Source organism: Planococcus citri, chromosome 5, assembly GCF_950023065.1.
Source record: "Planococcus citri chromosome 5, ihPlaCitr1.1, whole genome shotgun sequence".
NCBI classification, from domain to species: Eukaryota; Metazoa; Arthropoda; class Insecta; order Hemiptera; family Pseudococcidae; genus Planococcus; species Planococcus citri.
In genome coordinates this window covers 2,787,381-3,232,528 of record NC_088681.1, presented here as the reverse complement: position 1 = coordinate 3,232,528, position 445,148 = coordinate 2,787,381, and the positions used below count along the sequence as shown (strand labels likewise).

General features: G+C 36.5%; 11 protein-coding genes across 20 annotated transcripts; 7 read left to right on the top strand and 4 right to left on the bottom strand.

The window, feature by feature from the left end:
* Positions 1–45,916: 45,916 nt before the first annotated feature.
* Positions 45,917–47,839, top strand: LOC135846938 (uncharacterized). Its single transcript, XM_065366301.1, has one exon. It carries the CDS (start codon positions 46,162–46,164, stop codon positions 47,065–47,067), a length of 906 nt encoding a protein of 301 aa, XP_065222373.1. The 5' UTR covers positions 45,917–46,161; the 3' UTR covers positions 47,068–47,839.
* A 45,808-nt stretch (positions 47,840–93,647) lies between these two features.
* Positions 93,648–362,181, top strand: DIP-gamma (Dpr-interacting protein gamma). Its single transcript, XM_065366972.1, has 8 exons — positions 93,648–94,155; positions 221,826–221,974; positions 248,831–249,038; positions 316,019–316,189; positions 331,667–331,795; positions 331,891–332,026; positions 351,144–351,292; positions 361,832–362,181. The coding sequence occupies exons 1-8, from the start codon at positions 94,059–94,061 to the stop codon at positions 361,975–361,977; spliced, it is 1,185 nt and encodes a 394-aa protein (XP_065223044.1). The 5' UTR covers positions 93,648–94,058; the 3' UTR covers positions 361,978–362,181.
* On the top strand, positions 275,844–277,794 carry LOC135847444 (uncharacterized). The gene has a single exon (XM_065366971.1). It carries the CDS (start codon positions 275,866–275,868, stop codon positions 277,291–277,293), a length of 1,428 nt encoding a protein of 475 aa, XP_065223043.1. The 5' UTR covers positions 275,844–275,865; the 3' UTR covers positions 277,294–277,794.
* A 76-nt stretch (positions 362,182–362,257) lies between the features above and the next one.
* Positions 362,258–378,365, bottom strand: Zn72D (Zinc-finger protein 72D). 5 transcript variants are annotated; one of them, XM_065366966.1, is made up of 21 exons: positions 378,206–378,365; positions 377,745–377,890; positions 377,288–377,509; positions 376,992–377,215; positions 376,623–376,920; positions 376,307–376,542; positions 375,870–376,055; positions 374,736–374,937; positions 374,107–374,262; positions 373,801–374,023; positions 372,901–373,087; positions 372,614–372,821; positions 372,425–372,524; positions 372,159–372,336; positions 371,815–372,073; positions 369,197–369,303; positions 368,016–368,111; positions 367,907–367,942; positions 367,596–367,805; positions 363,339–363,477; positions 362,258–363,248 (listed from the first exon to the last, which is right to left on the bottom strand). In XM_065366966.1, the coding sequence occupies exons 1-21, from the start codon at positions 378,247–378,249 to the stop codon at positions 363,121–363,123; spliced, it is 3,585 nt and encodes a 1,194-aa protein (XP_065223038.1). In that variant the 5' UTR covers positions 378,250–378,365; the 3' UTR covers positions 362,258–363,120. The 5 variants fall into 5 exon arrangements, 3 of the variants coding, with proteins under 3 accessions (XP_065223038.1, XP_065223039.1, XP_065223040.1); XM_065366967.1 differs by lacking the exon at positions 367,907–367,942; XM_065366968.1 differs by lacking the exon at positions 377,288–377,509.
* Positions 378,366–378,500: 135 nt separating this feature from the next.
* On the top strand, positions 378,501–380,056 carry LOC135847446 (large ribosomal subunit protein uL30-like). Its single transcript, XM_065366974.1, has 7 exons — positions 378,501–378,661; positions 378,867–378,993; positions 379,078–379,253; positions 379,325–379,415; positions 379,483–379,639; positions 379,722–379,819; positions 379,901–380,056. The coding sequence occupies exons 1-7, from the start codon at positions 378,648–378,650 to the stop codon at positions 380,009–380,011; spliced, it is 774 nt and encodes a 257-aa protein (XP_065223046.1). The 5' UTR covers positions 378,501–378,647; the 3' UTR covers positions 380,012–380,056.
* A 1,248-nt stretch (positions 380,057–381,304) lies between these two features.
* On the top strand, positions 381,305–382,313 carry LOC135847447 (uncharacterized). Its single transcript, XM_065366975.1, has 2 exons — positions 381,305–381,613; positions 381,736–382,313. Exons 1-2 carry the CDS (start codon positions 381,491–381,493, stop codon positions 382,162–382,164), a joined length of 552 nt encoding a protein of 183 aa, XP_065223047.1. The 5' UTR covers positions 381,305–381,490; the 3' UTR covers positions 382,165–382,313.
* Positions 382,314–386,548: 4,235 nt separating this feature from the next.
* Positions 386,549–395,112, bottom strand: IntS3 (integrator complex subunit 3). Of its 2 annotated transcripts, none has more exons than XM_065366969.1 (18): positions 394,583–395,112; positions 394,132–394,299; positions 393,707–393,972; positions 393,352–393,623; positions 393,127–393,272; positions 392,802–393,033; positions 392,629–392,708; positions 392,332–392,521; positions 391,693–391,887; positions 391,500–391,620; positions 389,324–389,470; positions 389,034–389,231; positions 388,865–388,943; positions 388,618–388,777; positions 388,328–388,535; positions 388,036–388,244; positions 387,527–387,915; positions 386,549–387,449 (listed from the first exon to the last, which is right to left on the bottom strand). In XM_065366969.1, exons 1-18 carry the CDS (start codon positions 394,667–394,669, stop codon positions 387,375–387,377), a joined length of 3,222 nt encoding a protein of 1,073 aa, XP_065223041.1. In that variant the 5' UTR covers positions 394,670–395,112; the 3' UTR covers positions 386,549–387,374. The 2 variants fall into 2 exon arrangements, with proteins under 2 accessions (XP_065223041.1, XP_065223042.1); XM_065366970.1 differs by having other exon boundaries at positions 388,060–388,244.
* A 5,784-nt stretch (positions 395,113–400,896) lies between these two features.
* LOC135846227 (uncharacterized) lies at positions 400,897–412,085 on the bottom strand. The gene is made up of 9 exons (XM_065365202.1): positions 411,834–412,085; positions 411,502–411,627; positions 411,298–411,425; positions 411,108–411,230; positions 410,874–411,034; positions 410,673–410,788; positions 410,491–410,585; positions 403,715–405,159; positions 400,897–401,056 (listed from the first exon to the last, which is right to left on the bottom strand). Exons 1-8 carry the CDS (start codon positions 411,912–411,914, stop codon positions 403,779–403,781), a joined length of 2,211 nt encoding a protein of 736 aa, XP_065221274.1. The 5' UTR covers positions 411,915–412,085; the 3' UTR covers positions 400,897–401,056; positions 403,715–403,778.
* Positions 412,086–412,321: 236 nt separating this feature from the next.
* On the top strand, positions 412,322–417,153 carry Kdsr (3-ketodihydrosphingosine reductase). Of its 2 annotated transcripts, none has more exons than XM_065365204.1 (11): positions 412,322–412,721; positions 412,793–412,958; positions 413,027–413,169; positions 413,252–413,443; positions 413,525–413,692; positions 413,783–413,884; positions 413,978–414,774; positions 415,401–415,491; positions 415,650–415,767; positions 416,160–416,310; positions 416,792–417,153. In XM_065365204.1, exons 1-7 carry the CDS (start codon positions 412,593–412,595, stop codon positions 414,086–414,088), a joined length of 1,011 nt encoding a protein of 336 aa, XP_065221276.1. In that variant the 5' UTR covers positions 412,322–412,592; the 3' UTR covers positions 414,089–414,774; positions 415,401–415,491; positions 415,650–415,767; positions 416,160–416,310; positions 416,792–417,153. The 2 variants fall into 2 exon arrangements, with proteins under 2 accessions (XP_065221276.1, XP_065221275.1); XM_065365203.1 differs by having other exon boundaries at positions 415,401–415,561.
* Positions 417,154–420,264: 3,111 nt separating this feature from the next.
* LOC135849509 (uncharacterized) lies at positions 420,265–432,748 on the top strand. Of its 4 annotated transcripts, none has more exons than XM_065369982.1 (7): positions 420,265–420,458; positions 422,785–422,874; positions 425,176–425,297; positions 425,692–425,830; positions 426,232–429,353; positions 429,812–429,960; positions 430,200–430,356. In XM_065369982.1, the coding sequence occupies exons 1-5, from the start codon at positions 420,275–420,277 to the stop codon at positions 426,342–426,344; spliced, it is 648 nt and encodes a 215-aa protein (XP_065226054.1). In that variant the 5' UTR covers positions 420,265–420,274; the 3' UTR covers positions 426,345–429,353; positions 429,812–429,960; positions 430,200–430,356. The 4 variants fall into 4 exon arrangements, with proteins under 4 accessions (XP_065226054.1, XP_065226055.1, XP_065226056.1 ...); XM_065369984.1 differs by having other exon boundaries at positions 420,358–420,507; XM_065369985.1 differs by lacking the exon at positions 420,265–420,458 and adding an exon at positions 422,339–422,489.
* A 1-nt stretch (position 432,749) lies between these two features.
* LOC135849508 (uncharacterized) lies at positions 432,750–444,917 on the bottom strand. The gene is made up of 4 exons (XM_065369981.1): positions 444,653–444,917; positions 442,892–444,573; positions 442,616–442,800; positions 432,750–438,118 (listed from the first exon to the last, which is right to left on the bottom strand). The coding sequence occupies exons 2-4, from the start codon at positions 444,557–444,559 to the stop codon at positions 436,747–436,749; spliced, it is 3,225 nt and encodes a 1,074-aa protein (XP_065226053.1). The 5' UTR covers positions 444,560–444,573; positions 444,653–444,917; the 3' UTR covers positions 432,750–436,746.
* Positions 444,918–445,148: the final 231 nt, after the last annotated feature.

Here is a 445,148-nt window from a genome sequence, read left to right as displayed (position 1 = left end):
TCTTGCAATCTTTCGCGTCGTATACTTTTTCTCATATTGACGTTCTTTGGCATCGGTATAAACTGATTAGGAAAATTAAATTTTACCTACGTAATTTACGATTAACTTAAGATATTATTCGCCGTAAAGCTCTATGTAAATTACACGCCGTAATTCATTCGTAATTTCACGTAACGTCATTCGCACTGTTTCAAATTCTCTTACACGACGACGATATTTTTTTCACTTGTAAGTACATACAACAACTACGTCGTTCCTTGTTTCATTTCGCTAGTCGGTATTTCAGTCGTTTGATCAAGGAAGTGACAACGAACTCGTAAAAAAGCCAAATGCACCTTATTGTCGAATTCACCATACCTACCTACGTTGAAAAGGCAAATACGATGAAAGACCACACAAATAACTTGATTACGTCTTCAAATCAAAAACAAAAATGCTCAAAGAAAAAAAAAGTCCAAACGTCGATATTGCATTTCAGGGGAAAATATACCCGCATCTCACATTTTTTTGACAGTTCACATTTCCGCAATGGCAACTTCAGCTATGCGAATAATGTGTTCACTTGAAAAATGATACACCTACAAAGTGGACAAACTGAGCGGTATGACCTATAGCAAAAGGGAAACAAAAAACTTCCGGGCAAACATACAAAGTGGACGCAAAAATTGCGCTTCATGGCACAGATTCAAATTTGTGCAAGATGAGTAAAGTGGACGATCATCAAAGTGGATGCAACTATAAGAAGTGGATGCAAAAAAAAGTACAAGCACAAACACAATCCCAACAGTGGATTACATTATTGTGAGTGGGAAAAACGCAAAAACCTGATAGAAGGCAGGAAACAAAAAACTTCTGGGCGAACATACAAAGTGGACACAACTCTCCTTTAAAGTGGACGCAAAGTTCTTATGCTAAATGAAGGTAGGATACCAGATCTTTAAAATGAGGTGCTATTCATTCCTCACAATTAATTATAAGTTGATAAAAATAATGAATCAAGTTTTTGAAAAAAAGAAAATCACTCTCCTGTAAAATTTCACTTTTTTGAGATGTGACCTTATTACTCCCAAGGTTGCGATTTCTACCCAAAAATTTTTCAGTCAGGAGGTGAAAAACCCCTATTTTTTCAAAATTCCACAAAAAAGGGAAAATTGAAAATTTAAAGCCTGATTGAAAGAAATCTGGATAACTTGTTGGAAGTAATTTTCATCTATGTATTTGAGGTTTCTAGTTTAGGTGACACAAATATCGCACCTCGGGAGTAATAAGGTCACATCTCAAAAAAAATTGATTTTGACGTTTTTGCATTTTTGTGGTTTGTATGACCCCCCCTCAACCAAAAATAACACTTTGAGTTGGGTACATTATCTAGATCATGTAAAAAACCCAAATGGCCTAACTCAAAATCCCAATAACATTGCAAGTTGTTTGGAGTTATAAGGTGACATCTCAAAAAACTCCACCTTTTTTGAGCAAATTTTGTACATACAAAGTGTTAACAAACAGTTTTGATTGTTTTGAATGTTTGTCAGTTAGAAATAGTCACAAGGAGTGCATTTTTTATTGGTTTGTACCAAATGGAATTTTTTTTTTAAATTGATCACTTTTCAGAAAAATGAATTTGCACATATAATGAAATTTTAGTTTTTTGAGAAAAACTCAAAAACTAAGCACTCTAGAAAAAAACTAACGACATTATGTCGATTGGAAATTTAATTCTCTACAACTTTGTTAACATGAAATTTTTTTTGGACGCTTCCTTTCGCCTCCACATCAACTTTAATGAAAGGTTCTAACTCAAAATGTTTTCCAAACATTGAAATATTTCCTCTTTAAGATTTTATTTTTCAAAGTGTTCTTATGTTAAATGAAGGTAGGATACCAGATCTTTAAAATGAGGTGCTATTCATTCCTCACAATTAATTATTAGTTGATAAAAATAATGAATCAAGTTTTTAAAAAAAAGAAAATCACTCTCCTGTAAAATTTCACTTTTTTGAGATGTGACCTTATAACTCCCGAGGTGCGATATGTCACAAACTGTCTATTGGTAGATTTAATATTTTATGAGAGTATTCATATTTGTCACTAGCTATGTTTTTGCCAAATTAAAAATTTTTAGTGTCTATATTCAGCTGTTAAGTTGGTTGTGAAATAATAAACCTGGTTAAGATGAGTCCAAACCTTTCATTTTAACATGGTAATAGTGGCGATTGTTTTTTCGAGTGCATAAAAATATGTAGAGTAAATTTTGAAAGAAAGTTTGTTTTTGTTTTAAGTTTTGTTTGAGTATACCCTGTTGACAAAAGAGCGCTAAAAAAGTTTGGTGAAAACGATGGCGACATTTTGACACTGTTTTTGAGCACGTAGGAGAGTGCATCCAATTTTTGCCAAGGGAGCGCGCATCAAAATTTTTGCTCTGCACACCCATATTTTTGATGCGCTCTCTTGTTTTTGATACGCGCTCCCTTGGCGAAAATTCGATGCGCCCTCCTACATGCCCAAAAACAGTGTCAAAATGTCGCCATCGTTTTTGCCCTGCTGTTTGAAAAGGAGTTTTTCATCTACTTTGTTGCTGATTCGCCAACATTTCACTGACATATACATAAAGCACCCATAAATTACGTCTTATTCATTCATTTTTGTTCAATAAAACCACCTCTCACTCACTGCAATCTCTCACACTCAACACACTAACCTCATTCCATACCTCAGCCCACTTCACACTCACTTTTTTCGTCTTAGCCAAAGATATCCAAAATCCCAACCTGCCAAAAAAAATAAAAACCCAATTCGGCCAATTCCATAAAATTTGGGGAGCCTCACATAGGGGAGCAGCCATACCACCGACCCTAGAAGGAGGTGCCAGGGCAAAACATTTACTTAAATGGAAATAATTCTAATTTATCACACTATCACTTATCAAAAAACCACTTTAGGCACGACACTAAACATTAAATTTACACTTTTTTTACATATTTAAGAAGAAAAAATCAAGCCCATACTGCACTGAAAGGAAAAAAAGGTACCATAATACTGAGACTTGACACGTTTTAATAAATTGATTTCTAAAACACAGCACATATACACAACACAGGTTTCTAATTTCAACGGACAACTAGTACATACTAAGTCTGGTTATAGAGTTAATCAGTTTAGAAATGTGAAGTTATCAATAGATAATTGGCAATGTTAAGAAACAACCGGATATTGACGTCACCACACATTTCTAATTTTGACTACTATTTTTCACGAATACACTGATAACTGCACAATTATGTTATTGAATAAAATCACCAACTTGCAAAAAATGGAATACAGTGAAACCGCGATAAGTGCAACCTCAATAAGTGAAAATTCACGTTAAGTGCAACCAAAATTAATCCCCGGTCCCTACAGTCGATTTACTATGTAAATTCACCCCCATAACTGCAACAGTACCTCGATAAGTGCAATGAATTTGGCGAAATTTTAGTGAAAATCATTCAAACTAGACTAAAAATTTGAAAAATTCAGTAAAACATGTAGAAAATATTGAAAAAATCCTCCAACACTTACACTGAAATAGTAGAATGTCCAAAAAAAAAATTGTGTAAAATTGAAAAACGGGTAAAGTTGGCAGAAAATGGATGTAGGTAACGTAAAATCAAATGAATAATCATCAAAATTGAGTTAAGAAAAGGAGGTACTTGTCGCGTAATTTATTCACCTTGATAAGTGCAAATTGCAAAAAAATAACCTTGCTTAGTGCAAACCCTTTTAAGTGAAAAACTCAATAAGTGCACTCATTTTTCTGGTCCCTTGAGTTTGCACTTATCGCGGTTTCACTGTACCTACACTTCACACTAGTCATTCACAAACGAAAAAACACGATCAAATATTAGCACATTCATAAAAATTACATCCAAAAAGCATAAAATATTTAGAACTGTCCCTATACACAAACGAGCAACACATGTAAGCATAAGCATGGTACATCAAACACTGATTTAAACGTAACGGAAAAAAATCCATAAAATCTGGGTGCAAATAAAAAAATTTGCTCTCTTCATGGCAATTATGAGCGAACATTTTGAAAAGTCACTTTGCACATTGACGTAGGTGACTGCAAAATGCCCAACAATTTATTATAGAGCCAAGCATAGGGCGAATTTTCATAATTTTCGCCCATATGTTGCACAATAATTTATTAAAGCGCCAAATGCAGAGCGAATTTTCACAATTTGCGCTCATGTGTTGGGCCAGATTTCATTCAAGCGCCATGAAGAGGGCGAACTATCTTGACTTGCGTCCATGTGTTGGGCGAAAGTTCATTTTAACGCCATAATGAAAGCAAATTCGCAACATTTTGCCCGGATGTTCATGTAAACGGACTTAGGAGAGCGACCATTTTGTCAATTGGGAAGTAGGTACCAATCAATATTACAAAATTTCACCAGAGATAAGCTGAGAAAACTTGGAATAACGAACTCCTTGATTCAAAATTGATTTGGGGTCAATGTTTCAATTTATTCTTTCCATTCACACACCTTCTGTCATATACTTTTAATATTCGTAAGTTATACTATATTCTACATTTACAACTATATTTTTTCATAACGATGGACACTCAGAAGCACATACTTACAAGAAAAAAGAATATAAAAGAGGTTGGAAGCCACGCTCAAATGGAATTTCGTTATTTTAATCATTTGGTCGAAGAATAAAACCAAAAGACGATTTGATTAGCAGAAAGCATTTGAATGTTTTCCTTGTTGTTGATACAAATGCACACAATTTTTACAATGATGTGCAGTTTGATATTTATGTATTCACACATTCAACAGGGTTTCATTACGTTTTACCTGCCTCCATCGTCACCTCTCTATCTCACTTGCATTACACAATGTCAAATCACGTTCAAAAAAAATTTAAAAAACGTTTGCGAACAATGACGTATGCGAGAAGATTTTTTCTCCCTGATAAATGGGAACAAACGAGTCGATCAACGCCGACGAATTTTTGCCTTTCACCCATATACATATCTTTTTGGACAGTGTTGATTTAACAGTTAATAAGAGAATTCGATAAATAACGGCTCTCAGTGAAAAAAAATCCTCTGATTCGCGTATGGAATGTTGTAATTATAAAGGCAATATCGTACACGGATGAGTGGTTGACACAATGCTCGGAATGCAACATTGGCATCGTTCGGTCGAAAAAAAATCATCATTTTTGAGTGTTTGATCACTTTGAAAAGAAGAAAAAAACAACGCAGGCATTCTTGACCGATTAAAACTATCCAAATCAGTCAAATCTTATGTTTCAGGATACCGTGTCGTGTACAAAAAGCCAATTAAACGTAGAGAATCCATTTTCGCATCTCAACAACATAATTATGAATAATTAAAGAACCGAGCCACCTAACAAAGTCAGATACCGAAACCGAAACTAAAGCTTAGGAAAACTGCTGAGAGTCGTATTAATTATATGTAATACAGACGTAGAAGGCGAACCGCTACACAAGTGTCAAATTTTATAAGTGGAAAAATTCCCTATATTTTTAGGTTTTTCAGTCGTATTACACTGGAAATGAAGTAAGTAATGTGACGTGAACTCAGTGATTACGCCATCATCAAAAAAAGATAGAAAGCTTTTCACAACTTCTTTTTCAATTCAATATTTTACACGCCAAGTTTTCACATTTTCAAAAAAAAAATTTTGGAGGGAGGAGGTCAAAAATACCTTTATCATTTTAATATTTCGTAGACGAGGCATCTTCAGGGTGTCTACTGGATTTGAGAAATCAAAAGCCTTTTTATATTTGTCACAAACTATGTATTGGCAGATTTAATATTTCAAGAGCCTATTTAGATTTGTCACGAACTATATTTATATTCATTATGAACTGTGTATTGGTAGATTTAATATTTGATGAGAGTATTCATATTTGTCACCAACTATGTAATTAACAAATTTAATATTTTAGAGGCTATATTCAGCTATTAAGTTAGTGGTGAAATAATTAACCATAGGTTAAGATGAGTCCAAACCTTTTATTTTAACATGGTAATAGTGGTGATTGTTTTTTCGAGTGTATAAAAATATGTAGAGTAAATTTTGAAAGTAAGTTTGTTTTTGTTTTAAGTTTTGTTCAAGTATAGTTATGGCTAATTTTTAGTATTGTTTGTTCTAGTAATAATTAAAAGAAGATTTTGTGAAAATAACAAAATATGTAAATGGTATGATAAAAAAATTTACAAAAAAAGTAAAATATGATCAATGGAGATGAAGTTTCATGTAATTTGCAAAGTATAAAAATTACTAGGAAGTACTATAGACTGAAACCAAACCAATAGCAACAATTTTGATGAATGGCATAGTAAAACAAATTTTATAATGTATTACCACACAAATGCTGAGTCACCAGATGACATCATAGTCTGAGAATTCTAAGCATGTGATGCATAGTTTGAACTGTTGGTATATAAAGCAACCTGAGTTCAAGTAACGTTTAATTAAAAAATAAATGCAAGCTTTGAAATTGAATGAAAATGATGATCCAAAGGAATTTTTCAAGGTGTGTGAAAGAAAAATTGCTAAACAATGCAGGTGATGGGTTAAGAAAAATGAAATTGAGTTTTTCAATGTGCATTTAGCCAGAGGAGTATGATTATTTAATTGATTTATTAAATGTACTCTGAGAAGAACAAAGAACTAGTGACTGCATTTGCAAAATGCTTGAAAATATAAAGAAACCTTCCACCAGTAGGCTTAAATAAAAAGCGGAGAAAAATAAAGTGAATTAACCTAAGCATTCAAAGCATTGAAAGTGTATGATCAAAATGCAAGTTCATCTTAATAGTAGAAATAATGTTTGAAAGATTAGGTGTGATTCTAGAACAGAGTAGCTTAGGCCTTCTCCTCCTTACTATATGTTGGTACCTTAATGCCAAATTTTGAAATTGTTTCAAAGGTGTGCAAAATGAATGAACATTCAACAAAACAAAACGTGGCAAAGAAGATGAGGAAGAGTGAATGTCACTTTCTTTAGAGTCAGAAGAATCCAAAATTGATTCCCCATCCTATGAGGATGAATATGATTCCGAAAAAGACAGCAGTACCAATGACGTGAACAATGAGGAGAATGATTTTAAATGATAAACCACATCAAAAACATTGGTAGTTCATCAATATTTGTTTTTTTTTTATTTTACATATTTTTATAAAAATTTCAATATACCATTGTATTGGCTCTTGTCGTTTATGCTGCCATTATGCAACAAAATGCCTAGTTTTTTGCTTGCACATTCATTTGCGTATAAGCAGAATGAAAATTTGTGCATTTTACCAACACTATACCTGATCAAATTCAATGATTTTAGTTTTTTTGATTGGCAATTGAAAATAACAGGTCACAGGTATAGACGTGACTAATGTAACTTTATTCAGAAGGATTATAAAATCACTTACCTATCTTCATACGCAAGTTTTTATTCTACCATTTTTGGAAGGAAATTGTACTTACCTAAAACAAAGAAAAAATCAGGATGATTAGTCAGTTATAAAAATATTGATCAATCAACAGATATATAAAATAATAATGGTCGAAGGACTAAGTAAAAATTCTGATGATCTCCATGTTAGATAAGGAGCCTGAAATGAATATTGACCAATAAAGTGAAAATTGCTTGAAAATATCAAAACTTCATGGACCATAAGAAAACAATAAAAATTTGAGAAAATGTCTCATTTGGGTAAAATATTCCACAGACTGCTCAAGCGCTTAGATTAAGTGTTGAAAAATACCAAGAATTAATCAAAGATTCTCAACCCTGTGTAGGTAAGCCTAGAAAAAATTAAGGTCAAACGACCTCAAAAAAGACGCAGAGAAATTTCAAAATTCAAGGTCAAAGATTAATCTTTGTGATAGTGCATATGCCTAACGTGGTGTCAACGTACAATTTAGGTCTACTTCGCCTGGTAACACTGCATCTATACTCGTAAGCGGAGCTCCGTCGGAGCTACGCGCCATGGAACATTGCCAGTTGTTTCCCTGTACTTGAGAGCGTAGCTCGTCCGTTGAATCCCTCTGTCCGAATACATGTAGCAAGGCGTGATCCAGAGGATTATGCACGCTAACATGGGACATGGAAACCCGCGATGGCTATTGTCTCCCTCAGGTATGGAGTTATGGCTGGACCCTTACTTATAGCAAGGCAAGGTACCCCTCGTGGGAGTGTTGGCAATTCACCCGTTATGGGAGTTGTCTGAGTGTGTCGTCCGCGTGTGTTCTTTTATATTATTTAGTATTCACCTTCTTTATATTATTAAGTGTTTAAGTATAAGTTCTTGTTATAAGTATGATCGTGACCAATAAATGTGTGTTCGCGTAAGTGTTAATCGTATTTATTGATCATATCTTGTGGTAATATCGTATTGTATAACCGAATAACCATCTGAGCTATCCGAGCAGGTAAGTCCACGCAAGTGGTGACAATTTATTCCATCTAGGTGGTTATTATTTACCTCACCATCCAAGACAGGTATTTCCGATCATACCTTGTCAATGTCGGTTATTCACATCTTAACCTACAATGTCAGTTATACTCTATTATATTATTACATTGGCGCCCGGCTTTTCTTCGATGAGTTCAACTTAGAATCATGATCAGTGTTCGACAGTTGAACTTGGATTTGTACACACGAGTGGCTGACTGTCAAGGTCACGAGTGGTGCAAATTTCCCCTCCCCCTTAGGAAACTCTCAGTTTCTATATTACCCTTGTTGGTGTTGATTATTTCAATGGAAACAACAAGGAAGGCTGTTGTCACGGCAATTTCAAGGGCGATTTTATACTTGTCATCCACCTTTCCTCAAGGCTAAAGTGTGTGGAAGATTACTTCCGCGGAAAAGCACTTTACACTGAAAGAAAAGGCTGGTAGGCTCCTTTCTGGGGCTGGAATCGGGTCATAAAGTCATCCTTAAACCAAAACCACGTTGTTCGCTTTTCAAGGTCATACTCTCTTTGACTGGAGAAAAGGTGACAATCGTGAAGTCAAGCGATCCCAAGCTTGAATAAAACAACATAAAAACACTAAGAGTTGAATTTCAACTCAGTTTCAAATTCCACTGTCTGCCGTATTTCCTCAAGGTCAGAACTTGTTACAAAGTCGTTTACGTACGAAATGACAGAAACGCAGCTTCTACCGAAGGAAAAGGCAGATAGGCCAATCTCAAGGCCACTCACGAGTTGACAATTCTCCTTAATCTCGAAAAAGTTCATCTTTTCGATGAACACGAGGTAGTCAAGGTCATTCCCAATCTTCTTTGTTTCGTTTCTCTCAAAAACCACGTTTGTATAATTTCAAGGTCAAACTTTCATTTGACCACGTGGTGGAGAAAACAATTCCATTTTAAGCTCATACCAGCTTAAATCCCTCCCTCTTTGTTCCGTTTTTCTCAGAAACCACTTTGCACAATTTCAAGGTCATATTTCTATGTGACCACGTGGTGGAGAAAACGTTTCCTTTTTAAGCTTTCACCAGCTTAAGTCCCACCCTTATTGTTTTCCTTTCTCTGGAACTACGTTTCCAATTAGTCCGTTCCAAGGTCACCAGTTTCTGACAATGTCCGTTTTGGAGTAATGTTGGATTCCATCGCGGCAATACACGCATTAATTTTTGCGTAGTAAAGCGAGACACGCATTTCCCTTTGTTTCGAATGACCTTGGATCCATAAACTTCATTTCGTCTCTGACTCAATATGTCGCAATATTGCATCATGTAACACTCATTGTGCGTAACGACTCTTAGCGCGCCGAGCACATATACGCTCGCTCTCGAAACCGAACATATTGCGTCAGATTGCATCATCTACCCTCCATTGTGCGAGAAAGCATGGTCACGCAGCCCTTTACACTTCTGTGACCATGTAACCTCTTCACTTTACCCCTTACCCTTTTCTATCCTATTTTCCGTTAAATATCCTCAGTCCAAATACGCACTTACGTGGTGAATATTTTCAAGGTCACACGTGGGGCAAATCCATTTTCTATTTTCAAACCCACATTTTCGTTGTATCTTTTCATAGGAGTTCTCTCTCTATGAAAGAACAAAGAAACAAACCCAATTCATGTCGTATATTTTTGATTCGCTCTTTATCATCTCATGTTTGCAATCGATTTTTCAAGGTCAAGGTTCGTAACATGGTTATTTGTACAGTAGTATTTTTAGTTGTGTTCCTATTTTTATTTTTGTACATAGTCCTAGCATTAAGTTTCTTTCCTACTTTTATTTCCTTTTTGCATTTTTATCATGTCCATGTTATTTTTATTTATGTTAATACCTGTAACGTAACTCTTGACCACTGGAAAAAGCAAACAGGCTATTCTCGAAGCCAATTTACGAGCATCAATATCGACTAGCCATTCCAAAAGAGTTTTTCTCCAAGCTCTTTCCCCATCCAACCACGTTTTCACTTATTCCCAAGGTCAAACTTCAGACCACGTGGTACAACAAAAAGGCTAATCCCAAAGCCTATATAACCCATTATTCATTTCCTAAACTTCATAAAATCCCTTATTTGTACCCACCATTACAAGTGGCACAAATCTCCCCCTCAGTCTTTATCACTTCTTTGTTTCGATCCGCAGAATCGATTCTCTGCATAAAAGAACAAAGAAAATCATTCCAAAACTCTCGTCAAAGTCATATATTATGATTAGTCTCTTTTCAGACGCTTATTCTCTTTTCAAGGTCATCCATTGCTTTTTGGGCACTGGTAATGCCCAAATGACACCTCTGCCAGTTGAGTTACCAACAACTCGGAGTGCAATTATTGACCAACAGAGGCGATAAGTCAATTTCCTTTATCCTGTAAGAGAGTTCCCTCCTTTCCAAAATCATATCCCACGACCTTGACGATCCTCTGAGATTAAAATCTTAGACAAAAAAATAGTAAAAAATAAAAAATAAAAAAAATGAAGTCATTGGATTGGACAAAGAACATCACATTTGCCCATCCTATGCAACCGCGTGGCAACAACACTCATGCTACGTAGAACGACTCAGAACGTTAAGTCGTAACTTATGGTTACGTAGCCCTTTACACTACGATACCATTACTCATTAACATCTCAAAAGCTAAACACGAAGCTTTCCAAAGTTGTATGTCAACTCGTCTATATCAACTTACATTGATATTCGATTTCAAGGTCAAAGCCCGCTATGATCGATGAAACATCTCAAAACGATCAGAATATGGCTTTGTACTGTGCAACTATATAAAGAAGTTAAAATTCGTAGCACAGACGAGTATAAACTTCAGCCAAAGTTGAACAAAAAGACCTTACCTCATTGTTCAGCTACGCAACCACATCAAATGTTGCATCATACAACACCCATTATGTGAAGGCGATGTTCCCGCCGAATTCTCACATAATTCGTCAAACAACATGGCTAACCAACGAGGTTCTCACCGTTGAAACCATCGTTGAATATTGCGCAATATTGCATCATACAACACTCAGGATGCATGGCAATCATCATGTTAACTCGAACACGAGGTGTTCAAGGGCGTGGTCACATAACGTCGCAATACGTTAACTACCACTATGATCCCTTCTCCTCTCAATAAAGAAAGACGTTGGAAACGAGCCAAATTTTGTGTGCGGCTATATTTACAGCCAATTCACGCATCAAGGTCATTTTAAACGAATCAAGACTTGGTTTACGGGTCGGAATTTCGTAGTTCAAGGCCGCCAGATGTTACAGCACTCAATACTTACTCAGCACCGCCTTTGGTGATGCAGTTTCTCAAAGTCCTGCGAAAAATTCAACCTGGATAAGATATTCGAGATCCAGAGGACCTAAGGAAACTGTGCTGCTGTCGTGCTCGTGTTTCTATTCAAGTCTTTCGATCTCCTTTTGATTATTTTACCGTGGATTCGTCAGATTACGGTACATTGGACTAGTCACTCTAGAATTTTAGTCGTTGCATTTAAATTTACCCGCGCTATTTTAGTGCATGACCACTCATCTATTGTGGGTTGATTTTCAAGCAATTTCTGTCATTTTTAACGTTGTCAATCCAGGGTTCATTGTGTGTAATTTTCACCATCGATATCGAGGTGCATGACCATCCGTTTATTTTTGGTCATTTTATGCACATTGAATTTCCGTTGTCAATATTTTAGAGTATAAATCTTTCCAGTGCATCCGTGTGTCGGATTTCACAGTACACTCCTAAATTAAAGTTTACTAAAGTCAAGGCCATCGGGTGTTGCATCATCTGGCGCCGATATAGTAAACCGAGTCAGTTTACGAACTTACACTCGTATTTCAAGGCCACACACCGAACGAACACGCTGCGCGCGCAACTCATAGTCATTTAGCTATACCTCGAGCGCACCTATCTTCTATCCACAGTTGTTGCTTCGTGCTCGTTCTCGAACCACGTTTCTTGTGTATCCCGGCTACTGTGAGTTCTTTTACATCTATACGCATTTTGCGTATATAACTTCAGATTCCGGTGTTCAGTGCGCTAATCTACGTAATCATTTACGGAGCATGGATTAATGTACGCGTGAACATCTCACATCTTTAAACATTCTCAAGCGTGAGTTTTGTGCATTTAATTCTAGCATTGAATTATTGAAGTGCAAAGCGAGACCAGTCCGCTCGAATTATCCAACCCAGAGCGTGACCTTGTGATCACCGATTTAGTCTCTGCTATTTTATGTGCATTGAATTTACGTGGCGAATGCTACGAAGTCTCACTTTTCCCATAGTGACCTTGTAATAGGTCTCACAGTACAAAATCCTAATCCTATCTTTTCTTATTTTTTTCCTTTCTATTTCTCTAATGTATTCCACATCTTTCTTCCATATTCCTTTTTCCTGTTAAAGATCCGACCACGTCTTTGAATCATCTCAAGGATTCAAACCCGAATATGTCATTCAATCAACTCGACTATTCAAATCAGAGCGCGACCTTGAATCGATCTCAAGATCCCGGTCCGAAGATCAATCGAAATCAGTCTGCTCGACTAATCATGAATCTTAATAATTCAACCCAGAGCATAACCTTGAGTCGGTTTATACATTCGGATCCCAGTCTTAGTCGAGATCAGTCCGCTCATCTACTGATTATGTCTCAAAATCAACCTAACAAGTCACTCCAGAGCGTGACCTTGGACCGATTTTCAGAGTCAGATCGGAGGCTCAGTCGAGTTCAATCCGCTCATTTCTCTATCAGACTTTACCCATCAACCCCTTTGTCTTCAACTTCATTATCCTATAATGAAGAAAGTTTGTCAGAGGATCCTTTAGATTCCAACTCAAAAATCGAGGAAGACGTAGAGGATAAGGCACTTCTCCCCAGATCCTCAAGTTCTTTTTCCTCACTCAAGGTCTTTCAACCTATTCCTAAAACATCATTGCCCAATTCAGTGGCATTTTATCCAAATTATACCTCTGACAAACAAACCCCCCAAACGGAATCGCCAACTCTCGTCGAAGCTTCCGACGAATATTTTTCTGAAATTCCTATAATTGTCGACCAGAATGATCCCTTACTCGGATTATTCAAACAGACACACTCCCTACATCCCCAAACTATCAAGGAACTTCCCACTAATCCGATTCTTCTTGAAAGGCATGACCTTGAAAGAAATGAGGAGACAGTGGCGAAGATTCTAAAACGCAATTCCGAGGTAATCCAGCAAATTGACAAGTCTCTTGATGACCTTGATAACCAACTCGAAAATCAAGACAGTCAAGTTGCAACCTCAATCCCAAGATTCAATCCCCTATCTTTCGTTCCAACGTCCTTGAAAAACGTTGGAATTTCCTATGACAACACCAAACGGTTTTTCCCGCATGAATTCGTAAACTCATTTGAGTCTTACTTCAAGGACGCCTATATTGAAGACGTGCGTAAAATGTTCATCTTCAAGGCTGTTATTGGAGGCAAAGACTTGGAAAGATGGAAGAGTATGGTGGCATCAGTAGACAGCTACGAAACTCTCTGTTGGAAGTTTTTCGATTTCTATTGGGATGAAGCTCGTCAGCGTGCCGCTATCGACTACTACAGGTGTAACCTTGTAACGTCCCAAAATCCAAAGGATACGGTGGACAAACTTATTCGATGGGCGAACACGTTGATGAGGTGCAAAGACCTTAGTGAAGAAAATGTCATCGACCTGTTAATTACTAGAACCCCCGTTAAATACCGACTATGTCTCACTCGAAAAGGACTTACCATCGAACAGCTAATATCAAAGCTGGAATCCTTCTTAGATGACGATGTTGATCTCAAATGTCAAATGCCTACAACCTCCGAAGCAGTTTCTCGGAGTCCTACGAAAAATTCAACCTGGATAAAAATTAATCCAGAGGACCGAGGGAAACTATGTAATGGTACGGCATATCTCAATCATTCTCACAGTCCTAACCATCAAACGGACTCTACCTGGACTAAATACTCAAAGTCCAGAAGACCTCCGGAGAATTCCATCCAGCAATACCACACAAAATTGCGTGGAGGTAACTCAGATCAATATGACATCTTCATATCGCTTGCCGAGAATAAGAAGCCGTCAACTTCGAAGTACTCAAACACAGGCAAGGCGAAACACAAAAGACTAGACACGGATAATGGCAGTACCCCTGTTGAGGCTTCCAAGGTCACTTTGAGACCTGAGTTTCCCTCAACAGAGTCTGACCAAATAATTCCGATAGTTCCATCTAGTACCTTTCCTTACACCTCATTGGTCAATGATTCAAATGACAATACGTGGAAAGCTACTCAGCTCTCCGAGAACAAGATTAAGGAAATGGAAATGACAACTCTCGAATACGGCAATTTCGCTATACTCGAAGACTTCATATGGATAGGTGATGGCATTGCACACTTCATTTGCCGCAGTGACCCAATACTCAAGGTCAACATGCCGCTACACTTACGTGATCAAATCAACTTACCAAGCCTACTCCAAAGAATTAAAGAAGCACAAGTCCCCACCGCTGGGAAATATATCATCTCTATGTGCCAGCAGGAGATGAACTACAGTAAAAAGCTGTATCACACAATCAAAAATCAGTTTATGGCAGTAATTCACTATCTCCTGCAGAATGGGGCAGAGCTGATCATCCTAATATTCCCTATTATGGAGCCTCGAGTATCGCCCTCAGATCCTGAAAACAACCCAAAAAGAGACTCCCGAGTAAGCTTCTCAAAATATGCGTTTTACCGCAACCTATTCTCTGAAGCTGCAAAGCACCCCAAAATAATCTTTTGGGAAGACTCAGCTTTCATTTTTACCATCAATAGACTTGCAAAAAACGAGAATGGGGATCCAGAAAATCAAATACTTATAGATCCCAAAAACAAAATTTTGGTTGATCTCAACAAATTCAAGTTTTCCAAACCATTCCGAAAGTACTACCCACACAAGTCTATGTACTCTCAGGTGCGCGGTAGGACATGCCTCGCAATTCAGGCAATTCTCCAAGGTCAAAGAGCTAAAAAAGATAATTCACACGTCAAAGCTCATTCATATACTCATATGAAAAATGACTTCTCACTCAAGGTCATTTCAGACCTGAATTCTGAGAGCACTGATGAAATTATAATAATGTCTCAATCTTTCCCATCCGATACTTCGACACGTTCTACGGCTAAAGGCAAAGCACTGTATAATTCAGCCACCGTGAGCGATATCGCGGATACGTGTCCTGAAAATTGTTTCGTAGATCTCAATGTGATCGAGACACCCAAGGACACACATCCGTATAATACCGATTATAACGCAACCCCTACACCTGTTTCTACAGTGACGGACAGGGGCATGAGTATTACCCATATGATTCTCATCATTGGTTTACTTATTCTCCACACTTATGTAAGTGCCACTTATTTCGAGATTGCACGATTATAACACGTACGTTCACGTAGAAATAGGCACCCAAGGTCATAGCATATTCATCCCGGAAATTGACCAATAAGTCAAGACCATACCACTTATGCACCAACATCATTGTGCAAACTTTCATATGGTACAAGGTCACCAACTCGAAAGGACACATGTCCGAAGAAATTACCATCTATTTCCGGATGAATGCTATTAGTATATGTCGACAATTAGGAGGATCTTGTTTTTCTCTGGCCATCGACATATACAAAAATTCCCAATGTTGTCACTCAGAGTGTACCGATCATCAATTTTATCCTTGCTAAAGGAGTATGACTATTGTTATACATTTCACGTGATGATTTCTCACACGGTACACTCAATTCTTAACTTCAAGGTCACAACTCAAATGCTTACCACCATCTTGCTGGTACAAGTCAATATAAACCACATCGCTAATCATTCAATCCCTGTACATACTGCAATATACTGCGGTGGAATACAGTAGGAAACGTCGATTACGATGCACATTGTCATCGACCTTGAAAAAACCGTTATTACTGGATGTTCTTAATTATTCACGATCAATCGAAGCACTTGGATTGCCCATTTGCATATTCATTTGGCATCCATGGAAAACTTCCATCAACATATATTACGACCTTGAACTCCGGTAATAACATGAGCAGCGCATATCCCTTATTGGATTGGCGCTAAGAACTTTTATTATAAAATGTGATGTAACCTGTTGTTCCCGATTTAGTGCAAACTCGAAAAATTCAACTTTAATATACTGCACTAGCGATCTCTCGCAAAATCGGTTGACATGACTTGTACATCTTGGTCAATCTTATACCATCACTTGACATTGTCAAATTCATTGAAGCCCAGTCCGTTCATTTCAGTAACGGTACTATTTGAGGCAATAACTCTCACGTATACGGCCAAGATGATGTCAGCTTTTGTTCAAGGTCATCACTTCCATTCCATTTCATCCTTAATATTCGGAGACTTCAAATCCGAGGGATACTTTTGTTTGAGTCCATTACTTAAGGTATCAGAGCTCAAAGTCGAACTTTCTTTCACGCAGGAAATCAGATCTTGGAAATTTACAGACTGTCACCAACTTTCCGTGAAAGTTCTGTCTATGAGATCCATTTTTCCGTAGATGCGAGTCTCAAACATGTCAAAATTTTTATCCCTTCCTAAATATTATGTTAATCTCACACAATTCCCTTATTTGAGTTTTGATAACTCAGCCTAGGTGCGAGTACAATACTCAGGAGCTTACACCTAGTTCTCAAAAAACACACGATGTTTGGAGCAGTCTCAAGGCCGTTCTTCTTCTTACCTCTCATATCGGAGAAATACGTCTCCGTAAAAATCAAATGAAAAATTCAACTTACTAACAGAGAGGCAGAAGAATTGGAAAAATGCAACTTATATAGATTTGACTGAGTCGCGGTCACATTCAAGGTCGAATTTGACGTTGTCTTTCAGTGATCGTCTACCTCTACCGACTCAAATTAAAAAACAGCTCAGACTCTCCTACATCGTTGTGAAATAAAATTCAATCTCTATGTTCTATTCGAACATCTTGTGGATCATAACATCATAGATTCACATAGAGGTGTTGTCGACATATATCACCTGTAATCACTTGTGATCAGTTGGCGGGAGATCTATTGTGCTATCCCGTAGAATAAACAACAATTAGATCCCAACCTCATATTTATTGCCAATACATCATGGTGAATGCTCATAAATTAGTCACTCTCGAAAAAGACTTTGCATAACTATATTATAGTTGTCAGACCGTGATTTGTAATAACAGTTTAGCATCGGACTTTGACACGTAAAGAGTCAATTGACTGTGAAATGCAAACTTATATAGACAAGGGCATTCAATGGCAAAATCTCAAAATTCTCTGTTGTCAATCACGTAGCGCAGACATGCCAAGTTCGCCGTTCATATCTTAACTCGGACACTTTGAAACGGTCCGTAGACTTTTGTTCAAGGTCAATCACAAGACGAACTATATGGAGCTGGTGAGCCCCGTCTTGATGAAGCAGAAGTGTCCAGTTTATTTAAATAAACCAATACTCACAGGCGATTATAACATAGACTTCGGCGATTCAGCTACAAGTTGACACGGACTCATAACATCTTTTCAAGGTCAAATACAAAAAATGGCAATACTCAACATCAAAGCCATTCTTCGATATAATTTCTGAAGACTTAAATTTCAGAAGCGCATGTACTCAAACACGACCTTAAAGTCTCTGACCACGTGTATACCCGATCATGTCAATCCAGGGGCAAGCTCAGACCATACTTCACAAAAGACTCATTTTACCATCTGTCTCAAGGTCACCCCTGTTGCATCATAATCCTGTCAAACTTGATTGCACAAGATGATGCAAGATAACGAACAAATACTCAATGTTCGAAAATACCCGCCAAATTGTCCTTCGTCTCGATAGTAGGACAGGCAAGTATTTTCATCAAAATTTGTAATATTTCGAAACAACAGTTTCGACGGTTAATACGCAGTAGTCTTTCTTAGAATTCTATCCCTTTTATACCAGCTTATCTATAGTCGCCATGTCGTTATTTTTTCCCGACACTCTGGCGCCAGGACGGCCATTCTATCACGTGATTGTGAAATGTATAATTCCAGATCGAACCTCGTTCCACGAATCATTTTCCATCTAACCACCGTGGCATGAACACCACCGTGCTGTTGAGAAGAGTTATCGCGATCACGTTGTCATATTTTTATTCAGTATAATTTATTTCGAAGACCTCCTGTCCTCACCATGTGCTCTTTGCGTATACCTCGTTTAACCTTGAAGCTACTCGTTGTTGCGTGAAGGTCCGTAGAATTTTTTGTTGTACCACAAATCCGGATACTTACGCGGGAACAATCCCCCCACAAATTGGGATAAGATATTCCTGAGGCTAAAATTTTTCATTTTTTTTTTTTTTGTGTGTTCCGGCTATTGCGTAAGTACTGTTGTTTGTTACAAAATTTTTCTTCCTTATCTTCTTTGTTCTAGATATTAAATTTTCTTTCTTTTTCTTTTTTCTTTTTCAACCTTTTTTTTTTTTTTGTTTTTTGTGTATTTTTGTATTTTGTATTTTTCTTTTTCAACTTTTTTTTTTTGTATTTCTCTTAAATTTTCTTTTTTCTCTTTCTCTTCCCTTTTTTTTTTTTTTTTAGTTTTATAATCATTTTTCTTTTCTGTTTTTTAAATTCCCTGTTACCTAAATTTGCTTGCCTGTCTTACGATTTTCTACTGCCCGATTTGAACTTTCATGTTCGCGAGGGGCATATGATTTAGAGACTAGTGGCAATCTCATGCGACAATCTCCATAATCGATAATGGAGCCATTAATGGACATCCTTTGTGAGGCATGCATGCAACCTCTAACATCTGTCAGTCCAGTGAAGCAGGAGGAGGCTATAACACTCAAGCCCCCCGTTCACAATCCCGAATTTGACGATAAGATCTACACAGCTCCTTGTGCACACTTATACCATCTCAGTTGCCTCACGAAAAGACATCGTGAATTAAACTCAAATAGTCAACTCTCATCTTGTGCACATAGTGATTGTGAAAACACCAACTTGTTTACCCAACTTTTTAAGTTGGAACCGACATTCAAACGTCGTACTAATACGATAGCACTCACGTCGAAGGACCATGACGAAACTCAAAAAAGCCATGTGTCATTGACGAATCTGCTTAGTAGTACGGAAACAACACTCCGTTCAGTCCAAAACCAATTCGATAAACTTAACGATCAATTTAACCAACTTAGTATTGCTTATGACAATTCTAAATCGAAACAGGACAATGCTGAGCACACTCACAAGGTCGAAGTACATAAACAACCGGAGAATACGCCTCCATCCCAGGCGAAGACTCCACAAAGTGCAGAAAATCCATCCTCAGTGTCCTCGGACATTCTCGCACACCCGGTTATAATACTCAAACGACCGAAGAAACTCAAGGTCACGAATAGTGCAAACATACCGGCATTATTGTCCTTGAAAATCTCGGAATGTCACACTGTTTAGCCCTCTCAGGCTAAACAAGCTAACCAAAATGTGAAAAATCAAAATGTCAGGTTGAATTACTCGAACAACCAAGCGACCCGGTTATACTTATCGAACAACCGAAGAACATGTCGCCACTTAAGGCAAAAATACCACAAGGCGCAGTAGTTTCCGCGCTCCAGCAATTACAAAAAGCATACTCATTCGCCAATTCAGGCGAGGCACGCGAGGAAAACGCACAAGCATTTCACGATCGCTTTAGTACCGATCCAAACAGACTTGCGCCGTTTTACCCTCAAAATATTTACCCTAGCTATTTCACGTTAGCAGGGAGCTCATGTACCAACTATGAGCAGTTATCTGTCATCTTTGCTCACGATGTGCTAATTGTTGGAGACGGGCATGCTGTTGCTCTTGCCCAGTACCTATGTCAGGGTAAATCATTTGATAAAACCCTACACCCGGACTTGTACAATCGACAAATGTCCATCACCAATTTAGTCAAAACCTTGGCATCTTTTGAAGGTCTCCCTTCGAGGTTACTCATTGCCATTGGTACTTGTGACATACAGCAAAATATGAGTGACTCTATTTTTATCCAGTCGTGGCATGATTTCATAAGACTATGTCTCAAAAGTCATGTCAAAGAGCTGTATGTCTTTCCTCCGATTACTCATTCGTCTCAAACTGAGACTCAAGTCAACAACATCTTGACAATCATCAATCAAGATTGGGGACAAGATAAAAGCTTTTCTTATGAAATAGCTGACCATCTTATTCAAAACCTCACAGAAAATGAGATCTCAGCTGCGATGGATAAAATCGGACCTTATTATCCGACGTATTATTATCTATACATCAGCAATCGCATTCGTGAAGCTCTAATTCCCAAGGTCAAAGGTGAACACCGAGTTCATGGTCTAATTCCTGACCTCTTTTCGGCAATCACCGATGCTCAGGAAGCCTCAACTGAATCCTCTGATTCGGAGTACGAACCCAAACTTTCCATCTCACAAGCGCTAAAAGACGTTATTTCACGAAATACTGCTATTCCGACGGCCAATTCAGTGCCAGCAGTCAGCGCACAGTATACTGGGGCAAGTAATTCGGATTTACAATCCGAAGAGCCCATCTCGAATGTCGATCAACTTCCCGACCAAGACTCTTTACACCCGAACAAGTCTATTTCACCTAGACACGTGGTGATTGACACTAACACGAACCAAGGCGTAGTACAATGCAATCAAATACCATCTGGAAAGTCTTCGAAGTCTAGAGTACCTCGTTCAAGGTCGAGAAGAACACCTAGACAAACTCAAAGTCCATATAACACGACATCGAAGACTTTGGACATGAATCTTAAACTCATGACACCGAAGAAGAGTAATTCCATCCTTCAATCTCTCTTACAAGGTCATGTTCATGTGCCAAAGCTCTCAATGGACAAAAATTCATCGTCGAAACCGACGAAGGTCATTGTAACATCCAAGGTCAATACGGACACACCAATTCTCCGTGCGCACCTTGAAGGTCAAATTCCTGATTGCTATTCCTCCAATTCTGAACTGGTCTAACAGGGCGATTCACCATCGCTATCTGATCGGAAAACCGTCTACATATTTGACGAAGTCTCACAATTCCGAACACTCCATCATTGTCAATTAAGACAATTCGGAACAGAATTGGGAGGTGAAGCTGATTCAGAAGCTTTGTTCTCGAACGACCTTAATGATCTCTATATTCTTTTTTCATTTTTTATTTTTTTTATATATATCATTAAGATTGTTTAATTTTCTATCATCAAAACTTTAGTAATTTTTATGTAATTTCACATGTCAAATTTTTTTTTTTTTTTTTATCTTTTTCAATTTTGATTTTTGATTTTTTCTGTAATTTTTATCTTTTTTATACTATAATTTCATCTTTTTAATGTTTCTAATCATTGATCACAAATTTTTTTTTTTTTCTTTTCTTGTTTATTTTTTATTCGTCTTCTGTCATGTATGAACTGTTTATAACCATGTAATAGCCCGTTTTTAATTTCAATAACTGTCATGTATCATTCTTATCCGTATGTCTATTTCATGTATATTTCATCATTACTTTGTTTATTTTTGAAAACTTGTATATTGTACCATTCTGTAACATTTGTAAAACTCATAATCAAATTTTCTCAAGGTCATATATTCGATCCGGCCATGTTCAAAGATGATTCACTATTCAATTCCATTCCATTCGTACATGTGCAGAGACGATGTGTCAAGGTCACGTCACGTCCAAAATTATAATGAGATATTTCACTCGACGACCATGGCGGCGATACTTGACGACGATAAATAATGATTCGATTCGAAACCAGCAGTACCATCAGATGCGAATTTAATAACAATTTATAACCATTATGTGTTGATTAATATTAAGTTGTAAATAATACCTCTCACTAATGTCCACTCTTAAAGCCAGCAGACTGTCTCACTTCAGTAGACAAGTCATACCACCGACTCCTGCCGAGGCGAATTCATAGATTTAATTCGGATTCAATTTCAAATCGGACTTCTCAGTCCGAAGATCTTAAAAAATTCACAACTGCTTTGTTCCATACTAACCGTTACTTGGCTTAGTCTTAATAGCCTATTTACGGTGCCAAATTTCTACCGTTACCGATAAGACCTGCACGTTCGATTTTATGACGACCTTGTCGTCGTGTCCTTGAGCAGTCGCCGTTCAAGGTTAAGTCTTCTCTAGTTAGTTCTGCGGTCATTCAATAACTTCAGATATTGGTGACTAATGGCTAACTGTGGCACTGCCTTGTGCGGAAGTCTCTCTAGTGTACACAACCAGAAAGCTTTTGCCTTCCTGTACTGTCACACACATCCGACGAAAGTACGGGGGGCAGAAGGGTGCTACAATCGTAGGTTGACGTCACGTTGACATATATGCCTATCTCTTTTTTCCGTGCTTTCCTCCAATGGTGAGACCATTACAGTTAAACCTCAGAGGGGCATATGTGATAGTGCATATGCCTAACGTGGTGTCAACGTACAATTTAGGTCTACTTCGCCTGGTAACACTGCATCTATACTCGTAAGCGGAGCTCCGTCGGAGCTACGCGCCATGGAACATTGCCAGTTGTTTCCCTGTACTTGAGAGCGTAGCTCGTCCGTTGAATCCCTCTGTCCGAATACATGTAGCAAGGCGTGATCCAGAGGATTATGCACGCTAACATGGGACATGGAAACCCGCGATGGCTATTGTCTCCCTCAGGTATGGAGTTATGGCTGGACCCTTACTTATAGCAAGGCAAGGTACCCCTCGTGGGAGTGTTGGCAATTCACCCGTTATGGGAGTTGTCTGAGTGTGTCGTCCGCGTGTGTTCTTTTATATTATTTAGTATTCACCTTCTTTATATTATTAAGTGTTTAAGTATAAGTTCTTGTTATAAGTATGATCGTGACCAATAAATGTGTGTTCGCGTAAGTGTTAATCGTATTTATTGATCATATCTTGTGGTAATATCGTATTGTATAACCAAATAACCATCTGAGCTATCCGAGCAGGTAAGTCCACGCAAGTGGTGACAATTTATTCCATCTAGGTGGTTATTATTTACCTCACCATCCAAGACAGGTATTTCCGATCATACCTTGTCAATGTCGGTTATTCACATCTTAACCTACAATGTCAGTTATACTCTATTATATTATTACATCTTCACCACGAGAGATCGAATTTGAAAAAAATCAAAAACCAAACAAAAAGAAAACATTTTTCAAAAAGTATGTGAAATTTTTAAAAATTTCAAACTTTGAGTTTTCAAAGGAAGAGGGGGAGGATGGAGGAACTCTGACCTAAAAATTTGAAATTAGGTAATCCTACATCTTATTGAGGTCATTCAAGCCACAATTTTGTATTCAGACTCCATCGAACCTGAAGAAAAAAAAAATGAAAAAAGCTCCACCAGAATTGCCCTACCCCCAAAATCACAAGATTAAAAATTTCATACTAAACGCAGGAGCTCTCAGGCGAAATGGGATCTAAAAACTCATTTACTTCTCATAAGAAGTGGATGCAATGTCCATACAAAGTGGACTCAAAAAAAGTACAAGTCAAAAATCAAACCCAACAAAGTGGATGCAAAAACTTCTGACCAACTATACGAAGTGGATGCAACTTCCCTTCAAAAGTGGACGCGAAAATTGCGGTTTGTGGCACAGATTCAAATTTGTGCCAGTGAGTAAAGTGGATGCTCATCAAAGTGGAAGCAACCATAAGAAGTGGAAGCTGTCCATACAAAGTGGATGCAAAAAAAAAGTACAAGTCCAGAATCAAAGGAAAAAGGTTGCATTTTTCGATAACTTTGATAAAAAACTGGTTTGTTAAGATTTTTTTTTTATTTTTATAAGATAGTCCAGGAAAATTAGATGAAAAAAAGGGTCATTGGGAAAAATGGGGGAGAAAGCTGAATTTTGGTATACTGGTCCATTTTTTTGTGCTGAACACGAATCCGATGAGTCCCCGGTCGTCCCTGGTGTGCGTTCTCCCCTATTGTGGATCTAAGCCCCCCAAAACCAGTTTTTTGCAATTTTCTCCCCCGCATTGCATTTTAGCGAGAAATAGGTGGTCGGATAAGAATCTACGTCAAATTTCCGATCTAGTGATATATCAACTTTCATCATCAAAATAACTATATTTCGAAAATCGTGAAAATTGAGGGGGGCTGAGGGGCTCTGGAGAGGGGTGGGTGAGTGTAGCAGAAAATCTGAGGCCATATTCGTGCTCAGCGGTATCGAATCATATGAAAACGACACCAACATCATCAAAATAACTATATTTCGAAAATCGTGAAAATTGAGGGGGCTGAGGGGCTCTGGAGAGGGGTAGGTGAGTGTAGCAGAAAATCTGAGGTCGTATTCGTGCTCAGCGGTATCGAATCATATGAAAACGATACCCTACTCATTGATAGTTATTTTTTTCAAAATTCCCATTTCACCCCCCACCCCCCTACGATACATTATTCCAAGTTTTCACCACGGCGCACCACAGCAAAAATTTCTAATATAGTATATGATGTTTGGGGGCCAAAAATACATCCAAAAAACGTGTTTACAAAATTGTACCTCGCAATCTTGATTGTTAATAGGCATAAAAAAATGAAAAAAACGTCATTTTGAGGGGTAAATTTGAGGGGAGGGGGTTGAAAATTTTTGTGTGAATACCTATCAAGGATATACATAACTTCCAGAAAAATTTTCAAAATCGGTTGAAATGGGGCTGAGAAAAGTGCTACTGAAATTTCAAAAAGGGGGGCTCCGCAAAAAGGGTAGGGGGTGTGGATCTGAAATTTTTTGCGCAGAGGTTTCTCTATGGTACCCACCTTTCATGTTAAACGCTTTTGGGGACCATTTCACCCCTCTTAGGCGCCTACAGCCCTTATGTATTTTTTGGGGAACCCCCTTTTTTGAATGGTTGTGGTTCCACCCCCCTTGGGGGTAGAAAGAAAGTTGATATATCACTAGATCGGAAATTTGACGTAGATTCTTATCCGACCACCTATTTCTCGCTAAAATGCAATGCGGGGGAGAAAATTGCAAAAAACTGGTTTTGGGGGGCTTAGATCCACAATAGGGGAGAACGCACACCAGGGACGACCGGGGACTCATCGGATTCGTGTTCAGCACAAAAAAATGGACCAGTATACCAAAATTCAGCTTTCTCCCCCATTTTTCCCAATGGAATGCTATTTTTCCTGGACTAAAGAGTAGAATTTTCTCAAATCTGACTGAGGCAATTTTGATAAAAAAGTAGGATTTTTTTGCAATTTTGGCCAGAAAACAAGACTTTTTGGAAGATTTGATTTGGAAAAAACCATTGGTTATTTGGAAAAATTCTAATTCAAGAGTTTTTCATTCGGGAAAAAGTATTTGGAGGAATACTCGGAAATGGTTTTTATTTTCATGATGAAATCTAATTTGGTTGATTCGAACCGTTTTTCATGAATTAGATCAACTTTGATATACTTACATACATGATATTTCTCTGATATGATTGGATCCATGCAGTTTGATCATTCGATCTGTTTACATATTCACCAATCTAATCCAATTTCATATTATCGGATTCGCAATTCGATCTCTTCACATCTTTTTACATCAATTACAACAAATTCAATTTCAAATGATTTAATTTAATATAAGTTGCTATACCTATTCTCAGAAATTTTACACGCTCTAGTTTGCACGTTCAGACCAAAAAAAAAAATCAACCGTAAACTTGTATTTCAAATTTTACATTCATGAGAGCAAAAAAACATCGAAATCTATCACCTGTGTGATAAAAGAATAAAAAAATTCCTTTGCATTTTCATCGAAGCAAATTTTTAATATCAAATTTTCTCATTACTTCATTCTAACAATTTCATCATCTTCTTACACCTTCGTCAACAACCTTGGAATTTATATTTTAATCAACGTACATATTTCTCACGATGCAAATAGTTCGCAGCTTGTTTCATCTATAGTTAGGTATGCTTCGAGTCATTTATTTATATTGGAGTTTTTTCCCCCATTTCCTTTCTAATTGCCATATCCGAATCGAGCACGCTTTGAAAAAAAAATAAAGAATAACGTTAAAAACTTTATCACTTTTCGTAATCTATTTCGTCGATAACGTTGTTCAACGAAGAACATGGGAGGGGAAAATGGAATCGAAAGAAATAAGGGTGAAAACTCTGGCAATATACGGAACGATTGGCTGCAGCTGGGGAGGGCGGGAAAGGTGTAAAATTACAACATGAAAAACTTTACCACTTGAAGTTAAAAAATTAATACAAATCTCGCGAAAACAGATTCATTACGAAACTTTCAAAGATCTCGAGAAACACAATAAATCGCTACGTTGAAAAGGGGAAAATATTAAAATTGACTTTGGTCGGTTGTTTCTCTGATATAGGATGTGGGGGGGGGGGAGATTCTCCGGTGGTGTAGTTTTTTTTTCTTTTTCATTTCGAGAGGCACTTTATGAAAAGTGGAGTGTAGCTTGGCGAATTTCGATGTTTTTTAAAGGTGTACACTGTACAGAGTGTTATCAATGTATGAAGGTTAAAAAATTTTGAATTATAGTGACAATGGCTTCTTAACTCTTTGAGACTCGAGAAGAATCTGACAGATGAGTAATATGTAATTCTTCATTTTCACCTCACGAATAATCATATTTATTCTTCAACTAGATATAACAAAAAACAAACAGTCTATTTAACTAAGTACTATTTGCAAACTGGAAATTTGCACGAATGTGTTTTGGAATGAAGTTGAATGGAAAGCACACATACTTACTCGTAGTCTATAAATAGACTAATAAGATAGATGCAACGTGTGCAGTCTGCTCGATATCGCATCCTTCGTGTTAGATATTTTTAATATAAGTTTATATTAGGTTTGGTATTACGTACGTAGTAGTACGCAGCAGTACTGAGGGTGCTATACATAGTCGTTATTGTTGTTGTCGCCATGTCGATGTCGTTCGGGTGTTGGAAACTGATGGTGGTGGTGGTCGAAGTATTAGTGCACCGTGCGCATACAAAAAACACTAAATCCAACTTTTTTACATCAAAAATTTCACCGAGAATTGAGTTGCGGTTACGGAAAAGTGTCGTATTTTGCATAAGAATAAACGAAAACTAGCTGAAAATACATCCTCCCAGAGGAAATGAATTTACACAAAAGACAGGAGGCGTTTTTTTTCTTCTTCTTCCATCTTTCTCTCTGTCTCGCAACATCGGAATTACTCTGGGGAATCAAAGTGAAATAACGAACGGAATCCGAAATCTGAATATAAAAACTTATTTTTTTCCTTTCCCCTTTTTTTTTCTTTTTGCTTCTTTTTCGCGTCGCGTCGCCGTCGCGTCAGACTATATATATAGAGGTAAAAGAGAGAATTACCAACATGAGCGAGAAAAGTTTCGATTTATTTGTGTAAATATAAATTATATTGCAATTTGATTACTCGCAAAAGGAGTAGTGCTATTCAAGGTTGTATACGAGTTACTACGTATTTATTCGTATAGAGTTTATTTGCGAGTACGAGTTGATTTTCTCCAATGGCAGAATGCACGATGGAAATAACTTTTGCGAAAATTCCGCAAAATTTCGGCTACGACGCGAGAGAAATTTGTACGAAAATTGACGATAAAAAAGTTGAAAATTTCGTTACCTAGCTCGTACGTCGTTGTACGCTCCAGTGAGATCGAGCAAAGAAATCAGCGAACTAAACTTGAAAATGATGGTCGTAAAATTGCAGCTGCTGGAGCAAAAGATAGCCGTCTGGGGGCAGCAATGGGTAAATTTCGAAGAATCGTCATTACTTTCGCATAGGATTTGTAACCGAATTCTATGGTGAATTGTTAAATTGTAGTAGTGGTTCCAAAATTTTCAACTCTGACTACTGCAACGAGCGTGGTGATTGAGAAGAATTTCAAAAATATTTGCAAAGATAAGTATTTCTCAAAACAAGTAACTTTAGTAACCAGAAAAGCTGGAAAAGGGAACCACAAAGTAACCAAAAAGAGGAACTACCAAAAAACATCAATATACGAGTACATACCTAATATACAAAACATTCATTTTAAAATTAGAATACAAAAAAATGTATATGTACCGTGCTTCAAAAAGAAAAAAAATCATCAAATTCGCGAGAAAAAGATATCAAAACCTGGTAAAAATTGACACACTTTTTTTCTTTAAAAAAAAAGGAAAAATGCAACAAAATTATTGAAATTGAAAGAAAATGACCAAAACAGGAAGCAGAGAAAATATAAAGACCTGGAGAGAGAAGAATGAGTCATAGAATAATGTTGAAAAACGTCAAAATCATAAGTCCCTGACAATAAAACTCAAGAGTAAAATTCAAAAATGAAAAGAAAATCTCTAAAAATTAAAAAATTCTATTAAAAAAAAATTGAAAAAAATCACAAGGATTTGCACCCCCCCCCCCAACCGCCGATCCACCGGGACAACTTTCATTTTCATAAAGGGGACATCCTAAGGAATATCTTAAAGCAAACTTGCCCAAAAAAAAGTTGGCCTTACTTACAAAATGGCGGCCATTGATTGACAGGTCAGCCGAAATCGCAGATTTTGCGTTTTAACTAGGACTTGTACGAACTTTTTCTAACTTTACAAAGATAGATCGAACGAAAGATCATGCAAAAATTTATCACTTGTCAAAATTTCAAGTGCTAAAGTGCGTTTTTCGATTTTTGGAGAATTTTTGAAAATCAAATTTAGGCCAAAAATGAGGAAAAAAATCAAAATGTTACCAAATTGACCAAGAAAGCTGAAATTTGGGATATACCCTATTTTCGACATGTCAAATCGATTGGAAACGGTTTCAACCGATTTTGAGCAGTTCTGGAGCCTCCAGCAGATTTTTGAAACTCGAAGTTCCCACAAAATTCCATCAAATTGGAGTTGTAAAGCTAAAATTTATTCTAAAAACTAATTTCAATAGGCTACGAAGTACTGCAGGTGAATTTCAAGTCATTTTAGAGCCTCCAGCGACTTTTTGAAAATTCCTGAAGCCTCCAGCAGTTTTTTGAAACTTTAAAATTTTCACAAAATCTCATCAAATGGAGATGGAAAGCTGAACTTTACTCTACACTCCAATTTTAACACCCTCTGAAAACGACTTCTGGTGGATTTCATGTCATTTTAGATCCTCCATCGACTTTTTTGAAGATTACTGGAGGCTCCAGTAGATTTTTGAAACTAGAAATTTCCCCAAAATTTCATCAAACCAAGATGGAGAGTTGAAATTCATTCTGCAAACTAATTTCAATACTCTACGAAGTTGACTGCAGGTGTATTTCAAGTCGTTTTGGAGCCTCCAGCGACTTTTTGAAAGGTTATATGGCTTTTTTTGGAAAATTGAAATTTCCTAAAAGTAGCTGGAAGTTTCGAAAACCATTTGAAACCACCATTTAGTCTACGAAGTAAATTTCAGCTTGCCAACTCCATTTGATGAATTAATGTTGCGAGAATTTCAAATTTGAAAAATCTACTGAAGGCTCCAATAATTTTCAAAAAAGTCGCTGGAGGCTCTAAAATGACTTGAAATTCACCTGCAGTACTTCGTAGCCTATTGAAATTAGTTTTTAGAATAAATTTTAGCTTTACAACTCCAATTTGATGGAATTTTGTGGGAACTTCGAGTTTCAAAAATCTGCTGGAGGCTCGAGAACTGCTCAAAACGGGCTGAAACCGTTTCCAATCGATTTGCGGCATGTCGAAAATAGGGTATATCCCAAATTTCAGCTTTCTTGGTCAATTTGGTAACATTTTGATTTTTCCCCTCATTTTTGGCCTAAATTTGATTTTCAAAAATTCTCCAAAAATCGAAAAACGCACTTACGCACTTGAAATTTTGACAGGTGATAAATTTTTGCATGATATTTCGATCTACCTTTGTAAGGTTTGAAAAGTTTCGTACAAGTCCTAGTTAAAACGCAAAATCTGCGATTTCGGTTGACCTGTCAATCAAAATGGCCACCATTTTGTAAGTAAGGCCAACTTTTTTTGGGCAAGTTTGCTTTAAAATGTTCCTTAGGATGTCCCCTTTAAGAAAATAAAAGTTGTTCCGATTGATCGGCGGGGGGGGGGGGGTTGCAATTACTCCTATTGTCATATGCCGGACTATAACTTCCAAAATATTTTCCCAGTTTTAGGAATGATATTTTTTGATGTTTTGGCTAAATTAATGCGAAATACTTACATATTTACGAAGAAAACATTTTCGAAAAATATGAATTCATTTAAAAATAAACGATTTTGAAATCTTAAATCGCTCAGTAGAATCCTAAAAGTGGTCTTGGATTTTAAAGACGATATTTTAGATCAACGCAGAATCTCACATACTTTCATTCAGGGCAGAGCAATTTCCCAAAACAGGTTAGGTAGCGGCTGGAACGAAAAAACTGTGTTTTTTTCTAAATTATCCACGCTTTGACAACCTATTTCTTCACCCCCTCCCTCGAAACCTTCATTGCTATTTTTTTTTTTTTGGATAACTTCCAACATAAAATAAAGGTCTCCATCGAATTTGGTCAAAATGCATCGAATTTTTTTCTAGACAATCCACCCTAATACGTCACACTTTCTTTTTTAATTTTCAAGAAATTTAAGGGACCAATGAAAGCGTTGGTGGGATCCAATCAAAAAAATAACTTGATATTTGTATTCGGCGTTCTCGAAAACACAGGAAACGATATGTCACACTATACATCGACTTTTTTTTACATTTTGACCAACATTTTGGGGCCTCGCACCCCTCACGGTTTCGCGAATCCCATCACAAAAAGTTTATGGGTGTAGATACCAAAAAACGGTAGGTTTATTCCTGGACTTTTTTCAAGCGTTTAAAACATATCTCCAAAAAATTTAACGAGGTTATTGAAACTATACTTTTGAGGAAAGCTCAGCTTTGAACTTTCGAAATTTTTGACGAACTAAATCTCAATTACCTTTAAAATGGTGTCAACCCGAGCCCCGCCAAGTCTGATCTTATCTGGAATAACCCTCCGACAAAAATTAACGGGAAAAAGAATCGCTGTATTTACGGCAAACTGAGTATGCAATTCTATTAACACTCAGATTGCCTCTAAATCAATGCACTCACATTCAACATGCAAAATCTGTCGATTCCCTACTCTGTGGTTGGTGATCTCCCCCTCCCCCTACTCCTCAAATCCAGAAATTTGGATCGAATGCTCGATCGATGTGGTTCTGCGTAAGTATAACTTTTGAGCTGTAACTTGAAAAGCTCTCAAAAGGGTTAAACAAAAGATGATGAAAATATTAACGAAAACAAAATGAATAATTACCGCACGATGAGCTCATCGCGGTGAGAAATAACGTATAGTGGTAAACCTCACCCCTCACGTATTTAAATATCGCGTAAGATCATACTAATTAATCTTAATCATTATTGTTCTAGTGTTTCGAAGACGCCGTCTAAGATTTCGCCAGAATCATTGTCGAAAGAAGACAGAGACAGAGAATTGATAAAACTCGAGCATATTCACAATCCATCAAAAGGTCTACGTAAGCGTCATAAACGAGTCGTGAAATTCGCGTTCGAGTATAATGGCGTACAGTACGTTGTTTTTTTTCTTTTTTCGTTTACACTATTTATATTATAAAACATTTCTTGCTGGAATTAATAGAAGCATAATCGTCGGCCATTTTCTTCAGAATTAGTATATAGCGCCCGTGTATACGTTGTGCGGACTCTATTCGACGACATAAATGGTTAAAATATTGTAAAATGGGCTGTTACAACGTGTTGAATTATGGTAGTTAAGCTCATTATACACGTAATGTCTTTTCCTCCCTCGGCAATATGCAATTATTTTACAGTTATTTGTATTCCGCGATGAGCACTTTAGTAGCTTAACGTTTATGTCGCGTTTTCATTGTTAGCTGCTTTTGACAATTAACGTTCACAAATATAAAGGCGTTCGTCCTATGTGTTGTAAATACCAACTACCGAGTTATACCGTTGTCGCTCGAGTAAAAATACGTACTCGTGTACCTAACTCCGGCGATCACGATGCCAGGCAGGGAGGAAAAATGCTGGGTGTTGGCCGTTGGGCCATTATACTCGTGCGAGTATAAGGTGACCAAGATAGCTACATAACTGGTGAGAATTGAGAAGATAGTGCGTGAAATACATACAGTGTACGAGAGAATATGCCTCTACCTATAAATACGTGTGTTTGTAGAGTGAAAACCTCAAAAGAGAGAGATGGTGTTGCGGTAAACATTGTGGTCTACAGATGAAGTACGCTGTATGATTTATAGAAACGCACCGGCTGCGTGAACTACGTAAATACTCGTACATCTGCCTTGCTGTATGTTCAAATCTTCTACATTCCGAAGATCTTTCGTCTGGAAATTATGTCAGAGAGCTAAAGGTGCTCTTTGTACCGTGTGGTCAAGATATGCTATAAATTTTAACCAATCACTATCATCGGTAACTTATGCTGGGTGTTTGGTGAAATGATACCATACTGTTTCGGATTTTACTGAAGCACGTTGAATTTAAAAACTTGTACCTACAATATTTTGAAAAATACAAATCAAGGTGTTCAAAAATTTAATATGTAAATGAAAAAGGCGTGACCTTTCGATGACTTTAACTGGATGAGTAATCACTTTTGGACGAGTTGTTTTTTTTAAATTACCCACGTAAGTTGGAAATCCAACTTTAATGGATGATTTTTATAGAATTTTTCACGCTCATCACTGAAAAAATAACGAAAAAATTCCACCAGGTCAGGATTTTTCACATTTTCAGAGCTGATGAAGCTAAATTGTGAGGGTGCATACGAGAAGGGACCACTTGACAGGAAAATCAAATTTTTTTCTACCAAATTTTTGTAGGAACTTTTCGAGGATCAAATGGAACCTCCCACAAGACCCCAATTTCCAAGATTTTATCGCAATATTTCAATTTTAAGTGAAGCATGATAAAATTAATGTCAAAAACATTGCAAAAAATCATGTTCTTATGCAAAAATATATATATAAATATAAATGCAAAAAAAAAAATTTTAAATGACAAAATTATTTTTTCTCAATTTTTTTGGAAAATTTTGAATGCTCTTTCTGGAAAATGTTACTTTTTAATTTTTTTCAATATTTCATCCAATTTAAACAATTTTTGTGGAATTTCAACAACGGAATACACCAATTTATGAGAGTTTTTAGTAACTGGGAGACATATCTATACAACTCGTACATATCCATACAACTACCCTGTTATTTACAAAATTGATCCAAAAAAATTTACATATTTCAATTCCCTCATGGTGAGGCGAAGTATTGGAGAGGTTAAGGATAGACTGAGGAAACATACTATCAGGCTTTGGCAAAGGGGCTGGGATGAAGCTGATGAAAATTATAATTTAGTCAAGGCAATGTTTCCTAGCTTAACAGAGCGCTTAAAAGTTCCTGATATTGCTTGTGACTACAGTTCTTCCCAGATTCTATTAGAGACTACTTGCATGCAATTGATCGAACTTTTAGTCATAATTGCCCCTGTGGTAGTAAGGCCCAAGACAATGATCACATAGTTTACAAATGTATGTATTCTTTGCCTAAGTACTACATCCGAATAGGTACGAGTTTATAGACGGAATAAATAAGAAGATAATTTTTGATGAAAGGTTTGATGTTTTTTCTAAGGAATTGGTTACATGGCTCATCAATTAGCTCTGAATACGAGGCTCATTTATGTAGACTAGGAATACTAGCTGATTCAGACAGTGGCTAGTATCCCGATTCGGACTAATATGGAATAGGTATTCTTCTCTTCTCCACATCTAGAGGTCACTCCCATACTTTTTTTATTTTGTTTATTCTATGTGAAGTGACTCTCCTTCCCTAGTTTTCCTTATTTATATTATGTGCCTTGTTCATTCTACCTAATTTTCCTTCGTTGGTCTGGCTAAGACTCCGGTAAGTTTTATGCTTGGGGAGATGAGGGTGAGATCAGATGAGAGTTTAGCTTCGTGATGCGGCTCAATTCTGATGTACTCTGTCACACATACTACAACCATTATGTCATAGTGGGACTTACATCCTTCCTTACCATCTTTATTATCCAGATGGTGTCTGGTGCAGCTGCGGTTATACTCTGGCTGTTTGGACCACACATTGATAGGCGTTCACATCCATGAGTGTCTAGTGGGATACATGTATCTTTGTGCCAAATTAGCAGGTTATCTGCAACAGGGCCCTCAGGGTGCTGGAACTCACCATCCATCTATATTCCATCTCAATTGTTGACAACTCGTTGACTTACCTGTTAATGTAGAGCAAACTAGGACAAATACAAGAGTGCCTTGCCTAACCAAGCCTGTGAATCTACCTTGTGATAATATATTTTACTATTTTACATTGTATATTTACTATGCCTGAAACTAATACTTGTCGAAGTGTTTCAGATACTCTTTTTTTTAGGTAATATAGTGCAATGGTGTCCTTCCCCAGTTGGGTGAAAATCTGCTCTTACGCGACATAAAAACGTGGGCAGGAGATTTAACACTTTACACCAATGCTTTTTCTGCTCATTAATCAGCGCATATTTTATTTACGTGTAAAAATCTGCCATTGATCAATATTCTTGAAAATTTTTTTGGCACCAGTGGGGATCGAACTCGAGTCCCCGGATCTGTGAGCAGAATCCTTGCTACCTACGCCACCAGAGCACTTGGTAGAAGTGACTAAAGATTTATACACTAAGCTGAAACACACGCGCAAAATACCACATTTACGCGCGTTTTTCAGCAAATATGCGAATAAATAGGTTCCCCTACGAAATATTTGCGTAGCGTATTTTTGTGGCTGGTTTTTTCAACGTGCAAAAATACGCCACATAATTAGAAGCATAGCGGCTTCACGCGATAAAAATACGCCGCTGTGCAGAAAATGTGACCACCTAAAAAGTAGCTTCAAATTACGCCCGTGAATTGAAGCGCGATTTTGAAAACTGTAAAATCTGCTGCATGGCAGCAGTTTAAAGTCGCGTTGAAGTATAAAACGCCAATTAAACTGCTCTTAGATACCACGTATTTATTTGCAGAAGGGCAGATTTTCACCCAACTGGGTCGTAGCAGTACCAACAAACGTTTCTCCTCTGCCTGGAGGCAAGACACCACTGGTTGGTAGCCACTGAGTGGGGCCCCTGCTCCTGACTGTCTCTGCTGGGAACCTGATCTGGATTCATGCAGGCTCCGTTCCATCCTAGTTTAAGATTGTATGTTTTTATACTTATTAAAAAAAAAAAAAAAAAAAAAAATGGATGTGGAAAAATGTTTCTATCTGTCAGGGATGTATGAAGTGGGGCTCGTAGTGATGGTGTGAATGACTTTTTTCAGGGAGGCATGTGTGGTGGTGGGGAGTGCAAAGTCTTGTAAGAGATCTTAGTAGGTATCTTACGTTCGCCGGGGTCTGTTTGAAGCTTGCTTCAACTACACCCCTTCCACAAAAAACAAGTCAACTAAGTACGTAAGCAAGTATGTATAATTTTTACAATAATTTCTGCACTTTTGACAAATTATCGTTTAATTTTGAGAAAATTTCATTAATTATTTTTGGTAATTGCATTTGATTTTTAGCCAACAGGATGACATTTTGATGACTTTGATGACCTGGTAGATACCTTGGAGACTCTTGAGTAATTTTCAAGGACAAGGTGAGACTTTCTGGATTTATCTGTTTACTTATTTATTCATTTTGTCTAAAAACGACAATTTTTAGGACTTTTTGGCAAAAAACTGCACTTCTTGGCAATTGACTTGGACAAAATGCGAGACTTTTTGCCATTTTTTGCCTTAGGAGTTTTACAATTTTAGAAAAATGCATTGCTTTTCAACAATTTTTGGCAATTTTAGGCAAAAAATAACTTGTTGACAATTTTTGATGAAAAAGTGGGAATTTTTTGCAAGTGCAGGTGTGAAAGCTGTTCTGAACAATTTTGGTTGAAAGCGAAAATTTTTATCTCGGCAAGAGCGAGACTTAGACAATTTTTAGCAAAAAATATAACTTTTTAATAATTACGAGTGAAAAGGTGATACTTTTTCGCTAAATTATATCGAAAAAAGAAAACTTTTTCACAACCATATCACAAAGCAAGACTTTAGAATACTATTTTTGATTTAAATAAGTGAGATATTTCGACTGTTTTTAGAAAAAAACTAAGACTGAACCAATTTTTGGAGAAAAAGTGAGACTTTTGGAATAAGAGAAAAAAACGCCACTTGGCTGCCTTACACCTTGATTCGCATCGAAACCTCACTTTCCCTACCAATTTCCCACCATAACGCGGGTAAAAACAAGGTAAAAAAAAAACGCAAAACAGTCGAAAGAAACAACACTTCTTGCAAGTTGTTACAAAAGTTTAGCTTGTACGAGTATATTAAAATATGCAACCGGATGTAATTTACGGGTTCCGAGGGGAATGTTTTTATAAAAATAGTTTACCGCTGGTTACATAATATAGACATACCATAACCATACAGCAAGTACACCTTCACACACCAACACTCCAGCAAACGCAAATTGGTACGTGGTAACACTGTGTTGTCAGCTTCGGTAACCCCCTCGAGAACATATTTCACCGGGGCTGCTTTCTGTCGCTAACAAACGCGGATGACACAATAAAACTAACCCTGCTCAACCTAGGCCTTTGCCATACCATATACGAGTATAGCATGCAGTATCACTATCAACGTACTATTTCTAAATGTTATACGTACTAATGGCGTGACGTCATTACAGGCGGTCTCAAATGTAGGTATTTTTTTCTGCAACTCGCCACGGTCGCGGGTCGCATTCGCAATTTGGCGAAAGAGAGGAAAAAAACCAACGCAACTTTGCCTCGGATAGGTCTCTCTAGATGTACGAGTCGAGTACGAGTATTCTGTATAATATTATGTAGATGTACGAGCGAGTGTGATTTCCAAGACGTGAGGAGTGAAGAAGAAGTGTGGTGTGGGGGTGCGGCGCCGAAATATATATCATCTGTTGGAAATGTTTTATTTTATTACTTTGGAGGATTTAACGCTCGGTTTCCTTCATTTTATTCCCTTTGTAATGTCGCCTCGCTCGACTGGTGCTGCCTGGCCCTTGCTACTGTACGCCAGCAATGAGGTGTGAAAGAAAAAATACTTATTAAGGTGCTCGATATTCGTGTACCTACAAAAGCGCGTATAAAACGTTTAATTTATTTTCTTCTCGTCGCTTATTCTCGGTGAATGCTGCATGTACATACTCATACCAGACCAACTACCAAGCTGCCTCTAGTGCCTATGGTATTTTATTTATACGTAAAGGTGTAATTTTAGTTCACGTGCGTATACTCCTATATATGCCTCGCTCTCTCTCTGCTCTAGCTATTCTGCTACCTACCTACGTACGTTAGTCCTAGCGCGTCTTCAATTCGCTACATTTCGATAAATCATTTGACGAAAGAAAATTGCGAGCTGACTCTTCTTCTCCGCGCACTTTCGCCACCTTATTCGCAACAGCGCGCAGCACACCATCTCCCATGAGGTGAGCTTCAGTGAGAAAGATGCGGAATACCATAGCGTATATATATACGTAGTAGTATCGTTTATGAAAACGAGAATTTACATTATGGCCATATATGAAAAGCGTCTATTCGCATAATGTTACATTACCCGACCAACGCTCTGTTCAAGTGCTGCGATTTTTTTTCATACTCGAACGAATAAAATTATCATAAGTGAATTTTTCGTGCTCTTGTTAAATGTACATTTAAAAATGATTTCGAATGTAATGTCCGCAAGAGGCGAGCTAAGCGTTAGAATGTATTATACGGTAGTCGTTCGAGCATTTTATATGAATATGATACGTCGAGTGTAATTAAATCCCGAATCAAATTATCCGTGCAAGTGTAAAATTACACATCGCGAATGAAAGAATGGCGCGATGTAAAGTAATGAAAAAATTACAATTAATTTGGTATATTTGTCCGTTTACGAGCTGTTGCTTATGGTGTGGTTATTTCGAACAAAACACGTTTAGATAAAATTTACCCAATTTTGTAATTTTTTCGTGATGCATTTCCTCGACCTCACCCCCCCTTCCTCAATCAACCCCGATGGACTTCGGAAGTTTTCGACATTCCTTTGTGCTGGCCTTTTTCTAGAGATATTTGAAAAAACTTTTGTGGGGGAGCTGTCGAAACGGAAGACCCACCCCTATTTTCACCTTAAGGATCCGAAATGATGACAATCTTTTGTGTTAAGGTTGTTCATGTTTATGCAGAAACTTTTTTATTTGTGCTGCCAACCCCCCCCCCCCCCACTTTCCGAGATATTTGAGAAAACTTTCGAAAACTGAAAATGAAAAAAATTGAAAATCAAATTGACAAGTTGGCCAAAAACCAAAAAAATGACAGCAGAATTGAAAACTTTGAAAATATTGGGGGGGGGGGTGATTTATAATTACAAGATTATTACATCCGTGAGAGAGGGGGGGCTAGATTTGGTTTGTGAGGTTGGTGTTTTTTATTAGGGAAATGAATTTTTGTATTTCAGAGGGTTCGTCAGGGATTATGGGTGGGTTTTCTTTTATCTGTAGTATAAGTCTGTTTTGTTTAAGTAGAGGACAGTTGAAAAGTATGTGTTGAATGGATGTGGTTTCCTTTCTGCAAAATTGGCATGGGGGTTTCGGTTCTTTTTGGTATAGGTGGTTATGTGTAATTTTTGTGTGGCCTATTCTTAGTCTAGTAATGAGAATTTTTTCTTTTCTGTTCAGGTGACCTAGATTATTTTTCCAGGGGAGGGTTGTTTTTTTATGTTGGAATAGTTTGTTTGAAGTTTGTTGTGACCGAAAGTTCTGCCAGTTTGTAAATGTGTTGTGAGTGATTAGAAATTTAATATCATCAGGAATGAGAGACCCCAGTGTAGGGACTGGTTAAGAATATCCTTATAGTACCTTCTGCCTGTCATAAAAGGCGACTAAAAGAGGACCAGGCAAGCGCGGAGGCCTAGATAGTAGCCCAATCACCGTGATATATCTGGAATGGCTGGTAACCAAGTCAGATGAAAATCAACCTTACTCAAGATACACAAACAACAGGAAACGGATGGAATTATGGGATCCCAGGCGGAGGTGAACCCCTGGTTAAAATAAAAACACACGCAAACAAAAGAAAATACAAATTCGGAAACTAGAATGTAAGCGGATATGCAGCCAAGGAAGCAGTAATAAACGAAATTCTAAGCAGCAGAAATATAGACTTTGCCATGATGTCTGAAAGAAAGAAGAAAGGAAATGGAACAATCAAATCTGGAAATTACATCGTTATCTATAGGGGAGTTGACAAGAAAACCAGAGCTGCAGGCGGAGTGATGTTACACATATATAATAAATACTGCAAAAACATCGACTCATAAATAACATGTGGCATGAAAGAATTGTATCAGCAAAGATGAGATTGAAAAAAGACTTTATTAAAATAATCAGAGTATATGCACCAAAACAGGGAAGAGAGGAACAAAGCAAAGAGTTCTACGAGCAACTACAGAATGCAGTACAAGCAGTAAATCCAGAAGATAAATTGATAATAGCAGGAGACTTGAATGCTCAGGTAGGACATAAGCGTGTAAGGACAGTAACTGGTATGTATGGAACAGAAGGAATGAATACAATTGGGGAGAGACTGATAGATTTTTGCACTTTCAATGGACTAAGAATACCAACCAATGACTGTACCAAAGAAGGATGAACATCATAAGTGAAGAGATACCAAAAAGCCAGAACATAGAAGAAGAATGGAAAAATATCAAATTGATTGTGACAAGAGTGGCAAAAGAAAGCTTAGGAATGGTTCCTTGCAGAATCGGAGCAAAGCGAATAAAGAATTGGGACAACAAAATCCAAGAACTCATACAAAAGAAAAGACAGACATTTAGAAAATTCATGAGCACAAAAAGTGAGGTTGATGGTAAAGAATATCAAAAACAGTCGGCAAAAGTCAAGAGAAAGTCTAGGAAATAACAGAGAGAGAGAGCTGGAAAATCTTCAACACATTCCTGGAGCATGACACATAAAAGTTATGGTCAACGGTGTATAAGATCATAAGGAGAATTGACACAGATTTTAACGAAAGAGTGGGTTTGCCAAAAATTAAAATCAAAGACGCAAAGGAATACTTTGAAGAAATCTGGAGTGATGAAAATGCACAAGATACAAAGATAGAAGATGAAATTGGAGAAAAAGAAGACAGAATTTCATTTAAAGAGCTTCATGAAGCTTTAAAAACAACAAAAAATGCAAAAGCTCCAGGAGAAGATGGCATATCAACAGAAATGTACAAATACGCAAGTGGTGAATTCAAAAGAAGACTGCTGGAATTCCTAAATAGGATGTACCAAGAAGAAAAGGTACCTGAAGAATTCAAAACTACAATTGTAATACCACTGTTCAAGAAAGGCAATATGTCAAACCTGAAAAACTACTGAGGAATAAGTCTACTCAACACCTACTACATACTGGCAAAACGACAGGCAGATCATGCAGAAGTCCCAAACACACCCGAAAATCTCTGAGCACGCATTCACACCCCTGAATTTTCTCAAACACACCCAAACATCTCTGAGCAGGCATTCATACCCCTGAGTTTCCCCAAACACACCCGAACATCTCTGAGCACTCATTCACATCTCTAAATTTCCCCAAACACACCCGAACATCTCTGAGCACACATTCACACCCCTGAATTTTCCCAAACACACCCGAACATCTCTGAGCACGCATTCACACCCCTGAATTTTCCCAAACACACCAGAACATCTCTGAGCACGCATTCACACCCCTGAATTTCCCCAAACACACCCAACATCTCTCATCTCTGAGCATGCGTTCACACCCCCGAATTTTCCCAAACCCACCCGAACATCTCTGTGCACGAATTCACACCCCTGAATTTTCCCAAAAACACCTGAACATCTCTGAGCACTCGTTCACACACCTGCAAGCACGCATTCACTACCCTGAATTTTCCCAAACACACCCGAACATCTCTGAGCACGCATTCACACCCCTGAATTTCCCCAAACACACCCCAACATCTCTGAGCACGCATTCACATCTCTGAATTTTCTCAAACACACCCGAACATCTCTGAGCACACATTCACATCTCTAAATTTCCCCAAACCCACCCGAACATTTCTGAGCACGCATTCACACTTCTGAATTTTCCCAAACACACCCGAACATCTCTGAGCACGCATTCACATCTCTAAATTTCCTCAAACGCACCCGAACAACTGTGAGCACGCATTCACATCCCTGAATTTTCCCAAACACACCCGAACATCTCTGAGCACGCATTCACACCCCTGAATTTCCCCAAACACACCCGAACGTCTCTGAGCACGCATTCACACCCCTGAATTTCCCCAAACACACCCGAACATCTCTGAGCGCGAATTCACATCCCTGAATTTTCCCAAAAACACCTGAACATCTCTGAGCACTCGTTCACACACCTGCAAGCACGCATTCACTCCCCTGAATTTTCCCAAACACACCCGAACATCTCTGAGCACGCATTCACACTCCTGAATTTCCCCAAACACACCCGAACATCTCTGAGCACGCATTCACATCCCTGAATTTTCTCAAACACACCCAAACATCTCTGAGCACGCATTCACATCTCTAAATTTCCCCAAACCCACCCGAACATCTCTGAGCACGCATTCACACCCCTGAATTTCCCCCAAACACACCCGAACATCTCGGAGCACTCGTCCCGAACATCTCTTGAGCACTCGTTCACACCCGTGAATTTCCCCAAACACACCCGAAGATCTCTGAGCACGCATTCACATCTCTAAATTTCCCCAAACACACCCGAATATCTCTGAGCACGCATTCACACCTCTGAATTCGAAAATCGCATCTTTTCGTGCTTGAAAATTGAAACCAATGAGAACGTCTGATATTAGCTAACATGATAATTGAAAAAATAATGCATTTTTCTGATTCAAGTTTCTCTCAAATAGTTTTTTTTTTCATGTGTAATAATTCTTAAATTTTTTTAACGGCCCGGTTTTTACCTCACCGGCCCAAATACGTCGCGGCCCACCGAGATTTTCTCGGCAACTCGGTGGGTGGGTCCGGGCCTGTTCGTTACCTTTTTGACTGAATTCACTACTTTTTTACTACTCTCACTGACCATGTTTTAAATCACTACTTTCACTACATGCTGGATCTTTTGTATTTTGAAGAAAAAAAATTGATGCCATAGTTGATTCGGACAGTTTTTAGATCAACTTTTAGGAAATCTGAAATTTCCAAAATATACCCGAAGGTTCCAGAACAGTCTGGAACCACCTCCAATCGACTCAGCACATTAAAAATGGAGTACTAAGTAAATTTTGTTTCAACAGCTCAATTGGGTGAAATATGTATTGTGAAAATTTCAATTTTTGAAAATCTGCTATACTTAGTGCTCCAGAAACACCACTCAAACTGGTTCAAAACCGTTACCAGTCGATTTGGAGGGTCGAAACCAGGGTACACGCCAAATTTCAGCTTCCTTCGTCTATTTGGTAAATTTTGATTTTTTTTATTTTTGACCCAATGTTTGATTTTTTAAAAATTCATTAAAAATCAAAATCGTTTGTGAACTCCAAAATTTGATCTACTGTTTCCAAATTCGTATTCGGAAAATCAGATCACCTCGATTCAAACCTGATAGACAATTATTATTTCAGCTGTTTTCTAAATTCTGTGATTTCAGAATTCTTTTTTTTTTTTTGGTTTGCAATTGAAAATGAAAGGTAACAGGTTTCAGAAGTGACTTACGTAACTTTTCTCGTAAGGATTATAAAATTACTTACTTATTCTCATACGCGAGTTCATATTCTATCACTTTTGGAAGGAAATTTGTACTCACCTGAAACAAAGAAAAATTAAGGTGAATTAGTTACTTAGTTATAAAATTATTGATCAATCAACAAATATACGACAACTAATGAATGATGCATCATTATGGTGTTTCACGTCCAAATAGTTCATTGAGATGTCGATGACATTAGCTATGTACCAATCTATTATCGTAGGTAAGAGTACTTCTTTTGCAGGGAAAAGTCCACAAAAAAAATAAAATAAAGAAGAATAAAAACCGCTTTGAAAAAAAAGTCTCGCGTTCAATCGTGGAAAAATTTTGAAATTTTTTTCAAATTTCGAGTGCAAAGATAAAAGAATAAAGGGAAAATCCCTCGAACTAAAACTCCAAAATATTCGAAAACATTAAACAAAACAAAATGAATATTTATTCTCGAGTTCAACGAACTCTACAAACAACAAACGAGCGTATGTACGCTCTCGAAAAGATAAACAGATGTTGCTTTAACTAAGTACAATAACGTAATAACGTACGTAACGTTGAACCAAAAAATATAAAATTTTTAAGTCTACAAACGTAACTAACCAACAATATTTCGAATTAAAATTAAAAGAAAAAATTTCGCTCCTGGCGCAGCCAGTGAATAATACGTACGTGGACAAACAAATAACTATACAGACGCGAAATTTTGGATTTTAATTTAAAATAAAAAGTTATCGAGCGATTTCGGTTTCGGTTACACGATGTTCGATGATACACTAATCCCAACACTACGTGTGCTTTGTCTGCTTTGCTTTACAACAAATTTCACACTGGTTTAAAGGTGGACATTCGCATCCACGTAATTCTGGAACTTTATCCATGACCTTTTTACTTGGGTGACCTAACCTACGATGCCAAATGTCACCTTCACCTTTCAACTTCTCGACATTCGACCTATTTGAATTTTTATTTTTAATTCCAGGTCCTGAATTCGAACCTACACTTCCAGTACCTACATTCGTCGTCGCACTATCTACACTCGTCGTATCACTACCTACATTCACCGAACTATTTCCAACACTCGTCGACCCATCGTCGTTACCAATTAAGGCTGTTGAAGAATTAACACACGAGTAATTAAACAATTGTATTGGAATATTCAACATAAATTGAACAGTATAAAGTCCATTATTGTGGAGCTTCATTCGCGATACCGTACGATCGAACCTATCTACGATTCTCGGATCGTATGCCTCGAAGATAAAACGATAACCATTCTTCACAATTTGACTTACAGATAATAAGTTGTACGATAGCTCGGGGACGAAAAAGACTTCATCAAGATAATAAACTTCATTATTATCCGCCAATACACGTAATCTTCCGACAGCTTCTTTCGTGAGCGTGACATCTCGACGAGCTGAGATAATCGACTCGTTGACCCGTTTCACTTCACGTAGAATTCCTTGGTGACGAATGAAATGCGAAGTAGCACCGGAATCCACGATGAAAGTGATGAAGTCATCACCATCATCGTCGTTACCTTCTACTTTAATTTCATCCTCACCCAAATTGAAAGCTGTCGAATGATTTACGAATACGTTTTGCCCTACGTTCACAGTACGCGTTCCCGAAAAATTACTTAACGCAATATTATCGCTAACCGACGTTTTTTTATCGACATTAACGAAACGATCGAATACATCTCCCGAAATACTTTCTAAATCATTCAAAAAATCGAAACTAACGTTACCATTTTTATTGAAAGGTGCAGCGGCTCCAAGCGCCAGGGACGGTCGAGGACCAGCTCCATTGCTCGAAGTACCGGCACCATTCGTACCAGAACCACCATTACGTTGATTGTTAACATCGTCTCCGTTGGTCGGACAAAATTTTCCGATGTGTCCCGGCTTGTTACAGCGGTAACAAATTATCGGACCTTTCGGGTTGGTATTTTCCCGATACGTACCACCTGCGGACCTGCAGCTGTTAGCTAGATGTCCTATCTTGTTACATTTGTAACAACGACGCGGTTTCGACGCATTCGAACTCGACGGTACATTACTAGCGTTAGCGTTACTACCATTATCGTTCGACTTTTTACCGTTACGTTTATTCTTACGCTTCGAATTATTATTATTATTGCTAGGCTGTACGTCAGTAGCAGCCATAGCGGACCCGGACGCTGGAGGATTCTTATTCGACGTAGACGCTTTCGAATTTTCGTCGAGACTTTTCAACAAACTCGTAATAACTTTTGGGTTCGGATCCCCATTCACAACATGTATTAGACCCTGAGCCGTCGAACGTACCGACTCGTACTTCGGTAAAGTACCAAGAGCATTGAGTAGGTACGTGTAAATCTCGGACTTAGACAAAACTACATCGAGACTTTCCAACTCGTTTACAGTCGAATAAAAATCCTCAAGAAATTCCTTCGAGCTTCGATATCTATCGATCACAATTTTTGATAACTTGGTTCGACAGTCGATAGTAGCTGCAACGTTTTCGGCTTGATACATTTCGTTAAGTTCTGTAGCGGTACTGCTCCATTTACCTACGAATTTATCTACGTTTACCACCCTTTTCCCCCTGTCCATATGTATTGCACTGTACTCGATGTAATGATACATTGTTGCTTAGTTCATGTATGTTCGTTATGTAATAAACGTCTTATCATTGTGCGTACTCTCGTGTATACATTATTTATCACAAGTGGCGACCGTGACAGTGATTTTTTTTTTTTTTCGTGTAATTTTCGAGAATATTTTTTTCCAAAATGACTGGTGAAGCTCAAGCGATCGTAGTTCCGAAAGTGGTTCGATTTACCTTGCCTAGTTTTACCCCCAGTGACCCTAAAACGTGGTTCGCAGCGGTTGAGCATATTTTCACCGCAAACGAGATCGAAGATGAAGCAGCAAAATTTTCGAACCTGCTCCAGCACCTCGAGTCAGACCAACTTTCCTACATCTGCGATGTGATCAGCAGTAAAACTGATAAAAAAAAGTTCTCTTCAGCTCGTGATAAGTTAACTTCCGTCTATGGTCAATCCAGGTCTCAAGAAATCTCGAAACTTTTACAAGATACACACGTCGAAGAAGGTCTAAAACCGAGTATCGTCCTTGGCAAGCTTCGTACCTTGGCAGGTGAGAATTTCGATAAAGACTTATTGAAGAGTATTTGGTTAAAAAAGTTGCCAAAACGTACTCGCGAGTTTTTGGCTGTAAGTGAGGCAGGTATTGACGAGCAAGCCAAGCTCGCCGATCGTTTATTCGAGACATACGAATCCAACGGGTTTTCCACTGCCTCGGTTCAATCTGCGAACGTACTTGCTACGCAACAAGCATCGAGTGCCGCCCCTCCCCCCGCCAATACGACAGCTTCTAATGCTACGAACGAGTTGCTGTTATCTATGCTACAAAACTTGCAGGCGCAAGTGAATGAAATTGCAAAAGAAACGCGTGATAGCCGCTCGCGTCATCGTGAACGTAATCGTTCTCACAGCCGCAGCCCCACACCTCATCGTCCGCGTGCCCGTTCGTATGATAGGGGCAGGTCAGCATCGCGAAATCGCTCTTCTGGTCCAGAGATGATTGATGGAATTTGTTGGTATCATACCACGTTTGGTGAAGGGGCGCGAAAGTGCGCACCTCGTTGTAAATACCAGTATGAAAAAAACGAATAGACCCTGCTGCCGGGGTGACGAGCCGGACAGCGAAGGTGCCTCGATCGTCGCGACTATTTATATACGATCGTAATACTCACCTGTATTTTTTAGTCGATTCAGGCTCCGATGTCACCGTGATACCAAAAAAATACGCAAAAACAGTGGTACCTGCCGATTATACCCTACGAGCCGCCAACAACACTCCCATCCAAACCTATGGGTTATCGGCACTGCAAATCGACATAGGTTTGCCAAAAAAATTTCTCTGGAATGCGGTGGTTGCCGACGTGGATGTACCTATACTCGGTGCCGATTTTTTGGACCACTATCACCTTCTTATCGATCTCAACAAGCAACGCATTTATGATGGTTCGACGCTGTGTAGTGCAATTTGTGCAAAACGATTTTCTACTTCCTCTTCAATCAATCTTGTACACACAGCAGATGACGATCCGCGTGTCCAGGAGCTACTCAACGAATTCCCAGCACTCCTGAGACCACCTACATATCACGAGAAACCCAGTCACGATGTTGTCCATTACATTTATACCAATGGTCCTCCAGTGCATGACAAAGTGCGGCGTCTGCGGCCTGACATCGAGGCCGAGGTCCGGCAAGAATTTGATAAAATGGTGGAGAATGGCACTTGCTCTCCGTCCTCAAGTGATTGGGCCTCACCCCTTGTGGTTATCAAAAAGAAGGCAATTCGTATTGCTGGTGACTATCGCCGATTAAATGAGAGAACAGTTCCAGATAGGTACCCACTGCCTGACTTACGTGATGTTACGAATCGGTTGTCAGGAAAAACTGTCTTTTCATGTGTTGATTTGGTCCGAGCATTCTACAATATACCCATTTACCACAAGCACGTGAAAAAGACAGCTGTCATCACACCCTTCGGCCTGTTCGAGTATAAACAAATGCCATTCGGCTTGAAAAACGCTCCAGCTACATTTCAGCGTTTCATTAATTCTGTTCTCTCTGGTCTCGATTTCGTCTTCTGCTATATGGACGATATCCTTATTTTTTCTTCTTCCGAGGCCGAACACCAACAACATTTGCGCATCCTTTTCGAGCGCCTGAATAAGTTTGGCTTGACCATCAACCACAAAAAGTGCAAGTTTTTTTGCGAACAGGTCAACTTCTTGGGTCACCTGATTGGAAATGGTGTTTTTCAACCTACCGAAGAGCGAGTCCAGTTCATTAAACAGTTGAAAAAGCCCCGAACAATTACTGGGCTGAGGCGCGTCATTGGCATATTGGGCTTTTACCGGCGATTTTGCAAAAATGCTGCTCAGCATTTAGCTCCGTTCAACGACATACTGAAGGGCCACACCAAAAAGAACGACCAAACACCTGTGAAATGGTCCCCTCAGCTAGAAGCAGATTTCGAGCGACTCAAGGAAATTTTCGTTAATTTTACCTTACTGCATTTTCCCTGCAATGATGCAGAACTTTCGTTGAGCACTGACGCTTCTGGCATTGCAGTAGGTGGAGTCCTTGAGCAAATTTTGAAGGGCGAACGACAGCCTCTTGGTTATTTTTCGGCGAAACTAGATGAGAGTCAGCAGCGTTGGAGCACTTATGATAGAGAAATGTATGCAATTTATGCAGCAGTTGACCATTTCTCCAATTTGATCGAAGGTCGTCATTTCACCATTGTAACAGACCATAGACCTCTATGCCATCTCTTCACTACAAAAAAACCTATCAAAATCGAACGTAGGTCACGTTGGGCTGAATTTATTTCGCAATATAGCACGGATATTATTCATACCAGTGGCATTGATAACGTCGTCGCTGATGCGCTCAGTAGGCCTGAACCTGAGCTCTGCGAACTCTCAGCCATCTCCCTGCCAGCCAAATTGGCCAATTTCCAGCAGGCAGATGACGAGGTGAAAAATATGCGCCAAAAGGGTTACCGGCAACACGTTTTGAAGGAAATTTTTGTCGAAGACTCGAGTTCAACCCTTTTATGTAGCGAATACCTCGGACACTGCAGGCCTATTGTTCCAAAAAAGATGCGTCGCGAAATTTTTGCCAAATTGCACGATCTGGACCATTCTGGTAGGAGAGCCACCCTTCGAAAAATTTCTATTCGTTACTATTGGCCTGGCATGAATCGTGATGTCAAGTTATGGGTGAAAACTTGCCACCAGTGCCAAAGGGTAAAAACTCATCGCCACACAGTCTCCGAATTTGGCAAATTTCCCCCGAGCAGTCGATTTGAACACGTTCACCTAGATATTGTTGTGCTCTCAGAATGGCGTTATCATCGATACTTACTTACTTTGATCGACCGTAGTACCAAATGGATTGAGGTAATACCTATCCAAAGTATGGACGCCATTACTGTTGCTACTGCGTTTGTTGAAAATTGGATCTCGAGGTATGGTGTGCCATTGCGGATCACTACTGATCGAGGCAGGCAGTTTCTTTCTGATCTGATGAGCGAATTATGTAAATTTTTGGGGTCCGATCAAATTTCGACCACAGCCTATAACCCCAAGGCTAATGGCATGGTGGAACGAATCCACCGGAGGCTGAAGGAGGCACTTCGAGCTCTAGGCAGTAAAAACTGGCTAACTGGACTGCCTATGGTCCTACTCGGTCTCCGAGCAGCCCCTAGGGACGATACAGGCGTGAGCTGCGCGGAGATGGCATTTGGTAGGCCTTTGGTACTCCCAGGCGAATTTATTTCCCCAGGTCCGGTGGCGATTAGCAACAATTACGAATATGTACAAAAGTTGAGAGATTCCATTCGCAAAATCAGCCCTGCAGCCTCGAAGCAGTTTCAAAATCGCAAAATATTCGTAAGTGAGGACCTGGGGAAGTGCAAAAAGGTCTACGTTAGAGTGGACCGCGTCCGAGCTCCTCTGGAGGCTCCATATGATGGACCTTTCACAGTCCTCCGTCGAAAAAAGAAATATTTTCTTATTGACATCAACGGAAAGGAGGATGCTGTTTCTATTGACAGACTGAAGCCTGCTTATGTCCTATCAGATGAAGAGGCAGAAAATGAAAAAAAAATTACGCCAATTCTCAAGAAAAAATCCCATCATTATGCAACCATTTTGCCTCAAGAGCCTGATATCGTCCCTCCACCACCGCCTGCCCAAACACCTTCATCCTCTACCCAAAGAAGAGTCTCATTTGATCTTCCGAGCACCGTTACTTCAAGGGGCAGAGTGATAAAAAAACCAGCCCGATTCGCGGACTATGTTCTGTAGTATACCTTTTTTAATTTTTAATTTACGTGTATATTGGTCCTAATTTTGAAAAATGTGGAAAAAAAAAAAAAACGAAAAAATTTTGAAAAAAAAAATTGTATTTTTTTAATGTGTGATAAGTTACCATTAGTTTAAGATTTTAACTTTTAAATATTATTATGTAATTTATACTTTTTTAGTTGAAAAGCGATAAAAAAATTTTAAAATGTTTTAGAAAAAAAAAAAAAAAATCCTATTTTTCAATCTACTGGCAATTTTACTTATATTTTTAATTATCGATCTCATGTTTTTGTCTATTTTTAATTCGGTGATGATTTTTTTTTCAAAGGGGGGGAAGATTTGTAGCGGTACTGCTCCATTTACCTACGAATTTATCTACGTTTACCACCCTTTTCCCCCTGTCCATATGTATTGCACTGTACTCGATGTAATGATACATTGTTGCTTAGTTCATGTATGTTCGTTATGTAATAAACGTCTTATCATTGTGCGTACTCTCGTGTATACATTATTTATCACAGTTCTTTCCAGAACACAGCCGGATCTTCGGTTTCTTTAATTTGACGATAAACGTTATTAGCTACATGTCGAACCAAGATTACAAGAGCCTTAGCTTTTTTCCGCGGTGACAAATCGTTACCCGTAACAATCGCAGTCTCAAGACCCTTAGACGTTAACATTAATTTGATCTTTCTTTTCCAAATCACAAAACCAGTACCAGTAAAAACTAGACTATTATCTACCCGCGAATCACCGCTGCCGAACATATCGTCGCTCGAATCAGATTCAGTACCAGAACTCGAAGAAAAAGATTCGTCGTCGTACTCTTCACTATCGTCGCTTTCGTCGCTTACGTCGCTCTCGTCGTCGCTCGAATCTCCTGGATCGTCGTCACCAGGCAGATTAAACGGAGGAGGAGGAGGATCAGTAGAAGGACCAACAGTAGAATTAACCGGAGGAACCGAAGAATCACCGGAATCAGGAACGTCGTCGGAAATAGGACCAACACTAATGCCTTCACCAGAACCGCTAATACCAGCAGAAATCGTACTGGGACCGGCTAAATCAGATACGTTTTTAGCAGCTACTTTACTTTTACCTTTCGTCGTCTTTGTTTTACTTTCTGACAGTTTTTCAGTTTCAGGAAAACCACAGAACGTAGCACTCGATTTACGTTTGGCAGAACTATTGTCACTTTCGTTGTCGTCGTCGTTGTTAACCACCTTACCGGATCTTAAATATGAAAGAACCGTCGACATCTACCAAGCAATATTCACACAGAATATACAAACGTCGTCGCAACCCACACAGCAAAAACGTCGTCAAAATTTCAAAAAAGGCACACAGCCCGTCGTCGTCGTCGAATTAGAGCAAGTTTCACAGAACTACGCTCTCCGCTACCATAAAGGGAAAATCCCTCGAACTAAAACTCCAAAATATTCGAAAACATTAAACAAAACAAAATGAATATTTATTCTCGAGTTCAACGAACTCTACAAACAACAAACGAGCGTATGTACGCTCTCGAAAAGATAAACAGATGTTGCTTTAACGAAGTACAATAACGTAATAACGTACGTAACGTTGAACCAAAAAATATAAAATTTTTAAGTCTACAAACGTAACTAACCAACAATATTTCGAATTAAAATTAAAAGAAAAAATTTCGCTCCTGGCGCAGCCAGTGAATAATACGTACGTGGACAAACAAATAACTATACAGACGCGAAATTTTGGATTTTAATTTAAAATAAAAAGTTATCGAGCGATTTCGGTTTCGGTTACGCGATGTTCGATGATACACTAATCCCAACAAAGAATACAACGAATCTTCTTCGAAATCGTCATTTTATTAACATTCTGTCAACAATGAGAGCAGTCTTTAAAAGAAATCATTACATCTAGAAGAAAGCCCACCTGAAAAAGCTCCAATACCTTGAACTCTCATTTGGAAAATGAAAAAAGAAAAAGAACACGAAGACAACCTTGAAAACAAATTTTCATTATCATAGAAAAAAAGCTTGATGCAGCTTCACTCGGTCGAAGTGAAAAGCATATCAACTGGTGAAAAGATTAACCCATCGAAGAATGAAATATACAGAGACACCCATCAAAATTGCCCCTTCGCATTCTAGCAGAACTCGCAATGTATACAATAGGTCTACCATCGTCATCGTTAGCCAAACAAAAGGTAACTCACCTTTCGACATGGCAACAAGTTCCTAGGTCGCGATGAGACTTTAATAGTCAGTTAATTGATTTGACAATCAGCCAAAAACCCGTAATTTCCATCTGTTTTATGATTATTGCTGTTACTGTGATGCGTTCTATGCGTGCTGCGTGCAGCTCCAGCTACATACATCTCGTCTATTTGAGCTAGCATGTGTAACGAATACAAAAACATGTTAGAAGTAGGCTCTTGTTTCTTCAAAGACATCAAAGCGATCCTTTTAAAAACTCAAAGAGGAAGGAAATTCATCTCATCTGCGTGGTCAATAATGCTTGAATGGAGACGCGTATGAGTGTTCCAGTGCTACAAGGCGAAGGTTGAAAATTACCATTCGACGCCTCTATCACTGTGGTGGATGGTAGTGGTAAATATTCGCACATGCAAAAGGTAATATTACCCATTACTCCGGCGGGCGCGGTGCTTTTTCTTTGCTCGCGTATTATGTGTACTACAACGGCGAGATAAGTTTTTTATTTATTCATACATTATGGTGGAAAAATATGCGTGTCATGTTTGATATTTGTATCACAAAGTTAACATTACAAATTCAACGTTAGTCTCGGTGGTGGTTGGCGGTGCGTCTTTACACCGTGTAAACGAGCTAAGAAAAATAAAAAATACAACAAAAAAAAGCTGTACTCGTATAAGAAGACACGATGCTCTCTAAATGAAAGGCGAAATAAATTTTCCAACGTGTGAGAATCATTTTTCATAATCTATGTACTCGTTTGAGAGACTCTCAACTATTAATATTGTTCGCGCTTAAACTTATTCTTATTATTCGTTTCCTACGCGACTCTTTCGTGTTGCTGGGTTTTATGTGCAGGTGGTACACTGAAGTGAATAGGTATACTTGAGTAGGCTCAAGGTTTCACTTACAATTGTGTTTTTTTTTTCGCTTTCTCTTCGATTAATATTCGAAAGGAAAATTTAATTAAATTGGAAAATTTTATTCGACTGTTACGATAATTAAGCCTACTTGTAAGGTGCAGTATTCTTCGTCATGTTTCCACTTCTTTTTTTTTTCGCTCTCTCTCTCGTTCTTAATCCATTCTGCGTTAAATTTCCATAATTTATTTTTACCCTAACGAAAGCCAGCGTAACTTTTACGACTATTTTGTTATTGCTCTTTTCTATATTCGTATTCGAACACTTCCCTTATACACATTTATCGTCTCCCCAATGTGATTGTTTTTCTTCTGCAACAGAGCCAACCAACGTTTTGGCACATTTCGTTGTCATATGCTTGTATAAACAAAAAATACATTCTGAAAAAAAGGCCTGCTTAATTTCTTCTCTCTGCGGTGGTGACGACGACGATGACGACGAAAAACGTTTTATACGATGTAACGAGCCCGGTCGAGAGTTCGCAAACCTCACTTGTAGTCTGGCGGTTCCGCGTAGTAACCCTTTTTACAGCCCTTAATTTTGAAAAGAAATTGCCTTCGTTTCGTATCACCGCATTCCTGGCGTTATTTAAACGTTTGCATAACCGCTAATCTTTCCTCGGTATTTTCTTCCAAACGGTGCTTATTTTGTGGGTGGAGAGAGAAAGGTTGCTGTTTATCTGAATTTTTTTCGAGTTCTTTGTATTTATACATATTTCGTCAGTTGTTGTTTTGAAAAATTTATAAAATTTGATTTTCATATAGTTTTGGTTTTGGCAGGGGGTTAATTCTGTATAGATTTTCAACGAGGATGGATTTCAAGTATTCACCCAATTATTTTTAGAGATGAGGGGAAAATTTTGATGAGCGGGTTCTACAAACACAAAGATATTGAGTAAATTTTGCATCAAATCACAAAAAGTGTTGAAAAATCAACTGAAAAACTACACACACTCTTCAAATTATCAACACAAAATATGTGGCGATGTGTGATGAGCAGGAATGCCTCCACTACGTATAGTAGTGCCTATTGTACTTACCACATATCCTAGTTATTCTTAAAATAACTAGGTATCCTAGATATTAAAATATTACCCGTTTCTCGCGAAAACTACTTTTTTACCTCATTGAGATTTGAAGGTTACGAGGTGATTTTTACCTATATTTCCCAGATTCGCATAGGGCTTGTCTCTATGTGAAATCTGGTCGATTCTCACTTTAAGTTTTATCCGCGGCCACGATAGATCTTCTCCTCAACAACCGACTTTATGTCACCTTTGGACTATGTCCATCCTCGCACTTCGATTAATTTTTTATATTACCCGCTTGTTCGGTTCAAATTGTGTATATTAATGTAAATTCGTGGATTGTATCAAAGGATCGACCCTTATTTCGGTATCTTGGATCACCTCCCATTTTCCGGACATGGGAGTGTGTACCCAGTGTCAAAAGGTATTCAGAGATTTTAATCATAGTCATCGACCGGCCTAGTATTGGTGAGCCACCGAAGAGATGACTAACGCGAACAGTTAAGGTAATGGAAAAAGCCTTTCTAAATTATGGAGTGCATTCCTCCAACTAGAATTAATTATAACCTTATCGTAATTAATTTAAATGACAGCAAGATGACGAATTACAGTCATATCCAAACTCGTTTCGTAATTGTACTTTAATTAATGATCGATACTTGTATGATCGTTGAGCTTCTTATTTTCTTTAGAGATGCAGAGATTTGTTCCTCTGCATTCTCCTTTCTTATAATTAGGAATAATGCATCCTTTATTCATAAGATTTTCGACTTGTATTGAATATAAACCTAATACAGGAGGTCAATACTAGTTGTTTTGAGTTTTATTTGGTAGCAATAATCTCAATTTATAATGTATAGTTGGTGCTAGAAAGACCAAGAGCCTTTTCACTGAGCTAGTCAGGTTCATAGGAATTATTCCCTCCCTAAGGAATAATTCTTGGATTCTTTCTTCACATACGCATATAGACTAATAATAAATACCTAACATGTAAATTATCACCTTAACCGCCTATCACAGTCTTTCTATCTCCCACTATTACAGATGCTCAATATGAAATATGCTTGATGGTAAATTTGGGTCAATTTTATACCGATAATGTTCAAGAATAGGTCGATTTTATGCCGAAAAAAATGATGAAAAGGAAATAAATTGGTTCAAATTTGACTTAAAATTTGAGTCAACTCGACCCTATTTTTTTTTCAAGATTGTGTCGAGGTGGTTTGTTGGGTTACTATCAGAATAGTCCATCAACCACAAAAAATAACAAATTTATCAACTTTTTTCCATTTTTTCATTTCAGAATTTTTTTTTTAGAACTTCCTAATTGAGAATCACGATGTAAAGTTATACACATGTTAACCTGATGACAAAGAAAAAGATAACCCTTTTTTTGGGGGGGGGGGCGGGGCTACATGGAGTGTTAACTAGTGTCGATATCCATGACTGGTACTTTACCTTATGTAAGGTGCACCGGGGCAAGTCAGAATGATTTTTCGCAATTTCAACTTTGACCAGCTGTTACTCCCCTTCTAATGAACCAATATGGATCAAATTTATTATGTAGGTTCCCATAAGGGTTCTTAACCTATGGTAAAAATTTGAGCGTGATTGACACAGTAGCTTTCGCTCAGTGGAATAAAATATAAACTGTCCTGACTTACCCCAATTGGGGGAAGTCAGAACAGGCTAAACTTTGCAGAGGTGTAGATCACAAACCGAGCGTCCTAGAAAAATTGCATAGAAACAAAATTGTAGAGAATTTAATTCTCTTTGAGACCACTCTCATCAGATTTTCACTAGGACGCACGGTTCGTCCGCTATATGCGAAAAACTAAGAAATATAAAGTCTGTATTTTAGACCAAATTCAAAATAAGTTCAAAACAACAACAAAATACAATTGAACCAAAGACATCTAAAATGAAACTGAATCGCGAAAATTTTTATGCCGTGATGAAGAGTAGTAGTAGTACCCTCAAGTCACCTTTAGTGGCACTTCGCCAGATATAAACTTCTAGGCGCTAGAGCAAGTTTTCTAACTTATCCCGAATTCCAACTTCCCCCGGTGCACCTTATGTAGAAAATGAGTGGGTATGCCTGAAAACTATTGTACAGAGAGCAGTAGAGGAGGCACTAGGAAAAAGATCAAGTAGACGAAACCACAAAAGGCTGAAAATCTGGGATGAGTTCAAAGAACAAACAAGACAAAAGAAGCTACAAAGAACAAAGCCGGATGATAAGAAAGATAATAAGAGAAAAACGACAGGAACTATACAAAAGATTTGTTGCAAACATGGAGAGCGATACAAATAAACTAAAACCAAAAATGTACAAAATTATCAAAAGAATATTGGAAGACGAGGTACACAGAGCCAACATCACCCTACCAGACTGTGAAAAAATGGCCGAATACTACACAAATGTATGGAGTGATCCCAACAATGAAGTTGAAGCTACACGCCATGAGATTCTCTTAGGAGGAGCTAGATCAAGCCTTGAAAAGCTCCAGAAATGGAAAAGCCCTAGGCAGAGATGAGTTACCAACAGACTTATTCAAGAAGGCTACAATAGCCATTAAGAAGAGACTGCTAGCTTTCTACAATAAAATATGTACTATCAGGTGCTACCATACCCAAAGACTTCCATACAGCAATTGTAATACCCATTTTCAAAAAAGGAGACTGAAACAGCCCAGGAAACTACCATGGAATAAGCCTCTAAATACACAAAATGGCTAACTCCATGTCTTGACCAAAATGAGTTATGAGCGTCATCTGATTTTTCTTCACTTAATTCATAAGTTGAAATCTTAAAAACACGCTTCTGCAGGCCCATTTGTCTATTATTATGTGTTTGAAGTCGGGTAAATTATCTAACTCTGCCAAAGGATAACACACTGTGTATTTAGCTACGTGAAACTGTTTCATTTTTACGTTACATGAAAATGAGTTATAAACACCATCGGAAAGTGAACACATCATAAATAACTTCTGACATTGAAAATTACCTCAGGTGAATTCATTGGTGTAGTATGCGCGTTTGAAGTTGGGAAAAATATCTAACTCCACACAAAACGGCTTAAAATGTGTTAAGTGAAAAAAAAATTTTATCAGAATTTTTTTTTACTTTGATAAATAACCTTAACTATGTAACACCCATCAACAAATGATAACACTTGTTTTCGCATTTCCTGAACAATTTACAAAAATGGAGTTGGCCACTTTCTGTATTAAGATGACAAAATGCTGCTTGCAAAATACTTGCAAAGATGCTAGGGAGATGAATTGAGAGCCATGTGGAGCCAATAATATTGGAATGCCAAAATTGATTTCAGAAGGGAAGATCAAGCATAGATGGAGTATACACATTGAAGCTGCTGTTAGAGAAAATATGAGAGTATAACCTAGAAACCCACAAGTGCTTTGTTGCTTTTAAAGAAGATAGGAAGAGGAGTAAGGCAGGGATGCCCAATGTTGTGTATCTTGTTCAACATCTACTGCGATGACATGATTAAAGAATGGCTGAAAACCAAGTCAAAAGGGCTAGACATCAATGACACCCATGTTAATAATCTGCTATTCGCTGATGATCAGGTGGTCTGACAACAAAGATGACTTGCAGCGAGAGATGTACGTATGACCTTCAGAAAGTAGCAGATAAATAAGGAATGAAAATCTTGTTGTCAAAAACACAGATGATGGCCTTTGAGGGGAAAGAGCCAATACCGAGTAAAATTGTTGTAAATTTACTGCCGGTGGAACAAGTCAGAAGCTTTAAAATCTTGGGTGGGGGCTATCTCATGAAGGCGAGGTTGACTCACAACTCAAGATCAACAAATTCCTGAGAGTAAGCGGGGCGATAAACTGAGCCATACCTCCAAGAAAAATCAGAGCTGAAACTCGAATAAGAATCTACAATACACTGGCAAGACCAACGCTGCTGTATGGGAGCAAAACATGGACGATGAGAAAGGATATAAAAAGCAGAGTAACCACAGCGGAAATGAGATTCATGAGAGCCACAGCAGGATATATGAGACACAATAAGAAAAGGAATGAAGACATCCTGAAGAAGCTAGGAACAGAGCCAATCATTGAATGGGTGAAAGATTACAGAAAGAAATGGTAAAGACATGTTGATAGAATGTCTGACGAATGGTCCCCTCGAGAAGTCAAAGAATACACTCCAGCTGGCAGGAGGAGCAGAGGAAGACCGAAAAAAAGACTTGATGACACATCGGCAAGCAATTCTTCTACAGTTTCCCAGATGGGCTGAACAGCTCACTGGGTCAAAGATCAATGGTGATGATGGGAAAATGTTGATCGTTCTACCTCAATTATTGTCTTGGAAACAAATTTTCTTCTTTTCAAATTTTATACTTCCTCAATTCTTGAATTTTTTCTGAAGTGAAGATTTTTAACCTGGAAAAATCTCACTTCAATGAATTTTGAGCCTCAACATTCCCCTCCCTCTTCCCCATCCCACCCCATTGAAATACATTGGAATGACCTCTTGCAAAAGTCCTGCTTTTGCACTAGCATTTCCGGCTCGTGGTAAACGATTCAATCAAAAATGAAAATACAATTCACCCTCTAAATACGAGTACTTGACTTCAATAAATTTTTCCCAAACCATACACGTGATAAAAATAACACATTGCTCGCTCCATTTGCCTCGAACATTGTCGTATAAAATATATATTAAATACATACCATTTAGGTAATCTATTGTACATAAGTGCATCAAAAACCATATAACTCTTTTGCGCGTAATTTCCGAACGATAAATTTACTCCCCACATTTGCTGTGCATGGTGGTTGGTTAAACGATTGAATATATTGTGCACGTTTGATTACCTACCTATACAGTTCTAATCTCGCAATAGGTACTCGAAATAAATAATTTCAAATGTTTCTTCGCAACGTCGTCGTGTAAAAAACTCTTTTTATTCAGCAATAATGGCAATTTATTGCTACGGACGCACATTGTCAATTTTGAGGTCACTCCTGGGGACGCTGAGTGACCCTCTAGAGGCGAGCGAATGATTCAGATATTGCTGCATGTTCTGTCAGTGTTACCTACTCGTACATATCTTCTACATACGATGAAATGACGTATGGTGGAATTGAAAAAGAAGTGAATATGAAAAGACGAATGAACAAGTGTCAGAAAAACACTAGAAAATGGACAGAAAAACGAGAAATGAGCGAGTTGATGTTTTTACAATCATTATTATAATAAAATCAACCTTTTAAGAAAATTAACGAAAGGTAATTATGGAAGCGGAAAGAAGATTCGTAATTTATGACTCGATGAAATGTGATTTTTTTCAATAATACCCCCTCACAGTGTATGTATACAAAAACTCAACCAATAAAGAGTCACAGAATGGAAAATTTTCACATTTTTCCCTCTCCTACTCAAAGTACAAGGAAAACACTTATCGAAAAAACATCGCCATCGCTGGCAATAAAATCGCGACTGCGACTGGAAATTTTACGTAAAAGAGCGCGAAACTCGTGTAACAGAAATTAAAAGCAACGTTACCTTCGTGACGTTTGCCCTGCTTTTAGCGAACTGAAATATTCCCCGATGTCACCGCCACCCTCCCTTCATTCCACCAAAGCAGCAGGAATAGTCGAAATATTTAAACAAAAATAAGATCCAATAAAGCAATTTAGAAATACTTGAAAAGTGTTGCGAAGTTTTCCCATAAATCGCGGCATATATTTTACGTTGCTGGTAGTCTGCTCGTAGTAGGTACGTGAAGAACGAAAGAAAGAGAGAAAAACTTTAATACACATTTTTTGTGTTTTTCATATCCCTAAAGTAGAAATACTACCGCGAGTTGTAACGTTAAAACTCCTACCTTCGCCGCGCCAGTGAAATCAACTCGAACGGCGTACGTCTTCTTCCTTCGCGCCAAACCGCAAAATATACGAAAAAATTCACCGCCAGCGTCATAAATATAGTACGTCGTCTTGTGCAAATCAAACCGACAAAGTAACGCTTGAATTTTTCAAAATGTTGCAATTTATCTGTTTATAACGTGAAAGCTGTTGGAAATTTAGAATAACGTATAATAGCGGCAAAAATTGCCTGCAAATGTCGTGGAATTGGTTCCAAGTTGATGAAAATTTATTTAATTGACATAAAAATAAAGAAAAAAATTTATACTTTTTGAGAAATTGGAGAGGGAGGGTGGTAAGGGGAGAGTTTTTTCTCGAACAGAGGTAACTAGGGGCTATATAGAAGAAGATCAGAATTGTCTCGATGGGCAGGGAACGTATGTTTTCGTGAAAAGGGAGGTTCAAAGAAATTTTGACTCCAGGATTCAAAAAAAAAAAAATTAAAATTTTTTTCAATTTCGTTTTTAAAGATTTTTTTTCTACTTTGATTTTCATTGAATTCGAATTCGAGAAAATTCTCACCCAATTTTTTTTGGGGGGGGGGGTGGTTTGTAATTACTTGATTATTACACCCGTCGTATGAGATTTAAATCGAGTTGGTAAGGTCAAGTTTTTTAATTAGGTCTAAGAATTTTTTAATTTCGGAAGGGTCGTCTGGTATGAATAGGGATCTTTCATCTATTTGTATTAGGGACAATCTGTGGTGATGTAAGGAGGGACAGTGAAATAGTAAGTGTTGGACCCACATGTCAGTTCTGACAGGCAGAACTGACATGTGGGTTTTGGGGCCTTTTCATAGAGGTGATTGTGTGTGATTTTTGTGTGGCCAATTCTCAGTCTGGTTATAATGATTTCTTCAAGTCTGTTTAAGTGGGAGATGTTTCTCCGAGGATGGACTAATTTTTTATGTTGAAAGAGCTTGTTTGTGGTTTGGATACACCAAAAGTTTTGCCATTTTTAAGTGTGCTTTGGGTGAAGATAGATTTGAGGTCGTCAGCTGTGATAAATATAAGGGGAGAAAGGGTGGTGGCAGATTTTGCATTAATATCTACAATTTCATTTCCTAAGATTCCAACGTGGCTGGGTACATACATAAACTGTATGAAGAAGTTTGAATTTTGTAAGTCAAATAGAGTTTTATGAATATTTTGAATTAGAAGGTGATCGGAAAAAAGATTTTGGATAGCAGTTAGTGAGCTGAGGGAATCACTTTGAATTAAGAAGGACTTATTTTCTGATTCATAAGTGAGTATATCACAGAGACAGTGGAAAATAGCTGCGAGTTCGGCAGTGTAGATTGAAGAACAGTTATGGATTTTAAAATTTGAAATTCTATCATTTATAGAGTATACATATCCCGTATGAAGTGTTGGTATTTTTGATCCATCTGTAAAGCAAAGATTGAATTTTTTGTATTCTGATAAGAGTTCAAGAAAGTTCTGTTTTATTACTAATGGAGAGTGGCTATTTTTTGGGTAGTTAATAAGCTGTAGGTTGACTTGAGGAGGTTTTAGAAGCCAAGGGGGGTATAATATTGGTTTTTGGATGAGAGTTTTAGGATTGATTTGAAGATCATTCAACATTGTGATGAAATTAGAAATGGGTCCTTCTATATGATCAAAATGTTGGGGGGTTGGGTGGGTAAATTGAGTTTTGGAGTGAGTGGGAAGGGTTGGTGGATGCATTTGAGATGAATTTGTTTGTTATGAGAGTTCTTCTAAAATTTGGGGGTAACTCTGCTGCTTCACAATATAGGCTATCTGTTGGAGAGGAATAGAGGGCCCCTAAACAGATCCTTAGGGCTTAATTTGAATTGTTTTTAGGATATTTGAAGTTTTATTTGAGATATTTGCAAAACATGGGCTTCCATACTCAATTTTACTGCGAATTAGAGATTTATACGAGTGAAGTAGGAGTTTGCGAGATGGTTTATACTTTGTGTTTTTGATTATTTTCAACAGATTTAGGCGTTTCATGATATCTGATTTTACTTTTAGAAGATGAGGAGTCCAATTTAGTTTTCTATCAAAAGTTAAGCCAAGAAATTTAGTTATGGTTTTGAATTCTAAAGAGTGTCCTTTGAAGTTGAGAATGAGATCTGGAGGAATCTTATTTTTTTTGGTGAAAAGTATACAGTGGGTTTTTGACTCAGAGAAGGTTAGACCATTAGAATCTGCCCATGATTCAATTTTTTCAAGGGTTTCTTGGATTACTTGAAGAGCTAGTTGAATATTATTTGAATGAAAGGAAATGTTTATATCATCAGCAAAGATTCTCAGAGAAATGGGTCTAGAAAAAACATTGGAAATGTCATCAATCAAAAGTATAAATAGGACTGTGCTAAGAACTGAACCTTGGGGACTCCATTTTCAATTTCAAAAAATTCTGAGTACGTATTGTCAACTCTCACTCTGATAGTACGGTTTGTTAAGAAATTCTGAATAAAGTAAGCCAAATGTCCTCTAATTCCAATGGAATGTAATTTTTGGAGAATTTTATAATGCCAGGCTTTATCAAATGCCTTTTCAAGATCAAAAAAGACTGAAAGAACACTTTCTTTATTCTGGAAGGCCGAACTAATTTCTTTTTGGAGACTAAAGAGGTGGTCTAGGGTAGATCTTTTCTTTCTGAAACCACTTTGATAAATGCTAAGAGAGTTTGAGGAATCAATATACCAATTAAGACGTTTAATAACCATTTTTTCAAGTATTTTGCAAGGAACTGAAGTTAAGGAGATGGGGCGATAACTAGATAGATGCCAGATTTGGGGTTTTATCAGGTTTTAATATTGGAATGATTGTTGCAGTTTTCCATAATTTTGGGAAGGAATCAGAAGTCCAAATTTTGTTATATAACTGAAGTAAATCTTCTTTTCCAGTGTCTGAAAGGTACTTTAACATGTGAGGGTGTATTTCATCAGGTCCAGGGGATGAATCTTTAATGTTGAAGTTTAGACAATGATTCAGCTCTACAAGAGAGAAAAGAGAGTTGTATGGTTCTAGATTTTGAGATGAAAAGTCTAAGGGGGTGGATTCTATTTGTGTTTTTAGTGTTTGGAAAGCAGAGCTATAAGAGGCAGTTGCAGAAGCTTTTGCAAAGGATCTATCTAAGGTGTTTGCAATGTCATCTATTGAGTTTATTTCAGTGTTGCCATCTGCTAAGTAGGGTATTTCAGTAGGAATACAACTTCCTTTAAGGATTTGAACTTTTTTCCACATTTCTTTTGTAGATGTGCTTTGGGTGATGCTCAACATGAAATTATTCTAACTTTCTCTTTGTTTAGATAAGTTGATTTGGAGAGCAATGGCTCTTTTTTTCTTGAAATCGATGAGGTTGTCAAGAGTGCGATTTTTTTGGTACTTTTTTAATGATCTTTTTCTATCTTGGATTGCAGTTTTTAGTTCATGACACCACCATGGGACAGATTTTTTGGGAACTTTGGTAGAAGTTTTTTGAATGGTTTCTTCAGCTGCTTGGATAATAGAAGTTGTGAAATAGGAAACTATAGTGTCCAGATCATCTGGTGAAAAGTCAATTGGGAGAACTTTTTTGTTGAAATGTGACCAGTTTACCTTGTTTAGAATCCACTTGGGACATTTTTCATGTGTGGGTTTCTGAGTTTGAAGAGGGATGTTGATGCTAATTGGAAAGTGGTCACTATAATAAAGGTCATCATGGGGGTTCCAGTTCAAAAGATGGGAAATGTTTGGGGAACAAAAAGCTAAATCAATGTTTGAATAGGTACCATTAGAAATGTTGAAGTGAGTGTGTTTTGACTCATTCAGAATGTAGGGGGAGATTAATGCACACGTGATGATTAAAGCATGAAAACCCTACTTGAGAAGGTTATTCACGTCAGTCTCAAGTAGGAACTAATTTAGCCATATTCCTGGGTTCTAATCAGGGGACTAATTAATTATGAATCTCACCTTCCACTACCAGGACCCCCTCGAACCAGAGAATTCCACTTAGGGGTCCAGCCCTATATACGAGAGCGGGTATGAATCAGGATAATAATTAATATTTCGCAAATAAATTTACTCAACATTACCTATCACCTAAGTGAGGGACCCACCCCAGGTATAATCATAGGACGAATTTAGATGTGTAGGATCGTATGTATATAAAGAAATAGAAACACAAATGAACTTCAAAACTGTTTATAATTACTTCATCACGTAGAGAAAAGATCAACATTCGTTGGTATCTCAAGAAACGTAATTATAATTGAAGTTAAAACAAGAATTACTACATTCATAGCCTATTCTTGTGGATTTGGGGAAAAGGAAAGTATTTGTTATAAAAACTAAGAAAATAAAGGATAAATACCTTGGATTTGGGAAAGACAATATAAATACCATTCCAACACCAGAATGATAATTAAAAATTGCTGTTTGGTGTTGTATATGTATGTACTTCCGGAATAGTACACACTACTATTGACTCAAAATAAATAGAATAAATGGGGAAAAATCCGAGCCATAGGAAAATAATCCCTCGTGAGCATCATCTCTGTGCTAGTTTCAGTACATTCGAATCAATAGAATCAATGCACTGGACTAGACCTCACACTTCCCTGGCAGTCCAAGCTCGTAGTCTTGGAGCTTACCAGGTCAGGTGGCAGTAGAATGAATACTGAAGTTCTTAGAAACTAGCTTGAGAGAGCTCAATGATGAAAATATGAATATGGGACGAGCTGCGGATGCAGCGGCTGCGCGCGATGGTGCGCTGTGATTGGCTGGATATTAGGTCATATTTCGCGGAATTACCCCTTTCTATGGTAAGGCTCGCGGCGCGGATATTCGCGTCAGGTTGGGTAATACAGCAATACTTTTTATCCCAGCTAAGTGGTATAAAAAGCATGATTTTTCTCCCTCTACATATGCCCCGATTTAGGTAACACATGTAGCGAGGTCGAAATATGGTACGTAAATCCAAAAAATAGCAGGAGAATCAATAGAATCAATAAGTAGATGACCAATATCCAGCGCCACTGCCCCGATTTATGTAGGTTATTGTGTACTCGTGTAGTGTGTACCGGAAGTAATAGAATTAATAAACATCTTCAAGAATTCGAGGTATAGAAAGATAGAAGTAAATAACATGGAAAACATCCACAAGATTACAAAAAGAAGTTACAATACGAAACTACGTAATATAGAAAATACAGCTTAAAGTAAGTTTGAAAAAAGAAAAAATACGTAAAAATAAGATAATTACGTAATGCTATAGAAAATAAAAATTTACAGAAATTTGAAAAATGAGAATGAAAAGCAAAATGTGAAAAAAGTAATGATTTAACAAGTAGGACAACTGTCCAAAAGGTAGTATAGTGTAAAAGTAAATACGTACCTATTTGCTTTGGATGTATTAATAAAATAATATAACTTCTGTAATAATTGAGCTTATGTTTTTTTTTTTTATTTCAGATGTAGCAGTTGGAAACGGATACAGCAGTCAAGTCAGAAAGTTGAAGATTACTTGATCGTCGTATAAATGATGAAAGTAGGTCAAAATCATTTACTGTGTAATAGATTAATTTCGTAGTATGACGGCTAAGCGCTACAATTATGTGTGGAATACTATCAAAAATTGAATTGTTCTGATTGATTAAACGAACTAATATAATTGTGGCTGATTGTTTCCCTTGGTATTCATGTACCGTGTTAATGGGGAATCCGTTACGTGCTAAGATCTGTTTTTCATTTTGAGTAAAACATAAGTAATGAGCGTCGACTATATGAGGTAGGGAAATAATATTTTTCAGTTTGACGAGATTCATCTCATGATGTATTTGCGACGATGAAAACATACCTTGATGATAGTATTGAAACAATAATGCTGAGGTGGTTAATGTACACCTATGAGAAATTGATAAATAGGTATAATTCGAAACGGAGTCATCTGATATTGTAGAAAAATGTACAGTTGGTAATAAAGAACGATTGATATATGGGATTTGATTTTTGTCTCCAACAAGTATTACTTCCTTCACGTTGGACTTCGCTATAGCAAATGTAATTTCACCTAAATGAACTAAAAATGCTTCATCTATAAATAATCGTGTATAATTCCTATTATTTGTACCCATTAGGTAAGAATCAATTGTTCTGTAATTACGTTTTAAATGGTATTCATCCAAAGTATGTACATTTTTCAAAATCATTTTATTTCGAAAATTCTCAGCTCCTTCTTTGGTCGGAAATAATACAAGATCTGATTGAATATTTACGTTATTTAGAATAAACGATGTTTTCCCACAGCCTGGTACACCTTGTACAATTGTAAATTTCGGAATGAATGTGTTGCTCAGATCAATATTTTTGCAAGAAAAGAATAGGTCATAATCACTTAATATTCTGGTTTCATTTGTTACAATTAATTTTTGAGAATTCAAGGTGTCAGAATTAATATTGTTAAGAACGAGTAAGTTTTTTCCGTCACAGGCATATTTATAATTACTGTATGGTGGAGAATGAATAAATTTTCCAAAATTAGTATCGTAAATTCCTATTTCCAAATTTTTAGCAGGCATGATTCTTGAATTTTCAAATGAAGAATGAAGTATACTTGCATTCCATAGTGCCGAAACCGAGTTCAAATACCAGATATATAATTGCTCATTAGCAGCATTCAAGAAATTGAGATTCTCGTCGATCGTAGAATTACTCATTATGTAATAAATGAAACAATAATTCAACTCAAGAAATAATATACTCAATATAATAAGGAAACAATAGTGTCCAGCAAAATAATAATCGATTATTAAATAAAATTAAATAAAAATATTCAGTCTTCGAAAAGAAAAAAAATAGGAAAATTTGGCAAATTTAATTCTCACTTCTAATTGGTCCAATAATTGATGACGTAGTAAATATAAGTATCGATAATCTATCGGTAATGATAACAAAAATTAACAGCGTTTGTTTTTAATTTGTTTCAGATTATGCGCAAGGACAATTACGAAAATATCAGTAGAATAAACGGGAAGTAATTATAGATCGCGATATTATATAATATGATACATCGGTACTTTGTTAATCATTATCGTCTTTTTTCAGCGTGATCGGGCTCATCTGTATTGGCGCGTTTCATGAATGGCTTCAACAGTCTTCGCTCTGCAAGATAAGGAATTAATCCGAGTAGAACTTCAAGGTGACTACTCTGTGTTAATGCGGGAATGTTTGACCAGTGCGCAATCGGTAAGTGATGATCTACCACGGTTTCTACTTCGTGTAGATAGACAATTCTGGAGGAACGACTTAATAACACTGCCGTATATCGAAGCCAAGCTCGTAAGTCCTTACATGTCTGCTCCGTCTCACTAGTGTAGATTGGAGGGATTATAACGATTTTACAAACATGCGTCTTGAGAATAAACTCCAATAACTTCTTAGCATCTTCGGTGATATCGGTCAACAGTGTACCGTTGGCTATGTCTCGATGGCCAAGAGAAAGAATAATGTATTTAGGGAGTACTACCACATATTTCCGTAAGTTCTTTTGAATGTCTTTTATCGTTATAGATCGGTTTACGAAGAGATTCGAGGGGAGTTGATCGACCAAATCAATGTTTCCGGCGACAGCATCATCTACAGCACCACATAGGATGCCATCTCCGATGATCCAATGGCCCTGGATAAAATAGACTGGTTCACGTACGCCATAAGATCTACGTAGCTTGCCCGATACAATGTAAAAATAGAACTTGTGGTCATTTATGTACTTAGCAACGTCTCGTGGCACTTGACGATCGATGTAAAAAGGTAGTTCGGAAATCAACATATGAAAAGTCGCAGTAGTTATTACACCATCAGCTGGAATTCTCACCTTTGGGAACGAACCGATCGTCGGACGATGGTAATATGTAATAGGAAAATTATTACGGATATCAAGTCGATTTACTTGTAAGCGACGATTTTCCCTCATGACAGGTACGATGGCAGCTGCTGGCTCAGGTACGGGTACTGGAGCAGGTTCGGGTACAACAGCATCGAGAATCGGATGATAAATTTGATCGAAATTCATGGCAGAATCATTCGACGAAGCGGACGATGGTGAATATTGATCGGCTGGGATCGGAGCTCGGTAGCCGGAAGTCGATGGCGGTGAGTTGTCAGTTTCGAAATTACGTAGTGCGGCTTGTAAATTTTCAACTGTTACCTTGGGTCTAGGTGATGCAGAGGTAGACGGAATTGACGACTGATTATCGATTTTCTGTTTAGATTTAGACTCCTTGGAATCGGAATCAAGCATCTGCATAGAATCGATCGAAAGTTTCAGAGATGCGAGTTTGGCACGTAAATCTTCGATTAGACGGTCTCTTGCGCGTAAATTAGCTTGCAATTCGGCATTACGATCTAAGGTTCGTTGGATTTCACCGTTGAGTCGATTATTCTGCTCGTATGTACTATTCATTTCTTGATTGAGCGACATTATTTGAGCTCGCGTAGAATTATTAACGAATAAACGTAGGCTCTCTGATATAGGCGATACTTTAACTACGATTTCATGAATTGAAGTAACAGAGATCGACGCACCGCAATTATCGTATAAGCAATTTAATTTCCTATCTATCATACCCTTTGTTTTTAGCATCAGGCATTTGAGATGCATTACGTGGTGGCAATTTGAACCGGTTACCAGGACAGGAGGTGCCGTAGATCCAGCCGGCGGAGCAGCTAGCGTATCATCGCAAATGGTACAGACGGCGATACTCAGCTCAACGGAGTGCGTTAAATTAGCAGCAGCCATAATCTCGTTCCACAAAATAAAATATCGAATTTTACGGAGAACAGCAAAAATAGCACAAAATCGCGTACGTCAACTGAAATGGAGCACTAGCAATGATCACGTCAACATTCAAAATACTAATGAAGGCTAATAGATATTTGCGTAAATTCCTTGTGGATATTATATCGAAAAAATGCTGTAAATGGAAGGGATTATCTTTATAAGGCTGTTGAGTATCATTGTATTTAAGTAGGTGGGGATTATCCATGTAGCAAAGGCCTACAGATTATTGTAGTATTCGTCTGGCAAATTCTATTTATACCTTGTTATCTCTAGTAGACGGATTCTTCCGATAAATTGTACCTGTAAAATATTTTATCTTGAATAAATGGCTGTGAATATTTCCGTATTGTAGATTATTAGAGTTTATACGATTTCAGCATATAATAATTTCAGGTGAAAACATGCATCTACTAGTATGAGAATTGAATACACGGAAGATGGAACCATAAATAGAATTAATTGCAGTATAGTATGGTTACCAAGTGACAAGTTAAATGGAATATTGTCTCGTAAGCGGTAAAATAGAACCTATCTGCAGTAAATATCATGAATATTAAACCAATCATATTGCAAAATTCCCTCAGTACTATGTCAAGTTAATTGAGCCGCGAAATTAACCAAATTGAAACTTTGATACCGATAATCCCAAGTAGTGAATAAATTGCCTCAAATCACCTTCTAATAGAAATAATTGACATTATTATCATGAACAAATAAATAATGCGATTTCTGCAGAAGAGCGTATACTTCTTACAGCTCTTGAATATTTATTATCAAAAAGATAGAAAAAATATTAACCTTTTATAATCGGCCTTCTAGTAAATATACGAACTCGAAAAAGTAATTATACATAATAAATACATATAACAGGAATAATAATATATAAAAAAAAAAAAAAATTAAACAGGGAAATATTCACAAACACGAAAAATAGAAAATACTCACGAAAATTCCTGTTATATCATAGAAAAAGTAGAAAAATTAATCATAATAAGCAATATACGTAAATAAATGCTTCGTAGAACAAATTAGCTTAGTTTTTATAATAGAAATAATCTCGTTGAATGCGTAATGGTACAAAACATAAGTCCTAACATAGGTACTTAGGTTGATCGAAAAACAGCGAGCTTTGAATTGAACAAATACCGATCCATGTTCAGCTTATTACCGCATTCTTGTCAAATAAACAACTTAAAAATAGGACAAATTCAACGAAAATAAATTCACAATTTGACAAACGAAAAAGTAAGAAAATAAACGAAAAATGTCACCTTAAAAAATAAATATTTACGTAAATGTCTGTATTACGGCCTGTAGGCGAGAAGATGGCTAATTCTGTAGATTACGTCGAATACCACGAACGGATGAACGTATAAGATACCACCCATATCGCAATGATAGGGCTCTACGCGATCGATAGTTTCTTCGATGAATTCTAAGTAGTGAATTCTTTCCGTATCCATCTGAGGCATGATACTTCTCTGCCAGTCGCGATATTCCAACAATCTTTGAGCGTCTTCTCGTCTAGGAGCTACGATGGTCGGAAGAACTAGAATTCGCCGTACGCCGTGGTCAAGTAAACATTTCAGGACGAGGTTGGTGTTCAATCGAGTAGCCAATTCGTTTTCAAGCGTGTTATCGTGGGTTCCCATAGAGAGAATTACGTATGGCGGCACGTTTGTCAAGTGGTTATCAATATTATGCATTAGCCTTTTGGCGCTAATGAAGCTCCCTGCAAATCTTGACCTATCCCACCGATTCTTCAGAACGGAATTTCTTCTTAATGGCTCTCTTGCCAACGAATGTGCCAAGCCATCACCAACCACCCACCACCCATTGAGGAAACAATGGGTTGATGGCTGGTTATCGTTCGAAGACCAAGTCGTAAAAACCGATGAATACATTTCTTGCGTTTGAAATGAAAATTCTTGCCTCAGTTGATGTTGAATTTGGTGACCATAATGGTAGTTCGCTCTTTCGAGAATCGCCATAATATTACCACGGCGGTTAGGAAAAATTGCTCTTTGCATCGAATGGCCGTTCACTCCCCCGTCGTAGATGCGTATTTCACGGTCTTCTCTAAAATCCTCGTTGGGGGCGTCTTCATCGTCCATCAATGGCCGCTGTACTTCGGCGATAGTGGCCACACGTGGCGGTATTACGTTACGGGTCCGCGGATCTCGCGACATGCGTGTAGTGTTTGAAGATGGCGCAACGATATGGTTTACTAGCACATTATGTGCGTTGAAAAAGCTTCCCAATACGTTGCGGCCGCTTGGACGGAAGGTGTCGCGAAATCTTGAAGTCGATGGTACAGCATCATCTGCCAATACTGGCGGTTCAGTTGACGGATGAGCAGGTGGCATGTTCACATCATCGAGGTTGATTTCTGATGTTTTCGAATGAATTTCTTTATTTTCCTCGATAGTCTTAGGTAACGCCGCAACTGATGAAGTCGAACCGTAAATTGATACTTGATCATTATTCGTCGATTGGCGTGATGGACCAGCTTCGCCGATTTTTTCGACCGGAGGAAGTGAATTGGGGACCTTTGCAATTAAGCCATCTTGCGCATCCAATTGCAGGTCTAGTTGTCGTTGGAACTCACGTTCTTCAGCTTCAAATAAAGAAAGAATGCTAGAATTAGATGATTCAGTTGACTCGTTAATTGAATCAATAGAATGATTAATAATACCTTCTTTCGCGGCGAACATCGACGATAATCGATCAATTGGTTCGTTCAGGTCGTTACGTCCAATCGGGCTTGTGTTTTCAGCTTGGTCTGTACCTTGCGATTCAGTATGATTATTATCGGTATTTACGTAATTGTCTGCTTCATTAAATTCATCATCAATCGTATCTTCGACGTATTCACCGTTTTCTTGAACTAATTCTTCATCAATATCTGTGGAAACACATGGAATATTAAATTTTCTTAAATTATGAAATTTTGAAACGAATACATCTTTAGAATTAATGTCAACAGGTGTAGGTAGTAAATTCTCGTTTCCACAGGTGAAGTAATTGAAAAAATGCAATTCGCGTAGAAACAATTTCTGTTCAGCGTAATTGAAGTAATTGGTACGATGATTATGGGTACGTGTATATTCAGGATGGTTAAAACAACAAAACTTACCGTCGAGATGATTAACTTCATTTTCACGTCTGATATTATACAATTGTTGTTCCAAATCCGAGATTCTATTCAACCGTACGACACACACGGCCTCAGCATCTTCGAGAGATTCTTGGAGATGGTTGATGCGTTCTGATTGTCGACGGATTATTTCTCCCTGGTTGTCAATACTAATTCGATGCGATTGATTCGTACAGACACACGATGGTGTACCAAAACGGAAGGATAGATAGTTGTACCGTTGGCGTACAAGGAGCGCGTTACAATTTTTGTTTGGACATTTATTTGTCACCGCTTTAAAATTTCCAGCCGGGGTCCGTTGTTCTGTTGCATCTTTAATACAGGTTTGATGGAATACGTGCGGGCAGTATTCGTTTTTTACAACTTCTTGACGCATCTCGAAACCGTCGCCGCAGCGTTCACACATGGGTATTTTGAACGATTCCATGACTCTAGAAGAATGAATAGAATTAGTGTCGGAATCTGATATATCCATGTCTATAGATTGGATAAAATCAGTTGGGAAATCATTATTAGGCTCTGCACAAATAATGTCATCGACATACGTTTTAGTGATTGGTTTATCAGGGTTGAAAATTTTCGATCGGTAGAATGAATTAGGTTTGTTGAAGTTTGCTCGAACTAATTCGGGCTTGTAAAGAGATAGGTCTTCTTTGTATAAAGCTCTACGAGTATCATGAACATCGTCGTCAATCTCTTTCTTCGAAAAATAATACCGGTTTCCTTCCCATTTAATAAGATTGTGAAAATTCATCGTATAAAGAGTAATAGGTACCTGGTAAAGAAATCCGCGTCGTCAGAATCAGATCTAAACAGTATCGAAATAATTCCCGGTTAGCCTATTCGAACAGTAATTACGTAAATTCAATAGTTTTGCGAATAAATCGGTAACAAATAGTGACAAATTGTAAATGGTATTTTACCTGGTCGTGTTGAATTCAAGTTGAAGAAACCGTATCAATAATTCGCCGGATTAATCGAACCAATAATCGTCAACAACGTCGAATATTCTTTGCTGATATCGTAATTCGCCAATAAATTCACACAGCTGGGCTGTTGCCAAAGTACCACGTTGACTTCTGATCAAACAATGAATAAATGTTGAAATTAATGAACGAATTGCACGCAATTAATCAACGAATATCCATACGACTGGAGTATTTAGTCTTGCCTATTATGGAATAAATATCTTAACTGATTTCTTACCTTTTAAACTCAATTTTCACGCATAGATGGATATAGCCGTAGAAATCACACACCGATTGGAATCAATGCTAATGAATAAGTTTTTCGGATTAATACCTCGTCTCGAGTAGAACAAATAGATATATCGTGTGCTTGCTTACCGTATTCAGCATCCAATTTGTAATTAAATCAAGATTCGCTTATTATAAGGATGAATCCACTGCGACACAATTTGATCAAAGTCGCTGAATTAATCTCCAAAACTGAAAGATATTCACGAATTAATCAAATAGGATATATAAAATGGTCGTAGATATTATGGATAGAAAGGGTATCGCAATAGTAGCTTCCAATTGAATATGGTAAACAATAACCACGTGGTACTTACAGCAGAATAATTTGCATCAATCTAAATTAATCCAATCGAAATATAATACCGCATTAATCGCACAAAAACACCACTGCAATCAAGAAAAGAAGTTCATGAAATGCTTTTAGGCTAGTATGGTTCAGAAAAAATCAAATAATATTCACCGAAAAAGATGGTGACGTAAATAAAAGCACACACAATTCGAGAGAAGCATTCGCATTGAAAACTAAACGTTGAATAATCGTATGTCAGCATCGATGGTATAGGTTCAGTTCGTAGAAGCAATAAATGCGATAAGTAATCTGCCTTTTGTATAATTTTTAGGCGACGGTTCCTTATCTGATTCCCCTCCCCTCCTTCCGTCTCATACGTTTATCGCTTTCCATCGCTAAATATAACTTCTTATGCGACAGAAATCAATCTGGTAGATTTTTGTTCAAGGTTGAGAGGAGAAAAAATGAAACAATTCGTACACGTTAATAGGCAATTTTTTTTTTTATTTATTTGCATAATAAGTAGGGATGTAATTATAACACAAAGTAGAAAAAATGAAATCAAACTTCTTCTCTTAAAATTAATACAGTATGTACAAGTGTTGGACAATAGGTAATTACGTAAATATCGGTAGAAATGATTAAAGTTGGTTAGAAGCTTCCAGGGACTGTGTGAATTTTACAATTCTGTACGCAAGTTCTGCATAAATTAGAGGGTTCGCGTAGTAATTTCCAGCTCCATCTTTAAAGAAAGGGTCTGCTCGATCGATAATTTCTTCGAGAGCGTGAGCATACTTAAGTACTTGTGGGTTAATACTAATTAGATTTCCTTTGAGCCAATTTCGGAATTTACCACGCAATGATTGATCTGGAAGGATTCTGGAATTAATATTGGGAAGAATCAATATGTCTTCGACACCCTGGTCCAGCAGAAAAGCAATCAATTCTTTTGTGTTGTAACAACATTTGGTAAATGACTCTTTTAAGATGTCGTGACTACCAATAGAAAGAATAATTCGTTTAGGTACTTTAATTTTATGATGCTGGATGTTGTGGCATAATCTCTTCGCAGAAATATTTGTACCTGAAACTTTTGAGGTATCCCATAGTTTCAAAACCCTTTTTTCTTCTTTTACAACTTGACGTACAATAGCGTGTGAAATGCCATCGCCAATCAGCCACCAACCGTTCAGAAAAGCACTCATAATGTGCATACCATCGTAACGTGAGAGAGAAATATAACGGCTTATGAAAAAATGTTGTTGAGCGTAAATAAAATGTTCTTGATATTCTAGAGGCATGATTGGTCCATAGTCACATCCTTCGTTGACCAATTTATCTTCAAGGTTTTCCCAAGTAATAGGTAAAAATACGTCTTGATATACTCCATCAAATCTTCGAATTCTCACGATGTTTTCTGCTTTATTTACATAACGTAGAGGGTAGCTATTGTCCAAAGCATACATATTTAATAGAATTAATAAGCTCTTCCTGAAATAATAAAATCTTCTTATTTGAAATAATATTTACAATGCTGCTAAAATGGGATCAATCGTGAACAAATAAAACGAACAAATAGGTAATATATTTGTCAAGAAGTATTTGCGAGTTAGAGATGATCGTTTGAAGAAGAATTAATATCGAATGAACAAAAATTGAAGTTACTTTTTCAAGGTAGGTAGAAAATATTCAACAGGTGAGATCGAGGGAGATTTAGGAAGCTGTCGACCAATCGGGGAGTTCTGATAACGAATGCACCAACGCAATTCGTTGATCATGGTTAAGCAAACTGAGTATAATAGAATTAACGTGTTTGAACCTTTTCCTCTCCCTTCGAGGTTCATCTTCGGGTATGTCAGTTCCTTCGTCGTAATTTATCTCCATACGCCTGCGCATATTATAACGCTGATTAGCCTGTTGTTTAAGATCTTCGCGAGATTTTTCATCTGGAATAACTTTTGATAATACAGCATTAAATTGCTGAGATTTATAATCATCTACCTTCTTTCTAAATTTTCGACGAAATCGGTTAAATTGAATCAATTTCTCATCCTCAGTTATATCATCGACTCTTGATGTGGTTTTCTTTTGTTTTTGTGATTCGAGTTCTTGTATAAATTTCTCCAGCAAGTCACGATGCTCAGCAAATTGTTTCATTCGTTTCTGCAAGGATCGATTATCCCATTTAGAACGAAGCTTAGGTTCTTCTGCTAGCAGCTTTAAATGACGTAAATTCAGGTAAGTTGTAATTTGTCTAACGTTAATTAATCGCTTATCACTTTTGTCTGCAATATTGCATACTTCATAGCAATTTGCCCCAGTGTGAGATTTAATAACATATGGCCCAAAACGCTTAGGATATAGTTTATACGTAGTTCCTTTATCAGCTGACGACTGTTTGTGATTAGTAATCATAACAAGTTCTCCAGGCTGATAAATCCTAGGATCTCCATAACGCTTATTATGTTTCTGTTCTTTAGATTGGAAAATATCTTCGTGTTTCTCTTTGATGTATCGAATAAGAGCCTGGTGTTCAGTCAGCGAATCAATCAACGCTAAATCATGATCCACGGTATAGACAGCTTTACGAGCTAATTTATCAGCGGTGAAATTCCCAAAGTCCGTTTCACGAGCATATACATGGGTAAGTTCAAATAATTCAAATTGTGATTTCAAATTAATAATCTCTTTGAACAATTCCTGATGATGAACTGGCTTCTTTGCAGAGTTTTTCCAATCATTTTCGCTCCATTTTGAGAAAGTATCATTGACGGCGGATGTTAAATACAAAGAATCAGAAATAACTCGTAATCGAAGAATTTTATTATGAATGGCTATTTTCATCGCGGTAAGTAGCGCAACAGCCTCTGCTAAATTGTTTGTTGGCGTATAATTTTCGAGCTTGATTCTTTCTGAGATGTTTTGTTTACCTTCAGGATGCCAGCAGATGCCAATGCCAGCGATGGCATTATCTGAACTGTTATTTGCACAGGCTCCATCAACCGAAACCCATACAACATCTTCGCTGGAAATATAAACGTTGTTCAGTAAATCGAGCTTGGAATTTAAGAGCTCTTCGCTAGTAATTGAAGGTAATTCATCTTGTTTTCTTTTTTCTCGGAATTTACGTAAATGGTATTTAGCATCAAATTTAACTCTTTCAGAAGGAAAATCAGTATCGAACTCAGGAATGCTCCAAATTTCGTTAGGAGGAACGTTAACGTCGTTAGGAGTATTATTTATTTCCTCTTCGATATCCTTGATGTAAGTAGACCAACCATGATGCGAGTAAGCTCCATCAGCAGTACTATTCATCTTAATTCGTAACCGGTCACCAATTATACGCATAGTACGTTCGACTAAATTGGATTGGGGGTTGTAGGCCGTGGAGTGTCCAATTTTAATTTTATATTTCTTCAGCAATTTTCGCCATATAGAATTAGTAAACTGAGTTGCATTATCTGTGATAATTTTACGAATTTTACGTTGATCTGATGTAATTTGTTTGATTACAGATTCCATAGCAGTAGCTACGGTTTCTTGAACGATATTCTTCAGTGGTGATAACCAAACTCGTCCTGATAAAACGTCCTTCGATACCAGTAAATAACGCGGCTGATTAGAATAGTTTGCAATCGGACCAAGAATATCAACGGAAATTACATCTCCAAGTGAGTGAGCTTGCGTATATCCAAATTCTAATGGCTTACGTTCTGAATAAGTTTTATTTGCTTTACAGTTTAAACATTCGCTGGTTATATGACGAATAAAGTATTTAGCATTCGATGAATAATACATTCGACGGAAAATAAGTTCAAGCTTATTAGCACCAATATGACCGTAAGTTTCGTGTAAAAATATAATAATATCTTTAAATATTTCGTCTGGTAAAACTGGTACTCTACTCTCATCGGGATAATTGAACATTAATAATTCTTCATCGTTGGTAACATCGATGGAATATCGTTTAGCGAGGTTGTTTTTAATCGATAATTCCATGGAGTTTAATTCTTCGTCAGGGGTTTTTAAACGTCGAATAATATTTAAACATTTTGAGTCTCGTTTTTGGAAATGACTAAGTCGTGATAAATACTTCAAGAGCTGAGCTCTGATACGTGTAGAAATATCATATTCATCGAGGATAAAATTTGAACAATTGGCACTGTTGATAGTGAGTTCGGGAGCTTGCATTCCGAACCACTTCTTGTGTCTCTTTCGTAAATCGTAAATTAAGTTGTAGCAATTGAATAAAGTGATCCATCCGGCGGCTTTACGGTGGACTTCTGCTATGGTTTCAAATTTATGTACGATGGATAATAAGTCGCTTCGGACATGAATTGTCCGGCCATGGAGCCATAGCTGTAACTTTTTGATACTTTTAGCAAGAGTATACATTTCTTTTTCAATCAACGTATATTTCTTTTGATGACTTTTGAAACTATGACTCGTAAACATTATTATTTCATCGTTGTTCTGATAATTCTGATATAATACTGCGTTCATTGCATCACTTGAAGTATACGTATCTAAATAGAGATCAATATCGTCTCTCGGTGGAACTAAATCAAAATCTTTGGTATATTCTTTCTTCAATTCTTCAACAGCAGCATCTTGACGAGGTCCCCATTCAAATGGTACGTTGTCGCACGTTAGTTCATATAATGGCGCTATTATCTGCTGGTATGTAGGAATAAATCTACGATATAGGCCAGTAAGACCTATAAATTCGAGTATTTGAATTTTGTCTTTAAGAATAAATTTACCTTTCTTCATGTGTTTCGTAATATAATCGTTAAATTTATCTATTTTACACGATTGTTTCGAAATTTTAGCATGACTTAAATCGAAACCAAGATGTTCAGTTTTTCCTTTGAAGAAAGTTGTCTTTTTTGCATTTAGGCGTAGATTATTTAACCGTAATATCGTAAGTACTTCGACCAATAATTCCAACATATTTTCAAAAGTCGCAGATCTGAGTAAAATATCATCGACATATTTAGTAATTCCCGCTTTATCAGGTATTATGGCATTAACCATTTTTACAAAGAGAGCCGAAGATACTTTCAAGCCATAGGGCAAACGAATAAATTGATATACGCGTCCATCAACCTGAAAAGCACAATATTGGCGAGAATTCTCATCCAATACAAGTTGCCAAAATCCTGAGACAAAATCGAGAGTGCTGAAGAGTTTGGATTCGGCATCTTCAGTAATGATTCTATCCAATAATCCAGCTTCATTGTAATTAATGGCTAAAATGGGGTTTAAATCGACAGGATTTAAGCACACTCGTATCTCACCGCTTTTCTTAACGTTAACTACGATGGGGTTAATGAACGTGGAATCTGATGGTTCAATGACATTCGTGGCCATCATTACTTGTAATTCTTTACGTAGATCATTCATTAACTTTTTTGATGGATTGTACTTAGCTCCTTTATATTTTATTTCTGTTTCAGGAATGATGAACTTCAATGGAATCTTCTCACCGATATATTTTCCCGGGAATTTGGAGAATACATCGTGAAATTGGCTCAATTTGTTGAAAGCTTTCCTAGCTTGCTCGGTAGTCATTCGATTATCATCGACAGCGTCTTGTAAGTCGGACTCCAATTTGGCAAGAAAGATTTCTGGTCCATCGTCGATGATACCGTAAGGTAGGCGATGATAATTATCTTCAGTATTAGTTCTTCGTAAAATATCGTTCATTACCAACCTATATTCTTCTTTCATTCTAGCTCCGGAAACAAATAGCTTACCCTCATATTCTGACGGCGACATAAAATCAATAACCTCAGTATGGACTTTGGCGGATGGTCGACACAAAGCTTTACGTTGTCTGATACGAGGCTCAATTCCTAAGTATTCCATAGACTGAGTACCGATGAGAAAAATATGATTGCAGCCTTTGAGTACATAAAAAGGTATTTTAAGAGCATGAGAGCCAAAATATAACGTAGGAACAATAATATATTTCGCAGTTTCAGCTTCCTTTGAATCAGCAAGCACACATACGGCCGGTTCGTCGAGTGCAATAAAATCTAAATCATCAGAATGATTTTTGATCAAATGTAGAGCTGTTTCTTCGGACATGATGTTTGGAACTGCCCCAGAATCGAGTTGAGCTGGGTAATTAGTATTTCCTAATCGTAGTGGTATTACGCAAGTAATTATTTCGTCTCTAACATGAAGTAACTGCGATCTTAAATTATTGTTCATTTCAGAAACTTTCATCGGAGTTTTGTTGAAGCTAGAAGGATTGAATGAATCAGTGTTTTCTTCGTTTACTGAAATGCGATTAACCATACCTACGGAAAAAGTCGGAAAATTACGTAATTCTGTAGGAGTTTTATCGGGATCGTCGTTATGCGTTGACTCAGGTGGAATTGTATCATGAATAGCAAGACTAAAGTCATCAGATGTATTCAGTGTATCGTCGAGAGATTCACCAGCACCCGTACTAGTGTTTAAGGTTTGCATTACATCTAAAGCTGCTTCTTGATTTGGAGAGCCTAATATTTGTTCAATCAATCGTAATGAATTGGTTGTCAAATGTTCCAGCGACCCATCTGGTCGAGCAGCAAATTGAGCGCCTTCATCTTCACTAGTTGAGATATCTTGAATCGTAACAGGGTCACGTGTATCCATCAATCGTTCAGTTGGTTCGCACAAATCATTGATAAACTTGAGAATGGTATTTCGATCTTGGATTCTCAATCTACAAATTTTCTGATCTTCGTCGAGGTAAAATAATTTCTTATCTGGAATTACGTTATCGTTAGCATCAGTAGCAACTAAACATTTTCTTCCTAGATTTTCAAGTTTTACTTCTTCTGCAAAAAATATTGCTGGATATAATGAGTAACGAACGTTCCGTGCTGGACAAACATCCTTGAAAACATGGAGAAAATCAAGCCAACGCCTGTGTGAAGTTGTTGCAGTATCGTCAGCTTTGGGACGAACTGGAGGAAATATAACGAGTATGTCCTTAAATTGTTTATTGACCAATAATCGCATAATTCTGTCTACATAGGTATGAACGTACTTCATGTCTATTGAAGAATTATTTAACTCGAAGTCGCCTAATGAAATCAATACGTGTGGTTTGGTGAATGTTGCATTTTCTATTTCATGAGCCAATTCTTTTAATAAAATAATTTCCTTTAAATAAGGTTGTGGATCGAGATCGAATAATGCAGCACCGTGTTTAATATAATACGCAAGACTGTCACCAATAATTTCATAGTCGTCGAGTGGAGTTGGAGGTCGATTAAATGTGATGGAATTAATTACTGTTCGTCCCCCTCCACATTCGTCGTGGAGGGTTTCTTCAAGTTTTTTGGAACATTGATTTCCTCAGCGTCGGATTCAGAATCAGAATCGGAACTTATATTTTCTTCATCTTGTTGTTCACCGTAATGTGCTAATGCTTTTTCTAATTCATTCATATTGATTCCAACTGAATGTAAATAGTTACGCATTTGTCGATAGGGGTGTTTTGAACGTTCTTTTTGTTCGGTTTGTGTTCCTGCAGCAGCGTTCGATGTACCACTAGGTCCAGGCATGACAGCATTTTCCTTATGAGTATCATTTCCTTTATTCTTCGTTTTATTGAATAAATTTTTTATCGCACGATTATTTGGAGCACGATTCGGAGTCGACATATAGGGAGGCATCCAGAATTTGTAAAAAGGAGGAACACTTTGATCTTTACTTTCAGAATTAGTATTGGTGTATTCTTCGTGACGTCGCATAACTTGTAATTTATTTTTGAAACGAATACGATTTTCTTGACATTCCGAAAATTTGAACCTCAAGTCCTTAGGAACTTTCTTATAGATCGTGTCTAATAACATGGCGTCGGTAATATCTGAATCGGCTAGAATATTGAACCACTTTAATAGTTCACCAGCAAGTTTCTTCGATGATTTGACGTTCAATTGCATTTTCATAAAATGATTTCGAGCGTTGTTTTGCTCAACACCATCCCATACCTTCTGAACAAATCCATCCCTAAAATCGAGATAACGTAATTTCGGATCAGCATGTTCTTTATAAGCCTTAGCTTCTTCACTTTGAATTAATTGCGAAAACAACTGTCGATACTGCGATTCGCTAGCTCTTTGATCGCGCATGAAGTGTTCAAACTTCTCAATGAAACTCATTACTTCATATTTATTAGTATCGTCGTAATAAATTCCGTTATCCTGTAAATGCTTAGCTTTTAATTTTAATTTACCTTCCAGGAATTCAAGATCGTATCGAAGAGTTCGTTGACGTGGTTTCGTTCGGGAACTGGTATTTTTCTTTCGATTAATCTTATTGGAAAAAACGCCTGATTCATTGAAAGGATTAATATTTCCGTCTTGATCATCGTCGTCGTCGCTGCTATCACTGTCAGGTTGCTGACTGCGATTAGTTCGATTATTCGAACCACCGGGACCGGAACGTCGATCATTATTACGTGTTTCATCGGAGATATTGTCTCCACGTGACGTCGACTCGGGAATTTTCGTCCTGTACTTACCATGAGCATTGTAATAGAACAAATCATCTACTGAATCAGTAAGTTCATTGGTAACCTCTTCAATCGCATCAGTTTTACGATCAATATGAACAACGTCCTTTTTCAAAGAAGCTATCATTTTATCGAATACATTAAATTTACGTGAAGTTTTACCTAATTCTTCGTTCAAATATTTACTCATATTTTTATAATCTGCAGACCGTTGTTCTTGAACAGTTAAATAAACATCCTTAAGATCGCCTCGAGTGGTAGAAATCCCGCTTTCTAGACCTTTAATTCGATCCTTAACTGCAGACGTCCGAGAAGCCCATCCGTTATTTTCTCTTTTTACCCAATCAATAATTCCTCGAGCGTGTTGTAATGATAAAACTGCATCTTCAGGAATGTCGAAATCGTCAACATTGATTTCCGGATAAGGAGTTTCGGGATCAAAAGGTTCGAAGTTATATACTCTTCCGGGTTCCTCTTCTTCTTCTTCTCCAGTGTTAACACCTACGGAACGAGCTATTGGTTGTCCATCATTACCGAGAGTAATAACTTCATCTTCTTGGTCATCTTGTACTGGAGGTGCTCGTCGCAAAACAGCTGGAGGGGGTACTTCTAAATTAATTTCAGGTACTTCATCAAATTCATCGATCCAATGATATGTTGCGTCCAATTCAATACGTTCATCTTCATCGTCATCTTCCTCTTGAACGGCGGATAAATTGACACGAATGGGTTGATGTTCAATCGATTTACGGGGAGTTGAAGAGGAGGGTTCCAAAATGGTACCATCTGGAAGGGTATATCGAACCTTCTTTTTGCCATTGACCTTAGTAATTGTAGGACTAATAATTACGGATTGTTCAGAAGGAGTCTTCTTTTTGGCATTGTAGAATCGTTGGGTTTCTTCAACGAATCTTGATGTAGCTCCCTTTTCGGTGCTCTGAGTTGGATGGTCTGATTCTGCAATTCTTCGAGCAGTTTCACGAGTCCATCTCGGACGTGATAATAACTGTGATGGTTTGGAAGGAGCTGACTTTTTTCTTTGTTTTCCGTTGGAATTACGGTCGTTGTCTCCATTGCTCATAATATAGAATTAGTAATTACGTAAATTTCTGATGCAGTAATATTTTCGATTCGGAGTTAAACGTCAATATTATTCTGATTATTACGAATAAGAAAATACCAAATTAATTCGAATTTTATTAGAATGAATAAAATTAAATAAATATCTCCGTGTAATGTTTCAGAAATATCAGCGTAATCGAGGATTGAACCAATGGACCGTTCGATCAATTCAGATAAGTACAGCACTCCGGAAATTACAATTGTCAGAAAAAATACAATCTGGCAGGGTAGACGTAAGTGAGTCCAAAGAAGTATCCACATATATAACTACGAATAAATTGACTAACTAATTTTGTATTTATTCACCAGGTTCAGAAGACGTTGACAGGTAACGAAGATTAAATTCAATAATACTCACCGCGATGTACGTAGAAGTAAATAATCAACACACCAGCGTAAAATCTGCTAATTCCGGAAAAATGATAAATCTCAATAGAGAATAAATGCCCCAAGTATTTCCGCAGTGTGATATTAACTAATTGAGTTGGTTAATAGAATTAGTAATTACGTAAATAATTGTACTATATTTCACAGGTCGATATATTATTGCACCAATATCAAAGTATCAATGATAATTGAATGAATAAGAAGCAGTAGTAGAATTAGAAGTGAACTAGTCGAGAATGAAAAACATAATGAAACTTCTGTCTACTGGCTGGTGACCTATCGACCTACTACTCATACCGCGAAGGAAGGGGTGTGTCATTTATTTCCGGGAGTAGGGATAGATAATCGCGAAATGTAGCCGCTACTTCCTGATGGTGGTGGCGTTATAAAATTTTACCAATATCGTTATCTCATAGATAAGGGATTCTGCAGGTTCTTTCGCACCAAATGATTATGTACGTAATGTTCGCGGTTATTTATTAAGGGGTAGATAACGATACGCCGTTCGCAACGTCTCGCGGATGGGTAGCTACAATCACTCCTCAATGCGATAAAGAATGTATTATACTCAATCGTAGGATGCTGATTAGGGAATCAATATGTGTAAAAATAGCTCAATTATCTAGCGGTTCTCGCGTAATCGCGAAGGGTAAACAATAGGTTGCTATTTTAATCTTGATAAATACACGTACGTATTTCCCCAATTACAGGCCTGTAGGTAGCTTTTTAGCAATAAATGACAGGTACGAGATAACAATCGCATATAATGCGTCGTGAATGTGAGATAACGACCTTGTAGGCATTCGCGGCTATTGTATTATATCGTGAATAATTCCGTTATCTAATCTAAGCGCCAGCTTTTGGTCCGATTTTAGGTATTTTTCATCTAAACGTGTATAGAGTGGAAAGAATATGGAAATGGGAAAAAACCCAATGCAACTTTCGTCACATTTACAACTTGTTTGATAAATCCCAATACGTGTATGAAAATTATAATTTCTTGTGTCATATTTTCGTAGAATTAATGACAATACATATTCCATAATATCTCCTCTCATAAACAATGAAAAATATAACTATCATGACCATTAATATGTTGAAATTGGATGAACTGGTCTTCTAATCATCCAATATAAAACCATGGAGAATAAATAGCATGAATTAGATATGAATTCGACTGATAATTTCGTTCATAAAAGGTGATAAAAATCCTATGCTTAATGGAAGCTGGAATGAACGAATTTTTTGATAATTGAATTTGAAATAATATGTAATCGAGTGGATATATTTACGTTAAGCTGCTGAATGGTGAATAATTATGTGTAATACATAATTTGAATCAATTTACTCCGATGTATTTGGTGGTAGAATTGCCCCAGGGGGTTCGAAGTCCAAGGGTTGCTAGAACGCACACAAATAACAAATTTTTCTGCAGCATACGAATACGATTACATAAATAATGCGGAGATTTACGAATTAATAAATATTTACGAGGTGTTATATTATGGTGTGAGATGTTAAATTCGAGCTCGAGTAATTTTCAACACCATAATTAATCGTTGAGAATGAGAATGAATTCCATGAGTGGGTAATTTCATGGTAAATTGAATCAATAAGTTGATAAATTCTCATTCTTCATTTTCGTGAATTGAATTAATTAATATTTACGCAAATCTCTGTTGTATTTGGCATGTTTCGTGAATTAATCGCTGACTTGATAGAATCAATTCTATTGGCGGGATTAACAAAAATACATGGATACAATAATCATGAGAAACTTACTTCCTTCTCGCAGTTTTCTCTGAATTTTAATTCATCTGCGCAAATGAACTAATCAGTTCTTCTTCCGGAGAATTAATAAATTCTTCAATGAAATACTGTATCATAAAGAACCAAGAGTATTTCTCTTCGAAATATCTTGGTATGTAGAAATAATTGGAATTAATAGAATTAATTTCTTCTTATTTCTACACCTATGGGTTGGGTTCGCCATAGGAATTTTTTACTTGAGTTAATATCTCAGTAAATAAATATCGTTCCCCACCAAGGATGCCAAAATGTAGGGGGAGATTAATGCACACGTGATGATTAAAGCATGAAAACCCTACTTGAGAAGGTTATTCACGTCAGTCTCAAGTAGGAACTAATTTAGCCATATTCCTGGGTTCTAATCAGGGGACTAATTAATTATGAATCTCACCTTCCACTACCAGGACCCCCTCGAACCAGAGAATTCCACTTAGGGGTCCAGCCCTATATACGAGAGTGGGTATGAATCAGGATAATAATTAATATTTCGCAAATAAATTTACTCAACATTACCTATCACCTAAGTGAGGGACCCACCCCAGGTATAATCATAGGACGAATTTAGATGTGTAGGATCGTATGTATATAAAGAAATAGAAACACAAATGAACTTCAAAACTGTTTATAATTACTTCATCACGTAGAGAAAAGATCAACATTCGTTGGTATCTCAAGAAACGTAATTATAATTGAAGTTAAAACAAGAATTACTACATTCATAGCCTATTCTTGTGGATTTGGGGAAAAGGAAAGTATTTGTTATAAAAACTAAGAAAATAAAGGATAAATACCTTGGATTTGGGAAAGACAATATAAATACCATTCCAACACCAGAATGATAATTAAAAATTGCTGTTTGGTGTTGTATATGTATGTACTTCCGGAATAGTACACACTACTATTGACTCAAAATAAATAGAATAAATGGGGAAAAATCCGAGCCATAGGAAAATAATCCCTCGTGAGCATCATCTCTGTGCTAGTTTCAGTACATTCGAATCAATAGAATCAATGCACTGGACTAGACCTCACACTTCCCTGGCAGTCCAAGCTCGTAGTCTTGGAGCTTACCAGGTCAGGTGGCAGTAGAATGAATACTGAAGTTCTTAGAAACTAGCTTGAGAGAGCTCAATGATGAAAATATGAATATGGGACGAGCTGCGGATGCAGCGGCTGCGCGCGATGGTGCGCTGTGATTGGCTGGATATTAGGTCATATTTCGCGGAATTACCCCTTTCTATGGTAAGGCTCGCGGCGCGGATATTCGCGTCAGGTTGGGTAATACAGCAATACTTTTTATCCCAGCTAAGTGGTATAAAAAGCATGATTTTTCTCCCTCTACATATGCCCCGATTTAGGTAACACATGTAGCGAGGTCGAAATATGGTACGTAAATCCAAAAAATAGCAGGAGAATCAATAGAATCAATAAGTAGATGACCAATATCCAGCGCCACTGCCCCGATTTATGTAGGTTATTGTGTACTCGTGTAGTGTGTACCGGAAGTAATAGAATTAATAAACATCTTCAAGAATTCGAGGTATAGAAAGATAGAAGTAAATAACATGGAAAACATCCACAAGATTACAAAAAGAAGTTACAATACGAAACTACGTAATATAGAAAATACAGCTTAAAGTAAGTTTGAAAAAAGAAAAAATACGTAAAAATAAGATAATTACGTAATGCTATAGAAAATAAAAATTTACAGAAATTTGAAAAATGAGAATGAAAAGCAAAATGTGAAAAAAGTAATGATTTAACAAGTAGGACAACTGTCCAAAAGGTAGTATAGTGTAAAAGTAAATACGTACCTATTTGCTTTGGATGTATTAATAAAATAATATAACTTCTGTAATAATTGAGCTTATGTTTTTTTTTTTTATTTCAGATGTAGCAGTTGGAAACGGATACAGCAGTCAAGTCAGAAAGTTGAAGATTACTTGATCGTCGTATAAATGATGAAAGTAGGTCAAAATCATTTACTGTGTAATAGATTAATTTCGTAGTATGACGGCTAAGCGCTACAATTATGTGTGGAATACTATCAAAAATTGAATTGTTCTGATTGATTAAACGAACTAATATAATTGTGGCTGATTGTTTCCCTTGGTATTCATGTACCGTGTTAATGGGGAATCCGTTACGTGCTAAGATCTGTTTTTCATTTTGAGTAAAACATAAGTAATGAGCGTCGACTATATGAGGTAGGGAAATAATATTTTTCAGTTTGACGAGATTCATCTCATGATGTATTTGCGACGATGAAAACATACCTTGATGATAGTATTGAAACAATAATGCTGAGGTGGTTAATGTACACCTATGAGAAATTGATAAATAGGTATCTCCCTCTACAAGAAGGAAAGTATCAATTTCCAGGAGAAATTTGTCAATTACATTACCCCTATTATTAAATTAGATTTTTTGATATATTTTCCCACGAATTTCTCAACTTTGGGGTGCTTCAGAGAACTATCACGAAACACTATTCGTGTTATCGATCTAAAATGCCACCGTTAGAATTAAAATGTTGAAAAACACAAACCAGCGAAAACTTAAACGCGAAGTAAAATTCATTCAAATCGTTCTAAACTCGACACAAACCGAAAACTGAAACCGTAATTATTAATTAATTTACACAACTGAAAGAAGTATAACGGAGTAAATATTGTTTTTTCGAAACTACTTCACTTTATACTTAGGTAGGTACGTACATATTTTCTTATACACAGACTCATCGAACGACTCTTTTAAAACATGGAGTCGATGATCTTAAACCTTTTTCTCGACGATGCAAAAAGAATAAATTAAACTCGATTGGCAATTTTCTAAACTTTCCAGCATTCGATACTGTTTTATAAGTAGATTAACTCGATTGGGACTTGTCAGACGGCCTACATAGCCTTTTGCGAGGATAACTTGGAGTAAAATACATATTTTACCAAGTTTGTTTTCGTCATTGTATCTTCATCCATCGACGCGGTATGGTATAAAGATATTCAAATTATTTGTACACGTGGACTGCAGTCGATGAAATTGACCAAAATATAGCTGACTCTAGAGATCATTACCTGCAGCTAGTTTTCTATACTATAATAATATGTAAAAGACATATTTGGTAAAGTTTTCACTTTTGTACACCTGGCTTATTATAAATTTACTTTTTCTTTCCTTTCATAAAGCAAACCACGATCCAGGTTTTTTGAGTGGCTGTCTTTAAAAACTCGTATTTCTGCCCCAAGATATATACATGGTATTATGTAGGATCTACTTCGATGACTGGTAATGTTGGCAAAATGATGGGAGACGCGACGCGACGGAGCAATTTTATCAACTTGAAAGAAAAGGCTTTTGGACGAAAGTCGAGAACAAAGTAGCCAAATGCATAGAAAATTTCGATGGTAATTTCATACTATCTACGAGAAAAACAAAGTAAAAAGGAAATTTTAAAAAGTTTGTATTTTTTTGTACTTTTTCAAAAAAAAAGAGAATATTTTTACGTACAGTTTTTTTCATTTAGGAAGGGTAGGTAGAGGTACAAGGGAGGTTCATTTTTTGAAGAAAAAAATGCACAACTTTTCGGAGCATCAGTTTTCATTCTAAACCAAAGGGTACTTATGACTGGATGAGAAAGTAAAGTAGGCCCTTGACGATTTTTCAAACCGAACTGAGTCCAAAAAGGCAACTGGGTTGAAACAAAATGTGGACTTGTACATAGCTTGATTATTTTTGGAAATATGTCTAAAATGTAAATTTTCAGGTTTGATATGATTTTTTGAAAATTTTAGCAAATAGCACGGTTTTATCAATTTTTGGCAAAGAATAAGAATATTTAACAATTTTTAGACAATTTTGGCAAAATGCAAGACCTTTTGGAAGCGTTTGTCAGAAAAAAAAATCAAACGAAGATATGATTATTCTATAAAAATACATGTTTGGTCACATCTGAACTAAAATTGCATTTAGAGATCAAACTGTGAAAGAAGCACAAATGATCGTGTTTTTGAGGCTCAATACATCAAAATCCTACAGGGCCGGCACTTTTTCATTTTCCCGCCTGGTGCAAACTCTAAATTGAACCCCCTCCCAACCGTCGATCCACCCGGGACAACTTTTTTCTTATAGGGGGGTCCTAAGGAACATTTCAAGCCCTTAGACTCAAAAAAAGTGGCGCTGCTTACAAAAGGGCGACCATTTTGATTGACAGGTCAGCCAAAATTGCAAATTTTGCATTCCAACGTAGAACTTGCACGAAATTATTTAAACCGTACAAAGGTAGATCGAAAGATCAGGCAAAAATTCATCACCTGTCAAAATTTCAAGCGCTGAAGTGCGTTTTTCGATTTTTGGTGAATTTTTGAAAAACTTTGGGCTAAAAACGAGGGAAACATTCAAAATTTTACTTAATTGACCAAGAAAGCTGAAATTTAGGATATACCCTATTTTCGACATGGCAAATCAATTGGAAGATGTTTCAACCCGTTTTGAGCAGTTCTGGAGCCTCCAGCAGATTTTTGAAACACGAAATTCACAAAAAATGTCATCAAATAGAGTGGGAAAGCCCAAATTCATTCTGCAAAAAATGTCTTTGAAGCCTCCAGGGACTTTTTGAAAATTACGGACGCCTCTAGTAGATTTTTGAAACTTTAAATTTCCCTGAAATTTCATCAAACGGAGATGAAAAGCCGAAATTTACTCTGCACTCCAATTTTAACACCTTCAGAAGACGACTTCAGGTGGGTTCAAGTCATTTTGGAGCCTCCAGCCACATTTTGAAAAGTACTGGAGCCTCCAGCAGATTTTTGAAACACGAAATTCCCACAAATTTTTATCAAATGGAGTTGGGAAGCCGAAATTTACTCTGCAACTAATGTCTTTTGCAGCCTCCAGGAAATTTATAAAAATTACTGGAGCCTCCAGTAGATTTTTGAAACTTCAAATTTCCCAAAAGCTCATCAAACGGAGATGGAAACCCGAAATTTACTCTGCACTCCAATTTTAACAACTTCAGAAGACGACTTCAGGTGGGTTCAAGTCATTTTGGAGCCTCCAGCGACTTTTTGAAATTACTGGAGCCTCCAGCAGATTTTTGAAACACGAAATTCCCACAAATTTTTATCAAATGAATTTGGGAAGCCGAAATTTGCTCTGCAACTAATGTCTTTTGCAGCCTCCAGGAAATTTATAAAAATTACTGGAGCCTCCAGTAGATTTTTGAAACTTCAAATTTCCCAAAAGCTCATCAAACGGAGATGGAAACCCGAAATTTACTCTGCACTCCAAATTTTAATACCTTCAGAAGACGACTTCAGAGGAGTTCAAGTCATTTTGGAGCCTCCAGCCACATTTTGAAAAGTACTGGAGCCTCCAGCAGATTTTTGAAACACGAAATTCCCACAAATTTTTATCAAATGGAGTTGGGAAGCCGAAATTTACTCTGCAACTAATGTCTTTTGTAGCCTCCAGGAACTTTTTAAAAATTACTGGAGCCTCCAGCAGATTTTTGAAACATGAAATTCACACAAAATTTCTTCAAACGGAAATGGAAAGCCGAAATTTACTCTGCACTCCAAATTTTAATACCTTCTGAAGACGACTTCAGAGGAGTTCAAGTCATTTTGGAGCCTCCAGCGACATTTTGAAAATTCCTGGAGCCTCCAGCAGATTTTTGAAACACGAAATCCCCACAAAATTTCATCAAATGGAGTTGGGAAGCAGAAATTTACTCTGCAACTCATGTCTTTTGTAGCCTCCAGGGGCTTTTTCGAAATTACTGGAGCCTCCAGTAGATTTTTGACACTAGAAATTTCCCCAAAATTCCATTAAACGGAGATGGAAAGCCAAAATTTACTCTGCACTCCAATTTTAACACCTTCTGAAGACGACTTCAGGTGGGTTCAAGTTATTTTCACGCCTCCAGCTACTTTTTTGAAAATTACTGGAGCCTCCAGTAGATTTTTGAAACACGAAATTTCTCTAAAATTTCATCAAACTGAGATGGAGAGTCGAAATTCATTCTGCAACAAATGTCTTTGAAGTCACCAGGGCCTTTTTGAAAATTACTGGAGCCTCCAGTGGATTTTTGAAACTTGAAATTTTCCCAAAATTTCATCAAGCGGAGATGGAAAGCCCAAATTTACTCTGCACTCCAATTTTAACACCTTCTGAAGACGACTTCACGTGGGTTCAAGTTATTTTGGAGCCTCCAGCGACTTTTTGAAAATTACTGGAATCTCCACCGGATTTTTTAATCTTGAAATTCCCACAAAATTTCATCAAATGAGAGTTCGCAAGCGGAAAGTTACTTTGCAAACTAATTTCAATACGATATGAAGTCGACTGCATGGTGGTTTCAAATGGTTTTGAAGCTTCCAGCTACTTTTTGGAAATTTAAATTTTCCAAAAGCACCATACAACCTTTCAAAAAGTCGTTGGAGGCTCCAAAACGACTTCAAACCCACCAGCAGTCGACTTCGTAGTGTATTTAAATTAGTTTGCAGAATGAATTTCTGCTTTCCATCTACATTTGGGGAAATTTCGAGTTACAAAAATCTACTGGTGGCTCCAGTAATTTTCAAAAAGTCGCTGGAGGCTCCAAAACGGCTCAAAATCCACCTGCAGTTGACTTCGTAGCGTATTGAAATTAGTTCGCAGAAGGAATTTCGGCTTTCCAACTCCATTTGATAAAATTCAGTGGGAATTTCGAGTTTCAAAAATCTTCTGGAGGCTCCAGAACTGCTCAAAACGGTTTGAAACGGCTTCCAATCGATTTGGCATGTCGAAAATAGGGTATATCCCAAATTTCAGCTTTCTTGGTTAATTTGGTAAAATTTTGATTTTTTCCCTCATTTTTGGCCTTAGGCCTATTTGATTTTCAATAATTCACCAAAAATTGAAAAAGGCACTTTGGCACTTGAAATTTTGACAGGTGATAAATTTTTCCCTGATCTTCCGATCTACCTCTGTACGGTTTGTTCGGCTGACCTGTCAAACAAAATGGCCGCCATTTTGTAAGTAGGGCCATTTTTTTCTGAGTACAAGTGCCAGAAATGTTCCAGGAACTTCCTCTTTAATAAAAAAGTTGTCCCGGAGGATCGATGTGGGGGGGTTGCAATAGATCCTATGCGAGCTCCCCGACTACTACATGTTTATCGATTTTTTTTCAAAAACTGTAAAATTCAAAATACTTTTAGAGGCCTCAGAACTACTCAAAACCATAGTACACATCGTTGAGAATAGGACCCCTTCCACTACAGGACCCTTCAAAAAAGCCTTTTGTAGGAATTAGTCCGGATAAATCCTCTCATTCCATCAAGCTCGCGATAACTTTAAATAAAACCTCCCCAGACAGCAAGATTTCAATTTCTAGCAACCTGTACATACGAGCTAGTGACTTCTACATCTTTATTAATTTCAAACTAGACAACCGCCATCATCATCAAACACCCTCGAGGGCCACTCGTACCACAATACCCCACATTACACCGTACAGCACGAAGAACAAAATCCGCCGCAGCAGCTTTAAATCAAACTCGCACGTACTACATCCATACACAAAATACATACGTATAGAAACCCAAGCTTGATAGTAACACAGCAACACACGCTCGTTGAAATCACACTCGAAACAATAGCGCGTAAATTTTTGCCAGTCGTGGCAATAAAAACGCCCATCAAAAAGTCTCGCTCATTCATAATCCGGCGACGCCGACGAAGGTGGCGGCGGCATGGCACAAAGAGTGCGAAGAGCGAGCGACAAATACGTAGGCAAAACTGAAGACAGAAGACAATTTTTACTCGCGTCTTATCCGCAGAAAAACCGACTGTTCACGTATAAGCATCGAGTAAATAATTACGGTATATTAGGAAGTGACATCTTCTCGAAAATCTTGACTTGCGCTCTTCGCACTCGATCAGCGAATTCACGCCGAGAAGCACGTTATACAGATTTACACGCCGAGACCAGACTCGCCAAGCTTCAGTCTTCCTATGGAATTCGTTGCGAATCGAAGCCCTCTCTATACACGGATTTCATTCGAAATGCGCTGAAAATTACGTATAATATGAATTTTTTCCCTCTATTTTACGAAATGCGTACGTCTCGTCTCTCGTTTCGTTTTGTATTTATGCATTTTTTTTTTTTGTATGTACAGTTTAGTTTAATTTTGTAAAAAAAATCTTCGAATTTTTTTTTCAATTTTTTTATTTATAATACGTATTATTATTTTTTCTTTTGCCTTGTTTTTTTCTACGAGTATTGACATTACCTACGCTATTTTTTCCACATACGATTGTCGCGTACGCAATTTGTATTTTATCGCCTGATGCATTTTCGTCGTTAAATCATAATAAAAAAAAATCGTGTACAATTTACCTGACACATTATGTACGTCACTTGGGACATGCTGAAGCAAACTGTCGGTGTTATGTTTATATTTTTACTGCACACCAACAACTGCACGAGACATCGACAAGCCTCAGGTATTTATAAAAATTATACCACAGCGTAAAAAAATAATAAAATTAAACGATTAATTATACTCGTGTGAAAATCAACACCCCATCCCCATATTGTCATACGTATAGTACTTTTTCTCGCAATGACTCATCTCTTCGTAAAACCAAAACAATTTACTCGCGCCTTTATATATTCGTAAATACCCCCTAATGCCAACAAATCGCTCCACTTTGAACCTTTTTTCGAGCAGCTTTTTCCATCGCCGTAGAAAAACAGCTTATGTCGTGCCAGGCCACTTAAAGTCATTGTAAAACATTAACAGTCATCATTTACGAGGCTGTCGGGCCCGTGTAATTAACGAGCTTTAAACGAGAAAAAAGTATACGTACGCGAAAAAAAAAATGCTAAAATTAACACCGTGTTCGTTTCTCTAATTTACATTTCGCGTTAGATATTCCATTGGTTGTGCGGCGACGACGACGAGGTAATATTTCACCCATCAACTAGATCATACATTTTGCACTATTTTCCTTTTAAACTGTTGATGTTAATGCATTCAAAATGTAAATTTTCGTCTCTTAATCGGTATACTATATAATAGATATTACATTATTCAATTTGCCAGCATAGAGCACGTGGTGGTTCGCGTTATTTCGAGTACTTTGAATGCTGAAATTGAATCGAAAGAACGACAAAGGTTTGCCAGAATATTTACTACGTAAGACAATTTCTTACGTAAATTGAAATTACGAACATAATACAGGTATTCGAAGAATTTGAAAATTCGACGAGAGAGATCTTCTGGTCAAATGCAAATTTCTGATTCAAAAGCTGATTTTTTTCAGTGAGAATCACTTTCAACCCTTCAATTTTTGCTTAGTACAGTGGTAATATGATTTTGATGACGTGATTACATTTCAGCAATAATAGTAATAAAACCGCGAATAATTCGAAATTAACTTCTCACAATCAGATATTCAAAGTAACTCGAGGAAATCAAAAATCCTTGGTTTACGTGAAAAAAAAACAGAAACGAAACAATTAATAAGTTACTAGAAAATTGAAAGGATAAAACCAGGAACACAGAAATCAGACTATTTAAAATGTTCTGAAAAAGGAAAGGGAGAGGCGCAAATATCAAAATTGGAAAATAATTTTTTTTTATGAATGGTAACCATACAAAATTCGATTTAAAATCACTTGAATATCAAGTATTTCGATGTAAAAAAATATCAGACACAAAATTCGAAAATTCTAACGCATCTTGTTTTCCAAAATGTCTACAAGATCTCCTCAAAAATTGTGATTTATAACAATTAATCGTCTAAAGAGATAAAATACCAACTCAATACATAAAGAACAATTGGATCCTGTACTTATTTTTCAAAAATTGTCTGTGGACCGATCACAAAAGTAATCAAAATTCGAAAAAATTCAATTTTCAATTTCAAACATTAAAAAAAGTTTAAATTTATTCAGTTGTCTTATTTTGACCTCTTTCTGACGTATTTCATGAAAAAGTTGATGAAAATTACACTCGCAAAAAAAAAATAAAAATTCGTTTCTTTTTTGAATCTTTTCGAATTTTGATTTTTTTGTGTGGAGTTCATTTCATCGAGTGAAAGGTTTTTTTCAACTTTTTCAAAAGATATGTAAAAGTAGGGGTCAAATGAGTCAACTTCACTTATCAAAACTTTTTTTCATGTTTTAAATCAAAAAATCGCATTTTTTCGCAAACTTTGAATTTTTTAAAATCAATTTTGCAACATGTTACCATCCCAATTTTTTAATATGTTGTTCAGCATGAAAAGTTGTCCATAATATATTTTTTTCAGAATTTTTGAGAGTCGGAACGATGTGAAAACTACGTTTCGAAACTTTTTGAGCTTATTTTTTGTACGAAAAAAAGTGGCAACACTGATTTTTATGATATCACCAAAAAGCCTTTCAAAACCCCTAACTATGGGAAAATGTTCCATTTTGGTAGGTATCGTGGTTATCGAGTAATCCACTGCTGAAATGGATGATATTTCAGATTCACTGAAAACTTTGACACCCCCTGGCTGCCTTTAAAAATGGGCTAGAGGGCTGCGATTTGCGCCATTGGTCATCCCTTCGGAAGGTCTTTCCACAGGAAAATTTTCAAAAAAATCGCCGAACCCCCCCCCCCACTTCTTGGTCAAATTGACGTGGAATGACCCTATGTGATGACCACATCAAAAAAAGTATCATTCACTTTTAGAAATCTCACGATTTATACGAGTATATTGTTCCAAAATATGAAGTCAAATTGGGAAATTCCGTTTTCAATCAACATTTTCGAATCTCAATTTCTTCAATCACGAAAAATACTTACATCCAAAATTCTAAAATAAATTTTCTGCCCTTCCTGATTCTTTGCCCAAAATCATGATTTTTGTCAAAATTCTAAAAAAAAGTCTTGAGAGTAAAAAAAGTCCTGATTGTTTTTCAGTATTTCAAACCAGGTCATTGTGATTTTTAAAAACTCGATTTTTCAGCCAAAAGTGGAAAAAAGTCACGACTTTTGCGAGAAATGCGAAAAAGGTCTCGATTTTCTGACCAGAGATTTAAAGAAGTGCTGATTTTTTGCCTAATTCTATCCGATAAAACCTTCTTTTTTTAAAAAAAAAAAAAAAAACAATTTTAGCCAGTTTGAGAAAATCTTGCTTCTCAAGCGAGAGATTCCAAAGTCTTGATTTTTTGCCAAAAATTTTGAAAAGTTCCAAGATTCTTTCAAAAATTCGAAAAAGTTCTGATTTTTATCAAGATTTCAAAAAAAATTGTAATTTTTGCCAGAAAGGAAAATTTCTAATTTTTTAGCCATGAATTGGAGAAAAGTCCTCATTTTTTTGCTGAAATTCAAAAAAAGTCTCGATTCTGAAATTGCTTTTTTTTCAGAAGTTTCATAGAATGGGGTTAATCTGGGCTAATTTTTATCAAAGTGTAAAAAAAATTGATTTTTTTCTCAATAATTCAAAAAAGGTTCAATAGAAAAGTCTTAATACATATTTAGCGCGTACCTTTGCTTTCTGAAAATTGAATTAATCGATTAAAATTACCATGGCATAGATTTGAACTTTGCAAAAACCTTCAAAAATTCATATTCTAAAATTAGTTTTTGCTCGAGCTAAAGAAGGCGCCATGTTTCAGTCAATTTAATCAATTTTCCGAATTTTAAAAATGTTTAAAATACACATCTAGAAATTTTTCTAGTACGTTTTCCACCAATTTTTCCGAATGAACCACACCCAAAGTAGCGAAGAAGAGATTCAATTTCATCATCAATGATGAATTTTATAAATTGTCCAAAAGGGTATTCCACGGTAAGATAGGCGAAATGGCCCTGTTCCCAGATTTGGAAAATTATGATGGATTATTGTTAGGTACCTCCAATGAAAATTTTTGAGCGGAATTTCCGCCCCCAACCCACCCCCCTTGGTCTGTATAGCCAAAAAACGCGTTTTTTACGAGAAAAATTCTGTATCCATGAGTTGTGGGGAGAAAATTTTGGTACCGCAAGGAATGTGTAGGGGAAGCATGGGTCTTTCAACAGGATTTTTTTCAAAACTTTTTACCATAGTGGTGGGGGTGAAATTGACAAAAGAAAACTTTGAACCGCCACAGCTCCGGAGTATATGGGTAATCCAAAAAACTGTTTTCGCCAAAATGTGTCTTTTTACTAGTACTTTCTTACTACCAATCCATAAAATCGAAATTCTGCCTGCAAAATGGTCATATTTGCAAAAAACCCTGGAAAATACGCGTTTTTCGCGTTTTTTTTGCAAAATAATGTGGAATATGCGAAAAATACAAGGAACAAAAATGTTTAGCGTCAAATTTTACCCTAGAAAATGTGTTCACAAGGTTGTCAAAACGCTCATCTACTGAGCAACCCGCCCGCACACGCCGCCTCTTTGCAGCAAAGTCAAGAGATGAGGTATTATGGCACCTGCACTAGGGTGGTCCTTATTTTCGAAGTTGGAATTTTTTTGCTCCCACCCCCCCGAAGTTGTTCCATTTGATGAAAAAATAAATCCTACGAAGTTTCAATCCCTCTATGTAAAAAAAAAGTGGTGCCAGAATGCCCCCCCCAATTTTTCAAAAAATTTAAAAATGGAAAATGATGCAATTTTTTTAAATTTTTGATTGTTTTCAATCTATAGCACCCCAATATTCGCCCTTTGAACCAAAACAGCCCCCAGAAATTTTTTACCCTTTTACCCCCTCCCCTGTGAGAAAACAATAATTTGCTAAAAAGTTTTGAAAAAAATCCTGTTGAAAGACCCATGCTTCCCCTACACATTCCTTGCGGTACCAAAATTTTCTCCCCACAACTCATGGATACAGAATTTTTCTCGTAAAAAACGCGTTTGGAAATTCCGCTCAAAAATTTTCATTGGAGGTACCTACCTAACAATAATCCATCATAATTTTCCAAATCTGGGAACAGGGCCATTTCGCCTATCTTACCGTGGAATACCCTTTATGAAGCCATGATCAACGGGGGTGGGGGTGCAGTACCTCTTCGAAAATTCAAATTTTATTGCTCTTAATAACTAATAATTTATTTTAAAAATTTGAGGCACCAAGATCTTCAGACAGGCAAACTGTTTGGAGGAGGTGAGGGGAAAATGTCCCAAGAATTTTGAAAATCACCGATCGGTATTTCAGTAATTTTTGGACATTTGAGTATGGCACACAAACCTCAGAGAATAAATTCGATCCTACCAAGCTCATTACAGGAAATTCACGCACGTCAAAATTTTTTTGAAGAGACAGCGAATTTTGGCCCGATTTGACAATTTTTTTCGTTAAAAAAGGGGAATGTGGAAACTGCGAGGCTCACCTTCTCGTCCACACCCCCCCCCCCCGCCTCACCAGGAATTGGGATGGAAGTGATGATGGTTATATAGGAGATTCTCACGACTCAAGTACCATAGTCAGTAAGAACCTAAGTATAATATTTCTACGATGTAAATTTTTCTCAAGACGAAAAAATAGGCAATTTTTCCCTTTCGCTTTACCACAATATCTCGTATAGGTTGAAAATTGCTAACGGAGCATGAATAAAAAAAAAAGCGCAGTATATGAATTTCTTACCCTTTCAAGTTTCACGTCCAATCGTATTCTTTCTTATACCGTCATAAATTCACAGTAACACGGTTCGAGACGTGGATTGCCTCCGTACTCCATCCGAGTAACCTTAATCACCCTGTAATATACATACACAAACGCGTAAATAAATCATACATTACAAAAAATATCGTAAAATGGGCCAAAAAAAGAAAATTTTGAAACATCTACATTCTTCTTATTACCTACTACCAAAATGAAAAAAAAAATCAAATTTACTAATACCGTAATACCCATCGATAGGAGGCTACTTTAAATGTGGAATTTTGCCAAAATTTCAGCAGAAATTGTTCCTTTAACAGCTATCAAATACTTAATACCTTTTAAAAATATATTTTCGCAACACCTTTTTTTCTTCAGTACCTACTTGTACCTACACGATAAATTGTCGAATTATTTTCGAAACATAATAATGAAACTCTGAAGGTAGTTTTTTTAATAGCTTCTAAGTGAAAATCGTGTCGTGTTAAAGGATTGCTTTTTCAGCAGGTATTTGGAAATTCAGAGACAAAATAACTTGAAGTAAACATTCAAAATTCTGTACCACGTACAACCGGAGCAATTTGCAACTGAAATTTTCCATTTTCGGTCATTTTGAAGGACTATGAAGCCCCACAGCTCGTCAAAAAAAAATCTAAAAATGTCCTGTTTGCGTCATTTGTCGTTGTTTCGCAGACCCCTCCCCCCCTGTGCTACAATCCGCCGATTAGGCAGGGAATTACCATATACCAAAAATTCAGCTTTATACCTCACTTTCCCCAATTATTCTCATTTTCCGCTAATTTTTGTCGTCGTCGTTTCCTTGTAAGCGGTGTAGACCTGTTGGCCTGTCTGCTACGGTGTGGAACCTGTTGAGGATGAGCCTGAGGTATCAGTGAGTTTCCTCCTTGATCTCCCTCTGCTTCTCTTCCCCGTTGGTGTATATTGGAGGACCTGTTTTGGTGATCTTGTTTCCTCCATCCTTTTGACACGATTTCTCCAATCTTTCCTATACTGTTTTATCCTCTTCATGACTGGCTTCACTCCGAGATCTGCTGTTATTTTCTCAGATAGGACTCTGTCTCTGGGAGTCACCCCTGCCGTTCTCCTCATGAACTTCATCTTCGCTGCCGTTATTCTTCTTTTATCAGATATCTTCAGTGCCCATACCTCGCTTCCATAAGTCATCAATGATATTGCTAGGGTATTGTACACCTTCAATCTTGTTTCTGTTCGCACCTTACTGCTTCTCCGGGTCCTATTTATCAGTCCTATGACTCTCAGGAACTTTGCAATCTTTCCACCAACATCTACTTCTCCCTGGTATGATATCGTGTTTCCCAGGTATTTGAAATTATTCACCTGTTCGATGATTTTTCCATTAATTACAATCTTGCTTCTTACTGGTTCCTTTCCTTTGAAAGCCATTGTTTTTGTTTACTCTGATGATATTCTCATATCATATTTTTCTGATGTCTTTGTTAGATTGTACATTGATCTCTGTAGGTCATCTTCTGTTTCAGCTAGTACTGCTTGATCATCTGAGAATAGCACTGTTGATATTTCCTGTCTTCTGTCTGTTTTGATTCCTTTTGGCTTCATCTTCTGCCATTCTTTTACCATGAGATCCATGTACATGTTGAATAAAACACATGACAGTGAGCATCCCTGGCAAACTCCTCTGTTTATTTCTGCTTGTTCTGAGAGTTTATTTCAAATTGGTACTCTTATTCTAATGTTCTCATATACACTGTTTATTACCTTTAGCATTTTATACGTTATTTCTTCATCTTTTCGGACTTCAGTTTTTTTCTATTGACCCTATCATATGCTTTTTCCAGGTCTATAAAGCACATGTGTGTTTCTAGGTTGTATTCGATCCTTTTTTCCATCAGTAGTTTTACTGTATAACTTGCGCCAGTGCATGATCTTATTTTTCTACATCCGTTTTGACTTTCTGACAACTTTTCTTCTGCATGTTCTGCCAGTCGTTTTGCCAGTATTTTTGCATATATCTTGTAGCAGGTGTTGAGTAGACTTATTCCTCAGGAGTTTTTCAGGTTTGACATATCACCTTTCTTGAACAGTGGTATTACAATTGCTGTTTTGAATTCTTCAGGTACCCTTTCTTCTTAGTACATCCTATTTAGGAATTCCAGCAGTCTTCCTTTAAATTCACCACTTGCATATTTGTACAATTCTGTTGGTATGCCATCTTCTCCTAGAGCTATTGCATTTTTTGCTGTTTTCAAAGCTTCTTGTAACTCTTTAAATGAAATTCTGTCTTCTGTTACTCCAATTTCAGCTTCTATTGTTGTATCTTGCGCATTTTTGTCACTCCAGAGTTCCTCAAAATATTCCTTTGCATTATTGATTTTAATTTTTGACAAACCTACTCTTTCGTTAAAATTTGCGTCAATTCTCCTTATAATCTTATACAACTTTGGCCATAACTTGTATGTGTCATGCTCCAGGAATATGATGAAATTTTCCCAGCTCTCTCTCTGCAATTTCCTAGACTTTCTCTTGACTTTTGCCGACTGTTCCCAGCTCTCTCTCTGCAATTTCCTAGACTTTCTCTTGACTTTTGCCGACTGTTTTTGATATTCTTCATCATAAACCTCACTTTTTGAGGTCATGAATTTTCTAAATGCCTGTCTTTTCTTTTGTATGAGTTCTTGGAAATGGATTTGATATTTTTCCATTCTTCTTCTATGTTCTGGCTTTTTGGTATCTCTTCACTTATGATGTTCATCCGTCTTTGGTACAGCCATTGGATGGTCGGGTCACCCGACCATCCAATGGCTGTATTGGGTCATCCAGGGCTCTTGTGTTGATCTTTTCATTTTTCCTGGCTGGTATTCTTGTTGTTTCCATTCTCATTACTCCTTGAATAAAATGATGGTCGGTGCCTATTTCTAGACCTCTGTATGTTCTTTCATCCAAGAATTTTTTGCGGCGTTTTCATCGGCTATAAAATGGTCGATCATTGCGCTTTGTCCTCTTGTATTACTCCATGTCATCTTGTGATCTTTTTTGTGTTGGTAGAATGTATTCATGATTCTTAGTCCATTAAATGTGCAAAAATCTATCAGTCTCTTCCCATTTGTATTCATTCCTTCTGTTACATGCATACCAGTTACTGTCTTTACACGCTTATCTCCTACCTGAGCATTCAAGTCTCCCGCTATTATCAATTTATCTTCTGGATTTACTGCTTGTACTGCCCTCTGTAGTTGCTTGTAGAACTCTTCACTTTGCTCCTCAGTCCTGTCTTCCCTCTTCTGGTGCATATACTCCGATCATTGTAAGAAAGTCTTTTTTCAATCTCAATCTTTGCTGATACAATTCTTTCATGCCATATGTTGTATGAGTTGATATTTTCGCAGTGTTTATTATGTATGTGTAACATCACTCCGCCTGCAGCTCTGGTTTTCTTGTCAACTCCCCTATAGATAACGATGTAATTTCCAGATTCGATTGTTCCACTTCCTTTCTTCTTTGTTTCAGACATCACAGCAAAGTCTATATTTCTGCTGCTTAGAATTTCGTTCATTTTTGCATCCTTGGCTGCATATCCTTTTACATTCCAGTTTCTGAATTTGTATTTTCTTTCGTTTGCATGTGTTTTTATTTTAACCAGGGGTTCACCTCCGCCTGGGATCCCATTGTTCCATCCGTTTCCTGTTGTTTGTGTATTTTGAGTAAGGTAGATTTTTGTCTGACTTGGTTACCAGCCATGCCAGTTATATCACAGTGATAGGGCTGCTATCTAGGCCTCCGCGCTTGCCTGGTCCTCTTTTAGTCGTCTTTTACAACAGGCAGAGGGTACCATAAGGATATTCTTAAGGCTATTCTCTACCCCCAGTGAAAACGTTCGAAATATGAAGCCGATTTGTTCGTTATTTTCATCATTTGTTCATAAGATTGCGTGTAATCGAGTGAACGAATTTAGTCGTACTTATGTCCCGCGACCCGCTCCCATCAAAACTTCAGACGGGGATTTCTCCGTGAATTTTCAAAATTGTTTCAATTTTTTTTCACCAATGCTAATACTTAATCATTGAAAGCGAGGGTATGTAGCCATATTTTCTAATTTAGCTTTTCCAACGGAGATCTGAGCATCAGTACTACCTCCATTCAATTCCCAATGACCACCACAAAATGACATAAATCAAAAATATCTCGACATACCCTCGCTTTTGAATGTTTTCTGAATAAAATAAATCAAACCCCACGAAAATCCGTCCAATAGTTTTCCCACAATCCCCGGTCAAAGTTCATAGTTTTCATCAAAATTTTACTGATAACAGGAGGGTAGAGAATAGCCTTAACCCATCCCTACACGGGTTTCCGATAATTTTCCTGGTTATAAACCAAAAGACGATTCCTCGTCGTATTTTTCTACTAAAATACAGAATTTTCAATTAATTGAAAAAAATTAAACCTTCGACACTTCATACTTACAATCACAAAATCTTGACTCCTTTGCCATATTTATTTTTAATCCCTCAAAGTGATTCATTTACTCTCTCATCAGCGGCGTATCTAAACCTTGGTACTCGAGAAATCAAGACGTCCTTTTCGTAAACGTGTCAGCTAAATGCAACAATGTTTCACTCAAACACTGGCACGAGTTTAATAAGTGCACACAGGCATTCCAACCACGACGAATGAATATTGTTTGATACATAAAAGATCATACAGACGGAATAAAGCGCTTTTGACGATAAAGCACAAGAGAGAGAATCTTACTCTTATAGCGTAGCGAAATGACTCGTTTACTCGATGCTCGAATATTTGTGTACATCGCGTAGTACGTCTACGTAGTATCTCGTTTCCAGCCAGACAATACTCGTTCATTAGCGTATAAATCGAAGTATCACCCAAGTAACCGCAGGTCATCGTTATAAAGTTGGAAAATTATCCGAACGCGGTTATGCGACGACAAACGATACGAAAATGAATACGTATTATTGTGTCGATTCGAGTAGAGTTTTTTAATACCCCGCTTATACAAGCAGACAATATGGTGCATTGTTATCACAATACTCGAACAATTGTACATCCCCCTACTCGCAGAAAAAATACGAAAATCAGAGAAAAAAACTTGGTACATTTTGGAGCAATATTACACCAGCGATACGCTATTATTATCTCCGAAAAGTGGGTATTATTCGACAAACATGCCAAATGACACGTAATTTGCGAAAATTTCTATTGTATCAATTTAGCAAAATGTTCATTTGGTATCGAGATGGAAATTTTTACTCTTCTAGAACGTCTTGTGCGTTTTATAATTCGGGATTTTCGTAAAGCCTGCCTAACGCCGCGAGAATGGAAAACGTTGCAAACCACGTCGATATGAGCCCCCCTCAGCACCCCATAGAAGGGAGAAAAACATAAGTATACAAAATACTGTGAAAAAAACATTCGTGTATACGGTGTCTGGTAGCTTTCATAATGCAAACCACGCGCAAAATATCGTAAAATTCAATGCATTTCGATACAAATTGAACGCCCGCCTCAGCCTCTCATCCCCCTCCCCTCCCCCATCAAACCATCAAGTTCTCGCCGCAACGTCATGAACAAGATATACATTTTAGCTGACGCCATCGCATCGTTGCCATCGAGAATGAAAACCTCGCCATTCTAATGTACGTAGGTACCTCTATATCGAGAGGAAAAAATAAGAGGAAAAACTCGCCAAATGCTAACACGTGTTTGAAAACCAGCCCATAACACTCCGCATTGTGCAAATGTTGCAACAACTCGCGTCAAAGGTCATAACAACATCACCAGAGAAATGTATATACCAACCCGACACCTACAATAGCCGGTTATACGCAAACACCAAACACTAAACAGCAAACAGCAGAGAGCAAAATGTGTGAGAACTTCGAATAAGATTAATAATCGCGAAATTTAGACGTGCTGTAAAATTAATGATATCGCGTTCGAGTATTTCTGTTAGGCGGCTTTTATGGTTAATTAGTTTCGGTATTTAATTAATTAACCAGCTCTTTAATGGGTTGACTTTATTATGCCATTTAATTTAGAGAGTGCGAAAAATTTTAGCTTATATATTTTTTTCTCTCCTTCTAGTCTCTCGAACGTGTTAATTTAAAAAACAATAACTTCGATCGTTAACTATACTCTTCGAAGAGTATTTTTACCCCTTTTTTCCCGGTTGTTGTTGTTGTTGAGGTAGGTATCGTCCTATCATCTATCAATCAAACGCTATACGGATTAATTTCTAACAATTTCATATTGTTATTAACGTTTTGTAGGAGGAACTTTTGCACAACGATCAACTTCCTTTCAAGCTTGAAGTTCACCTTTATATGAATTAATGAAAAACATCCGAATTGAAATATGCAGAGGTGGTTTTAAGGGGTGGGGGATGGGTTGAAGGAAAATTACACACTCCTGCGATAATTTTTTGTCGGCAAAATGATGTGATACCAGCTCCCTTCCTCGCTCCTCAAGTAACATGGCTTTGAACTGCCTCTGAAAATACTTCTATTCAAAAATTTGCTATAAAATTTCCTACTTTCTAGTCAAAATAATTGCAAACAAGTCCCAATTTTTTGCCCAAAATCATGAATTTTGTCAACATTTCAAAAATGTCTTGGTTTTTGCAAGATCTAAGAAAATCCTGATTTTTTTATGATTTTAGAGAAGCCATGATTTTTGCCAGAAATTTAAAAAAAAATCCTAATTTTGTCTAGTTTTTAAAACAGAAGTTTTGCCCAATATTCAAGATATTCCCGGTTTTTTGCCACAGTCGAGAAAGTTCTGAAAAAAAATTTATGATTTTTGCAAGAATTGCGAAAAACTCTCGATTTTCTGACCAGAGATTTCAATAAGTACTGATTTTTTGTGAGAAATTGATAGAAGTTCTGACTCTAGCCGAGAAAACTTTTTTTTTAAATATCAATTTTTGCCAGAGGGTCATTCCATGTCAATTCGACCACAAAAAGGCGATTTTGAAAGTCATATCTTTCGATTTCGCTAATTTTTTTTTTACATTATCTACCCACCCAGTAATTAAGTAAGAAAGCCGCAATCAGTTTGGTCCCAGCCCCCTCAGGGGGCAGGTGGGGGTGCTTCCATTATTTTCACATTGTCTCGAGGTACTCAACTTCAGCAGCACATTCCTCCAAAACTATGATACTTTGATCAAAACTGATTTCACAGTTCGAAAGGGTATTGAATTTCGAACTTTTTAAGCATTTTGAAATTTCCAAAATGGCGCTGTAAGTGGGAGCTACCATTTAAAATTCTGAAAAAATGTCCATAGATGTACCTTTTGACTTTTTTTCGAAATATTTACGTTTTGAGATGGGATCTCTTAATGGAGAGGGAGCACCCCCACCCCCAATTTGGGGCCAAACTTTCAAAAAAAAATCTGGGGCATGTGATATATCGAATTGTATGTTTTTGGTAACGCTGAACACGCATATGACGTCAGATTTTTGGTTGGACCCCATCTAAGGCCTCCAAAAATTTTTTTGGACTTTTAGGGGGTGGTTCTGAGAGCCATGGGTGAGGTCAATTTGAAAAACTACTGCTATATTCGTGTTCAGTGATATCGAAAACATACTATTTCATGTGTCACACGATTGAAACCATTTTTTTTAGGTTGCCCTCATTGGGAATGGGCTGGGGGCCGTGGACGGGTCCAATCAAAAATCTGACGTCATATTCGTAATCAGCGTCTCCAAAAACATACTATTTGATGTGTCGCACGAAAAAAAACACTATTTTGAACTTTTACCCCAATTGGGGAGGTGCTGGGGACCGTGGATGGGGACCAATCAAAAATCTAACGTCATATTCGTGTTCAGCGTTACCAAAAACATGCAATTCGATATATCACATGCCCCAGATTTTTTTTGAAAGTTTGGCCCCAAATTGGGGGTGGGGGTGCTCCACAGTGGGCTGTGAGCACCCTCAAAACGGGCGTAATTCAAAAACTTACAATAAACCCAAAAACTATTGTAAAATGATATCTTCCATTATGTTTTTGGGGTCGCAGAATACGAATTTGACCACATTTTTTTTGTAGGGGTATGGGGTGGGGGGTGAGGGAGGTCAAAAATTCAAAATTTGACCATAATGACGTGTGATATGTTGAAATGTATGTTTTGGAGGGTGTAGATCACGAATCTGACACTATTTTTTTCGTAGGGGTGAATGGTGGGGGATGAAGGGGGTGAAAAATTCAAAATTTGATCATAATAATGTGTGATATGTCGAAATGTATGTTTTTGAGGGTGTAGATGACGAATTTGACAAAAAAAATTTCGTAGGGGTGAATGGTGGGGGATGAAGGGGATGAAAACAGCGAAAAATTCAAAATTTAACTACATAAATAATGGCGTGTGATATGTCAAAATGTACGTTTTCGAGGGTGTAGGAGGGGTGAAGGGTGGGGGATGAAGGATTTTCTGTTGGGGAGCCGTCAAAGTCCCTGGGGAAGCCCCCCACCCGCCCCCTGAGGGGGCTGGGACCAAACTGATTGCGGTTTTCTTACTTACTGGGTGGGTAGATATTGTAAAAAAAAATTGAGCAAAATCGAAAGACATGACTCAAAAACGTTGGTCGAATTGACATGGGATGACCCCAGAACGAGATAATCTTGCTTTTTAAGCGAGATATTCTAAAGTCTTGAGTTTTTGCCAGAAATTTAAAAAAAAAAGTTCCAGGACTGTGATTTTTGTCAGCAATTTGAAAAATTTTTGATTTTTTAGCCAAGAGTTGGAGAAAAGTCCTCATATTTAAAATGTCCGGTTTGCGTCGTTCGTCGTCTTCTAATGACCTCTAAACATGATCTGATTTTGAGAAAAATCGAAGACCCCTCGTGCAAAAATCCGATTGGGCGTAGAATGACCATTTTCCAATTCATTGAAAATTTTGTATTTTTTAGAAAAATATAATCAGGAATCGTATTTTGGTTTGTAATCCAGGAAAATTAGCGGAAAAAAGGGAATCATTTAGCAAAAAAAAAAGAAAAAAATGAGAATTTTTGGTAAAAAAATAGGATTTTTATACAATTTCCACAAAAAACGGAAATTTATGCCAATTTTGGCACAACTGAGTTTTTTATGCCACACGCAGAAAAAATACCGAAAGTAATTGTTGACCGATTTTCAACTTTTTTCTCTTGAAACTTTCAAAAATTTTCCAAACTCTCACTCTTGATCGAACTCGTTATTATTACGATGACGAGGTATCTGGAACTCACTACGTGTGATATTCCGTTTCCGCAATTCGAAAATAAAATCATAATGAAAAAAAAATCGAATTAGAAAAAAAAAGGACGATACTAAATTTATCGCTGATTTATCGAGTCGAGCAAACTTGTCGCAATTTCTCCACAGGCGATTTTTTCCAACCAGAAAACACATGTTTCTACGTTAAAAATATAAAAATTGATATCGCTTCGTTGTATAATTACAAACGGAACAATAGCCAAACGCGATACAAGATTGTATAATTACGAGAGAGATGCCGAACCCAAACACACTCGCCATCGAATAAAAAATTACAAACGTTTCGAATTGGGACACGATTTGTGATAAAAATGCGAACAATTTTTTCAAAAGACCAGAGGAGTAGGAAAAAAAACAATTTACAGAACCCAAAATGCTGCGAAATTAATGATACGCAGAAATTTATTTAATAGCTTTCGGTCGCTCTCGAACGATAGAATAAAAATAGTAAAAATAAAACGTAGTACGTATATTATTTGGCGGTAGGAAGAGAATAAAGAAGAAAAAATAATCATTAAAATTTTTTAGCATTATTCAAAATATTATATTTACACGAAAAATGTAAAAAAAAAAAAAAAAAGAATAAACGCGTACCTATTTTACGACGGTCAGCTATTTTTATTCTTTTTTATCTGCGGTAGTTGTTTTATTAGCACGGTCCATTTAACGGGACCATTTGGAATGATGAATATTCACCAGATAAGAAAACAAGTAGCACTTTTGCGGCTCGACTCGGTGTAAATTTCGCGCTTATTTTTCAATGGTCGGCGATATGGAATCTCGCTGCTGTGTGGTGGAATAATACGCGAGTACAAGAGCCGGGCATCGCATCGGAGACGATTAACGCTGTTGGTATAACCGAGATTACGTTAGGTGGTTTGGAAAATCGACGAGCACAGGGCTGGGGCTGGGGCTGGGGCGAGCTGCCGGAGGAGAGCAGCAGATAATCGCGTCGAATCTGTTTCATCTTGGGTGAAACGTCGGGCAGAGCGGAGTAAAGTCCCACAAAAAAAAACACACTACGCTGTATCGTAAAAATTAGCTCCTAAAATTACGAATAATTATTTAAATGAGAGGAAGCATTTGAGCGCGACCGCAGCAGTCTTCTTGGATCGAGCCGAGCTCGACGACGACGCGACGCTCGCGCTCCTCTTCAGTAAAACCGAAAGGCGAAACCGCAAGACGTAACGCAAAAACCCTCGTACACAGTGGTCGGATTTAAAGAGATTTTTTTTACTCCTTTAATCTAGCTGACAATAAAGCAGCGAGCAATACACACCTACCACGTTTTGTAACAAATTTCCGCTTTTAATGTCGCCAAAACGCGTACATAGCGAAGGTCTCTCTGAAAATTACGCCAGTGCCAGTCGTCGTCGAATCGCTACGATAATACAGTCGTTCGCAAGAACTTAGCATAATTAACAGGGTTTCCCAATCCCAGCCCAACGCCATCACCATGTTTCAATTTACTCGTACCTTTTGCGCTTTGCGAGTGCGTTGTTTAATCAAAATTTCGCTAAATTTATCTCAAAACACACCGACGACGACGACCGGGCAACATCTCGACATTTATATACCCATACAATTCAGCGATACCTGCAGCCTTTACCCCTGCTATAGGTATTTTCCCAAATTACGTACGAATCTGTTACACTCGGCGGCGATGCTGTTTCTGCTTCTGCTTCGGCTGCAGCAACTCGGTGTCGGTGGTACAGCAGAAGCAAATTATACCGTATCGAATTCCGCCCTATTAAAATGGTATTATTCGAGGTTTAACCTTAACATATTCGTAATCGCGCAACTTGTCACCGAGAGCTCCTTTCGCACCCATGAATAATTCCTTCTACAGTGCGCACTTTTACTCTATAAAAATTTATCCCCGATATATCTACTAAACAAATCCACATTTCAAATACGAGTACCTACCTATACTCGTACCTATGTGAAAGCTGCGAGAGTATTAGCGAAACGAGTCTTGTTAGAATATGTTTTTTATCGTATAGCTAGATACGAGTACATTATTATTTTTTTTCACACTCTTATCTCGAATTTATTATACCGTGTATTTACGATAAATTAAACCATTGAAGAGGAAGGAGGAGGGGGGGGGGGTAAATGTAATAGATTACAATTGCTAAAATCGCTCATCTATGTGAGCATTAGGTACTACCTACAGAAAAATTACATAAAACAAACCGTTGGTTATGATGACCGAAGCTTATCTGCGAAAGCAATAAAATAATTCAAAAGGGAACAAAACACTGAAACACTGAATTAGGCGTTTTCTAATCTTTCGATCATTTTGGTTAAAAATAGCGCAACAATAATTACGAGTAGAAATGGTGATATATGATTGCTTCGAAATTCGAAGTAGATTTAAGTATACGTCGTTAGTTGTTTTGAGAGAAAATCCCATGAAGCTATCCTTTCAGTAAGAGAAAATCAAAAAGGTGAAATTTTTAAAAATTTTCAATTTCTGGAACACCAAATTATTAAATAAAAAATCTTTTGATGAAAATGGACCAAATACGTGCACGTGGATTGGAGAACACAAAAACTTCAAAAAATTTTAACAACTTCGATTCAATCGACAGAGCTCAAGTTCCACTTTTTCATTATGTAGAAGAGTCAAAACTTTTGAATACTTCGTACTTTTTTTTTCGAAAGTGGATCAACTCAAATTTGAAAACACAAAAATCTTCACTTTCCCTAATTTCATTATATTTTTTGGGGGGGAGGAGGGGAGAAAGAGGAAAAGAAGCGTGAAAACTTCTAAATGGTAGATTTTTTTATGAAAAACTACTTACCTGTCTTCAACCAAATTTTTAGAAAACTCTCCGCTCGATCCCCTCCCCCGCACACACACAAAAAAATGAACAAAATCAAATTTTTCACAAGTAAATTGAAATTGGAGTCGGGGGCTCGCATAAGGATCAATTGCATCCCCTGTCGATTCTCCGGGACAACTTTTTTCTTGAAGGGGGAGTCCTAACAAGGGAACCTCTTGAGGTGTCCGCCTCCGATTTGAACGGGACCGCGATTTTTGGAAAGAGCATGTTCTAAAACCCCCAAATCCAAATTTTCAGCTGCCCAAGTTCATTTTTCGATTTTTGGCGAATTTTTGAAAATCCAAAATTGACTATTTTGGTGGTTTATGCTTTGTTTTAAAAAGTACGTACTTGATCAATAGAAATGGTCAAAATAGGACCCAAAACTAATATTAATTACCTAATTCACCATTTCCAGCCATTCTGGGGCCTCCAGTGCGATTTTTCAATTTCTCCAGAATTTTCAATTTGCTCCAGAAGGCGTGAATATGAAGTTGGGCAGCTAAAAATCGAGTTGTGTGTTATACTCGACCTGTTCAACGAATTTATCCACATTAGAGCCGATTCTGGGGCGGACACCTCAAGAGTGGTTTTTTGACCAGATTTTTTTCAAAATGAAGATATTCAAAAATCAAAAATTTCCCGTTTGCGAGAAAATTTTCAAAATTTGGGCTAATCGCAGTATATCGTCATGAAATAACCCTACGAGGGCGAATTTCGCCATTTCCAGCTATTCTGGAGGCTCCAGCGCAATTTTTCAATTTCTCCAGAATTTTCAATTTGCTCCAGAAGGCGTGAATATGAAGTTGGGCAGCTAAAAATCGAGTTGTGTGTTATACTCGACCTGTTCAACGAATTTATCCACATTAGAGCCGATTCTGGGGCGGACACCTCAAGAGTGGTTTTTTGACCAGATTTTTTTCAAAATGAAGATATTCAAAAATCAAAAATTTCCCGTTTGCGAGAAAATTTTCAAAATTTGGGCTAATCGCAGTATATCGTCATGAAATAACCCTACGAGGGCGAATTTCGCCATTTCCAGCTATTCTGGAGGCTCCAGCGCAATTTTTCAATTTCTCCAGAATTTTCAATTTGCTCCAGAAGGCGTGAATATGAAGTTGGGCAGCTAAAAATCGAGTTGTATGTTATACTCGGCCTGTTTAACGAATTTATCCACATTAGAGCCGATTCTGGAGCGGACACCTCCAAAGTGGGTTTTTGACCAGCTTTTTTCGTAATAAAAATATCCAAAAATTAAAGGGACGCCCAAGAAAGGCTGGAAATGGCGAAATTCGCTCTCGTGTGGTTAATTAGTGACCTAATACAGCGATTCGCGCAAATTTCAAAAATTTTCTCATAAACGAGAAATTTTTGATTTTTGAATATTTTTATTTTGAAAAAAAGCTGGTCAAAAAACCACTCTTGAGGTGTCCGCTCCAGAATCGGCTCAAATGTGGATAAATTCGTTAAACAGATCGAGTATAACACACACCTCGATTTTTAGCTGCCCAACTTCATATTCAGGCCTTCTGGAGCAAATCGAAAATTCAGGAGAAATTGAAATAGGTATCGCACTGGAGGCTCCAGAATGGCTGGAAATGGCGAAATTTGGATTTGGGGGGTTAATATCAGTTTTAGGACTTATTTCGAACATTTTTACTGATCAAGTACGGAATTTAAAAAAAAAGCATAAACCACCAAAATAGTCAATTTTGGATTTTCAAAAATTCGCCAAAAATCGAAAAATGAACTTGGACAACTGAAAATTTGGATTTGGGGGTTTTAGAACATGCTCTTTCCAAAAATCGCGGTCCCGTTCAAATGGGAGGCGGACTCCTCGAGAGGTTCCCTTGTAAGAAACATTTCTTGCCCTTGTCCTCAAAAATAAACCTGGCCCTACTCACAAAATGGCAGCCATTTTGATTGACTGGTCATCCGAAATCGCAGATTTTTCGTTCCAACATAGGACTTGCACGAAATTTTTTAAACCTTACAAAGGTAGATCGAATAAGAGCAGGCGAAAATTTTTCATCTGACAAAATTTCACGCACTAGTGTCTTTTTCGATTTTTGGTGAATTTTTGAAAATCAAATTTTAGCCAAAAATACTTCATTTGATGAAATTTTGTTGAAATTTCAAGTTTCAAAAATTTGCTGGAGACTCCAGAAATTTTCAAAAAGGTCACTGGAGGCTCCAAAATGACTTGAACCCAGCTGAAGTCGTCTTCAGAGAGTGCTAAAATTGAACTTCTGAGCAAATTTCCGCTTTTCATCTCCATTTGATGAAATTTCGTGAAAATTTCTAGTTTCAGAAATCTACTGGAGGCTCCAGTAATTTTCAAAAAGTTGCTGGAGACTCCAAAACGATTTGAAATCCATCTGCAGTTGACTTCGTAGCGTATTGAAGTTAATTTGCAGAATGAATTTCGGCTTTCCAACTCCACTTGATGAAATTTTGTGGGAATTTCAAATTCCAAAAATCTGCTGGAGACTCCAGAACTACTCTAAACGGTCTGAAACAGTTTCTAATCGATTTGGCAGGTCAAAAATAGGGTATACCCCAAGTTTCAGTTCAGCTTTCTAGGTCAATTTGGTAAGATTTTGATTTCTGACCTCGATATGATTTTCAAAAATTCACCAAAAATCGAAAAGAGCACTTTGGCGCTTGAAATTTTGACAGGTGATGAATTTTTTCCTGATCTTTCGATCTACCTTTGTACGGTTTGAAAAATTCCCTGCAAGTCCTACGTTGGAACGCAAAATCTGCAATTTCAGCGACCTGTCAATCAGAATAGCCGCCATTTTGTGAGTACAGCCATGTTGTTTTTTTTTCGAGGACAAGGGCTAGAAATTTTCTTTAGAACTCTCCCTTTAAGAAAAAAGTTGCCCCGGAGGATCGGCAGTGGGGTGCAAGTGATCCTTACGCCCCCTCCCCCCGACTATAGTTTCAATCAATTTTTTCAATAATTTGAAGGTTGTTGTTGAGCGTTTGAATTTTTCTATTTTTTTACTACTTTTCGGACTAAATTCACTACTTTTTCACTGCTGTAACTACCCATTTTTTAAATCATTATTTTTTACTACTTTCACTACTTATTCAGGTACCCTCTGTTTAAAAAAAATTACGTCAATATTGATTCGGACGGTTTTTATCTCATTTTTTTTTAGAAAATCTGAAATTTCCAAAATATACCCGAAGGCTCCAGAACAACCTGAAACCTCCTCAAATCTACTCGGCATATTAAAAATGGGATACTAAGTACATTTCATTTCAACGACTTGATTGGAAGTAAAAATGTTGTGGAAATTTCAATTTTTGAAAATCTGCTAAAATGCTCCCGAACTACCACTCAAAATGGTTCGAAACCGTTTCCAATCGATTTGGATGGTCGAAAACATGGCACACACCAAATTTCAGCTGTCTTGGTTTATTTGGTAAAATTTTGAGTTTTTTCCATTTTTGATCCATGTTTAATTTTTTAAAAATTCATCAAAAATCAAAATCGTCTGTGAACTAGAAAATTTGATCTGTTGTTTCCAAATTCGTATTCGGAAAATCAGATCACTTCGATTCAAACCGGATGGATAATTATTTCAGCTGTTTTCTAAATTCCACGATTTAAGATTTTTTTTTTTTTGATTTGCCATTACAAATAAAAGGTAAGTAACAGGTTTTAGAAGCGACTTACGTAAATTGACTTTTCTGATAAGGATTATAAAATAACTTACTTATTGTTATACGCGAGTTCACACTCTATCATTTTTGGAAGGAAATTTGTACTCACCTGAAACAAAAAAAAAAATTATTGATCAATCAACAAGTAAAAATTCGGACGATCTCCAGTCAGAAATGAATATTCACAAATATAAAATTGCAAAATTGATTGTGAAAATCACTCAAAAATATCAAAAATTGACGAATCATCAGAAAACGACAAAAATTTGAGAAAATGTCGCATTTGGGTGAAATTTTGCACGTACACAGCGTAGATTATTGAAATATAGCCAGAATTAATCAGGAATTCTTAAACCTGAATAATGATTTGTCAAAACTACAGAAAGTCTCATAAAATTTCTCAAATTGACACCCTCTCCCCCCCCCCATAATTGAAAATTACCGGGAGTTGATCATTATGTATCTAGCAACGAGATTTTTTTTGAAAAAAATCACTACTTTTTTCACTAGGTACCTTTTTCAATCAAACATTCAAAAAGCTCTCCACTCGACCCCCCTCCCCGCCTCTCATCACACACACACAAACTTGAAAAAATCAAATTTTTCACAGAAAAAATTTCAAACAAAAAAATTGGAATTGGAAGAAAATTTGTCAATAAGTAAATAAAGTATTTTTTAATTTCAATCAAAATTATTTTTAAAAAAAAAACAACACAATTATGAACGCATCAGTGAAAATGGACGAAATTCAAAAGTTACATAGAATTGAAAAATGTCATATTTTTTTCTACATTTTTCGAGAAACAGGGGAGGGGGAGTTTTCCGACAGAACTTTTTCCAATGATGCTCTCGTAGTTTATTAAATTTTTACATCATCATAATGAAACATTTTTCGTTTTAAAAAAAGTTACAATTCCTCTCGGTTGTCAATATTGAAACTAGAATTTTTCGTGAAAAAATTCTCAACAAAACGGAAAAAAAAATCTAAATCAATTTCATCAAAGAAGTAATTTTTTTCCACGAAATATTCGCTCATCGACCTTGACATTTTGCGACATTTCCATCCGCGAGTAAGTAAATCTCGAGCCAACAGTAAAAAGTGAAAATAAAAATGAGCAAAGAAGTTGAGAAAAAAATGTACGTAGGTATTTGCAGTCGCTTGACAGATTAATGTTTTAATTTACGAAACCGCTCGCGCGGTTATTCATACTCCGAGTCAAAAGGCTAAAAAGAGCACGACAAAGGTTCGCTTATCAGGGTACACTCGCTTCGCAGCAGTCGACTCTCTAAATAACGATTTCGACCTACCTTACCTACGTACGTAAAGAACAGAAAAAAAAACGAAGAAAATTTTGGCAACCACTGTGAAAATTTTTCAGCTCATCTTCGTGTACAGAAATTACTTGTCAGCAAACAATACAATTGTGCGCTAGTCTAGAAATCGAGCTGGCCGCTGTCTTATTGTTTGGACAAAACGACGATGAAAGATAAAGTATCTTTAATTCGAGACTGCTTCGCTTTGGAGCACTTTTTTTCTCTCGATGAAAGTTGAAAAGGCTTAAATATAGTTGGTTTGAGTTGGCGAAATGGCCATCGCGTATACTGCGTACGAGAGCAAAGTCTCGGGCTGAGAAGAAAGCAAGCGTGTATGGAAAATTGACACGTTTTAGCGAAGAAGGAAAAAAAGAAAAAAAAAGGGGAAAAAAGTGGCCGGATTCAGTTCGCTTGGGTCAGTAATGAGTTGAATGGCGCGATAGAAGCGAACAGCAGGTTTACAAAACCGATATTATCTGTTGGTAAATAGCTAGATAAGCTTCTTTTCTTGACGAAGCTTTTCTTAATAACGTATATAAACTGAAATATAGGCTGAACGGCGAACGCTGCTTCGATGGTGCTTAAATTCCAGATAGGTTAGGTATAGCCTACACGCGGTGGTATAGACCTTCATCCTGTCGGTCGTCGAAATAGCGTACTCAGTGCCATGCCACTGCCTCCTACTATGTACCTATCTACAAGTAGTAAGGTTTTTACTCGTCTTCATCTTGGTCGTCGTCGTCTTCGACGACGAGAAACGTTGTAAGCATTTGTCGGTTTGCAGTGAAGCTAGAAATTGCTTTCGAATGGAAAATACAACATGTTACGATCCCCGCGTCGGCCGTTTCTCGCTTCCGTAATGACAGCCAGGCTCTGAAAAGTTGCTGCGTTTTCTCCTCCACTTGTACCCAGTCTACCTACCTGTCTGCCTGCCTACCCATCTAGTATGCTGTATACATAGTAAAGCCCTCTTAACTTAGCGCTTCATCAATGCTTCGCAGTATAGTACTCGTCTATATAGGCAACTAAATTCTCAACATATTGCTTACTTTAAGTACACGCTTCGTAAACGCGTACTATGGTTGCATTTTCGCGTACGTATTGTACAATCGAACACAGCGAAGCAGAGCTACAGAGTTAACCGGCAAACGCCGTTATTCGCTTCAAAAGACCGGATGAAACGAAACGAATTAGGATACATTCTTTGAGAGAAGAAAAAAAGAGCAAGAAAAAAAATGCTTTTACAAACACTCGCTCGAATCGGAATTTAATTCCGTGAAATGCCTCCCAAATGCTTACGCCTGTAGTATTCCTATACTACGAGTATATGGAGTTTCGCACCACCACGTCATCGTCATCATCACCACCGTCGTCAAAGATCTGAAAGCTTTAACGATGGTTATGTCATCTCCTTTATCACACCACATCGTCGTCGTCGCCGAAAACCTCAAAATCTGAACGCCTGTATAAATAGTAAACACCGAGTACATCGAGATTCGTTAATTGAACAGTTCGACTGAGTTAATCGTGTGCTCGTCTGAAGTCTGCAGGAAGTGCTGATGAATCATCAAAATGCTCAAAATCGTTTGAAAAAATTGAAAGTCAATTATAAATCTATTACGAACGAATCGAGTCACTTCTCGTGAAACATATTATGTATAGAAATTGATCTATTTACAAGCGAAGCGAATCGAATCAAATCATTTACGAACGGTTGGTGATTGAACAAATTGTTTAATTTCTAGTGAATCATTTGAGAACGGAATAATCAATTTTTAGTAAATCACTTACGAATGAATCGATACATTGTTAGTAGTAACTCATTCCTGCACGAATTGATTAATTGTTGATGAATCATTCCCAACCCGAACAAAATCACACAATTGATGGTGAATCATTCGCGAACGAATCAAATGATTTTTAGTAAATCATGCGAATAAATTGATTAATTGTTGGTGAATCATTCGCGAACGAATTAAATAATTCTTGGTGAATCATTCACGAACAAATTAAATAATTTTTAGTGAATCATTCGCGAACGAACCGAATGATTTTTGGTGAATCGTTTGCGAACGAATCGAATAATTGTTGATGAATCATTCGCGAACAAATCGAATAATTTTTGGTGAATCATTCGCGAACAAATCGAATGATTTTTGGTGAATCATTCGCGAACATATCGAATAATTTTTGGTGAATCATTCGCGAACAAATTAGATAATTTTTAGTGAATCATTCGCGTACGAATTGATTATTTGTTGATGAATAATTCACGAAGGAATCGAGAAATGGTTGATGAATCATTCGCGAACGAATTAGATAATTTTTAATGAATCATTCGAGAACGAATCAAATCATTTTTGGTGATTCATTCGCGAACGAAATTATCAATTGTTGGCGAATCATTCGCGAACGAACTACATAAATAATTTTTAGTGAATCATTTGAGAACAAATCGAATGATTTTTGGTGAATCATTCGCGAACGAATCGAATGATTTTTGGTGAATCGTTTGCGAACGAATCGAATAATTGTTGATGAATCATTCGCGAACACATCGAATAATTTTTGGTGAATCATTCGCGAACAAATTAGATAATTTTTAGTGAATCATTCGCGTACGAATTGATTAATTGTTGATGAATCATTCACGAAGGAATCGAGAAATGGTTGATGAATCATTCGCGAACGAAATTATCAATTGTTGGCGAATCATTCGCGAACGAACTACATAAATAATTTTCAGTGAATCATTTGAGAACAAATCGAATGATTTTTGGTGAATCATTCGCGAACGAATCGAATGATTTTTGGTGAATCGTTTGCGAACGAATCGAATAATTGTTGATGAATCATTCGCGAACACATTGAATAATTTTTGGTGAATCATTCGCGAACAAATTAGATAATTTTTAGTGAATCATTCGCGTACGAATTGATAAATTGTTGACGAATCATTCACAAAGGAATCGAGAAATTGTTGATGAATCATTCACGAAGGAATCGAGAAATGGTTGATGAATCATTCGCGAACGAATTAGATAATTTTTAGTGAATCATTCGAGAACGAATCGAATCATTTTTGGTGATTCTTTCGCGAACGAATAGATTAATTGTTGATGAATCATTCGCGAACAAATCGAATTATTTTTGATGAATCATTCACGAACAAATTGAATCATTTTTTGGCGAATCATTCGCGAACGAATTGAATAACATTTGATGAATCATTCGCGAACGAATTGAATAACATTTGATGAATCATTCGCGAACAAATTGAATCATTTTTGGTGAATCATTCGCGAACAAATTAGATGATTCTTAGTGAATCATTCGCGAACAAATTAGATAATTCTTAGTGAATCATTCGCGAACAAATTAGATAATTCTTAGGGAATCGTTCGCGAACGAATTGACTGATTGTTGATGAATCATTCGCGAACAAATCGAATCATTTTTGGTGAATGACTCAGGAACGAATTGAATCATTTTTTGGCGAATCATTCGCGAACGAATTGAATCATTTTTGGTGAATTATTCGTGAATGAATTGATTTGTATAAAAGACTGCTTTGCGAACGAATTGATTCATATATTAATGCATTAATCTATTCGTAATGGTTCTTCTTTAGAATTCGTTTTGAAAACAGATCTTCTTGTTAATGAACGATTTGTTAAAAATAATCGTCACGTCAAGTTGAGCCATATATCGTTTAGAACCGAGATGACACGACTAAACTTGCAGATTTTAAGACCAATCCCATGGTCAAAGCGATTTAATTCGTTCGCGAACGATTTGTTCAAAGGAGTGAAATCGTTCGCGAACGAATGAATCTCTAAAAATTTGAATCAGATGGGCATGACGAAACATTGGCAGTTTTAAATTCTCATCTTATCAGAAAGAACCGAACTGAACTGACTGATTCGTTCGCGAACGATTTGCTCAAAAGAGTGAAATCGTTCGCGAACGAATGAATCACTGAAAAATTCAAGTCTGATGGGCATGACGAATCTTTGACAGCTTTCAAGTTTCATCCTATCAGCAGGAACTGAACTAAATGATTCGTTCGCGAACAATTCGCTCACAGCTCACATGAATGAGATCGTTGGATGAACGAATGAATCACTAAAAATTCAAATCAGACAAGGATGACGAAACTTGACAGTTTTTAATTTTTATCCTATCAGCAGGAACTGAACTGAATGATTCGTTCACGAACGATTAGCTCAGAATTGATGAATCATTCGAAAACGAACGATTGAATCAGTACGAAATCGAGTCCACGAAATTTCTCTTTTCAAAGTCAATCAATAAAAATCGTTCATGAACGATTCACTCAAAAATGAAAAATTCGTTCGCGAATAAATCATCAATAAATCAGACTAGACTAGTTGAAAGATCTTACTACCTACTTGAAATTGGAACTTGGCATTATAAATCTAGCAGCAAAGATTGGAGATGATTCGTCAGCGAACGATTTGCTCTCAGAAATGATGAATCATTCGAGAACGGCTGAATCATTTGGAAACCAAATATCAAATAATAATTACTCAGCAAGACAAAACAATGCATTCTTTGGTCTATCAATTATAATTGTGAATGATTCGTTCGCGAACGATTTGCTCAGAGGAGAAAAGTCATTCGAGAACGACTGAGAAATTTTATGTACTTCTTCGCATCCATTATCAAGACTAGAAAATGATTTATCACTGACGAATCGTCAGTGAACATGATTTATCCAGAGATGAAAAATCATTCGTTAATGAATTAATCACCGATGATTAATGACTCGTCGAGCGAAGTTGCCCTTCGTTTACAAATTATTTACAAAGAAGAATAACAAGGACCAATAATTTCGAATACTTCATTCACGATGAAACTACCTATCCTCGTCCGAAAAACGTAGGTATACCGCTGAACACTGCTGCTAAAAAATAAATAAATGAAAAAAAAAATGAATGTGCAACTCTTCCATCATCTTACGTGAAAGTGGATATTTCGTTGGCGGTTTTTGATTAAAAACTTTCTATTAAAAAATTGTTTTTCTTTAATTTGAACGAACCAAGAGCTTCAACGTAAAGAGCAAGAATGCCTTTATCACTGCATGTTCATTCTTCTCTGGGTACTCTTTTTTTTCAAGTAGGTTGACCGTGGAAGAAATTAAAAACAGGCTATTTTTCATTTCCCACGTAAAGCGCCCGCCGCATTTATATTCGTGTTACGTTTTTCGCTATTTAATTCGCGTGATCGCCACAGAAAAAAAAAAGTCATTGTGAGGTTGAGCAGAAACGAGTGGAAGGAGCTAGACCGAGACTGTGCAGGAATGATGGAATCTGCTACCGTAGAAGAGTAAATTAAATGTAATCTATAGCCGCAGGAATTTCGTAAAAAAAAAACCTCGAGAAACGATACGAAAGCGAAAAAAATAGTTCCTTCGTTTGGTGAAATCTTACAAGGGAAGCTTCTCGCCGAAGCTAGATTGAAAGAGCATATCCTCAAAACCCTCAAACCAAAACGTCAAAATCTAGAATTCATTTATGAAAATTTATAAAAATTCAAAAAATCCCAAAAAATAACATTTTGGGTGATTTTTAAAATTTTTTATGAAATACGAGTTCTATCAATTCAAATCAGTTCATTAATAAAAAATCTTTTCCCTTAAAATCACCAAATAATTACAGTACAGGAGTGTGAGAGTGATGCGATGACGGGGTTAGAAAGGGGAACGTGCTAGAGTACGTTGAATTCATTGTTTAACTGATTGGTTTGTCAAGGCTGTTGTGGAAGAGCGCGTCGTGGTGCGAGTCGCCACGAGGACTACGTGGGAACAACACGGTCGCGTTCGGGCTCCAGCAACGTGTCGAATAAATTGCCTAACTGGTTTGCCGTAAATACGCGATTACGACTTGGCGTTCGAGTGATAGGTCTAGAAGTACCACGTAACTTTCCTTCGGCGAAACTTTTTTAATTGCTTTCGAAAGTACGAGTAAAAATAATTGGAAAATTTTTCTAATTTAATCTTAAATAAACATAAACATCCTAACTCGATAGTTAGCGGGTGTTTATTTTACATCAAACGATTAATTTAAACTTTATAAAACTACTTGTTCAACGTAGACAAATCTGTATATTTATAATATTGTCGCATTTGTGTGTACGTATTTTGCGAATAATATCGCATCGTTATTCGGAGTATTCGTCTGTGCGGTTTTTTCCACTTATCCCTATACTCGACAAGATCCTTGTCCTTTATTATGTTCAATGAAGAGGAAAAAATTGTCGAAAAAGTTGTAATTTCGTGCACATTGTACACAATATGTACCACTAGTTGGCGAATGACGACGAACACGATGAGTTTTTTTTTATTCTTCTTCTTCTTCTTCGTTTTCTTATTCGTAACTAATAAAAAGATATCTAAGACATGAGGAAATAACTGATATTATCATTTTGCCGGCCATTCTAATGAAAAAGTATGTCAATCGTAGCTTTCAGCGTGTATAACGTTTTCTCGTTACAAATACCATACATGTTTCGCGTTTTTAACTTCTCCATTGTATGCAAGAACGTACGTATAATAGGACGTATTATAAAAGAAGCGCAAAAAGTACCGATACCTTTTGCTGGCTGCATTAGGTACGTTTCAGCCAGCAATGGGAATCATTGTGTATTTTAAATTGGTAAAAAAATTCTTTACCCTTGTTGGGTGTCCTTTTTGCACTGTCTATCTCTTATCACTATTTTCTCATATTTGACGATTGCTCGAGATGGTTTGCTTCTTGTATATATGTATACCTACGCCAATATAACATCTGCAACTCGTTAATTTATTACCATATGTACGTATGTATTATTGCTTATAAGTATGAAATTTTTAGCATACGAATCAGAATGCGGCGTGGCGTGGCGCGTGAAACGAATCCGAATACTTCACACTGAAACGACTCTACATAGGTTTAGGGGTAGCTATTATTGAAGTTTGAAATTTTCTCGCGTTCTTCGACTGACTGCTTGCCTTTGCTGTACACGAAACGCAAACAACCTTTTTAATTAGTTGGTATTTGTTTAAATGTACGTAGCGTACTGTAGCAGGCTAACCTTTCTTCTCTTTAGTTAACGAAACATAGGTAGTTACGTACACATTTTGTTTCCTAGTTCTAACCTGTATTTCTTCGCTAGCCCTTGTCCTTCTCGTTTGTTTTTGTATCGCCGCCACTTCGAGATAAACTTTTTAACCATTGTTGCCTCGTTTAAGGTCAGTTTGGCGTTTACTACATAGATGGCCCAGCAAATTTGGCGAGCTTTGTTTGATGCGTAGATAGGAATCTTTTTGGCAATTTTATTTTCGGTTGATGTTGTACGTTTGTGTTCGAGGAAGACGAAAAAAATGATAACGATGAAAGTAGCCAATGTGCAAAAAATCAAAATTGGAGTGTTATCTCAATCCTTTTGTTTTTTGGTGAGGAGGGAAGGGGGGGGGTGTAAACTGACTCGAAGATCAAAATGACCTCGTCACAGAACATTTCCAGCCCGTCAACTTCGACTGAATTGGAATTTGGCTCACTGAACAAGCATGTTTCCAGCACCTCAGAACCAAATTTTCAGCTGCTATAAGGTTGACTTTTTTCAATTTTTGCAGAATTTTTTAAAATGGCGCATTTTTGAAAAAATTCTATTTTCTCAACTTGCCCTTAGGGGTGTTCAGCTGTAAATCCAAGTTCATATTCGTGTTCAGAAAATTCGGGTAGGAGGTGGGTTTTCAAGAAGTTTTTTCTTTTTATGCTGTTTTTGGAGGCCTGCATGCAAAATTTCAGAACTACAGTAACGCTTTTTTGGCGATGCCATGACCCAAAAAACACATTCTTGAGAGTTTCAGAGTTCTTATAAAGATGAACCAACTGAAGGAAAAATTTGAAAAAATCTCCAAAAATAGTACTCGTGTAGGTGTATTTTTGGGAGAAAAAAAATTTCGTGTACGGTTTGCGAAAAGTGGCAAAAAGTCTCTTTTTTGTCGAAAGTTACAACAATTGTGTTTTATTGGCCAAAAATTCTGATAAAGTCTCACTATTTCCCAAAAATTGTCCTGGAGGATTACATTTTTGCCAGAAATTGCTTTTAAAAAGTCTTTATTATATTGAAATTGTCAGAAATTTTGCTTCTCGACAGAAGTAGTAAGAATGTTCACATTCTATAACTGCCAAAAAATCTCTGTTTTTTATTATTTTAATTTTAATTATAAATCAAAAGTTTCGAACTTTTCTCCTAACATTATTTGCACAAAAAATTTATTCTAGATCTCAACTTTCGAAAATGAAAATTTCAAAAATGAGAACTTCAAAAAATGAAAACTTTGAAAATGAAAACTTTGAAAATGAAAACTTCGAAAATGAAAACTTTGAAAACAAAAAATTTGAAAATGACAACTTTGAAAATGAAAACTTCAAAAATGAGATCTTCGAAAATGGAATCTCTGAAAACGAAAAATTTGAAAATGAAAACTTTGAAAAATGAAAACTTCAAAAATGAGAACTTTGAAAATGAAAACTTTGAAAATGAAAACTTCAAAAATGAGAACTTTGAAAATGAAAACTTTGAAAATGAAAACTTCGAAAATGAGAACTTTGAAAATGAAAACTTTGAAAATGAAAACTTTGAAAATGAAAACTTTGAAAATGAAAACTTTGAAAATGAAAACATTGAAAATGAAAACTTCGAAAATGAAAATTTCAAAAATGAGAACTTCGAAATTGGAAACTTTGAAAACGAAAACATTGAAAATGAAAACTTCGAAAATGAGAACTTTGAAAATGGAAACTTTGAAAACGAAAAATTTGACAATGAAAACTTTGAAAATGAAAACTTCAAAAATGAAAACCTCAAAAGTGAAAACTTCAATAAATGAAAACTTTGAAAATGAGAACTTCGAGAACGAAAACTTTGAAAATGAAAACTTCAAAAGTAAAAACTTGAATAAATGATAACTTCGAAAATGAAAACTTCAGTAGTGAAAATTTCAAAGAAATAAAAACTTCGAGAACGAAAACTTCGAAAATGAAATAAACTTTTTAACATAAATAATCTTTTTTCGAAACGAAATTGTCATTTTATTGGGAGGGGAAAACATCTTCGTAGGTGCAAACTTATGGAAAATGTTTTCTTTCAAACAACTCATTACCAACCTCAATTTAAGGCCGTAATTTTTTTTACCAGAGGCTCATATTGTCGCTGTGCGCCACAGTTCTTGCCCCCGCGTCATTCAGCTCTCTTTTCTTTCCTTTTTCCAAAATTAATTTTCCAAATAAAAACCATTATTTACCTAAATCTGAAAATTCCAAGACTAAAAAAATCGCTTCACAAATGAAAAATAAAAATTTTTGATATGCATTTCTTGCTTCTCTTTTTCAAAACCGAGTTTCTCGTAAAAAAAAAAAAAAAAGGTAGGGGAAATTGAGGGAAACTACAAGGTACTCATGCAAGTGTTTTTTTGGAAGAAAAAAATTTCGTGTACCGTCTGCCAAAAATAGCGAAAAGTCTCTTATTTTGTCAATATTTTGCTAAAATTGTTTTTTTGGCCGAAAATTCTGAGAAGTCTCACTCTTTTCCAAAAATTGTTCTGGAGAGTCACTTTTTTGCCAGAAATTCCTTAAAAAAGGCCTTTATTTTACAGAAATTATAGTCAGAAGTCTCGCTTTTTTCGGCAGGAGTAGCGAAAATGTTCACTTTGTAACTGTCAAAAAAACCTCGGTTTTTTATTAGTCTAATTCAAAATCAAAAGTTCGGATTTTTTCGGCAATTTTTTTCTGCATTTAAAGGTGCTGCCTGTTTTTTTCGTAACCTTTCGGTTGATTTTTCGAACTTTTTTGGTTATTTTTGAATACGATGTCTCAAAATTTGCGATAAAATCAAAAATCACACCCTCCTCTCCCCCTTGCAAATATTTCAATCTATCTTCTCTTTCAGCAGCTTGAAAAAAAAAGTCAAAATAACGATACGAAATTCGGCCAAAAAAGCATCGCAGCTCGCTCATTTCTTGTTATTCGCTCGACTTTCACTCGTAAAAATATCGCGACAAGAATTAATTTCAATATTACCTCCCTCTCTCTCGGATGGATCCAAGTCATCGTGGAGAACTACCTTACAATACAAAAAAGTACCTACTCGTAAATGAAACCCACAGGCGGTAATTAAATATTTAAAAATTGTTATAGAACTTTGCGTCAACTCGTTAAAAAATTTTCACTGCAACCTTCTCGTCACCTAAGTAAGTATATATATCTACTGAAGGGATGAAAAACGCGAAAATAAAATATCAAAAATATCGTTTCTTTTTCTTCTTTTTTTTTGCGTCACTAAAACCAATTCTTTATCGACGCGATAAAAATTATTTTCAGAGAGCAAATTTTCCACCAATGGGTATAGAGGATGAATACTTATACACGAAGGACAGATATGAAATAGAATTACAAATGAAAAGGTATTACGTAATACGAAAAAGAAAAACGACGATCGCGATGGCGATGGCGCCAAGGTTTTCATAAAGCATACGACTTATATGGATAGGAAAGCTGTCAATATCGAATGAACGAGAGTATCTCACGGATCGGTGCAGGGGGGTAGAAAAGCGTAGCAAAAATGTCAAAATTTTTAAAATTTCGTTTAAAGCTGTTCCTTGTTGAACGACATTTTTTCGTTGCTGGGATGATTTCGTCTTAAATCTTGTACAATGTACGTACAAATATATCTACGTTGAATACCTAAGCTATGAGTAGTTGACGATGTTACAATATTACAAAGAATACATCGAGTCGACAGATGCAGAGCTTATTTAACGGTGTATTTTTTGGGCAACTTGGTAACCCTAGGTACGTTTAAAATTTGCTATTGTACGAGTACAGGTAGCTGTTCTTTTTTTTTTAGGGATTTTTTTCCAACGATGATAAAATCCACGCCTCGAGATACCATTTTAAATACCCAGTGCGAGTATTTAGTATACATTGTAGATATCTGTACTGTAAGCATAGTTCGGTTTGTTTGGAAGCTTCGTCCGCGAGCTTTTATGTTGCTTACGTAAGCGTGAAGTCTTGGTCGCGGATGAGATAGGTAGAGCAGGTACCTACTTGCGTGAATACTCGCGCAGAGATTTTCGTTCTCTTTCATTCATTTCAACTCGTGATGCGTGTAATTACCTCGTTTTAGTAATATTTAAACCCGAATATAAAGAGATACTGTGGACGGGGCGAATGCGGGGGCAAAATAGATACACGTTTGATGGCTAACAACTTGTTGGATTTGGTTTTTAGGTAGTCTTTTTATCGTTATCACCACGATCGGTGTACATGTACTCGTCTATATGAGCCAGTTCGTTTTAATAGCCTTACGTTCACATAAGGTACCTACCTACGAGTATGTAGCTTTCCATCTACGCGTACCTATATTTACGAGTACGCCGGGCGAAAAATTACCCTTATACGATGTAATTGTCGTAAAAAACAAACCGTTCACCTTTCGTTAATTACAAACGCGTTAAGTCTCGAATGGGCGATTTGGAGATGGTAAAATATATACGTACGTGAACCGTACTTAATTGTTAGCCAACTTCTCGACGACTCCGACGCCGACTCTGAACTCGGAATCGTATCAGTTTTTCTAAATCGACGCTCAAATTAAGAAGTATTAGCGTTCGGGGAATCCGGAATGGGTATTTTAAATACTCGAAACGTTGATTTAGGATTTGTGCGACTCGGCAACCGAATGGCGAAAACAAACCGTACAATACCGTACTGAATGCCATATTAATGACGATAAAAACGTCGCGTACTGAAATAATTTTCAATCAAAGAACTTTCCCAACACGTCGGCTGTCGATGAAACTATCTATACACACATTTACGTATAAATAAACATGTACAATTCTCGACGAGCGACGACGGCGTGTTGTTTTTTAGATTAAAATCTAAGCCTATTATTGTTGTGTCGACACATCACACCATGATCGTGATCCCTGCTTCTTGCTTTTCATAAAAGGACGCGAACATATCGTGCAGAAATAAAGCAAAATATATACGACAACGCATCGTTGATTAGTAACATTCTGTATCAATGTACACAGGTACGAGTATAATATGAGTATAGTATACGATACGTATAAGCCTATACTAGTATCTCTCTATACACATCTATGTATCTACACAAACACATACATAGAACGTTTTTCTAAGCATAATACGAGACTAAAAGGGTATCAAAAATACGCTCGCGTTCCGCAAACGTACATGGATGGGTGGTGCGGTCCGCGAACCGATGAAAAGTCTCTCGAGAGTAAAGCTTAAGTAGTCTATTCAACTATATGTTTGCTAAGCTATCGAAATTCGAAAATTCGACGGCACATTTAATCCGAGACCGCGGCGAAAGTCGCATTCTCATCGTGCCATGTTTTCACCTCGTCGTCGCCATCTCGCGGATATCGAAATAGGCTATAGGTAGGTATATACAGAGGTATTCGTATTACGTATACATTTACATACACAATATCAGGCGAAAACTGCTTTTTCACCTGCGAATGATTATTTGGCCAAGTATTTGATATAAGTATGTGATGAATGAGACATTACGAGGTATTTTTTTTTACGCAGTTTATAAATCTGGGAGAATATTTTGTGATGTGGCTATAAAAATCAATGGGACAGGTAAATGAAAATTACACAAATTGGAATTACATTTTGGGGGCAACTTTGCACTGGAATTTTTCAAGTCGTACTTTTGAGATCAAATTTTTTCAAAAAAATTCCACGATTGGGTATTCCCAGGTAAAATGCCTTCACTCCTCGGATTTTTGAAATTTTAATAAGACATTGTCAGGTAACCTCACTTTGAAAAAATGTTGGACCCCAAAAAATTCCCCCCATTCCATCTCCCTTTCGCACAATGGCGAAAAAACGCTTTTTCCAGGGAAAAAAAACATACTTGGATTTCAACAATTTTTGGCAGAAGATCGACACTTCTGAGTAATAGTCCGGCATATGACAATAGGAGTAATTGCACCCCCCCCCCCCCCGCCAATCCTCCGGGACAACTTTTTTCTTAGAGGGGACATCCTAAGGAACATTTTAAAGCAAACTTGCCCAAAAAAAAGTTGGCCTTACTTACAAAATGGCGGCCATTTTGATCGACAGGTCAGCCGAAATGGCAGATTTTGCGTTTCAACATAGGACTTGCACGAAATTTTTCAAACTTTACAAAGGTAGATCGAAAGATCATGCAAAAATTTATCACCTGTCAAAATTTCAAGTGCTAAAGTGCGTTTTTCGATTTTTGGTGAATTTTTAAAAATCGAATTTAGGCCAAAAATGTGGGAAAAAATCAAAGTTTTACCAAATTGACCAAGAAAACTGAAATTTGGGATACACCCTATTTTCGACATGCCAAATCGATTGGAAACAGTTTCAACCCGTTTTGAGCAGTTCTGGAGCCTCCAGCAGATTTTTGAAACTCGAAACTCCCACAAAATTCCATCAAATTGGAGTTGGAAAGCTAAAATTTATTATAAAAACTAATTTAAATACGGTACGAAGTACTGCAGGTGAATTTCAAGTCGTATTGGAGCCTTCGGCGACATTTGAAAAGTGCTGCAGCCTCCAGTAGATTTTTGAAGCTTGAAATTTCCCCGAATATTTCATCAAACTGTGGTGGAGAGTCGAAATTCATTCTGCAAACTAATTTCAATACGCTACGAAGTTGACTACTGGTGGATTTCAAGTCGTTTTGGAGCCTCCAGCGATCTTTTGAAAGGTTGTATGACGTTTTTTTGGAAAATTAAAATTTCCTAAAAGTAGCTGGAAGCTTCAAAACCATTTGAAACCACCATGTAGCCTGCGAAGTAAATTTCAGCTTGCCAACTCCATTTGATAAATTAATGTTTGGGAAATTTCAAGTTTCAAAAATCTACTGGAGGCTCCAGTAATTTTCGAAAAAGTCGCTGGAGGCTCTAAAATGACTTGAACCCACCTGAAGTCGTCTTCAGAGGGTGTTAAAATTAGAGTAAATTTCAGCTTTCCATTTCCATTTGATGAAATTTTGTGAAAATTCAAATTTTCAAAAATCTGCTGGAGGCTCCAGTAATCTTCAAAAAAGTCGCTGGAGGCTCCAAAACGACTTGAAATCCACCAGTAGTCAACTTCGTAGCGTATTGAAATTAGTTTGCAGAATGAATTTCGACTCTCCACCTCAGCTTGATGAAATATTCGGGGAAATTTCAAGCTTCAAAAATCTACTGGAGGCTCCAGTAATTTTCAAATGTCGCCGAAGGCTCCAATACGACTTGAAATTCATCTGCAGTACTTCGTACCGTATTGAAATTAGTTTTTAGAATAAATTTTAGCTTTCCAGCTCCAATTTGATGGAATTTTGTGGGAGTTTCGAGTTTCAAAAATCTGCTGGAGGCTCCAGAACTGCTCAAAACGGGTTGAAACCGTTTCCAATCGATTTGGCATGTCGAAAATAGGGTGCATCCCAAATTTCAGCTTTCTTGGTCAATTTGGTAAAATTTTGATTTTTTCCCACATTTTTGGCCTAAATTCGATTTTTAAAAATTCACCAAAAATCGAAAAACGCACTTTAGCACTTGAAATTTTGACAGGTGATAAATTTTTGCATGATCTTTCGATCTACCTTTGTAAAGTTTGAAAATTTTCGTGCAAGTCCTATGTTGAAACGCAAAATCTGCCATTTCGGCTGACCTGTCGATCAAAATGGCCGCCATTTTGTAAGTAAGGCCAACTTTTTTTTGGGCAAGTTTGCTTTAAAATGTTCCTTAGGATGTCCCCTCTAAGAAAAAAGTTGTCCCGGAGGATTGGCGGGGGGGGGGGGTGCAATTACTCCTATTGTCATATGCCGGACTATACTCGTAAGTTGCAGAAAAAAAGTGAAACTTGGTAGCAATTTCAGCGAAGCAAGAATTTTTCTAAAAAAAAACCAATACAATACAATACTATAAGAAATAAGCAAAACTGTTCAGAAATTATTGGCAAAAAATTGATGTTTTTCACAATTTTTGTCGAAAAATTAAACTATATTTTGCAACTTTTTGATAAAAAAAAAAAAGAGATCTTTTGGAATTCTCGGGAGAAATGTGGGATTTTTCACCAATTTTGCTAAGCTAAAAAACTTGAACTGTTTTGCAACTTACTGATAAAAAAGCCAGAACGGACTTTTTAGATATTTCTTGGGAAACTTAGAATTAGAACAAAAAGAGGGTCTTTTTGGAGTTTTTTGCAAAAAAAAAAACCTACAATTTTTAGCGATTTTTAACAATAATTTCAGCAAGGACTTTTGGCAGCGAACATGCAAAATGCAAGGTTTCAAAATAATTTCTGCAAAAGCAGGACCTTTTAGAAGTTATTGGCAAAAACTGATATTTTTTTTGGTAAAAAGGCGAAACCTATGCTTCGCAATTTCGCTGAAAAGCTAGAATTTTTCTTTAACAAAAAAAAAGGACTGATAATTTTAGCAAGAATGAAGACTGTTACGCAATTATTGGTAAAAAAAATGTGATATTTTTCGTAATTTTTGTAAAAAAAATTGAAAAATCATGTAATTTTGTGGTAAAAAGCTGTACCTACGTTTTGGTGATTTTTTGCAATAAATCCAAACTTTTGAGCATTCAGTTTTTAGCGGGGGGGGGGATATTTTTCAGTTAGATATTTCGCTAAAAAGCGAAATTTTGCAACCGTTTTTACTTTTTGCCAAAGGCAAGATTTTTTGGCATTCATTGGTCGTAAAAACGATACTTTTTCTCCGCGTTAGGCAATTTTGAACAATTTCTGACTAAATATGAGACTTCGAGGGTATTTTTTGAAAAAAAATGAGATATTTGGAACCATTTTTTTATTTTTCTTCAGGAAGTAGAGCTGCGATTTCAGAAAAACTGGATTCCAAAAAATTGAAAAAATGACTTCAATAGTAACCACAATTCCAAGTAACTTTGGTAATTTTCTAAAAAGTAAACGTGTACGATCCCTGCATCAGAAAGTGGTGGTGGTGGTGAGGGAAGGGGGGAGAAAATATACTTCATCAAACGCGTGGAAAACAAGAGCAAATAGCTTTTTTTACTTTCACAAGATTCATTCTGAGGCAGTGAAAAATCAACATTTTTTCACTCCTGGCGCAGAATCCGCTTGTCTCTACAGACTAAATTACTCATCACAATCTTCAGTAACTCGCAGACTATGGCTAAAAACATCCATTTACAGAAACTTTCTCAATTTCCAATCCGTAGCTTTTACTGTTTTTTCATGTTTTTTTTGTGCGTTTTTTTATGAATCTGCGAGTCTGCACGTAAGATTTTCGGTGTTGATTGAAATACGAGAATAATAGTCGGATCTCAATAGGTCATCCTTTCGCTGATTGTGTCGAAAGCAATTTTATGATTGATTATTGGTCTACACGTCAATGTACAAAACAATTTGGCCCAGTTGTCCATTTTCCCTTCCCTCTCCCTCTTTTCCAAGGATCCATTCCCCCTTACTTGAAAATCTGTCCATCTCTTCACCTATTGCTCGTACAAAAAAAAATATTCGAACGAGAATTGTTCCTTGAATTCTCTTTCACAAATTTTCATTGGGAGTAAGACGTAACCATTAAGTTTAAAAGCTCAAAAAAAGCATTATTACAATCATCAAGATCTGTTTTTTTGATTTTCTACCGAAATTTATAGAGAGTGTTTAAAATAAAATTTCTATTAGAAAAATCCGTATTTCCTCACTCCTCTTCCCAAGTTTACGCAATATTTGATTTCAGGCACAATTTGAAAATAGCCTTGCGACAAAAATTGTTGGGTTTCATTCAACAATGCTGAAATGGGCAGTTTTTGATTAACATGTATATAAGGCAAAATCACTCGGAGTCGTATTATTCTCTCACTATATCGCGAGAAAATGGAATTCCCATTTTTGTCCCTTTATTTGGCAGCGCTCGATGTCGTTTCACTTGCGCTAATTATAGTAGGTACTTTTAATTGAAGCATCTGAATGAACGAATGACGAAAAGTAGGCAATATCGAAGTGCGAATTGAGAGATGAAAATGCGCGATATGCAGCTCACCCATTATGCAGACTGATGGATAGATGGCACACATAATGTGTGTGTATACGTGTTAAAGCATCGCATGCATACGAGCACCGCGCACCCTTCTCGATCCACTGCGTGAAAGCATACAACACACGTATATATACGATAATACGTACCTCGTTAAAGGTACATAAAAAGAGAGATAGCTCAAAGGTAAGGAGCAGAGCAGAGCAGCAGAGGGCGAAGGGCGTAGGGCGTCAGGCGACACGTACGTAGTACTTACTACTTCGGTATTAAAACTAAAATATATAAAAGCGCGAAAGGTGTCGGTACTTAACAGAAATACGTCGTCTTTTTTGTTTGCTTATACATTCTCGTCGCCACTACGACGTAAGAGGTTGCCGCTATATTGAATGAAAGACGAAGAAAGAACGAATGCGGAGTGCAAATCTCGGCGATGCGCGAGGTGAATTTCTCTGTTTGCTAAGAAGAAGAAGACGGAGAGATGGAGTTTGTCAAGTTGAAGCTCTTGCAGTTTTCAAAAGAGAGCCAGTTCTCTATCGTTCGTTATGTAAATATACTGAATAGAGAATGTCGTCGTCGATACGAGCGTGTCTTCGTGTTGACGTCTGTGTGTAGCTGTGTACACGAGTAGTAGGTATACGAATACCAAACAAATCCGCGTACTCAAGTCTGCGTATGTGTTGTGTAAGTATATGCGCCAAGTTGCGCGTATCTTGTTTGAAAACAAAAAGAAAACGATACCGATGAAAAAAGCTTCTCTATATAGCTATCGTTAAGATATAATCCTTATTCGCGTCTTTGTATAAAGGTGTAAAGGGTTACAACTCGCATAATGTTTATAGGTGCATTATAGTTATCAGTGGTGATTGTTATTTGTTTGGTATTTTTTCGAAAGCGATTGAGGGCGAGGGAGAGCGTTGAGGGGCAGAATCACGATTTGTTGAAACGATTTGATGAAAAGATAAATTCCCTTCTTGTCATAGTATTCGATGAGCTTCATCCCCTCACCATGAATTGTCTGGTCCAGTTTGTCCGCGTCGAAGTCACCATTAAACTTGACACTTGAAAAGGTGTCTGTCATTTTGTACCCCACCACATTCGCATAGATCGTCTTCAGCCAAGTGCCATCTGTGTAGGTTGGATTTTGAGCATGTTGTTCCACTTCTCAGTCTAGTCATGGTTTTCCAGGGGTTGTATTTCAGTTGGCTGCCTTGAGGCAACGATTCGTTCATAGTATTTCTTCTTGATGCTGTATTCCAGATTTGTCAGTGCTCAACTTTGCAGGCGCGCTTAACTCATTTACTGTTCTCACCTTCTCAGGAAACTGTGTCTGGATTTTAGTCTGCTCTCTGGTAATTTGTTGTAGCCACTCATGGATTGTAGGGGGTTGTGTGTTGTTTTAGTTTTTTCTGCTCTGGCAGCCACTTCCCTACATACCTCTGGTGGTGCACTCCCTGCGAGACAATGCAGATCTCAGAGTAGAATTGGTCTGAGGCACCCTTTCACCAATTGACAGGCTTCGTTTAGGAGTACATCTACTTTTTTAGCATTGTCCCCATACTGGGCATGCATATTCCGCGACCAAATAACACAGCGTTAGCTCTGATGTAAGCAAGACCTGTAGGGTTCAGCTCCCCATCTGCTGCCTACCAGCTTTTGGATCAGGTTTGTTCTAGTGTGCTGGTAGGTGAGTGATCTATTCCAGGTCACTCCTAGATAAGAGGTACGCTCAAAAAGTAACGTCTGTTTTGCGCATAAGAAATTTATTAATAAAGATAAACAAAAACAGTTTGAAAATTCAAAATCTACTGACCTTCCTTAATTTTTCAACATAGTCACCAAAATTAAATATACATTTATCCCAGTGTAGGAGGAGTTTATCTATATTGCTGCAATGAAATTCTGTGCCCAAGTTTTATAAGTGTGAAAGCGTTTTCTGTTGCAGTTCTGCATCATGTAACGTCAGTTTGTGGTGTAAAAAATTTATACATAAAGATAGACAAAAACTGTTTGAAAAATTTGAAATATAGAATATTTTCTTTACTATTCAACAGGGGTACCAACATTTTTTATGTAGGTATTCAAAGTGATTACTTAATTGTGTCATTGCGCAGGTAATGGACCCATTTGGTCGATATTGAGTTATGGGAGGGGGAGGATTTTGGGAGTGTTCAGGGGTGTGAACAGATGGTGGGGGTGTTCTTGGGTGTTCAGGGGTGTACAGAGATGTTCGGGGGTGTTTGGGAGTGTTCAGGGGTGTGAACAGGTGGTCAGAAAGGTTCTTGAGTGTTCGGGGTTGTTTGGGAGTGTTCAGGGAAGTGAACAGGTGGTAAGGGGGGTTCTGGAGTGATCAGGGTTGTTTGGGAGTGTTCAGAGGTGTGAACAGGTGGTCAGGGGTGTTCTGGAGTGTTTGGGGTTGTTTGGGAGTGTTCAGAGGTGTGAACAGGTCGTCAGAAAGGTTCTTGAGTGTTCGGGGTTGTTTGGGAGTGTTCAGAGGTGTGAACAGGCAGTCGGGGGGGGTTCTGGAGTGTTCAGGGTTGTTTGGAAGTGTTCAGAGGTGTGAACATGTGGTCAGGGGGGTTCTTGAGTGTTTGAGAAATTTTGGGAGTGTTTAGGGGTGTGAACAGGTGGTCAGGGGGGTTCTGGAGTGTTTGGGGTTGTTTGGGAGTGTTCATGGGTGTGAACAGGTGTCAGGTGGGGTTATTGACTGTTTGGGGGATTTTGGGAGTGTTCATGGGTGTGAACATTTGGTGGGGGGGGGGGTGTTCTTGAGTGTTCGGTGTTGTTTGGGAGTGTTCAGGTGGTCAGGGGGGTTCTTGACTGTTTGAGGGATTTTGGGAGTGTTCAGGGGTGTGAACAGGTGGTCAGGGGTGTTCTGGAGTGTTCAGGGGTGTTCTGGAGTGTTCAGGGGTGTTCTGGAGTGTTCAGGGGTGTTCTGGAGTGTTCAGAGGTGTGACCGTATGAACAGGTGGTCAGGGGGGTTCTAGAGTGTACGATGGATTTTGGGAGTGTTCAGGGGTGTGAACTGGTGGTCAGGGGTGTTCTGGAGTGTTCGGGGTTGTTTGGGAGTGTTCAGAGGTGTGAACTGGTGGTCAGGGTGGTTCTTGACTGTTCGGGGGATTTTGGGAGTGTTCAGGGGTGTGAACTGGTGGTCAGAGGTGTACTGGAGTGTTCCAGGTTGTTTGAGAGTGTTCAGGGGTGTGAACAGGTGGTCAGGAGGGGTTATTGACTGTTGGGGGGATTTTGGGAGTGTTCAGGGGTGTGAACAGGTGGTGGGGGGTGTTCTTGAGTGTTCAGAGGTGTGAACAGGTGGTCATGGGGGTTCTTGAGTGTTCGGGGTTGTTTGGGAGTGTTCAGAGGTGTGAACAGTTGGTCAGGAGGGTTCTTGGGTACACAATGGATTTTGGAAGTGTTCAGGGGTGTGAACAGGTGGTCAGGGGTGTTCCGGAGTGTTTGGGGTTGTTTGAGACTGTGCCGAGGTGTGAACAGGTGGTCAACGGGGTTCTTGGGTGTTCAGGGGATTTTGGGAGTGTTCAGGAGTGTGTACAGGAGGTGGGGGGGGGGGGTGTTCTTGAGTGTTCAGGTGTGTTCATGGGTATAAAAGATGTTCGGGGGGGTGTTTTAGAGTGTTCAGGGGTGAGAACAGGTGGTCAGGGGATTTTGGGAGTGTTCAGGGGTGTGAACAAGTGGTCAGGGGTGTTCTGGAGTGTTCAGGGTTGTTTGGGAGTGTTCAGAGGTGTGAACAGGTGGTCAGGGGGGTTCTTGAGTGTACGATAGATTTTGGGAGTGTTGAGGGGTGTGAACAGATGGTCAGGGGTGTTCTGGAGTGTTCGGGGTTGTTTGGGAGTGTTCAGAGGTGTGAACAGGTGGTCACGGGTGTTCTTGAGTGTACGATACCTTCCGGCCCTATTTTGAGCCATCTCCAGGGTCAAAAAAGTGCACTTCTGCGGTATTTTATGTATTCTTTGACCTTTAGGACAGTCTTTTTTTTTAAATTTTCCATCAAGCCTAAAGAAAATTGTGCTGGTTACCACCTGTCCCCTTAAAAAATTGAAAAAATTCAATTCATCAAAAAATTTCCCATTTCTGTGCCAGAATTTTCTTTATGACTGAGTTTTGCTTCTGCAAAAGTGTAAAACGATCACTCTTTATACCTTTCTTCTTCTCCAGCATAATTTTTTCCCCCGAAAAGAACAAATTATTTTTTCGCTAGAGAATTTCAGTGCACGAATTTTTTTATTTTAAATGCTGAAGAAATATGTATGTACATAGAGAATGCAGGAAGCCACTATAAAAGCTTATTGGTAATTTTCACTCGCAGTTGCAGTAAGTATTATGTTTGCAATAATGAAAAAGTATATAGGGCCATTTTACGTGCACAGTTGTTGCTGTCGCGTGCTCTGCAGTACACTGTATGTAGTCGCGTTCTCGTACCACATATATGAAGACAAATTTTAGCGCAGGTAATTTTAATTTCAGCGCACGCGTTCGCATTTACAATGGTTTACGCTGCTAAACGGTGTTATAATCGAAATGTATGGAAATAAAAGAATAATAACGCTTACACGATTGTCATTATAATTGTTTTTTCCTCTCGAGTTCGCTCGCTCGTGTCGGCTTCATCGTCATCGTTGGTCGTCGAGTCGTCTCTATTCATATCGGTCGCGCGTACCAAAATACGAGCTCGTTCAGACGAATAACCCCTCTTCCATCCCTCCTACCGCTACGTAATTAACACCTTTTTCGATGAAACGTTTCCAATATAAGGTTTTACGATACGGTAATCGAGTGCACGAGACGAGCGCGGGTCAAAATTTTTTTTTTTTCAAGGTTGCTGCTGGTAATGAAATGGTATTTGCTTTTTTGCACAGTTCACTCGCAATTCGAGTCTGAAATGAATTTTTTGGCGTAATTTTTTAATTGAAAAATTTCCCGCGAGAGTTATACTTACCTACGTTTTTGTATTTCACTCAACGACGAGATGTTGATTTGCAAATTTTACTAGTCGAGAATATTTTTTTTTCGTTGCCTCTTGCACTCTTGTTACAAGCACGACGAGGCCTTTGACGGTGGAAAATTAAATTCTTAAATGAAAGTTTATTAGAAAACGTTTTTGGATGGTTTTTGTTTGATGATTTTCGCAGTATAAGGTCGTCGTAATTAATAAATAATGACTCGAGAACTGATTTGCGTCGCTTTATCGATTCCTATAATTTTTAAGCACGATGAAGAGGATAAGATGTTTTTATTTTTTTCTGATTTGTACAATTTTTTTACAATCAATCTATTGAGTAAAAATTTCCAAATCCGAATCGCTAATCCGAAGTTGAGAATGTGTGAAAATTATCGAGCCAAGTATGAAACTACCATGCCATCTCCAGTACATATGCTATGCCCTATATCATCAACTTCGCGTGCTACTCGAGCTCGATTTCAACCTGCTGTAGCCGATGAAAGCTTATCAATGTTACTGTTCAATGTGTAAAGATTGCCGCAGCACCCTCTCCCAAAGTGGCTTTTCGGATTGGACGATGGTACACTCACACACACGGTAAACATGTCGTATAAATGATTAATGTTCGCGTGTATCAGTTGACTTTGCGAGTAAATCATGGCCTCTCGACTCGTGGTAGCGTTGCTCTTTTCTCTGGCCTCGATATTCCGCGTATTGCGCGACCGTCGTCGTCGTCGGCTGTGTGCGTTGTGCAAACGAAATGATAATTTAGGGGTACACCATACACACACTCACACACGCTTCCCCATGTATACGGTATACGTCGCGAGGAAACTATATAAAAATCTTTATATTATATAGCGTAAATAGTGTAGGATTGGCGAAGAGTTGGAGAACGAGAGAGTGAAAAAAAAGGACGACTAACGCGAAAGTTTGAAAATAACTACGTTGGGTATGTAAATTGGGTCGTTATAGTTGGCAAGGTGTGTAGCTGTACCGAAACAGAGAGGCGGTTTTATGCACGGTGACAGGTATAAGCGCGATGATTTCTATTTTCAAATGTCAAGAGGTTTGCAACTTTGCTACCGTGTGCGGCGTTTTTATTCGCACTTAATCATCGGCGTGTCCACGTGCTATAAGAAATACGAGCGAACGACGCGACACGACTAGATGCGAACGTAGTAATGAATACACAACGTTTTCAACATCCTGTGAGGCGTGAAATTAATGTACGGTATGGATAGCTTTAGCTTTTGAAAACAGTCTACCGCAATGTTTGGCTGTATAAGGCGGTACGATCGCGATATTGGGGCAGTTTTACACCGACTTCTAATCGTAGATGAGAAAAATTTGAGAAAAATTGCCGGAATATTGTAAGGAGTAGTTGAGACATTGCAAAACAACTTGAAAATTGTGTTTCCAAACATGAGAGAGCGAGAAATTGACGACGTTTTTTATTCCTGGCGCAGAACCCGTCTATGGTTACAGCCACAGAAATTATGAAGTTATTTGAATCCCCCCCCCATAAGTTTCTCCAAACAAAATTAAGAACTGGAGACGAAACTAAACATTCTAAACGTAGGTATAATCGAAAACTGAAAATAAAATTGAAAAAAATTCAAAAACTGAAAATGAAATTAAAAATTTGAAAAATGAAATCAAAAATCGGAAATGAAACGAAAGAACTAAAATCGAAATCAAAAACTAAAAATAAAATTAAAAACCGAAAATGAAATAAAAGAAATCAAAAATGAAACCAGAATCAAAAACTCAGAAAATCAAATCAAAAACTGAAAATAAAACAAAAAATTAAAATAAAATAGAAAATTCTAGAAATGAACAATTGAAATCGAAATCGAAAACTGCATATAAAATTGGATAAAAATTGAAAAGTCTGAAGAAGAAATCAAAAATTAAAAATTACGTAAAAAATTAAAATCAAAATTAAAAACTGTAAAATCAAAACCTTAAATTGAATTTAAAAAACTCTGAGCGCTTCCGATCAAAAAATTAAAAAGTCGAGTCGAAAACTTTGAAAATGAAGTGGGTAACTCAAAAAACTGAAAATTCTGCAAATGAAAAATTAAACTTGAAATCGTAAACTGCAAATGAAATGAGATAAAAATTGAAAATGAATTCAGAATTTGAAAACTGAAAATGAAATAGAAAAATCTGAAGAAGAAATCAGAAAATTAAAAAAAAAATGATGTACTAAATTGAAATCAAAATCAAAACTATAAAATCAAAACCTAAAATTGAATTGAAAACTCTGAAAGCTTCCCATAAAAAAATCTAAAAGTTGAGTCAAAAACTTTTAAAATTAGCTAACTTAAGAACAGAATGAATTTGAAAATTCTGAAAGTATATTTAAATCTCTATAATTGAATGAACATCATCAAAAATAAAATCATAAATCGAAAATATCGTAAAATCAAAAACTGGAAATGAAATTGAAGAAAATTTGAAAAATTTTAGATTGAAAAAATTTCAAATAACATCGAAGGATTTGAAAATAAAATGAAAAACCAAGAACAAAATAGAAGATTACGAAAGCGAAACATGAAACGTTAAAAATATAATCAAACACAGAGTCAAACAGTAGAAAATGCTGAAATTACTAAGTACATACCTACAGAAGTGAAATAAAAAGGACGATCATGCAAAAATACATCACCAGAAAAATATCCGGTGCTAAATGTTTGAAAATCAGAAGGTCAAAATGGGAAAGAAATGAAAATTTCATAAAACTGATCTTGAAAACAGAATTTGGCATGTACCCATCCCCTCCCCCGCAATCGATTGAAAATGGTTTCGAATCTTGAGCAGTTTTCGAGGCTCCAGCATATTTTTGAAAGTTCAAATTTCCACAAAATTTCTCACCCAATGAAGTTGTAAAGCAGAAATTTTGTTTCAACATGATGAGGGGATTGGAGGTGGTTTCAAGCATTATTAGGACTTTCAACCATATTTGTAATGAAATTAATATGACGAATTACGAGTACTTAAGTAGTAAATAAACGATTACAATGTATACGCGAATTTTACATTATTTTCAACACTTTCCCTAATTTGAGAATTATCGAGCAAAAATAAAAACCGCTCCGTACGAACATGAAAAACGTTGATCATGTATCCTCGAATTCGGTCGATGTTAAAGATGCTTTGATAGCGGCGATAAACTCAGATAAGCAACTCGATCAGCTACCTGGATCCACAAATCGCCGCGTCAGCATATTCGAATAGGTACGCCAGTTGTCGAGTGAAACCAATACCACCTATAGTAGAAGGCCTGAGCGCTGAATCCTTATCAGCTCTGACGTCACCACTTGTAGATGACTCAATTGTGTTTACCATTTGAATTTTAACGTATGTTTAAATGACAAATTCGTGAAATTGAGTAAAACTTTTGTTAAAAAAAGTTATTTAAATTATGAAATTCAATTAATATTTGTCGTAAAATGTGTTCTAGTAATGTGGTACTTATGTTTTCAATTACAGATGGTGTTGGTTTATTTGTTTTGTGTACAAAAATGAATTTTTTGCGACTCGTTTGTGTTGTGTGATTTGAATGAATAGTGATGTAAACTCAAAACTGTAGATTAAAATGAAAATTAATGTGTACTAGTGTGTTGTACCGGAATGATGTTGTAATGAAATAAGTAGTTAGTGAATAATGCAATCGCATCAAGTTGGAGAAAAATCTACAATACATTTTAATTTTCAAATCTACTTCTTAGACCAGCCAGCAGCCATGCTAAAGCTGCTATGATGGATAATGGATATTAAACAAGAAATCATCAGTATCTCAAACCAATTGAAGCAGCTTTAAATTCCAAAATACTTGGGATGGATTTCAACAGGCATAAATACAATGTTTGCAAAGAATTTCGAGAGAAATCTCCATCATGTACTTATGCAATGTTTGGTGATCATTTCCTATACCTTAGTCTTTGAGTTGGAGATTATGTTCGCGTATATTCGGTAATATTTACAATAATTTGTATGTGTTGTACTTCTTTGCTATATTCCTCATTGTCAGCTGTCATCCTCCAGAGTTTTTCTTGATATTCTTTTAGAAATTAGATCATAAACGAGTGTAGTTCTCATCTTTAATGATAAAAACAGTGTTGATTATGAGCTTATATTTACTTATTTTTCCATTCAAATCATTCCCTCTTGATCTCAAATTGATTATTAAGTATCAGAATGTGATTCAAAATGCAAAATAAAATGTTCTCAGTATTTATTTCGTTCTAGTGCATTAATATTTCATTCATTTCTATAGTGTTATTGGAGTACATACTATCTACGAGTGATGACGTCACAAAACAGCGCTCAGGCCTTTTACTATAGGTGGTATTGGTGAAACGTACTCAGACATCCGGCAAGCTGGAACACTGGAGCTGTCTGCAAATACGTAATGTAGACAGCTGACGTTTTCGGTGGTAGGATTTTCCAGAGAGATATCGACGTGTCTCTGGCGACGTAACAGCAGCTCGTTTGCTGCTGATCGATGATCGAATGGAAATATCAGACTTATCGATGTCTGATCGCTTTCCTGGAGATCTTGAACATAAATCCGGCGCATTGTTAGCGGCTATGGAACGGATCGCGGTGTCTATAGGGTCTTTTGAATTGGAACGAGGTTGGCTTTGAACAGCTTCAGCGTACGATTTCGTTGAAGCTCCTATTTCAGCCGTGAAAATCTCAATCTCAACGCAATTAGCGTGATCGTTGACGTCTTGAGATTTCAAACAATCATTGTCGCGTAATTTTCTCCATCTAGACAGAAGCTCGGTTTCTTCTAGATCGGTGTTGATAATATCATTAGCGTCATCGAATTCGTCATTCTCGAGCAAAGAACTATCCGATGATTTCGGTGAGCTTTTCAGTGTCAATTTCCGAGAAGTTTTCAGAGTCAATTTGGTCGAAGATTTCGGCTTAAAAAGTGATGACTTCGACGTAGAAGGTGCACTATTCTTCTCATCACTTATTTCGGTATTGGTATCTTTATCAATCAGATCTAGATAACGAACTGAATGAAATACATCACAATTAGCGTTTTTATCTCGAATAGGCACAGTTTAGCGCGTCTGTAGCCCATAACCTAATGAAATATGATGCGCTCATTCGAAATAAAAATGTATTCGAACATATTAACACTAATACAAAGATATATACATGAAAATGAAACGGAATAAAATCGCCATAATGCGAAGGGAAATGTAAAACGGTAATACTTAATCGAATACAGACGGATATTCGAGTACAAAAATCTAAAAGTCACGATTGATGTTTGTTGACTTCTCGGAAATGTAAACTATACAATGTATCTCGATAATATGACGAATTACGAGTAATTATGTAGTAAATAAACGATTACAATGTATACGCGAATTTTACATTATTTTCAACAATTTGTACATTCCAGATTTCAAAAAAAAAGTGCCATAAAACTGTGCAAATTAACTTCAGTAAGCATAAACGCAGCTGGTGCTTTGTTAAGTGACCAACTTGAATGATTATACGTCATTTTCCCAAAATTACTTACAAGGGAACCTCTTGAGGTGTCCGCCTCCGATTTGAACGGGACCGCCATTTTTGGAAAGAGCATGTTCTAAAACCCCCAAACCCAAATTTTCAGCTGTCCAAGTTCATTTTTCGATTTTTGGCGAATTTTTGAAAATCCAAAATTGACTATTTTGGTGATTTATGTTTTTTTTTAAAAAGTACGTACTTGATCAGTAAAAATGTTCAAAATAAGTCCTAAAACTGATATTAACCCCCAAATCCAAATTTCGCCATTTCCAGCCATTCAGGAGCCTCCAGTGTGATTTTTCAATTTCTCCAGAATTTTGAATTTGCTCTAGAAGGCGTGAATATGAAGTTGGGCAGCTAAAAATCGAGTTGTATGTTATACTCGACCTGTTTAACGAATTTATCCACAATTGAGCCGATTCTGGAGCGAACACTTCAAGAGTGGTTTTTTGACCAGCTTTTTTTCAAAATAAAAATATCCAAAAACCAAAAATTCCTCGTTTGTGAGAAAATTTTTGAAATTTACGCGAATCGCTGTATTTTGTCATTAATTAACCACACTAGAGCAAATTTCTCCATTTCCAGCCTTTCTTAGGCCTCCCTTTAATTTTTGGATATTTTTATTATGAAAAAAGCTGGTCAAAACCCCACTCTTGGGGTGTCCCCTCCAGAATCGGCTCAAATGTGAATAAATTCGTTAAACAGTTCGAGTACAACACACAACTCGATTTTTAGCTGCCCAACTTCATATTCACGCCTTCTGGAGCAAATTGAATATTCTGGAAAAATTGAAAAATCACACTGGAGGCTCCAGAATGGCTGGAAATGGCGGAACTCGGCCTCAGGGGGTTTGTTGTGTACGAAATACAGCGATTCGCGCAAATTTCAAAAATTTCCTCGCAAACGGTAAAATTTTGATTTTTTTGGATTTCTTTGTTATCTATGAAAAAAGCTGGTCAAAAAACCACTCTTGAGGTGTCCGCTCCAGAATCGGCTCAAATGTGGATAAATTCGTTAAACAGGTCGAGTATAACACACAACTCGATTTTTAGCTGCCCAACTTCATATTCGCGCCTTCTGGAGCAAATTCAAAATTCTGGAGAAATTGAAAAATCACACTGGAGGCTCCAGAATGGCTGGAAATGGCGAAATTTTGGATTTGGGGTGTTAATATCAGTTTTAGGACTTATTTTAAACATTTTTACTGATCAAGTACGTACTTTTTTAAAAAAAGCATAAATCATCAAAATTGTCAATTTTGGATTTTCAAAAATTCGCCAAAAATCGTGAAATGAACTTGGGCAGCTGAAAACTTGGATTTAGGGGTCTTAGAACATGCACTTTCCAAAAATAGCGGTCCCGTTCAAATCGGAGGCGGACACCTCAAGAGGTTCCCTTGTTTTAGATTTCAACACTTAACTCCATTGGGGAAAATTTGAGGAATTTCAACCTTCAGACTTCAAAGCTGCTCAAAAAGGTTCTGAACCATTTTGAATCGATTAGGGAGGGAGGGGGCAAAAATAAAGGACACGCAAATTACAGCTTTTCAATTCGTTTCAGTAAAATTTTAGATTTTTTTCTTTTTCTATGATCAAAAAATGCATCTGAGCACCTAAAATTTTGGCTTTTAATGTACATATGTTTAGCTGCTCTTTCGATTACACTTTGTTCAGTTCCAAAATTCGTCTCCCCTTTGAGAACTTCCCTTATAATAGATCATCGGCGAACAAATACAACTCATTTTCTCACACCGAGACCAATAATTAGAGCGCTCTGCTCACTGAAAAAAAGACGAAAAAAAATTATTTCACTTCACCAAAAAAACACGATAAAGTATCGAGAAAATTCAAAAACCAATCGAAATCGCTAATTAGCCCACACTCGAATAATATAATTGTATTTTCAACAAGCACGAATTACCACCGTTGGCGTCGAGGATTCGAATCCAAATTCCACGTAATTATAACCGACGACGCGTCGAGTTTTCGTTTTAAATTCCATATTCGATAGAGACTTTGTTAAAATTAACAGGCGTTTCTTTGATGTATCAAAGGACGCGAGGGCACGGCGGCCAACGTGGTAAATTCTTTCGGACGGATTTCGCTTCTACATGTATATCGTATTTTCATATCGCTCAGCCGAGCCGAGCTGGTGTCCATCATCGTGGCCCAATTTCAACGATGCGGTTCTATTCAACCCATTCTCCGGATCTTTTTGCCGGCTTTGATTAATTGGCGATATTTTGTTTAATTTCGATAGCCGCGAGTTAGGGATGTTGTAGTTACACGGTATGGTATAGGGCATAGGGCTACACTCGTCCAAATACGAAAAACCAATCGACGCGGCCACGCCACGGCTAGGCTAGTTCAGCAGTATAATTGGTAATCTAATTCTATACTGTTTTGTATTCGACGCTGAAACGATTCGTATTGATTCGAATGTCGTCGTCGTTGATGCGAGAATCGTTCTCCTCTCTCTTTCGAGTGTGTAAGAGTTTCAAACTGCAACCACGAAACGCATATAATAAGTTGAAAAATATTTTCAGTAGGTATTTCTGACGTTTTTTTTTTTCTTTTCGATTTTAATTAATAATTTTCCAATTTTCGCAGCCAATTAGATCGATTACATTAAATTCAATTTTTCTATGAATTAAGAATTATTTTCGAGCCGAGACTTTCTCCAATTCATCGGCTAAATTGCTATAACCAATGTTCCGCGATGAAAAAAAGATCAACGCCGAGAGTTGTTCGCAGCTTAGAGACAAATCAAGCGAAATAACCTTCTTTGAAATTATTAGTTCCGAAGGTTCGACGCGATAAAACACTAAAAAATACTCTCGACATTAGAAAAAAAATAAATAACCAACGACGAAAGCGGATTAACGTTAAAAAACGGAAAATTTTGCAGTATAGTAAAAAAAAAGGCCCATTACGATTTCTTCCTTCCTGCATCAGTCCTGTATTTTTCATTTCAACGCTTTCCAATCCTTCACATACAATATTGACGCCTTTCGCGATAAAATTCGACTGATAGCTTCGATAAGTCGGAAGAAGCGAGACAGAAGGCATTGAAAGCTGATTCAAAATACATCATCATCGCGAACCAGTGGCAAATGAGAGAGTGGGTTGTGAAGGGGTTGAAATTTTAGTGTGCTGGAAAAACATCCTACACTGACTCGAGTAGGAAGTCTCGAAATGCAAAAGAGGAAGATGATTTTAAAGATATGGGATAAAAATCCAAAATGAAATGGATAAAATATCTTAATGATCATACAAAGCTCTGATTTTTCACGATATCCTTTAATTTACTCTCTTTAAAAAACATCAATCCCTCCCTCACCCCGTAGTTTCAAGTACAGTGTCATTGTGCGATTTGAATAGATACACAATACCTATAATAGATATGCATAATTACAAATCCATAAATTCACTCACCATTTGAAATTTATTCGATATCAAATCTGCGGGTGGTTTCTTCTGCCGGAATCTGAAAACAAATTACAAAATTTTCTGTATTAAAAATCAATCTCAATGAACCATGTTTCTCATGATTTCAGTCGAAAATACAACATGCTAAAAAAAAATTAATATTTTTCCTTTTCACTATTGAAAAAAGCTTTCATATCAGTAGGTATGCATTCTTAATTTGGAAAAATTGAAAATTCGACAACAAAATTATCAAATTGTGTCTCTTCCACAATTGAAATCGATTGAAGAAGCCTCAATACAAATTAGTTTCAACTTTGAATTTTGATATTACTTTTGAAAGTTTTGCTTTTTATTCAACAGTTTCTCAAAAAAGTCACTTTTTACCAAAACACAGCAAAAAAAAGTCTCACTTTTTACCACAAAATTGTAAAAAAAATCTCAATTTTCTGACATAATTTCCAAAAAATTTTGTTTTTGTCAAAAATTGACAAATCTCACTTTTTACCAAATTGCTAAAAAAATTCTCGTTTTCATCTTTGAAAAAATTTTAAAAGATGAATGAGTTCTACAAACATAAGAAATGCCATAAAATCACATGGGCGGCTATAGAGACAAAGAGTCAATAATCAATTATGTGGTGGCAAACATCCATGCTAAGAAGACAATGTTAGATGTGCCTATTTCGAGGCTACAACATCGGATCAGATCACTATCTCGTCTAAGCAGCCATTAGAGTCAACAACATAGGAAAGACAACTGAATGTAGACAGATGCAGCTCAACATCAACTCATTAAATGATTCAGTGACAAACTGGCTGTACAAAAGAAGAATGGAAATCATCGAAAAAGACTTACCAATAGAAGAGGATGTAGAAAAGGAGTGGGTATGCCTGAAAACTACTGTACAGAGAGCAGCCAAGGAGGTACTAGGAAAAAGATCAAGTAGACAAAACCATAAAAAGCTGAAAATCTGCAACGACGAACTATCAAGAGAAGTGAAGAGGAAACAAAACCTTTTCCGGAAGTGGATCAGTTCAAAGAATGAACAAGACAAAGGAAGCTACAAAGAACAGTGCTGCAAGACAAAAAATAATGATAAAAGAAACACAATAGGAACAATATGAAAGGTTTGTGGCAAACATGGAGAGGGACACATATAAACTAAAACCAAAAGTGTACAAAATAATCAAAAGAATATCGGAAGATGAGGTACACAGAGCCAACATTGCCCCCACCAGACTGTGAAAAAATGGTTGAATACTATGGGAACCTATGGAGTGATCCCAAAAATGAAATTGAAGCGGCAAACCATGAGGAGAACAAGTATGAGCCATTCTCTTGGGAAGAGCTAGATGGAGCCTTGAAAAACTCCAGAAATGGAAAAGCCACAGGCAGTGATAAATTACCAACAGACTTATTCAAGAATGCCACAATAACCATTAAGAAGAGACTGCTAGCTTTCCATAATAAAATACTATCCTGTGCAACCATACCAGAAGACTTCCGCACTGCAATTGTAATACCCATCTTCAAAAAAGGAGACCAAAATAACCCAGGAAACTACTGTGGAATGAGCCTACTAAATGCTGCTTACAAAATACTTGCAAAGATGCTAGCGAGAAGAATCAAGAGCCATGCAGAGCCAATAATATTGGAATGCCAAAATGGATTTCAAAAGGGAAGATCATGCATAGATGGGGTATATGCAACAAAGCTGCTGATGGAGAAGAGACGAGAATATAACCTAGAGACCCACATGTGCTTTGTTGATCTGGAGAAGGTGTATGATTGAGTACAAAGGAAGAAGTTGTTCAAAATCCTGAGGAAAATCAAAGTGAATGAACAAATAGTATGTCTAATTGAAGAAATATACACGGATAATGTAATAAGAATAAGATCTGGAAACATGTCGGAAGCAAAGAAGATAGGAAGAGGAGTAAGACAGGGATGCCCAATGTCAAGTAGTCTGTTCAACATCTACTTTAATGACATGATTAAAGAATGGCTGAAAACTAAGCCAAAAGGGCTAGACATCAACAATACCCATGTCAATACCCTGCTGTTTGCTGATGATCAGGTGGTCTTTGCTGACAACGAAGATGACTTGCAGAGAGCAATGTACAACCTTCAGAAAGTAGCTGATAAGTAAGGGATGAGAATCTCGTTGTCAAAAACAAAGGTGATGGCCTTTGAGGGGAAACAGCCAGTACGCAGTAAAATCGTTGTAAATGGACTGCCAGTGGAACAAGTTAAAAGCTTTAAATATCTCGGATGTGAGCTGTCATATGAAGGAGAAGTTGACTCACAACTTGAGATCAGTAAATTCCTGAGAGTAAGCGAAGCTATAAACCGAGCCATACCTCCAAGAAAAGTCAGAGCCAAAACTCAAATAAAAATCTACAATACACTGGCAAGACCAATGCTGCTGTATGGAAGAGAAACATGGACAATGAGAAAGGATATAAAAAGCAGAGTAACCACAGCAGAAATGAGATTCATGCGAACCACAGCAGGATATACTAGACGAGATAGGAAAAGGAACAAAGACATCCTGAAGGAGCTAGGAACAGAGCCAATCGTTAGATGAGTGAAAGATTACAGAAAGAAATGGCAAAAACATATTGACAGAATGCCAGATGAATGGTCCCCTTCCCCTCGAAAAGTCAAAGAGTATACTCCAACTGGCAGGAGGAGTAGAGGAAGACTGAAGAAAAGACTTGATGATACACCAGCGAGCAATTCTTCTACATTTTTCCAGATGGGCTGAACAGCTCACGGGGTGAAAGTTCAATGATGATGATGATGATGATGATGATCAAAAAATCTCACTTTTTTGGCTAAAAATTGGTGAAAAGATTCGCTTTTTTTAAAAAAAATTCCAAATAGTCAATTTTTTTGAAAAATTGCTCAAAACTCACTTTTTGCCGGAAGTTGACATAACCCGTACAGGCGTACAACAATTGTAGACGTGGACATTTACATCAACTACGTTTTTTTCCAACACAATGATGGAAAAGTGACCAATAAGTTATTTAATAGGAATCTTCTGTCCATAAAGAAGCCAGGTTAACAAAAATTTTTGAAATTTTCTCATTATTTCTGATACCTCGACATGCGATGTCGACATGTTGATGCAAAATTCGATGCTCAAAATTTACATCCACAACTATGTCGACCAATTTTTCAGAATTAAAGTTTCTGTTTCAGTGTTTAAAAGCTCAGTAAACGTTTGAAAAAATGATCTTTGTTTGAAGGGAGAAAAATTTTTTAATGGCCTTGATAAAATTATTCACTTTTCCATAGTTTGGGGTTGTCGATGTTATGTCGATGTGAAAGTCGATTGTCCACAAATACATCGACACTAACATCGACCAAATTTTCAAAGATTTCTCAAATTTGAAAAATAAAGTTGATATTGTGGATGTATTTGTTGATGTCGAATTTCACATCAACATTAACATCGACATGTCATCAACATGAAAATGTATTAGTTTAGTACTCTTAGATAACCTATTGCACCTTTCAGGATAAAGAGTTTAATGTTCAACTATACTGAATATGGACTTTCTGTCTGTACTTCTTGGAGGTGACCTCCGCGTCGATGCTGCTTTCGCTTTCAGCATGACCAATGGCCATCCAAGTGAGTAAGAGAAAATGATTTTTGGAAAAAAATTTCTATTTTGAAACTAAAATTTAACAGTTTTGCGTAGCTGGAGGTCGACGTAAATTTCGATGCCAATGTCGATCCATCCACATCCGTCACATTTGGACTCCACATGTCGATGTAAATTTTGACCCTGTGTCGAGCCAATTGTCGACATAAATGCCGATCAACATAGGTCGACAATTACATCAACAATTGGCTCGACACAGAGTCGAAATTCACATCAACATGTGGCATCCAAAAGTGACGGATGTGGATGGGTCGACATTCACATCAAAATTAGCATGGTCATTGTTGTACAGGAAGATCTCAGCCCACTGACGAATTTCATTTTTAGATAAGTCAAAAAGGCAAAATATCTGGCTTTATTGCCAAAAAAATTACAAAATCAGTCTGAATTTTCTGACAAAAATTTCAAAGGTATCATTTTTTTGCTAAAAATTTCCATCTTCTGTTTTGGATGGAGGGGGAGGGAGGGTCCAAATGTAAATTTTTTTCATTTTAAAACAAGAAACAAATTGGACCTAGCCGAAGTAAGGGAGAAAGTTTTTGAAAAAATTTGTATTTTGAGAGGACTAAAAATAATGGTTTTTTTTATAAAAGGAGTTCGTTTTTTGTCTTTTAAAATTAACGTTTTATTGATGAGAATTTTTGATTTTTTTCTCGCGAAATTTTAGCCAGTTTTGATGAATTATACGTTACTCTTTGAAAAAACCGAATATCTTTACCCAATTTTGGGCTGAAAATTCTTCCACAATGGTTTGAGAACTTTTTCTTTCCAATATTTGAATTTTTTCAAGAATTTTAATCCATTTCAAATTTTCAAAAAGGCCCAAAAAATCTTCTTTGAAACATGCATTTTTTGAGTTTTTCACAATACTTCAATTCATTTTTACCGAACACACGAAACCTTTTTTCAAAACTAGTTGACATTTGGAAAACGTCTCAATCACGTGGTTAAGTTAATTACAACCAAAACTCATTCAGACTAACAGACAACGATATTAACGACACAATCTTGAATAATAGTATCAGTACAACCAGCTACTAATGCCCATTACCAATATTTCTCGCGGGGGAGGGAATCGAACATTTACACGCCTCGTCGCCATTAATTTATCGCAAAACATGCTGTTAAATTGCCAATTATTTATCAACAACAACGGGTCGTTGTCTGATACAGCTCGTAAAATGTATAAAAACTTCAAAGTATAGCTAGCTTAATATTTCTGTATAACAAAAATACGACGCGTTGCGGAAAATAAAACATTTTTTTACACGTTATATAAGAAAACTTTTCCCCCTTATATTTTCAAGATTCTCTACCCTTGTGGTCTTTTCGTTTATAGAAAAAAAAGGTAGTCGAGCAGAGGGGAAAACGCGAACCAACTTTTGAAAATGTATACGGCTTTAAATGTTTTCACAGCAGACCACCGACACCAACACCGCCATCCCATCGAAAGTAAAAACCGGACGTGTTGTGTTCGCGAACGCATAAGAAAAAGGGCAGCAGGAGCAGGAGCGGGTGGAGGGGGTGCGGGAGAAAAACCACCATAGAACTTCGAGCAAGTTATGTGTTACACTGCCAAGTTTAACTTCTTCTTTTATGTTTGGATTGTAGTATTTGAAAAGTGAGAAATATATAACTTTTAACTTTCACAAAATATAGCTCGTATAACGCGAATAAAGGGATTTCGCGCTGCAGAAATTATCTCGATACTTTATGAGCAATTCGTGACGTGTTTGCACATTCGTACTAACCGTATCCTCTTTGTGCTGGATGCAGAAACAAACCAGCAACGCGGTCATCTCGACTTCGATGAGCTGAGTTTGTTTGTCATATTCATAAATTTTTTTCGACACACACGAGAGGCCAATATGCCCATTTCTTTTTTTTTTTTAGGTGGTCATTGAACGCCGAGACTTCCTAAAACCAACATACTTTTCGCACAGAAACAAAAAAAGAAACTCAGATCAATTTCTTTTCTCTTTCGTGTTCGAAATTCAATACCACTAAGAGTAAGACGTACAAAAAATGCATTACAAATAATCGAAATGCACTTCTTATTGTATTTTTTCAAATACCTACTTACAGAAGAAGGTCATCGACATTTTCATTCTCCTTGACTTTTCTTTCTTCGTATTTCACTCATTTTAAATTCTAAAATAGTCATATAATACCTTCTTGGTTCTCGGACGTGCATTATATATTCTGGAATTCGATCGCCCGAGATGGAGAGCTTCGTTCGTCGACAAATTTCTTTCTTATTTTCGTTTTCAATCACGTTTGTGTGCGATATTTTCTCCCATCATTTAATTCGTCAAATTTCATTTCTTTTCGTGATACTTCTTGACGCACACAGGATATAAGAATTTCAATTTCATTACGTTACTATTTCGCGTACATAAAATTCTTCACTTTTTTTTACGAATAAATTAATAGGGTTACAATTTAATATCATTTTGCAGCTGTATTATTCGCCTCTGCATACCGTATTTCCATTTCACATAGTATTTCGTATACGTAGTTTTCAATAAGTGATTTTATTTGATCTTGACGTCGCCAGCAGTTATTTCCGTTTGGTGGAATTGTACGTTCGGATGGAAATGGAACGAAAAAAATCAACGTACTGCTAGATGAAGCTGTACCTAATACCGTTCCAATGGTGTTGAGACAATTGAACCGTAAATGACGAAAAATTCGTTCGTCGACGAAAACAAAATTATCGATAATAATGAAGACGTATTGTATATTATTCGTCGGAGTATATCGCATAAAGAGGTGTCAAGTTTTTTCGGATAAATCTCTTTACAAAATAAATCTACAAACGAGGGGGTGAGGGAAGACACCCCCCACCATTCCACGACAGAAAAATCTTGGCAAAAAGTTGTGAATTTTTGGGATAAATTGGGTGAGTTGAAAAAAGCTGAGAAACTTGGGAATACTCGCAGTTGAGAAGAATTTGTGACAGTTGGAAAAATTATTGAAAAGTTATCAAAAACCGTGGGTCATTTTACTTATTTAATACATATCGCACCTCGGGAGTAATAAGGTGACATCTCAAAAAAAATTGATTTTGGTGTTTTTGCATTTTTGGGGCTTGTATGACCCCCCTCAACCAAAAATAACACTTTGAGTTGGGTACATCATCTAGATCTTGTAAAAAACGCAAATGGCCTAACTCAAAATCTCAACAACATTGCAAGTTGTTTGGAGTTATAAGGGCACATCTCAAAAAACTCCACCTTTTTTGAGCAAATTTCGTACATACAAAGTGTTAACAAACAGTTTTGATTGTTTTGAATTTTTGTCAGTGAGAAATAGTCACAAGGAGTGCATTTTTTATTGGTTTGTACCAAATGAAAAATTTTTTTTAAATTGATCACTTTTCAGAAAAATGAATTTGCACATATAATGAAATTTTAGTTTTTTGAGAAAAACTCAAAAACTAAGCACTCTAGAAAAAAAACTAACGACATTACGTCGATTAGAATTTAATTTTCTACAACTTTGTTAACATGAAAATTTTTTGGATGCTTCCTCTCGCCTTCACATCAACTTTAATGAAAGGTTATAACTCAAAATGTTTTCCAAACATTGAAATATTTCCTCTTTAAGATTTTATTTTTCAAAGTGTTCTTATGCTAAACGAAGGTAGGATACCAGAGCTTTAAAATGAGGTGCTATTCATTCCTCACAATTAATTATAAGTTGATGAAAATAATGAATCAAGGTTTTTAAAAAAAGAAAATCACTCTCCTGTAAAATTTCACTTTTTTGAGATGTCACCTTATTACTCCCGAGGTGCGATATGTATTATAAACTGAAAATTCAAATTCTGCCACGTTCTTTTCCCAAACGTTCGTCGATCCGAAACAAGTCATTCGCGAACGAATTGACTCGAGTTGTTCATGCTGGGATTAAAGCTGTCAAGTTTCGCCGAGTTGGTTTCACCATGTTTTATATTTTTTTAGTGATTCATTCGTTTAGTCGACCGATTGACAAATGTTTCGTTTTGATCTGATTGGCTTTCCAAGTGATTCAATCGTTCTCGAATGATTCATCAATGCTGAGGAAATCGTTCGCTGATGACGAATCATCACCAATCTTCGTTGGTAGATTTCTAAATTAGCTCAGTAAAAATGCAATTTGACCGAAACATAATTGGGATCAAAAGTTTTTTTGGTTAATATTGTCTAGGGTGGTATGCTGAACAATATACTTGAAGTCCCCGCCCCTACCCCACGAGCTAACCCCCCCTCACCCACCCCCACCACAGTGGATCAAAGCCCCCAAAATCAGTTTCTCGTCAAAAACTCCTGAAATATTGAATTTTGATTAAGCTCAGTGATCATTTCATCTCCTCTCCAATACCTATCAAATCCCTGGCCTCAAGGGGGGTGGCGCTACGACCCCTCAAAGTGACGTGATTTTAATAATTTTACATTTTATGACTTGGGACTTGTAACCTGTTCTAATTGATAAAGTGAAGTCAAACTTGGGGAATGGGATTCTTTTGGTAGCTAGAGTTGACCTCTGGAGTGGAGAGGGTCAAAGTTGAAAATAACAGAAAGGTCATTTTTTGGAGGGGCATAACAGGACCCCAAATAAGTGAAGGGTCCAAAATCATGCCATCGGGCAGTACCCCATCTGTGATCAACATATCCAAATTTCAGCTTCCTAGGTCATCCCTACCCCCTTTAAAGCGGAATTAAGGTGAAAACCCCCTTATTTTGCTCCTATTTTCGTTTTTTTTCATCTTGAAAGGAATGGAGATGACCTAAGAAGCAGAAATTTAAATATGTTGATCACAATGGAAATACTGTCCGATGGTTTGATTTTGGACCCTTTTCATCCATTTGGGGTCATGTTATGTCCCTCCAAAAAAATGACCTTTCTGTAATTTTCAACTTCGACCCTCCCCACTCCAGAGGTCAACTCTAGCTCCCAAAAGAATCCTATTCCCCAAGTTTGACTTCATTTTATCAATTAGAACAGGTTACAAGTCCAAAGTCATGAAATGTAAAATTATTGAAATCACTTCAATTTGAGGGGTCGTAGCGCCACCCCCCTTGAGGCTAGAGAGTTAGTCGATAGCTCATTTGATAGGTATTGGAGAGGAGATGAAATGATCACTGAGCTCATTTTACTCAAAATTCAATATTTCAGGAGTTTTGGATGAAAAACTGATTTTCGGGGGCTTTGATCTACTGTGGGGGGGGGGGGGGTTAGCTCGTGGGGTAGGGGCGGGGACTTTTAGTATGTTGTTCAGCATACCATCCTAGACAATATTCACCAAAAAAAAAACCTTTGATCTCAATAATGTTTGGGTTCACCTATTTTTTTCTGCTATTTGACTGGGCTAAATGCCAAGTTCCACTTTCAGGGTACATACGATCTTCCAACTAGCCAGATTAATCGAAGATTCATTCATTCGCGAACGAGTTTTTCATCTTTGAGTGAATCATCCATGAACAATTTTTCATTGATGGACTTGAAAAAGAGATATTTCGCCACGTTTTCTTTTAATGGACTCGATTTGGTACTGATTCAATCGTTCTCGAATGATTTATCAATTCTGAGCAAATTGTTCGCGAACGAATCATTCAGTTCAATTCAATTCATGCTGATACGATAAAAATTAAAAACTTTCACCATGTCCATCTGATTTGAATTTTCAGTGATTCATTCGTTCACGAACAATTTTATTCCTGGAAGCGAATCGTTCGCGAACGAATCATTTTGTTCAGTTCCTGCTGATATGATGAAAATTAAAAACTGTCGAAGTTTCACCATGCTCAATGCTCAACTGCTCATCTGATTTGTATTTTCAGTGATTCATTCGTTCACGAACGATTTCGTTCCTGTGAGCGAATCGTTCGCGAACAAATTATTTATTCAGTTTCTGTCGATGGGATGAAAATTAAAAACTGTCGAAGATTCGTCATGCCCATCTAATTTGAATTTTCAGTGAGTCGTTTGTTCACGAACGATTTCACTGCACTGAGCAAATCGTTCGCGAACGAATCATTCAGTTCATTTCAGTTCGCGCTGATGGGATAAAAATCAAAAACTGTCAAAGTGTCACCATGCCCGTCCAGTTTGAATTTTCAGTGATTCATTCGTTCACGAACAATTTCATTCCTGTGAGCGAATCGTTCGCGAACGAATCATTTAGTTCAGTACCTGCCGATATGGTGAAAATTAAAAACTGTCAAAGAATCGTCATACCCATCTTATTTGAATTTTTGAGTGATTCATTCGTTCACGAACGATTTCACTCCTTTGAGCAAATCGTTCGCGAACGAATCATTCAAAATTTTAGTTGATTGATTGACAAAGAGTTCTTTTTGCCTTATCGTGTAGTAATATGTGGTATCATTTCCAAGTGATTCAGTCGTTCTCGAATGATTCGTCGTTTCTGAGCAAAACATTCGCAAGCGAATCAATACCTCTATCGTCTGAACGGATTTTTCACCTCTGAGTAAATCATTAATGAAAGAATCATCTTCAAACTCTTATTGGTGCATTTGAAAAAGTCAAGTTTTGCTACATGATCATTCAATGGGTTTGATTTCCTGGTGATTCAATCGTTTTGGAATGATTTTTTTGATTTTGAGCAAATCGTTAGCGAACAAATCACTTTCATCATTCTATCATTTTTTCTCAGTTTTGAACTATTTATGTTCACGTGCATTTCATTTCAGAATAATGTTTCAAATATAACGTCTATAGTTTTACATTCACTTGTAAAAATACAGGAAAGGCAAAAGGGGACGAATTCAAAGTGCATTTCGTAGTACGCAAAACTGCACGAATACGCGAAACATCGCGAATTCGCTAAGATTTATGAAAAAAGCTCAGCTGTAAATTTCGTTAGGTAAATTAATTTCGCGAATTAAAGCTTCGTATAATGTAGTATTTCGGTCGAAGCGGGTCTGTAGTAATAATAATGGCACGCGATCTTCCGAGACATGAATATTCGCGGGCTATTAAGCAACGAGAATTCGACTTGGTGAATTTTTCGATTCGTATAGTCGAGTTTATATAGCATGTATATTACACGAGGCGACGTATAAACAGATGGAGTAGTAGGTTGAAGTTATAGTACCGTACAAGGCATAGGTATAGCGACTATAAAGCTCAGCTTAACGTACACACAAATAACGGCCGCGTAAACATGTACACACATTAAAGCTCATCTCGCGCATATATATACCTACCTACTCGTAGTAGGTCTATAGGTAGTATAGGTAAAGGTATATGTGTATAGGTTGCTCGAACGACGTATACAGCAAATTTAACTTAATGGTAGATTGTTAAACGAAATCCCATTAAAACTGTTTACCGCGCGTCGAAAGTTTTTTCATTCGTTGCCGCCATCTCGCCCTCTCTAGCAAAAGCTATAGCAGCTTTCACCCGCTCGACGCTCTGCCGAAACACCAACAATCAACCAGCCAACTGAATGAAACTGTTTTCCGACTAATTTATGCTATATTTCGTACAAAATTCCATCGCTCACCGGTGTTCTTTGATGATTTTTATACGGTAACGCGTTTTCACCCTTCGTCGATTCTCTCCCCGATTTCTGTTCTGCTCTGCTCTTTCTCTATCCGCTTTCTTTCTTTCTTTCTTTCTTTCTCCTAGCTTATTCTCTCTGCCATGGTGCGGTGGAAATTTTACCTACGTTTTCACAGTCTTTTGAAAATAAACCGCGCGATAATAATTTACTTAGTCGAATCAATTGATCAAGGTTAATGAATTTAGTCTTGTTTTTCATTAATACGTACATAGTACGCCAACTGAGCCTGGTAATTTAAAACTTTTCGTCGAGATTCGTTTACATTTTTCGCGGTTTTTATGAATTCGATATCGAGAATCTTGCATTTCAATCCATTAAAAATTGGTAAATTGATTAAAAACCGATATCGAAAATAACTGCATAAAACCGTTGCTGCGTAAATTTGCAAAAAAATACGAGTACTTACATTATATTGAATTTTTAAAAAATTTATTCAACGAAAAAAAAAGACTGTCTACTGACATTAGGCTCATTTTATTAAATTCACCTTGATTTTCTGATTTTTTTTCCTTTCTAAAAGAATTTTTAGACTTGTTACTTTTTGAACCCCTTGGGAAGATTAGTTGAAATTTTTGTAACTACTCGTCTTAGTCTGACAAGAATTTACATTTTTATAAAAACACGAACGAAATAAAATTCTGAAATTACGTAGCTGAGAAGAACAAAGTCAATGGGAATGTGTTATTGTTCGAGATAGTTTAGTATAAAAGCATACCTATTTCATTATTTTTGGATCAAAAATATCTTAAAATTTTCTGATGTTCTGTGGCATTGAAAGTTGCAGAGAAACTAAAGCATGAAACTAAGAATTGCCTTTTGAAAACATTTTTGTATGGATTCCAGTAGCTTTTTGAAGATTCCTCATGGCTTTGCGAAAATAACAGTGCGATAATTTACCACATTTTTCACGTACAGGGTGCGCAAAAATATCGAGCACGCCGAAGAAAGTTTTTATTAAAAATATAGGTTGGCAAACGTGAAATAGATGCATATGATTGGTGGAATTGTATCACTTCAGTCCAACTTATACAATTATCTGCTATCATTATCATTCACTGTGACCAGTAGAAACATTTAACAGAAAGTTTTTTGGGAGGTACTCGATATTTCTGAGCACCCTGTAGGTAGGTAGTCATGCACTGAAAGAGGTGTGACAGAGTGATATTGTACATATAATGGGAGGAGGAGTGAGATTGAAAATTTCCCCATTTTCGCTAAATTTTCTCAACTTTTTACCTCAGATCCCCCCCCCCTCCAGTCCACAGATTTCCCCTGCCAGTCGGTCAGATGTGTTTCAAACCAACTTGGGGAGGGCAGATGGAAACAACTTTTTTTAGTTGAATTTTCAAACATGATTATTTTATACAAATAGTTTGAATTTTTCCATTAAAACAAGTTTTGTGACGTTTTTCAAAAATCTGAAATTTCTAAAATAGAGCTGGAGGATTTAGAATGACCTGAAACCACCTTCAATCAACTCAGCACGTTGAAATTCTCGTATTTTATGAGCTAAATATGTACTTTAGCTTCCTGTTTTTGATATCTTCAACTACGACTTTCCACTCCTCTCCTATTCTTGCTAATACTTCCTTGTTGGTAATGAAGTTCTTCCATTAGATCCATAGCACCACATCTCGAAAGCGGATACTTTCTTCTTGCATTCTGCACTCATGGTCCATGTTTCGCAGGAATACTTCAGAACGGTCAGTACATAGCATTGCATAATTCTCTTCCTCAGACTTATACTCATCGTTTGATTTCCCAACACATTGGCAAGGTTGGTGAAAGCACTTTTGCCATTCTAATCTGTGATTTAATTTCATTATGATCTCTACCATCGTTGTTTATCAGCGCTCCAAGGTATCTGAATTGGTTTACATTTTCAATTTCTTGTGTTCCAATGTTGATTTTGACCTCTTTATCTTCTCCTTTTGTAAATCTCATCACCTGAGCCTTACATGCTTTTATTTTTATTCCATATTTCAACCCGGTGCTGTTAATTCCGTCAACCATCTTGTGCACCTGGGCTTCTGTCCCAGAAAGGATCACTTTGCCATCTGCATAACTTATTTCATTTATTCTCTTACCGTTGATCTTGAATCCCATTTGTTTGATTCGCGCTTCTCTCATAATTTCTTCTATGTACAATATTGTATATGTTGAACAACCAAGGTGAGAGGTGGTATCCTTTTCTCACACCTCTCTTTATACCACATCCATTCTCCAAGTACTCAGTTCCAATCTTGATGTTTGCACTCTGCTCCCAGTACAAGTTCTTGATTATTCGCAGGTCTTTGTCATCAATATTGTATTTTTTCAGGATCTTCAACATCTTATCATAGTGGACATGATCAATAATGCTTTCTCATAATTGATGAAGCGAGCAATGGCTTCCCTATTTGCATTCAGTGCTCTTTGAATGATCACTTTCAGCAGGGTGATTGCATCTCTCGTCTCTTTTTTTGCTACAAAGCCATATTGCCTTTCACTTAGATTTTCATCTATCTTCTTTTCAATTATGGCATTTCTGATGGAGAGTAGCAGCTTCAGTGCATGGCTCATCAGTGAGATGGTTCTATATTCAGAGCATTTTTGCGAGTTGTTCTTTTTTGGTATTGGAACAAAATTTAAAGTCCTTAGGCAGCGTACCTTCATCATATATTTTGTTTATTATCTTGAACAGCTCCTTTTTATGCTCTGGTGTTATATGTTTAATCAAGTCTACTGGTATGAGATCTTCCCCTACTGCTTTGTGGTTTCTGGCTCTCTTGCACCATGTTGGATGAAACATCCATTTGAGCCGGATGTGTATAATCTCCATCAGGGTGGTTCAGAGAACAATAGAAAAAACTTTTTATGTTTTAATTTTTTGAGATTACTCCCTAGAAGTGTTCCATTTGGTTAGAAAATACTTCACAAAAAATTTCAGGGCAAAAAAATAATATTTAGAGGTCGCGCATGAGAGTTGAAGGTTGAGAAGGTATGAGCGCGTCTAGCGAAAACTTCTCACTGTTGTGCACCAGGGAATGCAGCATTGCATTCCCCCCTTGGATCGAAGTAGTATTACACAACATTATCCCCTCTACAATGTATGATAAGTAAGGCTAGTCCTTTGTGGGCTTTTTTAGATGTTATTAATGAAGAGTCGATGACTTTTTTCCAAATCCGAAGCTCATTAAAGGAGGAAATACAAAAGATATCAAAAGTAAAGAGAAAACCTATTTTATTCTACTTGCTAATTGAAGGGAAAAAATGTACTTATAGGATAAATTTACGTTCAAATATGAATATTTTATTAGATTCAGCACTTCAAGTTGATGTTTTATTGACTATTATTAATTTTAAAGCTGTTACTTTATAAAAATGGAATTTTTCAATTTCTGAATTCCAAATTCAGATTCAACTGAATTCTACAGCCAAAAAATCATAAGGGTAGAGGCACCAAATATGGAACACTTTTTTTTGGAGGATTGCCACTTGAAAACTATAGGAGGTAGAAACCTCCACAAAGGCTTAAAATGAAGTTCCATCCTTCCACCAACACTGTACAGAACTTCAGGGGTGAAGGTCAACTTTAAGTATGTTTTTTTTTATTGTTGAGTGATGAGTGTCAAAATGACAGTTCGAAATTTTGGACGCCTAATATGGACCACCTATAAAATTTCAAAATAAACGTACTTTCACATTTTTCAAAAGGTCATATTTATTTGTAGAAATGAATAAAAAAAACTTATTCTCAGCAGTTCAGGTTAATTTTGAATGATTTTTTTCAAATTGTTGAATGACGAGTGTCAAAATGACAGTTCAAAATTTTGGACGCCTAATATCGACCACCTAAAGAATAATTTCAAAATAAACATATTTTTACGTTTCAAAACATCATATTTATTAGTAGAAATGAACAAAAAAAAGTATTTCAAGCATTCCTTTTTTCAGTGGCTGTAAAAAATGAGTAAAAAATTCAATATCACAGGTGGTCCATATTAGCGCACCCCATAAAAAAAACTTTGCACCAAAAATTTCTGTACATACTCTCATTTTTAGCAAAAACTGATCACTCCAGCAGAAACTACATCCTTTTTTGATATCATAAACATCATTGACATTTAGAAAATTACACCACATATATATTTTAATAAAAGTTGAAAAACACACTAAAAATTTTTTTCAGTGTCTCAAAACAGTTTTTTGTAAATTTCTCAGCGAGTTTCGAGTTTACAGTTGTAATTTTTGTCTCATTTGTTTTTTTGATGAAAAATACATCAGAATACATTTTTTCCTGACCGATTGTGCCAATTACCAACGAGAACAGGCGCTGGTCCATATTGCGGACTGGTCCATAATTGGTACCCTTACCCTTAATCAATACTTTGGAATGTTGTTCTAAAAATCCAATAAAAATTAGTATCACTTAATAGGTTGTGGTGGGAATGCCGCTCTCAGTATAGAGGCGCTGAATCAAACCCGTCAAGCATCGTTGCGTTTCCCGTGGCGCCATCGTGGAAAGTACTTATTGTGCTTGCGCGCGCTCATTGCTCCCAACATTCAACGCTTGTGCGCAACCTCTAAATATTAATATTTTTCAACAAAAATTTTATGGTGTCTTTTTTTCATCAAAAGGAAGTAAAGGAACAAAATTAGGAGGTAAGACCTTGAGATTTCAAAAAAAAATGTTACATGAACCACCCTGATCTCCATACAATTCTTGTATGTAGCTGCCACGTTTCACCAATACCTTGTTCTTCTTCCAACTTGTCTTCCTTTTGTTTTTCCAGTTCTTCTCAGAATTTCTTTTGCACTTCTTTTGATTTGATTTTTGCAATGTCTAGTTGTTGGTATTGTTCTTTGCTCTTCATCTGGTTCTTCAAGACTATCTCGTCGGCTAAGTGCGGAAGGGTGCCTCGTGCAACTTGTTACTTGATACCTGTGTAAAACGGTCTTTCCACTCTGAGCACCATCTATCAGTCCAAATGTTCAAACCAAAAGTTATGTTACCTCAAGGCACCCTTCCCATCGCGGAAGATACCTTTAGATTTGAACTTGGACTGATAGATGGCGCTCAGTGTGGAAAGGCAGTTTTACACAGGTATCAAGTAACGATTTGCACGAGGCACCCTTCCGCACTTAGCCGACGATCTGGCATTTTGCAGCCAATAGTTTGTGGTCAGAGTTGCAGTCAGCACCAGAATATGCATGACAGTTCTTCATCGTGTTCTTGTATCTTTCGTTTATGAGTATGTAGTCCATCTGTATTGTGTAAAGTCTTATGGGAATTTTAATTTTCAAAACACTCTGCTCTGGAGGCTTCCAAATTGCTTGAATATTTTTCTAATCGATTCACAGATTTGCCTCACTATTACCACACTGGATACCCAAAAACCGGGAATTTGCCACGGGCGGTATAGGGATGATATTCCCAATATCAGGAGATACTAGTAAAAAATGGTTCATCTTCCCAGTATACCAATACCATGTACCGGGAAAAATTGGATGTTTCCCAGTGTACCAATACCACGTACCAAGTTCTATAATGAGGGTACCAAAATATACCAATACCGCAATACCAATACTGAAATTATAGATACTCAATACCGAATACCAAATACCAACCATGTACCAATCCCCAATACCACAATTCAACAATACCAATACCATATACCGATCCCAATACCACAATTAAATTTTACCAACACCATGTACCAATCCCAGTACCACAATTTTTTTTGATATACCAGGTTACCGCGGTACATACCTACCATGGTATGGTATAACAACCCTGGTTAGAGGGGATGCGCAAATTTTTCTTTGTGATCTGTCAAAAACTTTCATCATCATCATCATATTTATTTACTGTATCAGTACACAAAGTACTATCACAAACTACAAACTTACGTCATATTTTATAATAGGTCTTGAATTAGTTTAGGTTTTAATCTTCTGTTTACTGTTGGTAAAAGAATATCACGTAAATTTGACAATTTTGACATATTACAATATGTATTCATACTTAAAATAAAAATATGAATTGAAATGCTGGCTCAATTGAAATTTTTCCTTTGTTGCGAGCCCTGAATAATTTTTAGGGGGAGGGTATTGGAAAAAATGTCATCCATCTACCCATCCCATCGGTCTTCAAATATCGCAACATTTCTCAGCCCAACTTTTTGTTTGGAAAATTTTCAAAATCCGTCGTCGGCTGATTATTCTGAAGCATTAAAATTGAGGGGAGGGGGGTAGAGGAGGAGATAGTAACTTTTTTTCTAATGATAGAGTAAGAGCTTGCCATCGGTTGTTTTGAAATCTCTCAACGAAAAGAAGGGAGTTGGGCAACACCAGTGCGAGGTGAAAGGGTGAAAAAAATGAACCGAGACGACGGACAGAAGACGATCGGCGGGGCGGAGAGCGGGCGTCGAAAAAATATACGACGAGACTTGCGAGCGAAAAAGCAAGCAGGCGACTCTTAATGCTTTTAAAAACTGATTAATCTCGAGTCTTCTTGTAGATGGCGAGATTTTCACTTTAAAGCTTTCGTTTAAAGTTAATTTTGACATTTTAGAATTCTTTCAACGTTTCCAACCGTTATTATTGATTAACGTTTATACACCTATACATAAAAACACGTTTTTATTGCCTTGAAATGTTGAAACGGTGAAAATAGTAACGTACGTGACCTGAAATTATCGGTTTGCGGCTTTAAATGCGCGCCTCTTCTGCAGGTTCGCAGGTTATTTTCTTGGCACACAGGGTACCGTACGCTACCCCCCCCCAGACCCACCACCCACCCTTATAGGTACTAGACGAGTATATGTGTGTATGGCAAAAGCAACGCTACCACCGCTGTGCGAAGAGGTGCAGAACAGGGTGGTATATGGCATAGATATTACACCGCAGAACAGAGGTGTCCCTATATCGAGGGGATAACTTCACGCCGAGACATCTTTCGCACTATAATGAATTCGCCTCCTCTTCGCCTTCTCTCGTCTTTTATACTTTGCCTCGATTTCTTCTTCGAGTCGGGTCGAGGCAGGAGGGCGGCGGTTCATCGCGCCAAAACACTGCAACTTTTTTTCCTCTCTCGCTGGTTCGACTGGTAGGTGCTTTTTCCGGCAATATAAGTACGGATTTTTCATATCGTACGCGTGTGAATGACGACGGTGCTGTGTGGTGGAGTAGCTTTCTTTCTTCGTATAGGTACTCGCACAGTCTTACGAGAATTAATTATTTAGCCAGACTTGATAAGGAAAACCTAACACGAACGTCGTCTATAAGATATTTACAAGGTTAAAAGTTTGAATTTTCGATGCACATCTATTGCAGTGTAGGCTTCTTCGTTTCCCTCGTCTACGATCTCCAGCCTTTCAAAAAAAAAAAGAGAGGAAAAAATCATCGTTTATCGAATACCTACCAACTCAACGAACGTATCGAAAATTCAATCCAGACGAAAGTACCTACCACAGCAACACCACCGCCGACGCTTCTTGAGTGTTCAAAAGTGTAATATTTCACCTATGCTAACGTACAGATCAAAAATTATTTTCGACGTTTATACTCGTCGTTCAACCCTTTCGCTGTACAGATCTGAATTCTAAAAGAATTTTCTCATTTTTCAACGTGTTCGAAAAACTGCTGCAGATGTTTATGAACGATGGTCGAATAACGCGAACATGTCGAAAATTTTCAAACGGTTTTTGAATTTTTTACGTTGCGTTGGTCTCGAGTCGAATTTATAATCAACGGCGGGAAAATCGGTGATGATGATTCAGGTTTGCCAACGTTGTTCTCAAGTAGAGTGGATCAAGTTATTACTCGTATACCTACACACGTGAAATTTTATCAAGTCCTCGAGAGGGAATTTTTGCAATCCGTCAACTCTGATCGAGTTGAAAGAGCCTCCAACGGTAAGCTGGTGAAATCTCCACTCTCTACAGTTTTCAGAATGGTCATTCAACCACCTGCAAATAATTTTTGAGTTACCCCCCCCCCTTCCCTTCTACTCGAGTAATATGGCCGTCGATTCCCAAATTTTATATTTTCCTTCATCTTAGGAGGCGAGTGCTTCAAAAATTTCTAAACTTTCACCGAAAATAGCCTCTAAACAGGTGCATAATTATGAGGAATTTTTTTTTTCAAACTTTCGCATAACTAATTAAAATGAATAAAAACGTATGATTTTTACATTTAAATTTCTCCAAATGACCCCTCTCTCTCAAAAAAAAAAATTATATTCCTCAAAAAGTACCTTCAATATGCCCCTAAAACGAACCTTTCGAAAAAACTGAAAAAGTATAAAAAGGTTTCGACCAGGAATTTAAAAAATATCATTTTTTTGTTTTTTTTCATCTTTGAGAAGCTTCATAGTACGAAGGGTTTGATGTAACTTTTTTTGGGGATTGGGAGTCGAAGTTTCAACTTTTCGTTTTTTTAGGGGAACATAAAAATGAAACCAATATTTAGTCGGGGAGCCCGCATAAGGATCTATTGCACCCCCCCCCCCCGTCGATCCACCAGAACAGCTTTTTTCTTGAAGGGGGAGTCCTATATAAGGAACATTTATAGCCCTTGTACTCAAAAAAATGACCCTACTTACAAAATGGCAGCCATTTTGATTGACGGGTCAGTCGAAATCGCAGATTTTGCGTTCCAACAGAGGACTTGCACAAAACTTTTCAAACCGTGATTCGTTTTTTTTTTTTTTGTAAAAATATTGACAATCAAGTGTGTTTTATAGAATAGCTCAATTAGGTACCTACAATACTTACATGAATATTAAGAATAAAATTTAGAACTGTTCATAGAATTTGATTAATTGTATTGTTGTTTTTTTTTTGTTATAGGTGAGTTGAAAAATGGACATGGAATAAATAGAAATATTGAATTGTGAATTGTGTTTGGTTGTTAAAGGTAAGCTGAAAGAATCATTGTGATATACAAATTTGATATTCAAAAAATATTGAATTATTGAACACAACTGCAATTTTTGAAGAAAATGCTTGACAACTTTGTTCAAATTGTTCCAAGTTCATTTATAACATGTCAAAATTCCAAGTGCTAAAGTACCTTTTTCGATTTTTGGTGAATTTTTGAAAATAAAATTTAGACCAAAAATGGGGGGAGGGGAATCAAAATTTTACCAAATTGATCAAGAAAACTGAAATTTAAGGTATATCCTATTTTCAACATGCCAAATCGATTGGAAACTGTTTCAACCTGTTTTGAGCAGTTCAGAAGCCTCCAGCAGATTTTTGAAACTCGAAATTCTCACAAAATTTCATCAAATGGAGATGGAAAGCTGAAATTTAATCTGCACTACAATTTTAACACCCTCTGAAGATGACTTCAGGTGGGTTTAAGTCATTTTGGAGCCTCCAGTGACTTTTTGAAAATTACTGGAGCCTCCAGTACATTTTTAAAACTTGAAATTTTTCAAAATTTTATCAAATAAGATGGATGGAAAGCCGAAATACATTCTGCAAATTAATTTCAATACCACTAGCTTGTACTTTTCAAATTTCAATTTTCCAAAAAACGCCATAAAATCTTTCAAAAAGTCGCTGGAGGCTCCAAAACGACGAAATCCACCAGCAGTCGACTTCGTAGGGATTGAAATTAGTTTACAGAGTGAATTTCGGCTTCCCAACTCCATTTCATAAAATATTATGAGAATTTCAAGTTTCAAAAATCTGGTGGAGACTCCAGTAATTTTTAAAAAGTCGCTGGAGGCTCCAAAATGACTCAAACTCACTTAACGTCGTCTTCAGGAGGTGTTAAAATTGGAATGTAGATTAAATTTCGGCTTTCCATCCTCGTTCGATGGAATTTTGGACAAATTTCCAGTTTCAAAAATCTACTGGAGGCTCCGGTAATTTTCAAAAAGTAGCTGGAGGCTCCAAAACGACTTGAAATCCACCTGCAGTTGACTTCGTAGCGTATTGAAATTACTTTTCAAAATGAATTTTGGATGAAATTTTGGAAAATGTCAAGTTTCAAAAATCTACTGGAGGCTCCAGTAATTTTCAAAAAGTAGCTGGAGGCTCCAAAACGACCTGAAATCCACCTGCAGTCGACTTCGTAGCGTATTGAAATTACTTTTCAGAATGTATTTTGGATGAAATTTTGGGAAATTTCAAGTTTCAAAAATCTACTGGAGGCTCCAGTAATTTTCAAAAAGTAGCTGGAGGCTCCAAAACGACCTGAAATCCACCTGCAGTCGACTTCGTAGCGTACTGAAATTACTTTTCAGAATGTATTTTGGATGAAATTTTGGGAAATTTCAAATTTCAAAAATCTACTGGAGGCTCCAGTAATTTTCAAAAAGTAGCTGGAGGCTCCAAAACGACCTGAAATCCACCTGCAGTCGACTTCGTAGCGTATTAAAATCACTTTTCAGAATGTATTTTGGATGAAATTTTGGGAAATTTCAAGTTTCAAAAATCTACTGGAGGCTCCAGTAATTTTCAAAAAGTCACTGGAGGCTCCAAAATGACTTGAACCCACCTGAAGTCGACATCAGAGGGTGTTAAAATTTGGATTGCAGAGTAAATTTCGGTTTTTCATCTCCGTTTGATGGAATTTTGAGGGAATTTCGAGTTTCAAGAATCTGCTGGAGGCTCTAGAACTGCTCAAAACGGGTTGAAACAGTTTCCAATCGATTTGGCATGTCGGAAATAGGGTATATCCCAAATTTCTGCTTTCGAAGTCAATTTGGTAAAATTTTGATTTTTTCCCCCATTTTTGGTCTAAATTAGATTATCAAAATTTCACCAAAAATCAAAAAAGGCACTTTAGCACTTGAAATCTTGACAGGAGATAAATTTTTGCCTGATCTTTCGATCTTCCTTCGTACGGTTTAAAAAATTTGGTGCGAGTCCTCTGTTGGAAGCGTTGGAATGCAAAATCTGCGATTTCGGTTTACCTCCTTCGGACTCCCCCTTTAAGAAAAAAGTTGTCCCAGAGGATCGACGAGGGGGGTGCAATAGATCCTTATGCGGGCTCTCCGACTAATTCTTTGGGGTACCAAAAAAGTCCTTTTTTTGAATGATTTTTTTTTTTTTCAGAAGAATTCTGATGAAGAAATGAAAAATTTTCAAAATATTTTCACTAAATGGATTTAATAAATTTTTCGGATTTTTTTAAGCTTTGGAGGGCTTCATAGAAGATGACTAAGGTAGGTGGGGGGGGGGCGGAGAAAGTAATTTCTCAAAAAGTGAATTATTCAGAAGAATTCTAGCGCAGAAATAGATTCTTGTCATTTTTGCTTTCAACTTACAATTGGGAGGCTTTTCGACACGACTTGATTCCAGTTAACAGGGCTAATATTTCCGGGAATTATCAATTCGCGGGGAAGGGGGGGTGTTGAGTCCCCTTATCCAGAGATTTGGAGTACAGCAGACACCGCAATGTCTCCACCATCCCTCTTCATGTTATCCAAAGTGGTGGCTAAAGTAGGTAAATTCAAAATTCGTGAGATGAAAATAGATTTTGATAAAATAAACTTTGAAATTATTATCCCTGCTACATTCGTTCAATTTAATTGGACTGTGTTTTCTCATTTCGGAGTCAAATGACCGGACAAGTTCACTCGCTCGAAACGAAACAAAATACAAATATTAATTTTTTTTACTTTTTCAACGTAGGTAACAGGTAGGTGTATATTTTTTAATTTCGAAAAGTCGTTCGCTTCGCATACTCCAAACTCGTTTTTGATTCGTATTTTTTCACTCAGCTTTTCTAAAATCATTCTCATCGACGAAGCAGGATCCCTCATTAAAAAAAATTACTCTCGCGCCTCTCCAAAGAAACAATTAAGACGGCTGCTGCGCTTACACGTTCTCACATTCGCAAAAGCTCAATGAGCAAAAGTTGAAGCAAAAACAAAATATCTACAACAAGAAACAAAAAGTTCAAAAAGAAATAAATGTTGAATTTTTAATTACACGTCTTTATTTATTTATTTTTCTTACGTCGTGTCGTGTTTTACAAGGGGTGGGGTAGGCGTTTAGTTTTCGCCATAGCCGAGCTTTTTTCTCTCTTTCTCTCCAGCTCAATCATTTCGTATTCGAAAAATATAAATTTTATTGCTCGGTCGTGTCAAAATTACTAGTTTTTGATTATAATTACACAAACGCGCGTGTTCCTTTCTTTATTATTTTTTTTTCTACTTTGAAAGTAAGTAAGTTTTAATTGAATGAAAACACTCGACGCGAAGTCGTTTTTATTAAAAATGTCGCCGTCGAGCAAAAATCCTGCAGAAAATACGAGTATTACGATATCGCCGCCCAAATAGAGATTTTCAAGTGCACGAGCGTATGTGAAAATTATGCCGTCTCTGTTCGCCTTCGCCTCTCCTCATCATCGTTATATTTTTGCTTATATGTGTTTTAACAAGACCGTTGAAAAAATTTATTAATTTGCTCAGTCCGTTAAATGGTTTTACGGTATAGTCGTAACGTGTATGAAACTATTAAATATCATAATCGCGTACAATTCGTTTTATACTCGTATCGTGTATCGTATTGTATTGTATAAATGGTCGTTTTCCAAGCTAGCGCCCCCTCCCCCTCCCCTTCTTCGCCACCACGCGTCGAGTCTACTTCTTCGTCTATCTTCCATCCAGCTCCGATGTTATAATGTTTTTATGCTCGCGTATACGAGATGTTTGCTTAATTTTACGATTAACCTTTGGCAAATTAATCGTATTTATACGGTTTACGATTATTTTATCGCGAAATAGCGCTCTATACAAAGCAGAGGAGAAACGAAAAGAATACGAGAAGCGAAGTAAAAAGCGACTATATATTGGCCGTGTGCGAGTGGTGAAATTTACCTACTATATGCTCGAAAATCAGCTTATTCGATCCAGCAGCAGTATAGCCATACTCCCTTGATCTTCTCTCTCTCGCTGTATCATACGGGTATAGTTGACGCGTAAAAGGTGTTAAATAACACTTTTAATAATATTTTAATTAACGCTTATATGCGGTCACTTCGAAGCGGCTTATGCGTCCGTTTATATGAAATGCAAATTCGCTGACATTATGAAATACATAGTACGTAATATCTCGCCTTCGATATAATATATCACACGTACGAGTTTACTACATACATATATGTATGGGCGCGATGACGACAACGATGACCAGTATAACGTTATACACGACCGACGACGTAGTTAATTTCGATTTAATTAACGATATTGAGAGGTCTGCAGGGTTTGTACTTTATATTGCATTTATGTATTCGTATATATTATACCTATTGTTATCGTCGTCGTCATTCGTAGCGTGCAGTTTTCAAAATTAAAGGCGACTGAATTTCATCGAGAGTTGGACCAAAGTAAGTGAATATTTTTGTGAGAAGAATACACGAAGGCGTGACATTCAAAAACTAAGTAGATATTCGAACTCGACGACCTCGAATTAGTGTAAATCGATATGTCGCATCGTAATTTTAAATTTTTTGGAACTTTTGTGGGAAGGGGAGGGAGGGGTGAAAGGGGCGCCGAAGGGCCACTTTTAGAAAATGGGAATTAGTACCTTCATCCCCCACCCTTCACCCCTCATACACTTTCGAAAACGTACATTTTGACATATCACACATCATTATAGTCAAATATTGAATTTTTCACCGTTTTCACCCCCTTCACCTCCCACCATTCACCTCTACGAAAAAAATATTGTCAGATTCGTGATCTACACCCTCAAAAACATACACTTCGACATATCACACATTATTATGGTCAAATTTTGAATTTTTCACCCCCTTCATGCCCCCTTATTCATCCCTACGAAGAAAATATTGTCAAATTCGTATTCTGAGACCCCAAAAACATACATTTCGACATATCACACATCATTATTGCCGAATTTTGAATTTTTCACCCCCTCACCCCCTCATCCCTCAACCCTACGAAAAAAATATTGTCAAATTTGTATTCTGCGACCCCAAAAACATACATTTCGACATATCACACATCATTATTGCCGAATTTTGAATTTTTCACCCCCTCACCCCTCAACCCTCAACCCTACGAAAAAAATATTGTCAAATTTGTATTCTGCGACCCCAAAAACATACATTTCGACATATCACACATCATTATTGCCGAATTTTGAATTTTTCACCCCCTCACCCCCTCACCCCTCAACCCTACGAAAAAAATATTGTCAAATTCGTATTCTGCGACCCCAAAAACATACATTTCGACATATCACACATCATTATTGTCGAATTTTGAATTTTTCACCCCCTCACCCCACAACCCTACGAAAAAAATATTGTCAAATTCGTATTCTGCGATTGTTTTAGAGTCCGTTGTAGGTTTTTGAATTACAGGCGTTTTGAGGGTGCTCACAGCCCACTGTGGTGCGTAAGATCTCTCAGCTACTCAGCTAGTCTAATTTATTATAATGATTCATTCATTCGCGAACGATTTCTTCTTCTTTGAGTAAATCATTCATGAACGATGTTCATTGATGGACTTGAAACAGAGAAACTTTGCCACTTTCTCTTTTAATGAACTTGATTTGGTACTGATTTAATCGATTTCGAATGATTTCTCAATTCTGAGCAAATAGTTCGCGAAATAATCATTCAGATTCGGTTTAGTCCCCCCCCCCCTCCCGAATAGAATGAAAATTGAAACCTGTCAAAAGTTTTGTCGTGCACATCTGATTTGAATATACAGTGATTCGTTCGTTCACGAACGATTTGCTCAGAAGCGTGAAATCGTTCGCGAACGAATCATTCAGATTCAATACAGTTTCCACTGGTGGGATAAAAATTTGAAACTGACAAAGTTTTGTCATGCCCATCTGATTTGAATTTTCGGCGATTCATTCGTTCACGAACGATTTCATTCCTGTGAGCAAATCGTTCGCGAACGAATCATTCAGATTCATTTAGTTCAGTTCCCCCTGAATACATAGAATGAAAATTGAAACCTGTCAAAAGTTTATTGTCATGACCATCTGATTTGAATTTTCAGTGATTCATTCGTTCACGAACGATTTTGAGCAAATCGTTCGCGAACGAATCATTCAGTTCATGCTAATAGGATAAAAATTAAAAACTGTTATCTGCCAAAGTTTTGTAATGCCGATCTGATTTAAATTTTCAGTAATTCATTCGTTCGCGAATGATGTCATTCATGTGAGCAAATCGTTTGCAAACGAATCATTCGGTTCAATTTTTTGCCGATAGGATGCAAATTAAAAATGTCAAAGATTCGTCATGCCCATCTGAATTGAATTTTCAGTGATTCATTCGTTCCCGAACGATTTTGAGCGAATCGTTCACGAACGAATCATTCAGTTCAATTTTTTCCAGTAGGATGCAAATTAATAATGTCAAAGATTCGTCATGCCCATCTATTTGAATTTTCAGTGATTCATTCGTTCGCGAACGATTTTATTCCTGTGAGCGAATCATTCGCGAACGAATCATTCAGTTCAATTTTTTTCGATAGGATGCGAATTAAAAATGTGCAAGATTTGTCATGCCCATCTGATTTGAATTTTTAGTGATTCATTCGTTCGCGAACGAATCATTCAGTTCAATTTTTTTCGATAGGATGCAAGTTATAAATGTCAAAAGATTCGTCATGCTAATCTGATTTGAGTTTTCCGTGATTCATTCGTTCCCGAACGATTTCATTCCTGTGAGTGAATCATTCACGAACGAATCATTCAGTTCATTTTTTTGCCGATAGGATGCAAATTAAAAATGTCAAAGATTCGTCATGCCCATCTGATTTGAATTTTCAGTGATTCATTCGTTCGCGAACGATTTCATTCATGTGAGCAAATCGTTCGCAAACGAATCATTCAGTTCAATTTTTTTCGATAGGATGCATATTAAAAATGTCAAAGATTCGTCATACCCGTCTGATTTGAATTTTCAGTGATTCATTCGTTCGCGAACGATTCCTGTGAGTGAATCATTCACGAACGAATCATTCAGTTCATTTTTTTGCCGATAGGATGCAAATTAAAAATGTAAAAGATTCGTCATGCCCATCTGATTTGAATTTTCAGTGATTCATTCGTTCGCGAACGATTTCATTCCTGTGAGCAAATCGTTCACGAACGAATCATTCAGTTCAATTTTTTCGAGTAGGATGCAAATTAAAAATTTCAAATGATTTGTCATGCCCATTTGATTTGAGTTTTCCGTGATTCATTCGTTCACGAACGATTTCATTCATGTGAGCAAATCGTTCGCGAACGACTCATTCAGTTCATTTTTTTGCCGATAGGATGCAAATTGAAAACGTAAAAGATTCGTCATGCTCATCTGATTTAAATTTTCAGTGATTCATTCGTTCGCGAACGATTTCATTCCTGTGAGCGAATCATTCGCGAACGAATCATTCAGTTCAATTTTTTTCGATAGGATGCAAATTAAAAATGTGCAACATTCGTCATGCCCATCTGACTTGAATTTTCAGTGATTCATTCGTTCGCGAACGATTTCATCCCTGTGAGCGAATCGTTCGCGAACGAATCATTCAGTTCAATTTTTTGCCGATAAAATTCAAATTAAAAATGTCAAAGATTCAAATGGCCATCCGATTTGATTTTTCAGTGATTCAATCGTTCGCGAACGATTTTATTCCTGTGAGCAAATCGTTCGCGAACGAATCATTTAGTCCAATTCCTGGTTCCTGCCAATAGGATGAAAACTGAAAATGTCAATGATTCGTCATGCCCATTTGATTTGAATGTTCAGTGATTCATATTCGTTCACGAACGATTTCACTCCTTTGAGCAAATCGTTCGTGAACGAATCGTTCACAAGTTTAATTGACAGATTGACAAAGCTATCGTTTTTGCTTATCGTTTAATATTCAGTATCATTTCTCAGTGATTTAGTCGTTCTCTCATGATTCATCAATATTCTAAGTGAATCGTTCGCGAACGAATCATTTAGTTCAGTTCTTGCCGATGGGATAAAATTGAAAAACTGTTGAAAGTTTCATCATGCTCGTCCGTGGTCTGATTTGAACTTTCAGCGATTCATTCGTTCACGGACGTTTTCACTTCTTTGAGCAAATCGTTCACGAACGAGTCGTTCTCAAGTTTAATTGACCGTTAATTTGACAAAGGTTTCGTTTCGCGTTGTCGTGTAGTATTATGTATTTGATTTCATTCCCACGTGATTCAGTCGTTCTCGAATGATTCACCGTTTGTGAGCAAAACGTTCGCGAACTAATCAACTCTAATTATTCGCTTGAAAATTCCTCACACTCACACCTCTAAAACCCCCACTTCAAACCCTCGCAGCGATACAACCAACGTTAAAATTTCAGTCGCTTTTCACCGTCCTAACTCGGAAAATAAAAAACGACGAAAAAATCACGTAATAATAGCGTGCCATCTTTGATAAACACGCTTCGATACACCTTACGTTAGAGAGAATCATCGAGTAAAGCTTTGAATTTCCGCATCTACGAGGTTGGGCGGTGTGGCGCATTAATTAGGCACGTTAATCTGCAAAATCATACATCCGCTCCGTTTCAGTAAGAAATTTTCTTTATCGTAGCACATTATTATACGTATACTAGAAGAGAGACGCAGTTGTGCATCTCGCATCTCGCATCTGCGAACTGTTCCGGTCTTCGAGTTAACCTTTTAACATCAGTTGATCTGGTGTATGTTAATGGTTAACTTAAACAAATACCGTTTCGGCGAAAAGTTTACATCGTTGCACAACTTATTCGATTAACTGAACGCCTCATTTTGTTGCCGCTGTTTCCTCGTCCTTTCTCTTCGTACATTTAAGCCATCTCCATCTCCATCTCCACCTCCATCACCGCCAATGAACCCTTATAGACTTACTATAGTACATTATAGTACCTTTTATACCAACCATCATACGACGACTACACTGAGGAAATCGACGAAGTCGACGCGACGGCAGAGTTGCCTACAATAGGTACACAACTTACAATATTCGCGTCCCTTTTCTTACTATCAATTTCACGTTCGCGTTCGCCTTCACTTTATATACCGGATATAGGTTACTTTATGAATTTCCAACTTCAGTCTATCTCTAGGTATACTATACAGCAAGAGTCGAGTCGAGTAGTATTTTCGGTGCGCTTTTTGCTTTCGTATTATTGATATTAAACTACTCCGTAGAGTGGAAAATACAAACTAGCTAATCCGTAAAATGAATTAAAGGATTAGTTCGCATTTAAATCAATTTTCTGTCGAATTGAACTTCAATTCCGCGCCGTGTTTCTGTTTTTGAAGCTATAGTCACTCACTGTACTATAGGTAGACTAGTATAGTCGAGTGACGATGCTTTTTTGCTCGCTAAAACGTACCATCTTTTTACCCCGCTTGACTCCAGAATCATCTGCAGCCAGAGAGACTCGTGGCATTTGAATTATCTTCCATCTTTCCTCATCTCTCTCGCTCTCTCTCTCTCTCTTCCCTTCAGACACGAACTTCAAAAAAACAGACAAAAAAATTTTACTACGACCAAAAAAAAAACGCAAGCGTCAATATTTTCGCCTTTTTGGAAAGTGCCTCTGCCTATAGTTGTAATATCTTGTCATGCACATCACTTTATCCACTACAAGTTTATTACCTAAAATGTCCATACTAGGTATAGCATGGTATACGTTCGGTATATCGTAAAAACCAGCCATTACTTCTATTCCGGTAGTCTTAGTTGTGTTCTTTACTGCTTTTTTAGACTACAAGATCAAAACACCACGATAAAAATACACGTATACTAACTTACGTAATATATACGTTATACGTAAGTAGATATATCGTATTCTTTCTATACTATACAGCAGCATTCTAGGTTCGTATACGGTCAGTAAATTAAATCACAACGTTAAGAATTTGTTATACGAGTATGTACCGAGTACTCAAATAAGTTTAATCTTCCATTTTAAATGGCTTTTCTTACTTACCTCGAACGAAAAGCTCGCCTATGTGTTCGAATACCATCTTATATATATTTCCACCCAATCTCCTCTTTTTCTTTCCCTCGTGAATTAGCTAATCAAGCCGCCCGGCAGTGAAACGAACGCCTGGAAAAATAAATAGCCAGCCTAAGTAAAAAATATCTACCGTATACAATATCGTAAAAATTTAGTTCTCATAAAAAAAGGATTTCAGGATCCTCGTTATATAATAAGTGAGAGGAGGGGGGGGGTGTTGAAAGCTGTTTATAAACGTGTGAACTCGATATTTAGCAATCGAACATGCACGAGTAGCTTTCGAGCAGATTTCAACTTATTTTAATACATGTATTCGTGAATATTTTCACAAATAGTTTCAAACTCTATACTTTAACTTTACTGCGTTGAATCATTCCCTCTGACCAATCAGGCTCATTTCTTCAACAAAAAAAAAAAAAAAAAAAAAACTACAAAAACATATTGAGTTTTTTTACTTTTTTTAACGAGCCACAAAAATTTTGAACCGAACAGAGGGGAATCGATAGAAGACTTCAAAAATACACCCCGGTCAAAATTCCAGGAGCTGAAATGGATTTTTCGATTTTTGGCGAATTTTTAAAAATTCAAATTCGGTCCAAAAATGGGAAAAATCAGAATTTTTCGAAATTGAGCTAGAGAGCTGAACCTTTGTTCGCATCCTATTTTCGACACATCTCCCCTCCTCTCTGGATTGATTGGCGGTGGTATCGAACCGATCCGAAGCCTCCGGCGGATTTTCGGATTCTCACTTCTTTTTTTTTTCAAAACGATGGTGCTTCATCAGTTTTTGGTGAACGGATGATTCTAATACGTTTTTAAATATGTTTTAATCAATTTTTTATCAAGTTTTACGGAATTTCCCGGGAAATTCGCCATCTATTGAAGGTGTTTTTACGTCATTTTAGAAATATTTGGATGGCGTTTCAGGCACTTTTCGCTGAATTTAAGTATTGTTTTTAATGTTTTAACGACGTTTGGCGCAAGTTTTTGCTAATGTTGACATGTTTTGATGAAATGTCATCAGTTTTTGGTAATTGCTGTCGTTGGAGGCTCCAAAACGACTTGAAATATACTTGCAGTTGAGTTCATAGCGTATCGAAAATTAATATTAAGAATAAATTTTGGGTTTTCTGACTGCATTTGATGAAATTTTGTGGAAATTTCAAGTTTCAAAAATGTACTGGAGGTTCCAAGTATTTTCAAAAAGTTGCTGGAGGCTCCAAAATGGCTTAAACTCACCAACAGTTGACTTGATAACTTGTTCAAGTCGGAGTGCAGCGTGAATTTCGGATTTCCAATTTCATTTGATGAATAAATGTTACGAAAATTTCAAGTTTCAAAAATCTGCTGGAGCCTCCAGAATTGCTCAAAACGATTTGAAATTGTTTCCAATCGATTTGGCAGGTCGAAAACAGGGTAGGTAATAGGTATATCCCAAATTTCGACTTACCATGTCCATTTTGTAAAATTTTTTTTTTCTCTCATTTTTGAAAATCATAATTATTATTATTTTCAAAAATTCGCCAAAAATCGAAAAATGCACTTTGGCACTTCAAATTTTTACTGGTGATACATTTTTGCATTCTTTTTCGATCTACTTTAGTGCAAGACAAAAAATGTCGTTCGACTCCTATATTGGAATAAAAGCAAAATTTGCGATTTCGGCTCACATGTCAATCAGAATGGCTGTCATTTTGTTAGTGGGGCCAACTTTTTTTTTTGGCAAGTTGGGTTTAAAATGTTCCTTAGGATGTCCCCTTCAAGAAAAAAGTTGTCCCAGAAGATTGGAGTGGCGGCCGGGTGCAATTATTCCTATTGTCATATTCATATGTCTGACTATACCAGTGAAAAATGGCTGGATTTAGTGTAATCAGATTGAGACATTCTATGGATCCATGTTGACCTGATCAAATCTGATCAGACCTGGTCAGATCGAAGTGTTGTGATCGAATGACATCTCTGGTTCAGACCTCATCAAGTCCAACAAGAGAAACCTGATTGGATTGGACTGGATGCGAATAAATATGATCATCACATCAGATCATACCTGATTGAATCCCTGACTAGATCGGACTACTTCTGTTCAGATCTAGTCAAATCCGATAAATTGCACCTAAACTACAGAATTTCACATAAATTTTGATCACATTTCATCTTTTTTTGTCAAGTTTCGAGAATTCTGAATGATTTTTCGTGTTTCCATTCAGCCGGAGGCCCCGCATAACGATCACTAGCATCCCCTGACGATCCTCCGGGACAACTTTTATCTTAAAGGGGGGGTCCCACGGAACATTTCTAGCCCTTGTCCTCAACAAAAAAGTGGCCCTACTTACAAAATGGCAGCCATTTTGATTGACAGGTCAGCAGAAATCATAGATTTTGCGTTGCAGCATAGGACTAGCATAAAATTTTTTAAACAGCAGGCAAAAATTCATCACCAGTCAAAATTTCAAGTGCTAAAGTGCTTGATTCGATTTTTGGTGAATTTTCAAAAATCAAATTTTGGCCAAAAATGGGGAAAAAAATCAAAATTTTACCAAATTGACCTAGAAAGCTGAAATTTGGGATATGCCCTATTTTTAACCTGCCAAATCGAATCGTTTCAAGCACTTCTGGAGCCTCCAGCAGATTTTTGAAACTCGAAAATCTCACAAAATTTCATCAAATGTAGTTGGAAAGCCGAAATTAATTCTGCAAACTCATTTCAATACGCTGTGAAGTTGACTGCAGGTGAATTTCAAGTCGCTTTGGAGCCTCCAGTGATTTTTTGAAAATTACTGGAGCCTCCAGTAGATTTTTGAAACTGGGGTTAGCAAGCCGAAATTCACTCTGCAAACTAATTTAAATTCAATAATATTAAGTCGACTGCATTGTGGTTTCAAGTGGTTTTGAAGCTTCCAGCTACTTTTTGGAAATTTCAATTTTCCTATAAACGCCATGAAATCTTTCAAAAATTCGCTGGAGGTTCCAAAATTACTTGAACTTACCTGAAGTCGTTTTCAGAGGGTGTTAAAATTAATTTGCAGAGTAAATTTCGGCTTTCCAACACCATTTGATGAAATTTTGGGGAAATTTCAAGTTTCAAAAATCTACTGGAGGCTCCAAAACGACTTCAAATTTACCTGCAGTCGACTTCATAGCATATTGAAATTAGTTAGCAGAATAAATTTCAGCTTTCCAACTCCATGTGATGACATTTTTGTGGGAATTTCCAGTTTCAAAAATCTACTGGAGGCTCCAGAAATTTTCAAAAAATCGCCGGAGGCTCCAAAACGACTTGAAAATTACCTGCGGTCGACTTCACAGCGTATTGAAATTAGTTTGCAGAATTAATTTCGTCTTTCCAACTCCTTTTTATAAAATTTTGTGAGAATTTCGAGTTTCAAAAATCTGCTGGAGGCTCCAGAACTGCTCAAAACGGATTGAAACAGTTTCCAATCGATTTGTTTTTTTTAGCTGGGACATAAGAAGGAAACCAATATTTAGTCGGAGAGCCCGCATAAGGATCTATCGACCCATCCCCCATCGATACTCCGGGACAACTTTTTTCTTGAAGGGGGAGCCCTAAGGAACATTTCTAGCCCTTGTACTAAAAAAAAGTGGCCCTACTTACAAAATGGCGGCCATTTTGATTGATACGTCAGCCGAAATTGCAAATTTTGCGTACTAACACTTTCCAACAGAAGACTTGCACGAAATTTTTCAAACCGTACAAAGGAAGATCGAAAGATCAGGCAAAAATTTATCACCTATCAAAATTTCAAGTGCTAAAGTGCATTTTTCGATTTTTGGTGAAATTTTAAAAATCAAAATTGGACCAAAAATTGGGGGAAAAAATCAAAATTTTACCAACTTGACCAAGAAAGCTGAAATTTGGGATATACCCTATTTCCGACATGCCAAATCGATTGGAAACTGTTTCAGCCCGTTTTGAGCAGATCTGGAGCCTCCAGCAGATATTTGAAACTCTAAATTCTCACAAAATTTCATCAAACGGAGATGGAAAGCCGAAATTTACTCTGCACTCCAATTTTAACACCCTCTGAAGACGACTTCAGGTTGGTTTAAGTCAGTTTGGAGCCTCAAGTAGAATTTTGAAACTTGAAATTTCCCAAAATTTCATCAATTAAGATGGATAGAAAGCCGAAATTGATTTTGCGAACTAATTTCACTTTGACTAGCTCGTACTTTTTAAATTTCAATATTCCAAAAAACGCCATACAATCTTTCAAAAAGTCACTGGAGGCTCCGAAATGACAAAATCCACCAGCAGTCGAATTCGTAGCGTATTGAAATTGGTTTGCAAAGTAAATTTCAGCTTTCCAACTCCATTTCATAAAATATTGTGAGAATTGAAAGTTTCAAAAATCTGGTGGAGACTCCAGTAATTTTTGAAAAGTCACTGGAGGCTCCAAAACGACTTCAACTCACTTGAAGTCGTTTTCAGAGGATGTTAAAATTGGAGTGTAGACTAAATTTCGGCTTTCCATCTCCGTTTGATGAAATTTTGGGTAAATTTCAAGTTTCAAAAATCTACTAGAGGCTCCAGTAATTTTCACTCCGAAACGACTTGAAAACCACCTGCAGTCGACTTCGTAGCGTATTAAAATCAGTTTGCAGAATGAATTTCGGATGAAATTTAGGGAATTTTCATGTTTCAAAATTCCACTGGAGGCTCCAAAATGACTTACACTAACCTGAAGTCGTCTTCAGAGGGTGTTAAAATTGGAGTGCAGAGTAAATTGCGGCTTTCCGTCTCCACTTGATGAAATTTTGTGAGAATTTCGAGTTTCAAAAATCTGCTGGAAGCTCCAGAACTGCTCAAAATGGGTTGAAACAGTTTCCAATCGATTTGGCGTGTCAGAAATAGAGTATATCCCAAATTTCAGCTTTCTTGGTCAATTTGGTAAAATTTTGATTTTTTCTCCTATTTTTGGTCTAAATTTGATTTTCAAAAATTCACCAAAAATCGAAAAAGGTACTTTAACACTTGAAATTTTGATAGGTGATAAATTTTTGCCTGATCTTTCGATCTACCTTTATACGGTTTTAAAATGTTATGCTAGTTCTATGTTGGAACGCAAAATCTGCGAATTCGGCTGACCTGTCAATCAAAATGGCCGCCAGTTTGTAAGTAGGGCCACTTTTTTTTGAGGACAAGGGCTTGAAATGTTCCTCAGGACTCCCCCTTTAAGAAAAAAGTTATCTCGGAGGATCGGCAGGGGGTTCTAGTGATCCTTATACTGGCCCCTCGACTAATTCCATTTCGATAGGTTTTTTAACCATGTTTTATGCAAATTTTCACCTAATGCATCAAAATCTAATAAAAATGCAAGTAAAGTAGGTACCTCTTTCACATTCGCAAAACTCTTATGGTTTGTACCTATTCTAAAAACAATGTAATCAATTTTGCTATTCGACTACGCCTCTAAAAAAAATTAGAATCTATTTCTGCATTTTTCTTATCCGGAAATCAGCCATCAACTCGATATTGAATAATTTCCTCGACAATTTTAACCACTTTTGAATATGTATGCAGTGAAAAAAAAAATCAGAGAATAGAAAAGAAACGAGTTCATTCCGATAGATGAGAAAGATTTATCACGCTTGTCGTATTTTTCTTCTTGTTTGTGAAGATTTACATCGTTCCAATTGCGCGGCGTTTAGTTTGAGAAAAAATAAGGAAACCATTTGGCATTCGGTAAAGAGAGAAGAAACTGTCTGAGATTATATTTCACCCAAGTTCACGGACCTTTTAATACCACACTTGACGAATCCTTTCATCGTTTATCTCGGTACGCGTACAGCATGAGCACCCTCTTCGCGCAATAAAATCCGTATTATTATACTCGGTCCAGTCTGCATCTTGGTCCACGTTCGGTCGTGCAAATACTCGTAGTAGCGCACAATACACGAAAGAGGAGATCTCTTCGGACCACGTACCACAGCACAGCACAGCACAGAGCGTTTCCAAAATGCACCCCCATGCCCTGAGCACCTTTGCGTGGTTGTCGCGGATGCTGCGGCGGCGAGCATCAACAATGGAATTTTTTGCGCAAATGTTTGATACTAGAGGGTTAGCGAGAGCGCTGCTATACGCATCTAACGTGTAGGAGTACGACGAGTACTCGTATAAGGGTATGAATGGAAAGCAGAGAGAAGACGAACGCGGCATAAATCCAGATAACGTTTTTAAAATAAGAACATAAACGTTGAACAGAAATATAACAATGGTGGCGAAGGTAATGAAACCGAGTTTTTTTTCCTTCTTTTATTTGCACTTAAATGACCATTTCGTAGTAGAAGAGCAATTTATGATACCCTGTCTCTTGATATATACGAACTCATTCCTTTTCACTGTTGGCACGGGTCGAGGGTCTATGCAGCTATATAAATGTCGACTTTTAAAGTACATGTGTTAGCGGTTAAGTTCCCTTTTGAACTTTTACCCACCGACGGACATTTATTCGGTAACTACGACGCGATATTTTTTTTCGCCTTCGTTTTCTGCGCCCCTTGCGCTTTACTGGGGAAAAAAATTTTTCGTCACAAAGACCGACTCGACCGACCACACAGCTAGAGCGTTTTATTGGCCATTTTTTCCTTTCTCTTTGTAGTCGGAAATAATATTCCGTACGCGTGCTTATTTTATTTTTTATTTTTTTGGAAATTTTATACGAAGATCGAACGTTCAACAGTTTGGTATCACGAGGGCGAAGGGATCGCGGTATCAACTTCACAGACGAGGGTACGGAATTGAAATTCTGCACCCAACCAAAAGATATAATTAGAGCGAAAGTATTCGATTCAAGCGGTGAAACGGTTATAACGCGGTAAGCATCAACGATCACGTGATAAAACAGACGCACAAGCTATAAGATATCGTCGTCGTCGCTCGTATTATATAAAAGGGTGAACCTTGATAATTAATTGGCTCCCTTTTGCGCTCATCTTGCCCACCTCGATCTACTATACGACTATACGATGAACGAGTGCATCGAGAACGAAAACTCCTCCTCCGCCGTCGTCGTCGTCGTCACGCTAATATTCGAATTAGAATCGACGAATACCTCTCATCTTAGGTTATTAATTCGCACTTATTACTATACCGACGAAGCGAATTAATTCGTCGACTGTTCCAATCCACCAAGACTTATTTCAACTGTTGTAGGTAGAGAGAGGTGCCTATACCCTTAACCCTCTTGTTTGTAGTCTCAGCTTGGAGAAAATGTCACTATGGATGAGAGGGTATCCTCTGCTTCCCTTCGCAGTGTTTGTTTATCATTTCGGTTTACGAAGAAAGTGGATAATGATGAACTTTTCTGCGAGTTGTATTTTAGAAAGGGTATTTCCGGATAAGATGGGTGATATGCCCCTGTCCTCGGATTTTTGAAATTTTGATGTGAAACACTTCTGGGTGCCTTTAAAAAATGTTGGAGCCAAAAAAAATTCCTCCACCCCACCGCCACCCCCCTTGCCCCAGAGGACCAAAAAACTTTTTTTCGGGAAAAAAATCATGCTTTCAACGAGTTTTGAATAGAAAATTTTGAATTCACCCAAAATATGTACAGGAAACATGGGTCTATCCACATGAATTTTTTCGAAATTTTTCAGCCCCCGGGAGGGGGGAGATATTGACAAAAGAAAATTTGAAACCGCTGTATCTCCATCGTTTTCATACGAATCGAACTTGCTGAACACGAATATGAAGTTAAATTTGCAGTTGGACCTTCCTAAAAGGGTCATATTGGGGGAGGAGGTTGCCCAAAAATTTGACATTTTGTGAAATATGCTTCGGTATAGCGCTACTCGTATTTACGCCATGATCAGTTGCATGGCATAAATAGAGGTATGATGAAGCATGTGTCACAAAAAATTAAATTTTTAGGGAAACAAACGTCTCGAATGTGGCCTTTCCCTTTAGACGGGTTCAACTAAATATGTATTGAAAAATATCATTCCTAAAACTGAAGAAATATTTTGGAGCGCACGTGGTGTTAATTTTATATTTCTAAAAATTTCCTAAATTTAATATTTGCATCGTTGTCGTCGTTGTGGTTCCTTATCCTTTACAGGACATTGGAAATAGCATTTTTGTGGTACCCAAACAGGGTAGGACAAAAGCCTATGCCACTGCGATTATTCTAGGGAATCAACGTTGTTTTGAGCTTTCACATAGTATTCCCATTGCTTTCTACACTATCTATACAAAGTAGCTCATACATCACTAACCAGGTTTTTACAACCCTGAGTTCCGTAATCATCACTACCTATAGTTGCTCAAACCAGTTACAGCTTTCTGATGGATGCATTTATCAACACGTTACAGTCCGAATTCAAGATCGTTTCGAGAACAGCTGACCAGTTCCTTGGTATTCAAATATCTCAATCTTCGAATGAAGATATCTCCCTGGATCAATCGCTGTATATCAAAAAACTTACGAAGCGGTTCGGAATGGCTGGCTGTAAGTCAGTAGATACTCCGATTGTAAAACGATCTACAAAATCAGACATCGAGAAAACGTCTGATTTTTCCTACCGATCAGCAGTTGGTGCACTGCTGTATGTCGCCAGAGGTACTTGATTCGATATTTCATATGCAGTTGGCATATTATCGAGATCCCTGGAAAATCCATCACCCGAAGACGTTAGCTGTTTGAAACGCGTTATTTGTTACTTGAACGGTACGATAAACTTCAAGTTGGTGTATAAGTTTGATCCAACTGTCAAACAGCTAGAATGTTATAGTGACGCAGATTTCGCCGGCTGTCCTACTACATCTCCATTGACAACCGGCGTTCTGATCAAGTATGCTGACGCGGCGATTTCCTGGATCAGCAAACAACAGCAGTTGGTAGCTGACTCGAGTTGCAAAGCTGAATTAATCGCTGCTAACGAAGCATCAAAGGAGACTATCTGGATTTCGAGATTATTTTGAGAATTAATCGATCTGTCTGACGTTCCTGTGTTATTGGTGGATAACAAAAATACCATTCAAATAGCCGAGAATGTCGAATTTCATAGCAGAATGAAGCATATCCAGAGGAAGTACTTCTTCATCAGTGACCGAATTCAAGCAAATATGATCGATCTTCAGCATATTCGAACTGAGCAGCAATTGGCTGATATACTGACAAAGCCGTTGCCATGTCTGAGATTGTCAATCTTGCGAGAACAATCTGGATTGACATCATCGATTGTTTAGATCATTGTTTCGATAATTCTCGAATTAGGGAAAGTGTTAAAAATAAATAAAATTAGCCTCAATATTGTTATTGTTTATTTTCGTCGTAATTACCTGTAATTCGAAGTAGTATCGAGATACATTGTATAAAATACATATTTCCTCAGTTTTAGGAATGATGTCTTTCAATATTTTGTCGTCATTAACGCGAAACATTTGCGAATAAAAAATTTTCAAAAGATCAACTAACCCAAAAATAAACGACTTGCAAATTTTCAATCTCTCAGTATAGAACGCTAAAAGTGGTCTTGGATTTTGACGGCAATAGCATTGATCAACGTAGAATCTCAAAAGTCAAATGCTTTCATCTGGGACTGGGCTATTTTTTTCAAATCAAATTGACTATACCTAGTAGTCAGGTCTCAATTTGACAAAAAATGACGTCCGCTCGCGTATTCTGTCGAAAGCAATTTTATGACTGATTATTGTTCTATAGGTCAATCCAAAAAAATTTAGCCCAGATGCCCTTTTTTTACCCTCCCCCTTTTCCGAGGGTCCACCCCCCTAACTTGAAAATCCGTCTATCTCTTCACCTATTGGTCGTACGAAAAAAAAGTTTGGATGAAAATTGTTCCTTAACATCTCCTCTACAACGTGGTCATCTTCAATTTCTGTTTGGAACAACCGTTGAGCTTAAAAGCTCAAAAAAGCGCTCTCAAAATCTGTTTTTTTGATTTTCCTCCGAAATTTACAGATTTACATTGAGAAATATAATAACAAAAAGTGTTTAGAATTAAATTTACTTTTAAATGACCCGTATCACAACCAATTTTCTCACCTCCCCCTCGATTCCATAGGACCCACCCCCCTCCCAAAATTCCAATATTTGATTTCAGGGACAATTGAATATAACTTTGATAAGAATTGTTTGTTTTCATTCAATAATGCTGAAATACCTACTCAGTTTTTGATTAGTATAAGACATGAAAATAGTCAAAAAGAAGTGGCCAATCCTCCCTATTGCCATATCCACTACTCAATTTTGAATTTTTCCCCGCTACAAAATTACATTTTTTTACTCGAAAGGTTGAAAATAGGGTAAAACTGAATCTCACCGTTCTCATTTACATGCCTGTTCTTTTCTCGATTTTCGGTGAATTTTCAAAATTTCAAATTTGGCTCGTTTTCTATGAAAAAATATCGTAAGTTTCATAAGATTAACCAGAGAAAGTTGAAATTTAATTGTACTCTACTCTAGATATTTCGAGTGGATTAGTCATGATTTCGAACCATTTTTGATCTTGCAGCAATTTTTGGACTCTGGTTTTCTAAAAGATAGGTAAGTATACTTACCTAGGTAAGTATACAAAAATAAAATAGGGACAAAATGGTCAATCATCGCCATCATCTTCTAGTTTCTCATTCCAATTTTCAATGAAAAAGTCATTCTAATGAAAGGGTTGAAGTGAAAAAGAAAATATGAAACTGCACATAACAAATTACATAAAACCAAAACATATGAATTAATTCAAAAATTATGCAAAGATCTGATTAATTAATTATGAACGATTGTAAATAATCAATGATTATTAATCGATTATAATCGTAATCGTTGCACCTATCTGTGTTTTCATTCAATAATGCTGAAATTCACAGGTTTTGATTTGTGTAAGGCATAAAAATAGTCGAAACTACATACGAGTACATAATATAGGATTGTTCTGTAAAAATGACAAGATATTATGATGGAAACTTCGATTGATTTTTATGAAAATTTTTAAAATTTATTTGTGCAGATTCATATCATAAGACTGAAATTTTCTCCAGTGATTTTTTGAATGATGGAAAGGAAAATGTGCTAAACACTGCAACGTACATATAAGTAAAATGAAAAAATGACTGGAAATGAAATGTTTGTTATCTGGGTGTTGATACGTATCTGCCTATTGTATGTAATTGAACTTTACTCCATGTTTTGAAACCTACCGATTGACCACTTCTTTCCTAATATTACTTACCTATATGTAATTTGCTAATCAACTTTTCTTTTTCACAGAACAAGCCTACAGTTTTGACTATTTTTATGTCTTATACTAATCAAAAACTGAGTAGGTATTTCAGCATTATTGAATGAAAACAAACAATTTTTATCAAAGTTATATTCAATTGTCCCTGAAATCAAATATTGGAATTTTGGGAGGGGGGTGGGTCCTATGGAATCGAGGGGGAGGTGAGAAAATTGGTTGTGATACGGGTCATTTAAAAGTAAATTTAATTCTAAACACTTTTTGTTATTATATTTCTCAATGTAAATCTGTAAATTTCGGCGGAAAATCAAAAAAACGGATTTTGAGAGCGCTTTTTTGAGCTTTTAAGCTCAACGGTTGTTCCAAACAGAAATTGAAGATGACCACGTTATAGAGGAGATGTTAAGGAACAATTTTCATTCAAACTTTTTTTTCGTACGACCGATAGGTGAAGAGATAGACGGATTTTCAAGTTAGGGGGGTGGACCCTCGGAAAAGGGGGAGGGTAAAAAAAGGGCATCTGGGCTAAATTTTTTCGTATTGACCTATAGAACAATAATCAGTCATAAAATTGCTTTCGACAGAATTAGCGAGCGGATGACCAATTGAGACCATGACTATAGTGGCTGCAGCGGAAAACACGGTTTTTTCGAAAATGCCCCATCTTTGAGGATCCATATTTTCCTTTAAGTATACCTTTCAACTCAAAATGACGATTTCTGCTAAATTTGGTAAAAATCCACTTTTTTTGACGCATGTTTTCACGAAAAATCGAATTTTTGGGCAACCCCCTCCCCCAATGTGACCCTTAGGAGGGTCCAACTGCAAATCCAACTTCATATTCGTGTTCAGCAAGTTCGATTCATATGAAAACGATACCCATATTGTCGATCTTCTTTTGCCCCAAAATTGAGGGGGGGGGTGCCTATGGGCCCAAAATTGAGTTTTCAAAAAGTTGGTTGGTTTTATATTGTTTTTAGAGGTCCGCATGCAAAATTTCAGAATTATATCACTGGCAATATTGCTTTTTTTGGTGGTTCCGTGACACAAAAAATGCATTTTTGAGTGTTTTTTGAATTTTTGAAGATGACCCACCTGGAGAAAAAATGTTAAAAAAATACCAATTATAGTACTCATGCAGATATATTTTTAAAATAAAAAAAATTTTGTGTACAAGAATTAGGTTCGGAGATACAGCGGTTTTAAATTTTCTTTCCCCGAAAAATTTCGAAAAAATTCATGTGGATATACCCATGTTTCCTGTACATATTTTGGGTGAATTCAAAATTTTCTATTCAAAACTCGTTGAAGCATGATTTTTTTTCCCGAAAAAGGCGTTTTTTGGCCCTCTGGAGCGAGGGGGTGGGGTGGAGGAATTTTTTTGGCTCCAACATTTTTTTTAAAGGCACCTAGCAATGTTTCGTAAAAATTTCAAAAATCCGAGGACAGGGCCATTTCACCTATCTTATCCGGGAATACCCTTTGATAAAGTCAAAGCTTGATTTTTGAGAATTTTGTTTTTTTATATAATATTTTGATTCCCTTCCCAGCTGTCATGCAATTTTTCATGGATCAAAATTTAGAAGAGCGGATAAATTTGAACTTTGAAAAATTAATGACGTTTAAATCGACCTTCGTTTGATTCAAGTTTTCAGTATTTTAAGAATTGCAGGAAAATCCTGCGATTTCAATCACACACAGTCCTCAAAAGTTCAAAAATCTATGTACTTCCACAAATCTGATTAAGATCATTGAAGAGGATGGACTTTCACAACGCACTCTAATCTTTTGTTTTTGTTCAAAGAGATCAGTAATAAAAAATTAACCCCGCAACATTCGACCAGTCGACTCTGTGGCAATAATTAATCCCTCGTTAAGAGAGGATTACGAGTGAAACAAGATTTCTATCTTTTGGCTTCGAACACGGTTGACCACCGAACATCTTTCTCCCCAACACTTTTTGTAGAAATTCGAAATTTACAACACAGCTGACACATTATTATTTTTATCGCGAGTACGTCATCACAATATGAAAATTCAGTTTCACCGAACGCAACTCGCAGACTGCTGGTCAAGACGACACTTTGGTCGACACAAATGGTTGAAATTTCACTTCAAAATATACTCTTATTCCGATGTAAAATATTCGAAGCGAAAAAAAAATCTTTCATCTCGCATAAATTAACTGAACTCGACGCGACGCGACGTGACGTGCTGACAGTCGACAAAAACCTCGTCGCAGGAGTTTGGGGTGAAAAAAAAAATAGTCGAGCTTTCGTCGCTGTATACGAAATTACACCGCGAACGCGTCACTTCTAATCAATTAAAACGAATTTAAGCGTCCGCTTCGGTTGCGTAAAGAAAATCCGGTATAGGAGAAAAAACACTCTCTGGTACCTACTTTTTGGGATGGTGCGAACCGTGTATAGGTACTCGACTACTCATCCGTTGGATTGGAAATTCGGCAAAGTGTACCATGGTAAGTACGTGATGCAGCAGGGTTGAGTTACTCGTAGATTCACGCGTGACGCGCTTTAGCCCTTTTTGCAGTCGAGGCAAATGAAAATTATATCCTTTGAAACTTATCGTCATTGCGAATTCCACTCCTAATTAGACTATGATTAATTCATCGAAGCTATAAAGCTGCGCCTCGCCTCGCGTCGTCGTCGTGGCCGGCTCTCATTTATACGGATTTAACGTTTAATAGGCTAGTGTTGGGTGTTATTGGAGATCGTGATCCGACCATTGCACAACGCATATGAACGCTATTATTCTGCTTTATCGCTATCCGTAAAGTTATAAATTACGGTTATTGGATGCTAAAGCTTTAATTAGAAGTGATATGAGCCGTTTGTAATTGTTTCGGTTTATTCGACATACTCGAGTCGTCGTACCACCGGATGAGCACCGAGAAGACCAATCTATTCGATTACTCGGAGCCATACTCGTATATTCGTGCGAATACGAATAATTACCTAATTATTAAAATCGCAACTACTAACATAATACGTCTAGATAGGTACTCGTCTTCGGTAGATAGGTCGAAGAATTGAAAAAAAATGCCATTATTCGATCGCCTTCGTCGTACGAACATCTCAACTTTAAAAGCTCCAATCATTAATAGAACCACTAAAGCGTACCAGAAAAGAAAAAAAAATTGAAAATACAATACATAATTCACGCAATTCCCAAGAAGAATTTTCATTACGGATGCGTCGTCTTCGTCGTCTTCGTTCGTCCTCTAATATGTGTTTGGTTTTTTTCCCTCGTCGTCGTCGTATGTACTACACAACTTGGTAAAAATACCGAAATCAATTTTTTACCTTTTTACCTCACTTATACTCTCTCTCGAAAGCGTTGCAAGCCCACAAACAATTTACAATCCCAAAACGAACAATTTATAACACTAGAAATTGGATTTCTCAACGTTACCGCTGAAGTATACGTAGGTAAGTCTAAGTACGACGCGAAAAAGTTGACCTCCCAACTTTATTCTCATTTCGGGTTACTAAATTCAATTTACAAAATGAAAATACTATTTGGCGACATTCTTTCTTTCTTTCTTTCTTTTATCTCTTACTTTTTTGACATCGGTGCCGGTCTAAATTCCAACGTAATGATGGTTTACATGAAAATAGGTACTCCGAAATGTGGACACGAACCATGGTCGATGGTATAGGTTCATTGCATGTTGCCATATAAGGTGCAGGTTTACCCCTTCACTTGAGACGTTCAAATTTTTCAATTTTGACAAAAAATTCAACGAGCACTACTTGAAATAAAACCGAACACGTACAGGGAAATCAACCAATAAAATGTTCTTTCGTTAATGTGAATCATCGTTGATAGTCCGGCATATGACAATAGGAGTAATTGCACCCCCCCCCCCCCCCCGCCAATCCTCCGGGACAACTTTTTTCTTAAAGGGGACATCCTAAGGAACATTTTAAAGCAAACTTGCCCAAAAAAAAGTTGGCCTTCGCAGATTTTGCGTTCCAAAATAGGACTTGCCCGAAATTTTTCAAACCTTACAAAGGTAGATCGAAAGATCATGCAAAAATTTATCACCTGTCAAAATTTCAAGTGTTGAAGTGGGTTTTTCGATTCTTAGCGAATTTTTGATAATCCAATTTAGGCCAAAAATGAGGGAAAAAATCAAAATTTTACCAAATTGACCAAGAAAGCTGAAATTTGGGATGTACCCTATTTTCGACATGCCAAATCGATTGGAAACGGCTTCAACCTGTTTTGAGCAGTTCTGAAGCCTCCAGCAGATTTTTGAAAATCGAAATTCCTACAAAATTCTATCAAATTGGAGTTGTTAAGCTGAAATCTATTCTAAAAACTAATTTCAATACGCTACGAAGTATCGCAGGTAAATTTCAAGACATTTTAGAGCCTCCAGCGACTTTTTTGAAAATCACTGGAGCCTCCAGAAGAATTTTGAAACTCGAAATACCAACAAAATTCCATCAAATAGGAGTTGTAAAGCCGAAATTCATTCTGCAAACTGATTTCAATACGCTACGAAGTTGACTGCTGGTGGATTTCAAGTCGTTTTGGAGCCTCCAGCAACTTTTTGAAAGTTTGTATGGCGTTTTTTTGGAAAATTGAAATTTTCTAAAAGTAGCTGGTAGCTTCAAAATCATTTGAAACAACCATGTAGTCTGCGAAGTAAATTTCAACTTGCCAACTCCATTTGATACATTAATGTTTCAGGAATTTCAAGTTTCAAAAATCTACTAGAGGCTCTAGTAATTTTCAAAAAAGTCGCTGCAGGTTCTAAACTGACTTGAACCCACCTGAAATCGTCTTCAGAGGGTATTAAAATTGGAGTGTAGAGTAAATTTCAGCTTTCCATCTCCATTTGATGAAATTTTGTGAAAGTTTAAAGTGTCAAAAATCTGCTAGAGGCTTCAGGAATTTTCAAAAAGTTGCTGGAGGCTCCAAAACGACTTGAAATCCACCAGCTGTCAACTTCGTGGCGTATTGAAATCAGTTTGCAGAATGAATTCCGGCTTTCCAACTCCATTTAATGATATTTTGTGGGTATTTCGAGTTTCAAAAATCTTCTGGAGGCTCCAGTGATTTTCAAAAAAGTCGCTGGAGGCTCTAAAACGACTTGAAATCCACCAGCAGTCAACTTCGTAGCGTATTGAAATTAGTTTGCAGAATGAATCTCGACTCTCCATCTCAGTTTGATAAAATTTTGGAGAAATTTATAAGTTTCAAAAATCTGCTGGAGGATTCAGGAATTTTCAAAAAGTCGCTTGAGGCTCCAAAACAACTTGGAATTCACCAGCAGTCAACATCGTAGCGTATTGAAATTAGTTTGCAGAATGAATTTTGGCTTTCCAACTCCATTTAATGATATTTTGTGGGAATTTCGAGTTTTAAAACCCTGCTGGAGGCTCCAGTAATTTTCAAAAAAGTCACTGGAGGCTCTAAAATGACTTGAAATTTACCTGCAGTACTTCGTAGCGTATTGAAATTAGTGTTTAGAATAAATTTCAGCTTTACAACTCCCATTTGATGGAATTTTGTGGGTATTTCAAGTTCAAAAATCTTCTGGAGGCTCCAGTAATTTTCAAAAAAGTCGCTGGAGGCTCTAAAATGACTTAAAATTTACCTGTAGTACTTCGTAGCGTATTGAAATTAGTTTTTAGAATAGATTTCAGCTTAACAACTCCAATTTGATGGAATTTTGTGGGAATTTCGAGTTTCAAAAATCTGCTGGAGGCTCCAGAACTGCTCAAAACGGGTTGAAGCCGTTTCCAATCGATTTGGCATGTCGAAAATAGGGTACATCCCAAATTTCAGCTTTTGTGGTCAATTTGGTAAAATTTTGATTTTTTCCCTCATTTTTGGCGTAAATTGGATTTTCAAAAATTCACCAAAAATCGAAAAACGCACTTTAGCACTTGAAATTTTGACAGGTGATAAATTTTTGCATGATCATTCGATCTACCTGTGTAAGGTTTGAAAAATTTCGTGCAAGCCCTATGTTGGAACGCAAAATCTGCGATTTCGGCTGACCTGTGGACCTGTCAATCAAAATGGCCGCCATTTTGTAAGTAAGGCCAACTTTTTTTTGGACAAGTTTCCTTTAAAATGTTCCTTAGGATGTCCCCTTTAAGAAAAAAGTTGTCCCGGAGGATCGGCCGGGGGGTGCTATTACCCCTATTGTCATATGCCGGACTATGAGTTTAAAATGTTCCAGTAATCTTCCGACGACGTTGATGCCGTCGTAAATTTCAAAATCCCCCATTCTATGTAGGTACATAAACCTATTCCAAACGCATTATCATTCAAAACACCGAAACAAATCTGACTTTCTCAATTCTCACACTCGAACATCATCATTATTTTACAACATCGCAAACAAGAATAGACAGATAAATTCCTATGTAAACGTAGGTCTAACCCTCTCTGTAATTCGTTATAATAATACCTATGTAATAATGAATTTACGTCGTCGTCGTCAACTTCGCGTAATAAATAATTAGCGAAGAGACTTTGGCGCGGTTGTTGACTTTTTTTTCTTTCTTCTTTCGTACAAACTGTACAGCTAGTCGACTCTTTGGGAATTGTACTCGTAATTATTTAATGAAACGGCAATAAAACTTGCTTATTTTGCTTACGGTTTAAAATTTCCAGGGATTAATTTCGCAGTTTTTATTTCATCGCGGAGGAATTTTCAAGGTTCGAGTTGGCATATCACAAATAAGTGACAAGTTTAGTTAGCATCAACGTAGATGGGGATTTGGTTGGTGTTGGGAAATTTTCGGAATGACAACGGCGGCGTATTTGCTTCTTGGGTGCGTTTTTTTTTTCGATCAAGTTTTGCGATAGAAAAGACGGAGCAAGATGACGATGAGGTTCGATATGAAAATTTGTTGTAGGCTTGTTCGGTTGCTCACGTCGATGGATGATATATTGGGAAAAGAAATCGATAAACGGAATAATATGTAGATCCTTTCCACATTAAGAATGAGTGTTTTGTTTCATGCAATTGAAGACGTCATAGCAAAAAGGACATATGTGTGAAAGTTGTATTTTGAGAAAAAGCTGTTTGAAAGTTTGAGTGCTTGTGAAGTTTAGAAATGTGCATATTTGAACATGGTGACGATTTTATCTAATTTTCCCACTATCTGACTATATGAAATGGGGTACCTATTGTTTCGCCGCGGACGTTTCGCCGCAGATCGTTTCGCCGCCGCTGAAAAAAGGTAATTTTTGAAAAAGCGTTCATTTCGCCGCCACAGTGATATATTACGTAATACACATCTGTTCATACATAAAATGCAAGTGAATGGGAAGTAGATACCTATGTAATATACATATGTTCATATGTACGTACATGAAATGAACTGAATGAGAAGTAGATAAGTACATGGTGAATGATAGATGTTCTGTAATGGCTGCTTATTTCATCTGACTCTGACCCAAAATATTCAAAAACATGTCTCAAATAATGGTCTTGGATCCGAATACCGTAATGATAAAAAAGTGGTTTTTTGTTGTAAAAATTCTAAAAAAATCTGATTTTTCCTGAATTTTAGAGCGTTAAAACGCGATTTATAATCACTCATGAGCGTTATATCGCGATTAATTTTACATTGGTTTAAATGGGGTTGTCTAGGGACCAGAGGAAATCAGCGTTATAACGAAATCAGCGTTATAACCGAAAGCGTTATAACGAGCTTTTACTGTAATTTCATTTTTCATCATTACGTAATATTTCACCGTGGCGGCGAAACGAACGCTTTTTTAAAAATGACCTTTTTCCTGTTTTTTCGGCGGCGGCGAAACGTCCGCGGCGAATCGTCCGCGGCGAAACGTCCGCGGCGAAACAAACGGTTCCCTATGAAATGCTATGCACCATCAGTCTGGAGGAAACTGTGTGTTAGCGATAACCGCTCAAACATTTCAAATTATATGTCCTTTTTGAAGCGAAAAATTGGCCAATTTTTTTTTTTGATTTAAAAATGTTTTCGAGCAAATTTTTGGATTTAAACCAGGTAAATAATGGTTGATAACACAAAATCGACCATGAGTAACCCATTATTTCTGAAAAAAGATCGCTATGTTGAGTTAAAAAAAAATCAAAAAAGACAAGTTTTTTTGGCCAAATTTTTTTTTATTGATTTAAAAATGTTTTTGAGCAAATTTTTGGATTTAAACCAGGTAAGTAATGGTTGACAACACAAAATCGACCATGAGTAACCCATTACCTCTGAAAAAGTAAATTTTTAATCGACTTCTCAGTTTTAAAATGGCGATATCTCACTGGTTTTTCGACTTTGTGAAGTGGGGGTGGTCTCATATGATAGAGGAAGGTCTGAAGAATAACAATATGGATTCGTCTCAAAAAGGACATATGTGTCATATATACCCCTTTTTGTTATGACGTCTTCAATTTCATTTTGTTCGCCAAAATTTAAAAAAAAGTGTGGCACATTAATTTTTCAACATTGAAAAGCAAATTCGAAACGAAAGTGAGAAAAATCAAAATTTTATCAAATTGGTCGAGAAAGCTGAAATTTTTTGGAAATTCCAGTTCTTGAAAAAACTCTCTAAAATGACCGATTACACACCATTTTTCCAAAATCGGGTTTTACCACTTGACATGACCAGATAAATCCATAATTTTGAACCGATAGAAACCGATTTTGGACAACAGAAAATCAACATTATTTTTTGATTACTTTTTAATAATTTTTGAAAGACTTTTTGCTCACAAAAGTTACTGTTTTTTTTAGTAAAAATTGAATACTGTACCGGTCGTGCAATAGCATCTATATACGTAAGTATGCAAAGTTAATCTGCACGGTTTTTATAGCACTTTTTGAAAAACCTGGAATTTTCAAAATGTGATTGGAGGCTCCAGAACTGCTCAAAGCGGTTCAAACCCGTTTCCAATCGATTCGACCGGTCAAAAATAGGACATATGCCAAATTTTAACTTTCTATGTCAATTTGGGAAAATTGTGATTTTTGGCCCAAATTAGATTTTTAGAAAATTCACCAAAATTCGAAAAATAGACTCAAGCACCTGAAACGGTATGAAACGGTTTCCAATCGACTGGGAAAGTCGAAAACATGGTACATTCCAAATTTCAGCTTTTCAGGTCAATTTGGTGAAATTTTTATTTATCCCCCCTCACTTATTGGTCCAAAATGATGCCTTTCATGTCCGATCGGAAAATATTATCATGCATGCGAATCAGAATCATTGAGGAGCTTGGTGACAAAGTTAGACAAACGCCACTGAGGGCGCATACGGAAAGGGACCTAACGACCAAAAAAAAAAAAAAAAGTTCTCCGAAATTGTTGTAGGAACCGTTCCTACAACAATTTCAGAGAACTTTTTTTTTTTTTTTTTGGTCCTTAGGTCCCTTTCCGTATGCGCCCTCAGTGGCGTTTGTCTAACTTTGTCACCAAGCTCCTCTTATGTATTTTGAAAAATATCACAACTTACCGAATTCTGAGGTGGGACCAAGCAGGGTGAAGACTGAAGAGCCTTTCATCGGTTTTGATTTCTGGTACGAATCACCGATCGTTTTCGAGCTTCATCAATCGCCCATCGCAATTAAACTGGTAAAATCACCATTCGAACCGTTGCGTAGGTTAATTCCTGTATCAACAAGTACATCGCATTAAGAATTAGCTAAAATCACCACTCGTAGAAGGTAAACGAGGTACAAAAAAGAAACCATGTAAACAACATAATCTATACACATTTGGCAACATCCACGCACCCGAATCCGGTCGCCATTAACGTCGAGAAAGAAAGAAGTACAAACAAACAAACAAGCAAACAAAAAAAGAATGCCACCATTGCCACCGAGTAGTGTAAATCGGATCGACGGCGAAGCTCCAGGGTACAGTTCAAGCGACCATAACTCAGCCTCGTCCGGCGTGCGGACCAGGTCCAATGAAATAATTACAGCTTATCGGATACACAAAAAGCGGCAAAGTTTTCTTTTGGGTAACGCGTACCGTACACACATACGAGTACGTACGTACGTTTGTAAGCTCGTTAGAACAATATACGCCAACAAATCCGGACTTATTTATTAAATAGTTTGGCCATAATAATCGAAACAAGTGCGGCCTGATAATGACCGATAAATTTTAGCGGTTCATAGGGATTAAAGGAGAAACGAAATTAGGAAACATATGGTGAAACGAAGGGGCGAAGGGACCGGCCAGGCGCGGGGCCGCGGGGCCGGTTCGGCAACGGCGTTTTATTGCCGCCTATAAAATTCGAAGGAAATAAGCAGCAGATAATACAAAGCGCTAAAGGGAAGTAATTTTCGCAGTTGTCTGGATTTTATAGCGTTAAGATGTGCGAACGTATGTTCGAGTTGAAGGCTGCAGATTCGCTATGGTATGCGGTAGTAGAGACGCCGCGTTAAAATCGCTACGAAACATCGCTTTTAAATAAGGATCAACGTTAACAGCGTTCGGTTTCCTTTTCTCATCCCGCCTTTTTTTTTTCGCTTTTCGTCTTTTTTTTTTGCAAGCGCGATGAACGTCTAAGCAGCCGATTTTTCTTTTGGGTTTTTGTCCCTTGGAATCTGCGCACAACAATGATGTAATCTTGTCTCTAAATTATAAATTGATACAGACATAGGTGAATTTTCAACGCAACTGACCTGTTTCATTTCCTTTATTTTCTCTTTATACTGCCTACTTCTTACCAAAATACATCATCGTCGAGTCGCATAACCGCTCGTATACATATACGATTAATATAGTGGAAAAATAGTTTCCTCTTTTTTCCTACACTTTTTTCTCATCACACACGAACACTATTACAAGCTTTGAATTAAAAAATTCCAAGTCTCGTCTCACTCTCCAGTCACCAAACCACTTTGCCAGTCACCGAGAGGGAGAAATACAAGAATGCGAACGGAATGCTGGCCATGAAATTCTTTTGCTGACGCAGAAAAGCCAACTTTCCGATATAGAGACCTTATCTTCGGCGTAAATAAGATTTCACTTGGACAGCCAGCACGTGCGACGAATTTTTGCTTGAAAAATTTTCATCATTTTTGGTTTGGAATTTTATTAGAAACTAGAAACAAATTTTTTTACAAAATTTCTCATGTGAAACTAGAGATACGTCCTTCAACTATAGGTAAAAATAATGTTACACCTGCGAGAGGAGAGCAGATTCAGATTTTCTCAAAGAAACTCCAACAGAATCATTCAAATTTCTCATCAATACTCGTCAAATAGGTAAACATAAACGATGATTTAACTCAACATTTGAGTCGATTATGAAAAAAAAAAAAATCAGAAAATTTTGACCAAATTCAGTGGAAACCTTGATTTTGAGTAGAAAGATGCTTAGAAAAAGTTTTAGCTTCGGAGGTGCCTCTAAATAGGATGTATAGGCGGGTTCTGCGCCAGGAATGAAAAATATACTCATCAAATGCCTCAGAACTTACAAATAAAGGAAAAGGATCGGTTAGTTCTTTTCTCCGTTATGTTTTTGAAAACGATCTGCAAGTTTGAATTTTTGAAGGTGAAATTTTTCACCTCTCCCCCCCCCCCCCCCTCGTACAATAAAAATGCTCTCGGTATTCGTGTGTAGTGACAAGGCATGTTGAAAAATTGAGAAAAGTTTCATAAAATAGATATTTGGTCCGAGTTTACGAATGTTTGAAAAGCAGAGATGAAAAATTTCCTCTGGAGAAGTAGGCGGGTTCTGCGCCAGGAGGGAGAAAATTTCAACTTATGAATGCCTTATGTGAGGGAAAAATTTTTACTGGCACCTTCAGATTTAAATAAAACCAATTTAGATCGAAAGATCATGTTCTGAAACCCCTCGTGACCAAAATTGCAGATGCAAAACTTGGTTTTTGGATTTTTGGCAAATTTTCGCAAACTTATTCAACCCTACAATGAAAAATTTTCTTCTTAAATCAAAAAGAACTTGAATGAATACTAGAATGATAATGAAACAGACAATAGACACCGATGAAATTTCTAAAAAAAAAATCAACCTGTAATAGTAACATACTTTGGCAGCTCTAGAGAAAACATTATTTTACATCACGACAAAATTGAAGCAAAACAGAGTCAGAAATTTAATTTTAGAATTTCGAAATTCAGATGAAAATTGAAATTTTTCATCATTAATAAAATTTTAGAAATTTTTCACGAATTCGATACAATAAAATGTCCGAAAAATTCGTTAGGTACCTATCAGGTTTTTCAATTTTTGATAAATTTTTTGAAAACTGAAACACACCATTTTGCATCAGGAAATTACCAAAGTATTGATGAAGTTCAACAACAACAATAAAAATCGTCAATTGCTCAACTAAACCAGAGTAAAAACTCTTTTTTGGAAAAAAAAATCTTCACGTTTGTGAAAAATTTCAATTTTTTTCTCAAATATTTACGCGAGTTACTGCGAAAATTTCGAAAGAGTCCTGCGAAGATCATAAGAAGTACATCATATTTCAATTTGAACTGCGTAATATCTGTTGCTAATTATTGTGTATGTGTATTTAGTGTACTGTGTAAAAGTCGCCTGTTCGTTCGTGTTAATAAAATTGCATACTCAGTTCGCCGTAAATACGAAGTCCGCTTCGCTATATGTATTCCATATCAAAACAACACCATGATTTAATGGGGAGGAAGAAAGTATACCAGATTGAAATTTTAGAGAAAAAGAACTCATTAGTCGCAACTCCAAAATTCCAACCGTTTTGAAAAGTGTGACCCCCTCCCTCCACCCCTTCAGTAGGCTATTCTCGGAGATAGAAGGGGAAGGTTCTCATTTTGCATTCTTCCGAGGAAATATCAACCTTTTTAACCCTTTGGAGGTTCTCTAGGTTTTCGCGTTAGAAAATTGAAGTGCCTTAATGAGTGTGATAGGGTACCTCGCCCAATTGGCCAAACCACAAAAAAGTCGAGCTTTTGATGAAAAGTTTTATAGGAAAATGAAAGTTTCCAAAAAACACAAATGTGACATTTCCTAAAAAAAAATTGAATGTATGCAGAATTTTTTTTGAAAAAATGAACCAAAAACATGTGTCAAAAACATTGAATAAAAGCACTCTTTCAAGAAATGAAATAAAAATTGAATTGGAAAAAAATAAAAATAAAAGGTTGAAAAAAAGTCATCTGGCAGTTCACAAATTCAGCGAGAATCAAATCTTGTTGGCAAAAATGCCTTTGTTTAAAGCATGAAGAGAAGAAAAATCTATGCCGCTAAGAGAGGAATTTTTATCAAGTCATAAAATCTTTTCGGAAATCGAGCCGAAATATGGGACAAAATTTAGCAAAATTGCGAGCTTTCTGGCAGGGGGTAACTAATTATGAAAACATTTTCGCCTTTATTCACGAGATGTAGCATAGAATTTTCTTTCATTTTGGGAAAAAATGAGTATTTTATCACTTATTGGAGTATAGGAATATGAAGATGAAGATGAAGAGAAATAGTGAACAAAAGCACAAATCCAGAGCGTAAACGAAATGAAAGACTAAACTCGTAGATGAATTTGGATTTTTATTTACTATTTTTACTATTTCTCTTCATCTTCATCTTCATATTCCTATACTCCAATAAGTGATAAAATACTCATTTTTTCCCAAAATGAAAGAAAATTCTATGCTACATCTCGTGAATAAAGGCGAAAATGTTTTCATAATTAGTTACCCCCTGCCAGAAAGCTCGCAATTTTGCTAAATTTTGTCCCATATTTCGGCTCGATTTCCGAAAAGATTTTATGACTTGATAAAAATTCCTCTCTTAGCGGCATAGATTTTTCTTCTCTTCATGCTTTAAACAAAGGCATTTTTGCCAACAAGATTTGATTCTCGCTGAATTTGTGAACTGCCAGATGACTTTTTTTCAACCTTTTATTTTTATTTTTTTCCAATTCAATTTTTATTTCATTTCTTGAAAGAGTGCTTTTGTTCAATGTTTTTGACACATGTTTTTGGTTCATTTTTTCAAAAAAAATTCTGCATACATTCAATTTTTTTTTAGGAAATGTCACATTTGTGTTTTTTGGAAACTTTCATTTTCCTATAAAACTTTTCATCAAAAGCTCGAATTTTTTGTGGTTTGGCCAATTGGGCGAGTTACCCTATCACACTCATTAAGGCACTTCAATTTTCTAACCCGAAAACCTAGAGAACCTCCAAAGGGTTAAGGGGAGGAGGGAATGAAAAAATTTCAAACCATGAAAAAACTTGGTTTTCAAGGGCTCTTATGCTTTTATTCCTATTCTGTAGCCCGTTTGATCCCTTAACTAAAATCGAACTTCCCTCACTCCTCAGAGAGGGGCTTGAATAGAAAATTTTAAAAAATTTCAACATGGGTATCGAGTAATTATAGGGTTGTTGAAGGCGCTGATTCAAATTCTTCAACTTTTTTGATCTCAAAACCAAAATTGATCCCCCCCCCCAATTTTGAAAAATACAATATGGGTATCGAATTATAGGGTTTCAAGTGGGCTGATTCTGATTTTGAAATTTGTACGACTCCGAAATTCAAATTTGAGCCCACCAAAGGGTAGTTTGATGTTCCAAATCACAAAAAATGCAATATGTATGTAGATTAAAATACAGATTTTCAGGGGCGATAATTCTCAAGTGTTGGGACAAGACATTTTTCTGTGAAGATAAGCAGGCCTTTCTTGGTTAATTCTTTTTTGGGAGCACGTCAATTCTCGTGTAAATCCTTAATTTTTTTGTACTCATCAGGTTTTGCCTTTTTTTTTTTTTACCAAATTTGCCCAGAAGTCAAAAAGTGTCAATTTTTGGCGAAATAGTCAAGAAGTGCCCATTTTTGTCAAAATCAAAATTTCAAAAAAGGTGCATTTCTGGTAATGTTGTTAGAAGGGGCCAATTTCAGTCCTGTTCTTGCCAAGATTACTAAAAAAAATCCTGTTCTCGCGAAAATTGTCAAAAAATTCCCGTTTTTTATCAAAAATATCAGAGAATGTCAATAGGTGGCGAATTGACGAAAAATTGTAATGTTTTATCGTCAAAATGTACAGGAAGTAGTTTTTTGATAAAATAGTCAAATGGTCGTGATTTTTGCCAAAATTGCCAAGTCCCCCTTTTTTAAAGTAACGATTATTACACCAGGTTATTTTAGGCACTGAAAGAATAATTTTGGGGCTAAATAAATTTCAGAATCAATGTCCAAAAAAAAAACTAGGTGTATAAATAATGCAATGCTCTGATTGATGTGCATTTTTGATAATTTTAGAACCAACTAATTTTCAAAGTACACATATGTATGTACTACGATCTGGACCTACTTCGATGGAGGTAAGAAGGCCACCAATTCGGATGATAATTTTAAAATATTTCAAAATTGAGATACGATAGATTAAAGAATCACTTAGTTATTCGAATCGTTAAAAAATAAAACAATCCCTCGATTATCGAACCACCCCGCGGAGAACAATAAAATAAACTCCAACTCGTCGTCGTCGTCTCGTTTTTCCATCACAAATCCCAGCAAACTATAAACCCTTCTATGATACATTTTCTTTCTCACAGTCGAGTCGAGTCGCGCACATGTCTCGAATAAGTCTCAAGGGGGATTACACAGATAATGGACACAGTCCAGATACCTTAGCCAAGCGTTGTTTTCGTGATTTGTTAATAACGAGTAAGTAGAATAGGAAAAAGATTATCAGGAAAGGAAAAAAAAGAGAAAAAAATATCGTAAATACTCGTATAAGTACGTATAAGTATAGTGAAATAAGCGCATCGATTTTCAAGCATCGGATTAACAAGACCATTATCGAGATTGAAAACGGTAATATTCTTGTGTTCTTTTTTTTTCGCAGCACCTTTACCCAAAAGATTCGAATTAGCTTTATTTGTCTCGTGTTGGAAATTACTTTTGGCTTGTCTGCTGCTGTTATAGCAAAACAAACACGTCGAAAAAATTTTCGTCATTCATAATACGATTTTACTAACGTACTCGATACGTAGTAGGGTGGAGCGAAAAAAATTTATAGTCTTCGATTTTGCTGAAATTGAAGTATGTTGGAGATTTTGAGTTGAAATGACCCCCAAAAAATTTTCAGCCCCCCACGTGCCCCTGCGGTGGAACTGTGGCCCCCCAAAGTAGGGTCATTTTGGAAGAAAACGCTGTTTCTCGAATTTAAAAGTAGCAATAATCATTTTTTTCGAAAACGGGTAGCACTCAAAATTGCGATTTGAGATGACGAATCAAATGACGTAATTGGTTTTTCGATTTGACCCCCGCTAACCCTCCCCAGTTTCGTTTGAAAAATCGCGAATCTGCGTTTTTTTGCTATTTTAATTGAAAATACAGTCGATTTAGGATTCGAATGCGATTTTATGATTGATTATTACTTTTCACATTGAAACAAGTGAATCTAGCTCGTATTCCAATCTCTACCCCTCCCCCTTTCTTGAGCCCCCCCACATTAAAAACTCCCCTGCCACCTTGAATATCGTTCCAACAAGAAAAATCACGGGATAAAAGTTGTTTCTTGAACATTTTTCTACATTTTGGTTCTTACAAAAATTGTATTTGGCGCCACCCTTGGGCCCAAAATTCCCAAAAACCATTTCCAAAAAAATTCAAAATCGCGTTTTTAACGTTTTTACGAAAAATTTGTTATCAATGAAGAGTAAAAATTTTCAATTTCAAAAGTTTGCATAACAGACTACCCCTGTTAGATTTTACATACTCGGTTAAGTTTAAAATTTTGAATGAATGAATGAAGATGTTATTATTCATTTTTTTTCAGTTTTCATGAAGAGAATTTTTAATTACATACCTTACTGATTGATCGCAAAAAAATGGAATTACGTTGTATATTACGTTCAATATACAAATAAAAGTGGCCTATTACAGACATTTCCCGTTTTAGGAATTTGAATCCTCACACTTCCTTTACTCAGTTTTGTATTAGGTATGATTGTAATTTAATTTCAAACTTCTCGTATGCATTAATTCAGATCCATGATGTTTAGCTCCGAATTCTGTTTTTTTATTCTTCATTATTTTAGTCGTGTATTGAAGGTGCTTCACCATAAAAAAATATTTCCCATTTATAATTTTGGTGATTTTCAGAAGATAATGAGGATTTAGAAGTAATTTTGAAATGAACAGTTGAAAATGTTGACGTGATACGTGAAGAGGGCTGCATAAGCGAGGCATGGGAAAAAGAGAAATGAATAAGTACCTTATACTTAGTTCTGAGCACGTCCACATTTCTCGATTACAAATTTTTAATAAAAACGTTAAAAACGCGATTTTGAATTTTTTTGGAAATGGTTTTTGGGAATTTTGGGCCCAAGGGTGGCGCCAAATACAATTTTTGTAAGAACCAAAATGTAGAAAAATGTTCAAGAAACAACTTTTATCCCGTGATTTTTCTTGTTGGAACGATATTCAAGGTGGCAGGGGAGTTTTTAATGTGGGGGGGCTCAAGAAAGGGGGAGGGGTAGAGATTGGAATACGAGCTAGATTCACTTGTTTCAATGTGAAAAGTAATAATCAATCATAAAATCGCATTCGAATCCTAAATCGACTGTATTTTCAATTAAAATAGCAAAAAAACGCCGATTCGCGATTTTTCAAACGAAACTGGGGAGGGTTAGCGGGGGTCAAATCGAAAAACCAATTACGTCATTTGATTCGTCATCTCAAATCGCAACTTTTGAGTGCTACCCGTTTTCGAAAAAAATGATTATTGCTACTTTTAAATTCGAGAAACAGCGTTTTTTTCCAAAATGAGCCTACTTTGGGGGGCCACAGTTCCACCGCAGGGGCACGTGGGGGGCTGAAAATTTTTTGGGGGTCATTTCAACTCAAAATCTCCAACATACTTCAATTTCAGCAAAATCGAAGACTATAAATTTTTTCCGCTCCACCCTAATACGTAGACTACACAATGCGAGTACGCTATTAAACTTCATAGTGTAGTATTAGTATATCTATTTACTCGATGCTGAAATGTACGTACGACTGAAATAACAATTCGTTCGTAATATGTCTGTGGTGTTTTTCTCGTCGTCGGTTGATATTGAAAAATCCTCTTTAACCAACTGTCAACTAAGACCGATATGGTTGCCATACAATGATCCTTCGTTTTAACATTTCACACCTACTTTTCATCTCATTGTGAACCGTTCTTTTTTCTAGTAAACGTATCCAGATCCTCCTACTTCAGTTTGCCATCATAGTGACTTGATACTCTTGATACGTACCTACGTAACTCAATAAATTGCAATGATTGGCTGAAAACAATTATTCTCGGATTTTTGAAATTTTAATAAATGAAACAACATCCCTCCTCACCACGACATAACAGAATATGAATTAGATCAACTTTTTGCCCAAATACCAAAACCTTATATTGTTGTAGGGAATTTTAATGCCCACTCCAAAACTTGGGGATCAAGTATCACAAATAATAGAGGTAATGTAAGTGACGAATTTCTCCTAAAAAATGATACTTTCCTTCTGAATGAGTCAAAACACACTCACTTTAACATTTCTAATGGTACCTATTCAAACATTGATTTAGCTTTTTGTTCCTCGAACATTTCCCATCTTTTGAACTGGAACCCCCATGATGACCTTTATTATAGTGACCACTTTCCAATTAGCATCAACATCCCTCTTCAAACTCAGAAACCCACCCATGAAAAATGTCTCAAGTGGATTCTAAACAAGGTAAACTGGTCACATTTCAACAAAAAAGTTCTCCCAATTGACTTTACACCAGATGATCTGGACACTATAGTTGCATATTTCACAACTTCTATTATCCAAGCAGCTGAAGAAACCATTCTAAAAACTTCTACCAAAGTTCCCAAAAAATCTGTCCAATGGTGGTGTCATGAACTAAAAACTGCAATCCAAGATAGAAAAAGATCATTAAAAAAGTACCAAAAAATTCGCACTCTTGACAACCTCATTGATTGTAAGAAAAAAAGAGCTATTGCTTGCCAAATCAACTTATCTAAACAAAGAGAAAGTTGGAATAATTTCATGTTGAGCATCACCCAAAGCACACCTACAAAAGAAATGTGGAAAAAAGTTCAAATCCTTACCCGCGTAGCACCGACGAGATCGTCAGTGACCTTGACAAAAGTATCGACATGATTTTACATGACTGTTGATTGAAAAAAGTCCAAACATTATCCACAAAGGGGTTAATCTAACTATGTTTAAGATGATTAATTAAAAATTGACACTTTTTTCAAAATTTATGATGAAAATGCTGATGGTCGTCATTGCTGTCTACATTTGTATCTACAGTCATGTGCAAGATTTTGATATATTGTAGATACCTTTGTAGACCCATGATCGATATCGAAATTTAGGTCGTCTTGTCAATCCGAAGTTGATGTCGACTATAAGATCGACAAAAGCATCTACAAAATTTTGATCTTCTATAGTTACTTTTGTTGATCTAATAATTGTCATCAACTTTGGCATCAGCAAGACGACCTGAATTTCGATATCGATTATAGGGTCTACAAAAGTATCTACAAAATGTCGTCATCGAGTAGATACTTCTGTAGATCTTGTAATCGAGATCAATCATCTGGTTAATATTGATGAGGAAGTTGATGTCGATTACAAGATCTATAAAATTTTTTTAGAAATTTCGAAGTGTTGCCGACTCATTTGTCGATGTCAGAGTTGACAATGCAATAAGAAAAATTTTTTTAAGTCCAGAATAAGATTGACTGAATATTCTTTTAAGGTCTCTCCACTCAACAGCGGCAATGGTCTAGTGGTTAGAGAACGTGACAGAAGTGAATGCAACCTAGGTTCAATCCCTACCCAGGGCAACTTTTTTCTTTCAAAAAAAATTTTTTGGGGGAAATACTTTTGAGAATAATTTTACTTGAATCAAAAAAAGAGTTTTGGGCACATTTCACACATTTTTCAATCAAAATTTGCTTCTTTTAGACTCAAAAAAATTAAACCAATGTCGAGACAAAAAATGAAGGGAGACAACAGTCGATTTTGATATCAACTTCTCACTCGTCATTTATCGACATTGGTGTCAACAAATGTTGTGTCGACAAGTGACGGATTAGCGATCTCGTCTTTTCCATCGACTTTGGCATCGCTTGTGCTACGCGGGTAGAGGAAGTTATATACCTACTGAAATACCCTACTTAGTAGATGGCAACACTGAAATAAACTCAATAGATGACATTGCAAACACCTTAGCTAGATCCTTTGCAAAAGCTTCTGCAACTGCCTTGTATAGCTCTGCTTTCCAAACACTAAAAACACAAATAGAATCCACCTCCTTAGACTTTTCATCTCAAAATCTAGAACCATACAACTCTCTTTTCTCTCTTGAAGAGCTAAATTATTGTCTAAACTACAACATTAAAGATTCATCCCCTGGACCTGATGAAATTCACTCTCACATGTTAAAGTACCTTTCAGACACTGGAAAAGAAGACTTACTTCAGTTACATAACAAAATTTGGACTTCCGATTCCTTCCCAAAATTGTAGACAACTGCAACAATCATTCCAATATTAAAACCGGTTAAAAACCTAAATGTGGCATCTAGTTATCGCCCCGTCTCTTCAACTTCAGTTCCTTGCAAAATACTCGAAAAGATGGTTATTAAACGTCTTAATTGGTATATTGATTCCTCGAACTCTCTTAGCATTTATCAAAGTGGTTTCAGAAAGAAAAGATCTACCCTAGATCACCTCTTCAGTCTCCAAAAAGAAATTAGTTCGGCCTTCCAGAATAAAGAACGTGTTCTTTCAGTCTTTTTTGATCATGAAAAGGCATTTGATAAAGCCTGGCGTTATAAAATTCTCCAAAAATTACATTCCATTGGCATTAGAGGACATTTGGCCTACTTTATTCAGAATTTTCTTTACAAACCATACCTTTAGAGTGAGAGTTTAAATACATACTCAAAATTTTTTGAAATTGAAAATGGAGTCCCCCAAGGTTCAGTTCTTAGCACAGTCTTATTTATACTTTTGATTGATGACATTTCCAATGTTGTTTCTAGACCCATTTCTCTGAGAATCTTTGCTGATGATATAAACATTTCCTTTCGTTCAAATAATATTCAACTAGCTCTTCAAGTAATCCAAGAAACCTATGAAAAAATTGAATCATGGGCAGATTCTAATGGTCTAACCTTCTCTGAGTCAAAAACCCACTGCATAGAGCATACTTTTCACCAAAAAAATAAGATTCTTCCAGATCTCATTCTCAACTTCAAAGGACACTCTTTAGAATTCAAAACCACTACTGAATTTCTTGGCTTAATTTTTGATAGAAAACTAAATTGGCCTCCTCATTTTCTAAAAGTAAAATCAGATATGAAACGCCCAAATCTGTTGAAAATAATCAAAAACACCAAGTATAATCCATCTCGCAAACTCCTACTTCACTTGTATAAATCTTTAATTCGCAGTAAAATTGAGTATGGAAGCCCATGTTTTGCAAATATCTCAAATAAAACTTCTAATATCCTGAAAACAATTCAAAATTCAGCCCTAAGGATCTGTTTAGGAGCCCTCTATTCCTCTCCAATAGATAGCTTTTATTGTGAAGCAGCAGAATTGCCCCCAGATTTTAGAAGAACTCTCATAACAAACAATAACAAATTCATCTCAAATGCATCCACCAACCAATGATAGAATTTCAAATTTTAAAATCCATAACTGCTCTTCAATCTACACTGCCGAACTCGCAGCTATTTTCCACTGTCTCTGTGATATATTCACTTATGAATCAGAAAATAAGTCTTTCTTAATTCAGAGTGATTCCCTCAGCTCACTAAATGATATCCAAAATTTATTTTCTGACCACCCCCTAATTCAAAATATCCATAAAACTCTATTTGATTTACAAAATTCAAACTTCTCCATCCAGTTTATGTATGTACCCAGCCATGTTGGAATCACAGGAAACGAAATTGTAGATAAAAATGCAAAATCCGCCACTACTCTTTCTCCTTTCACATTTATCACAGCTGACGACCTTAAATCTATCTTCATTCTTCACCCAAAACACACTTGAGAATAAATGGCAAAACTTTTGGTCCCTCCAAATATCAAACAAGCTCTTTCACCACAAAAAAACTACTCAGCCTTGGAAAAACCTATCCCAACTAAATAGACTTGAAGAAATCATTATAACCAGATTCAGAATTGGCCACACAAAAATCACTCATAATAACCTCTATGAAAAGACCCTAAAATACACATGCCAGTTCTGCAGGTCAGAACTTATATCTGTCCAACACTCACTATTTCGCTGTCCCTCTTTACATCAGCACAGGCTATCCCTACAAATAGATGAAAGATCCTTCCGAAATTAAAAAATTCTTAGACCTAATTAAAAAACTTGACCTTAACAACTCGATTTAAATCTCACACGACGGGTGTAATAATCAAGTAATTACAAACACCCAAAAAATAAATAAATAAATAAATGAAACATTGTTGGGTACCTTTAAAAAAAATTTAAGCCAAAAAATTTTCCCCATCCTACTTCCTTGCCCACAATGGCCAAAACCCGTTTTTTTTCGGTGGGAGGGGGAAATCATACTTCAACAAGTTTTAAATGATAGATCTCATTAGAAAAAAAAAAATTATCAGAAGTGCTGAATTGTTAAAGGTCATCTTGATTACTTTAGTATTCTGGAACCAAAATTGAGCCCCTTCACAGAACACGATGTTTCTCTTAGAATTACCTATTCATATGGTCGATGAGATGAGATTTTTTTCAAAAAAGCTAGCACCGCAACTTGGATTAAATCAACAAACGGCTGAAAGAAACAGAAAACAGTTTCGAAATTGCAGACTATGATCCGTGAATAATGCATTCGTATCGAAAAATCCAAAGTCTACCACAACAGCGAGAAGAAAAAAAATGTTGCATTTTTATCGTAATTTTGAAACCAGCACTCGACGCTGATAATCTAGTCTCAACTCGGGACTCATCTACGCTCGGAATACCAATAATACGAGCCTTCGATGGTGTAAAATCGAGAAAAGGGGGAAAAAATCCAACAATGTCGAAGTCTATATGCAACGACGACAATGTCTCAGGCGAAGGCAGCGATCGGGGCAGAAACAACGGATTTTAAATTTTTGAGAAGAAGTATTTTTCTCTAATGCTATTTACTGCATAGCTCGGGCAACCCTAAAGAATGCAAAAGAATCGGCAGAAAGCTGCGACGAATAAAGTACGATGTGAAAAAAAAAAAAACGCAAGAAAACTCAAACTAAGTAAAAATAAAGGAAAAAAAAAGAAGTAAAACTTAAAAAAAAAAAACAAGAAAAAATACAGAAAAGGTTTTTTTTTCTCCTCGCTTGCCGTCTTATTAGGAAAGAGAGTTTCTCTTCGCAGCAGCAAAAGAACGATGAATTTTTTATTTGGCGTAAAGTTTTCAAATTGAAACCGATAGCTGCCCCGAGTATTCTGATATAATTACACTAGGCGGTGTTCTTTGCATACGGAATAAAGGTCTCCGACTTCGCGAGCTTTTTCCTGCTCTCGGTTTTCGCCAGGGCGGCTTTCGGTGCTACACAAAATGGCGTACATAACGTAAAGTCAGATTTAATTAAAATCTTACCTTAAGCTCTCTGCCCATTTTCTTTACCCCGCTGCCCAAATACATCCCCGCAATTTTTCTCCTTTTCTTAATATTCTTAGCGATATAAGGTAATTTCCTCGCGCTACTTTTTCTCCTTTTTTTTTTTTTTTAATTTCTTTTTTGTTTTAAAATATTAAATATTGCGCGCTTCGGTGCTAAAACAATAATAACAAGAGTGCCGTAAAATGGAAGCCCCGAAGAAGTTAGGGGTGTAAAAATGTACGTAGTAGTTGTACGATGCATAGGCTACACACACACACACACACACACACACACCCGCACACAAAACCTGCATCCAGTTAGTACAACACCAAAAAAGAAACAGTCACCTTTTTAACGATGAAATTTTCAACGCAAAGCTAAAATCTTTCCGTTCATGAGTAATTTTTCATTACTCCGACTGTTTAATATTCGTGGCAAGTTTTTCTTTGGTGTGCGTTGAGTTTTTTTTTTCTTCACTTCGCCCTTTTTTTCTGTGTTTTTCACTCGAAACATAATTTCCTTAACCTCGGATTATCCATTAATTTAAAAAAATATACACCCTAAATGTAATTCTTAAACGAACGAATAATACGAGCGAATGGTACGAATCTTTCAGACTGTCGCGTCGTCTGGGGAGGAGGGGGTTGCATTTGATGAAGCTTTTTGTATCACAAATTGATCTCGGGGATCATTTTTTGATTTTTGTTTCAGTATTCAATTTTTTTAAAAGCGATCGTAAAGAATATTCCTGGGTAAAATAAAAATAATTGTTGGGTACCACCTTTTGAAAAAATGTTGTATAGCAAAAAATCCCCGCCTTCTGAATAACGCCTTTTCTCGGGGGAGAGGGGGTGAGGGATCATACTCCAACGAATTTTTAATAAAACATTCTGAATTTACCCAAAATAATATAAATAGTGAATTTTTTCAAAAAAATTTTGCCCCACCGGGGGGGACGTCAGACTTTTTATTGGACCACATCCACGGCCCCCAACACAAATGAAACAAGTTTTTTGGACTTTTACCCATTGGGGAGGTTCTGGGAGCCATGGCTGATTTCAATTTGAAAAACTAAAGCTATATTCGTGTTCAGCGTCGCCATAAACATACCTACTATTCCATGTGTCGCACAAATAAAACACAGTTTTTCAACATTCACCCCATTTGGGGAGGTGCTGGGGGCCGTGGATTGGTCCAATAAAAAATCTGACGTCATATTCGCGTTCAGCATCAACAAAAACATACAATTCAATATATTACATGCCCCAGATTTTTTTTGAAAGTTTCACCCAAATTTGGGGGAGGGGGTGCTCCTTTTCCAGTAAAAGATCCCATCTTGAAAATTGAATATTTCGTCTGGATGTGACGGTATTGAGAGTGAGATACTACAGTCCATGGGTAAGAAAGTAGAAGGTGATCTGGAAGATATGCAACAACATAATATGGCGCAAAAGAGAATGGCCAGAATATTGGTGCAAATCAATCAGTGTTAATTCTGCTACACAAGAAAGGTGATGTGAAAAATTGCGCTAACTATTGCATAATAGCCCTGATTCCACATGCCAGTAAAGTGATGCTCCAAATAATCAACAACAGGATCAAGGCATAAGGTGCACCGGGGGAAGTCAGAACGTTTTTTCACAATTTCAACTTTGATCAGCTGTTACTCTCGTACTAATGAACCAATATGGCTGAAATTTGGTATGTAGGTTCCCATAAGGGTTCTTAACCTATGGTAAAAATTTCAGCGCGATTGTTGCAGTAGCTTTTGCACAATCGAATAAAATGTAACTTGTTCTGACTTACCCCACTTTGGGGTAAGTCAGAAAATCTACAAAATTAATTCGTATTATTAGGATTCGACCCTGATCGATGCGCAATATGTCGAATAACATGTTTTCGAGGTCGTAGAATCCAAATCTGGAGTTATTTTTTTGTAGGAGTGGGGGGTGAGGCGTGGGGAGGGGGCAATTCCAAATTTTTCGTACATTATTGTGTAATATGTCGATTGAGATGTTTTCAAGGTCGTAGAATCCGAATCTGCAGTTATTTTTTTTGTAGGAGTGGGAGGTGAGGCGTGGGGAGGGGGAAAATTTCGAATTTTTCCTACATTATTGTGTAATATGTCGAATAATATGTTTTCAAAATCGTAGAATCCGAATTTGGAGTAATTTTTTTTGTAGGAGAGGGAAGTGAGGCGTGGGGAGAGGTAATATATCAAATTTTTCCTACACTATCGTGTAATATGTTGAATAATATGTTCTCGAGGTCGTAGAATTCGAATCTGGAGATATTTTTTTGTAGGGGTGGGAGGTGAGTCAAGGGAAGAGAGAGTAAATTACAAATTTTGCCTATATTATTGTGTAATATGTCGATTCATATGTTTTTGAGGTCGTATAATTCGAATCTGGGGTTATTTATTCGCAGGGGTATTCGGCGAGGCAAGAGGAGAGGAGAAATTTCAAATTTTGCCCATAATATTGTGTAACATGTTGGTTGATATGTGTTCAAGGTCGCAGAATCCGAATCTTGAGCTAGTTTTTAGGGTCGAGTGCTATTCAAGTATCACCGTTTGGGGAGAGGGCCCCACCCATGCGAACCTACGACTCATCTTCCACCTTCACCATAAAAAATGACTCCGGATTCGAATTCTACGACCTTGAAAATATATTATTCGACATATAACACGATAATGTAGGAGAAATTTGAAATTTTCCCTTTCCCCACGCCGCACCCTCCACTCCTACAAAAAAAATTACTCCAAATTCGGATTCTACGATTTCGAAAACATATTATTCGACATATTACACAATAATGTATGAAAAATTCGAAATTTTCCCTCTTCCCACGCCTCACCCCCCACTCCTACAAAAAAAATAACTGCAGATTCGGATTCTACGACCTCGAAAACATATCAATCGACATATTATACAATAATGCACGAAAAATTTATAATTGCCCCCCCCACGCCTCACCCCCCACTCCTACAAAAAAAATAACTCCAGATTTGGATTCTACGACCTCGAAAACATATTATTCTACGTATTACACATCGATGAAGTCGAATCCTAATTATCAATGTTCACTTTTCTGACTTACCCCATAGCACTAATTTAGGGGGTAAGTCAGAAAAAGCGATATAAATAATGAATAATTGAAAATTAACAAAAATTGAATACGTGGGGTTTTACATTATTGTTTTAGGAATACTTTCACTTATAATATCACTTTTACTGATCATTTCTTCTGAGGTAAAAAACAGTTTGAAAAACACTGATTACAATTTGAAATCAAATTCAAAACAGCAACTAAAAATGAACCAATGAAAAGCCTGTAAAATGAAACTGGGTCACGAAATTTTTTATGCTGTGATGAAGTAGGGGTAGTACCCTCAAGTTACCCCTGGGTAGCGCTTCGGCAGATATAAGCCTCTAAGAGCTAGAGCAGTTTTTCTGACTTACCCCGAATTCGGACTTCCCCCGGTGCACCTTACTTGCTTTTAGGCTGATTCCACCTGAACAGGCATGTTTTATGCCTAGAAGAGGTACAAGAGAGCAGATTTTAAACATCAGACAAATAATTGCAAAATTCTGTGAATTCAAAATCCCTGTGGTACAATGCTTTGTTGCCTATGCAAAGGCTTCTGACTGTGTCAATTGGATAAAGCTATATGAGATACTACGTGAGATGGGAGTTCCAGAGCACCTAATTGAGCTGATCAAATCGCTGTATGACAAGAATGAGATAATGGTGATAGTACATAGGTTGAGACGAGTCGAACTAGTTTCATCCAGAATGGGGAGTAAGGCAGGTTTGCATACATTCGCCTCTGCTGTTCACCATCTATGGTGAGTACATCATGCAAAAAGCCTTGGAGAACTGGGAAGGCGGCATTGAGATAGGAGAAAGAAGAATCTCCAATCTCCATTATGCTGATGATACCACCTTAATAGCCACAAATGAAGAGGAACTGGCAGAACTGATCAGACGAGTTCGGATGGTATGTGAGGACACGGGACTCTTCATAAATGTGGGGAAAACCAAGGTTGTGGTTGTTGATAGAGCTGGATACTTACCAGAATCCGAAGCCCTGAATGAATTTGAAAAAGTGAACTCATTAATTTATTTGGGTTCACTTGTGCATGCTGATGGAGGATCAGCCAAGGAAATTAGAAGAAGAATAGCTCTTGGAAAAGCAGCGATGTCTCAGTTGAGAAAAGTCATTACCAACTGGAAAATCTCCATAAAAATGAGGAAGAGACTAATCAGGACGCTAGTTTTTCCAGTTTTCTTATACGGAGCGGAGACCTAGACATTGAAGCAAGATGATCAAAAAGAATTGATTCCTTTGAAATGTGGGTATGGTGCAGGATGTTGAAGATACCATAGGGTAAATGTGCCTAAGTTTGCGCGCTTCCTAAGATTGTGCGGTAACGATTCCTCAGAACCAGTGAGAGTTACAACATTTGATACCACCTTTACTTGAAAGAAGAATAAAAATGATCATACTTGACGATTTTTGGTGATGGTAGCACCAAGTGTTGCCAACTGACAAGCGAAAAACTTTTTTTTTCAATTTTTTTATAACTTTTCCAATAAAAGTGGCACGCGACAATTTTTATGGAAATGGCAGTAGAAATCTAAATAAGCTATTTTTTAGATTCGTCATTGTCTGGGGATTATAACAAGCACATATTTCAAGTATTTTCTCTTTAATTAGGTTTCAATTTTTCAATTTAAAAAAAAAACACCCCTATGCCTAAGATTACGATTTTTATTTTTTGCTACTTTTCTAGACTAATAATGATACTTTTCAAAATTTTCATTAAGAATTCAATTTATTTGAATGAAATAACACCTTATATACATATATCGAGTTTACTCCTTGTCAAAAGCTAGGGAGAAATGGGTGTAATGCTGGAAATACCTGATATGAGCGCATTTCCAGTGTCGTTCACTCAGAAGTTTCAAATGCACATTCGTGTGAGACATTTTGTTTGCTTTCATCATTAATTAAACAATATTGACGAATTTCTATGTTTTTCACTGGTGCAAAATCTTGGGAAGGTGAATGTGCAATCATAGGAAGGCATATGCCTAAGTTTGCGCACTTTACTTTTTTTAGTTTTTGGTCAAAATATCAAAAACTAAATCGATTAAAAATTTTGTGCTATAGACGAGCCTGAATAGAAATAGTTAGGCAAAACTTAGTACATAAATTCAATGAGCCCATTTCAAGGTTAAAATCTATGGTGGGAAACTCGAGTGATTATGACAATAGGTAATACCTACCTATTCTTCAGTATGTTTTTTCCACTCGATTAAGAACGTGCGTTCGTATTTTTTCTGTAATTTTTTATCTTTAAATTTACCAGTCATTACATGGCTGAATTCGAGTATTTTGTTTAAAATTGAACTTATTAAAATGATATAATTTCTCCGGTAACGCGAGTGTTATTTTGTGTTGCTATGAATTTATTTCACTAATTAATTGGACATCAATTCTAATGGAGTAAGTTTCCTGGTCGAGTTACCGGCAGGGCTGAGGGAAATCCTCTAGCCAATATGTTGGTCAGCATTTAGGTTCTTATTTCAAAGTATAGGGCTACGATATAATCTATGAATAGATTCAGTCCAACTACGATTGATATGGTCAAGGTAATGATTAGGTTAATGGTAAAGTAGTTAGAATTCATCTGAATAATCTAGGTAAGGATTTAATACAGTGATTCAATCTGAATAATCTAGGTATAGATTTAGTAGATTTCCAACTATTTCGACTTGCTTGCAATGTCTAGAAATGTATGTAAATTCAATTTACTTTTCGAGTTTATTTTCACACTGGGATACGTTCCAACTAAGATTGTGTATGATGTAGGTTCTACCTACCTTGTAAATAAAATCCCTTTCTTTCGATTGAGTATTGGTTGAAACATATCTTCGTGTATTTGAATTAAAATAGAGCATTTTTGTATTATGTGGTTAGGTAGGTTTGTCTTATCCTAATCCAAACCCATCCCAATATTTCCTAATCATAAAATTTCCTAATACCTATCTTCTCATTATTTGTTCCTAGTTCTAAAATTCTCTCTTATTCCTAATTCCTACACCACAATTTTATTTCTGGGGCAAATCATAGCCAAATGTTTGAAGAACCTTCTGTACAAATTTCAATATTCTAGCTCCTTTTCATAAAAAGTAGTGACTGTTTGAAAATTACTCGTAGCTGCGCGAACTTAGGCACATTTACCCTATACTGTGCACCAAACAAATGCATCAATTGTGGAACAACTGCAAGAACCAACCAGGCTAAATACAATATGTGAAACCAGGAAAATGAGTTCTTTTGGACGCGTAGCCAGAAGAGAACCGGAAAACATTGAAAAAGGAATTCTCTTTGGCAAAATCCCCCCAACACAAGGGAAAGGAAGATCTCCAAAAAAGTGGACTGATACAGTCCGGAAAATAGTTGGCTCACAAGGGAGGTGTCCCAGGTAACATGCACCAATTTCAATGATTCTTGCACCATTGGATAGAGGACATCGAACATAGTCTACCACAAAATTTTCAGCTGCTGAAGTTGATATTTGAGCCTTCCAGGCCGATTTTTCGATTTTCACATGGTAATTTTGAAAAATTGGGCAAAAATTGTCGGCGGATGTCGCATACCGAAACCTCTCATATTATTTGGACATTTCAATAAATATGATGAGACTAGCCCATGTTGAAATTTTCAGCTGCTGAAGTTGATATTTCAGCATTCCGGGACAATTTTTTGATTTTTTCAAAATTGCAATGTGAAAATCAAAAAATCGCCCTGGATGGCTGAAATATCAACTTCAGCAGCTGAAAATTTGGGATTAGCCTATGTTCGATGTCCTCTATCCAATGATGCAAGAATCGTTGAAATCGGTGAATGTCACCTGGGGCACCTCCCTTGTCAGTTGCGATTGCGGCCACACTAGCTCAAGACAGAGAGGAGTGGTGGTCGTTATTGGGGGCACACTAGCTATAGTCGCTTGTGACTATGATGTTGATGATGATGATGATCAAAAGTTACATCTACGGCATTTTTTTTTCAGAATTTTAAATGGTAGCTCCCACTTACAGCGCCATTTTGAAATTTGAACTTTCAACTTTTGAAAATTTCAAAATTCAATGCCCTTTTGAACTGTGAAATCAGTTTTGATCACAGTGTAGTAGCTATGGAAGTAGCCGCTGCTGAAGTTGAGTATCTCGAGACATTGTAAAAAAAATTGAGTGAAATCGAAAGACATGACTTTCAAAACCGCATTTTTTTGGTCGAATTGACATGGAATGACCCCCTCCAAAAACAACAGAAAACCAAACAACTTCTTGAAAATCCAATTTTGGGGCCGTAGGAACCCCCTCCACCATATTTTAAGGCGAGATAATATTGAAAATATGGGTACCGTTATCATATAAATCGAACTTGCTGAACACGAATATGAAATTGGATTTGAAGTTAAACCCTACTAAGGGGCACACTTCTGATAATTCGACAATTTTTTTTACCTATATGGTGGCACACTTTCGATTATGGACCGAATGAGGGGGAAGGTGAGGAAAAAGTGTTCACAACCCAATGGTTCTAAGCTGTACTGAATTGAAGGCATGAGATCATGCACCAGGTAAACCACTTGACCTTGTCAAGGGTATGGTTGTGACTGTATAATTATAATTGGCCATAAGCCAATGTAATAATCTGTAGGAGATGTTAACTCTTCCGAGTGTAGAACCAAACTGACTAGAAGAGCCACTAAAGGCCTCGAAGTAACCTACAAAAGTGGGAGGAGAGAACTAGTTCCACCTCCACCAACCATTAACCATGCAGGTGTTATTTATGCAAACCCCTAACCTGCAGGTGTTGGAAGGACTGGGGGTTAAACAGGGTACCATGAGCTATAAATCAGCCATTGTTATCATTAGATTTGGTGGCACCTGCCTATGGCAGGTAGAAAGTATCCACAGACAATGAACAGCAGGGGTTCTAAAGAACGAAATGTATACCTGCTCCTACCCCATACTCAGGAGTTCTGAACAAAAAGCGAGGGTCAGGTCTCATTATTATTTCTTAAAATGAAAAATACTAATTTCATAACGTTGAAAAATTTTTCATAAATTGAAAAATTGATTAAATTTGTTTCCAAACGTAAAATAGTAGTTAATTCAACAAGGGAGTAAAAGTGATTGATTGAATAATATATTATTTTTCGTTATGAGGGAGAAAAATGGCAGTATTTACTTCCAAAAATCAGAAGCGGGGGCAAAAGTAGCATTTTTCTTCCTTATCAAAAAGAAAATGTAGATAATAATGCGTTCAAATTTTTTCTTTATTGTCTTGAAAAATTGAGGAAGAGGAGGGAATGGGAAAAGTTTATAGGGGATAAAATTTTATAGCCATCAACTTGGTTTTTCGTTCCCGTCTGATCTTTAAATTTGACTTCGGAAATCAACATTATCGTTTTGAGTGAATTTGAAAAAATTCTCAATTTCTAAAGTGGAAGTGGTGAATTGGGTTTTTCACCGCAGTCCTACTTCTCACATGAAAATTTTTGAAATATATCGGCTAAAAAGGGCTCTGGGATATTCAGGGCTCAGTTAGTATTGAGTTAAAATTACATGAAAAAAAAACTATTCGATCCATCTAATTACGAACACAGAGACTGGACCATCTTCTCTCGGCTATAAAAATTTCCAAAATCGATCCCTCGGATTACTCCGAGTCTCAGGGCATGATAAGATTAATCGCATTCTTTTCGTTTTCGGATTAGGGCTAATGGAAAAAGCGAAATACGCGATATAATGGCGCGGCGCGGCGCCGGTTACAACAAACTTTGTCATTCGCCTATAAAAGAGTAACTTCTCTGCCAGAGCTCGAAAGCGATTTGAAATTAGACAGAAATTTTAATTAAATACCGAAAACTCTCTCATACGCATAAACTATTCCACATGCACCCCTTCCACAGAGTATAGCAGGTAGATAGGTACATACATCGTGTGTCGAGCGAAATCATTCACCGTTATCAAAGTTACTTTTTACTCTTATACTACACACATGCGAATACCATTTTCGCCAAGAGTATACGTACGTACATCTACGAGAGGTACGTAAAAGGTACACGTAGGTGTGCGTAAGTGTGTATATAGGTGAGAGCAAACTTCTCTTATATGTATACTTCAACGTGCGAGTGGCTTGGGCGCCTGCTTCGAGGCGACGCGACGAGACACCGGTGTTGGCGTTTTCTGAATTTATATGTATCACACGCCGCGCCGCGGCGCGGCACGCCGCTCGCTGCCGCGCACAGAGAGGAATAATTAAAAAGTGAAACGTTAGAAAACCGGCAACTGTAAATATATTACATGTCACAGAACATAAATAATAGTAATTATATTTGTTTGACGTTTACAGGCGAAGTGAACGCTGTTGCGAGAGGTGGCTTCGTAAAACACAACATGTTGGAAGTACCAGAATTTACTGCTCCCATCGGCAATGTAACAACACCAGTAGGCAGAGAAGCCGTGCTCTCCTGCACCGTTGACCATATCGCAAAATACAAGGTAACATCTTTGTAAATTTTACATTTGTAGTAGCTCCAGCTCGCGTTGTATGTGCTCCTGGCGCAGACCCCGCCACACTTTACCACAGGGTAAAACACACTTCTGGACACGATTACCAACAACAAGCCAGCTTACAGAATATGAAACGTTTTAAAACTCGTATAAATTAAGTCCTCCGATGACGATTATTATATAATAATTATCTATCTTTTCCGTGTATTTCTCATACCTACACGATAATGTTGCGGAGAATAATCGCGCAGTTTACGAATCCTGTACAGCTCAGCTTTGCTTTACACAAATACACAATGCTACGACGACGACGACGACGTTAAACGTTGAGTTAAATCTCCCTCAGTACCAAACAATCATCTTCCTTTATAAACATTTAACCGAGTTTCCAATCATAACTGTTCGGCCAGATATTAAAACAAGAGATTTGCAGCGTCGAGTCGTCGTCGTCGGTCGCCTTATATATATAATATCTATGGTTGCTTTGTCCATTGCTTAATCCTTTTCTCCTTTAATCTAGCCGCCATTTGACTCGATTCTGTGATAGTTATTATTGTCACTGCGCTGTTCCTCTTGCGTTTTCGACGTGTCATTTGTTAAATTTCCGATGACAGCAGAAATTACTGTCGTAGCTGTTTGAAATCTAATCATCGTTCGAGGTTTTCCACATGATAACTCGTTTCATCGTTCTCATCTTGGAAACAGGAAACAGCGTTACAGTTCTTTTGCTTTCCGCGGGGGGGGGGGAGAGATGTGAAAAAAGGAGGATGAATGGGCGATTATTTTTCAAGTTCAGTGTGACGTTTCTAAAATCTTCCCAAAACGAATTTTCTTATGATGTAACTTCTCGGCAATCGTCATCCTAGGGGTGGTTCTTGTTTTAGGATTTTACGAGAAAATAATTCCTCATTTCTTTTATTTCAATTCAAGCTCAAAACAACTTGCGCATGCAGCGTTTTCTCTCATAACTTGACAAAATTGTAGACAGTCAAATTCATCCGAAATTTTTTCTTTTATTTTAAAGTCAGCATTGTTCTAAATAATTATGTAATCCAATTTTCAAGAAAAAAATTCTTGGTTTTCCAAGTAATGTTGGTCTGCTTGTATGAAGTCCCCTTAATAAGAAAGGTAGATAATATCTCAGCTGACAGGAAGTTTTTTAAACCGGACAAAGTTGGGAAAAGTCAAATAATCATTTTTTTGAAAATTACTCATTTTGGAACCAAATTCTTCTCATTGATACTCCCATGGGGTGGAAAAACCACTCCGTCACTCCAGCTATATGTTAGTGCTCTCGTGTGAAGGGTCCTTTTTCCAGTTGTAAAAAATTTTTAAAAAGTGGAATTTTCAAGTTGGGCAACAGTTTTTGAAAATTTTTTATTTCCATGTAAGAATTCTTCAAAATAACTTTTCTTTCAAGACATACCCCACCCCAACTCGAAAAATGGCTTCCTTTGCGCAGAGCATCCGAAAGGGGAAAATCAAAAGAATAGAAGATTGAAGAGTGCATAAATTACATACCTACTTATTTGAAAATTTTTCATTTTTGGACGAAAACCTTCTGATAATTCCCCCCCCCCCAAATCACGCTATATGGCCTAATAATATGGTCAAAAATTACTAAACAGTCACGTTTGCTAAAATTGTAAAAGTCTTGCTTTTTCTGAAAAAATTACAAGAAAGCTGGCTTTTTAGCAAAATTACTAAGAAATCTCACTTTTTTATCAAAAAGTTGCAAAATAGTTCAATATTTCGATAAATATTGTGGAAAATACCAGTTTTTTGCCAATAATTTCCACACAGCCTTGTTTTATCAAAAATTGTAGTAGTACATAGTAAAGTTTTTTTTTTTTTTTTTAATGCAAAAATCTTTGCTTTTTACTCAAAAATTGCTACCAAATTTTGATTTTTTTCAAAAATATTACCCAATAGTCTCACTTTTCTGCCAAAAATTGTCTAAATCTTACATTTCGCCGATTGATTGACAAAAATTCCCGTTTTCTCGTTTTCAGCTAAAAAAATTATGTTTTTTTGGCAAATTTTTTTTAAAAGTCTCACTCTTTCCCAAAAATTGTCCTGGAGAGTCGCTGTTTACTCAAAAATTACTGAAAGGTCTTTATTTCACCGAAATTGTCAAAAGTCAATAGCACAATGCTCACTTTTGTAACTGCCAAAAAAATAGTTTTTTTTTGTTTTTTTTTTTAGTTTTTACTTGAAAACAAAAGTTTTAATCCTTTTAGTAATTTGTTTCTAAATGGAAATGTTTTGCCCATGTTTTGTTACTTTTTTGGTTAGTTTTTCGTGCTTTTTAAGTTACTATAGTTCCTTTTCTTTGGGGGGGGGGGAGATGAATCCGAGCCCTTTAATTTTCATTATTACAATTGATAATCAAATTTGGATCAAAAATATGTAAAAAAAAATCAAAATTTCACTACATTGACATATACAAAGCTGAAATTTGGTATGTGCCTTGTTTTCGACCTTCCCAATCGATTGAAAACCGTTCTGAGCAGTTCTGAAGCCCCCAGCGAATTTCTGAAAATTTAAATTTCCACAAAATGTCAATCAATGAAGTTGAAAAGCTAAAATTTAATTTTTCTATCTTAATTCCAACATGCCCATCAGTCGATGATTTGGAGTATTTCAGACCGTTTTGGATCATCTAGCCATGCATTTTCATTTGTCCAAAATCTGTTTCTGTGGATTCAAAATCGCAGATTTCTCCAGTGATGTCATTGAAAATTTTAAAAATGAAAAGTTCTGAACTGGTAGAAACAGCGACTTTGGAAAAATGGCGTGTAATCAGCCATCTCTTGAACAGGTTTTTCAAAAAATTTCAGCTTTCTCGATCAATGCGATGAAATTCTGAATTTTTCTTACTTTTGGTTAGAATTTTATTTTCTATGTTGAATAATAATTAAGGTTTTGTCACTTTTTTGGTTACCAAAGTTACTTTTTCTTGGAGGAAAAAATTGAATACGAGCCCCGTAATTTTCATTAGTACAAGGGAAGTATTCCAAGTAGTGAGGTAATTTTGGAACCAGATAAAAGCTGATTCGAAAGAGCACACAAGAGTACATCACTAGTGAACATTTTGCGCGCTGAAGCTGAAGTTTTAATTTTTGGTCAATTTTCAAAACCTTTTGGGCTAAAAAGAGAGAAAATTGATAGTTTTCCAAAACTGACATAGAAAGCTGAAATTTAGGTTTTGAACCCCCCCCCCCCCCCGCCGCCGTCTTCGCACGAACGATTTTGAACAGTCGGTAAATGGGAAGCACGAGTAGCTGTTGAAAGTTATGAAAATTGAGTCCATTTTAGTACAAGTAGACACCAGCGTAGGTGTAAATTCATCTGATACATTATATTCGTATTGTATACGGTGAGAGTAACGTTTTCATTTTCATCTTCATCTGCTTCGTGTGTGTATCACTAACGTCATAAATACATTATCCGATACATACGCAACAAATTTGTAATATGAGATCGTGTCTGGCGCGTATTTTTGCACCATGTATACGGGTGAGTTACTCGTATATGCGAAAATGGGTGGTTTGGTTTTCGTTTGCGTACACTCGTGTAACAAATCACGGTTACGTGCGGTGATGTATTGAAAAAAGGCGGAGTATTTGATCGCGATGAAAAAAAAAATGTATACGAAAGGTTCTTTTTTATTTATATTTTTTTTTCTCGCCACGTCAACGTTATAAAGTTGCCTTTGCGGTACGCTTGTTGTTGCAAACGCAGGTTGCGGTGTTCAGGGTTGAACAACGGATTGTCACTTCTTGTATCATTAGCGCGAGGAAAAAAAAGAAAAAAGAAGGCGGTGTAAGACGAGAAAAAAAATGAGACGAAGGAAGAGGTACCGTACGCGATGAAAAGTTGTTGAAAAATTACGCGTAAAAAGTAGACGAGTCAACCGAGCTGGTTGCATAAGTTTGTTCGTTTCGTCTGTCGTCGCCATTAACTTAATGGCGAGTGCTTAGCGATGAGTGAAGAGAAGAAGTTGAAGAACTCCCCGAAACACATCGGCATTATCTTTCTCTCTCCGCAACTATTTCCAACACAAACTACCTAATTTGTTATACATGTAGTTACTCCGCCCAAAGTTCACACATTAGCGCGAATATCGTACGTATTTTTCGAGAGATTGCAAAAACCGCGCGAGTCATTTTTTAACGTTTTATACTGTCTCTTTTTCGTGTTCAAAATGGGCTGGGTGAAGTTAAGGTACATGTTGGATGCAGTGTACTATATATTTATTCGTACACAGAGCGGGTGCTATTGGTGTTGTCACATTTACACGTATTGTACACCGAGTGTAAGAATACAGGATGTCGCCCAAGTTTTGCAGAGAGTCGAAAAATTACTGCAGATAATACTTCGAAAGAAGACCTGGAAGTTCACATCGTACAGGCTGTCATAAGATAAGCATATACCCATCTATGCCAGGATGGTTACTGAAGATGAAACTGATAAAGGAGGTATCCTAACTGGCATGAAAATTTTTGAATCGTACAGAACTAAATCGAAAGAACCAAAATTTCAGATGTAGAAGTGCGTTTTTCGATTTTTGGTGAACTTTTTGAAAATTAAAGAATGAAAAATGGAGGAAAATCAAAATTTTAACAAATTGACCTAGAACGCTGAAATTCGGTATGCACCATTTTCCGATCCACACACCCTCCCCCCCCCACCTCACCACGAATCGGTTAGGAAGTGGGAACGGTTCTGAACCGTTTTGAGCTGTTTTGGCTGGAATTTTGAATATAACTACATATCTTTTCAGTCGATTCTCCGAGTCAATGAATGGAAAATAAACTGACTAATGAATTTCAGCAATTTTTGGTATCTATCATTTTCGAGAAAATAGCCAAAAATTGCATCATTGAAAAACCATTGATTGCCCTGTCTTTAAAAAACATAAAAAACCAGGAAAAGTTGGGAAAATTTTAGAAAAATCCATCAATGTTGGCCTGGCTAAAATTTGGCCAATTGAAAGGGCATGTCATCCAGACATCCACTCTCAGATTCGAATTTTAAGCATGCTGAAACTGATTTTTCGATTTTGGGTGAAATTTTTAAAAATAGATGGCCAAAATTAACGCTGAAATAAAAATCTGGAAATCGTTTTGTATGCTGAAATTGACTACCTCAATTGACTGCGATCATTTTTTGGTGACTTCCCTCCGTTATTTTAAAAATTGTCCTCTGTCGTCAGTTTAACTTCTGAATCAATTGGAGCAAGTGAATCGTGCGAGATTGGGTCGAAATTGTATTTTTTCCCGCACTATTTTCACTAATGTTAATGTGGACGGTTTTTAGACCACTTCTTAGAAAATGCGAATTTCCAAAATATAACCGAAGGCTCCAGAATAACAGCCTAAAACCACCTCCAATCGATTCAGCATATTAAAAATGGGGTACTAAGTAACTTTTATTTCAACCCCTTCGTTGGGTAAAATGTTGTGGAAATTTCAATTTTCCAAAAATCTGCTAGGATGCTCCAAATCACCACTCAAAATGGTTCGAAACTGTTTACAATCGATTTGGGCGGGGGGGGTTGGAAAACAGGGCACACACCAAATTTCAGCTCTCTCGGTCTATTTGGTAAAATTTTGATTTTTTTTCGTTTTTGACCCAAAGTTTGATTTTTTTTTTAATTTATTAAAAATTGTGAACTCAAAAATTTGATCTACTTACTGCTTCCTAATTCGTATTCGGAAAATCAGATCACCTCAATTCGAACCTGATAGACTGTATTTCAGGTGTTTTCTAAACTCCACGATTTTAGATTTTTTTTTTGTTTTGCCATTGAAAATAAAAGGACACAGGTGTGGAAGTGACTTACGTAACTCTTCTCATAAGGATTATAAAATTACTTACTTATTCTCATATAGTACAGTCGGTAAGGGGTTGAACCCGAACAAAATTGCCACAAAAGATTTTTTTACTTTAAAAGGTCTAGGATGGTTTCCTAAACAACATATCCGGAGCCGCCCCCGATCCATCTGGTGCGTTCCCCCTCACAGTGGATTTTAGCCCCCCAAAACACGTTTTTCGCAATTTTCTCCCCCGCATTGCATTTTATCGAAAAATATGTGGTTAATAAAATAATCTACGTAAAATTTCCGATCTAATGATGTATCAACTTTCCTTGTATGTTCAAGGGGGGTGGAACTACAGCCATTCAAAAAAGGGAGGTTTCTTGAAAAATACATAATGGCTATAGGCGACTAAGAGGGGTGAAATGGTCTCCGAAAGCGTTCAAGTTGATATTGGCATGGAAGGTGAGTACCATTGAGAAACTTCCGCATGAAAAATTTCAGATCCACACCCCCTCTCATTTTTGAGGTACCCCTCTTTTCTGAAATTTCAATAACACTTTTCTCAGCCCCATTTTAACCGATTTTGAAAATTTTTCAGTATGTTGTGGACATCCTTAAGAGGTACCCTCACAAACATTTTCAGCTACCTCCCCTCATATTTACCCCTCAAAATGGCGTTTTAAACTTATTTAATGCTTTTTAACAATAATCACATTTGAGGGGCGAACTACTCTGGAGAGGGCTAGATGAGTGTAGCAAAAAATCTGACGTCATATTCGTGCTCAGCGGTATCGAATCATAAGAAAACAACATCCTATTCATTGATACTTAGTTATTTCCCCAAAAATTCCCATTTTACCCCAACCCCCCCCCACGTCACATTTTTACGATATTTTGAGGGGTAAATATGAGGTGAGGTGGCTGAAAATTTTTGTGGGGATACCTACCAAGGATACACGTTACATACTGAAAAATTTTCAAAATCGGTTAAAATGGGGCTGAGAAAAGTGTTATTGAAATTTCAGAAAAGGGGGATACCTCAAAAATGGGAGGGGGTGTGGATCTGACATTTTTCATGCGGAAGTGTCTCAATGGTACTCACCTTCCATGCTAATATCAACTCGAACGCTTTCGGAGACCATTTCACCCCTCTTAGGCGCCTATAGCCTTTATGTATTTTTCAAGAAACCCCCCTTTTTTGAATGGCTGTAGTTCCACCACCCTTGAACGTACAAGAAAAGTTGATACATCATTAGATCGGAAATTTGACGTAGATTATTTTATTAGCCACATATTTTTCGATAAAATGCAATGCGGGGGAGAAAATTGCGAAAAACGTGTTTTGGGGGGCTAAAATCCACTGTGGGGGGGGAACGCACCAGGTGGATCGGGGGCGGCTCCGGATATGTTGTTTAGGACACCATCCTAGACCTTTTAAAGCAAAAAAATCTTTTGTGGCAATTTTGTTCGGGTTTACCCCCATAAAGTGCTTTACCAACTGTACTAATATGCGAGTTCATATTCTATTAAAAAAACACCTTTTACAATACGAAACTTTAATGAGAATAAATTCTAAATTAATACATGAGCGTGAGACGCGTTTCGGTCTGCTCGGAGACCATTTTCAATCACGAATGAGGTTATGTAACATACAGAAGATGAACAAGAAAGATGCGTCGTATGGAACAAGTAGAGGGGAGATCAACAAGTGTACAAGAGTCAAAAAATTGTGTCGTAAATTTAATATACAGGTAGGGGGTGATTTAGAATAGGTAGAAGTGAATCAGTTGCACTGTTTGGCAAAACATCGTTGACCATATTGAACTCTGTGGATTTCTCATGACATTTTATTTCTATAAGCTCAGGGGTGTTGAGGCGATGACCTTTTTCCGCAATATGTAGAATTTGTATTCCTGAGTCAGGTAAAAAGTTGTGGCCAGAATTAATGAGATGATCAGCAAAGTTACTTTTTCCCAGATGATTATTTCTCCAAGCTGCTAAGTGTTCAATTAACCTAATTTTGAAGCTTCTCCCTGTTTGGCCAATATAGGTAGCTGAGCAATTGTTGCAGGATAGTCTATAAACACCACTTTTTTCCATTTTGGGGATTTTATCCTTGGCATTACACAATAGCGACCCTAGGGAATTCGTTGAAGAGTAGGCAATCTGAATGTCATCGTCATCATTATGTTTGAACACCTGAACCAATTTTGATGTTGAATTTGCATGGAAATTGAATTTTTTGAATTTTTTCTTCCCACGCTCATATATTAATTTAGAATTTATTCTCATTAAAGTTTCGTATTGTAAAAGGTGTTTTTTCAATAATCAAAAATGTGCGAAAAAGGTGAAAACTACACGCGAAGTTCATATTCTATCATTTTTGGGAGGAAAGTTGTACTCACCTGAAACAAAGAAAAATTAAGGTGGATTAGTTATAGTTATAGAATTATTGATCAATCAACAGATATACATAAAATGAAGTAATAATGGTAAAATGCCAAAGTAAAAATTCTGACAATCTCCATGCTTAATAAAGAGTCTTAAATGAATATAAGTAGATACACAAATAAAGTATCATAAAAATTCTAAAATTGGCTGTGAAAATCACTTGGAAATATCAAGAAAACAACGAAAATTTGAGAAAATCTCTCATTCGAGTATAATTTCACACAGACGACTTGTAGGGGGAGAAAGTAATTATCTCATGTTCTCGTCTGCAATGTAGGAGGTGGATTGCATATTCGAACACATTACTTTTGTTGATTCTTGATATACTTAATTGCATTTCTTCACATAAATGCAATTATCCGCCAACATCATGTCCTCTGGCTCTTTCCTAAGGAGCCTCGTGAACCATAACAAATACACGATTTAACGGGGAACTTGATATCGTGAAGCGCAAAGTCATAAAATAATAGAATACGTCATAAGTTGTCCAGGTAGGAAGCCCTGATGGTAGATCTTCTCAGGGTTAAAGCGTACAAAGGAAATTATGACATCAATTAGCCAAATGATAAGTTCATGTATTGATATCGTAAACACGTAATATCACAGGTTGCTCAAATCGTATACATGAATGAGACTTCTATAATTAAATGATAATTATAAACTTCTAGTAGAAAACGTAATAAATCGAATGTGTAATATGGTGACAGGCTTTCAACGTTTTTAGTTACATATTGAGCCCAAAACCGAAAAGCTCATATACAACCCCCTGTTGGGGTCTTGGTTAAGGACAACGCGTTCTTTGGATTGCCGTGTCTACTGACGAGCTTTTAGCCCCGGTGCCAAGTGCTAGTTACATTCCACGGTTCCTCATTTATGATCCTTCATGACTTATATCCCACAATACAGTGGAAATATAAGAACGCGTAAGGCAAGACTCGATATGTTGGTCCATGATGGATGGGATAAGTTCCAAGCATCCTTAGAAAGCGTATCCGCAGCATAAATTGGTATTTGTAAGTCTTTGGAAAGCCGAAACTCATTCTGCAAACTAATTTCAGTACCCTACAAAGTCAACTACAGGTGGATTTTGAGTCGTTTTGAAGCTTCCAGCGACCTTTTCAAAATTACTGGAGCCTCCAGTAGATTTTTGAAACTTGAAAACGGAGATGGAAAGCCGAAATTTACTCTGCACTCCAACTTTAACACCCTCGGAAGACGACCTCAGGTGGGTTCAAGTCATTTTGGAACCTCCAGCGACTTTTAGAAAATTACTGGAGTTTCCACCAGATTTTTGAAACTTGAAATTCCAACAACATTTTATCAAATGGAGTCAGCAAGCTAAAATTTACTTCGCAAGCTAATTACAACACGATACGAAGTCGACTGCATGGTGGTTCCAAATGATTTTGAAACGTCCAGTAACTTTTTGGAAATTTCTATTTTCCAAAAAACGCCATACAACCTTTCAAAAAGTCGCTGGAAGCTCCAAAATGACTTGAACCCAGCTGAGGTCGTCTTCCGAGGGTGTTAAAGTTGGAGTGCAGAGTAAATTTCGGCTTTCCATCTCCGTTTTCAAGTTTCAAAAATCTACTGGAGGCTCCAGTAATTTTCAAAAAGTCGCTGGAAGCTTCAAAACGACTCAAAATCCACCTGTAGTTGACTTCGTAGGGTACTGAAATTAGTTTGCAGAATGAGTTTCGGCTTTCCAACTCCGTTTTGAAGAAATGTTGCGGAATTTCGATTTTAAAAAATCTGCTGGAGGCTTCAGAACTGCTCAAAACAGGTTGAAACAATCTCCAATCAATTTGGCATGTCGAAAATAGAGTATATCCCAAATTTCATCTTTCTGGTAAAATTTTGATTTTTTCCCCTCATTCTTGGCCCAAATTTGATTTTCAAAAATTCACCAATAATCGAAAACCGCACTTCAGCACTTGAAATTTTGGCAGTTGATAAATTTTCACCTGATCTTCTGATCTACCTTTGTACGGTTTAAAAAATTTCGTTTTAAACACGTATTGATGCAGATTTTTCTCAATAATATCTCGACAGAGGAGAAATGATGGAAAAACAGCATTAAAATTTTTCACATTGATTTCAGAAAAAGCTCCCACAACCCAATCTTGTTCCATTTTTCACCTGTCGAAGAGTCGGTCTGCAGGACTTACGAAGCATACTGTACACTGCCGAGAACGACTATTCCGCGTTTAGGAGAATGTGTTGAAAAAAAAAAAAAAAGGAGCAGAATAAAAAGTACGACAGTACGAGAAATTTCATTCGAACAAATGTTGCGTAAATTTCAATCCTCTTGTCGAGGTATTATCTGCGAGCAACCGATAGCAACTCTCTCCGTCTTCGTATTCTCTACTCTCGACGACAAGATAAGTATACGAATGACGAAAGAAAGTGGTAAATAGTCGCCGACAGTATCAAAGGCAGACGAAGAGAAGAAGAAAAAAAAGAAGAAAAAAGTACACGTATTACAACCGTATGTATGTGTTGTGTACTAGGTTCAATGAATCCGCAACCACCTTTTCGCTTCTTTTATTCTCTGTATCGTCGAATAAGGTACGAACGAGTATATTTACACCCGATGACACGCGAATCATTGCGAGATGGGTGAAAAATACCTACGTCTTATTGTAACCGTATTAAGTCTTTGTGATACGAGAGAGACGAGGAAAGGTAGCAGTAAAAAAGCATCTGGCTCGAAAATTTCTCATAATTTGCGTCAACAAGCAATAAAGCCGGGTACATCACTATCTTCTCTACGTTTAACCTGTATTGTATACTGTATAGGCCTACATAGAACGAACGGAACCGCAAGTTTGATTTTTTTTTCACCCCTATATGCTGGCTGTTTTCCGCTTACAAATTACAAAAATTATACCGCAGCGGCGTTTCGTAGTAAGAATACTAAATGCGTACGCACGGCACCTGGCTTATAAATTTTGGCTAAAAGATTTGCCAAAGTATACGCGTCAACATCAACGCGAAAGAGAAGTATCTATTCTTAATAGAATAAACACGTTTAACGTGATTTTATATTTTATGAAATTAACTGCCGCTCGCATCGCGGAAGCGACGCGACGACGTATAATACGCTATTAAATAACAATAAAAATAAACAAAAAAAAAAGCAGCCCGCCTAGTTCGCTATTATTTTATGTATTCATTTATCGCTACGTAAAGTCTGACAAATTAGCTATTCAAAAAGGAGATCCCTTTGTTACAAAGAAGAAAATTATGTTAAAGTGTATAGGAAGAAGGAAAAAAAAAAGAAAAAAGAATACCCAGTAATCGGATATTTTCCGCGTTCTTTAAAGGTTAAGAGGTCGAAAAAACATTTCCAAGTGTTTGAAAAGGCTAGAGTAGGCCTTTTTTTCGTACGTATAGAAGTATGTGTTATGTACATAATAGCGGATGTATTTTTCCTGTGTATACTACGAAGAAAAAACAGCCTATAAAAATCCCTATTACCGAGCAAAATATAAGCCGGAATTTTTATTTCAATCAACGCTCTCGGTTCATGTGTTTTTATGCATCGAACCCGGACCATCTTCCCTTTGTTTTCGTAAAATCTTTACTTACATATTATTTTTTTTTTACTAGCTCTCGTTATACGTACGAAGTGATGGTGTTAGATCAAGGCGAAAATTTTGACTTTACTGCATCGTATTTTTTAAAACTTTTCCCAAAATCGTTTAAGAGAATTCGATCGAGTGATGTAGGTGAGTTGAGAAGAGGGAGAAGGCAAATGGCTCGAATTTAGGAGTGTTTTGAATCACCATGTGAAAGGGTTCCATTGAGATAGCGAGGTGATAAGAGTGATTCTTATCTATAACTATACTCCGGTATATGACGATAGGGATAATAGCACCCTCCTCCCCCCGCCGATCTTCTGGGACAACTTTTTTCTTAAAAGGGAAAACGGGACATCCAAAGGAACATTTTGAAGCAAACTTTCCAACAAAAAATAGTTGGCCATTAGAACAAAATGGTGGTCATTTTGATCGACAGGTCAGAGGAAATTGCAGATTTTGCTTTGCAACATACAACTCGCTCGAAATTTTTAAAACCGTACAAAGGTAGATCGAAAGATCAGGCAAAAATTTATCACCTGTCAAAATTTCAAGTGCTAAAGTGCCTTTTTCGATTTTTGGAGAATTTTTGAAAATCAAATTTACGTCTAAAAATGAGGTAAAAAAATTAAAATTTTACCAAATGGACCAAGAAGGCCGAAATTTGGGATATACCCTATTTTCGACATGCCAAATCGATTGTAAACTGTTTCAAACCGTTTTAGCAGTTCTGGAGCCTCCAGCAAATTTTTGAAAATCGAAAGTCCCACAAAATTTTATCAAAATGGAGTTGGAAAGCCGAAATTTATTCTGCAAACAAATTTCAATACGCTATTCGAAGTCACTGCAGGTAAATTTGAAGTCGTTTTGGAGCCTCCAACAACTTTCTGAAAATTACTGGAGCCTCCAGTAGATTTTTGAAACTTCAAATGTCCCCAAGGTTTCATCAAACGGAGATGGAAACCCAAAATTTACTCTGCAATTCAATTTCAACAGCCTCTGAAGACGACTTCAGGTGGGCTCAAGTCATTTTGGAGCCTCCAGCGAATTTTTGAAAATTACTGGAGCCTCCAGTAGATTTTTGAAACTTCAAATGTCCCCAAAATTTCATCAAACGGAGATGGAAACTCAAAATTTACTCTGCAATCCAATTTCAACAGACTCTGAAGACGACTTCAAGTGGGCTCAAGTCATTTTGGAGCCTCCAGTGAATTTTTGAAAATTACTGGAGCCTCCAGTAGATTTTTGAAACCTCAAATGTTCCTCAAAATTTCATCAAACGGAGATGGAAACCCGAAATTTACTCTGCAATCCAATTTTAACAGCCTCTGCAGACGACTTCAGGTGGGCTCAAGTCATTTTGGAGCCTCCAGTGAATTTTTGAAAGTTACTGGAGCCTCCAGTAGACTTGAAATTTCCCAAAATATCATCAAATAGAGATGAAAACCCAAAAATTTATTCTGCAAACTAATTTCAATACGCTACGAAGTCGACTGCTGGTGGATTTAAAGTCATTTTAGAGCCTCCAACGACTTTCTGAAATTTACTGGAGCCTCCAGTAGATTTTTGAAACTTCAAATGTCCCCAAAATTTCATCAAACAGAGATGGAAAACCGAAATTTACTCAGCAATCCAATTTTGACAGCCTCTGAAGACGACTTCAGGTGTGCTCAAGTCATTTTGGAGCCTCCAGTGAATTTTTGAAAATTACTGGAGCCTCCAGTAGAATTTTGAAACTTCAAATATCCCCAAAATTTCATCAAACGGAGATGGAAACCCGAAATTAACTCTGCAATCCAATTTTAACAGCCTCTGAAGACAACTTCAGATGAGCTCAAGTCATTTTGGAGCCTTCAGCGAATTTTTGAAAATTACTGAAGCCTCCAGTAGATTTTTGATACTTGAAATTTCCCAAAATATCATCAAAGAGATGAAAACCCGAAATTTATTCTGCAAACTAATTTCAATACGCTACGAAGTCGACTGCTGGTGGATTTAAAGTCATTTTGGAGCCTCCAGCGACTTCCTGGAAAATTACTGAAGTCTCGAGCAAATTTTTGAAACTTGAAATTCCCACAACATTTTATCAAATGGAGTTAGAAAGCAGAAATTTACTTCGCAAACTAATTTCAATACGATATGAAGTCGACTGCATGGTGATTTCAAATGGTTTTGAAGCTTCCAGCTACTTTTTGGAAATTTCATTTTTCCAAAAAACGCCATACAACCTTTCAAAAATTCGTTGGAAGCTCCAATGCGACTTGAAATCCACCTGCAGTCGACTTCGTAGCGTATTGAAATTACTTTTCTGAATGAATTTTGGCTTTCCATCTCCATTTGATGAGATTTTGGGTACATTTAAAGTTTCAAAAATCTACTGGAGGCTTCAGGGATTTTCAAAAAGTCGCTGGAGGGTCCAAAACTACTTAAAATCTACCTGTAGTTGACTTTGTAGCGTATTGAAATTAGTTTTCAGAATAAATTTCGGCTTTCCAACTCCATTTGATGACATTTTGTGGGAATTTCCAGTTTCAAGAATCAGCTGGAGGCTCTAGAACTGCTCAAAACGGTTTGAAATAGTTTCCAATCAATTTGGCATGTCTGAAATAAGATATGTCCCAAATTTCAGCTTTCTTGGTCAATTTAGTAAAATTTTTGATTTTTTCCCTCATTTTTGGCCTAAATTTGATTTTCAAAAATTCACCAAAAATCGAGAAAGGCACTTCAGCGCTTGAAATTTTGACAGGTGATGAATTTTTTCCCGATCTTTCGATCTACCTTCGTAAGGTTAGTGAAATTTCGTGTAAATATTTGCCAAAAAAAAGTTTCGAATTTTTTTGACTTCAACCTGTAAAGTTGTTGGTTTTATGAAAAAAAAATCTGTGGATGTTTCAACCTCTCTACATTGCCTTCAAATCAATTGTCATTCTGGGAAGTCCCCTTCCCCCTCCCCCAAATAATAAAAAAAAAAATGAAAATCCAATAGTTTCATATTTTCAGGGCGCATACTCAATTTTTCCCAAAAAGTGACAAAAAAAAATTGATCAAGTCCTCAAAAAAGTGACAAAACAATTATTTGAAATAAAAAATTAGCAAAAGAATAAAACATTACAAAATGAAAATGTTTTAGTTTTCAGTTTTAAAAAGTTAAACTATTTTGTAACGTAAACAGAGACTTTGACAGTTTCAGCAAAGCAAGTGCTTTCTCGCAATTTCTGGAAAAAAGTGACAGTTTTTGAAATTTTTCACCAAAAAAAAAAAAAAACACGACGATTTTCAACAATTTTGCCAAAAGCCAGAACTTTTGTCAATTTTGAAAAACGAGTTGACAGTGTTTGGCAAAAAACAAAACTGACAATAATTTTGACAATTGATAAACATGAGAGGCTTCTACGCAATTTTTGTAAAAAGTGGGCCTTTTTGGAATTTTTGTCAGTTTTTGAAAAACACGAATTTTCGTTCAAAAGAAAACATCGTTTTTGGCAATTTTTGGCGAAAAAAAAACGTTACTTTTGAACAATTTTTGAAAAAAAATTGAACCTTTTCTGGATTCTTTCCAGGAAAGAAAACGACAAATTTTTGTCAATTTACGAAAAACAAATTTTGAATTTTCGCAAAAATTCGTCAAAAATAAAAACAGATGTAATTTTTGACCAGCTATAATCCATCCTCGATAATATTTGAAATGAACTTACTATAGGCTGTAGCAACTCCCAGCATTTATCAACTCGAAAATAAGAATATTTTCATCGCGACGGTGGTTTCGTTATCGTAAGTATAATACAATACGAGTATTTTGCAAAAATACAAATTCATTCACATTTCACGCAAATTATGACCCATTTTCGAAAAACCTTTACGACGACGATGCATAAGAAAAATTAAATCTCCGGCGACGACGTTTTCTTATAGGTTTCAAGTTTCTTATATTTATATACTTAAGTATTATACATAAAATAATGAAACGATCTCTTGAAATTCCACATCAAAGGGAGATTATTATTCTCGATTGAACGATTTTAGTAGATAGTATTTTCGTCATCACTTATTTTTTTCCCTCAACCATAAGAGGATATTAATTTATATTTCGAAATTTGAATTGCTAATGCGAATCTCGCTATACATTTTATCATTTATTTCAAAGATTATACTACATTTTATATAAAAGTTCTTCCTTCGGAAAGTTTGTTTATAATATTCGATAGGTAAAATTAAGGCATTAAATACCACCTCCTCGTACTGCTGGAGTGCTGGAGCAAGTAACGAGAAGGTATACCTATATAAGCGACAAAGCATACAAATTATCGAAAATTTTTCGACAGCTTTCAAGCTGTGTGTTGTTTTTTTTCATTAATTTTAATTTTTTCGACAAACGATAAGAAAAAATGTTACGAAAAGTTGAAAAATTGAAAGATTTAAAAATAAAAAAGTTTGACATTGAACGTGAAAAAGGGATCATTTTTATTGTAAAAATTACACGAGCGAGAAATAAACCAATAATATAACCGTAGGTTAATTCTTATAAACGACGACTCGATAAAAAAAAAATACCACAACGAATTAGGCGGGGGCTTTATTTTATGATTTTTTCGAACTGTATCTGGTTGTATACGAGCTTCATAAAGTACTCTATAATTTTACTTTTATCTGTAGTTATTCCAAATCAATCGTAACATTTATTAATCAATTTATTTCACTTAAGATAAAACCTGCAGCAGACAAACGGCATGAGTGAAAAATTCACTGTATAAAGTTACTACAGTAAAGTTGCAAGAAAAAAAAAAAAACACATCGAAGTAGAAACGAATATAACGTCGACGTATTATAAATTCTCAAATAACTCGGTTGGTAACGTTTTCACAAAGTTTTCTATCTACCAACCAACCAAAGAACGAAATTCTCGAGAAACATAAATTCACAGAAGTAGATTTTCACGTCTTTCAAAATACATAAAGTTAATTCCACGCCGAGGGCATTTTTTAACCGGTCGAATTAAAGCAATATGAAAAAGTCTACCTTCTTCGACTGCTGCTCCGATCGTAAGTGCAGGAAGGAGAGGGTTAGGGGTAAATTGTTATGGTAAACATTTCAAAAAGACATATTTCGAATAAATAAACAAACATCATATAATAAAAATATGCAGTATTTAAAACTCGGTAAGCAAAAATTTTGCAAATTTACGAAACCGAAGCGACGACGGAGGAGTGCACTGTATCATGCCGAAGCCTACCTATAGTGACTTCATAAAGTAGTACGTTGGAAGTAAAAGTTTTATTAAAAGTTTATTTCAGAAGTTTAGTGTGAAATACTTGGTTGAATTAAATAAAATAAGTGCGCGGTCCCTTTCATGTTTAACAAACTTTTAATACCTTAAGTTTGTGGTAAGACTATTTAACGCACCGCGCCAGAACTAATGTAATAAATTTTTTCGCCATTTTTTTTCTCAGTTCCTCTTTATCTCTCGGTTCTCGTACTTACCTACTTGAAATCTATGAAAATTATTATTTCGTTTTTAATTAATTTTACATCGGGGGGCTAGATGGAGAAAAAAACCGTATGCGAAAACGGATCGTAAATATTTAAACAATGTAAACGATAAGGATTAATAAAAAAGTTACAAAAAACAAGGATTTCTTACGACGACGACTACGAAGGAGAAAAAAAACTTTAAATATCGTAGTTTTTCGAATAAATTTCAAGACCGTTGTTTTTTCTGCTTTTTTTTTTGCACCTCTGTCATAAACTCCTTATGAATAAAAAGAAAAGTTTTTCTAAAGGGATTCTTTATCATCTTAAACCGTGGGATTTGGTTACACGTTGACATTACCGTCAGTTATTAATCGCCATACACAGGGGAAGTGAAACTACCAGTACGTATACCCTCGAATAAATAAACAAACATCCAGCACTATGTGTACACAACAAGGCCAAACGCTCACACACACACAATCATCATAGGTATAGGTAGGGCAAATGGCGAAATGATCCCTTGGAATATTCTCATCTCGGAATAGACAGCCGCAAAGGGAGGATGAAAGCACTTCGCTGATAGAAGCCTCTTCGAGGGACACTTCCGGCTAACCGCAATGTTACACTCGGATGACGACGAACGATTTCCTATTTTGAGGTGGCCATTGTGATTCTTTTGTGTGGCTATTTGAATGTCTTTTTAACGGACATCATTTACACGACAGTATGGTTTGAATGCACAGTTTTAGCTTATTGGTGTGAAACTCGATGGAAATGATTATAATTTTATGTTTGGGTATTTTTTATTTCTGAAGAGCTCTTGTAGTTTTTTTTTTTTTTTTGGTTGATGTGATTTCTTCGTACAATTAAAATTGCTAAAGAAAGAGTCTCGCCGTTTTCTAAAATTTTCTTTAAAAATGTTAAATTGTCAATAAATTGCTTGCTTTTTTTTGCAAAATAGTTCTCAAAAAGTCCTGCTTTTTGCTAAGTACATATGATCATTGATCAGTCTTGCTTTTTCACAGAAATTCTTGTTTTTTAAAAATTGACAAAAATTTGTCGTTTTCTTTTCCTAAATAATCCCAAAAAGTGCCACTTTTTATACCCTAGTTCTCAAAAAGTCGTAATTTATTTGCTAAAATGATCAGTCTTGCTTTCTGACAAAAATTCTTGTTTTTCAAAAACAACTGACAAAAATTTGTCACTTTTTTGTATTTTTCGGCAATTTTTGCAAAAATATTTATTTTTTGAAAGTTTTGACAAAAAACAGGATCCTTTTAGAAAAGGAGGAACTTCTTGGCAATTTTGGCAAAAAAAATTGTGACAATTCTGATAAAAAACAAGAAATTTTTGACAATTAATTTTGACAGAAACAATTCTTCGCGGGTGTAATCTTCTTGCAATTACAACCACCCAAAAAAAAACTTTTAGATAATTTGAGTAAAAATGGCACTTTTAGGACAATTTTGAGCCCCCATCCCCCCTCCTCCGCTAAAAAAGAGAAGAAAACAGGAGATTTTGATTATTTTGACTAAAAATGTGATCAAGTGTCTAGCATTTTAAAAAAATAAAACTTTCTGAAAATTTTGAAAAAAAAGAAAAATTTTTCAACAATAATGTTTGCATAAACTGGTCCTGTTTTTTTTGGTAAACACTGAAATGAAACTTTTTTTAAATTTTGGTAAAACTCAAACTGGTACTTTTCAACCATTTTGACCAGAAGTAAGACTTTTTCATCAATTTTGGCTAAAAATGTATAATCATGTGGCAATTTTTTGACAAAACATGATCTTTTTTAGCAATTTTTACAAGAATTGAAACTTTTTCAACATCTTTCCACGTAGCACTGATGAGATCGTCAGTGTCCTCGACAAAAGTATCGACATGATTTTACATGATTGTTGATTGAAAAAAGTCAGAACACTATCCACAAAGGGGTTAATCTAACTACGTTTACGATAATTGATTGAAAATTGACACTATTTTCATAAACTATGATGGAAATGCTGATGTCGTCATTCCTGTCTACATTTGTATCTACAGTCATGTGCAAGATTTCGATATATTGTAGATACCTTTGTAGACCCTCTAATCAATATCGAAATTCAGGCCGTCTTGTTGATCCAAAGTTGATGTCTACTATAAGATCGACAAAAGCATCTACAAAATTTTTATCTTGTATAGTTACTTTTGTCAATCTAATAATTGTTGTTGGAAAAGAAAAAAACTCTCTCCTTATTTTTAAGCTTTATATTGCAATGATCTTTTCAAAAAGTACAACTTTTCATCATCAGGCAAGAGCACTTAATGAACTAATACAAAGTGTACATCTTAAAGTAAAGGAGGATGGATGTGTCTGTTTGTTGGAGTGTGTATGTGACTGGTTCCATGTAAGCATTTGAGCAGGTCTATGTCCAAAGGTCCCAAGTCATCACTGAGGAGTTTTTCTTTATTGTTTTTGTGCATGAGTATTGCTTCCCTAATTGGTAGTTCTGATATTCTGGCAACTGGTTTTTCTAGGGCCAGGTTGAGTTCAGTTATTGTGTGTCCAGTTGCTATAATGTGGTCTCCTATTGCTGATTTTCCTTCAATATTGTACGGTGGAACCTCGATAACTTGAAACTCTTTAACTCAAAAACCTCTATTAGCCGAAGCAACCTCCATTCCCTTGAAATTTTCGTAACACTCAATGTTAACTTTACTCGGATAAGTCGAAATTGACTGTACAAACCAGTCGTAACTCGAAGCTAAAATTTTGCCGAAAATAGGAGAAAGCCTCTATAAGTTGTACGTTGTTGGGTGTTTACCTCTATAACTCGAATATTTCAATTCATACTTCTATCTTTTATATGCCCTTACATATCTCAGTTGTAACTCCAAGCTGAACTTTTGCCAAAAAATAGTGAGAGAGCCTCTATAAGTCGTACGTTGTCTGGTGTTTACCTCTGCAACTCGAATATTTCAATTCATACTTCTATCTTTTATGCACTTACATATCCCTTAATTCATTTATTTTGTAAGACCTCTATAACTCGAACACTCTCAAAATCTTACCGGCATAACTCGAAACTGATTATCTCGAAAACCTCTATAAGCTGAATGAATGACCATTCCCCTTGGATTTTGAGTTATCGAGGTTCCACTGTATGATGTTTCTCTTAGTCTGTCCTATGTGAAGTTTGTCACAGCGAGAGCATGTGATCTTATAAATTCCTGATTGGTCAGTTTTTGGGTCCTTGTCCTTGAGGCTTCCTAGTAGGGTTTTCAGTTTATATTGATTAGTTGTGACAGGTTCTAAATCATTTTTCCTGAAGATCTGACAAAGTTTGTTGGTTATGACTAGGTAGTGGGTCAACTTGATTCTTCTATTATCTGGTTTATCTCTTTGGAATGTGGTGATCTCTTTCAATCTTTGTTTGCTTACATGGTTTTTGATGAGGGTGTCTATGGTTCTAGTCTTGTAACCCAGATTGTTGGCTACTCTTTTAATGTGGTCAAATTCTCTCTTCCTATTTCCTAGGCTCAAGGGTAGAGCACAACATCTATGGACCATGCTGTTAAAAGCAGCCAGTTTTTGGCTCCAGGGCTGGTAAGAGTCAGCAGGAATGTAGTTGTTGGTGTGAGTAGGTTTCCTATACATGTCATATTCCAATTTATTGTCTTTTCTGGTGATTAGGATGTCCAAGAATGGCAGTTGTTGGTTGTTTTCATATTCATAGGTGAACTTGATGGTGGCATATTGTTTGTTCATGCTCTCAAGGAAACCATTTATGTTGAAGTCCTCTGGTACAATGCTGAAGATGTCATCAACATATCTAAACCAAATCTTGGGGAAGTCTTTTTCTATTTCCTTCAGTTTGGTTTCCAAGTGGCCCATGAAAATGTCTGCCATGAATGGTGACAAAGGGTTCCCCATTGCTGTTCCTCCTCTTTATTGGTAGAACTATCCACCATATTGGAATATGGTTTGTTTCATGCATAGTTCTGTGAGGTTCATGAGTTCAGCAATCCTATTGTCATCAACTTTGGCATCAGGAAGACAACCTGAATTTTGATATCAATTAAAGGGTCTACAAGAGTATATACAAAATGTCGTCATCAAGTAGATACTTCTGCAGATCTTGTAATCGACATCAGCCATCTAGTTAATATTGACGAAAAAGATGATGTTTATTAAAAGATCTATCAATTTTTTTTAGAAATTTTGAAGTGTTGCCGACTCATTTGTCGATGTCTGAGTTGACAACACAATCAGAAAAATTGTCCAAGTCCAAAATAAGATGAACTGAATAAGATTGAAGGTGTACAATACCCTAGCAATACCAATGATGACTTATGGAAGCGAGGTATGGGCACTGAAGAAATCTGATAAAAGAAGAATAATGGCAGCAGAGATGAAGTGCATGAGGAGAACGGCATGGCAGGAGTGACTCTCAGAGACAGAGTCCCATCTGAGAAAATAACAGCAGATCTTGGAGTGAAGCCAGTCATGAAGAAGATAAAACAGTATAGGAAAGATTGGAGAAATCATGTCAAAAGGATGGAGGAAACAAGATCACCGAAACAGGTCCTTCAATATACACCAACGGGGAAGAGAAGCAGAGGGAGACCAAGAAGGAAACTCACGGATACCTCAGGCTCATCCTCAACAGGTTCCACACTGCAGCAGACAGGCCAACAGGCCTACCGCTTATAAGGAAACGACGACGACGACGACAACGAATATTCTTTTAAGGCATTTTCACTCAACAGCGGCAATGGTCTAGTGGTTAGGGAATGTGACAGAAGCTAGTATAGGGCAGCGGCAACCTGGGTTCAATCCCTACCCAGGGCAAGTTTTTTTCTTTCAAAAAAATTTTTTAGGATGAAATATTTTTGAGAATAATTTTACTTGAATCAAAAAAAGAGTTTTGGGCACATTTTGCTCATTTTCAATCAAAATTTGCCTCTTTTACACTCAAAAAAATGACACCAATGTTGAGACTTTGTTGAGACAAAAAATGAAGGGAGACGACAGTCAATTTTGATATCAACTTCTCACTCATCATGTATTGACATTGGTGTCAACAAATGTCGTGTCAACAAGTGACAGATTGGAGATCTCGTCTTTTCCATTGACTTTGGTATCACTTGTGCTATGCCAGTTCTTGATAATTTTGAAAATTCTGACAAAACAGGATTTATTTTTGGAAATTATTACAAAAATTGAACCTTTTTGACAATTTAGAAGAAAATGGATCTTGACAATTTCAACACAAAACAGGGCCTTTTCGACAACTTTGGCCAAAAACAAGACTCTTTCCATTAATTTTGGCTAAACATGAAAATCATCTGACAATTTTTCCACGAAACAGGGCCTTTCTTACAACTTTTTGGCCAAAAGCAACACTTTTTCCATCAACGTTGGCTAAAAATGAGATCATCTGACAGTTTTAATAAAAACATGATCTTTCTTGGCAATTTTCAGAAAAGTTTAAACTTTTTTCGTTAACTACTTTGGATAATAATTGAGGTTATTTGACCACTTTAACAAAAACAGGACTTTTTTGGCAATTTTCACTTAGGTAATTGCTAATTGAAACTTTTTGACAATTTGGAGGAGAATGGATCCCGACAATTTCAACACAAAACAGAGCCTTTTCCACAATAGGCCAAAAGCACGACTTTTTCCATTAGTTTTTGGCTAAAAAATGAGATTGTTTGACAGTTTTAATAAGAACAGGATCTTTATCGGCAATTTTCAGAAAAACTGAAACTTTTTTTGACAATTTTCAAAAAAAGCTGCAGGACATTATGCGACGATTTTGAGAAAAATGAGATTTTTTGACAGTTCTGACAAACACAAGATTTTTTTGGAAATGTTCACAAAAACTGAAACTTTTTGACAATTTGAAGAAATAATGGATCCTGACAATTTCAACACAAAACATGGCCTTCTTGACAATTTTGGCAAAAAACAAAACTTTTTCGTCAAATTTAGATGAAAATTGAGCTCATCGCTGACAATTATGACAAAAACAGGACCTTCTTTTGGCCATTTTCATAAAAATTGACACTTTTTGACAATTTGGAGGAAAATGGATCCTGACAATATTTTCAACACAATACATGGTCTTCTTGACGAGACTTTTTTTTAATAACTTCTCGAAAATTGAGAAAGATTTGCCTCCAAAGCACTCCGAACCTATGACTTTGACAGGGAAACAAAAGTTTTTGGCACTTTTGTCAATATACAAGACTTTTTTTTTGGTAACCCTGATCAAACAAAAAAAAAAAAAAAACTTCTGGGCAATTAGTGCGAAATTTGGCATTTTATAATACCCTCTTATTTCGATTATTATTTGACGATTATTCGACTAAACGATAACTCAACTAAGAGTTGCCCAACTCTCATAAAATTAAATAATTACTGATAAATAAAGACTTCGTCGTTTTCAAAAATCACTAAAACTACAGTAATTTTTTTTCCTCCGATCGAACTAAAGGTCTTTCTTTATACTGTGTTTGAACATTGCTTCGACCTTTTCGACATCTAATTTCAATTTTCTTCAAAAAAAAAAACTCGATCACAACACGAAATCCGTCGTAGGAGTTTTTACATAAATAACTTTTACTAGAACATCAACAACTTAGGGTAAAGGAAATGTTCTATTTTCAAAAATTGTTTCTGGTAAACGCAACCTACACGTTCCTTTAGGTTTGAAAATTTGAAATACGCAGTAAGAACGCCTACATCACGTTATACAAAATTAAAATTACACCGGGCGAAAAGACAGAAGGATCTGTTTGAAATGAAATTTCTTGACAATTTTGGAGAATTATACGTCTGTGTAGAGAGAAAGTTTGAAATCACGAGGAATTTAGTGTACTAAAACGAAAATTTATTGAATTCTCCCCCTCTCCTCTTTGATCATACCCGAATTTCATTTTTCAAGAAGATAGAACCACTGATCAATCGTTTGTAACCGAATAGATATTCGACTTCAATATTTGTACTCGTACATCGATCTCAAAATGCAGGAAATAAAATATAAAAATAAAGCTAGGAGAAAATCCCAGCCAAGAAGGACCGCTGCAGCTGCACTGTCGAATATTACACTCCTTATAAACCGCCATTCGTACACGTAAAGGTATAACGAAACACTACTCGTAGCCTATATCACCATACCTACCTATATATACCGGAATCGTTATCGAAAAATGAATTATAATATTTTTCGGTTCTTACGCATAATCTCACGTACTTTATAAATCCGTGCCGGGATCTTCTTTTCAACACGTTGTGATTTATAGAATACTTTACAAAATATTTTCCCAGCTATGAAATTCCTTCGCCGAAATACTCGTACTTTCGCACTGTCCGCCGCCGCCATTTTTACTTTATTTTCTAGAAATGCGCCAGCACCTGCCTCTCCCCTCCGCCGTCCACTGCGAATTTTTCAATTCGAAAGGAATCAACGAAACCTCTCCATAACACAGGCGCGCTGCTCGTTTACAAAACTCACAATTACCCTTTAGAATGTTATTCAATTATTTATTGTTTCCAATTTCCTAACGAAAGTACCTTACAAATACTCTCTCTCTCTTATACCCTGCCCAGCTCTTCTGTTCATCTGCGCTTTCCCCATAACACAACCAACTTAAATAGGCAATCTACGTATTTGTCTGCGTGCGAGTGTGTGTATTTGTATGTTTTTCTTTTTTCTGAACTAACACCTGCGTATAATATTATGTAAATAAATATATTTTTTTTACTTCTCAACGCCACCGCCGCCCGCACTGGCTCTGCTGGCTCTTTTCTCTCGTTCATTCGACGCTGCTATCCGCATAAAAAGAAAGAAGAAGAAAAAAAACACGTAAAATTCCTCGGCTACTTTTTTAACCACCACTGAGCGCGTGTAATTTCCAACGTTTATATTCCATTTTTGGTAGCTCGAGATAAAGAAAAGCAAAAAAAAAAAATCATTTTCTTTTTAATAAAATTAACTTTTTAGAAATATTTATACAAGACGAGGTTTGTCGCGAACCAGGTTAATTTCACCATCTTCTCTGTGTGTATCTAGTCGAATTTTTTTATACGCATTTAAACAAAGCTGGGGCAAAAAAAACTCAAATAAAATAATTTTAAATTTAATATAATTAACCGCAACCTATAATAATTTTAAAATAAAAGTAAACTTCTCGTATACACGAAAAAATCAACCAAAACAGGATTACGTTTAGTATAAATACTGAAGAAGAAGAAGAAGAGAAAAACACCAAAGTAAATACAAGTAGGAGAAAACCTATCGCTAAATATTAGATTCGACGTTTCCCTCGTGTTTTTTCAATCTATTCGTTCGATTACGTTAAGAAAATTTCATCTTAAAAATTTATTTGATTGCCGACCAGAAAAAAAAAGCGAGAAGAAAACGACGTTTTTAGGAGGGTAAAATCAAAAGCCGAAAAACATTTATTTGACGTTTCTTTTACTTGAGAAATATGAAAAAAAAAACACTATCGGGTCGACTCGCGTATCCTTCATATTTCGCGTTTGACAAAACGATATGAAATCTGCGAAAAATTCGTTTATTTTCATTTTTTTTCTGCCACTTTTGCGTTTCGCACGACTTACGACTGCGGTATAGTTGTGCGAAACTGCGAAACGAAAATTGCCAATGCATAAGGGCTAGAAGGAGGTGGAGAAGGGTAGAAAACATCTAGCTGTAAAGTACGTGTATTAAAATTGTAGTGGCCTACTTCGAAAATGAAAATTCAAACGAGCTTTTTGATGCTCAAAAATTGGCGAAAAATTGAAAAATTATAAATGTTTAAGGGATGAAATTAGAACGAAAACTGGATACGTAAGTGTATGTGAAGTTTTCCGTGCAAGAAGTGAGAAATTTAAATAGCAGGCAAAATTAGGAAGGAAGTAGCAGCTTTTTGCTCTTTTTTTTAGAAATATTGGTGAGATGGAAATTGAAAAATTTTCAAACTCTTTATGAAATTCAGAAATATTCACCCTCCTCTCTCGTCTTGAGGCATGGAATATAAAAATTAACGATGAACTACGAGTATATCTTGTAAACTGCTGAGACGAAACTTTCGAAAATTTGATTTTAACCCTTCTACACCAAATCTGATCATCGTCAACTCTACATCGATAGAATATAATTCCAATGCGAACTAATTGATGTTGCCAGTTTGTCAGAACACAATTTGAATCGTCAGCTGTGGTATTTCATCTTTCAAAATAAATTTCCAAGTCCTTATAAATTTCCAAACTATAATACAGGCACGAATTGGAAAACGAATGGGAAATTTTGGGCTTATGAATTCGCGTATCTTATAGCTTCTTCTTCATTTACCTACACGTACAGATGCGAATAAAATAGGTAGCGATGAGAAGTTTATAAAGTGTTGATACATCGTGAATTACACGTAACTCATTTGATACGTTTGAGTTGGTGCGGAGCGATGCGAGCTACAAGCTTAAACGAAAAAGACTTTTAATCACGGTCTTGTTAAAATGTTCGCAGGTTGGCTGGTTGAAAGCAGAAGATCAAACAATTTTGACATTGCACGATAAAGTGGTAACGCATAACGTGCGAATTAGCGTCACGCACGATAACAGGAGCACATGGCAATTACACATCAGACAAGTTAAAGAATCGGATAGAGGTTGCTATATGTGTCAGATCAACACGAGCGTCATGAAGAAGCAAATAGGATGCATCGACGTGCATGGTATGTGTTTTTTTTTCTCATTTTTCGTAGACAGTTTATTATCGTATTTTATATTGTTAATATGCGTAAAATTTGTAATAATAATTATGTGAAAACAAAACGTGCTATTTTTAGCATGTCAAAGACAAAGATTATCTAGTGGTTTGTTATTGAACATAAATTTTTACATTATTCACACATCTTTCACAACTTACATAAAAATATGAATGTTCAGCAAAATAACTACCTAATATTCCAAAGTTAGTATCGCAAAACTAATTCAAGTTGAGAGATAACAGAACAACATGTTACCAAGTACCATAAGAGAACAAATACATAATAAAGTAGAAATAAAACTGAGCCTTGTTACAAGCTATCGAAGGGGGTGTGGCTATGAAAGCCAGCTACGACTAGGAAATGGTTGAGTTTTACCAACTCTCCTACGACACATTGTCTAGATAGGTAACAATAGCCACACAAATAGGTATTAAAATACAGAAATTTACAGGAAATTACAAAAGTGCATATTTTACACAAACACTTGTTGGATGTTTTGACAAAAAGTATGACTTTATTGCAAATTTGTCCGAAATACAAGAGCTTTTTTTTACGCAATTTTGGCTTAAACTGAACTTTTTTTGTCGAGATTGTTATAAAATCTAAATTTTTGCAAAAATCGCATAAAGTCTTACTTTACTGTTTTTTTTTACAAAAAATTACCAAAAAAAGGTCACGAAAAAGTTTTTTTTTTGTCAAATTTTTTTTCCTCAATAAAATTGTATACATAACGAGAGGCGAATTAAAACCATGTTGTGAGACAGGAGGGAGCTAGTTACGTCATTTTGTTGATACTGATGTTTTCAATGTAACTTTTTTATGATCCATTGGCAAGTGTATGTTGAAGGATTTCAAATGTGTTGACAAAAACTGCTTCTTTGGATCATTATAATGCGACAATAAGATTATAATTCAATATGGAGGTAGGTAGATTCTTGATCAAATTGAGAGCTTCTTCTTTTAATACAGTTGGCAAATAACTGCGCTTTCTTTCAGGCGGAATCATGGCATTATTATGGACGTTCTTCACATAGACTTTTCAAAAATTTGGCCAATCTTTGCTATTGCCGTTGAATTCGGGTATATTGAGCTTTGGTAAGGAAGAGTCCTGATAAGGCCATTTTTTGGGCCCTGCACAGTTTTTGACTCAACTACTCTTAAAATGTTGTAATAAATGTTCCAAATATGAATCCGTGGTTAGTTAACCCAAAATTACCATTTTTTTGGACTCCAGGGGTTCCCAAAGTTGTGAATAAAAAATAATTTTAGGAACCACTGAGTATTATTTTCAAAAACTTTTCAAGCATAAAATATCTGTTTAAACCTGATAAACGTTTCGCGAGGTGATTTTCCTATTTTCGACCTCAGGGGCAGAAATTGAGGGGGTTTCAATTTTTGGAAAATTTTGGAATCGCCATTTTGACCTTACCCCTTTGAACCCCGCTAAAAAGCTTTTTACAGTATATTAGTATTCGAAACACAATATAAAATACAATAATAAACTGTCTATAGTCGAGTCAATAACTGTGAGAGGCCCAAAAAATGGCCTTATCGCGACTCCTCCTTTCAAGTCTTGAAGATGGTTAAATGTTTTTTCTGAATTAGCGAATTTCTTAGACTTCGATGTAATACCTACATTGAATTGGGATCAAATATTTACAATATTATTGTCTTCTTCAGAGCATACTAATAAATTTCTGGAAACGTCATCAAATTTGATTCCTAAGTCGTGTGTGTCGCGCAATTCCGTGTTGATGATTTCTGGAATTGGTATTACTGAATTAATGTCAAGCTTTCGAAGATTGCTGAGTAAGATGTTCAATATGTTTCAATTATTTGGATTTGTTGAAGTCAAAGAGCTACAGTAAAAGCTCGTTGTAACGCTTTCGTATGTATATCACACTGATTTTGTTATAACGCTGATTTCTTCCGGTCCCTTGACATCCCCATTTTTACCAATGTAAAATTAATCGCGATATAACGCTCATGAGTGATTATAAATCGCGTTTTAACGCTCTAAAATTTAGGAAAAATCAGATTTTTTTCATAATTTTAACAACAAAAACCCAATGTTTTGCAAAAAAAAGCTCACTCATGTGTAAAAAATTATCACTTTCTGAAAATTTTGTCCGCAAAAACAATTTTTTTTGCAATTTTTGTAGTTTTGATTTTTAAAAAAGCAAAAAAAAACATTTATGGCAAAATTTTGCCAAAAAATCATTTATATTATTCTAGAAGACCTCAAAATCAAAGTAAGATTTCAGATTTTTCTATTTCCAACTGGAACAATTGTTAAAATTTAAAATAAAGTTCAAGTTTCCACTTCCTTTATAACGCTTTTTTCGCTTTAAAACGAGGATTTGCGGTATAATGCTAATCAGCGTTAAAACGAGACTTTCGGTTCTAACGCGCTTCGGCTTATAACGCTCTTTTTCTCCAGTCCCTTGAAGAGCGTTATAACGAGCTTTTACTGTAGTTGTACCATCATCATGAGTTAAAATGTCATCATCAAGAAAAACATCATAGTCATCATTAGGAGGATTGCTGTGTATTTCAGCAGATTCAGACATTGCTACTGATTTTATCTGGTTTGTAGAGGACCATGAAAATAGTGATAACTTGTGGACTGTATATTATGAGTTCTTCTATAGTTTGACAATAATTTCAGTAATAGGCAGAGTTGGCCGGTGAGTTTTTTGTTAACAGCTCCGATCGTTTCTTCCCTCTGGTCAATCTTCCTTGGATTTTCCCCTGTACCACTAGTATGAAAATACCGTTTTCTCATATTTATTTTTATGAACTTTATACTATAGCTTCCTGGTTTTGATATCTTCAACTATGACTTTCCGCTCCTCTCCTATTCTTGCTAATACTTCCTTGTTGGTAATGAAGTCATTCCATGAGATCCGTAGTAGCCTTCTATAGCACTACATCTTGAAAGCGGATACTTTATTCTCGCATTCTGCATTCATGGTCCATGTTTTGCAGGAATAGTTACTTCAGAACGGTCCATACGTAGCATCGCATAATTCTCTTCCTCAAATCTATACTCATCGTTCGATTTCCCAGCACATTGGCAAGGTTGTTGAAAGCAGTTTTTGCCATTCCAATCTGTGATTTAATTTCTTTATGATCTCTACCATCATTGTTTATCAGCGCTCCAAGGTATCTGAAGTGGTTTACATTTTCAATCTCTTGTGATCCGATGTTGATTTTGACCTCTTTATCATCTCCTTTTGTAAATCTCATCACTTTGGTCTTACCTGCATTTATTTTCATTCTGTATTTTAATCCTACGCTGTTAATTCGGTCGATCATTTTCTGCATCTGCAATTCTGTCCCAGCAAGGATTACTTTGTCATCTGCATAGCTTATTTCGTTTATTCTCTTGCCATTGATCTTGAATCCCATTCGTTCGATTTGCGCTTCTCTCATTATTTCTTCTGCATACACATTGAACAACCTGGGTGAGAGGAGGCATCCTTGCCTCACACCTCTCTTTATTCCACATCCGTTCTCCGAGTACTCAGTTCCAATCTTGATGTTAGCGCTTTGCTCCCAGTACAGGTTCTTGATTATTTGCAGGTCTTTGTCATCGATATTGTATTTTTCCAGGATCTCCAACATATCTTCTCAAGGTTGACACGATCAAATGATTTTTCATAATTGACAAAGCAAGCAATGATTTCCCTATTTGCATTCAGTGCTCTTTGAATGATCACTTTCAGCAGGGCAATTGCACCTCTGGTCCATTTTTTCGCTACAAAGCCATTATTGTGTTTCACTTAGATTTTCATCTATCTTCTTTTCAATTCTGGCATTTATGATGGAGAGTAGTAGCTTCAGTGCGTGGCTCATCAGTGCGATAGTTCTATATTCGTTTGCAAAAAAGTAAGGCTTTTTGGGAATTTGGCAATTTTTGACGAAAGCGATCTGCAAAAAAATTGCCTGAGCAAAGCGAAGGTAAATTTTTTCATTGCATATGAGAAATGGAAAAATCTGTTTGAAGCAACCTTTCACAAAATTTTCCAACTTTTGAGTAAAAAATGATATAAATTCCAAAATTCCCTGACTGTTCCAGACTGACCAAATTCCCTGATGACTTTTCCAGGTTTTCCAGCCTTGTGAATGCCCTGGATAATTTTTCGTTATTTTCTTTCAGAACTTTGAAACAGGATATTTTTCCTGGATCTTTTATAAATTGATCTAAAAAAATTCTGGCTTGAATAAAATTAAATCTTCCTCCTCTCCAGATTAAAACGTTTGAAAAAAAAAGTCACGCTAGAAGTCCTGCTTGATGCTTGTGTCCTTGTTAAGCCACTTGGTTTACTTTCAGATGTGATTTGGTTGTAGTTGATTGCCGAGAAAAAAAATCTCTAAAAAATTGTTTTGTTCGATTGTTTGGTAGAAAATTATCACGCAAAATGAATCATTTCTACCAAACAAACTTACCTACGCATTTTATTACCGCGATGAGGCGATGACTACAAAAATTTCAAAGTCTGATTTCGCTTATTTTTCGTACACTATATGAACACGACGACGCATTCGTCGAAAATTTTCCGACCATTCGTTCCAGTTCGTTTGAAAGATGACGTGAAAATTTGTAAGTAAACTGTACAGAAAGAACGATTTAGATTTGCTTGTACGATGAAGGAATGCGAACAATCGTGAAAATTTAAATGCTCGTTGCTCGCTGCCGTCGTCATTTCCTTAAATTTTGCACGATAGAGCGCGCGTGAAAATAATCGAGGCGTCGCGTCAGATCGGGACTCGGGTACGAGCTGTGTAGATGAAGACGATTGGAAATTATTTGGTGAAATCGTCGTTGTCGCGAGATAATGATTGATTTCAACGGATAAGGAAAAGGAATTGTACTTTTTGGTAGGTATTATACGAAGGTGCTACGAGAGTTGAATAATAAAACGATTTTGGCAAGACGCGAAAAACGCCACCAGTGGAAAATTAGCCGCGTAAAGGGAGCGAGAGCTGTGTGAGTGTGTTGTGACTGTGTGTGATAGAGAAAGATAAAGTTTATGTGGAAACGGAGCAAGCCGGGGAAATCCGTTAACACCTTTTCAATTACTTGTCGTCGTGTGAAACAATGAAAAAGAAAAGTATAAACCTGCCCTCCGCACCCCCACCCCCATCACCATCGCTAAACCCTTTATGTATGCGGTGAGACGAAGGCGCTCGTATTATACTATTACGTTTATTCCGAATGGAATGGAAAGAACAAACGTTCGCGAAAGCTGTTCTCTTTCGATCAACAGCGTGTCGCAGTCGTCGCTGCTGTGTTGGTCTTCTTCTTGTTCAGATACGACAACTTTTCAACGTTGAAAGAAGTACGTACGATTATAATAATAAGCATTCGTACGAAAATTACCCGAATAAAATGGGAAATATCGTTTTTCTTTTCTTTTTCTTTGCTGACTTGTCTCGAGTATTGTAGTAGGTGGGTAGGTGCATAGTATTTGAAGCCAAGATGTCTACAGATAGTGAGAGTACAGTGAGAAGCTGTTATTGCCATCAAAATCCAAGTCCAGTTATTTTAGGAAAAATTCGTGTTTTGAAATATAATTCCTGAAATTGGAGGAATATTTTTGAAGACAGCGGTGTCAATTTTTTGGCAATATTACTCATTTCCAATATCAAAAATAGATTGCAAAAATTGAGACTTTTCTTTGACAATTCTGCAAAAATGGAACTTTCTTACAATTTTGAAATAAAAAAACAGTACTTTCGGACAATTCGAAAAAAACTGCACTTTTCAAAATGATTTTGGCAAAAAAAATGCAAATTTTTTAAAATGTTTAGAACATTTTCCAACTTTTTTGACGATTTTTCAAAAAAATTAGACCTATTGACAATTACGGCAAAAATGGAATTTTTTGACAATTTTGAAAATAAATGGGACCTTTTTGGCAATTTTGACGAGTTTGAAAAAAAACGTATGACCTTTTTGACAATTTTGGCAAAAACAGGAGTTTTTTCTTAAAAAATTCTGAAAAAATTAAAAGCTTGCGACAATTTTGGTGGCAAAAACAAATAAAAACTTGTTTGGTTTCGGCCAAAAATTAAACGAAAATCTTGAAAAAACATTGGTTTTTTTGTCAATTTGGGCAAAAACCCATAGTTTTTTGATTTGAATATTTTCTTGAAAATTTATTCAAAAATTAGGAGTTTTCGGCAATTTTGTAAAAAAATGAGACTTTGTGACAATTTTGACTGCGAACAAGACCTATTCTGACAATCTTGGCAATTTCTAGCATGTTTTAAAAATAAAATTAAAATTAATTTGGCAATTTTGACAAAAAATGAGACTTTTTGACAATTTTGAATAAAATAGACTTTCATGGTAATTTTTCAACAAAAAAGCAACGTTTTGACATTTCAAAAATTTAGGTAGAAATAGTATATTACACAACGAGGGCCGAAAAAGTGATTTTTGACGAGGGTGAGGTTTGTGACCCGAACGAAGTGAGGGGAACAACTCACACTAGTTCAAAATCACTTTTTCTCCGAGTTTAGTGAAGTAATTTTTCCTGAACGAGGGTGGAAAGTACTTATTTTTACATCCGAGCGATTCTCGCGAGGTTGGAAAAGTAGTACTTTTCAACCCTAGATAGGAAAATGTGATTTTTCTATTTTTTAGAAAAATTTGTACTCGGGGAGCTTGCATAAGGATCACTTGCACCCACCTGCCGATCCTCCGGGACAACTTTTTTCTTTAAAGAGGGAGTCCCAAGGAACATTTCTAGCCCTTGTCCTAAAAAAAAGTGACCCTACTTACAAAATGGCGGCCATTTTGATTGACAGGTCAGCCGAAATCGCAGGACTAGCATAAAATTTTTTAACCGTACAAAGGTAGATCGAAAGATCAGGCAAAAATTCATCGCCTGTCAAAATTTCAAGTGCTAAACTGCTTTTTTCGATTTTTGGTGAATTTTTCAAAATCAAATTTTGGCCAAAATGTGAGAAAAAATAAAAATTTTACTAAAGCTGAAATTTGGGATAGGTATACCCTTTTTTCGACCTGCCAAATCTATCGGAAACGGTTTCAAACCGTTGTGAGCAGTTCTGGAGTCTCCAGCAGGTTTTCGAAACTCGAAATTCTCACCAAATTTCATCAAATGGAGTTGGAAAGCCGAAATTAATTCTGAAAACTAATATCAATACGCTGTGAAGTCGGCTGCAGGTAAATTTAAAGTCGTTTTGGAGCCTCCTGCCATATTCGGAAAATTACTGGAACCTCCAGCCATTTTTGGAAAATTACTGGAGCCTCCTGTAAATTTTTGAAGCTCATAATTCCCACAAAATTTCATCAAATGGAGTTGGAAAGCCGAAAGTAATTCTGAAAACTAATTTCAATACGCTGTCAAGTTGACTGCAGGTAAATTTCAAGTCGTTTTGGAGCCTCCAGCGATTTTTTGAAGTCGACTGCATGATGGTTTCAAGTGGTTTTGAAGCTTCCATCAACCTTTTCGATATTTCAATGCTCCTAAAAACGCCATAAAACCTTTCAAAAAGTCACTGAAGGCTACAAAATTACTTGAACCCACCTGAAGTCGTCTTCAGAGGGTGTTAAAATTGGAGTGCATAGTTAATTTCAGCTTTCCATCTCCATTTTGATGAAATTTTAGGGAAATCGCGGGAGGCTCAAAAACGACTTGATATAAGCGTATTGAAATCAGTTTTCAGAATTAATTTCGACTTTCCAACTCCATTTGATGAAATTTTGTGAGAATTTCGAGTTTCAAAAATCTGCTGGAGGCTCCAGAACTGCTCGAAACGGTTTGAAACCGTTTCCAATCGATTTGGCAGGTTTAAAATAGGGTATATATCTAATTTAAGCTTTCCAGGTCGATTTAGTAAAATTTTGATTTTTTCTCACATTTTGGCCAAAATTTGATTTTTGAAAATTCACCAAAAATCGAAAAAAGCAGTTTAGCACTTGAAATTTTGACCGGTGATGAATTTTTGCCTGCTCTTTCGATCTACCTCTGTACAGTTAAAAAATTGTATGCTAGTCCTGCGATTTCGGCTGACCTGTCAATCAAAATGGCCGCCATTTTGTAAGTAGGGTCACTTTTTTGGGAGGACAAGGGCTAGAAATGTTCCTTAAGACACCCCCTTTACGAAAAAAGTGGTCTCGGAGAATCGGCAGGCGGATGCAAGTGATCCTTATGTGGACCCCATGACTATATTTGTACTTTTTGACAATTTTTCAAAAAAAAGGAAGTTTGTATACAATTTTGGCACAAATCCGACAAATGGGATGTCCATAAAATTTTTGCGATAAAAAACAGCACTTTTTCCACATTTTCATTTTAAAAAAAAAAGTAGTTTTGTCATTTTTTGGCTGATGGGTATTTGTCAAAAAACCAGACTTTATTGGGTCATTCTCATCAGAAAAAAAAACTGGACTTCAGGTAGGTACATACAAGCAATTTTTTCAAAAAAAGAAAAGGTTTTCTTGGTAATTATGGCCTCAATCAGCACTTTTGAGATATCTTGGCAATGAATGCAGGTGTTTTTTTTTGCACTTTCGATAAAAACCGAATACCATGATAGGTAAGACTGGCATACACCCTCCTGACAATAAAACAAGAATACTTAATCCAACACTTGTCGCTTTCCATCTCATAAATGAAATCGACAACTTCCAGCAAAAGTCGAGTCAACCGACGTAAAACAAAAAATAAGTTCTCAAGACGATTATTCAGTCAGCAACCGTACCACCAGAATAGCTCAGCAAAACAACATCAAAGAAACACGGGTGCTAACACATAATTAAAGATTCTCCGGTCGTTTTTGAAAAGGCAAAAAGGCGAGTGGCGACCAAAGAAGACACCCGAGTGATGGTAGGTACGACGAGTATATCGTATAGCATAGCATGGCGCAGACGACAGGACACGACGACAACATGCAGAGGAAGGCGAAAGCGCAAGAAGTCGTTAAAGGGCATCAAGTTATGGACACGTTGCTACAATAGAGACAGAGAAAGAGCACGAAAGAGGGTTATTGGCCATTACGCCATCTGCTACATCGCCATATGGCCTTCTGCCGTTATTTCGAAATATATTCCCGCTACACCCTTCAATATTGATTACCGAGGGCAAACTAGGGCTCTCCTCGTGACACTTTTCTATATTAGTCGAGAAAACTTTACGTCCTTAAATGACTTTCCACTATATTTATATTGCACTTACATCGCTTAACGTCCGATCCTTCTCCGGATAATAATTTTAAAGATCGACTTTCCTACTACTACTACAACTACTACCCAACAAAACTTGAGCTTCGTTCCGGATACTAAAAACGAGCTACGTACTTTTGTGGCACTTAACTTTGAACGAAATCAAAATACTGTTATATATTAACCTTTTGATAAAACGAATTACCTTTTTAGCTATATACGATCGAGCGTCGAGCTTCGTCGCCGGTTGCTTCTGTTAGTAGGTACACCTTCTACGACCATCCTGCAACAGCACTACATCTTGATCTTGGCGTTTTTCGCCAGTGGCCGTCGTCGTCGTCGTCCATCCCGTCAAATAGGAAACCCCCGCCGTAATCTCTAACTCGAGCAACTTTTCTTATCTCGCTATTTTATACTCGTCGTAGCTTATAGTCGTACTTCCTGCAAAATCGAACAACATTTAAATTTACTACGCCTGTAATTAAATCGTACGAGCTGCCGCGCCAGCTTGCAACAAACTTATATATACCTAATACAAGAATACTATACAGTGTGTTTATAATACAGCCCTGCCCCTGCCCCCTGCCTGCCTCCTTTCCTTCACCATCCGCACCTTTTGTATCCGTGCATTGTGTATGGATCAGTCCACTTTACAACATTTTCGCAATCCGTTGGCTTTTAGTTGGGCCGATAAACTTTACACAATTTCCACCCAAGTCTGAGGTAAACCGAAACCAACTAACGGAAAACATCCAGCTCCGGCGCTGGCGATGGCGCGGGCGCCCCCTCCCCCCTCGATCCACATTTCTCAAATAGGCAACCGGATTTTATATATACTAAAATTTTCCGAAACTTTTCCAACTAAATCGATAAATTACACGTAATTTCAATGAAACAGACTTACGTTAGACTTACTGGCCGAGAAACAGTCAAAAAGCCAACAGGCTTATTCGTATTAAAAGTCTAAGTACAGCGCGTTATAAGATTGTTTCTCTACCATTCAAGGTCTTCTTAATATTATAACGTCTGCTGTGCATTAATTCAGCAGACAAAGCTCTCAAGGGGCGTTTCTTCAAACCGCCGTGTACGATTACTATCGTGGTAGTACAGACTCATTCCGCACGAATTCGACGAAGCTGAAGATTTGACCTTAGGTCATAGTACCATTTTGCTGCCGACTTATTTAATAAGTAGGTATGCCTACTTCAATTTAATTCGGTCGAAGGTTGCTACAGAAAATAAAACTAGAACGTCGTGATACTCGTACCATAAGATCACAGTTTTTCACAAATGCATTATACTACATACAACTTCTACTGGAATTTCAAGTCTCGAGATTATGAAAAAAAATTAATAACCCCCCCCCCCCACCATTGTTCTCCTAAAAAGTGAGCTAATAATCGCACCACGAAAAGCTCGTTGTTGAAAATATCATCAAAACATTCACGCTTCTGGAATTTTTTTTTCAAATTTCCCAATCACTCACAGCTCTGAAATTTGGCAGGCTTTTTACATTGAGCTTTCAAAACAGCTAGAGTTTGAATTTTTGAAATTTTCAACGACTATTTTTGAGACCAAGACTCAACTAATTTCAAAATGTCGCAAACAGATTTTTTCGGAGATTCAGCAGTCTCGAGCGATTGAGTGTCTTAACAAAATAACAAAGTGAAAAGCAGGACTTCGGTAGAACATTTTTTGGATCTTTTTAAGAGAATGGAAAGGGGTTGGCGAGGCAAAATTTTACATTCGAATTTTTCGTTCTTGCAATGTCTTCAAACATGCCAAGATTTTTTTCAAGCAAAGGGATGTCGAAAATATGATTTTATCATTTCAAAGAAAGTGTTCTTTCAGTCTTTTTTGATCTTGAAAATGCATTTGATAAAGCCTGGCGTTATAAAATTCTCCAAAAATTACATTCCATTGGAATTAGAGGACACTTGGCCTACTTTATTCAGAATGTCTTAACAAACCGTACTTTTAGAGTGAGAGTTAACAATACATACTCAAAATTTTTTGAAATTGAAAATGGAGTCCCTCAAGGTTCAGTTCTTAGCACAGTCTTATTTATACTTTTGATTGATGACATTTCCAATGTTGTTTCTAGACCCATTTCTCTAAGAATCTTTGCTGATGATATAAACATTTCCTTTCGTTCAAATAATATGCAACTAGCTCTTCAAGTAATCCAAGAAACCCTTGAAAAAATTGAATTATGGGCAGATTCTAATGGTCTGACCTTCTCTGAGTCAGAAACCCACTGTATACTTTTCACCAAAAAAAATAATAAGATTCTTCCAGATCTCATTCTCAACTTCAAAGGACACTCTTTAGAATTCAAAACCACAACTAAGTTTCTTGGCTTAACTTTTGATAGAAAACTAAATTGGACTCCTCATTTTCCAAAAGTAAAATCAGATATCATGAAACGCCTAAATCTGTTGAAAATAATCAAAAACACCAAGTATAATCCATCTCGCAAACTCCTACTTCACTTGTATAAATCTCTAATTCGCAGTAAAATTGAGTATGGAAGCCCCTTGTTTTGCAAATATCTCAAATAAAACTTGTAATATCCTAAAAACAATTCAAAATTCAGCCCTAAGGATCTGTTTAGGAGCCCTCTATTCCTCTCCAATAGATAGCCTTTATTGTGAAGCAGCAGAATTACCCCCAGATTTTAAAAGAACTCTCATAACAAACAAATTCATCTCAAATGCATCCACCAACCCTTCCCATCCACTCCAAAACTCAATTAACCCACCCAATCCCCAACATTTTGATCATATAGAAGGACCCATGTCTAATTTCATCACAATGTTGAATGATCTTCAAATCAATCCTAAAACACTCATCCAAAAACCAATATTATATCCCCCTTGGCTCCTCAGGCCTCCTCGAGTCAATACACAACTTATTAACTACCCAAAAAATAACCACTCTCCGCTAGTAATAAAACAAAACTATCTTGAACTCTTATCAGAATACAAAAAATTCAATCTCTGCTTTACAGATGAGTCAAAAATACCAATACTTCATTCAGGGTATGTCTACTCTATTAATGATAAAATTTCAAATTTTAAAATCCATAACTGCTCTTCAATCTACACTGCCGAACTCTCAGCTATTTTCCACTGCCTCTGTGATAATTTCACTTATGAGTCAGAAAATAAGTCTTTCTTAATTCAGAGTGATTCCCTCAGCTCTGCACTAACTGCTATCCAAAATCTATTTTCTGACCACCCCCTGATTCAAAATATCCATAAAACTCCATTTGATTTACAAACTTCAAACTTCTCCATCCAGTTTATGTATGTACCCAGCCATGTTGGAATCACAGGAAATGAAATTGTAGATAAAAATGCAAAATCCGCCACTACTCTTTCTCCTTTCACATTTATCACAGCTGACGACCTTAAATCTGTCTTCACTCAAAACACACTTGAGAAATGGCAAAACTTTTGGTCCCTCCAAACATCAAACAGGCTCTTTCACCACAAACGTATAAAAATTTTCATTTATCCTTCAAGTTTAGAATTTTTCATGAATGGAAAAGAGAACAAACTGGACCTAGCGAAGTGAGAATAAAAGTTCCCGGAAATCAGTGTTTTGAGTGGCATAAAAAACAAGTTTTTTTATGTGATTTATTTTGCTTCAAAATTTCAAAATTCGAATGATGATTTTTTTGAAAAATTCAAAATTGAAAAAAAGCAAACGGGCTCGATTGAATTATGCGTTTAAAAAAAATTCGAACTTGAAAAAGAGAAGCAAACGAGCCCGAGTGAAGCGACGAGGTCTAAATCTTTCAAAAATTCATGTTTTGAGAAGTGAAAAAAATTGCATGCAAGAGCTTATTTTTCTGATTCAAACATTTAAAATTTTTTAAATTTTAACAATAAAATATGTTTTCTATTTGGAAAAAGAAGAGCAAATAACCCAAGTGAAGCGAGAGAAAAAGCTCTCAAAAATGTGTAATTAAAGTTCTAAAATAGTCGAAAAAATGAGTCCTTTACGAAATTTTTTCAAATATCCAGAAAAAGGAAAAACAATTTTGATTATTTGAAGTGTGATTGAAAAAAAGCACGACTTTTTGATGAAAAGTAAAAAAAATCGAGACAACTGCAGGACTTGCAGGACTCATCGGCTAAAGCATGGACTTCTAAAGGACTTGCAGGAACGTTAGACACCTTTGTTGAACAATAAAGTTGAGCATCTTAATGAAAAATTTCAACTGTTGAAAAAAAACTCACCCCGCCTGCCTTAAGAAGGTACGATGGGCATATTTCTTCTTTCTAAATGTGAGGATTTTTCAAAAAAAAAAAAATGAAGACAAATCGGAGGACCTATACTCAAAACCCAGCTGACTTGATACGGAATGGTCCAGCTGTAGTTCGTACGTGAGGGGAGGAGAGAATTAACTGAATGGACTCCAAACATATGTACCTACAGATGGCAAAATCGCACGAGATCTCAGTCCTGGACGTGTTTTTTTTTTCTTTAAAAAAAAAAATCAAATCCACATTTTAGGTGTCTGTTCCCTTGAAGACTTTTTTCAAGTTTTGAGGCATCACATAGTGCAGTGGGGAGGGGGATCGATGATTCCAGCGGTGGAAGTGAAAATAGAAAATTCCAATAGCAGGAAACATAGTTATTCATTGGAAACTCAATCCACAAAACCTTTTCCAAAATTACAACCTTCATCTCTCTCTCTCTCTCTCCCTGAAAGGAAGGGGGGACGTGAGTGGCTAAAGACTTCATTCATTTTCCAAAATTTACACTATGGTTTCATCGACGATGCAGTTTTTCTCCATTCGTCTCTTTACTAAAAAAAAATAAGGATCCCGAGCTTATTTGGTTTGATTGTGTAAAAGTCGCCTATTCGTGTTAATAAAATTGCATACTCAGTTCGCCGTAAATACGAAAACCATCACATTTTTTCATCTCAACTCGAAACAAATTTCTAGCACGCCAAAAATCTGAAAGTTGGTGTATGGGGGTTTTCGAAGGTGCTGATTTCATTTTTGACAAAATTTTTACTCCAGACCCAAGCCCCACCCCACCCCCTCCCCAGGGAGGGGGCAAAACTCAAAATTTTGTAAATTTGCGGGTGATGTATCGAAGTGTAGGTTTTTTGGACTCCCGAATTCATTTCTGGTATCATTTTTCAAAAATTCGCAATATTGACCCCGGGGGGAGGGGGGAAACTCAAAATTTTGGAAATTTTCATGTGACATATCAAAATGTAGGTTTTTTTGCATTTTTGACATCGTTTTTCAAAAATTTGTGATATTGACTCCAGGGGGAGGGGGAAAACTCAAAATTTTGGAAATTTTCGTGTGGCACAAAGAAGTGTAGGTTTTTTGGGCTCCCGAATTCATTTCTGGTATCATTTTAATTCGCAATATTGACCCCAGGGGGAGGGGGGAAGCTCAAAATTTTGGAAATTTTCATGTGATATTTGCAATATTAACCCCTGGGCGAGAGGGGCAAAACTCAAAATTTTGTAGATTTTCAGGTGAGGTATCAAAAATTGTAAATGTAGATTTTTTGGGCTCTCGAATTCATTTTCGACATCATTTTTCAAAAATTGGCAATATTGACCCCTGGGGGAGAGGGGAAAACTCAAAATTTTGAAAATGTTCGTGTGAGGTATCAAAATGTAAGTTTTTTTAGCTCACCAATTCAATTCTGGCATCAATTTTCAAAAATTTCCAATACTGACCCCTGGGGGAGGGGGGTAGACTCAAAATTTTGGAATTTTTTGTATAAATTATCAAATTGTTCGGTTCTTAGGGTAAAATGCGTTACATAGACCATGAAACAAACAAAATATGAATAATACGGTAAATACTTATTACTATAAGTACCTGCAGTAGGTAAAATGATGCAGACAAATGAACAATCCACCTTAAGGTCCATCTTTGAGTCATCATCGTATGACTCATCTTCACTAGATTTCCCTTCAGATGTGAAAAAAATTCACCACTTTTCAAACTATGAAATAACTGAGCCAAAATATGCAAAAAAATACATTGTGTGCAAAATATTAATTTTTTCAATTTTTTTGGGAACAATTTTGTGACATTTTACAATTTTATTTCCTCGGGGGCGCATTGTGGCAGAAAAAAACTTCAAGTACTCAAAACTAGACACTCTTTAGGGAAGAAGTTATTTTGAATCGATTTGAATCACACACTTGTAATCAAATGTGTAGAAATTTGAAATTAGAAAAAAAGTACTGACATTTATCATCAAATACCTACTGACTCTACAATGTATGCAAATTGAAAAACAAACATTTTTCAAAATTTATATTGATCCAAATACCCCCGGACAAAAAAGTCCTCCCCCACTCCCTTGTTCAAAATTAAAAAACGTTATTGAGTTCAAAATATATTCTAATTTTTTCAATCTGGTCCCTCTGAATTACCCCATATCCCCTATTCGACGCTCCTAAACACGGTTGAACTCAAATTTTTTGGCTTCAATGTTTTTTTCAACGGTACCCAACAATTTTTCATCAAAATTTTAAAAATCCGAGGACAGGGGCATTTCAACCATTTCACCCTTTCAGTTTTTTAGGCCAATTTCGTGAAATTTTGATTTTTTCCCATTCGTGGTGTGAATTTAGTTCTTAAAAATTTACCAAAAATCAAAAAATGCTTTTCAGTGCCTCAATTTTGGGCTAGTGATGTAATTTTGCATGCTGCATGCTCTTTCGAGTTATCTTTGTCCGGTTCGAAACTTTTCCCACCAATTTGAAACCTCTTTTGTAATAAATCGATGGGCAAAATGCACCCAAATGAACTTCAATGTTGACTGCATAGGGAACTTTGGTTTGGCATCACTTTGAAAAAGACATTCGACGAGAAAATAATTTTGAAAACTACATATAAAGCCAACCCCACCCATATCATGTTACAGGGTGGCACCTCATGATAGACCATTTCAGTAACCGAAAATCTTCTACTTTAGATAATGGAAGAGTCAATAAAGTAGGTATCTAATATGTGCTATCGAGAAACCATTTCTCATTCTTGAAAAGTCCTCGTAAGTGTATACGATTCGTAGGTTAGTGGTAAACGTATAATAGTGGTGGAAATTCCACATTCATTGCTGCATACTCGTGTTAACACACCTAGGTGCACGATTTAGTGTAGAGAAAAACTATTCACCCTCGTGTATTTGCAAGCGTCAGCACCCCATCTTCGTCGTCGAAACACCGCATTCTGGTTGTAGCGTGTGTGTAGCATACCTCTTACGTACGTCTACGTATGCTTGTATACTACAACATATTTTGTATTTGTATTCGTACCTACATGTATAAGGCGAGAAAAAGGAAACTTTGCTCGCAATATGGTATCGTTGTACGAGTAGCTGGGAAAAATACGTACGTACAAAAACACGAAGAAACAATAAAATAAAGAAAAATAATGCACGCATCAGCAACAAGTAGATAAAAAGCAAACTTAATAGCTTTGGTTTTAGAAAGCTCATTCGGCGAGACCTCCTCAGCGGTGTGAAAATTCCAACAGATTTTGGTAAAATTGGCAAATACGAGTCGTAAACTTTTTTCCCTCTACTCGCACAATCTTTCTCTATTTCTCCAGACAAACGCGATAAACGTTTTCATATTTTTTTTTCTCCTTCATAAATACCTACCGAAGACGACGACGGGTTCTTCTCAGAAATTTAATTTCGCGATGAAATTTTCAAATATTTCGTTGCTCGATGCAAAAATAAAAGAATTTTTGAAAAATTTCCCAATTCCGCGAAATTCGAATTTTTTCTACTCTCTAAATTTGAAACAGTCAATTTCACTGCTTAGCAGTCACGACATTTTGCCTTTTTAAAGCAGTAGTTTTGTTTTACTGCAAAACAGTGAAAAATTACTGAATTGGTCAGTCAAAATGATTTTTTACTGACCAATTCAGTAATTTTTCACTGTTTTGCAGTAAAACAAAACTACTGCTTTAAAAAGGCAAAATGTCGTGACTGCTAAGCAGTGAAATTGACTGTTTCAAATTTAGAGAGTACTTTTGGGTATAGGTAAGTAAGGTTTGATGGCGACGCGATACTCTCGTAATAATTTTTCGGTACGAAATGTGAAAAATTAATGAAACCCGAGGTGAACGGAAGAAAAGTACGAGTATGTTTTTTTCAATTTTTGATAACGCGAAAAACTTTTTTTTTATTAGGGTTGTACTTTTTCAAATTTTACCAAAAAACTGGAAATATACTCTCTAAATTTGAAACAGTCAATTTCACTGCTTAGCAGTCACGACATTTTGCCTTTTTAAAGCAGTAGTTTTTTTTACTGCAAAACAATGAAAAATTACTGAATTGGTCAGTCAAAATGATTTTTTACTGACCAATTCAGTAATTTTTCACTGTTTTGCAGTAAAAAAAACTACTGCTTTAAAAAGGCAAAATGTCGTGACTGCTAAGCAGTGAAATTTGACTGCTTTAAATTTAGAGAGTATGTGCGCTCTGTGCCAGATTTAATAGGCTCGAAGCGTATTCGCGAATGTAATAAATCAAGATGAAATTTCCATTTGTGATTTGTGTACAAGGTTTTATGGGTAGAATTATTCTTTCGAATTCGTAAATTGAATATGGTACGTAGAGCGGAGTGAAATCTTGAAATTCGTGTTTAATGTTTAATAGCGTAGTAGTATTATACGCTCAGCCCAGGTGTAAAAAGTAAAACCAGAGATAACGAAACAATTGCGGATTGCTTCGTGCTGTGTTTCGGAAAATTCATTTCGTGTTTGAGGATTTTTTTTAATGCTCTTCAAAAATGTGTATAATTCTCATTTCTAAGCATTGCAATGCAACTTTTATTCGTTTTTGCAACGTACAACTTGTACAGCAAAGTAGAAGGGATGAAAAACGATCATTTGCACGTCAATTATGAGGAGGGATTGATAAAATTACATTGGGCTGTACCATCTATGCCATGGGAACTTCCTGATCATGGCGTGAATAGCGCTACAATGAAGCATTTTTCACGAAAAGCTCAATGTGTGGGCAACCTCAACCTCCTCCCACAATGTGACCCTTATAGGAGGGTGCAAATCCAAATCTAACTTCATAAACGTGTTCAGCTGGTTCAATTCGTATGATACTATTAGTCGAAGGGCTCGCATAAGGATCATTTGCACCCAGCCCTGTCGATCCTTTGGGACAACTTTTTTCTTAAAGAATTAGTCCTAAGGAACATTTCTATCCCTTTTACGCAAAACAAAAGTGGCCCTACTAACAAAAAGGCGGCCATTTTGATTGACAGATCAGTCGAAATCGCAGATTTTGCGTTCCAACATAGGACTTGTACGAAATGTTTTAAACCGTACAAAGGTAGATCGAAAGATCAGACAATTTATCACGTGTCAAAATTTCAAGTACTCAAGTGCCTTTCTCGATTTTTGGTGAATTTTTGAAAATCAAATTTGGGCCAAAAATGAGGGGAAAAATCAAAATTTTACCAAATTGACCAGGAAAGCTAAAATTTGGGATATACCCAATTTTCGACATGTCAAATCGATTGGAAACGGTTTCAAACCATTCTGATGCAGTTCTGGAACCTCCAGCAGATTTTTAAAACTCGAAATTCCTACAAAATCTTATCAAATGGAGTTGGAAAGCCGAAATTTATTCTGCAAACTAATTTCAGTACGCAACGAAGTCGACTGCAGGTAGATTTGAAGTCGTATTGGAGCCTCTAGCGACTTTCTGAAAATTACTGGAGCCTCCAGTAGATTTTTGAAACTTCAAAATGTCCCCAAAATTTCATCAAACGGAGATGGAAACCCGAAATTTACTCTGTAATCCAATTTTAACAGCCTCTGAAGATGACTTCAGGTGAGCTCAAGTCATTTTGAAGCTTCCAGCTACTTTTTGGAAGTTCTAATTTTCCAAAAAACGTCATACAACCTTTCAAAAAGTCGCTGAAGGCTCCAAAACAACTTGAAATCCACCTGCACTCGACTTCGTAGTGTATTAAAATTAGTTTGCAGAATGAATTTCTGCTTTCCATCTCCATTTGATCAAATTTTGGGAAATTTCAAGTTTAAAAAATCTACTGGCGGCTTCAGTGATTCTCAAAAAGTTGCTGGAGGGTCCAAAACTACTTAAAATCCACCTGTAGTTGACTTCGTAGCGTATTAAAATTAGTTTGCAGAATAAATTTCTGCTTTCCATCTCCATTTGATCAAATTTTGAGAAATTTCGAGTTTCAAAAATCTGCTGGAGGCTCCAGAACTGCGTTAGGGAAAAAATCAAAATTTTACCAAATTGATCAAGGAAGCTGAAATTTGGGATATGCCACATTTTCGATCTGTCAAATTGATTTGAAACTGTTACAAACCGTTTTTAGCAGTTCTGGAGCCTTGGAGCCTCCAGCAGATTTTTAAAACTCGAAATTTCCATAAAATTTCTTTAAAATGGAGTTGGAAAGCCAAAATTTATTCTGCAAACTAATTTCAATACGCTATGGACTCGACTGCAGGTGGATTTCAAGTTGTTTTGGAGCCTCCATCGACTTTCTGAAAATTACTGGAGCCTCCAGTACATTTTTGAAACTTGAAATTTCTCAAAAATTTCATCAAACGGAGACGGAAAGCTGAAATTCATTCTATAAACTAACTTTAATACGCTACGAAGTCGACTGCAGGTGGATTTTTGGAGCCTCCAGCAATTTTTTGAAAGGTTGTATTGCGTTTTTTGAAAAACTGAAATTTCCACAAAGTAGCTGGAAGCTTAAAAACCATTTGAAACCACCATGCAGTCGAATTCATATCGTATTGAAATTAGTTTGCGAAGTAAATTTCAGCTTGCTAACTTCATTTGATAAAATGTTGTGGGAATAAGTTTCAAAAATCTGGTGGAGACTCCAGTAATTTTCAAAAATTCGCTGGAGGCTCCAAAACGACTTCAAATCCACCTGCAGTCGACTTCGTAGCGTATTGAAATTAGTTTGCAGAATGAATTTCGGCTTTTCAACTCCACTTGATGAAATTTTGTAGAAATTTCGAGCTTCAAAAATCTGCTGCAGGCTCCAGAACTTCTCAAAACGCTTTGAAACAGTTTCCAATCGATTTGGGAAATCTAAAATAGTGTATATCGCTAATTTCAGCTTTCTTGGTCAATTTGGTAAAATTTTGATTTTTTCCCTCACTTTCGGCCTAAATTTGATTTTCAAAAATTTACCAAAAATCGAAAAAGGCACTTTAGCACTTGAAATTTTGACAGGTGGTGAATTTTGCCTGACCTTTTGATCCGTCTTTGTACAGTTTAAGAAATTTCGTGCAAGAGGGCTAGAAATGTTTCTTAGGACTTTTTCTTTAAGAAAAAAGTTGTCCCGGACGATCGGCGGGTGGGGGGGTGCAATAAATTTGTATGCCCCCCCCCCGACTATATTATTTCAATTTTCCTTCGACCCAAAATTGGGGGCGTTTTTGAAGATGAACCACATGGAGGGGAAATTTGAAAAAAAAATCCAATAATATATTACTCGTGCAGGTATATTTTTGGAAGAAAACATGTCAGAAAGCATAAATGAAAACTTTAAAAATACACGTTTCTGAATCCAAAAAGCTCGATTTTTGAAAATTCGTACGTATTTGACCAAGTGGGCTACTTCTGAGCATTCTCACGCAGCATCAGTCTTCAAGTTTTTTTGCCGAAAGAACAATGCTGAAACCTCCTAGAACTCCTTTTAATGCACACGTACTCGTACGAGTATGTAATGCACGAGAAAACGACGAATTACATTTTTTTTTTGCCACAAACACCAGAGCCTCTGAATTTATTGTAGGTATTACGCTCTTTTCGAAATAAACCAAACCGCACACGCTGATGCCTTTCAACTCCAATTCGAAGATTAGTTTAATATTCCGGTACCTTTTCAGTTTTCGTCGAGCATTTTAGCTCAAAGTAACCATATAATTTTCATTTTGGTTCGGCCTGACGCGCATACGTGACATTTACGGACGTTGACAGCATAAAGCATCGTCGACGCAGTCTGGCAGTTCATCAACGCCGGCAGTAAAACTACACTATTTTCTCGCCACCCGCGCCCTAAGTCGTTTTCTTGCACGAACACTCCCAATCCAAGTACATACATGTATGGAGAAATACACCCTACGTCTACTAAAATAAAACGTATGTAACTTCGGGCAAAAGTGCTGACGTCTTGCTCGTATCAGTGCATCGCACTTACCTCATCATAAAAATGTAGAAGAAAGGCGAAAGCAGACTGCTGCATCGTTAGGTACACAGACGCACGAATATTACAAGAAAATCTCGATAAATGAAGTTTGATTTTGTTCCAGTGATGAATTAAATAAAAATACTTTGAAATTTTTAAAAATCTGTATATTTATTCGGCTAACTATCGGATAATTCATTTTCAAAGTTCCAAGTACATATGTACATATGTTAGAGCTACGTTATTAAACATAAATTGCGTTTAAAATAAAACATTACAACGAAAATTAGGATATCCAACCGCTTATCTCGTAAACAAAAATCGCTATTGATCTTGAGGTAGTTTCACTATAAAAACCGGAAATATGAAAAAAATTTCTCCATCCTCCTTCAGCGAGTGTGATGGGGATGAAGATTTTTAAAATATTTGCTACTGGACTCACTTGCTGCATGTATGTTTAGGTATTCGTCGACTCGAGCATAGGTTTTTAGATACCCTTGTATTCATTAAAATTTTTACATTTTTAAGAATATCCTACACTGAAAAATTTGTACCAAGTATGGCATTTTACAAATATACAATAATGAAGTGTGCAGCCATCAAACATAGCAAGATATAAGACATTTTAGTTCTTTTATACTTGATCAATTCTGTTTCAAATGTGTTTGGATTTTTTCAAAACGAAAAACGTTATCTTGTATTTCAATAAGAAAGTACAGTTGCTATCAAATCATGAATAAGATTAGGTACACGAGTCAAGGCGGCGTACACACAAGCCCAGATTTTTGATAATACATAATATCTATCAAATTTTTATCTCGCATGCGAGATTACATCCGGATTCTTACAATCTACATCGCATCGTAGAAAAACTTTCAAAAAAGGAACCAAGGTCAGGATTCCTACTCGTTAAAAAAAAAAGTTACATTATAGTCCGGCATATGACAATAGGAGTAATTGCACCCCTCCCCCCGCCAATCCTCCGGGACAACTTTTTTCTTAAAGGGGACATCCTAAGGAACATTTCAAAGCAAATTTGCCAAAAAAAAAAGTTGGCCTTACTTACAAAATGGCGGCCATTTTGATTGACAGGTCAGCCGAAATCGCAGATTTTGCGTTTTAACATAGGACTTGCACGAACTTTTTCAAACTTTACAAAGGTAGATCGGAAGAACATGCAAAAATTTATCACCTGTCAAAATTTCAAGTGCTAAAGTGCGTTTTTCGATTTTTGGTGAATTTTTGAAAATCGAACTTAGGCCAAAAATGAGGGAAAAAATCAAAATTTTACCAAATTGACCAAGAAAGCTGAAATTTGGGATATACCCTATTTTCGACATGCCAAATCGATAGGAAACGGTTTCGACCCGTTTTGAGCAGTTCTGGAGCCTCCAGCAGATTTTTGAAACTATAAATTCCCACAAAATTTCATCAAATTGGAGTTGTAAAGCTAAAATTTATTCTAAAAACTAATTTCAATACGCTACGAAGTACTGCAGGTGAATTTCAAGTCGTTTTGGATCCTCCAGCAACTTTTTGAAAATTCCTGAAGCCTCCAGCATATTTTTGAAACTTTAAATTTTCACAAAATTTCATGAAATAGAGATGGAAACCTGAAATTTACTCTACACTCCGATTTTAACACCTTTCTGAAGACGACTTCAGGTGGGTTCAAGTAATTTCAGGGCCTCCAGTGACTTTTTTTGAAAGTTACTGGAGCCTCCAGTTTGAAACTTTAGATTTCCCCAACAATAATTTATCAAATAAGAGTTGGCAAGCTGAAATTTACTTCGCAGAATACATGGTGGTTTCAAATGGTTTTGAAGCTTCCAGCTACTTTCAGCAAATTTCAATTTTACAAAAAAACGTCATACAACCTTTCAAAAAGGTGCTGGAGGCTCCAAAACGACTTGAAATTTACCAGCAGTCAACTTCGTAGCGCATTGAAATTAGTTTGCAAAATGAATTTTGACTCTCCATCTTGGTTTGGTGAAATTTTGGGGAAATTTAAAGTTTCAAAAATTTACTGGAGGCTCCAGTAATTTTCAAAAAAGTCACTGGAGGCCCTAAAATGACTTGAACCCACTTGAAGTCGTCTTCAGAGGGTGTTAAAATTAGAGTGTAGAGTAAATTTCAGCTTTCCATCTCCATTTGATGAAATTTTGTGAAAATTTAAAGTATCAAAAATCTGCAGGAGGTTTCAGGAATTTTCAAAAAATTGCTGGAGGATCCAAAACGACTTGAAATTCACCTTCAGTACTTCGTAGCGTATTGAAATTAGTTTTTAGAATAAATTTTAGCTTTAAAACTCCAATTTGATGAAATTTTGTAGGAATTTAGAGTTTCAAAAATCTGCTGGAGGCTCCAGAACTGCTCAAAACGGGTCGAAACCGTTTCCAAACGATTTGGCATGTCGAAAATAGGATATATCCCAAATTTCAGCTTTCTTGGTCAATTTGGTAAAATTTTGATTTTTTCCCTCATTTTTGGCCTAAGTTCGATTTTCAAAAATTCACCAAAAATCGAAAAACGCACTTTAGCACTTGAAATTTTGACAGGTGATAAATTTTTGCATGATCTTCCGATCTACCTTTGTAAAGTTTGAAAAAGTTCGTGCAAGTCCTATGTTAAAACGCAAAATCTGCGATTTCGGCTGACCTGTCAATCAAAATGGCCGCCATTTTGTAAGTAAGGCCAACTTTTTTTTTTGGCAAATTTGCTTTGAAATGTTCCTTAGGATGTCCCCTTTAAGAAAAAAGTTGTCCCGGAGGATCGGCGGGGGGGAGGGGTGCAATTACTCCTATTGTCATATGCCGGACTATTGGCTACCAAAAAAAAAACTTGAAAAAGTAATTAATAAAAAATTAAAAATATTAAAAAACAGGTAAAACATTTTAATGTCAAAAAAAAATACCGAAGTAAACCAGAACAAAAATGGAACTTGATGGAAACTGGTACAATTTTGACAAAAAGCAGGATTTTTTGGCATTTAGCGTCAAAAAAATTGATTTTGCAACTTTTTGATTAAAAAAATCAAGATTTTTATTCCTGGAAAAAATCAAAACCTATGGCAATTTTAGAAGAATCAAAGGGCTTTGTAGCAATTTCTGCTAAAAAAAATTCGACACCAAACAAATTTTTGGAAAAGTGTGAGACTTTTTGGAATTTTTTGCAAAAAAAAACACAACTTTTGGTCATTTTTAGGCAACAAAAAATGAGACTTCTTGGCGATTTAGGCAAAAGACGAGATTTTTTGCTACTTTTGATAGCTAAAAAGTGGGAATTTTTGTAAATTTGCAAAATGCAAGACTTCGATCATTTTTACCAAAAGCAGGATTTTTTGGGAATTACAAACCTATTGGTAAAAAGTGATATTTTCTTTTTAGAAATTTTCGGAGAAAGAAAAGCACTTGGTAGAAATTTTGTTAAAAAGTGAGAATATTTAAAATTTTTCAAAAATCTCAATTTTCACGCAGAAGAATCTAAACAACCACGGCGCGTAGGCAACGATAAATTATTAATAAATATCTAATTGGATTAATATGGAAACAACGAAACATTCTGCACCAATACGAGTAATAATAAATTTATTAATGCCGGCAACATAACGCATACTTATATATATTTTTTTTTACAACGAAAAACAAAGAGACGATGACGTCGACGAAGGTGGCCCACGTCGTCTTCTGACTTCGGACCGTGCATCGCCATCGCGAACGCAGCAGCACATAATAAAACGCGCAAATATTATTAGCCAAACTGGTAATAAAATTTAATCAAAGAAAAGCTTTCCTCCCTACACTTGGCGATTGCTTATAAAATTTAATCTCAAATTCCAATAAAAATGCCGCGCATTTTTTACGGCGGTTTTTATGTGCCGACTAAGGCCAAAGTGTACGTCTACCAAGCTGTAGTGTAGGCTACGTAGTATACACGAAAAGAAATGAAATTAGTTCGTAGAGTGTAAATGTTGATGAGTGTTTTAGGCTGGGCGAGCATCAAATGTACGGTTACGTAGTTCGTGTGCCCCCTGGTCGGCCTCTCTCTCTCGGTCGTGAATTTGTAGTCAGTGCCAGGGAGGCGGTAATTTTCAAAATTGAAACGAGATTTGGTCTTTGGTTTATTGCTTTACATATTATACGATAGTGAAAGTACACAGCTATACAATACTTCGACGCCGAACTGGATACACTATGCACGGATGGTGCAAATTTACGAAGCACGTTTATCCTACGGATGCAAATGAAGGTGCAGAGGAGTCGCGGATGTTTTTGTTTTTTTTTTTACTATTTCGAGACGGTTTTTTCTTTTCTCGATCCTCGCATCTTTCGTGTCATCTTATAAATACATCTCAATCTACTCATCTTCTACGTCGTTCGCGTTTTTCAAATTAAAAATAAAAATCGAACGCGAAAACAATACGGAGACGTTTCTCGCTCGATTGTACATAAGTAGGTAATCAAATACATAAATACCTAAAGCTGCTAAAACACAAGAGGATTTTTTTTTCATAATCGTAAATTAATCATTCTCGACGGTTATTTCCGTTTTAAATCAAATACACGAGACGATTGAGTTGACTGTTGGTAGTGCGAACGTTTCTGTCATTAATTTTTTGCCTTATGCCCACAAAGTGAGATTTTCTTTTAAAAAATTGTTGTCGAAAAAAAATATGATTTTGGAAAATTGTGAGCTAATTTAGTGGAGGCAAATTAGCATCACCCCCGTGAAGGGACGGGTTAAGAATATCCTTATGGTACCCTCTGCCTGTCGTAAAAGGCAACTAAAAGAGGACCAGGCAAGTAGGGTGTCCCAAGAATAACAAAAGTTGAAATTCGGAAACGCATACCCTCTAAATTTTTTCGTTTTACCCCCAAAAGAATTTTAAGCCTATTCCCAACCCAATTGGTGCACGTTAACCCATGCCCCAAGGGCCTCGAAGATGCATCATGATTTATGCATTTTAAGCATTTTTTAAAGGCGCTCTACCTCGCTCAATTTTCAATTTATGAAAATAATGTATAGGACCATTGTTGTTGGGCATTAGAAAATCTACAAGAAAGGTCATATAGATACATTTCTTTCATAAATCAAAAATTAAAGGCTCTAAATCACTTTGCAATTGTGCAAAATTCGTAATCTAGGTAATCAAAAATGAAAACTTTCTCTGAGGTTCACAATATTTCTGTCCACCCTGTACCCAGTACCTACGCACGACACTCAAGTCTTATCAGTTGTGATTGCATCAAACATGTCTAGACTTGTCAAGCACTTCAGTTCTATCTATGATAAATTGACATTATTCATTCATTTGAGCTTTTTCTATGATCCTATTCAGTTTCTTCTCGTGGTGTTTTTTAATTCATTTTTAACAGTGGAAGTTGATAATGTCAAATTTGAATTTACGTAGTACCTCAAGTGTGTACCTTGTGGGTGAGCCAAATCACCAAATAACTGGGTGTAAATTGCCCTCAAACCGGCAAGTTTTGCAAGTTTTATTTTATAATTCACGTGAGGTAAAATTATTAATAAAACAAAGTGCTAATCTGGTAATTCGCGAGTGTGTTATTTTTTGGGAAAAGGCCAGAATTCCACTAAGAGCAATTCCTAATTGTGTGAAAAAACTCGAAAACTTACATGAAACTTGGAAAAACCTGCAGAAACATGCTCACAGAACTTCAGCAACCCATAAACAGCAAGAAGACGACTTCACAGGTAATTTGGACAATTTATTTGACATTGCACATGCGAATGCTCTTGAGTTAATCAAAATAGAAGAAGACAAACTCTTCTTACAATGTCAAAGACAGCCTGGACGACCTGGTTCCTTGATTGGTGTTGATAAAAATTTAGCAGAAAAAGAACGCAGGCAAGCGATCCGAGATGAGGAAGAAAAACAGCGTAAACTGAAACACCTTGAAACTTCAACATCAGCAACAGCATCTTGCTCATCTCAGAATGTTGTGGAGTCTGAATTTAATGATCACGAGTCATTCATTTCTACTGAAAATGACAAAAATACTGACGATACAGAATTTGTTGCTAATATTCGTACTGAGCCTTCTAAGAAAAATTTCATTACACCAGAACTTGTAGCTGCTTTGGATCAATGTCGATTGAGCATTAGAGATTCTGTTTTTGTTATTGGAGCAGTTGCTGAAGCGCTTGGTCATAATATTGATCAATTGAGCATAAGTAAATCATCCATCCAACGAATTCGTACCAGTGAAAGAGAAAAACGAGCGAAAGTCATAAAACAGAATTTCCAAAATCAAGTTCCAGATGTAGTAACTGTGCACTGGGATGGGAAATTGTTACCTGGCCTAGATCAACGATGCTCAAAAGAAGAGAGGCTCCCCATTCTTATTACATTTGAAGGTAAAGAGCAGTTGCTTGCTGTACCAAAGCTAGAAAATTCCACAGGCGAAGCGCAATCAACTGCTGTATTAAATGCACTAATGGACTGGAATTTAGATGAAAAGGTTCAAATACTTTATTGCGATACTACCGCGTCCAACACAGGTCGTTTCAATGGGGCTTGTGTCCGTTTAGAGCAAGAGTTGGAGAGAGACTTACTACTGTTTGCCTGTTGTCATCACGTATATGAACTACTTTTAAAAGCTGCATTTGAAGCTAAATTACCACAAGTCACAAAAAGTCCGGATATACCTCTGTTTAAAAAATTCCGAGACAGCTGGAAAAACATCAATCCTCAAAATTTTCAAGTTGACCAAGAAATATTAACTCGTTGCGAAGTACTTGAAATTCAGACATTGTCCACTTTTTATCACGGTGAACTGGAAAAAAAACCATAAGAGACGATTATCGAGAACTTATTGAATTGTCGTTATTATTTTTGAACCAGGATCGAGATCAACAAATAAAAATTAGGCCACCTGGTGCAGTCAGCCAAGCTAGGTGGATGGCGAAGGGAATATATTCTCTCAAGATATTCTTATTGCGATCTCAGTTTACTTTGTCTACCAACGAACTACAACAGCTGGGACAACTGTGCCTCTTCATTGCAACTATTTATATCCGACCATGGTTAAAATGTTTACTGGCTGTGAAAGCTCCGATTCAAGATTTAACTCTCATCAAACGCTTGAAACGTTATGAAGAAATTGACCTCGAAATTTCGAAAGCAACTTTGAACCGATTTTTCCAACATCTGTGGTATTTGACTGAGGAAGCTGCATTATTGTCCATTTTTGATGACGAAGTAAGCGTGGAACAAAAAACAAGAATCGTTGAACAACTAACCAAAGACGAAATACCAAATTCTGATAAAAGATACATTCCATCAAAGGACGAGATGAGCTCTTTTCATGGTAAAAAAAATTGAGACTTCTTCTTTTTCTAGTTCATTACTAACAGGAATACAATGTAGATTAATTCATTTTCTGTCGTTTCTTTTTTGCTTTTTTCAGAAAAAAATATTGATGATTTCATTTCGAAAAAAAGTTTGAATTTGTTTGAGCGTTTGAAGATAGACGCAAGTTTTTTACAGTACCCTTGTTCAACGTGGGAAACCAACCAGTCTTATATTGCCGCCAAAAACTTCATGTACCATCTTCGAGCTGTGAATGATGTTGCAGAACGCGCAGTAAAATTGATGTCCGATTTTCACGGTAAAATTACCAACGATGAAGAACAAAAACAGTACTTGCTAGTTGCTACAATGTGTGAAAGAACATCGCGCCCTCTTTGAAAATTGTAATAAGGAAACTTTGAAAAGAAAACTTTCATCTTAGGTGTATTGTTCAAGATTCATTTATTAATCATTTTATTCTCTTCAGGATTTCAGAGCAAAGTAGGTACCTATTTTTACATTTCAATTATTCAAATAAACACTTTTGACTTTAAAAATGATTCAGGTATTACAAATAGTTTTAAGATTTTTGCAAGATTTCTGATATTTCAAAGAGATTTAGGGCCTTTAATTTTTGATTTATGAAGAAAATGTACCTATATGACCTTTCTTGTAGATTTTCTAACACCCAACAACAATGGTCTTATACATTATTTTCATATATTGAAAATTGAGCGAGGTAGAGCGCCTTTAAAAAATACTTAAAATGCATGAATCATGATGTATCTTTGAGGCCGTTGGGGCATGGGTTAACGTGCACCGATCGGGTTGGGAATAGGCTTAAAATTCTTTTGGGGGTAAAACGAAAAAATTTAGAGGGTATGCGTTTCCGAATTTCAACTTTTGTTATTCTTGGGACACCCTACAGGCAAGCGCGGAGGCCTAGATAGCAGCCCTATCAACGTGATATATCTGGATTGGCGGGTAACCAAGTCAGACGAAAATCAACCTTACTCGAAATTCACAAACAACAGGAAACGGATGGAACTATGGAATCCCAGGCCGAGGTGAAACCCTCCCAGGTTAAAATAAAAACACACACAAACAAAAGAAAATACAAATTCGGAAACTGGATACATACAAGTTTTAACAAAAGAGTGGGTTTGCCAAAAATTAAAATCAATGATGGAAAGGAATACTTTGAAGAACTCTGGAATGATGAAAATGCACGATACAAAAATAGAAGATGAAATTGGAGAAACAGAAGACAGAATTTCATTGAAAGAGCTACAAGAAGCTCTGAAAACAGCAAAAAATGCAAAAGCTCTAGGAGAAGATGGCACACCAACAGAATTGTACAAATACGCAAGTGGTGAATTTAAAAGAAGACTGCTGGAATTCCTAAATAGGATGTACCAAGAGGAAAAGGTACCTGAAGAATTCAAAACCGCAATTGTAATACCACTGTTCAAGAAAGGCGATATGTCAAACCTGAAAAACTACCGAGGAATAAGTCTACTGAACACCTGCTACAAGATAAATATGCGAAAATACTGGCAAAACGACTGGCAGATCATGCAGAAGAAAAGTTGTCAGAAAGTCAAAACGGATTTAGAAAAGGAAGATCATGCACTGACGCAAGTTATACAGTAAAACTACTGATGGAAAAAAGGATCGAGTACAACCTAGAAACATACATGTGCTTTATAGACCTGGAAAAAGCATATGGTAGGTCGTCGTCGTCGTAGTCGCGCTCCTTTACAGGAGATAGCGTATATGTCCATCTATATTAGCCGGTATCTAGCGTATATGTCCATCTATATTAGCCGGTATCTAGCGTATATAATTGTTTCTTTCAGGGTCTTGCAGGGAGAGTTGGCCGGGGAGTTTGTTGTTAACAGCTCCAATAGTTTCCTCCCTCTCATCGATCTTCTTCGAATTTTCCCCTGTACCGCTAGCATGAAAATACCATTTTCTTGTATTTTATGAGCTAAATACTTTAGCTTTCTGTTTTTGATGTCTTTAACTACAACTTTCCGCTCCTCTCCTATTCTTGTTGGTACTTCCTTGTTGGTAATGAAGTCCTTCCATGAGATCCATAGTAGCCTTCGATAGTACCACATCTCGAAAGCGGATACTTTCTTCTCGCATTTTGCACTCATGGTCCATGTTTCGCAGGAATACTTTAGAATGGTCCATACGTAGCATCGCATAATTCACTTCCTCAGATCTATACTCATCGTTTGATTTCCCAGCACATTGGCAAGGTTGTTGAAAGTGGTCTTTGTCATTCCAATCCGTGATTTAATTTCTTTATGATCTCTACCATCGTTGTTTATCAGCGCTCCAAGGTACCTGAATTGCTTTACATTTTCAATTTCTTGTGATCCGAAGTTGATTTTGACCTCTTTATCGTCTCCTTTCGTAAATCTCATCACCTTGGTCTTGCCTGCATTTATTTTCATTCCATATTTTAATCCAGCACTGTTGATTTGGTTGATCATTTTCTGCATCTGCGCCTCTGTCTCAGCAAGGATCACTTTGTGGTCTGCATAACTTATTTCGTTTATTCTCTTGCCGTTGATCTTGAATCCCATTCGTTCGATTCGCGCTTCCCTCGTTATTTCTTCTACATACATGTTGAACAACCTGGGTAAGAGGGGGCATCCTTGCCTCACGCCTCTCTTTATTCCACATCCGTTCTCCGAATACTCAGTTCCAATCTTGATGTTAGCGCTTTGCTCCCAGTACAGGTTCTTGATTATTTGCAGGTCTTTGTTATCGATATTGTATTTTTCCAGGATCTCCAACATCTTCTCATGGTTGACACGATCAAATGCTTTTTCATAATCGACGAAGCAAGCAATGATTTCCCTATTTGCATTCATTGCTCTTTGAATGATCACTTTCAGCAGGGCAATTGCATCTCTCATCCCTTTTTTTGCTACAAAGCCATATTGTGTTTCACTTAGATTTTCATCTATCTTCTTTTCAATTCTGGCATTTATGATGGAGAGTAGTAGCTTCAGTGCGTGGCTCATCAGTGCGATGGTTCTACATTCAGAGCATTTTTGCGAGTTGTTCTTTTTTGGTATTGGTACAAAATTTACTGCTTTGAAGTCCTTAGGCAGAGTCTAAAAGATGAAGAAATAACATAAAAATACGAAAGGTAATAAACAGTGTATATAAGAACACTAGAATAAGAGTACGAGTTGGAAGTAAACTCTCAGAACAAGCAGAAATAAACAGAAGAGTTTGCCAAGGATGCCCACTGTCATGTGTTTTATTCAACATATACATGGATCACATGGTAAAAGAATGGCAGAAAATGAAGCCAACTGGAATCAAAACAGACAGAAGGCAGGAAATATCAACAGTACTATTCGCGGATGATCAAGCAGTACTACTGGCACTCCACAAATTGCGTCCCGAAAGTACAAAAAGGCACTAATTGCGTCCCAAAGCAACCCTTTTGAGATCATTAGAATTAGACACAAATCGCGTCCCAAGGTTAGGGTGTTAAATAGATTGGATGTTCGTTTTTAGAGAAATAGGAAGAATACATACAATTAACGTATACAATTATGCGTTGTCCTGACTTTTCTTTTTTGGAGCTGAAATTTCTAAAAAAAAATCATTCAAATTATGAAAATTTTGAACTGAAAAAATCAACTTCCTCTCATGAAAAATCATTGTTCTTTTACTTATAAAAGTACAAATTTTCAAAAGCTTTTGTCCTTGCTACACTGTGCCAATTTGTTTATTTGTTTTCATTTTTATAAAACAAAAAAATTCTGCTTGAGGCTTCTAAAAATTGAAAAATGAACATGCAAATTTTTAGTGAGTCATAATAGGCTATGAATAGGTATCCTAATGGCTAATACCCATCATATGTGTTGAGTACTTATATCAATTGGCAAAATTGTGGTCTCACATTTTATTACACATTAAAAGGCTCAATGTTTTAATCGTCAAAATTGGTATTTTTTTGTCATATCAGTCGGCAAATTTTTGGTCAAACACTCCCCTCCCCCCAAAGAAAGTGCCTAGTTTCATCCCTGGAAAAAATGTTTGTAAATTTTGGCATTGGTGGTTTTTCAAACAAACCCCCCACACTCAATTTTTTCAGCATTTTTTTTTTTTGGTTTTTATTTAAAACCCTAGGACCCTGGTGTTGAGTTTTCAATTCTTTTAGAGTTCAAGCGTATGGATGTCAAGTTCATTTGAAATAACATTTTCCCTATTTTGAGCTACTTCTTTTGTCTAAAATATACCTGCCCCAGTGGACGCAATTCGTGCCTACCCATTTGTACCACCCATGGTGTGGGACGCAATTCGTGTCCAGCCATACTAGCCAAAACAGAAGATGACCTACAGAGATCAATGTGCAATCTAAAAAAGACATCAGAAAAATATGATACGAGAATATCATCAGAGAAAAGAAAAACAATGGCCTTCAAAGGAAAGGAACCAGTAATAAGCAAGATTGTAATTGATGGAAAAATCATCGAACAGGTCAATAATTTCAAATACCTGGGAAACACGATATCATACCAGGGAGAATTAGATGTTGGTGGAAAGATTGAAAAGTTCCTGAGAGTCACAGGACTGATAAATAGGACCCTGAGAAGCATTAAGGTGCGAAAAGAAACAAGATTGAAGGTGTACAATACCCTAGCAATACCAATGATGACTTATGGAAGCGAGGTATGGGCACTGAAGAAATCTGATAAAAGAAGAATAACGGCAGCGGAGATGAAGTTCATGAGGAGAACGGCAGGGGTGACTCTCAGAGACAGAGTCCCCTCTGAGAAAATAACAGCAGATCTCGGAGTGAAGCCAGTCATGAAGAGGATAAAGCAGTATAGGAAAGATTGGAGAAATCATGTCAAGAGGATGGAGGAAACAAGATCACCAAAACAGGTCCTCCAATATACACCAACGGGGAAGAGAAGCAGAGGGAGACCAAGGAGGAAACTCACTGATACCTCAGGCTCGTCCTCAACAGGTTCCACACCGTAGCAGACAGGCCAAAAGGCCTACCGCTTACAAGGAAACGACGACGACGAGGTTTTAAACTTGGGATGGAATTTTTTCACCTTTAGTTCGATTATTTTTAATCAACTTTTCTCTTCACACGTTACAGTAGGAGCAATTAACTGAAACATCGTTAATGAAATTGCTACGCTGCTTTGATTAATATCGCCAATTCGAAGGTACAGGACTACGTTTATTTGTATAGAACGTAGGTTCGGGTACATGTTGCTTTACGTCGTAAAATAGCTCACATCTAGACGTCGTCGTCGTCGTCTTACAGACACGAGCTATTAGTTTCAAGAAATGAACGGTAGTGTCATCGCGATGATGAAAGACTTCTAGTTATCTCGACATTTATATAATGTGTATGAATACAAGTACTTGGTTACCTCGTGGTTCACTAAACCTCGCAATAAACCATTCCTTTATATTCTTCGATAAAAATCCTCACACTTATACGCTCAAATATGTACAAACTCACAAAAGGTTCGTACCTATTTCTAGGACTGAAATCAGCCACCAAAAAAGAGAACCGCTGGATGGTGAGGGGGAGGGGGAGAGGAGGGTGCGGAACACGAGTAGAATTTATGACCGCGACACCGTCGTTGTCGGCGGCAAAATTTGCCAACCACTTGTGCCATGCCATGCCGTCTCTGTCCGATAATTTCTAATTGGAAAGCAACGCTTCTCTAATCTAGGGTCAAATAAAAACAATAAAAACAACGCTATATACAAAATTAGAATACGCGAATTTCCCCGGTGGATTCGCGCCCGGAATTTATTGGCTCGCGGTACGGCGTGCCCGTTGTACATGCCTTTCGAATATTCGCAGTTTTATTTAATTTTAACGCGAATAATTATATTTATTTCTTTTTTTCTCTCGACAAGACGTGAAAATGGTTGAAAAATTCGAATAAGAATTACAAAAAAAAGAGAGCGAAAACCAGCACCTTGTGTTTTCGATGATTTTTTGCTCGAGTTATCCCCGCTGCGTACTGCGTAGTGTCGTCGTAAATTTACTTCTGCAGATGTTTAATTTACGTTAGATAAAATCTGTTCTATCGCTTTATTACCGCGAGCTAATCAGTAATCAACTTTAATACGAAATGAACAGGTCAGCGTAGCGACTTCTTTCTTGACCCCATCATCTCATCGCTCGTGTTATCTTCTGGCCGACATTTTAAAAATTGTATGCTAATATAATATGTTTATAATACTCGCAAACAATTTCAAAAATTTTGAAATTATTTTTGATGATTTTGTTATTTGCCTTGAAAAATAAAGTCCAAATAAATGAGAAAATTGGGGGAAATTCCCATCAAAATAATCATAAACATTAGGTACCTATTGTAAGTTTTTTACGCATAATTATTTTGTTGTTTTATTGCACGTAAAGTTTTGCAATTTTCAAGAAAATAGAATGTTCTCAATTTTGAAAAAAAAATTATTTTCCAGAATTTGAACACGCGCAGCTGCAAGCTGCTTTGCCAGGGTGTCCACTTATTTCTGGAAATTATTTTCCCTGACTTTTCCAGGTTTTCCAGACCAATTCCTCCAATTTTCCAGATTCTTGAAAAATGAATTACACTCGCGAACAGGTGGGGGGGGGGGTCAAATTTCTTTGAATATCATGAGCAGGCTCCAAATATCGTTAATACGTAGATCTACAGTTGTGCCCTTTTTTTTCAAGCACGACTACATAAGTACATATCTGCTCAATAGGGTGGCCCTTATTTAAACTTGGTGGGAATTTTTTTTGGGGGGGAGGGGTTAGTGGAAAAAATCAAGACTTAAACGAGATGAGCTCAATCGATGGTATCAACATTTTTAAAAACATAAGCGTTCTGTTGAAAAAACAAAAATTGTATTAGTAATTCGCATTCAAGCATAGACAGAATGGAAGAACATCATTTTTCAAAAACTTTTTAAAATTTTCATTTGAACCCTCAAACATCTTTCATTGGAACTTGAAACAGTTGATGAACTGGACATTTATTTTATTTTATCATCACAGTGAGCTGTTCAGCCCATCTGGGAAACTGCAGAAGAATTGCTCGCCAATGTATCATCAAAGTCTTTTCTTCGGTCTTCCTCTGCTCCTACATGCCAATTGGAGTATATTCTTTGACTTTTCGAGGGGACCGTTCGTCAGGCATTCTGTCAACGTGTTTTCGCCATTTCTTTCTATAATCTTTCACTCGTCTAATGATTGGCTCTGCTCCTAGCTCCTTCAGGATGTCTTTGTTCCTATTCCTATCTCATCTCATATATCCTGCCGTGGCTCGCATGAATCTCATTTCTGCTGCGTTTACTCTGCTTTTTATATCCTTTCTCATAGTCCAAATATTATAAAACTTTGAAACAAAAAAAAAATAAACTCCTCACACAAACAACTTCTGACCTCGCTACGTTCGGGCTGATTTTTTTCTCTTTTACAAAATAGAAAATTTCATGTTTCAGACTTCTAAAAATTGAACAGTGAAAAGAAAAATTGTTTATAAGTCATGATAGGCCATACGAAGACTTAATACCCATAGTTAATATCAACTGGCAGAATTGTTTTCTCATATCTCGTTTACTTCTATGTATGTATTTAGCAAAATTGGTATTTTTTTCTCATATCAGTTTGAAAATTTTCGGTCGCACCCCCTCTCCCCTCCAACCAAACAAAACTTGAAGTTTCGTGCTCGATGAGACGGCCGCGGATATTCAAAATCAATGATCTTGTTTCAACTTGTTTGATATTTTGACCATGTTTTATAGAGCATGGAGGGAGAAATGAGAGGGGTGTGAAAGTGAATAGACAGGGTTGAAAAAAATGATCAATTATTTGAACTCAACCTGTTCAAAATAATGACAAATCTACAGGTACTTACTTCAAATTTTTAAATTACATATTTTAAATTTTGATCAAAGTTGTAGATGTTTGTATCCTCTCTTCTTCCTCCACGTATTGGAATTATTCTTTTTTGAAAATTAGTTTTTTAAAAATAGGTTTAAAAATGATTTTCATCGTACATAATTTTTTTCCATTTTTAATGGCAACCTTTGGTTGTTTACGTATCATAAAAAGTTGAACTTTCACCTCGAAAGTTCGATTTTCAAATTTTCAGAGTCTTATAATTGAATTCGAATCTCGTATTAATTGTTCTTGAAATGTCGTAAGAAGATTTACTTTCCCAAATTCAACCAGTCTCAAGATATGACTGACAATGAGTCAACTTTTTGATCAGGTACTTTTGCCTTTTGCAAGAAACTGCATTGAAAAATACACCGATGTCGAAAGAATTGCATACTCGGTTTGCCGTAAATACGAAGTCGCTTTTCCTCGCATGATATGGTGACTATTTCTGCGTCGATTCTCCAGTTGGTAGGTAGACGAGGGGGGGAAGCTGGTGATTTTCACGCATTCGTTTACAAGACCTCGAATTTTTGGAAATTAAGTAGTTATTTACGAAAAAAAAACTTTTTTGCAATTTTTGTCTGAAAAGCGAAATTTTTGGTTAAAAAACGAGACATATTGGCAGTTTTAAGGAAAAAGGAAGATTTCAAGGAAATTTTTGGAAGACGAGAGAGATTTTTTAGCTATTCGTAGGCCTACGTATTTTGCTGAAAAAAAAACACAAGATTTTTAGTCAATTTTTCGTACAAATGAGAAGGATTTTTGAGAAATTATTAGGGCAAAAAATAATATGTATGTACTCTTTCGCAATTTCAATTTTTGTTTAAAAAAACGTGCCTTTTTCCAACTTTTTGGAATTGTTTTTGAAAACCCGACGATTTTTCAGCTAAAGTGAGACTTACAAAAGACAAGAATTTGACAATTTTAGAAAAATATAAAAAATGAAATCTTTGAAAATTTGCGACAATAAAAAAAGCAACTGAAAAATATGTAAATTGCTCGCTCGCAAAATGACCGAGTACGAGCCTTGAAATGATAGAATAGTTTCCAAGTTGCTGATAAATGATCAATCTTGCCACTAATTCGTAAAGATAAAAAACTAGGTAAGTACACGAAGACGAAATACTTGAAAAAAAAGTGGTAAAAATTGATCATTTTCACCATTCATCTTGAAAATCTTCAAACAAGTCCCCTTCACGAATAATTACCACTACCTATTAAGAATATTCCTTTTTTAAAGAAGAACATCTGCTTTTCCTTAAAGAGTACCCTTCACTCTTCTATCTTGGTTAGCTGAGATTTTGACAAATCAATCCAGAAAAGTGGGGAAAATTTGCTATTATTTAAAAAATTATCCCTAATTCGTAAACATTATTGTAAGTAAATTTTACACACGTGTTTTGATGCCTTACTGCATAATATAAATTTTTGCAATTAAGAAAATAGGAATTTTTTCAACTTTTTTAAAATTGAAATTATTTTTTAGAATTTGAACACGTCCAACTTCTTTGCCAATTAAGTAAGAAGAGGGGGGTTGGTTGAACTGAGGATGAGATGCCAACATTTTACCGATTCGAGGGATTATTCTCTGGCGGGTCACCCTGTTTGGAACTACTCGTAATCACACAAGTGGTCGGGCCAAAGATTTCGCCATTCGTTGTCGACAACATTGCATAATTTGATGTCCACATAAGCTAGGAGATCTTCCCACAAACGCGAGAATATTATCGCGGAATGAGATTTTTTATCGAGCTCGATAGAGTACAATGCACCGAAGAAGATGTGCTACATACAATATCTACTCGTATTTTCGCGATGTAAATTTGAAAATTCAACTTCATCTTTGGTTCGGAGACAAGTGACATTTTTGAGATATACTCGTACATACGTAGGTACTCGTATCTAGTTATTAGCATTTACCTTTCTGCTCTGCTCGCATGGTTGGCAGAAAACCTCGTATTGGTTTTCGCACCGTGATGAGCACTTCGCAGCCACCATCGAGCACTGTATAAACATTCGTATTAATATCGACGAAACATAAGCTCGTATAAGAGATGACTCGATGATGTAAAAGTTTCGCAATTTTTATGACATTTTTTTAATGCACAATGCCAATGAACTTATTCGGGCGACGAAATTGGTACAACATAAGCTATACAAATGATGTACGTTTTATCGAATCGCAAGCAGCTGTATAGAGAGTTCGATGGCCAAGGTGTATTTCCTCTTTTTCTATACTCCTTCCGCACTCCACTACGAGCATATTGGAAAAACCGCGTCGGTTGTCGCCAAAAACAAACCACATAAGTAGAGAAAAAACAACCAGAAGAACGAATAAGGATGCACGTGTGCGAGTATACTCGATTTCGTCATTTCTTTTCGGTTCTGTCGGTCGGTGTCGCGATCCTTTGATATTGAAATCTGTCGATCGTAATTCATTATGTACTACGTTACAACTACGACGACGGTGAAATTTTTCAATTTCGAATTTCGTTTAGAGCGAAAAAACAACCAAACAACGCGTAAGATGTAACATTTTCTGGCGGGCTGGGCACGCGGTAACGAGACGCTTGTCGACGCCGAGTCGAGTCGAGTCGTCGGATCGCATCGCGTTTACATAATAAAAACCTGTCACCGATGGTAAGTCGACACACAGAGACGGAGACAGCGAGAGAAAAAGAAAGACAAGTACGCATATTTAAATAATAATGGTACCTCTTGGTTGTAATTTATATACCGAGAAGGTATCGCATTATTCCGTCATTTCGCCGAGCAATGCCAGATAAGGCGTTTTAGAAACACGAACGTCGTGGTGGACGAGGAGAAGGATGAGAAGAAGGAGAAAAAAAACTTGATTAAGGTTATAATTCGTATTTAAATTCGAAGGCCTCCCAAAGGGAAACGTAATTCTGCGAGTTTACTTTTTCCCCCCGCTCTCTCTCTGTGTGTGAGTGTGCGTTGCCTTGCACCTTCTCATCTTTTTTTCTTGCTTAGTAGGTAGTCTTTTCTGTGTGTTGTGGTGTACTGTGTAGGTACGAGTACGAGTATCTTTTTAACCTAATGTAATTGGAATTTCGAGTATACACAGCAAAAGAGACTATAAAGAAATGAAGCTAAAGAACACTCGCGCTCGTGTTCGTGTATTACAGCAGTAGGTGGTATAAGTAACGAGAACAAGAGCAGGACGACGATGCGATGAGATGGAGTACGAGTGCAGAAGAAAAAGGGACAGGCAGGCAGGCATAGTTGACGCGTGAGGTAGAAAGCATAGTTGCTGATATAACGGTAACGGCCGAACAAATTCCAGCTTCCAGCGGGCGGCTGCTGAAGTGAAGGATAGCGTCAGGGTTTTATTATGAGGTATATACTACGTGTAATGTGCTAATGGACTAGTTTCATTAGCCGTTATGAACAAATCGGCTCTATTAGTGGGCTTTGCATAATGTCTTCTGTGTCAGCTTATATGGAGCTCTGAACTATAAGATCCCGTTAAAACTTTAACATCCTAGTTATTGTGCTTTAACTCAAAACAAGTATCCCGTTAACAACCCGTCCGCCAATTACGGCGCCTTTGCCTTTCCAAGTAGGTATATACGTACTATAGCGTAAGCGCGATGCTCTTTTTCTTAATTTCGTTGCGATGCTGTGTATACGCTGTTTTGTATACCTTTAGAGTAACTTAAGTACATACGTGGGTCATTCCATGTCAATTGGACCAAGAAGTGGTAGGGGGGTTCGACGATTTTTTTGAAGTTTTCCTATGGAAAGACCTTCCGAAGGGATGACCAATGGCGCAAATCGCAGCCCTCTAGCCCATTTTTAAAGGCAGCCAGGGAGTGTTAAAGTTTTCAGTGAACCTAAAACATCATCCATTTCAGCAGCGGATTACTCGATAACCGCGGTACCTACCAAAATGGAACATTTTCCCATAGTTAGGGGTTTTGAAAGGCTTTTCGGTGATATCATGAAAATCAGTGTTGTCACTTTTTTTCGTACAAAAAATTAGCTCAAAAAGTTTCGAAACGTAGTTTTCATATTGTTCCGACTCTCAAAAATTCTGAAAAAAATACATTATGGACAACTTTTCTTGCTGAACAACATATTAAAAAATTGGTACGTAGCCCAGTCAAATAGCAGAAAAAAATAGGTGAACCCAAACATTATTGCAATCAAAGGGTTTTTTGGTGAATATTGTCTAGGGTGGTATGTTGAACAACATACTAAAAGCCCCCGCCCCTACCCCACGAGCTGACCCCCCCCCCCCCAGTGGATCAAAGCCCCCCAAAATCAGTTTTTCGTCAAGAACTCCTGAAATATTGAATTTTGAGTAAAATGAGCTCAGTGATCATTTCATCTTCTCTCCAATACCTATCAAATGAGCTATCGACCAACTCCCTAGCCTCAAGGGAGGTGGCGCTACGACCCCTCGAAGTGACGTGATTTTAATAATTTTACATTTTATGACTTGGGACTTGTAACCTGTTCTAATTGATAAAATGAAGTCAAGATTGGGGAATAGGATTCTTTTGGGAGCTAGAGTTGACCTGTGGAGTGGGGAGGGTCAAAGTTGAAAATTACAAAAAGGTCATTTTTTTGGAGGGGCATAACATGACCCCAAATGGATGAAAAGGGTCCAAAATCATACCATCAAACGGTATCCCATCTGTGATCAACATATCCAAATTTCAGCTTCCTAGGTCATCCCAACTCCTTTTAAGATGGAAAAAACCGAAAATAGGGGCAAAATAAGGGGATTTTCACCTTAATTCCCGCTTTAAATGGGGTGGGGATGATCTAGGAAGCTGAAATTTGGATATGTTGATCACAGAAGGGGTACTGTCCAATGGTATGATTTTGGACGCTTTTCATCCATTTGAGGTCATGTTATGCACCTCCAAAAAAAAAAAAAAAATCATCATCATATTTATTTCCTGTATCAGTACATAAAGGCCTATTACAAACATTACAAACTTACCTTAATTTTTATAATGAGTCTTGTATTAATTTAAAAATGACCTTTCTGTAATTTTCAACTTTGACCCTCCACACTTCAGAGGTCAACTCTAGCTCCCAAAAGAATCCTATTCCCCAATCTTGACTTCATTTTATCAATTAGAACAGGTTACAAGTCCCAAGTCATAAAATGTAAAATTATTAAAATCACGTCACTTTGAGGGGTCGTAGCGCCACCTCCCTTGAGGCTAGGGAGTAGGTCGATAGCTCATTTGATAGGTATTGGAGAGAAGATGAAATGATCACTGAGCTCATTTTACTCAAAATTCAATATTTCAGGAGTTCTTGATGAAAAACTGATTTTGGGGGGCTTTGATCCATTATGGAGGGGGGTAGCTCGTGGGGTAGGGGCGAAGACTTTTAGTATGTTGTTCAGCATACCACCCCAGACAATATTCACCAAAAAACCCTTTGATCGCAATAATGTTTGGGGCAAATTGCATTTTGACTGGGCTAATGGTATTATTTCGTAAAGTTGCAAAGTCGATTTTAAAAAAATTTAAACTTTGCGAAAAAATGCGGTTTTTTGATTTAAAACATGAAAAAAAGTTTTGATAGGTGAAGTTGACCCATTTGACCCCTATTTTTACGTATCTGTTGAAAAAGTTGAAAAAACACTTTCACTTGATGAAATGAACTCTTCACAAAAAAATCAAAATTCGAAAATATTCAGAAAATTAACGAATTTTTATTTTTTTGTTGTGAGTGTAATTTTTATCAACTTTTTCATGAAATACGTCAGAAAGAGGTCAAAATAAGACGACTGAATAAAAAACTTTTTTTGATCTTTGAAATTGAAAATTGATTTTTTTTAATTTTGATTTTTTGTGAGGAGTTTATTTCATCGAGTGAAAGTGTTTCTTCAATTTTTTCAACTTATATGTAATAATAGGGGTCAAATGGGTCAACTTCACCTTTCAAAACTTTTTTTCATGTCTTAAATCAAAAAGTCACATTTTTTCGCAAACTTTGAATTTTTCAAAACCAACTTTACGAAATAATGCCATTCCAATTTTTGAATATGTTGTTCAGCATGAAAAGTTGTCCGTAATTTATTTTTTTCAGAATTTTTGAGAGATGGAACGATATGAAATCTACGTTTTGAAACTTTTTGAGCTAATTTTTTGTACGAAAAAAAAGTGCAGGCAACACTGATTTTCATGATATCACCAAAAATCCTTTCAAAACTCCTAACTATGGGGAAAAGTTCCATTTTGGTAGGTATCGCGGTTATCGTCGAGTAATCCACTGCTGAAATATATGATATTTTTAGGTTCACTGAAAACTTTGACATCCTCTGGCTGCCTTTAAAAATGAGCTACAGGGCTGCGATTTGCGCCATTGATCATACCTTCGGAAGATCTTTCCACAGGAAAAACTTCAAAAAAGTCGCCGAACCCCACTACCACTTCTTGGTCCAATTGACGTAGAATGACCCACGTGTCTGTATATCTGAATCGAGACTCTCATCCATCGTATGGTCGAGTAAATCCATTTCGAGTTCGTGTGTTTTTTTTTCACGACTATAAGATGGCTGACTTCTTCTGCAATCTATTAAGTTAAGCTGAAAACGGCCGCGCAGATTTTCCTACTACAACACAGTAATTTCGTCATTTCTAAACGTTTACGTAGCGGTTTCTCGTCGACGTAATAATATATTTGCGTAGGTACGCTTGTTTTTACGTAGAACCACGACACGGTGATGTAGTAGACTCGATGAAGCTTGAAATGTATATACGCGTACATCCGTCCACGACGAAATTGCCGCTGAAAGGGTTCCTCGCTCTTTTTTTCTATACTCCTCCATTTCCAGTTTCCAGTTTCAATATACACACTCGTCGTCGTGTAAACGTTGCGAGAATTTCTTCTTTTTTCTGCAGTTTACGCTCGATTTGACCCTACCACCGTATTACGAGTATATCGTAATTTTATACGCCAAGAGTCAGAATAATGCCTTCGGCTGGATTTGGTTTAAAATTAGTATTTGCCAACTTTCCACCTAAATTAATCGCGACTGGTTTTTACCTGTACCTAATTCGATAGCTGTCAATCAATGAGACAATGCGAAATACAAAAAATTACCTTTATATTTTATGAAATGATTCCACGTTCTTGTTACAATCAACTTGAAAATTCTACAAATTAGGATTTTCGAGTTGATTGTACATACTCGTAGTAAGAATCAACCATTTTTTAATATTTAGAATTTTAATCGGTTCAAAATGCGATTTGGAAGAATACATACCTATTTCCAAATTTTAAAAAAATTGATTTCAAGACCCCTTTCCCTAAATTTGGAGACCTAAAAATCAAAATTTGGCCTTCGCTATACTCTTCGCATTAAGTACTCGTCGAGAGCTTTCTATTTTTAAAAAAGTTAGCTTTTCAGGTATAATTGGGGCTGAATGAGAGCTTGCTGAACTTTTTTTGCTCGTAGCTTTATATCACAGATAAGAGTATTATGCATCGATAATTTGAGAGAATTGGGAGGAGGGAAGGTCAATCAAAGCAACCTCAAAATTGGTAAAAAATCAATTTTCCGCATATCATCGAAAAATTCACAAACGATATTCACTTTTCATTTTAAAGTTTTTGGAATTTTGAACGGAAGGGAGAATAAGATTTTCGGGATTGAATTGAAAAAGATTAAGCAAGATATTCAAATTCAGCGCACTCAAATTGACAAAAACCAACAACAAAAAAAACATTCAAATATTTAAAAATTACCAAAAAGTGTCGAAACTTTGGCAAAATTTGAAAAAAAAATGTAGCATGAAAATACGTTAAAAATTCATTAAAGTGCCCAAAAAACATGAATTAAAAAGCATTAAAAACACCACAAATCATCGAAAATCGATGGAATTTCAGTAAAATTTGGCAAAAACAGCATAAAAAACTGTTTATAACAACATGGAAAGACGACTATCAATGAAAATTACATACGTATTCTTAAGAATAATGACATTTCTGCAAAATTTGGCTAAAATTGAATGAAAAAGTGTTAAAAACATACTAAATTCACATAAAAACACGAAAAAAGTAGTAAAATCAATGAAAATTATCAAAAAGTACTGTAGTGTTTGATAAAAATTGCATAAATACAAAAAAAAAAAAAACATTATCATCAATGAAAGTTGATGGAAATGAATGTAAAATTTTATTAAAGTTATATGAAAACACATTATAAATGAAAACAAGTTAGAATAGGTAGGTACTAGGTACCTAATGAAACAAATTTTTAAAAACGAAAAAAGCATGAATATGAATGAAAATTGGCAAAAAAGTAATGAAATTTCGATTAAATTTGGAAAAAATTGTTGGTATTGGAAGGTGTTGACAACATTTCAAAATTATATATAAAAACACACAAAAAACATGATCAAAATTAACAAACATTAATTAATTAAATTGTAGTAAAATTTGAATCAAATAGCTTGAAAAAGTGTTGAAAACATCGTAAGACAATTAAAAAAAAACGAAGGAAGCATTAAAATAAAATAAAATCTTGGTAAAATTTATTTTGGTCACAAATACTTACATAAAAAAAATATTACTTACAATAATTAAAATCACGTAAAAAAAGCAATAAAGTAGTACATGAAAATTGCCAAAAATGAATAAAATTTTAGTAAAATTTGAAATTTTGCAAAAATTAGATGAAAAAGTCTTGGAAGTTTTTTCAAATTTTTGCCAAAATGAATGGGGGGGGACAGTTTCCCACCAAGAAAAAATTAAAAGTCATCAGTTTAATTTTGTCAATTTTTAAATTACTGCTTTCAACTTTTGCACACAACATCTGCTCGTCTCGAGAGGTTGCGTTCCCATAAGCAAATGCGTGAAAATCACAAGCCTCCTTCCCCCTCCCCCCCCCGTCATCATGAGGTTGAGTTCCCATACACAAATGCGTGAAAATTACAAGCGCCCCCCCCCCCCCCAGGTCTTCATACCTACTGGAGAACAGAAATTCTGACAAATATTCGAGGAAAAGCGACTTCGTATTTACGGCAAACCGAGTATGCAATTCATTCGACATCAGTGTATTTTTAATGCAGTTACTAGCAAAAGGCAAAAGTAGCTCATCATTCATCAAGAAGACTCAATCATACTTTGAGACTTGTTGAATTTGGGAAAGTAAATCTTCTTACGAGATTTCAAGGACAATTAATACGAGATTCGAATTCAATTATAAGACTCTGAAAATTTGAACATCGAACATGCGTACAAAAACTGAAGGTTGCCATTAAAAATGGAAAACAATAATTACAATACAAACCATTTTTTAATCTACTTTTAAAAAAAGAATTTTCAAAAAAGAATTCCAATACGTGGAGGAAGGAGAGAGGATACAAACGTCTACAACTTTGATTAAAATTTAAAATAATTTAAAAATTTCAAGTTTAAGTAGGTAGATTTATCATCATTTTGAACGGTTTGAGTTCAAATAATAGATCATTTTTTTTCAACACTGTCTGTTCACACTCCCCTCATTTCTCCCTCCATGCTCTAAAACATGGTCAAAATATCAAAAAAGTTGAAATGAGATCTCTGATTTTGAATATCCACATCCGTCTCGTCGAGCACGAAGCTCGAGGTTTTTGTTTGGTCGGTTGGAGGGGGGGGGGGGGGTGCAACCGAAAAATTTCCAACTGATATGAGAAAAGAATACCAATTTTGCTGAATAAAAGTAAACGAAATATGAGAAAACAATTCTGCCAGTTGATATTAACTGTAAGTCTTCTTATGGCCTATCATGACTTATAAAAAAATTTGTCTTTTCACTGTTCAATTTTTAGAAATCTCAAACATGAAATTTTCTATTTTGTAAAAAAGAAAAAAATTAGCCCGAGCGTAGCGAGGTCAGAAGTTGTTTGTGTGAGGAGTTTATTTTTTTTTTTGTTTCAAAGTCTTATAATAAGTATTTGGCAAATGGTCAAAATGTAAATTTATGGGAAAAAGTGGTCAATACGGATCAATTCTTGGCAAAGTGGTCAAGAAGTGTCAACTTTTTGGCTAAATTGTCAAAAAATGTCAATTTATTGGAAAAATGGTCAAAATGACAATTTTTGGAAAAAAAACTCAAAAAGTGTCAATTTTTAACAAAATGGTCAAAAAGTGTCAATTTTTGGCAAAATAGTCAAAATGTCAATTTATGGGGGAAAATGGTCAATACAGGTCAATTCTTAGCTAAGTGGTCATGGCAAAATTGTCAAAAAGTGTCAATCTGTTGGAAAAATGGACAGAATGTCAATTTTTGGAAAAAAAACTCTAAGTGTCAATTTTTGCAAAATAACCCACACGTGAATTAAAAAAAAAAAAAAAAAGCTCAAAAAGTGTCAATTTTTTACAAAATGGTCGAAAGTGCCCATTTTTGGCAGATGGTCAAAAAGTGTAAATTTTTGGCTTATAATTAAGTATTTGAATGATGTTTTTTTTTTAGAAATTTCAACTTTGAAAAAGAAAAGCCAACAAGCTCGGACAAAATCAGAACGGAAACTTTCGGAAATTTGAGTTTCGAGAAGTAAAAAAAAAACGTTTATTTTTTGATTCAAACATTTTGTGAGTGTGAACCATATATTTTTAGAAAGTTTTGTGAAATTCAAGTTCCAAACAAGTCGAAAAAATAGCTTCTTTGTCGAGTTCAAAAATTTTAAAAATTTACCAAATTTGCCAACTTTGCCAAAATTTGACAACGGGGAGATAGGGGCCGCCCTCTCCTCCACCCCCTACTCCCCATTCATTTCGCCCCTCGTCGATTTGCAGTGATGGAGTGACACGAAAAATATACATACCTACGGTTTAAGTGTACCTACAAGAATAAGCAGAATTTAAACTCACCTCCTCGCAAACGTTGGCAATCATTTCGACCAATCAGAACCTCGTCCAGTCGGTCAAATTCAACCACCTGTAACATAAAAGAAAACATAAAACGTAAAAATACAATAAATTCAAAAACACAAGATATACTTCCGATACACAATTCGATCTTCAAAGATAATCAATTATCTCTAAAAATGATAAATCTTTGTACTTCAAAATATCGCGCCTCTTTCTAAAAATTTTAAAACTCGAACAGAGTAAAAAACCATCGCATTCAAATCGCCCACCACTTCCGCACACTCATTCGAATAAAATTCACACACCACAATATCTTGCACCTTATTCTCTTACGAGTAGGTACACCTGCAATACACCTCGTGTATCAACCCTCTCAATGATAAATTACTCGCCTTATAAGCGTAGGTGGCGAGGGCAATGGCGCGGAATACCATACGCGATACGCGGTTCGTCGAGGAGGCTGTATAGTGTATATAGGAGTAAAAATAAATATAAAAAAATATATATTAAATATTATTTCACTGCGCGGCAAATAATTGATCGCTTAGGTTAAAATGTTTACTTCTTTGACGCGAATGATAAATCATTAGCCGAGCCGGAGCACCGCCGCTCCCCTTCTCAACTCCATTCCCCACACTTTCTACTATACGAGTAATAGACTTCATTCAGTTAACGAGAGGATTACACATCTGTCAAATACAAACATCATTAAGCGCTCGTTTACAATTTTCCCATGAATAATTGCTACGAATTACGATTTAAATATTCCCGTGTACAATTTTATACTATGTATACTTATGTAGTATACGCAAACGCATACACTATGCCTATATGCTGCCCCTGCGAATACCCTGGACAATGCTCTTCGTAAAAATATAACGTAATACGTCTCTTCCCCCTCCCCCTCACTCTTCACCATCCCACACTATAATCGTAATACTTCCAATTACCATTTTTTTTTCCACCAGTAGGCAGCAGTATGGCCTCTCGTCTTGTTGCTGGTTTGGAAAAAAAAATTTATCTCAATTCTTCCTCCTCATTTGCGGCTCGCGTAAGAGGAAAAAATTGCTAGCCATATTTTCAACCTATATCCAGACAGACCGAGACCCTTTTGATAGGTACTTTTGCACATAGACTGGGTGAAAATACTCTCGTACACGGTTAATTTACATACACAATAGACGTAGACACGATTTCATCAAAAGAGTACCTACGTATTTTTTTTCACCCAGCATGTAGCGAAATTAAAACCACAAAACTTGACAAAGCGTGCATATATTGTACTATACGTACGTATCTACTTATATATCAAAACAGACAAAGAGCCAGAGAGGGAGGGGGTAAAAAAAAGCAGCAAAAAATTCTTTGCATCGCGAATATATAAATGCGAACGCACACGTATGCACAATGCTACATATGCAGAGGTACCTATACAACTAATGTAACGAAATCGTTAAGGTAATTAAATTCAGTAAAATCAAATAAATGCAAACATTCAAAGCGCAAAGAGAGATAGTGAATCGACGACGACTTCAAACGCATTCTGCAGCAATCTCTCTTTACTGTAACGTTTGTGTTTGGGTTGGCTGGTTGAATAATAAAAAAAAAAAAAAAAGAATAAAAAAAAGAGTAGTAGCAAAAAAGACAAAAGCTTTGTCAAAATGAGCAGATTAAAAATGAATTAAATTCATAGCCCCGCGCGCAAATGTGCAGAGTATCAAACATCCTTCGAATTCTTCTACATACGTTAAAGCGATTAAAAATATAAAAATTCCGAGCCCATCGAACAATTACCTGCATTTAAAATCACTCGAAACGAGAGTTATATAGAGCCAGACTAAATTTCCCGCTCTTTTTTTCTTTTTTGCGGACTAAACTAAACCACCTGCACCATAGTTAGATACTCGCACTCGTACACATTGGTAAAATAAAAAGGAACAATCTATTAATAGCCAGGTTTAACATCGCTATTACACCACGACGACGACGTATCGTCGAAGGTAAAAAAAAAAAATTGGGGGAGAACAATTCGAATTCGAGTTGGTCTTAATTAAAAGAGATATAATTAAAAAGAGAGTTCCACGGCAAAGCTTTCTGATGCGATTGATTTCTGCTGTGAAAGACAATAAAAAAAAAAAAAGAGGAAGAAAAAAAACGAGAAACGAAACGTTTGATTCTATTGCAAGAATCACGCTTGGGGGAAAAAGAATCGCAGTTTACTTCTCGGAATTATTTTTTCCCTTTTTCGCCATTCGCAGATAAGCAAATAACATTCACGGTTCAACAACTATTTTACCCTTACTGATTGCTCACTCTCCTTCCTCTCCTTATATTTCGAATTTCCACTTCCGAAATCTAATTGAATTTTTTCTCGCTACACCAATTTGTTTCCTTTAATTGACTATAATGTTATTTTTCCGGTCGTAGAACTTTTTCTTCTTTTTTTTTTTTACCTCAATGCTCCGCTGTTATACTCTCTGCATCTTTCTCGTACCTACTCGATATTCCAGCCACTTTTTTCGCACCAATATACGAGTACAACAATTTCCTCTTTTCTTCCCTCATCATCTGTTGTATAGTTTTTTTTATACATGTATGAATTTCCTCATCGACACATCTCCCTCATTAATCGAATCCTTCGATGATACATTTCCCTCAAAAAAAAATGAGAACTGCTGTATCGTAATTAACCGAATTGGCTCATCGACATTAGAAGTCGCGTTTTTACTTATTGGCGAGGTCTTCTCTCGCGATCATTCTGCTCGTGCGACCCGACCCCTTCGAATAAACCGAGAGTTTATATTATTATTCGACTTCGACGTCATCATAGAGTCACGGTAACTGTAACTTTTTAATTGAGTTTCATCAGATGTTTACGAACTTAGGTACTACCTATACCATGTCGACAACATGAGCACGAAATCGCAGTAGTTAACGATGATTTAAATTATGAATATAGTTTTAATAAACGATAAGTTGCTTTTATTTATTTTCCCATTTTTCTGTTCACCGTGATCTCTTTACTTTTATAACTTTATCCGCGCGTATTTTCCCCCGCGAGCGTTATTTATTTTTTTCTCGGGTAGTTTTTTCATCACATACTTTTCCCAAGCAAGCAAGCAAGCGAGCGAGCAAGCAAGCAAGCAAACAACAACGTGCTTGAATAGAAAATGAAATACAGGTTGATGAATCGCGACTCTATACTGTAGAAAATATTTCAATTTTTCCATTCGATCAGAGGTAGAAAGTAAAAAGTACTTTTTTAATTTAATAAATCGACGAGTTTCTATCTGTATTCGACATTTTTGTTGGGGGGAGGGGGGAGTGAGTGGGGGGGGATCGAGTTGAGCGAATACCTGCTCGGAAAATCGTTTACGATCAGTTGCCAGAATTTAATTGAAAATTACTAGTAATTCGCGTGCACAAATTCAAAATTTTTGTTCTTGTCTCCTCGCTTGAAGAGCCCCCCCCCTCTTTCAAAAAATGAAATTTGTGTTTTCTACAAAAAAAAATGGAATTTCCTAGATACATACAGGGTGCCCAGAAATATCGTGAACCCCTAAGAAAGTTTTTTTTATTAAAAATATAATATAGTCGGAGAACCCGCATAAGGATATGTTACACCAGCCCCCCCCCCCCACGACAACTTTTTTTCAGCCGAAATCACAAATTTTGCGTTCCAACATGGGACTTGCACGAAATATTTTAAAACGCACAAAGGTAGATCGAAAGATCAGGCAAAAATTTATCACCTGTCTAAATTTCAAGTGCCAAGTGCCTTTTTCGATTTTTGGTGAGTTTTTAAAAATCAAATTTGAGCCAAAAATTAGGGAAAAAAATCAATATTTCACCAAATTGTTCAAGAAAGCTGAAATTTGGGATATACCCTATTTTCGACATGCCGAATCGATTGGAAACTGTTTCAAACCGTTTTGAGCAGTTCTGGAGCCTCCAGCTGATTTTTGAAACTCGAAGTTCCCACAAAATGTCATCAAATGGAGTAGGAAAGCCGAAATTTACCCTGAGAACTAATTTCAATACACTACGAAGTCAACTGCAGGTGGATTTCAAGTCGTTTTGGAGCCTCCAGCAACTTTTAGAAAAAAACTGGAGCCTCCAGTAGATTTTTGAAACTTTAAATGTCCCAAAATTTCATGAAATGGAGATGGAAAGCCGAAATTCATTCTGCAAACTGATTTCAATACGCTACGAAGTCAACTGTATGTGGATTTCAAGTGGTTTTGGAGCCTCCAGTAGATTTTTGAAACTTGAAATATCATCCAATAGAAATGAAAACCCGGAATTTATTCGGCAAACTAATTTCAATACGCTACAAAGTCGACTGTTGGTGGATTTAAAGTCATTTTGTAGCCTCCAGCAACTTTCTGGAAAATTACTGGAGCCTCCCTCCAGTAGATTTTTGAAACTTTTTAATGTCTCAAAATTTTGTCAAATGTAGATGGAAAGCCGAAATTCATTCTGCAAACTGATTTCAATACGTTACGAAGTGAACTGCAGGTGGATTTCAAGTCGTTTTGGAGCCTCCAGCAACTTTTTGAAAAAAACTGGATCCTCCAGTAGATTTTTGAAACTTTAAATGTCCCAAAATTTCATGAAATGGAGATGGAAAGCCGAAATTCATTCTGCAAACTGATTTCAATACGCTACGAAGTCAACTGCATGTGGATTTCAAGTGGTTTTGGAGCCTCCAGTAGATTTTTGAAACTTGAAATATCATCCAATAGAAATGAAAACCCGAAATTTATTCGGCAAACTAATTTCAATACGCTACAAAGTCGACTGTTGGTGGATTTAAAGTCATTTTGTAGCCTGCAGCGACTTTCTGGAAAATTACTGGAGCCTCCCTCCAGTAGATTTTTGAAACTTTTTAATGTCTCACTGATTTCAATACGCTACGAAGTCGACTGCACGTGGATTTCAAGTCGTGTTGGAGCCTCCAGCGACCTTTTGAAAATTACTGGAACCTCCAGTAGATTTTTGAAACTTAACGGAGATGGAAAGCCAAAATTTACTCCGCACTCCAAGTTTGACACCCTTTGAAGACGACTTCAGGTGGGTTTAAGTTCGGAGCCTCCAGCGACTTTTTGAAAATGCACGAAATTTTTTTAAAACGCACAAAGGTAGATCGAAACATCGGACAAAAATTTACCACCTGTCAAAATTTCAAGAGCTAAAGTGCCTTTTTCGATTTTTGGTGAATTTTTGAAAATCAATCATCCAAAACTCCAACTGGCAAAACCTATGGAACTCAAAAACAAATCACAAACTATTTACCCACAAAAAATCAATCCTCCCTTGGAAGCACCTCAGTCACCTAAATAGATCAGAAGAAATTATAATCACCCGCCTCCGAATTGGTCATACCAAATTAACCCACAGCTATTTGTACACCAAAGCTCCTAAACCCACCTGTCAATTCTGTAATTCTGAAATAATCTCCACCCAACACCTTCTATTCTACTGTCCCTCCCTCAAAACAAAACGTCAATCCTTAAACATTTCAGACCTCAACCCTACAATTCCTGACAACATCAAGCAGATGGAAAACATTCTTAAATACATCAAAGAAATCAATCTCTCAAACCAAATCTAGACAAACCCCTCGAAACTGGGCGTAAAAATCCTGGCAATTATACACGCCCAGTATAAAAAAATGTCAAAAAAAAAAAAAAAAAAAAAATTTAGGCCAAAAATGAGGGAAAAAACAAAATTTTACCAAATTGACCAAGAAATCTGAAATTTGGGATGTACCCTTTTTTGGACATGCCAAATCGATTGGAAACTGTTTCAACCCGTTTTGAGAAGTCCTGGAGCCTCCAGCAGATTTTTGAAACTCGAAATTCCCACAAAATTTCATCAAACGGAGATGGAAAGCCGAAATTTATTCCGCAAACTAATTTCAATACACCACGAAGTCAACTGCAGGTGGATTTCACGTCGTTTTGGAGCCTCCAGCAACTTTTTGAAAAAACTGGAGCCTCCAGCGACTATTTGAAAGGTTGTAGGGTTGGAAATTTTTCAGATTTAAAAATTAATTTTTAAAAATTCAAAATTTGAAAAAGAGACGCAAATGAGGGCAGCAAAAGCTCTGAAAAATTTACAAATCGAGAAAGTGAAAAAACCACTTTGTTATAATTTATGAGAAGATGATTTAGTTTCGCCACAAATTGCCAATAATTTATCCAACATTACTACCTATCTAATTTACCACAAATTATAACTTATTTGTAATTTAAAAAATTCAAAAAAATGTTGCCGAAATCATTGAAGAAAAATATGTACACAGGATGTTTGAACGAGTAAAAATGCATTCTGAAAACAAATGCTCAAATTGATCAAAAGGATCAGGAAAATGGTCAATTAGAGTTGGCAGATGCTGAATCTTACTCGAGCTTATTTCATTTGATTTTTTGAAAATCGAAAAAAATCACTAGAATCCGGGCTCTTAAGTGGCTCGAAACGATGACCAATTCGTTTGCAAAGTCAAAAATTCAAGTATCAGTAAAGATGAATCTAATTAATTCAAAAGACGTAACTACCTAATTATGTATTTATTTTTTTCTGGCTTGTAATTCGCAGGCCTGATTAGGCCACTGAGGAGCGAGGTAACCATCCTGTACGTCAAGTTGCGATTTTTCTCAATGAAATCTCGCGAGGTACAATTTTTTTGATGTCACTAATCTCAATTTGAGCCCAAAATTTGGGGAACACCTCTTTCGCGGTTTTTTGAAATTGAAAATAATGACCAAAAAATACGCACCACTGCGTTCCAAAATATTTTCCCAAATTTTGATGAAACATTGCTGGGTACCTTTTGAAAAAAATGTTGGACTCGAGAAAAATTCCCCACCTCACCCCTTCCCCCCCTCTTCCCTCATCCATCGCCCACAATGGCGAAAAAACTTTTTTTTTTCGAGGTAAAAAAAATACTCCAACAAGTTCTGAACAAAAAATTTCAGATTCACTTAAAATGTATGAGGAGACATGAGTCTAGCCACGTGAATTTTTTCGACTTTTTGTGCCCCCCCCCCCCGGAGGGTAAATATACTGATAAGAGAAAATTTGAAACCACCACATCTTCGAACCTAATTCAGGTACACAAAATTTTCTTTCTTCCAGAAATATACCTGCATGAGTATTATTATTGGAATTTTTTTCAAATTTTTCCTCCAGGTGGTTCATCTTTAAAAAGTTGAAAAACGCTCAAAAATGTGTTTTTTGTGCCATGACACCACCAAAAAAGCGATACTGCCAGTGATATAGCTCTGAAATTTTGTATGTGGGCCTCTAAAAACAATCGAAAATCAAACGACTTCTCGAAACCCCAATTTTGAGCTCATGGGCACCCCTTCCCCCCAATTTTGGAACGGAAGAAGATTGACAATATGGGTATCGTTATCATATGAATCGAACCCGCTGAACACGAATATGAAGTTAGATTTGAAGTAGGACCCTCCTAACGACCACATTTGAGGACGGGAGGTTGCCCAAAAATTGAGTTCAAGTGCACCCTTTCGAAATCACGTTTTTTTCTAAGTTTTCAAATGTCTGGCATAATTTTAGCAACTCGACAGTATTTTTCTAAATTTCAAATTTGAAATGATATTGATAGTTATTGTTGAGAGTTTGATACGATTTCAGCGATTTGTCGATTTCTACTTTCTTTTTTCGGAATTTTATGCACTTTTTAAACCTCAAATTGAGGCGATTCCCTTTACTCGACCAATGAACACAAAAAAATGTTCGTTGCATCGCCCCTATACTAACCTCGCCGTCGGCGTCGGCCGTCGATAAAATCACATCATCGATGAAAAATTTCTCAATTTGATATCGGCGCTCAAACCATCAATAAAGTACCTACACCGAGCACTTTAATCCGTTCAATTCAAAGCTATAGTATAGGTACGTTTACGTGTGGCCGTGGTTTCGCCAATGAAGCATTTAGAACGCCAATTTTCCACTTTTCCGCTTGGTCGTCGTTGCTGCAGCTTCCAAGCTGTACTCGTACATCGTATCGTATATACTGCACAGTACATCACCATCACATACTGGACCATCGTCGTCGCTACTTTTGCACAGCTTACTCCCCGCCCGGCGCCCTCCTTCATCACCTTTCTACGTACGTATACTTTGCAGCCTACACGCTTTGAAATTCTATCCCTTTAAAAACCACTTTCCACTCTTAATGACTGAACCGCACACGACGAACAAAACCGTTGAAAACCTCGAGTTACACATTTTTCTACGCCAGTGCAAATGTATACGTTTCTGGCGACAGAAATGAATAAACGCGCCTTTTTTCTATAGCAATTTACTTTTTCCGCGTCAGTCGTCTCCAACGTAATGTATTACAGCCGAAGCATATACGAGTACGAGTACGAGTACGCGAAAAGCCCCTTCTCAGCATCCCCCAACCCAACATCATCGTTTTCGCACAGTACACAGACACACTGTGCTGACTCGTATACAAAACTACACACATACCTACTGTACTTCTACGTACGTAAAGCTATCGTAGTCGTCGTCGTGGTGGGCTGGCGTGTGTAGTGTAGGATTTTTCACGGAATTTTATTCTATTATTAATATTAAACTCGAAGCATAATTAAAAAGCGCTTAAGCGTAAGTAATTATTTACTTTTGTCGGCGGTGGTTCTGGTTACCTTTGTAAAGGTATGGTATCGTTGTCGATGTTGCAACAAGAAACACGATTGGTGTTTCGCCTAACGCTGGAAGTGAAAGGTGGTTGCAATTTACATAGGTACTTTTTTAATTTAAAACAGTTTTCAAAAAAAAAAAAAAAAAAAAATACAAGGAGTAAACTGCAATGATTTCAAAGCCGAATTTCTGATTTTTCCCAACGTTCCTGGAAATTCTGGAACGGTTTTTACAAATTTATTTTAATGAGTTTTATGTTACTTTCAACAATTCTTATCGAACGCGTAAGCCACTTCACTCCTTTTACACAATTTTAGGGTAGGAAGAATTTTATAGCTTCGCAGGATTATTTTAGGAGGTCCAGGACGAATTTATGTCATCTAGATTCTATAAATTTTCTAGACTCTAAAATTATCGCTTTTTTGCAAAAAATTCCAAATGTCTGACTTTTTTCCCAAAAATTGCCCCAAACGTTTTGATTTTTGTTCATTGTTGCCAAAAATTGACAAATCTCGCTTTTTAACAAATTGCTAAAAAATATCTCGTTTTTAATACCAAAAAATCTCACTTTTTTGGTAAAAATTGGTAAAAATATCCGCTTTTTTGCTAATAATTGCGAAAAATTTTTGCTTTTTTGACAAACATTTCAAACACTCAATTTTTTTCGAAAATTGCTCAAATCTCACTTTCTTGCCAGCAATTTCCAAAGAATCTCTGCCGATTTAATTTCATTTTTACGAGTAAAATCGTGCTTTATTACCAAGAAATTGCGAAATCATTTTCACTTTTCTGGGAAAAATTTCAAAGGTATCATTTTTTTGTCAGTAATTGCGAAAAAGTTCTGCTTGTTGCTAAAATTGTCGAAATCTCAATCGAGTTTCATTATCAAACTATTTCTAATTAGTATTATATGTGAAGTAATATTCGATTTTTTCCTCCTCACTTTTATCAGATCAGGCGACGCGGTAGCGTTGCCACCCCGCCCTCCCACGGTTTCAAGCGCGTAATGAAACGCGTTCAACCGTAGGCGGCGCAACGCCACACGGAGTTATATTCTGTAACTATTTCGTAATGCAATTTCCCCGAGTTTCAAACGCAATTTTCTCAAAAACTATGCGTTTATTCAAAAAACGCATCGATACTTTTATTCTTATTTTTCAAATACCTTTCAGAATATATAAGAATAATTTTTGTACGATAAAAATTCGCGAAGTTCCAAATACCCAGTTTTTTGTCATTTTGGCGAAATTCTTGTTCAACACTTACTCAAAGTTTGAAGGATTGGCCGAACCAATTTCTATGAAATTTGGAATATAGCTTTGATTTGTTGACCATTACTGACTAAGATGAAAAAATTGTAAATTTTTTCAAAATTGACCCTGCACCCCCCCTTTTTGGGCCCCAAAAATTCTCAAAATTAACCCAAAATATCAAAAGGCACTTCTCCACCACAAACTTGATGTTCATGCAAAAATTGAGCTTTGTAGCCCAATTACATCAAGCTTGAGTGGAGTCTAAAGATGCAGAAAAATGGCAAATTTTGAAAAAATGAGCAGTATATTTATCAAAAGTACAACCAAACCAAAGCTGGGATAGATGTACGTACATCAAAAGGCACATCTACGATGTTGAAAGTACATTTGAACAAAATTTCAGCGTGATTTGTGCCCTATTCGAAGCTGTAGCTTTGTCTAAAGAAACAGTAAATTTATAATACTAATTTTCGCCATTTTTGATTCTTTAGACAAAGCTACAGCTTCGAATACTACACCAATAACGCTGAAATTTTGTTCAAATATACTCTGAACATGGTAAAAGTGCCTTTTACTAATTTCAAAGTAAACGGAGCTTTGGTTTTATGCGCAATAATTATTTTTACTGTGCATAAAATGCTCAATATCAAAATGACCGTTAACTTTGAAGCACAACACGTGTTGGCGGCGTTGTATGCAGTTGAAATGCGCTAAAACGTTGAGCAGCCTAGCGGCTGAATGATTTAAGCTTCCGCTCGCCACGCAGTAGACTCCGGTTCGAACCCCATCAGAATCAAAATTTTTTTTTAATTTTTAATTTTGTAAGCTGATTTTTTCAATATGATTTTTATTTAACACGTTCAATTTTTAAAAATAAATTGTAAAAAAACGTTTTTGACTTCCTAAAGTACAAATTTTCTTTTCCCTTGTTTTTTTTAAAAAAAGTAAACATGGAAAAAATTTCATTATGCAAATTTATTTAAAACAAACAAGATGCATTTTTTCACCTGAAAAAACATGTTTTTTTTTACTTCTTGAAATGACGTTTTGCTTTACTTTGTTCAGGTTTGTTTGGTTTTCATTTTCAAAATTTAAATTTTTAAAAAGTTGACATTCAAATTCCAAAATTTTGAAGCCAAAAAATGGAACCTGAAAAACACGTCGTTTTTCATCTCTTGAATTTTTGAACGTTTTTTCACTCGCATCACTCAGCTATTTTTTCTATCCTTTTCCTAAACTAAAAAATTCCATTTTGAAACTTCAAAAAATTCAAAAAGGAAAATAATAATTTTTTAATAGGTATTTTTATCAATTATTGGTAAACTTGTCATTTCATCTCTCATTTCATTTTAGAAATTTATATTCGCTATTTGTCATTTTATTTGACAAAATTGAAAGTCTTTTTTTTACTGATCGGCAAATTTTTGGTCAACCCCTTCCCCTATCACCCTTGAAAACCCACTGTTTTTATTCCAGTCAGTTTAATGACAAATGTCCAGTAATCTGTCCACTCTCTGCATGCTCCTGCCATGCACCAATGCTATTTTCATTTATTAGATTAAACACTTCATCACAATAATATAGAAAAAAAAGTACTGATATCCTCCAAAAAAACTCTTCAAAAAAGAATTACACCCCGCCCTCTCCACGATTCCTAATGAACCTACTCCATGAACAAAAATTAAAAATTTCAGTAAGAAAATGTTATGATATCATGGTGGAATCCGCCTCTAAGAAAAACAACCTACCACTTCACCATTTATCATATAAGACAATCTATGAAACAGCTAATGAGCCAAAAATTTGGGCGGACAGATCCCTCAAATAAGTTTAGTAATCTAACTTGACTCTGGAGTGTGGAAGATTTGTCAGTCCCCAAATTTTTGGCTCATTAGCTGTTTCATAGATTGTCTTATATGATAAATGGTGAAGTGGTAGGTTGTTTTTCTTAGAGGCGGATTCCACCATGATATCATAACATTTTCTTACTGAAATTTTTAATTTTTGTTCATGGAGTAGGTTCATTAGGAATCGTGGAGAGGGCGGGGTGTAATTCTTTTTTGAAGATTTGTTTACTTTTCTCTATTAGTCCAGGAAAATTAGATGAAAAAAAAGGGTCATTGGAAAAAGTGAGGTAGAAAGCTGAATTTTGGTATACTGGTCCATTTTTTTGTGCTGAACACGAAACCGATGAGTCCCGGGTCGTCCCTGGTGAGCGTTCTCCCCTATTGTGGATCTAAGCCCCCCAAAACCAGTTTTTTGCAATTTTCTCCCCCGCATTGCATTTTAGCGAAAAATATGTAGTTAGATAAAAGAATCTACGTCAAATTTCCGATCTAATGATATATCAACTTTCTTTCTACCCCCAAGAGGAGTGGAGCAGGAACCATTCAAATGTGATAGGTTTTCTAAAAAACACAAAAGGGCTATCGGCGCATAAGAGGGGTGAAATGTGCCCCGAGAGCGTTCGGGTTGATATCAGCATTGAAAGTGGGTACCATCGAGAAACTACCCCGTGAAAAATTTCAGATCCACACCACCTCCCCTTTTTGGGGAACCCCCCTTTTTTGAAATTTTGATTTTTTCCCTCATTTTTGGCCTAAATTTGTTTTTCAAAAATTCACCAAAAAATCGAAAAAGGCACTTTAGCATTTAAAATTTTGACAGGAGATAAATTTTTGGCTGATCTTTTGATGTTTTGCCCGGTTTAAAAAATTTCGTGCAAGTCCTATGTTGGAACGCAAAATCTGCGATTTTGGTTGATCTGTTAATCAAAATTGCCGCCATTTTGTAAGTGGGGCCTCTTTTTTTTTTGAGGACTAGTGCTAGAAATGTTTTTCAGGACTCCCCCTTTAAGAAAAAAGGTTCCCCGGAGGATCGGCAGGGGGTGTCCTTTTTTGAAATTTCAGTAACACTTTTCTCAGCCCCATTTCAACCGATTTCGAAAATTTTTCTGGAGGTTATGTATATCCTTGATAGGTATCCCCACATAAATTTTCAACCCCCTCCCCTCATATTTACCCCTCAAAATGGTGTTTTTTCTATTTTTTTATGCCTATTAACAATCAAGATTGTGAAGTACAATTTTGTAAACACGTTTTTTGGATGTATTTTTGGCCCCCAAACATCATATACTATATTAGAAATTTTTGCTTTGGTGCGCCGTGGTGAAAACTTGGAATAATGTATCGTAGGGGGGCGGGGGGTGAAATGGCAATTTTGAAAAAAATAATTATCAATGAGTAGGGTATCGTTTTCATATGATTCGATACCGCTGAGCACGAATATGACCTCCGATTTTCTGCAACACTCACCTACCCCTCTCCAGAGCCCCTCAGCCCCCCCCCCCAATTTTCACGATTTTTGAAATATAGTTATTTTGATGACATTGGTGTCGTTTTCATATGATTCGATACCGCTGAGCAAGAATATGACCTCAGATTTTCTGCTACACTCACCTACCCCTCTCCAGAGCCCCTCAGCCCCCCTCAATTTTCACGATTTTTGAAATATAGGTAGTTATTTTGATGACATTGGTGTCGTTTTCATATGATTCGATACCGCTGAGCACGAATATGACCTCAGATTTTCTGCTACACCCACCTGCCCTTCTCCAGAGCCCTTCAGCCCCCCTCAATTTTCCCGAATTTTCGAAATAAAGTTATTTTGATGATGTTGGTTTCATTGCTATGGGAAAATTACATAAGTTCATTGTTATTGTAGGTACATAAAATTTCTCGTAGAATAAACTACAGCACATGGCACCACCTCGAGGGGGGTGCACCATTTATTTCACAGAACGTGTTGGAAATGGATACTGGAACAACGAGAAATTTTATGTACAATAACAATAAACTTATGTAATTTTCCCATAGCAATGAAACCAACATCATCAAAATCACTTTATTTCGAAAATTCGCGAAAATTGAGGGGTGCTGAAGGGCTCTGGAGAAGGGCAGGTGGGTGTAGCAGAAAATCTGAGGTCATATTCGTGCTCAGCGGTATCGAATCACATGAAAACGACACCAATGTCATCAAAATAACTATATTTCAAAAATCGTGAAAATTGAGGGGGGTTGAGGGGCTCTGGAGAGTGGTAGGTGAGTGTAGCAGAAAATCTGAGGTCATATTCGTGCTCAGCAGTATCGAATCATATGAAAACGACACCAATGTCATCAAAATAACTATATTTCAAAAATCATGAAAATTGGGGGGGCTGAGGGGCTCTGGAGAGGGGTAGGTGAGTGTTGCAGAAAATCGGAGGTCATATTCGTGCTCAGCGGTATCGAATCATATGAAAACGATACCCTACTCATTGATAGTTATTTTTTTCAAAATTGCCATTTCACCCCCCACCCCCCTACGATACATTATTCCAAGTTTTCACCACGGCGCACCAAAGCAAAAATTTCTAATATAGTATATGATGTTTGGGGGCCAAAAATACATCCAAAAAACGTGTTTACAAAATTGTACTTCACAATCTTGATTGTTAATAGGCATAAAAAAATAGAAAAAACACCATTTTGAGGGGTAAATATGAGGGGAGGGGGTTGAAAATTTATGTGGGGATACCTATCAAGGATATACATAACCTCCAGAAAAATTTTCGAAATCGGTTGAAATGGGGCTGAGAAAAGTGTTACTGAAATTTCAAAAAAGGGCACCCCCTGCCGATCCTCCGGGGAACCTTTTTTCTTAAAGGGGGAGTCCTGAAAAACATTTCTAGCACTAGTCCTCAAAAAAAAAGTGGCCCTACTTACAAAATAGCGGCAATTTTGATTAACAGATCAACCGAAATCGCAGATTTTGCGTTCCAACATAGGACTTGCACGAAATTTTTTACACCTGTCAAAATTTTAAATGCTAAAGTGCCTTTTTCGATTTTTTGGTGAATTTTTGAAAAACAAATTTAGGCCAAAAATGAGGGAAAAAATCAAAATTTTACCAAATTGACCAAGAAAGCTGAAATTTGGGATATACCTTGTTTTTGACATGCCAAATCGATTGGAAACTGTTTCAAGCCCTTTTTAGCAGTTCTGGAGTCTCCAGCAGATTTTTGAAACTCGAAATTCCCACAAAATTTCCTCAAATGGAAAGCCGAAATTCGTTCTGCGAACTAATTTCAGTGCGCTACGAAGTCAACTGCAGGTAGATTTTAAGTCGTTTTGGAGCCTCCAGCGACTTTCTGAAGATTACTAGAGCCTCTAGTACATTTTTCAAACTTTAAATGTTCCCAACATTTCATCAAACGGAGATGGAAACCCGAAATTAACTCTACACTCTAATTTTAAACACCTCTGAAGAAGACTTCAAGTGGGCTCAAGTCATTTTGGAGCCTCCAGCGAATTTTTGAAAATTACTGGAGCCTCCAGTAGCTTTTTGAAACTTGAAATTTCCCAAAATATCAACAAATAAGAGATGAAAACCCTAAATTTATTCTGCAAACTAATTTTAATACGCTACGAAGTCGACTGCTGGTGGATTTAAAGTCATCTTGGAGCCTCCAGCGACTTCATGGAAAATTACTGGAGCCTCCAGTAGATTTTTGAAACTTGAAATTTCCCAAATTTTCATCAAATGGAGTTAGAAAGCTGAAATTTACTTCGCAAACTAATTTCAGTACGCTACGAAGTAAACCCACAGGTGGATTTCAAGTCGTTTCGGAGCCTCCAGCAACTTTTTGAAAATTACCGGAGCCCCCAGTAGATTTTTGAAACTTGAAATTCCCACAACATTTTATCGAATGGAGTTAACAAGCTGACATTTACTTCGTAAACGAATTTCAGTACGATATGAAGTCGACTGCACGGTGCAGGTTTCAAATAGTTTTGAAGCTTATTCCAGCTACTTTTTGGAAATTTCAATTCCCAAAAAACGCCATACAACCTTTTAAAAAGTTGCTGGAGACTCCAAAACGACTTGAAATCCACCAGCAGTCGACTTTGTAGCGTATTGAAATTAGTTTGCAGAATGAATTTCGTCTCTCCATCTCCATTTCATGAAATTTTGTGGGAATTTTGAGTTTCAAAAATCTACTGGAGGCTCCAGTAATTTTCAGAAAGTCACTGGAGGCTCCAAAACGACTTGAAATCCACCTGCAATTGACTTCGTAGCGTATTGAAATTAGTTTGCAGAGTAAATTTCGGCTTTCCATCTCCGTTTGATGAAATTTTGTGGGAATTTCGAGCTTCAAAAATCAGCTGGAGGATCCAGAACTGTTCAAAACGGGTTGAAACAGTTTACAATCGATGTGGCATACCAAAAATAGGGTATATCCCAAATTTCAGCTTTCTTGGTCAATTTGGTGAAATTTTGATTTTTTCCCTCATTTTTGGCCTAAATTTGATTTTCAAAAATTCACCAAAAATCGAAAAAGGCACTTTAGCACCTGAAATTTTGACAGGCGATGAATTTTTGCCTGATCTTTCGATCTATTTTTGTACGGATTAAAAAATGTTGGAACGCAAAATCTGCGATTTCGATTGATCTGTCAATCAAAATTGCCGCCATTTTGTAAGTAGGGCCACTTTTTTTTTGTGGGCAAGGGCTAGAAATGTTCCTTAGGACTCCCCCTTCAAAAAAAAGGTTGCCCCGGAGGATCGGCAGGTGGGTGCAGGTGATCCTTATGCGGGCCCCCGACTAAATATGAAAAGGTTTTTAGAACAGTTTTGAACAGTTCTGAAGCCTCCAGTATAGGTTTTTGAGAGTTGAAATTTTTGACAGAATTTGAGCCAATCAAGTTGGCAAGCTAAAATTCACCATATACCCTAATTTAAACACGCTTAGTAGACTGAGCAGAAGGGTTCTGAAGCCTTCGGCCATATTTTGAAAATTCTAGGTTTTTAAAAAGTGCCATAAAAAACCTACAAAGCAACTTCATCACGTTTAAATGTGATTGAATGATTGGTGCTTCAGCTTGTTGATGACCCACTTGACGTAGGTATTACACGTTCATTTTTAATATTCAGTTTCTGCCAATTCAGAACCGTATAATTTTCAAATTTTCGCCAGAAAAATATATCTGGAATTTTTAAAACGTAGCCAGAGACTCCAGAACGGCTTGAATCCACTTCCAATCGACTCGGCATATCAAAATTATGGTATCGAGGGAGTATATTTCAGCTTTCTAACTTCATTGGATAAAATTTTGAGGAAATTTCAAATTTCAAAAACCAGCTGGAAGTTCCAGAACTGCTCAAATACGGTTCGAAACCGTTTCTATTCCGTTCAGGGGTTCGAAATCAGAGTACACATCAAATTTCAGTTGGTTCTCTAGGTCAATTTCGTAAAATTTTGATTTTTCCCCCCTTTTTTCCCCCAGAGATTTTTAAAAATTTTCCAAAAATCAAAAAATGCACTTAAGCATCAGAAATTATGGCTTGTTGTGTGGTTTTATCCTAATTTTTCGATATTTCTTTGTTTCGTTCAAACATTTTTCTGTCATCTGGGATACTTTCCTTGTGATTATTTGAACCTTGGTTGCGATACTTTCATTCGGTCTTATTTCCATCCTCGCATTTGGAGACCAGCTTTTGATACTCTACAATAGAGACTGATATTTCCACCGAAGTAAATTCAACCATTAAAAAAAAGGGGGAACGTGTAAAAAACACGCGCGTAGTGCGGGTTCCTTCTTTTTGAAACACGCGATCGTTTAATTCTGCATCAAAAAAATTCCTTGCCAGCAGCCTGCGGCCAGCAACAACCGTCGCCATAGTCGTCTTCTTTGACGCAGCTAAATTCTTTTTATTTTCGGCTAAAATCGCCAAAGAATGAAAAAGAAAAAAAAAGAAAGAAAAAGAAACAGAAAAAACATAAGAAAAAAACGTCGTCCCTCTTTCAGTATTATAACCTTTTGAGTCGCTGTATACGAAATCGACATTCGGGAAAAGTTAACCATTACACACCGTATCGTGTTCAAAGAAAGTCGACGAAAACCTGCTCGCATAGGGAAAGGAACGCGGGCACGAAACGGAGCTGGGCGTAAAAACAAAAAAACTTTCTTTATTGCTTAATTTCCATACAAATACGTATGCACGCTGTGGTGGAACCTTTTTTGCGAGCTTTTTGACATCGCTCTGATTGCCGTATACGAGCTCGGATTAATACTGTGACAAAACGTCGAAAATAGTCTTTTTCTACGAGAGGGAAAAAATACGTCATTTTTTTTTTACTCCTAACCACGAAACTTTAATAGAGCAAAAAAATTGCAACACGACCAAAAATACATGGAAAATTGCGCTACGCTCGTGTGCTGTTTGCAAAAAAAAAACACACATCATACGAACGATGGAAAAAATTCCCGCAGTACTACACACAATATAGATAGCAGGTCGAAGATAATAACGTTTTCTATCGTACATTCTACACTCCATTAAGCCTTCAGGCGTACGTATGTGCAATGTCGTTGTGTGCACCTTATGTAAACTACACGAAGAGTAGCTAGGTGTACATATAGTGCGCATCGATATTCGCGAATAAATGTGTACCTAATACCTTGCCATATAAAATGTCTAATATTATGTAGGTATACCTGCGCAACACAATACATATGATAAAAATACTCGAATTTATATAGAAAGGTAGAGTAGAAGTAGCGGCGTCGCGACGGTCGCAGCGACAGAACCAACCGCCTAAATAAAGCATATCCACCCTCCAAAATATCCTTCCATCTCATGAATCGCTCTGAAGATGGAATTAAATCATCCATAAATTTATACTCTCGTTTAAACGCGAACTCATGCAAGTACACCTACACATATACACATACTTTTCCAAAAAAAAAAAAACACATAGTACGCAGCCGACGAGAAAAAAATTGCGTCGAGAGATTTATTTACGGTGTATTTTCTTCCTTGTCAGTCTTGACTCGCAGGTACAATTGAATACCCCATCGAGGGTTCGCGTTATGTTTGTGATACTGCGGTAGAGTAGTTTTTAAAAATGTTGAATTTTTGAGCTTTTTGTTCGACTATCATTTTATACAGGGTGTTGTTATTCGAGATGTCGATTGATTCGCCCCTTTGCAATACGTCATTCCAAACTGCTCAAAAGTAGATCAATTTGGCCAGTTTGAAAATTGAACGAATCCAGCAATGGAGTATTTTAATAGGGTGGATTGAAAAAAAAAAATCAAGAGTCTACCGGCACGAGAAAGGCGAGAATTTCACCTAGGAAGCACAAAAGCACGAAAATAATATGGAAGGGATTACATTTGAGATTCGTGATGCCAAAAGTGATCCCTCACAAGATTTCAAAGAAATACAAGCCCTCATCAAAAATAAAATTGTGTATGAACTTTTAAATTAATCCTCATTATAAATAAGCTCGAAGAAAAAAAAACTAAATAGGTAATGAAACAATAACGATTGAAATAATATGTACATTGAATATTTTTGAAAATTATTTCAACTCAATTTAATATAAAAATTGCATTGATTCATTTCTATACATTTATATGTCAAACATTTTAAGAGATTGAGAATTATTTCAAATTATATTTTCCACAGTACCACCAGATATTATGTATGAAGAAACCAGTGCAGATTTGTCAGTTCGAGAAGGTGACAACGCATCACTTATATGCCGAGCCACAGGACATCCTCCACCCAGAGTTACTTGGAGAAGGGAAGATGCTGAATTTATTATGCTACGTCGAAGTGTTCGAGATATAGTGAAAGGTAAACGCAACATTATTTAATGTAGCGATAAACCGAGCTGAAATATCCACAAAAATTACCCAATGAAGTTAGAAAAACTCTAAAAAATTATTTATACTTCAATTCTAACCATATTAAGTCTATTGCAGCTGGTTTCCAGCTGTTTAGGAGCCTCCAGCCATATTTCGGATATTCCAGATTCTTAAAAAAAAAAAAAAAAAAAAAAAAAAAAAAACACATAAAAACTATCCAAATCAACTTGGGTCCGTATAAAAGCAATATTGGACGGTGCTTGATAGGAATCCACGCGATCGATTACACACATTTTTTTCAAAATCGATTTCTGCCAGTTCAGAACCGTAATGTTTTTCCAACGATTTTACAACTAAAAATTGCTGAAGGCTCCAAAATGACTTGAAACTACCGCCAATTCGGCTCAGCATCCCCGCTTCCTCTTCTAGATTACAAACATGATCACAATTCAAAATAATTAAAATGACGTGGAAGGGGCATTGCTAGTCAGGTTTTCGAGGTTGGTGACAAGGGAACATTTTGAACTCACATTCTCCGATTTGAACGAAAGCGAGCCAGATCGAAAGAACATGTCCTAAAACCTCCGTATTCCCAATTTTGAGCGCCAAAGTTCATTTTTGGATTTAAGAAGCATTTTTAAGAATTCCAAATAAAAATAAAAAAGCTGTGATATTTCAACTTTTTTGTGGAATATGAATTTTTTCGAGCAGAATGAATCGATACGAATAATTACTCCCATTCGACTCTCACACATCAACAACCCACTCTGGAGGCTCTAGAATGGTTCAAACTAGTCAGAGAGCCCGCATAATGATCTATTGCACCTTTTCGATTTTTGGTGAATTTTTGAAAATCAAATTTATGCCGAAAACGAGGCGAAAAAATCAAAATTTTACCTAATTAACCAAGAAAACTGAAATTTGAGATATACCCTATTTTCGATCTTCCAAATTGATTAGAAACTGTTTCAAACCGTTTTGAGCAGCTCTGGAGCCTCCAGCAGATTTTTGAAACTCGAAATTCCCATAAAATGTCATCAAATGGCGATGGAAAACCGAAATTTTTTGTAAACTTCACTTACTTTTTGAGTATAATAATACCTTTCAGTACTCTCCGCTTCTATTCAGTAATAACAAAAAAATTACGAAAATATGGCGTGACATGTCGACTTTAACAAATACTCGTGATTTGAAGATGCTCAATTCGAATGAGTATTAATTTTTCAAATGCCACCCCTCAGCCTCCTCCCCACCTGTAAAATCAAAAAAAGTGCAACAATTCCTGAGAAATAACAAAAATGTGACCTTGGTTGGACCTTCTTTGAATTTGAAGCCAAATCAGTAGTCAAATTTTCAGTCGGACCCCCCCCCCTCCTTCATTCGAAAAACCTCTACATTGTTTCGTACCTAAACATGTAGCCGAATTATATTTATTTGACCCTTTGCATTAGCTCTCGACAGCCCTGTTAGGAGCTGAACGTGGACACTTCCCGGGCCCTCTCCTCACCCCTCCCCCTTTCAAATTAAAAAAAAAATACGAAATTTTTTTTCAAAATTGTAAAAAATGTGAAATTAGACTTTCTTCAAAATTGGACTTGAACATAGACATCTTCAGTAGTGTGCCCTTTAAGTATTTCAAAACTACAAAAAGTGGAGCAACCCTCACCACCAATCTAACTGCAGAAACTTGATATCCGCCGAGGCGTTTACGTAGTTTCATCACTTCATCACTGCACGAGATGAATTTTCTAAAACTTCTCTGCGAGGATATTTTCGACACGTTGACGAATTCGCGCCAGCAACGAAAGTGGTAATATTTCAAGGTTGCATCCGTGTGAACGCTGGTGTAAAATTGAAATCGTATCGCGTGCGGTTAGCTTTCGCATACGTAAGGCGCTTTTTCAGCCACTTTGCCCGCCAAAAAGGAGAATTTATGCTGAAACTATGGCCAAAGATATGTGAAAGTTAGGTCACGGAATTTTCCCATCATCGGCCCATCTCACTAGTCTCACATACAATACCACGACTTCTTGAAATCGCCAACACTATATTTGCAAAACAGACGCATACTTTTTGTTTCAACTCGCAAATCCTCGGCTGAAATTTTATACAATTATCTACATGCCGACGAGAAAGAGGCGAAAATCTTTACACCAACGAATTTTCATATCAAATATTTGCAAGCATAAATGCCTCGAAGAAAGGTTACGAGTTAACACGTCTAATACGTAAATGCTATGTGGCGAGATAGTATAGTTTGAGGTACACACGAGAGCTTGTTCAGTGGTAAATAATGAATAATGTTTCGAGAGTCGTCGTTTCTCTCTCTTCTCCTGTATAAACGTCAAGTGTAATTATAACAGCGTTAAGTATCTGATGAAAGTTTGACAGCGTGTTATGTGCCTATCCCCCTGTATATGTATAAGAAGTAGGTGTTAACAAAGAGGAGCGCAGGAAGGTACACTACACACATAAGATACAGCTGAAGAGGGTGTATTTGAAAGAGTTATTGAAGTTTTTGACACGAAATACGTTCATATTGAAGGAAGACGCGGGGGGAGGGTTCGAATTTGTTCAAATTATTGAAATGTGACGATTTGTAAAAAATATTAGTATATTTTATAAAATTCAAAATCAATTTCCTTCGTTATTTTCAAAGCATCGACAGTGATCATTATAATTGGCCAAAAAATCTCCAATTTACGAGCACAATAATATGCAGTTTAAGCGCAAAAGTAAACAAACCTAACCCGCATTTCTTACACGTATCTCATCACGAAAGCGAAGAAGGTGAATTTCTAGAATAACATTTATCAAATTTTATAAACATCCTTTATTAAAATTTTAATTCGAAGCAAAGTTGTTAGATGTTGCGTATAATTCGCACACACCTCGACTCGAACTATCTTCGTCGTCAAACTCTCTACCCCTCCTCCGAGCCTCGTCGCATCCACTATATTTTAATATATATGGAAATCATTTCCTATACTTATAACATTTTTCAGCCTACACATTCTACCCGCGAAAAGGTACGTATCTCTCCAGAGTAGACGTACCTACATATTAGATGACAAGCACCAACACACTCGTAGATATACGTTCGGGTATTTGAAATAATTTACAAAAGATGCGGGAAAAAACAACAAAGTTTTCACCCATATCCAGATTTATGCCTGACTCGTTTGCTCTTTTTGTTCGTTTAACTTATCAAAAAGAATTTCATTCTTTTATTATTCGATACGGTACGTAATCACATATACCTGGTAAGGTAGATTAAATATATCGAATTCCAATTTGAATAATACACGAGACGAATTTCATTTAGATTTTGGTTTATTCTCGAGTAACAGGTGCTTCTGCAGCATTTTCGAGATTCGAAGATGGCTCCGTGCAAACGTAGTAGCTTTCATTTCAAAGTTTTTCTTTTTTGAGTTCCCTTTTTCGAATTTGGTGGATCTTATGAGAAAATAATTCCTCAATTTTCGATTTCCTTCAAGTCAAAAAAAAACTTGTATTGGCAACAAAGAAGAAAGGAAGTGGAACAATCGAATCTGGGAATTACATCGTTATCTACAGTGGAGTCAACAAGAAAACCAGAGCTGCAGGCGGAGTGATGTTACACATACATAATAAACACCTCGAAAACATCGACTCATACAACATATGGCATGAAAGAATTGTATCAGCAAGGATGAGATTGAAAAAAGACTTTCTTACAATAATTGGAGTACAGTAAAAATCGCTTAATGTTATAACGTTTGTCCCAGCCCATTTTAATAACATTAAGCGACTTATAACACAAACCGATTGAACAAAAAAGTGATTTTTTTCCAAAAAATTTTACCTATATGGCAAATTTTCTTACTAAATATGTAGTCATTGAACCAAAATTTCGCAAAAATTGGAAGAAAAAGTGTTGAAAATAGGTTGAAACTTCAAAAAGTTATGAAAAAAGTATCAAAAAATGTTGTCAATCAGAAAAAAATCTGAAATTTCAAAAAAATCAGGCAAAAACTGGATGCTTCAATTACAATAACCGATGGAATTTCAATGTAATGAGATATAAAAGATCAGGACTGGATGATTTTAATAACATTAAGCGATTTATAACATTAACCGTTGTAATAATAAGCGATTTTTACTGTATGAGGTCTGGCAACTAAGTTCCGGGAAGCCATTCTGAGAGGAAGAAGATGCAACACTGGAGTGTTCGCGAACACGTTGTCCAGTAGATTGGACCTTCCTTTAGTAATGTTCAAAGTTTCAATGCCGTAGGTTGTTCCGTTTTTTTGTGCGTATTTTTTGAACGTAACTTTTGGTAGGATGTCGTTAAAAGGAGGGTTGCAAATTACTTCTTGGAGGAATGGTCACCTCCTCAAGACATCTTAGTGTCTCCTCACTATTTCTACACCCCAGATTTGATTCCTAGGGACCTCTACTTCATTCTCAGTTGGTTTTTACCTGAGAATCAACACCCATTGCATTTTTGAGGAGGACTCAAAAACATCCACTCAAATTCTGAAAAATTCACCTCCAAGGGACACAAAACAGGTTTCTAAATGGGAGCATTGAGTAAAAATACGATGCTTTGAGTTGAAGGAAGACCACAATAACCACTTATGAGGTCAATCTCCTTTGAAAATTTTTTTTTTACTCACCTCAGAGGAAATTACCTCACAGCCACTTGGCAACAAGAATCACATGGCCTACTTTTTGTGAGGTTTTGATCACCTGATCTTCCTCAAACATTTCCTTAATTTTTTTCAACATCGTGTTTGACCTTTCAACACATTTACCTCTCCCCCAACTCAAAATCTTATCTCCCTGACTCAAGCATCCTCCTCAAGTCACCCCTTAAAGTTTTGCGACGTGACCTCAAAAGTTGTTCACTTTGAACAGCTATAGATCCTTTCACCCGATAGACTTGAAACTTATAACAGTATTAAAGGAAGGTCTAATCTACACAACAATGTGTTTGCGAGCACACCAGTGTTGGATCTCTACCTCTCAGAAGCACTTCCCGGAACTTAATTGCCAGACCTCGTATATATGCACCAGAAGAGGGAAGAGAGGAACAAAGCGAAGAGTTCTACAAGCAACTACAGAGGGCAGTGCAAGCAGTAAATCCAGAAGATAAATAATTGATAATAGCAGGAGACTTGAATGCTCAGGTAAGAGATAAGCGTGTAAAGACAGTAACTGATATGTATGGAACAGAAGGAATGAATACAAATGGGAACAGACTGATAGATTTTTGCAATTTCAATGGACTAAGAATCATGAATACATTCTACCAACACAAAAAAGATCACAAGATGACATGGAGCAATACAAGAGGACAAAGCTCAATGATCGACCATTTTATAGCCAATGAAAATGCCAAAAAGAAATTCTTGGATGTAAGAACATACAGAGGTCTAGAAATATTAGTCAGGTCTCAATTGCATATCCGCTCGCTATTCTTGTTAAAAGCAATTTTATGATTGATTTTTGTTCTACACACTAGAGCGAATAAATTTAGCTTGTATGCCTATTTTCCCCCTCCCCCTTTTCCGAGGGTCCACCCCCCAACATTTGAAATTCATGTATCTCCTAATCTATGGGTCGTACAAAAAAAATTATTGAACAAAAATTGTTCCTTAACATCAGATCTACAATTTGAGCTCATCAAAATTTGTTTTGGAGCAACCCTTCCCCCTCAAATTTCGTAAATATCCCTCTAGAAAACATCAATTTTACGTTTTTTCACATTTTTAATGAAAAGTTTCAAAGTTGAAGAAAAATCTGTAATATCAAACATAAATTGTTCATAATTGAATTTCTTTTCCAACGAATTATATTACGAGCATTTTTCCATCCCCCTCGCTGCTATGGTGGACCCACCTCCCCCCCTTGGTTACAAATACCAGACAACAAGGGAAACAATCCAACGCAAGTTGTTTCGGGTTGAAATTTGCATGGTAGGTGGGTACCATCGAAATACTTACGCGTGGAAAGTTTCAGACCCCCCCGACCCCTCCCTTTTTGAGAAACCTCCCCTTTTCTGAAAATGAGAATTTTGGGGAAAATAACCATTAATGAGTAGGGTGTCGTTTTCGCATGATTCGATTCCACTGAGTACGAATATGACGTCACATTTTCTGCTACATTCATCTAACCCCCTCCAGACCCCCCAGACCCCCACCACAAATTTTACCATTTTTGAAAACAATTACATTGGTGATATTAGTATTGTTTTCATATGATTTGAATCCCCTGAGCACAAATATTGCGTCAGATTTTGTTTAACACTCATACAGCCCCTCCAGGGCCTCAGCCCCCCTCAATTTTCACTATTCTTGAAATACGGCTACTTGTATAATATTGGCGTCGTGTTCATAATGAATCGAACCTCCTGAATAAAATGATATTTAGAGGTCAAAAATACATCCGAAAATTGTGTTTAAAAAATTGTGTATACCAATTTTCATTTATAAAAAGCATAAAAACGCCATTTTGAGGGGTAATTATGAGGGGAGGGGGTTGAAAATTTTTATGGGGATACCACTTATGAATGTCTACAACATACTAAAACATTGAAAAAATCGGTTCACATGGGGTTGAGAAAATTATTGAAGTTATTGTAATTTCAGAAAAGGGGAGGTTTCTCAAAAAGGGAGGGGTCGGGGGGGTCTGAAACTTTCCACGCGTAAGTCTTTCGATGGTACCCACCTACCATGCAAATTTCAACCCGAAACAACTTGCGTTGGATTGTTTCCCTTGTTGTCTGGTATTTGTAACCAAGGGGGGGAGGTGGGTCCACCATAGCAGCGAGGGGGATGGAAAAATGCTCGTAATATAATTCGTTGGAAAAGAAATTCAATTATGAACAATTTATGTTTGATATTACAGATTTTTCTTCAACTTTGAAACTTTTCATTAAAAATGTGAAAAAACGTAAAATTGATGTTTTCTGGAGGGATATTTACGAAATTTGAGGGGGAAGGTTTGCTCCAAAACAAATTTTGATGAGCTCAAATTGTAGATCTGATGTTAAGGAACAATTTTTGTTCAATAATTTTTTTGTACGACCCATAGATTAGGAGATACATGAATTTCAAATGTTGGGGGGTGGACCCTCGGAAAAGGGGGAGGGGAAAAATAGGCATACAAGCTAAATTTATTCGCTCTAGTGTGTAGAACAAAAATCAATCATAAAATTGCTTTTAACAAGAATTGCGAGCGGGAGCTTTTTTTGGTGAAATTGAGACCTGGCTATATGCACTGACCATCATTTTGTTCAGGGAATAATGAGAATGGAAACAACAAGAATACCAGCCAGGAAAAATGAAAAGAAAATCAACACAAGAGCCCTGGATGACCCAACCAACCAATGGCTGTACCAAAGATAGATGAACATCATAAGTGAAGAGATACCAAGAAGCCAGGACATAGAAGAAGAATGGAAAAATATCAAATCTATTGAGACAAAAGCGGCAAAAGAAAGCTTAGGAATGGTTCCTTGCAGAATCAGGGCAAAGCAAATAAAGAATTGAAACAACAAAATCCAAGAACTCATACAAAAGAAAAGATAGGCATTTAGAAAATTCACGAGCATACAAAGTGAGGTTGATGGTGAAGAATATCAAAAATGGTTGGCAAAAGTCAAGACAAAGTCTAGGAAATTGCAGGGAGAGCGCTGGGAAAATTTTATCACATTCCTGGAGCATGACACATACAAATTATGGCCAAAGGTGTATAAGATTATAAGGAGAATTAACACAAATTTCAACGAAAGAGTAGGTTTGCCAAAAATTAAAATCAACGATGCAAAGGAATATTTTGAAGAACTCTGGAGTGATGAAAATGCACAAGATACAATGATAGAAGATGAAATTGGAGAAACAGAAGACAGAATTTCATTTAAAGAGTTATAAGAAGCTTTGAAAACAGCAAAAAATGTGAAAGCTCCAGGAGAAGATGGCATACCAACAGAATTATACAAATACGCAAGTGGTGAATTTAAAAGAAGACTGCTGGAATTCCTAAATAGGATGTACCAAGAAGAAAAAGTACCTGAAGAATTCAAAACGGCAATTGTAATACCACTGTTCAAGAAAGGTGATATGTCAAACCTGAAAAACTACTGAGGAATAAGTCAACTCAACACCTGCTACAAGATATATGCAAAAATACTGGCAAAACCACCGGCAGATCATGCAGAAGAAAAGTTGTCAGAAAGTCAAAACGGATTCAGAAAAGGAAGATCATGCACTGACGCAAGTTATACAGTAAAACTACTGATGGAAAAAAGGATCAAATACAACCTAGAAACACACATGTGCTTAATAGACCTAGAAAAAGCATATGATAGGGTAAATAGGAAAAAACTGTTCGAAGTCCTAAAAGATGAAGAAATAACATATACAATGTGAAAGTTAATAAACAGCATATATGAGAACACTAGAATAAGAGTACGAATTGGAAATAAACTCTCAGAACAAGCAGAAATAAACAGAGGAGTTTGTCAGGGTGCCAGGGATGCCCACTGTCATGTGTTTTATTGAACATGTACATGGATCACAATATGGTAAAAGAATGGCAGAAAATGAAGCCAACTGGAATTAAAACAGACAGAAGGTAGGAAATGTCAACAGTGCTATTCGCGGATGATCAAGCAGTGCCAGCCGAAACAGAAGATGACCTACAGAGATCAATGTACAATCTAACAAAGACATCAGAAAAATATGATATGAGAATATCATGAGCGAAAACAAACACCATGGCCTTCAAAGGAAAGGAACCAGTAAGAAGCAAGATTGTAATTAATGGAAAAATCATCGAGCAGGTGAATAATGAAGGTGTACAATACCCTAGCAATACCAATGATGACTTATGGAAGCGAGGTATGGGCACTGAAGAAATCTGATAAAAGAAGAATAATGGCAGCGGAGATGAAGTTCATGAGGAGAACGGGAGGGGTGACTCTCAGAGATAGAGTCCCATCTGAGAAAATAGCAGCAGATCTCGGAGTGAAGCCAGTCATGAAGAAGATAAAACAGTATAGGAAAGATTGGAGAAATCATGTCAACAGGATGGAGGAAACAAGATCACCAAAACACGTCCTCCAATATACACTAACGGTGAAGAGAAGCAGAGGGAGACCAAGGAGGAAACTCACTGATACCTCAGGCTCATCCTCAACAGGTTCCACACCATAGCAGACAGGCCAACGGGCCTACCGCTTACAAGGAAACGACAACGACAACGATAAAAATTGCGAGTGAATTTTTTTTTCAAAATTCATTTTTGTTCAAATGCTTTTAAAAAATCCTATTTTCAAGAAAAAAATCACGAATCTACTCGATGTTTAGCGACCAAGATGAATTGGTTCTCGAAAATGTGCAAGAGATAAGAAAAATATCCACGAGAATTGAAAAATTCACCCTCGAAGGAGGGAGAACAGGGGGTTAGCAAAGTACATAAATGATGCTAGACATATTATGAACATTCCATCGAACAATCACCACTATTTTATTCTTTCATCAGTACACGTATTATTTTACTTGTGGAAAAAATGAACAAATCCGCACGCTCGCGTTCCTCGTCGCCTTTCAATACGCGTGATATTCCCTTTAGAATTGAAACAACTCCGTCTCATTAATAATTTCCACCTTCGAAACGACGTCCAATCGTAACGCAGGGTAAATAGTACTACCTAACCTAGCATTCGCCGGAAAACGTCAGCGCCATCGCCACTGCGTTCTGCTATAGAGGAGAAAAAAAACTATACGAAAGAGACACGCTACATTAAAAAGAAACTTTGCGGCTTTTTCTTGCAGACATTTGCTTATTCAAAATGAGCTCGTAAACTTTGATAATTCAACGTAACAAAAGTTATTATAAAAGGAATTATATTTTTATGTAAAGCAGTTCTGTTTCTCGAGAATCGAGACTTTTCCAAGTCAAATATTATACCGAAAGCGACGCGTCTCGTCACACCTAAAAAACACACACACACACACACACACACAAACAATGCTGAGCAGCAAATTTTCAACGTACCTATTCTGTAACCACCATAATTCGAAATGGTGAAATTCATCTGAAATATTGGATTCTTTGAACAAGAAAGTTATAAAATTTTGCATATAGGTATCATAAGATAGGTATCAAATTAAATGGTATAAAAGTCACTTAAAATGACTTGGAAATGGACACAATAAAGGGTATTCCCGGGTAAAATAGGTAAAATGCCTCTGTCCTCAGATTTTTAAAATTTTTGTGAAAAATTGTTAGGTTCCTTTTAAAAAAATGTTGGAGCCAAAAAATCCCCCATCCCATCCCCCTTGCCCACAACGGCGAAAAACGCTTTTTTTCGGGAGGGAGGGAGGGAGGGAGGGAATAATACTTCAACGAGTTTTGAATAAAAATTGTTGAATTCACTCAAAATAATATTGAGGAGGCATGAGTCTCTAGCAAGGTGAATTTTTTCAAAAAATTTGGTCCCCGTCTCGGGGGGGGGGAGTTATCAACAAAAGACTTTTGAAACCGCCGTATCTCCGAACCTAATTCGAGTTCACAAAATTTTCTTTCTTCCAAAAATATATCTGCATGAGTAGTGAGTACTGTAATTGGTATTTTTTCAAATTTTTTCTCCAGTTAGGTCATCTTAAAAACTCGAAAAACACTCAAAAATGTGTTTTTCATGTCACGGCACCACCAAAAAAAGCAATAATACCAGTAACATAAGTCTGAAATTCCGCATGGGGGCCTCCAAAAACAATATAAAATCAAACAAATCCTGAAAAACTCAATTTTGGGGTCATAGGCAACCCCCCCCCCCAATTTTGCGGCGAAAAAAGATTGACAATACGGGTATCGTTATCATATGAATCGAACTCGCTGAACACGAATATGAAGTTAGATTTGCAGTTAGACCCTCCTAAGGGTCACATTGGGGGAGGGGATGCCCAAAAATTATTGAGTTTTTGATTTTGGAACCAACGTGATGGCAATTTTTTGATCATTGTTGCCACCTTCGAAAAATTAAAAAAAAAAATTAAATTTTTGACGACCATAATATGCTTTTAGTTTAAGGAATAATATCTTTCAATATTTTTTCGTCATTAATGCGAAACATTTCCGAAGAAGAAATTTTCCTAACACCAAGTAGTCCAAAAATAACGATTTGCAAATTTCCAATCTCTCAATAGAACCCTAAAAGTGGTCTTGTATTTTGACAGCAGCGAAAAAACACAATTTTTTCGAAAATGTCTATTAGACCGGGCAAATAGCAGTTTTAAAAAGGAAAAAATTGGCATATCAATTTTTTCTTCGGGAATGTGTTCAGATGGACCCCCTTAACTAACAAAAAAAAACCGACCCTCCTACTCCTGGAGCTAATTTTTTTAGGGGGCTAAAACCGCTTGCGATTCACGTTTTTTGCGTTTTACTCCGTAAATATTGGGTTTACGATAAAAACTACCATGACAAAAAATGTTCCTCTTCAAATTCTCGATAATTAGATACTACTCTCGATACCCATCTCTCAAGGGGGGTGCCTAAAAAAAGGGGTGGAAAGAGTAGGTGTTTCAAAAAAATGTAAGTCCAGTAAATTAATCAAAATTACCACTTGATATGTATTATTCGTTTTCGCTCAATTTTTTTTACAAAGTCTACACACCCAACTACCAATTAAACCACCACTGACTGGTCTTCAACCCTCCCCGGGGGTTGGTGGGGGGTGCTTGATTTTTCAAGTTACACACAACTGAATCACGTTTTCGAAAAACGAATGTGGACGTGCGATATATCGAAGAGTATGTTTTCGAGGTCTCTGAATACGAATATGAATTTATTTTCTGGGTGTAACCCCTCAAAGCCCCTCTGTGCCCCAAAAAGGGGGTCAAAATGTTGAAAAATCGCGAAAAGTCGAGTGATATATCGAATGGTAAGTTTTCGAGGTCGTTGAGTACGAATATGAATCTATTTTTTGGGCCAACCCCTGGAAGCCCTTCTCTGCCCCAAAAAGAGGGTCAAAATTTTGAAAAATCGCGATAAGTCGAGTGATATATCGAATTTTTGTAGCCTACTCACTTGTTCTATTTTTAAATCATGAAACAAAACTTTTGAGACTTCCTTCTGAAAAAAATTGAAGTATTTTTGGGAGAAAATGGCTTGTCTTTTCATATTATAACTAAAATTTCTTGCTATTTTCATTTATTATTTCTTCTTCGTCGTCTTCTTCTTCTTCTTCTTCTTCTTTTTTTGTTGAAAATATGAATGTCTAAAAATTTTCTACCAAGTGATGATAAATTTCAGGGGGAGGGGGGGAGACATCAAAGCATCTGAAAATTTTGATTTGAAAAAAAATCGAAATGCTTTTTGAAGTAGTGAAAAAATAATATTGAACCCCTCCCTCTACCATTCAAATAAAATTCGAGAAATTGTCTTGCTTCGCCTTTTTTACTATTTTTTAATCATAAAACAAAAATTTGGGGCCTCCCCTTTCTGAAAAATATTGAGGTAGTTTTGAAAAAAATGGCTCGTATTTTCATATTTTGAATCAAAATTTTTCAATTTCCCACTTATTCTTCCCTTATTTTGGAAATTTCAATTTCTAAAAATTTTCACTCGATAGTAATGATAAATTAGGGAGGGAAAATCTAAACATTTTAAAATTTTGAATTGAAAAAAAAATCAAAATGTTTTTTAAAGTAGGTAGTGAAAAAAATCGATTGTACAATAATATTGAACATCTCCCCTTCCTTTAAAATAAAATATGAGAAATCGTCCTGCTTTTATTACCCTATTTTTTAACATCACTAATTGGTGGAAAGTGTAAAGAGTAAAATGAGTGTTATATTGAAAATGAGTCCTTGGTCTTGATTTCACCGATCTTGAAAATATAATATTCGACAAAATATTACACGATTTCTGGCAACTTTTCAAAATTTTATCCTATTTAGGGGAGCGTAAGGGGGTTTTGAGGAATCGTTGGCAGAAAAACAGTTCATATTCGTACTCAGCGACTTTGAAAACATATCAATCGATATATCACTCGACGTATCGCGATTTTTCAAAATTTTGACCCCCTTTTTGGGGTACAGAGGGGCTTTCAGGGGTTGGACCCAGAAAATAAGTTCATATTCGTATTTAGCGACCTCGAAAACATACTCTTCGATATATCGCACGTCCAGATTCGTTATTCGAATATATGATTCAGTTGTGTGTTACTTGAAAAATCAAGCACCCCCCCCCCCATAAACCCCCGGGGAGGGTTGAAGACCAAACAATGGTAGTTTGATTAGTAGTTGAGTGTGTAGACTTTGCAAAAAAAAAATTGAGCGAAAACGAATAATATTAAGTAGTAATTTTGATTAATTTACTGGACTTGCATTTTTTTGAAACACCTACTCTTTCCCCCCTTTTTTTAGGCATCCCCCCTTGAGGGATGGGTATTGAAAGTAGTATCAAAATATCGAAAATTTGAAGGGGAACATTTTTTGTCATGGTAGTTTTTATCGTAAACCTAATATTTACGGAGTAAAACGCAAAAAACGTGAATCGCAAGCGGTTTTAGCCCCCTAAAAAAATTAGCCCCAGGGGTAGGAGGGTCGGGTTTTTTCTCGTAGTTCAGGGGGTCCATCTGAACACATTCCCGAAGAAAAAATTGATGTGCCAATTTTTTCCTTTTTAAAACTGCTATTTGCCCGGTCTAATAGACATTTTCGAAAAAATTGTGTTTTTTCGCTGCAGCTCCTACCAAATTTGTTATGAGAAAAATAGCCCAGCCTCGAATGAAAATATTTGAGCTTCGGCGTCGATCTATGCTATTGCGCTGTCAAAATACAAGACCACTTTTAGGGTTCTATTGAGAGATTGGAAATTTGCAAATCGTTATTTTTGGGCTACTTGGTGTTAGGAAAATTTCTTCTTCGGAAATGTTTCGCATTAATGACGAAAAAATATTGAAAGATATTATTCCTTAAACTAAAAGCATATTACGGTCGTCAAAAATTTATTTTTTTTTTTTTTGATTTTTCGAAGGTGGCAACAATGATCAAAAAATTGGCATCACGTTGGTTCCAAAATCAAAAACTCAATAATTTTTGGGCATCCCCTCCCCCAATGTGACCCTTAGGAGGGTCTAACTGCAAATCTAACTTCATATTCGTGTTCAGCGAGTTCGATTCATGTGATAACCATACCCATATTATCATCCTTCTTTCGCCCCAAAATTGAAGGAGGGGGTGCCTATGACCCCAAAATTGGGTTTTGCAGGAGTTATTTGATTTTCTATTGTTTTTGGAGGTCCCCATGCAGAATTTCAGAGGTGCTGTGACACAATAAACATATTTTTGAGTGTTTTTTGAGTTTTTGAAGATGATCCACTTGGAGAAAAAATTTGAAAAAAATTAAGATTCGCAGATACGGCGGCGGTTTCAAAATTTCTTTTGCAAATATCTCCCCCCCCCCCGGGGGGCCAAAAAATGTTGAACAAATTCACGTCGCTAGACTCATGTCTCCTTGATATATTTTGAGTGAATTCAAAAATTTTTATTTAAAATTCGTTGGAATATGATTTTTTCCCGAAAAAAAACGTTTTTTCTCCATATGCGGGCAGAGGAGGGGGAGGGGTGAGGGAATTTTTTGGCTCCAACATTTTTTTTAAAGGCACCCAACAATGTTTCATCAAAATTTTAAAAATCCGAGGACAGAGGCATTTCACCTATTCTACCTGGGAATACCCTGATGTTGTAAAATATTGCCACCTCACACAAAAAATTGATGGAAAAATAACAACTACAAAAAAATTGATAAATATCACCAAAACGACCAAAAAATGCCAAAAACTAGATAAACCTACACTTGGAAACAACTTTGAAACCTTATATGTATTCTCAGAAAATTGGCAAAACTAACACATTGGGTCAGTATCATGCGACTCATCAAAATAGATCGAAATTTTATGAAAAATTCAAATAATCGACTGAAATGTATTTAAAGCAATTTTTAAGATGAGCCAAAACTTACTCGAATCGATGATTTTTGAGATGTTTTGAAAACGTATCATGCAACTCATCAAAATTGATTGAAATTTTACGAGAAATTAGAATATTTCGAGAGAAATAGTTTTTGAGTAATTCTGAGCTCGAAAAATTGAGACATGATTTCCGAAATTTTTGAAAGAACTAACATACCACTAATCGAGATTGGGTAAAATTTCGGCAAAGAATCAAAATTTTTCATCTCGACTTCTTTTGAACCCTTTTGAACCCGAAATTGAGTCATTTTTCAGGATAGTTATGAAAACTTTATGTAAAATTCAAAAAATAATTCGTTCAAAAACGCTCTAAAAAAGTTTTCGCATTTAGGGTAGAATACGTAAATATAATCTCGAAAGCTGAATTTTGAACGATTAAACGAATAATACAGCGAAATACGAACTGAGCCAGTACCTTTTTTTCTGTTTGTTCGACAGTCGATTCGTATAACGGTAGCACGCTGTATTTTTGGAAAGTGGACAGACGACAGATGGGAGCTTATTTATGCATCGCCAGCAACGATGTACCACCAGCGGTCAGCAAACGGATAATATTAAGCGTGAATTGTAAGTACGAGTACACGACGAATTGCAGGCGACTACTCTTCGACACCGTGACACATCGTACAAATTTTACCAAATTTTAATATCTCATTTTGCAGTCTCGCCCAGTATCCGAGTACCTAACCAATTACTCGGAGCTCCGCTCAACACCGACGTTCAACTGGAATGCATCGTCGAAGCTTTCCCAAACACAGTCAATTACTGGGATAAAAACGGAGAAATCATATTCGACGGGTAAGTAAATTTCACCTACGCTAATTAATTATAGCTATCTATAGGTAGGTGGTATTTACAGTTGGAAAAACTTTCACGGTGACGTCTCGAACAGGGGGAAAAAACCGAAATATCGAGAAAAAAAAAGTATCCCAGTGTTTAAAAAAAAAAAGTTAGTTTGATCGGCTATATCCCGGCGTAACGTTAATTATGATTAAAAAGTTGAAAGTTTGCAATTTTTAGACAGATAGGTGTAGTAGATGAGCGGAGTGGGGGAGGGGAGGGAAAACTCGGAAAACCCTATAACGTTGCGCCGCTGGTGGAGGTGCGACATCGAACGCGAAAAAAATCTCTTCTAACCGCTGCGCCTTTAATTTTGTTAATTAATAATCAGCCGAGGGAAAAAAATCGCCCGGCAAAAGACAATAAGATGTTTTTGATGGCATAATTTAAAAGGAACGAAACAATTTAGAAGATGCGACGGGACCGTAAAATATATTTTAAGAGCTGCCTGCTTCACGCAGAATGCGAAACACAAACGTCGCGTCGTCTCCTCCTCATCCTCAATTCCTCATTCTCGTCCTCGTCCTCGTCGCACACTCCAAATCCCCTTGCTCGTCGTTCGCTCTTTCTCATCTGCACACCACACCGCCGCATACATTTACACTAGAGTCGCAGGAGGCATGGCACGTAGTAGGTATCTCGCTCATCGTAGATACTTCTCCAGCAACTGTGCAGCTCTATTCTCCAAATTAAGATATTTAAACGTTACCGCGCTCTTCATAATCGATTCGTCTTATAATGGCTTCGAATTACTTCACATCCGCGCGATAGAATATTAACACATTCGCGACACATCTATCACATTACTCTTTATAGCACGAGTGAGTACTTCTACGTAGCCCACGTACTCATTCTGACAGTTTTCACTTTATTTTGTGATCAGTGAACATTGAACGATACTTACATTGATGTGCTTCGAGAAAAATCTGCAATGAATACTCGTATTTCAAGTTGAAATGAACAGCACTTATTTTGAAGTTTTTTGCACTCCTAACGTGATAGGTATTAAAAGCCCTCTTCGAGTTTAAAAAAATCTAATTTCCCAAAAAAATGTTTATTTTAGAATCTGAAGTCTGAATAATTCCTTTCAAGAAGAAACCTTCTTCGGTCATCCACAATGTTAATCTTCTGGCGAAGAGCCCTCAAAAGTTGAAATTTTTCTTAAAGAAACTGAATACATCAAATTTGGCGAAAATTTTTTGAAAATTTTCCAAGCCTGTGTCAGAGTTAAGTAACACTTTTCAAGCAATGTTGATTCCCTCGTTTGAAACCTAACTAACAGGAGAACCATTGGAACTAGTTTTCTCTGATTTGAACGAAACTAAATTTCATCCCTTAAAATGTATTCCAAAACATGGAAAAGACAGCTAAGAGTTGATAGACGAGTGAAAAATTGTAATTTTGAAACTTTCAAAAAAATGGTAAAGTTGACTCTCAAAAATTGGGGTACAGTTTAAAAAAAAATTAATACCTGCATGAAAATGTACAAAGCACCAAATATAGGCTTCTGAATTTATAGTTGGTTTGCAATTTTTGTAGTAGGAGAGCTCGCGTGGGGATCAATTGCATCCTTGCATTACATGAGTTTCGGATATGGGGGGGGGACATTTGTGAGGAGGCCAGTGCACTTGCTAAGGGCTTCACACGAGCCTCTCACATTGGACTTAAGAGTACAATACTAGATATGGCTAATTATTTTAGGCTGAAAAATGTAGGAAAATAGGTATGATTAGTTAACTTGTTCTACTTTGCAAATATGTACAGCATTATAATACAAAAAAGAAATTGTAATACAAGAATGAAGCCCACACTAAATTAGTTTAAGGTTATGGTTTGAGAAGAATATATTTAGGATATGCATAGGTTTTGAAAAAATCTAACTATAGTTATTTACAGCTTGAGGTAGGGCATTTTAATGGGTTATTTACAGGGCTTTTACTGGTCGATGTTTGGTTGATAGATCAGGATTGAAGCTGTTACTCCTTCTGGGTGCATACTCTGACAGTAACTGGGTGGTCCCTGAAGCATTCGATGATGGATTGTTTCACTGTTGGCCACTCCAGTTTATCCAGACCACACCCTAGTCTTGGTACTGCTATCTTTTTGATCTTAAGTTGATCGCATTTGGCAGCAAGTGCTTTCATTGTCGTTACAAAGTCCTTGATTGACGGCTTATCATTGTAGTGTTCTTTGGTGATTGCGTAGAGTATGTAATTTCCACCTTTTTTGAGCTCAACTACTTCACCAACCTTAGCAAGTTAGCACCCCTTGACTTCAGAGTGTCCTGGTTGCCGAAGGCTCGTTTAAATAGGAGCGCAATGCCCTTGGACATCCTGAAATCCCTGCTGACACAATGGGCCAGGGCAAACTGTGGGTATTGTCTAAACAGATCGTCCTCTAATTCCTCTAGGGTGAAGATCCCATTTGATTTGGTCTCTATCTTTCCCCAGTTGGAGTGTTGGATTTTCTTTTCTAGTTCCTTCTCAGCTTGTTTGAGAATTTTCTCCACCCCAGCCGGGGTTATTTGGCCCATCCGAAGGTAATCGCTGTATGGCAGTAGACAACCCACAGCAGCTGGCCCAACTGGGCGGTAGAATCTCTCTTTTATCCCTCTTAGTACAAGGTACTGCATTGTGGGTTGGTATATGTGATGTGAAAATATCAGAGAGTAGGGATGGCCCAGTTCACCATCAGTGATCAACTGGTCCATTGCCTTGTCAACTATGTTACATGCCACATTTTGGTTTTCAATATCAGCAAAGTGTTTACCAAGGATTGATTGGGGACTAATAGGATTGTCCAGCCTTGGTTTACATGTGTGTCTGAAAGGTGGATTTGAAGTTGTTTTGGAGCCTCCAGCGACTTTTTGAAAATTACTGGAGCCTCCAGTGGATTTTTGGAACTTTAGATGTCTCAAAATTTCATAAAATAGAGATGGAAAGCCAAAATTCATTCTGCAAACTAATTTCAATACGCTACGAAATCAACTGCAGGTGGATTTGAAGGATCGTTTTGGAGCCTTCAGCGACTTTTTGAAAATTACTGGAGCCTCCAGTGGATTTTTGAAACTTGAAATTTTCCAAAAATTTCATCAAACGGAGATGGAAAGCTGAAATTCATTTTGCAAACTAACTTTAATACGCTACGAAGTCGACTGCAGGTGGATTTCATGTCATTTTGGTGCCTCCAGCAACTTTTTGAAAGGTTGTATTGCGTTTTTTGGAAAATTGAAATTTCCAAAAAAATAGCTGGAAGCTTCAAAACTATTTGAAACCACCATGTAGGTAAATTTCAGCTTGCTAACTCCATTTGATTAATGTTGTAGGAATTTTCAAGTTTCAAAAATCTGATGGCGACTCCAGTAATTTTTAAAAAGTCACTGGAGGCTCCAAAACGGCTTCAAATACATTTGCAATTGACTTCATAGCGTATGGAAATTAGTTAGCAGAATGAATTTCAGCTTTCCAGCTCCATTTAATGAAATTTTGTGGGAATTTCGAGTTCCAAAAATAAAATTTTCGCCAAAATGTGAGAAAAAAATCAAAATTTTACCAATTTAATTAGAAAGCTGAAATTTGGGATATATTTATTGTACCCTATTTTCGACCCGCTAAATCGATTAGAAACTGTTTCAACCCGTTTTGAGCAGTTCTGGAGTCTCCAGCACATTTTTGAAACTCGAAATTCCCACAAAATTTCATCAAAATGGAGTTGGAAAGCCGAAATTTATTCTGAAAACTAATTTCAATACGCTACGAAGTCGACTGCAGGTAGATTTGAAGTCGTTTTGGAGCCTCCAGCGACTTTCTGAAAATTACTGGAGCCTCCAGTAGATTTTTGAAACTTTAAATTTCCCCAAAATTTCGTCAAATGGATATGGAAAGCTGAAATTATCTATGCACTCCAATTTTAACACCCTCTGAAGACGACTTCAAGAGAGTTCAAGTCATTTTGGAGCCTCCAGCGACTTTTTGAAATTTACCGGAGCCTCCAGTAGATTTTTAAATCTTGAAATTTTCCCAAAATTTCATCAAATGGTGTTAGCAAGCCGAAATCTACTCTGCAAACTAACATCAACACAATATGAAGTCAACTGCATGGTGGTTTCAAGTGGTTTTGAAGCTTCCAGCTACTTTTTGGAAATTTTGATTCACCTAAAAACTCCATGAAACCTTTCAAAAAGTCACTGGATGCTCCAAAATGACTTGAACCCACTTGAAGTCGTCTTCAGAGAGTGTTGAAATTGGAGTGCATAGTTAATTTCAGCTTAATTTCCATCTCCATTTGATGAAATTTTGGGAAAATTTCCAAGTTTCAAAAATTTACTGGACGCTCCAGTGGAATGTGATGATTTTGGTGTTGAAAGATGCTGAACTTTATACTTTTTCAAAATTTGTTGCCATCAATGAGATGAGTCTATACAACTCCCCCCTTCATAGTGGAATCGAAGTGAAATTGAGGGGATAGAAAATTTTATCTATTCTAATTAAGCTTTTGAGGGGCTAATTTTTTTTCTGCTGAATGCAAATATTTTCATATCCTGTTTGAATCACCCCTCTCTTTGGTTCGAAAATAGGAGGAGGGAAATTGCAATACCATATGACATATCGTTTGTTAGCTTTTTGGAGGTGCTTAGTCCAAATATCGACTTAGTTTTTTGATCTGGCCCTCTCAACGCCTTCAGCAGGGCATCGTCTTCTGAAAAGTTGGATTGCTGGGAGGAGGGAGAAGAAGGAAGAAGGATTAGACATAATTCTGGAATTTTCAAAAAAAGAAGACGAGGAGGGACTTTCTTCACCCACGATGATCATAGTCCAAAAAGTAATGCAGGATTCGGATTCAGAATCTCAAAAAAAAGTACACGATAATACCCATACTGGTTTTTGAATCCAATTTATGATTTTACCCCCTCCCTCCTCTCCAACATCGATGACCATTGACCATAGCCAAAACCTGATATCGGATTCGAATTCAGAGCCTCGAAAAATACATGGGGATACTTATAATATTGTTTTTTGAACCCATTTCACGATTTTATTCCCTCTCCTCTCCTCTCCTCTCCTCCCTTCACCACCCCCTGATGACTATAGCCAAAAACTAACGCCGGATTTGGATTCAGCGCCTCGAAAAATGAACATGAGGATACTACTGTTGAGTTTTGAACCGATATATTAGGATTTCACCCCCTCTACCATCCCCCTTTCCACCCTCTGATGACTATAGCCGAATACTAATGTCAGATTTGGATTTAGAGCCTGAAAAAATGGAATACCCACATCGGTTTTTAAAGCAATTTTATGATTTTATCCTCCTTCCCCACCCCCTAAATGACCGCGGTCAAAAACTGATGTCATATTCGGCTCGAGCACTTAAAAAATACCTTACGTAAGACATATTACAAAATTACTACATTCAAATGGATTCTTTTCCTCCTAAATTTTGTTCAGTTCCCAAATGGAGGGGGCGGGAGGGGGTTAGATTTCTTAAATAGGGCTTCACAGATGAAATTAGACTAAAATGAAGGATTTGAATGTAAAAACATCAACATGTATTTCAATTTTCTTGATCTAGTTTTTGAATAGATCCAAATTTTCCTTTTTTTTCTATGGTGGAGGGGGGTAGTTTTTTTTAATGAAAAAGGGTCAAATTAAATAATTAGAATGCAAACATTTTCTTTTAGTGAACTTGAAGGACAATTAATTTCAGCCTTTCAGGTTGGAGGGTAAAACTTTTACAGGAATTTTTTCTTTACAAAAATCAACAATTTCAAGAAAATAAGATAGCACGAAAATTGCAAAAAAAAATTCCACAAATATAAATAAAAGCCACCCTAGCACAAAGTTGCTTCACCAACGTTACGTTACAAGAATAAACTTGCAGGACATCTCGCTAATTCACTCTCTGCTCGCGATAGACAGCTCAACTCGAGCACCCTATCGAGATTTTACCTCGTTGTAAATTTTTTTTATCTACTCAATCTCGACACGGCGGCGGCGTAATCAATCTTTAGCAATCAATCATTTTACAACGAACGCAAGTTACCCCCCAACCCAAGTAACACAATCTTGAAACTTTCTTTCTTTCTTTATTCTTTTTTCTTTTTGGCGCATCCCTTCTGTTGTCAGTCATCTTTCCCCCTATATAGTTCAACGTGTGCCATTCGAGATTATTGAAAAATTAACATTCGTCTGAAAACAAGCTACCCCTCTAAACTGAGCCCGAAACTACGAGATTTTCTTTCTAAATAATTAACCAGCGGAAAATAAATTCCTAATGACTGCATAAAATCCGGCCTCTTAACATTTCTCTTTTTTTTTTACGTCGCACGCTCATTTTGTCGCCCGTTTCAAAAATTGGCCAACTTATCCAAGATGCTTAATTTTAACGAGGTACAATAATTTTTTTTCTCCTTTTAAATTGTTATTTTGACTCGAGCATATTCGAGCTTCGTACTACATCCGAATTGCGTATTAATCTCCGAAAACATTTGCCTGCATAATGTACATTGTACGAGTACAAGTGTGCAATGTGGGTACATTTCATGCATGTACATTATATAAGAGTGTATGGAAATTCACGTTAGATTTTCTAGGTAGTTCGATAAAAGCACCTGTACCACATTTCGCTGCGCTGATGTACAGAAAAATAACTATGTAAATTTCGCTACAACATGTTTCGTCAAAAACACGAAATTGAAACAAAAAGACGAAATAAACCTCGTCAGCAGCTCAGAAATTTTCTCTGTCAACGGACGTCGCGTTTGGCTGCGTCATGTTTTCTCCATGAGATTGTTTGGCATGTACCTGTTCGTCGTCCATAAATTATATTACCTCGTCTGATCTAAAGTGTTCGATTATTTTTCGGGGGGAGGGGAGGGGGAGGGGTGGCGAAATGCATAAAACAGGATAAAATCTCGAGTTCTAGAAACGGAAATGACAATAATGTTAAACTTGTAATCGCGTTCAAAAATTTTCAAATCATTAAACTAAGCTTTTCCTTTCAATAAAGTTGAATGGAAATTACATTTTTCGAACTACTGGAGTTTCGCCCCCCCCACCCAAAAAAATTCGCCCCTAAACGAAGGGATAGGGGTTGAAAAATCAAAACTATCGAAAAAGGTGGCATTGGTATCCAATTATATGTTTTTGAATTCAATGATTCTTATTCAGACTTCAATTTTTATTCTGAGGATGAACGATTTTCGGATCCAGAATCAAATCATTCGCCAACTAATTGATTAACTCATTAATTTATGAATAAATTAGTTCACGAAACAGTCACATTACGAATTCATTCTTTCGGGAATAATAAACCAAAAATTATTCAATTCGTTTTCAATTACTAATACATATAATATATATACCTACTTATGTCAGTTGAACAATTTCCACGACGCTTGGAGAAACTTCTCAACTTAAGTCAAATTAAATTTGAAGAATTTTTGATAATTTTCAACAGGTAATTTAGGACAAGTTTGCAAAATTTGTGTTCAAATTTTGAGTTATTTTATCAACTTTAATTGATAAGATTAATACCTACCTAGTCGGGGACGCATAAGGATCACCTGCACCCCCATGCCGATCCTCTGGGGCAACTTTTTTCTTAAAGGGGAAGTCCTAAGGAACATTTCTAGCCCTTGTCCTAAAAAAAAAAGGTGGCCCTACTTACAAAATGGCGGCAATTTTGATTGACAGTTCAGCCAAAATCGCAGATTTTGCGTTCCAACATAGGACTTGCACGAAATTTTTCAAACCGTACAGAGGTAGATCGAAAGATCAGGCAACAATTTATCACCTGTCAAAATTTCAAGTGCTAAAGTGTCTTTTCGATTTTTGGCGAATTTTTGAAAATCAAATTTAGGCCAAAAATGAGCGAAAAAATCAAAATTTTAACAAATTGACCAAGAAAGCTGAAATTTGGAATACACCCTATTTTCGACATGCCAACCCGATTGGAAACGATTTCAATCCGTTTTGAGCATTTCTGCAGCCTCCAGCAAATTTTTGAAACTCGATCAGAGATGGAAAGCCGAAATTTACTCTGCAAACTAATCTCAATACGCTACGAAGTCAACTGTAGGAGGATTTCGAGTCGCTTTGGAGCCTCCAGCGACTTTCCGAAAATTACTGGAGTCTCCAGTAGATTTTTGAAACTTGATTTCATCATACGGAGATGGAAAGCCGAAATTTACTCCGTACTCCAAGTTTGACACCCTCTGAAGACGACTTCTCAGGTGGGTTTAAATCATTTCGGAGCCTCCTGCGACTTTTTGAAAATTACTGGAGTTTCTACCAGATTTCTGAAACTTGAAATTCCCACAATATTTTATGAAATGGAGTTGGAAAGCCGAAATTTAATCTGCAAACTGATTTCAATACGCTGCGAAGCAAACTGCAGGTGGATTCCAAGTCGTTTTGGAGCCACCGCCACCAGCGACTTTTTGAAAATTCCTGAAGCCTCCAGCAGATTTTTGAAACTTTAAATTTTCACAAAATTTCATCAAATGAAGATGGAAAGCTGAAATTACTCTACACTCCAATTTTAACACCCTCTGAAAACGACTTCTGGTGGATTTCAAGTCATTTTAGAGCCTCCAACGACTTTTTTGAAAATTACTGGAGCCTCCAGTAGATTTTTGAAAATTGAAATTTCCCCAAAATTTCATCAAACCAAGATGGAGAGTCGAAATTCATTCTGCAAACTAATTTCAATACGCTACGAAGTTGACTGCTGGTGAATTTCAAGTCGTTTTGGAGCCTCCAGCAACTTTTTGTAAGGTTGTATGACGTTTTTTTGGAAAATTGAAATTTCCTAAAAGTAGCTGGAAGCTTCAAAACCATTTGAAACCACCATGTAGTCTGCGAAGTAAATTTCAGCTTGCCAACTCCATTTGATAAATTAATGTTGGGGAAATTTAAAGTTTCAAAAATCTACTGGAGGCTCCAGTAATTTTCAAAAAAGTTGCTGGAGGCCCTGAAATGACTTGAACCCACCTGAAGTCGTCTTCAGAGGGTGTTAAAATTATCTCCATTTGATGAAATTTTGTGAAAATTTAAAGTTTCAAAAATCTACTGAAGGTTTCAGGAATTTTCAAAAAGTTTTTAGAGGCTCCAAAACGACTTGAAATTAAGCTGCAGTACTTCGTAGCGTATATTGAAATTAGTTTTTAGAATAAATGTCAGCTTTACAACTCCAATTTGATGGAATTTTGTGTGAATTTCGAGTTTCAAAAATCTGCTGGAAGCTCCAGAAATGCTCAAAACGAGTTGAAACAGTTTCCAATCGATCTGGCATGTCGAAAATAGGTTATATCCCAAATTTCAGCTTTCTTGCTCAATTTGGTAAAATTTTGATTTTTCCCCTCATTTTTGGCCTAAATTTGATTTTCAAAAATTCGCCAAAAATCGAAAAAGGCACTTTAGCACTTGAAATTTTGACAAGTGATGAAGTTTTTCTGATCTTTCGATCTACGTTTGTACGGATTGAAAAATTTCGTGCAAGTCCTATGTTGGAACGCAAAACCTGCGATTTCGGCTGACCTGTCAATCAAAATGGCCGCCATTTTGTAAGTAGGGCCACTTTTTTCTGAGGACAAGGGCTAGAAATGTTCCTTAGGACTTCCCCTTTAAGAAAAATGTTGCCCCGGAGGATCGGCAGAGGGTGCAGGTGATCCTTATGCGCCCCCCTTCCCGACTATAATTTTGGACAAAAGTTCTTCCCACATTCGCTATAAATTCTAAATATTGAACGCGTTCGATTGAATTTTGGGTTAATTTGATTTCCATTTTCAATCCTTACATATTTTTCCGTGCTTTTCTGATTCCGATTGAAATTCCAGGTAATTTTGGATGCGTCTGTAACGTTTTCGATTAAATTTTCTGATTTTGATAGGATTTTTTTCATGGTTTTGAAAAAATTTTATCTCAATTTTGAAAATATTTTGATACCTACCTTGAATAATTTTTCAAGAAATGAATTTTTGGAAAGTTCTGGAAAACTGTTGGCAAAGAAAGTGAACTGAAATTTCACTCCTCGAAAACTGGATACTAACTTCTCAATTATTTTATAATATCGAATGAAAACCTGATATTCCAAAAAACCAAGTAAGTTCTTCTTTTTTTTTAATTGCTCGAACACGAAGAATTTTTTCGTGAGAGAACAAGTCGAGTTCGCGTGATAATTAAAAACACGCTAGGATATAATGTGGAAAACAAAAACCTGGAAAAAGGACACTGTGCGATAAAACCAAATAGGCTCACCTACACGCAACAACGTGTACTTTTTATTTCGTTTTATACTTCTGCAGACGTATGAAACTGCATATTTATGTGTGCTTGGAAAAATATGATTATTTTTTTAGTATTTTATTACGTTCCGGGTGTGTAAATACAAACACATTCGTATAAAATGAGTCGTCGAGAGTGATGTACAATTTATGGCATCTGAATTTCATTTTGACTCTAATTTATAACATTTTTTTTCGTGAACTGGAGAACCTCAAAACCCTTTCGGGGCTTTAGAACACCTTGAAATCATCACTGTAAACGGGTCGAAATGGTCCAAAATAGGATACTAATTAAATTTTGAGCCTTTTACGATTAATTTGATTAATTTTTGTTTTGATTCTCGTTAGAATTGACCTGTAGCTTGAAATTCCAAAAAATCGCCTAATAGATTTGAGTATTGAATTTTCAGACTTTGAAATTTGCGCTGCAGGTGGTGCATTTTGCATTTTGAGACTCCCTTTCGATATTTACTCAACGTTCATCTTCATCTCATCAGTATCGAATTTGAAAAAAATATCGCTCCACATAATTATATCGAAATCTATTCGATTCGAAACGCAGTTTTCAATTCACCATATTTAGTAAAATCTTGACTGCGATCGCCGATACGCTCCCGAGCGGCGTAACTATTTTTTTTTATTATTGAAATCTCATCAAGCGAGATAAAAACGCGACTTTTTCCTCATTTCATCACTCGCCTTACAAATTACTCGAATACTACACCATTGTCGCGTATATTTGAATAAAAATAATACGCGATGTGATGAAAACAACAACACAAAAACAGACAAAACAAAAACAAAGCAAAATGTAAATCGCGCGACATCATTTTTTTTTTTTTTCAGAGTCTCGCGCGCACCGCCTTATTTACAATTTCATTTAAACTTGTGTAAAATTTAACGGCAGAGAAGCGAGTTTAAATTAATTTCCGCGCACACAAATTGATGCCACAAGATGAAATTTATTTACCTCGCTATACACGACATTTTTCGCGATTGTTTTTTAATGAAATATTTCTTTTTTTTCTCCACTCCACTCTACTCAACATTCTACCAGCACATAGAATGAGTATGTATGGCGAAAAATATAAAATACGCGAAACGTTATGGGCGCCGGCATCGGCAGTACTCGCCTAAATATTTCATAAGGCCGCAAATTGTTCGAAAGCAAACGAAAAAACGCCCGGTATTTTGGAAAACGTCCGCCCCCCCCCATTTGCTGTGTCCTCACTCGCATCTCGATTGTGTATTATAAAGTACCATCAACCTGTACTAATTCGACTACCCGGCTAGATTTTTCCAGCAGGCCAAAATTTCGCTCGATGAAATTTTATTAAAACAAATTCCCAACCTTATAATGGTGAAAGCTCGCTACAATAAACAGATGTTTCGTTTTTAAAGCTGGCTAGACACTGCACCTAGCCACCTACCCGCAAAAACCACCTAATAATCGTCCACGTCAAACCTTTCTACCTTCACCAAAAAATTATTTGCCGGTATGCGAGCCTTGGGTAAATATGTACTATACTATGAAATTTTTTCATATTTATTATGTCGCGCTGTCTCACGTAGGTAATCTCGCCAAAAAGCTCAGTTCTTTATGTTGATTAGCTGCAGCAAATAAGTTGAAAGTATTCTTATTTGTGGTTTACCAACGAGCTAGCCTTAAATTTTTTACTAAAGGGGTTATGCTCCTAAGTTACAGAAATAATTAACTCCGAGTAATTAAATTCTACTTTGTTGATCGCGTCAAGTCTTTTTTCGTCTCTGAAATCGTAGCTTGAAATTACAGCGAAACTTGCTTTAAAAATTTGTTAGTAAGGTAGGTCTAGGTATACGTACAATTAATTCAAACTTGATGCAATATCGCGAAATTGAATCAAAATCTCGCAAAATGACCGAAATCTCAATCAATATGTATTATCAAAACGGAATGAAATCAGATAAAAATTGCTTAAAGGGTTATTCCATGTCAACTCAACCAACGTTTTTGAGTCATGTCTTTCGATTTCGCTCAAATTTTTTTTACAATATATACCCACCCAGTAAGTAAGAACCCCGCAATTAGTTTGGTCCCAGCCCCCTCAGGGGGCGGGTGGGTGGCGGGCTTCCATTATTTTCACGTTGTCTCGAGCTATTCAACTTCAGGAGCCCATTCCTCCAAAATTGATCAAAACTGATTTCACAGTTCAAAAGAGTATTGAATTTTACAGCCCCCAGCATCTCCCCAAAGAGGGCGACCCCCCCCCAAATGGTTACATTCATGTGACACATGAAGTACTATGTCTTCGATATCGCTGAACTCGAATATTGCTTTAGTTTTTCGAATCGACTTCACCCATGGCCCCCAGAACCTCCCCCAATAGGTAAAAGTCCAAAAAAATTGTTGGGGGCCCTGGATAGGGTCCAATCAAAAATCTGACGTCATATTCGTGTTCAGCGTCACTAAAAACATACTATTCCATGTGTCACACGAACAAACCACTTTTTTGAACTTTTACCCCCTTTGGGGAGGTGCTGGAAGCCATGGATGGGGTCCTATCAAAAATCTGACATCATATTCGTGTTCAGCATCACCAAAAACATACAATTCGATATATCACATGCCCCAGATTTTATTTCGAAAGTTTAGCCCAAAATTGGGGGTGGGGGTGCTCCCCCTCCATTGAGAGATCCCATCTCGAAACTTGAATATTTCGAAAAAGCATCAAAAGGTACATCAATGGAAATTTTTTCAAAATTTTAAATGGTAGCTCCCACTTACAGCGCCATTTTTAAATTTGAACTTTTAATTTGAAAGTTCAACTTTCAACTTTTGAAAATTTCAAAATGCTTAAAAAGTTCTGAATGCAATGCCCTTTCGAACTGTGAAATCAGTTTTGATCAAAGTATCATAGTTTTGGAGGAGTGGGCTGCTGAAGTTGAATAGCTCGAGACAATGTAAAAATAATGGAAGCCCCCCCACCCGCCCCCTGAGGAGGCTGGGACCAAACTAATTGCGGGGTTCTTACTTACTGGGTGGGTATTATATTGTAAAAAAAAAGTTGAGCGAAATCGAAAGACGTGACTTTCAAAATCGCCTTTTTTTGGTGGAGTTGACATGAAATGACCCTAAAGCATCATAAAAACTTCTAAAATTGACAAAAAAAAAAATCGATAAAAATTACACCATAAATAGAAGAAATTTCATTAAAATTGAACAAGAATTGTACCTATCAAAGGTCGTTCAAACATCTCAAAACAATGAAAACATTTGAAAACTAAGTACGAGAGATTTATCAAATATCATCATAATCGAATCAAATTTTGGTAAAATTTCAAGTGCTAAAGTGCCTTTTTCGATTTTTGGTGAATTTTTGAAAATCCAATTTAGGCAAGAAATGAGGGAAAAAATCAAAATTTTACCAAATTGACCAAGAAAGCTGAAATTTGGGATATACCCTATTTTCGATATGCCAAATCGATTGGAAACGGATTCAAGCCATTTTGAGCAGTTCTGGAGCCTCCAGCAGATTTTTGAAACTCGAAATTCCCACAAAATTCCATCAAATTGGAGTTGTAAAGCTGAAATCTATTCTAAAAACTAATTTCAATACGCTACGAAGTACTGCAGGTGAATTTCAATTCATTTTAGAGCCTCCAGCAACTTTTCTGAAAATTACTGGAGCCTCCAGCAGATTTTTAAAATTCGAAATTCCCGTTGGGAAGCCCGAAATTTATTCTGCAAACTAATTTCAATACGCTACGAAGTTGACTGCTGGTGGATTTCAAGTCGTTTTAAAGCCTCCAGCGATTTTTTAAAAGTTTGTATGGCGTTTTTTTGGGAAATTGAAATTTCCTAAAAGTAGCTGGAAGTTTCAAAACCATTTGAAACCACCATGTAGTCTGCGAAGAAAATTTCAGCTTGCCAACTCCATTTGATACATTAATGTTGCTGGAATTTCAAGTTTCAAAAATCTACTAGAGGTTCCAGTAATTTTCAAAAAAGTCGCTGGAGGCTCCAAAATGACTTGAAATTCACCAGCAGTCAACTTCGTAGCGTATTGAAATTAGTTTGCAGAATGAATTTCGGCTTTCAACTCCAATTACTGATATTTTGTGGGAATTTCGAGTTTTAAAAATCTGCTGGAGGGTCCAGTAATTTTCAAAAAAGTCGCTGGAGGCTCCAAAGCGACTTCAAATCCACCTGCAGTACTTCGTAGCGTATTGAACTTAGTTTGCAGAATAGATTTCAGCTTTACAACTCCAATTTGATGGAATTTTGTGGGCATTTCGAGTTTCAAAAATCTGCTGGAGGCTCCAGAACTGCTCAAAACGGGTTGAAACCGTTTCCAATCGATTTGCCGTGTCGAAAATAGGGTATATCCCAAATTTCAGCTTTCTTAGTCAATTTGGTAAAATTTTGATTTTTTCCCTCATTTTTGGCCTAATTAATTCTGTTTTCAAAAATTCGCCAAAAATCGAAAAACGCACTTTAGCACTTGAAATTTTGACAGGTGATGAATTTTGGCCTGATCTTTCGATCTACCTTTGTAAAGTTTGAAGAAGTTCGTGCAAGTCCTATGTTAAAATGCAAAATCTGCGATTTCGGCTGACCCGTCAATCAAAATGACCGCCATTTTGTAAGTAAGGCCAACTTTTCTTCGGGGCATGTTTGCTTTAACATGTTCCTTAGGATGTCCCCTTTAAGAAAAAAGTTGTCCCGGAGGATCGGCTGGGGAGGGGGGTGCAATTACTCCTATTGTCATATGCCGGACTAAATTAGATACTTCAATAGTACATACAAAATAAAATGCAAAAATATTTCTCTTTTTATCGCGCGAAAATCGCAATCACTAACCCACATTTTTCTCGGCCTTAAAAGCTACCTCTCTGGAAGACGCATCGATCTAGTGAAATTTTTGTATCGTCACTCTCGTAAAGGGATGTATGATACACTGTTTCGTACACCATTAATTATCACTTTTGTAAAAGAAATAAAAAGAAAAAAAATTACTAAGGAGTTGCTTTCATACATACTCAGACAAAAGAAAGACAGTATACTAATTACATAAAATTTAATCACCTCTCGCGCTATTTTCTTTCTCACTCTGCAACCCTGTATCGTGGAGGTGGTGGTATTCTTCTTATAATATTTTAGAAATGATTAATGAAATAGATCAACAAAAACCCGAACGAGTTACATGCATAATTCAAAAGGGAAGTGTTTTCAGGCACGCTTCGCTCTTATTTTTCCTAAAAAAAAAAAAATAATAAAAAAATCGTTTTTGATAACAAACACTTTGATTTCTTCGGTTTTTCTATTTTTATAGGTACCACAGATACTGTACCTACAGATAGGTATCTGAAAAGGAAAGGTGAACGAAATATAGTCTGGCATATGACAATAGGAGTAATTGCACCCCCCCCCCCACCAATCCTCCGGGACAACTTTTTTTTAAAAAGGGACATCCTAAGGAACATTTTAAAGCAAACTTGCCCAAAAAAAAGTTGGCCTAACTTACAAAATGGCGGCCATTTTGATTGACAGGTCAGCCGAAAACGCAGATTTTGCGTTTCAACATAAGTAAGACTTGCACGAAATTTTTCAAACCTTACAAAGGTAGATCGAAAAATCATGCAAAAATTTATCACCTGTCAAAATTTCAAGTGCTTAAGTGCGTTTTTCGATTTTTGGTGAATTTTTGAAAATCAAATTTAGGCCAAAAATGAGGGAAAAAATCAAAATTTTACCAAATTGACCAAGAAAGCTGAAATTTGGGATGTACCCTATTTTCGACATGCCAAATAGATTGGAAACGGTTTCAACCCGTTTTGAGCAATTCTGGAGCCTCCAGCAGATTTTTGAAGTTCGAAATTCCCACAAAATTCCATCAAATTGGAGTTGTAAAGCTGACATTTATTCTAAAAACTAATTTCAATACACTACGAAGTACTGTAGGTGAATTTCAAGTCGTTTTGGAGCCTCCGGCGACTTTTTGAAAATTCCTGAAGCCTCCAGCAGGTTTTTGAAACTTTGAATTTTCACATAATTTCGTCAAATGGAGATGGGAAGTCGAAATTTACTCTACAATCCAATTTTAACACCCTCTGAAGACGACTTCAAACGGGTTCAAGTCATTTTAGAGCCTCTAGCGATTTTTTTGAAAATTACTGGAGCCTCCAGCAGATTTTTGAAACTTGAAATTTCCCCAATATTTCATCAAACTGAGATGGAGAGTCGAAATTCATTCTGCAAACTAATTTCAATACGCAATGAAGTGGAGTACTGGTGGATTTCAAATCGTTTTGGAGCCTCCAGCGACTTTTTGAAAATCCCTGAAGCCTCCAGCAGATTTTGGAAACTTTGAATTTTCACAAAATTTCATCAAATGGAGATGGAAATATGAAATTTACTCTACATTCCAATTTTAACACATTCTGAATACGACTTCAGGTGGGTTCATGTCATTTTAGAGCCTCCTGCGACTTTTTTGAAAATTACTGGAGCCTCCAGTAGATTTTTGATACTTGAAATTCCCGCAACATTTATTTATCAAATGGAGTTGGCAAGCTAAAATTCACTTCGCAGACTACGTGGTGGTTTCAAATGATTTTGAAGCTTCCAGCTACTTTCAGGAAATTTCAATTTTCCAAAAAAACGCCATACAACCTTTCAAAAAGTCGCTGGAGGCTCCAAAACGACTTGAAATCCACCAACAGTCCACTGCATAGCGTATTCAAATTAGTTTTCAGAATAAATTTCGACTTTCCATCTCCATTTGATGAAATTTTGTGAAAATTCAGTTTCAAAAATCTGCTGGATGCTTCAGGAATTTTCAAAAAGTCGCTGGAGGCTCCAAAACGACTTGAAATTCGCCTACAGTACTTCGTAGTGTATTAAATTAGTTTTTAGAATAAATTTCAGCTTTACAACTCCAATTTGATGGAATTTTGTGGGAATTTCGAGTTTCAAAAATTTGCTGGAGGCTCCAGAACTGCTCAAAACGGGTTGAAACCGTTTCCAATCTATTTGGCATGTCGAAAACAGGGTACATCCCAAATTTCAGCTTTCTTGGTCAATTTGGTAAAATTTTGATTTTTTCCCTCATTTTTGGCCTAAATTGGATTTTCAAAAATTCACCAAAAATCAAAAAACGCACTTAAGCACTTGAAATTTTGACAGGTGATAAATTTATGCTTGATCTTTCGATCTACCTTTGTAAGGTTTCAAAAATTTCGTGCAAGTCCTATGTTGGAACGCAAAATCTGCGATTTCGGCTGACCTGTCAATCAAAATGGCCGCCATTTTGTAAGTAAGGCCAACTTTTCTTCGGGGCATGTTTGCTTTAAAATGTTCCTTAGGATGTCCCCTTTAAGAAAAAAGTTGTCCCGGAGGATCGGCGGGGGGGGGTGCAATTACTCCTATTGTCATATGCCGGACTAATCAGCACGTACTGTAGGTACATATTAAGATCGAGTACAACGGGAAGATTTTCGTTGAATTCAAAAGGTCTTCAGATAGGTACGCCTGCCTTCAAAAAAATCAAACTAAAACTTTCGCTCGAGTTCAAAGGAAATAATTAAGATATGTATTCGCGTAAAAAAAAAACTACCTCGTGCGTATCCTTCATCTCCAAGTCCTTACGACATATTCATACAAAACGAATCCGAATAAACCGTAGTAGGATGGATTGTTCAGCCGACGGAACATGAAAAGACTCAGCGACGACGACGTTACAAAAAGACAGGACGAAAACGAAATTTCTTCGGCAGAATTTTGTCGAGAGCGGTGCAGGTGGTACGACGATGGAGCTTTCGAGTTATTTTGCGAACCACTGGTGCGTTAAGCGTAGGTACTCTTGGAATAGCTGCGTAAAGCTGTTTAAGCTTCATTTTAATCTATTCAATTAGCAAATTACATCGAGTATAGCTCTGCGCGTTGATGCCGACTGCGACTTGGTCAAGTTATTATTGTACGACTTGAAAACGACGACGAGTCGTATTTTAATTTTAATTTAATTCGAAAATGTCATAAACTGATACAAGGCAGATTAACGCTGCTCGCCATAGGGAAATAACACAATCAATTTCTATTTCGCTTTACCCTTATCAAGCCAATGACCACTGTGCTCCTCGCTGAACTTGCCTTTTTCCGTTCGTCTTGCGATCGTATTAGCTCCAGCTATCGTTCGTGTAGTAGATAATATATAAAAGCGCAGCGTAAATCGCTCCCTTTGCACCGATGATTGCAAACGTATAGTACCTACCTATAGAGATGGACAGAGAGTTGGCGAATTTAATTTAATTCCAATATACGTGACAAATATGCCAGCATTTAATTTCGTCTCTTCATCGTCGAACCAACGAACTCGACTGAGTCTTTTTTCGGCGGTTCCGGCGGCGGTGGTGAACTGGTGAAAGAGGTGAAAGCTAAACCACGTCGTCGTAGGCAATTCGTCCGGTGTGTTTGTTTTAATCACAAAGGGTTTTACCTGCATACTACGTGCAAATTATAATCATATTGTTCGTATTCGGAATAATAGCTATTTCGTTATAGAGTATTAGTAGGTATAGGTACTTGTGCTGAACTCGAAGCTTTTCCAATCGCAATCGGCGGTCCGGTAGCTCGTAAACCGACTGCTCGTTGATTGAATAAGAGTATAATGTAGTATAAAACAAAACGTCACTTACACTTGTTATGGTATAGCAGCGATGGCGATATTTTCTTTGAATCTGCGAACAACAAAATCAAATCACGTAGCTATCAATCTGCGTATATTAATTCCAGCTCGATATTATTGATTACAGGTACAAATACAACGTACGAGAAAAACGATCCAATTACATCGTACATATGTGGTTATTGGTAAGAAATTTCAATGAAACTGACGTTGGCACTTACGCTTGTATTTCAACCAATTCCATCGGACGAGCAGAGGGAACAATACGCTTATACGGTCAGTATTATATTTCCATCGTTTCGGCGTTCTTTCATCCGAATATTATGTACATTTATGCACATACCGCCAACAACAAAAGCAATTCCGCAGCACACGACCGTTCATATACTGCACCGAATCATCGAACGTAGGACGTACTACACTAATCAAAGCTCAAATACCCAAATTTCCATACAAATTACACCGTTAAAGTACACCGGAATAATTACAATTCACAACTTCGATAATATTACACGTAAAACCGAACCGAAATCTCATTTCTAAGCTAAGCATTTTGCTTCAATAATAACTATTCAATTCTCACGCCATTTTCAATACAACCGGATCGGCAGGAAAAAATATGAAAATTGCGGTGTTGCCAAATCTTACTAATGAGTCACTAAAAGGGTAAACAAACACATGAACAGCTGATCTCATCTTTTACGAAGTTTATCTTATCTCATTACGTCATTAGTCATCTTATCTGTCAATGACCATTTTTATTTCCATTTTTCTTGTAAAATACGTATTTATTTATCTAGGTACTTATTTCAAATTGTTAATCATCGCTTTCATCGATACTTTTCTCCAACTTCGAGTCAAAAATAATGTGTACTCTGCTCAAAATTCAAAAATAAACATCATTCTGCCTCTGCGGGAATAGAGCGGGCAAATAGCGGTTTTAAAAAGGAAAAAATTGGCACATAAATTTTTTCTTCGGGAATGTGTAGGGATGGATCCTCTGAACCACCAAAAAAAAGCCGACTCTCCTACCCCTGGAGGAAAATTTTTTAGGGGGCTGAAACCGGTTTCGATTCACGTTTTTTGCGTTTTACTCCGTAAATATTAGGTTTTTGAGAAAAAGTACCATAACGAAAAATGTTCCCCTTCAAATTCTCGACAATTTGATACTACGCTCGATACCCATGCTCAAGGGGGGTGTCCAAAAAAAGGGGTGGAAAGAGTAGGTTTTTCAAAAAAGGTCAGTCCAATAAATTGATCAAAATTACCACTTAAAATCATTCGTTTTCGCTCAAATTTTTTTTAAAAAGTCTACTCACCCAACTACTAATCAAACTACCATTGGTTTGTATTCAACCCTCCTCGGGGGTTCGTGAGGGTTGCTTGATTTTTCAAGTAACACACTACTGATTCATATATTTGAAAAACAAATCTGGACGTGCGATATATCGAATAGTATGTTTTCGAGGTCGCTGAATACGAATAAGTATGAACTTATTTTTTGCATACACCCCCTCAAAGCCCCTCTGTGCCCCAAAATGGGGGTCAAAATTTTGAAAAATCGTGAAAAAAGTCGAGTGATATATTGAAAGGTACGTTTTCGAGGTCGCCGAGTGCGAATATAAACTTATTTTTTGGGTCCCACCCCCCAATGTCTCTCTGTGCCCCAAAATGAGGGTCAAAATTTTGAAAAATCGTGAAAAGTCGACTGATATATCGAATGGCATGTTTTTGAGACACTAAACTGGAATATGCACTTTTTTCCTGCTCTACTTAAGATTCCTCAAAATCCCCTTACGCCCCCTAAATGAGATAAAATTTTGAAAAGTCGCCAAAAAACGTGTGATACGTCGAATAGTATGTTTTCAAGATCGCTGAATATGACTATAAACTCATTTTTATTATTTCACTCATTTTACAATTCAAACGTCCTACTTACGCTCCAAAATTATCCTCATATGTCTTTAGTAGGTAAGATGCCAATCTTCTTGCTTATCTCACTTCATTTTGATTGTTTTCCTGTAAAATTTTCGATTTCATTTATTATTGGTTTGAAGTGCTCGGATACTTGCGACTGTAAAGGGACGTCATGCTGTAATTCAAATCCTGTCGAAGATCTGTGACGTACTCGTACTCAATACACAAATGATTGTTGTTTTTGTATATCTTGACTCATTGAGGGGTGAGATTTTATCAATATTTTGAACTTTTTTCTGTGCAGCTGGGAGTTTTGTAGGGTTGGAAACAAAAAAAAATAAGTTCATATTCGCACTCAGGGACCTCGAAAACATATCATTCGATATATCGGTCGACTTTTCACGATTTTTCAAAATTTTGACCCTCATTTTGGGGCCCAGAGGAGCTTTGAGGGGTTGTAGTGTAATAGAAGTAATTATCAATATTACGTTATGGTAATAAAGATGGGATATATCACTTATAGGAATAGATCTAGGAAATATCACTATAGGTGATAGGAAATTGCCCGAGCCAGGGTTGTGGGATATTATCCACTAAACAACTATTACATAATAGAAACCAATTGCTCCCTGCTATGAGGAATCAATTGATAACTACCACACCGATGCTTCAGATGCTCACCTCCCCCGCATTCCTACTACTGGGTGTGTCTCCTACTACTTATGTCATCAGGCTCGCGGAAACTAGAGCTTCACCGCAGGGGTGGTAGGCGTACCATCATGCCACTTAAGTCATAATGGCCCTACCAATTACCTGGAGGGTACGAAACCACCTCGCAAAATCACCATGGGGCTAGCCGACGCAGGACCACTCCCACATGGATCGTTTACACATCCGAAGATGTGCCCTAGTGCTGAATACAGCTTTCCCTAACCAAACAGACTTGATGCAGTAATCTATCGCATCTCCCTAACAGACTTCTCTTGTGAGGCGAACAAGGTATTTCACTAAATTCACGGCACTCCCTAATAGAACACACAGCTCTCGAACGATGTAGTAACTTTAACCCGGCGACGACACGCGAAACGGCCAGTGGACACACACCCGAAATGGCCACAATCGAACATACGCCTTTCGCTTCACGTACGCGGCACTCCCTAAAGACCTGGGTCTGTAGACTATTCCCTTGGCGGCGAACAGTACGAAACACGAACGCGGCACACCCTAAAAGACTATTTCCCTAACATTGCACCCTGAAGGGTACGTGAGTGTGCCGAGACAGGCCATGGTGATGGAATTAACCATCAGACAAAGACCACGAAAGCACTTGCCCTATGTCGGTTACACTGCCTCGACAGCAACGAACATAACCGTGAACCACACCACATACAATGTCACCGCAGATGGCGACCTTATAAAGGCGAGACAGCCCAACACACACGGAATAGCACAACCGAACTGTTCCACTAGGCTACCGAGGAAAACAACCTAGTAGGAACGAGACAGCTCAACTACTACTTCTAGAGTGATAGCGCGATAGCTACACAACTCCAGACCAGGTAACGAGTACCAGGACTGGAGTGGTTGCGAGACAGCAACACACTGCTGTATTAGTCTCTCGTAACCTCGCGCTTCGGATCGGCTACTGCCACGTAGCCACGCCCATCGGCGTTGCTAGTGGGAGCTAGACGCAGTGTTACCACTCATACGTAACCGTAAAGTACCGCATAAACATGCTGGCTGTAGGAAACATATTAACAATTAACGAACAATTAATAACGTTTATTATAAAAAAAATAACAAGGAATATAATTATTACATCTTAACGCTTCGAATATCATAACAAGAATAACTCGTACATCACGTACACACGAGGAGAGAGACACAACGAGCGTAATTACCGGGAATTACCCGTGAGGTTTACCACACTCGGCCATTCTGCAGTGTGTGTTGTCCTCAACACACCGATTCACGCACTTTTTACGAAATTTCGGCGAACGCAACTCCGGGGAAATGGTACAATTTTCCTCCGAAAAACAAAAACGACAATTATCGCGCTTATCACTAACAATAAACGATTTTTCACGAACTGGTTTTCGCTTCCTTTTCCGATTACGAACACGAATTTCACTCTTTTCAGCAATTTTGCCGGCGTTTTCGACTCGAACGAAGTTGACAGACGTTTCAACGATGTTACACGGCGATTTTTCGGCACTAAACACGACACTATTTTCGTTTAACGACACACGATTCGCCTGTGTGATGATAAATTGATCTTTCCACTTGATCATCGCAACATTCGGGTTTTCGATCCAAGAACAGCCAATGACGAGAGGAACAGGTAACGCATTATCACGGAGGATTAGAATTTCCGTTTCGGGTACTGCCACACCATCGACTGAGACCGTACCTACGATTTTACCAAGTACTTCCGATCCGTTTTCCAAATTACCAACGCCGAAAATTCTCGTATTCGAAGGGGGTTGAATAGTTTCGCACAGGGTGACTGCAGTTGACGCTCGCATCACACATACGCTACTACCATTATCGATCAACGCTCCCGAAATCGTTTTTCCGTTGATAACAGCCGTTTTCACATATTTTTCACGATCAACACCTAACGCTGTATTGACCAGAAGGACGGATTCGGACTTTTTCGTTTCAGGATCAGGAACAACCGGTTTTTCGTTTTCACTTTCAGCAACGTCAGGTTTCGATTTACTAGATTCAAATTCACGAAGTCGTTTGCTCCAATCGGCAGCTTTCGAATAATCGTAAATACGTAGATAATTCGCCATATCTTCGGACTTAAACCCAGCACAAACAGCATTTTTCGATTCTGCAACGGATGCACCAACATCTTTAGCTAAACGCAGCTTATCGAAGATGTATTCGATTGATGATTCGTTATCTTGTTGACATCGCGCGGAGAAACGTTCCCACTTGTCAACCACGTTTCCATCATCTTCGCCAATAAACGTTTCCCAAAAACAACTTCGAAAATCGGACCACGATTTGATATCGTCCGCATTGAGTAGATACCAACTTTTGGCTGCTTTCGTAAGTAATCGCTTCGCAGTTTCCAGCTTTTGTAGGTTATTCCAACCACCGATCAGGCCTTGATTTTCGACGCTTTTCAACCATTCTTTTGCTTCAGTAGCAGACACCTCACCCGTAAACTTCGATATTTCCGGCAGTAGCACTGCGCTGCTAGCTGCTTGGACGATTTCGCTAACGGTATTCATTGAGAGGTCCACTTTCGATGGAGAAAAAGGTGGCGATTGATTTCGTTTCGTTTTGACCATGCTTTCGGCAGAAATCGCGAACAACACACAAAAACACACTTTCAATTATTCAAAACACTTCGTTGACGCACATTCGACCACTTCTGAAATATGTAGGAAACATATTAACAATTAACGAACAATTAATAACGTTTATTATAAAAAAAATAACAAGGAATATAATTATTACATCTTAACGCTTCGAATATCATACAAGAATAACTCGTACATCACGTACACACGAGGAGAGAGACACAACGAGCGTAATTACCGGGAATTACCCGTGAGGTTTACCACACTGGCCATAAAGTATATCACAGTAGGCAAAAAATAAGTTCATATTCGTACTCAGCGATTTCGAAAACATACCATTCAATATGTCACTCGACTTTTCACATTTTTTCGAAATGTTGGCCTTTTTTTGAGACAGTTGGGAGCTGTGAGGGGTTGGACCCAAAAAATAAGGCCACATTCGTGCTCAGCGACTTCGAAAACATGCCATTCGATATATCACTCGACTTTTCACGATTTTTCAAAATTTTGACACTCATTTTGGGGCACAGAGAGACATTGGGGGGTGGGACCCAAAAAATAAGTTCATATTCGCACTCGGCGACCTCGAAAACGTACCTTTCAATATATCACTCGACTTTTCACGATTTTTCAAAATTTTGACCCCCATTTTGGGGCACAGAGGGGCTTTGAGGAGGTTTATGCAAAAAATAAGTTCATACTTATTCGTATTCAGCGACCTCGAAAACATACTATTCGATATATCGCACGTCCAGATTTGTTTTTCAAATATATGAATCAGTAGTGTGTTACTTGAAAAATCAAGCAACCCTCACGAACCCCCGAGGAGGGTTGAAAACAAACCAATGGTAGTTTGATTAGTAGTTGGGTGAGTAGACTTTTTAAAAAAAATTTGAGCGAAAACGAATGATTTTAAGTGGTAATTTTGATCAATTTATTGGACTGACCTTTTTTGAAAAACCTTCTCTTTCCACCCCTTTTTTTGGACACCCCCCTTGAGCAATGGGTATCGAGCGTAGTATCAAATTGTCGAGAATTTGAAGGGGAACATTTTTCGTTATGGTAGTTTTTCTCAAAAACCTAATATTTACGGAGTAAAACGCAAAAAACGTGAATCGAAACCGGTTTCAGCCCCCTAAAAAATTTTCCTCCAGGGGTAGGAGAGTCGGCTTTTTTTTTGTGGTTCAGAGGATCCGTCCCTACACATTCCCGAAGAAAAAATTTATGTGCCAATTTTTTCCTTTTTGCTTCTGCTTTTTTACGTTATTTTCCCGCTCTGGAAGGCTTCTTAGTGCAGGAAAATTAGACCAAAAAAAGAGTCATTGGGAAAAGTGAGGTAGAAAGCTGAATTTTGGTATACTGGTCCATTTTTATGTGCTGAACACGAATCTGATGAGTCCTCGCTCGTCCCTGGTGAGCGTTCTCCCCTATTGTGGATCTAAACCCCCCGAAACCAGTTTTTTGCAATTTTCTCCCCCGCATTGCATTTTAGCGAAAACCGAGAAATGAGGTCAGATTCAAGAATCTACGTGAAATTTCCGATCTAATGATATATCAACTGTCTTTCTACCCCCAAGGGGGATGGATCTGGAACCATTCAAATGAGAGGGGTTTTCTAAAAAACACAAAAAAACTATCGGTGCATAGGAGGGGTGAAACGGCCCCCGAGAGCGTTCGGGTTGATACTAGCATGGAAGGTGGGTACCAACGAGAAACTACCGCGTGAAAAATTTCAGATTCACACCACCTCCCCTTTTTTGGGAACCCCCCTTTTTTGAAATTTCAATAACACTTTTCTCAGCTCCATTTCAACCGATTTTGAAAATTTTTCTGGAAGTTATGTGTATCCTTGATATAGGTATCTCCACAAAAATTTTCAACCCCCTCCCCTCATATTTACCCCTCAAAATGGCGTTTTTTTCATTTTTTTATGCCTATTAACAATCAAGATTGCGAGGTACAATTTTGGAAACGCATTTTTTGGATGTATTTTTGGCCCCTAAACATCATACACTATATTCGAAATTTTTGCTTTGGTATAATGTATCGTAGGGGGGTGGGGGGTGAAATGGGAATTTCGAGAAAAATAACCATCAATGAGTAGGGTATCGTTTTCATATGATTCGATACCGCAGAGCACGAATATGACCTCAGATTTCCTGCTACACTCACCTACCCCTCTCCATAGCCCCTCAGCCTCCCCCCATTTTCACGATTTTCGAAATAAAGCTATATTGATGACATTGGTGTCGTTTTCATATGATTCGATACCGCTGAGCACGAAAATGACCTCAGGTTTCCTGCTACACTCACCTACACATCTCCAGAGCCACTCAGCCCCCTCCAAATTTTCACGATTTTCGAAATAAAGTTATTTTGATACTCGAGTATGTATGAGTATGTATGTATTTTATAATTCAATGACTACATATATGAAAAATTACTAGAAAAAAATATGGTAACGAAATACTGATTAAGAAAGTAAAGAATGTTATTTGTGATTCACTTAATCGTCATCATCACTAATGTCATCATCTGTCGTGTAACTTAATTCGTCACTGGAATAGCTGTAATCATCATTTTCGAGGTCATAATCGCTATCATCTTCGTCAGGGTCCACACCCCTCGGGGGGAGCCATGTGCTGTAGCTCATTCTACGAGAAATTTTATGTACAATAACAATGAACTAATGTAATTCTACCATAGCAATGAAACCAACATCATCAAAATAACTTTATTTCAAAAATCGTGAAAATTGGGGGGAGAGGCTGAGGGGCTCTGGAGAGGGATAGATGAGTGTAGAAGAAAATCTGAGGTCCTATTCGTGCTCAGCGGTATCGAATCATATGAAAACGACACCAATGTCATCAAAGTAACTTCACTTCGAAAATCGTGAAAATTGGGGGGGCTGAAGGGCTCTGGAGAGGGGTAGGTGAGTGTAGCAGAAAATCTGAGGTCATTTTCGTGCTCAGCGGTATCGAATCATATGAAAACGACATCAATGTCATCAATATAACTTTAATTAGTTTGAAAATCGTGAAAATTGAGGGGGGCTGAGGGGCTCTGGAGAGGAGTAGGTGAGTGTAGCAGAAAATCTGAGGTCATTTTCGTGCTCAGCGGTATCGAATCATATGAAATCGACACCAATGTCATCAATATAACTTTAATGAGTTCGAAAATCGTGAAAATTGAGGGGGGCTGAGGGGCTCTGGAGAGGGATAGGTGAGTGTAGCAGAAAATCTGAGGTCATTTTCGTGCTCAGCGGTATCGAATCATATGAAAACGACATCAATGTCATCAATATAACTTTAATTAGTTTGAAAATCGTGAAAATTGAGGGAGGCTGAGGGGCTCTGGAGAGGGATAGATTGGTGTAGAAGAAAATCTGAGGTCCTATTCGTGCTCAGCGGTATCGAATCATATGAAAACGACACCAATGTCATCAAAGTAACTTCACTTCGAAAATCGTGAAAATTGGGGGGCTGAGGGGCTCTGGAGAGGGGTAGGTGAGTGTAGCAGAAAATCTGAGTTCATTTATTTCAGGAGTCAATTTCAGCTATTTTTAACATGATCCTGATGATTCCCATAATTTGATGAAATATAAATGATCTTTTCCAAAAAACACGTCAAAAATTTTTTAATCAATTTTTTTAAAAATGAAAAAAAAATCGAGTGATAGTAGGTTTTTTGGGTCGAGAAACATGAATCTGAGGTACTTTTTTTCTCAGTTATCTGGAGGGCCCTTGGGGAAGTGCTACCGAAATCAAATTTTGTAAAAATAGAAAAAAATCGAGTGATACGTCAAAATGTAGGTTTCTTGGGTCGAGAAACACGAATCTGAGGTCCTTTTTGGCCCTCAAACCCCTTGGGGAGGTGCTACCAAAATCAAATTTTGTAAAAATGAAAAAAATCTAGTGATATGTCAAAATAATAGGTTTTTTGGGTCGAGAAACACGAATCTGAAGTCTTTTTTCCCCTCAGACCCCTCGGGGGCCGTTGGGGAGGTGCTACTTACCGAAATCAAATTTTGTAAAAATAGAAAAAAATCGGGTGATATATCAAAATGTAGGTTTTTTGGTTTGAGAAACACGAAGTTGAAGTCCTTTTTTCACTCAGCCTCTATGGGGGAGGTGCTACTGAAATAAAATTTTGAAAAAATCACAAAACTCGAGTACCTAGTGTATCAAAATCCAGGGGTTTTTGGTTGGAGGGGGGGGGGGGTTATCTGTCAGTTTTTCAATCATTCGACCCGATATCGTTGGTTATTTTATATCATAACTAGAAAAATCGCGCCTAGTCGCAAACTAACTAACCACTCCCAAATTCTACACTTTCAAACACACATTTTCACGCAATCGTGGTTTTGTAGCGAGTTGAATAAAACAACTTATGCCTCATTCACTTATGTACAATTACTTCGCGTTGATGTAGTTAAAATGTAGTCCCGTTTGAGACGAGATATCTCAAGAATGGTAGCACCTCCCCAACGGCCCCCGAGGGGTCTGAGGGGAAAAAAGACTTCAGATTCGTGTTTCTCGACACAAAAAACCTATTATTTTGACATATCACTAGATTTTTTTCATTTTTACAAAATTTGATTTTGGTAGCACCTCCCCAAGGGGTTTGAGGGCCAAAAAAGACCTCAGATTCGTGTTTCTCGACCCAAAAAACCTACATTTTGACATATCACTCGATTTTTTTTCATTTTTACAAAATTTGATTTTAGTAACAACCCCCCCCCCCCCCATTGTAGAGGATAAAATTTCCTATCAGATCAATGTCACTAGTTTTTCTTTAGGAGGCTTAGTTCTTGAATTATATGTGATTTTTGATGGCGTAAACTGACTTTAGGGCACCCCTGTATCATTTCCAAACACATTCTGTGTTTAGTTGAGCACATCTACTTATGAATTTTTATTAGAGAATCTATTTTTGGGTGCAACTGTGCAAGATATTTTAAAATCGGGAATAATGTACTCTTCCTAGTACTTAAAGATGATAAGAATTATTGCAAATTTATGAAGAAAATTTCTCGTAACTTCAAAATTGTAAGAAAATTACTAAAAACCATTCAATTTTTCGAAAATAGGTATTGGTAAAAGTGTTTAATTAAAATTACCATATTAAATAATTCCTCGCTTTAAGATATGGTTGAGATTGAGAAATACAGCATATAATCTAGATAGAATGTCACCGGTGACCAGATTGTTCAGATTTCACTCCCCAAAATGAGAAATCCTTCAAAATTTCACTCCGAAACGTTCGTCTTATCCCACAACTTGATCAGTGTTCGTTTACAAAACACAATTCAAATTTAAAATCCAACCATTCTATTATTTCCAAATACATTCTGTGTTTAGTTGAACACATTACGAGATACTAAACGCTATCTAAGTACTGCTTAAGTAAATGTTCGAAAACCGCATCGAAACAGAACAACCATTCAACTTCATTACTTTCGTTCGATAACCCATTGATTCCGAACATTAACGTTTGAACTCGACCATTCACTCCAACTCTTCGGAATATCACTATTTCGATCACCAAAAACTAATCTAACCCTTTCAATCCTGTTTTACAGATCTATCCGAGACATCCCAAAGTCAAAAATCAAGAAGTGACAGCAGTAGAACATCACCCAACACAAGTTCTGCTTCAAGGCAGTCTCTATCAACGCTACTAATTCTGTGTATATCTTCAACTTCATTATACTACATCGGCAGATGACATCAACGTAATCCTACGTCCATCGACTGACTTTAATTGTTCTCAACTAGAAATAAGACTTGTTGTTACCTACGTCATTTAAAATGGTTGTGTATATAAAAAAATGTTTTCTATTATATAAATATTTTGTATCGAAAAAAAAACAAACAAAAAAGACGTTCTCAAAAAAGCATATCAGTATTTCATCGGAATTTACCGTTAGAATAAATTCTGAATTTTTACAAAATGCGTTCAGTAATTCATTTCATTCCTCGCAGTCGCCAAAAATAACAACAACGAATTCGATATTTTCAACTAGATATATATTTGAAATATATTAATGAAATAAAAGAGACAGTATCAAACATTACTTTCCTTGCCAACTCTACGATTGTATATCGATAAAACAGATTGAGAAAAAAAATCCATAATAACATCGTCGATATTCAAAGACGACGAGGAGCGATTAAAACTCCAACTTAGGGATAAATATTCGTTCAAAGTAATTAATAAAAATAGAAAAAAAATTACTTCTTAAATCTAACAATTGAAAAAAAAAAGAATACAGATAAAAGATGTAGGATTACTTCGAAATCTTCGCGATAATAATATTCACTATCGTATTTCCATAAAGATAGAGATAGAGAATCAATACGTCGTACGAGTTTCCAAAACAGAAACATTACCATTGTTCGAGTCATTCGAACGAACCCTTATTAAAAAATTCACATTGGGACAGGTTTTCTCTTATAGGGGAGAAAAAATGTCGCAATACGTCAATAAGTGCAAAAGAAAAATAATGAAAACACATGTAGTAGTTACTATCAAAAAGAAGGAAAGAGAAAAAAAATCAAAATCGAAAAACAAAATTGTATCTAGAACCTTAGCACTAGATACGGGGCGAACTTCGCGAATGAAAAAAAAAAACAACAATTCTTACTACTTCGTATTCGTAAATGTATAATATCGATACTCTGAATATTTCATTAATACATTATTATAATGCTAAAAAATATAAAAAAGCGAGAAAAAAAAACATGAGAAAAAAATAGACAACAAAAAATACGTCTAAATTAAAACTATATATAAGGCGATCGTATCGTCGTCTTCGTCATCTTCACTCTACGCGGGTCAATAGGACGCTGGCTTCGATTCGACACGTTATCATTTCGTAGTCGCTGGTTTATCGGTTTCCATTTTTTCTACTTCGCTGGTCGATGATGCAGGCGTCTCGGCTGCCCCGGTAGATGGCTCGTCTTCGGCATCTTTCTTATCTTTTTTACCCTCTACACCTGTTCAACAATCGATGTAAATTCCAAGACGCGTAAATAGCCAGGTCTTTGGGATATTGCAATAATAATGACAAGATGCTTATCGCTTACCTTCGTTTCTACCACCGGCTGAATTCTCTCGACGACGTTTACGATTTGTTTGCTTTTTGTGAAATTTTGGCATAGGTGGCAACGGTTCCATTCCCAAAACTTTGTGAATCTGACGGAACGCGATCAATCTCAACGCATGCTGCATTTTGAAGAAGAAAAAAAACACGTTAGAAACAAATGACAGAATATTTTGAAAAAGTTACAGCAGCATTTCTCCACATAATTCGTTGATTTGAAACGTTCGTATTATTGCGAATACTCAGAATAAAAAATCAGGGAACAAGTTATTCTAATCACTATCGATTATGATCAGTGTGAGCTGAGAGAATCATCATAGTACTCGATTATCTGAAGCGTTTACAACTTCAATTTTATGTGTACGAAGGCGACTAATACTCAGAATAAAAATCAGGGAACAAGTTATTCTAATCACAATCGATTAAGATCAGTGTGAGCTGAGATAATCATCATGGTATTAAATGTCGCCAAGTTCACCGTAATTTGAAAATGGAAGACACGACTTTCATAGTTCACAGTACAAGTGGCAAAGAGTGCTCAAGAAATCGAATTTGGCTGGAATTTTCACATTCAGCCATGAATTTTTTGCAAAATTTCAAGCGACTAATACTCAGAATAAAAATCAGGGAACAAGTTATTCTAATCACTATCGATTACGATCAGTGTGAGCTGAGAGAATCATCATGGTATTAAATGTCGCTATTTTTCAAAAATTCCAAAAAAATCACCATTCAATTTATGGGCTGAAAATTTCTTGAAAATGTTCAAGAAATTTTGTCGAAATATTTGGATGGTTCGCGAAATTCTAATTCACTTTTTTTAGTCGGGGAGCCCACTCAAGGATAAATTGCACCCCCCCCCCTCGTCAATCCTCCGGGACAACTTTTTTCTTAAAGGGGGAGTACTAAAGAACATTTTTAGCCTTTGTACTCAAAAAAAAGGTGGCCCTACTTACAAAATGGCTGATTTTGCTTTCCAACATAGGACTTGCACAACATTTTTCAAAAGTACGAGGGGCATTTCATAAGTAAGGTCACACCTGCTCGTTCTCCGGAACTGGTAACACTGGTGAGCTGAAACTTGGAGGGAATGTTTGGGAGGTTTCGATGAACACACAGTCAAATTTTGAATGCATTTGGTGGAGTAGTTCGCGAGCTAACATGGTTTTAACGTGAAAGTGAGTAGTGACGTGCCGTCCGATTTTTGAAGTTTGTGATGTAAGCGAATTTTTATGAAAAGAAAAGGTTTTCCGGGCCAAAATTGATCCCAGACTATGTAAAGTGTATAGTACCTAAAGACAATGTGATGTCAAAATAGCATCATCTCATGGTAAATATCTGAAAAAGTGCATCGACGATCACGATATTCATCCAAGAGAGGCGCACACGCGCAATTGTTTCGTTTTTGAAAGATTCAGGATCAGGAGGCCGCTCAGATCGCTCCTCGTCGTAAGTGTTCGTCAGACTCTCTTCAAAACGTGTTATCCACTTATGGTTGACATCGAATTGTCTTTACCATACACTTTACATAGTCTGGGATCAATTTTGGTCCGGGAAACCTTTTCTTTCCATAAAAATTCACATACATCACAAACTTCAAAAATCGGACGGCACGTCACTACTCACTTTCACGTTAAAACCATGTTAGCTCGCGAACTACTCCACCAAATGCATTCAAAATTTGACTGTGTGTTCATCGAAACCCCTCAATCATTCCCTCAAAGTTTCAGCTCGCTAGTGTTACTAAGGAACTAAATACCAGGTATGGAAATACGCCATTTTCGGTTATAGATTTCGTAGTTTTGACAGTGATGTGATTTTTTAATTTCAGTCATATAATGAAATGGAATCAAAAAAATGGTGGGAAAATGTCTATTTTGCATATTAAAATGAATATGAGGTGAAAAAGTAACGTAAATTGGCGGTATTATTAATAAATTGGGAACTTGAAAATTTTTTTCTATAACCAAAGATGGCGTATTTCCATACCTGGTATTTAGTTCCTTAGTGTTACCAGTTCCGGAGAACGAACAGGTGTGACCTTACTTATGAAATGCCCCTCGTACAAAGGTAGATCGGAAGATCAAGCAAAAATTTATCACCTGTCAAAATTTCAAGTGCTAAAGTGCGTTTTTCGATTTTTGGTGAATTTTTGAAAATCAAATTTAGGCCAAAAATGAAGGAAAAAATCAAAATTTTACCAAATTGACCAAAAAAGCTGAAATTTGGGATACACCCTATTTTTGACATGCCAAATCGATTGGGAACTGTTTCAACCAGTTTTGAGTACTTCTGGAGCCTCCAGCAAATTTTTGAAACTCGAAATTCCCACAAAATTTCACCAAAATGGAGTTGGAAAGCTGAAATTTATTCTGCAAACTAATTTCAATACGCTACGAAGTCAACTGCAGGGGGATTTCAAGTCGTTTTGGAGCCTTCAAGCGATTTTTTGAAAATTCCTGGAGCCTCCAGTAGATTTTTTAAACTTTATAAATTTCCTAAATATTTCATCAAACGGAGATGGAAAGACAAAATTCATACTGCAAACTAATTTTAATACGCTACGAAGTCGTCTGCTGGTGGATTTCAAATCGATTTGGAGCCTCCAGCCACATTTTTGAAAGGTCGAATGGGTTTTTTTTGGAAATTAAAATTTCCAAAAAGCAGCTGGAAGTTTCAAAACCGTTTAAACCCATTTGAAACCACCATGTAGTCGAGTTCACATCGTATTGGAATTAGTTTGCGATTTCAGCTTGTCAACTCCTTTTGGTAAAATGTTTCTGGAATTTCAAGTTTCAAAAATCTACTGGAGGCTCCAGTAATTTTCAAAAAGTCGCTGGAGGCTCTAATATGATTTGAACCCACCTGAAGTCGTCTGCAGAGGGTGTGTAAGATTGGAGTGTTGAGTAAATTTTCGCTTTCCATCTCCATTTTGAAAAAATTTTGTGAAAATTTAAAGTTTCAAAAATCTGATGGAGGCTCCAGGAATTTTCAAAAAGTCACCGGAGGCTCCAAAACGACTTCGTAGCGTATTAAAATTAGTTTGCAGAATGAATTTTGTCTTTCCATCTCCGTTGGATGAAATTTTTAGGAAATTTAAAGTTTAAAAAATCTACTGGAAGCTCTAGGAATTTTCAAAAAGTCGCTTGAGGCTCCAAAACGACTTGAAATCCTCCTGCAGTTGACTTCGTAGCGTATTGAAATTAGTTTGCAGAATAAATTTCAGCTTTCCAACTCCATTTTGGTGAAATTTTGTGGGAATTTCGAGTTTCAAAAATTTGCTGGAGGCTCCAGAACTGCTCAAAACAGTTTGAAACAGTTTCCAATCGATTTGGCATGTCGAAAATAGGGTATATCCCAAATTTCAACTTTCTTGATCAATTTGGTAAAATTTTGATTTTTTCCCTCATTTTTGGCCTAAATTTGATTTTCAAAAATTCACCAAAAATCGAAAAACGCACTTTAGCACTTGAAATTTTGACAGGTGATAAATTTTTGCTTGATCTTTCGATCTACTTTTGTACAGTTTGAAAAATGTTGTGCAAGTCCTGTGTTGGAACGCAAAATCTGCGATTTTGGCTGACCTATCAATCAAAATGGCCGCCATTTTGTAAGTAGGACCACTTTTTTTTAAGTACAAGGGCTAGAAATGTTCCTTAGGACTCTCCCTTTAAGAAAAAAGTTGTCCCGGAGGATCGACGGGGGGGGGGGTGCAATTTATCCTTGCGTGGGCTCCCCGACTAAATGCTCAAAAAAAATTTTGTCGAAATATCAGAATTTTTTTCAAAATTTCAATTCATTTTTTTAGGTTACATCAAACTTTTTCAAAAATACTGGAAATCACGGCCCAATTTTGAGCTAGAATTCTTACAAATTGCTTCAAATACATTTTTATCAACATATATGAGCTTTTCGTAAAATTCTGATTTATTTAGATAGGTCGCATCACATCTTTTCAAAATCTCAAAAATCATGACCCAATTTTGGACTCAAAATGTTTCAAAAATGCCAAAAAAATATTTTCGTCAAAAATTTGAGAATTTTTCGCAAATGAACTCAGAAAATTGCAACCAGATTCGATTCCCGGAGTGACCACTTTCCGCCATCTAAAACTGCAGACTATCGATCGCTGATGTAAATTTAAACACATTCGTCATTTTGTCTAATTTGCGAGCTTCATTCGAAGAAACGGTGCAAAATTTCGCTCGAAAATACGATTACGTATGCATGTAGAACGTACTTGCGCCGAAGCAGTAATCTCTTCTCTCTGTTGATCGGTTAGATAGGCGGCCGCGTCGACTGGATCTTTTTCGCACGGATCTAACAAACCGGGACCGCCGGGTAACAATAAACCTGATGAAATTGCTTGAAACACACGACGTAAACCGTCTCCGGGAGATAATACTGCGGTCGATGAACTTAATACTTTTTCGCATAGTAACTCCAGAGCCTGCGGGCAATCGTAATAAAAACAAAATTAATAGAAAAAAATTCCTAACGTAAGAAAATCGACTGTTTTTCGGATGAATTGCGATTTTGATTTTTTCTCACCAGGGAAGGGGGGGTTCCGGCGCGACATTTATGGTACTCGAGGGAAAATCAAAAAACAAGGAATTACTGGAGAATCTAACATTCGCACTAAAATACGCAAGATACTTACCCACGATTCAAAAGGTGCCCAAGTAGGAACGCGTTTGCACAAATCCCGTAAAATACGTATAACGATCAAACAGCTCTGAACCGTCGCTGCTCTAGCCTGTTGGAAAATTCGTTCAAAAAAACACAAAATTAGTAACACGCAACGGTCGATTTTCCAATATAAAATATACTCAGCTAATTTTAATTACAATTTATTTAAATCTAGAGTCCTGCGATTGAATTTTTCTTTTTTTTTTTAGACAACCAATAAGGTCTAAAAAAGACTTAAAATTTAGGGAGAGAAAAAATTATACATAACGAAGTCAGGTTTACATTGCATTCATTTTTTTTTTTTCATTCTTTTGCTCTTTTTGTGTTTCTTTTTTCTTTTTTACTTTTCTAACCCAACTTGATTTTTTCCCAAGCGTTTCGTGTTCACCTCCAAACCCCCATTATACCCCACGTGATGGAGAAAAAAAAATCATAACAAAAATGTAACACGTTCACCAACCATAGCATCATAAAAATGCTCGTCCCACTCAACTTTCCAGCCTTGGATAACAACTATGTACTTAACTAAAAGCTAGTCGACTAACTCGATACAAGAATTTTATTACAACGAAGTAAACCGAAACTAGGTAAGTACATAGATTTCAGTTTACTTCATTTCACACAATTATTTTATTAGTTCTAAGGCACGATACGTCGAATGATTTCCAACCGGCGATTAAGATATCAATTGAAAATAATTTTTGAGCGAACAGAGACAACCAAGGCAGAGGGGGTAGGGGAGATGGGCAGCGTGATGCGGCCAGATTCAATTTTAGACCTTTTTTTAGGGATATATTTTACTAAATAATTCAAAAATCAAATAATCACGATTTCATTTTCACATCGTCTACTTTTCCTTTCACTTTTGAACATTTTCAACTCGAAAAACTTGGCCCCCAAAACTAACTAATCAAATTTCCACCCTCGCGAGGATCAGGGTCGAGATCAAGATCACCAATCGCCTCGAATATCCTAATACGAATTTCCGAATTCGACATACCTGAATTTAAAATACAACTACGTAAATAAAATTATAGAATAAAATAAATTTAAGATCGAGAATTAAAAAAAAATATGAAAATAAATTATCACAACTAAATTACAAAGCTGGAAAGTATAGTTTATAAAACGAAAACGGAAATAAATGCAAACCTGAAACCATTTAGCATGCCTAAGGGCAGCCAAAGCTTCCAAACATTTCGTCTTGCTGAGTACATCAGGAGGATCAGGACTAATCTCCTTTGAGACTTTACTTCCATCTATAACCAGGCGAGATGAAACAAAATATTATTTGTGTCACCTCAACGAAGGGTGTTTGATCATATTTTTATGCAGAGATTACGAGTATTATTGTTGTAATTATGCACGTGGGTCATTCCATATTGTCAATTCGACCAGCAGCGTTTCGAAATCATGTCTGACGAATTTGCTCGTTTTTTTTTGTTTTTTTTTTTTTTCAACATCTATCCATTCAACAACCTAAGAAACACCTTCAGTTGGTCGCTGGCACCGTCAGTGGGAGGGGAGGGGAGGGGGAGGAGGATGGAGAACCTCAGTTTCTACATATATTATGCAACCAAGTTCAAAACTGATTTTACCGTTTGAAAGCACGTCGCAAGTTTGAATAGAATTTTTTACATTAGTCTCAAGTCATTTCAACTGAAATCAGCTCAATTTTGGGTTAGATACTCCGATTTCTGAGAAAAAGACCTCTTGGGGCCTTGAAAGTGGTTTCAAAAATATTCGCTAAAAATTTCAAAAGTTCGAAGGTGAGTTTTTTTTTCAGAAATCTCAATTTTTAACAGCTTTTCTTCGAATTTACAAGCTAGGTAGTTATAAACGAAAATTTCAATTGCAAAAAAAAATCTGCTCCACGTGCCCCAAGGAAGATTGGAAAGCCAAATGATAGTAATTTTCTATCATTCTGAAATAGTGGTGTTGATATATCGATATCTTAAACGATATATCGATATGAGATCCAATATCGACATATCGATATGAAAAATCAATATCGACGATATATCGTATCGTCAAAAATTGAGGAAAAAATGCACGAAAACAGCCAAAAATATGAGTAAAAATTGAAATTAGAAAGAAATTTTAAAAAATTTTTCATTTTTTTCAAAAAAAAATTTTCTCACTTTTTTAAAAATCTATAAAATAATTTTTTGTCGTACCAAATTTTTTGCAGTTGTTAGTTCGCAATTAAACTAGAATGACTGAGTATACAAATGGGAAAAATAGGTACTTTTAAGGCAATATTGAAGATATCGATATATCGTCGATATATCGATATCTGTTGGAAAAATATCGTGATATATCGATATGAAATTTTTCTAAATATCAACATCACTATTCTGAAATCTCAAAATCGGACTAATTTGACATGGAATGACCTCAAAGTCAAAATTCGAAGTGTTTTTCTCAGTTGTTGGGTGGGCAGTTGTAAAAAAAACTGATCAAAATCGAAAAACATGGCTTCGAAAATTGCATTTTTTTTTTTTGGCCGAGTTGTTATGGAATCACTCATATGTACGATTCTACTGAGCACACCTAACGTTAGATTGCTAATTAGTAGGTCAATCAGATTACAGAAAAACGCATTGGAGACGATTTCAATCAAAGAAATCAATCGTACCAAGCTGATAATTCGTGTAAATCCGATCAAAAATGATGCCAACATAAACGAACTAGACAGACGTTAAAATACAACGTTCGCAGAGAGTAATTCAACATTTTGATAAGAGAAACGTAAAAAAAAATCATACATTAAACACATTTGAGGGGAGAGAGATACAAAGCGAACGATAATTTTCTAGTGATACGATAATCATACGAGCACGAGCAAATGAAACGATAACGAGATATTGTTGAAAAAAAAAAAAAAAAAACTAAAATGTGACGATAAAGGTTTGATATCCTAAATTCAAGTATTTCTTGCTTTAATTCCCCATTCAGTTGGGTGACCAGATGGACCATAAATCGACGAATGATCAAAAACCCTTCAACCGTTATCCAACTGAAATGCCTTTGGGTTTCATGCCTTATGTAAAAATTAACCAAACGTAATAAAATAAATTACACCATAATTTGAACGGTGGTAACCGAAATTTGTACGCATCTTAACTTTCAATAAGAAAAAGTAAAGCATCAGCTCGTGAATCACAACGACTGAAATTTTTTCTCCAAATATAATGAGATGAAAAATACGAGAAAATCGAAACGAAAAAAAATTTCTACATTGAAACTTTTATCATCTTTTCATTATTTCTGATTCAAAATTTACAAAGCAATCTTTCAAAGCAGTCCAAATCGTAACAAAAAAAAAAAACAGGAATAGATACGTTTCAAAGTGACCAGTAACCACCGTTATTGTCGCAACTATTTTAAAAACACATCCCTTCCAGCAACCAGTACCTCGGTAATCATTTCGAAAATCAGATTACCGAAGTAAACCAGAATTTTGAAAAAAAATTGTTTCAAAAAATACAACTAAATCGATACGTTAACGATACACACACACAGCATCATCCGGTACCATTCACAGATATATTCTGTGTGTGTATTACCTTCTTTCATACGATCTGAAAAAAATAAGAACACATCGGCATTAAAAAGAAACTTCCGGTCTACATTTCCTTTTTCGATGGAATTTTTTCAACAACTGCGACCGATTTGATTCGATGAAATTAGGTACACACGTCTTAAATTCAACGCGATTTACAAAAATTATTCGTTAACAGTTTTAGATCATCACAATTGTTACTCACCACCTATAACAGCTGTCGACGCGGTCTCCGTCGTTGCAGCTGCGGCATTGGCCGCGTTCGTTGATTCGGTATTGTCGTTTGAAATTTCATCTTTGACGACTGTATTGACGGCCAATATCTCTTCGCGGATAACCGGCGATGCCAAAGTAACTCGAACCGTCAACTTTTTATCGTTTTCTTCCTTCGGGCAAGTGGAAACTACAATAGCGGCGTGGACTGGGCTCGAAGTAACTGTGTACTCCGTATCTTTGGCAACTTCCTGCGAAATGGCGGCCAAAAATATTAAAACGAATAAAATTTATCGCCGCGTCTCGTATTTGGGGAAATTTTCATCTCTAGTTCACCTTCAATTGCTCGGGTAGAAGGGAAACGACCTTGGTAAGTAATGACATTGTCGGTTTTCCGCTGCATAGCATGACCAAATCAACGATATCGTCACCAGTCAAGATTAACCCTTTGGCAAGGTTACCAATCCGTAGCACTCCGGTCAATTCGCGTAACGCTGCTCGACCGTCTTCTCGACTGCAAACAGAAGAGAGAGAGAAAAATTAAAATCCAAACCGTCGAAAATCATCGCATCAAAAATTCAATAATCATCAGGAGCACGTACCTAGATTCATCTTGAGATCCTTCATCTTCGACTCCATCTACATGTTCGTTTTCGATGTCGTTATTAGCGATTCCGTTCTTATTGTCGCTTATATCGGTATCTATAGCAATAACACGAAATAAACCAAGTGGTAAAATTTTGATAATCACACGACCGACGGATAGCAAACAAATGGCGAGTATTATTCACCTTCTTTCTTGACTTTACTTTCGGCCTCGGTTAACATATGGTCTGATACGAGTTTCAAAGCTCTTTCGACGTGTCCGACGACTTTCTGCATAAATTTCAATTCAACTTCGGTCGGATAGATAGCTTTATGACGTGCCAGTATGTGTCGATCTTCGAACGTTTCCAACTTACGCGACAGCGACGACAACGGAGGCGCACCTAATAAGAACTGCGCAAAAGACCAAAAAATTGGACGAATTGGAAGACTAAAAAAGCTGGCGAAAATTACGTAAAAATCATATATTCACCATTGGTGGTTGAGGTGGCTGAGCCGGAGCAGGTAATCTGGCAACACCGGGCCCTAATAACAAAGGATTTCGCGCGTTTCTCATTAGCGGGTGGCGTATATCACGGGGCATCAAGCCAGGTACACCGACAGCCGACGGACCGGATTTGCGACACCAATCCAAGTAATCCTTCAATTCGTCATCGTATCTGAAACATCGATATAACCGAATTGAATTTTATTCGTTTAAACTTTAAATAAATTGATAATTTAGGTATATAATGTACCAATACGAAGTAAAAAGAATAATCAGATGCCAATATTTTCATACCAAAATGTACATAGTCTCACGAATGAGACTTCTGAAACATTTCGTCAATCTCGTCATCAAGTTTCATCATTTCAAGATACATTATTCTTACATCGTCGAATTTAAAAAAAAAATTGTGTCTCGTTCAGAAGCCAATGTTTTCATGCCAAAACGAATTCAAATTCCTCGAAAGGAATTTTCCAATCGTTTCGTCAACCTCGTCATCAGTTTTCATCATTTCAAGACACGTAATTTCCACACAGTCTTATCTTTAAAAAAACATTCTCGTTCAGAAGCCAATGTTTTCATACCAAAACGAATTCAAATTCCTCGAAAGGAATTTTCCAATCGTTTTGTCAACCTCGTCATCAGTTTTCATCATATTAGAGCGGATGAAGAATCAATGCAAACCCATAATTTACGCGATATACACGAGATGAAATTCGTTTCATTCAGAAGCCAACATTTTCACACTTGAAACGATACTCACACGAGGTGAAGTGATCGCTAAAAATCAATCTCGTCATCAAAATTTCATCATAATGAACGAGCCATTTTTTTTTTATCGACAGTGTTGCACCGATTAGTAGTAGATAGGTCAGGAATACCAACCTGAAATCTTTTCGTTTGCCGTCTTTCTGTTTTTCGGTTTGTTTCTTCCATTTTTCGTTTCTCTTATGCTTGAAATTGTTCGGTTTCATTTCTACTTTCAATTTCGGATCGACTTTCTTCTTGAACTGTAATCTATGTTTGCGTCCTTTCATGTGCATTTCTTTGGCATTGGGGTCGCTGAATTTGCACTCGCAAAGTTTGCAATTAAAGCTGATTAATTTGCCTGAAATTACGAATTACTCATTAATAACGATATTTTTATTTCCACAATGGAAGAAACGTCGTTTTAATTTCAATCCTATTTACCTGTGGCATCTTTTTCTTCTTCAATATACTCGGAACCAACAGCCGGACGGTCGTCTATCAATACGTCATTTTCTTTCTTATCTTCGTCGGTCGAAATATCCTCGATCTTTTCCTCAACTTTAGGAGGAACAGCGGTAGCAGGAGGTGTCGCACCAGCTAGAAAATGAAATAATAATGAAAATAAATCAAATTGTTTAAAAAAAAAACAAATTTGTACGACAAATAACTAGAGTGGCTCTTATTTTGAATTTTTTTAGATCATTTGAACAAATTTTACCACAACTTTAATACATTATTTTACTCCCATTTTTTCTGAGGAGGAGGAGGGGGCGGGAGGGGTCAGAAGAATTTTGAAACACTCATCCCCCTCTTTTTCAACTCTGGAAGCTACATACCAAGGAGGAATTGAATTAGATATTTTCCAGGACAGAGAGGGGGGGAGAGGCTGCCGTCAAGATCTAATCCAGAGTTAGAGATCTGAGGCTGAAATTTTCAGCGACTTTTTTCGAATGAAAACCAACAATTTTGAGAAAGGGGGAAGAGAGAAGAGAGCAAAAAACGTGAAAAAAATTTCCGCGAGTATGCACAAGAAGAACGAACCTAATAAGAACACGGTAAACGTCACTTACCAGCAACAAAATTGATACGAGGTGTGGTAGAACTACGCACAGATATGGAGTTAGCTGCGGCCGGCGTGACAGGCGTAACTGTACCTCCAGGAACCGTTCGGACTTTCGCTTCTTCTTGCGCATTCAAGGCAGCGATGGCAGCAGCTGCTTTAGGATCAGGAGGTGGTATGGGTTTACCGAGCCTTGTATGCAATTTAACGACCTGAAAGTCATTTAAAAAAATACGTTACTCATCATTCACATAAAACAAAAACGAAAAAAAAAAAAAAAAAAAGATTTTACAAAAAACCATCATGGTAACATCTTTCAAGAAAGCAATCAGATAAAAATAAGTCAGGGAACAAGCTGTTATCATCACGTAGTAATACAGCGAGCTGAGGTTATCGGGTCATCATTTTCACTCTTCTTATTTTATGTTACACATGACATGGGCCAACATCTGGACCACAAATTTGTCACGAAAATACTCATCTTGACAGGAAGTTATCAGACAAAAACAAATCAGGGAACAAGCTGTTATCATCATAGATTTATACAGCGAGCTGAGATTATCGGGTCATCATTTCTACTTCACACTGGTGACATATGAGACATCAAACCGACCAAAAACTTCTCACGACTTCACGAGAATGCTCATTTTACAAAGAAGTAGTCAGATAAAAATAAATCAGGGAACAAGCTGTTATCATCATGGATTTTTACAGCGAGCTGAGATTATCGGGTCATCATTTCTACTTCATACACGTGACATGAGCTATTATTGAGTCGAGCAGAAACTACTCGTGATAATACACATCTCCGAAGAAAGTAATCAGATAAGAATATATCAGGGAACAAGCTGTTATCATCATAGATTTTTACAGCGAGCTGAGATTATCGGGTCATCATTTTATGTACATCTTCGACCAAAAAATATTCAAAAATTCGAAATAAGAGAATATAGATTTAAAAAAAAATCATCACGACATCTCCGAAGGAACTGATCAGATAAAAAAAATCAGGGAACAAGCTGTTATCATCACAGTATTATACAGCGAGCTGAGGTTATCGGGTCATCATTTCAACTCCTTCGATGTCGCGTTCTATAATCAAATACGATCAAACGGTTGACTGCAAAAAAAAAATGAAATTCACCTTCGTATGTTTGGCTCCGCGTAAATGAGCCGCGTACGCATCAGCGGCTGTACATTCGATATCACATAATTCGCACACGAAAACTGGTAAACTTCCTCCAGTCGTGCCTTTTCCTTTGGTTTGTTCTGGTTTTGATTTCGCAACCTTCTTCTTATGCTTCTGCCCTTGTAAATGATCGTGATACGCCTGCACATATCAGAGAAAATCAAAGATTAAAATAATCTCAAAATTACGTTTTTTCGTTTCTAAACTTGGATATCGGTTTTAAAACTAGAACGTATCGGCTCAATACGAAGCATCGACAGTGGCAAATTGGTAACATTTATCGCACTTTGATAAGCACCATGGTCGTCATGGAAACGTTGAAATTCGCGAGCAATATACAGGACTACACCAAGGTTTACACGAATAATAGCGAACTAGAAGGAAAAACTTACACTAGGTCCCGCACAACTAATTTTACAAGCATCGCAGTAATGTAACTGCTGCGGCTTTGGTGGTCTGTAACCGGGAAATTTACGATTGCTTCCAAGACCAGGTCTCGGTTTGAAGTTATTTCCAGGTTTAGAGATAGCTCTAGGGTTCTGATTCATGTACATGGTAGCAGCAGCATTGAACAAAGCTGCGTCGTAAGGATTCGAATAATTCGGCGCAGTATTTGTAGTTGTACTGGCTACAGAAAGACAAAAAAACACGAATTTAATACTTCTTATTTGATAAAAACACGATAATAAATTTGAAAAATAATCATACTTGGGTTAGTTTTAGGTCTAACTTGAGGATTGCTGTTATACATAGCGCTACCCATCGTTGGATTAGAATAAGGCGAGGCTGGTACAGAATTATAAACAGAAGGTGGAGCGATGGGGTTCTGAGAATGAACATTAATTCCGCCTGTACTTCCAGCTGTATACGCGGCAGATACAGAAGGATTAGCTTGAGCTACCACGCTGCCGGAAATAGCACCAAGATTAGACTGCGGGCCAGGTTTCTGTTGGTAAGGAGGATTGGGTTTTTTAGGTGGCTGACCGATAGTTCCAACAGCTGCAGCCTGTTCAAACAATACATCATCATTACAATATGAGTGGGCAAGGGGAAAGGTAGATCAACGACAATACTCACTTTAGCGGCACTTTGTGCCGGAGCGACGGTACTATAGTAACTAGGAGCCACCGGTGATGGTTGTTGATTGGCGTACTGCGTGGCATACGGAGACGAATTAGTGCTAGATTGGCCTTTGGGCGTGATTGGAGGCACGGTAAGCTGCCTGGTGGTTGGAACGTTTGAATAAGTCGAACTATACGCTGCTTTATTGGCTGCTGCTACGGCCGCAACTGTCGCAGCACCTAAACACGTACGTCAATTAAAACATAAAAAAACACGATTACAATCGCACTGCGGACACATTGAAGGCGTACTTGTTGGTCGAGCATTGTAACCAGCTTGTTGCCAATTTTGAAATTCCGGTGTAGAAGCGACAGTGGCAGCTACTTGACCGGTAGTAGCCGCAACTGCAGCAGCCGCTGGAGCAGCTTGCTGATAATAGGTTTTAGCTGAATCATACGTCACACCAACAGCGGCCGGTGCTGTACGAGCAGAGTACCCATAATCATAAGTCGCCGCGCTAGTTGCACTGGCCGCTAAAAATTATAACAAATCGAGTGATATTCGAAGACGTCAGACAACCACCGACGTATTTAAAACATACGATATAATCGTTACCAATTATATCGTATCGAGTTACCATACGAAATCTCAACACTACGTAAATTTTTTATCGTAATAATTTTCATTCAAAATTGTAAAAAACTGTCAAAAAGCGTTTAAATAATACTTAATTTACTACAAATAATACCGATCTACGAGTAAACTTACCTGCATAAGTGACAGGTGTGGCGGATGTTTGATAAGCCGCATCGTAAGCGGTTCTCTGGTTAGAATAAGACGCCGCCGAAGAAGCACCGGTGGCTGCAGGGACCCCATACGCTTGTTGCGTTTGTTGATATGCAGCATTCGCGGCTCTAAACAAACCAAAAATATCAAATTAATAACTAGCAAAGTAAATAGTGGAATCAATAACCAAGTACAGCGCAGGTGACATAGTCGCCGCCGCATAACTACACCAACAGATCGAATCATCGATCAGAAAACAAATAACTAGCACGAATATCGTGAAACGAATGATAATTCTACTTTATTACGATTATTTCACCACGAATAATGATCAACTGCATGAAAAATATTAGAATAGAAATAGCCGCAAATATGGTAGTCTATCGAGTCGAATATTTCGACGATCCCTACCGTAAACGTATTCGTAATGAAGTAATACTCACGCATATTGAGTTCCACCGTAACCGAAATAGTTATTGGCAGCCATTAACACTAAATTAAATTAAAACTAAATTCTTTAAAACGATAAATATTTTCTGATTTTCATAGAAATTTTTCTAGAACACGCATCGCCCGAATAAAAAAAACACAAAATGGCGACTCATTCACAGATTTCGCCGTCGAATCGCCGGCCGCACAATTTGCAATGTTGCCAAATATACTTGAATCGATTTTATCCCCTTTTTCACTAGCGAACCTAGCGATATTTTTTGTAAGCATCCACGAAGCATCACGTTTTCACAGCTAAATACCAGGCCGGAGCGCTTATTTATTTTTGTAAATTTTTATCATCATTCCATTTTGGCCGAGTTGGAGTGTGAGATCCTCAAATTTTTATTGAAATTTGGATCATTTTTAGGATAAATATCAAAAATTCAGTAAAAAATGGCCGATTCCAGGTATGTTTCACCTATTATTCATAATTCTTCTCATATCGGTGTTTTAATATCTTTATTTCAAGTTCCTAGTTGTACGTTGAATGTGTATTCGTTTACCCACGTGTTAGGTAGCATTTACATCGTTACTAATTCTAATTTCATCGTACCTACGAATTGGATTTTTAGCATTTAAATCCTCATAATTAATCTTTACATTATGTTACAGCGCTAAAAAAGAATCAAAACCGAAGGTGAAGGAAGGCGCTAAATTGCCGGCTGTACCGGAACCAGTGCTGAAACGGTACAAATCCCGTCTCACCCATAAGAAAAAATCTCTAACCAAACAATTAAAAGTAAGTTTAGTTGAATATTTTGTTCTTAGTATTCGTCAAGTTCTTCAACTCTCACACTTGAGTAATATTTGTTTGCAAATCTAGGCCAGACAAACCAGATATATCAACAAACAAAAATGGTTGAAACGTGCCGAAAAATACGTCCGCGAGTACAGAAACAAGGAACGCGATCAATTACGTTTGGCGAGGAATGCCAAGAAAGCTGGCAACTATTATATTCCCGCTGAACCGAGATTAGCTTTCGTTATGCGTATCCGAGGGTAAGAATTGATAGTGTTGATTTGGTGTATTGTAAATTTCCAGTCGATCTAATTATTTCGTTTGATTTTAGTATCAATCAGATCCCACCCAAAGTTCGTAAAGTTTTGCAACTGTTCCGTCTTCGTCAAATAAACAACGGAGTATTCGTGAAATTAAACAAGGTGACTACTTTTGTCCCTATTGCGATGAGGTTATTCTCCGAGTCGAGTCTAATGTCGTTATTTTCAGGCTACTATCAATATGTTACGTGTCTGCGAACCCTACATCACCTGGGGTTACCCGAACTTGAAAAGTGTACGCGATTTGGTTTACAAGAGAGGTTACGCTAAAATTAAGGGTCAACGAATTCCTATCACCAACAATCGTATGATTCAAAAGAAATTAGGTAAAATACCGATTGCATTTTTAGTTCGATTTGTGTTTTTTTTTTCTTTTGTGTTACTAATTCTGTTACTTTTTTCCCACAGGAAAGTACGGAATCATCTGTACGGAAGATTTAGTACACTCCATTTATACATCTGATCGCGTATTCAAACATGCCTCTCGATTCTTCTGGCCTTTCAAAGTAAGTTTAAACTAAATAAAAGCTAGTCTTTCCTGAATAATACATTTATTAATTCTAATTCTGGGTTTTGTTTTCGAATAGCTGAACACGCCTACTGGTGGCTGGCGCAAGAAGACGACTCACTATGTCGAAGGTGGAGATTTCGGTAACCGCGAAGACCATATTAATAAGCTTTTGAGAAAGATGATTTAATGGACGATTTGTTATTGGATTTTTACATAAATATGTTAAAATTTCGATGTTTAGTTTTTTCTAAAATTGTTTTCAAATTTTTTTTTTTAGTAGGTTTCTTTTTTGAGGATTATTTCTGCGTTGTGGTTGTTTCTTTCGATAGTGTACGTATCGACCTCATGGAAATTCGAAATATTTTGAATTCATTTATCAAAAAAGAACCTGAGTTTCAACTTTCAGATAAACGATAGGTAATGCTAGTAGCTAGGTAATGCTGTTCTCCAGCAAAGTACTCTATAGTTCAGTTTTTGATTTTGAGAGATTGTTAGAAGATGGTGTTCGGCGTTTTCTCAATCAAGTGTTTCGTACGGATTTTTTTTTTTATTTGAAGAAATTGAAGTCACTTGAAAGCATTCTCAATGGAGAATCGTACCATTTTCTCAGCTTCTTTCTAATAATTTTGAGGCTACAATCGATTTAGATACGTCGAATTTATTCGAAAGCCATTAATTTATGCCACGAGAAAGGAAATTTCATCCTCTTTCCAATAGCACTAAAATTTTTGAAATTACATCTTTTTTTTTGAAAAAATGACAATTTTACAAAATGATATGTACATTAGTTTTATTTTATGAATGAGAAAACGACATCACAGAATTTTACAAGAACCAAAATATTTTTCGATGTAACGACTAGTGACGATAGTAAGTTGCAGAGCAGGACGATAAACGTTGGATAATTGAATTTTCACATATCCAAGTTTGGCTTCAAACGATCGACTATTTTCTTCATTTGATCAACTAGAAACATAATTGATTTTAGAAACTGAATGCATGCAATGAAAATTGAAAAATACCTCCACGCTAACCGCTTTCTTTAATTTCTTTGAAATCTTCTTTTATATCGTTTACATCTTTGCCGATTGCTCCGAACTGCAGAATCCATAGAACCAAGTCGTACTTTTGAGCCCAAAAGTTAACACTTTCATAGGTATACTCATCCACCATTTTGTTCCTGGTTTGACGAACCAATGCATTGCAGTTTATTGGAATTCAGCAACATTTAACCGCGTTCATCTTCAAAACCGTGGACTTTTCCAACTTTTTCATAAGAACGTCTTTGAAAGAGATGAGAATTGAAAGAGCTTTCCAATGATATGCAACATATGCCAAAAGAAGACCATTAATTTTTTTGAATTATAGCATTTTTTCAACATGTATTTTCAAGTTGAAAATTGTGTGAAATTGGTTAAAATTCAAAGCAAGTGCCGTTATTCAACCATTTCTATCATTCTATGTGTATTCCAGAAATTCAATCATGAAAACTATAAATTGCAATTTGCAAATGACAAATTTTTTACTCAAGTAACAATTCAGGAACAAGGTGGCGGATGAGTATACCCTGTTCTTTATATATCAGTCGGTTTCTTATCTGATAGTTTCTTTCAGTGATAGTTTTTCTTTGTAATTAATTTAGAAACCATAATTTTCATTAATTACGATGGCTGAGGCAGCAATCTTTGTTTTACAAGGTCGCATATTCGAATTGAATAATCAGTTAGCTGCTGCTCAAACAGCTTTGAAAACCCAGATCTGTCTGAGAGAACGGGCAGAAATCAATGCTGTAAGTTATCAACTCATATAAACTTATTTACATATTTATATTGATGAATCGCATTTCAATGTTTGTTTCTTCTTCAAGATTTGGTTCATACTACAATAGCATGTTTTCTACGATGTTTTTAGGCCGAATATAAAAAGAAGTATCAGAAAGTAGTCACCCCGGAGGTGGTGCGGTCGCGGATGGTGCGCTTGGAGCAGCAGTGTGGTTCAGCTTTTCCATACGTTAAGGAAAATTATAGACAATATACGAAGAATGAACGTACTCGCCGTACAAGGGAAGACCGGTGGTATTTTATGCTGACTGAACGCGCCGATGACCCATTATTGCAGTCTATTGTTGAACTTTTAGATCCCAGTCAGATCAGGAAATTTTGCAAAGATCTCTCCAATGTTTATAGTATTATAACGGACAAAATTCATAGTAGCAAATTTGAAGATCCTGAAGAGTTGCCAGTAGAATACAGTATTTTGCCTCAAGGTCAACTTAATTATGCGGTAGACATAATAATGTCAGTTTATCAGCCGTTATTCCTAGATGAGGACGGTAACTAATGAGAATATCGTGATGTTGAGGTTGTACTTTTATTTACCAGGTGGAAGTTGGATGGACCTTCCGTGATATTATTCTCTCGATTTATATATAAGTACCACGTGTAAATACGAAATTTCTTCATCAATATAGACATTATTCATGGATTGTACTCGGTTACTTTTTTGAAATGTTGGTTATTAAAAGTTATTTCCGAGTTTTTTTTTTTTACCAAAATATTACCTTTTTTATCAAATTTTATTCCAAATTCTTCGGAAAAAAAAACGTTTTTATTTCTGCTATTTCAGCATAACGAATTTCATTTTTTCAGTTTTGATGATTTTTCTTTTGAAATGTATTCAAGGGGGTTTCTGATTTCGACAGGTATTATTATTTTGAATTCCTCGATGGTTCTTTGTTTTGATTGATTTTTACATCTTGAATTTTTGTGGTGATTTTTTTTCAAAATAATTTTTCCATGATTTTGCTCTGAATTTTTTTGATGATGTTTTTCGCCTGAATTTTTGCCCAATTTTATCACCTTGAATTCTCGTGATTTTTTCATAAAAATTTTCCCTCGAGCTTGTGTAATTTTATTGCTCAAATAGTCGGGATTTCTCCTTATTTCGGTTCGATGGTTTTTTTTGAATTTTGTGAAATCTTTTTCATCGATTTTGTGAGTTTTCTTTTGAATTTTTGTAGATTTTTCCTACCCTGACGGGTATGATTTTTTGAATTTTCGCGAGTTCTTTTTTCAAGTTTTTTGATGATTTTCTCGGAATTTCCATTTTTTTTCTCTATTCAAATTTTGATGAAGTTTCTCTATAGTTTTGACAGACTTTTTCAACATTGAATTTTCACGATTCTATGGTTTTGTTCCAGATTGTGGTCATTTTTTTGCCTAAATTTTGACTGAATTTTTTTCATTTCAACTTTCAACAGTTTAGTTTCGTGCTTAAAAAAAAAAACAAGTAATTTTTTTTCTCACATTTTTGTGGAATTATGATTTTTCTTCTTCCAAAAATCATGATTTCTTTTAAATTTTGATATCTTTTTTCGAGAAGGGAAGGAATTGCTTCTTCCAAGATTTGATGACTTGTTTTTTTCATTTTCACCTTTTGTGGTGGATTTTTCTGCATCTTGATATCTTCCATTCGTTGATCCCTCTTTCTCTTTTCTTCTTCCTTTCCAGTTATGAGGGAAGGTCCTTCGGATTTTCTCTCTCTTTGAACATTTTTTTTTTCAAGTTCAAATTATTTTTCTCTGTTGAATCCTCTTCAGTTTTGTTAGAAATTTTTCGATGATTTTTCTCAAAAATTTATCGATTCATTTCCGAAATTTATACCTAATTTTAATTCTCGCGAGTTCTCTGTTCTGAATTCTTAATAATTTTTGCTGAACTGAATTTTCGGGAGTTTTCTATTTTCATAATTTCTATAATTTTGTTTTGAATTTTATTGATTCGTTTTTCTGTCTAAATTTGTGTTCTCAATTTCGGCGAAACCTTTTTTCCTAAATTTTCGAGATTTTTTATAAAACTTTCTCTTAATTTAGCCCCAAATTTTGGTAATTTTTTCTACTTAAATTTTTGCGGAATTTCCTCGTTTACAGATTTTTTTCGAGTTTTTTCGGGCTTTGAGACTTGATGGTTTTATTTTGAATTTTTTTGAGGATTTCGTGATTTTTTTTCAAGTTTTATTCTTTTGAATTCTCATAGATTGTATTTTCCATTACTTTTCGACAAATTTTCGTGTTTTTTTTTTTTGGTGTCTAAATTTTTGTGCAGTTTTCGCAATTTTATCGTTGATTTTAGTGAGTTTTTTTTTTGAATTCTTGCGATGTTTTTTCTTAAATTTTAGTAGGTAGTGATTTTTATACTTCATTTTTTTCGGTGAAGTTTTTTTACTTTTAATCAAATTTTTATTCTGGAATCCTCGTAATTTTTCTCAACTTTTTAAATTTTGACGAAACTCTGTTTTTTGGTTCATTTTGAATTTCGCTCCTGAGTTTTATTCTTAAGAACGTATGATTTTGAGTTATTAAAAGAAGATCACGAAGAGGTTTTTCAACATTATTTTTTGAGTATTTTTTTTCTCTCCAGATCTTGGATCTTTGCTCTGCTTCCTGTTTTGGTCATTTTCTCTCAATTTCAATAATTTTGCCAACTCTTTTCCATTTTTTTTTGAATTGTGTCAATTTTTCACAGTTTTGATGGAGGATTTTTTTTCTTTTTGAAGCAAGGTACATTTTTTTGTAGGTATTCGAATTTTTAAAATGGTTTTCACAAATCACTTTTTTTCCAAATTTGGATTGTAGGACTTGCACGAACATTTTCAAACTTTACAAAGGTAGATCGAAAGATCATGCAAAAATTTATCACCTGTCAAAATTTCAAGTGCTAAAGTGCGTTTTTCGATTTTTGGTGAATTTTTGAAAATCGAATTTAGGCCGAAAATGAGGGAAAAAATCAAAATTTTACCAAATTGACCAAGAAAGCTGAAATTTGGTATATACCCTATTTTCGACATGCCAAATCGATTGGAAACAGTTTCAAACAGTTTTAAGCACTTCTGGAGCCTCCAGAAGATTTTTGAAACTTGAAATTCCCACAAAATTCCATCAAATTGGAGTTGTAAAGCTGAAATTAATTCTAAAAAGTAATTTCAATACGCTACGAAGTACTGCAGGCAAATTTCAAGTCGTTTTGGATCCTCCAGCGACTTTTTGAAAATTCTTGAAGCTTCCAGCAGATTTTTGGAACTTTAAATTTTTACAAAATTTCCTCAAATGGAGATGGAAATCTGAAATTTACTCTACACTCCAATTTTAACATCCTCTGAAAACGATTTCTGGTGGATTTCAAGTCATTTTAGAGCATCCAACAACTTTTTTGAAACTTACTGGAGCTTCCAGTAGATTTTTGAAACTTGAAATTTCCCCAAATATCATCAAACTAAGATGGAGAGTCAAAATTCATTCTGCAAACTAATTTCAATACGCTGCGAAGTCGACTGCAGGTAGATTTCAAGTTGTTTTGGAGCCTCTTGTAACTTTTTGAAAGGTTGCATGACGTTTTTTTTGGAAAATTGAAATTTCCTAAAAGTAGCTGGAAGCTTCAAAACCATTTGAAACCATCCATGTAGTCTGCGAAGTAAATTTCAGCTTGCCAACTCCATATTTTGATAAATTAATGTTGGGGAAATTTTAAGTTTCAAAAATCTGCTGGAGGCTCCAGTAATTTTTAAAAAAAAGTCGCTGGAGACCCTAAAATTACTTGAGCCCACCTGGAGTCGTCTTCAGAGGGTGTTAAAATTGGAGTGTAGAGTAAATTTCAGATTTCCATCTCCATTTGATGAAATCTTGTGAAAATTTAAAGTTTCAAAAATCTGCTGGAGGCTCCAGTAATTTTTAAAAAAAGTCGCTGGAGGCCCTAAAATTACTTGAGCCCACCTGAAGTCGTCTTCAGAGGGTGTTAAAATTGGAGTGTAGAGTAAATTTCAGATTTCCATCTCCATTTGATGAAATTTTGTGAAAATTTAAAGTTTCAAAAATCTGCTGGAGGCTTCAGGAATTTTCAAAAAGTCGCTGGAGGATCCAACTGCAGTACTTCGTAGCGTATTAAAATTACTTTTTAGAATTAATTTTAGCTTTACAACTCCAATTTGATGGAATTTCGAGTTTCAAAAATCTGCTGGAGGCTCCAGAACTGCTCAAAACGGGTTGAAACCGTTCCCAATCGATTTGGCATGTCGAAAATAGGGTATATACCAAATTTCAGCTTTCTTGGCCAATTTGGTAAAATTTTGATTTTTTCCCTAAATTCGATTTTCAAAAATTCACCAAAAATCGAAAAACGCACTTTAGCACTTGAAATTTTGACAGGTGATAAATTTTGCATGATCTTTCGATCTACCTTTGTAAGGTTTGAAAAATTTCGTGCAAGTCCTATGTTGAAACGCAAAATCTGCGATTTCCGGCTGACCTGTCCATCAAAATGGCCGCCATTTTGTAAGTAAGGCCAACTTTTTTTCCGGCAATTTGTTTTAAAATGTTCCTTAGGATGTCCCCTTTAAGAAAAAAGTTGTCCCGGAGGATCGGCGGGGGGGGCGGGGTGCAATTACTCCTATTGTCATATGCCGGACTATTCGGTCATATTTTTGGGTCATCCCTCGAACGAAATAACCAAGTTGAAAAATTGAAAAACAAAACATTAACCAAAAAGACAGAAACGAATTTTTCTTCTCAAATGGAAAAGGAAAACTGAAAACTTGAACGAACGCCAATTTACTATTTAGAAGAGTTACTGTCGAACAACAACAACAGCATTCCCATTCCGGTGCATACATCTTTCGCCTGTAGAAGAATAAATTTCAACTGTTGAAGAAATTACAAAAAAAAAAAAATCGATTTTCTAAACCAAACGATTTATAAAACTATTGTATTAAACCAATTATATGTTTACACACATTTCTTGCATACAATAAAATTACACATGATTATACAACGTATAGTACCAAGTACCAATAAATACACTTTACAAACGTTTTCTTTATACACCATTTTTACAAACATAAGATAGAGAGGTACGCATGTACAAAACGTAATAAAAATAAATTAACGTAAAAACAGTCGAAAATATTAGCAAAAATATTCCCTAATCAATAAAAAAAAAAAAAAGTGTGAATCAAACAAAACCCTTTCTCAAAAAACAACTTCGGTTCACAGTTCCATTACTCATTTGCAGCGGGGTAAATGAAACCGTGGTTCTTCTAATCAAAAAAAAAAAGACATCGTAATATCGGTTATTTTAAAAACACAAATTAAAAACCATTTTCGCATATGCCCGTGCGTTTGTAAAGTACACCTACTCGCGCGACAGGAATGATAATAAATAATAAAAAATTCATCTTTCGAATGTTGTTTAAAAACACACACACACTGATAGACAGACAGACACAGACACAGAATCGAACTGAACAGAACAACCGACACGAGCGATATGGAAAGTACATACGAAAACCACCATTAAAATATCACAGCAATAATCCAATACAAATCGATCGAGGTTATTTACTCCCTTTTTTGCATTGCTTTGTAAATTGCAAAACCAAACCTACACTTTACCGCGTTCGTGATTCCGGTGCCGATTGTGGGAGCGATTAACACATTACGCTGGAGTATTCACGATACCATAGCCAGGTTCTTCATCGCTGGCTAGTTGCTCAGCCGTATGTTAGTCACTGTCCGAAGTAACTGTGTTGATTTTTTTACGTTTTTTCGCGTTTCTCGGTTTGATTACTTCTTCTTCCTGCGGCATAAACGACAAAATTTGCCATTAGAATAAAATAATGGTGAAGTAATGATTATTTTTGCGGCGATACATACTTCGCTACTCGATTCCGAAGAGTCGGATAATTCTTTAAGACTGCTTCGATTACTCGCGTTGCGATGTTTACTCGAATAACTATTCGTGTTGGTTGTCGATGTGCTGTTATACATGCCAGCGGCTGCTTTACGTCCTCGGCCTTTACTCGTAGACGGTGCGGTTTTATTGGTCGTGCTGACGGGTTGTTCTTCTTCCTCGAGTAAGGCGAATAAACTACTGTATAATCCTCTCTGAGTATCTGTGCAAGCTGCTTGAGCTATTTGCAAAGCTCGTTGCATGCTGTCGACTTTGAACATCGGTTTACAGCCTTCGCGAGCTCGATCCAAATGCCCCAGAATACGTTCCGCGCTAGGCGGAGATACTCCGCTTCTTGATCCTAAGCCTTGTCCTGCGTTAAAGTAAAAATATAAGAACGAATTAAAACACATGAAGGTTAAAATTCCGGCTTTAGCGGAATACGAATTATCAGAGTTGCATTTTCAAAATATTCAAAAGACGTGTCGCATACCTAACTTGTTTGATCGACACGTACCTTGTCCTCTTTTACGTTTACTAGGCGACGCCGTCGGACACCGACTGGTCAATAAATCGGCCACACAATTAGCCAAAGAATCGCAAGTCTGGGCGCACCAAGCTTGTAACACAGATACGACGAATATATCCGATAATGGTTTGAGCTCCCGACAAAATATCGGTTTTAATAAATCCCCCGATGGCCTAAAAAAACGAAACAAACCCAGTTCAAAAAACCATACTGCAATTTTAGTACGTGAATTTCACCAACAGGAGTGCGAGCTTACTTCTCTCTTCTTAATAACAACAAAATGGACGCCAAAGCTTCGGCGTGCGATTTAAACTCCAACTTTGGTAAAGTATTCAGCATACATTCCAGTGGAATATCGTGAGCTATCGCCAACTGCCATAAACAATATTGTTCGAATGTTTCCCACGTCAACGAGGACGATATCAACGATACGAAATTATCCGCTTGAAACATGACCAATTGGCCTACAAAACATAACAGTAAATTAATTCGTCAAAAATACCGTATAAAAATTGATCATCGTATGGCTTTAGACTAAAACAATACCTTGTAATACTTTACAAATGAGTTCTTGTAATTGCTTCGCGTCGATGGACGATACGATTAAATTAATTAACTTATCATTGCCATTTGAAAACTTGGGATATTCCTTGTATATCGAAGGAATCAGCCAACAAAACATATAACAGTCATCTTCTTGGCAAATCTGAAACAATTCGAGTCGTCACATGGTTAAAAATTCAATTCGTTGAAATTCTGGCAGCAAAAAACGGAGATTTTTTCCTCAACATACTTCGAGATCACAGATCAAACAGTCTTCAAATTTTTTTTCTTGATTATGACAAAATTCTTTATACAGGTAACCTTTACTCCTGCAAGAAACATTACCAGTTAGAATTTATAAAATTAATCAACCCCTTCGCCTTCGCAGCTCTCCATTCGAAATGCAAACAATCACTTACGCATACGACTTTTCCTTCTCTTTCAAAAGCTCGCAAACTTGCAAATAGTATAACAACAAGTATCCGATTTTAGGCTGATGCGATCTCAACTCGGTTAGAATTGTGAAAAAAGGAATTCGCTTCGAACTACCGTCCGATGACTCGGTCAAACCTCTGAATAATATAAACATCGGTTTATTTACACTTTCTTCGATGTTTCTGTAACAATAGAATATGAAAAAAAAAGTAGAGCGAATACGAAACAATGAACAAAATACGCGAAGAATCGAACCGATCGAATAATAACTTACTTGTTGTTGGCTTCTTCTGGAAATATTTTCTCCTCGAATTGCGAATTTAGAGCGATGTTTAAACATAAGGCGATATTGGCTAAAGACTCGTTATCTAAATCATCGTCGTCTGAGATTACATTGATTAAATTATCTACAATCTTGCATCTGAAAAATAAAACCCACATCAAAATGACCATTGATCCTTAAATTATCAATAAGTAGGTAATTATGTCAAATTAAGCCTCGGTTTTGGCGTTTAGGTACTTCGATTTTATTCAAAGTATTCTCGCAGCTTCCATGTATAGGGGAAAAAAGGAAAATAAGTCGATATTCGAATTTAGAGTACCCAAAAACCTAATAAACGATATGTCACACGATTTTTTCAATTTTAATAAAATTGAAGGTGGGGGATGGGGTTGGAGGAGTCAAATCAAAAAAATAAGTTGATATTCGAATTCAGTGCACCCAAAAACCTAATTAACGATATGTCACACAATTTTTTTAATTTTAATGAAAATTGAGGGTCATGAAGAGGGGGGGGGGGTATGGAAGAGTCAAATCACAAAAATAAATTAATATTCAAATTCGGCGCACCCAAAAACCTAATAAACGATATGTCACACAATTTTTTTAATTTTAATGAAAATTGAGGGTCATGAAGAGGGGGGGGGGGGGGTAATGGAGAAGTCAAACCACAAAAATAAATTGATATTCCATTTCAGCGCACCCAAAAACCTAATAAACGATATGTCACACAATTTTTTCAATTTTAATAAAAATTGAGGGTGGGGGAGGGGGTTGGAGGAGTCAAATCACAAAAGTAAATTGATATTCAATTTCAGCGCACCCAAAAACCTAATAAACGATATGTCACACAATTTTTTTAATTTTAATGAAAATTGAGGGTCATGAAGAGGGGGGGGGGGTATGGAGAAGTCAAACCACAAAAATAAGTTGATATTCAATTTCAGCGCACCCAAAAACCTAATAAACCACATGTTACTCGATTTTTTCGATTTTCATCAAATTCGGGGTAAATTAAAACTAAGAGTGGGAGGGGGAGGGGGAAATTTTGAAATAGTCAAATCAAAAAAATAAGTCGATATTCGAATTTAGAGCACCCAAAAACCTAATAAACGATACGTTACACAATTTTTTCAATTTCAATGAAAATTGAGGGTTCGAGAGGGAGGGGGGGGGAGGATTGGAGGAGTCAAATCAAAAAAAAAAGTTGATATTCGAATTCAGCGCTCACAAAAACCTAACAATTCACATGTCACTCGATTTTTTCGATTTTTATCAAATTCGGGGTAAATGGAAGATGGAGGGGGGGGGCAATTAGCGAAGTTGAACCGAAAAACTAAATTAATGTTCGTATTCAGTGCTCCCAAAAACCAAATAAACCATAAGTCACCAATATTTGCTACTTTTTGATATTTTTTACCGAAATTTTAGGGCCCCTTGACCCCCCCCCACCCTCCCCACCAACTATTTCGTGAATAATTGTATAAATTTAAGTTTCGTCAAATTGTACGCGTTCTGGATTTTATTCAAATTTACAAATTTTGGTTCGAAATTTTGATAGGCTTTGAAAAATTATTGAAGTCTCAAAAAAAGCTTAATTTCGAACTTCGAAATTTAAGGCGAATATTTTCAGAGGACCGTCAACATATTTCCTCCAAGTTGCAGCAGTTTCGATCAATCAAACTCCGAAGTTAAGCATCGAGAATTTAGTAAGACTGGAAAATTTCAACCTTTGGAAAAGAAACTACCACCACCTGCCCCATGAAAACGATTTTTCATTTTTCCTAACGAATAAAAGTTGAGCTACAAAAAAAGTTGGAGTAAAATCGAAGACCTCAAACCAAAAACTGATCTGATTTCACAAGAAATGGCCCCACTGTTCGTTTCGAGCAATTGGCAATTAACAATTGAGGAGCTCATTGCAAAAGTAGCCCTTGTCACATGAACCTATGCAATCTCCAAAGCTCTCCCTTGAGCGTACCCAGTATCATGAATGTAAACTCTATAAAGCAATTCCTCTCAGGGCTACTCAGGGTAGACTAACTTGACGGTCATTTCATCATTACAACATGATCTCCGCAGTTGGCAATAGGTGCAATCGAGTAAAACGTGTCTAAAAGTTCATGTGACAAGGGCTACTTTTGCAATGAGCTCCTCAATTTCACATTACCTTCGATTATTATTCTTTTCTTTATTCAACTGAGTGATAAGATCGCGAATTTCTTTCTTCAGCGTTTTCACAACGTCGGGAAAAACTTCATCGTTCGGTTTCTCTTTAATCTTCACTTTGGCTGCAAACAAACAGAAGGTATAAAAACATGGCAATTTAGTTCCGAAATTTATTCCTCGTAGATGAATTTTACCTAAAGGAACGTCGTCATCCTCTTCTTCGATTTTAATCGGTGGTCTAATAATATCATTTTCTTCGTCACTGAATGCCACATCTAAGTTATTCTCGATAGCATTATGATTATTAGTTAAAGCAACGGGAGGAGTAATTCTTTCCAATTTATCGGCACCGGCCCCGTCTTCTTTTACTTCTTCCGGCGGTTTATTTCCTGCGCAAAAACATACAACGAATTCAAACTTTTAGAACAAGTCAACCAAACTGGGAGCTTACAATTAAAAAAAAAAAAAAATAGAAGAAAAACCAACGCGCATCTGACCACCCCCGTCTCTCACAAGACGCCTTTCTCGTCTTTAATTAAAAACCAAAGCTTTACCAGCATAACGCGTATCTGCTCCATAAACGCGAAGCCGCTAGATCGCGCGCATCATCTGGCCAGGACCCATTCAAAAATGGTTCACTGCCTTAGGTCAAATGATGAATTCGACTTCAGTTGGCTTAAAAGTAAAAATATCTAAAGTAGTGGCAACATATACACGTTCGCCTAAGGTATGTATTATCGAGTATAATAGGTAAAAAAAAAAAATGTTGAAGAAAATAAAGAGTGAAAAAGCGTCGGGATGGTTGAAAAGATTATCTCATCGAGTAATCTCACCTTCTGCGGTTGATTCGCAAAATTCGCTGAATGTGTCTTTGATCATCGAGCGTAATTCGCGATCCAGTTTTGGATTATCGAACAAAGGTAACAGAGATGGTAACACACGTTTTTCTAGAATTTGATACAACGAACAGAAAACACCGTTTCGGACGTGCTCCGTGATTGGCGGATAGAAATTTGGAATTATCTGTAACGATACGAAGATATTAGTGCACGGTTTGTCACTCGCGTTGAAATATACAAATATTCAGGAAGTAAAGAACTGTCGAATAAAACCGATCACAGCCAACTTACTCTGCATAAGAAATCCAGGAGGGTTGCGGTAACAGCGGAATGAGTCTTTTGAGAATTATTCATAACTAATATCGCTGGTTCTGTAATCCAAAAAAAGAAATAATCAATTATACGATCGTAGCGTCGATTACGAAATACCATCGACACGAAATACACGTTTCGTAGAAACTCACCTATATTCATAATATTATCTTTACCCGCCTCGAAAAACAACCAGTCGTAAAACAAAGCTAATTTAGCATTGGCTAAGGCAACATTAGAAGTACATGTGGTAATTAACCAACCGATAACAGCCCATCTAGGTATAATATCCGAACACAGGAGTTCATTAGTTGGATGAATAACACCGACGATGAAACGAATCAAATCACTTCGTAAAGATTGCGACTCTGGAGTAGCTAGATACTGCGCAGTACAACATTTCACGTTAGAATTAAACATCAGATTACTTCTAAAAATCATCTTAGATTCGTAATTTGATCAGTTGAAAGAGATTACCTGTTTCTGAAACCACTCCTGGTATCTTTTATGATTTCCAAATCTAACACTAGAGGTAAAAAATACTAATTTTCGTTCCATATCCGGCGTCAATCTCGATTGCAGAAAACGACGAGACGTTCTCGTCTGTAATAATTGCAATACTCCTATTCGAACATTTTAAAATATTAATTCGTACAGCTCGACTAATCATCGCACTCGTTAACGGCGAAATAATCGTTATACCTGTGAAATTAGGTGCTAACGAAGAAGGATTTTGTAGTATATCTTTCCATAGTGCTTCGATTTCCGGTATACGAGATATATTCTGCAACAGTCTGACTAAATCGCGACCTATCACGTAGCAATCCATGAACCTTTCACGTAGCAGCGATATCACAAATGTTACTTCTTTCTGGCGTAATTTCGCCAACGATGGGCTAGAATGATCTTCGATGAAACGTAAAAATGAATATACTACAGAAGCCAATAACCAGGGAAATTTTTCTAGCCATTTCCTGTATCGAAATAAATCTCACATTAGTTGAAATACGAGTAGATCGAAAATAAACCAGTCGTGAAATGAAAAGTAAAACGTTACCTATTATCTTGATAAATATCTAACAAGTTTTCGACTAAATATAAGTTCTTAGGTGATACATCTCCGCTGGCTGCGTGTCTCATCAAGTTCCAACACAACGTGTCGACATTCGGAACCATATTTCGGACCATTTCTCTAACCAGCCATAACATTTGACATCTAGCTACATCGTGAAGTCTGGTATACCTTTCGAGGATAAGTTGACACGTACTTTGAGTAACTGATTGGAATCCGTCGCGATTCAACATTCGTAAATCTTGATAAACCTGCGTAGTAGGTTGAGAAATCAATTAGATAGACGATTCTAATAATTCTACGTAAAATATGCATTCACGTTTCACGATTACGAAATACTCGAGTAGAACGCAGTAACTGATAAGGTTGGCACAAATACTAGGAATGTGTAGACCGACTGACGAGCTTACTTTTTCAGAATTATGAGGTTCGGTTAGTATAACGGTGATCATGCCTAATGAAATCAATTCTTCTTGACTTTTTTCTCGATTTACAGCCGTCGTAAGAGCATCGATGCATTCTTTATCCGATAAACCGGATATGATACCTTGATACAGTAGATATCCTCGTTCATATTTCTGGAAAATCAAAATGAAAATGTAAACAAAGGTAATAAATTAGTACTAAGAGAGTATAAGAAAACACATCTCGAATACTAGTAAAAATAACTCGTAAAAGAAAAAAACATTTGAAAAAAATCGTAATAGTAATATTTTTGAATCTCCCTCCAAAATTACGTCACACAAATACTTGGGTGGTACCTGCGATGCGCGGAGAGAGAGACGCAGCATCGCGATTTTTGATAAGTACGTATAATTACAATATATGTACATTATTTTGGTTAAAACAAATCCTATTTACCTCTTCGATATCGTCTTTTTTAACGTCGACTATAGTTACATTGAATAATCTGGAAGTAGTAGTTCTAACTTGCTGCTCCATTTTCATAACTGCCAAATGAGTCACGTAATGGTTGATTAAAATGAACTTATCACTGCGTCCAGCATCATACACACTATCTTCTGCCAGTCGATAGAAGATATACAATGCAACACATTTTACAGGTCGAGCTTCACAACTGAAAGTTGCGGAGTAATACACGTAATAAACTATCAAAACAAAAACCGAGGAGTAGTGGTACACAAAGCATAAAACGTTAAATAGTTCCTCGTTAAACTTGACACATCTTGGTTAAATCGAATCGAACGTTATTTCTAACATGATCTGAGTAAAGTTCGCGACATTAGGAATAATTAGAGTACAAAATTACACCGATGAAATGTCGTTAGTGACATTAGAAATATTACATTACCAAGTAGAATGTGTGACAGAACAGGCGTATGTTCGACACACAGCTCTCAAGCTCAAACTTCAACTCGACTCAGCTCACTGCGAATTCAGCGCACATCAGCTAAAATAAGCTAAACTAGGCTAAACGGCAGTTACTGAACTCTGGCGGTAGTTAAGTTAACTATCGATTGGGGCAACGAATACGGTTTTATCTTTCTTTTATCGTAAATTTGGGAGAAATTCGGTTATTTGATTCGAGTCTCTTTTTGAATTTTTGAGCTGGGAAAAGGACCAAAGGGAAAACGAGAAAATTAAAGTTGACTTTCAGTTTTCAAATTTCTATTTTCTTGGTTTTCAGTTTCAGTTTTTCTTTTACCTTTTCAGTTTTTGGTTTCAGATTCAGACTTCAGTTTTATTTAGGTAATAGGTACTCATTTCACTTCAGTTTCAAATTATTTTAATTTTAGTTTCAAATTTCAAATTCTTCATTTCAGTTTCAGTCAACAGTTTTCCATCTCTGGTTGTGTTGAAATCAGAAAAAATAAGTAAAAGACGCTATTTTTCAATTTGGAAATTTTATATTTGAACTTTGAGAACTTGAGAGTTGATGAATGAGAAGTTCAAGTTCAAGTTATTTGTAACTTGAACAGTTGAAGTCGTTGAACTGTTGAACTCTCTTATTCAAATTCGAATAAGAAAAATAAACTCGCAAAGAAAGGGGGAAAAAATGGCAAAAAAAAGGAGAATTAAAACAGAAAAAAAAAGTCTCCGCATTTCAGTTTCACTTTTAGCTTTTTAATTACAGTTCTCCACAGGGATGTGGCACCGAACGATTTTTTTTCAGGTTCCGGGTTTCAGGGCTTGGGCTTTTGATCAAAGATTTATTAGGTCTTGGGCTTGGATTGGGGCCCAGGAAACTTTGGGTTTGGGTTTCAGGGCTCAGTGTTCAGGGCTTGAATGAAGTGATCATGGCTTTCCGGGGCTTTTCGGGACTTGAAATAGAAGGGTTCCATGAAAAAGAGGCCCTGGTGATTTTTTTTTCGTTTACAATTTTGAATATATATTTTTAAAAAAATTTTTAATTAATTTCACCATATTGTCCATATTTAGTGATATTGAACTGTTCTTCCATAAAAAAAAAACGAATTGGGAAATGTTAGCTGGTAGAAAAATTTTTCAAGTCCATTTGAACTTATGAAAATCACTAATCAGTGAAAAAAAATTAAATTAACTAAGGCCCCTTTTTCATGAAGCCTCTCCATTGCAATTAAATTATTTGAAATTTGAATGGAACAGTTTTTTTTTTAAAATCAGAATTAAATTTTTTGGAATTTTTAATTCAGTTTCAAATTTTATTTTAACTTTAGTTTCAAATTTCAAATACTTCATTTCACTTTCAGTTTCAGTTAACAGTTTTCCATCGCTGGTTGCGTTGAACATGAAACATGAAATTTAAAAAAATAATTTAAAATACGCTATTTTTCAATTTGGAAATTTTGTATTTGAGTATTTTGAGCCTTGAGAACTTGAGAGTTGATGGAGTCGTTGAACTGTTGAACTCTCTTATTCAAATTCGAATAAGAAAAATAAACTTACAAAGAGAGCGAAAAATTGTCCAAAAAATGAGCATTAAAATAAAACTGAAAAGAAAAGTCTCTGCATTTCATTTCAGTTTCAGTTTTAGCTGGGTCATTCCATATTGTCAACTCAACCAAAAAAAGGCGATTTTGAAAGTCATGTCTTTCGATTTCGCTCAAATTTTTTTTACAATATATACCCACCCAGTAAGTAATAACCCCGCAACCAGTTTGGTCCCAGCCCCCTCAGGGGGCGGGTGGGGGGGGGCTTCCATTATTTTCATTTTCACATTGTCTCGAGGTACTCAACTTCAGCAGCCCATTCCTCCAAAACTATGATACTTTGATCAAAACTGATTTCACAGATCAAAAGGGCATTGCATTTAAAACTTTTCAAGTATTTTGAAATTTTCAAAAGTTGAAAGTTGAACTTTCAAATTGAAAGTTCAAATTTCAAAATGGCGCTGAAAGTGGGAGCTACCATTTAAAATTTTGAAAAAATTTCCATAGATGTACCTTTTGGATACTTTTTCGAAATATTCAAGTTTCGAGATGGGATCTCTCAATGGAGGGAGAGCATCCCCACCCCCAATTTTGGGCTAAACTATCGAAATAAAATCTGGGGCATGTGGTATATCGAATTCTATGTTTTTGATGACGCTGAACACGAATATGAGGTCAGATTTTTGATAGGACCCCATCCATGGCCCCAGCACCTCCCCAAAGGTAGTAAAAGTTCAAAAAAGTGTTTTTGTTCGTGCGACACATGAAATAGTATGTTTTTGGTGACGCTGAACACGAATTTGACGTCAGATTTTTGATTGGACTACAACCACGGCCCCCAACAATTTTTTTGGACTTTTACCTATTGGCCGAGGAGGTTTTGGGGCCATGGGTGAGGTCGATTTAAAAAACTATGCCAATATTCCTGTTCAGCGATATCGAAAACATACTCGTACTATTTCATGTGTCACACGAATGTAACCATGTTTTTGGGGGTTACCCCCTTTGGGGAGGTGCTGTGGGCCGTGGACGGGTCTAATCAAAAATCTAATGTCATATTCGTGTTCAGCGTCACCAAAAACATACTATTCCATGTGTTTGCACGAACAAAACACTTTTTTTGAACTTTTACCCCTTTTGCGAAGGTGCTGGGGGCCATGGATGGGGTCCTATCAAAAATCTGACGTCATATTCGTGTTCAGCGTCACTAAAAACATAGAATTCGATATATCACATGCCCCAGATTTCATTTCGAAAGTTTAGCCCAAAATTGGGGGTGGGGGTGCTCCCCCTCCATTGAGAGATCCTATCTCGAAACTTGAATATTTCGAAAAAGCATCAAAAGGTGCATCTATGGAAATTTTTTCAAAATTTTAAATGGTAGCTTCCACTTTCAGCGCCATTTTGAAATTTGAACTTTCAATTTGAAAGTTCAACTTTCAACTTTTGAAAATTTCAAAACACTAAAAAAGTTTTAAATGCAATGCCCTTTCGAACTGTTAAATCAGTTTTGATCAAAGTATCATAGTTTTGGAGGAATGGGCTGCTGAAGATGAGTTACCTCGAGACAATGTGAAAATGAAAATAATGGAAGCCCCCACCCACCCACCCACCCCCTGAGGGGGCTGGGACCAAACTGATTGCGGGGTTATTACTTACTGGGTGGGTATATATTGTAAAGAAAAATTAAGCGAAATCGAAAGACATAACTCAAAAACGTTGGTTGAGTTGACATGGAATGACCCAGCTGGTGTTTTAGCTTTTTAATAACAGTTTTCCAGCCCCGAAAAAATGGAAGGATTTTGATTTTAGCCCTTTTATGGGAGAATTTTTTCAATGTCCTAAGAACATGCCAGTCTTGGTTTTGGTCTTCTCACTTCATTTAAAGTTCAATCAAAGTTGAATCTCCAGACTCTTGTCCAGTTTCTAGGATTTAAGATTTTAAACAGAAATTTTTGAATGGTTGAATTAAGACTAGAATAAGAATTGAGATGAGAATTCCCAGGACTCAAGAAATCTCCATATTGAAAACAGGGAGTCAGGGAGGATAAAATTTTGAACATTTTTGATTTTTTAAGAACTAAAAAAAAAATCCCATGAATAGGCTCTCTCTGAAAATTATGAGTAATTTTAATTTAACGTTTACATATGAATTGACCTACAGTTGACAATATTCTTTAGGCATTTTTGAAGAATTTTGAGACCCAAATTGGGTCTTAATTTTTGGGAATTTTGAAAAAAAAATCATGTCACCCATCAACATGAGTTAAAATTTCAAAAGAAATTCAAATATTTCAAAAAAAAAAGTTTTTACTTAAAGCATTTTTGAAAAATTTTGAGTTCAAAGTTAGGTAATGATTTTTAGGAGTTTTGAAAGAATATCACGTAACGTTACAAAATAGGATTCACAAAGAAAATTTGTTTGGGAATTTTTGAAAAATTTCAAACTTGAAATTGGGTTATTATATTTTTGAGATTTTTAAGAAAGCGTAATATGTCCTATCAAAATGTGTTCAAATGTCGCGAGAAATTCAAATATTCTCAAGAAAATATTTTTTAAGCATTTGTGAAGAATTTTTAACCGAAATTTGAGTCACGATTTTTGGTTTTTTTGAAAAAATATCATGTAACTTGTCAAAATGCGTTACCTAACTTCTTCAAAAATTCAAATATTACGGCGAAAATGTTTTTTGAGTATTTTTGAAAAATTTCGAGCCCAAAATTTGGTCATTATTTTTGAGATTCGCCTTTTCTCGTTTTTTATAATTATTTAATTTTTTTATTTTTCAATTCTGAAAGGGGCCCCTTGAGCAACTTTTTCTATAGGTACTTTGAATTATTTTCTGCGACGACATTCAATAATAATTTTAGACAGTGGCAAAATAATGCAATAACAAAAAATTAAAGAAGCCATCTCGACCCCCCTCCCCCCTCTGTGGGAATTTGACAATGAGAGCTCTTCTCACATTTTTCATTACTTTGAATATTTTTGAACATTAATTCTTGAAGGGAGGAGGGGAGGTTTTCGAGGGTGTCGATTTCTTTTGATTCTGAAATTAAATAAAATTAAAAATCAAAATTAATTCGGCGTTTCCAGGTCAAAATCATCTCAGTTTTTTTCGCGTACCCAATTCTCAAAATTTTTCAGTAGGTTTCTCAAATTTGGGAAAGAAGGAAAATAACTATCATTGGTCCTCCCACTCTTCTTGGGGTCAGGTTTGTTTTTTTCACCAGTTGAAATTTTCTCGTCGTAACATACCCAATTTTGGAGTTCGATAATTCAAAACAGAACTTCGCAGATCGAAATAAAATTCCACCAAGACGAAATCGTCGACAAAAAACAAAGCATAATTTTCGTATATTTTCTAAAATTACTTCCAATAACTGAATACAATTTACACAGATTAATGTAATTAACAATTTCGACGGTACAATAATTCTTATAATAAATTATATTCTGATGAATTTTTTGTCAGAATCGTTACCATTACAGTATTGATTTTTCATGCACACAAAATAACGGTAATAGAAAACAAAAAAAAAAGAAAGAAAATAATAAAAGGCCAAAAGTATTAATATTTTTACAAAACTTACAATTATTAGGTATATTTTCGCAAATAAAATGTTAAAAAATAACTTTAGGCTATGAAAAATAAACCAAACCTTTGAATGAAACATTTATTTAAAAAACAAAAAAACCCATTATTAACTGAATTTAAAAAATAATATTTATAACACGAAAATATATAATCCCAGAAAAAAATTATGACTCTGACAAAAAAAAAAGAGGGCGGGAGTAGGCGAGGGGAACAAAAAAAACATCGAATAGTGTACTTACTCAGGTAAGCTTAAGACAGGGAGAGAGAGAGAGAAAAAAATTATAGGTACCGACATTAACAAAAAAAAAAAAAAAAATTTCAAAGCGTATTATCACGAAGAAGAAAAAAAATATCACCGAGCTATGACAAAAATTAAGAGATAATTTGCGTCAAAAAAAAGAGAAAATGAGGGGGAGGGCAGAAATGGGGAACAACAGGGAACAACATAATTACATTACGAAATAAAAAAAAAAAATATTACAACTGTACATAATAGTATTTTTATGGAGACGTTAACCGTGTAAAAACACAAACAAAAAAAAAACGAAAAAAAAAAGAATAAAAATTGTTTCGCGCGTGGCGAAATTCAAGCAATTATATTTACTATCTCGGATATGAAGAAATTTTGATTCCCTGTGGGGGGTTACAAAGGTACACGAACCGACCGCTGTTCATATTCGGAATATTCCAAAAATCATTGTATGTATTCCGTTTAATCGAATTCTAGATCTACGTTAAAAGGTCCGTATGAACTGTTACTCGATGACGAGCTCGAAGAACTACTAGAACCGCCGCTGGATGAAGTACTTGATGAGTTACTAGATGAACTACCGCCGTTCATGTTCGATCTTGTAGCTCTGTTCAAACTGTTGGAAATAAAAAATCAAATCGCAAAGGTTAGGTTTTATAAGAACACGTAACATAATTCTATCGAATTGATTAATTAATTACTAATAAATATTTTTCGAAACTGATTCGAAAGTTCTCAATCAATTCCTATTGAATCTTCGAGACAAGAAGGACTGAAGGAGTCCGAAATAATTTTCATATTCAAGTTCTGAAGTGTAAGAACTTCGAAATATCCAATTGAAAGAATATGTTTGGCTACGCAGGGTCATTTCATGTCAAAAGTCATCTGATTCTGTTCGGTTCTTTTGTGGGTTTCTTTCATATTTTGAGAGTTGAAAAATCACAATCGTTGCTCTCACTTAAAATTTCGACGAGAATTTTTTCGAACAATTCTGAAGAAAAATCTCGTGAAAAATTCAAATATTCCAACGAAAATGTTCTTTGAGCAATTCTCAAGAATTAGAGCCCAAAATTGAATTCTCATTTTCGAGATTTTTGAAAAAGTATAAGTTCAATATCAATATGGGTGAGAATTTCAACAGAAAATCAAAAATTTCTATTTAAATTATCTATCGACACTTTTGAAGAATTTAGAGCCAATATAATTAAGTCAAGTTTCTCAATTTCTAAAAAAAAAAAAAAAAAAAAAAAAAAAATGAAAAAAATTTTTTTTTAAATGCGCAAAAAAGTTTTGATTGACATTATGACATTTTTTCATTTTCTTTCTTGCAAAATTTCAACTCTTTTTACTGATTTGCGTGAAACTTTACAGAAATCCTAAAAATAATGATCAAATTTTGGGCTTGAACTTTTCAAAAATACTCAAAACATATTTTCGTAGCAAAATTTGAATTTTTTGAAAAATTTCAACGCATTTTGATAGGTCACAATTGATATGTAGATAATTCGTCAGAAATACCCAAATTCTTCAAAAATGCTTAAAACGTTTTCATCAAAATATTTGAATTTCTAGCAAAATTTTAACATATTATTTAGAAAGGTCACACGATACTTTTTTTCAATTTTCAAAAATCAAGACCTAATTTGAGCTTAAAAAATTTTCAAAACAGCTTAAAAACAATTCCTTCAAAATATTTGAATTTTTCGCAGAATTTTAACCCATTTTGATAGGTCACATGATAATTTGTCAGAAATACCCAAATTCACTACTCAATTTGAAGCTAAAAATTCTTCAAAAATGCTCAAAAAACGTTTTCATTGAAATATTTGAATTTATTGCAAAATTTTAACATATTTTGATAAGTCACACGATAATTTTTCAAAATTTTCAAAAATCGTGACCTAAATTGAAGCTCAAAATTTTTCAAAACAGCTTAAAAAACAATTATTTCAAAATATTTGAATTTCTAGCAAAATTTCAATCTATTTGTGTAGGTCACATGATAATTTTACAGAACTACCCAATCTCATGACCCAATAATTTGAGGTTCAAAATTCTTCAAAATTGCTCAAAAAACGTTTTCGTCGAAATATTTGTATTTCTCGCAAAATTTTAACATATTTTGATAGGTCACACGATAATTTGTCAGAAATATCCAAACCCATTACCCAATTTGAGGCTCAAAATTCTTCAAAAATGCTAAAAAACGTTTACTTACATCAAAATATTTGTATTTCTCGCAAAATTTTAACATATTTTGATAGGTCACATGATACTTTTTCATAACTTTCAATCATGACCCAATTGGGGGAGGGGGGTAAAATTCTTCAAAACCGTCTAAAAAAATATTTCCTTCGAAATATTTGAATTTCTTATGAAATTTTGATACATTTTGATACGTCGCAAGGTCACTTTCAAATAATTCTGCAAAAGTTCATTCCTACTCAAAACTGGGGGGGGGGGGGGTGTCACGATTTTGAAATTCGACTGGGGCGCAATGTACGGACCGTCTTTCGCGAATTTCGACTCAACGGGAGCGGAATGAATCCCCATATGTTATGAATATGAATTGTTCGGTGCCCTTGACACAAAATCGAAGGGGGGGGGGGTGCAAGGAGCCCCAAACTTTTGGTCATAGTGTAAAAACCGTGTGACGTATGGTTTACTAGGTTTTTCGGAGCGCTGAATACGAATATCGACTCATTTTTTCGATTCAGCCCCTTCAACGCTCCCTTCATTCTCACATTTCCTGAAAATCAAAAAAAATCTGTAACATTATGGTCAATAAAATTATTGGGATCGGTGATTATTTAGGAATGCAGATTCATTTTTTTGATTCATTAATTCAATAATACCTTCGAGGACTGCAAAGCAGCCTTCTCTAGGCTGAAAATGAAAAAAAAACATGGCATAATATGGTTGATTATGGTTTCAGAACTTGATCGAAGTAAGAAACCCACAAGCAAATGTCGAGCAAAATTGGAAGAGACTGAGCTGATTTGACATGAAATGCCTTTAATTGACATTTCGAGCATTATAACATTTTTTGTAGAAAATTCAATTCAAATAACGAAATTTCCAGTCAAACTACTACCACTTACATAAATTACTCGGAACGTCATTGACCTGAATTAGGATCATGATAGATTTATTTTGCAATCGAGAGATGGCTACAAATCCCTTAAAATTCACGCACTCGCATCTCAGTCCTCATCATCACAACTTCAAACAAACCCTAAATTATCAACACCAAAAAAATCTAACTCCAATTTACCTGTAAATCGAAACTCGATAAAATGAAAATAAAAAAAGTGTAGCGAAACAGGTAATTCGACGATCTAAAGATAAGTACGACAATCGCGACTGAAATGTCCTTGAGCTCCGCAAGTATGACAAACCCGGACACGTCCTTCGTTCGATGCGGACTTGGCGGTCGGACAATTACGAGCAATATGTCCGATTTCCTGACAGTGGAAACATCTGTAATTTTCGTGATTATTCGGGCCGGATTGCTGATGGAATCTGCTGGTTGACGGGCCGCTGCCGTCGAACGTACCTCGATTAGGAGGTCTTCGTTGATTAGCGTTGTTCGATCTGAACGATTTACACCAATCGGGAGTAGGTTCTCGTAGAAACCAGCAGTCGCTAGTTCTGTGATTTTTATAACATCTATCGCACCTGTCGACGGTGCTGGCGTTGAATGATGTACGATTCGAAGTCGGAGCCGAATCGTCTGAACGAAGGGGTTCGAAACGCGGATCGAAACGACTGTATCGTGTGGCGATGGGATATAGTCCACCGTTCGATCTGTTGCTGTTGTAGTTGTTCGGTCTGGTGGACCAAGAAGATGTGGCGGTTGTAGCGGTCGAATTCGGATTCGAACTCAACGTAGGTCCATCCGAGCATTCGCACACGTTGTAGTTTTTCGAGCACCTTTGGCAGTTTCTCTTCCAACAATCTCGAGCCATGTGTCCCAGTTTGTTGCACTTGTAACAGGTCATCTTACGTTTGCGATCGTTATTGGCGACGCTGCCACCGGCGCCACGACTGCCACGACTGCCACCGTTATTGATCTGCCTGTACCCGACGAAATTGGCCGCCGAATTCGAACTGCTACCGCCACTCGGCGATACCGTATCGTTATCCCAGCTATCTATCTGGAACATCGTATCGAGCGCGCACACTTCCGGCACATGGTCGCTGAAATCGACGCCGTAAAACGATAAATCCTCCAACATATCCGATCCGCTCATGCTATCCGATAAATAATCGTCTTCGTCGTCAGCGCCGCTATAATCCACTTCCCAAAACTCGTGCAACGGAACCGCTCGACTCGGGCTATACATCGAATCGGACCAGCTTCCTCCTCGATTCGCAGATCCGGCCCGGCGACTGCTGCCCCATCCGCCTCTTCCGCGACTCTGCGATCGATTTCGACGACGCCGAGGCAGCGTTTCTGGGCAGTTTCGAGCCACGTGGCCCCATCCGTCGCATCGGAAGCATCGGTCCGTGCTGTTCGACTGATTATTATGATGATATTGCGATTGACGATGCTGAGCTGGCTGCGGCGCGGTGCAGTCTCGAGCGAAATGACCGATTTTGTTGCAGCGAAAACAGCGAACGTTGTTGTTTCGACGGCTGAAGCCGGTGCCTCCTCCGGTCGATGTGCTGCTGCTCGGCGTGTATGTTTGTTGAAGAATCGATAATCTGTGAACGTCGCTATAAGAAAAAAATACAGAAAACAAAAACCATCATCATACGATACATCGGCTAATTTTTCCAAGCGGAGTTACAACCGTTTCGTCTCCGGAATGTGTATACGATCGGTCCTATTGCCCAAAATACAAGTTCAATTTGCACAATGTTCAGAAATTATTACACGAAGTAAAAAATTTTCACCAAGTTTGATTTATTCCATGTTTTTGTTTTTTTTTTTAGCTTTAAAGACTCAATAATAAGTGGAAAAAATAGCTCGGGGACTGAGGGAGATTTTTTCTGGAAAATGTGATCACATATTTAGCAAAATTCCGACACTGAAATGAAAATTTTCAGGATGAATCTAATTTTTTGATTTTTTTTCAACTCAGGAGAGGAGGAGGGGAGATTACTGGCACAACGTTGAATCGAAAAAAATAATAAAACAAGCTAGGAAGGGGGGCAATGAAGGACGTTGGAGGAGTCTAACTGGACAAAATTTGGAGGGTTTTGTAACACCCCTCCCCCCCAACCAGGATTTCGCAATCCTATCAAAAAAAGGTTATAGTTGAAAGTATCACAAAAATGCGCGACTTCCTAAATTTTTCAAATTTTACCCCAAAATTTGGCAATTTTTTGAAAAGTGCTCAATTTTGAACTTTATTATTTTTAACGTTCTCAGTCACTTTCAAAAAACTGCAAACAGATTTTTTTCAAGTTGTCCTGAGCAATTTAAACTCCCAAAACTATAGGCTAATTCGATATAGACTGATCCAATTTTTTTTTATTATTTTTTATTCAAGAACTAAATTCTGATCAGAATTAACGCGTTTAGTCCGGCATATGACAATAGGAGTAATTATACCACCCCCCACACCCCCCGATCCTCCGAGACAACTTTTTTCTTGAAGGGGACATCCTAAGCAACATTTTAAAGCAAACTTGCCCCAAAAAAAGTTGGCCTTACTTACAAAATGGCGGCCATTTTGATTAACAGGTCATCCGAAATTGCAGATTTTGCGTTTTAACATTGGACTTGACGAACTTTTTCAAACTTCACTAAGGTAGATCGAAAGATCATGCAAAAATTCATCACCTGTCAAAATTTCAAGTGCTAAAGTGCGTTTTTCGATTTTTGGTGAATTTTTGAAAATCAAATTTGGCCAAAAATGAGGGAAAAAATCAAAATTTTACCAAATTGACCAAGAAATCTGAAATTTGGGATATACCCTATTTTCGACATGCCAAATCGAATGGAAACGGTTTCAAACCGTTTTGAGCAGTTCTGGAGCCTCCAGAAGATTTTTGAAACTCAAATGGAGTTGGAAAGCTGAAATTTATTTTGCAAACTAATTTCAATGCGCTACGAAGTACTGCAGGTGAATTTCAAGTCGTTTTGGAGCCTCCAGCGACTTTTTGAAAATTCCTGAAGCCTCCAGCAGATTTTTGAAACTTTGAATTTTCACAAAATTTCATCAAATGGAGATGGAAAGCTGAAATTTACTCTACACTCCAATTTTAACACCCTTCAGAAGACGACTTCTGGCGGATTTCAAGTCATTTTAGAGCCTCCAGCTACTTTTTTGAAAATTTCTGGAGCCTCCAGTAGATTTTTGAAACTTAGAAATTTCATCAAACTGAGATGGAGAGTCGAAATTCATTCTGCAAACTAATTTCAATACGCTACGAAGTTGACTGCTGGTGAATTTCAAGTCGTTTTGGAGCCTCCAGCGACTTTTTGAAAGGTTGTATGACGTTTTTTTGGAAAATTGAGAATTCCTAAAAGTAGCTGGAAGCTTCAAAATCATTTGAAACCACCATGTAGTCTTCGAAGTAAATTTCAGCGTGCCAACTCCATTTGATAATTTGATGTTGAGTCGCTGGAGGCCATAAAATGACTTAAACCCACCTGAAGTCGTCTTCAGAGGGTGTTAAAATTGGAGTGGAGAGTAAATTTCAGCTTTCCATCTCCATTTGATGAAATTTTGTGATTATTTAAAGTTTCAAAAATCTGCTGGAGGCTTCAGGAATTTTCAAAAAGCCGCTGGAGGCTCCAAAACTACTTGAAATTCATCTGCAGAACTTCGTAGCGTATTGAAATTAGTTTTTAGAATACATTTTTTAGCTTTACAACTCCAATTTGATGGAATTTTGTGAGAATTTCGAGTTTCAAAAATTTGCTGGAGGCTCCAGAACTGCTCAAAACGGGTTGAAACCGTTTCCAATCGATTTGGCACGTCGAAAATAGGGTATATCCCAAATTTCAACTTTCTCGGTCAATTTGGTAAAATTTTGATTTTTTCCCTGATTTTTGGCCAAATTTGATTTTCAAAAATTCACCAAAAATCGAAAAACGCACTTTAGCACTTGAAATTTTGATAGGTGATGAATTTTTGCATGATCTTTCGATCTACCTTAGTGAAGTTTGAAAAAGTTCGTCAAGTCCAATGTTAAAACGCAAAATCTGCAATTTCGGCTGACCTGTCAATCAAAATGGCCGCCATTTTGTAAGTGAGGCCAACCTTTTTTTGGGCAAGTTTGCTTTAAAATGTTCCTTAGGATGTCCGCTTCAAGAAAAAAGTTGTCCCGGACGATCGGCCGGGGGGGGGGGTGTGTACAATTACTCCTATTGTCATATGCCGGACTAGTTTGGAAACCTGAAAGTTGACACTTACATCGCATTTCTTCTTTTTTTTTTTGATACATATTTCGGACCCCTGCTGGCCTTATAGTGGAAGGGGGGATTTTGATTTTGGGGGAATCAGTGCCATCGACAATTTAAATTTTCGACACCTACACCATTTTTTTCTCAAATACTTCAAAAATTTTCAACAAAAAAAAAAAAACAGACAAGTTTTTTTTATATGGAAAAATATTCGAATAAATCTAATTTACTTATTCGAATATTCAATGAATCGAAAGCATTTAAAAATATCCACGTCAAAAAAATAAATTTTAGTGAAACGTTGCTTTAGAGATTCGACATCTGTACACATCCTTCAAATAAACGTTCAAAAAAGTACAGACGACATTATTTTTTCGAAAAAAACACGTTTACCTGCCTCGCTGATCATCTTCATGCTGTACAAGACCACTTAATCAATATCTACAAGTATAGTGGGCATGCCAATAACGAAATTCCGTTCAACATTGAACAGAATTTCGTAGGTATCAAGATCGATACAACCAATTATGAAACGGTCATGTACATAAATATAATACCCGCCACCAATGGTTACTACTTTACTATTTATATTTTTGTTTGTAAGTCTAAGTAAGTAAGTTTATACGAATCATCAAATTTATACTATAATCAGATAATATTTCTGAGTACAGTAAAACCTACATTACTCGATTTCAAACAACACAAAAATTCAGAAAAGAAAAAAAATTCAAACACAACGATTTGATTTTCAATTTTGCCAAATGTGTAACAAAAAATTGAAAAAACATTGTAAAAGGAATCAGACAAAAAAAATACATTAAAAATATCACCATCCCCAAAACCAAGCATAACTACCTTGTCTAGATAATTAGAAAAATTTTGTTTGAAAAACTCGAATAATTACGGTCTTACTGTACGTACCAAAAAAAAAAAAAAAAAAAAAAATTAAAAATGAACAATCTTATTTCATAATTATTACGAGGTAAGTACAAAAAAAAAACAAAGCAAGTCTATAAAGTAAAATGCATAAGAATAAAATTATGATGAAATTTGAACTAATCTAGCGAGAAGGCAGAATGGAGTAAACATTACATAGATTATTCCAACGTTATCAAATGATTTCATATTAATTAATGACGTAATAATTATTCTATAATATTTCTACGTAAAACTACACGGAATCAACTTCCATAGATGGTATTATTCATCAAATCGTAATTTTTGAAATTAATTTGAAAACACATTGGTGGCGATTCAAGACGATACATGCCCAATTTTTTTTATTACATCGAGTGTTTTTCGAATTGTTTTTTTCATCGTAGAATAAAAATATAAATGGGTTCGCTATTTTCATTACAGAGAAACAATGTCAATTCAACGACGCACATTCCTAATACCCTTTTGAATACGTAAAATTCATAAAATAAAAATTATTTATTTATTATCAGTTCGTAAATTTTGTTTTATCAAGTTTTCTGTATCATTTATCGAACACTAATATGTACATTTGCAAAATGAACATATTACAGACTTCCGAGTAAAAAGAAAATAATCTGCTCTCATTTTAAAGATTTTTTTGCAGTAACCTTACCGTACTGCGAAGTTGTTGGATTTAATGAGAAAATAATTCCTCAAGTTTCGATTTTCCTCAAACAAAGGCAGAAAGGAGGGGAGACTTCCCAGCACGACTCAATGTCAAGTTAGGGGCTAATGTTTTCAAGAAACTTTTCTCATTAAAACCAATAATTTTAAAGGACGAGAGTGAAAAAACAAAAATCTGAATATTCAACAATTTTACGTTTGCAAAATGGCCAACAAATTGCATCAGATTAAAATCAAACATCAAAAACTAATCCACGATGAAAAAAAACAAAAAAAACTTGTGGCAGAATTACTATAAATTGGAACGACTCAGAGCATCGAGTATTAAAGCTCCCACAATGAATAATAAACATTACAGCACAAAAAAATGAACACTGCTTATCGCTATAATTTCACACAAATTTCACTGTAAGCAATCCTTTCCTTCACTTCGATAGAAAGCAATGAGTTTTTAATGAAACTTGAAATAATTCAGGAACCGATAAAACTGTAAAATGCGATCGTTAAAGGAAATAGATAGTTAATAAGGCGAATATAAAACGAACGTAGGAGAGATCGAAACACAGTTAAAGCAATAATAAAGTATAAAGTATGCTGATCGAATGTAAATTTTGAATTTCAAATTCTCACCGTTGATAAAATGAAATAAATAAACAAAGACTATGTTACAGACATACACGAATAAACTTCAAGGTGAATGCTATCAAAATATACGCATTTCTCATTCAATCGCGATAAAAAAAACATACCATTCGTATCACGAGGATTTTTTTTCAGTTGAAAAAAAAATGTTAAAAATTCCGAACGTACACTCATCCACAGTCCACACATTTCACTAGCGTATTGAACTCGTATATACTCGTTAACAGCAACTAAAAAGATAATATTTCGCTACTTTCAAAAGAATCGAGCCAACGAAGAGGAGCTAAAATATACAAGACGAACATTTCAGCGCAACAGATCACGTTCCGAGTAAATTTTTCTAAATACTAGACAAGGTAGACAAACAAGAATTGACTGATTCCTTTTTCATTCACTTTCTTAATATTATAGAAAGAAAAATATACCGAATAGTAAAGTGATCAAACCTCAATAATGCTTCTAAACCGCCAGCATGTGGAAATCCCAGTCTAGCTTCGTTATCGTCGCTCAATAATTTACGGCAGATGGGGCACGTGCCATGCTATAAATCGAAACAAAAATTGTAGATTAGAATAGTCTGCTGTGTACGAGCTCGGTAGCAGAAAACACAACACGATGTGATACTTACGAGTTCTAACCAAGGTACGATACATAAATCGTGATAAATATGATCACAAGGCAACTGACGTACTTTTTCAGTCACTTTAAAAGAATCCCAACAAACGGAGCATTGCATATTTTCAGCTAAAAACAAAATAAAAACATCCCAAGTTGAGTAAAAATAACTGAGTTTTGTAGTACATACTCGTAGAATGACCTATGAACTTACAAACTTGCTGTGCGGTTATCGATACAAATGGTAATTCATTAATTTTATCTTTAGCTAGAGGCGGAGGCCCGCTGGAATCCATTTGATTTAATAATTGTGTTACTATTGTGTCTAAACCTTCACGGCCCCAAGCATAATCGCCCGGGTTACCGACTAATAACCTGTAAACGACGAGATTAAATTAGCTCGATATTATTATAACTCGAAGAGTTTTGAAACCAGTCAGCAACTTACACAGGAGCACCTCCATCAAAATTTTGAGGATTTCTAGGAATATTATTCAAAAATTCGCTGAGCATTTGCTCGAAAGTTGCGGTATGTTGGTTTCTACCTCTACGACGTTCGTTTGGCCTAGAACTGAAAAAAAAATTCATGTCAACAAATGCTTATTAAATTAGATAAAGAACGTAATGCAATACTAAACGAATTTGATAAAGTATCTCTTCTGCTACTAGAAGATGGTCGATTATCGGTATTTCTACCATTGGATTCGCCTCCGCCCATTATCACTTCTAGATTACTGCTAATATCGTCAAAGACTCGATTTAATACCTGAAAAAAATCAAACTATCGTGAAACTCGCTGTATTTGTATTATATAATAACAAATATGGCGTAAAGTAACAAACCACAACGGGATCCGCATCCATATCATCTCGATTTTCTGTTCCTCTTTCTGAAAAGGGCGAAGAACCTGTAGGGCCATCGGGTAATTTTTCAATGAAACCTTGGTGGCAATCCGGACATAAGAAATTCTGCGGAAAAAACACACGTCAATGTACCTATGCTCGTAATACGTAGTAGTCAAAAATCAATATCAATGGTAGACATTCCAGGAACCAAATTATCACACGGTATGCACTCATTATCGTGTAATTTTAATAAGTAAATACACGATACGAGCGTGATATTCGATAAAGTTAATCGTACGGAATGAATTAAAGGAGAATTATGAACTTACCGTTATGGGGATTGATATCGTATTATTGCAGCTATGACAGTAATATCCTCTGGATGTAGAAGGAGTCTCAGCTTGTTCCATTTTGTAAAATTTATTCAACGCAAGTATCAATGAACACTTAACTAACGACTAAATCATTGATAAACTATTAAACCAATCATTAATAAATAAATTATTGGTAAAAATTCCTAAATTACTCAGGATGAAATTATGACACGAGCCATAACCTATTACTAAATTTGTGACCAAATTGCGAAAACATGAAAGCGAAAAAGTGGTTCCCAAAGTTTTCGAAACGAAAAAAGGTAGAAATGCTGCCTGAAATCCTGTACAAAGCCCAATCACGTTCGAACAAACTATGCGCAAAATCATAAAAATTCTTCATTTCTCGTATTTACCGTAATTTACCAAAAAATTACGGAATATCACTTTATTTCTTTTTTTTATGAAATCCCCTCCAAAATTTGAATTTTTATGATAAGCTTATCATTTTATTTCTCTCTTGCGGGAAAATTTATGAATTCCAATTCCGATTGCAGATTTTCGTTGAATACTTTATATTATATATCTTGTTCGGCTCTGATTTGACTGAGCTATGGTGAATAATACTTCCAAGAACCCATTTATCCCCATCACGAATTCTTAATTACCTCATTTGAAATGTAAATTCGTCACTGAACTTGAGTGCTAACGCTAACCGATACCCTTCGACCCTGTTCACCGCAATACGCCGCACTTATTTAAAGCATCTTTACAAAAATGGATTTCTTTTTCTATTTCTGGTTATGTAGTTATATTTTCTGCACAGTCGCATTGTTACACTTGTTCGTTCTACTACTGAAAAAGTTGCTTAAAACACCGAGCGATATCAATGGCAAACACGTCCTGGTAAAATGAATATCTCTATACCTATAGATTTTTGATAATCGAGCACGTTACACTTTCGAGTACTTTTTCAGATAACCGGAGGCTCGAGTGGGATTGGCAAAGGTGTCGCAATCGAAGTCGCCAAACTTGGTGCTAATGTCACGATCGTTGCTAGAGACGCTGTCAAACTCCAGTCGGCGGTTGACGAAATTCAAAAAGCATGCGTGAAGCAGAGCCAGAAAGTTAATTACATATCGTGTAAGTAATTCACGGTTGAAATGTAGGTAATGGTTTTGAATAATAGCGTGATACTTTTATTATTGCAGTGGATATAAGTACCAATTACGAAAATGTAGAAAAGGTTTTGAATGAAGCTGAACAAAATCTGGGACCTGTTTACATGCTAGTTAACTGCGCTGGAACATGTATTTGTGGTAAATTCGAAGATATGTCTGTCGATGATGTGCACGTACGTTCAATTTTACTCGAATTCGCCTCGTATAAAATTAAAAAATGTATTTCAATTGACATTTTTAATCTAATTATTTCAGTATTTGGTAAACCTGAATTACATGGGAACCGTACATACGATAAAATCCCTCATTGGTAAAATGAAAACTCGTAAAGAAGGATACGTTGTGATAACCGCATCTCAGGCTGCTTTAATCGGTATTTTTGGCCTATCTATTTACAGCTCTACGAAATTCGCTCTCAGAGGATTAGCTGAAACACTTTATATGGAAGTAAGCAGAAATGAAAATCGAATGAATTCACGATTCATTTACAAGCTTTATAATAATTTCGATTTATTTTCAATGTTCCAGTTGAAACATCACGGTATTCATGTCACTTTAGCTTTACCTCCGGACACTGATACGCCAGGATTCGCCAACGAAGAAAAATCCAAACCTTTGGAAACAAAAATCATCTCAGAAAGTGGTGGTTTATACGCACCTGAAAAAGTAGCTGCTCGTATTGTTAAAGATACATTGGTTAGTTGAGATTTTATACGACTATGTTAATTTTGAAAAAGATTTCCATAATGACTATTTCTGTATTTATTTGCGATCTCTGATTTATAGGAGAAATCATTTTTTTCTACCATTGGATTGGAGTCTTATCTAGTCACTGTCTTATGTAGCGGAATGTCGCCAGTTAGATCTTTTTTGGATATTATTCATCAGGTTTGAAATAATTTCTTAATTAGATACGTCTTATTAGTTATTAGCTGTACTAACATCGAAGAATAATTTGTATCATAATGTTTTCTTGTTTAGGCTCCACTATTGGGATTATTACGAGTCGTTAGTTATTTCATTCAAGCCCATTTTCTCAGTATTATTAAGAAATGTGCTCGCGAAGAGGAGAGTAAGAAAAAAATCTCGTAGTGACAAATTTTGCTGTGAAAAATGTCATCTTTAAAGCTGCAACTTTCACATTTCTTTTCTATTTTCAAATAAAAATAAGATGAATCATCAATTTGTATTATTTTATAATTAATTTCCATTTTTGTACGAACGTGCATTCGACACTTTTCTTCCATGTATGTACTTATTCAACAGTTTTCAGTTGAATGTACATAAATTGTATATTAATATAAAAATTAAAAATTTTACTCTATCATACGAGTAGCAGCACTTCTCTTATTAAATTATTAAAGATAGTATGAAAAATTTTATTCGCAAAATCTCACTACAGTAAAATATAAAACGAAGACACACTTCGCTTATGTACTCGTAAATAAGGTAAATTTTTGAAATGTTGTTCTGACGACCCATTTGCATGTGTGTTTAGGTTAGTTTTTTGTCTCAGATTCACATAAGAGTCGGAGTGAGAGAAAAAGTAACATCGCTGATAGTGAGACACGGGCCCTGTCTACCCCTCGTCTTGTGTGTAGGGTTGTTGGGTATCCAATTGCGTGCTATAGAAACGTTCTCTGCCCATCTCCGAGAGGACAGGCAGATGTAGCTAAGGATGCAATTGATTCTGCATTGTCAAAGCCATTTGCTGAGCCAGTTCCATTCCATACCTTCTGTGTTCGCAGTTCGTCGTGGTAGCTGCATCTAGAATTTTGGTGAGTGTAACTTATGTCTGCTAATTTCAAAAAATTGAGAAAAATAGCCAAAGTGAGACTTTCCTATGGAATTTTAGAAAAAAATTAAATTGTTTAAGAATTAAGAACGTTCTATGTGAGCAAGAGAGGTGGGTACAAATCGATAGTGAATTTTATGTACCAAATTTCTTCCTAGACATTTCCTAAACGTAACTATACGTACACGTACTTCCTAGCTTCTTTCAGATGACGTCTCATCAGTCAATGGAAGATTTTTGAAATAACTACCCACCTTTTTTCTGAAGCAGCCTCTTTCAGTTTATAGACGTTGGTTAAAGTAAACCCACATGAGGTTAAATATAGATCTAATTGTTTTTTGTTTTTTTTTTTTTTAAATCACTTCTCTATAGGTACATAGACCTACTATTTACTTCTACCATCTCGGCATTCTTTTTATAAATTGTCTTTTCTCACGTACCTACCTAAACAACGTTTTCTCGTGCAGCATTTCTGTGTTGTTTCAATTTTTTTTTTTTTTCTATGTTACAGTGTTTTTAAAGACCGAATTTTACATCTCGGTAGATACCTAACTTATTATTTTTGCGAAAATTTTATTGAAACGACTAAAACAATTGATTCTTTTTCAGATTATCTGTATTTCAAATCGCAAGAAAATGATGCCACATTCGTCTGTTTTACTACTAATATTGATTGCATATTCAGCATATTATGCTTTTGGTAAGTACCTGACCAGAAATTTTCATATTTTCCGAAAAATTATCCAAAAAGCAAATGAAAAATTTGATTGGTGAGCTCTACCTATGGAAACCATCCTTTCTTCTTCATTCTGCTAATTTATAGGTAACAAATCTTACATATGAATCTTATTTTTTCAGGAGTGATGATACCTTATGAAAATAGTACTCGGCTCGACTATTCTTACAATGAAGACATCACTATTACTTGCACCGGTACAGATGAAGTCACATGGACGGCTATATGTTTACGCTGAAGGTAAGCTTATTTCATCCTCATTATTTTCACCCAACTTGTAGTCTTAGACTTTTAGATGTGATTTGTGTGCCAATAAGTAGGTACTCACACTCGCCAAGATAGGGTAGATAGGTGGTTGTGGTTTCAAATTACTAATTTAATATCAAACCCGGCCACTATATCCACTCTCATCTAGTGACAGAGTTTGGACATTTCAATCAGCAATGCAATGTTTAAAACATTGTTTCAAACAGCAAAAAAATGAATCAGGTTTTGAACAAAAAAAAACGTTTAAAAAATAATATTTAAAACATGTTTTCTATACTTAGGTACCAAGTGTGTTTATTTTTTCGAACTTTTAAGTCACGGCAAAATATTCAAATTGTGATTTTCTGTTTTGTTTTTGTTTTCAGGGTAGTTATACAATAAAAGAAGAGACTCCATACAGAAAAATCCTTCAAATAAAAAACGCTACAATTTATCATTCTGGTACATACGTATGTACATATATTTCAACTATGTGCCAAAGGGATGTCGAGTTCGTGCAGATTAATCTTAATTGCGGTAAGGCTACTTGTACGCAGGGTCCAATTCAAGTTACTCACTATGAAAAGTTTACCTATATAGCTTGTAACATAGGTATCAAAATAAAGGTGTTTTCCATTTGACTTGAGCGAGAAAATATTCTCAAATTATAAGTAGGTACCTACTTACCTACAGCTGAAATTGAATTTATTGAGACGCGAGGTGCATTACCCTATAGTAGGAAAGGAAAGTACCTATATAGGTTTATTAGGGAAAAAATGAGTTTTTTCAGTGAATTAGCCACAGTATGGAGTGGGGGGAGTGGGATTAATCATTGTAGTAATTTCTGCAGAATGCCTCGTTCTCCCCCCCCCCCCCCCCGAAATACCATATCCAAATGTAATGTACCTATGAAATTAATTACCTATTCCCAAAAGTAGGTAACAACATTTATGGTTTTAATTTCACCAAAAGAAATAATTATTCTCTATTTAAGTATTTATTATGATTTCTGTTTCAGATAACACCTGTTACCCAAATGGAAAATACGGAAGGTACAGAATAAATCCACTGGGAAGCCATCCAGCTTACATAACACCTGAAGGCTCCTTTGACGAACCTATGACACCTTAGAAGCAATTCAGTTTACATAATGATCAAATGATGACGATTTCATCAAATTGATGAATGAAGATAATGATCTGGATTTATTAACATTTTTAACTAATCAAAAACTATGACATAGGTACTTACCTAAAAATGTTTAATGTAACCTAGGTCTAATGATAAGTATTCGAGTGTAAAATCACATCAATTTACTGAACTACTCGTGTCTCGTACAGTACTATACCTACTTATTAAAACTTGAACAATCTGCATGTACGTCATGTTTTGTACCATAGGTAGTCGAAGAGCCCGCATGAGGATCTATTGCACCTCCCCTGTCGATACTCTGGGTCAACATTTTTCCTAAAGGGGGAGTCCTAATGAACATTTCTAGCACTTGTCCTCAAAAAAAAAGTGGCCTACTCACAAAATGGCGGCCATTTTGATTGGCAGGTCAGCCGAAATCGCAGATTTTGTGTTTCAACATAGGACTTGCACGAAATTTTTTAAACCGTACAAAGGTAGATCGAAAGATCAGGCAAAAATTCATCATTTGTCAAAATTCCAAGTGCTAAAGTGCCTTTTTCGATTTTTGGTGAATTTTTGAAAATCAAATTTAGGCCAAAAATGTGAGGAAAATCAAAATTTTACCAAATTGACCAATAAGAAAGCTGCAATTTGGGATATACCGTATTTTCGACGTGCCGAATCGATTGGAAACTGTTTCAAACCGTTTCGAACAGTTCTGGAGCCTTCAGCAGATTTTTGAACCTCGAAATTCCCACAAAATTTCATGAAATGGACTTGGAAAACGGAAATTCATTCTGCAAACTAATTTCAATGCGCTAAGGAGTCTTAGTTTGCCGGCTGAATTTCGGCATTCCAAAATTTTGTTAGAATTTCGAGTTTCAAAAAGGTGCTGGAGGCTCCAGAACAACTGCTCAAAACGGTTTGAAACCGTTTCCAGTCGATTTGGCAAGTCAAAAATTGGATAGTACGGAGTGAGTTTTTGATTTCCAACTAAGTACATATATTTAGTAGTTTAATTTTATGGAAATTTCATGCCAGAATTTACCAAGGATTACCATAAATTACTACATAGTAATTTACCATATATGACCATTTATTTTAAGTCGTTTTGGAGCCCTAAACAACTTTTTGGACACTGCTGGAGCCTCCAGTTGATTTTTTAAACCTGGAATTTCTACAAAATTTCATGTTTCAAAAATCTACTGGAGACTCTACAAAATTTTTAAAAGTCGCTGGAGCCTCCAGAATGACATGAACTTACCAGAAGTCAACTTTAAAGTTTGAGTGCAGCGTGAATTTCGAATTTCCAACTTTATTTTCAAATTTCAAAAATGCGCTGGAGGCTCCAGAAACACTCAAAATGGTTTGAAACCGTTTCCAGTCGATTTGGCAAGTCAAAAATTGGATAGTGCGGGGTAAATTTTTGATTTCCAACTAGGTATATTTAGTTTAATTTTATGGAAATTTCAAGCATTGAAAAATCTGCTGTAGGCTCCAGCGATTTCCAAAAAGCCACTGGAGGCTCCAAAATGACTTGAAATCTGCCTGCAGTGAACTTCATAGCATATTTTATTCAGTTCACAGAATGAATTTTGGCTTTTCAACTGCATTTCAAGTTTCAAAAATCTACTGGAGGCTCCAAGAATTTTCAAAAATTCGCTAGATGCTCCGAAATGACTTGAAATCTGCCTGCAGTGAACTTCATAGCGGATTTCGTTTAGTTCACAGAATGAATTTTGGCTTTCCAACTGCGTCCTATAAAATTTTGTGGAAATTTCAAGTTTCAAAAATTTACTGGAGGCTCCAGTATTTCTCAAAAAGTCGCTGGAGGCTCCAAAATGATTTAAAATCCACCTGCAGTCGACTTCGTAGCGTATTGACATTGGTTTACGGAATGAATTTTGGCTTTCCAACTCCATTTAGATGAAATTCTGTGGGAATATCGAGTTTCAAAAATCTGCTGGAGACTCCAGAACTGCTCAAAACGGGTTGAAACAGTTTCCAAACGATTCGGAAAGTCGAAAATAGGCTAGGTATATCCCAAATTTCTGCTTTCTTGGTCAATTTGGTAAAATTTTGATTTTTCCCCTCATTTTTGGCCAAAATTTGATGTTCAAAAATTCACCAAAAATCTAAAAAGGCACTTTAGCACTTGAAATTTTGACAGGTGTTAAATTTTTGTCTGATTTTTCGATCTACTTTTGTACGGTTTAAAAAAAATTCGTGCAAGTTCTATGTTGGAACGCAAAATCTGCGATTTCGGCTGACCTGTCAATCAAAATGGCCGCCATTTTGTAAGTAGGGCCACTTTTTTTTCTTAGGACAAGGGCTAGAAATGTTCCTTAGGGTTAGGGCTCCCCCCTTAAGAAAAAAGTTGTCCCGGAAGATCGACGGGGGGGGGGGGGTGCAATAGATCCTTATGCGGGCTCGCCGACTATATTATGTTTTTAATGAAAAAAAATTTCTTAGGGGTTCACGATATTTCTTGTATCTAGGAAATTCCATTTTTTTTCTGTTGAAAACAAAAATTTTATTTTTTGAAAGAGGGGAGAGGTCCCAAAATTTTGGTGAAAATGACAAAATCTATTAAAAAAAACAAAATGGAATATTGGTGACAAATCGATTCAGATGTTTTCCTCTTAAACTATCCAGCCATTTGCTATCTAAAACATGATTTAAAATTCAGTCATTTACGAGGCATTTTACTTTTTTGTTCGGTTACCTATTGAAAATGGTTAAAAAGGTAAATTACATGATACTCGTATTTTCGTTTTTCTCACGAAATTTGAATTGAACCCACAATGATGTGTCGCAGGGTCACGTGATAATCGTTCTTTTTTTTTCAAAATTGATAACATAACATTTTGAGCTCAACATTTTTTGGAAGTGATCAAACTTTTGTTTCAAGCTTTTTTCTCTATCTGCAATTTTTGGGTATTTTTTGTCAGCTGGTTGCAAATTTAATGAACCGGTTTCAAAAAATTCATATCACGTTTTTGTCGCCTTAGTGTGTAGAATACATACATTGCGCCAATAAAAATCAGTTTCAATTTTTTGACCAAACCGATTTTTGAATTTGTGGACACCCTGTGCATGGGCCTGAAATTTTCAAGTTCGTTTTCAAAAGCCCTAATTTTTTCCTACTCTACGCAGCTTCATTCATCTTGCTAGATCTTTCCACTTAGAAATAAAAGCCACGGAGCACTACTTTTGTGTCATACTGTAGAAATATATGTATTAGACATTTTTGTATCCGATGGTTTAGGGTGGTTTTTTGTCTCACACGTTCACATAGGAGTCGTAATAATGGTAACGTCACTGACAGTGACATGGGCTCTCTGTCTCTTTACCCCTCATCTTGTGTGTAATGTTTCTAGGGTACCCAATAGCGTGCAAAAATGTTCTCTGTCTATCTCGAAGAAGACTGGGAGGTGTAGAGTGTAGCGAGCTAGGATGCAACTGCAATCTGGCTTTCTCATGTCAGTCATATGTTGATCCAGTGCCAGTTGCCAGTTCCATACCTTTTGTATTTTGCGGATATCGGAATTTTGGTGAGTGCAACTTGTGTTTCAGGTTTACTCACGGTGACCCTCTGTGTAGGTAAGTACTACTTATTATGGAATAAATGAGGAAATTCTAATTAAGTAACAAACTGTTAATTTCTGAGTTATCGATATCAATATTATTGTCGAATACCCCCCCCCCCCAAAAAAAATCGCCCAAAAGTTTCGCTCTTTAGCCGGAAATCTTCATACCTTGTTTCGACAAAATTTCATATTCAAACCCACGAATTTCTTCTTAGAAACTTCCTAAACATAATAACTACTTACCGATACACACGTACACGTACTTCCTAGCTTCATTCAGATGATGTCATGTCAGTCAATGGATGATCTTTCAAGTATATTAGGTACCTAGTTTTTTTCTGAACCAACCTCTTTCAGTTTATAGACGTTGGTTAAACTAAAGCCACATGGGGATAATAGTATATTACTTAACTGTTCGGTAAAGTGCATGAATACCAACGAGTGTGATTTTTGCAGCGCGAGCCGAAGGCGAGCGTTGCAAAGCACACGAGTTGGTGTTCACGTACATTTGCCGAATCGTTGAGTAATATGTTTTACTTAATAGGTATAGGTAAAACTCTCAGTACCGCACTGTTTTCAGAGCGGTATTGTTACACTTTACCGGCTACTTTCAGCAGTACGGTACTGACGCGAGTTTATCAGTGACACAACCGTAATATCAACAATACCTATATGTGAGTATGCATAAAATGGCGATTAGTGAATCTTTATAACATTTTTCAGACGTTTTTGAGCGAATCTATTCTAACTGAACTACTAAATTAAATATTCTTCTGTACTTTCAATACTATGATTAAGGGTTTTGGCCAGTTCATTCCTCATATTCGTACATATTCGATGAAATTTAGTTTCAACTTTCAAAAGATATCAAGTTACGTTGTTAAATTCTTTTATGAATAATTTTTTCAAAGTAAGAACATCATAGACCACAGTACCTGTTGATAATTCCTTGGGAGAGTTGATTTACAAACAAAACACACATTGAGAATGATCAAGTGAAGTGTAACTAATTTCGAGAATAAACAGTAATACATAATATGAGTACATAAGTACTTTGGTAAAATTCACATCACTTTGTTATCATCACATTATAAACAAAACAAAATTCATTTTCTGATAGATAGAAATTGAACACCCACGATTTATTTCAAAACTAAACGAACTAAACGAAGTAAAATTCACTCAAAGAAGTAAGAAATCACATGTACGTAAATCTGTAATCTACTTTCAGCCAGTTCATTCGAAGGTATTCGATGAAATTTAGTTTCAAAAGATATCAAGTAACCATGTTTTAAAATTCTTTTTTGAAGAATAAATTGTATGTACGAGTACATAACTATGTACTTCAGTAAAATTCACACCACTTTGTTATCATCACTTCACATTTTAGATGTAAATACTAAAAATCGAAATTGATTTTGTGAATAAATAAACTAAAACAAAACGGAATTCATTTTCTGATAGATAAAAATCAAACACCCATTGCTTTATTTCAAAATTAAAGGAATAAGAAGAAAAAAATTCATATTCAAGAAATCAAAATCACTATCACATGTACGTTATCTTTTCTATCTACTGAAAAGCACGCTTCGAATGTAAAGCAGGGTTGCCATTTAGATGAATAATTAAAGAACTACAATTGTAATTTTTTTTACATTTTTGTGTAATTTTGTACGCATAGTGACTTAAAGACAACTGCCTTGTTTTAAACAGTGAGGCACTGAGAGCTTTACCTATACTAATTAAGTAAAACATATTACTCAACGATTCGGCAAATGTACATAGATGTTTGTTTTTAACTTTTTAATCACTTCTCTGTACTATGTATCGTAGTATGTACCTATACTTATACTTCTACCATGTCGGCACACTTTTCATGTCTTTTCTCACGGAGGTACCTAAATAACGTTTTATTTTGCAGTATTTTTCTGACAAGTTTACCGTTTTTTCTTTGTGTGTTGCAGTGTTTTTAAAGACTGAATTTTATTTATCTCGGCAAGTTATTTATTTTTGCGAAAATTCTATTAAAACAAGCCATCAGCTATTTTCTGATTGGAAGAGAGTTTTTGCATTTGCTTTTTGCTTGCTCTAATACCTACTTAGTTGATGCTTAAGCTTAATCAATCACTGAAAATTATCAATTTGATTGGTTATCATAGTCATCAATGCATAAACAATGGGGGGGGGGAGAACTGAAATAAAAAACAGCAACATATAAGCTTATACCAATGCCCGTGTATCATTACTCGTTCGTCGTTCACATTGAAATATTTTTAAATTGAATTTTCAGGTTATCTGTATTTCAAAATACACAAGAAAATGATGCCACATTCATCTGTTTTACTAATAATCTTGATAGCATATTCAGCACATTCTTTCGGTGAGTACTTGACCAGAAATTTTTGTTTCGAAAAATTCTAAAAAGTTTTATAAAAATAATCGATCTCGATTTCTTAGAAAATTTTTAATTTTTACTTTTTTAATAATCAAGGGGCCCGCATAAGGATCACTTGCACCCCCTGCCGATCCTCTGGGACAACTTTTTTCTTAAAGGGGGAGTCCTGAGGAACATTTCTAGCCCTTGTCCTCAAATAAAAAGCGATCATACTTACAAAATGGCGGCCATTTTGATTGACAGGTCAGCTGAAATCGTTGCAGATTTTGCGTTCCAACATCGGACTAGCATAACATTTTTTAAAACGGACAAAGGTAGGTCGAAAAAGCAGGCGAAAATTCATCACCTGTCAAAATTTCAAGTGCTAAAGTGCCTTTTTTGATTTTTGGTGAATTTTTGAAAATCAAATTTTGGCCAAAATGTGAGAAAAAAATCAAAATTTTACCAAATGAACCTCTAGAAAGCTGAAATTTGGGATATACCCTATTTTCGACCTGCCAAATCGGTTGCAAACGGTTTCAAACCGTTTTGAGCAGTTCTGGAGCCTCCAGCAGATTTTTGAAAATCGAAGTTCTCACAAAATTTCATCAAATGGACTTGGAAAGCCGAAATTTATTCTACAAACTAATTTCAAAAGCTAAGGAATCAACTGCAGGTAGATTTAAAATCGTTTTGGGGCCTCCAGAAACTTTTTGAAAATTACTGGAGCCTCCGGTAAATTTTTGAAACTCGAAATTTCCCCAAAATTTCCTCAAAACGGAGATGGAAAGCTGAAATTAACTATTCACTCCAATTTTAACACCCTCTGAAGACGACTTCAGGTGGGTTCAAGTAATTTTGGAGCCTCCAGTGACTTTTTGAAAGGTTTCTGGGCGTTTTTAGCAGAATTGAAATTTCCAAAAAGCCGTTGAAATCTTCAAATCCATTTGAAACCATCCATGCAGTCGACTTCATATCATTGTATTGAAATTAGTTTGCAGAGTAAATTTCGGCTTGCTAACCTCTTTTGACGAAATTTTGGGGCAATTTCAAGTTTCAAAAATCTATTGGAGGCTCCAGTAATTTTCGAAAAATCGCTGGAGGCTTCAAAACGACTTGAAATTTACCTGCAGTCAACTTCATAGCGTATTGAAATTAGTTTGCAGAATTAATTTCGGCTTTCCAAGTCCATTTGATGAAATTTTGTGGAAATTTCGAGTTTCAAAAATTTACTGGAGGCTCCAGTAATTTTCAAAAAATTGCTAGAGGCTCCAAAACGACTTGAAATTCACCTGCGGTCGACTTCATAGAGTATTGAAATTAGTTTGTAGAATGAATTTCGGCTTTCCAAGTCCATTTGATGAAATTTTGTGGAAATTTCGAGTTTAAAAAATCTGTTGGAGGCCCCAGAACTGCTCAAAACGGTTTGAAACAGTTTGCCATCGATTTGGCAGGTCGAAAACAGGGTATACCCTAAATTTCAGCTTTCTATAGGTCCATTTGGTAAAATTTTGGCTGACCTGTCAATCAAAATAGCCGCCATTTTGTAAGTAGGGCCACTTTTTTTTTGAGGACAAGGGCTAGAAATGTTCCTTAGGACTCCCCCATTAAGAAAAAAGTTGTCCCAGATGATCGGCAGGGGGGTGCAAGTGATCCTTACGCGGGCCCCCTGACTATAATGAATTATTGTCCAAAATGTCTTGCTTTTTTTTGCCAGAAACTATCAGAAAGCCATTCCTTTTGTTAAAATTGCCACTCTCGTTTTATTTTTCCAAGAATTAGGTACCTTTTTCGTCAGAAATTGCCAAAATCCTTACGTTTCTACCAAAAAATTGTCAATTGACTCGGTTTTTCATCAAAAAGTTTCGAAATAGTTCGACTTTTCAAAATTAAATAAATTTCAATTCGTATAATAAGGTACTCTGTTTTTTTTGTGATTTTTTTCTGTACCTACTAAAATGTTTGGCTCGCATTCTGTCACTTTTTTGGCTGCTTCTTAATTTTTTTTTTCAATTACTCGTACTTTTTGGTTACTTTTTACATCGAGCTATTTTAGTTACAAAATTACTTTTTTGTGGAAAAAATTGAGTAGATACGAGCCCTGCCCTCGGTTCACTCGTGTCTGGTTTACTATTCATTTTCAAAATTGAATTTTTTAAAAACATCGTCATTCAAATTCTAAAATTTTGGATCAAAAGAAATGAATCAAATTTTTAATTCTGATCTCTAAACTGTCAAACACATCTTACATACCTATATTATAATATGCAGATACATGTTAGTGCTTTGAATCCCTTATTTTTTCAGGAGTGACCATCCCTTATGAAAATAATGCTCGGATCCATTACTCTTACAAAGAAAACATCACTATTTCTTGTACTGGAACAGATAAAGTAGCATGGAGGCATATCGATGCCTTTTGGATGAAAGTACGTAAGCTTTCATTAATTATTTTTACAAAATTTGTACACTAGCTTATAGACTTGATGCGCGTTGACCATAATGAATACTCACCAAAAAACTAAAAAGGGCAGAGAAATGGTTGTGGTTTCAAATTACCTACTATTGAATCACTCTCAAAATGTCGACAACCTTTTATCACCATCATAAAGTCATAAAAGTGTCGATAGAGAATCAAATACTTGGATGGCAACAAAGATACCTTATTCTAGGAGGGTAAAAACGTAGTTGAGGTCCGAACAACAATATGATTGACTGCGAACATCAGGATGACATTTTCAAAAATCGAGTATCCTCCATCTGCTCTAAACAAGAATTCCAACTACGGCGAATTGTAATTTTCTTTTTTGTTTTTGTTTTCAGGGTAATTACACAGTAATTGAACAGACCCCGTACAGAAAAATCCTTCAAATAAAAAACGCTACACTTTATCATACTGGGGTATACGAATGTTTTTCAATAAACAACAGCGACGACTTCATGAGCCTTTGGGTTCTTCCTGGTAAGGCTACCTGTGCAGAGTCCTAGTAACCCACTATAAAAATACATATATGTATAGCTTGTGACATGCATCAAAATACTCGTAAATGTGTTGTCAATCTGACTTGAGCGAGAGTATACCATAATACCTACATCTGACATTGAATTGATTGTGGCGCGAGGTGCATTACCCTTTAGTAGGAATGGAAAGCAGGTTTGTTGAAAAAAAGAGAGAGTTTTTTCAGCAAATTAGCCACAGTATGGAGTGGGGCAGTGAGATTCATTCTTTCCCCCATACATACATACCATGTAATGTATATAATGTATCTATTTGTAATTTATCATTCCCTAAAAGAGTATAGGGTTTTAATTTCACCAAAAGAAATAATTATTCTCTAGGTACCTATATGATTTATGTTTCAGATAACACCTGTTACCCACACAATGGAACCCAATTTGCCATGATAAGCCCACTGGGAAGCCATCCAGCTTACATAACATCTGAAGGCACCTTTGACGAACCTTACACACCTTAGAGGCAACTCAGTTTACATAATGATCAAATTATGGCGATTTCATCAAATTGACGAATGAAGAAAATGATCTTGAATTATAACTAACACCTTTAACTAACATATTAAGAGGAACGCGTCGATACCTACTTAAAAATAATGATGCTTAAAAAAAGAAATAAAAAAATATAAGCAAATTAGGTAGAATTTTTCATTTTCAAAAAAGAAAACGAGAGAGCATGATTGAGAAAAATCATCAGTATATAGATGAATTTATAGCAATTTCAACGATACTTTTTTTGGCATCTTTGGTTTGGACTTGAAAAATATCAAACAACTCCTCCATTTTTCTCCCGAAGAAAAAAAAAGGTAAACATTGAACTATGGCGGCCATTCTTCCAGCATAGGACTCGCATGAAATTTTTTTGAATAGATAAAACTAGATCGAAAGAGCATGCAAACATTTATCACTAGCCAAAATTTCAAGAGCTAAAGTGTATTTTTTCCGATTTTTCAAAATCAAATTTACTTACTCCAAAAATGAGAAAAAAATCAAAATGTTACCAAATGGACTTGTAAAGCTGAAATTTGGAAGCTATCCTGTTATCGACCTGCTAACTCGATTGGAAACTGGTTCAGATCGTTTTTAGCAGTTCTGGAGCCTCCTGCAGATTTTTTGAAATTTGAAAATTTCTAAAATTTTATCAAAAGAAGTTGGAAATTCGAAATTTACGCTGCACTTCAACTTAAATACGCTGTTAAGTCGACTGCTGTTGAATTTGAGTCATTATGGAGCCTCCAGCAACTTTTTAAAAATTCTTGGAGCCTCCAGTAGATTTTGAAACTTGAAATTTCCACAACATTTTATCGAACGCAGTTGGAAAGCCAAAATTCATTCTGTGAACTAAATAAAACACGTTATGAAGTTCACTGCAGGCAGATTTCAAGTCATTTTGGAGCCTCCAGCGACTGTTTGGAAATCGCTGGAGCCTGCAGCAGATTTTTCAATGCTTGAAATTTCCATAAAATTGAACTAAATATAGTTAGAAATCAAAAATTCACTCCGCTCTATCCAATTTTTGACTTTCCAAATCGACTCGAAACGGTTACAAACCATTTTGAGCATTTTTGGAGCCTCTAGCACATTTTTGAAATTTGAATATAAAGTTGGAAATTCGAAATTCACGCAGCACTCAAACTTAAATACGCTGTTAAGTCGACTACTGTTGAATTTGACTCGTTTTGGAGTGTCTAGCGACTTTTTAAAAATTCTTGGAGCCTCCAGTAGATTTTCGAAACTTGAAATTTTCACAAAATTTTATCGAATGCAGTTGGAAAGCCAAAATTCATTCTGTGAACAAAACGAGATACGCTATGAAGTTCACTGCACGCAGATTTCAGGTTATTTTGGAGCCTCCAGCAACTTTTTGGAAATCGCTAGAGCCTGCAGCAGATTTTTCAATGCTTGAAATTTCTATAAAATTAAACTAAATATAGTTAGAAATCAAAAATTCACTCCGTACTATCCAATTTTTGACTTGCCAAATCGACTCGAAACGGTTTCAAACCGTTTTGAGCAGTTCTGGAGCCTCCAGCACATTTTTGAAACTCGAAATTCTCACAAAATTTCATCAAATGGACTTGGAAAGCCGAAATTCACTCTGCAAACTAATGTCAATACGCTACGAAGTCAATTGAAGGTGGATTTTAAGTTATTTTGGAGCCTCCTGCGACTTTTTGAGAAATACTGGAGCCTCCAGTAGAGTTTTGAAACTTGAAATTTGCCAAAATTTAATCGAATGGAGATGGAAAGCCGAACTTCATTCTGCAAACTATAATTTCCAAACGCGACAGAAAGTCGACTGCTGGTGGATTTCAAGTCTTTTTGGAGCCTCCAGCGATCTTTTGAAAATGACTGGAATCTCCACTAGATTTTTTAAACTTGAAATTCCCACTACATTTTATCAAATGGAGTTAGCAAACTGAAATATACTTCGCAAACCCACTGCAATACGATATGAACTCGACGGCATATCTAGTGGTTTCAAATCTTGAAATCCACCAGCACTATACCAGCAGCTTCGACCTCGTAGCGTATTGAAATTTGTTTGCAGAATGAAGTTCGGCTTTCCATTTCCATTTGATGAAATTTGGTGAGAATTTTCGAATTACAAAAATGTGCTGGAGGCTCCAGAACTGCTCAAAACGGTTCGAAACCGTTTCCAATCGATTCGGTACGTCGAAAATAGGCTATATCCCAAATTTCAGCTTTCTTGGTGAATTTGGTAAAATTTTGATTTTTTCCCTCATATTTGGTCTAAATTTGATTTTCAAAAATTCACCAAAAATCGAAAAATACACTTCAGTACTTGAAATTTTGGCCAGTGATAAATTGTTGAATGCCCTTTCAACCTAGCTTTGTACGATTTAAAAAATGTCGTGCAAGTCCTATGTTGGAACGCAAAATCTGCGATTTCGGCTGACCTGTCAATCAAAGTGGCCGCCATTTTGTAAGTAGGGCCACTTTTTTCTGGGGACAAGGGCTAGAAATGTTCCTTAGGACTCCCCCTTCCAGAAAAAAGTTGTCCCGGTGGATCGACCGGGGGGGGGGGTGTAATTGATCTTTATGCGGGCTTCCCGACAATAGATAATTATAAGAAGGTACTTCCTTAGTTCTCTGCTTTTTGATGAAATTTGAGAATCTTGAAGCAATCAAAAGTTGCACTGGTGTGGTATAGGTAACTAGTGTATTGTATAGGTATTTCTCTCGAGTTAATAAAAATGAAGCTAGAGAGCGTGTTAGTTGGTTTCGGTTGTGAGGTTTGTTGAGGTTTGAGCTTCGGATATCTGAACCTACTAACTTATGATTTATCTCTTGTGTGATGTAGACGTATCTTGTGCTTTTCGTTAAGATTTTTCCTGCTATCTTTATTGATGTTTTTGTTGAATTAATATTCGAGTTGAACAATTAACAATATTTTTATTTACGAGATTCACGTGTTAAATATTTTATTTGGAGTTCATTGTGATGGGGTGAGTTCAAATTCCCCTTGACTTAGCTATATGCCTTAATTTGATTTGTACATAATGAAATACGAGTAGTCTGATTTTGACTTATTAGCTTTATTACCTTTAAGTTGATATGATTCGATTAAGAATTAGATAGGATTCGATCCTATACAGAAAATTAAAGATGATATATCTCGATTATGAGATCTTTAGACCTACTTTGGAACCTATTTGATTAATCGATTCACTTAATAATTATATCTCGATATCAAAATTACTTCTTACGAGTTTTATCTCGTTACTTTTTGGCTATAAATTACTTTGATTTTTCCATGTAGAAGATTTTATCGAAAGGTTATTATGTCCTATTTAGTCGATTCCGATTCCCTTGTCTCATTCCTCCACCATCCTACCTATCTTCTTTCTATACCTATTCCTTTATAAGTATGTAAGTACCTACATGGTTATGATTTTGTTCTCAGCAAATGAGCAAACAAGTAATTTTGTGCCTTCCGAAGAAGAACCAGTAAATTTGAACAATTTCGTTTGTCTATTGAAAACTAATTTTGGGCACTCTTAGAATCAACTGAAAAATCTGAATATCGATTTCGTCAGGAAATTTATAACCTGGGTAAGAATTTGTAATCTTAAAGCTTCTTTGATTTTTCCTCAGTGAAAAAGTTGAATGCAAATGAAAAGCTTGTCAATGGTATTGGGTTAAAGGGGGAGTCTCAATCAGGCCATTTTTTAAGCCTGGACAGTTATGCACTCGACCACTCTTAAAATGTTTTAACAAAGATACCTAAAAAAGAAAGGTCCAAAATACAGATCCGTGCTTAATTAACCCAAAATGACCATGTTTTGTTTCAGATATTAACCACAGGTGTGTGGAATTTCATTTTTTTTTACAACCAGCTATCTTGAAACTTCCAATTTGTGTTACTCAGAAAAAAGGTTCTCCGAGTTAGACATCCAATAGCACATTCTGGGGTTTTGGTTAAAAAAAAAAAAAAAAAAAAAAAAACAACTTGACCTTATTGCATTAAGAAAGGTAGGTAAGCGTCTGTTGGAAAATAACTTTTAGTAGGTAGTGTTGTACAGGATGCCCAGAAATATTGAGTACCCCTAAAAAAGTTTTTCATTAAAAATATAGGTTGGCAACGTGAAATAGATGCATATGATTGGTGAAATGTTATCTCTCCGGTCCAACAACCAATCATGTGCTATCATTATTATCATTCACTGTGACCAACCAAAGTATTTAGTAGAAAACTTTTTTAGGGGTACCGGTACTTGATATTTCTGGGCACCCTGTATATGCAATTAATTATAAGCTTATACGAATGCCCGTATATAATTACTCGTTCACATTGAAATTTTTAAACTGAAGATCCATCTTGTACATATCAGCTGATTCTTTTTTCAGGTTATCTGTGTTTCAAATGATGGCACATTCATCATTTTCACTAATAGGCCTAATATTGGTTGCATATTCATATTCAGAATATTCTTTTGGTGAGTACCTGACCAGAAATTTTGATTGAGAAAAATTCTAAAACGTTTTATATGTTATTTCCCAAAAATTTCCAAGTCTGAAAATTTTAGCTGTTTCGCGCTTGAAAAGTCTCAATTTTTTACATAAAATTGCCACAACTTGCAAAGTGAAAAAACTAACTTATTATCAAAAAATGAAAAAAAATTGCAATAAGATGTAGCTACCTACTTCATTTCTTTTGTTGATTTTTACTAAAATTATCAAATTTTTAAAAACCCTCGCTTTTTAATAAAATTTCTAAAAATAGTCAATTTTTAAAAAACTTTTCAATTTTACTTTTTTAAAAATATAAATTGTTGTCCAAAATGTCTCGTTTTTTTCAGAAACTGTCAAAAAACCATTCCTTTTGTGAAAATTTCCACTCTAGTTTTATTTTTCCAAGAATTCATTGCTGCCAAAAAATTGTCAAAAAGACTCGGTTTCATTTCAATTTGTATAAAATACATACTTGTTCTGGTTTTTTTTTGTGATTTTTCTTCTGTACTAAAATGTTTTGCTTGCATTCTGTCCCTTTTTTTGGCTGCTTTTTAATTTTTTTTTCCATTACTTTTTGGTTACTTTTTCGAGCTATTTCAGTTACGAAATTACTTTTTTGTGGGAAAAATTGACTAGAGACGAGCCCTGCCCTCGGTTCACTCGTGTCTGGTTTACTTTTCATTTTCAAAATTGAAATTTTTTATAACTCGTCATTCAAATTCTAAAATTTTGGATCAAAAGAAATGAAACAAATTTTTTCAAACATTCTTACCGCTCGAAATCCAAATTTTTGAAAGCTTTTACCCTTATTGTTTCACTGGGGCTAATTCTTATCTCTAAACTATCAAACAAATCTTACATACCTATATTATAATATGCAGATACATGTTAGTGCTTTGAATCCCTTATTTTTTCAGGAGTGACCATCCCTTATAAAAATAATACTTGGCTCTATTACTCTTACAAAGAAAACATCACTATTACCTGTTCTGGAACAGATGAAGTCGCATGGAGGCTTGGTTTTTTTTGGATGAGAGTACGTAAGCTTTCACGTTTCATTAATTATTTTTACCCAATTTCTAGACTAGCTTAGACTTGATGTGCTTTGACCATAATGAATACTCACCAAAAAACTAAAAAGGGCAGAGAAATGGTTGTGGTTTCAAATTACTTAGGGCCTACTATTGAATCACTCTCAAAATGTCAACCCCTTATCACCATCATAAAGTCATAAAAGTGTCGATAGAGAATCAAATATGTACTTGGATGGCAACAAACATACCTTATTCTAGAAGGGTAAAGGTAATTGAGATCCGAACATCAAGATGACATTTTCAAAAATCAAGTATCCTCAATCTGCTCTAAACAAGAATTCCAACCACGGCGAATTGTAATTTTCTTTTTTGTTTTTGTTTTCAGGGTAATTACACCGTAATTGAACAGACCCCATTAAGAAAAATCATTCATATAAAAAACGCTTCAATTTATAATTGTGGTATATACGAATGTGTTTCAGCAAAGAACAGCGATGAGTTCATGAGGCTTCATATTATGCCTGGTAAGGCTATACCTGTGCAGAGTCCTAGTAACCCACTATGAAAATTTCACCAAAAGAAATATTCTCTAGGTATACCTATGATTTATGTTTCAGATAACACCTGTTACCCACACAATGGAACCCAACCTGCCATAATAGGCGTACTGGGAAGCCATCCAGTTTATAAAACACCTGAAGGCTCCTTTGACGAACCTTTCACACCATAGAAGCAATTCAGTTTACATAATGATCAAATTATGACGATTTCATCAAATTAATGAATGAAGATGATGATCTTGAATTACTAACACCTTTAAGCAATCAAAAACTATATGACATCAAGTACATAAACTATGTTTAATGTTTTTATTTCGGTATCTAGTACAATAACTTCCCCCGTTATATAGCCTACGACCATTTATGATTTACACCATTATAAAGAAGAAAAAATTTTTTCTATAATACCTACTCGTGACTAGTTTGTTCGTCGTTAGAAAATATTATTACAACTCGATATCTTTAATAATTTTAAAATTGAAAAAGAGAAAAAAATCGTTTACATGAAATACTTACATATAAGAGGAACGCATCGATACATAACAATATTATACGTAAAAAAAGAAATTGAAAAATATAAGCAAATTAGGTAGAGGTACATGTACACTGGTAGACAGATATTGAGACATCAATTTTTCATTTTCAAAAAAGAAAACGAGGGAGGATGATTGAGAAAAATCATAAGTATCGGTGAAATTGGCAATTTCAACGATATTTTTTTTTTGACATCTTTGGCTTGAACTTGAGAAGTATCAAATCACTCCTCCATTTTTCTCATGGGGAAAAAAAAAGGTAAAAATTGAACTAACCTCAGGAAATCACAAGGATGCTTTGAAATAGAAAATGCTCGATTTAACGCGAGAATCTTTTCGATAAAACGACAATTTTAATAAAATAAAAAATAAAACATGAACAAATTAAAAATTAAAAACAGCGCCGAAGAAAAAAAGTCAACAAATAAAAGAGAAGAAACAATACAATTCAACATAATCGTCATACTTACATGATAATTTAAGTAAATATGAAAAGTACACACGAAGTTTCATTAATAATCAAAGTAAGGAACCGTTTAAAGCACACTTGCCGAAAAAAGTTGGCTTTACTTACAAAATGGCGGCCTTTTTGATTGATAGGTCAGCCGAAATCGCTAATTTTGCCTTCTAGCAGAGGACTCGCATGAGATTTTTTTGAATGGACAAAGTTAGATCGAAAGATCATGCAAAAATTCATCACTAGCCAAAATTTCAAGAGCTAAAGTGTATTTTTCGATTTTTGGTGAATTTTTCAAAATCAAATTTACGCCAAAAATGAGAAAAAAATCAAAATTTTACCAAATGGACTTGGAAAGCTGAAATTTGGAAGCTACCCTATTATCGACCTGCTAAATCGATTGGAAACTGGTTCAGACCGTTTTTAGCAGTTCTGGAGCCTCCAGCAGATTTTTGAAATTTGAAATTTTCTGAAATTTTATCAAAAGAAGTTGGAAATCCGAAATTTAGGCTGCACTTCAACTTAAACACGCTGTTAAGTCGACTGCTGTTGAATTTGAGTCATTATGGAGCCTCCAGCGGTTTTAAAAATTCTTGGAGCCTCCAGTAGATTTTGAAACTTGAAATTTCCACAAAATTTTATCGAATGCAGTTGGAAAGCCAAAATTTATTCTGCGAACTAAATAAAATACGCTATGAAGTTCACTGCAGGTAGATTTCAAGTCATTTTGGAGCATCCAGCGACTTTTTGAAAATTACTGGAGCCTCCAGTAGATTTTTGAAACTTGAAATGCAGTTGAAAAGCCAAAATTCAATCTGCGAACTAAATAAAATACGCTATGAAGTTCACTGCAGGTAGATTTCAAGTCATTTTGGAGCCTCCAGCGACTTTTCGGAAATCGCTGGAGTCTGCAGCACATTTTTGAAACTTGAACATGAAGTTGGAAATTCGAAATTCACGCAGCACTCAAATTTAAACACGTTATTAAGTCGACTTCTGGTAGTTCGTGACATTCTGGAGCCTCCAGCAACTTTTTGAAAATTTCTGGAGTCTCCAGTAGATTTTTGAAACTTGAAATTTGTTTTTGAATAGATAAAACTAGATCGAAAAAGCATGCAAAAATTTATCAGTAGCCAAAATTTCAAGAGCTAAAGTGTATTTTCCGATTTTTCAAAATCAAATTTACTCCAAAAATGAGAAAAAAATCAAAATTTTACCAAATGGACTTGAAAAGCTGAAATTTGGAAGCTATACTGTTAATCGACCTGCTAAATCGATTGGAAACTGGTTCAGATCGTTTTTAGCAGTTCTGGAGCCTCCAGCAGATTTTTTGAAATTTGAAATTTTCTAAAATTTTATCAAATAAACTTGGAAATCCGAAATTTACGCTGCACTTCAACTTGAACATGCTGTTATTAAGTCAACTGCTGTTGAATTTGATCATTTTGAAGCCTCTAGCGACTTTTTGAAAATTCTCGGAGCCTCCAGTAGATTTTTGAAACTTGAAATTTCCACAAATATCATCAAACGAAGTTGGAAAGCCAAAATTCATTCTGTGAACTAAATAAAATACGCTATGAAGTTCACTGCAGGCAGATTTCAAGTCATTTTGGAGCATCTAGCGACTTTTTGAAAATTCTTGGAGCCTCCAGTAGATTTTTGAAACTTGAAATTTCCACAAAATTTTATCGAATGCAGTTGGAAAGCCAAAATTCATTCTGTGAACTAAACGAAATACGCTATAAAGTTCACTGCAGGCAAATTTCAAGTCATTTTGGAGCCTCCAGCGACTTTTTGGAAATCGCTGGAGCCTGCAGCAGATTTTTCAATGCTTGAAATTCCATAGAATTAAAATAAATATAGTTGGAAATCAAAATTTCACTCCGCATAATCCAATTTTCGACTTGCCAAATCGACTGGAAACGGTTTCAAACCATTTTTAGCAGTTCTGGAGCCTCCAGCAAATTTTTGAAGCTTGAAAATAAAGTTAGAAATTCGAAATTCACGCTGCGCTCAAACTTAAACACGTTATTAAGTCGACTTCTGGTAAGTTCGTGTCATTTTTGAGCCTCCAGCGACTTTTTGAAAATTTCTGGAGTCTCCAGTACATTTTTGAAACTTGAAATTTTGTAGAAATTTCAGGTTTAAAAAATCTACTGAAGGCTCCAGTAGTTTCCAAAAGTTGCTAAATGCTACAAAACGACTTGAAAACGCTTCAAGAATCTACTGGAGGCTCCAAGAATTTCAAACAGTTACTGGAGGCAAAAAATGATTTTTCATAACGTGTGCAAGTTGGAGTGTAGCGTGAAACGTGAATTTCCGATTTCCAAATTCATTTGATTAAAATTTGTGGAAATTCCGAGTTTCAAAAATCTACTGGAGGCTCCAGCATTGCTCAAAACGGATTGAAACAGTTTCCAGTCGATTTGGCAGGTCGAAAATAGGGTATATGCCAAATTTCAGCTTTCTAGGTCAATTTGGTAAAATTTTGATTTTTTCCCCTCATATTTGGCCTAAATTTGATTTTCAAAAATTCACCAAAAATCGAAAAATACACTTCAGCACTTGAAATTTTGGCTAGTGATGAATTTTTGCATGCTCTTTCGATCTAGCTCTGTCCAATTTGAACATTTCGTGCAAGTCCTATGCTGGAAGGCAAAATCTGCAATTTCGGTTGACCTGGGCGGCTATTACCGAAATATTTTTGCCTCCGCAATCTCCGCAATCGACGTAATGAGCGTTGCAAATTATTGGCGTTATCTTGAAAAAAAAGAAATTTTAATTGTTGATTGGGCTTTTATAAACAAATATTAAAATAACGCACATTACGCTCAACACGGTTGGTTTTCATCGACGCAAACGACGCAATCTTGTAACGTTCATTGCGTTCGATTACGTCGATTGCGGAGGCAAAAATATTTCGGTAATAGCCGCCCTGCCAATCAAAATGGCTGCCATTTTGTAAGTAAGGCCAATTTTTTTGGAAAGTTTGCTTTAAACTGTTCTTCAGAATATCCCCTTCAAGAAAAAAGTTGTCCCAAAAGGTTGTCGAGGAGGGGGGGGGGGTATAATATTATTCCTATTGCCATTTTCCGGACTAGAAAACCAATTTTGTGATGTTCAGAACACTCGATACGATGATTGTAAAAATAAAATCGGTTCCATGGAAGTGGCATTCAGCTATCGTCCAATAGAAATTAAAAAAAAAAATATTGGTCGCGAATTTTAAAAAACTTCTACACCGAACACAATCAGTCTCGTTCGGATCATCGTTGGGAATAAAATCAACCGCAGGGTCACTTCTAACCCTCGGTATTGAGCGACTCTCTGATATTATTATGCATCTTGACGTGTTTATTATGATTCGACTTGGTAGCGGAGGTTTTACCACACACGTGACACGTATGAGGCTTCTCTCCGGTATGCGTTTTAAGATGCTCACTCAGGTAATAGCTGCGTGAAAACATTTTCTGGCAAATGTTACATTCGTACGATCTGGGTTCCTTGTGCTCTCGCATATGTCGAATACAATTATACTTGCGAATAAACTGACGCCCGCATACGTTACACGAGTATGGTCTACAATTACTATGCGACCTGAGATGCGCATCGTAGTCGGTCTTATGGATATAAGCTTTGACGCACAGCTTGCATTTGAACGGTTTTGACGATCTGGACATATGGGTCCAGCGATGCAGCTGTAAGTTCCATTTGGTTCGAAAAGTCTTGGAGCATTCGCAGCAAGAGAACGGTTTAACGCCTTGGTGAATCTTCATGTGAGTCTGCAACGACGTATGCAGACAAGTGATATTGCAAACTGGGCAGACGACGTTTTTCATCTTCTTCTTATCGACCAAATCGGACAAATAGTTCTCATTATGCCATTTACGTACGTGCCTGGTCAGGCTGGCCGTATGTATGAAACGTTCCACGCAAAACGGGCACTGCTTCGGTTTGGCGTCGTGTATTTCGCGATGCCACAGTAGCTTGGTTTTGCTATGAAATATGTCTCCGCAATCGCATATGAAGTCTTTTAATTTACGTTTCGTATTCATGTGCAGAAATTTCTTATGCTGCTGGTAGTTGGAATACCGTCTGAATGTCGAATCGCACATATCGCATTTGATCGGAGATTCGCCCGTGTGCACGTTGATATGTTCGACGAGCTTTTGTTTGGTTACGAAAGATTTATCGCACACGTCGCAACCGTAAGGTTTAACTTTCATGTGACGTTTTTGATGCAGCATGTAGCCCGGTCTAGTGTGGAATTTCTTACCGCAGGTCATGCATTCGTACGGGTGTACTCTTTGGATATGTTCTTGGTAGTCGTCCAGGTTACCGAAATCCACCAAACACGTGGGGCATACGCAATTACGCCTTTTGATACCGTGCACGAACCTGAGATGCTCCAAAAACGATACGCTGGTTGAGACATTTTCGCTGCAAATGCGACAAGTGATGATTTCGTTGCTGGCAGCCGAGTCGGTCGCGTCGTCTTCTTCGAGTTTCGCTACGTCTTCGTCTTCTTCTAATTTCACCTTTTTACCGAACAGGAATTCAATGGTTAGACCGTCTTGTTCGGCGTGTACGTTGGAAATGTGCAAATGACGTGATTTCCAAGTCTCGAATTTATCCTTGCAGAAGAAACATCGAAATTCTCGAGTGACTTTTTTCCTGCAAATGGTTACAATTACAATTATAGTATCATTGTGGTACGTAGGAAAGAGAAAAAACAAGCGATTATTTGAGACAGGGTCATTCCACGACAAATAGTCCACTTTTGAAGTGAGTAAGTTTTGTTCATGATGTTTACAACTGCGAAATTTTCGTAATGGGACTCGACAAATTGGGAAGGGGAGGGGGATACGGATCGCCAAAATTTCCCATCTTGCTCCAATTCATTTGTAAGTTTTTTATGATATTTACAACTGCGAAATGTTCGCAATAAGACTCGTAAAATTGGGAGAGAGAAAGGGGAGGGGGATACGAAGCCCCAAATTTTTGGTCAACTTGTGAAAAACTGTCAATATAGTGGGACAAATCGTTTTTTTATATTTCAGCAGCTCAATTTAATTTTTCAAATTTTCGAGGAATTTTTAAAAAATCTGGAAGTGATTTTCACCCCCCCCCCCCGGGTCGATCTTCTGGGACAACTTTTTTCTTGAAAGGAGAGTCCTAAAGAACATTTCTAGCCTTTGTCCTAAAAAAAAAGTGGCCCTACTTGCAACATGGCGGCCATTTTGATTCACAGGTCAGCCAAAATCGCAGATTTTGCGTTCCAACATAGGACTTGAACGAAATTTTTCAAATCGTACAACGGTAGATCGAAAGATCAGCCAAAAATGCATCACTTGCTAAAGTGCGTTTTTCAATTTTTGGCGAATTTTTGAAAATCAAATTTAGATTAAAAATGACAGAAAAAATCAAAATTTTATCAAATTGACCAAGCTGAAATTTAGGATATACCCTATTTTCGACATACTAAATCGATTGGAAACTATTTCAAACCGTTTTGAGCAGTTCTGGAGCCTCCAGCAGATTTTTGAAATTTGAAATTCCCACAAAATTTCATCAAATGGAGTTGGAAAGCCGAAATTTACTCTGCAATCTAATTTCAATACGCTACGACAGTCGACTGCAGGTGGATTTTAAGTCGTTTTGGAGCCTCAAGCGATTTTTTGAAAGGTTGTATGGCGTTTCTTGGAAAATTAAAATTTCCAATAAGGTAGCTGGAAGCTTCAAAACCATTTGAAACCACCATGTAGCCGACTTCATATCGTATTGAAATTAGTTAGCAAAGTAAATGTCAGATTGCCAACTCCGTTTGATGAAATTTTGGGGAAATTTAAAGTTTCAAAAATCTACTGGAGGTTCCAGTAAACTGCAAAAAGTCGCTGGAGGCTCCAAAATGACTTGAACCCACCTGAAGTCGTCTTCAGAAGGTGTTAAAATTGGAGTGTAGAGTAAATTTCGGCTTTCCATCTCCATTTGATGAAATTTTGTAAACATTTCAAGTTTCAAAAATCTGCTGGAGGCTCCAGGAATTTTCAAAAATCTGCTGGAGCCTCCAGAATTGCTCAAAACGGTTTGAAACAGTTTCCAATCGATTTGGCATGTCGAAAATAGGGTATGTCCCAAATTTCAGCTTTCTTGGTCAATTTGGTAAAGTTTTGATTCCTTCCCTCAATTTATGCCTAAATTTGATTTTCAAAAATTCACCAAAAATCGAAAAACCCACTTTAGCATTTTTGAACTTTTCTTAAGAAAAAATTTTTTAAAAAAACACTTGAAGAAGAGCTTGCCTGGAAATCGGTTCAAATCAAATAAATCGATATGCCGATCAATCAGGACCAAATTCCATTTTTTTTAAAGGCAGCCCAAATTTTGGTTTGAAGGTTTCAGACTATGATCTTTCCAAAAATCATGATCACGGCATTCAAATGAGAGGCCCCAGTTCCCGTGAAAGTGTTCAAAAATTGAATGTTCAACTTTTCGACTGAAAGCTCAAATTTCGAAATCGTTTCGTCAGTGAGAGCTAATTTAGTTATTTTTAAAATAAAGTCTCCAGAAAGAAGGAGGCATCTCCTCTCTCGAGTTAGCGGAGGGGAGGGGGTTAATTTTAGGGGAAAAAATGACGAAGTGATCGAATTGTATGGTTTTGAAGGTGTTGAACACCATCTGGAATTACTTTAGGAGGCAAGAAAGATAGATACATAAAAAATCAAAATGATTATTTAATTTTTTTAGTGACTTTAGTGACTGAAAAACAGCAAAAAAATGACCAAAATTTTGAGAAATGAGAGCAAAGTATAATATAGATACATAAATTATGTTAGTCGAGGAGCCCGCATAAGGATCTATTGCACCCCCCCCCCGTCGATCCTCCGGGACAACTTTTTTCTTAAAGGGGGGTTCTAAGCAACATTTCTAGCCCTTGCCCTCAAAAAAAAAGGTGACCATACTCATAAAATGGCGGCCATTTTGATCAACAGGTCAGCCAAAATAGCAGATTTTGCGTTCCAACACAGTTCCAACATAGGACTTGCATGAAATTTCATAAACCGCACAAAGGTAGATCGAAAAATCAGGCAAAAATTTCACCTGTCAAAATTTCAAGTGCTTAAGTGTTTTTTTCGATTTTTGGTGAATTTTTGAAAATCAAAATTTATGCCAAAAATGAGGGGAAAAATCAAAATTTTACCAAATTGACCAAGAAAGCCGAAATTTGGGATATACCCTGTTTTCGACACGCCTAATCGATTGGAAACTGTTTCAGCCTGTTTTGAGCAGTTCTGGAGCCTCCAGCAGATTATTGAAACTCGAAATTTCCCAAAATTGCATCAAATGGAGATGGAAAGCCAAAATTCATTCTGAAAACTAATTTCAATACGCTACAAAGTTGACTGCAGGTGGATTTCAAGTCGTTTTGGAGCTTCCAGCGACTTTTTGAAAATTACTGGAGCCTCCAGTCGATTTTTGAAACTTGAAATTTCCCAAAATTTCCCAAATATGGAGATGGAAAGCCAAAATTCATTCTGAAAACTAATTTCAATACGCTACGAAGTCGTCTGCTGCTTCCAGCGACTTTTTGGAAGGTTGTATGGCGTTTTTTGGAAAATTGAAATTTCCAAAAAGTAGCTGGAAGCTTCAAAACCATTTGAAACCACCATGCAGTCGACTTTATATCGTGTTGAAATTTGTTTGCGAAGTAAATTTCAGCTTGCTAACTCCATATGATAAAATGTTATGGGAATTTCAAGTTTCAGAAATCTGGTGACTCCAGTAATTTTTAAAAAGTCGCTGGAAGCTCCAAAACGACTTGAAATTTACCTGCAGTCGACTTTGTAGCGTATTGAAACTAGTTTACAGAATGAATTTCGGCTTTCCATCTCCATTTGATACAATTTTGGGAAATTTCGAGTTTCAAAAATCTGCTGGAGGCTCTAGAACTGCTTAAAACGGGTTGAAGCAGTTTCCAATCTATTTGGGGTGTCAAAAATAGGGTATATCCCAAAATTCAGCTTTCTTGGTCAATTTCGTAAAATTTTGATTTTTTCCCTCAGTTTTGGCCTAAATTGATTTTCAAAATTTCACCAAAAATCAAAAAAGGCACTTTAGCACTTCAAATTTTGACAGGTGATAAATTTTTGCTTGATCTTTCGATCTACCTTTGTACGGTTTAGAAAATATCGGCTCTATCCAATCACATCGTCTTACATTTTTAATGTTGATCAGTAGATTTTTAATTTTTTTTTAAAATGATGATTCTGAAGGATTTTCATGAAAAATATTGATCATTTCCTAAAATTTTGCACTTTTTCTTTTTACACTACAAATCTTTAAAAAAAGTGACCAAAGTCAGGTCACTTTTTTTGGCCATTTTCGCCGAAATAGTGACAAAAGTGACTTGCAAGTGAAATTAGTGACTAAGTAAGTCACTTCTTAAGTGACCGAATTTCATGCCTGCTTTAAATGACGTATCAAAAAAAAAAAAAAATCAATTTAAGTAAGTATGCGTCATAATACGTAATAATTTTTCCAAGTTCCAAATGATTTCTTTTACAAGAAAACCCTCACCTTCAGTCTCTCACGCAGAGTCCGCCTTCCGTTCTAAAGTAATAGATCTAAAACTGGGGCAAAACAACAGAAATCAAAGATAAAAGTGGCAATAAATTTTCCAAAAACTTAAAATTTTTGCAACAGAATCCCTTTAAATGATCTAATTTTTAAAACAAATATTTTCCGGTACTTTGAGTAACCAAAGTCCTACAGTGAGAAGCCTCCCACCTCCCTCACTTCAGAAAAATGAAAAACATTTTCAACGGACCTATTTTCAAAAAAAAACCTCTCTCGGTTTCTCAAGCAATGCGGGTTTTTTATGTAGAAAGGAGCCCAGGGCCAGGGTTTGAAAAAATTTGAAAACAAAAAAAAACACCAAAATTTTTTTCTTGTTGAAGAAATTCTGCACTTCTGTTCAAGGAATTCGGAGAGTTCTATCGGCAGAAATCGAAAAAATATCACCAAGATTCATTTATGACATTCGTCGAGGTTTTCAAACTGAGCAGGAAGTGGAGTGGGAGGGTCAGCTTGCAGCGCCACAAAAAAGAAAAAATCGAGTCGATACGGAATGACCCAAAGGACAGCGAAAGCTGAACGTAAAACCAAACGTACTTGAACAATTTCTGAACAACTAGTTTACTATCTTGTACGACAGAAACAGGCTGGACGTTTCTGAACGCATCCGCATCCATTTTGATATTAATTTCAGTCATCAATGATCGCAGTTCAATCTTCATATCGGCGTTTTCATTTTCGAACGGAACGTTACACTCTTGAGCGTACGAGTTTCGCTGCACCTGCGACGAATAATGATCAGAATTCATTACACATTCAGCAGACGACGACGTAGCTTCGTGATACATACAAGAAATACGTAAAATACCCTACCTGCAATTCCCAAATAGAATTCTCGGTACCGCTGAGACTCTCTTGTCCTGATAATTCTCCTCGAGCTGGCATACTTTCGTCGGTTCGAATATCGAAAGGGCTAATACGAGAGCTACCGGCAGAATCCAACAGCAGTTCGTTTATTCCTTTGTAATTCTCTCTGATTTCCTCCTCGGTAGCGGTGGTCGTCTTTTGTTGCGAGGTGTAGAAATCGTTCGCATTATCGTTTTTCTCGACAGCGTATACATCGACGTCGGCGAACACGGTTTTGTTGACGAATGAAATCAGAGAAGCTGACGTGGAAAAGCTACTCCTCAGCCCGATAAAACTATAATCGGTGTTTACCGGCGACGTTCTGGGTATAATATCGTTATTGGGCAAAATATAACGATCTTTTTCGTAATTCTTCGAAGTCGATGTGCCCGATTCGTCCAGTCGATGGGGTAAAATATGCGTCGCGTTGTCCGAATTTGAAACGATGAAATCGAATTGCCCGTTTCGATGAGAATCCTCCATCGGAGCAGGGCTGTGAATAGGAGAAGTGAACGTTTTGCTGTCGATGATCGGCACGAGAGGTTTGGAACTTTTACCGTAACTGTGTTCGCATCTGTCGAACTCGCCTTCATCGGATTTTAGAGAATCTTCTGCTTCAGGTTCCGGAGAATAATCCGAGTTTTCATTTTCGTAATTCAGGTCAGTATGTAGTTTAATAATAGAGATATCCGGCGACGGTTCCGAGTCGTTCTCGTAATCTCGGCTTGAAAACGGAGTACCGACGACCGAATAAATATTACGATCTTCTTCGACGTGATCGTAAGATAGGCAGCTTGATTTATCGTCTATGTCTACATCTGTCATCACAGTGGCAGTAGATTGCACAGCCTCGTCGTTAACCACCCTTTGAACTACTGAACTGGTAGTAGCAGCGGGCATTTGAAATATATCAGCAACTTCGGCGTCGTTTTCATTCTCGTAATCGTTAGTCGGACTCGGCACAATTGACGAGCTATGCGGCGGAGAGCTCCCTTCATTAGGCAAATCACACGAACTCGTTTCCAACAAAGTTACACATGGTGGAGACACAATTATCCTAGCTGTGTCGTGAGTGACTCCAGCATCTAGTACGGTGACCGGAGCTACATTGTTGGCAGGCGTTGGTGGCACCACGATGCACGAATAGTTATTAGAAACCATCACCGGTGGCTGCGGCGTGTACATTGGAATCAACACGATGTTTCCGTCATTCGTAACGAATTGTTGATACGTTAAATTTGACTGACACGAGTTACCAACCATCGTCTGCGTCGATATTACATTATTACCCAATGTAGGCATGTATTGAATACCCGAAGGTATACTTTGGCTGCAGTTTAAAGCCGAAGATGACTGATTGGGAGCTTGTACGTACGTCGGAGTGGGTAAAACTGATAAAGTATTGTGACCATGACTCTTGACTCCATTTTCCGACGATAAAGATATCGGTGTCGAATCTCGGATCACCGAAGCCAACGCATCTGTATCTGAAGTAGCACCATCAGAAATCTGCTTATTGAGCAGAGCTTCGATAACTTTATCTTTCGAATGCGTTTGTAAATGACTCTTGAGCGAAATACCTTCTCGAAGGTATAACGAGCAAACAGGGCATACCATGCTAGTTGAAGATTCCATTATTCAAGATTTACCTGTAACACACCCGAACAAAATATAATATCATACATACGTGTGAAAAGGAAACTAGAAACGAAATAGTTGTTTACTCACCTATTTCGTGTAGATAATTTGAAAATATTTGGAATACTGCGAATTGTTCACCAGCGATGGCCGATAGTGGGTCATTTTTGGATTCAACTACATTTAAAAAAATTATCACCTAAGAGCTACGGAACTCGGTCATAAATTTAAAACTATCATCACGGTCGACATTTTTTTCAAATTTAACAAGAAAGTTCCAAAAAACAACATTGAACTTTCAAAGTTTTCAATTTTCATTGAAATTTGAAACTCCACCTTATCATTATTCTTATCATTGCCGTCCACCTCAGAAGAAAAAGGCCGCCAATTGTGAAAACCAGCATTTGCGCAATTTACTGCAGCTATTTGTATTTATTTGTAGTACGTTATTTTGGGAGGAGTAAGGCTCTATATAAAGTGGGTGAGCGCATCGGCCATTTTGTTCCCTGAGTGATAACGGACTAGTAAGTATGCATACAATTTCTCACGTAAAAAATGCAATTTTCTCGATAGTTCGCGAGTCCGG

Coding starts and splice junctions, on each gene's coding strand:
- LOC135847446 (XM_065366974.1), top strand. Junction 379,416..379,482: donor TATTCGTGAAATTAAACAAG/GTGACTACTTTT, acceptor CGTTATTTTCAG/GCTACTATCAATATGTTACG. Junction 379,640..379,721: donor TATGATTCAAAAGAAATTAG/GTAAAATACCGA, acceptor TTTTTCCCACAG/GAAAGTACGGAATCATCTGT.
- LOC135849508 (XM_065369981.1), bottom strand. CDS start 444,559: ATGGAATCTTCAACTAGCATGGTATGCCCTGTTTGCTCGTTATACCTT. Junction 442,801..442,891: donor ATTCTATTTGGGAATTGCAG/GTAGGGTATTTT, acceptor TATTCGTCGCAG/GTGCAGCGAAACTCGTACGC. Junction 438,119..442,615: donor GTTGTTCAGAAATTGTTCAA/GTACGTTTGGTT, acceptor AACCATTTGCAG/GAAAAAAGTCACTCGAGAAT.
- DIP-gamma (XM_065366972.1), top strand. CDS start 94,059: ATGTACGTCACTTGGGACATGCTGAAGCAAACTGTCGGTGTTATGTTT. Junction 221,975..248,830: donor ACCATATCGCAAAATACAAG/GTAACATCTTTG, acceptor AAATGTTCGCAG/GTTGGCTGGTTGAAAGCAGA. Junction 331,796..331,890: donor GATAATATTAAGCGTGAATT/GTAAGTACGAGT, acceptor CTCATTTTGCAG/TCTCGCCCAGTATCCGAGTA.
- Zn72D (XM_065366966.1), bottom strand. CDS start 378,249: ATGGCTGCCAATAACTATTTCGGTTACGGTGGAACTCAATATGC. Junction 372,337..372,424: donor GGATCTCAAGATGAATCTAG/GTACGTGCTCCT, acceptor TTCTGTTTGCAG/TCGAGAAGACGGTCGAGCAG. Junction 372,074..372,158: donor TTCTACCCGAGCAATTGAAG/GTGAACTAGAGA, acceptor GCCATTTCGCAG/GAAGTTGCCAAAGATACGGA.
- LOC135846938 (XM_065366301.1), top strand. CDS start 46,162: ATGACTGGTGAAGCTCAAGCGATCGTAGTTCCGAAAGTGGTTCGATTT.
- LOC135846227 (XM_065365202.1), bottom strand. CDS start 411,914: ATGGAACAAGCTGAGACTCCTTCTACATCCAGAGGATATTACTGTCAT. Junction 411,426..411,501: donor TGGATGCGGATCCCGTTGTG/GTTTGTTACTTT, acceptor GATTTTTTTCAG/GTATTAAATCGAGTCTTTGA. Junction 411,035..411,107: donor TTTGATGGAGGTGCTCCTGT/GTAAGTTGCTGA, acceptor CGTCGTTTACAG/GTTATTAGTCGGTAACCCGG.
- LOC135847447 (XM_065366975.1), top strand. CDS start 381,491: ATGGCTGAGGCAGCAATCTTTGTTTTACAAGGTCGCATATTCGAATTG. Junction 381,614..381,735: donor AACGGGCAGAAATCAATGCT/GTAAGTTATCAA, acceptor CGATGTTTTTAG/GCCGAATATAAAAAGAAGTA.
- IntS3 (XM_065366969.1), bottom strand. CDS start 394,669: ATGAAAATGGAGCAGCAAGTTAGAACTACTACTTCCAGATTATTCAAT. Junction 388,944..389,033: donor GAGAAGGAAAAGTCGTATGC/GTAAGTGATTGT, acceptor TGTTTCTTGCAG/GAGTAAAGGTTACCTGTATA. Junction 387,916..388,035: donor GTGTCGATCAAACAAGTTAG/GTATGCGACACG, acceptor ACTTTAACGCAG/GACAAGGCTTAGGATCAAGA.
- LOC135847444 (XM_065366971.1), top strand. CDS start 275,866: ATGTCAAATTTGAATTTACGTAGTACCTCAAGTGTGTACCTTGTGGGT.
- LOC135849509 (XM_065369982.1), top strand. CDS start 420,275: ATGTTTCTAGGGTACCCAATAGCGTGCAAAAATGTTCTCTGTCTATCT. Junction 425,298..425,691: donor TCGATGCCTTTTGGATGAAA/GTACGTAAGCTT, acceptor TTTTGTTTTCAG/GGTAATTACACAGTAATTGA. Junction 425,831..426,231: donor GAGCCTTTGGGTTCTTCCTG/GTAAGGCTACCT, acceptor TTTATGTTTCAG/ATAACACCTGTTACCCACAC.
- Kdsr (XM_065365204.1), top strand. CDS start 412,593: ATGGATTTCTTTTTCTATTTCTGGTTATGTAGTTATATTTTCTGCACA. Junction 412,959..413,026: donor GAAAGTTAATTACATATCGT/GTAAGTAATTCA, acceptor TTATTATTGCAG/TGGATATAAGTACCAATTAC. Junction 413,885..413,977: donor TTTTGGATATTATTCATCAG/GTTTGAAATAAT, acceptor TTTCTTGTTTAG/GCTCCACTATTGGGATTATT.